The sequence below is a fragment of the Catharus ustulatus genome, chromosome 24 (assembly GCF_009819885.2).
Source record: "Catharus ustulatus isolate bCatUst1 chromosome 24, bCatUst1.pri.v2, whole genome shotgun sequence".
NCBI lineage: Eukaryota > Metazoa > Chordata > Aves > Passeriformes > Turdidae > Catharus > Catharus ustulatus.
In genome coordinates, this window is record NC_046244.1 from 3,677,393 (window position 1) to 4,234,709 (window position 557,317).

General features: G+C 44.8%; 14 protein-coding genes, 1 long non-coding RNA gene and 3 pseudogenes across 32 annotated transcripts; 13 read left to right on the plus strand and 5 right to left on the minus strand.

Moving 5' to 3' along the window:
- Positions 1-3,047: 3,047 nt before the first annotated feature.
- Positions 3,048-8,304, plus strand: LOC117006778 (annotated as a pseudogene).
- A 7,255-nt stretch (positions 8,305-15,559) lies between these two features.
- Positions 15,560-20,049, plus strand: LOC117007034 (annotated as a pseudogene).
- A 2,214-nt stretch (positions 20,050-22,263) lies between these two features.
- LOC117007035 lies at positions 22,264-26,693 on the plus strand (annotated as a pseudogene).
- Positions 26,694-27,977: 1,284 nt separating this feature from the next.
- LOC122149451 (arylacetamide deacetylase-like 4) lies at positions 27,978-32,610 on the plus strand. The gene is made up of 4 exons (XM_042779949.1): positions 27,978-28,154; positions 29,316-29,535; positions 30,884-30,947; positions 31,836-32,610. The coding sequence occupies exons 1-4, from the start codon at positions 27,978-27,980 to the stop codon at positions 32,608-32,610; spliced, it is 1,236 nt and encodes a 411-aa protein (XP_042635883.1).
- Positions 32,611-34,197: 1,587 nt separating this feature from the next.
- Positions 34,198-38,528, plus strand: LOC117006776 (arylacetamide deacetylase-like 4). Its single transcript, XM_033079374.1, has 4 exons — positions 34,198-34,359; positions 36,233-36,449; positions 36,640-36,703; positions 37,352-38,528. The coding sequence occupies exons 1-4, from the start codon at positions 34,198-34,200 to the stop codon at positions 38,124-38,126; spliced, it is 1,218 nt and encodes a 405-aa protein (XP_032935265.1). The 3' UTR covers positions 38,127-38,528.
- A 26,993-nt stretch (positions 38,529-65,521) lies between these two features.
- Positions 65,522-79,228, minus strand: LOC117006781 (leucine-rich repeat-containing protein 38-like). The gene is made up of 2 exons (XM_033079380.2): positions 78,416-79,228; positions 65,522-65,868 (listed from the first exon to the last, which is right to left on the minus strand). Exons 1-2 carry the CDS (start codon positions 79,041-79,043, stop codon positions 65,615-65,617), a joined length of 882 nt encoding a protein of 293 aa, XP_032935271.1. The 5' UTR covers positions 79,044-79,228; the 3' UTR covers positions 65,522-65,614.
- An 18,132-nt stretch (positions 79,229-97,360) lies between these two features.
- On the plus strand, positions 97,361-110,547 carry LOC117006788 (podoplanin-like). Of its 2 annotated transcripts, none has more exons than XM_033079388.1 (6): positions 97,361-97,661; positions 108,090-108,169; positions 108,593-108,710; positions 108,970-109,005; positions 109,307-109,418; positions 109,973-110,547. In XM_033079388.1, exons 1-6 carry the CDS (start codon positions 97,592-97,594, stop codon positions 109,977-109,979), a joined length of 423 nt encoding a protein of 140 aa, XP_032935279.1. In that variant the 5' UTR covers positions 97,361-97,591; the 3' UTR covers positions 109,980-110,547. The 2 variants fall into 2 exon arrangements, with proteins under 2 accessions (XP_032935279.1, XP_032935280.1); XM_033079389.1 differs by having other exon boundaries at positions 109,307-109,412.
- A 9,921-nt stretch (positions 110,548-120,468) lies between these two features.
- LOC117006768 (PR domain zinc finger protein 2-like) lies at positions 120,469-183,035 on the plus strand. Of its 3 annotated transcripts, none has more exons than XM_033079343.2 (9): positions 120,469-120,528; positions 127,127-127,154; positions 134,537-134,654; positions 134,849-134,952; positions 137,910-138,062; positions 144,286-144,412; positions 162,929-163,039; positions 163,863-168,222; positions 172,869-173,040. In XM_033079343.2, exons 2-9 carry the CDS (start codon positions 127,146-127,148, stop codon positions 173,008-173,010), a joined length of 5,124 nt encoding a protein of 1,707 aa, XP_032935234.1. In that variant the 5' UTR covers positions 120,469-120,528; positions 127,127-127,145; the 3' UTR covers positions 173,011-173,040. The 3 variants fall into 3 exon arrangements, with proteins under 3 accessions (XP_032935234.1, XP_032935235.1, XP_032935233.1); XM_033079344.2 differs by lacking the exon at positions 172,869-173,040 and adding an exon at positions 182,639-183,035 and having other exon boundaries at positions 120,471-120,528; positions 127,085-127,154; XM_033079342.1 differs by having other exon boundaries at positions 120,471-120,528; positions 127,085-127,154.
- A 10,309-nt stretch (positions 183,036-193,344) lies between these two features.
- On the minus strand, positions 193,345-194,794 carry LOC117006779. 5 transcript variants are annotated; one of them, XM_033079379.2, is made up of 3 exons: positions 194,496-194,794; positions 194,401-194,451; positions 193,345-194,312 (listed from the first exon to the last, which is right to left on the minus strand). In XM_033079379.2, exons 1-3 carry the CDS (start codon positions 194,780-194,782, stop codon positions 193,667-193,669), a joined length of 984 nt encoding a protein of 327 aa, XP_032935270.1. In that variant the 5' UTR covers positions 194,783-194,794; the 3' UTR covers positions 193,345-193,666. The 5 variants fall into 5 exon arrangements, with proteins under 5 accessions (XP_032935270.1, XP_032935267.1, XP_032935266.1 ...); XM_033079376.2 differs by having other exon boundaries at positions 193,345-194,665; positions 194,717-194,794; XM_033079375.2 differs by having other exon boundaries at positions 193,345-194,654; positions 194,706-194,794.
- A 237-nt stretch (positions 194,795-195,031) lies between these two features.
- LOC117006774 (kazrin) lies at positions 195,032-408,591 on the plus strand. Of its 3 annotated transcripts, XM_033079366.1 has the most exons (10): positions 195,032-195,292; positions 252,389-252,546; positions 319,820-319,997; positions 394,879-395,070; positions 403,384-403,520; positions 404,772-404,942; positions 405,203-405,392; positions 405,511-405,641; positions 405,896-405,946; positions 406,562-408,591. In XM_033079366.1, exons 1-10 carry the CDS (start codon positions 195,175-195,177, stop codon positions 406,727-406,729), a joined length of 1,494 nt encoding a protein of 497 aa, XP_032935257.1. In that variant the 5' UTR covers positions 195,032-195,174; the 3' UTR covers positions 406,730-408,591. The 3 variants fall into 3 exon arrangements, with proteins under 3 accessions (XP_032935257.1, XP_032935259.1, XP_032935258.1); XM_033079367.2 differs by lacking the exons at positions 195,032-195,292; positions 252,389-252,546 and adding an exon at positions 319,027-319,469; XM_033079368.1 differs by lacking the exons at positions 195,032-195,292; positions 319,820-319,997 and having other exon boundaries at positions 252,522-252,546.
- LOC117006792 lies at positions 310,115-319,873 on the minus strand. 2 transcript variants are annotated; one of them, XR_004420025.1, is made up of 5 exons: positions 319,786-319,873; positions 314,904-316,059; positions 313,664-313,852; positions 311,922-312,209; positions 310,115-310,545 (listed from the first exon to the last, which is right to left on the minus strand). It is a non-coding gene; the product is annotated as an uncharacterized LOC117006792 (long non-coding RNA). The 2 variants fall into 2 exon arrangements; XR_004420024.1 differs by having other exon boundaries at positions 311,922-313,852.
- A 13,852-nt stretch (positions 408,592-422,443) lies between the features above and the next one.
- On the plus strand, positions 422,444-425,631 carry LOC117006784 (transmembrane protein 51-like). Its single transcript, XM_033079384.2, has 2 exons — positions 422,444-423,260; positions 424,485-425,631. The coding sequence occupies exons 1-2, from the start codon at positions 422,923-422,925 to the stop codon at positions 424,894-424,896; spliced, it is 750 nt and encodes a 249-aa protein (XP_032935275.1). The 5' UTR covers positions 422,444-422,922; the 3' UTR covers positions 424,897-425,631.
- Positions 425,632-431,494: 5,863 nt separating this feature from the next.
- Positions 431,495-432,442, plus strand: LOC117006786 (28S ribosomal protein S16, mitochondrial-like). Its single transcript, XM_033079386.2, has 3 exons — positions 431,495-431,730; positions 431,813-432,070; positions 432,150-432,442. The coding sequence occupies exons 1-3, from the start codon at positions 431,718-431,720 to the stop codon at positions 432,308-432,310; spliced, it is 432 nt and encodes a 143-aa protein (XP_032935277.1). The 5' UTR covers positions 431,495-431,717; the 3' UTR covers positions 432,311-432,442.
- Positions 432,443-432,455: 13 nt separating this feature from the next.
- SLC45A1 (solute carrier family 45 member 1) lies at positions 432,456-448,949 on the minus strand. Of its 6 annotated transcripts, XM_033079356.2 has the most exons (12): positions 448,902-448,949; positions 447,898-447,974; positions 446,820-446,997; positions 445,767-446,179; positions 444,712-444,804; positions 444,041-444,265; positions 442,300-443,039; positions 440,922-441,075; positions 439,713-439,889; positions 438,840-439,045; positions 434,443-434,556; positions 432,456-432,782 (listed from the first exon to the last, which is right to left on the minus strand). In XM_033079356.2, the coding sequence occupies exons 4-12, from the start codon at positions 446,167-446,169 to the stop codon at positions 432,666-432,668; spliced, it is 2,229 nt and encodes a 742-aa protein (XP_032935247.1). In that variant the 5' UTR covers positions 446,170-446,179; positions 446,820-446,997; positions 447,898-447,974; positions 448,902-448,949; the 3' UTR covers positions 432,456-432,665. The 6 variants fall into 6 exon arrangements, with proteins under 6 accessions (XP_032935247.1, XP_032935243.1, XP_032935242.1 ...); XM_033079352.1 differs by lacking the exons at positions 432,456-432,782; positions 434,443-434,556 and adding an exon at positions 435,837-438,768 and having other exon boundaries at positions 446,820-446,994; XM_033079351.1 differs by lacking the exons at positions 432,456-432,782; positions 434,443-434,556 and adding an exon at positions 435,837-438,768.
- Positions 448,950-501,481: 52,532 nt separating this feature from the next.
- On the plus strand, positions 501,482-511,655 carry ERRFI1 (ERBB receptor feedback inhibitor 1). 3 transcript variants are annotated; one of them, XM_033079372.2, is made up of 4 exons: positions 501,482-501,543; positions 507,920-508,116; positions 508,251-508,327; positions 508,870-511,655. In XM_033079372.2, the coding sequence occupies exons 2-4, from the start codon at positions 507,995-507,997 to the stop codon at positions 510,063-510,065; spliced, it is 1,395 nt and encodes a 464-aa protein (XP_032935263.1). In that variant the 5' UTR covers positions 501,482-501,543; positions 507,920-507,994; the 3' UTR covers positions 510,066-511,655. The 3 variants fall into 3 exon arrangements, with proteins under 3 accessions (XP_032935263.1, XP_032935264.1, XP_032935262.1); XM_033079373.2 differs by lacking the exon at positions 501,482-501,543 and adding an exon at positions 501,747-501,832; XM_033079371.2 differs by lacking the exon at positions 501,482-501,543 and adding an exon at positions 501,880-502,093.
- Positions 511,656-523,082: 11,427 nt separating this feature from the next.
- Positions 523,083-530,425, minus strand: PARK7 (Parkinsonism associated deglycase). The gene is made up of 7 exons (XM_033079385.1): positions 530,403-530,425; positions 528,199-528,332; positions 527,421-527,522; positions 526,730-526,789; positions 525,805-525,874; positions 524,226-524,312; positions 523,083-523,522 (listed from the first exon to the last, which is right to left on the minus strand). Exons 2-7 carry the CDS (start codon positions 528,286-528,288, stop codon positions 523,362-523,364), a joined length of 570 nt encoding a protein of 189 aa, XP_032935276.1. The 5' UTR covers positions 528,289-528,332; positions 530,403-530,425; the 3' UTR covers positions 523,083-523,361.
- A 1,342-nt stretch (positions 530,426-531,767) lies between these two features.
- On the plus strand, positions 531,768-535,287 carry TNFRSF9 (TNF receptor superfamily member 9). Its single transcript, XM_033079382.1, has 7 exons — positions 531,768-531,882; positions 532,064-532,186; positions 532,381-532,518; positions 532,981-533,047; positions 533,156-533,292; positions 533,512-533,646; positions 535,000-535,287. Exons 1-7 carry the CDS (start codon positions 531,783-531,785, stop codon positions 535,119-535,121), a joined length of 822 nt encoding a protein of 273 aa, XP_032935273.1. The 5' UTR covers positions 531,768-531,782; the 3' UTR covers positions 535,122-535,287.
- A 15,331-nt stretch (positions 535,288-550,618) lies between these two features.
- Positions 550,619-554,305, plus strand: UTS2 (urotensin 2). The gene is made up of 4 exons (XM_033079390.1): positions 550,619-550,764; positions 552,893-553,003; positions 553,480-553,523; positions 554,107-554,305. Exons 1-4 carry the CDS (start codon positions 550,662-550,664, stop codon positions 554,221-554,223), a joined length of 375 nt encoding a protein of 124 aa, XP_032935281.1. The 5' UTR covers positions 550,619-550,661; the 3' UTR covers positions 554,224-554,305.
- Positions 554,306-557,317: the final 3,012 nt, after the last annotated feature.

Here is a 557,317-nt window from a genome sequence, read left to right on the forward strand (position 1 = left end):
AGCCTTGAAAGAAGTTGAATGATATTGGGGAAGTTGGAGAAGGTTGGCAAATGCCAGAGCTGCAGAGGTCTGTACAATTGCACCTTGTATTTTGTAAGTTATGAAATGGTCACAGACAATCTCATGCTGTTTTCCACAGTTCAGTGCAGCATTGTCAGCTCAGCCACCCAACACTTGTTTTTCTCTCCACTCTCAGTCTCTGCAATTATGCCTCAGTTATGTCCAATGTCCAAACTTGACACTGATCGACTCCTGAGATTTCTTCATAGCTCTTTATCCATTGGTCTTTAGTTTACTACAAACAGTAACAAATTTAGCTGTATAATATGTCAGCAGCATTATTAGTTCTCTTGAACAGACGTTTTAATCATGGGCTATAACCACTGAGTGCAGATGGGTAAGCACAGAACAGCAAGTGCTGAAATAATGTATTCATTAATCATGACTCTCAGATTTTCTAAACTTTAAGAAATCACACTATCTAACGTCTCCATGGAACTTCCTGTACTTTATTTAATTAATTTAATTAATTACAGATCTGCTATGTATCTTGCATTGCTAAGATAGAATGTTTGAAGACATTCTTATAGTCCCCAAAGCATGGCATTTTCAAGTACAATTTTTTAAAAATCAAGTACAAAACACAATGACAATCAATGCCACCTACGGAATTATGGACACCAAAGTCCTTCCTCAAGGAATTGTGCAGCAGAGGGTGAGGACTGACCAGCCCAGCTCCTGTTCAAGTTCAGATTTCCAGCACCAGATGGCTCTCATGCTCTGCAGAACCCAAAAGGAGCTTCTTGGGTCACACAGCACTTTGTCTGGAACGTTTCCCAGTATCCCAGTACAGGCTCCCAGTGAGTGCTGCCAGCTAATCAGCACCATGATCCAGAGGCAGGGAATGTTTTACATCTGTTACACCTGGCTCAGTCTTTCCCTTTGCACCCATATCAGGGAAAAAGAACAAGGAAGGACAAGATTTCAGACCTGGACATTCAGCTTTTAAATGGAAATTAATAAGAAAGGGAGTCCCTGGTGTGGCAGAAAATAGGGCTTCGGCCTGGACTATCCCTGCTTTATCTCACAGCAGCAGAGACAAGGTCAAAAAATTATCAGAGGCTAGAGAGAGCATTTATTTGAAAGATTATTTAGGGAATGGTTTTCTCCATCCTGGGCTTCAAGGTTGTGAATTGCTGAGATTAGCTCACACAGCATTAAGTGTACTACTCTGTACTTGCAATGCCCAAAGGGAAAAAACACATTGTTACTTCAAAAACCAACTAGTTTGTTTCTTCGACAGCTTCCAGCACATCCAGTCTTTGTGTAGAGCCCCTGGGGCTGCTGTGCTGTCCAGACCTTGCCTAAACGAGTCCAAGACCTGGCAGCTGTTGGTGAATTGGCAGCAAAAAGATTTAGAACACAGAAGAACAACAGGTGGTGAGAACTGCAGAACAAAGGATCTGTCACAGGTGTCAAGAGCCTTCCTAGATCCCCAGAGGGCCCAAATCTGGTAGGTTTACTTAGAGCACACCTCACCCAGTGGGACAGCAGAGTTGGGTATGGATCAGTTAATTACTTTCACTGTTAAAGGCTGGAGAAGGGAGCTGCAATTGCATTTTGTGCAACAGGTTTCCCAATGCCCGTCTGAGCTGTAGGAAAGATGAACCCTCTGTGCACCTTCGTCCCGATGGGTTTGAATTCACCACTGCCATTTCCCAAGAGTGTCCCAATCCCTAGGCAATGATCCTTTCACCAAAATCCCTTTATCAAGATGGGCATCAAATGCCATTATCCAGAAGGATAAACAAAAAGGAATCTGATTTTACATTTAGCATATTAATAACCTTCTGGCAAGGGAGGGAGAGGCACAGGGACATTGGGAAATGAAAATCCACAAAGACTTGTTGGGTTAAATGAAGAAATAGTTTGGGCAGAGAGAGCAGAACATGGAATCAGCTGCTTCTCAGAAGGTGTAACACCAGACTCAAAAATGAAGCTCTGTCCTGCTTATCCTAAACAGTTTCTGAGGTCAGGTATCAAGCCTGAGCCACTTTCTATGCAGGTTATGGACTATGCATGCTAAAACCCTGGGGTTCTTTGTCTTTATTTTCATTTTATTATATAATTCAAGGTCAGCTCATCCCTTATATTATTTTATTATAATTTAAGGAAAAAAAAAAGGCACAATATGTTAGCTCCAGAGGAAGATCCTGAAGCTCACCACTGGAAGGAGTTGGCTGCTGATGTCCAGCCAGTGCTACTAGCCCTGAAACCATGAAGTTCAAGTCTAGTTTACATCAGTTGGAATCATATTTCTACCTGGAATGACATCTGTACATAATAAGTTCCTGGAAGACAGACTGCAGCAGTGCCAGGTTCAACCAAAAAAACCAAACAAAAACCAAGGAAACACAGCAGCTGGTGCAGGAGAAGAGCCATTGAGGAGGATGAGGCAAGAACAGCTCTCAGACCAGGCTGCAGCTGCCTCTGGCTCCACTGTACTCAAAAGTGCAATGGCATCAGTGTCCAAAATCTGCCATCATAGGCGATGAAACATATTTGTTTTACTGAGCCTTGATTTCAATATAAACAATAAAACTGACAAAGTAAGGCATGGAGGGACAGCAAAGCAAGAATCTAAGAAGTTCAGAAGATGATTACCAAGAAATGCTGCACGGGAACTCACAAATAATAAAGACTTGCCTTTAATCAAAAACCAGAGAGACAGAACAAGTTTTTGTCTTCTTGTAAACTGACACTACAATGATCCATCAAGTCACGGTTCTGCTGTGATGGGCACAGCCTCGTTCCTGCAGATGTGAAAACCGCTTATGCAAGCCTCTCCCACAACTAATTGTTACTGTATAATTGTATGGTTGGGTTACCACATGTTTTCGTCTTCCTATTGGCATTTTTGAAAGCTGGATTATGAGCTCTGATGAGAACAGCTAATCCTGCGCCTTTACCTTCAGAAATCGGAAAGCCTGAAAAAGGGGGAGGACGCCACAGCTGGTTCCTTCTTGGGCTCCTACCAACACAGCAAGATGGGAATTCTTCTGGCCATTTTTCTCACTGTTTTGGCTGCTATTGTGGCAATTTCTTTCTATTATGAACACCCCAAAGGAGAAATTCCTCATGGAATCAGTGAGCGCCAAAAGTTTTATGTTCTTCATTTCCTCATGAACTTTGGGTTTGGTCTGGTAAGTAAAACTTACTGAAAGCTTGAGTTTTTAAGTTTATTTTCATTAGAGGGATAATGGTTTGGTGATGTTTTTTAGAATCAGTATTTAAATAAATTGCAAATATGCAACTGGACTGATTAGGTGATGTCAGAAGATTCCTTCAGCTGTGCTGGGCATAATAGACTCCCCTGTTTGCTATACAGCACCAAAGGCAGTATTTTTGAAAAATAAAATGGGCAGACTGTGCAATTCTCATTTTTTTTCTGATTTTTCTGTGTTTTAACTTTTCATGCCTGCTGCCTCCAGGCAGTGCTGGAGGGCTCAGGAGGTAACCTGCCCTGTGGATGTGGAATTTCTGCTCTGTATAACACCGTGCTTGCTTACAGAGTGAGCAGCTAAATGATATCTGTGATCTCAGCTCTCTCCTACAGCCCTGTCACTCTGCTCCTGAGCTGCCACATTCATCATCATTTGCCTTTCAATACGCCTGAACAACTTGCTTTTCTGAGACACTGCACGTAATATCTAAAGTGACTTTCTGTGTCATTGTTTTTGGCACATTTTTGATCTGTCCTCACTTTTAGTCCTCGCTTTTTTCAAAACTAAAACATGACATGCACTTGTCTTTCTGTTTCACCAATCCTCTGTCCTGAATTAACTGTTGCCCCAGTCATTTATAAAACCCTTCTGCGACACCTACACTAAGCTTTAATTGCTTAAATTGTGAAAAAAACCTGTTCAATCTCTTTGCTTGTGCATTACATTTCACTTCAGTTCTATGTTCTAATGTTCTTAATTCTTCCTTCTTTCCCTGCCTCGTTGTTTTGTAAGTTTTTTTGGAAGTCAGGGAGCTCCCAAGAAGGTGACTCACTGTGTCTCTGGCGTCACACCCACTGCTTTGAGGTAAACCAATAAAACAGGATAGGAATTGAAGACAAAGTAAATTTTCTTGCAAGTATTATACAGTGTATAAACACCCACATTTCCTAAATACTGTGTGACTACTCTTTATCCATCAAAATTTTATTTTTGTGTAATTCACTTGTTAAAAGTGGAACTGCAGAATTTAGGAACTGGTGATTTGTGTAATTTTTAACTTCTGATTTACAATTTTGTATCTTTTCTGCTGGCCAGTGAGAGGCCAAACAAGCACTGTCACACACTGCCTGAAAGGAGCAGAGATAAGGACATTAATGGAGGGTTACACCGAAGTTTAAATGCAAGCAGAGTTCAATTCATGTGGCAACTCTTGTTGTGCTGTTGGGCAAATTACTTGTGCCAAATTCTTTCAAGGGCTGAAAATCCATGAAGTCAAAACTGCATGGAAAATTCAGTTTACAGGTATATCCAATGCTCAGCTGGCAAAAGGCAGCCCACTGTGGTTGGTAAGGTCTCCTAGGACTCCTTTTAGGATTTTCAAGATAAAGATATTTTCCATATTCCATACATATATAGCTAATTGCACATTTAACCTTTACTGTTACAAAAGTATTGGTGTGAGGAAAGAAAGTACCAGAGGGAAATTGATGAATAAATAAGTAGTTATTTTCCCACAGACATGGACCAGGAATTCCATAGCAGGAATCAATATGTGACTCTAACTTTGCCACAAGACAATCCCTCCTGGGTATGGGATCAGCTCTTCAGATGGCCTAAAATAGGAAACCTGCACCAAATTAACAGGATCATGTTACTGAGCCACATGAGGTCTGTGAAGTATGAGGTGAAAACCTCAAGGGCAAGTTTTTAAGATCCATGCAGTGCATACCTTTATATGTATAATTCTCCTTGAAATGCATATGCATGAATAATGGCAGCACAACAAACTGAATTACTCATTAGAGAAGTCTGCTGTGGAAGTAGCGCAAAATTGAATCCAATATAGTGGACATACAGTGATACTGCCTCTTATTTTTCATCTTGAGCAGGAATAGACAAGACAAGGCTACAAATGAAACAGCTTAAATCCATGCAGATGCAATGGGGTAGACAGAGTGACATAAGAACTTAGCCCGAGTGTTTAAGTAAGAATCAGTGAGCTGTGAGAAGATCAAGCCTGAGTTCAAAGCTATTCTTGGTCAGGAGACTGTGGTAGATGCTATGGATTTTTTTTCCTGCTATTAAAAGCAGTGTGAGTTTGGGAAACAAAAATATTGGTTATATTTCTTCATCCAAAGCTGAAGTTTAAAATACTGTAACTACTCTCTCCTTATTTTGTTCAGGCACATGGCTACTGAAACACCTGACAAGGTGAAGTATATGACAAATTTTATCTGCTATTAATAGTTTGATTGTTTTCCTACTGAATTGACCATAGAGTTTAAAATTCTTAATTATCAATCTCCAGGTTAGCTAGAAATTTGCACTAATTTGTGGTTTCTTTTATCACCAGGCAACATTTTTGGACAAAGTAGGTATCATCTCAGAGGTCCATCTCCTCAGGGTTATAATGGAAACAATACCACCATTAAAGGATACACGTCTTCTTATCAAGGACGTAAGGTTTGAAAGGGTTAAAGTGAGAATTTACCAGCCCAAAGCATCAAGCAACAGCCTGAGAAGGGGAATGCTTTATTTTCACGGAGGAGTTGGCCGGTTGGGAAGTATCAGTAAGTAACAGAAGCAATCTGAGCTCTCAGCACATGCAGCCTGTACATGGGCAGGGAGGGGTGAGATGGCTGTGGCATCTAGAATAGTCTCTGATCATTTTTAGTACCTATTTTATTCCTTCCTCTTCATTCTTATGAGGAAAGTTGAAAATCTCATTAGAATTTTATTTCTTATTTAAAGCACCCATTTTTTGTTCCTAAGTGTGTGCAAGCTGGTGTGTGTATCATGCTGTGTGTCTTTATAGTGGAAAAACAAGGACAAAACACATTTTGGAATTTGAATGGGAAAGGGCTGACATGGTGCCTCATGCACAAGAAAAAAATCTTGTACCGGATTAGCAAGTTTTTTGTGCTTTTTTTTTTTTTTTTAAACAACTTCTCCCGTTCAAAATCAATTTAAAAGTGGCAGCAGTGGCTGTCTTTAACTTTTTGAAGAGGGGACCGAAACAATGCATCGGTTTAAATTCTGGATTTCTTACAGCCAGAAGATTCTCAGAGCTGTAAGGAAATGGTGAGCAATGCCCAGGTCAGACCATGCCACATGCTCCACATATTGTGTAGCCTTAGCCACGCAAGAGAGAGAAGAATTTCAGAATATTTTCATCCCATTCTTTTTAAAGCAAGTGATAACTGCAGTGAACTGCTCTGTTTGCCAGGGGCCTACGAAAGGACGTGCCGCTATTTCTGCAGGAAGACCAACTCAGTGGTGGTGTGTGTTGAGTAAGTGACCAGCCCAGACACCCAGACCCCAGTTCTGCAAGTCTTTCTTGCAGTCAGGCTCCTTTTAAAGTACATTCAGTGCCTGCACTTAATGATCCCTGCCTCGCACCCACACTAATTCCTCTCGGGAGGAATTAGTCAACTAATCCCCAACTGGTTATTTCCAAATGAAATCCATTACAGCAATTTTATAATTTGTAGCTACCACTGAGACATGAGGATGTTTTTGTTTTCTAGAGCTTCTTTTCAAGAAGGTGTTCTATTCAAACCCCTTAGGCTGAAAGCCTGCAGGGTAACTTTCCTTGAAAGCACAGTTGCCCAGAACCCCTGTCCACCCTCAAAAGAAATCCACACACTTGATCTATTGTCTTAAATTCTTCAGTAAGTTATACTTGCAGACATGATGCATTTCCATGAAGAAATGGCAGCAGGAAATCCACATTAACTTGTAGTCAACCTGAGATGCCCATTAAAAATACTTCTCTGATGAGCTGTAATGCTTTTCTTAAAAAAACAATGTCTAAAAGTTCAGGCAAAGAGTTGATTACAATTGCACTAATTGCTGTTTATCCTAAAACTTGAAGAACCAATAAATCATTGATTCTGTTTAAAGAATTTAGCTTCCAGAAGACTGAAAACAGTTCAGATTTTCATTATCAATTTTCTATGCTCATATTTTCTAACCATTTGTTGTTAAATGTTCATTTGCTAATTGGAATTAATGATAACTGAATAACACACCTGCCTTGCCAGCTAATTCCAAAACACCTCTCAGGTGCCTTCAATCACTAAGATATGTAAAGAAGTGTTTTGCAAAGGTAGAACAGTGTACTGACTCTCCCAAACAAACAGTAGCAAGTAACACATCAAAAGCACGAATTTGGGGCAATTCTATTGCTGCAATTTTAATTGCAGAGTATTTTCCTGTCTTTTGAGAGAAATAAATGAATGCCAAGATTCCATCTGGCCTGTCACTGGAAATGACTGTGCTAAAACACTTTCACTCCTCTTCAGGTATCGTTTAGCTCCTGAGCACCCATATCCAGCCCAGTTTGAGGACTGTCTCACTGCTGCCATCCACTTTCTGAGGACTGCACAAGACCATGGAGTCGACCCTTCCCGTGTTGTCATCTGTGGAGACAGCAGTGGAGGGACACTCACTGCTGCTGTTGCTCAAGCACTGGTGAACAGAAGGGATCTCCCAAAGCTGAGGGCACAAATCCTAATATATCCTTTTCTGCAGGTGTGGACTTTGATCTGCCTTCTTATCAGCAGAATGCAAGAGTCCCCATTTTGCTAAAGGAACGAACCCTTGTTCTTGGCTTGAAGTATATTAATCTGGACTTGGGCTTCATTAAAGAACTATTTAAAGGCTGCCATGTTTCAGAACAGCAGAGACTGAAATATCAGAAATGGGTGAGTCCTGACCACATCCCTCATGAGTTTAAAACAAGAGGTTACAAACCAAGTCCAAAATCTCCACCCTCAGAAGAAATCTGTGAAATGGCCAAGCTCGTGTTTGACCCAGTTTTTTCCCCACTGCTGGCTGAAGACAGTGTTATTGCTCAGCTTCCTGAGACTTTCCTTTTGACCTGTGAATTTGATGTGCTTAGAGATGATGGACTGCTGTACAAGAAACGATTAGAGGACCATGGTATAAAAGTGACCTGGTGCCATCTGGAAGAGGGGTTCCATGGAACAGTGTTCTTAGCGGTTTTTGCGAGGTTGATAAGATTCCGCTCTGGAACTCAAGGCTGGAAAAGATAGTCAATTTTCTAAGACTGATGTAAACTTACATACTTGCTTTCTTTTCCTGATTCCTATGTCTTTTTGTTTACAAACTTATTTTTAAAAATCCTCATTTTCCTTTTCTTAACTCATCACCTTAAATTTTCTGCATTGCATCTATCTTCTTTTTCTGCATTGCATCTGTCTTCTTTTTACCCACTAAGCTGATTGCATGATGCCTTTGCTTAATTTTCTCTCAGGAGAGGCAAAATCAGGTGAATTCACATTTATTTCCTCTTTACCAGCTCTTCAGTTTTCTCTTGTAGCCATTAAAGATCTTATAGCACTGAGTTTGCACTGTGGTCTGGTTGAGTAAACTTCTGCTCCTATTAGAACACAAACCACGTTTGGAAACGTGAATCTACAGGGTCAGTGTATAAAGAGTATGGCCAAAGACTTAGGAAAGGCTGTATCTGCTGAGAGCTGAATTTGAGACAAGCTTAGAGAACTAAATGTAGCAGAAAAAATGTGAACATAGACAGAAATGAAAGAAGGGGAAGAGAGGGAAAGGGCAGGCTGGAACTACTGATGTTATAACAAATACTGGTTAAAGAAAATAACATCTGTTATAAAAATATGCATATACATTTTTTATATAGATAATAGATATATGGGAATATAAAGTAGTTTCAGTTCCTTTACAAAGTGTAGGCCTGCACTGCCTGATGCAGGAAGGACTCTCCCTTTGAGGGACAGTGTCAAGTGCCATTGGAGAGAAAGAAGAATTATTGAGAAAATAAAATTTAAAAAAATTGAAGTTCAGGTCAATCTTAAACTGTTTACAACAAGACATGAATGATCAAGGAAGCCAATACAAAATAAAATGGCATAAGAAAAGTGTAAAGCTATTTTCTCAGAAATTAACTCAAGTATTGCCAGAAATGTCAGTAAATATTTGAATTACATCATTCTGAGGTGAATGTATAACTGTAGAACAATGCAATTGTTTTGGGTTTTGTTGTAATCTTATATCCTGAATTAAAACAACTTGTCATGCCACTGGACTCTACTGTCTTGAATTCTTCAGTAAGTTCTCCTTGGAGGCAGGATGCATTTCCATGAAGAAACAAAACCAGGGTGAGGATGCAATTTTACTGACAGTCAGAACTTCTGACTGTCTTTGCTTAAATTAACACCTGGAACACTACTCACACTAAAATTACCACCATTCTTGTCGAGGAAATTCTAGCTCTATAATTTTCAAGCAATACTCTCTGTATCTGATATTACTTATGTGTTTTCTGCCCCCCACTGGCTCATTTAAACTACAACCTAAAGCAAGGATGCTGCAGACAGTTATGTAAGACAAATGATCCAACAGAAGACACCCTACAGCCAAGGGAAGGGCTTTCCTGCAATGCTCTGCATGGCTATTTACACCAGCAGATGAGCAATGAAAGCCTGCCAGAACAATATGAATTACATTTAGTTACATTCACACAGCAGTCAGAAAAAAGAAAATTTATAGGGATCTTCCATATGAATGAATGCAAGGCAAATAAGCATAAAGCCCAGAAATCTGCAGTGTTTTCCTGATTTCTAGGCACACTTCCATGGACACTGTGGAATGCTGCCTGTTTTCCATGTGGGCAGCCTGTGCCATGAATGCTGAGGTGACAGCAGTGAGAGTTTGTCCATAAGGTGGTAGAGCAGTACATTCCTGCCACTCAAATACACAATGAGTCAAACTAACACAAAGGCTGACAGCTGCCAAACCTCTCATGGGTGTTATACCCCAAAGACCATAAGATGAAGATATTACAGATATTTTTTTTTTAAACCTAGAGAGCTCCTGGGTATTGATGAGTTTTTGCCTATGAAGACCTTTGAAAATACAATATTGATAGTAGTTTCCTTAGCTGGGGCAGTTCCTTCCCATCTTGACAAAAACAACCAGTTCCTTCCCCAAGGGAAGCTGAGATCCCTGAGGTGATAATTCTCTCCAGGATTTGCACCCTGAGGGAAGGGACAGCCCAAGCCATGCTGCCCTCCAGAAACAGGGTGTGGACAAGGCAGGTCCATCCCAGGTGTTAACCCACACAGTGTGGGCATGAGCCACATTTCTTTAACTGCTCTCTAGAGTTTGGCAAGAGCACTACACAAATAAAAGAATCCAGGAGCAGATCAGAGCACTGAAACCTGAAAACTAATGAGATGCTGGGAAGCTCAGTGCAGCTGGGAGGGCTTGACACTCTTTGAGCTGCTCTGTGTGACAGAAGATGTTGAAGGAAATTCAGAAGGGAAAGCAAACTGCCCTGCACCATTCCATCAGCAGATGTCAGCACCAGCTGAGTAACCTGGAAAACCTCTTCATGCTCTGGGCACACAATGTGAGTACCTGAAACATGTTACCAAAGGGCAAACTGTGGTTTAATTTCAATATTTTACTGAAGCTGTTCTTATGCCTTCATAGCCTCAAGCTGTCTGTTTAATAACAGAGCACATTTTAAGCCACAACAACTTTAGATTACCTGTTCTAACCAATCAAGTCTGGAGTGGTGTATTACAGAAGTTTACCATTTCAGTTATCCTCTGCTTTGCTGTCTTCACCTCTTTATACACACTAGTTACAACTCACATACCACAGCATTTTTAAATAAACAGGCAATTAGAAAACATTCCAAATTTCTACCTCTATTATTTATAAATAATGTTATTTATTTTAAAGCACTTAACACTATTGTCTGCCTGTGATGCCCATTCTCTGTACTGCTCATGCATAATCCTGCAAACTCTGGCTGTTTTTATTGCTGTTTTCCTTGTCTCATTCACTGTGTTTGCTGATTCCTGTGCGAGTGCAGACACTGCTAAACTGAATTTTTGGACAAACAGACAAACCTGCCATGGTAAAATAAGGGCAGTTGAGGTTGTTATATTTATATTCAAGCAAATTCTGATTTAATAAGACTCATTTTGATGTGATGACCTGCCATGAAATCCCAAGTGGATGTTCCAGAGCAGCTCTTTGGAATCCCTGTGTATGGAGCAGAAGTTATTCAGTCTGAAGAACAGAACTGCACAGCAACAGAGACACAGACACCCAACAATCCATCCACATTTCCCAAGGCTACTCTACAAAACCTCCAGTTGAATAAGCATTGCAAAAATGTACCTGCTCTGAACTGCACAACACAAGATCTGAGTTTCCATCACTGAGTGCTAATACATAACATTTATCTTTTTTTTTTTTTAATACAGTACAGCTTTTACTCCAGAATTTGTTAGCAGCTGTTTAGCCTAGGAGTCATTTGGAAGGGACAGACTTCAAAGAAGAGAAGGAAGAAAGAAAGGCTAAAATAAAGATTTATGCCAGACTAAGTGCAAGGTGGCTTTCTGTCGTAAGAGCAAAGCACACAGGAAGTAGCTACTTATTTGGGTGGGGAGATGGAGATAACAGAAAGGGAGGACACTGAAAGACAGGTAGGAGGCAGCCTAAATGCAGAGGCAGATGAAGCAAATACACAGCACCTTTAAAAACCAGTATGGTAGAGCATGTACTAACTGTAATTTCTTAAAGCTTCTTATTGTCCCTGTGAAGGGCACATATAAATCCATCTCACAGAGCAGAAGACTCAGGCTTACAGGCATGAAGAGCTCTGAGATGCTTTCAGACAGTTGTTGAAATAAAAGGAAGAAATGTGAACTGAAGTATGGCAAGTTCCTCCCATGCTCTACGTGGTAAATACAAAGTCAGTTACATTACAGATTCTAATTGTTCTGCTAAATTATCTAGAGAAAATAAGAATAATTTTAAAAAGCAAGGAAAATCATATTTACCAGAGTGTTTCATTTTGAAATGAACTTAAAAAATAAAGAACTCTATCAGAAGCTATTATTTCTGGGTTTAAATTTTCTTTTTCATACATTATTTTTTCCTGTTTTCTGTTTCCTGGCTATACCTGCTGGAATCAACACTCAGCCATCACAGCTGACTACTTCACCATGCTTTAGTCACTCATAGGATTTCCTGTGTTACACAGAGCAGTTCTGCAATTCAGCTGACTCCAGGTTAACTGTGGTGGAAGCAGCCTGCAATCACAAGTGAAATGTGCTGCAGTGTTTTAAACAAAGACTTTACAAGAAAACCAATAATTCATGACAGTCACAGAACTCATTAGCACTCCTACCTTGCATAATGTTGGGTTTGTCAGTTCCTGCCTCTTCCACTAATAATTAAAGAGAAGTGATGAGTTTTACACATTCAAAGTTATGTGTGATCCACAGCTACAAAAGCTTTAGAAAAACCACAAGACTGAGCCTTGGGAAAACCTGTAAAAACCACATTTCTTTGGGTAGTATCATTATTGTACTTTGCCTTCCCATCATTACTATAAGTTAGAAATATGCTGAAAAATCAAGAGGAGAATGAATTTTAGAATGCATAAATGGAGGCTGGCTGATGAGAAAATGGGAATAATTTACCCAACTATTGCCAATTCTGTACTCATCAAGCACAACATTAACCAATATTAAACTCCAGCAACACCAAGTTCACTGAACAAAGAACCCATTTGTGAGCTCTGAGTAGCTGTTTTATAATAATACAGAACCACATGAGGCCCATAATTCTCATTACAATGTCAAACTCCAGACTGTTTATTTTCTCTGGTTTAGTGGAATGTCATCAGCCTTTAGTTATTGCAAGGCTGTTCTCATAACAGGTAAAGACTTTGTGGAAATTGGGGTTTAGTGATGAGTTTGCTGACAAACAAAACTATGGCTATAGCAAAACACATCAAACAGCCACCATTTAAGTACCTCTCTGCTGCCAGGTAGAGAAGAAGCCTTTTGTTGCAAAGATACAAGTTACTCATTTCATGCAGTGCATTCAGATGAAATAAAACATTCTTGTGACAATTTAGCCCCTCAAAAGCACAAAAATCCACTGAAAACCTCACTGAGTGTTTTGTAACAACTTGAGAATCTGACAGTGATTATAGATACTCCTCCCCATCCTGTGGGTACAGAAATGCCTGGCCAGACTAGAAATAGCTGAAATAAATGGAAAGTAAGGCACCAAGCTTCATCACACAGTTATCAATAAAAGTAACCCCAGAAGGACTCACAGCTCTCAGACCTGGGATTTGTTTGATTCTGGAACAACATGGACAATGTGTTAACAGGACAAGGAGGGCTGAGGTGCAAACAGCACAGAGGAGGAGCATGCTCTAAGCCCACATGCTGAGAATACTCTAAGAGTAACATATTAAGAGATTAAAACATTAGGATATAATTTTGAAACATTAATTCACCAATATTTCTTTAACAGCCTTTAAAAAGGCTGTAATGCAGAACTGAAAGATTTTTGTTCAGATTGCCATGACTGTACAACAGTAGACAACTGCCAGGGTGTAACAAAAAGCAAATGAACAAAAACCCCAACCTGTGCCTTTGTAAATTTATTTTTAAATAAAGGACAGTAAAGCAATTTTCCTTCCACTCTATCAGGTCCAGCAAGGTTTCAAAACAGAGGTGTCATGTGTGAGGTGTTTAATTATTGACTCACTGAATAGGAGAAGAAACCTTGTGTCCAAATGGTGTCAGCAAGAGCTCATAGAGCTATCAGCAGACAGACATGTGCTCTTTGGTACAAGGCTTTCATAATCTCATCATACAAACAGCAGGTCTTTCCTTGACTTTGGTCACCTTTAAAAGTTTCCTTTACTGCCACTGAAGTACCTTTTATTCCTGATTAAAGGTTCTTTAGAAAGCACAAAAATTGCCCTCCTCTGAGGATTCAAATATAATAAATCATCAAGAACGCTGAAATACAATTTTCAGAGCTGATATTCATGTGGGAATTTATTTCAGGATATTCTGACTGGTGGCACAGACATCAGAATAAGCACTTAGTAAAACTGTGTTGGAATATGTGGCAAAAACAAAGCCAAATCCCCACAGGCTGTGCTATAATATGACACTACAGGGAGCCATTTCTAGAACAAATAACCACGGGCACCCCTGGGCTGCCCCAGCTGTGAGAAGAGCTGATAAGCTCAGGACAAGCTGAGCACTGGCCATGGGCATCTGGGTTTGGCTTCAATACCCTACAGTCTAACATTTTAACTACTTATATCCTAAATTTGTGCTCTGTGGAAGGGAAAGGCTCCAAATCAGCCAATCTCAGCACAGAGAAGGTTCTAATGATCTCCCTGTTTCACAAACCTCGGCACAAATTGGTTGACGTGACCTCGTCCCACACATCCTTACCTTCACAAGCCACTGTTGTGCAAATCAGCTGTCAGTGTTGCTTTGCCTTAAATACTATGCTAATGAAACTAAAGACTCATTCCGTTTCAGACTGGAATTCCACTTTAAAAGCCAAGGCACCAAATGTTCGGGAGCTGTAAATTTTAAATCGTGTAGAAAACGTAATTCTAGTAAGAACACAAAGCAGAAAAATCACCAAACAACTGCCACCAATTGATACCAACCCCTCAGCAATACACATGTATTCACAATGCCTCTTCACTGAAATGCAAACAAGGGCAGTGAATATGAAACTCGGAGGGGTCATTAGTAAAAAGCTTTTAGCAGAAACAACAGTGGCTTCAATCTACAAACATACCCTCAAAGTGTCTGGAGAGACCTTCGTGTACATTAGGGCTTGCATTGATTTTAAACACTGAGCAAATGTACTCTTATTTAAACAAAAATTAAGGCATGAATGTATTAGTGCATTCCCCTGTGAAATACAGTTTATAAAAAAGTTTGGATTTGAGTATTTTTTTCTCAGAGAAGTGTATATATGCTTTGATGATAAATGCCAGTAGCCCCACATCACTAAATTGAACACTGCAACAGGAATGTTCATCCAAAATGAATCCACTACAAACCAAAAATACCACCTTCAAATCAGGTCCCTCTGAATAATAATTTCTCCTTAGTGAAGAGCTCACAGTATTAATCACTTCCATATAGTTTGAATCCCACCTTTTGTAAAGGGTTCAAAGCAAGCATGCAAGTGTTGCCAATAATATCATTAGCAAAAGAAGGGTGGAGAAAATTGCATTACAATGCATTGCAACATTAATAAACATTTAATTTCTGCATATGAACTGAGCATTCAGTCTCCTGTGAAGACACCTTAGATACACTAGAAAACAAAGCTTAACCCAGCATTGGTTTTATAGCATTCACTCCCACTGAAGTGAAATGGCATCTGTTTGTACAACTTTAGCAATTATAGGAATGTTTTTTATTTCTCCTGTGTTAATACCAGCACTGTTTTGGGGGGTTGTATTATATGATTTTTTCAACTCAGAAGTGCCACCTGGAATTGAACAGCCTCTAAAGCTTCGTTTTTTCAACTCCTTGATGATTACAAGCATGGTCATGGTAAGTTTAATTTCTTAACCTGGGAATTTCACTTTTGCTTAGGTAGGATATTTGGGAGCTGGAGGAAAATGGCTTAAGGGGAAAAAAAGAAAAAAACAATTCACATCCTGAAGCCTGTAAGCATGATGTACGAACTCAAAACATGTTAAATTAACTCTAAAATTAATATGACTAATCTTAAAAACTTCTTGAGATTTTTTTCAGTCAAACTGCAGCCACTTTATGCTGGGAAGCTGTTTCACATGAAAATTTAAAACAAATACCTAGATGTATCCTGTACATACTGAACTGCATGTAGATACAATAATGCTGGTTGTTCAAACAAGCCAACATTACTCCTTCCAAATTCTTTCTTTGCAACAGGGAAAGATTTTGGAGAAGCTGGGGATCTGCAATGATTTTGCTGTCCTGCGAGCAGCGGTCGATGGGATACCACCATGGAGAGATTCCAAACTGCTTATCAAAGATCTCACAGTGGATGAGGTACCCTTGAGGATTTATCAGCCCAAAAGCCCACCCACCAGCAAAAGAAGAGGAATTCTGTATTTTCATGGAGGCGCTGGCACATTTGGGAGCATTAGTAAGAAATGGGCAAGTTTTATTTTTCAAGTCAAATCCAAACCTTTACATTTTTCCCTTCAGGCATGTGTCAATCAATGCCTGCCCTGTCCTTCCCAGTGTCACCAGTCTTTGCTCAGCACAAACTGGGAATTACTTGTGGAATGCACAATCTCCTGTTAAAGGGAGTCACATCTCTGCTTCCAGTGAGGGATGCTGCTCTACTGAGACCACCCTATCTTACATAAAACATACACTATGGGTCCAAGGAAGAATTCAAATACATTTTTTTAAAATCTGTAAATAAATTCCCATTCATGCAAACAAGAAATCCAAATGAAGGAAAATATAAATAATGAAGGAGCAATTAGGGGAAGTTTGATTCTTGTGATGACATGGCACAGGACACTTGATTTTTTTTTTCCAGAAAGGGAGACAACCCTTGTCTCAGCAGCTGGGAGTTCAGCTTCCTGTGTGCTCTGAGTGCTTTCTCTGCAAGCCAAAGCCCCTAACATGGAAATCTGGACTTTGTTCCAGGGATCAGGCAGTGCAGCTTGAGGGGTTTCAATCCTTTACTGTTTTGAAGGGTAGGTCTGCACTACACTGGGCAGACTTGAGTTTCCTGGCACCCTTGAGCCCCATGCAGAAACCACAACATAACTCCCATGCCTCTCTGCCCTGGGGCACTGATAACCCACCCTGCTGTGCTCAGAGCACAGGAGTCTGCCTGCAGTGACAGGTTCACACCTAGAGCTGGTCTGGGTGCCAGTGAGGACTCCAGGGATGGCAGGCACTCTGTAAGTGAGTTGACAATTCCTCTCATTGGAAGATAAAACCACACCACAAGTTGCACAGTGAGTCCCTGTTCACATGGCATGGTTTGATGTAACAGCCATACCTGTGCACAGAGAGTGGGAGCTGACCTTTGCCTTCAATTCCTTTCAGTGGTTGATAACAGGAAAACAATCAATATGATGACAAGCTTTCAGAAGGCCTTTGGGAATCTCCAGCCTAGGAAGCCTGAAGTCTGTGACCAGCAAATTAGCAGATGCTACACTGAAGAGAATCAGTGGACACATAACTGTGGCTTACTCCTCAATTGGATGTCATATCCTAGAGTCATTGAATAGTTTGGTGGAAGGAACGTTAAATCTTGTTCTCATCCCAAGTCCCCACCATGGGCAGGGACACCTTCCACCATTCCAGGCTGCTCCAAGCCCTGTCCTACCTGGCCTTGGACATTTCCAGGGATGGGGCAGCCACAGCTGCTCTGGGCAACCTATGCCAGGGCCTCATAACCCTCACAGGGAAGAATTTCTTCCTAATATCTCATCTAAACCCACCCTTTATCAGTTTGATAAATTTTAGTTTTTTAAGTCAGCAAATACATGAAGAAAGGAGACTGAGTTGCTAAAACCCACTTTGATTTCCAGAAGCGTCTCCTAAAGAGGCTACACACCCATGACACATGAGGGAAGGTCTTTCATTTGGATTACAGACAGAAAAAAGATGGGTTATGGGAAGGTCCTGTGAGATTCCCATAAGGAGATCTGTACTGGGAGCAGTGCTAATCAATTTATTGAAACACAAAAAAAGATGGTGCAAGGTGATGTGGTATTAAGTCTTCTGAGGGTCATAAATAGGTGGCTGAAAATGTGCAGAATGTCCTTATGACAGCAGAGGATCAGACTATAAAATGACAGGTGAAATGGCATGCAGAGAATCAAAGAGATGAGCAGAGCATTCTGATCTTATAAATGAAGCTATGAACTCCAAACAGGAGCAAGAAAAGGATCTTGCAGGAAGGAGGTCTTGGGATTATGGTAGGAAGTGGCCTGAAAACGTTGACATAGTACACAGTACCAGTCAACAAACAAATGAAATGCTAGCAACTACTAGCAGGAAAGGAAAACAAAACAGGGAACATTTTTATGCCACTGTAATAAATCCATGGTGTATCTAAATATAATATAGTGCTTATAATTCTGATTCTCACTCCTGAGCAGTACTGGAAAGACTTGGAGAGGCTGCCTAGGTGAGAAAAGTGCTTCTGTGCAGAGAATATGTGAACAAACTCTTCAGGCTGCAAAAGATGCATAAAGACAGATACACTAAGTGCCTACAAAATCATGAGAAGCAAGAGAAGTTAAATGGGGAAGGATTTATCCACCATTTCTTACAGTACAAGAGTCAATGTGGAAGCAGTGAATGCCAGGTACAAAAGGAGCAACTGGAAATGGCTGCTCACACCTTTATAAGCAAGGAGAGAACCCCTCCTTGCACAAAGCTGTTAGGGTTAAGGTCAAAATCATGGGCTTAAGAAGTGGTTTGGGTAATTCACAGAAGAAATGCTAATCAAGAGCATTAGTTATAAAGACAGTTTGTCTCAAAGGAGTGCCCTGAGCCTCAAATTCCTGTATGCTCCTTATTGCTGTTTGTCCTCAGCTTACACTCTCCTTAGTTGCTGACCACCAGGTGAGATGTGTGAGCACCCCAGACAGATTTCTGGGTTTCCCCAGTATCACCATCCTCAGAGCCATAGCCAACAGAAAATGTGTTACTGTGTAAAGACCACATTCCATAGCACGAGTTCCATACCACTCTTATGTTGCACATATGTTCAGGGATCTATATTTTCATTTCAAAAGGATATCTGATTTTCAAATCATCATTTCTGATAAACTTTCTCTCTAGGAGCCTTTGAAAGAGTATGCCGCTATATGGCCAAAAATGCAACTCAGTGGTTGTGTCGGTTGGGTAAGTGCTATTTTGCCATAGAAGTATTTATGGGAATACAGCTCTCAGTTGAAACTCTTCTGAAAAGTATGCTGAAAATACTTACTCTTTTAGATCACATCCCTATTTGTCATTTAAACCTTTCATTTAATTTAGAAATGTGCTTATAGGCAAAGTATTTTTAAATAGCTGTAGCATCATTAGTTTGGCCTTCCAATCTGCACTAGTTAAGCCCAAATATAATCTTTAAAATTAAGAAAGAAAAGTCTGTATAACTACCACAACACAAATGGAATGTGTGTAACTCCACTGACAATAACCACAGTCTCTGACATTCCAGGTACCGCCTGTCTCCTGAACACCCCTACCCAGGGCAGTATTTTGACTGTCTCAGTGCCACCTTATACTTCATGAGGAATTTAGAAGAGTATCACGTGGATCCTGGTCTCATCATCGTTAGTGGTGACAGCTGTGGAGCTAATTTTGCTACAGTTATTTGCCAAATACTGCTGAATGATAGAGATCTGCCAAAAGTAAGGGCTCAGGTCCTGCTTTACCCAGGACTCCAGGGGCTGGACTTCCAGCTGCCCTCCTACCAGCAGAACGCCTTTGGGCCCATACTGCCCCGGAAGTTGGTCATCTACTTCTGCTTTCGTTACCTTAACAGAAAACCCACAGTTTTGAAAGATATTATACAAAACTGCCATGTTCCTGAGAGTATGAGACAGAAGTATAAAAAATGGGTAAGTGCTGACCTTATTCCTGATGAATTAAGGTTAGAGGCTACAAACCACCAAAACCCGCATCATATAAACCTGAAGTCCATGAAGCTGTCAAAGAAATTTTAGCAGGAACATTTTCCCCACTTTTAGCTGAAGATTCCATTATTTGCCAGCTCCCTGAGTCCTGCATTGTGACCTGTGAGTTTGATGTGTTGAGGGATGATGGTCTGTTGTACAAGAAGAGACTAGAGGACAATGGTGTTCCAGTGACCTGGCATCATTGCAAGCATGGCTTCCATGGAATTTTAGCCTTTTTTGGCTACGGGATTTTTTCCCTTTTTATCTGCAAAAGAGATAATGGACAGTGTTGTGAATTATATAAACAGTTTATAGAAGCATTTTTCAGATGAAGATCCAAGTCATGCAGTATCTTTGATGAATTTATACTTGGCAAAGAATATAAACACTTCTGATTTACAGTTTGGATTTTGACTGCATTTTGTAGTTTCTGATTTCTGCTTCTGTAGTGACTCTCAAACGAATGTTAAGATTATTTGAAGTGCCACTATACTAGAAAACAATTCTTGTAAAAGCACACCAATAAGATTGACATGAAAAAGGCAAGGCACTCAGCACATCCTGTTTCACTAAAACTACAGCAGTTCCAGTATCTTTACATGGCTGGCACACACTGAGGGTAAGAGACAAAAAATCTCCCTGAAGATTCTTCAACAGCCCAGAAATGCTGAAAACAACAACTGGGGTCTGCTCTGGCCCTTGTGACAGGAGGTATTGATGGTATCAGATGGAGAACTCAGCTTCTAAGAAGTCTTACAGCACACCCACTGAAATTGCACCATGAATTTCGTTTCCAGGGTTAGTCTGTACAAAGGCTACACTGCTCCAGAAACAGGGAAGTCAAAAGGAAGGTCTGGAGCAGGAATCCTAAACTGGAACTAGCTTGGGTTTGATTTTGTTTGGGATCTGAGAAATGATGTTTCATTTTGGAACTTCATTAACAAACTGTAATTCCTGAACTTCAGTGAGTGTGTGGATGTCAGAGAAGTGCAGAAGTGAGACTTTTCCATAACTCTTGTTTTCTTTCAAGACTATCTTGTGCTCAATGCTATCTGTTCTGCTCTTTTGAAAAGTTTGAAAATCATATAAAGAAGGCAGAGAAGCACAGTTGTATTTATATTATCACTGTAATGCTATGGTGATTCTGTGATGCTTTCAACAACAAAAATAAAAACTAACTGCAAATATTTCTGTTATAAGAGTGAGAGTTACATTTGCTAAACACAAACCGACTGATAAACCCAGCTGAGCCCCCTGTGGTGAAAGGAACAACACTGCACAGGCAGGCAGAGATCACAATCCTGCAACTTCTACCTGGTCCCATCTGTGCTAGATCAGTCATTAACCCACCAAAGAAATGGATATGACCACAGAACTGTGAAATACAAACACAAGCTGAAAGTCCACAAACACCACTGGATGGACTTCTTTTTTTTTTAAAATCTGGGCTTTTGCTGATTTTTGAAATAAAATTTGTTTCTACTTCAGAAAATTTTATGATGACCATTTGCCCTGTTAAAAACATTCAACTTCTCACTAGAGAAACAATATGAAATTAATTTTTTAAAAAGTTTTGTGACTAAAATGACATAGTACTTTCCCTCATCACTTATAATTTGACTTTGCAATAACAACAACAACAGCAAACACCAAACAAAAAACCACCCCCCCACATTGCTACCTAATAAGGTTAGTTTTTTACCTCTTTTCTCATGAATTTGCAATTTAAATGTTCAGACATCCTAGTTGTTTGAAGAGTTGCAGACTTAGGTTCATAATTAATTCACTTGCATCATTTTAAGTACACCTTCTGTACACTAGCACAACCCTGCTCCTCAGCAAGAACAAGATAAAGCAGTTTGATTTGGAACTCTTTAACCCCTGGTTATCTCAAGTCTGCTGCACACACAGTTACTGAAAGTTACCTGCCACAAGGTTACCTAACCATGAATCTAAAGTCAGCCTGCTGAGGCTTTTTTCAAGCATGTTCCTCTGTTAGAAGAAAACACAAATACTAAAAAGAGCTGAAATTTGGGTGATGACAGAATTTTCTAAGTGCACCTTTCCAAAGAGCACTGGTGACAATCCCTGTGGCCCTTTTGAGTGACAAATGACATGCAGGTTCTCACTCCTGAGGAAAGATGGATGTCTTACAGTGCCACAAACTCAAAGCACACCAATGCCCTCGGTCCATTTTCCACCTCCAACTCATTTAATACTAATGCAGCTCATTCATAACACTCTTCTCCCAGCTAAGCACTGGTTTCTTACAAAAATTCCAAAATGCTGCTGGCATAAATCTGTTAACAAATTGAGGACTTTGATCAACTTATCTTTTGTGAGATAACAGGAATGGGGGAAAAGAAAGTGGCAAAGGGAAAGATACCTGCTAATGTATTTGTAAAATGGAGGAGAGGGGTTTTTACTGGAGCAAACAAAGAACAGGAAGATTAACAAAGAATCAGGAAGTAACAAGACAAATATATATTGGAAAGTCAAATCAAAGACAGATCACTGCAGTTCAGCAAAATGGCAGTTGTACTCCCAGTGCTGGTGTTGTTCTTAGCTGTTTTTCTTGCTGGATTTATATTGTTGGTCATAGGGGCAATTAACTTTGATTTTTCCAACTCAGAAATTCCTCCTGGAGTGAATCAGCCTGCAAAGCTTCGAATCATTCATATAATTTTAATATGCACAGCTGTGGTGGTAAGTGAACCTGGTGGGAGTTTGTGGGGAAGAACAGTGAATCTGCAGATTTTAAACTTACTACTGTGCTAGAAGCTTGCATGGAATTATGTTCCAGAGAGGACAGCAGGGCATTGCTGTCATACTGATTGTTTTATTGAGCTGAGTGTTGCTAAAGAAACTTTTGCCAGATTATTGACACTGTACTGCTCTAGCCCAACTCTATCTCAGGCAGTACCTAAATGCTGCCTTAACACAAGTGTGTGAAATCTGATTGTGCTTCTGCCCTGACTCAAGCTGACCTAGCTATGATTTGATTTCTAATGTTAATCCACATTGGATCATTTGTATTTCTACTCTTGGTTCAGACTATGATGTCTCTGGGCCATGCTTTTAAGCTTTTCTTGAGCATGGGGATGAGAATTCTCCATTTATTTTGAATATAAAGTAAGAAGCTGAACATTTCAGAATTGATCTTGGGAGAGTTGCTATCACACAAGTGACAAAATTAGGGAATGTTGCCCGTGAGGAACTGAAGGAATTCTTCTGCCCAAAGCACATTTATGTAACTCCTGCAGCAACTAAGCAGGATTGTCTGATGGGAATGAGAGGCTCTGGCCAGCCCAGCTTCTCCAGGTGAAAGCAGCTTGTAAAAGTGTGGGAAGGTAATCAGTCCCCAGGAGCAGCACTCAACATCTGGTGAGCTCTGCTAACAGAGGAGCTCACTGAATCACAGGTATTTCTGTGTAATGATAGGTGTAGAGATGCTCTGATGAGAGATGGCATTAGATAGGAGATAACAGAGATTGTCCATATATTTATTAGATTAATTTAATAGAATAACTGCAAAGAGATAGAACGTATTTAAAATGTAAAAAGGAAAACAAAGAAAAAAATTCTCTCTCAGAAATATTCTAGATTATGGTCAACCATAGTAAAGAACTCTAGATATATATTCTCATACTTTGGCTGCACAGAAGTTGTAATTAGAAAGAGATTACATCACTGAAGCAGCTGGAAAAGCCAGTTCTCTTTTAATCATCAATCTACTGTCCACCATAAACCAGCCTTGCGTGCTGCAATGTAAACAACACAGGGTGAAAGAAAACAAACAAGATGAATGTAGAAATTATTGTTCCCATCTCTTCTTGGAAAATAGCCAATACAAAATAATAAATCATTGAATCCTGTTTGTATACAACTGGAGACACTAAAACTAGTTTCTATAAAAAATTGAAATCAGTATACTGCAAATGTCTTCGTTTCTTCAAGAAATCTTTCCTCAAGATCAGACACGGATAATATTATAAATATCTGGAATCACTGGAAAAAAAGGCCTTTTGTAGTTAAATATATTGAGAATCAGGGCACTACTGACAATCCATGCAGATGTGGCTGTCTAGTAAGAAATACTTGTAACACAATCCTGAATATTATGAACTTGATCCAAATATTCCTAAGGACTGAAGTACAGACTGGCATGGCTGAACAATGCATTTCAAAACAGAGGCTATGCCTCTTCTTTTATTTATGCAAAGTTATGTTGGAGCACTAGCTCTGATTTGTATTCATTTTCTGGTGTCTGGCATGAACATCCCTATGGCACAGAAAAATGAACAGAAGTTCATTCCTACTAAATGAATCAGAATATTCTTGTCAGTGTGTGGCACACATCAGTGAGACTGAGGAGATGGGTCATAAAGCAATTATCAAACAGATTCTTAACTTAGTCAACTCTACTTTGGGCAAGTGTCTGTGCCATGAGAATTAGCACCAGAATGATCAACTTTCACTATGCTTTCACATCTCCAGGGGGGAAGGATAGAATAACCAGTGAAAACCAAACTTGCTTTCAATGTTAGGCAAAGTACTGAGGAAGCAGAGGGATCTATTTCACCAGTGTTAATGTTGCATTGTTTGAGGCTCTGTTCTTTGGTTCATGTAACTCTCTCATAACCTCTCCTGATGCTGCTGTTACTTGTTGTGTCCTACACCTGTACAGCTACTCTCTTAGATGATTACTGCCCTAAAAATACATGAGTTAGGCACTGTGAGTTTACTGTCCACACAGTTCCTCTCCTTTGGAAAATACAACATCTCTAAGTGAGCTCTCTGCTCTCTTTGCCTTTGAACAGGGAAAGATTTTGGAGAACATTGGCATCTGCACTCAGGTGAGCTTTGTGCGGTACATGCAAGGAAGAAGGACTCTGGGAAAGGACCCAAAGCTCTTCATCAAGGATCTGTGGTTTGAGAAAGTGCCTGTAAGGATTTACCAGCCCAAGGCTCCATCTGCCAGCCAAAGGAGAGGAGTTGTGTTTTTTCATGGAGGAGGATGGATATTTGGAAGTCTTGGTAAGATATCTGACAGAAATAGTTCAGTTAAAGAAATACATACTTCATAAATAGTAAAGTTAGTTGTTTCTTGATCTGTAGCAGCTGCAAACTTTGAGTATAAGCACAGGTTATATCTGGTCATTCTTGCTGCCAGAAGAAGGAAACCGCTGTGGATCAAATGAATTTTTTTACATTACAATGATATAAGGGGGAAAAAACTGAAACAGGAAAATGAGGAGGTATGAAAGAACTGAAGAGCTTTGTAGGAAGCAGCAGAGAGAAGTAGAGAGCATTTCCTTCTTGCAATTCTTTGACTTCTCCAATAGAAAACACACCCCAACCTAAACCCAAACCCCACCCAATCTCTTTCAGAGACCCACGAAGAGCTGTGCCGCTTTCTTGCCAGAGAAAGTGAATCTGTGGTTGTATCTGTGGGGTGAGTTTTTGCTCATGCTCATTTTGAGAGATTATTTCCTGTAGTGTAAATATCACCTCCTGTCCCCCCAGTCATAGCAACAATCTTCCTCAGAGAAATGTCTCTGTGGGACTTCTCAAGGGTGTGATTTACAACTTCATTCTGCTGTTGCTTGGAGACACTGAAGACTCACTTGGGCTGTTCTCACTGTCTGATTACAGCACACATTACACCCTGGGATATCTAGCTGGAAAATGAAGTTTGGAATCAGTATTTTCAAATTCCAAACTAAAAACTGATTGTAAACAGATAAGCTATATGATCTCCTTAACATTTTTTCAAGGAAAGCCTGCTTGATGCTTAGAGAAGCACATGTGAATGACAAGCTAATACCTTATCAAAATACTAGAATAACAGTTTGGATTATGAGGGTATGTAACATAACTTCATGGAACAAAGATACAAACCAGAAGTATTGTCTTTTGTGGCCAGCCCATGAAAAACTGAAGCAGAAAGTAACTAAATGATTGTCAATAAAACCTACATATAGTTGATAGCTGAGTACTCCTGTGTTGTTAATTCCTAAGAGACATCATAAACAGATGATATCATAACAAAAATAATCTGCACCACCTACATCTTATTGATGGTAATCCTATGGAGACAATGAAAATTCTGCAGAAAGCAGGACTTTAGCAATACATGTAAAACTCCTATTTCCTTCTCACACCCTTGTGTGTGTGTCCCAGGTACCGTTTAGCCCCTGAGCACAAATACCCCCGCTGCGTACGAGGACTGTCTGAACGCCACCCTGCACTTCCTGCAGCACCTGCAGCACTACGGCGTGGATCCTGCCCGTGTCACTGTCTGTGGGGACAGTGCTGGGGGCAACCTGGCAGCTGCTGTGAGCCAGACCCTGGCAGGCAGCTCAGACCTCCCCAGACTGCGTGCTCAGATCCTCATCTACCCAGGCCTTCAGGCCTTGGACTTCAATTTACCATCGTACCAGCAAAACCGGGAGTCCCTCTGCTGTTCCGGGAACGCGCTGCTTTCTACATGTTGCAGTATCTAAATGGGAATGCAACAAAACTGGAAGAGGTTTTGGAAGGTTCCCATATTCCTGTAGATGTTAAATTAAAGTATAGGAAGTGGGTGAGTCCAGACAACATCCCCAAGGAATTTAAGGTCAGAGGATACAAACCACGTGTGCTACTTGACTGTACAACTGAAGTTTTATGAGACAGTGAAGAGGTTCTGTGAGCCCACCCTGTGCCCACTGCTGGCTGAAGACACAGTTATCCAGCAGCTGCCAGAATCTTTCATCCTGACCTGCGAGTACGACGTGCTGCGGGACGATGGCTTGTTGTACAAGAAGAGGCTGGAGGACAACGGGGTTCCAGTGACCTGGTACCACCTTGAGGATGGATTCCATGGAATCATAAACTCATTTAATAGTGACTGGTTCTCATTTCCAGCTGGAAAAAGGGGACTTGAAAATATTGTGAATTTTCTAAGAAGCTTATAGCAACGTTTTTTCTTTGTTTCTGTGAGAACTGCCAAATTTCTGTGGTCTTTTATGCTTCTAAATTCCATGTAAGAAGTTCATCTAGGACAATTTGTCAATATGCAATTATGTGATTACCATTAAAGACATTTCAAGAATAGTTTCTTTTAGTGCTGTTTGAAGTAGCCCATCCACATTCTGCCTATTTTAATAATCTGTTTGCACTAGACACTTGTGCAGTACAAGTGCTGCTCTCTCAGTACATATAAAAGATGCAGTAAAATTTTAAGCCAACATCTGGTCTGACCTGTTTTATTCAATTGCAGTCGAAGATTTCATTCTTCCTAGAAGTGTGTGTTTTGGCAAAGGAGAAAGACACTGACACTACAGTGCTATAATGCACAGTCTGTACTCTCTGCTGCACATAGCATCTGAGTTTAAGACTCTCAATTTGAAGATGTCTGTTGGCTAGGTAACCAGTATTTTATATTTAAAAAAAAAATGAAATCTCATTAGTTAACTTGATTTTTAGAACTGCAACTGTTCCCAACAGAAATACTCTATCGACAGCTTTTCAATTACAGTGGAGAAAATGCTTTAAGTGTTTTCTTATGTTTATCAAACATACAAAAAACTTGTTCTTGTGCTTGAATAGAATCTTAGAATCACAGAATGGGTTGGGAGGAACATTAAAGCTCATCTTATTCACATGCCCTGCCATAGGTAGGGACACCTGGTCTAGCCCAGGTTGCTTCAAGCCCCAAATAATCTAACAACAAAATAGGACTGATGCATTTACTTTTGCAGAGCATGTTACTTACCTTTTGCCCCCACCCCTCCCTTTTTTTCCATTTTCTTTTCCAGATGTCCTGGTCAAAGGTATGTATTGCAAACAATGTAAAGCACGCTCACAATGCAGGAAGCGAATGTTGTGGCTGCAAATCAGCTGCAAGGGATAATTCAATCTCCACATTCACTGGCTCTCTGTCATACACTAGAACTTCATTCAGGACTCAGCTCAGTCTCTGAGCACTCACTGTGATCATCCACAATCCAAGAACTCTATATTCAATACCAGACCCTTTATCAGCCCCACAATTACCATAAAGATAAACAGGAAATTAAACACATTGACTCTCTTCCAATGTGATAACTGCTGGCACATTGCACAACATTTCCAAGGGCTTTAAAGTGAGCAACACCTGAGAGATCTCTTGTAACTGGGCACCGCTCCAGGCCTTACTGGTACCTGAAAAAGCCAAATCACAGATAGGTGTGAAGACACATCACCCCTGGAAACGAGAAATGGCATTTTTTTATCTACTGCCAGTGATACTGCTGGTGATTTTTGTTGCTTCATTCATATCAGCAATCATAAGAACAATTCAAACTGAGTATGCCAATTGCAGCATCCCTCCTGGAGTGAACAATCCTGGAAAACTTCGACTCATTGTTGCTGTTTTGATTGTTACATCTACTCTGGTGAGTAACTCTGCTGCAGCTTTGCCAGAAACCTTGTTAGATGTTGATTTTATTGTATGTGTAAATACCAGAATCCTGCCAGCTCCATCAGGGCTTAAATGATGGCTTTTCTCTTCTGGGGGCTGACTTGAGAGGACAGCTTTTGGAAAATAATTTCTATTAGACCTCAGTCAGTACTTAAGGCTTAAGTCAACCATAAGAGCCCAGGTTTTATCAGTTGAGCTTCCCTAATTTGAAATTAATATTTATAGAAAGTGAGATTGCTTTGATTTCCACCTTAGCTAAGCACACGATGCTTTCAGGCCATTCTTGGGGCTTTCCAGTAAAATGGAAGGTTAGGTAATGGAAGTACCAATAATAGGAGACTGGATGCTTTTTAAGAAGGAAAAAACCCAAGAAACCTTAGAGGGATGAGAGACACTTGGGAGCACTGGCAAGGCCTCCCTCACCAGCTGTCCCTTCACCAATTGCCCTTCACTCACCAGGAGCCCCCTCACCAACTGCCCCTCACCAGGTTCTGCTTTAATGAGTGTCCCTCACCATTGCCCTTCTCCTGGTGCCCCTCACCATTTGCCCCTCACATTTGCCTATCACCGTTACCCTTCACCACTTGCCCCTCACCATCCACCCTTCTCCTGGTGCCCTTCACCAGTTACCTCTCACCAATTTCCCCTCACCATTTTCCCCTCACCAGTTGCCCCTCACAATTGCCCTTCTCCTGGTGCCTGTCACCAGTTACCCCTCACCAGTTACCCCTCACTATTTTCCCTTCACCATTTTCCCCTCACCATTTGCCCCTCACCACTTGCCCCTCACCATTCCCCCCTCACCATTTGCCCCTCACCACTGCCCTTCTCCTGTGCCCCTCACCATTTTCCCCTCACCAATTACCCCTCATAATTTTCCCCTCACCATTTTCCCCTCACCATTTTCCCCTCAGTTGCCCCTCACCATTGCCCTTCTCCTGTGCCCCTCACCATTTTCCCCTCACCAATTACCCCTCATCATTTTCCCCTCACCATTTTCCTCTCACAGTTGCCCCTCACCATTGCCCTTCTCCTGTGCCCGTCACCAGTGCCCTTCTCCCGGTTCCCCGTCCCCGGATGCCCCCTCAGGCCTGTCCCCTCCGCTCACCCCCGCTATCCTCCCTCTTCCCCACAGGGCAGGATTTGTGAGAAGCTGGAGCTGTGCAGCAGCCTGGCCGTCAGGCGCCTGGTGTTCTCGGGCTGGAGGCCGGCCCCGCTGCCGGGGGTGCTGCAGGAGGACGCGCGGCTGGGCCCGGTGCCCGTGCGGCTCTACCGGCCCCGGTACCGGCCCGGCCCCCGGCCCGGCCCCGCCGTGCTGCTGTTCCACGGCGGGGGCTGGATCTGCTGCGGCTTCGGTACGGCCCGGAGCCGCCACCCGCGTGCTGCAGGGCAAATCTGGGGGGAAACTTCAACGGGGGTTCTTTAGGAAACGGGTTTAAGCAGTTTCTTTGCTCAGCTGGTTTGGGGAAGTATTTTTTCAGAGAGAAGTGGGGAAAAACTGTTTATGTAACAGGCATAGCACTTCCCAGCACGAAAATGAACAATACTAAACAGTAAAAGTTTTTGCCGCTCTGAGGAGATGACAAATTCAGAAGAGGTTTTTTGTGGATTGCAGCCTGGCTCACAGGCTGCTCTCAGTCCCAGGCCTGGTGGGCCACAGGTGTGAGCTCCTGCTGCTTTTTGGGTTTTCAGTCGAGAGCAGGTTTGAACAACTTTAAGAAAAAGGGAAAGAAACTACATTCCAAGGATCTTCTTTGCCTCAGCTAGAAAAACTAACTACAAGCAAAGGAGATCTCTCTCCTGCTGTTTGCTGCAGACAACACAGTCTGTGTGAAGGAACTGGGGGAGCAAGTGCAGTCTTTGATAACAAACTCTGCACTTTTTCTTTCCCCCTTTACTCCTGGAACTAGTTTTAAGGTTGCAGAACTCAATATTTAATACTAACAGAACAGACAACAGAGGATACAAGCATCATGAAGTCGCTCTAACACACAGCTTAGCCAGGGTTTGCTTTAGCCATGGCCACTGTGTGTGTGTGTGTGTGTCTGACAGAATTCCGGCCTGATACAAAACTTTTTCACCTGTTTATATTCTTTAGCAAAAAAATTAATGCTCATTGGTTCTAAATGACTTAATTCTCTTTCATAAATTGCTACTCTATCCTCTTTAGTCTTTTTACTACATTTTTCTTCTGGTAGGGACTTTCCAACATACATATACTGAGTCTTTTGTTAGCTGCTTCTTTATATTCTGGTTTCTACAGTATGTTCTTGTAGTCTGTGAATTCTGTCCTTCTTATATCCAATTTCAACAATACACACCCTCTCCCAGGCCTTGTTCTTTGAGGCATATCAGGGTTAGTTTGGCAAAACTTTTAGAACTTTTAGTTCTAAAACTTTTAGAAGTTTCAGTGAGTTTCCCAATCATATCAACAAAAATAGTCTGTGCAAAGAAAATTAGCTACATGCTGCCTAGAAGTGATTTAAGACTAGCACACTTGTTATCATTAATATACAGTTATGAATAATTAAAACAATTAATTAAAATTTAATTAGAAAAGTTATATCATTTCCAGCTGCTGGAAGGCTGAACTCTGGCTGGGCTTTCCCATCCAGCACTGCCAAGGGAGGTGGAGGGCAGGGGAGAGGGATGAGGGGAGCTGGACCATTTGTGGGCAGCAAAACATCCTTTGATGTGTTTCAGATTCCCATGAAAGGATCTGCCAGTACATTGCCAAGGAAAGCGGCTCGCTGGTGGTGTCTGTGGGGTGAGTCACAGCCAGCTACCCCAGAGAAGACTTTTTGCCTCTTGTTGCTTCTCAGCACTGCAGGGATGCCCAGCTGGTGGGAATGCTCCTCTTCAGGAGCTGTACTCCATGATCCTTATGTGTCCCTTCCAACTCAGCATTTTGTATGATTGTCCCACCATCCCGGGTGTCCAGACAGAATTTCAAGGGGGCTGTTTTAATTTGTCTCCCTGCTCCATCAGCTAACAGTGCAGACACAGCCCACAGTAAGGTCCATGTGTGCCCCAACATAGAGCTATGCTGGCACTACACAAAACCAAGGAATGCTTTCCAGAAGAGAGTTCCAATGTGTTGACAAACGACTGAGAAACTGAATTGAAAGGTGACAATTCAGTGATTGGTTTAAATAGGTGTAATTACCTTGTGAACTTTCTAATAGAAAGAGTCAAAGGCCAGTAAGTAATAATACTAGTAATGAGTACTACTAATACTAGTGATACTGAAAAATAAAACTGTCCCAGTTATTTAAATAAAGAAAAAATAATTATAAAAATGAAATATCCTAAGTAAAGGTGAGGTGCAGAATGATTAAATTACCTAATCCACAAGCCAGATGTAGTCTACACCAGAAGAGAAAAATGAAGTTACATCACTTAATTTGTGATCAGGGCTGCTCTTGGAAAATCCCAACTATGCTGTGTCCTTGCAACCCCATCCTATGGCTATCACTTCTCTGTGATGACTCATTGGACAAATATCTGCTTAGTAGATAAAAATACCTTCATTGGGGTTTTTTTTGAAGGAAAAATTACTCCAACACAGGAAAAACTAGGATGCTGTAGAAATTTTGTATTTAGACATATGATATTTCCTTCTGTTACTTTTGCTGCCTCTGTGTGTGTGTCCCAGGTACCGTTTAGCCCCTGAGCACAAATACCCCGCTGCGTACGAGGACTGTCTGAGCGCCACCCTGCACTTCCTGCAGCACCTGCAGCACTACGGCGTGGATCCTGCCCGTGTCACTGTCTGTGGGGACAGTGCTGGGGGCAACCTGGCAGCTGCTGTGAGCCAGACCCTGGCAGGCAGCTCAGACCTCCCCAGACTGCGTGCTCAGATCCTCATCTACCCTGGACTTCAGGCCCTGGACTTCAATTTACCGTCGTACCAGCAAAACCGGGGAGTCCCTCCGCTGCTCCGGGAATGCGTTCTTTACTATTCCTTGCACTACGTCCAAGGGGACACATCAAATCTGGAAGAGGTTTTGGAGGGTGCTCATGTTCCTCCAGACATGAGGCTGAAGTATAGGAAGTGGGTGAGTCCAGACAACATCCCCGAGGAATTTAAGGTCAGAGGCTACAAACCACATAAGCCCTGTGAATTCAAGCCTGGAATTTTTGAGAAAGTGAAGAGAATCTGTGAGCCCACTCTGTGCCCATTGTTTGCTGAAGACACAGTTATCCAGCAGCTGCCAGAATCTTTCATCCTGACCTGCGAGTACGACGTGCTGCGGGACGATGGCTTGTTGTACAAGAAGAGGCTGGAGGACAACGGGGTTCCAGTGACCTGGTACCACATCGAGGATGGATTCCATGGGATTGTAAACCTATTTGATTATCATGGCTTGTCATTCCCATCTGGGAAAAAGGGATTGGACAAGGTTGTTGCATTTATAAAAGGCCTGTAAAGGGAAGTCTCCCTCGGTATGCTTCTCCCACTAATATCTCTGCTTAGGCTCTCACACCTCAGGTAGTGCTGGTCAGCAAGAATGTGACAGCTTTTCATGTGTAAAATATTAATTCTGATATCCATGAACTTCAAATTAACACAGATCTTTTCCTTGTGAGATTCCTGACAATTCAATCTTTACAATTTTTGTGTGCTATGGTTTGTTTTTTTTTTTTCCAAAAATTGCCATCTGATTAGTTCCTTGTCTTTAATTGCTGAATTATTTACTTCTGTACAAATACTCTATGTAGAATGATTTGGATTAAATATTGTTCACTACAACCAGGTTATTTGTGATGTCTATTTGATAAGCTCTAAAGCATGACTACATTTAGCTAGAAAGTTTAAGCTAGGTAGATAGTGAGATGAAGAGAAAATTCTGGACAAACAGGCAAAGATCAAGATCTCAGTGAGGAGACTGAGATTCCATGGCTGCAAAAGCAGCAGTGCAAGGCCAGAGTTGATGGGGACACCTAGCTGGAACCAATAAGTGCTGCTCTGCTTTTGAAATAATTGTAGCCCTACAAAATCCTTTTTAATTTTGGAAAGGCTCCGCTAAGCCCACAAAGGGCAGGATATCGTGTTGAGAGGAAATGCTGACATCAGGTTTTAGAAAGGCAGGAAGGATCAGTGAAGTGGGCTCTTGGTCTGTGTGCACTGAATGGGAGGCTTAAAGAGGGAATATGAAGCAAGATGTTTTTGTGTTCTTCCAAAGAGTGTCCCCCAGTATTAACTTCTGCAGAATCTGTGCTGTGATTCTGTGCTAGAATCTGTCAATTTGTGCTTGAGTTTCACTTACAGGATGAGACTGTTTTCCCTGACATGATGCTTCATTACACCCTGCTGATGAAAGCAAGGAAGAACAGCAGTGAGTGCACTCAGAACAGCCAGACTGAGGACATGGAAATCCCAGAATTGCTGGGGTTGGGAGTGCTCTCTGGAGATCATCCAGTGCAATCTCTCACCAAGGCAGGGTCACCTGGAGCAGGTGACGCAGGAACACATCCAGGTGTGCTTGGAGTGTCTCCAGAGAGACAAACTCCACACCCTCCGTGGGCACTGTCCCAGTGCTTTGTCACCCGCAATGTAAAGAAATTCTTCTGCATGTTGAGGTGAAACTTGCGTTTTAGTTTAGCCCATCGCTCCTCTCCCTAAGAAAACCCCCAGGAAAAAAGGGGGAAAATCCTACAGGGCTGAGAAGAACTTTTCTCAAAAACAAACGCTGAGTTCCCTTAGGTTTCCCTGCGCAAGGGCAGTGGGCAGGCAGCCCTTGCTGCACTCTCCCCGTCTGCAGGCAGAGAACCGCGGCAGCGCGGGAGGCGGCGCCGGGCCCGTCCGTTCCCCGGTACCGCGCGCAGGTCACGCCGGGGCCTCCTTGAACCAAGATTACCCGGCCGGCGCCTCCGGCCGCTCCGCGCGGCTCCCCCCCGGCCGCCCGCACCATGACCCCTGCGCCGGCTTTGCGGAGCGGCCGCACTCGGCCCGTGACGGGGCCGCGGCTCTGCCGAGCGCTGCTGGGGGAGCCCCGCCGGGCCGCGGCCGGGCCATGGCGCTGCTGCCCGCGCTGCTGCTGCTGCTCCTGCCCCTGGCGGCGCTGGCGGCGGCCGCGGTGCTGCTCGGCCTGCCCGGCTACGACATCCCGCCCGGGGTGAACCAGCCGGCCAAGCTGCGCCTGGTGCTGACCGTGCTGCTCGGCACCGCCGCGCTGGTGAGTGCGGGGGGACCCGCGGGCTGGGGGGACACAGCGCTGTGCGAACGCGGGGAGCGGGGCGGGAGCGGCGCGTCCCCGCTGTGCCCGTGGGATGCTGGCGGTGCCGCATCGCGGGGAGGGCATGCGGGAGCAGCCGCGAATCTGCCACGGGGTCCGGACACTGCAAGGGCACCCCCGATCCGGACACTGCCCCGATATCCCCTGGTCAGGGATGCTGTCCCGGCTGCCGGCCCAAACAGCGTCCCGAGCATCCCCCGGTGGAGGATGCTGCCTGGGCCCCCGGTCCCAACAGTGTCCCGAGCATCCCCCGGTGGAGGATGCTGTTCCGACCCCCGGCCCAAACAGTGTCCCGAGCATCCCCGGTGGAGGATGCTGTCCCCGCCGCCCCAGTGTCCCGAGCATCCCCCGGTGGAGGATGCTGTCCCTGCCGCCCCAGTGTCCCGAGCATCCCCTCGATGGAGGATGCTGTCCCCGCCGCCCCAGTGTCCCGGGCATCCCCGGGTGGAGGATGCTGTCCCCGCCGCCCCAGTGTCCCGGGCATCCCCCGGTGGAGGATGCTGTCCCTGCCGCCCCAGTGTCCCGAGCATCCCCTCGATGTAGGATGCTGTCCCGACCCCCGCCCCAGTGTCCCGGGCATCCCCCGGTGGAGGATGCTGTCCCTGCCGCCCCAGTGTCCCGAGCATCCCCTCGATGGAGGATGCTGTCCCGGACACGCAGGTGCGGACACTGTCCCGGTCCCCCTGGCAGTGCTGCGGGGAGCAGTGCCCCTGTGCCAGGCAAACCCCTGTCCCGGGTCAGGAACGTGCTGGGACGTGTTAGCGGAGATTGCGACCGGCTCGGTGGGCGCCTCGAAATCGGGGCAGGGCTGGTGTTCTGCCTGATAACTGCCCGCACCTTCAGGCGAATCACCTTGCACAAGGAAAGCTGCAGCCCTTCCGCTGCTCCTGCCGCGGCTGACATTTATGGCACACAATCCGGTTAGGGCTGCTTTACTTAATCCCTGGACTCCCTGTGGATGCGTTGCATAAACAGCATTAGAGCCCTCCTCAGCTCTGCCTGTTACTTGCTGTCTTTGAATTTCTTAAAATCTTCGGTTTTGTCACTCTTTGAGCCCCAAACACCACCCCTGCTATCACAGACTTTGTTTTCATCCACACAGATTCTTAAACCATTTACATCCTCTTTAAATTAAATTTACTGACAACACTGCCCAGCAATCCTGACCCCCCCTAGCAGGTGACAAGACAGATTCACTGGGCATTAAAAAGAGGGATCTTGTTCAGCCAGTGAATGGTAACTGTTTGAAACTGCTTCTTTTTTTGTTCACTTACTACATCAGGTTTATATTCTAGCTTGGAAGAGCATGGGGAAAGGAAGCAACTTCATTTTGATCTGTTGTGCAAATAAAAAGCAGTAACTAACTTGCACAACACAGCTCGGCACTTTAGATTGGCAAATTCACTGAGTTTTATGGTCTAATTAATGAATAGTGGTTTCAGCAATGAAGAACTGTTTCTACATATGGTATTTCATTGTTGTTATCAAGTATGAATGAAAAAAGAATGAGCACAAATGTGTGAAGGACAATGCTGATGATTAAAATGTGTACTCCAAGATAACCAGTTTGGTTGAGCTTAATAAAATTTTGGATGTGACATTACAATGACATTGGATTTGAGTAGTACAAATAAATTTTTCTACAGGCTGCAGGATGTGAGAACTTGGGAAAATTTTTTCATTTCCAAATCAGAACTCTGTGTTTCTTTAAAATTTCCCCCAAATAAGTTTGATGTAAATACAATGCAGAGATTTTATACCCTGGCTAACTCCAGACTTTTAAAGATGCCCTAATGTCTTTTACCTTTAACAGGGAAGGATTTTGGAGAAGACTGGACTTTGCAGCCAAATCACTTTTGGCCGATACGTGCGACAGGGACGGAAACTAGGGTTGGATCCAAAGCTCTTTATCCAGGATCTGCAGTTTAACAAAGTACCTGTGAGGGTTTATCAGCCTAAAGCTACCTCGGATGGGCCAAGGAGAGGCATCCTCTTCTTCCATGGAGGAGGCTGGGTATTCGGGAGCCTTGGTAAGAAACTTCCTGGAGGAACTGTGGGGTGTAGAAAGAATATTCTCATCTTGTTAGAAGATTGCAGTAAGATGTGGTTTCAGCGTGTGATTTGGGATGAAGTCTGAAGCCTTTCTGGAATGGACATTCCTTAGGCTGTCTCAAAGCTGAGGGCAGTAGCAAAGCACTAACAATAATATTTCTTTGGCAGATACCTATGAAAAGGTGTGTCGCTACCTCTCCAGGGAGAGTGACTCGGTAGTTGTGTCTGTGCAGTAAGTGAACACTACCCAGTTCTGTAGTTGGGAGATATTTTTGCTGTGGGACCACAGCAGAGCTGTGCTGCTGTTGGAGATGTTCTTTTTTGGCACAGGAATTTCTATGGGATTCAGTGAAGTCCATAAAGAGAAAAATAGTGATAACGGAGATTTCGCAGCCCTTAAATGCTCATGCCTAGAGATACTCTGAAAAGATACAAATGGAAATATTTGGCACATTAAGGAAGTCTGTAAAAGCCAATGAAAAAAGTCTTCCTTGTGCTGAACATATGGACATGTAATAAAATGTTCCAAGCAGTTGGGAACTATGGGAAAAGAGAATAATCCCACTGAAATGCTCCCATTTTATACATAGGAAGCAGAGGCACAAAATTATTAAATAACCTTGTCAGGAGTACAGAGGGAGTTTTCACCATCACTAAGAACTGTACAATTCCTTGTTCAGATCATTAATCAGAGGCAACCCTACTTCAGTGAGTCCTTGTGACTGAACACACCATTTGCAGCTTATCTGCAATCCCAAATGGAGGAGCAGACCCTAACCTAGAGCCAAACCACCCCAAAAATGACAGGGCAGAGGAACAGCATGTGAGACCATTTCCATGTTACCACTACTGACATTTGCTTGCTGTGTGTGTGCCCCAGGTACCGTTTAGCCCCTGAGCACAAATACCCCGCTGCGTACGAGGACTGTCTGAACGCCACCCTGCACTTCCTGCAGCACCTGCAGCACTACGGCGTGGATCCTGCCCGTGTCACTGTCTGTGGGGACAGTGCTGGGGGCAACCTGGCAGCTGCTGTGAGCCAGACCCTGGCAGGCAGCTCAGACCTCCCCAGACTGCGTGCTCAGATCCTCATCTACCCAGGCCTTCAGGCCCTGGACTTCAATTTACCATCGTACCAGCAAAACCGGGGAGTCCCTCTGCTGTTCCGGGAACGCGCTGCTTTCTTTGCTTTGCTGTACCTCAATGGGGATGCACTGCACATGAAAGAGGTCCTGGAGGGCTCTCATATTCCTCCAGACATGAGGCTGAAGTATAGGAAGTGGGTGAGTCCAGACAACATCCCCGAGGAATTTAAGGTCAGAGGTGTGAAGCCACTTAGGCCCACTGATTTTATAGCTGAAGTTTATGAGACAGTGAAGAGATTCTGTGAGCCCAACCTGTGCCCACTGCTGGCTGAAGACTCTGTCGTTCACCAGCTGCCAGAATCTTTCATCCTGACCTGCGAGTACGACGTGCTGCGGGACGATGGCTTGTTGTACAAGAAGAGGCTGGAGGACAACGGGGTTCCAGTGACCTGGTACCACCTCAAGGATGGATTCCATGGAATCATAAGCCTTTATGATTATTGTGGCTTCTCATTTCCATCTGGGAAAAGAGGATTGGACAGTGTTGTTAACTTCTTAAAAAGCTTATAGTAAACATCTTAGATTCCATGAGTCTGTTCATGCCTCAACCTAGGAAAATATCTTTTCAGGATATTTAATATCAGGTTATGGTTAGATGAATCAGGGGCAGCCATTGACAATGATAAACAAGGCTCATCAGAACCTCATTCCAGCTGTTAGTTGGAACATGGAATATGCAAACCTTACACAAGCTTGTACCATGCTGCAAGCCCTTATCTTTAGCTCTGTTAGCAAAGAACAGTTCTTTGACTGGACATCCTGGTTTGTTCCAGTTGCTTAAAATAAATCTGTGTGGAGAGAAGCTGTGTGTTAGCAGGTATGTGTGGTGTGAGAATAAAACCCAGCTGATGTTAGTGTGTTATAAGCCACTGACAATAAAATAATAAAAATGATGACAGTGAGTAAATGTGATGCAGTGTCAAATATTGTCTCTGTCACTGTGGGCACAACAAACAAATGGTCCCATGGCCAACATCACCAACATTTCCCAGCACACAGACAGGACTGGAGCCCCTTTCTGTCCCAGTTTTAGCACTGGACTAATGTTTCACTCACATAACTTGAAGGACAGTTCCATCAACCAGGGAGGGGAGTGCTGGTGGGACAAACAAATATGATGGCATCACAAAAAGGTGGGCAGGATTGGTGGAAAATGAGACCCAAATACTCTATTACAGCTCTCCTTGTAACCTGACTGGAGAAGAGGACAAGGGAAAGATCAGGGGAGAAAGAAGGGGAGGATCAGGAAGGTGAGGACAGGGGCAGAGCAGGTCAGAGCCTGTGCTGTGGGGGCTGTACAGGGCTGTAGCTGTCAGCTGGAGTCCAGCCTCAGCTCACAAGAGTGATAAGAGGGAGAAGGATAAGCATTTTTCTTGGCCTCATTGTGTTTATGACCTGCCCTTCCTCTCCTTGAGCCAGGGCAGAAGCAATGCCCGAGCACAGGTTGCATTGAGGGGTTTTCATGTGGATATTATACTGGATATTATATTGGCCAGTTAAAAATGGCACTTAGGGCAATCACTTGAGGCTGCTGTACCACTTAAACCCAACTATACAGCAATACAGACAATAATATTTACCAAAACCATGCAAGAGAGACTTCACTAATCCTTCCAGAATTTAATACTTATTATGACTTGGAAGATCTTTAATGATCTGCATATTGGTCTCATTTGCTTGTAGAAACACAAACATCTTTGCTATCAAAGCTGCTAAATAGATTTCATATCCTGCTTAAAAACTCAGCAAAATTTTGTCATTAGACTTTTAACTTTGTCAGAACATGCCAGTTAAGTTCAATATTAGAGCTATTCAAGCAGATCCTTCTGACTCTGCTAAAATTGCTTCCTTTAGATTTTTTTTTTTTTCCTGGAACCAAATGCCAGACTGTGTTGCAGTCTGCTGCAGCAGGAATAGAACAAAGAGGGGAGAGAAATGGCTCATTCATCCTTATCAGAGGCTAGTTCCCATGGCAGGTGAAGATATTTAAGCAAATTAACCAAAGCACAGATAAATTTTCAAATGCAATACAGTTTATTTTTTTTACACTAAGGAACCAATCCAAAATTTTACAGTGGCTGAGGTGAAGAACATGGACTACTTCCCAAAAAATGCACTTGTGTAGATGGAGAAAGGAGCACTGGGACAGAGCTGCTGTGATTCCTGGGCTGCCTCAGCAATGCTGAGTGTTGTGCATCTCACTTTTATAAACTCAGCAGCATCTCATACAGAACAGCCTTTTCTGCTTCCCAGCTCACAGAGCAAACACTGAGGAGAACCATGATGGGGAAATTTGAGGTAAGGAGCAAAAAATTCCATTGTGGGGCCAGCATTGCAGGCAGTGATGATCTGTGACTAATACTTAAATCCTATTTTATATATCCTTAAACAACTGTATGTGTAAAGGGAGGCACTGTAGCTCTGTGTGGCCATTCTAAGGCCCCAGAGCTCCCCTGGAGTTTGGATTCCAGTGGGAATCCTTCCTGAGGCAGGCAACCAGCACACACTGCTGGGGACTCCCTGGATGTTTCCCAGTCTGTGCCTTGGGGGTGACCAGGGTGAAGAAAACCAGCGTGTTACTCCCACCTGGGACTGGGTATTGTGTCTTCAGGGCATTCCCTAGGCTCTAATAGCAGCTTGCTGCTAAAATAGGATTATTTTAATCAGCACACCTCCAATTCATACAAACAAACTGCACTTAAATAAGGCCCAGCTCTTTTACAATACTTCTCCCCACAAGCATCATCCACTAGAACATCCCTTCCACCAAGGAGCCTCTCCAGCCCCAAGTGTTGTTGTCATTCTCTAGACAGGCAGCTGGAAGGTTGGATGTGCAATGCTGCTGCACAAAACCCTTAAGCAGCAATCAGCTTTTCATTTTCAGCCTTCTTAAATGTGCCTGCAAATCCGTGATGCAAGTGTTGAAATCAGCCTGATCAGCTCTCATGACACACAGATGCAATTGCTTAAGTTAAGTGGGAATTCACTTGAAATGCAAATGCCCTTATTTTCAGGGATTAAATTATAATTACCACAAAGACTGACAAAGGTGTGTGTGGCAGAAATACAGTCTGACTCAAAGCCACACTGAGCACTCTGAATGCCCAACAGCATCGTGTGCATCTCATTTTGGGGCCTGCCACCACAGCACTTTCCGTCTGTCACAAGGAAGCCAGAAGCCAAAATTTAGTGTCAGGGTGTGCTGAGAGCAGCAACAGAAACAGCTACAACCTGTGCTGCCTCCCCTCCACAGCTGCAGTGCAAATTTTCCTGGATTCCTCAGAAATCAGATTTCCCTGCTCTTGGTACATCTTGGCATTGTTAATTCAATGAAATGGAACATGGTGCACTGGTCAATATATAGATTTAGAGACAGGAACCTCCTTCTGTTTAAATTCTGGAAATGGATCTTGTGGTGACTTTTGGCTACTTTCTTACCCAGTCAGTCCCTTATTTTTTGGATTAATAAAGTGGGAATGTTATTCATACAACAATCCTTACTCACCACAGGAAGCAGTGAAGGGGAATGTCAATGAACAGATTTCTCTCTCCTATCCAATATCAGTTGAAAACAAGCTGTGGGATACAACTAACAGGAGAATTCATGAAGTATCCTGATCTTTCTGAATTTTTAAGTACAGTAATTTCACGAATACAAGCCGCACCAATTTGACCAAAATTTTGGTGGAAACCCGGAAGTGCGGCTAATATTCCGGGGCGGCTAATACATTAACAAAATTCTAAAAGCTGCCAACACGGAAGTGAGAGCCCACGGCAGCCCCAAGCCAAGCTGGAGCCCGGCCGGCCCCGGCAGAGGTGGGAAAGCCTGGCAGAGGCGGGGCCAGCAGTGTTGGGGGCGGGCGGCAGAGCCTGAGCCAGCAGGGCGGGGCAGGGAGGGCGGCAGAGCCCGGGCCAGCAGGGCGGGGGAGCCCGGGAGAACTGGGGCTAGCAGTGCAGGGGAGCATGGCAGAAGCAGGAAGGCCGGCGGGTGGGGCTGCCTGGCAGCGGGGGAAGCCCAGCAGAATCGGGGCCAGCAGCGTGGGGGAGCCCGGCGGTGCGGGGGCCTGCAGTGCCGGCCAGGGCGAGGAAACGCGGCGGCGGTGCAGACGGGAGGGGGCGGCCGGCGAGCCTGGCAGGGGCGGCAGAGGCTGGCCCGCCGGCAGGGCGACTAAACGCAGCGGCGGGGCGGTGCTGACGGGAGAGGGGGGCCAGTGAGCCCGGCGGCGGCTGCAGCACCACCCGGCCGGCCCCGTCAGCAACCATGAGCGGGCCGAGCCTTCCTGGCCCCGCCCCGAGCCAGTAAAGCCCGCTATGCCGCGATCCTGTTACTAATTGGCCAATTTGTGAAAGCTGCGCACGGATTCTCGCGACGAACGAAAGTGCGGCTAATATTCGGGGTGCGGCTTATCTATTGACAAAGACAGCAACATTGTCGAGGCACCGGAAGTGCGGCTTATAATCCGTGCGGCTTGTATTCGTGAAACTACTGTAACTAACTTAAAGTGCTAACTTTTCAAATATCTACCAGAGAGCCTTGGAAGAGTCAGGACTCCTGATTGATAACATGACTGCCTCTGTCAGTATCTGACAGTGATTTTCTCTTCCAGCCAGAGCATGGACACACATGTCCTGGGAGCAAAAAGATCCATTTTTTCCTTAATCTGCTGACAAAATTGTACAAACATTCCCCATGACAACTGTGGAGTAAAAACACCTGGACCAAAAATGTAATTATATAGTTTCTAACATTTAATCTTTTGTCTGAATAACTCACTCTCTATGAAAAACTGCACTAGAAGGAAGTTGAGTGATGTCCAGTGTCTGCCCCACTTCCTGTGAAAACCCAACAATTTCTGCTTTTGCTACTTGTCAGCTGACACAAACCACCTAAAACTCATGACCAGCGATATATTCTTGGTAGAATCTTGGACTTTGAAGAGGAGCAGAATATCTGCAAACTGGTGAGAGCCAGAGGAGCCAGGGATGCCCCTGTGTAAACTGCTTAGGGTGATCTTAAGCACTGCTTAAAATAGCTTGGTGCTTGTGGGAGCTGCTCCATGCAGGAGGGATGAGAATTAGGTTACCCAGGCACTCAGCTTTAGACCAGCTAGAACAAGCTGCTGGGTTACATCCTGACCTGCAGGTGGCCAGCACTATTTCAGAAGATATTAAATCACTGAAAACAAATGGTTCATCTCTTGGTTTTCAGTCAATAAATAGTTGCAGTGAAAAAACCACCAAGCCAAAACACAAAACAAGTGGGATGGGGCTTGAAAGGACAAAAAGCTCTTAATTGCTTTGCCCTCTCTTTTTATTTTATTTTTACACAGCTTGCTATGTGTTTCCTTGAAGAAAGAGCAGTAAAGAACCTTGTGTTATTTAATAGTATGTGTGAAATATCTAAGGATAAAGCCAACACAGAAACAGCTGCACATCCAAGGTGAAGCAAGGTTCCTCCCCGTGCAGGAGCAGTCCTTGATCACCCTTGGCTTTGCATGGGGAAAGCAGATAAGCTGCAAAGCAAACTACATTAGCTGACCTTGCACTTCCAGAGAGCAAACCTGAAAGAAATAGCTCTGGGGGGCATTTCCACCCCTGGAGAGGCCACCCTGAGATATTGCTCCTATGTAAGAGGTGCTGGTACAAGTCCAAATTCTTATTGCTCCAATATGCAACTTCTGCATTTAAATCTCATTTGGCCCAGAGCAGAGATCTGCAAAGCTCAGCTGCTCTTGGTCTGAGGCTCAGCAATAAACCTGCAGCAAGCTAAAGGCTTATTCAGTATATCTGGAATTCGTTTAATGCAATTCATTTTTGCTCAAGATTAGCAATATTATAATTATTTTTAGGAACAGAGAAAGCACATACCATAGTCTTGGCATGGCCAGCCCCTGGCTGTGGTCTGGATGGAGTTCTACCTCTGCAATATTTTAGTGACTGTGATTTAGATTTGTGTTTTCAAGGTTGGGTTTTCAAGCGAAGGACATTTCATCAGAGGAGCAGAGCAACAGTGGCACCTATTGGCAAAGGGGCTGTGGCTCTGTGAGACACCCAAAAGCATCTGGGGACAGCCCCTCAGCTGAATGCAGAACAGAAAGCAGCGTCCTTGATGAAATCTTCCAGAGATGCAAGAGCTCTGGTAATTAGATAAGCATTATATATTTTTTTTTAGGCTTCAAAGCCTCAGGGAGATCAAAGGCAATTAGAAAAAATTGAAAGCAAAATAGGTGAAAGTCACTGAATCACAGTTAGCTATTAGTGCTGTGCTATTAAACACATTCTCTTGGAAAAACATCTCTAAGGTAATCCATAAAGAATGAATTAGAATGGAATGAAAATTGGTGGATAGAGAAATTCTTGTATCCACAATGAAGTCCTCCATAATAATTTTATTGCCAATATAGTTATTAAAAGTGTATTTTTCTGTTTGTTCCCTTCTGCTGATATTTTTTGTGACAGTACCAGTCAGGCATGCACCTTTATAGCACAACAGAGCCCAGATAATATCTAGAATACAGCTTAGAAAATTATACAAATGTAGCCTTAATTTCACACAACTATAATCAGTTTGCTTTAAAATCTGCTCATCAATTATTCATGATTATTAAATATTTATTAAAAATGAAACATTTATGTCTATCATCCACTGCACTTTTAAAAGCAAAACTCATATATGGAAAAAATGACTGGATGGATATACAGGGAATTACTGAGATGCACAAGAACCACCTATGAAATTTGCATGAAAACATCAATTCAAAAATCTGAGAGCTCCCCAGCCACAGGTCTGATCTGTTTTTATTGAGCCATTTACAATTAAATATACAACCACAACACCCAGGGGAGCCCAGGGTGAAATGTGTTCTGGTGGAGAGCTCCTTGAACAGGAGGATGCAGCTCCACCAGACAGGAAAATGGGATTAGTGACACCCAGCACCAAAATATCTCCTTTGATCTGTTCAGCTGCTTTCACCTGGAAATTCAGACCTTCCTCACACCTTTGTGGGGAGCCCAGCTCCAGCTGAACTCCTGGCAGAATGAGTCCAGGCCTGAGCTCAGGATGGTGGAACCAAGCACCAACCAGCCCAAAACAAAACCTGAATGCATCTTTACCTCAAATATTCCACAAAATTTCAGGCAGAATATCTCTGATAATTAAGGTTTTCCCCTTCTTTTATTTTTTCCCCTCCAAAATGTATCTGACCCAAATGATTCCAGACAAAACCCCCAAATCCCCTGAGCCATGGCTGAAAGCAATGCTGCAAACACATGGCTGCACCAATATGGGTCTAACACAACATTTCCCAACTCACTCTAATCTTCAGAAATTACAAGGACTTTTATTCATGATAAACCCATTGATACAGAGGTTATTTTGTCTGTGCTTCAAGAACGCATAAATCTGAAAGAATTAAGATGTTCACAGCTGCCACAGAAAAGATGTGAGAAAATATGAAATGTCATCATTGCAAGTCTGCAATAACTCAGAAATCCATTTATTAGTAAATAAAAATTTCAGCCATGAAAATGTACAGCACAAATTCTGTGTTCTATGTAATATGTTCATTTTTCAGGAAGAGACGTTATTAATGAAGAAAATAGCATAACCTTATAAAGAAAAGAGACAATTTGACACATAGATCTGGTGATAAAACCTCTTGAACATGAAGACCTCTGAAATATGGATCGAGTTTGGAACTTAAATAGGTTTCTCTAAGACAAGTAAATGGTCATGTTTACTCTGGCCCTCTCTGATGTTGTAATTAATTTGTTAACAACAAACAGCTCCTGAGAATCATTGTAATATGCAAAGAGTGATCTTTTGGTGATGTGTCAGATTTATCCAAGCTTGTTTAGAGAAAATTTTTTTTTTTTTTTAGTCTCAGGGTCTTGTGGTCACTCGTGTCTCAAAAGTGGACCAAAGAGATGTTTGGACACAACTCTCTGTTATGAAAACGTTCCACTCTTGATTGCAGGAGATGAGCTTTGTGTTTAGTGTGTGTGACCCTGCAGAGGCAGCAGGGTGGCTGGGGCTGATGCACATCTCTCAAAGCCAGCACATTTCCTGCCTTGAAGGAGACCAGTGTCAGCCTGGATGAGCTGTGCAAACAAGACAAAATTCTTTGGGCTGAGCTGCTCAGTCAGGGCTGGGACTGCAGCAGGAGCACTGATTGTGGCTGGCAGGGGCTGCAGAGTTGGGAGCTTTGGGTGCCCCTGTAGTGAGGGGGTCACAGGGAATGTATGGCAGAGTTTTGGGGAGCAGAGAAACAGGCTCTCGACAAGAGGTTGTCCCCACAGTGAGGAACTCTGCCAGAGTTACAGATATTCCTTGGAAGGTGTTTAAAAGCAGCTCTCCATGTCAGTGAACTGGAACAGCCTCAGTGCTCTGGGTTTGAGCAGTGCCTGAGCACACAGGCTGCCAAGTCCTGTCCTCCAACCCTGCTCATCCCACCACACTGGTTCCTTTGGGACTGGGATTCAGACTCGTCCTTCTGCCATGGGAATATGAGAAAGGTTTCTCTGGTGGCACTTACACGAGGCACACATTCCTCACAAAGCTTGGGTTTAATTTACAGTAATTGCACAATTATAAACCGCACATCCGGGTGTCGGCAACTGTCTTGGATTCCAATACAGGATGTGATAAAAGGTATCTGTTCTATCACCATCTGTTGAGGGTGGGGGCAGTGATCCATATCTCTGTGGGAGATATTCTGCTAATGGGCCATCCATTGAAACCAGGCAGGGCAGTGTTCTTTATCTTTTCACAACCCATCCTTCCTCCAGCCAGTCATTTTCTGCTCATGGCCATTGAGTCCCACTGTGGCACTGATAAAATTACTGCATCCCATTGGGAGTTGCTCCAGCCAGGGGGAAGAGCCCAACATTTCTTACCAAGATAAAAACAGAGGTTTTGGGACACTAAGGGAGCCCCTTTCTCCACTGGACTCCAGAGGAAAACCGGATTTCTCCACATCACCACTGGAGCTCCGGAGGGAAACTGCACCTTGTACAGGAGCACTGCTCCAACTGAGCCACATCTGTCACTGCAGGAGGATGCAGCCACCATGGGATGGGACTGCTGCCAACACCCTGCCTGACTGATGGGTGTCAGGTTGTACTCTGACTGTGTCAGGGTTTGGGGTTTGTTCTTTGTAGTACTGTATTTCTATTTTAATTTCCCTAGAAAAGAACTGTTATTCCTAATTCCCATATCTTTGCCTGAGAGCCCCTTGATTTCAAAATTATAATAATTTGGAGGGAGGGGGTTTACATTCTCCATTTCAAAGAGAAGCTCCTGCCTTTCTCAGCACACACCTGTCCTCCAAACTAAAACAGCAACTTTTCATTCTTTGTCCATATATAAGCCACACCTGATTATAAGCCGCACTTCCGGGTTTGGACCAAATTTTTAGTCAAAATGGTGCAGCTTATAATGGTGAAATTACTGTAAATATATATTTTTCATATTGGTGAAAAAGCATAAAATTTTCATGAGTAACTAGGCCTTCTATAATTTTTGTGGTTTGTTGCACTGAGCTGATAATCTTAAACCCCTGCCATTGATACTCTTTTGTTCCTCATAAAGCCAAGCAGGTTTCAGTTGCCACACCCCTGTGGGTGTTGAAACACTTCAGGGGAAAAACGAATTTAATAGCTTTTCAGAATAATTCATATTTCCTTCTATTCTAGACAGTGTGGCTTTTCTCACAGAGTGCCATCACCCATCAGCAGGGGCTGCAGCTCCCATGAGGAATTCCATCAAACACCTGAGGCAAGAGCTGCATCCCTCAGCTCACAGGGGCACAGAGAGCCATGTCCAGTGATCCCAGTAAAACCAAGTTAACCATTAAACTGGGTAAGGCCCTGCATATTCACCTGAACAAAAAATGGATAAACTCCCCCATAGTGGCACATTCTTTGCAGAAACAACTTACTAATTTATACATCACAGTTATATTTCAAAGGAACAACTTATCTCCAAGAGCAGCTGAAAGCAACCAAATTGTACCAGCACATCCTGAGCCTGGTTTGTGCTATGAGCAGACTCTGATAAATTCTTTCAGTTCTTTCCTTTTTTCCTGCTTTCTTATGATTTAAACTTAAGCAAGTTCAAAAGACTGTCTGAGGAAAATTTACTTCACAAAGGACTAAGTTTGGAATACTGAAGAAGTGCTGCAGAATGGAATTACATTTTTTTATATGTAACTGTGGTGTAACTGTTAATCTTGTTGGTGCAGAGAAGAACTGCCCTGCTGGGGTATAAATGATGTAATTTTGTAGTTGCAGTGATGGGGACATTGACTCTGGGTAGAGAAGGACCCAAGTTCTATTTACCATGACCCATAAGGAAATTGTTACCTAAATAAAAAGCAGTTGTTTGGGAGCAATAATGTTTGTTAAGAAGGGAAAAATCTCTGACCACGATCATTTTAGAGGGAGTTGTTCTTTTTTTTTGCCACATCCTCTTATTCTTTCAATTGCAAGAACCCCTGAGGATTGAATCCAAGAAATAGATCCCAGAAATGTTGCTCCCAGTTTTTGGGTGGAAGCTGGGTTCATTGAGCAGAACTTTCTGTAAACACACAGAGAGCTCCCAGCTCTTCAATATTCCATCAGCACTTTAAAAAACACCCTGAACAAGCCATGGACTTCTTTAAAATAAGAACCCAGCACTGGCTGTGTAAATATGTACTTACCTGCTCCAGTGCTGTAAATATGTAATTTAGGCTGCTGTCTCATGACACATTTTGTGTCTAATTTAAGGAACTGTGTGTTTGGACAGGAGGGTCTGGATGCCTGTCAGGTAAACATTACAAGCTGTAAATTTTCACAGCAGATTTGACACTAAATTTAGTCAGCAGTATTTACAAAGTGATCATTGACATGACAGGAGCCTTGTCCTTGACAGTGGCCTGAGAGGAAGCTCAGGATCCATGAAGGAATGAGCCACAGCCTCCTGTATGCCCCAAACAACTCCAACCTCCTGTGGCAACCTGAACATCCTTGGTGCCAGCACTGGCAGGTTCTGCCTTGTGAGAGCTCCCAGCTCCCCTGGTGGTGGGGAACACTCCCAGCCAACAGAAAGTGCTCCTGGAGCAGCATCTTAGGGGCCAGGCACTGCCTCAGCCTAGCAGCACATAAGGAGAAAATCTTGCATTTTCAGGGTTAAAAGTAAAGCAATTCTGAGTTCCTGCAGTGATACAGAAGCCATGGTTTGCACATGCAGGTTGCTGATAACTGCTCACAGAGTCAGCTTTCTAATTTAATCTTCTCACTTGGAGATGTCTGGAGGGATGCTGGGGACCCCCACTGGCTTGTACAAACAAACCTGCATTTTTCTTCTGTTCCCTCCAATTCCTGAGCTTTGAAAGCACCTTCAATTATGTCAGTCATAACCCTGGCTACATCAGAGCTCTCACTGAACACTCCTTGGTATTATTAGTAATTTTCCTTTAAAATGTGTCCTTAGCACAACCCCAGGGTGTGTTTTTGTAAGGCAGGTGTGGATGTTCATCACCTTTACCACCACAGGGACAGTGTGCAATTCCTGCTGTTGATATAAACATTGAAAGCAAAGCTCTCAACTGAGTCTCTCAGGATTTTTTTAGGCTTAAACAGAACCCCTCTGGTGGCACAAGCTCAGTGGAATCCCAGGCAGGGCAGGGCTGGCTCCAGAGTGACCATCCAGGCAGCAGCAGGTGGCAGAATTGGATCTGCTTTAGTGCTCCTGGTCCCTGGCTGACAGTGCTGCTGGGCACTGCCCCAGCTGTGCTGGTCACCCCCTGACCACCACTGACCCAGGCTCAGCTCAGGCTCTGCAAAGCTCCCAGTGGCTCAGAGCCCCTCTGGAGTCAGGGAAATGAGCCCCCCTCTCAAGGAGAAGGAATTCACAGATTCCTTCAAACCCTGCCACGTCCCTCCCCAGAGGATGCAGCTTTTCCAATGTTTTGAAATCCCTGGGGGTGAGAGGTGCCTTTGTTACTATTCTTGTATCTATTAATAGTGGAAATGGGGTCAAAGTAGGGTCAAAAGTGAGCTGGGCTTGATTTTCTGCTGCCAGCACAAAGATTTTCTTTACAGATTAAGTCACACCCTGCCCCACCAGCCAGTCTCAGCCTGGAGCCCAGGAGCTGTCTTGGTTGGATTTTGGTGGCAGATCTCTGTGTAGCACCCCCAGTTTTCAGTGGCTGAGAGACAAGGGAGCAGCAGGACTTGCTATTCTCCATCAATCATTTATTTCTGGCTTTACTCAATGCCCTCACTACAGGATGCATGGAAGGCAACCCAAGGGTGCAGCCAGCCCAAAATGTCCTGCTGGGTTTTAACATCACCTGTTTCGTTGTGGCATTGATTTACACACCTTCACACTCCATGGTGACATTTTTTTACTGTTTTTGCTCTATCTGAGCAATGCATTTTCATGTGGGAGGCGTCCCTTTGTCAGGGAGTAAATTACAGGGAGGGGATGTGCCTGCAGCAGCAGAAACAGCACAGGCATTTTCACTCTTATTTCCATATTTTAAACACTTGACTAAACTTTCTCCCTGAGCACAGAGCAAAGTGCAGTGGTTGATTGCTCAGACAGCTCTGTCAGCCTGTGTTTCCATGAGCAGAGTCAGCCTGGGCTCTACCTGCTCCCTGATTAATGAGCCTTTGCTCTGGCTGGGCATTTCACAGAAAAAGCAACTTTTCTATTTATAGCCACTACTTGCAACGCCAGCTCTGTGGCATTGAAATTCATAATCAGCAAACTGCTACAGGGAAAAATATGTTCCAATTAATATTAAATGGGCAATATGCTATTTTTTTTTCTTTTCCTTTTTTTTTTTTTTTTGTATTTTTAAGAACTGATCGTGAGGAAAATAAAAATAGCGTCTTCCAGTGAAGCAGTGGCAGATCTAAGGTATTAAAAGTTTAAATCTGAACACAAAGCAGTCTCAATCCCCCAAATATCAACCCTGTTAATGGGAAAATGTCAAAAATGCCTGTGAGGTTTCAGATGGCCTTTAAAAAGCAGAACACTGGCACCAAAAACCTGAAATAATGGACCAGCTTGTTACCAAGCTGGAATAAATTTTGTGGTTTTTTAAGGTGAATGTAACTTTGGCTTATGGTGCTGGTTTTACAGTCTTGGAAATCACAGGCATCTGCTTCTGCCTCGAGCTAAGACAGCAGGCGGAGAGGCAGGGAGAATTTATGCAGAGTGCTCTAATTTTATTCAGATTTGTTAGAATAAAAAAGTGTGCTTAGCTTGAGATGGTGAGAAATAGCAGCTTTTAAATCATGGGTTTTGCAGAGATTACTGCTGTGGAATCTGAAGGATAGAATTTGCTGGCTTCATCGTTAAAATAACATTTTTCTTTCCTTAAAACACATTGAGTCATAGCAAATCTCCAGGCCTATTTTCAGGAGACCCACTGTTGATAATTATTGTCTTTTTTTAGAATTCTGCAGAAATGATTTCTTTATTTCCCCATATCCTTTGGAATTGCTGTGTCAGGAGCACAGCAGATGGCCTATATAAGATAAATATTGACATGCAGATTTACTGTAGGATCAGCCAGGGCATGACTAAGCTGAAATACCTGAGCACAGATTTCCTCTGAAACCAGCATTTGTCATTGTCTTTATACTCTGCTGGAAATGGCATCATGAAATATATAACACAGCAGGGTTATTTCCAGGAGAAAATCAGGAATTCTACACTGTGAGATGAATTGCATACAATATGGTCCAAAGTAAATTGAAAACAGCAGAAATCTTTTAGCTGGCTGTAAAACTCATGGCCAGGCTGTTCCCACACTGTTCTTAGAACTGGAACTCCTGTAGATAAAAATAATTCTATTTTTAGACCATGATGATTCCAAGAAATTTTTTTTTTGTGTTCAATTCTCCAGTTGTGCTTCAAAGTTTTGGGGAGCAGACTCCCCTGTCACCCCACTTTTTCTGTGCAGATGAAATCCCTCTCTGCCCAATTCTCCCATCCCAATCTCCAAACCAAGACCTGTCATCAGCAGATTTTGGAGGCACCACCCAGTGTTTTTGCTTTGGTTTCAGAGAAAGAGGCCCCTGGTTGAAAGCTGGGTGCTCCCTCTGACCTCTTTACCTCTTCTCCTCCTTCCTGTGAATAATCACAAGATATTTTACCAGTCATCTTGCATTTAAGTATTTCAGTGTATTTAAGGATCCCCACTGGCAGCAGTGGGTGGCTCTACAGACAGGGCACTGATAGGAGCTCAGCATTGGGGACACAGAGACTTTTAAGGATTTTTTAAAATAAAAATCTTCAAATCTCCACTTCCTAAAGCAAGGGGTCAATTCCCTGCTCCAGAGCACGGTGCTCAACCCTTTTGGTGGATTTTGCAGCACGATTAGATTCAGCAGCTGTGATTAAAGGGTTTCTGAGCCTCCAGGCTGGCTCACAGCTCCCACAGCCTCGTGGCTGGGTGCTGTGAGGAGGAGCAGTGCCCACCCTGCCAGCTCCCAGCCAACATTTCCCAGCAGCATTTCCCACCCAAGCTCACAGGTGACACCCTCACCCCAGTGAAGTAAAAGTCACATTCATCCAAATCTGCAAAAAGATCCCAAATTTGTGCTTTCTTCCCCTTTCACAGCTAGGCAAAGGCAGTAACTCTGCATTTAGGGTACACACCTCTCTGTCCTTTTAGGGTTACAACAAAGCTTTTGCCATCAGGGGTTTGGTTTCAGAGACCTTTGGGCATTACAGCAAAGGGCAAAATCTGTGTTTGAACACTTGTGCCACCTGGGAAACCAATTCCAGAAGCACATGCCTTGAAAAAATAACCTTTCTAGAAAGGCAGCTGTGGATGCTCCACATCCACCCCCAGACATTTGGCCAGGCAGATTAAACTGTGGCAGGCTCTGGCCACCTACTTGTGGCAGCTGTTTCCATCCTCACCCAAATTATTGGTGTCACAGGGGAGGCAGGGGACAGAAAAACCTGCAGGTTTTTTTTTCCTCATCTGGGAAAAGCACCCAAAGGAGACTGAGCAGTCACCTTCCAGCACTGTGTGTGGCTATCCCAAAATAAAGATCATGTGAATGCTCTCCTTGCCAAGAAAATTTAGATAATTAGGAAAGGGAATCTTTTTTTATATTGATCTGTTGATTGACATGTTCTCCCCTGACTTAAAAACGTGCTAAGCTGAGGGAATTGCAGGTGTTTGTGGTTTTTGCTGTTCACAAACCCCATACAAACCAAAGAGTTTCTGCCTAAACTTGAGGGGGTTTTGGATTTTGTACCCACACTTACAGCAAGCAGAAGTTTTTCAACCAATATTCAAGTTGTTCCTCAATTAGGGAGGAAGAAGGGAAGAGGAGAAAGAGGGAAACCTGAATTTGCCACACACCTAATTTTACCAGGGCAGCAGTGTTTGCCTGAGCAAAGGCAGCTGCTGGGATTATAATTAATAAAACCAAGAAAACCAATGAGAGCTTTACCTGTGTTATCATAATTTTATCATCCAAGTCTAGAAAAACCAAGTAATAATCATATTTATTTAGTAGATAATGGAATAAGACTTATTTCACTGTGAAAATACTTTGCTGCCCACAGGTGTGATAAAATTCCTGCTTTTATGCCTTTTATGCCTGCTCTTTTTGATTTTGCTGCTGGAGTCACTCCACAAGCCAGTTTAGCAGGAAGGTATTTGGGGCGGGGACAGTTTTTATGTCCTTGTTGTAACATCCCCTGGGTGCTGAGGAGAATTCAGCAGGTGGGTCAGTGGTGTTTTGTGTTTTTTCAGGTATGCTTTTTTTATTGGCAAAATCCAGACTTTCTGAGCCCAGAGCCTGCCTGTATCTCCTCCCACTTCTGCTTTTGCCTTGATTTTTTGTTTGAATCTTGTTGTCTTTTTAACCAGGGCACTGTACAGAGATCCTGACCTTTGGCTGGACTGGGAGAGACAGTCCTGAAACCTCCTGAAGAGAGAAATGCTGGAGGGGAAGGACAGCCTCAAGTCCCTGATCCCTTTTGAGTGAACCCCCAGCAAACACATTTCACTGAATAATTCACCAACAAGAAAAAAAAACAACCTAAGAACACCCTCTGATCATTTTTTCCCTTTCATTTTAGGGTAACATAATGCCTGGTTGGATATACTCAGCCAATGGTTTCTGAATTGGGAATCTCCCAACTTTTTTTTATTTAAAGAGCTCTTGATATTATTTTCCAGTAAGTCAGCATTACTGCAGTAAACACTGAGCCCTTCATAACCTTGCTGAGTGTGATCCCCTCTGAAAGTCACTCTGCAATCAAATGTACTGGGATTTCATAATAGTAATTTGCCACACTGTCAGAAATAGGTTTATCCTGCTGCTGTCAGTGGTGTCATGTGAACCTCACTGGGTGTCTGTGCCCTTCAGATGGGAGCCAGAGCTGGAGCCACTCAGGGGGAGAGCAAGAGGGAAAAAAGAAAGAGGAAGAGAATATTAACTCCTTCAAGTCTGGCTGAGGAGGGGAGCAGAGAGCTCCCTCTGTGCTGTGGGAGCCTCCTTAAATATCACCAGTGTTGGCTGGGTAAAGTAGTTGCATTTTTTTTTCCTGAGATCTCTGAAAATCTGCTCCTGTTGTCTCCTGTTGGAGTCAGTGAGTGAAGGGCCTGCCTGAATCCTCCAGGGAGAAGCCAGAGTGCAGGAGTTGAGTTAAAAACCTTGGATGGATTGAAACATGTTAAGCCATCCATACATAGAATGGGAGTTTAAGTAGAAGAATTAGTTTGAGTGTAAGTTTAGATGTAGGTTTGACTTTTAGGATAAATAAGTAATAAGTAAGTCAGTCAGTAATTTTCAGTGAGCTGCAGTGTTTTAGTAAGTAAAAGGTTCAAGATGCCAGAATAGAAGAACAGGTTCTGGTGAAGGTTCATAAACACCCTGATGTTTTCAATAAAGGCTCCAGAAACTCTTTCTCAGACACTACTTAGACAAAACAGAACTTCAATGAAAATATTGCTGACATTTTTCAGATAGAACAAGACAGATTGTATATATGGTTCATACATATCCTAGCGTGCTAAGAAATCAGAATTTTCCTAGGTTGAGAGAAGGCGGTTTGAATTTACATGTAAGCTTGTTAGAAAAATCTTATATAAGATTATGTATTGGGGAGAGTTATTGCTTTTTGCTTTTGCTATTACCTTTGCTTTTTGCTTTTTGCTTTTTGCTTTTTGCCTTTTGCTTTTGCCTTTTGCCTTTTGCTTTTGCCTTTTGCCATCCCTTTGCTGTGCCTGCAGTGTCTCCAGCACCAGCAGAAGATCGGAGCTCTGGCAGCGTCACCAACCTCCCTGGGACCCCCGGGGACAGCTCCTGCTTTTGTTCAGGACTTTATACCAAACTTAGCATGGGCTTTAATGTCTGTGACTGTGCCTTTTGAGACTGATGAGCTTTCACAATAAATAACCTTTTTAGCAACTACTAGCTGCTTTATTCATTTAGAGATAACCCAGCACCAAGAATGCGACAAGAGCACCGAGTGTTCCTCACCCCACATCCTCTCATTCTGCACAATGTGGCAATTACTCATTTCTAGCACCACAAGACAGACTTTTTTTCCAGTGTCCACAGGCTGTTAGAAGATCTTTACTGATTATTCAGGTTTTAAATATATATTTCCATCAGTTTATTAATAAAATTCAGTATTTTATCACTATTTTTGGAAGTGTTGCAGGGCATAGGGGGTAGAGGAATAACATGGAGAATAATACCTGGTCATATTCCATGGACAATCAGCCTGAAATGTAATGCCAGGGCCCTGCACAGAAATTATTCATACCCAGCTCCCAGGTGTATCATTACTGCTTTCTCAGAGCCAGGAAATCTGGAGTGTCACCACTGCTCCACTTTGGTTGTTATAGAAATGCCTTCAACTTCATTGTCCAGTTCTGCTCCTGGGGTTAAATTTATTCAGAAGCCTGTGGCCAGGAGGGAGGGCTGGGCCTGTGTCAGCCTGTCTTTAGAAATGCATTAACAAGTTGCTCCACATGTATAATTCATGGGGACAAAGGAACCCTAGACTGTCACAAAGTCTGTTCTCCATCCCAGTACACCTCTTTTGCTTCTTGATACCTTCTTTCCTTTTTTATGTTATTTCTAGAGCATTGGTATCATTCACTGTGTATCACTTTTGGAACATAATATAAGCTATACAAGCATTACTATCTAATAAAAATATTTTGCCTCTTGGTGCATCTTTTATACAATGAGCTCCAAGTGTTTTACCAGAGCTTGATTAAAAATTAAGCCTCTGTCCAGCTGTGTCAGACAGGTAAGTAGGATCATATCAATTTTACAGGTGGTTAAACACACAATAGAGAGGTTAACTGCTGTGGCTGTGGCTGCTCACTGTGTTACCCGCACTGCTGACAGCCAGAGCCCAGACCTAAATAAATCATCAGTTCTTGATTGGGCAGCTGATGCACAAATCAGAGAAATGGTCTTTTCAGTTTCACTAAAAATTATCTTCTTCTAGCAGCTCTTTTAACAAATGAGAGACACATAAACTTTGGTCAGCCGAAAAATTCAATTTCATGCGGAAGGAAATCATATCAAACCCTTTTGGTAAACTTTATGTAAAGCTAAGGTCAGAGAGAAACATGACATTTTGAAACCACAAGCTGTTTCCTGAGGTGACTCAACTGGAAATAATTTGTTTCACTGGTGAACTGGCTGGTACCTGAGCCATGGTGCTGAGAGTGAGCAGGGCCAAGGTCCTTTTCCAGGTGACAGAGCCATGAACTCCATGGCATGGCTCACACTCCATCCAGAGGGATGCAAAGGGTGGGGCTGTGAGCACAGGGCAGGAGGCAATCCTGCAGTGAATTACTGCTGAGCTGATCACCCAGGGAGCAAACAGCCCTGCCTGCCCAGGAGGATGGGTTAGAAAAGAGACAAGAGAAAGTTGGAGCTGGAGACTCAGAGTTTGCTGTGAGAGGAATGCTGGGTTTGTCTTTACAAACAAACTGTGGGGCTGCTGGTAGATAAGGCTAGCACTGAGAGAGAGAAGAAACAATGGGATTGATTGCACTGATTGATGAATGCAAAAAGACATTTGGCTTTACAAACAAACTGTAGGAATGAAACTGGGTATTGGAAGATGAAAGGAACAATGTGGGGGAAATGATGAATTCTGCAAGAATTAAAAATTAAAAGGGAGGGTTATACATTAGAGGGAAATCTTAGGTATCAGGTGTTTGGGAAGTCTGTGCCCCTCAAATACCTCAGCAATGGGGAAAGAGAGAGGAAAATGCAGCCGGGAAAACAGGATAAAAAGGAGGCTGCATCCTCCAAAAATCTGAGAGACCCCAGGGGATGCCCCATGGCCTCTCCCTTTATTGGAATAAAGCAAAAGAGACTCCTCTGTCTCCTTTTTGGACACAAACCTCTGGTGTTTGTGGATTAATTTTCCTGACAGCTGTGGTTTGAGGGGGAGGCTGCTGACTGTGCTGTGGGGAGGAAGGGACATGGGAAGGGACAAGGTAAGATGCTGTGTGAGGGACAGTCAGGGTTTGGTGCCTGGGTAAGGGACAGCTTGGGGTTAGTCAGTCATGCAGAAGGAAGAAGGAAACTTGCAGAGAGGAGAGGGGTCAGTGCTGTGTGGAGCTGCCTGCGAGGGAAGGAGTCAGAGGTGCCTGAAGGAAATCCACTGAGAGAAGGCATGAGAAGTTTTTAATAAGAGACTGGTGTTGGTGCCAGTTGTGTCCATCTCGACATAATTACTACACAGAAGTTGCTTTTTTCTGAAGACAAGCAGCAGCTCAGCAGCCAGGACCTGTGCCTTTGGAGTCCTTTTCCAGCATCACCACACCAGGCTCCCAAAGCCCTGCTGGGACAAATCCTTCTACTCACAGCTGCAGGCAGGAGACAAAAGCTTCCCCAGAGCTCAAAGCTCTTGTTCCTTCCTGCTTTGGGGCCTTCAGGAAGCACATTCCAGGGCAGGCAGGCTCAGAGCTGGCAGCCCAGAGGAAGAGATCCCTCCCTGCAGGCTGAGAGCTGCGGGAGCATCCTCTGTGGGTGTGCGCTGCCAGGGCAGGGAGGCAGAGAAAACAAGTGCAGGGCTGTGGGAGGTGGGATTTGATGGAGTGATTAAGTCTCCAGTCCAGCTGGCAGACACAGCAGCTGTTGCTATTACAGTCCTGATAGCATTTCATTTATTTTAAAATCCGATCTTAAAGCTTTAATATCCGATCCGTTTTAAATCGCTTCGTTTGAAGGTGGCAGCAGGGGGGATCATCCAGTAAAGAGCATGGAATAAAAGACAGACAAGTCTTAGACGTCACTTTATGAGACAAAGCTTCTTAAACTTTTCCATTTGAGATTGGATGTCCCTAATTTTCTAGTGCTGCAATAGAAGGCAGACCAAAATCTTGGAGACTTGACAAAAGCTCCTTTCTTGCTGACAGAAGACAGGTGGAGAGCAATTTCATAACCCCAAAATTATTTCCATTAATGAAGTGAGTGCCCTCACTGACACTTTCCTTTCTGAGCCATCCTGTTAAATAGAAAAATGGACAGCTGCCATGAAAGTTTAAGGATGAAGTCTCAGGAATTTCAGATGATGGAGACAGAGCAGGCAGGGGCAGAATTTCATCAGGAGCTGCAGATGAAGGCTTGGGGAGGTTGGGTGAGTTCTGGGTTTCCCTGTTGCCTGTGGATGTGGGCCAGAGCCTTCACCCCATTGACACCCCTCAGGAGATTACTGTGCCATCCCTCTGTCATTCAGCTGGGAAGCAAAAATGCTGAAGTTTGGTGCCTGTGCTCAGTCACAGCCAGCTCTGGGACTTTCCTCACTGAGCTGGGTTAAAATCCTGCTTGGCCTGGTGGGAGGAGATGACTCAGTGCTGGTGCTGTGAGACTGCAAGGAGACACCTTGAGGCACAGAATGGCTTTGGAGTGCCAGCTTGCTTCCCAGAGCAGATGGCTGGGCTAGGCTGAGGTTAAAGATGTTCATTACAAATCCATCATCAAACTAGGCCAGAGATGGACAGTGAGTACCAGGCAGTGACACCTTCTGTGCCACAGAAGTTCTGGGGAGTGCTCAGATTCCTTCACAGAGCCCTGGGTGCAGAGCACAGCTGGAAAAGCTGCAAATAATGCTGCCTGCCACTCTGAATAAATGAGGATTCACCCCCAGAGCAGATACCACAAACCCAGGTAACTCCCAAGCACTCAGATCACCAGGACAAAGGGGGGAAATAACACAGAGTTATTTTCCTTCATTGTACATGAGAATGTAGAGAACAAACACCCCATGAGTGCAGTTCCCACTGCCCAGGCAGTTTCCTCATCAACTTCTCAGCCTAATGACTCCTCAAGGAATAATAGAAATTAAATATTAAGTCTGTAGCCACTTCCCTGCCATACAGTGTAATATTCATTAATTTATGGTTCAAACACTTTCTGCTTTCATTTAAAACCCTACATTGTGGGGTTTATTTTAATTTGTTTTTAAAAAGCTGTTCTGGACTGAAAAAATCCTTAAAGCAGCTTTTTCTTCCCATTTTTGTTTTAAAGAGAATTTGGTTTTTTTTAAGATGGGAATAATTTGCACTCGCAACATGATACCACTCTCAGAAACATAATTTAGAATTGGATTTTGAGTATTTGCTACCAAATAGCTGATAATGTATTTCTATAACACTCTCCTGTCACCTTTTACCAAACTCCTGAAGTCAGTAGATATAAAGACATTTAGGAACTGACAAAGGAAGAAATCAGTGAAACTGTTTACAAAACATTCATTTTTCTTATGAAGATGGACACTAAGAGGGTTTGGTTTGGGTTTTTTTTGTTTGCTTTTTTATTTTGGTGGTTGTTTTGCTTTTAAATAATACAATCATAAAACAATAGAATTATTTTGGACAGGCAATAGTCACAGGTTATTGGTCAAGACTGCAAGGCTAAACTCACAACCTCTGTTAATTTATGGCCAATATTCCACACTTCCCTGCCAGTCTGTAGATTTTATCATCACCACATGAAAATTAGGTAAGTACTCAACAAAGCAAACCAAGAATAATGTTCTTCTATGAAAATACAAGTCAATCTAATTATGCCTCATTTTCCTTTTAAATGTTATTTACCACACATCTCTCTCATCCTTCTGGTTGCCCCTGTATTTTTAAAGCCATCAAAGGCTGTGCTTATGTGGAATCTTTTGGAGCTCAGGGAATGTTTTCCCATTTTCATGTGTACAGTTCACAGAGATAAAAAGAACATCTCAGTGCATTTGCCAAGCTGACCAAAGTGACCTCGAGGTCATGTCCTGGTCATTTCCTCCCTTGAGCCAAATTCACATTTGAAGCCAGGTTTCCAAAGGCTGAAGAGTGATGCCAATTGGTGAGAAGCATGACCAGGAGAAGAGAAAGGAGTTCAGAGATAATCACTGATACTCCAGTGATGCTAATTCAGCTTGGAGCAATGACCTCACACTCTGCAAGGGTTGAAGCAAAACCTGCCAGCACCATTGTCTGGAGGGACTTTTCTGATTTTTCATATCTGAGCTGATAAAAGATTTTTGTGCAGCCCTCTAAGTGACATCTCACATTTCACATTCAAATGAAAGCTTTTGAACAGGCAAATGGAGCTTTGGTTGGGAGCACTAAACTTTGAGAATTCACCTGAGCTGGGTTTCTGCTGGAAATGGACAGTACCATGTACCTGGGTGTGAACTGCAACCTTCAGAGCTCAGCACTGCTCCCAGAAACTCTGCAAAAACAGCTCTGAGATGAAAACAAAGCAGTTTTGAAGCAACCTTGGCTCTGCTGAACAGCCCTGGCCCAAGCTGGTTCTCTCCTTTTTCGCTGCCCCCTCCCTCCAAGCCTTTCACATCCCCAGAATGAACAGCAGGAGCCTGCTCTGCACTATTTACTGGTAGGGGCTTTGACAAGCCCAAAAAAACACAGTGTGTGCTGCTAAACCAGAGTTAGACAATTCCACATGGCTTCAGGGAGCTCTGAGAGCTGCTGGGAAGACAGAGTAATTCAAGTTCTGCTTTGTGCTTTCTCTCTGCCACCCCAAAATTCACTATTTTTTTCCCTACTAACTCTGCAATAGTAGTTGGGTGGTTGGGTGGGTAGTTGGACCTGTGGTTTTCCTGGTTTTGCTCTTTCTGGGGTGATTTGTGCTGCTGGACTGTTCAGAGTAAGCACCCAACTGAGATGTTATTTTCCATACAATTGTGATATGGAGATACAGAAACCAACACCTAAAGGGGAAAACGATGTCAGAGTGTGAATCTAATAACAAAACCAGGTATTTTTGTGACAAAGCATCACTATAATCACTAAGCAAAGTGATTATATTCATCATTATATTAATGATATTCACTAATGAATAATGAATATTATATGAAATATATGAATAATTATATTACTCATTATTTTAGCATCACTAATGTGTTTGTGGCTCTCCACAGTTTTCTACAGTTCTATGACAAGGCAGTATTGGACACACTGAGAACATGAAATAATAAAATGCTCTGGTGGATTGTGTCTCACAGGCTGTTTGACACTCAGAACCCTTGGCAGACCTTACTCTCCAAATTGAATTTCCTGATGTGTATTTCTGGTTTCTTCTTTGGAAAGACTGCACAAGGATTCAGCATTCCACCATCACCACGATGAACCACAAGGACTTTGCTCCACAGCCAAGCATCCCAGTGCCACGGGCATGAAAATGAAAAGTTAAACTGTGGATGATACAATTCCTCCAAAGCCATCTTCCCCTGGCCCCTGGAACTTGCTATAATAGGTCTCCTAGATACCAAGGTTGAGCCAAATTCTTTAAAAATTTGGTCACACTCCAGCACTTTGGATGATAATTGGTTAGAAATTAGTCTGTGTAATTGGTCAGTTCACCTTTAGAACTTCTCACTTAGATTGGATGCTGTTCTTTGTACAAACTTTTATTGGTTGTAGTTTAGATCCCCCTTAAACCTACAAATATGACTGTCTGCCCTTTGGGGATCCCTGCTTGACCACCCTTGGCATGAAATAAAGATTCTTGTGGAACACAAGCAAGGCTCCAGTCTTTCTCTGCTGGCTGATGTGAGCTCCTGAGAGATGGCTGATCAATATTAGCACTCTCAGGTCCTGATAAAACAACCACCAGAGACCAAAAAGGAAGCTCACATTAAACCACAGGTTTAACATTGTCCCCTCAGAGGAATGGGTGCATTTGGACACCATCAAAGCCCTGCTCCTTCATTTTGGGGGTGTGAGCTGAGCCTGCACAGAGCTCAGCAGGCAGCACAGGGGGAGCTGGGCTGGGCTGGAAGGACAGAGCCCAGCTCAGACCCCCAGCCCCACCAGGGGACACAGTTACAGCAGCTCAGCATTGTCACCAACCTCCTGTGCTCCTTCCCCAGCTGAAAGACAAGCCCAGTTTTTGTCATTTCTGTGACTGCCAGGCTGAATCTCAGCTGTCAGTGTGCAGTGGGTCACTCCCTGCTCCTTGTCTGAGGTGGGCAAGCACTGTGCCCCTCTGTTCCCTTGGAGCTGTCCCAGGGCATTTTTGTGCTGCTGTAAAACCTGACCCATGAATGTTCATGTCTGAGCAGGAGACTCAGAGAGGTGGTGGCTCACTGGGGACGAAATGCTGGGTTTGGACAGCTGCTTTAGGTGATCTTTATTTTAATATTTTGTGGATTAGGGCTTTTTAAAACCCATGTGCACACTTCTAAAAGTCAGACTGTCTCAATGACATCATGCAGCCTTGCTTTTGTGCACAGGTTTTGGATGCTCACACATGCCCAGCTCCAGCATTTCATCAAGGAGACATGTCTGCAGGCTATGTGGCAGCTGCTGCCTGGCTCCTGCAGCCTGCAATGCTTTATTTGGGTCATGCAGAGGATCTTTGCTTCCCCTTGAAGCAGGTAAAATGTCTGCTTGGTCCTGGCAGGGACAGAGAGCACCAAGTGAAGCTGTTTTAGAAGGGAAATTGTAAATGAAGAACTTTGCACAGTTTGTTTCTGATCACCTCCAGGCAGGGCTGCTGGAGTGGAGGGAAGCTAAATTCAGCTCTCACTTGGCACCAGTGACTCCTCTGATCTAATGTGGGTCACTGCAGCCTGGGCAGGGAGTGCAGGCTCACCACAGCCCAGCCATGGAATCATCCCTGCACAGGAACACTCCTGGAGAGGGGCTGAGCTCTGTGCCACACCTTTGTGCAGCTAAAACTGCAATGGCAATGCAAACATCAGGCCACTCTCTATTGATGAGATTGGCTTCAAGGTTTTGCAGGGGATCATTGGATGATCACTGGTTCTGGTAATATTCCAACAGGAGAGTGTTTTACTCTCCAGATTCCATAAAATTAGAACTAAATCCAAGTTCTGTCTCACTTACTAGCAACTAGAATTATGCAGAATCAATATTAATAGTTGGTAACTGCTAGTGCTTACAGTGAATCAATATTACTAACTGGAGGTGTTCAATAATGTTCAGAAATGTACATTAGTTATAGGGGAAAATAGAATTTAAAAATATCATTGAAGTTTCTCATCCAGAAAAAACCCTACATAGCAAAATCTCTTTGGTGCAGTGTAGTATCCAGAATAGCAGCTTCCCAAATAAAGCTTTGCCAAGCCTTGCTCCCCAGCTTGTGCTGTGCTGTGTGGGTGTCAGCTGGGTGAGCTCCTCAGTGCTCTGAGGCTGCTGCACTCCAAATAGAACCACAGCTTTGTGTTGGCTTGAGCAAAAAGCTACAAACCATAAACAAATCCACATCTTCCTTCTGAGGCCCCACAGTGGGGTGAACCTCAAGAGAGAGCAGAGCCCAGACAAAACAGTTGGGTTTGGTTTGTGACCTCTGCAAAATGGCTCAGCCTTCCAGGTAATGAATGACACAAAGCCATGAATCCATCACCAGGGCAGGGCAGATGTTTGCTGAAACATCCACTGGAGACTCCCTGGGAAGTTTGGTAAGACAAATCATTTTGCTGAGGGGTTGCAAGTTTTGAGTCCATAATAAGTGTGACCCAGTTTCCTGTTCCACAGCTGAACAATTTGCACAGCTCTAAATATAAAACTGTTGATAACAGATCCGTATTGGTGGGAAAGGGAGGTGCCTCAGGAACTGGGCAATGTGTTTCCAGCCACCCCACAAAACCTCCCTTATAGAAGGTGAATCAGGCATAGATTTTGTCCTTTTTCATTCCCACATACAAACAAACATCAAAACCCAGGTTGAAATTATAAATATATTTGTGTTGTTTATAATCATGGCACTACACAGTGAAAATCATGTCATTTCATTTTTCTTGAAGGAATTGCAATAGAATAAGACAGTATTGATACAGCAGAGCCTCTCACTGGCCTGCTTAATCCTGTCTCAGTGTGTTTTCAGAAATAACAACCCCAGTGAGTGCATTGAACAGAAATGAATATTGAACAGAAATGAATATTGAATAGAAAGGAATATTGAACAGAAAGAAATATTGAAGAGAAATGAGTGCTCTCCTCCTGGCTGTGACCCCAGCGTGGTGCACACCCAGCCCTGGCAGCCAAGGCAGGGGTGCAGCTGGGTGACAGACAGACAGACAGACTGACAGACTGACAGACAGATAGACAGACAGACTGACAGACAGACAGACAGACAGACTGACTGACTGACAGACAGACAGACAGACAGACTGACAGACAGACTGTGGCTTGCTGAAGGTTCCAGCCACACAGGGTGATTCCCTCCTGTTGAGCAAGGCAATATTTTAAACACAGAGTGCTTTTAAAAAGAAATAACAGCATTTACAGTAGTTAAACAAATGCTACTTTTTTGTCAGCACTAATTACTTTATAACAGCATACAGTCCTTAGCTTGCTTATTACTATGTTGTTCATTACTTTAAGCCCTCACAGCTACTCTAGATAACATTTTAAATACAGAGCTTTAAAAAAATAGTTCCATTACAAATATTTTAAAAATATACTTATCCTAAAAAGCTGTCCAGCACTATTCCAAAAATCTCTTGTAATAAATGTCTTTTTAAATTTTAACAAAAATATCTACCATCATATAGAAGAGCTCAAGTTTTGACAAATCTATAATACAGACAGAAATACATTGGGCCAGATTTCACTTTTGTTTCTACAGTTGCCAATTTGGATCATGGTGTTGATCTCATTTGGGTTATTCCAGTATAACCAGGAGCAGAATATAGCCCTTAGTGCTTTAAAATAGCTAAATGGACTGGATGCTGCAACAGGTACTGGTGCCAAGCAACACGGGGAGGGAAATCCTTTACTTCACTGCATCTAAAAATGCAGAAGGATTTTATATTTAGTATTTGTGCCATGACCAAAGAAGTGCCAGGCATCTGCAGTGGATGACTCAGACCCAGAATCGTATTCACTTACAGATTTTTTGACTTTTTTTTTTTTTTTTGCTGAATGGTGCCTGCAATTGCTGTCATTAAATGAAGGATGGATGTTTCTGGAGAACTTTTGTAGGGGGAAAATGCCAACCTTCCTCTCATGCTTTCTACAATTCCAGGAATAATTTTAATTGCATTTTGTGTGAGTTTAAATAGAATCTCCCAGTAGTTAGATCTAGGAAGGATACTGTTTTGAATTGCTTCTGTATTTTCAACCTGAAACACCTCCACTCATCCTGTTCTTCTCAAAGTGTATCTAGAACAAGCTTCAAGCACTTAGGATCTGCATCACATCAGGACAACCTGGAAATCTTTTAAAACACTGGAACTTTTTTTTGCTTTTCCTTTTTTTCCCTTCAATCTTCAAGTTTAAATGCAGTGTTTGATTAAGGACCATGGAAATCAGCCCAGTCTGATTGCAGCAGGGCACATGTGCAAGCAGAGCTGACAGTCCCAGCTCTGCCATTCCAGCCTGGGGCTAGAAGGGATCCTTACACATTATGAGCTTCAGTCACGATTAAAGCTTTCACTCTACTTTTTATTCCTCAGAGACTTTGGCTGATGATCTGGTAAGTGAGAAACCAAGGAAACTTAAGGAGTTTGACTAAGTTCAGTCCTCGCTGTCATCTTCATCATCATCATCATCCTTGCTGGGAGCACACCTCTGGAAGCAGTGCACCAGCGTGGCCAGGAAGAAGCTGGAGAGAATTGCGGCGATGGACACGGCAACTCCAGAAAAGATGATGATAAAAAGGTCTGTCAATGACAAACTGAACTTGCATTCACTAAAGCTGACCTCAGATAACTCATTCAGAAAGATCCTTCTGTTCTCCACGGGCAGGGAGCACTGGATTTCATGGAGACCTGCAAGGAAGAGGAAAGGAGAATAAATCAGCAGAATGTTGATGAATTCTTCTGTTGTTCTGGGTAAGAATGGCTGAAGAAAAGTTTTAGGGTTAATTCCAGGTTTAGAAAATTGTACAACATTCAGGGAAAAATGGAACAAAACCTGTCATTATCCAAAAGCCATTACATATTCCCTCTGAACAGCTCCTGGAAATTCAGTTATTTCACCTGCAGCCTTCTAATGTGATCTAGGACCATGACTTGGAGGAATTTAAAAAGTGCATGTGGAGCCCTGGATGCATCTAAACCTGGGGACCTGAAAGCAGTTCCCAGCTACTCCATCTGTGACTCCTGAGCAGGGTAAGAGAGACACTGAAATTCCTTCCATAGCCTTCTACATTTCTTTTTCCCCATGTAGTTCCAAATTAGAGGGGGTCAAACAACAGTTTGGGTTAATGGATGCTTTTTGTCTGTGACCTGCTTCCACCTTTTCTCTCTGGCTGTCCTGAGGCCAAAGCAGAATGACAGATATTGTTCCTGCCTGCATTACTGGGGAATGCTGAGAGCTGGGTTCTTTGTAGTGAGAGTAAAACCCCCCAGATTCAGGAACTGGTGAGAACAGAGTTGGATCGTGGATGGTGAAAGCACACAGCTCACTGCATATGCCCAGCACAGGGAACATCAGGGGAGGCAATTACCAGGGCTAGAATGGAACTCACACTGAAGTGAATTCAGTCTGTAGAGCTGCTGGCAAGGCAGCTTTGGTCTCATTATCAAGGACATGAATGTAAGAATTGTGTGTTAATGACACAAGATCTGCTGCTAAATTACCTGATCCACTTCCTCTCTACTGCTGATCCCGGGGTGCTCTCCCTGCTTTGGGCTCTGCCTTGCTGTGTGCTCACAGAGCACAGGACATTTCCATCCCACAGCTCTGCCACAGAACATTTAAACAAGGAATGGTGATTTCCTCTGCATTTGTGAATCTCAGTTTTCCTCTGGCTGGGCAGCTGTGATGTTTTACTGTGGACATGTTTACTGGCATGTGATGTTCTACTGTTAGACATGTTTATGGCATGTGATGTTTTACTGTTCAGCATGTTTACTGGCATGTGAAGTTTTACTGTAGACATGTTTACTGGCATGTGAAGTTCTGCTGTTAGACATGTTTATGGCATGGATGTTCTGCTGTTACACCCAGGCTCCTTGGGTCAATGGTGCTGCCCTCTCTGATCAGCTGGATCCAGCCCAGCCCAGCTGTTGTGTTGATTTGAGAAGTTTCAGTTAATTCCACTGTAGAACCAATTATCACCCTGACCCACTTGACCTTGTAATGGTGATTGTGTTAAATTTTGATCCTGTATCTGTCATATTTGCCTGTAGTTCTGTGTTTTTCCCTGTTTGCCATGCAGCCCTGACTGGGAGGGTGCAGAGCTGCCCAGCAGGGTCAGAGCCAGCCTGCCCAAGGCTCCCTGGCTGCTGCAGGAAAGCTGCTGCCCAAATCCACGCTGCTTTTCCTGAGCCTGGAGTGCTGGCCGTGCACAGCAGATGGTGAACAAGCACAACTTGCTCTGGAGTCTGTGAAACCTCCTGTTGTCAGAAATTACCTGGAAGAGACAGCAGTGGTTTCAAACAACCTCTGAGACTTCTGGAAATCAGCCCCTGCAATGCTCATGTCTTCTGCATGAGCTCATAGCCTGGAGCACTGAGCACTCAGGGACTGAGGAGATGCAAACCTGCCCTCTCCAACCTCTGAGCTCCCTCTGTGAACCTTCCAATGGAACAACTGAGAGCTGACCTCCAAATCTTATTTTCATTTCAGTAAGGCTTGGAAGTGGCAGCTCTAGGCATCAACCAGAGGAAGCAAAATGGGGGACAGATAAATATCCTTCCCTATTCAAAACCATGAGAAACGAGGGGTGAGTGAAAAGCTATAGGCTGGAATTTCAAGACCTGTGTCTTTTAAATCAGATTTTAAAAAGCAAAGATAATTTGCAGTAAATAAATACAATCCTGACAATAATCAAAGCAGTTGCATGAGTGCAACATCCTGCAAATTCATTTGAAGAGGAAATTCCTTGCTAATAGGAAAAGATCACTGCAGCATTTTGGCAGGAAAACCTGCACCAAGTGAATACAGCAACTACACAAATTCCCTTTCACTTGTAGCAAGCACAGGAAAAACCAAATTTCTGTACAACTGTGTTTCTGTAAAAGAAATCAGCCTAACAGAGGTTGAGACCTCCTGAGAATTGTTGTTGTCAGAGCATCTCAGTCAAGCTCCTCAAGAGAAAGAGGGTACAGGTGACCATAAGCAACTCTACCCTTTAGAATTTCTGTCCAGCTGCAAAAGAAATTCCCAACTGGCAGCATTTAAAATACTTCTGTGTTGGAGTGGTGGGACACAATACCAGATCTGGATAAGGGAGGAAGTGGAAAAAAATATATTGAAAAAAAAAAAAGAGAGCAAAGAAGACTCCAAAAGAAAACTCTTGTCCTGAGTGGTTCCACATGCTGCAGCCCTTGGGTTTGGAGAGAGCTTACCATGGCAGCATTCACCCAAATCCCAGACATGGACAGGAGCTCACTCCATCCCAAAAGCAGTTCTGCCATGGATCAAAGCTCACCCTGTGCTCTGTGAGCTCTGTTCCTGTTTCCCTACATCACAGCACACAGGATGCAAACAGCAAAGGATCTGCAGCACACCAAGGCACTCAGAGGGCATTCCTTGTTGTGAGAATCACTGTACTGCAAGGATTTTGAGCCCCATTGTACCATAAGGAGAAATAAAGATGCTGCTCTCCAGGTAGCCATGGGTACTGGAATCTAGGTCGTGTTCTCAAACCAAATAGATTAGTTGGGAATTTGCTATTTGCTTTATTCTGTGACAGCCCAACAGGCTTCTGTGGCCTCAGGTTTTTAGAGAATTCTTAATTACTGGGAATAACAGATGCCAGGAGATGAAATACAGCCCCAGAGAGCAGGGCCAGTGCAGGGCCCTCGCTGGCTCCCAGCTGCAGCTTTGCACCAAAGGGCAGGAATGAGCTGAGCTCTCCCACCCACACCCAGGGCAGCCTCTGAAAGCTGTGCTGGGAGCAGCCTGGGCACACTGCAGGGCTCAGAGGGCAGTGGCTGAGGGAAAGGAACATTGATCAGCCCATCCTGGGGGGTGGAGGTTTCCCTTTGCTGAGTCGTGACTCTGCTGAAAACCCAGCACAGCCAGACAGGAGCTTTTCTTGGGGCTCCAAAGAGGGTTTGGAACAGGCTGTGCCTTTGGAACAGCCAACAGTCAGAACAGCAGTTCTACCTCTGGTGGCACAAGGAATTGCTCCTTCCAAAGCTGATGCAGTGGTTGTTGCACCAGAGCTTCCAACTCTTCACCTGAAAATCCCAACACACACCTGTGTGTGGCCAAACCCATTTCATCTGCTTCCTTCCACAGAAACACAGCCCTGGCTTAACAGTATTGACAGCTAGGTTTGGTTTTAGGACATTATTTACAAGCAGGTTGTTTTTAGGACCTGAGAGTCCAAAGAACTGATGGTCTGGATCCCCCTGTCCTGTTCCATTGGTGCCCAGAAATGGATCCAGCTCTGTTCTTTCCTTGAAACACCCTGTGCATGAACAATGAGCCAAAGAATGGTTTCTAGAAAGTGATCAGTATTAATTATATGGTGTAGGTTTTTTCCTTTGTGTGATTCTGTTGCATCTAGACTGGCTCAATCAAATCCCTGTCCCCACAAAAACCTCTAGAGGACAGGAGATGCCATTTAACCTCAGAGCTCTGCTTTCACACACTTGTACTTGAAGGGTATTAATTTTTATAATTTGTTTGTGGGGGTTTTGTGTATTTTTTTATTAGTTATTTATTCTGTAGCATTTATTCTTTTAAAAGACCAGCCAGGATTCTTGTAAAGGGCATCTCAAAGCAGCTTGGTTATTTAGTGCTTGGCTGCAGCAAGAGCCTTTGATGGGTTATATTTATCTACCTCATTGCCCCCACAACATATTCAAGGAGTTGCTTCTTCATACCAAACAAAACTGTAAATGAAATAACAAGTGTGAGTGTGCTATAAATACACAGCTTGGGTTATTTTGGTCAGGGCCATCCCATTATCTGTAATGACTCCAACTGTCCCAAGGACAATGTCACACACCCTGCATCCTTCTGCTATGTCATCAGAAGGGGAGATGGATTGCACTGGGGCTGATTGCTTTGAAGTGCCAGGCAAGGCACAGGTGCTGGATTCTGCAGAGGCTTGTCTGAGCTCTGGAAAAATGAGGATGGAAATACAGGTCTGTACCCTGGGGAATGGATTGTCTGAGTGACATGGGGAGTGTGAAAATGCTGGAATTCCAGAACCATTGTGTTAAAAGGAGAGGTGGGTTTTTTAAAAAAGGAAAAGTGTGTTCATAAAGAAGTGATGCAGGAGGGTTCCAGGTAGAGTTATTTCAATAAAAATCCCAAATAGGTTTTAGAACAAAATGACTTTGAATGTCTTATATTAAGGAGTACAATTCCAGCAAGTCCAGCACTTAAACCCTGCCCATAAATCACAGCAATTAGGCTGCTGATAGATCCTAAAAACCACTTGGAGTTTGTTTCTGTTCAGGACTATGCCCAGGCTGAAATCCTTCCCTGTAAAACTGAATGTCCTAGAAAACAGGAGCAGCCCAAAACCAGTCTGCATGCAGATAATGAATGATTTCCTTGTAAATAAAAAGAGACCAACAATGCTGTAGTGCCCCAAAGCTGTAACTGGACTGACCTCAGCACCCCCAAACCCCCACAAAACCCCAGAGGTTTCATCTGAGCCCTGCTGGGACTCTGCAGCCACGATCTGGTCATGTTTCTCACAGGTTTTGTGATCAGGAGTTTTTAAACTATGGAGTGCCCTGACTGCCTGCTCCTGGCTGCTCCAGGGATTTCCCTGCATGTGTTGACTGCTGCCCTACTGCACTCTGGGGTTTGGTTTTTACTGCTCAGCTAAAGACAAGATAAGGGCATCCCTTTCTGCAGGTTCCACTTGGCCCTGTTTTGAAGGACTCTTTGTGTCTTTCTGTCTCTGCTTGTTTCTAATCCCTATGCCAAACACATCTTGGATTGGAGAACTTCTGCAATTCGTTATCATTTCAGTGTTATGGTCTGTCTGTTAGCAGCCAGGGATTTCCCAGCTATAATTTTGGATGCTGAGTTAAAAAAAAAAAAGAAAAAGAAAAAGAAAAAGAAAAAGAAAAAGAAAAAGAAAAAGAAAAAGAAAAAGAAAAAGAAAAAAAAAACAAAACCACCTCAGTTCTTTTGGGGTCCTTTAGAGCTCACAAAAAGCAGGTACCAGGACAAAGAGATTCCTGTCATTCAGCAGTGGACAGCAGGATGGGATAATGCACTGGGACATGCACCAGGACAAAGGAAAGACATCCACAGAAATATCTGAGACATCAATGTCCAAATGAGCTGCATGCACACATTCACTGCTATGGATACATTAAATATAAGAGCACTACAACAGGGTTTTTTTTAAGAGCAAAATTGGCATTTGCCCTTTTGGGTGGAATTTAGCTGTTCCCTCACGTTGCTGAATGTAGCTGACACAGATTTGAAATGTTTAAACGTGGCATGTGGTTTCTTGTGTGGTATTTTGCTCCCAGCTATGGTTTGCCTCCTTAAACGCTGTCACAAATGTATCAGATGTATTAATAAGCAACAAGAGAGGCATTGCCTCTGAAGTGAGATGAGATCTCATTGAAAATAGCCTGGAGCCATCAGAACAGCAAAGCTTAAAAAACTTGAAGCCTAGATTTAGATCCCTAAATAAAACTTTTATGGCCAAGTGCTCTAAAGATTTGCAGAACACTTTCTCAGGGTACCCAGCAGTTTGTCTCAATGCCTGAATATAAAGTTCAGCATCAGGTGTTCACATCTGCAAATGCTGTCCTCACATCTCCAAATCTGTGAAAGATGGATGCACTCCCAATAACCTCAGGATGGAAGAAACAGAGTGAAAAGCCAGTGGCAGCCAGATCATTTCACTGAAAATGTCTGGGAGATCAAATTATATATTTATATATGTATGTATATAGAAACAGATTTGATGTGCTTGTTAAGGAATATAATTTCTGTGAGGAGTTTCTGCCTGAGCAGGATAAAAGCTGCTGAATGTGTGAAATGTCTTAGGGCTTTTCATTCCTTTGCAGGCACACAGATCTGTTCTGTCCTGGTGGTGTGGGAGCCTGTGCAGACACTGGGGGAGAGCTGATGGCTGCAGTGGACAGAACAGCCTGTCCTTCCTGGTGCAGCTCACTTTGGTTCTATATTGGTGCAGCAAATTAAGGAGCCTTCCCTGCACAGCACATGAACAAATAATGCTAATAAAGATTGGTAAGTCAAGAGGAATTGTAAAGCTCTCAGTTTCTTTGCTGGCTGTTGGTTCAAATGTTAAACAAAACTTGTCCTCTCAGGTCATTATGATGCTTTGTTTTAAAGAAAATATTTAATATTTTCTGTAAACCCATTAAAGGCCTGGATTAATGAAATGAGAGATTGTTTCATTTATAGAATAAGTTATGCAATAAATCTCAGATGGGAATGGGATCCTAGAAAGAGCCAAGAAGCAGGAGATGGTAACCTCATGGCACAGGCTTAGAAAAATTACTCCATTCTTCTGGGTCTGAAGGGTCTGGAGGGTCACAGGAGGGTCCCCCTCCCTTTTGGGGCACCTGAGGGAGCTGGGGGGGCTCAGCCTGGAAAGGGGGATCAGGGGGTGTCTTGGGTTACCATACAGAGTGTGATCAAAGGTATCTGTTCTGTCACCATCTGTTGAGGGTGGGGCAGTGATCCTGATCTCCCTGGGAGATATTCTGCTAATGGGCCATCCATTGAAACCAGGCAGGGCATTGTTCTTTATCTTTTCACAGCCCATCCTTCCTCCAGCCAGTCATTTTCTGCTCATGGCCATTGAGTCCCACTGTGGGACTGATAAAATTACTGCATCCCATTGGGAGTTGCTCCAGCCAGGGGGAAGAGCCCAACATTTCTTACCAAGATAAAAACAGAGGGTTTGGGACACTAAGGGAGCCCCTTTCTCCACTGCACTCCAGAGGAAAACCGGATTTCTCCACATCACCACTGGAGCTCCGGAGGGAAACTGCACCTTGTACAGGAGCACTGCTCCAGCTGAGCCACATCTGTCACTGCAGGAGGATGCAGCCACCATGGGATGGGACTGCTGCCAACACCCTGCCTGACGGGTGTCAGGTTGTACTCTGACTGTGTCAGGGTTTGGGGTTTGTTCTTTGTAGTGCTGTATTTCTATTTTAATTTCCCTAGTAAAGAACTGTTATTCCTAATTCCCATATCTTTGCCTGAGAGTCCCTTGATTTCAAAATGATAATAATTTGGAGAGAGGGGGTTTACATTCTCCATTTCAAAGAGAGGCTCCTGCCTTTCTCAGCAGACACCTGCCCTCCAAAGCAGGACAGGGGGGCCCTGGGGCTCTGCACAACTCCCTGCCAGGAGGGGACAGCCAGGGGGATTTGGGGACAGGGACAGGAGAGGGAACAGCTCAGGCTGGGCAGGGCAGGCTCAGGGTGGGTATCAACTGGAATTTCCCCATGGAAAGGGTGCTCAGGGCTTGGCAGGGACTGCCCAGGGAGGTTTCCATCCCTGGAGGTGTCCCAGGACTGGATGTGGCACTCAGGGCTCTGGGCTGGGACAGGGTGGGGATGGGGCTCAGCTGGGACTCAAAGGCTTTGGGGTCTCTTCCAACCTAAATGGTTCTATTTTGTGATTCCCATTACACTGATCCACTTATGGATCTCTCTTTTAGGACTGAATTCAGTCTGAATTTCCTGCTTACACTCTCACTGTCACCTGCTCTTGGTTTTTTCCCTCCTCTCACTGCCTTCCTTTCCCCTTTTGCATAGACAGGCTTTATCTGGAATTTTGTCACTTGACCAGAATTTACTTCTCCATCCATTCTAAAGAGGTTTTGAAAGCTACAGAAGCTTTTCAAGTAGCTAAACAGCATCTGTGTCAGTACTGACACCAAAACCCTCTTGGAATATCTCAGAAATGTGCAGCCACTGCCCACAACTTCCCAAAATGGAGCAAGAGTTGATCAAATGAGCCCTGAGCATCAGTCCTCACCTCAGCTTTGGCTACTTCAATTTCAGACATTCAGAACACATATTTTACTTATGACAGCACAAATCTATCTGGAATTCTGTCTCTGGCCACTTCTGAATGAGTTTTTCAAATCTTCTGGAAATACAAATGTGCAAGGGCTGCCCATAGAAATGCTCAGTTTAAACCTTTGCTAAAAGTCTTTCTAATACTGTTTTTATAGAGCAGAAAAATGTTTAATTCTTGCAATGGGTAGTGGGAAACTTAAATAACAAAACAAATAAATCAATTAATCCCAGAAACTGTATACAACTTCCAAAGGTAAGGGGAAGAAGAGAAATAAAAAGCAAAATGAGGGCAAGATGACAGAAAGGAGACACTACAGTCATACTCCAAGGAGAACTTAAACTCTAATTAAAAGTAATGTTAAAAATGCATTAGTCATTAGCAAACAAGGTCACAGGCCCAGCTGCCCAAAGCATGTTCACAGAAAATAAAAATCAGCAGTGGGGATGTCACCAAGCCCTTCAATGTGGCCATTGCAGATCACTTTGTTTTCACTGTGCATTTTATTGCAGGCATTTATCAGAATCCAGCCCCTTCACCCTGATGGGATCCTCAGAGAGATTCAAGATATGTCTTTTGCACTAATTTTATACAAGATGTTTCTGCACAAACTTATTCCATCAAAGCCCTTTGTGTTTAAGCCCTGAGATGGAAGGTTCACAGCCCTCTGCTCCTTCACTCACAGCAGTGACAATCCCTCACTGGCTGAGCCCCGAGTTTCAAACAGCATTACCAAAACAACTGGGTTCAGAGATAAGGAAAAAAGAGAAGTACATTTTTAGCCAAGATAAATGTGATGGACAACAAACCCTGAAAGCAGAAGAAAGCCTGGTCAATGTGAGAAGTTGCTGAGTGTATTTTTGCAGATCATCTTAGGCATTGGTTCTTCCAAGGTATTTTTTTGTTCTGTGAGTTTTCACAGCCCTGTGGAGTAAAACCTTCCATTAAAGTTTCCATACGTGTCTTTGTAGGGATAAAGATCTCACAGCAACTCTTCTATTTAAAAAAAATAATCCCATATTCTTAATATCCACACTCCTCCTGATGGGAAGGCTTTAATTTGTACCATTTGCCACCAGATGCCATTCAGGTGTGACAAACGCCTGCACAACCAAACATCCTTCTACAGAAAATCTTCATAAGTGTTGTACTTAACCAGTGTGACCAGCAGCAAACACTTTGTCCTCTCCAGGAAAAAGAACTTTTCTATTTTTTCCACTTCTCACCATCCTACTGCTCTTCACAGTTCCTTTGCCTTCTTTGCTTTATGCTCACTAATTTGTTTTAAACCAGAGGGGAAAATTGTAGTTTTGTTTTGCAGTATGAAGCAAATGCTGGATTTAATTTCTCTTTATGGGAAAAAAAAAAAGATTACTGTTTAAAAGTGCTGGGTTTAAAAGCAAAATTAAAATTTTAGCACAGTTTTTTAATAGGTCTGCCTACAAATTTGCCAGGCTGAGGGCATCATCTGGGAAGGGTATTCACCTAATGCCAATTAAGCCTTTATTCAAAATTTAGGCTAGATGGATAAATGCTGAAATCTGTAAAACTGTTGAAGTCCCAGCTGTTTGTGTGAAGTGACAAGCTGGAGGAGCAGAGGCAGCTCAGCTGGGCAGGCAGGTCAGCAGAAGTTGGAACTTCCCAAGCTCGTTCTGGTTCTGTGCCAGGAGGAAAATGGACCTGGCTCCTGCAAAGCCAATGAGTTGAAGCACAGCTTTTGTTCAGATCACTGAGTCCTCCAGAAACCTTAATTACAGAGGGACACAGCTTCAGGATCAATTATCCAGATTTCAGTTCACAGAGACAAAACTGCCCTTTTGAAATCAACTTTTGAAAAGCCAAGGGCAGCCTGGGCTGGTGTTTTCCCTGCAGTGCTGCAGTGGGAGGGGGAGCAGTGGCCAGGCTCAGTGAATAATTCTGGTTGTGAAAGGCTTCCCTCAAACACATCCAGCTCCTTCAGGTGCCACTCAAAGTGAGGAGCCTACATGAATGCCAGACCCTGGATCTGTCTGCAATGTCCTTCTCCCAGCCTGTGCTGCACAATTCCACAAAGGAGCAGCAAAGATATTTTCCTGGACCCTGGAAATGCACCCCTATCCTTCCTCCTGTGTTTTCATTGCTGCCCTACTTATCCTGGTGTGTTTGCTGCAAGGATCCTCCAGCTTCACAGAGCTTCCAGGGAGTCTGAATGTTTATTGTTCAGTGTTTATTGAGCTGCCCTTCCCACCCTTCCAGGAAAGGCCAGGCACGTGTGGTCTTGGATGAGTATAACCAGATTTAATCAGGTGCTAATGGGAATCATGTTGTGGCATCATTAAAAACTGGAAACTGGGTGTAAAATGCAATAAAATAATAATTCCAATTATTTAACTGACTTTCCAAAAGTTGTTTTGCAAGGCATGGCAACTGTGGCCATGTACTTCAAAAAGTGGTTGAGTCAGTCTTTCCATTTTGGGGTTAGTTTTGCAGTCACCTTTGTGAAGAATGTTTTGGTGCTTTATTAAAGGAGACAGGAGTGGTTTTGTGGCAGCAGCTCACCAGAAGCCCTGGTGCTTTTCTGCATCTGTGCCCATCTCTGCCTGGCATGGCTGGGACAGAGACAGCAGGGCACTCACTCCAGGCAACAAATCCAAATCCTTGCAGGACAGCTCTGGTCAAATCACCCACCTGAATATTTGCTCCTTCCCTCTTTGTCTTCCCAAACCAAGTCTTAGTTAAAGTTTAGAAGATCTGGATAAGCTACTTTTCAGCTATTTGGCCAAACACAACTGTGGGTGAGAGAAAATGCTGTGGGAAAGCATCTCTGGGCTTGGGAGACAACTGGGGGAAGCTCACTCACTGGAAATTCCCAAACAGAAGTTCAGATACACTTTAAAACACTGAGGGGGCAGCAGAGAAAGAGGTGGGACAGACTCAAAGTGAGCAGAGCAGGATCTCAGTCAGGATCAAGGGGAACAACCTGAAGTTCAGTAGAGCCTGGGAAAAGTGAACTGCTGTGTGAACTCATGTTTAGCACCAGAGACAGGCAAATACTCCATTCAAATTGAGCTAAATTCAAACTTTTAGCTAAAGCTTCAGGAAAGGTGGGATAACAGGTTTGGTTTAGAAAGAATTCAAGATCAAAGTTTCACTGACACAGAGAGGAAAAAACCCAGCACTTTTTCCTCAAATCACTTCTTCTTTAAAACAGCTGACCTGCAGCTAAGAATATTCAGGGCAAGGTAGATGAGTGTGTTAGAAAGGTGCTACCCAAGGTCACAGGCATGGCAAGAACCTGAATCAGTCACTGCAGAGTCTGAGCCTGGAGTGCCAGGACACAGGAGAACAGCTTCAGACTGACAGGGACTAGGTTGGGATGGGATATGAGACAAAAACCCTTCCCTGTGAGGCTGGGGAGGCCCTAGCACAGAAAAGCTGTGGCTGCCCCATCCCTGGAAGTGTCCCAGGCCAGGCTGGATGGGGCTGGGAACAGCCTGGGACAGTGAAGGTGTCCCCTGTGGGCCCTCCCAGAGGTTCCTTGCTCCCAGCAATCTGCCTTTGGCTGCAGCTGGTGCTGCTCAGTGGCAGGAGTTTATTCCCTGTGCTAGTTGGGAGACATGAACTGTGAGATGATCTCCTGCTAAAGCTGGATTAAGAGAGGCTTTGGGGTCTGCTGGGACATGTGGAGCAAGAGGCTGGATTCCCTAGACATGGCAGTCTTAGCACCTTTATTTTTCCCTCCCTGTGCCTTTCTAAAAATTACTGGCTCAAATACCAGGATTATATTTCTTGCATTTTGGGGGGTTCTGAAGCCATTTCAATTTATTTCTCATATTGGAAGTAGTGCTTTTTTAATGAAAAGGGCCCAGATCGAGATGCTGAAGTGTTTCAAACACAGAACATCACAACAAAATACTTCCAGGAAGGGGCTGACAATCACAGTTGCATAAAATGGGGATTTAACTCTTTTGTAGCAGCTTCATCAGTGATCAGTAAAATGAGAGGAGAATCAGTTTTCCTAAGGAGCTGGTGCAGAATATTTAGCTGTTCAAAGGGCTTATTGTAGAAAATGTAGTTACCAGAGAGAAAATGAAATCTGGAAGAGAACCAGCTCTGGGCTGAATGGATGTGAAAAGGCTCTTTCATTGCCTATGTGAGTTTAGCCTGTAAATCAAAATTATTAGGGCTTAATTTTAAAATTTTATTCCTTAAGTGGGAGGAGAACCTGCTGCTAAAAGAAACCAACCTGAATTTTAGGGGCTGGTTTGTCGAAAGCGAATGACAACAAATTCAGCAACTGCAGCCTGAGCAAACTGCAGGCAGCACACAGACAATGGGAGCAGGAACCATGCTGCACACACAGACACACAGACTGCACTGAGAGCCACAGGGCTTTACCTTTCTGGAGCTTGGATGCATTGTCCTGTATCCAGCTGAAAAGGTTGGCAAAGTCACAGTCGCACACCCAGGGGTTGCCCTCCAAGCGGATGGTCCGCAGGGAGGGCAGCGCTTCCAGGGCTGCCACGTTCAGGCTCTGCAAGTTATTGTCATTCAATTCTAGCACTTGGAGCTGGTCCAGGTTCTCAAAAGCAGCCTCGTCCACATCCACCAGGTTATTGTTTCCAAGGCTCAGTTTTATCAGTTTCTCTGCTGATTTGAATATCCCAGCATCGAGCTGTGTTAAATTGTTGTAGCTTAAGTCTAAATACACCAGTTTGGTAGAACTGCTAAAAGTGCCCTCTTCTAAAGAGGTGAGGGAGTTATTCCTGAAGTCCAAATAGACTAGATCTCCATAAAATATAAAGAAGTCAGCTGGTATCGCCTGGATGTTGTTATCAGCTATGAGGAGTTTCCGCACATCCAAAGGAAAGGGGTTGGGAACACTCGGGAGTCCTTGGTCCCGGCAGTCTATGGTGTGGTAGTCCATACAGCTACAGACAGCAGGGCAGAGATGACCCCCAGGCAGGAAAAGCAGGCAGGCAAAGCCAGCAAAAGGCAGGAGGCAGGAAGGAAAGCATGGCAACATCGTCAAGGATCTGAAGGCTGTGATGAGCACCCACTTCTAGGAGAAAGACATTTTGCTGGGCTGAGCAGGAGTGCCTGGTACTTGTGTGTGTGCCTGATTGTATCCAGGAGATCACATATCATCACAGATCCGATAGCAGCAGGCTGGAGGGGGAGGGAGGAGAGAGGGAGGGAGGCAAATGTGAGGATTTACTCTGCCAGAATATTATGATGCTGTACAGGGTGAGGACAGCGATGATTGGGCACGCCGAGGATCTTTCAAAGGACTCCCTTGCTTTTGTGAGCTAAAAAAAGCCCAGAGCCTGTTTGAATATTTGCTGTATATTCCAGCAAAGGGGAAATCACACCTGATCCTGTGACTCTGGCAGCAACAGCTTCTGCTTAAAAAGCCATTCAGGTAAAAATCGGGATGAGATCACTCACTGTGTTTGTCAGCAGAGCCTCCATCAAGGTGACCAACAGCCCTGGAAAGGCAACGAGGGGCAGGCAGTGCCCTGGTGCCTGCTAAGGACAGTTCTCCCTTTTATTTGTGAAACAGGGAGCAGAAGGGGGGAGCCCAAAGGCAAGGAACTCTGCTTTGTGCTGTTTCTGGATTCCTCAGCTGCTCACATTATCTAAATGTGACTCAGTAGCTTTTAACCAAGAAGGATTACCTACAGCAGTGAGGAGGAACAAGGTCTCCAAAGTGAGGGGCTTTTCCTTCTTGTTTTAATGACCCAGAAACTACTTTCTACTACAGCACCAGTAATGTCTGTGGGGCACATGAAGTGCAAAATGTGGATCAAATCCTTAGCTGGTTCAAATTGAACTGGTTTTCTTCATTTTCAGGGGGTTGAAATATTTGCCAGTCGATCTGCCTGTCTCCTGTGGGGCAGCAGAAATGATTTTGCAACAAGGCATCTGTGTTTTCCTGACATCCTCAAACCCACACCCACAAAGGCAAATCCTCAGGCAGCTACACTTAAATTTTAACTCCATCCCTCCCTCTTAACCAGGGTGTGTAAGCAGAGAGCCTGGAGAGCTGGGTCACACCTGTGTGCTGTGGTGGAAGATCTGTCTGGAGACAGATGGTATTTGGGTGCTGGGGTGGAAGATTTTTCTGGAGACAGATGGTATTTGGGTGCATGTATCCTGATGAGAAGAGCACAAAGTCCAACACCTTTGGCAAGCTCATGCTTAGGTGAAAGGAAGGCCAGAAATTTCTATTTAAGATTATATTTTATAACTGGATTCAGAGTATCTTTCATCCAGAATAGGGGACAAATATTTCCTTCTCAGGCAGCCTTTCCTCCCAGATCCCTGTGCCTGAGCTCAGACAATGAGAGCAGTATCTCAGCTCCCCTTTGGTACATACCTGGAAACACTGGAGGGATCAAAGAGGGAGCCACACTGCTCTCAGTAGCACCACAGACAGAAAAAGATGCAATGGGCACAGATTGAAACCCATGTGAACACAAGGAATCCTTCTCCTGCTGTGAGGGTGGCCAGGCTTCCCAGAAAGGTTGGACAGCACCACAAACCCACTGGGGACAGCTCTGGGCAAACTGCTCTGGCTGCCTGAGCAGGGGACAAATTGATTTCCAGAGGTCCTTTCCAACCTCAGCATTTCCCTGCAGCACTCTTGGGAAATGAACTTGTCCTCTGAGCACCTCTCTCACATTTTGCAGCACACCTTGTTTCTAATTCATTGATCTTTTAGCTAAAGAGAGCCTCTAGATCCCTCCCATAAAGACACATCCTGCTCCAGGTGTCTTTCATGTCTTAAATTACTTTGAAGACACCACCCAGAAAGAAATGGGCATGGCTGCCTCTATAAACCACCAGGGCAAAGCCCAAATAAATTCCTGAGGTGATTATTTAAAATATTTACCTTTAAATTACAGAGGAAGTGACAGTTTGACTGGCTACCTCCAATTAGAAAAACCCAAACAGATAAAATAACTCTTGGGGTCAGGATACATTGGATTGGCATCAACAAGACACTGCAACTGGTATTTCTTGTGCAGAACTGATGCTTTTTAAATTCCTTGGGCTGTATCTTGCAAACAATTGCTCCTGCTGCAGTCTACTGGTTTTCTGTCCCTAATGTAAGCAAGGCTTTAGGTCAGAGATAAAAATGTTCCTAACACAGGAAAGCAGAACTGATTTGATGTCTTAATGCAATTTTAAATGATGAGATTCAGCTCTATTAAGAGCAGGTATTTATTCAGGATTTCAGGGTCTCTGTGGCTCCTCCTCTGCAGACCCCCCTTCTTCCTATCAAGTCACAGAATCAGGATGTGACATTTTCATTTCCAAGATGCCTCAGCCTTCACAGATGGGAGACTGGGGACAATAAGGCACAATTTGTGAAAGTTCCAAGAACATGCTCATGGAAAAGGACTCAGCTTCCCTAAGAATTCCTCCAGCCCTTGCTAAAACTTCCTCTCCTTTCTGCAGAGAGCAGCTCTTCCTTCAGCCCAGGTGCATCCCTTACCTGTCCCAGGTACCTGTGCCCAGCCTGAGCTCTCTGCCTCTCCTCTGCACAGATTCTGGGCTCTCCTGGCTCAGAGCTTTGTGAGGAGCTGGGCAGGAGCTGAGGGGTCACTGCCAGTTCTGGATGTTTTGGGACAGGTTTGTGGAGCATCAGCCCTGCTCCCACAGCAGCCAACAAAGAGAATTCTCTGATCTCTGCAATCCCAGCTGCAGTGCCTGCCACGGCCTGATGCTTTATATTCTCTCTTTCATTTCAGAGACTTTCCTCCTGACCCATCTTTCTCTGTGCAACATTTCCTGTTTAATTTTCTCTCTTTTAGCTCCTGCTTATTTCTGTTTCTCAGCTGTTTCCCTCACAGCACAGAAATTCTTTTGAATCTTTTTAAAACTTCGTTCGCTTGCCAAACATTTTGTGCAGTTTTGAGTAGCAGGAAGAAAGCAAAGCTTTCTGTATGAAAAAGTCTTCAAGCTTTACTTTTTAAAGTGGTTTATTTGCACCAGGCAGTGCCAGCACCTGGGCTGTGATGTGCTGAGTGCACAGCACCCTCTTGTGCCCCTGGACTCTGGGCAGCCACAGCTGCTCTGCTCCCTTCTGGTGAGCTTTTAACAAATTTACCATGCTCCTACAGCCTGCCTGTCTCTCAGATTCCCTTCTTCCTATGGAAGAAAGCCCAACCACTCTGTACAAGAAAATAACAGACATAAATCAGGTGGTGCTGTTATGTACTCAGCTGACACTGTGGTAAAACACGAAATTGCTCCAGTGAGTAATGTCAGAAATAAAGGGTTTTTATAATCTGAGCTTCTTCAGTGCTCCCAAGCAAAAGCCCTCAGCTCTTCCACCTTTTTTCATACTTCCAGTATTACATTTTAGCTCATACAAGTTTGAAAAAGCACAAACCTCCCAATTGGAAATTGCTGCCCAACAAAAACCCCAAATATTCTTCTTCCACATAGGTGGGATCCCACATTGATCAGATTTTGACTGACAGCTGATTTATCTGTGATTCTGCCCCCTAGATTCCCCTAAAGGGACAGATTGGGTTTGAAAAATGGGCTTGTAAATCAGGGTAACAATTCCAGTTCCAGTTCTAACTGTAAAGGAATTTATTTTGAATCCCTCTGTGGAGAACCAAGAAGGAAAACCAATTTCTCTCCACACCCCCCAGCAGCAGGAGTTGGAGAAGCACAACAGGAGGCAGGCTTTGGACTAAAGACAATTATATGTTTTTAATTTTTTATTCTTCTTTCTTTAATTTTTTATTCGGGATATACCAGGAGAAACCTTGGAAGTAAAGGCAGGGACAAGGTCCTGGATCCTTGGTGTGCTCACAGGACTGCACCATGTCAAACAGGAAGATAAAAGAGAAAAAACACTTGCTCCTGATAGAGTTTCCCATTGGAAACTTCCCTTAAAAGTGCTCAAAACTTCCCCAAACAATTTGAGCAAAGGGGTTAAAAAGAAAGAGCAATCACCGTGCAGACACACATGAAGGATTCAGGCTCAGCCAGAAAATCCTTCCTCACAAGAGGCTCACACTGAGAACTGCCCATCCTCATGCACATTTCTGAGCAGCTAACTGAGCATGTTTTTCCATGAAGGAAGTTATTATTCCAGGCTCATGCTTCATTGGGTTGGGGCACATGTCAGGGCCAGGCTGCAGCACCAGGTGCACAGAGTGATGGCAAAGCTTTTCCTGCCCCTTGTCAGAGATCACAGAGTCCTGCACCACTGCCTGAGCCTGAGTGACCAACACTGTGTGAATCAATTCCAACTGCTAAGCAAAAATCCCATTTTTATCCAGGTCTTTACCATTTTGGCTTTAGTGTTGGGTTTTTTGTTTGTTTTTTTTTTTCTGCTCTGACTGGGCACTTTTCTGAATGCAGCCAAGGGGCACCTCTGGGCAGTTTTCCCTCTGATCTTACATCTAAAAAGGACAGAAAAAGCAAAAGTCTCAAAATTTATGAGATGATAGAAGCTGTGAGCTGAAGCTTTGTTACACCTGCCCAGTCCTTCTCTGCTGCTGCTGCTGTGGCACTGGGAGGGAAATTGCATCAGAATTAATCAACGTGGCAGCAGCAATGATTGAATTTGAAAACTTGAGACACTGCAGTTCAGCAGGCAAATGAGACCAGCCCAAACCCATCAAAAGTCTTCCATCATCTGCCCCAGAGAGCGTGGCTCCCACAGAGCATTTCCAGTCACCAAATGCAGTCACAGGAGAGGCAAGGGTGGGAATTATATTTCCTTTTTCCCTCAGGAATGAGTTTGTACCCAGCTGCTGCAGTGTAGTCTGCTTGCCCTCTGTACAGCTCATGCACTGGTCCAGAATTACCAGAGCTTTAAGCAAATTAAAGGCAATTAAAACATTTATCCACTGCTGCTGATGTGTGCAATGAAAGGAAAGGTGCTATTGATGCCTTAAGCTTTAGTTTTTATATTATCCAGATTATGTGCTGCATCAATATGTAACTCTGGACTTCATATAGAGTGTTAGCAAGCTCTCCTCAATGTTTAGTCAGACAAACCAATCCTTTTCCAGCCTGAGAACCAAGGACACCATTACAGCTTCAGGCCCAAAAAATATAAACAGCAAATTGGGGAGAGCAATCTGGGAGCTGTAATTGAACAATTAACCCCAATATAGAAATGGACCAAAACTTGTAAAAGTGTGAAAACTCATGGCCCATTGTCCATCTTGGGTGTAGCCTCAGCCAGGCTCTTGTTCCTTCAAAGGTGAATCCTTTGAAGGCCTTTTAATAAATACCTATTTTATTCCTTTAACTCAGTCCAGCCTCTGTTCCTCTCTAGGCATCAATATCAGGATTCCTCTCAAATCACAGAATCATCTCAGTTGGAAAAGGCCTTTGAGGTTATATTTATTTATTTGTTCAGATTTACCAGTGGGTCTGCTGAGATCTGAAAATCCTCATGGAGATCAGAGATCCAAGATTTTCTAAAAGCTCAAGAGTTTCTATAATAAAAGCCATGTAGGTAATTAACACTAGGTAAGTAATAAATACTGTGTATGTAATCCAACACAGGATTTTGTGAGGAAAATTTATGAAAGTCAGAGGCTTTGAAGCAGCAGCTGGAGCTGAACACAATGCTCATACCTGAGACTTGTTCCAACCTGCACCTTTTCCAGGCAGTGACTCTGCAGAGGGAAGGGATTTTGAGCAAATTCTCAATGCCTCAAGATACCCCAACACTTAATCAAGCTCTGATGCAAATTTTGATAGACTGGATTTTTTAACCCATGGTTGCCATTACAGACATGGTCTATTTGCTCCAAAAGCCAGCAAACCAATAACCCTTGGGAATTTCTCTCCTTCTGGCCCTGATCTCAGCCCTGCTGGAGGAAAAGCTGCTGGGAGCTGAGCAGAGGGCACAGCCCCACCAAGGAGAATGTTCCAGGGCAAAGGAGGAGAGTTCTCCTCTGCTGGAAGGAAGGAAAACCAGAAATTATCTTGATTTGTCTTCAAACCAAGCTTGCATTTTCTCAGGAGGAAGTGCATAGGTTTAATTTGTCCTCTCTGCCCCCTAGAAAATCTTTTGGGGAGTTTGCTCAGTTCTAAGGAACAGCAAATGGATTTACAGCAATTAAAGCAGTTGAATAATGTTTATAAAAATAACACAAAAATTGTCTGAGTGTAAAGCCCCTCCAGATCATGAGGTCTTCATGGTACACCAGAGACTGTAAAAAAACCCAAAAAACCCAAACAACCCCCCATCAACTAAGAGAGTCCCAAAACAAACAAAAGAGAATTCAAATTAATTTTTTTATTAACACTGTGACATTGATGAGCTAAGTTTTTGCCTAAAAAGGATGGTGCACTTGAGAGGATTTTATGCAAATTAACACCAAACACAGACCCAGCTAGAAAAGTTCCATTTACAAAGGCTCTGATTTAATTGGAGGTCAAGGTCTTTTAGTGACTCCTCAATCTGCTTTGAAAAGGAAATTTCACAAAGGCATTCTGTGAAATGCCTTCTGTGGCTGTATTTATTTAATTTATGTGTGGTACAAGCTATTCACAACAGGAGTTAAGAAACAGGCTGCATCCTCTAAATCTTTTTTTTGTAATTCAGAGAAAACATCCCCAAGACAGTCATTAGTATTTCCTTCTTTCCTCCCTTATTGATTGTTGCTGCCTGCTCTCCATGGATTTAAATATGCAGAAAGCATGTTTGTGTCAGGGGGAATTGCAAGCATCAGCCAAGAGGCAGAAATAATGGAAATAATTATTAGACCCTGCTCTGTTGCCCTTTGCCATAAAAATACTTCATGAAAAATATAATTAAGTTATTGAAAGATCAGACTGATTTCAAAATAGGACTTGAAAACTGCCCTTTAAAGTGCTTCCACACTCATTAAATCATGTGCACCATTCCCAGAAGGGCACAATTCCATATTTTACAGGTTAATTCTGGACAACTGGAGTTCTGCCAAAGAATTCCTGCACAGAAATGCATCCATCCCTGCACTGGAACCATAGAGCACTCTGGAATATAAAGGGACAACCTGCAGTAGATTAGGGCTTGGGGCAAGATGAGCAACAGGAGATTTTTACCATGTTGAAATGGGAGTGAAGTGACAGGATGAGGGTGTGAGTGATGTGTGATGGGCCCTGCACCTGAACTGCAGAGCTCTTCCTGCGGACACATCTGTCATCCTTTTAAATCCTGTATTAAATAAACCAAATTCCCACCCTAAAGTGAAGAATTCCCAGGTTCTTTTATACCACATGAAGAACAAACCCAATCAAAACAGTGACAGATATTTTTGAACCAATGGGATCAGCTGTGGTGCAAAGGACTTCTTCAAAGCAAAAAAAGTATAAAGCAAATGTTGAAAACACTCCCTGCACTTTACTGTATGCCAAAAAAAAAAGTCTTCAGGATGACAAAAACTCATTGATACTTTATAAAGGAGGCACCCACAGTCCTGCTCATGGCAGAAGATCCCATTGCTCACTTACCTTCACTCTTTCCATCCTCTCCAAAGTTTCTGTGGCTGTGCAGGGGTTGGGTGTCCCTCAGGGCAGGCAGCAGCCTCTGATTTGATGCCTTGTGACATCTGCCTTGCCCTGCTCATCAGCTGCCTGAGATGTCAGCTGCAATCCCATCAGAGAGCTCAGCCAAGCCCCCAGTGCAGCCTCTGGAGCTGCTTTTCACCAACACGCTGATAACCAGCGCTAATTACTGCAACGAGGAGCTGTCCTGGGGTGACTTCAGGACTTCATGGTGTTAAATATTGAATTCTGCAGCTCTGAGACTGCTTCCAGGAGGGAGCAGAGAGGGAAGAGTTGTTATCAGAGGCTGCACTTGTTTCTGCATCCTTCACACAGACTGTCCTGTCTGCAGTGGGCAGCAGGAGAGAATTTATCTTTGCTTTTAGTTAGTTGTTTCTGACTAGCTGAAGCAAAAAGGGGATTGTGTTGCTTTTTTTTCCCTTTTTCTTGGAACTGCTTGAGCCTGCTTTATACTGAAAATCCAAAAAGCAGTGGGATCTCACACCTGTGGCCCAGCAGGGCTGGGACTGAGAGCAACCCATTAAAAATCTCTTCTGAATTTGTCATCTCCTCAGAGCACTTTCCTCCCAAATTTGCCCTAAACCAAGACAGCAGCTTTCATAACTGCCTCAGAAATCCCTCACCTCGCTGTCAGACTGGGGGGAATTCTCTTGGTGGTGTCAGAAATCACCTCCTGAATTGTCCTGCAGTCCCACCTGAGTGGGGCTCGCTGCTCTGACCCAGCTTTGCCAGCCTGGTGGAACCTGGGGCTGCAGAATGTGGGGAGGTGTCAGCACCCAGAGCTTCCCACAGTGACTGCAGCTCTGGGCAGGCAGATTTAGGGCTGTAATTTATAAAATATAATCCTTCATAGCTCTGCTTATACTGCCTTCTGCAGTTCTGGGGTCTGCTCATTGCAAAGGCACTGAAGCTGAGGAACAGCACCAAAGAAAAGGTGAATATCACCAAAAAAAAGGTAAACATCACAAAAAAAAAAGGTGAATATCACCAAAAAAAGCGTGAACATCACCAAAAAAAAAGGTGAACATCACAAAAAAAAGGTGAACATCACCAAAAAAGGAGAACATCACAAAAACAAAAAAAAGATGAACATCACCAAAAAAGGTGAACATCACAAAAAAAAAAAAAAAAGGTGAACATCACCAAAAAAAAAAGGTGAACATCACAAAAAAAAAAGGTGAACATCACCAAAAAAGGTGAACGTCACAAAAACAAAAAAAAAGATGAACATCACCAAAAAAAGAGTGAACATCACTAAAAAAAAAGGTGAACATCACCAAAAAAAGAGTGAACATCACCAAAAAAAAAAAGGTGAACATCACCAAAAAAAGAGTGAACATCACCAAAAAAAGGTGAACATCACAAAAAAAAAAAGGTGAACATCACCAAAAAAGGAGAACATCACAAAAACAAAAAAAAGATGAACATCACCAAAAAAAAGGTGAACATCACCAAAAAAGGAGAACATCACAAAAAAAAGGTGAACATCACCAAAAAAGGTGAACATCACAAAAAAAGGTGAACATCACAAAAAAAAAAGGTGAACATCACCAAAAAAAGGTGAACATCACAAAAAAAAAAAAAGGAGAACATCACCAAAAAAGGAGAACATCACAAAAACAAAAAAAAGATGAACATCACCAAAAAAAGAGTGAACATCACCAAATAAAAAGGTGAACATCACCAAAAAAAGGTGAACAACACCAAAAAAAAAGGTGAACATCACAAAAAAAAAAGGTGAACATCACCAAAAAAAAAAAAGGTGAACATCACACAAAAAAAGGTAAACATCAGAATTTCCTCCCTGGGGAAAGTTAGAGGAGTTAATGGGCACTGTGCAGTTTTGTTCTCAGGCATCACAACCTGAGATGGTTCTACATCTTTTTTCTTTTTAGCTTTAGCAGCATTAAAAATAAATCCATCTCACAAGAAAGGAATAAGTGAAATCTCTTGAATCTCGAATTTGAAGGGAGCACAGAAGAGAAAGTAAGTTTGCTTCAGGCTCTTGTAAATTTTTCAGCACAAAAAAAGGATATGGTAAAAATATTGTCCACATGGTAACATGTGGAATGCACTGTCCATTTTCTCAGGCAGTGCTACAAGCAAAAAGCCATTTTTAGGGGTTGTAGGATGGCTGCAGACTGAAAATAGAGAAACCAAAAATGTCTAACAAAACGCATTCAACAAAAAAATAAAATTGAAAATTACTTCTCATTGTATTGTTATTCTTGGGTCCCTGAAGGTAGGACCTTTCATTTCACCAAAATGACATCAGAAGTCACATAATATCCAGAAGATGAACTTTCCTCTGGCTACTACCCCAGCCAGGTATTACATCCTGTTCCATGGGATGGTCAGAGGAGCAGAGTTAAAAATTGTATCAATAAGAAGTGTTTAATGTCCAGTTTTTGAGTAAGATGAACCATTCACTTGTGATGCTAAAAATATTTCATCCAATAAAGGATTAGTTAACGCAAAAATATTCAAGAAAGCCTTAATGATTTTTAGTTTTAGACTTGCCACTTTTCAGGAAATCCAGTTTATTGTGATATTGTCACCGATAAGGTGGCAGCAGGTGTCACTCAGAGCAGACACCTCCCTTGCTCCTTTCTGCTGCTGTGACAATTCCTCACTCCCTGCAGGGCCAAGGCAGGAGGGGCAGGGGCACCAGAGCCCAGAATTCCTGGGGAGATTTGTGTGCACACAGCTTTATGCCACATAAATGTTCTATACAGTAATGAAGTGCAAATCAAACTCCACGGATGCACACTCAAAAAATCCACCTCAAAGCCAGAGTTTTACCTAAACTTACACTGAGAATGGAATATCTTGTAGCCTCCCTTTTTTTAACCAGGGGAAGGGATATAACTGCTCTCAGACTTCTGGGCTATAATACAAGATATTTAGATCCAAGCCACCCATTTTAGGAGTAATCTTGTTAGCTGTGAACAATCCTGAATTATCTGCAGTGCTTGCAGGCAATTAAAACTGTTAATATTCTTTGTACTTGGTGCACAGCTGTCCACGCCTACAAATCCATGAATCATGCTCCTCTAATTCAGTTTCCTGCAGGGAAAGCAAGATATTATTACCATTGCAATAAAGAAACCCCCTCTTAATTCACTGCTTGCATTTAATGAATTGATTTATAGGATAGAGACAGCACTGGCACTGGAGAGAGAATCTGCAATGCTTATTTACACTCCTATCTACTGTACAACCTTGGGGAAGGCACCAGAGTGCTCAGCCCCTCTGTTCCCCCACCATTTCATATGGAAATAACTCAAAGCAGCAACAGGATGGAGCTTTAAAGTTAAATGATACTCACTGCAAAAGCTTTCAGCATTTCCATGTTAAAAGGCCCTGGCTTTTAAATATTTATTTTTTAACAACACAATAGTGCCTTGATCTGCAGACCTGTGTGGATGGCTTGGGGCTATTAAAGTGCTGAGCAGGCCTCCAAGAGTGCAGCTTCCTCCTCTCCTTTGTGCCCAGGATTAGTTTATGCAAGACAGGTCTTGCAAATACAGAGCAAAGCATAAAACATTCATTCCCTAATTTGAAGCATGAATTAACCTACCCCTTAGATAGGAAAATCCTGCATTTAAACTGCCTTGCCTTGTCTCCCTGGACTGACAGGCTGCTGTCACACAGAGTGATCACTCAGAGTGATCCCAGGCAGGGTTTGAGCAGTGCAAAGGTAAGGTCTGTCTTTGTGAACTCCTTCTCATCATATTCCTCAAGGTCCACTTTCTCCTCACAGACTGGCACTACCCACTCTCGAGTCATCATTTCATTTTATCCAGACATAAATAATTTATAACATAGTCCAGACAAAAATTCAAACTCTGAATCTGATAATTATTTTAACTATGCTGAAGATTCAGTAAAATTTTTGGTGCCATTTGTTGCTTTTGTTCCCCTTGCCATGATATTTATGCACTTCATTTTTCCAGAAAAACAATATTCTAAACATTTGGCAGAAATGTTTGTAAAGCCACGCTCTTGGTCTTGTATTTCTCCTAGACAAAGCATTTGCAGTGCCAGCTGAGGCTCTTTGTCAAACTCACTGGTAGAGAATTTCATCTGAAGAGATCGCAGGGCATGATTCAGCGACACGTCAGTGCAATGATATGTGAATGAATCCAGATTTTGCAGAAGAGCTGAAACACCCATGATCTCTGCCCTCATTTCCATGCTTGGATTCATTTTTACTTGAGGTGTGCTGGCTCCTCAATAGAATTCTCTGCCTGATGTGGGTGCTGCCAGGTGGGTTGGGGTCACCACGGCTGTCACTGCAGACAATCCCTGCTTTCTCTGCTGGGATCCCCTGCCTTGCTTCTCTCACCAAACCACACATTTCCATCCCCATCTGGACACAGCTGGTGTGGAAAACCATGCTGCTTCTTGAAGATGAGGCACAAACATTGCAGCTCAAGCCTTGCTTGTCTGGAGTGGATTTCCCAGCTCAGATGCCTCGCTGGGGTAAGGAAAGGAGGAATCCAGCCCTGAATTTCATCCCAAGCAGGACCTGTGAACATCTCACTCCCTCTCGTGGCCACAGGTACTGTGGAGATGGGCTCTTGTTGATTCCCCAGTTAGGGTCAGAGAGGGAAGCTGGAGAACAGCCCCTGCACTCACTCCTTCCCCACATCCCTGAGCCTTCATCCCCTCCCTGGCTCTGCTTTTCTGTCCCTCCCCTCTTGAAACACAACTCTTCCTCCCACCAGCCTTGGTTCATTTGTGCACTTCCTCCATACAGCTGCTTATTCTGGGGAACCTGCTTTGTGCACAGAAATTGAAATAAATCACATTGTTTTATATGTGATTCCTCCCTAAAATCAGAGTTGAAATGGGAGTTTATTCATGGAACTTCATGGGAGTAGTATTTGTCATTTATTTATCCATGTGCATTTCATTTCTTCTCAAAGAAAGTTCATTCAGAGAGACAATTATCAATTTAATGAGGAACTTTCTGTGCCCTAATGCAGTGGGTGCCTTGGTTCCTCTCCCTGTAAACCCAGGCAGGTCCTGCTACACCTTGAAGGTGTCCAGAAGCTCCTGGCTGGCTCTTAGGACACAGCATGGCTTCAAACAGTCCAGGGACTGCCCCAGGTTCTGCTGAAATTCCCAGCAGGGGTGATCTCAGTCACCTTGTCAGGATTTCAGTGTCTCTTGCTGAATTTCCAGCACACTATCACAACGTGTATTTAAAAAAACAGGGCATGTGAGTTCCCTAAATTACTGACAGGCATTTGATTATCTGTATAAGCTCACTCTCAGAGCAGTGAAAGCCTCTGAAGGTATTAACAAACTCACATTCTGCATTAAATGAGACTGAGTGCACAGTCTGTGTGTTTTCCCCTTCTGGCTCCATTGTGTTGCTTTCCTTATATAACTGTTCTAGTTAAAAAACACTCCTGACCCAAGGAAACCTACGTCAACCTTATAATTTTTTGTTAAATACATGGTGGTCAGTGACAGGTTTAAAAGTAGGAAAGAGTGGGCATTCCATATTTAACTCTGAGTCACTGCATTGTGTGTCACGTAGAGACTGGCAGAGTTGAGAAGACTTTTTCTCTATTTCACTGACAGAAATCCCAATTCCAGGGGGTCCTGAGGAGCATGTCCACTCCCTACAGCCAGCTCTTAACCTGTTGGCCTCTATGAGATTTATGTTTTCAGGACTGTCCCCCTGGGAATTTCTGTGTCTCTGGAGAAAGCCTCACTGAGGAAGCAGCAGAAAGTTCTGCTCCAGGGTCCCTATAAACAACCAACACTCAAAACCTCTTCAGAAAAGCACTGCAGACCATCTAACAAATGTCCCCTACTCCTTTCACTCCTGTGTTTTGCTTAGGTGGGCAATGGTGTTATCTTATTTAAAAAAATATCGTTTAGGCTTTTGTGTTAAATGGCCTGAATTCATCTGCTTCTAATGAAAAACCTTAAAGTATCAACAAAATCCATTTTCAGCTTTGAAACTTCAGCATCAAATGACAGACTTTGAAATATCATGGAGAAATCTTGCCATTTTGCACAAACCAACTTGCTCCAGACAGAGATACTGTGCAGCCCTGTGTGCCCTTTCCTTCTCCCAGCACATCTTAATCACTGATTCTCAGGACTGACTAAAATGCCATCGTGGAGAACAGCAACTGGTACAAAGAGCATCTGCCCATAAATCTCAAATGACACTATTTAAAATGTAGAGACTTGCCTTTTTATCTTAAAATGTATTTATTTTGAGAGTCAATGCAATACATCTAGATTTCCTGGCTGGCATGGCACCTGGCTGCCCCAGAATTTCTCTCTCCATCAGCCTCCTGTACAGCCTGCAGGCACTGACTCAGTGTGTGCCCATTTCTCAGATTCTAAAATATTTTCAATTTCTTCTATGGCCCATAGATTGGAGGGCAGGTTTGTGAACACCGGTATCTATTGATTTTGGTGAAGCTGATTTATATCAGCTGAAAATGCAGCCCCATCTCTAAAGCTGAGTGACAAACACCATTGTTGTAGCTGAAGGACTCCAAACTCAAGCATTGCTGCAATTTTCTCATTCACAGCCTCTCTGCTCCACAGAGAGCAGCTCGGGCTGCTCACAGCTCTGTGTATTTATTACCCTGTCAGGAGCACAGATGGTCAAGGAACAGGGTTTGATTTATAGCTGCTTATCTTGAAAAAGCTGCATAATACACAGATTTGAGTTTGTCAATACTGAGACCAACCCCTTCCTATATTTCACTTTTTGTTCTTTTATTAACAAGTCTGACTTCACATCACAGATCTCCCTGTGAGTGTCCCTGAAACACAGGCAGGGTCAAAGCAGCACCTTCCATTCTCCCATCCCCTGACACCTGCCCAATAAAAAACTTCAGGACTTCCATTCCAGCAGCTGGAGGCTGCTGGGTGTTTTCATCTCTTGCAACCCAGAAATCAGAAACTAAACCCACAGTGACCCAAACCCTGTGACCAAGTGACACATCCTTAAGGACTGCACAAACCAGTGACAGGATATGAGGGATTTGAACTCAGTTTGGGAATAAGGGAAGGTAAAAGCCATTCCTGAAGGTAAACACCTGTAATTTTGCAAAAGCTGTCTGAAATCCCACACAGTGTAATCTGCTGGAAGATCACCTCACAGAAAAGCAAAGTTGTCTCATGGAAAGCAGATAACAAAAATTGGAGCTGTCACCTGGGGGCTCCTCCTCTTTTAGGTAATTGAACTTTTCTTCAGACTCAATTGGGTGTTTCTGTCTTTCAGTACCTGCCAAAAGGGGGGGTTTGGCTGAAAAGGGAAAACAGGAAATGGCTTGAAAATTAATAAAGCTTGCAGAAAACATCTTTTATGCTTCTGACCAAATATTGCAAGGCCCACAGCTGCCCCCAGGGTACAGAAACAGGAAATTTGGCAACAGAAAGAGACAGTATTTTTTTTTTTTTGAGTTACAGAGAAGATTTGTAAAGGATGTCATCAAATGGAATGCTTAATTTACACTTTTTGAGTGTTTTTACTGAAAGAACAGGATGGGAAAATCCAGGTTTAGTTTTTGTGGATTGGAGATGTTGTAAGCTAGGATTTCAGTTGTCCAGTGATAATGGATGAGATGGTTCCATGGAAAGGGAAATTTTAGCAGCACATGGAGTTACACATTCATGACAAATTCTGTAAGAAATCAGGAAGAAGCCAGGACATTCAAAAGTGCCCCCATGCCACAAACCCTGGGAGACTCTGTGGGCTGTGGAGGGGTAGCTGGGATGTTCCTGTGAGCAGAGACATTGGTGTGCCCTTCCTGGGGTGTGTTTGGAGATAATTCATCCTTGGCTGTAACTCTGGACAGCACAGTGGACATTAAACTGAGAGGGGATGATCATGTTCTGTCTTATGGGTTATTTACAAGAAGTCAAACCCTTGTGTGATTGAGTTGAACCCCTGGGTTCATGTGGCACACCCAGGCAGAGCACACTGCAGGCTGCAGGCACCACTGCTCTACTCCCCCAGCTCTGGCTCATTCCTGGCTCTCAATGGAGCAGAGACAGTCTAAACCTCCCACAAGACTCTGCAAAGCCCTGATACAACAAAAGGGAAAGAAGAGATTATGAAATGAAAACAAAGTGCTAAGTGTACCCGAGCCCCTTCCACCTCCTCCCCTAAACCACGGGGGTTGAAAACACAGACCTGCCTGGCAAAAAAAAAAAACAACCAAGAGTGACCCATGCACTCATATCCTGGCAATTTGTGGGAATTGTCACAGCACACCCAGACCAAATTACAACATCCCTCCTAGACCTGACGTGCATTTCATGACAGCACTGGAGCACGTGTGCAGAGCCACTGCAGCACCAACACCCTGGGGATGGCTCACTCCTGCTCTGGCACAGGCACAGGACTGGGTGCTGCTCTCAATGCTGATGAATTGTTCAATCAGAACCTGTGAATAACTCCTTTATTAATCCTTTATAACTCCTTTCCCCAAATTTGCCCTAAACCAGGACACCACTGAACCTTTGGCTCAGCAGAATTACAAACCAGTGAACCACAGTTTCATTGAAGCAGTTCAGAGAGCTGCTCCCTCATCTCCTGCACCCATGCCCTCTCCCAAGGGTGTATTGGCTCCTCTCAAGGAATTTTGTTGGTGTTTTCAATCAGAGGGCTCAGCAGTTTCCCAGCCTCAATCTCCTTGCCCAGCATCACCCTGTCCCCACAAAGGCAAGTTCTGCCCCTGCTGTCCTGCAGGAACAATTCCACCCCAAGACATTTCTGGCTTTTGCTCTACTTTTGCATCTGTGGGCACATTTCTTGCCTTTTGTTGCACTATGATACCATGATAGAAGATGACTTTATTGAATTTTTCACAGTTCAATGAATTTATCTAAGGAGTTTTCCTTTCATGAACAGGCTGGAGCAGAGAAATAGGCTCATATAGAAGAAACTATTTCTTATTATGAAGAATAATAAAAGTATTGAGAAGTGTTGGAGTAGCCACTGGAATTTGGATATCTCCAGTTCCTGAAAACTCAAGTGCCTCAACTCTATACCCAGAATACAGCACAGTGTAAAGTGAGAATTTATGTAATTCAGCAAAAAGCTTCTCCTTCAGAAAAACTTATTCCTAAACATGAGACAAATTAGATTATATTAATAATCATAAAAGTAAAAGGTCTTGTGAATACTTTTGAAAGTTGAATGGAATTCTAAAAATCCCTTCTTTTTACTCTTGTTGCGAATTTGTTAACATTTAAAAGTCACTGTTTGTTCTGGTTTGTCTTTCACAGTGTACTGCATTAATTTTTGGTTCTGAAGATGCATACAGAATTCCAAACATTCCATTCTGATAAGGTAAAAAAGAACTTGCTTCAGCCTTTCAAAATAAGTTCCATGAAAACTGGCATGGGCCCCTGGCAAGCTTCAGTTTCCTACGAGGAACTTTTCCCCAATAAGCAAACATTCTTTTAAATAAATTTGAAGCAGAGTCATCAAGAAATAATTAATCCCAGATTGTAAGATGCTGAAAGTTAGTACGTGGCAACATTTATTTGCTGTTTTCCTGAAGACAATCAGCCAATATTGCCTGTTGTTTCTTTGCATTGGCACCAACTGTTCTCATCCCACACTCATTTTCATCACAAATAACACAATTATAGCACCATCATTGATAGCTACCGAATTACTTTGGCACCTATCACTTCCAGAAGGAAAGAAAATCCCCATGGAAAGTGTTGCATTCCCCATCTGCAGCCCCTTTGTAATGTTTAGATTTTTCATGGGCCTTTATAGCACCAAGTGTTGTGGGGTCTGTAATGACAGCTCTGACCCACATTCCCTGAATAAAACAATTCCACCCTGGTTTAGGGGTTTCATTTGTGTGTGTGTGTTTAGAAAAAGACAAAAGCTCTGCCACAAGCCTGCCCCACTCCTCTGGCAGAGGTTATCCTTCAGCTGTGGGCAAAAGGAAATAAATCTGAGCTGGAAGGAGAAGGTCCCACATTTCCTCCCCCAGCTCTGTCACTGGGGCACTGAGTTCACACAGGAGCCTGGTTAAAACTCACTACACTCTTAAATACAACATACAGATGTTATAATATACATATATTATATAAATATATAACTCTGTAGACTATTCCTTGCCAAGATGAGACAGATTCACAAAAAGTTTGATGTAAGTCATTGCTCCCAAGCCCTGTCCAGCCCCAGTTTGTGTCTCTTGGTGAGCAGAGGAGTCTCTTACCCATGGTGGGGATCCAACCTCACACTGCTGCCCTGCAAAGCTGCTGCCAGAAACACTGACAAGGAAAAAGGAACCTTGCACATGAGAGGGAAAAATGCTCCCTCTGAAGGGTGGGATCAGCAGAAGTGGGCAGAGAGAAAAGGTCGAGCAGAGCCAGGATGTCACTTGAGGACAGGAGACACACAGGAGAATTCAGACAGTATTTACTGCAGAACTAAATAGCCTGTCCTAAAAACTATTTCAGTATCCCTAAATGCACATTCAGGACCACACTTTGCTTAGATAAACATGGGGGCTCACTTTGAAATGAAAAACACATCAGTTCCCTGCTGGAAATAACAAGAAGAGCGTCCTCAGTGCTGATTCCATAAAGACAGTTGGCAGAAGGGAGGGAACACCTCTCTTTGCCTAAATTCCTTTTTCCCCTTTGCTAAATAAAAGTCTTCTGAAAGCCACAACGGGTCCTGTAACTTTAAACCTGAGCTGAGATCATAATTTTGGTCCTGACCAAACAGCGTGGGGAGGGCGGGCCTGGCTGCTCATTGAGGACCACTTTGGGCTGCTCCCATCCCTTGGCTGAAGAAAATAATTCTGACTCCACTCAGTTTTCTTTAACTGTTCAGTTTTCGCCTGAGAAACCTCCCCTCTTTACGCTACAGCAGCTGAAGGAATATTTGGAATACCGAAGTGTTTTTTTGCAGTGATTTCTTTTTATCATCTTAATTCTCCACTGCCTCTAAAAGAAATAATCCGAATTTGGATCCATCTGGTTTCAGGATTGGAAAGCGAGTCTCCAAGCAGAACAAAAATGTTTATAAAGGATCTGCTCTTCATCTTCCTCCTCGGGAGCCTGCCTTTTGCAGCACTTGCTCAAGAAGGTAAGGAGAAAGTTTGGTTGCAATTATTTCCAGTCATTTCCTGTGATTTCCCAGTTTCTGTGCTCTCTTACTCTGTTTGTAAAACTTGCTTTGAAATCCTTAAGCTGCAGCTGGGCACCTACTACAGCTGAGATGTGGAAAGAAGCTCAGCAAAAGTTTTCTCCGATGGGCAGAGTTGAGTCCATGAGGAAGGAATTTTGTGTGTGAGGGGGGAGAGGGCAGGGCAGGCAGGGGAGGATTTCCCTGCTCAGCCCCCTGGAGCACACACTGCAGGCTCTGCCAGCTCTGACTGACTTCAGCTGGCACTTGGGGGTATCATGGTATGAAAATAACCTGTAAATCTGCTCAGTCTGGAGTCTAACTTCTGTGCTTAGAGACTTTTCAGACTCAGAATTTGAGCTTTATGCAGGGCTCTCTAAGTCTAACTTAGCCATGAGCAATATATACACAATGAGGGAAATGAAACCAGGGGGAATTATTGCCAAAGACATAGGAAAAGTGTTATGTACCAAAAAGCTGAATTTGAAAAGCTATTTATTTTGAATTTTATAAGAAGGCTACAATATACACTTTTAGTAAAATAGACATTTAAGTCTTTCTACAGCTGTAGGAGAAGAGTCTGATTTGTTAACAGTAAATCAGAATTACCCTGCCCAGGAATGTCACTGTGAAGCTCAGACTTTCTGAGCAGTATTTGACTCATGGTGAGTGAATTGGCTGTGGGGCAATGTGGTACAGAGCTGCCCTGGCCATGGAACTCGTTCCAAGGAGCAGCCTGGCAGCTCCACGTGCCAATGCAGGAACCTCAGACTCAGCCCACTGCTCTTTGAAAGCACAGAGCTCCTCATCAGGCTTAGATCTGGGGAACCAAACTGAAAAAAATTACCTGAATTTGGGCAGATAACAATCAGTGTCATCCTGCTGGAAAGGATGGAGCTATACTGTACACACTGTGTGAAGATTTTGACTTGAAACTTCTAGTGGTGTTCTGTAACAAGGCTGAAATTTGGAGTTATGGTTCAAAATTTCACAGAAAAACTAAAATAAACAGATATTAGGCAGGTCACAAAAGTTGTTTTCTAGGCTTACCCAGGCACCTTGTTCTCAAAAGCATCTATATTAAATGTACCAAAGTGTAAAGCCGTTAGAAATGAGACAAAGACACCACTATTTTATAGAAATACCTTAAGCATTCCAAGATACCAGAATTACACCTTAAAAGGTGTTTCATCTTCAGGCTTCTGAGAAGCTTTTTAGGTATATTTTCTCTCAACTCTGAGAGCAGTTCCAGGCTGAAACCCTACTTGTCATACAAAAAATCAGAATATTTCCTGCCTGCAAAATCCTACCTCTTTATTACCTGTACAGATTGCACTGAACCCCAGAGCTGGATCAAGAATGTGATTTACAGAATTTAAGGTTTTGTTTAGGTTTTGTGACTTTTTCTTCACATGGAGCCAGTCATTTAGGATAATTTCCAAAGGATGCACCAGGAAAATAGACTCCAGATAAAATAAATCTGGAGTGTTTAGTGTCTATCACTGCTGTTTATTTATCAGCAATTACAAGTTAGAACAGACACAAAATGACAATGCCACCTTCAGCAATCTCTGCTGGCTGACAGGGAGATGGGAGAAGGTTTGACTTGCACAGTGCTTGGTGGAGTGGCTTTATCCAGGTACATGAACTCTGGGAACTCTGGGGGTTGAGAGGGAAAAGTCTCCTAGAACAGGCCAGAGAGAAACCTGCAGCGACCCTTTTCTTCTGCCTGGGCACTCCAGGTTATAGATTGAGACCAAATTAAGAAAAGCAGCTTTGTTTCCATCAGAAAGCACATTTCCAATTTCCAAAGGATGATTATTATCACTATTATTAATAGTAATAAAAGCAGCTTTGTTTCCTTCAGGAAGCACATTTCCAATTTCCAAAAGGATGATTATTATTACTATTATTAATAATAATCATTATTATTATTATCATTATCATATTAGCAGATACACTTTGGCCCTGCTGATTTTTCAAAACTCAGGCAAATCTTCACACACAGAATCAGACCAAAGGAGCTGAGATGGAAATTGGCCTGAACAAGCATCCAAACCAGTGCAACACATTTCCTGATTTCAAACCTTTCCCATGGTGCTGTGTCATTGCAGGGAAGGAGATTACTCTGTTGGCTGTCACATAACATGAACAAAAATTAACATGATTGTTTAACAGGATACCACATGTCACTTGGGCTGTATCAACTGTGTGCCTGATCTTACCTAGAGGCAAATATTAGATTATATTTCCTTATGCAAGGCGGGTTTATGCTAGGTCATGTTGCATTTGGTTTGGAGTGAAAGTAAGAACGTGGACAGGATAATTCAGATAAAAAGTGTTTATATTGTAAGAAATGAAATTGAAATTTATAGTCAGCTATGAAGGACTAAAAAAGTGTTCTGTTTTTCAAAATCATAACAAAGAGAATTGACAAAATCACAAGGAAAGATTGTTTCAAAAGAGTCCTGATTTACCCAAAGTCTTTCAATATTTCAGTGGCAAAACTAAACAATAAAATCAGGCAACTCTTGAAAATCCAACTCTGTTTGATTAAAACTGCTGGTTGTAAACAAAATGTACAAGCAAACGGAACAGTCACATTTGACTCAAAAGGGACCCAGTTTTCTGCTAAATAAACACAGCACAACCTCTCATCCTGCATGAAGAATGAGGAGTACTCTCACACACCCCATAGCTGCCTCTTCATGACATGAATCTAACTCTACAAGTCCAATACCCATGACAATTATCACAGAAAGGAGAAAATCCTCTTGCTGAATGTGACTTAGCAGGTCTGCAATTAGTGTATCTGAATTTTTCAGTGTCCTTGTGGAAGACCAGCAGAGAACAAATAAAATTCGATTTCTCCTCAGCTGGGCCAGCAGAGAGGTTTGCACATCTGCATCCCAACAGCTTGGCTTTGACTCTGTAACTTCACAAACAAAGAAAAGAGTCATATTTATGGGCTTACAAGTGGACCTTTCATTAACTCAGGCTGCACACTGAAACTGGAAACAGAGAGGACAGATCCTCAGCTCTTGCAAGTAAATCGTCTGAAAAACAAACAATCAAACAAACCAACAAGCAAACAAACACAAAAAACAGAACCCACCCAAAGCAGCAAAGAACCTTTAGGTGTAGAACATTTATGTGGCTAATGAGGCAGTGCAGGAGGGTTTCAGCTCCAGCAGGACCCTGTGCTGTTTCTCCAGGTGTCACTCGAGGTGAGCCACACCAGGAGCTCAGAAATGCCCACTGCTGCTGGCACATGGGCTGCCTCAGTGGCACGTTTATTTTCTTGGTCTGTTTGCTTTTTGTCTGGATGTGGTCAGGGACTACAGGATGGGACCCAAATGCTGCCAGCTCCTACCACTTGTGGCCTCCCAGATCCTCTCCGAGGGCCCCTGTGGTTTGTGTGTGCACAGACCATCCCCTCCACGGGGATTAATCCCACAGCAAAGCTCAGAGCTCTGCAGGGCACAGCTTGTTACACAGAGCTGCAGGAAAAGATGTGGGATTGGGAGTATAGGTATGCTGGGGTGTGCTGAAGAGAAACAAATCAGGAAAAATAAGAGACAAATGAACTATTGATTTCCAGCTGTCCATCTCAGAAGCTTGGCCAAAAACTCTCAGAGGACATAGAAGCTGATGCTGAGCACATTCTCATGTTGCTTTATGACTTCCTCATGTTTTTTCCATCCTTGTTGATTACAAACACTACAACATCCAGCACAAACTGCATCAGAATAATCCTTTGTGAGGGCACAGCTCTGCCATCACCATTTCCAGGCAAGCATGTCTTGAAAGAGAGCTTGGGACACCACTAAATCTGTAACAGGGACACACTTAACTCCAAACTCACATTAAAATGTTTTCATGACTATGAAACCCATCCAAACATTAGCTGGTCTATTGTTAGTGGAGTATAAAAGTCAGACTAAACACACTTGGAGGGAACTTGCCTGTTGCACGGCAATATAAAGTAAGCAGCCAAAAATCACTGTGTGGACAGAATTAACACCTAAGAGTTTCCAGTGCAGTGTCTGGTGGGAGTATTTAAAAGAAATGAGTTGTGGAACTTGCAAAAATTCTCCTTGCAGACACAAAGGGTTATAATCTACAGCAAGGCAGCTGTGAAAGGGCACATGGCTGCAGCCTCAGAGTCCAGGGAAGGAAGTAATTTAGGGAAAAGGTTCGTTTATTACTGTATTAGAGGTAATTTCTTAATTCCTTTCATTTGCATCTACATATCCCAGTATTTGTATGCAGATGTCTTACACCAAGCTCTCTACTTGGCTGCAACTCTCCTTCCTTCCAGCCACGCAGCAAAAGACTGAAAGTTCTGTGATTGTGCCCTTCTCAACAAGATACAAGAGACATTTACAGCTTGATCATAAGTTCAGCCTTGTTGTTCCATCCCTCACTGCTCAGAGGAAACAATCAGCCTGTTAGTGAAACTGCAAACAGGGAAACAGGGTCAAATCTCAACAAGAGAGCAATTTTATCCCATATTCATGGGACAGCAAGGCTGAGGTCAGCGTGCTTGCTAGACAAGAAAGCAGAGATTGAGACATAAATGTTATTAAAAGCAAAAATCTGAAATACTCATCTCGAGTTCTGCAAGGAATATTTTAAAGGACTATCCTGTAATGGAGTTTGTCATCAGCTCTGTGGCTGATTTCACCATGCATAAGACAAAATTTAGGAATTTTCCAGCTTTTCCTCTCCCAGCTTTGTTTCATGACTGGATCATTACACACCCCAAGCACTTGAAGAACAGTTGCTTCTGTGAATCTAAGCACATTTTGGTTTGTTCTGTCACTAGAATATTGTAACATTCAGAAGAAATGCGATTTACTTGAGGTTCTTTGCCACTTGGCACCGTCGATTTAAACTCTGGCTTTGTTCCTTTGGCTAAGGCAGCCCCAGCAGTAAAACCCATCTGGAGCAGGGTGTGGTGACCAGAGGAAATGTTTCTGACAATTCAGCAAGGCATTGTCATCACGAGCTCCATGGCATACCTGACCAGAGTCAGTCATACCCTAAATAAGGCTGAGCTAAATCCTTCCCTGTGCTTTTCCAACTGTGCTGTCCAAAGTTTCTGCTCTTCTGCCATCCTTTGTTATATATAGCAGAGCTGTCAGTCTTTGTCTCAGGAAACTGCAGAAAGCACTTCAGGATGTAGACAGTGCATACTTTCTCCTGAACAGCAGTCTAGACACTTCAATACACGCCAGGGGATTTTTAATGGCATGACAGATGATTCCAACTTCCAGAAAGAATTAACAGAGAAAGAAAATGCCAATGTTGTGCCCCAAACAGGCCAAGGACACTGAGCTCTGGATACTGCAAATACGATTTTGGAGGAGCCTCAGGTACAAATGAGAATTTCAGTTCTCATTAACAAACTTCCCTACTTTTCTGAAGCCTGAAAATTTTAACTGTCCAAAGATCCAAGTTGCAAAATACATCCTCAGAATTCACTATAATATATTCTTCAAACCTTTGCATTTTCAAAGTACAAAAAATTTTGTGGCTTGGATTTGGCAGTGCTGAACAATTTCACAGCAAGAGAGATACCCGTGAAGAGAGACACCCGTGTACTTAAAAAAAAATCCATGAGTATAAAAATAATGGAAAATTCTTTTAAATTAAGCAATTATTAATGAAGAAATAATAATAATAATAGTTTAAAATATTTAATTAAAATATTCTTTAAATTAAGCTAATGTTGTAGGTTTTGGATGTGACTCTGGAGTACTCTTGAATTGAGGATGGAGCCGAATCACAGCAAAACTGCTTTTAAAAATTCCAGAGCTGCTGAATTTAAAAGGCAGATCCCCTGCAAATCAAAAAATGCAGTTTTTAAACCTCCACCACCATGAATGGAAGTTTTCACTGAACTATAACAGAACTAATTCCCGTAATGAGACACTGACTAAGACTCATTTTGTTCACAATCAAATGAAGGTCTCTAAGTGAATAACACTTCTGCAGAAAGGGAATTCCTGTGCCAGGACATAAATGCTGAATAAAATGCAGTCAAAACAGGATGACCAACACACACATCCACGCACAGTTCTTCAAACAACACCCCTTGGTCTGGAACAATTCCGGAAGCAGATGCTGAAATCCATCAGTCAGCTCCAGATGTTTGCTCAGTTACATTTCCAACAGAAAAGGGATCTGTCCCAGGCGACCCATCCTGCTAAACTCTCTGCTAGCTCATATTTTTAGCTGTTACAAATAACTGAAGCTAGGTTTTTTAATTTTTTTTTTTCCATGTAGAAGCAGAGGGCAATGAGCAAAAGATTATTGCAGCTCTTGCTGGAGGGAATCCTTTAAGGTTTGCCATTTTTATCTCCTGGTCTCTTATCAGAAATGGAAACATTCTATTTTGAGGGCTTCCTATTTCAAGGGCTAAGCTAAAATACAACTGCCTTTACCCACTGGTGCTTGGGTTTATTCAGGTTTATGCAAGGAAAGAAACAACATTTTTTGTCTTCAGAAGCATCTTTGTTGGTTTTGGAGCTACCTGAAAGAAATGCTAATGAACAACAGTTTTACAACTCCCTCTCCTTTCCAACACAACCTGTGTGCTCTGAGAGCAGCCCTGAGAGGTTTCCCTGTCCCTGTGCAGGGCAGCAGTGAGCTCAGCTTCCCCAAGTCACGGGATGCTCAAGCATGGGAGGTTTGCAAAGTCCTATTAAACTTTTAAAGACATCAAATTTTGTCCTGGTGTGAGGAGCTGCAGCCTGAGAGCAGCTGGAACTTTGAACTGAAAGGCTCCCAGCTGGAACTTTGGCAGGAGGGATGCAATGATTAATTCACATCTGCAGCAATGTATGGCTGCAACAGAGGAGGCTCCTTTGGAGGCAGCCCCAGCACTGTGAGGCAATGTTTTTATTTACAGCCTCCTCTGAGATAATATTAAGAACACATGCAGAAGCACCACGTTACCCTGACTCTTGGTACATTTGGCCCACATCAAAAGCAAGGAATGACACAAGCACACACCCCTGCAATCCCAGTCACACTCCCTTTGATGTCAGTGGTGCTGAGCCTTGTGCTGGGTACAGTGAAAGAAGCTTAAAGTTCAGTAGTGTTTCCCAATTTCATTTCAATAATTAATTATTTATGACTTTCTCCAACAAAGAGCTGTCTGGTATCCAGTGCTCCTTCCTACAAATGCAGAACACTGATAAGAATTTGCCTCCCAGTCTTTCTCTGGGTGATGGTTTGTGGTGTGTAACCATCACCCAGCCACCTCCACTGCTGCTCTGAACCTGGAAATTGAGTCCAGGGACTTTTCTGCATCAAATACAGAAACCTCAGCTTGAGCAGGGCTGGGGCAAGGCTTCAGCTGGCACAAACCAGATCAGTGTGGGCTTGGGGCACTTCCCAGGGAAGCCATACCCCAGTTTGCCTTTGCAGTAAAGGAAAGGCAGCACTGCCAAGGGTGACCCAAATCTCAGCTGAGCTGAATGATCTTCTAGAGGTATTTATTTTTCCCTACAGGCTATCAAAGAAGATAAGGGCAAGCAGACACTTTATTTAGGTGCCTTTATTAAGCACCTAAAATTAGCAAGATTAATCTGGGCCACCTCCTTTTGTCACACACAGTACTGAGAGGGCAAAGGCACTGAAATAAGTTTTCTACACTCATGACCAAGAACCTGCAACAAGTGTCACACAAAGAAATATTATTTTATGTTTCTTTGTGGCATTCACTAATTTTCCACACCTTTCCTGTGTGAAATGCTTTCCTTTCCTGCCTTCACTATCAGGCAGTTCTCAGGACTGAAAGCTCCTGCCATGCCAGGAGTGTAAGCAGCTTCTCTCAATAAGCTGCTTGTAGCTAACATAAAAAATTTATTTCACCTTCTACTGGGGGATTTTCCTCTAGTAATTGGTTTTCTCCATCTGTGCTTATTTTCAACTAGTGAATAAAGGATGTTTTTTCAGTTCTGACTGGGATTACAAGGTAAACTGATCCATACACATTTGTGTTGCTGAGTTATATTGTTATTTCTTTGTTCACACTTCACACTTACATGGCCATGATTGTACATCACAGTATTGTATTTTAAAGATGGTATTACAAGCAAAAAATAAGAATTGGAAAATAATGCTATCTCTTAAATCACACTGATATTTAGAGTGTCTAAATACAAAACAAAAAGTCAGTCCCCTTTATGCTTCTTCAACAAAACCTGGGGTATTTCAATCAAAAATGACCAAGCCATTATTTTTACCATCTAATTGGAACTCTGATTTACCCTGTTCTAGTCTTTCCATGGATTATAAGATGATTTCTGGGAGACTGACTGGCTTAATTAGCCACTCTGTTTGGCCTCATGTTGGTATAACATGAATACAGTTTCTTCATCCACTGCTGCCTGAAGTGCTACCAGCACAGCAGAAGCTGTGACTGCATTCAGGGTTATAAGGATACAGAAATACACAATTCTGACTTCAGTAAATTTAGAAATCTAAGTTCAGTTCAGTGTTTGGTCTCTTGGCAATGGGACAAAGCTCTCAGTCTTACATTAGTGAAGATGGATAAAAATTTTGGTTCTGAAAAGAGTTTTGGGAGCAAAGGAAAAATATTTGCAAGTCTCCAGTAGAATTCAAATGAGAGTTTTGAGCAAAATCAGGGGTTCTTTTTCTCAATGGCAAATCATTCATCTTCTGCATGAAAAATTTCCTTTCATCTGCCTTTACATTTTTTTAACCAATTTTAAAATTAAATATCAGCTTTTTTATTTCAAATAACATTTTTCTGTTAAAATGGGCAGGTAAAAATTAACAACATTTAAATGGAATTCACAATTAAGGAAAACAATTTCTGAGTGATATCTGCACAGCTGATCCAAAGAGGTTCTACCTTTTTTTTTTTTCATTTTTGACTGCCATCAAGCAAAATAACCATCCCTCCTAATTTTAAACTGGGAGGGAGGGGATTTTCACTCTCCATTTTGGGAAAAGCTCCTGCCTTTTTCCTGGCAATACTGTCCCCTAAAGCAGGACACAGACACAGAACAAAAACTGTTTACTTGCCTCTATATGACATATAAAACAAGTAGGGTGCATTTGAAGTAGTAAAGTTTTCCATTAAAAGTATTTGGAACCAATCTAACAATTCAGGAATTGTCTAAGTTCATATGCAGAGGAGATGAGAATGTTTTTAGGTCACTAAATAAGAAGTGTAATTAGTAGAAACAGTGTTACAGTTTATTAAAACAAGGAGGTTGTGGATGTTTCTTACACCCAAGATATTCAAATGATACAGCAATTTTCATTTTTAAAAGAACTGTGAAGAGCTGCCCTTCTGATCTGGCTGCTTTGAGAAATAGAAGTTAGATGCATAATTTGAATCCAGGAAAGAATTTTTTGGTGGTTTTTTTTGCCTCAAATACTTGCTCAGAACATCTCCTATTTGTCTTTGCTCAAGTTTCAGCAGTGGTGTCTGGAGCTGGCAGCACCTCCGTGCCCCAGGAGGAGGAGCAGCCTCACCTGGCTGTGCAACCACCAGGAATTACAAACTGCCAGCAGCTCTCACACCACATTAACATCACACTCTGCCTCTCACAGCTTTATGAATCAGCACCAAATTGGATTAAATAATGCTTGGGTTTTCAGCACGTTCTTGGTACACTGCTGTATTTTTCCTGTTCTACCTCGTTCCAGCTCATTTCCCTACCAATGAATTCTGGCTGCATTTATAAATTAACAGAACTGTTTGGGCCAAAATCTAAATAACCATTTTATCAAAGAGCACAGATTAACTAGGGGTCTAGAATAAAATAAAGAACCTGTACATTGTTATCTAAAAACTCAAATTATGGCAACTAGGGTTTGCAACTTTAGGAAAGCCTCAGGACTGATTTGTGTAGGAATATTTCCAAACTATAGCTGCACCCATGAGCATTGATGACAGCTCTAAAAATAAAGATTGCAGCTGAGGTTGAGCTGAAAGATGGGAGAAAGCTTTTACTATTTTAGAAAATGGAAGATGCTTGAAGAAATCTATCCCAATGTATAGGCTAATGCTTAGCTTGAAATCCAGAATCATCACATCCACTTTGGAGAAACTTCTCTTAATAAAAAAGGAAATCTCTTCTTGGACAAAATGTTAGTAACCAGTGTGTTTCAAGGTTGTAGCAGAGTTAAGTGATGGGTGCTTCAGCTTTTTGTGCTCCTGCTTTGGACAAAAGTATAACAGAATTCAAACTTATTCCAAATAATTTCCCATTCCCATGTGGGCAAGGGCAGGGAGATAGAACACTATACAGAGGTCATGATTAACAAAGTTCATGTGTCAGATAGGACAGAACATGTGACTACCCAGTAAAATCCTGACTCATTTTCTAAAATTTTATTCAGCAAGCTCAGTTCTAGAAGGAGAGGAGAGTGCAACAACTGATTTCAGAAATGACACAGACTTTGAAGAATTGCCAACAATGGTGAGTAGATAATGCTAAATAAAAGACCCTTCTTATTCCCTGCCACTTCCCACCTCTTCCAGTCCAGTCTCTCTCAAACAGTTTCAGTGAATCTAAACTCAAAAACTACTTTACGAAAACCCACTGGAAAAAGGCAGGTCAGCAAAATCCTGCAGCCTCCCACACCTTCTGCAGTCCTACCAAGAGATCTGATGGAGAAAGCCTCCAGCTGGGAAGAGATCAGCTTATCTTGCTTTGTTCTGGTCACTGTACACATGGCAAACATGAGAGGTGACAGCTAAAAATGCACCCACACCTGACAGACCAAGACATTTAAATGTTATTTTATACATGTAGAGTGAATGTACCAAGGTTTTCTTTTCCCTCTTTTCCTTCCAGTTCTTGTCACTGCCCACCAGTGACAATGTAATAAATCTCTTGCAGTTTGGGGAGCTGAAGACCACAGAAAGTTCCTTTGTCCCAGAGGGAGAAATTGAAAATGCTACTGCTTATGAAGTTAACACACCAAGAGTTGATGGTAAAAAGACACCAAGTGTTGATGGTAAAAATCCCTTTCATTTCTATTTTTACATATCAAAGTTTTACTGCCATCTACTAAAAAATATCTGGAAATCTCAAATACCGTCTCAAACCTCATTTGCTCACTTTCTATCAGAAGAGCAACCATTGTGACAAAGTTAATAAAATTTTCCTTGGATATAGCCTTTCAGATTGGAAGGCAATTTGTACAAAGCAGAGCGGGCAATTATTGTTAATTATAATTATTGATAATTATTGTGATTATCTTTCTGGCTTTACAGATGAACGACGTGGGGAACCAGAGGAGACTGATGCAGGTATTAAAGAGATTTGGTAATAAAGACAAGGGGAACAGAACTGCCAGGAATTCCCTTCCTGTGCCATGGCACTGAGTGACAGTTTCAGGGGAGGCAGAGCCTGCTCCCTGAGCTGCCTGCCCTGGTTCCCTGTCTCCATCCCACACCCAAAGGCTGCTGAACACCCAAATCTATTCAGAATTCACAAGGCAGTAAGAAATCTCCCCAAGGAGGGGGATGCAGAACAGCACTGGGTCTATCAGCAGCCTTGTATCAATGTCTCCATGAGACACACACTGACATTCCCAATTTCTTCTTTCAGGTGGCCTGGGAACAATTGCACTGGTTGGAATAATTGTTGGAATCATTGTTGCAGTTGGAATCCTTGCAGGAATCGTAATTGCAGTTGTGAGGAAGATGTCAGGCAGGTACTCGTAAGTAAATTGCTCACCAGGCTTTTTCTTCAGGCATTTCCTCTGAGCAGGGTCACAGGAATCACTTGGGAGATTTCTAAGGTTTCTATTTGACAAAACAACCAATGTTACCAATTTTCCAGTGCCTTAGACAGACTCAGCAAGAGCTGCCAGTGTGGAATGGGGTCTGCATGCTCTTGTGTGCCTCAGAAGAACTTCCCAAATAATGTATAATAAATATCAGTGCTTGGGGCTGGGGTTGCTCTGGAGAGCAGAGTCATTACCAGAAGTAACACAGGACTAAGTTCCAGAAGTGCTGGATAACATGTGAACACTGGGGAGGGATCTCTACCTCATTTTTTGGTGGCACACAAATCTAAGGAGTTTTACAAACACTGAAGGAGTAAGAAAACCCCAGAAAACTGAACAGATACTGTGAAGCAGGAGGAAGCAAAATAAGAACTAGGAAGAGAAACAAAGAGATGATAGGAAAGACAAAGAGAAGGAGGGAAAAAGGATCTGTAACTTACATTTGGGTAATGATGAACAAACAAATGTCTACTTTTTGTTTCCAGGCCCTAAATACAGTTGAAGCAAGCAACCATGCCATTCCATGCTGGAAAACACAAGTGCTTCTTATTTTATACAAACTAAAGACTATTCCTGTATTGTGTGAGAAGATGATCCATGGAAATATAGCCAAAGAATTTCAGATCTATGGGGATACCACACAGCTCTAAGGACCACCCTCACACCCGACTTGCACAGATCACAGAACATTTCATAGGATTTTTTACTAACCAGAATTTTACTAGAAGAAAAAGATTTTGCAGTAAGGAAAAAAAAAATTCTTGCAGCAATGAGCTGTACATCAGAAATGTGATTTGCAGGTATTATATGCTTGGGTTTTAAATGCTACCAAAGATTATTTCACATTACATTATATGTATTCTTTTAAAACAAACAAACAAACAAAAAATAACAAAAACAAAACAAAACAGAAGTGGTTTTGGCTGGTTTAGTGCTCCTGGCATGTTTATTTACCACATGATGTATCAAAAAGGAGGAATTAGCTTCAGTGAGAACCAGTTATCTACAAAGTAGGAAAATACTGGATATTGGAAGCTAAAATCCATTACTGATACAGATTTTCTGCTCTGATACTTATGTTATTTTGTGGCAAAATATGGTAGGTCTGGCTGGAACTGATCTACCAACTGGAAGCTTGCTCGTCTGACTATGGCATCAGGAATTTCCTGCCTTCTCTTGTGCAGAGACACGCAGGAACTGAAATACACATCCTGAATTAAGGGGTGCTTGGAAAATACCCAGTTTTGATGGGTCACTTTAGAGCTGCCATGTAGAAGCTTTTGAGTTAGGGCACACCGTGGTTTTCCTTCATGCCTGTCCCATTTCCTGACTGGCCAGTGGATTTGTTGGACAATGTGCAGCACCAGGTCAGAGTGTGTCACCGAGGTGTGATGCAGCTTTGGAGGCTGCATCTTTTCTGGGCACATTTAGAGCAGCACAACCTGAATGTACAGAGCTCAGGGCAAAGGCTTTGCATGTCAAGTGGCTGCAGTGCATCAGGTTTCCTAAATTTTATGGCATTTCAGTGTTTGGTGTAAAAATCATGATAATCAATATTGTCATCCATTGATAAATTTGTCAGCTTATCTGTGTTTACTTTTCTCTTTCTTTCATGTGCCTTGAACTATTATATCAATACAAGCTTTGGAAATAAAAATCATAATATAAACTCCACTATTTTACAATAATTTTTCTTGGTTTTCTTTAAGAAAAGTCAAATGTCTTAAACTTCCTTCAGTTTTCCCGATTTATTTTGCTACTTGTCTTATCAATGCATTGTCTACAACCAACTCATTTGACACTGATAAATGAAACTATAATTGAGAACTAAACATATGAGAGAAAACTAATTCAGAAGTCTTTAGTTAGCTCTGGAGCTGATGTGATGAGACCCTCAGTCTGTGACCAAGCAGCCAGCTTAATCTTTATCTTTGTGTAAATTCATATGGTAGCAGGAAAAATTCAGTTTTTTATTCTTGCAGCAATAGAATATTAATTCTGTCAGCCTCAGTTTAACAATTCCTTATCAGTACTGGGAAATACCATAAGGTGCTCTGATGCCTGCTCAAATGCATGGCATATGGAATTATGAATTATTCACCCATTGGAGGGAATAGCACAGATGTCACCAGTTTCTTCTGCATCAGCTCAGGCACTGCTAATTTGCAAATACCAAAATGAGGAAACCTTTCTTATGCCACCAATAGTATCAAGCCCCCCATTTGAAAAATGCATGGCAGAGAATCTTTCTGGGCAGTTCTGGGTTTCCCTGGATCATGGACAGAGCAGCATTCTGCTCAAGGACACTGTGCTTTATTCCAGAAGCCATTTCAACTTCACAACTACCTAATTTTTCTGGTCTTAACTGTGCCTTTATAGTCCACACCCTTGTTTAAGACAAGTTTTCTTTTAATTTTGGGTAAAAATCAACCCTTGACCAAATGGCCCATGCTCCACTGAAACATTTAGGGGGCTCAGTACTAAATATTGTGCTGCACTAAATCTGACCAACAAAAACATGAAGACAATTTGCTCTGGTTATCAGTTGGAGTCCAGGATACTCAGTTATAGCTAAAGAAAGCAAGGATTCCAAAGAACCAGAAGATTCTCTTATTTTGAAAGTTCAGCAACTGCTGCTGCACTGATACATTCAATATTCTGATGATTCATACACCTTGCTGCCTAGAAATCTCAAGTGCAGAACATTCTGGTCAGCTTCAAGCAAACCTCAAGAAACAATGGAAAATTCATTAAAATCTTGCACATTTGTCACTTATCTATGTGTTACTGAATCCTTAATTTAATTAACCTGTAATTTCATGATACAAACGTTTTGGAAATGCAGACTAAAGATGCACACAGAGGTTTGTATTTCACACGAATTTACAGCAGCATTCAGTGACTGAGCTGTCATTGCCTGGCATTCTGCAGCTTCCTGTCACGAGCTCAGGATCTCAGAGGTGGGTTGGACACAAGCTATGCAGCTTTTTGGAAGATTTTCTGCTTTGTGAGAAGTCAAACAGCACATTGTCCTAGGGCAAATAAATCCTTCTGTGAGCTGAAATGAGTGATCACTACTACAACCAAGGCCAAGGTCAGGAGACTTCCTATGCATGAGAACACACGAGGAAACAACAGCTCCATACTCTCACCAGCTGGCCAAGCCTGACTTTTATTCACAGGGAACAGCACTCAATAAATCAACACTAGCTTTTAACTTAAAGTCCTCACTCCTGATCATATTCATTCCTTTAGAGTTAGTAACAATAATGTTCCCTTCTGCAGCTTGGCTTTGAGTCATGAACGTGGCTCCCCCGAACAGACAAGCAGGCACCAGGCTTCCTGTGAGAATGCCAGATGTCACTAAAAAATATCATAAACATGGCTGTCCCCTTGCATTTGTGTCTGTGGGGAAGATACACAGCAGCAGTAACTGTGACAGCAGTGACTTGATACCTCAGTATTTATCATAGTTCTGGACATCAATACAGCAATTCGTACAAGAGTTCATTTCAGGTGTTTTTCCTGTAAGAACAGAATTAATTCGATAAAACCAGCACTAAAAAAGTGTGCACCACAAGAATTATGGAGATTGACTTATTCCTATAAATTTATGAAGTATTCATTTATAGTTAAATACCAATTAAAACATGCAGCAATTGCTTAGTATTTTAGGAGCACTGAAGTGTACTATTGCAATTATGTTAACCACATATTTTATTAAAGAGGAAGGACACTCTGCACGTTAACACCTCTCAAACTCAAAAGCACTGATGCATCACTCACAGGATGGCAAGTACTGCCAGATGAAGTGATTTGCCAAAGGTTGTAACATGAGAGAAAAGCCACCAACCCAGGAAACTTCAAACATTAAAATATTAGTCCTGTCACAACTTCATATTAGTTCCAATAAGTGATGTTCCATTACACTTTGCAGTAACACTCCTTAATATTCTTTACTATGAGATAGAAACCAAGGATACAGAGCAAAAATCACCTTACTGAATCTCCCAGACCACTCAGGTCAGAAGTGTGCTTGGGTTGCTTTTGATGAGGAGCAGTCTGTAATTAATTTCTCTGGCACCAACAGAAGTTCTGCAGTGTTGGTGCTGCTGAACCACTCTAAAGCTGAATTCTTATCTCTGGGCCTGAAGACATTGTTACACCTTTGTACTCAGCAGATCTGAAACACCAGATTGGTGTTTTGCAGACAGCTTTTTTAAAGCTGAAGGATTAATCATACTGAAATTCCCAGCATTTTTTTTTGCTTGACAAGCCCTGATGGATGCAGAAGGTAGCAGGGGATCTGTAACTTAACACCAGGTGCCATAATGAGAGGGCTGAATTAATGCTTTGTACACTGTTCACAGCTGCAGCGTGGAGGTATTTACAGATAAATAAACCCAGCATCACTTTGGCCTTGTGCCTTTGTCCAGGCCTTGTGGATTTAGGCATCAGACCAAACCCACAGCTCCCCCTGCTCTGCAACAAACAGTTGGGCTGTGACACAAAGATCCCCATTCAATCATGGAGCTTGTTCAGCTCTTCCAGGCTTGAGAAGTCAGATTTTCAGACTCTGGTAAATGCAGGCAAAGGAGTGCTGCACATTCCATGCATTTTCAAAGCTTTGTTCTGTCTCCAGAAGGCAGTTGGGAAGGATGAGTGATTATTGAGAGTTCAGAACCAAAACCAAAGGGTGACATGCACAAAAAAAAGAGGAAAATGGAAGGAGAAGGGAAGGTAGAGAACTGCAACACTTTGTCTTCACTAAAATTTAATTTTTATTCACATTTCCAGCTTGAGCTAAAATTGAACAATGGAATTTGCCAGCCTATAGGGCTACTTCAGATGTAAACCCAGGTCAGTACTCAGATTAACTTGCATCAGGGAAAAAAAAAATCTTAAAAATGTTACAACCTTATCTTGGGATAGGAAAGGCAGTAAGAGTGATACTGATGGAACACAGCAACAAATCCAGTAACAGCCATGTAAAAAAAGCTGGGTTTGGATGGGGAACATGGTCCTGTTGAAGGGGAATCTGTCCTGTTCTTCAGAGAACCCTGGGGCTTATTTCCCATGCAGAACTGGAAGCTGTCAATGTTCTAAGAATGTGATTTCATTGTGCTGCACAAGCCTTTAACTAATTTTTCTTACAATTACTGGTAATAACTTGAAGGCAATACTGACCATCAAGTGAGATAAGTCACTGACTAGGAGTGGATGAACCTAAATCCTTATTGAAATACTCCCTTCCCTCCAGAATGACCAAACATTTTCTAACAAGGTGATTTGAAATGTAGTGATGTTTGTCTTAGGAAATTAGTACTGTATGTCTCATTTGAGCTGGGAAGCAACTCCATTTCCTGCCTTTATGAACCATGTCATCCTCAAATAACACATTCCTTTGAGTCCTGTGGTTATTTTGCCTCATGACATTTGGTTCATCCTATGCAGGAAACAGGGAAGGAATTAGCAGGTTCAGCAGGTGTGCTCAAGGGAAAAGAGATAGGAATGTCAGCTCTTCCTCATTTCCTATCCAGCACAGGAATAAACCCCACAGGAGTTGAATAAGCAGCAATAACTGAGCACAGTGTGGTACATTCCTGTACATTCCAGCTTCCTTCTTGAAGGAATGTCCCCTCCTGTACATCAGGCACTGAGGCAATTTACTGAGAAATAAGGGGCAGCCAGAGCTGTTTTCCTGACTACTTCCCTACAAACTGTTTAGACAAAGAGAACTGAGAAAAGTCCACTTCTCACCACTTAGACAGAGCTTTACATATGGGTGACCTAAAAGCCAGCCCTTAAATAGATATACATTATATATATACATACATATGTGTGTATATGTATACATATGCACATACAAATATATAATATTTATATACAGCAAGTTGTATATAAAAAGCACAGCTCACTTTTACAGTGGAGCAAAGGCTGCCTGTTATAAAGTAGAGGGGAAAAGAAATTAAAGTGGAAGAATTGATTGGTGTGAGTTGCTGTTTGAAGTTCCCTCTGTGATCCAGACCTGGACTTAGCCTGAGAAAACTACTCCTGGAACTAAGATCTGAGTCTTTTTAATCGACAAAATATTAATGAGATCATGTAAGGATACATTACTGTTAATCTCCTCTCAGAGGGAGGCAAAGCCTGCCACCTGTTCATTTAAACCTGGAAGGGCTGAAGTTAAGAAATGTTTATCTCATAACTATGAAGCTTCTCCTTGAAAACAATTTTCCTGATGAATTCTTCTAGTTCATTTTGTCATGATTAATACTTAACTTACTAACACAATAAGCATGCTTGATTGAGGGGAAAATAGCAATAGAATTATTGAGAAATAAACCATGCTTACATTTCATGCAGAAAAGAGAACAGGAGTCACAAGAATGACTTCAGATTTCACACACCTGACAAAAACAATGGGTAAAGAAATGCACGAGCAGAATATTAAAATGAAAGGCTCCTCCCTGCAGGCTGTTGTAGATGCATGAGAGCTGCACACTCAGTAAGCTGTACCTGAGCCCCAGCTAGTGGTGGGAATTACTGATGGCATTTTTACAGGAAACATGAGCATGCCCATAACAGAAAAGCTTCAGATTCTTATGCATTGCCTCCTACTCATCATGCCTGGTTTTACTTTTTAAATGCTTCCAACAAAACAAAAGCTACATATTGGTTACTCATGGTTTGCCTACAATATCTATACATCACCTCAGTGGTTCTGGTTGATGCAGTTGCTGGAAATTGGAAGAAGCAGGAGTGCAGACAGTGAGATGCTTTCTCCATTCTTGATGCTTTTCTCATTCTCTGAGCCAGCTTGTCACAACACATGTAGTAGGCAGCACAACCAAGAGCTGAAAATTATTCTTATATGTTCCTCCTTCCATAAAATTCATAATATTCAACATAAATATTTCTAGATTAAGTAAGTTTAAGTGATTAATTCAGCTAAGAAACTCATGGTCATCAGTATTCTGGACCCAATCCTATAGTGTTCAAATCAGTTTATAGAGACAGTCCTAAAATACCTGCTCCAGCTTGCAATGGAGATTGTCCAATGCCATTGATAAATTGACATTTTAGTGAACTTTATCTTTAGCCCTGTGACACTGTTGTGTCATTTATGCAGATTAATTTTAGTCAGTGTGAGTAGCATGCAGGAAATGGCTACTGAGTCTATCTTAGCTCAACTGCCCCATCCCTGGAAGTGTCCAGGGCCAGGCTGGACAGGGCTTGGAGCAGCCTGGGATGGTGGAAGGTGTCCCTGCCATGGCAGTGGGGTAGAACTGGAAAATCCTTAAGGCCCAATCCAACCCATTCTATCAAGTCCTACAGAATTTACCTGCTGGACTGAAGCTGTCACATTCTGGAGAGGGCAATTACCTGCCTTGGACAGGAGTCATCTCTTGTGTAAAACAGGGTAAAAGTCTTGAGGGTGATTAAGAGGGAATGAATCAACAGAACTGACTAAACAGCGCTCTCCTGTCCCATCAGATATCCTGGTTACCCTTTTGCTAAAGTCTGTCAAATGGGAGCTGTGGGAAACCCCCCTGGGGCAGGATCTAGAACCCAAATATCTAAAACTAACGAGGTATGACCTATCAGCAACTCCATAAAGTGGTTCTGAAAAGGGAGCACTCCACAGCTGTGGGAAAAGCAGCACTTGTGGGTCTGCTGATGAGGAACTTTTGTACCATGGAACAGGTGAGTGACAACACAGACAAGAGTGACAACCAAACCATGAGACATTTGTGTCAAAGCTTGCTTTAAGCTGTGAAAAATTAGATTTTTGTGACATGATCTGTTAATGGTGCAGGCTGTAGAAAGCAGAAATGAGGATTGTAAAGGACCTTGAGGTTAAAAGGGCTCACCTACACCAGCAGGAATGCTTAATGCTTAATCTTAAGATCATTCCCTAGGACATTTTGAGAACAACTTCCAAAAATATCTTAGCAGTTCAGTCGATTCTTTATTTTCCACTGCACTTCTAGAAAAAGATGGTAATATTGTTTAAATTCAGAGCTATAAATAACCAGTAAGCCAAGCAGTTCAGTCTTTCCCAGAGCCATAGCATGCAGCACATTGTATTCTGTGTTTATAAGGACAAACCAGAACAGAACAGAAAGTTATAATAAAAGAGACCTTGTCCTATTTAACAAGGGAACAACTGGCCATACTGGTATCACTGGAGACCACCTACTTTAGAACTTCTGATGAAAAACCCCTTTTCTAGAAATGTTTTTTCCTGCCATGGCTCACTAAGATTTTCACAAGAAGTTAATTCTCTCTAACCAGGAGTTACCTTTTCAGTCACCCTGAATATATTCAGTCAGACACCCAAGATTTACAAAAAGATTTTTGCTAGTGTGTGCTTACACACCTCCAAGCAAGCAGAAAAGTTTATTCATCATTTTAGAGAGCACAACAGCAGAAATACTGATGTTTTCAGAATACAAAAAAAAATGTGTTCAGAACTTTATTCAGATAAAGATTTAAAGGCTTCTCTGACAACTGAATGTGTAAATTGAAAGTGCAGCTCCCCTGGAACACCACCAGATGGTAGATATTCTCAATATAAAGGTGGGAAAAATAAGGATGACTTATTAATACAGTTGGAGAAAAGTTATCATTTGTATTTGTGATACTTTTAGGGATTCTTCTACTTAATCTTGAAGGTAGAAAGGTTCAGATTCTAGCTAGTTTGGTATGTAATTTGTTCTATGTTTTAAATTTTTCTGTAACAGGTGTAGGGCTCTAACATTTTAAATAGGAACTTTGATTTTTCTTAAAATTACCCCAGACTTACAAAGGTGCAGCTAGTCTAGATCACTTATAAAATTAAATTTTAAAACAGTTAAATTAAAGTTAATTTTATATAATAGGTCAAAGTAGTTTAAACATATTTGAGGTTTTCTTACTACTAAAATTAGAGGCTTCAAAACTGATTATACATCATTTGTAATATAAAGGCATCCTGAGTGTTCCAGGTGGAAAAATCTCTGTGTCCTGTTATTTTTCAGCCTGCTGTGGCTTGCCAAAGCTAAGCATCAATGCAGAGGTGTTCAAATTCCCTGGCAGTGAGTGTCTTGCAGATGTATGAAAGATTATGTTTGTAGCTATGATTCTTGGTAATATGGTGGATTGTTTTTAAAAAGCTTTGTTTTGATAAGAGTGAGCAGACAGATGGTTTGCTGGGCTACTTGCTGAGGAAATCTTGCAGCTTCATGGAATGGAATGGGATTCCTCTGTCCTGATGCTACATAAGTACTTTTTTGTGTCAGCCTTACTGGCAGTTTTAATGTTACTCATTGATGTACATGATCAAATAAATGTAAAACATCTCTGAACTTACTCTTATCTGTAACTGTATTAATGTCCTATGGATTTAAATTGGGGATTATCCTCTGGGAAAATGGCAAATTCTTAACAATTCCTGGTAAAATACACTGCTAGCCTGGGAGGAATGCATCTTTGACTGCATTACGAACAGAATATTCAGGGGAGAGAGAAATTAAGGGCGCAGACACTGTTATGTCCTGCAGTACCAATACAGACACCTCCCAGCAGGTGATTATGGACGGTTTTTTCACTGTCAGGTACTTGCTCAGAAATTGCAGTGAGAAAAACTTGGTTTAGATGGAACAATACAATTTATGTGCAGCAAAAACAGGTCCCAAGCCTGGGTTCCTCAGGGCAGTGAGGGTCAGTCCTCACATCACCTCAGTGACCCAAATAATTTCCCCTCAGCTACTTCGTTGGCTTTTTTATCGTTTTCAGTCACAGGTGAGAAACCCGTGGAGCTACTTGACTACAAAAAGATGAAAAAACACATTAAAAAAAAACCCCAAAGCAATGGGAAAGAGAGCTTGGAGAACCTGTTGATTGTCTGGCAGGGGGTAGTGGATGGAGGTGGCTGGGGCATGTGAGGTGATCTGAGGGGGGCTCAAAGAATGGAGGGGATGAAAGGGGTGAAAAGGGATGAAGGGCATTAACGGGAAGAAGGCGGTGTTGGGGATGAAGGCAATGATGGAATGAAAGGGGAATGGGAATGAAGGTGATGAAGGGAAGGAAGGGGTAAAGGGAATGAATGGAATGAAGGTGATGAAGGGAACAAATGGAATGAAGGTGATGAAGGGTGGATGTAGAGCATGAAGGCAATGTAGAGCATGAAGGCAATGTAGAGCATGAAGGCAAAAGGGGCTGTTAGGGATGAAGGTGATGAAGGGCTGCAAGGCAATGAAGGGGAGGAAGAGGCTGTTGGGGATGAGGATGATGAAGGGCAGGAATGGGCTGTTGAGGATGAGGGGAATGGAGCTGAAAAGGGGGATGAGGACAATGAAGGGCAGGAAAGGGCTCTGGGAATAAGGACGATGAAGGGAGGGAATGGGCTGCTGGGGATGAGGACGATGAGGGGGATGAGAACGATGAGGCGTTTAAGGATGACGAAGGGCAGGAATGAGCTGTTGGGGATGAGGGAGATGAGGACGATGAAGGGCAGGAAGGGGCTCTGGGGATGAGGACGATGAGGACGATGAAGGAAGGGCAGGAAGGGGCTCTGGGGGTGAGGACGATGAGGACGATGAAGGAAGGGCAGGAATGATCTGTTGGGCATGAGGACGATGAGGACGATGAAGACGATGAAGGAAGGGCAGGAAGGGGCTCTGGGGGTGAGGGAGATGAGGACGATGAAGGAAGGGCAGGAAGGGGCTCTGGGGATGAGGGGGATGAGGACGATGAAGGAAGGGCAGGAAGGGGCTCTGGGGGCTCTGGGGATGAGGCAGATGAGGACGATGAAGGAAGGGGAGGAAGGGGCTCTGGGGATGAGGACGATGAGGACGATGAAGGAAGGGCAGGAAGGGGCTCTGGGGGCTCTGGGGATGAGGACGATGAGGACGATGAAGGAAGGGCAGGAAGGGGCTCCGGGGGTCCCGCGCGGGCCCTCCCGCGGCCTCCCCCCAACGTCACTTCCGAGGCTGGAGACAAGATGGCGCCCGGACGGTGCCGGCGCTGAGGCCGCTCCGCCGCCAGCGGGGCCCGGGTGAGCGGGGGGCGGCGGGACCCGCCGGGCGCACCGGGCCGGGCCGGGCGGGCGCGGGGCAGAGCCGGCGGAGCGGGGACGGGGCCCCCCGGAGGCTGCTGCGGATGCGGAGCCGCCCCGGGGTCCGCGGGGAGGCGGCGGCCGGGGGCGGGAGGGCAGCGGCGGCAGGTGCGGGACCTGTGCCCGCCGGGACGCGGGAGCGCCTCGGGGAGGGGAAGCGACGGCGGGAGATGGCGAGGGAGGCCGCTTGGAGGAAGATGCTCCGTCCCCTGGGCGGCTTTTTCAATTTTTTTAGCTTGAAAATGCTGCCTCGGAAGTGTCGGCTGGCTCCCGCCGCTACCAGCCCGATACTGAGAGAACTCTGCTCTTTCAAAGTGTGTGCAGAAGTTCTGGCACTTCGCAGGCCCCGAGGCTCCTGCAGGTCATGCTCTGCCAAGCTGAGTGAGCAGGGCTTGAAGAAATTAACTCCAGAATTGGTCCCTCATTGCAAATGACCATCTGTGAATTATTATTCTAAGTCAAAGAATAATTCTTGCTGGTACAGTGGTACCATGGGGGAAAAAATGTTTGAGCTGAGATGAAAAATATTTGTGTAAGACATGTAGAACAGCTCAAGAAATGTATCTTAAGTGCATTTTTTATTTGAAGGCAGAGCAGCCTGCAGAGCATTGCTGATAACCATCTTATGGACAGGTAGCTGAAGTATTCAGTGAAGTTTCCAGTGGTTTCAAATTCATATGAAGCTGCAAAATTTCCATTCTGAAGCAGTAAAGAAAACTTGAAGTTGTTTTCAGCTGTTGAGGAAGGAAGAGAAGGTGCTGTGGCTGCACTTGCTAAATGATCATTCAGTGGCAAGAGAACTATTTTTCTTATTTCACATTTGAGTGAGCAGCAGTACAGCTGTAGAGAACAGCAGGGCTGCTTGTGCTTCTTATGCTGCCCCAGTTTGCTGTTCTCAGTCTGTGCTCTGGACTCTGGGCATATTATTTGGATGCAAAGTCTTTTCCAGCTTATTCAAATATACTTAATGGATTAGGGTAACTGGAGATGTACAGCATGTAATTATTATGTTCCTCACCAGGAAATGTAGTGATTACAAGAAGTAGTGGTTTCAAGCTGAAAGAGGAGAAGTTTAGGTTGGGTGCATGGAAGAAGCTGTTCCCCATGAGGGTGGTGAGGCTGTGGCACAGGTGCCCAGAGCAGCTGTGGCTGTCCCATCCCTGGAAGTGTCCAAGGCCAGGCTGGACAGGGCTTGGAGCAGCCTGGGATGGTGGAAGGTGTCCCTGCCATGGCAGGGGATAGGATGAGCTTCAAGGTCTCTTAAAGCCATTCCATGATTCTATGTTGTTATCTTCTCACACTTAAAACATTTCAATAAAAACAGTGGGTATGATAAGAATTCAGGGCTTTCCTTGATGTAGGGATTTCCAGCTCCTCCAACTGCAGAAAAGCATGATGGTGATTGAGTGAGAGCATTGGCACTTTTCAGATGGAGTTCTGCATCACTGATTGATTAGGGAGTGACTTTTAAGAAATAAAAGAACTTTTTGGCTTGCAGAGACAGCAGTGAGAACCATGTGGAGGGACCTGCTGGTTTTCAAGGATATGGCTCTCAGGATTTGCTGGGACGGCAGTGCCTCCACAGTCCACAGCATAGACCATAAAAATAAGTGGCACTTACAGTGAAACCCTAGTTATGTTAATTAAAGGGCAAATAATCACTTTGGATACAGTATCTTTATTAGAAATGCCATGATAGGTGTGGTGTTTGGAGATTCCTGAGCTGGAGCCTGTTTTATGGGAATCCTAGGAATGGCTTTCTATAGCTCAGCATGGAAGGAAGGTGAATAATGTTCAGGCACTTCTGTGCATTTGTATAACACATCCATTTTTTACTATTGAAAATTTGCTTGGGAATGGAAGAGCAGTAAAGCAGAAAGTTTTTTTCTGTAAGAACTGAAATGAGTCTGGAAGTCCATCACTGTTACACACAAAAGCCTTGATCTTTAGGGATAAACAAGTAATATAAAGTGTATAAAAGGTTGATGCTGCCTATTGGGTGTCTCTCTGTTGGAAACAGAAATTCAGAGAGGTTTAGGGATGACCAGTAATGCATTCCTGCCTTGGCAAACCTGTTTAAAGTACTGTAATATCATTGCTGTTGAACTTGTTCTCATGGAAAGGGCAGATATGATCCTGATACTTGACTGCCCAAATGACATAATTTCTTTTACCAATGTGTTATTTCTCCACTGAGAATAAGCTGAAAAATATTTCTTCTTCACCTCTGTATAAAACATGCTGTAGTCAAAAGTGAGAGGATGATTCCTGTGTTGTCAAATGACTGAAATCAGCTTTTTCACATAGTAATAAATCAGCAGTGTACTTACCTGAGAAAATTTTCATTGGGTTTTACTGCATTTTCGAGTAAAATTAGAGTGCACTCATATCTGAAGATTGGAGTGGTATTTCTGCATATTTGCACTTAGAGACTTGTTATTTTCTGTTGACTTCTCTTGACTAGTTGCTGTTTAATTAATAAACCCGGGGTTTGTGTTGTGTTGGTGATTTCTTGGCTCATTATCTTGGTTACCTGAATAAACCTTCTGAGGTGTAACAGTTGCTTTGATTACGTGGCAGTAAGCAAACTCTTTTTTCTTACTGGACAATGGGTAAGAGATTTTAGTGTTCAGAAAATTACAGTCTGCCCATTTTTTCTCTGTTTTTATTCAGGCAGCCTTGAGTAACTGAAGATGTCTTTGCAATTAAATGCAAAACAGGATGCCCTATCACATGCATATTTTAGAATTAACATGAACTTTATGTTTTTAAATTAGCAAACTTTATTTCGCCTAATGCACGAAAAATTAGTGGATGAGGATATTTCAGTATTGAATTGAAACCATGTAGCTGTCCTGGTGTTTAAAAAATGGTCCTGTGCTGCATCTAGAAAGTGAAACAAAGCCAAGAGCTGTGCAGATCCCAGCCTGGAGCCTGGTCATTAGGAAAACAGGCCATGAAGACTTTCAAGTTGTTCCTGGTTCTCTAATGAACAGGTTTTTACTGGAGCAGTGACGTAATGCATGTCCCATTTTCAGCTTCCAAAATAGGATTGATACTCTCATGCCTGGCTTTTCCTTTCTCTGAATTGGAAGCAGCATTCTCTTTCAAAATGCTTTTTGATTCTGGGATTTAAAAAAACCCCACATACAGAAATTATAAATATGGCTTATAAAATCGAAAATAGTCTACTTAGTAAAACCTAGGAATGCTTAGTAGTCTGTTTCCATCTGACTGAATTGGAAAGGGATGATCTGCAATGCTGGTTTTGAATAAAATTACTTGCTTTTGTTTGCTGACTTTATTCCTAACAAGTCATAGATTTTCTAAGGGAATATTTAAAATTCTGAAGCATAGATTCAGAAATCATGTCAAAATACTTTTTGCTTTAAGCATTTTGTTTTACAGACCACAATGTTTCCTTAAATACAAATGCCTTGTATATTCTTATATGAATAAATATAATTTGTTGCCTAAAACTGAGCCTTTATAAAAGGAACTTTTCTGTAACTAAGATAAGATGATGCAGTAGATCTCCTTTTTTTTTTCTTTGTTTCCCAGATGCTTTAATGTCTTGAGTAAGTGTGTAGTATTTTTGTACTTACGAGATAAAGCAGTAATTGTAGTGGTTTCAAATCAATATGACTTGGCAATGTTTTCTGAGAATTAATTTTGAAAGTTCAGCTTGCTGGTGTGTGTGCTTCACTTATTGTTCTTTTCTTAGGGCTGTCAGTGAATGGCTGAAGTTCACTGGGGGAAATGTTATTAACAATATCCAGGCCTTGAATAGGTCAGGTTGTGTTGCTGTTGAGTTTGAAGGAAAGTTTGGATGAAAATATTTGTTATCTGTATTTGATGGGGCTGCTGAGTGAATTTTTCGGAATACTAATGCAGTTGGCAACTACTGCTAACTTTAAAACTGATTTGATGGGGCCATCATTGTGCCTTTAATAGATGTCACATTGCCCTGGTGACACCTCAGAGCAGCATGATTTTCTTTGGGGCTTTTCTGGAGATCCCACCTAGGGCCTGACTGCATGAAACTGGGAATTCATTGGTGTCTGGAGTCAGGGCTTGTTCCTGCCTGCAGTGATGAGAGTAAAGACCTTGTAGGTACTCACTGATTGTGCTGGGATCTAATGTTTGGGCAGCAGTTGTAGAATTCATTTCACATTTTCATTTCATTTCATTTCAATGTTTCATTTTAGGTAGAAAGAAAACTAGTGGCTGCACACAAGAGACTCTGTGCAGTATTAATTTTATTTATTTGCCAGTGCAGTTAATCTTGCTTTCCACACAGTTTTCACTGTTAACAAAATAAGTAATGTGGAAGAGGGGAAAAATTGCAGAAGTGCAGGTATAAAATTTTAATATGAAGAGCGTATTTTAAATTAATAGCTTTAAAAATACTTGTTAAAGCTTTTGGTTTACTACAAATTTAATTTCTCACCTAATTCTGTTTTATTCTCAAGTGGTTCCACTGGTAATTGGTAGTTGAAAGAATATAGAGTAGTACAGTCTGTTAAGAATCTGCATAAACTGTGCTGTGTGAATGTTTAACTACATCAGTTCATTGAGATATGTTGTCATCTGCTAAGAAATACCATTGAGAGGTTTGGATACAGGCAGTTGTATAAGAGTTGAATAAAATATTTCTGAAGTTTGTAAAAATACCATTATTTTTGTTTTGAAAATTCTTTGCTAACAATTAATTCTAAGCAAAATATTTTTGAATTAGTATAGATTTTGTCTGCTTTTCAAAATCCTGATTTGTGATCAAAAGTGATCGTGTGAAGAGCTGTGGCATGGAGGGAATGATGATCTTTGATAAAAGGGAGGAGAAAAGGTAGAAATGGGCAGGTGGAGACAGTAACAACATAAACTCATGTTTATATAACAGCATAAACTCATGCCAGCCACAGCCTGCTGCTCCTGGGTGCATGAGACGTTCTGGCTTTTCTTGACTTTATGTAATTGTATAAAAATATTCTAACAGGATAGAAAAATGAGAAATTTAATACTAAAAGTAAGGTTGGTTTCATACTAGGAAATTCTTTGACGCCTCTCCTGCTACACAAATGATTTCATTTCTGAAATGATGTTGCATGGGTTTTGTCACAATGGCCAATGAACAAGATTGATGGGTTTTTTCCCTTATATTCAGGGCTCAGCTTAAGTACAGCTGTTTATACTGACTCCAGTACTGAAATAAGTTGGGAAGTCAGTAATACTGCATTCCAAAAGGAATGCTTTTCTTTGGATGTGTACAAGCTGTTCAGATCAGCTCCTTATCCCAGAACTAGCCTTTGCTGGCAAACTTTAAATCCCTCAGAATCAGCTGCAAAGCTGGAGCTGAAATACAGATGTTTCAGCTTTTTGTTTAAATGCTCACATGGTATGGAAACACTGGGACAAAAGAGTTAAATCTGTAAGAGATGCTAAACAGAAATATAATTTCCAAGGACATTTTTCCTTTTTTTATGAATTTCTTAAGCAGGGTAACATTTGAATGATGCTTGGCAGTGTTGTCACTTTTGCACAGCATTAAGAATTCTTTCAGTGCAAAGCTGTGAGGGATTATGTGAAATTTACTTGGAGTAGATTTTGCCTGAACTTATTTTAAATTAAGTGTTAGTACTTATGCAGAGTACTTAGTAAAAAAATTCATTTGATCATTGTTGCAGTTGGAAAACTAAAGATAGGGAAGAAATAGCAGTGCTTGAATAAAGTGCTTTAAATTACGAGGGACCAGTTAACTGTCAAAAATGAGGGATCTTAATTTATTGAAAATTCTGTATGACAAGGGGACTAAAAGTTTTTGGTCTAATTTGCCAAAAAGCTGTTTTGTATACATTGACAAAGAAAGGAAGTGGGTTGATCTTGACCTTTAGATATGGCATCATTCTCATTAAGTTTCCCTCAAGTTGGGAGTTTCCAAATTTGATGCCTACTTGAACTAGGTATTTTTGTCAGATACCTTTTGAAATCTCAGGCTTTTATTTAAAAGGAATGTAAAATGCATTAGTGCAATAAAATACCTCAGTACAGCTCAATTCAAGAACTATTTTCCTGTTTCCAATACAGAAGAGCAGGGACTCAATACATATATTTTTAAAATTTGAAAACCACATAAAGCCTTCCATAATACTTTGATATAAAATTCTAAAAATATCTGACTTGTAAAGTTCTTTTAAGTACTCAATCTTGAGCAAACTAACTTACTTGAAAAAGCAAAGAGAACAATCTCACCTGAGCACATCTGTTATAACATCATTTAAAGTAGGAAAAAGATTCATGGGAGATATCCATGTTGAGATTATTCAGACACATTTGAGCTGTAATAACAAAACTCTAACTTAGAACAGATTTTTTCTAAAGCAAAATGCTGCTTTTCTACAGACAATTTAGGAAGAGAAACTGCAGCTCTGTGTGCACTTTCAGTTCAATGTAAATTTGTACATAGGTTTGTGTTACAATTGTCTGTTTTTCTTTTTAGGGTGCATGTAATCAAAGGAGTTTCTTTGTTGTATCTTTTCAGAACACAACAGGAATTCAAAATGAATCAGGTGAGTAGAATTGTAAGACTTTATCAAATTGCTTAGAACAGTTAATTATTAATAAGAAAAGTAAATCATCCACTATAAATGTTCTTTAAAATCTTTGGCCTCATTAAATTTTATAATTATCCATTGTACAGTGTGTATGGTGGTGAGATGTCTGTTATTTCACGGATTCAAGTTTTTTGTGAGTTCCCTTTAGCAGTGTTTAAGTTACTCCTCCTGGCACCTCTGCTAAGAACACTGCTCCAGAAATTCTATTTCCTCCTGAAGCTGCATGTAATAATTCAGTTCCTTACAAAAATGGTTTGAAAATTGAAGACTTCAATTTTTAAAAATCCTTTTACAATCACATTCCTTTTTCAAATATGCAGTAAGCAGTGTGCCATGAATTGATTGATTGGGAAATGTCACACTTGTGAAATCTGAAGTGTTTCTCCTGGAGCCAAGTGGAAATCACATTTCCTTTGTGGAGCAGCACTCTGCTGTGTGGAGTCACAAATATCCTGACTGGAGGGTGTTTTAGTCAGCACCAACTGTGCAGCATTTTATTCTGCATGTGTTTATCCAAGTAGGAATTGTCCATCAGTTTGTCTGTCACACACAGCTGTGGTTTTTAGAGATCTAGAAAAAGTACATATTGCCTCAGATTTTTCTCACAAGTCCTCCTCTCTCTGGCTGATCTTACCAAGCCACTTTGGCATGGGAATGTGACAGGATATCCCACTGCAGGAAAGCCATTTCTCCTTTGCTGAAAAAGTCACCCATGAACAGAAACTTTATGAGCGAGAAACAACCACAGTACACAGTTGTATAAAATGCTTTGTATACTCCAATGTCTGTGTGTGCTTTTATTATCCTTATTTGATCAGCAGCAGGCCTGAGTACAGTTAGCATTTGCTGAAGTGTGTTTTCTGTGAACTCATGGAAATATATGGATAAGTAATTTCAGCGTGGAATGGGTTGATGGGATGTTTTCTGTTGGTTTTTTTCCTCTGATTTAAAGTAAAAAGTCTTCAGTATATTTGCACATATTAAAAAGATAAAAGGCAAAATACACTCTCTTATCAATGCATTATGAAAAAACATACTTGTATTATATCATATTTGTCTATAGAATTATATATATAAAATAGAAATGACATTTGCATTAGCACATTTATAAGTATTTACAGTTTGTTTTGGGGAGCAGGGTTAACTGCAACTTCAAGATTTCTATTGAGAATTGAAATTTTTTCACCTGAAGGATTTGTTTTGATGCACTCAGTGGCATGAAGCCATCAGCCTATTGCTCTGTCTTCTTGAGGAATAATCCTTATTGGTCATTCCAATAAGGTTTGGATTCTGCTAAAACTCTGAAAAGTGTAGATCCTAATCTGTAATTGTTACTATTGACTGCTTCCTTCTTGTGTGTCCTGTCCCCTGGTGTCCTGTCTGTTGTGTTCCTACACCTGTGAGAAAAGACACTCACTTTTAACATTTCAGAGGTTTATTAAACCTTAATAAATCCAGCAAAGGACAGACTAAGGAGAGAGGCAGTGCTGGGAGCGTGACCATGTGCCATGTGCTCATCTACAAAGTGGCTGCTCTGCCTTTTGTACCCCTCCCAAAGTCTGTCACTCAACTTTTCTTTGCCCTTTATTAGTGGAGACTCCTTTCTTACAGCTTGATGTGACAGGTGTTGTCACACTGTCCCCCCAACAGCCTTTTCCATCCCATGCAGTGGGCACAGGTGCACACCCTCCCTCCACAAGCCTTTCACACCCAGGGCTGTCTGGGGGCAGCAATACCAAGGGGAGAAGGGGACTGTGGGGAGAACTGAGGGTATCTCAACAAATCACAATAACATAACTACACATGAATAAAACTTCTCTTAACATTACACAATATTCATCCATTAACTTGAGAGCCAATCCATCACATCACCTATTGATAACAAACCCCCTTCTCTTTTTCTAGAAGTCATTTGGATCAAACAACTAACCCTCATTTTCCATTTTGATGATCCACTCATGCCTCTCTTAAGTCAAATTTGATTTTTGGATGAGTCATAATAGCATCTGTGGATGTGAGTGAGGACAATGGAAAAAGGAAAGGAAACTTTGGGTTTCTTTGAGCCCATCAGTCACATTACCTATCTATGACAACTGTGATTTGTTTCTAGAATTAAGTTAGATTTCTGTTCTGTATCAAAAGTCCTCATTTTTCTTATAGGGACTGCTGATCTCATTTATGCCATGCTGTGATGAGTGTTATCTTACAGTTAAAGGGTGAGATGATCCTCCCTCAGGGACTTCTTACAACAGCTTAGGGTTCTCCTTGGTGTTTCTGGCTTTCACCTTTGGTTTCCAAAGCTTGTGGAGCTTTTAATTGTTCACTGACCATTCATATTGTGTGTATTTAGTATTTAGCATCAACCCTGTGGTGTTTTTTTCTTGCAGTGCCCTTGTCATTTCATTCACTGTTGACAAGTTGTAGTGCCAGGTCTGTATAAGAAATGTTTTTGCCTGATGCCAAACATCTTTCAAGTGGTTTGTTCTCATGTTTCTTTCATTCTGCTTGTCTCTGCTTTTGGTGTGACTTTGGTGACCATGAAACTAACTGGGCTTGTGTTGATTTGGTTTATATGAAAACACTGTTAGTTTTGTGGTTTATCCCACAAAAATCTTGAAGTAGTGAATGAAAACCTTTTCTTAAATTCTTTGATATGGCCTTCTTTTTGTAAGGAGAAAAAGGATTTAAAAACCCCCATCTGTAGTTGGAGTTCATGTTTTTGGGTTTCTTGGAAGATTGCAGGATAGGCAGTATGTGTCTTCTTTTAAGAAGAGATCTTCCTCTAATGTGTAAATTAGTTCATCAGAATAGCTGAATAATTTATTTTAAAAACCCCAAGCAAACATGGGGTTTGATGGGTAGCATTATCTCAGCCTGCACTGAGACAGAGTAGGAGGAATTTGGGTGAAGAGCAATGGCAGTTACTCGAGAAGTGCTGAGAAGTACAGGAGCAAAGGACACCTGCACTTGTACTGAAACTTCCTCCCCCCATTCCTTCTGCATTTTTCAATGATTATATCAAGTATTTCCAATACATATTTAATTTTCAAGCATGCAAATTGTGTGTGTGGCAAAGAGGGGTAGCCAGGTGAGGTGCCTGGACAAGGAGAGACCTGTGTGCTTTTCTGTGCCCAGAGCTGGCACAGCTGCCCTTCCTCAACCACCTCTTCTAACTTCTCCTCCCTTCCTCCCTTTCCTTTCCTTTCCTTTCTCTTCTCATTTATCCCAATCCTGTTTCCAACCCTAACATGGCACTAACTGGCTTGGCTGTCTGTTATTCATTGCACTGTTCAGGATGGTTTCTTTCCTCTTCCCTCTAATCTTTCATCACCTGTAAATATCTTGTTGCTTAAATGCTGTTTGTAACATTATAGACTAATCTGTGGTTGGTTCATGAGTACAATTATATTGAAAGTGGTGTGAAAAGTTGCTTAATGTGGTAAAAGGTACTGTCATTGTGTCTGGGCTCTGGATTTGATGCAAACAGGAAAAGATTGTTTCAGTTAAGGCACCATTTCAGCATTCAAAGGTCCTTTGGATTGTTCTAAGGTCACTTCACACTGGCTGATTTAAATGCTAGAATATAATTTTCTGATGAACTTCAGAGTAAGAAGCTTAGAAGTGAAATAAGCTTTAGGTGTTTGTGTATTCAAAATTGCAGCCTTGGAAGGAGTGAAAAATAATGTTAAGGCTTCAGATAAATGCAAAATTTGGCTGTAGGACATGCAGAGGTGCACTGCCCTTATCAAGTGGTGAATTTTGTAAACAGAAAAATAAATTTCAATGTGATTATAAATCTTGGTAGAAAAATAATTGAAATACAGCATTTCTTTTTAGTAGACAGACATTGCTTAGGGACAAGTTGTGATCTGGAAAGCGTTTCAAGTAGCTACATCTAAATTGCAAATAAAAAGAGATTGCAGTGATTTGACTGAACTAAATTGTTTATTTTACTGTTTTGAATTTGATTGCATATTACTATTCATTTGAGGTGTGAATTGTATTGTTGTGTAAAGGCCATATGCAATTTTCTAGTGAAATCCATTAATATGACAAGTGCTGGATGAGTCTGAGTGTTGTGTTCTCTGGGTGTCCTGCTAATCTCTGATTTATGTAGGTAGATGCACAATAACGTTCTGATTGTGTACTACTCCATACAAATACACTTCTTAACTGGTAGAACAGTTTGGGGATGTTTACAGTTAAAAGGTGTGGCTATTAAGGAATATACCAGGAAAATCAAAGATTATCACAGTGCTGTACTCTTCTGAATCAGGTGAGTCTGTTTTGATAGGTTCAAATTTATTTGCAGGGTTGAGATTTGAGATTTTTAACTGCTCATCCAAACACCAAACCAAAACCAACACTCTCCTGATGCCTTGGGTTTTAGTTTTTATATTTTTATATTCTCTGCTACTTGGTGTGTAATTGTGAAACTTCATGTTAGGTGTTAGTAGTAATTAGACACAGCAGTCCCTTCCCAGCTGGAGAATCAAGGACTTCCAGTACCCAAAAAGCAGAAACAGATAAAGGAAGGGGGCAAGCCAGGGGGTTGAGACTTCCTAACCTGGGGCTGTGGTTGGACAATTGACCCCAAAATCTAGATGAACCAAAACTTATAAAAGTGTAAAACTCGTGACTGAGATCCATCCTGGATCTGATTTGGGTGCAGCCCTGTCCTTGCACTGCCCAAGGTGAATCCTTTCAATAAATACCTATTTTATTCTATTTTATTCATTTTGCTCTGTCTAGTCTCTGTTCCAGGTCAGCCTTTCCAGGCATCACTCCAAAGAAACCAAACCCCCAAATGAAACCCAGCCAAAAAACCATCCTGCTTTTAGCTTGAAACTGGAAGTGCACCATTCTGAGAGCTGTCAGCCACCCTCTTCTATTTCTGTATATAAATTGTTAGAAACCACTGGGAAAATAGACTTGTTTCTCCCTGGATGAAATCCTGGGGTAATGTACTGGGAAGTTCAGATTTCTTTGATAATGCTGAGAGGAGCATGTTTCTTTTTCAGCTGAGACAGGACTTCCTGCCTATCAGTTCAAGGCAAACAGATGTCTGAAAATCAGGCTGCTTTCATCAATATTTTTCCTTTTGGGTGGTTGGAAGAGCAAAATAAAGCTTTGCTCTGCTTTGAATAGCTTTTCAGCTATTCTAACTAATGAATAAGTATCCCTGGTGTCTGCACTCTTGGATGGGAGGGGATTTCTGGCATTCTCTCCCTTCCATGGTTTCCAATCTGGGGGTCTTTCTCCCCTACAAATAGCTCTCTGTGCAGCTGTTAAGGCTCATGAAGGCAGCACTAGAATAACCTTGCTCTGGCTCGAGTTTTACAATTTTCATCGTTGTTGCAATTAAAACTGGCAGAAGACTTGTTCTTTAACTCCACTCAGCAAGTTGGGTTTTCAGTTGTAGTGAATGATTGCTGTAGCAGCACCCTGACAAAGACTGGGTGCTGAGGAGTGAGGGATGAGAAGTTTTATCTGTTTTGCTTTAGAGAGAAAAAAAATGAAATTGGGTGGCATATTGAGATGCATTTTAAAATATATTTCCAGTAACCTTTCAGTGTATTTCAGAAGTACTCACTGGAAAGTACTCTGAGTATTACTCAGTAGTTTATTAACTATGTGAAAACTACTGTTGTTTCTCTGCTTTATGGTTACAGGTAAAAGCCAGAGTAATTTCCAAAAAATTAAAGTTTATTTGGAAAAATTTCTCAGTTTAACCTGTTTCTAAAAATGGCTTCAGAGCTCAAGTGTAACATCCTTAATGTTAGAGTTGTTCCTGCCATTACCACCAGTGTTTGTTCCTGAGCAGAACTATTAGAGTTCCATATCAGAAGGCAGGGAGTTATTTTAGGGCTTGTGGTTCAATAAAGGGTTGGTTTTCACCAAGCACACTTCTTTCAGAATGTGAGCAGATTTTTTAAGGAAACTTTGCATTCTTGTAACTCTGAAATTCTGGTCATTTCTATCAGAAATAGTGTTTTGTTAATTATAAGTGGGTAATAGGGAGCAGGTTGTTTTCTGACAAGTGTGAGTAGTGATGCTGTGGATAATAGTATAAGAATAATATTGAACCTTAGAGGCTCCATAAAATGGATCTAATCACTTACTGGACAGTAAATAATTTATTAGATTTATATTGCCTATCAAACTTTAATATAAAAAATACCTTAAAACTTCTTGTATTAATTATAAGCTGCTGTCCAAAGCTCTGAGCTGTTACTTGATGTAGGAAATGTGAGTAACATTTATGATACTGAAATAATTACTGTTAAAACCCTTTTATTCTCTTGTTTCAGAGCAGTAAGCTTGACATGCACTTTAATCCCCAAGAACTGTAGTGACAGGACAAGGGGGAATGGAGAGCAGGTTTAGCTTGGCTTTAGGGAAGGAGGCTTTGGAGGCCATGGTAAGGGTGCTCAGAGCAGCTGGGGCTGCCCCTGGATCCCTGGAAATGTCCAAGGCCAGGTTGGAAGGGGCTTGGAGCAGCCTGGGACAGTGGAAGGTGTCCCTGCCTGTGGCACAGGGGTGGCACTGGATGGCTTTAAAGATTTCTGCCCCACTCCAGGGAGGAATCTCCACCCACCCTGAAAGAAGGGGTGTGTCAGGACCCTGTTCCAACGTGGGTCTCGCTTTTCTGGGATGAAGTGCTGGACTTCAGGTGTCCCCAGGCAGCTGTGCCAGCTCAGCAGCTTGGGCAGGGTATCAGTAGTGTCACTTGTCTGTCAGCTCTGCCACATCTCCTCACCCCCAGGACGTTTAACTCTGGCTTTCAGCATGATTCAACCCCAAAAGCAGCATGGCCCTCCATTGGCTGCAGGTTTGCAAACAGGGCATTGTCTTACCCCGTTCCAGGCAGAGCATCCTGCTAGCTGTGCAGAGTGCATGGTGTATTCCAAGTGCAAGTTCTCTGTCTGTATTGGAGTGTTGGAGTGGTTAATTTACTGCAACATGCTCACTTCAGTCAGCAGAGCCAGGAACTTTTTTGGATTTTTTAACTGTGTGCACTTTTTGGAACTTTGAGTTTGGTTTTCTCCTGAAGTTACTTTCTAGTCTTTCTCACAAAGGGCACTTTGTCACATAAGGCAAGATAAGAAACTACTTTAGATTGATTTTGGGGACTGATTAGGTTGAGTATGCCTGGAAGTCATTCTTTGAGAAAGGGAAATAAATGATTGCTAATAAATGTGAAATTATCCTCAGCGCGGTGAGTTTGGAAATTTTACCTTAATTACAAGTCAGAAGGTTTTGAAGTTGGTGTGGGTTGATCACCTGTTGTGCAGTTGTTTTTGCCTGTTAATGGTGGTTGGCTTTTTGACTTGTAGAACACAAGTGAGTCCCCTGTAGCTGTGGAGACCTTGGATGATGTTCCTGAGCACGTGCTTCGGGGCCTTCCTGAGGACGTGAGGCTCTTCCCATCTGCTGTGGACAAGAGTCGGCTTGGTGAGTGCTGCAGCTGGGAAAAGAGAAACCAGATTTCTATAGCAGCTCTCAGAAATTGGAGTTGCTGTGTTGCCTCCCTGTGCTGGGTAGAGATGATGTCTGGTTTGGAATGATCTTAAGAATATGAATTTTGAGTAGAAGATTTGCTTGGAATAACTTAGATTGGTTTTAACTCCTGATATGTGTCTCCTCAGGTGTCTGGGCAACAAAATCAATTTTGAAAGGCAAGAAGTTTGGACCATTTGTTGGTGACAAGAAAAAAAGATCTCAAGTTAAGAGCAATGTATACATGTGGGAGGTAAGAAACAGCTTGTAAACAGAAAAATGTGCCTGTTATCTGGTCAATATTTTGTATCTAGCCTTTACTTTTTCCAGACATTTTAGAAATAAATTTGATGTAAGGTAATTACCATCTGTTACTGCCATTACTAAAGGTTATTTATAGGCACCTGGATGGAACAACTATTCTGAATTAAAAGCTTTATAAATCATTGACATTGTTTGAAATTGCTGTATTCCTTATATGCAGTGTGTGGATCACAGCTGCCCTTAAGAGTTTGTTGTTGATTTTTGCTTTGTTGGCTTGAACCCTGAGTGCTGTCAACTGCTTATGAAATTAGGGAAATTAGGAGGATATGGAATTTCTTAAGGAAGCCACATCACTCCTCCTCATTTAGCTCTTTGAAAACCAGTTTTTGGAGTTTTTGTAAGAGTTCTGAAGTGTTGCAGTATTTCTTGGGCTGGGCTTGCCTTGAAGCAGGTGCTGTCTGAGCAGCTCCATGGTAGTCAGGAGACCTTGGCTATTATGTAGATGTCAAAATGTAAATGTCATCATCTGGAGCTGAATCCCATCTACAGTGTCTTTGAGGCAGCTCATTTACCACTCCAAAGACTTCCTCAGTCTTTCTGAAGACAAGCACAGGACGTGGTTTTAGTGAAATGAATAGTCAAGGAGGGGAGGGGAGGAGGAATGTGGCATAGAATGTTCTGGAACATGGATTTTTAGGCTAAGACTCTGATAATGGTTATCCATCCTTCTGTCCCCTTGCTTGCAGAAATGGAACTCCCTAAAACACTAAAAACATGCACAGAGCTTAGAGTTAGCCTCTATCAGAGGAATTGATATAGGACATTCTCATAAATGCAAATTCCCCTTTAGAAAAACAATACAATTTTCAAATACAATGTTTGCTGCAGTGAGCTCATGCTATCACAAACTGCAGTGCATAAGGTATCTCCAGTTTTGATCAGTCACAGGAACATTTGGTGAGATTGAATCAGTCAAGTAAATTATTGACCTTACAATTGTGTTTCTCAGTGCTGGATGCTGAATGTTCATGGTGGATATTTTTGCAGTTTGTGTTTAGAAATGATAGTTGCAAGCCAGCTATTTCAGAGTTGCCTGGTTTGCAATGCAGGTGATAATGGGAATTGTTAGATGCCAGAGTAATTGTTTGTTGCTTTAATAGTGACTTTAGAGTTAGGAAAAAAAGCAGCTAAAATGAGACTGCAACAGTTGGTCCCATATGCTGATACCTGAAACCAGTCCAGAATCTCAACTGTTAGAAAATATGGTTTGTGGAAGGAGGGTGCTGTGTAGGAACAGTTCAGTACATGGACACTCTACTTGGGGAACAACCTTTTCCACAAGTGTTCCATCTGCTTCTTTAATCAAATTAATCTGAATAAAAAATAAAGCTTCTAAAACTGGCATCTCCAGTCAGTTTTAATGATTTTGAACTGTCATACCAGAGGCTCATTGTGAAAAAGATGAGCTGTGGCAGTTTATGCCTCTGGTGTCTGAGGAGAGAACATATTTTCCTTTTCTGCTGGTAAAAAGCCACAGTTGGGAAAATGAGAACAAGTGTCTGAGAAGGGAGGGAAATGCTGGTTTGGAATGAGTGGCACAGCTGTGCTGAGTGGGTTTTATTGCGGGTACAGGAATCACTTAAATTCACAATGGTATGGAGAGGAGTTGGAGCTATTTTCCTTCTCACAGTGCACAATATTCTGTAAGTTAGACTGTTATATTCTGTAGATTAGAAATGCAAAGAAGTATTTTGGTTTGTGGAAAACCCATAATAAAGTTATATAAAAACATAATTGGGTTATATAGATATATAAAAGTAATCAGTAATTACATTTAGACATATATTTCATATCTGTTTAGCTCTCCCACAGCAATCTTTGGCTCTTCTCTTCCATTTTGAATTTATTAAATAGGGTATTTTCTAAGCTGTTGTAGAAGTGTACATAAGGTTGAAATTGGAGAACAGTTTGAAAAGCCTTGGAATTACTTGTAAAGTATCAGAAAATAAAAAGCTACAACATTGTAGTTATTTGGGCTTCTAGAAAAACAGAGAAGGAAAAATACCCACTGATAGCTCTTCTTATGGGCATCTAACTTGGATTACAAGAAGAGTGGGAGATGCATAACATCTTGGAAGAGAAGCAGAGTCACCTGTCACCAGAAAATAGTGAAGTTGTCAGTCCCCTTCTTGCTTTACTACAAGTTGTCTTGAAATGTAAATCAGGAGTAGGTGTCAGCCTTTTCCCCAAGAGCAAAACCCAAAGAATTTACACAGCATCTTGGAACATGCAGAATTTTATTGACATGTTTTTTAAGGTGATCACAAGATTTCTGAAAGGTTAAAATGTTCTTTTATACCCTAAAACAAGATAAAATATAAAGTATGCTTTATCTTTCCAAACAAAGCAAATACTTCTAGGTTCTATGTAGTTACTTGTTCCTATTGATCAGATGGTAAAAATAAAGCTCTGTGGCCTTCATATCTTAAAATCAGTCAATTTACTAAATGCAAAATCCAGAGTATCATTTCAGGCTTGCCAAACTGAAAAAAAAGTGTAAAATATTTTAAGGATTTTGGCTTTTGAATCCAGAGCCTTCAGAGATGGGATTGCAGGCCATGAATTGATATCCAAAAAAGACTGTGGCACTCAGTGCCATGGTCTGAGGTGTTGGGGCATGGCTTGGACCCCAGGATCTTGAAGGTCTCTTCCAACCTGATGATTCTGTGAATTCTGTGCATTCTCTCAGTGGGTTTTTCCCAGCTGCAGCAATTTCTCTGACAGACTGCAGAGGAGCAGCAGCACTGGCCCAGCCCAGCCCTGGCTCTGGGTGTTGTCCCTGCCCTTGCTGATGTCCCTGCCCTGGGGTGGCCCTGGGTGCTGTGTGTCCCTGCAGTGCAGGGCTGTGTGCTGTGGTGTGAGCAGGTCTCTGTGCCTCTCTCTCAGGTGTATTACCCCAACCTGGGCTGGATGTGTGTGGATGCCACCGACCCCGAGAAGGGCAACTGGCTGCGCTACATAAACTGGGCGCGCTCGGGGAAGGAGCAGAACCTCTTCCCTCTGGAGATCAACAGGACCATTTACTACAAGAGTCTGAAGGTATCACTGCCTGAACAGTTGCTTTTATTATTGATTCTTTTTATTCTGCTCTATTAGTAAACTTTTTTTATTGCTATTTCTGTTACGCAATTTTATTGCTATTTATATTACTATTATTTATTGCTATTTATATTACATTTTATGAAACATTGGAAACACTGCAAATGCTACACATATTGGTACAAAATCTTGTCTGCCAATACAGTTGACATTAGATTTATTGTTAAACTACAGTCTGTATCAACACTGTCTTACTGGATAATGGTTTGCTGTAGCACCAAATTTAATACAAACTAGAATGAAAAGCTGCAGAGTATATGAAATAAATGTTTTTCTATTTCTGTAGATAGCAGGGTTCTTTCTGCTGAGGATGCTTTTGCAGTAATCAGTTATTTTTATAGTCTGTACATTGTTTGACAAAGTTTGGCTGTCAAGACTTTTATGGGTAGCTCCATGAAACTATTTCTCAAGGTTTTATACCATTTTGGTTTTATTCAGGGAGTGAGGGAGAGGCAGGGAAAAGGGTGTAATTCCTGAAGCATTTTACCTCCCAAATCAAGGAAAGAAAAGAAATATTAAGCTATAATGGTGGAGCATGTTAGGTTAAGATATTATGGCTCTAAAGTATTTCTTGAATGCCTGATCAAGACTTCCTAGCAGTGAGTGTGTGTAGCTTGACTTAGGATTTTTTAAAATACTTTTGGGTGTTTGAGGTATATGTAGTTTTGGTTTTGCACTATTGCTGTTCCTTCCATTTCCTTGTGAGGCCAACAATGTCTGTAAGTAACTGGTATCTTAATAAAAGAGTGACTTAAGTTTATGGGGCAGTGCAGCAGTAGGTAAGTGTTGTATTTTAGGTCACTCAAGCTAGATGGAAGAAACCTTCTAAACATTTTCTGAACTTTGTAATGGCATTCAAGTAGAGGCTCACTGTAGCCAGCCAGACTGCTGACTTCTCTGCAGTGTTTATTCACAGAGGCTGGCTCCCAATATGGCTCTGTAGCCAGCCTTGATTTCTCTAGACACTTTATCTTGGATTTCTTCTGCCTTTGCCCACAGTCCCACTAGCTCATTAATACAGGAGTGCTTCTGGTGTCACTCTCACATTTTAAATTTCTCATTAAATCTTTTCTGCAAAAGTTTCAGTCCTGACAGAGACAAGCATTCACATATTAAAAATTCGTTTATTTGATGGATGATATTGCTCTTTGGAAAACAACTGTACTGCTGAAAGAGGCTGAGCACTGCTGACAGATTAACAAATACCTTGTCTCAGCACTGGAATATCCTTTTGTTCCTTTGGTTGTTGTCTCTTGAAACTTAATGAATTTTATCCCAGTCACACCTTACTGCTAACTGAGACAAAAGAAGGCATGCAATAAAGAACATCTTAAATGTCCTTACCTTTTGCATATAATGTCAGGATCTCTACCCTGCCATTTCAAACCTGCTGTCAATTTACCAGCCCAGATATGAACACATGGTTCTTTCCTGATCTTTATCATAATTCATAAATTTAGGGGAATTCCACTTGCTGACAAATAAACAGCACAGGTTTTATTTACCCCCAAAGGAGAATTCAAGAGGCTTGTGTGGAATCTTATTCTGCTTTACTTTGAATCACTGAAAGTATAGTCATGGGGTCTTTTTTTTCCCAAGGTTTCTTTCAGCTTTTTGTAGGTTTTAAATTTGTAAGTTAAACAGGCTGATTTCCAAGCCTCATTGCTGAGATAACAAAGTCCAAATTTGCTTGGTGTGGAGCCACCTCAGAACTGTAGAGCTTTAACTTCCCTGTTCCCTGCTCTCCATGAATAGTCATAGAACAGAACTTGTGAGTGAGCACAAGCAAATGTTTTTCTCTTCATCTTTCCTAAAGGGGTGAGGGTATTTGTAAGCTGCTTTGCATCTGCTTTCCCCAGGACACCTGTGTGAGAGCTGTGATATTGCAGGGGAACATCTTCAAGATGCAGTTTCAGCTTTTCCTGCCTCTGTTCATAAGAGGAGCTTGCTGTGTAGTGTTGTTCTGCACACACAAAACTTGAATTCTAGAAAAGGTGAAATACAGGGAAAACTCAGTTTCAAAAAGTCTTCTGATAAGGCTTGGCTATGAAACTGTCCCTGATGAAAATTAAATTGATTTGCTTGTGGAAGATTGTTTTGCCCAACAGGTTTATAACACTTCTAGATCCTCCCTGTTACATAGGAGAGAGCAACATAATGTTGGGTTACAGAGTGTGAAAGATTCACACAAGTAAATGTCAGACTGTTCACTTTGGTTTTGTTTGGTGAGATGAGGCACAGCCAGGTGCAGCAGCACAATATCACAGTAAAATGCAGTGTCTGTGGTGAAAAATAGATACTCTGCTGAGGGTGGGCAGGCAAATCTCAGTCTGTACAATACACATTAGAGTGCTTGAATGTGCACAGTTATTGGATTTTTAGACAATCTGTGCTGGAACCTCTTAGGTTAGTAACTTGTTAGGATATTACTCTTGAAAATAACAAATTTTCAATTTACTGTAAGCCTTTTGAACAGAAAATACTCCAATTAAGGACACTTAAATGTTGCAGTTAAAACAAAAAACACAAAAAAGTGGATGGAAATCATTAACTTAATGAGCCTTCCCAAAATTCAAACCTTTTTTAAGCCAGGCTGTCCCAGCCTGACACTGCTACACACCAAGGATCTGTAGGGAATAGTTTGGAGGAGGTTGGGTTTTGAAATTGTTACTAGAGGGTGTCAGGAAGAGGAGTGGTGGTACAAGAGACACTTGCTCAGTGTACAGTAATTTCACCATTATAAGCTGCACCATTTTGACTAAAATTTTGGTCCAAACCCAAAGTGCGGCTTATAATCAGGTGCGGCTTATATATGGACAAAGAAGGAAAAGTTGCTGTTTTAGTTTGGAGGACAGGTGTCTGCTGAGAAAGGCAGGAGCTTCTCTTTGAAATGGAGAATGTAAACCCCCTCCCTCCAAATTATTATAATTTTGAAATCAAGGGGTTTTCAGGCAAAAATATGGGAATTAGGAATAACAGTTCTTTACTAGGGAAATTAAAATAGAAATACAGTGCTACAAAGAACAAACCCCAAACCCTGACACAGTCAGAGTACAACCTGACACCCGTCAGGCAGGGTGTTGGCAGCAGTCCCATTCCATGGTGGCTGCATCCTCCTGCAGTGACAGATGTGGCTCAGCTGGAGCAGTGCTCCTGTACAAGGTGCAGTTTCCCTCCGGAGCTCCAGTGGTGATGTGGAGAAATCCGGTTTTCCTCTGGAGTCCAGTGGAGAAAGGGGCTCCCTTAGTGTCCCAAACCCTCTGTTTTTATCTTGGTAAGAAATGTTGGGCTCTTCCCCCCGGCTGGAGCAACTCCCAATGGGATGCAGTAATTTTATCAGTCCCACAGTGGGACTCAATGGCCATGAGCAGAAAATGACTGGCTGGAGGAAGGATGGGTTGTGAAAAGATAAAGAACACTGCCCTGCCTGGTTTCAATGGATGGCCCATTAGCAGAATATCTCCCACAGAGATCAGGATCACTGCCCCCACCCTCAACAGATGGTGATAGAACAGATACCTTTGATCACACCCTGTATAATCAGGTGCAGCTTATAACCATGAAATTACTATTGTCCTTATCTCATTGCCACTGAGGGAGCAGCTTTAATTGTCTGGCTGAGAAACTGCTGCTGCATCTCATTTTAGAAGCACAAGGTTAGAGGGCTTAATTTAGATTCTAGAGCAGTCACAATAAAACTAAATTCATCAAGTTGAACGTTAGCTCCAGCCATGCAGCCAACAAATTATGTGCTCATTATCACCCTGTGTTTGCATTGCCTGAAACCTCATCCAGATCTTTGTATATTTTTTAGATGATAAGGGGTTTTTTGCATTTTTTTTCCTCCATTCCTTGCTGCTCACCAGCTCCAAGGCCATGCAAATAATTTTGCCACTATTTATCCTGTCAGGCCTCTGGGACTCAAGGAAGCCAAGCCATAGGCTTTGCTTGTGTTAGAACTTATTCTTCCCTTAGTTGTTGGGATCTTGCACCTCTTGTTGTTCCAGTGTCTGGGGTATGATGATAATTATCACCTTTATCATGTGCTGTGAGACCCACTAAAAAATGGGCTGTAGAAGAAAGAAATACTACTTTTCTTCTTGATACAAAATCACCCTTTGGCTTCAGACTAGGAATAAAAATCTGAGGCCACCCTTTGCTGTGATGTAATGACTGAAAATAGGATCTGGTCTCCTTCAGCCCCATGTTCACTAACCCTGAAAGAGGGGAATTAAACTTAAGGCATTGAAATTTTTCTTGGTTTTGGGTAAAATGCTTCAGGAAATGGAGAAACAATGAGGAAGATTTAAAAAGTAAGTTAAAATCTTTAGTCTGCCAACTTGGGGACTTATTAGTTTGAGTCTGATATTTTAAGGAGCATGTGAAGTGAACTGATCAATAGAGTTTCTTTTGTTGCAGTGCTGGGAATATGGGTAGCATTTGCAGTGATGCCAATTTGACTAATTTAGTCTGTGATTGTTTTTTAAATTGGTTAAAAATAAGAGAAATAATCAATTTGGAATGGCAAGCAAACCTTTTATTTTTGTGATGAAGTGGATTTATTAAACATGTTTGTTTTCCCAATAACCCACTGTGACAGTCTTCCTGGATCTTTAGATTTTGCTCCATATCCAGCTGTAGTGGCTGCCTGAGCAGTAACTTATTATTATATTATAATTAATTAACATTATTGAATGCTTTGTATAGGCTAGGTATGTTTGTCCCAACCTGGCTGCTCTCTGAAAAGAATTAACAGTGAATATCCATAGAAATGAGCACTGGGATTTAAATCAATGTCACTATTTGAGACAAAACACAATTTGGGACATTACAGCCGAAAGGGTAATGCCAAAAGTAATAATAACAACAACAACTGTGTATGAATTATTAACACAAGGACTGCATTAATAATTAACTCTATAACTGTATTAATATTAACTGTATTGATGTTATCTCTGCATTATCAGGAACTGTAGTGATGGGCCAAGGAGCAGAATAGAAATAGAAAGAGGGGAAATTTATGTTCAGTGATCAGAGATTGTTCCCTGGGAGGGTGTGAGACCCTGCCCAGAGCTGTGGCTGCCCCTGGATCTCTGGAAATGTCCAAGGCCAGGCTGGACAGGGATGGAACTGGATGGACTTTAAAGTCCCTTCCAACCCCTTAACATTCCATGATTTTTCACTTTTTTTTTTTTCTGTGATTTTTGGGGGTTTTTTTGAGGTGTTGTCTTTTTTTTCTGATTTTTTCCTGTTTTTTTTTTTTGCCATTTTGAGATGTTATCTTTTATTTTGGTCTTGTTCTGGTCTTTGTTGGGTCTTATCACTTTCGAGGGGTTTTTCTAAATTTTCTTGTGGATTTTTGATGGGATGATTTTTTTATATGATTTTTTTTGCAGTTTGGGGTTTGTATGTGTGTGTGTGTGTTACAGTCCGTGGGTATTTTTGGAGCTGGTTTTGGGGCTCTTTTGGGTGTTCTTTGGGCTGTTTTGGCCTGTTTTGGGTTATTTTTGGGGCTCTTTTGGGGTTTTTTGGGGGGCTCTTTTTGGGTTATTTTTGGGGCTCTTTTTGGTTGTTTTTGGGGCTCTTTGGGGTTTTTTTGGGAGCTCTTTTGGGTTGTTTTTGAGGCTCTTTTTGGTTGTTTTGGGGGTTTTTTTTTGGAGCTCTTTTGGGGTTGTTTTTTGGGGCTCTTTTGGGGTTGTTTTTTGGGCTCTTTTTGGGTTGTTTTGGGGGCTCTTTTGGGGTTTTTTGGGGTTCTTTTGGGGTTGTTTTTTGGGGCTCTTTTTGATTGTTTTTGGGGCTCTTTTGGGCTATTTTTGGGGCTCTTTTGGGCTGTTTTTGGGGCTCTTTTGGGTGCTGTTTGGGTGCTGGTTTGGGGGCTCTTTTTGGTTGTTTTTGGGGCTCTTTTGGGTTTTTTGGGGGGCTCTTTTTGGTTATTTTTGGGCTCTTTTGGGCTGTTTTTGTGCTCTCTGTGTGTGCTGTTATTTGCGTGCCCGGCGCGGTCCGGGGGCGGGGCTGCGCTGCGCCCTCCGGCCGGCAGGGGGCGCGCGGGGCGGCGCCCTCGAGGCTCGGCGGGGCCGCTCCGCGGGCGCCTCCGCAGCCGCTCCCCGCCCCGCCAACAACGCGCGCGCTGATTGGCCGCGCGCCCTGTGTTGTGTCCCGGCAGCCAATCGCGGCGGGCGAGGAGCTTCTGGTGTGGTACAATGGCGAGGACGACCCGGCGATAGCGGCCGCGATCGAGGAGGAGCGAGCGAGCGCCCGCAGCCGCCGGCACTCCCCGAAGGCCCGCAGAGGTACGGAGCGGACCGGCCCCGTGGCCGCCGGCGCGCGGGTTAGCCCGGCCTGCGGCCGCCGTGACCTTCCGCGGCCCGGCAGAGGAGGGAGGGAGGGAAGGGCCCGGCCCGGCCGGCGGCGCCGCGGCTGGAACGTGGAAGTTGTGGCTGGAAAAGTTGGGAGCGGCGCGGGAAGGGGGAACGTCCCGCTCCGCCAGCGGGGCCGCAGCGAGCCCGCGTGGGGCGGGGACCCAGCCCGCGGTCCCTCCTTAGAACGGGAGCGCAACCCGGGGCCCTGGCGATCGCTCCTTGGGAAGGGAGCGGAGCTCGGGGCCGCCCCGATCTGTTCGTGGGAAGCGAGAGCGGAGCTCGGGGCCCTGGCGATCCCTCCCTGGGAAGGGAGCGGAGCTCGGGACCGTGGTGATCCCTCCTTGGAACGGGAGCGGAGCTCGGGGCCCTGGCGATCCCTCCTTGGAACGGGAGCACAGCCCGGGGCCGCCCCGATCCCTCCTTGGAACGGGAGCGGAGCTCGGGGCCGCCCCGATCCCTCCCCGGTAAAAGCGGAGTCTGAGCCCGGGGCCGCCCCGATCCCGCTCTGGATAAGGGGGAGCCGGGCCCGGGGCCGCCCCGATCCTTTGGGAACGGGAGGCTGAGCCCTGGGTCTGGGGCACGGCAGTCGAGCCAAGTGAAGAATTCCGCTCCTGTTATTTCCTTGCGGTTTTTAATTTCTTGTAGTTTCTAGGCCGGTTTGTTGGTTCTGGAATTTGGCAGGCGGTGGGAATGGCTGCTCCTGGCTGCCTTGGGTGAGGAGGGAGGGTGGGACAGAGTTTCGGTGGTATAAACGCATTATTCCCTCTCTGAATATGTATGTCAGAGCAGACATCCATTATTTTTTTCCATGACTAATTCAGCAGCAGGGTTTTTTAGAGTGCGTGTGCCTCCACGCGTGGCCTTATATAACTGACATTTTCACTAACGTTTTAGGCCAAAATCACAACAAAGCCTTTAGTTACAGGGACTAGGTATAAGAGGGAAATATTTGCAGTTATAGCACAGATGTATCAATTCCTCTTGCATCGGAGTATGTACATTTTGGTAGTCTAGAGGTTACCAATGAACCAAACAAAGATAATATTTTAAGAAGCATCATTGTAAATTTTTTAATGTAAAATGTAGGGCCTGATCTTACAGCTAGTGCATTTGACTGGAACTCACAGGTCAGATATTGAAGAGTTATTGTGTAAGTTTTTTATATGAGATTGAGGAGAGGGGACTGTAGTGCAAAAAGTTATTTTGAATAGTGTTTCACAGGTTAAGCAAATACTGAAATTCAAGCACTAAGTTCTGTTTTATAATGAAAAGCATATTTAGCACATATATAAGTAGCACTTGGTAAATTACAGGCTGTATTATGTTATTTTTTACCTAAATCTGCATTATCTTAGCAAATGGAATTTGTGTGCCTGTGATTTACCTGAAAGGCTAGAAAAACAACCTGCAAGAATTTGATTATATGATAAATCAGAAAAGCCAGACAGAATAATTTCTAAGGTAATTTTTCATGGCATAGAAGTTTGATTTGCATTCATGAAGTTATAGGTAAAAATACCAGTGAACTAATTTGGTTTCTGGGTTTTGATTTTATACTCTTTTGTAGGTTTAGTGTTTTAACTGTTACAGATTTTACAGATTTCATAATTAGGATCAGTAAATCTATTCCCCCTTTTTATAAACACAAGTTCCTTAATGAGGCTCACAATTATTGAATAAAAAGCAACCCAGTGAATACCAACTCCAAGCACAAAATTGATGAAGCATGTAAGAATAACCAAGAATAATCTATTTATGGAGTTACACTCTTGTCTCATGGAGCAGAAAGACCAAATTCTTTAGTATTTAGTTGATTTGAATTGTTAATGTTTCAGCTGTAATTTGATGAGGCAATTCATTTGATATTTTGAAATTTTATGGTTTTGTTTTTCATAGGTTTCATTGGAGTTTTTTTACTCTGCATTTACTCTGTTATTTTAGTGTTTGTAGTAACATCTGTTAATATTTGCAATTCACAGCAATTTTTTTACAAGAAATACACAGTTTTTATCCTGCAGATTTGGTAGCAGTAGCTGCAGTGAGGATTCCAGAATGGTTTCTACTCATATCTCTGCTTCTGTAGATTCAGCTGTATTCTTGGATGGGGAAGCTTCTTAACCCTAGACTTGAGGGGTTTGGGGAAATAAAGGAAATTATGATGAATATGATTGAAAAGTAATTAATTAAAAAATAAATAGTTTTATACATATGATACAAAGGAATGGGAAGAGAAAGATTTTTGTGAATTAAATTTATATCTGTGAAAAATTGGGAGTCAGTATAAGGTAATATTTGAATTAAGTAGCAATTTAAGAAATTTGCTAGAGAGGAGCTCCTCCAGAGGGCTGTGAAATTTGAATTCATTAGTGGCCTAAACAGATTAATAATTTTTAAAAAATTTATTTTGGCCTATGTTGCACGCTGTTGTCTTAGATATTGAGAAGAAAATATAACCAAGTAAGAATTGGTAAATTCCAACAACTGTGAATAAGTGTGTCCTGCATTTTCCAGAAAAGTAAAGTGACAGTTTAATACCCTGGGAATGACTAGACAAGACATTATTTGAGAGGTTTATTGTAATTTAGTGATACAGACTATGTAGTTATAAGATAAAACTTAAAATTATTCTATTTTCAATAAAACAAACATCCTTTTGAATTTTTGATCCATCTTAGGTCTTGTGCTTGAGCAGATATTTATCATTTAAGATATTTATCATTTACAAAGAGCCTTGTCCTGCCATCCCTGTGATGAGCTTTTGGCAGGTGAGGAGAGGTGAGCGTTTCACAGCTATTGAAAATGGCCCAGTCAGTCAGGGGAGGCTTTCACTGCTGGAATCTGTTCATGTTGCAGGAGGAATCCTCCCTGAAGGAATGATGGAACCCTCTGGTGCTGTAGGTCAGAGTGAGTTCCCAGAACAGGCTGAGGCTGTGAGGTTTGGGTGAGCCAGGAGCTGGCCAGACACAAAGTCCACACTGAGCTGCTCGCCCTGACCTTGAGCTGCCCTGTTTGCCACTGATCCCTGCCACAAGGTCCATAATCTCCTTTAGGCTGTTTCTGGCCTGGCACCTGGCAGTTCCTCCAGGTCCCCATCTCTCTCCTGCATATTTTTGGTTTTGTGTTCTGCATTCAAACTGCTTTATAGTCCCCAGGTGTTCATGTTTGATGACTCCTGCCTGCCTTAGCTGTAGCTTTTCTTAGGAGGAATAAATCCTCTACATCTTCCTTTTACCATGCACAGCAACTCAGGAGTCCTGGAGGGAAAAGGTAGTTATTGCTAATTTATTTTCCTGCATGGGAGCACTGTGTGATGTTCCTAAGGTGCATTTGAGATTTAGAAAGAAATTTAGTGGGATAACAGGGTGTTGAAAGGCGTGGGGATGCAAAAAGGAAACCCTGGTGAACTTGGGTACCACCACAGATTTTTATCAGAGCCAAGCTGTTGTCACTGCCTTACCTCCACAGTTCAGAGCCAGCAACTGCCAGTGCATGGCCCCCAAGAGCTGAGATTAGGGATTTTTTGTTTCTTTAGCATTTTCTGAAATTTTGTTTTTTTGTTAAACATTTATCATTGTTTCTCCCAGGTTGCAGTTCATGTGCTGCCTGCCAAGCTTGTAGGGAAATCTGCTCAATCAGATACATTAGCACAGGATCTTTCATTAATTCTCCTTCTAAGGAAATTAAAAAGCTTGGGTTCACTTTGCAAGTTGGGTTCGTGTGTCCTTGAGAGAAGTAGTGTGGATTTTTATTGTCTCATTGCATATGACAGGAATAACTTGTAGCAGTGGGCAGTAACATGGACAGTGTTTCCTTCAAAAAGAACACATGAAACCTCTGGCTTCAGACTCAGTCTTTCTGAAAAAAAGTAACTGTTAAGTAGCTAAAGTTTTGTTTTGTTTTAAAGAAGGGATGGTCATTCAATAGATGGTCATACATAAAGATATGCAGTGTTTTTATCAGGCTGTAATCTCCTCTAAGCTGCTGCATGGGCTCCAAAGTGTGATCAAACAAGGCTAAAATCTCATTTCTGTTACAGATTATGTGACAGATCAGAAGTCTGGTTTTGTGGAAGAAAGATACTGATGTTACTCAGGATGAAAGCTTGCCCTGCTTGCATGTAATACCTCTAAAAGAGCCTTTTTTGGGGAGAGAAGAGGCCAGTGTTTTCTTTTTCGTGTGCTGGTTTCTGTCTCTGGAGGTTCCCCTCATAGCAGGCAGGCCTGGGCTGTGGGTGCCTCCCTGGGAGCTGCACTGGTGCATCAGACTCTCCAGGGGGGCAAAAGTCTTTTCCAAAGCACATGCTGCATAATGCAGCTGGAGTGGCTTGTGAAACCCAATGACCTCTGAGCCACAGTTGTGTCAACTCCTAAAATATTTCTGTATTGTAGTGCAGGCAGAGCACCTGCCTCAGGGTCACCTGTGTCCTGGGCAGCCCCTGCTGATTGTTCAGCATGGTTTGAAAGTCTCAAACCATTGCTAATAAATCTTGGAAAGCTTTGTTACCTTAAATGGTTCTGTTGCTAATGTTGCTGCTTCCCATGGTTCTTGCTGGGTTTCAGGCAGAGCTTGAACTGTATGGACACTCAAAATAACCAACATGGGCCCAGAGGCAGTGTGAGGTGAAGGTGGGTGAGTTTAGAATCAGTTCTTGGCTGTTACAAATAATTATTGTGTTTTGGTTTGTATCAGGCTGAATGCAAAGTGCAACTTCAGGCTTCTGCTTCCCACATGGAAATAAACTCTGTCATCCTGGAAGTTACACTGATTTTTGTCTTGTCTGAAAGTGTGACTGTTGCTGGAACAGTGTAAAATTGCTGCTGGGGAACAGGAAAACATAGGGATGAAACAAACAGGTTAAATTCTGTGATAGTAGAAATCCTTGCAGTTTTTCTTTTTTTTTAATTAATAATTTCCTAGACATTCTCATGTAATTCCAAATCATTGGCTATACTTGAGAGTGGCATAAATATGCATCCTGTTTATAAAAGTTAGGCCTTGGATTCCCATCTGGATATCATCCCAAATAGAAATCATGGTCAAATGATGCCCTGATTGTCTATTTTTAATTACACAAATTTATTAAGGTTATACTTGGACTAAGTTTAAGTTTGTTTCTAAACAGAAAAGAACTTGTGATAAAAATGATTGTGTATGAGTTGGAATATAGTTTATAGGGGGATGTGTAAGTTGTACAGGTGAAGCAAGGATATCATGAAATGATATTGTTATCTAAGCTCTTTTCCAGTAAATTTAAGAAAAATCTCAGGAGTTCAAGGCTTCAAAATTTCCTAACCAGTGACTGGAAAAAGACAGGGGAGGAGGGAAGAGGTCATCAAAATAACCTGGAACAAAGTCTCAAAATGGAATTTACTTTGATTTCCCCAAAGCACATTGATTTTCAAGAAGTTTTATACAGCTCCAGTGCAGAAGCAGCATTTGGGATGTCAAGGGACCATATCTCATGGAATCATCTGTCTGGAGAGTAACTCAATCATCTGAGGTCTTCTAAGCAGTGCAAGTTTTCTTTTAACCCCCATACAGGGGGGCCTGTGAAAGGGAGACTTGTGTTCCTTTAAATTCCCTTCTTCACCTCTCCAGCTGTGCCCCCAGTTCCTGGGACAGCTGCTCTGTGCTTTCAGAGCAGTGAAATTGGTGTCACTCATTCCAGCCTTGCTTCTGCCTGTGGCTTTAAAAATGGGAGAAAATAAACCTTCATTTCAGGAATAAAAAATTAAATTGTCTGTATTTAAGAAAATTTAAAAATTCAGCACTGGATTGCCTGTGTTGGCCCCTTAAAATCAGTGTTTGAAGTATAAACTTTTGGAAGTACTGCAGGCACCTTGCACACACTGTTACTTTATCTCTGTGGGGCTTTTGTGTTTGATTTACAACAACCATGAAGGCCAGATGATTTTAAGTTGTATTTCTAGCTACTAATGTCTGCTTAAAGGAGATGTATGTAGTTACTTAACAGTAAAAAATCTTGGGTTATTTGGTAACTCAGATTCTCAAGTGTTCTGTATTTTTTCATACTTTTGCATTTTAGTCACACTGCCTTAGACTGCTTTTCTCAAGTTAAAAAAGTAAAATATATCTAGACCAGAGTTGTGGCATTTCCCAGCAAATTTGCAAATGTCTTCAGTTATATAATCTACAGTGGGAAGTGAAATGAGGCACCAGGCAGCTTTCTGTTATTAATAATTTTTTTTTTCAGTTGATCAGGATTGCTTTGAAGCAAGGAGTGACCTGGAAGAAAAGCAGCTGATATTTCACTGTTAATTTTCAAAAAATAATCCACTGCATTTGGAAATTATTCTGCTCCTTTCTTAGTAAATACTGTTTGATTTTCCTGAAAATAAATTAAAAGCTAAGTTGCTATTGAAATACCAGTTTCCTTGTAGAAATATTTTATTGTATTGAGATTTTCCAAGACTCTCTTAGACCATTTTCTTCTGACTCATAGAATTGTTTAAATGCTTCTGTGTGGAAGATGTGGAGAAAATTTGGTGATTGCTGTTTTAGGGAAGAGCTTTGAGATAGATTTGGAGGATTTGTTCCAGAATTGGAAGGGGATGAATTCCTGCAGAGGAGAATAGGCAGTATTTTCTAGAGAAACAAGTACTTTTGTTTTTTATTTCTTCAAGTATTTCGTGATTTAGAGTTGTCCTGTTGCTTATAGAATATAAGAGAACAAACTCACTGAGCTGCTGACTGCCTTACATCTCACTAAATCTGGGTGACTTTTGCTCACATGAAAAATCCTTTCTTGAATTGCTTTGTGTTCCCTCACACTAAGTCAAGGCTTTACCAGCCTCTGTTGCTCTTTCTGTGGTTTCCTGACTCTCCTGTGCAATCTCCCACTTCAGTGTTTGTTTCCCAGTTGGAGGCTCTGGGGTTTATGGTGGATGCAAGGTAAAGTCAGTTATTGACTTTCAGTGTATTCTGAGTTTATTTGCCTCCTGCTTGAACCATCTTTTTATTTAGGGAAGGCTCTGAATCCTTGTAAAAAAATCTTCTGTACCTCTGAATCATTTCTACTGCCTTTCTCTAGATTCTTTTTTATGCCTTATATTTTCAAAACCATTTGATCAGAATTTATATGAATAATGTTGTATGGTTAACTGTACTAAACTTTTTAATTGCAATTTGCCAAGATTTTGCCTTGACCATTTATTTTACTTGTATTATTTACAGGGAATGTCTTATACTGAGGGCCCATGTAATTTTATGCAGTGGTGAACAAGCACATTTAACTTCAGGAGTGTGCACACCAAGTTTTGATACCTGGTTTATTCATGGAGACATGAGACTCCATTTGAGTGTGTGGCTGAGAGCTCTTTAATGAGATCTCCTTCAGAAGGTAACTTGGGTTTGTCAGTTCTCTGGAGATTCTCACACCACTGCATTACAAACCTGCAAAATAGCAAAGAAATTTTGTGTTTTATTTATGAACTATTTTGTATGTTTTCCAAATGAACAGAAAGAAAAAACATTGGTAAGACAAGAGTGTGTTTATTTTTTTTCAATCTGTCAAACCTTCCAATTTATTTTGTCATTGCTGCCAAGAGCCTTACACAGACTGACAGGAATGACTTTGTTCTGAAGAATTCTCACCGGCCTACACTTGCTGGGTTGAGTTCCTCAAGGAAATGTTACAGCAGATTGACTTTCTGCTTGGGTTTATTTCAGTTATTGAAACAAGACTCAGTGGTATTTCAGCATTTGTAGCTAAGAAATTAGGCAATGTCTGACCATTTATACACTTTTCCCCTGGAAAAACACAATATTTATTTGGATCACCAGTGCCTGAGAGTTATTTAGGATGAAGCTTTGTGAGCACTCAGAGCTTACCAGCTGTTAAGAGTTAATTCTGTTGTTACACTCACTTTGTTATCAGAGTTCTGTGAGAGCTTTTGATTGACTATGATTAATGCCACAGAACTTCAGAGAGGCACTGTTATTAATGTGCTGATTGACATAAAGTTATTCTAGTGAGAGTATTATAGTAGCTGAAAATCCATCATCTTGATTATTATTGCTGCAAAATGCCATGGAAATGAGTAGTCAGCTATACATTATTGTAACTCTAGTTGAGAGCCAGATGCCTCACTCGAGTCCCCTCAGATACAGATCTCGTTTTGTTTGGCAGTCCATCAGAAACAATTTGACTGTTGAATGGGGAAGGCTTGATGTTTGTAAAAGTGACTTGATTCATAGAAATCTGGGGACATTTTCTCAGGCATCACCATTATTCAGGGCTGAGTCCAATGCAAACTTCCATATGTTGCTGCCAGTAAAAGTGCAGAGTGTGGAGACAGTGAGCTGTGTGTAGAGCAGCTCAGTGCAGTGATAGCTGACCTGTCCAGCTGGGATTGGGATCAGAACGTCCACACACCCACCTTTGCCATAGTTGGATCCTCAGCCAGGTCTCAGAGTTATCTTGGGCTTTTCCCAAGGACTTAGTCTTAACCAAGTGGCAGTGAGTTGAGGAAGAAGTGGCCTTTCCTGCAAAGTGTTCCCTTTCAAGTTGCAGGTAAAGATCAGCAAGTCCAGTCTTTCTGATCTTGCAGCCCTTGTCAGGGATTGCAAAAACAAAGTGGACTTTGTGCTGAAATTTAACTCATACTCCCAAATCCTGAACTGTTCAGTGTCACCCTCTACTCTGCTCTGGTTTTATTTTCTGGTTCCTTACCTGCAAATTAAATTGTCCAAGTTATGTTACAGTTCACATTTTATTTCTGTAGTCTGTTTTTAGTTTTTGTTTTACACTATTAACAGTTGTGTGCAAAAGACTTCTAATTTTAACCCATTTAGATAAAATCAGACTTTCATCTTGCATGTAGCAGTTAACTGAGCAGAGGACAAGTACATTTGTGCTCTGAGATTTGTTTTCACTGTTTGAAAAATGGGAGAAGTTGCTGTTCCCTGTAATGACTCCATGAGCATGTGACCTTTCTTGGTGACACAAATTAAGCACACAACAATTTGCTCTTGTCTGGTTTGGGGCATATTACAAATTTAGAACTTCTGTTGTTGGTTTTGTTAACATGAGACCAACTGTTGTCGTTGTCCTGTAGCACAGTCCTTTTGAGAAATGGACTGATTGGGCAACTGGAGGATTACAGTTCCTTTGGAAATATAATTCAGTGTATCTCATGTTATCAGAGAAGGCTGACAAACGTTTCTCTAAGAAAGTATCAGTGGGCTGTGGCTGAAATGAATGAAGCACTTTGTTTCACCAAGGAAGTGAAGCAATTTTTCCACAATTTCCCAGCAGATATTGGACATTAAAATGATGAGTTTACAGAGTAATATTTATCCTCTTTTATCTACTTCTCTAAAGGACCTGCTGTGATACTCTTTCACATGACCTTGGATTTGTTACTCTGAACAGATACAGAGAAGCAGCATTTCCATGGTGCAAATATGATTTGACAGGAGCTGGTTATTAACAATTCATGTTCTTTGTTAGGTTGGAGACCCAGTTGAGAAGATGCTGTAATACTTTTAATGGGGACTGATGGAAAAACACAGCATACTTAACCAGTAGGTAGTTGGTTGTGCTGAAGAAATAAAATGAGGTTAAAGGAAAGAAATTTGGAAGTGGATGTCAAAGAACAGGTGAAATGCACTGTAAAACACAGAGGGGTGATTTTATTGACAATACTTGTTGGAAAAGTGATGTGTTGCAGATGTGGTAAACATAAATGACATGACAGACTTGAATAAAATGAGTAACAGGACAAATTTGAGTGACTGTAAATGACAGTGTTGAGTGTGACCTTGTGCAATTCTGAGGGGCTCAGTTTTATCCCTGGGAGCTTTAGCATGGTGGTAGCACTGTCCAGATCCTGTGTGTGTGAGAGGCTTTGCTCTTGTTTCCTCAGCAGTGGGGACTCCTGTTACAGTAATCCTGCTGGGCACAAAGGCAGCCCTGTTTGCTGGGGATTGGAGCCTTGCTACAGCTGTGTTCTGCAGGCAGAGGCATCGCCCCTACCTGGGCAAACCTTGCATCACTGCTTCAGGTTTGGTTTTCCATGCAGTGACAGCTTTTCATGGCTGGCATAGAGAGGCAAAACTGCTCTGGATGGCAGGGCACCACCTTGATCAGCTGTGTGAGAAGGTCTGCAATGGACCCAAAAGTCCTTCTCTTCTTTTTTCTTTTCTTATTTGTGTGATGCTGCTGGATTGGAATGTACCTGGTTTGTCAACCTAAGTAGTTACTTTTGAAGATAACTTAGCTGAAGTCCCAGATATTTTTGATGTAATCCTCTCAGGTGTTCAGTGATACAAATAGGACCATGACAATATTTGGGTTTTTTATTACATATAGAGGCAGACTGATCTAGTAGTGATCATTTTAAACTTGATGGTACAAATAGTTGTGTGAGGGCTTTCATTTCCATTAACTTGTAAATGCTGCTGTCAAAATGGGTGATATTTCTAATTACCTGAGAGCAACTTCATTTCACAAACATTTTGGAGCAAACTGTAGTGACTGCAGTATTTTCTGGGCTTAGATAACAGCTCTGATTGGCTAAAGCAGAGATTTAAATTTAGACATTCTCTGTATTAAATGCACAATTTGGGTGCTCTATTTTTAACTGAATTTTATATAAAAACTGGCTAAATATAGAGAACAGTTATTTCTGGAAAGTGTGTGTGCCAGCTGACATTTCTTCTGCTGCTGCTTTTGTCTTAATACTTAGCAAAACAAAAGGTCATGGAATAGAAGCACAGAGAAGAATGTTCATCCTGTTTTCTGTCCTGGAGCTGTGGCAGCCATGGAACAACTTGCTCCATGTAGTGAATGGGGCTGGAAAGCAGGAATACACCTGGAGTTGGAGTGATTTAGAAAGCCTAGAGCAAGTCTGCTCACATATTTGTGTCCCTTTTCTACAGTTTTAGAAATATTGGCATAAGGGCAGAAATAACATTTTCAAATCTTGCTAGGATAAAAGCTCTACATTTAATTATTTATATTTAATTGTTCCAGCACAACTCTTGTGTGGGTTAAAATTGCATGGAATTAAAGCTTTGTTTGCCATGCCTTGTAATTGTTGGGTGACATTCTGTACTACTTAAGTCATTATAAGTCTTGTAGTCTATAAACTGAAGACTTCCTGGGATGTGCAGTCAGGTTAGGAAGAAGGCAGAACATGTTGGGGATTGGAATGAGATGCTGCAAGAGAGGATGACATACTCAGACAGACAGGCAGTATAAACTGGTTTTGTCTCTTGGCTGGTACAGAGTTATGGGCCATAATTTAATGTACAAAATGTAACTTGTGTGAAGAAGACTGGAGATAGCTCATAGTTCAGCTTGTAGGGATTGGTGTGATACCACACATTTAACATATGCTTCCCACTCCGAATTTTTCACCAGTTTTTAAAATTTGTTTATCAGAAATCTGTGAACAGAGTCAAATTTTCTGGTCTCACCAACTCCATGTAATGGCAATGTACTCCCTTCTGCTTCTTGCAGACTCTTGGGTCATTTCTTTCTCTTGGCATTGCTCACCTGTGATGCCATCCTCCCATCTCTTGTACTGACTGCCATAATTCCAGGAGTCTGTGGGGAGACACAGTTACATGATCTTCAGTGCTGTCATTAAAGTGGAGACTTTGCCAAACATTTGCAGAAATTGGTGTTTTAAATAACCCAGCTCAGAATTTTCTTAGGCTTTCCATGGCAACAAGTTCATCTGTTATGCAAATGTTAACAGTCTCTGTCAGAGCATGGCTCTGGTTCTTTCCTGCAGAGTGTATTTAGTGCTCAGCACAAATAATTTCATGCACAGTGTGGTGTATGTACCTGTCTTCAGGTGTCCTGAAACACCTTCTCAAGGTGAGGCTTCACTGCCCCTTTCCTATTGTGGTTGGAAAATGCAGTGAATAAAATCTGCTCTCAGTGAGTGAAGTGATGGTTAATGGGTAGCAATAGGCTTATACAACAGGCAGTTTGGTATTAATAGAATTGCTGTGAAGTTTGGCTTCCTCTTTCTCCTACTGGGTAAGCTTGAAAGTGTCTTTTTATGGAAGAGGAGATGCAAGTTGTGCTGGAAAAAAATTACAGAGAAACCTTTGCTCACTGCATTTGCCCATAATCTGTAGCTAATTCACAAGACTTTTCCTTTTTTTCTGTGCTATATAGCTGTATGTATTCTGCCTCTCCAGCTTTAATATTATTTGTTATGTTAGGTCTGGGCAGACTGACAGTACAGGATCATGATCTTCTGCAGCTCTGAAATACTCTTGTGCTTCTCAGGAGCTGGTGGTTAAAATTCTGTTGTAATTGTTTTTGTACTCTGTGAAATAGCTCGTGTCAGTTTTAGTGTTTCATTTGCTTAACAATACCTGAAATGATGCCTACACAAACTAGTTGTATCTGATAACTTTATAATGGTGTTGCAAGAAGTGCACTCCACCAAATACTTACAAGGATGACAGATTGAAGAAAACAGGGTCATAAAAGCATTTAAATTTTGCCTTTTTTTTAGGTTTTCATACCTACCTATTGTTGAAATAGACTTCTTAGTGATACTGTGTGGAGCCATTTACATTTAATTGACGTTTGTTTGAAAAATTGGGTATGTGGTTTGAATTTTACCCTTAGACTTACTGGAATATGATGAAAATGTGCTGACTTTGCTTCTAAAATTTTCAGTTTTAGAAAGCTACAGTACTGAAAACGGAGGCTTTCATGTGTACATGCCCACCAGTGCTTGGGATGATCTGAAGCCAAGTGGGAAATGCACCTAGTACAGCACAGCTATCTTAGGCTGACAAAGAAATAAAAATTAAAAGCTTTTCCAGGCTTGTGGGGAGAAAAAACAATATTATCCCCAAAGGTGTTCTGTGGCAGGAATTTCTGAGTGTGGGCACTTGGGAAGCTGGGTTTGGGTTTTGTAGCCTGTTCTGTTGCCACTACAAGGCTGTTTGTCTCCAGAGCCCTTGGTAGGCAGCAGTTTCAGGTCTTGTTTCATTTTAAGTTGGGAGCTTTGGGCTCCCAAAGCTGTTCCTCCCCAGGTAATGAGTGTGTCTGTTCAGAGGTACTGAGAGTTCCTCAGCTGAGCCTGCTGGAATCCTTTCAAAGCACTACTTAACTGCAAGCACTTGAAAGGAACTTTGATATATTGTTGTATGAACAGTAATATTGTGGAAGAAATATTGGAAGTCAATGTTACAACATTGAAGCAATGTTTGTTTAAATAAGGCAGAATTGTTGAAGCTTTTTATTTCAAGGTTGCAATCTTTTTATTCCTGGCCTAATATTAGGGTTTTTTACAGTTTTGCTTCCTTTTTCTCCAGTAATTTGCAGTGTGATATTTTGAACCTCAGCTATCCTAAATCACTTAAAACTTTGGACAGCAATTAAAAAAAAGATTTAATTAGCACAGTCTGTGAGCTGGTGGATGCTGTGAGTGAGACACTGAGCCAGGTGCTGGATGGGCAGCAGTGACCCTGTGCTGTCTCCTGCTCAGATATTGGAGTAAAATATTTGCATAACTTTGTGGGTCATGGTTTTGGCACATTTCTGTAATCCCCCTGATTATCTGAATAATCCTATATATACCAGGCATGTTGTGCTTGCCAGCTTTCCCCAAACATTGGGAGTTCTTGGCTGTCTCAGTGGCTCAGAGCAGCCCTTGACACACAGTTATGTTGCCCTTTATTTAGCCAGGTGGTTTTTGAGTTGACTTTGCTGTGTGAGCAGGTGCTGGTAGAGAATAATGAAAGATTTTGTGAATAATGGAAGAACTAAAAAAAACAAAGACTCTTAAATGCAAACAGAGGAACATGTTACAAGAACAGCCCTAGTATTCACATTTAATAATGAGCATTTTGAATTAAACAGCCTAGGTACCTTACTGTTTAATCAGTTCAACTTATTAAATATGTAAGGTCTTTAACACCCATGTACTGTGCCATTCACAGTTGGACAAGATTCTAAGAAGTCACTGCAACATGTTTATGCATTTTGTCATGCTCCTCCAGCCAACACAACTTGGATTTAATTTTTTGAGGCAATTTATGCTGTTCTTTTAGATATAGCATTCTGTGTGTGGAAAAGGCATTCATGTGTTCTGTCTGTAGAACAAACAACTACTCAGATTTTTACTGATGCCTGAAGGCTTAAGGAATTTATTTTGAAAAACATGACATCAACCAGCATTCTGGATACAGGAACAGATGAATTCTGGTGCATAGCAAGCTGTTTCTCAAATTAAAATTCAAGTTGTATCAGTATGTTAAAATTCATTAATCAAAAGAATATGGAAATGATTGTGCAGTTGTTTTCTGCTGAATTTTCCAAAAGAATGTTTTAGCTTGAATATTCACTTAATCTTTATTCCATTCTTTATAATCTTTGGGGAGACAGATGTCCACATTCTGTATTTCTCTGAGAGGTTGAGGCAGTGTTTGAGCTCAGGTGTGAGTGTCCTTCTTACTTTATGATCTTAACTGTGAACATGTTTGGTGCTGCAGTTAAAGGTTATTAAAGACAATGACATCTTGTACAGTTAAGCAATATTTAATTACAGAGTTCAGCTCCAGGTGTATGGAAACACTGTGTTAAACATCTTCCCTCCCAGCTCTGAGTATGCTTATTCCATCCCACCAGAAATTACTCAGTGCTTTAACAGTCCCATTAGTTTGGTTAACAACAAAAGTCTGACTGTAGGTTCTTCAGAGGTGTCTTGGTTTTATCAATAAAGTGAAGTATGGGCAATAAAGATTACTCCTCTCTTACACTGTTACTCTGTTATCTGAACTCCTCTAACATTAGTGGAGTACTGATGACCTGGACATTGGCAGCAGGATGAGTTCTCCTGTGCCTGGTGCAGTGTTGTAAAGGGATTGTAAAGGTGTGAAGGCTGAGCTATCTGACAGCAGAAGGGAAGAGGAGAGAAAAAGGAACCCTATTGAAAGTTGCAAGACAAATTGCAAACTGGTGAATTCCTCTTTTGATCTTCATCACTACAAACAAGTTCCTACTTTCCATCTGTTTATTTAATTCATTTTCCTTTACATCTTTCTTTTACAATTCTTCTAGAGCACATACCCATACATTAAGTTGTGCCCTTCATTTATTCTTTTGTCATTGTTTCCATTTCACTTTCCCTGTGTTTCATTCCTGTATCTTTCTTGTTTAGACCAAGTGGAGGCTCCAGCTGGCCGTAGCAGCCATGTAGGACCCTTCAGGAACCTGATGGTAAGTGCACGTGTGTACTTATACTCAGGCTTCCACCAGGTTCTGTGTTCAGAGGCATTTCCCCCCTCCTGCAGGCTTCTGCTCATTCCTGACCTCTGAAACAATAAAAAACACTAAGGGACAGGCCTTGGACTACTCATTGATACCCTTTATATCAGCAGTAGGTTGTGGTTTTATTGGAAATCTGCAGGAAGAAAATGTTGCAAATCTTTCAGGTTTATATGGATTTTAAAAGCACTTTGAGAAGTCATGGGAGAAAGTCTGTCAACTGCTGTTAAATGTCTTCAAAAGTTCCTGGACTCCAAATACATGAAAGCTGGGAGATCATATCAGTGAAGTATCACCTATTCCTCTGTGCTTAAATTCTCTTCTGGGCACGTGCTCTTGAATGGTCAGGACCATGAAACTGCATCTGGGACAGTCATTGGCATGTTTGATAGTGAATTCTTTGAACTTTCTCATAGAGTACTGCCACCTAGAAGATGAACAAACTGAAGGTGGTAAAGGAGATCATCTACAATGGTTTGCTGTGGATATGTGTCAGAAATTGATGTGACACAGCTGAAATGTTGTCTGTGCACAAGAAGTTTGTTCAGAGGAAGGGCAAGTCAGGTGCTGGGTGAATCCTCTCTTCAAATACATCAGGGCTTAAAGACCAAACATTGAAACATCTCCAGCTGTATCATGGAGCAGGTTGCATCATAAGCAAGTTGCATCTCTTTTTAGGACTGGCAGGAGAACTTGCAAATGAGCTGCTTTGCATCAGTAGCCTAAGGTATGTGACATAAGCACCTTGATTTTGTGTGAAAATCCTGCTATTGTAGCGATTTCTCAGATTATGGTTGGATTTGAGGTACTGTTGATTTTGTATTCTCTGACTGGATGACACTTTGAAGCACATCCTTGTGCTTTAGCACCTGGGATTTGTGTTGGTCCCTTCTCATACTTTACCTCACCTTTGAAACAGCACAGGATATTGCCAATATTGTTAGAAAAAAGAATTAATTGGCTTTTCATTTAAAGACTTTGACAGTAACCTGTTATGCTGAAATTCAGGGCTGCTGTGGAGTTAGAGGCAGAATTGCCCTGTGGCTTCGTCTGGAGTACATTGGACACTTCACTGTGGGGGAGAAGTGTCTCTGAGCATGGGCCAGCTTTGGCAGGTGAGGGGCCTGTCCTCCAACCTTTCATTGTTGCTTCACCTGTCAAGAGAGATGAATCAAGAATTGTGTTGGTTTTAGGTCAAGATACTGATAGTGATCTTCAGATGATAAGTGGTCTGCAAAAAGGTTGAGAGTTCTTAAGGTTCTAGGAATTAGGTGTGGTTTGTGATGTCACTCCTGAGGTGTATTGGGATGCATGTTTGATTCCTGGGAATGTGTAAAAATTTTCCATTTCTACCTTTTCCCTAGAAGTGGAGCTGTTGGATTGTGTTACTGTACATTCCCAGAGCAATTTCAAGTGACTTGGGAGATGCTTCTGGAAAGTTCTTTGATATCCTCCATTCTCAGATCTTGGTAGCTTTGGTTGTAATTACAAACATTAGAGGTGATGATAAAAAAAATGGTATTCAAATTGGACATTCAGTAGCCTGTCAGGTAAAGAAAGAGGTGCTTAAACTTCATTATGCCTGTGTGAACACCCAGATATGTGCTAAATCTTCTGACAATTGCAGGTGTTTTGTATAAAAGCAAAATTGAATGTTGCATTGTTCAAATTGAATGTTGCAGTCCTTTATGGCAGGTTAGACATGAGCATCATGATAATAATTGAGGATATTCAGAGCAAATTGCTAGTTCACTTTGTGTCTTTTCCAAAGGTGACAGAAATTCAGTCTGAGTGACTGTTGTCAGGTTATAAGAATAAAATCTATTCAATTAGATAAGAAATGGAAAAAGGTTTATTATCTATATAAAATTGAAACACACTGGAATTTGGGGATGGCCTATGAAATCTTAGCTCCTTGAGAGAAAATGCAGATAATGATTTAGATTGTTCAAATCAAAACAAGTGTTTGCTTTTAAAGCTGAGGCTGTCTGAGCTGCTCTCTTGGGGGGGTTTGTGTACTTGGAACTTCTCAGTTTGAACAGAGGAGCATTTTTTAAAAAGACATTTCAGTATCTTAGCTCAGGATACAAAAATATTTTCATGGGGTAAAAAGGAGGAATTTGTTGACAGGACTGTGACATGGAAGAATGTGATTCTAACTAGGAAATGGATTTAGGGGTGCAGTGGACATTTCTGATCAGAGGGAATGGGCAGTGTGCTATGAAGTCGTGTTTTGTGTGTTAGAGGGGGCAAAGGAAGAATTTGGATTGCTGCTTCTGGACAGTTCTTCCCAAGAATTGTGTGTAGAACCGTGGAGTTTCAGTGGTGTTTCCTGTATTCTGTGTGTAGAGTACAGTCTACAATGAAATGAGTCAGAAAACCATCAACTTTGATTAGTTATTATACACACCCATTATCATAATTTATGTTATAGGCCTGAGTCTGTAAGGTTAATGGCAAAAATGAACAGTAGTGCAATGGAAAATGAAGTTTTCAGTGTGTTTACATCTCACAGTGCTGGTCAGCTCTTTGCATGTAATACCCTTTTGTGTTCATTATCCTCTGCAATTAATACATGCTGCTTCATTTGGCTAACAGAAGGTGATCACTTGAAAGTGGTGTTTGTGTCAGGACCCAAGGAAATACCTTCATTATTTGCTGTTGCCCAGTTCCATCTCATTTGGTTCTGCTGCCTTTGCCATGTTGGTCAAGCTCATGCTGCTTTCAATCTTCTCATGATGTTATTATTCATTGCTTTTATTATAACTCTCCTGATCATTCAGAATGTTTATACAACCAGAGTAATCTACTCTGTGGGTTTCTATTTTGTAAGTTTTTCCAATTAACATTAAGGATTAATAGTGTATGAAAAGATTTTCTGTTTTCCATACACTTCTGTGAGGTACAGGAATTTAGTGGCCATATTAAGGTAACTGCTTGCTGTGAGCTGCTTAACCCTGGACAAGTAGTTTGTTCTTGCTTTGAAAGTGAGGAAAGTATTTCAGTATCTGAAGTTTTTACCTGAATGCTGTCTGTTCTCCTAATCAGTCATTTCTATTCCTCAGGAAATCAGGGTCTCTCCAGGAGTTTGTTATACTCCAAAGCTGAGGGTTTAAATCTCCGCTCATTTATGACAAATAAAAATTGTTGAGCAGGAATAATAAATGCTTTTTTCTCCCCAGGAAAGAAGAAGACTCAGGAAGGTAAAAACAAGGGAAAGAAAGCCACAGATACAAAACAGAAAAAGGCTGATTTGGATTCTACTTCTGCAGATATGAGGGATTCTAAAGAGAGTGAGTTCTCAGTGTCTTATTTTTTCCTTCTGTTTATCTTTTTGAATCAAGGGATGCTTGTCATGTTTAGTACATTAGCAGGTTATCTTACTGTAGCAAAGTGAACATGTTTATATTGTTTACCCCAGTTGTTTTACTAGTTAGGAACTTGGCTATTAGAAGTGTGTCATTAAACATACAGCTCTGACCACAGGAAAAACTAATGTGCTGTAAAATTTAGACATAAACTCTTAGAAGATAATAGCTGAGCAAAGTCCATATTCTAGTGTCTTTGGAGCTTAGTTACATGGTTGTTATTTATTGCTAATTAACAAAGTCATTGCCATGGGGAGAAAATACAGTATAAATTCATAACTCTTCCATTCCTCCCCTCTGTTCTCCCTTCTGCTTGCCCAACACGTGCACCACTGTTCAGGTGTCTTATGGCCCAGCTAAGCAATGGAGAAGGATTTTTTGCTCTGTAATGCACCCACTTAGGCAACATTGTGAGTATTAGCTGCAGAGGTGTTTTCCTAGAATCATCACAGAATCACAGAACATTTTGGGTTGGAAGGGACCTTAAAGGTTGTCTTTAAAGGGACACCTTTCACTGGACAAGGCTGTTCAGAGCCCATCCATCCTGGCCTTATTTTCTTCAGCAATGGATATACTGACAGCAGATAGGTAGGACTGCATGCAGAGGTGAAGACATCCATCCCCATGAGTAAATAAATGAGAAGTGTTGGTGTTATGTTGTGTCAGGAATAGAAGAAAGAGGAGAAGAAAGGTGAAGCATTTGATAAAAGTATCTCATTCTTTTCTTTATTATGCTCTTGTGTTCCAGGTCATAAAGAGGAAGATGAAGCACCTTCTGTTTCTGCTGTGCTGTCTCTGGAACAAACAGCTGTGATTCAGGAAATGGTAAATCAAGATGTACTTCCAAAGCTGATGATCCCCAGTCCAGCCAATGAACCACAAGTGGTAACTGAAGACAAGCAAGGAGAAGCAATAAACTGTGCATCAGATGATTTAGATGACGAAGAAGAGGATGATGAAGAAGAGGAAGATGAAGAGGAAATAGAGGATACCAATATGCCTAAAGAAAATGCTGAAATGCCTTTGATGTGTGAAGAAAAGCTGGACTCCTTGGAAGAACAAAAGAGTACATCAGAGGAATCTCCAGAAAGCTCTCCAAAGAAAAAACTCGTGGTGAAAATCCCAAAAGCACAGGGGGAATCCAACGGTGATGTTCAGGAAACATTCATGTTTCCCTGCCAGCACTGTGAGAGGAAGTTTACAACAAAGCAGGGACTGGAGCGCCACATGCACATCCATATTTCCACCCTGAGCCACGCGTTCAAGTGTCGGTACTGCGGGAAAGCCTTCGGCACTCAGATCAACAGGCGGAGGCACGAGCGGCGCCACGAGGCCGGGCCGAAAAGGAAACCATTCCTGACACTGACCTCATCACAGCACTTGGATAATGTTGCTGATAACCAGGTGATTGTGGATGATGGTCTTAAAGATGACCTGAACGTTTCCAATCTTGTGCAAGACTCTGTTGTCTTGGATTCTGAGAAGGTTTCCCAGGAAATGTCAAATTCTGCGTTTGCTGAGGAAAATAAGGAGCCCAAAGAATTGCATCCGTGCAAATACTGCAAAAAGGTTTTTGGTACTCACACCAACATGAGGAGGCATCAGCGGAGGGTTCATGAGCGTCATCTTATTCCCAAAGGTGTCAGAAGAAAAGGGTTCTTTACTGAGGAGCCACCTGTCCCAACAGAGCCGGCCCCTGCAGTCCAGAGTGTGTACATAGCCAGCACAGAAATAGAAGAGGAAGGTGAAGGGGATGATGTGTATCTTATGGATATATCCAGCAATATCTCTGAGAATTTAAATTACTACATTGATGGTAAGATTCAGTCCAACAGCAACACTAGCAATTGTGATGTGATTCAGATGGAGTCCAACTCTGCAGACTTGTATGGGTTGAATTGTATAATCAGTCCAGTCACAGTGGAAATTTCCTCAAATTTAAAGGTTACACAAACACTTGTGACTGAACCTGCTAAGGAACCCTCTAGCAGTGGGAGCAGTGAATCCAAAAAGAGAAGAACTGCTAGCCCTCCTCTTGTACCAAAAATAAAAACTGAAATAGACCCAGAACCTATAACTCCTACTAGTTCTTTAAATCTTCCTCTTACCATTTCAACAGAAAGCTTACCTTTTCATAAAGAAAAAGGGGTTTATTTGTCATCAAAATTAAAGCAGCTCCTTCAGACACAGGACAATAAGAAGATAACTCCATCAAGTGAAATCCCTAAAATAGGACCTTCTGTTACATCATCGCCTATTTTGCCTCCAGTATCCAGCAGGTTTAAAAGAAGGACCAGCTCTCCTCCCAGTTCTCCACAGCACAGTCCAGTGCTTCGAGACTTTGTCAAATCAGGGGAGGGAAAAACTGTGTGGAATGATAATATTCGGAGCTCGAAAATGCCAAAGTTAGAAAGCCACAGCAACTCACCTGCTTGGAGCTTGGCTGGAAGGGAGGACAAAGAAACTTTGAGCCCTCTTTGCTTTGAAGAATATAAAATATCAAAAGACTGGACAGCAGCTCCGACTTTTGGCAATGTGTGCAACCAGCAGCCACTGGATTTGTCCAGTGGTATGAAACAAAGGTCTGACGTCAAGAGCAAGACTCAGGTTCCCTGGGAATCCGTTTTAGATCTAAGTGTGCATAAGAAGCCTTGCAACGACACTGAAATCAGGGAATACAAAGAGAATTCCACACAGCCAACGTGTAGTGGTGTTAAGAAGAAGAAACCCACCACCTGCATGCTGCAGAAGGTTCTGCTGAACGAGTACAACGGGACAGACGCGGCCCTGGACAGCGCGCTGGGCGCGGACAGCGCCGCCAGCCCCAGCAAGGCGCTGGAGCCTCAGGCAGAGCCCGAGGCAGATCCCTCTCTCTCGGCCTCGTCTTCCACTGACACTCAGCCCCTCAGCTCTGCCTCCCCCGTGCCACAGGCGCCTGCAGCACCTGCTGTGTGCCAGCTGCCTCCGTTGTTAACGCCCACCAACCCGCCCTCCCCGCCGCCCTGCCCGCCCGTGTTAACCGTGGCCACGTCGCCTCCCCCCCTGCTCCCAACCATGCCCTTACCCATTCCAGATGTCTCTGCCAGTGCCACTAACACTTCCTCGTGTCCCTCGCCACTCTCCAACACTACTACCCAGTCCCCACTACCAGTTCTTTCACCTACAGTTTCTCCTTCTCCATCCCCTGTCCCTTCTGTTGAACCTCTTATTTCTGCTGCTTCACCTGGCCCCCCTACACTGTCTTCCTCCTCTTCCTCCTCCTCTTCCTCCTCTTTCTCATCCTCTTCCTCCTCCTCATCTCCATCTCCACCTCCTCTTTCTGTAGTTTCTTCTGTTGTTTCCTCTGCTGATAACCTTGAAAGTTCTCTCCCAGTAATAAAGCAGGAAGAAGCTGAAAGCGAACAGCAGAAAGCAAGAGAAGATCCTCACACTTCAAGTCAATCAGTAGTGCAGGAAACGTTCAACAAGAGCTTTGTGTGCAATGTCTGTGAATCACCTTTTCTTTCCATTAAAGACCTAACGAAGCATTTATCCATTCATGCTGAAGAATGGCCCTTCAAATGTGAATTCTGTGTACAGCTTTTTAGGGATAAAACAGACTTGTCAGAACATCGCTTTCTGCTTCATGGAGTAGGGAATATCTTTGTTTGTTCAGTGTGTAAAAAGGAATTTGCTTTTTTGTGCAATTTGCAGCAGCATCAACGGGATCTCCATCCAGACAAAGAGTGCTCACATCATGAGTTTGAAAGTGGGACTTTGAGACCCCAGAATTTTACTGACCCCAGTAAGGCAAACGTGGAGCACATGCAGAGCCTGCCAGAAGATTCTTTGGAACCTTCCAAAGAGGAGGACGATGAAGATCTAAATGATTCTTCTGAAGAGCTTTATACTACTATAAAAATAATGGCTTCTGGAGTGAAATCTAAAGATCCAGATGTTCGTATGGGCCTCAATCAACACTACCCAAGCTTTAAACCACCTCCTTTCCAGTATCACCATCGTAATCCCATGGGTATTGGAGTTACTGCAACAAACTTCACAACCCACAATATCCCCCAGACTTTTACTACTGCCATTCGATGCACAAAATGTGGAAAAAGTGTTGATAACATGCCTGAGTTACACAAACACATACTGGCCTGTGCATCTGCTAGTGATAAAAAGAGATACACACCTAAAAAAAATCCTGTGCCCCTCAAACAGACAGTGCAGCCTAAGAATGGCGTGGTGGTTATTGCTGGGCCTGGGAAGAACGCCTTCAGACGAATGGGCCAGCCTAAAAGACTCAATTTCAATGTTGAGATTAGCAAAATGTCCTCCAATAAACTAAAAATAAGTGCATTGAAAAAGAAAAACCAGCTTGTCCAGAAAGCTATCCTGCAAAAAAAGAAATCTGCCCAGCAGAAGGCAGAACTGAAAAATAACTCATCTGAGACGGACTCTCACATCTGCCCCTACTGTAACCGAGAGTTCACTTACATTGGGAGTTTGAACAAACACGCATCATACAGCTGCCCCAAAAAACCCATCTCTCCCTCCTCCAAAAAGAATTCTTCCAAAAAAAGTGCAGCTTCTTCACCTGCAAACAGTGACAAAGGCAGCAACCAGCGCAGGCGCACAGCAGATGCAGAAATCAAAATGCAGAGCACTCAGGCTCACCTGGGCAAGACGAGAGCGCGAACCTCAGGACCCACACAGCTCCAGCTCCCCTCTGCCTCCTTCAAGTCCAAACAAAACGTTAAATTTGTACCTTCCATACGATCTAAAAAGCCAAATTCATCTTCATCCTTGAGGAACTCTAGTCCTGTAAGAGTGTCTAAAATGTCCCACGTTGATGGGAAAAAAACTAAGGTGGTTTCTAAGAACAGTTCCTCTGGAATCTCCAGCAAAGCGTCCCGGAAATTGCACGTCAGAATACAAAGGAATAATAAAGCTGTTTTGCCAAGTAAATCCGTGGCGAGTAAGAAAAAGGCAGACAGGTTCAGTGTAAAATCTAGAGAGAGGATTGGAGGACCAATCACTCGGAGCCTGCAGCAGGCAGCAAATGCAGAGGCAGCAGAAAACAAAAGAGAGGAAAGCAGTACAAAGCAAGAACTAAAAGATTTCAGGTAAGCATTTAATTTGGAGTTGAAACAACCCAGGAACACGTTGCTTGCTGTTTTGCCAATTTTCTTGTTCTTTTTTTTTTTTTTCTTTTTCTTTTTTTTTTTTTTTTTTGAGTTTCTCATGCTTCAATAAAAAAAAAGTTGCATTTCCTAAGACATGAATGAGCAGCTTACTGATGCTGAGGTATGATGTACATACTTGATGCATTTTGTCATGTCATGAAATAATACACGGTTTGTATAGAGAATGTCTTTAATTATAAACTGAATTGAAAACTCTGGAAAAAAATGTCAATACCTGAGTGCAAATAAACGTAATGTCATTAAACTCAATGTTATTGGAGACACTGACCTTGTATTTGGTATCTGACTTCTAAGGTAGCCCAGAAGCATTTAGATTTATTTATGGTGGTTCACTAAGTTAAAAAACATGACTGCATTCTTTACTCACTAAAATAACTTGCTTTGGTTTGTAATAAAAAGCATTCTCTGCACATATATATATATATATAAAAGAAACAAACCATGACCAAATACTTCAAAAATGTATGTGCATACGGACTGAGATAATGAAATACTTAATATAAGGGAAATAGACATGTAAGAAAAGTTACATGAACATGTAAATTTGTTAGAAGTATCATGCTTTTATGTTTCACTATAAAACTTTATAATTAAAGTTCTATTTCTTTTTGAGAAGAAGCATTTTAATCACAAGAAAGGGTAATCCTTCAATAAATAAATAAAAATCTTAATCTACGTGCCTGAGTCCCGATTTACGTTTTCATTAGTCTCTCAAATCAATAGTATATTTTGCACGGTGTTTATAACCTTTGTTACCTTGCTCCTGCCCTGTTTTTCTTGGAAACAGGCTTCTGCTTTGCTGAGGAACTTTCACAAAGCTCACTGGTAATTAAGAGTTCTTTTGGGGTTGGTAATTGCAGCGCCTGGCTGTGATTAACACCAGGTTTTGGGCCAAGGGTAGGGGTTTTTGAATCGAAGTCATTGCCAGAGGAGGAGGGGGAGGAACTGGCAGCCTCTGTCAGAAGAAGTAGAGCAGGATCTGTTCATTGTCAAAATCCAAACTGTTCACAGTTTGTTTGTCTTACAGTGAAGATCTCCGAGGTGCAAATAGTGAGGAAATACTTTGCGAAGTAAAGGTCCAATATAGCAGAATTGTTCCCAAGTGCTAGAGGGGAATTTGACTTAAAATAGTCCATACCCAAATTAGGATGTGTTGAAGGAGAAAAACGTTATTGGAATTTGGAGACTAATGGTGTAAAAATGCCTTTTAGGAACAAGAAATGTCTACCAGGCCTGTTCCCTTGGGACATAAACATCTTCATGTTAATTCTCATCAGCTGCTCTCTAAGTTATGTGTGAAACTGTATTTAAATGATGCCAGAACAGATCAGTAGAATAAGAAGCCAAAACACCACATCTTTCCATCTGAATGAATCACTTGACCTTAGGCAAAATAACCAAGTACTTGGAAAGGGTGCATATGGAATTGTTCAGTAGTATTTGGGGAAATATCAATTGACCTGTGGTAAGGTTTCCTTGGCTGGCTCAAACACTTTGGCTGCTTGGAGTCTTTATCAGTTTAACAAAAAGTTACACTAGGGAGTTCTTTTTGTCTCTGAAGTAACTCATAAATCTAAGATTGTCTAGTCAACTTCTTTTTATATCAGTTATATAGTATGAAGGATTTTTTTGCCTTCGTACACTAATATCAGCACAGTTTGAGTCTACTCTGTGTAGGCACTGTTGGGTTTTGATTTTTTTTTTCCAGGAAATCTTAATTTTTTCCAATATTTGCTTTGTGTATATTTGTCTGCCAATTTGTTTTTCACCTTTCAGTTTTTCTGTGTAAACACACTTGTTCACAAATTGTTTTGTCATTTGTCTTGAGGTTTTGTTTTGTTTTGAATTTCTATTTTCTAGGAATCTCCTGTAGAAACAAAACAAAAAAAAAATCCCTTAATGCCATGGTAGAGCTGTTGCATGCTCATCTTAGGATAAGCACTATGCCAGGGGATGTGAAATCCAAGCTTGCAGCACCTGCAGAAGCTGAGTCACAGCCATAAAATTGCCTGCAGGCTTCTTGCTCATGCTCAGTGTCAGGCTGAGATTTTGTTACTTGGTGCTTGACACGTGTAGGATGATTCAGATTAAAGCAAAGGGGACTGTTAAAAACAAATGAAACCCCCACAGGAAATCACCCAAAGATATTGTGGGATTCACTGAACCAAATCTTTGCTCTTGATTTTGTCCTCACGTTGTGGATGGTGTTGGGCAGTTCGGTTTCTGTGCTTGGCAAAGCAGGTTCCTTCAGCCTGTCCAGAAATCAGCGTAATTCAGGGCCAACAATTGCTGCACTCCAAGTATTTTTGTCATGTTTTAGGTCTCTTAAAACCTTTTGTCTAAATGAGTCAGTAGAGACCAACTTAGCACGGCAAAATTCCCTTCCCACCTTCTCCTCACTTCCTGAGTCTTTTAGACATCCAGTATCCAGTGGAATAAAGCCTGATTTGGATGTTTTATGGATTTTTCCAAGTTATTTACACATGCAAATAAAACTTTATATAGCAGTGATGAATTTCTAAACACCAGATATATAATGGATGCAGTGTATCTTTTTATGGATAAGAAGGCTAGAGCAGGGCTGCAGACCTGCATATTTTGAAAATGAAATATATAATTATTCTAAAAGGTTGTACACCTCTAATTTAAGACAATGAATTGGTCTATTGTTCATAACAGCTTTTTATGGAAATCCTGTTTGTCACGTGTTCATAGAGCTTTCACAATTACTGACAGAATGGATGGAAAGTGGCTAGTTTATACAGACACCCCATTTTATTTTTTGTTCTTAAAAAGTAATCTACCTCTTTAAAATTTGTAGTTTAATACTTGTTTGGTGAATTTGTGCCACTTTAACTTTCACTTTCACTATCATTCCCATTTTGTTACATTTCTGTTATGGGGACTTTATGTTGAAATATTGTATAAAGCATTTGTAGCAAGTTTAAAAAAAATAAAATATTTAAAATTATTTAAATTGTTTTGGACACTTCAATTGTACTATATGTGATTTACATTTTACATTAATTTCATTTTGTTTTCGTTTTGGGTTGTTAATCTTGGAGCATGTTCCTGTATTAAAGTTTGCTGTTAGTTATATTGTTTCTTCTATTGGAGAGTGATATAAAGACTATTCTAATGAAAACATTAAAAATTGCAATTTGCCATAAAAGTGGGGTTGTCCTTGCTTTTGAACGTGTCAGCCCTGCTGGAGGGCTGAGTGAGCACTGAAGAGGGAATTCTCCTCCCCGTGCCGTCCAGCCGCGATTCCAGCCGTGGTTCCGCGTCCAGTGACCAACTAGATGGAAATATGACATTTTCTAAAACCAGTAAAGTCAACTTTTTGAAAACTTGGGGATAAGTTGCCTTTTGTGTGGAAAGCAGATGTGCCAGGACAAATGGAACAAGTAATTTCACGGGTATTAACGCGCAACTTTGTGACTGAAATCATGATCCAAACCCGGAAGTGCGCCTTATACTCGTGAAATTACTGTACATCTAGGAGGAGTTAAATGTCCTTGCATCCTTCAGGTGTGTTCCCCTGGCTCAGTGACATGAATTTATACCAGCTGGCCACTTCTGACTTAGCTTGAGCAATTTAGGTTTTAATTGTGGACACAGCTTATAAACTTAAACTATTTAAATGAAAATTACATACACTGTTTTAACTTGATACTATCGTTTTCTGGTTTTCTGATACAGTTTTCTATTTTTATATGCTTTAAACTTGTTAAATAGTTCAATAAAAAAAATACATGCTAAGATTTTTTTGGCTCTTGAGATTTTGAGATGTTTTATTCCACCACCAAGATGTGTGTTCTGCCTCTTGCAGTGGAGCTGGAAGCACCTGTGTCCATATTAGTGGAATAATGTAACATTGATAAGGCTAAAGAGCTGCAGCAGTCAGTTCCTTCACATGCTCCTTACTAATCCATAGTAAGTTACTATTTTGTGTAGTTGTCTGTTCAAATTAATACTTCTGTCTGTCTAAGACTCTTTGGTAAGAACTCCCAGTTTATTTTTTTGTGGGGGATGTCATTCCTTGAACGTGTTCTCTCCTTAACAACATTTTCCATGCATTTGAACACCGGTGGAATGATGCAGAGGTTCCAGCATTGTTCATGGAGTGTTTTTGCACTCACTGCCATTTGGGATTTGCACCACGATGGAAGAGCTGAATCCTTGGTGTACTTACAACAGCAGTTACACCAAGGAGGTGGGAGGAAGCCACAGTGAAGGTTTTCAGTCCTGGTTAGGTTTTATTGTATTTACCCAAGGGAAAAACGTACCCAGTGTTGTATTGGATGTTTTGTAAGAAAAAAGAAACATGGAAAAAAGTGAAAACAATTGCTGAGGATGGGACATAAACTTGGTTCATTGTTTGAAATCTTTTACTGACCAAGGAACTAGCAGGTGGTGTTTGCTCTTGCTGCAGTCTGGTATTTCAGTCACCTTGTAAGGATTTATTAGCCATGGCTAGCAGTGAGCTGATGGTGAGTGAAGCAGCCTCACTCTAATGCCATGGCAGAAATCCTCTCACCGTTTTATGTACGGCTTCTCTGCAGTGATCTTAAATCCTGTTGGGTCCCGAGGATGTGCCAGACTGAGATGCTCACCTGTGTTCACCAGTTGATCAGGGAAGTGCTTGGTGATGGAGATCTCCAAATGAGAGAGGATCATCAAAGAGTTTCAGTTCTAAATAGGTGACTCATCTCAACTAGAAATGTGCAGCTTTCATAGTTACTATTGCTATTGCATCTCATCTGCATAATTGAATTTCTCAGCTTTTATAGCCGCCTCTGTATGATCTGAAGCAACAATAAAGCTGTAACGTTGCCCACAAAGAGCTGACACGTCTTGAAATGCATCCAGACAGGCAATGAAAACAATTAAACTTGTCCTGTTTACAGAGACCAAGTGACACGCTGGGCGAGATCAAATGGTTCGGTTTAATAAAAACAGCGATGTGGAGTTGTGGAGACAGGAGATCTGACAGGTTGTGTTTACCTTTCTGTGTTTTCCATTTTCCAGTTTGCTGGAAGGCATGGGAACCAGCTTGTGGCAGCAGCTGAGCTATGTTCAGTCCTTGGTGTTAGAGGCAGTGCAGGGGGTGCAGCCAGGCCCCTCCTGCTCTGCAGCTCAGCCCTGCTGGAAGCTGCCCGAGGGAATTAGGGCTGGGGTGTTCCTGCTTCTCTGATTTGTCAGCATTTTGTATTGCAAGACTGTTATTTAAAATTCTGGTTTGGTTCCTGATGATTTTCTTTGGGGAGATGTCATAGAGTTTGATGTCTAAATGTTCAATATTTAATGCAAATAGGAACAGCACTCACTTCATTTACTGTGGTTTGTGACTGCATTTCCAAAATTACGGGTTCAGCTCCAGCTTTTTACTGGAGTTGGGTTTAGCCAAGGAGCTGAATTGCTAGAGACAGACAAATAGCTTGTGAATGACCTTAAAAAGAGAACTTAGAAGACATTACATACTAACCCTGGCCTTTATTTACTGAATGTGATCTGTGTGAGTCACATGATGTTGTAGTTCTGCTCATGATGAAAAGGAGCTGAACAATTGATTTTGAACAAGAAGTACATGCTGGTTTGGAGCTGAGCTTTTGTGGTAAGTATGAGAGAGGGGTGAACTTCTGTGTCTGTTTAAACTGTAAAAAATAGCAACTTTCTAATGGAAAAGAGGATGTACCTTCCAGTACTCTGCAAGAGCAGGATGGTGAGGAGCACACATCTATTTCAGAGCAAGATGCAAATAAAACACTCTTAAGTAAGGCATGGTATAAGTGTAGTTAATGCTCCATTGTACACATCAAATGAGAGAGTGGGAATTGAATGTTATTAATTATATTTTTCCATGTGTGTAAATGAGTTGCTACTATTTCCAAAGCTTTGTTCGGGATCTTTTTTTAAAATTTAAGTAATGCCTTAGGATATTTTTTGAGTGAAATAAATACTAAAGTAACAGGCTGCAGCAGGAGTTGGTGCCTCTTTGTGCCCATCAGTTACAGTCAGACAAGGGTTAGATGTTTAAAATGCAAGTAGATTGTTAGAGTGAAGGTGGGTGTAAAGCATCCAGTGTCTAACATGAGATTACTGACAGGACCAGGAGCAGGAGTGCTGTGCTGCCTCTGCACCACTCCAGCCACCACTGCCCTTGTTCCTTAGTAAAGAGGAAGCCATGGAGTCACCTCTGAATGCTGCTTCCCTCACATCCTTCATCGCTTTCCATTCTCCTTTTGCTGCACCTTCTCTTAGTAAGTCTTTAAAAATGGTTTTGATCATACTTTTAAAGCATTCATTGGGAAAAGAGCACTGAAATACTGCTTTCTGGTTTTTTAAGATACAGGGCAGTAAAACAAACTCCAAGGGAAGCTTGGGCAGGCATCATGTTGGAGGGAGGCTTTTCCTTAAGAGATAGGTAGCTGCTTCATTTTCCTAATTTATTCAAAGCTCAAGTGGTTAGTGAAACATAATGTTGTAATCAACAACATGCTCTTTGTTTATATATTTATCTCTCTGTTTAATTTTTAAAGACTTTCATGTTTCATGGGCCAAGCAGGGTTTCTGAGTCATGTTTTGGATGACAGTACTCCCAGAAACTGCCAGAGGTTTGTGAGAAATGATTTTGGTTATTCAGTGGGTGATATTCCATTTCCCTGAAGTGCAAGGCTCAGTGTTCAGTGATTCCAGGTGGTCTGGCACACAGCAGGTGAGCAGCAAAACTGAAACTTGCAGCACTCAATGCCCTGTGTCAGTCAAAGAGTAATAATCTCATATCTGGGCCTGTTTCAGCAAAGCCTGCTGTGTTTCTAACTGGGGGAGCTGGGGGGGCTCAGTCTGGAGAAAAGGACACTCAGGGGGACAATCTCTGTCTCTGCACTCCCTGGCTGGTGGGATGGGCTCAGCTCCCAGGGAACAGGGGACAGGACAAGAGGAATCAGCCTCAGACTGTGCCAGAGGCTGCCCAGGGCGTGGTGGAGTCCCCAGCCTGGGTGGCCTTGGAGGTCTTGCCCAGTCTCAGTCTGTGTTTCCTCCGGCAGTGCTGCTCAGCAGAGTTAAATTCTGTGGTAAAGTAAATGCAAATACTTCTTCAGGAAGGTGATTTTGTTGGGGATGCAGAGGATGCAGCTCCTGCTCAGGGCTGGAGGCTCATTCCCATGTACAGCCTGTGCATAGCCCCCAACCATGACTCAGTGGGGAAATTTATGTAGTGTTTCCTTTAGGTGTCGAGATCTCTGCTAAACATTGCAGTGTGGAAGGAGGTGGGAAGATGAGAAATACTGAATTCTTACATCACTGGGCTGCTTTGAAGAGTTTCACACTCAAACTCCACTGTCACTGGAACTTGAAGTCGTGTTCTCCATTTATTATGGCAATACAGCATGTCACTCATGTCCCTTTTCAAATCAAAAGCACACTTGGTTCTGTGGTTCCTTTTTTATGTAATGAGATGTGCAGGACAAAGGGCTCATCCTTGTCCTGCTGCCCTGCAGCAATCCTGAACTCTTTTGGTGTCACCATTTCTGTATAAAGCTAAATAAAATCAACTGCAGTGTTCCCTATGTGTGCTGAAAGTTTCCTCATTCTGTTAGGAATGTGATTCAGTAGATACAAAATTTTTATCAAACTACATTATCTGAGAGTATAGAAGATGAGTACTTCTATTTTTAATCCAAAATTGTTCACCTTTTGGCTTTCAAAATACTCTGTGCCTTTTTAAAAGGGCAGGAAGATAAATTGCTGACATGATGCTGTTCATCTCAATTATAGCTTTACACCAAGATTTCTTAAGTGACTAAGACTAATCTCTGAGCTCAACTTGAAGTTCCTTCAAGGCAGCTGATGGTGTGAAGGAGCTCAGAAGCTCAGTGCTGAATTCCTTTCCAAGTCGCTACTTTAGGTCACTGGTTGCTTTTAAAAATATATTTCTATTTAAGTAAAATGGTGTTGATACATCCATTTTAGAGTCCCCTAGGTGAGCTGTAGGCATGGTGTGAGATTTTTTCCAGCAGCTCTCACTGTTGGTTTGGTGTTCATCAGCACAGTTCCTTATGATCTGAGCTGAGCCAGCAATGAAGAAACTTTAACTGTAGAGCACGTGTGAGACAAAGCAATTTTTGAGTTCCTGTGGGGCAGCAGTGCTGCTTTAGAGGATTAAGTTCATTGAAGCACTGTGGCTGGAGAGTGCTGTCAGGTGTCTTCTTGGAAGTCAGAATGCAAAGGATCTCCAGAACAGGTTTTTCCTGTTTGGGTTCATGAAAGCCTGATGGTAACATTCGTGTTCTCGCCTTCCGCGCCATGCAGAGGAAAGATGAAATCCTGACATGTTCCAGCTCTTTCCCTGCTTTCATCAACAAACACACCTAAGTCTCCAAACATCCACAGTGCAGCACATTAAGATCCTCTTTGCTTTCTTCTGCTTCCCCATTTTCTATACAGTGAGTCAGGACTTCCATAGAAAAGAGAAACATCCCTTTCAACAAAATTCTATTCATGAACTTTTTTGTCTGGGTAAATACTTGGTTTCACTGAAACAAACCAAGGTCTTCTCCTTAATGGTTGATTTGGTTGATTTTTTTATGTTTTCCCAAGTCCTTGTTTTGAGTATTTGCTTTCCCATTAAGCAATATACTGCTGCCTGAGAGTATATTACAATTCAGTCAGGGTAGCAGCACTGTGGTTTAACTGCACTGAGAGCAGAAAGCCCAGAAATGGCATTTATCCACCCCCTGAACCCCCTTGCTTCCCTTCTGGCCTCTGAAATTACTCAGCCTAATTCTGCAAAACCAAGAATTCAGGCTTTAAAATCCACATTTCTGTTTTTTTTCCAAGGCAGTCAATTATTTTTGTCAGCTTTTTAAACTATTCTTTTACTTAGGAGTAGGAAACCCTTGATAAAATATGTTCCTGGCATGCTTATTGTTAAATGTAATGTGGAATGCGTGTGTGTCTGAAATTCTGGAGCATATCCTTGGGGTTATTTTAGATTACAGAGTATGATCCTTGTAGGGAAAAAACCCACTTTAATTAAAGTAAAAATATGAACCTAAATCACCTGAATTTTTACCACATACTGCCATGACTTTGTTCACTGAATTTCCCTGGTGGGACTGGCAGCCACCTCAGATCACTCCAGCCTTCATGCCCACAAATACCATGGCTTATTTTTCTGGGACATTTCAAGAGAATTAAACTAGCAACCCAGGAAAATGTTAATTGCAGAAGTGTGGTGGAAGACAAGCTAATTTGAATAAAAAATACCAAATGTATTTTGGGAATGTCTGAGGGAAGGGGGTGTGCCAGGATTTGGCATTTTTCCTGGGCTTTGAGTTTGTGTGTGCTGCTCATGGCAAGGCTCAGGGAAGGTTTATGGAATAGGAACTTGGTTTGCACAAATTCTTAGGTATTCAGGAGACAATTTAACCTGTAAGAGTAAAGCAGGTGATGGGGGAACCTTTCCCTTTGTTCAGTCCTCTGCTTTAAGGCTGCAGATTTTCTGAGCGACCTTGGCAAATCCCTTCCCACCTGACTCCGTTTTGGATCTGAAAAACTGGGATTATGGTACTGGCACACTACAAAACACTGTCAGATTTAAGGATGGAAAACTTTTAGAGCTGGGATTTCACATGTTTTTTATTGTAGGGAGTCTCACCAAATTGGGTGAATTATCTCTTCTAGATTGGGTGTGCTCTCAGTTGTGAGAGGCAGCTTTAGGCTCTGTCTCAGTGTCAAAAACAGCCTCATTTAACTTCTGGGTTAGCTATAATTTATGGAATAGCTGGTGCATCTACCAAGCTGTTTGGTTTAGAAGTCCTTAGTTGATAGAGAAAACTCTGCACACAAGTCCTTCCTGCTACCTGACATTTGGGTTCTGAGCCTTTTGTCCTTACAAGCAGAGTGTGTTTTTTAATCTTTTTTTTTTTATTATTAATTTTTTTCTGGCTAGGGCAGTTCTCCAGCAGTGGTTCTGGCAGAGCTGGGGTAGCCTGGGCTGTGGTGTTGCTCTGGGCTGTGCACAGGGGTGTGAGGGGCTGGGAACAGCCCTTGTCCCTTCCCATGGGATCATTCCCCATGGCACAGGGTGGCTCAGAGTTCCTTTTCTTTGCCTGTCTCCAGTTACCCAGCACTGAGATGGTGAAAGCAGGTGTAAAGTGACAGTGCTAAAAATAACAATTTCAATCACTGCTCCTAATGCAGGGGGGGGATTCAGCTCCCCTCCCCTCCCAGCTCCCCTTGCACACCCAGGAGTTTCTCAGAATCATCCCAACACCAGCTCCTCTTCAGCAGGCTCTGAAATGAGGGTCATCCATCCCCTCCAGGGTAGTGCTGGAACAGAGGAGGGCTCCTGACAGTTCCTGACAGCTTTGGCAGAGCAGACACAGCTGTGGGTTTGAAGCCTGGTTCATTGGGAGCACTATGGAAAGGCAGCAGGAAGAACTCCATGAGGAACTCCATTTCATTTTCTATTTAGAAAAAAACTTCTTTATCTCGTTCCTCTAATCCTCAGCTTCCAAATAACAAGCAATGATCTATTAGCTTTAAAGCTTGAGGAAATTAGGGGTGAAAGATTGTGGAGTTCTGGAGTAGTTTGGGTTGGAAGGGACCTTAAAACCCTTAAATTCCCCCCCTGCCCTGGCAGGGACACCTTCCACTGTCCCAGGTCACTCCAAGCCCTGTCCAGCCTGGCCTTGGACATCTCCAGGGGTGGGGCAGCCACAGCTCTGGGCACCCTGTGCCACCCTCACTGGGAAGAATTTCTTCCTAATGTGTGATCAGCGTGTGCATTTGAAAATCTAGGTCACATTTTCCCTGATATTTTGTCTCTTTGGATTTGAGTCATTTAACATTTTTTTTCTTCAGGTTTCCCATAGGATCTAGTCCTGCCTCACTGCATGCACACAGATGTCATCGATTGTAAAAGACCTTGAAGAAGTCATAATTACTATTTTGACAGAAAGCATTACTTACATGGAGACATTCTAGACAGAAAGAAACTGAAATTTCCCTCTTCTAGTTATAGTAAAAATCTGAAGCCAAACAAACTAAACTTATTTTGGATATTCTGCTGTTTCCCTTGGTAACAATCCTTATATGGAGCAACAAAAATCTGGGTTTTGTTGACCTCCCCATTGCCACTTTCTGGTTCTTCCACATTGGCTGAAACTTTCAGGATTGAACTCACAAAGGCTGCAGTGGATGATTTACACAGAACAATAACAAAACTTTTGGCAGGCAATTTTAATCACCAATTTTAAGTTGAAAATAATTGAGTACTTTTCAAAATTTCTGTGGTTTTGGTTTTCTGTTGTAATGGAAAGTTTTGCACTTCTTTATGTCTAACTTGCAGTTACATTGTGTGTAAGGACAAACTGAAATCTCCTTTAAAGGGTGTATATTGAACTCTAAAAATAACCCAGAGAGAAACCTGGCTTTTAACTTTTTTTAGACGTGTTGCTGTGTAAGAAAATGATATTTCAAAGGATGTTCCCTTGGAAGAACATAAGGGGTTGGGTTTGGTCAGAATTTTGAAGAATTTGCCTTGAGAAGGAAGGTTTGTAATTACCTGTGGGGGTGCACAGGTGTGAGGGAAAGCTGACAAGTTTGTGCATGATAGCAAAAGGTGCAGAATTTAAAAACAAATAGGGGATTTTGGGAATCTTTTAGTGTATGGAATTTAGCTTGGGTGTACATTTGAGCTGAGGTTGTATGTCTAGAATAGGGCAGAAGCAGTTGCACTTCCCTTGTTTCAAGTCATGTTTTCAGGCTTTCTTCTTGAAATTACCATCAACTGAGGCATAAAATTAAAATTTTACAGTAAAGAAATCCCTGATTTTCACTTTCACTTTGGGACTGTTAGTGTAAAATTCGAAGTGCAATGAAGGCACTGTGTGACCTTTATGTGTCCTGTCAGTGCAGCAGTGACAGAGTGTTCTGCTGACCTTGGCCTGGGGGAAATGACCACATGAGGTATATGCTCTGGTAAAGGAAAATTCCTTTTCCATGAATATGTATTTTAAAACCTGATAAGGACTGTCCTGAGAGAATAGAACGTGACTCCTGTAGTTTGTGATGGAACTGTGGGCTGGAGTGGGAGCCTGGCCACTGCAGTTGGCATTATCTGTTTTTCTGTTTCCTGCTTAAATAAACTCACAGGGTAAGTTCAGAACAAGCCAAAAATACCCTTCTGCCTTCAGAAGTGGTGCTTGCAGTGCGGTGGAATGAGGTTTCTGTTCCCATGGCACACTAAAGCACATCCCTGTGTGTGTTTGTGCCTGGTGCTCCTCTGCCTCCTGCACAATTCAGGCTCCGCATGGCCTCTAGATGTCCCTGCTCCTCCTCGCACAGCCCCAGCGCCAGGCAGTGCAGGGAATCTGCTCCAGCACATGCCTCTTCTTCAAGGGATAGACCCTGGGCATGTCTGACCAAGGCAGGTACAGCCCCAGTGCAGGGCTCCCCTCTGTGCTCCCAAACCCCTCTGTGCTCCCAAACCCTCCTGTGCTCCCAAACCCTCCTGTGCTCCCCTCCCAAACCCTCCTGTGCTCCCAAACCCTCCTGTGCTCCCAAACCCTCCTGTGCTCCCCTCCCAAACCCTCCTGTGCTCCCAAACCCTCCTGTGCTCCCAAACCCTCCTGTGCTCCCCTCCCAAACCCCCCAGTGCTCCCAAACCCTCCAGTGCTCCCCTCCCAAACCCTCCTGTGCTCCCAAACACCCCTGTGCTCCCAAATCCCCCTGTGCTCCCAAACCCCTCTGTGCTCCCAAACCCTCCAGTGCTCCCCTCCCAAACCCTCCTGTGCTCCCAAACCCCTCTGTGCTCCCCTCCCAAACCCCCCTGTGCTCCCAAACCCTCCTGTGCTCCCAAACCCTCCTGTTTCTGTGGGCAAGGAGTGCAAGGCACCCAGGAGATCTCATCCACACCCCAAAAAACCCACACTGCTCCTGTGACTGGTGCAGTTGTGTTTGGGGGAAGGCTGAAATGCTGAGAACTGGATGAACCATAAAAAGCTGCATCCCTGCCACGCTGGAAGTGATGCTTTCAGTCCAAGACTGTGAGACTGAGATGCCATTGCTGGCTGCTCTGTCTCTAGGATTTATTCCCTTTGGAGCTTTTTGCCAGCAGTAATCTCCTCTTGAAATATGTGATGTCCTAATTCCAAAGGGATAAGGTCTTCCCTAGGCATGGGTACTGAGACACTGTGGATCCAAAGGATGGGTGAGGGCATTCAGCCCTTTGCCCATCATGGAAGTTTAAGGAGAGTTTTGTTCATCATCTTCTAAGACCTGAGGTGTTGCTCTTCTGGATCCTAGGGAGCTTGAAGATGGTGATAGTTTTAGTAAGGATGGATTTTATCCCTGTCTTGGAAGGACTGGTTTGATAATAGTGGGCCAAGTACTTTGGGATCTTTTAGGCTGAATGGGTGAATGCTGGACAAATCAATTACAGAAGAACTTGAAGAAGTCATAATTAATATTTTGACAGAAAGCATTATTTACATGGAGACATTCTAAACAGAAAGAAACTGAAATTTCCCTCTTCTAGTTACAGTAAAAATCTGAAGCAAAACAAACTAAACTTATTTTGGATATTCTGCAGGACAAAACTGTCATAATAAATACATACCTGGGAATGTGCATTTTGCTGGCTGCTTTGGTGGCCCACCACAAGCTCAAAGATGCAAATTGTAGTGCTGTGATAATATGCAGAAACCTTAGTTGATGGGGTGGTGAGATTCTGTGTAATGAAGCAAACTGTGGGCTTGGGTAAATTAATAACAGCCCCATGTATTGGTGAGGCTGAGTTATTTGGTTGGTTTAAACAAGACATTGTTTTCTGCTTCTTCATTTCCCCACCATTAACTTGCAGATAATAATCTCCTTTATACTCCTTTATAATCTCCTATATACTCCTTTATAACAGCCAAGGAACAGGATACTTAACATGTATAAAGCTAAAGGTGAGAATGAAAAAAAATAAAAATCAAAACTGCAGCCTGAAGTTTATTCTTTCTTAAAACCATTCAAAAAAACAACATTTGAGGGAATAGTTAGTAAAAACTATTCATAAAAACAACATTTGAGGGAATAGTTAGTAATATTCTGAGGCTTGCTATCTCCTGAATAATGAGGTGGTTGCTAATGAATGTTCATATCCCTGGCTGTGGCACAGACCATTTAGTTGTGGGAAATCTAAGCAAAATTAAATAAATAAATTAAATAAATTCCCTGTACAGTGGTCACTGAATGACTTGTCCTGCTTCCAGCTCCATGGAACATGGGACTGTGGCTCCTTGAACTATTTCTGATTAAATGCAACTCTGTGTATTTTCAGGTGCCAGAAACTTCTGACTGGGAAAGGTGAGGTGAAGTAATCCTCAAGCATTGTCCTCTCCTGCTTTGCTCAGGTGAGGTGAGGTGGGTTCCTCAGCAGGCAGCAGGGACAATGCTTCCTTCTGCTGGAAATGGTGATTCCTTCTGTCATCTCACCCTTCCTTCCAAGGGAGGGAGCACAGAGCAGGCTCCTGCCTTCTCCAGGGAGTGAGGAGCTGGGGGTGCTGGGGACAGGGTGGCCTTGGGGTCCCCCAGGGTGTGGAGCTCAGGAGAGCAGATGGAGAAGAGTTCAGGCACCTGCAGGCAAAGCAGCCATGGGGCTGGATGGGTCTGCTCTTCCTGGGAGAGCACAGAGGGTTTAACACACTATGCAGTTAAATTCTGAACTGACTGTTACATCATCTTTATTTCTGTTTTACATCCTAAAGGGAAAGAGCAGGGCCACAAAAACCACTGAAGGCAGTGGTGGTTTTTCCTGAGGTTTCCACATGTGAACTCTGGGTACCCAGTCTCTTGACTTTGTACCATTAGCTTTAAGGGACAGATGCTGTTGCTTTTGAAGTGCATCAGGACTCATTTTTTGTGGGAAGATCACCATTATATGATCTCTGGGAAATGCACTGATAGCCCAGTTCCATGAAGGGACAAGCACCCATTTCTCAAAAGCTGCCATAATTGTATTTCCAGTCTGGTTTAGATTCAAGAATTATTTATTTAGGGACAGTATCAAACACAGGTGTTGCTGTGCAGTATTCTTGTCCTTAAATACAACATTTGTCCTTAAATAGAGCACCTGTGTTTGTGTCTCTGGACAGGTGTTTGTTTTTTGGGGGTCCTTCCAGAGGCCATCCATGAGGACAGCTGCACTTCCAGGTGTCAGCAACTTTTCATTCTTTTTCCATACATAAGCCGCACCTGATTATAGGCCACATGTTCCAATACAGAGTGTGATCAAAGGTATCTGTTCTATCACCATCTGTTGAGGGTGGGGCAGTGATCCTGATCTCCGTGAGAGATATTCTGCTAATGGGCATCCATTGAAACCAGGCAGGGCAGTGTTCTTTATCTTTTCACAACCCATCCTTCCTCCAGCCAGTCATTTTCTGCTCATGGCCATTGAGTCCCACTGTGGCACTGATAAAATTACTGCATCCCATTGGGAGTTGCTCCAGCCAGGGGGAAGAGCCCAACATTTCTTACCAAGATAAAAACAGAGGTTTTGGGACACTAAGGGAGCCCCTTTCTCCACTGGACTCCAGAGGAAAACCGGATTTCTCCACATCACCACTGGAGCTGCGGAGGGAAACTGCACCTTGTACAGGAGCACTGCTCCAACTGAGCCACATCTGTCACTGCAGGAGGATGCAGCCACCATGGGATGGGACTGCTGCCAACACCCTGCCTGACGGGTGTCAGGTTGTACTCTGACTGTGTCAGGGTTTGGAGTTTGTTTCTTTGTAGTGCTGTATTTCTATTTTAATTTCCCTAGTAAAGAACTGTTATTCCTAATTCCCATATCTTTGCCTGAGAGCCCCTTGATTTCAAAATTATAATAATTTGGAGGGAGGTGGTTTACATTCTCCATTTCAAAGAGAAGCTCCTGCCTTTCTCAGCAGACACCTGTCCTCCAAACTAAAACAGCAACTTTTCGTTCTTTGTCCATATATAAGCCGCACCTGATTATAAACCGCACTTTGGGTTCGGACCAAAATTTTAGTCAAAATGGTGCAGCTTATAATCGTGAAATTACTGTAATTCCAGAAACACACAGGTAAAATGCAGAAAGATCTCTGAGCTCCTTCCTGCCCCAGATGGGGTCAATCACACCCAGGTGCATCATCTGCCAGTTCTGGGCAGACCTGCCCAGTTCCCTGTGAGGTGAAGGGTTCCTTCTGCCAGCACCTGATTTCCCAGGATCCCTGCTAACGTAGCATCCAGGTTTGGAATTTGTTAAGGAGGCCAAAGGGGTTGATTGTTGTATTTCCTTCTTGTTTCAGTCCATTTATTCCTGTCCTTGACTTTGCACTCCACACAGATAAGCACAGATCTCTGTATGCACATGTTACTTAAGGAAAAACAAGTGCCCAGTTGATAATCCTTCCCACCACCCTGAAAAAGTCAAAAAAGGATCAATTATATAGATCTATATATCTTCATATATATATATATGACAGATAAAAATATGTATGTATGGAATTGATGAAAGCAGTTAATTTGGTATAATTTGATGAAAATCAAATTGTTCAAAATGAGTAGAAAAGCTTTAAAGAAGAAAAACACTGTTCACCATAAAAATGTTTTAGGTACATGTTGAATTGGAAAGAAAAGGTTTTCAGGATCTTGTATTATCTCACTACAGATTTTTAGATAAAATATATTTTATTTTAGATATTTTTTAGATAAACCCCTCTTGGAGGCTGAGTGCAATTGATGTTGGGGGGAAGGCTGAGAACTGGATGAGCCATAAAAAGCTGCATCCCCTCCCATGCTGGCAGTGATGCTTCCAGTCCAGGACTGTGAGACTGAGATGCTCGTGCCACTGCTGCCTGCTCTGCCTCATTCCTGGCCTGGAGGGTCCCCAGGTTTGTTCCCTTTGGAGCTTTTTGGTAGCAGAAATCTCCTCTTGAAAGAGATGTACTGATTGCAAACAAAGGTGGGATTTCTCACAGTAGCCTTGGAGGACTGAGTATCTCATTAGTCATTCAAAGCTGGAAGTGAGCATCCAGATCTGCTAGGCAGTTGGGTAAATTTTAGTCAAACAGCACCCAAAATTCATTTTCCTGGCCTTATGTGTGTGTCCAAGCAGCTGGTGTGCACACAGCTCTCTGATCATTTGTCTCACTTTGGTTTTGCACATTTGCTTTTTATTTTCTCTCCACATTTCATCCTTCCTCTCATCATGTGATTTTAGTATGGTAAAGCCTGTTCTTTCAAACAGGAATGCTCCTCCTGTCTCTGGAGAGTACCTAAATCACTTGAGAAAGGAGTGTACAGTGCTAATAAATCCCACATGCTCTGACTTAAAGCTCCACTATCACTGCTGATTGATTGATTTTTTATGATTGATTTTCCCAGTGCAGTTCTGTAGGACACCTTGTCAGAGATCACAAAGTGTATAAATTATCACTGCTCACTTGAGGATTGTTGCTCAAGGAAGAGTTTTCTTGCCCTATAGCCCAAATACTGCTTTAAACAACCCATTCTCCTCAGACCCACTCAACTTCCAGCCATTTAATTTAAGTGTGGGATTCTGGCAGTTTAGTGCCTAGAGGTCACTTCTGCAGTTTATTTCTGCTGCCTTTTTTAGAGTGTTATCAACTGTAAAAGCTGAAAGACTCAAGGAGAGAGGTGTGTACATTGTTGTGATACAGGAACATTTTCCCCAGAGAAATTCTGGTTTACCACACAAGCCTGTAAATATGTATTTACAATTTTACAAGCATGTCTTTATGTCCCTGGTTGTAAATGCTCTGTTTTTAAAGTTTTATAAGATGTGACACAACCAAGAGACCACAGTCACAGCTTTATATTGTACTGGGCTGTTTGAAGGGTCCATTACAGTCTGAGCTGTAGCAGAAAAATATTCATGCCACCAACATGAAATAACCCATGGTTGCACCAGACTTCATCATTTTTCCTCAGATAAGAAATGCAGGGTTTTTTTGGGGAGGAAGGGCTGTGATTTTTCTTGCAGAAAAAAACCATCATTTCAAAATGATGTCACTTCTCTGGACCAGTGAGGAGATTTCATTCACAGTGAATTCAGGAAAAGGGTGCCATTTTTTCCCAAGGCAGAATTTCACAGTTTTGTAGGAAATTTTTAACCTCCCCCATGCCTGCTGATGAAATGGGAAATTTTGCCCTTGGCCAATGTCACAAGTTCTTGTGAAAATTCAAGGAGAGGGTGGGGAAGAAGCTCAGGTTTTGCCTGTAAAATTTGGAAGGACAACACTGGCAGCTCTGCAGTGCTCTCATGGCAATGCTGATACTGAGAAGTTTATTAAAAATAAACTGGTGGGACCTGCTTAGTGCTGGGACTCTGAACTGCTCTGGAAGACTGGAAGCTCTGTTGTCTGTCTGCCATGTAAAGAAAAGGAACAATAAATTAATGTAGAAAATCACATTATGGAAATATTTATTGTTATTTCAGCCAGGGAGATCTTAAAAATAGAGATTGCCTGTGCTGTAGCTCTGAAACAATGGGATGGTTTGGGGTTCTCCTGGTGGAGAGGTGTCAGTGTCACCCTGGTCTGGTGCACACAGACAGGGATTCTCCTCCTGACAGCTCCACTCAGCTCTGCACGATGAAGAAGCAGCAGCTGAGCCCTTTGCAGGGTGGCCTCTCCATCCAAAGCCAAACCCAAACCCTGTGGTCAGTGATGTCTCTGGAGCCTGAGCCAACCACCTGTGTTGTTTCAGAGTCTCTGTGTCCCAGCCCAAGCACTGGAGAAAGAGTCAGGAGACTCTTCTGTTGTTTCCAGAGGTGTTTATTCTGTCTCATCTAAAAGTTCTTTCCCTGCCCAGCCCAGGTCTGTTCAGCAGCTCAGCCCCAGGCACTGCCCACCCCTGGGATGGCATTATAAACTATATACTATAAACTACATAAACATTATTTACAGTTATCTTCCAGTACCTATCACTGATATTGTACAGTCTGGTTCTACTCTAAACCAATCTAAAAGTGCCAACATCACCCAAAAGATGGATGCCAAGAAGGAGAAAGAAGGACAGAACACGCCCAAATTCCTCCATCCTGACCCCAGACCCTTATTATAAACAATCTTTAAAACCCACTTTTCCACCTTATAATCTAACTTATACTCTACTTATTTTTTGTGACTTGTAATTCTTCATGTAAGGGTGGTAATTTTTCCTAGGGGTTAAAATCCAAGGCACAGGGGTTCTGGGCTCTGTGCCAAGGTTCCTGAGCCCCCTGCCAGGGTCTGGAACCATCCAGGGCAGCCAGAGGGATGTCCTGGGTTCCCACAAATCCCAACCCAAGACTCCTGCTGGCTGTGGCAGCTCTGTGGAGCTTGGAGCTGCTGTCCTCAGCTGGGAGAGAATGTTGGCTGTGCAATGGGAGGGTTCTTTCCTCCCTAGGAGTGGTCCCTGTTTCACACATCGTGTCCATCACAGCACATTGAGACATTTCATGCTTTCTTCAGGGCTCTTCCCATAGAATCCCAAAATGTTTGGGCTGGAGGGACCTTAAGGCTGATCCCATTCTCCCCCTGCCAAGGGGTGACACCTTCACTGTCCCAGGTTGCTGCAAGCCCTGAACAAATGGCCTTGGACACTTCCAGGGATGGGGCAGACACAGGTTTGGGTAACCTGTGCCAGGGCCTGCCCACCCTCATTGTAAAAACCTTCTTTAAATATCCCCAATGGGCCCTCCTTCAGTTTACATCCCTGTAGGGGAATCACTGAGGGTGATGGGCAGCCATCACCATGGGTGCATTAATCCAGTCACATTCCTTAAAAATCACAGCAGGAGCAATAAATAGGTTTGGGAACAGCTGAATTATATATAGTAATATTAATTTAACCTAGGCTAAAAATGGCTCTTTCACCCCAGAAATTCTAAAGGTTCCTCATGCATTATAAATCTGTCTGTTAGAGAAAAGCCACTGCTGTCACTGTCACCCAGCAGTGCCTGCAGCAGCCTGACAGGCAGCCAGGCTCCTCTGGCAGTGTCACAGCCTCTCTGGCTCTCAGCCCCTGCACCCAGTTTCAGGTAAGTTTGAAGGGATCCAATTGTGCTGAACTGTCATTCTGTCCCTGTGTGAGAACCTTGAGAAATATTCTTTAAATAGCTGCGTGCCTCCATCCTTCTGTCTGTGCTGTCACATGAAGCAGCACTAATTCCTCCTTCTTATTAGAGCTGTGGCTTTTTTGGGAGAAGGCTACAGCCAGAAACAGGTCAGGAGGATCCTCTTCTCCTCCTGAGGCTGCTCAGCTCTGTGTGCAGGGTGCAGACAACACCACACTGCAGGGGCTGGGTCCCCTTCCAAAGTCCCAGCTAGCAAAGCCCTGGGTGCCAGTGCTGGGACACAGAGAGCTCTGTGTGCTCAGAGGGGACACAGGACACGAGTCCATCCTGCCTGAGCACTGCTGAGAGCCCCTGGCTGTGAGAGTGCAGCCTCTGAGCCCTTCCCTGGGCTCACACCCAGCCAAGGACACTGCTCACAAGCTGCTGCAGCGCTGGGACACACCAGGGATGCTCTGACAGACACAGTGCTGAGCCTGCTGCAGCAGGGACATCTCCTGAGGGGCAGGGATGAGCTCAATGGAAGTGACAGCAGGGCATGTCCTGCTGCATGGACACTCATCTCACCCCTATGAGGGACAGGACACTCATCTCATCCTCAGTGAGGAGGGACAGGGACAATCAATCATCCCCTGTGAGGAGGGACAGGACAGTCATCTCATCCCCTGTGAGGAGGGACACTCATCCTCAGTGAGGAGGGACAATCAATCATCTCCAGTGAGGAGAGACAGGGACACTCATCTCATCCCCAGTGAGGAGGGACGATCATCTCATCCTCAGTGAGGAGGGACAATCATCTCATCCCCAGTGAGAAGGGACACTCATCTCATGCCCTGTGAGAAGGGACAGGGACACTCATCTCACCCCTGTAAGGAGGGACAATCAATCATGCCTAGTGAGGAGGGACAGGGACACTCATCTCATCCCCAGTGAGGAGGGACAATCATTTCATCCCCTGTGAAGAACAGGAGGGCACTGACAGCTCCTGGGGCAGGGGACAATTCCAGCCTGACCTGCATTTGGTTGCTATCAGGCTCTGGAAAAAGGAGGGGCAGTTTTTAAAGACAGCTCTGGAGATGTTATCCTAGATATGAGATGCTGATCAAACAGGGCCAGCCCCCTTTTGTTCTGCTCTGCTGAGTTTGGGGTCACCTGGACTCCAGCAGCACTTTGCAGGGTTGGTTTCCTGTTCATTTTTCCAGTGGCTGTGCTGGGTGAGGGGAAGGACTCCAGGCTCATGTCCTTGCCCAAAGTCAGCTTCTCTGGGCCTCACTCCTCCAGCTGAGGCTCTGGGGAATGAACAGACTGTGTGGGGACAGGCATTGCAGCAGAAAATCTGCAATATAAACACGCAGTGCTTGTTGTTAAACTCACATCTTGTCATCTGCACAATGTATTCACTCTCTTATATATTGAATTTTCCTGCAGCTGGAGTGTTCAACTGGCAGAACTGACCCACTCCCTGAACTTCTTTCTTGGGTTCCTCTGTCCTGTGCAGTGATTCAGGCTTGCCTGGGTGTATTGATTCAGGAATGTTCCTTAATTTGACCTTCAAGGGAAATCCTGCAGCACTCTGTCCTAGCAGAGTCTGTGTCTGAGTTCAGCTTCTCTTTGTGCCCAGCACCAACTGATTAGATCCTTTCAGAGCTGGTATTTCTTTTCTGAAAGAATATTTATATATTAATTAAGCCATACTAAAGCCTTACTTTGATAAACTACCCAAAATATTATCTAAGTCTTTAGGGCTTTTTCTTTCTGCACCACTTATGTCATTTTCTTCTGTGCCTTTCAAACTTTTTTTTTTGAAAGAATAAAACTCAACAAAACAAAATTGTCTTTCAGCCAAGAACTGCTGGATATGTAATCTGAAGGAAGGCAGAAATATGTTTAATTGCTGCCTCTGATGCCAAACCTTAAGTGCTTTTCTTCAAAGTGAATTCTACAAAATTCCATTTGCCTTGCATGACACAGGCATCAGAATTGCAGAAACCTTCCAGAGCTGATGTCAGTGGTCTGAGCAGGAATTATCACATCCATCCATCCCCTGCACCCAGCCAGTGATTCCACCAGCCCTCCTTGTGACACTGCTGTGCTGGAAGAAAATACAAAAATCCTTGGTTGCTATTTTTCCTGCCAGAGTCTCTGCCTTGCACCAGTGAAATTCTGATTTCTGACTCAAGAAATAAGTTCTCACCTGCTGCCATTCATAGCTGATGACATCTCATTAAGGATAATTTCTGAATATTCTCTCCTGAGCCCTCCCCCTTTCCCAAATCCTTGGTTACAAAGAACATTGTAGGGATGACCCCATTTCCCACAGGGTATTTCTGGAGCTGTGAAGTGCCACAGCAATGAAACGTCTGTTCTCATGATGCAATGACTTCAGCAGAGTTTCTCCTCTCCCTTTCATGCATTTCCTGTGGCACATTGTTGTGTGTTCAGTGGGATAATTGGGTATGGAGAGAGGCAGATCTGCTCTGAGCTCATTCTCTCTCCTGTCCCTGTGTGACCTGTGCCTGTGCTGCTGCCAGCAGGGGCTGGGGGAGCACAGAGCCTCTCCCTGGGCATTTTGGGGAGAAAATGAACTGCTACAGCCCCGTGAAATGACCTGGGGAGGTCTCTCAGCAGCCACTCTGGGCAAGGCCCTCTCCAAGTGCATTAATGGACTTTTTCTGGCTCTTGGCTTGCTGGTAATTCAGCTGTGATGTTTTTAAAGTGCTTGTGTTGCTGCATCTGGGTAAATCTGCTCATGAGCAAATCTGGCTCCAGCAGAGGAGTCCTTGCAGAAAAATCTCCCCTCAGTGAGGGGCAGGGGTTGATTTTGCTCTCCTTTCACCTTCCTCCCACATTTCCACAGATCTCATTCACTGTGTGCAAACACAGCTCCTCTAATCTGAGCTCCAGCATCTTTAACAAGGGGCACATCACTCTCATTATTCCTAAACTCATTTATTTCCTTTTCACCTAGAAAGAGAATCTCTGAGTCAGGTTATGTGTTCTGTCAGTGGTTATTTCCTGTGCAGGGTCAGTGGCTGCAGCTGATGGAGTTCACAATGGCCCCAGCAGAACTGGGAGACCTTAAGGAGCTTTGTACATGGTAAACAGATCCCAGGGGGTTGTGGTGAGCACAGAAACCCAGAGGATGAAACCTGGCATCGGGTCATGTGTGAGAACACAGGTGTCAGCTGGGAGGAAAATCCAGGTGAGCTGCAGTGAGGTGGAAAATGTCATTTCTGTACCTCAGGGAGGGATATTTCCTGGGAGCAGAATGTACTGAGCTGAACTGAGCGTTCCCTGGAGTGTGTCCAGAGGGAAGGGAAGGCACTGCTGGGCTCTCTGCTCCCAGCTCACCAGAGAGAAGGTGGAGATGCTGAGCAGGGACCCTCCCAGACCAGCCCAAGGAAGAGGCCTTGCTGTCCCTTTCAGGTTTTTAGGGCCATGGAGGAACAGCAAACAGCCTCCAACAGCTCCCACCCCACTCCTCATCCCAGAGTGCCCCCTCCAGTGACACATCCTCAGCAGAGCACAGGTTTTCTGAGATTATTGGGTTGCTTTGGTGCTTAAGAACCTCCAGTGCACCCTCCTAATGCACAATGGAATTGGAGAGGAGGGAAAAATACGTCTGTGATTTCACCTGCAACACTAAAACCCCTGATGTCTCAAAGTTGGCAAAGTTTTGCTAAGGAGATAGAGATAAAGGGTTTGCAGGTAGCCTCTTGCATAATTTTATTTTCTCTTTTCTTTTTCCTAAATTGTGCTTTAATATTTCAGAGCTGGATGCAGCTCTGCAGTGGATTCTGCAGATAAGTTACCAAACTCTGGGAGGATTTTGTGGGACATGGGCAGAGAGAGCAACAGCACAGTTAGGGGAGGAAGAAAACATCATCTGAATGCTGAAGACACATGGACCAAATAAATGGCCCAATTTTTGCTTTCCTCCATGAGACAGATGAGAAGGTCAAGGTGAATCTCTTGTTCCTTGTTCCTTTAGTGAAATAAACACACAAAATACTCTCTGGTCTGTTGGTTTGGACTCTGCCAAAGATAATCTGAGCACAAAATCATATAAATCATAGAATCCTAGAGCAGTAAAAGGATGTTTAAAGGACATCTACTCCAACCTCCTGCCGTGAGCAGAGACATCTCCAACTTCATTAAACTGCCCAGAGCCCCTCCAGCCTGCCCTTGAATCTTCCAGGGATGGGGCAGCCTCAGCTCCTCTGGGCAGCTGTGCCAGGGCTTCTCCAGCCTCACTGCAAAATATTTATTCCTTAAATTGATGTAATATCTGGGGGAGCAAACACAGTAAACCGACCCAGCTGGGATTTTGTGTACAGACCACGAGATGTGACTTCAATTCCTGCTGTTCAGAATTTTCCAGGTGTTCTTGGCCTCTCTCAGATCATCATCCTGCCTGCCCCGGCTTTGGTTCTACCTGCAGGTCCCTCTTATTCCTTGCCCTGGGCTTTCTGCTGCTGTGATCTGACAGTTCCGAATTTCCTCCTGTGTTTTCCCAGCCATGCCGTCACATTTCTTCCCAGCAGACTTCCCCAAAAAAAGCTCTGATGACTCACGGACGGCAGATTCATGCAGAGCTCCCGGAGTCAGCATCCTTTGCATCGGCAGAGGGAGTTTTTCAAATAAAGATGAATCAGCGCTGTCAGACTTTGCAGGGAGTTAACTCTTGGCCCCTTTTCCCTGGAAACAGCCCAGGCTGGAATTCCTGCGGGATGCGGAGCCACGGGCAGGTTTGGGAGCGTCTGTTCCCCCTTCCCTGGAGCATCCTGGCGGGCAGGAGAGGGTTAATGTGGGTGGGAGAGGGTTAATGTGGGTGGGAGGGGGTTAATGTAGCCAGGAGGGGATTGAGGTAGACAGGAGGGGATTGAGGCAACCAGGAGAGGGTTAATGTGGGTGGGAGAGGGTTAATGTGGGTGGGAGGGGGTTAATGCAGCCAGGAGAGGATTGAGGCAGACAGGAGAGGGTTAATGCAGAAAGGAGAGGGTTAATGCAGCCAGGAGGGGATTAGTGCAGCCAGGAAAGGGTTAATGCAGCCGGGAGGGGATTGAGGCAGCCAGGAGGAGGTTAATGCAGTCAGGAAAGGGTTATTGTAGCCGGAAGGGGGTTAATGCGGCAGGGAGGGGGTTAATGCAGCCAAGAGGGCATTAGTGCAGCCAGGAGGGGGTTAATGCCTCCAGGAAAGGGTTAATGCGGCCAGGAAAGGGTTAATACGGCCAGGAAAGGGTTAATGCAGCCAGGAAAGGGTTACTGCGGCAGGGAGGGGGTTAATGTGGCCGGTTCGTCGCTCCCTGCCCGGGCTGGCATCACCGAGCGCCTCCGGAGCGCTCCGGGAGCGGCGCTGGATGCGGAGGAGGAGGAGGAGGAGGAGGAGGAGGAGGCAGCACTGCAGCAGGGCAGGGGATGCTCCGAGCCCGGCTCCGGCTCCTCCCCCGCCACCGAGCCGGGGCCAGGGCAGCGGGCTCTGGGCAGGGACAGGAGCGGGGGGGATGGCGAGAGCCCCCGAGCCCGGCCCGCAGCCTGGGGAGGGCTCCGGTGAGCTCTGAGCCCTGCGGACAGAAATCCTGAGCTCTGAGCCCTGCGGACAGAGATCCTGAGCCCTGAGCCCTGCGGACAGAAACCCTGAGCCCTGCGGACAGAGATCCATCCTGCCAGACTCAGCATTCCCCGGTGCTGAACTCTACAGACAGGGATCCTGAGCTCTGAGCCCTGCGGACAGAGATCCTGAGCTCTGAGCCCTGCGGACAGGGATCCATCCTGCCGGAGCCCGGGATCTCCGGTACTGAACCCTCTGGACAGGGATCCTGAGCTCTGAACCCTACGGACAGGGATCCATCCTGTCGGAGCTCCAGCATCCCCCGGTGCTGAACCCCACGGACAGAGATCCTGAGCTCTGAGCTCTGCGGACAGAGATCCATCCTGCCGGGGCTCGGGATTCCCCGGTGCTGAGCTCTGAACCCTACGGGCAGGGATCCTGAGCCCTGCGGACAGGGATCCATCCTGCCGGGGTCCAGCATCCCCAGTGCTGAGCCCTGAACCCCACGGACAGAGATCCTGAGCCCCACGGACAGGGATCCTGAATCCCACGGACAGGGATCCTGAGCCCTGAACCCCACGGACAGAGATCCTGAACCCCACGGACAGGGATCCTGAGCTCTGAACCCCACGGACAGGGATCCTGAACCCCACGGACAGGGATCCTGAACCCCACGGACAGGGATTCTGAGCTCTGAACCCCACGGACAGGGATCCTGAGCCCTGAACCCCACGGACAGGGATCCTGAACCCCACGGACAGGGATCGATCCTGCCGGAGCTCAGCATCCCCGGTGCCCTCCCCGCTGCAAGGACGGCGGCTCCGCATCCCGGCGAGGCAGAGCTCCCCTGCTCCTGGAGATGTGTCCGGGCTCACAAGGCAGCAGCTGGGTTTGGGAATCTCGGGAGAAGAGAAGAGCCCCGTGACTCTGCTGTGACCATGGCAGGTACCCCAGGAGGGGCCGGTCCTCAGTGCCTGGCGCCGATTTGTGCCTGAAGCCAGCAGACCTGCCCAGGACTCAGGAGATCCTCCCGGGAGAGCACAGACATTGGGTTTGCTCCATGCAAACGCTGCTGCCAGCCCGGTAAAACCGTGTGCTGCTCTCTCCCTTGGCAGGAGCAGCCTGGCACCCCGAGGAGGGGCAGCACCGCTCCTGCCCGGGTGTCCCCTCCCGAGGATCCGGGGGGCACAGGGGGGCTCCGAGCTCGGGGCTCTGCTCCATGACCAACACCCAGGACTGCAGGGAAGCCATGGACTCACCCCCGGCCAGCTCCAGCCCTGCAGGGCCTGTCACCTTCTCCCAGGTGTTTGGGCAGCAGTGCCAGCTCATGGAGGCAGGTAAGAGAGGAACGTGCCCAGGCACCACCTCGGCATCCCACATCCCCTTTGCAATGTCCTTGCTGTCCCTTTGCTGCTCTGTTTCTCAAGTTCTTCCCTAAAATCTGGGAAAGTTGGGGTGGTCGCTTTTGCATTTGCAGAACTATCCCCAAAACCACTCAGAAGCTTTGTGCCCAATCATTTACCAACAAGGTAAATGATAAATAAAGGGCTGGGGTGGCTCTGTGGGTTTGGGTAACACGGGCTGGAACAAGCTGCTCTTTCCCTGCTGGTGGAAGTTTCCCTTGGATGTGAACAGAACATGTGTGGTGCTTTTTGCATTTCAAAATAAGGACATTCTAAGTGGAGGCTGATTTGCTGCAGCATGTGGATATCTGCTTTGGTATTCAGCTCTGTGAAGGACAAAGTGGGATTTTCCATGGCTGTTTGTGTTTCTGTAGCACCTGGGAGCTCTGCTCCTTTTCCCAGGTGTTTTCATACATTCCCAACTCTCTACACATGGGCCTGGCTATTTCTTATCTGTGCCTTTTGGCTGTTAAATAGGTGGTGTGTAACATGACTAATCCAAAATTTTCCATGTCTGCCTCTTGCTCCTCACAGGTGCTCAGAAGCACCAGCCCATGAGCTGGGCACTCACATCCCCCTTCACCTGCTTCCCCAGGTCTGAGATTGGATAAGGGATTTTACAAAATTTACTCCTGTTTTCCTGTCCTCACTGACAGGTAGCTCTGAGGAAGGGTGTGTTTGTTTACTCAGAGCCATGGAGAAACCTGGCTGTCTGCAGTGATGCCATAACAACACTTGCTCTGAATTTTTAGGGCTTGTTTTCCTCAGATCTACTGGTACTGTTTGTGCTGGTATTGTGGTAAATTTGTCCTGCAAAGTGTCCCATCCTTTTTCCTTCTCTTTTCTCTCTCTTCTAGTAGCCAGTTCTGTAACTGATGATGTTTGGATTGCATGTTTCTACTTCTGTGCTGACATTAAAAATATTAAAGTATTAGAGTTTCCTGCGGGTCTCTGTGGGATTTCTGCTCTGCCTCTCGAACTTTCACAGGTAGAGCTGGGAGGATGACTCATTAGGAGACTAATTAGCTGGCTGCTACTCAGTTAATCAAGCTTGAGATGATGCTGCTGCCTCCAAGATAATGTCAGGCAGATCTTCGAGAGGGTTTGGTATTAAACTTTCCTATTGCATGTCCTGGGGTCAGTCCAAAGGCTGTGGATCCATTGTGTCACCCAAAGGAGAGATGTAGGAGACAGCTCTGATTCTGGGTGAGCAGTTGGTTTCCCAAATTAATGAGACCAATTGGTGGGAAAACAAAGGTGGTAGTTTTAGTTTGGTTTGTTCTCCTTTCCCTTTCTTAGGGGGAAATGCCCCAAAAGGAAATCTGTGACTTCTGGGTTTTCAAATCCTTCCTTAGTCAGTCAAGCAGAAGATTTCTTCACTCTGGTGGATCATCTTGGTAGGATTTTCTAGGTGATTTCTCAGGAATGAGGTGGGATGTCAGGCTGGCTGCCATGGGTGTCAGTGACATCCACAGGGACTCCAGCAGGTCATGTGTGCTCCTGTGAGTTTTGTGCCCTTACAGCAGTGACCATGCACAGCCAGCACTCCTGAGAGCAGAACTGCAGCTCAGTGTCTGTGTGTGTCTGTGTCCATAGGGCAGGAAGGATGGCCTGAGGTGGGAGGGATGCAGGTTTGGGACACCAAGCTCTGGTGCCTCCCTGGTGTCCTTGTCACTGAGCTGACATTTGGGACAAGCCCCCAAAGGTCTGTGTCGAGCAGGGCTGTGCAAACACCTTTGCAACCCAGAGAACCAGACCTTGCCCCTGTGATTCCCCTCAACAACAACCTCTGAGGGGTTGTTCTGACCCAAACAGTCCAGATCTCCCAAGAAAGATTTGTGGATGCCCAGTCCCCATCATTGCCATCGGTGACATTTGGGCTCATAATAACACAGGGATGTGCTTGAATGAGAAAGGTGCTGGCCTTAATTAAATGTCAGATTTTGTGCCTGGAGAATTGCCAAGCTTGAGATAGATCACAGGCTTGACAGCACTCTTTGATGTACCACCTGCAATGATCTCGTGGTTTTTACAGCTCCTGGGCTGTAGGGACACTTCTCCTCCAGAGCAATGTGAGAATAGCTGGGCTCTGCTTGCAAAGTGCGTCAGGTTGTGGGGAGCATTATCTGAGAAACCAGAGGGTGTGATGCTCCCTGCAAACACAGCCCCTTCTTCCAGTGCTGTTCTTCAGTAACTTGCTCTGAAAACCAAATACTGAATGTTTGGAAGTCAGCCTTCCCCTTGCCAGCTGCCCCTCGTTCCCATGATAAAAGACTTGGAAAGTTGGGGGTTTTGTGCAGCTGATTCTGCTCAGTTGGCTGATTGTTCAATCTCTTTTGGAGATTTCAGCAATGCCAGTGTCAGGCTGAGTGTGCTGCCCATGCCAGCCCTGCCTCACCCTTGCACAGGTCCCTGCTCTGTGTTTAACCTCTGCAGCAGCATTTGCTGGCACAGCCCATGGGATGCTCTTTGGAAAGTTATTTTTCTGCCTTCCCATTTTATTCTTTTCCTCACCAGTTTACTGCAGCTCCCTGGCTCAGTTTTTGGGGTGCTCCTGGTGATCCCCTGGGAGCAGAGGGGGTGGGAAGGCTGCAGCTCCCCCCTAAGAGCTCACTGACAAAACTCCAGTGTCCCAAGGCAGTAAATCCTCACTGTTACAGGATTTAAATTTGGCTGATGCCTGAAAGATCTGTCATTGTCACCTGGGGACATGGTCACCTTTAGAGGGAGTGTAATTCCCAAAGGGGGCTGTAATTCCTGCCTGGGATCACTCAGGGAATAAGATTTTTGTTTTCCTTGGCAAGCCATGCAGGGTGGGTGATGTTTTGCCTTTTCCAGCCTGACTACAAGGCTGCTGATTTCCAAAAGGAGTAATTGGGAAAGAGGCTGGCTTCTCAGCCCCATCCTAAATCTTCTGATCCCAGAAGAAATTCATGCTGCCAGGCACTGCTGGTCTTGCTTGAAGCACAAGTTTGAATCTGGCACAGGTTTGTGCTGTAAATTTTGCTAATACCCAAATGAAAGACTCTAGTTGTTCATTTTAGAAAGGAAAAAAAAAACCAAAACAAAAAAGCCTGAAGGATTTATGATTGTCACTACCAAACTTTAAAATGAGGGTTACTAAGAATTTGAAGAGTATTTCCCATCTGATCTCCCATGAAATATTGAATATGTGGTGTGAGACCTGATCTCCAGGAGAGCTGAATGCTCTCTGGAAGAATTAGGCTTAGTAGAGAAACCATTTATTTTATACATGGGCAAATTCCAAGCAATTTGTTTGGCATATTGCAGTTTTCTGGACTTAGGGCCATGCATTATTTCCTGACTCACTGCTCCATTAGAGCAATTTTCATTTTCTGGCAATTCCTTGGCTCTCAGATGCTGCTGATTTGTTAGGCTTCCAATACTTCTTCTTTATATCTTGCCAGTTATTTTTCCATTGGTTATGAAATAGGGAACTTGATTCAAGATGTGGCCAGAATGAACAAGAAAGTAATTTGAAAATCATCCCAACCTTAGGATTTTGCAGTGAATCTCTTCCACATTGTGTTTCCATTACATAAATATTATCCATTACATGATTCTGGATTCCACTCTGGGCTTTTTCACCCCCAGTAGAAAATTAAGGACATGATACAAAATTCTTAGGTGTTTTTCTATGGAAATTAATGTCATGTGGCTCAAAGATTTGCCTTTTCCCCTCTAGATCTGTAGTTTGTAGCTCTTGGTCCAGATCCTCTCGAGGGGAATGTGAGGTGAGATTGATGTGGCACTACTTCAGCAAAATATTTGTCATGCAGCATGAAATCCCTGGAATCTCACCTGGTCTGGCATCTTTTGCAAAGATTTTGTTTTGCAAACAAAGTATGGAATATGCAACATAGAACTCCTTCATCTAGTGCTTGAATATGGTTTTTAAACAAATAAAATAGTATTTTAAGAAGACCTGCTCTGTATCCCCCGTCTTTGGTGAAGGTTTGCTCAGGAGTTGGGCTCCTTGGAGCAGAGTTAAAATCTGATGGGTGTTAGATATGAAAAAAGTGATTAATGGGAAATTTTCAGCCCCTGATAAGATGTAGAAGAAAATCTCTGACCTTCTAAACTGAGGCTGAGATGAACATTTACCATCTGTGCTCTCTCATTTTGTACCCTTAAGTCCCTTGTGCATTTTCCCATGACTTAATTAAATCAAGCAGGATCTGGTTTCAAACCATTTACCTGGAGCTGAGGCAGAGCAGAGGTGATGCAGCTTCACCTCCATCCCACAGGTTGAGGGAGATGGCACAGAGTCCCTGGTTTGGGCTGGGAGGGGCTTTAAACCCATCTTGATCTCCAAGGGCTGGGACACCTTCCTCATCCCAGGATGGATTAATCCCAAAACCATGGTTATTTCTGCTCTGCCTTTCCTGCACAACCCCTCTTTGTGAGCTCAGGCTGCAGCTCAGAGCATCTGACAAACCTTCAGTGCCAGCTCCTCTTGCCTCAGCAGCTGAGAACAGCCAGCACAAAACCTGCTTGGATCAGTTGGTTTGGGGCACGTGGAATCGGGGCTGGGAATGTCTCTGGCACTCAGAGCATCAGGTTTCCTGCGTGCATTAGTCAGTAATAAATCTTTCATGGTAACAAGCTGTTTCATTTGCTCTCCCAGGAAGAGAGGGGGTGTTGGGGATGTTTTCAAACCTCGTTGCAGCAGCCTGGCTTAATTACTGTGCCTCAGGTTAGATTAGCTAGTTTTGGGAAAATAAGAAACTGGAGCAGGTGTCAGGTGGGTGAAGTGAGATGAGTTTGGTGATCCCAAAGAGTCTGGCTGTCCTGGGTGGGGACCCTGCTGAGGTGAGGCATCACTGACTGGTGATGATCAGGTGAAGAGTCATGGAATGTAAGCTTTCTTTTTGTCTCTGGCAGTTTTTTTACCAGGACCTGAGAGTGCTAATATTGATCAGCCATCTCTCAGGAGCTTACAGAGCCAGCAGAGAAAGACTGGAGGCCTTGCTTGTGTTCCACAAGAATCTTTATTTCATGCCAAGGGTGGTCGGGCAGGGATCCCCAAAGGGCAGACAGTTATATTTGTAGGTTTAGGGGGGATCCAAACTACAACCAATAAAAGTTTATACAAAAAACAGCATCCAGTCTAAATCCAAAGTTCCAGAGGTGAACTGACCAATTATACAAACTAATTTCTAACCAATTATCTTTCAAGGTGTTAGGAGAGTGACCAAATTCTTAAAGAGTTTGGCTCAGCCTTGGTATCTAGGAAAACCTTATCTATTCTAGAAAGTTCCAGGGGCCAGGGGAAGATGGCTTTGGAGGAATTGTATCATCCACAATGGAATGGTTTGGGTTGGAAGCGACTTTTAATCTCATCTCATTCCACCCCCTTCCACCATCCCAGGTCACCCAAGCCCTGTCCATCCTGGCCTTGGAGACTCCCAGGGCTGGGGCAGCCACAGCTTCTCTGGGCACCCTGTGCCAGGGCCTGCCCACCCTTTACAGGGCAGAATTTCCTCCATATATTTAACCCCAATGTTCCCTTCTCAGTTTGAACCCATTAATTCTTGTCCTGTCACTGCAGGTGGCACCCAAGGCTGTTGTGCTGGCCAGCACTGCAGACATTTGGAGGAGAAAGTTACTGACTGCAGCACTACAGAATGGACAATTTCTTTGTTTTGTCACATTTTGGGGTTGGGGATTTTCCTTTTACTAAGTCTGGCTGCTCTTTTAGTTTCTGTTCCCCGAGTAGAGCTGTGGTCTGGGTTTGTGTGCTGGTGTTGTCAGACTTCAGCAGCTCAAAAGCAAACACATAAATCTGTTCCCACCACTGTAGTGCCTGAGAATGTGTGGAATAAAATCCCTGAGTGTAGAATAAAATCTCTGCCAACTTTCTGTGCACGTTCCTGCCAGCCTGAATCACCCTGTGTGTTGGTGCAGAAAAAGGTGTCATTTTTGTCAAAACCAAACCCATTTTTCTGACATGACAAGAAATGTATCAGAAACAAACTGCTTGAGAGGCCCCTGGAGTTTTGTGTTTTCAAGAAGAACAGAATAATCTGATTCTCTCCAGGGCCAGCTCCAGCACTAGAAGGAAACATCATTTACCTCTTCCCAGAAAAGCAATGAGTAAAAATTCTCCTTGACAGGTGATGTGCTCCTGCCTGAGCTGAATAGATTCAGGGGTCTCAGAAATTAAATGGGAAGATCACTAATATTTTCCTTTTCTACCCAGTGGAATGGGCTGTTATTAGGGATAAAAAGAAGTGACATTTATCTCCCTCTTTTCACTTCATTAGGTAGGACTGTACTCCAGAGGAAAAGAGTGGATGGAGCCCACTTGCTGTCTGCAGCTTTTACTGCTCTACAATGTTCTTTTAACCATTGTTAAATGGTTGAAATGTTCTTTTAAACATTGTGCTGTTGTTGTTTGCCTGGGGAGCTTCACTGAGCCCTGAAGGGCAGAGGCACCACAGACAAGGACTTGCTAATGCTCTATAAATATCAACATGAAGTGCTTGAGAGAGCCACGGAGCAAAGTGGGGTGTAACAGCTTGGAAGTTTTGTTATCTCTGAGAGGATTTCCTGCTTTTATTTATTTCAGGCTGGAAAAGCTCCTGGGGGTTGCAGAGCCTGGCTGAGGGCACAGGGATCTCTTGGAGCGCAGAGGGGTTTCTGGGGTTTCAGACAGTCCTGAGGTGATGGATGCACTGCACCTGCCTGGAAGAGGGAAAAAAACCAGTATATTCCAAAAATGAGGGTGTGAGGAATGTGGGTATTAAAGAGATGGTAAAAGCTGGGCTGGAGCTGAATCCTCATTTCCTTGGTGGATCTGGTGCTTTAGTCCCCAGAGCAGCACCCAGGACTTGTGGGGTCTGGTTAAACCTGCAGCAGCATCTGGGAGCTGAGGTGCCCTGGGCTGAGCATCTGCATCCCCTGTGCTGGGTGGAAGCTCCTCTGCCACCCACCTTGTACCAGGGGGTGTGATTACAGTAATTTCACGATTACAAGCCGCACCATTTTGACTAAAATTTTGGTCCGAACCTGGAGTGCAGCTTATAATCAGGTGCAGCTTATATATGGACAAAGAATGAAAAGTTGCTGTTTTAGTTTGGAGGACAGGTGCCAGCTGAGAAAGGCAGGAGCTTCTCTTTGAAATGGAGAATGTAAACCCTCTCCCTCCAAATTTTTATAATTTTGAAATCAAGGGGCTCTCAGGCAAAGATATGGGAATTAGGAATAACAGTTCTTTACTAGGGAAATTAAAATAGAAATACAGCACTACAAAGAAACAAACCCCAAACCCTGACACAGTCAGAGTACAACCTGACACCCGTCAGTCAGGCAGGGTGTTGGCAGCAGTCCCATTCCATGGTGGCTGCATCCTCCTGCAGTGACAGATGTGGCTCAGTTGGAGCAGTGCTCCTGTACAAGGTGCAGTTTCCCTCCGGAGCTCCAGTGGTGATGTGGAGCAATCCCGTTTCCCTCTGGAGTCCAGTGGAGAAAGGGGCTCCCTTAGTGTCCCAAAACCTCTGTTTTTATCTTGGTAAGAAATGTTGGGCTCTTCCCCCTGGCTGGAGCAACTCCCAATGGGATGCAGTAATTTTATCAGTGCCACAGTGGGACTCAATGGCCATGAGCAGAAAATGACTGGCTGGAGGAAGGATGGGTTGTGAAAAGATAAAGAACAATGCCCTGCCTGGTTTCAATGGATGGCCCATTAGCAGAATATCTCCCGTGGAGATCAGGATCACTGCCCCACCCTCAACAGATGGAGATAGAACAGATACCTTTTATCACACTCTGTATTGGAACATGCGGTTTATAATCAGGTGTGGCTTATAATAGTGAAATTACTGTAATTGTTTAAAACCAGCCAGCACAGAGCAGCCACTGAGGGATGTATTATTCAGTGTGGAATTATGGAGATGTACCTACAGCTATTTATACAGTGCTCACCAGGAGGGGTTATTCTTAAAACAATAAGGAAAAGCTTTCCCCAAATATTCTGACTGCTACCAAGTATCTGAAAAAAAACAAAACAAAGCAAAACAAACCAACAACAGAAATATTGAACAGTATTTTTTGCATAAATTAAATATAATTTTTTCCCTGCCATCTCAACAGTCAGACTCCATTATCACAGCATCTGTACACGAAGCACTTGTGAGCTGATTTACTCCTGATTCAATGATGGGCAGTGTTCATCTGCCCTCCTGATGGACTCATTTGGTTTTGTTCAGCTCATGCTCATAGCAAAGTCTATGGATGGAATAATTCCTTGCAATTGCAACCCTCATGTTTTTATGACACCAAAATAATGAACTGCAAACATGCACATGATTACACTTGCAGCTACAAACAGGAATTAATTATTATTCTTTCTTTGGAGGTCTCAGAGGCAATTTTAATGGCCTGTGCATTTTTAGAATGGTAAAGAGGATGAAAGACATGAAGGAAAGCATTTGTCTTTGCTCTGGCTTTATCCAATTTTATGGTAGGTGGGAATTTTTGAGGATCGTGTAAGTGGATATTTTTCCTAAATTCTGATATGAAATAATGGAACTATTTTACTAGAACATATCCAGGAGTTTAACTGGTAAATCAGCTGAACAGGGTTGAGGTTCCTGCCCTTGTGCTGGGAAGACTCCAGATATGAGTCAAACAGGTTAAATCAAGATGTTTTAATCACTGTGAAGGGTTGGAGCTTCTTCCTCTGATTTTCACCCATGGGCAGATAATGGCAAAGGGCTCTCAAAAACCAGCTCTGTCCACAATGAAATCACTAAATAATCCAGTTCTGCACCAGTCTGTGCCTGGCTGTGACCAATTCCCACAGACTGAGGAGCTGTGGATTTCTAGAAAAGCTGTTTTTATAGCAGAAATCCTCTGTGCTGTGCTGCTGACCCCCGGTGGTGCTGCCTGGTGTCTCCTGCTGTGCTCAGGGAAAACTGCTCCAACCTGGATCCTGACTTGCAATGAGCACCTGGCTTTAAGTAAAAAGTTTTAAAAAAAAAAAAAAAAAATTTAATTTCTCAGAATATATTCTGAAAGAGAGCACAACTATTCTCCAAGAAATATAAAACTTTTTTTTTTTCCCTTTCCACCCATCCTTTATTGCCTTTTTTTTTTTTAATTTCATTTTTCTTTCCTTTTTAAAATTACTTTTTCTTCAGCTTGGGGAGCATGTTTACAGTGGCCTGCTGCCAACCTGAGAGCAGTTTGTTTTTCTCCAGCTCACCTTTCAGTTTGCTTTGTGCTTAAGATGCCAATTACACACTGACTTGAAAAATAATGATCATAAATTCCTATGGATTTGTCAGGCTGGGGATGGCAGCCCCAGCTGAATTGGTAAAAAATTATTGTGCTAACATTTGTGTTTCTAAATTCCTCTATTTCTAAATTCCATTTCTTAATGCAAAGATGAGATTTTCTTCTTTCCCCCTCCTCAAAATTCAGGGTTTCAGTAAATAATGTGTTAAGTGCAGCAAACACATCAGATGAAAAATTTGCTGTGCAAATTGATAAGGTGGGATTTGTTTCCTGTAAACAGCAAAATGCTGCTTTTGCAGATAAAAACAAAGCTTTTATCTTCAAGGCAAACTGTAAATGAACTGGAAGGGTAATTTAACATTCACAGCTGTTTAAATGGTATTTAAATGGTGAAGATTTATTACACACAGGTAGGAATCTCAGAGAAGGCATTTCACAAGTTATTTTTCCCCACGAAGTTCAGCATTTTAGTTAAAATTTAATATTCATTAGACTCAGAGATGGATGGAATTTGTGCCAGTGTTTTGAGAGGGTCTCCCTACCATTTAATATTTTAATGTTCATCGTTTAAAAAAAATGGGGGAAAAAACAAAGCCAACATAATGTCCAGCTTTGATGTCAAAAGAAAGTTTAAAATACAAATTAACTTCTCTACAACCCAACTGTGTGGATCTAATAGTACCTAATGCCAATTATCCCATTGATCTTAGCATTTTACTGTATTCCAGCTATGAGTATTGCCAAACATTAATCACTCATTGTTTTATCCACACAAAACCCAAAAGCCTTAGGAGTAGAACAGTGAGGTTTAGATGGTTTTTATCTTTTTTCCCCTTTCCCTTTCAGCTTTTCTGTCCCAGCTGGCCCCAGTCCCTGGGAGTGCCCAGGGCTGCCTGCACTCCAGGGAAGTTGGGATTTCCCTGTGGAGAGAGGGATTTTGTTATGTTTAACTCTCCTTGAGCTGGGTAATGTTCCACTTGAGCTTTGCTGCTTCCATTCCTATTGATGGAATTGGGGAATTTGGCTGAGATGTCTCCCCCCTTCCTTTGGGGAGGGTATTTTGTAATAAATCTGAAATGAGTAATGACAGTGGGACTGTGAAAATTTCTTTTAAGAAAGGCTGAGGAGAAATGGCTGGGTGATACCCTGTGATCTGAAGGGGAATTAGGGCTGTTTTGCCTGAGCTGTTCCTTTTGTGGGGCCATGGCAAGTGTGGCTTTGGCAGCCTCAGCACAGATCTGGAGCTGGGGAGGGTTCCCAGGGCTCCACTCTTCACCTACAGGATTTGGGCACCTCAAATGTGCAAAGATCCACCCAAGAGAGCTCGTGCTGCTCCTGCTGGGTGCCAGAAGTGTTGATTTATGGAATCCCTGGGAACAGACCAGGAGAGGGAGGCAGAGTACACTGCAAAGCCCAGATCCATGCCAGAGCCAGCCCAGCTCCTGCCAGATCCAGCCCAGCTGGGATGGTCAGTGTGACACAGGGATGGTCAGTGTGTGTGACACAGGGATGGTCAGTGTGACACAGGGATGGTCAGTGTGTGACACAGGGATGGTCAGTGTGTGTGACACAGGGATGGTCAGTGTGACACAGGGATGGTCAGTGTGTGTGACACAGGGATGGTCAGTGTGACACAGGGATGGTCAGTGTGTGTGACACAGGGATGGTCAGTGTGTGTGACACAGGGATGGTCAGTGTGACACAGGGATGGTCAGTGTGTGTGACACAGGGATGGTCAGTGTGTGACACAGGGATGGTCAGTGTGTGTGACACAGGGATGGTCAGTGTGTGTGACACAGGGATGGTCAGTGTGACACAGGGATGGTCAGTGTGACACAGGGATGGTCAGTGTGTGTGACACAGGGATGGTCAGTGTGTGACACAGGGATGGTCAGTGTGTGTGACACAGGGATGGTCAGTGTGTGACACAGGGATGGTCAGTGTGTGTGACACAGGGATGGTCAGTGTGACACAGGGATGGTCAGTGTGTGTGACACAGGGATGGTCAGTGTGACACAGGGATGGTCAGTGTGTGTGACACAGGGATGGTCAGTGTGACACAGGGATGGTCAGTGTGTGTGACACAGGGATGGTCAGTGTGACACAGGGATGGTCAGTGTGTGTGACACAGGGATGGTCAGTGTGTGTGACACAGGGATGGTCAGTGTGTGACACAGGGATGGTCAGTGTGACACAGGGATGGTCAGTGTGTGTGACACAGGGATGGTCAGTGTGTGACACAGGGATGGTCAGTGTGACACAGGGATGGTCAGTGTGTGACACAGGGATGGTCAGTGTGTGACACAGGGATGGTCAGTGTGTGTGACACAGGGATGGTCAGTGTGTGTGACAGGGATGGTCAGTGTGTGACACAGGGATGGTCAGTGTGTGTGACAAAGGGATGGTCAGTGTGACACAGGGATGGTCAGTGTGACACAGGGATGGTCAGTGTGTGTGACAGGGATGGTCAGTGTGTGACACAGGGATGGTCAGTGTGACACAGGGATGGTCAGTGTGTGACACAGGGATGGTCAGTGTGTGACACAGGGATGGTCAGTGTGTGACACAGGGATGGTCAGTGTGACACAGGGATGGTCAGTGTGTGACACAGGGATGGTCAGTGTGTGTGACACAGGGATGGTCAGTGTGTGTGACACGGGGATGGTCAGTGTGACACAGGGATGGTCAGTGTGTGTGACACAGGGATGGTCAGTGTGTGTGACACAGGGATGGTCAGTGTGACACAGGGATGGTCAGTGTGTGACACAGGGATGGTCAGTGTGACACAGGGATGGTCAGTGTGTGACACAGGGATGGTCAGTGTGTGACACAGGGATGGTCAGTGTGTGTGACACAGGGATGGTCAGTGTGTGTGACACAGGGATGGTCAGTGTGACACAGGGATGGTCAGTGTGTGACACAGGGATGGTCAGTGTGTGTGACAGGGATGGTCAGTGTGTGTGACACAGGGATGGTCAGTGTGTGTGACACAGGGATGGTCAGTGTGACACAGGGATGGTCAGTGTGTGTGACACAGGGATGGTCAGTGTGTGTGACACAGGGATGGTCAGTGTGTGTGACAGGGATGGTCAGTGTGTGTGACACAGGGATGGTCAGTGTGACACAGGGATGGTCAGTGTGACACAGGGATGGTCAGTGTGACACAGGGATGGTCAGTGTGTGTGACACAGGGATGGTCAGTGTGACACAGGGATGGTCAGTGTGTGTGACACAGGGATGGTCAGTGTGTGACACAGGGATGGTCAGTGTGTGACACAGGGATGGTCAGTGTGTGACAGGGATGGTCAGTGTGTGACACAGGGATGGTCAGTGTGACACAGGGATGGTCAGTGTGTGTGACACAGGGATGGTCAGTGTGTGTGACACAGGGATGGTCAGTGTGACACAGGGATGGTCAGTGTGTGTGACACAGGGATGGTCAGTGTGTGACACAGGGATGGTCAGTGTGTGACACAGGGATGGTCAGTGTGACACAGGGATGGTCAGTGTGACACAGGGATGGTCAGTGTGTGTGACACAGGGATGGTCAGTGTGTGACACAGGGATGGTCAGTGTGACACAGGGATGGTCAGTGTGTGACACAGGGATGGTCAGTGTGACACAGGGATGGTCAGTGTGTGTGACACAGGGATGGTCAGTGTGTGTGACACAGGGATGGTCAGTGTGTGTGACAGGGATGGTCAGTGTGTGTGACACAGGGATGGTCAGTGTGACACAGGGATGGTCAGTGTGTGACACAGGGATGGTCAGTGTGTGTGACACAGGGATGGTCAGTGTGACACAGGGATGGTCAGTGTGTGACACAGGGATGGTCAGTGTGTGTGACACGGGGATGGTCAGTGTGTGTGACAGGGATGGTCAGTGTGACACAGGGATGGTCAGTGTGACACAGGGATGGTCAGTGTGTGTGACACAGGGATGGTCAGTGTGTGTGACACAGGGATGGTCAGTGTGTGACACAGGGATGGTCAGTGTGTGTGACACAGGGATGGTCAGTGTGACACAGGGATGGTCAGTGTGTGACACAGGGATGGTCAGTGTGTGTGACACAGGGATGGTCAGTGTGTGTGACACAGGGATGGTCAGTGTGACACAGGGATGGTCAGTGTGTGTGACACAGGGATGGTCAGTGTGTGACACAGGGATGGTCAGTGTGACACAGGGATGGTCAGTGTGTGACACAGGGATGGTCAGTGTGTGACACAGGGATGGTCAGTGTGACACAGGGATGGTCAGTGTGTGACACAGGGATGGTCAGTGTGTGTGACACGGGGATGGTCAGTGTGACAGGGATGGTCAGTGTGTGTGACACAGGGATGGTCAGTGTGTGTGACAGGGATGGTCAGTGTGTGACACAGGGATGGTCAGTGTGTGTGACACAGGGATGGTCAGTGTGACACAGGGATGGTCAGTGTGTGACACAGGGATGGTCAGTGTGTGTGACACAGGGATGGTCAGTGTGTGACACAGGGATGGTCAGTGTGACACAGGGATGGTCAGTGTGTGACACAGGGATGGTCAGTGTGTGACACAGGGATGGTCAGTGTGTGACAGGGATGGTCAGTGTGTGACACAGGGATGGTCAGTGTGTGTGACACAGGGATGGTCAGTGTGTGACAGGGATGGTCAGTGTGTGTGACACAGGGATGGTCAGTGTGTGTGACACAGGGATGGTCAGTGTGTGACAGGGATGGTCAGTGTGTGTGACACAGGGATGGTCAGTGTGTGACACAGGGATGGTCAGTGTGTGTGACACAGGGATGGTCAGTGTGTGTGACACAGGGATGGTCAGTTTGTGTGACAGGGATGGTCAGTGTGTGTGACACAGGGATGGTCAGTGTGACACAGGGATGGTCAGTGTGTGACACAGGGATGGTCAGTGTGTGTGACACAGGGATGGTCAGTGTGACACAGGGATGGTCAGTGTGTGTGACACAGGGATGGTCAGTGTGTGTGACAGGGATGGTCAGTGTGTGTGACACAGGGATGGTCAGTGTGACACAGGGATGGTCAGTGTGTGACACAGGGATGGTCAGTGTGTGTGACACAGGGATGGTCAGTGTGTGACACAGGGATGGTCAGTGTGACACAGGGATGGTCAGTGTGTGTGACACAGGGATGGTCAGTGTGTGACAGGGATGGTCAGTGTGTGTGACACAGGGATGGTCAGTGTGTGTGACAGGGATGGTCAGTGTGTGTGACACGGGGATGGTCAGTGTGTGTGACACAGGGATGGTCAGTGTGACACAGGGATGGTCAGTGTGTGACACAGGGATGGTCAGTGTGACACAGGGATGGTCAGTGTGTGTGACACGGGGATGGTCAGTGTGTGTGACACAGGGATGGTCAGTGTGTGACACAGGGATGGTCAGTGTGTGTGACACAGGGATGGTCAGTGTGTGTGACAGGGATGGTCAGTGTGTGTGACACAGGGATGGTCAGTGTGTGACACAGGGATGGTCAGTGTGTGTGACACAGGGATGGTCAGTGTGTGACAGGGATGGTCAGTGTGTGTGACACAGGGATGGTCAGTGTGTGTGACACAGGGATGGTCAGTGTGTGACACAGGGATGGTCAGAGTGACACAGGGATGGTCAGTGTGACACAGGGATGGTCAGTGTGACACAGGGATGGTCAGTGTGTGTGACACGGGGATGGTCAGTGTGTGTGACACAGGGATGGTCAGTGTGTGACACAGGGATGGTCAGAGTGACACAGGGATGGTCAGTGTGACACAGGGATGGTCAGTGTGACACAGGGATGGTCAGTGTGTGACAGGGATGGTCAGTGTGACACAGGGATGGTCAGTGTGTGACACAGGGATGGTCAGTGTGTGTGACACAGGGATGGTCAGTGTGACACAGGGATGGTCAGTGTGTGTGACACAGGGATGGTCAGTGTGTGTGACACAGGGATGGTCAGTGTGACACAGGGATGGTCAGTGTGTGACACAGGGATGGTCAGTGTGTGTGACACAGGGATGGTCAGTGTGTGACACAGGGATGGTCAGTGTGACACAGGGATGGTCAGTGTGTGTGACACAGGGATGGTCAGTGTGTGTGACACAGGGATGGTCAGTGTGTGACACAGGGATGGTCAGTGTGACACAGGGATGGTCAGTGTGTGTGACACAGGGATGGTCAGTGTGTGTGACACAGGGATGGTCAGTGTGTGACACAGGGATGGTCAGTGTGACACAGGGATGGTCAGTGTGTGACACAGGGATGGTCAGTGTGTGTGACACAGGGATGGTCAGTGTGTGACACAGGGATGGTCAGTGTGACACAGGGATGGTCAGTGTGTGACACAGGGATGGTCAGTGTGTGACACAGGGATGGTCAGTGTGTGACACAGGGATGGTCAGTGTGACACAGGGATGGTCAGTGTGTGTGACACAGGGATGGTCAGTGTGTGACAGGGATGGTCAGTGTGTGTGACACAGGGATGGTCAGTGTGTGTGACACAGGGATGGTCAGTGTGTGACACAGGGATGGTCAGTGTGTGTGACACAGGGATGGTCAGTGTGACACAGGGATGGTCAGTGTGTGTGACACAGGGATGGTCAGTGTGTGTGACACAGGGATGGTCAGTGTGTGTGACAGGGATGGTCAGTGTGTGTGACACAGGGATGGTCAGTGTGTGTGACACAGGGATGGTCAGTGTGTGACACAGGGATGGTCAGTGTGTGTGACACAGGGATGGTCAGTGTGTGTGACACAGGGATGGTCAGTGTGACACAGGGATGGTCAGTGTGTGTGACACAGGGATGGTCAGTGTGTGACAGGGATGGTCAGTGTGTGTGACACAGGGATGGTCAGTGTGTGTGACACAGGGATGGTCAGTGTGTGTGACACAGGGATGGTCAGTGTGTGTGACAGGGATGGTCAGTGTGTGTGACAGGGATGGTCAGTGTGACACAGGGATGGTCAGTGTGTGACACGGGGATGGTCAGTGTGTGTGACACAGGGATGGTCAGTGTGACACAGGGATGGTCAGTGTGTGACACAGGGATGGTCAGTGTGTGTGACACGGGGATGGTCAGTGTGTGTGACAGGGATGGTCAGTGTGACACAGGGATGGTCAGTGTGTGACACAGGGATGGTCAGTGTGTGTGACACAGGGATGGTCAGTGTGACACAGGGATGGTCAGTGTGTGACACAGGGATGGTCAGTGTGTGTGACACAGGGATGGTCAGTGTGTGACAGGGATGGTCAGTGTGTGTGACACAGGGATGGTCAGTGTGTGACACAGGGATGGTCAGTGTGACACAGGGATGGTCAGTGTGTGACACAGGGATGGTCAGTGTGACACAGGGATGGTCAGTGTGTGACACAGGGATGGTCAGTGTGTGACACAGGGATGGTCAGTGTGTGTGACACAGGGATGGTCAGTGTGTGACACAGGGATGGTCAGTGTGTGTGACACAGGGATGGTCAGTGTGTGACACAGGGATGGTCAGTGTGTGTGACAGGGATGGTCAGTGTGTGACACAGGGATGGTCAGTGTGTGACACAGGGATGGTCAGTGTGTGTGACACAGGGATGGTCAGAGTGACACAGGGATGGTCAGTGTGACACAGGGATGGTCAGTGTGTGTGACACAGGGATGGTCAGAGTGACACAGGGATGGTCAGTGTGACACAGGGATGGTCAGTGTGTGTGACACGGGGATGGTCAGTGTGTGTGACAGGGATGGTCAGTGTGACACAGGGATGGTCAGTGTGTGACACAGGGATGGTCAGTGTGTGTGACACAGGGATGGTCAGTGTGACACAGGGATGGTCAGTGTGTGTGACACAGGGATGGTCAGTGTGTGACACAGGGATGGTCAGTGTGACACAGGGATGGTCAGTGTGTGTGACACAGGGATGGTCAGTGTGTGTGACACAGGGATGGTCAGTGTGACACAGGGATGGTCAGTGTGTGACACAGGGATGGTCAGTGTGTGTGACACAGGGATGGTCAGTGTGACACAGGGATGGTCAGTGTGTGACACAGGGATGGTCAGTGTGACACAGGGATGGTCAGTGTGTGTGACACAGGGATGGTCAGTGTGTGTGACACAGGGATGGTCAGTGTGTGACAGGGATGGTCAGTGTGTGTGACACAGGGATGGTCAGTGTGTGACACAGGGATGGTCAGTGTGTGTGACACAGGGATGGTCAGTGTGTGACACAGGGATGGTCAGTGTGACAGGGATGGTCAGTGTGTGTGACACAGGGATGGTCAGTGTGTGTGACACAGGGATGGTCTGTGTGTGACACAGGGATGGTCAGTGTGTGTGACACAGGGATGGTCAGTGTGTGACACAGGGATGGTCAGTGTGTGTGACACAGGGATGGTCAGTGTGTGTGACAGGGATGGTCAGTGTGACACAGGGATGGTCAGTGTGACACAGGGATGGTCAGTGTGTGTGACAGGGATGGTCAGTGTGTGTGACACAGGGATGGTCAGTGTGTGACACAGGGATGGTCAGTGTGACACAGGGATGGTCAGTGTGTGACACAGGGATGGTCAGTGTGTGTGACACAGGGATGGTCAGTGTGTGTGACACAGGGATGGTCAGTGTGACACAGGGATGGTCAGTGTGTGTGACACAGGGATGGTCAGTGTGTGTGACACAGGGATGGTCAGTGTGACACAGGGATGGTCAGTGTGACACAGGGATGGTCAGTGTGTGTGACAGGGATGGTCAGTGTGACACAGGGATGGTCAGTGTGTGACACAGGGATGGTCAGTGTGTGTGACACAGGGATGGTCAGTGTGTGTGACACAGGGATGGTCAGTGTGACACAGGGATGGTCAGTGTGTGTGACACAGGGATGGTCAGTGTGACACAGGGATGGTCAGTGTGTGTGACACAGGGATGGTCAGTGTGTGTCCCATGTCCCCAGTGCTGGGCTCTTACTGGTGCCCACGTGCTCCCAGTCTGGTGATGCTGGGGCCTCTCCCAGTCCCATAATCTGAAAGTTGTGAGCTGTGGGTTTTTTTGCTGTTTGTTTGGGTTTTTTTTGTTTGTTTTTTTTTTTTTTTTTTTAATTAAATGTGTGAGATGATATTTTTGTTTGGACTTAGATATTTATTATTTTTATTGCAGTTTTATAAACTGTGAGTTTTACAGTGCTTTAAGTTAATAAGCTAAAAATGGAGATGTATTTTTTTTTTACTATGAGGCTTTTAAAGCATAAACTGTTTAATTAAGAAATTATACTTAAATTATTTTTATTTTTAACTTAGTAAGTAATTACTTGTGGTTTGCAATGTGGACTATTTTATGTAATTTCAAAGTACTACTTAGACTTATGGAAAGGTGAACAAGAAGGACAAACTTTCATTTTAAAACTTTTATTTTGTTTTATATATACGTTATTATATTCTAAAATTTTAAACTCTAAATTTATGTTATTACACACTCTTATTTAAACTAATTGATAATCTCAGTTTCATTATTCAATTTTGGAAGCTTTCTCTACATCCTCTGGTGAAATGCAGTGTTCTTTTGGGAGTCAGTGCTTGTTAGCACAAATTCCCCAATCCTCAGTGACCAGCACAGAATCCTCAGGGCTCTCCCTCCCCTCTGCTGTCAGTTCTGGGCTGTTCTTGGCTCCCTCCCTCCCCTCCCAGCCCAGATTTCCTCAGGGACATCCCAAAGCTGGATGGGGCAGAGCCTGGGCTGAGATAAATTCCATGAGCTGATTGCTGCTTCAGGTTCATCTGCACAGATTCAGGTCCGTGTCAGGGTAATTGGGCTGATTTAATGAGATTGGATGATTACAAGCAGCAGCATTTGGTTTATCAAATAGGCCAGATTAGATGTAAATCAAATTTGTCCTGAGAATTTGAGCCCAAGAAATGTTCAGCTGTGAGGGTGATCTGGTGATCTCACCTGCAGGGGGAAAAAGAAAGGAAATAAAAATTGAAAATCAGAACTTTTGTCTTTATGGTGTTTTCTGTTGTGAGAAATTTTCTTAGTTTTATGAATCAAAGCCTGACAAACTGAATGGTGAAATCCAGAGAGAAAAAGGATTCTTCTCTCAGCAATAGCTGAGCAATCTGTCTGTTAAAAAAAAACTAAAAAAGGCATTTTAAGGAAATAAAAATATTTTGGGAAACCAGCTCTTACAAGAGTCACATCAAGGGCCTTTTGTGCTGCTGGCAATCAGTCCAAATCCATCAGTCAGTTCCTCTGTAGCTGTGCCCTGTGTAAAAGTTTTATTTCATGTCCCAGGCAACCTTGAAAATTCTTCTGGGCTGCATCAATTTGATTTAATTCAGCTTCATGCTAGAGTAGATGATCTCAGATCAGCCTGGAGCACCATCCTGTGCTTACTGCAGGATTTTGGCTGGTGCATGTTCAGGATTTTTGCCAGGACAGTGTGACCAAGGCAATGACAAAAGTCTTTGTGCTGGGGGTAAGTGCAAGGAAAATGAAATTTCTGCTCTGTATTGCTTGCAGCACCCCAAGGGTACATGGAACCACCCAGGTCAGAAAAAATTTGCCCCAAAATAATTCTGTGAATGAAGCTTAGGGTGAGCTGCACATGGAAGTTCTTGCCAGAGGAGAGGTTTCAGCTAAATAAAGTTCTGGTGAGCAATTACTCTCATAATTTGGTGGTAAATCCTGTCAGGGAATTGCTCTTGGTAACTTTTATATTATTAATTAGCTCAACTACCATGAGGCATTAATAAATATTGCAATGCTCTTGATGAAGAGTTTGCTGTTTATTCCCTTTTTGCACATGGCATACCTGAGGAAAGGTTTTATTGGTAGGTACAGAGACAGTGTTTCAGTTTCCAGACACAGGGAAAATGGGACTGGTGTGTGTGAGGAGCCTTTGGTGCCTGCTGGGTCTGTGTGAACAGCACCAAAGACAGGGCTCTTCCCAAGGGCTATCCTTAATTCACAGCCCTGCTTGGCTTGGAAGGGACCCTCCTGTCCCAGCCCTTCCTTTTCCAGCTGCTCCCAGCCCTGCCCAGCCTGGCCTTGGACACTGCAGGGATCCAGGGGCAGCCACAGCTGCTCTGTGCCACCCTCATGGGGAAGGATTTCTGCCCAAGATCCCAGCTAACCCTGCCCTCTGGCAGTTTGAAGCCATTCCCCCTTGTCCTGTCCCTCTTGGAAAAGTCCCTCTGTATCTCCAGTGGGATCAGTGGGACCAGCCTGAGAGCAGAGATGGGACCAGCCTGAGAGCAGAGCTGGGATCAGCCTGAGAGCAGAGCTGGGATCAGCCTGAGAGCAGAGCTGGGACCGGCCTGAGAGCGGAGCTGGGATCAGCCTGAGAGTGGAGCTGGCATCAGCCTGAGAGTGGAGCTGGGATCAGCCTGAGAGTGGAACTGGGATCAACCTGAGAGCAGAGATGGGATCAGCCTGAGAGCAGAGCTGGGATCAGCCTGAGAGTGGAGCTGGGACCAGCCTGAGAGTGGAGCTGGGACCAGCCTGAGAGTGGAGCTGGGATCGGCTGGTTCTTCTCTGCCTGCTGGATTTTTTTTGCCAGCACAGGCACCCCTCTCCATGCTCACCTCTCTCCACTAACAGCCTGAGAATGAGTTATGACATTTCCTATTAGGAAATAAACTCCATGTGCCATTTTCTGCTTATTTTCACGATTTCTTCCCCCTTTATAAGCCTAAACCTTCAGTAAACATGACATCATCTCAGTGATGATTTCTTTGTGGCTGAATGGTTCACTCAGACCTGTCCAGTCCTGTTCCCCAGCCGTGTTCCCCTGCCCTGGCTCTGGCAGCTGGTGAGGGGGCAGCTGAAATGAATGGGTCAGGGGAGCAGCTCCTCTGTAAGGCTTTTATTAGAAAATCAGCTTGGATGGGAGCCCGAGGGGTTGCGAACGCCACCGCACCGCTGCTCCCGATGGCTGAGCCAGAACAGGAGGAGGAGGAAGAGGAGGAGGAGGAGGAGTGCAGCTTTGTCTTCTCAGGCCCAGCTGCAGCTTCCATCCCCACGAGAATCCCATGAAAAAAATTTTTGGCTCATAATCCAGGGGTGTCATGTTGGTAGGGTGCTGTTGAGATGATGGTGACAGAATCAAAGCAGCTCAGGATGATAAATTCATATTCTGCACTCTTTTCGCGACCTGGGGACACTATTCTCAGCTCCAGATGCCATTTGGGCTCATTGTCTTAAGGGGTTTTTAACTCCAAATGGTGTCCCAGTGTCCTTTGCACCCATTTTATTTGCATATGGATCAATGACATCACCCTCCTCCCAGGCGCCATTTCAGGGCAGCAGCAGCAGCATTACCCAACAGAAGGGAAAGGGCACATAGGTGAGACAATTGGGGACTGAAACAGAGTGAGGTCAATAATTTAATATTAACAATTAGCATTAATTAGGAATCAAAACAGGGTAAGGCTTGCAATTTAACATTAACAATTAACATGAAAACTGAACAAACTTAGGAACTCGTTCCTGCCACAGGCAGTGGAAGGTCGCTGTGCTGAGGTGCCACATTCCCCTGGGGCTCACAGGGTGTGACCCTGCCCTGCTGACAGACTGCAGCCACAATGCGGAAGGATTGGCTTTTTCTGGAAATCCCTCTCCTTACAATCCAGTCCCTGGGTGCTGGAGGGGCTGTTAGGCTGATGAATGTCTCCTTCCATTTGTTTTGCTCCATGGAAAAGGTGTGTCCACTCTAAGATGCTGCCCTCGGGGTCTATTTCTGTGAAATGTTTTTCAAGGATCACCCCTGCTGCCATAATTTCCTTTAATAAGCAGGAGTAGGTCTGGGATGAGGAAAGAGTTGCCAGGGCTGTTGAATTATGGTGGAGAGTGATGTGTTTGGAGAAGGGTGTTTGTCTTCTTTTCTGGAGCTGTCATGGTTAGTAAATGGATGAATAATTAAGTAAACTTATCCATAATTAACTCCACAGCCTGTGGGCATATGACCAATTTGGCCAGTCCTTATGTCAAGGCACATATATCAGCCCTTGGAAGAAATCTCAATTGTTTATGGAAGAGCAAGTTTCTCTGAGGAAATTCCTTGCTGAATTTCCAGTTAACTTAATTAAAGGGTTTCTTCTGGTTTTATTTATTTTACAAATGTCCTGTATTGTTTTACCACTGATATCTCACTGCTGTGGCTCATCCTGTATGCCATGATTTATATTTCTCTGTCCAATGCTTGAAGCTTCACTGGGTTTCTGTTATTATTCCATTTAGAAAATGATGTAGAGAGCTGGAAAAGTTCTTGATTGAATTCCATATGTAAATCACACCATTATTCAGGGGAAATTAAGGGCTGAAGAAAGATGGGTTTAGGTTTGGATATTTTTCAGCCTGGATCTTTTATTTCTTCAGTTTTGGACACAATTTTTTTGTTAGGCTTTGGTCACCTTTTGTTTTCATCTACATAAAAACCCCTTCAGTGGATATTGGATGAAGATGAGTGTTATTGCAGGTATATTTCAAGACTGAGGCTGAGTTTTTGGGTAAGAATCTGGTCCTTGAAGGTTCTGGAAGTGTTTGAGCAGCTCTGGATCCCCTTTGCTGCTCGGGCTGTCCGTGAGCAGCGGGGTCAGTGGAGCATCTCCTCTGTTGTTATGGGAACACCAGCAGTGGGGTGCCAGGGAAGGCAGCAGAGATGGCATTTGTTGAATGACATGTAAAATCAGGTTTTGCTCTTCTCCTCAGAGAGATTTCCTCTTGTTTTTGCAGCAATGCTCTGAGCACAGGATGTTTGGAGATGTAACCTGTGCTGGGAACAAATACTCTGCATTTCCATGTGGAATTGCCGTCTGGGTGCTGTGATTTGGGATGTGCATCTCCATCCTCTCCTGTGCTGTTGCAGTAATTCACTCCTAGCTGCTCAAGATGTGAGAAACCCACATTCACAGTTCCCCCCAAAGCTCCTGGAGTTCACTGAATTATCGGGGGCTGAAGGGCCTGAGGTTCAGTGCAGGGTCAGCAGTGAACACCACACTGTTCACACTGCTCAGGTGTGCAATACAAACCATTTAGAGTGGCATCTCCTCTTTGAAGCATAAATAAAACCCATGAGATGAAATCCTGAGAGGTTTTAGGATGAGAGTGTGCAGACAAGGCGGCTCCAGCACAGCTGCACTTGGAGACATAAATATTCAGAGGGGGTAAAAATCTCACCTGTGTGTGGGGAGACACTGAGCGCAGCACAGCCTGCTCAAAACAACTCCTTCAGCCCAGCACAGACACTGAGCACAGCACACCCTGCTTTACCCAAATCTTCAGCCCAGCACAGACACTCCAATACAGCACACCCTGTTTTACCCAAATCCTCCAGCCCAGCACACACACTGAGCTCAGCACACCCTGCTTTACTCAACTCCTCCAGCCCAGCACAGACACTGAGCACAGCACAAACACCCCAAACACAGCACATCCTGCTTTACCCAACTCCTTCAGCCCAGCACAGACATCCCAAGCTCAGCACACCCTGCTTTACCCAACTCCTCCAGTCCAACACAGACACACCAACACAGCACACCCTGCTTTACCCAAATCTTCAGCTCAGCACAGACACTGAGCTCAGCACACCCTGCTTAAAGCACATCCTCCAGCCCGTCACAGACACCCCAAACACAGCACACCCTGCTTTATCCAAATCCTCCAGCCCAGTACAGACACTGAGCACAGCACATCCTGCTCAAAACAACTCCTTCAGCCCAGCAAATGCACTCTGAGCTCAGCACATCCTGCTTAAAACAACCCCTCCAGCCCAGCACAGACATCCCCAGTTCAGCACACCCTGCTTTACCCAAATCCTCCAGCCCAGCACAGACACTCTGAGTACAGCACAAACACCCCAAACACAGCACACCCTGATTTACCCAAATTATTCAGCCCAGCACAGACACTGAGCACAGCACACCCTGCTCAAAACAACTTCAGCCCAGAAAATGCACTCTGAGCACAGCAGATCCTGCTTTACCCAAATCATTCAGCAGCACAGACACTCCAAGCTCAGCACACCCTGATTAAAGCAACTCCTCCAGTCCAACACAGACACTCCAACACAGCACACCCTGCTTTACTCAACTCCTTCAGCCCAGCACAGACACTGAGCACAGCACACCCTGCTCAAAAGAACTCCTTCAGCCCAGAAAATGCACTCTGAGCACAGCACATCCTGCTCAAAACAACCCCTCCAGCCCAGCACAGACATCCCAAGCTCTGCACACCCTGCTTAAAGCAACTCCTCCACCACAGCATAGACACCCCAATCACAGCACACCCTGCTTTACCCAAATCCTCCAGCCCAGCACAGACACTGAGCACAGCACAGCCTGCTCAAAACAACTCCTTCACCCCAGCAAATGCACTTTGAGCCCAGCACATCCTGCTTAAAAAAACCCCTCCAATCCAGCACAGACATCCCAAGCACAGGACACCCTGCATTACCCAAATCTTCAGCCCAGCACAGACATTCCAAGCACAGCACACCCTATTTTACCCAAATCCTCCAGCCCAGCAGACACTGAGCACAGCACAGCCTGCTCAAAACAACCCCTCCAGCCCAGCACAGACACTCCAACACAGCATACCCTGCTTTACCCAAATTCTTCACCCCAGCAAATGCACTCTGAACACAGCACACCCTGCTTTACCCAAATCTTCAGCCCAAGCACAGACACTGAGCACAGCACATCCTGCTTTACCCAGCTCCTCCAGCCCATCACAGACACCCCAAGCTCAGCACACCATTCTTTACCCAAATCTTTCAGCCCAGCACACTCTGAGCTCACCACACCCTGCTTTTCCCAGCTCCCCCAGCCCTGCAGGTGCTGCTCATCCTTTGCCACGGTCGTGCCTCCCTTCCAATGCTGGCACTGGAATACGTGGTCATAAAACTTTCAGCTCTGAGCCTTGTAACTTTTGGAGACTGTTTCAGAATAAACTCACTTTCTTCTCATTGCTCATTTTTGGTGGAGGATGTGTGAGCTGGGTAGTTCAAGAGTTTATTTGAAAGACTTTTTCCTATTTTCAGACAAGACATTTTGGAGCCCCTTTAAGCATCCAGCTCAGAGCTGCAGCACAGTATTTAATTTCATTATTTTCACTCCATCTTTCTCCCTAAAAATGTCTAAAGCACACATACCATTAGAGCTGCTCAAGTGCTCCACAGTAAAACTTCAGGAACTTTGGCACTGCATCTGATTGGAAATTCAAATGGGATTTGCTGGTGGGGATGGAAATTCATCTGTCAGCTCAGGGCACGTGGAGGAAGGTGAGGATGATGTTACCAGAGTCAGCATTTGTGTGATCATTTCCTACATGATTTGCAGCACTGAGAGCTCTAAACACTGCTAAACCTCATGTTTTAAAGAATAGAAACAGGAAAATTGGAGATTATCTTTTTTATTTTCTGAAAGCAGCAAGTTGTTTCTGTTTCCTGGGTGTTGTGTTCACAGGTGCTGAGAATTCTTAAGTCTAATGCTTCTGGAAATTTCCTGCTTCAGGTGTAGCACCTGGATCTCCCCAGGTTCAGGAAGGGGTGATGCTGAACAAGGGGGTTTATTCTGTTCTGTACCCTCCCCCAGACACACATTTTGCCTTCCAGATTTTTTAAGGGGCTTAATTCACTTGATTATTTCATATAACTGCAAGGAAAGTCAGCTCTGACCCTGCTCTCATCCACCAGAAGCTGCATTTCCCTGTTGGCTCAACACTGGCTGTGGATGAGAGTTTGGACTCTGTAACAGTGTGATGGATGGAACAGGGAAAAACCCCAAACACCATCCTTGTCTGAGCAGCTTCGGGTGTTTGGACTTTTCTTTCTGATTTGAAAGTCATAAATAAAGATTTTTAGCTTGGAAATTGCCAAGTTTGATCTGCAGGCTGGGGAAAAAGAGATTCAGGGGGATCTTCCTGCTCTCTTCTAGTCCCTGACAGGAGCCAGGTGAGATTCAGGCTCTTCCCCCAGGGAAAGGAAACAGCCTCAGGTTGTGCCAGGGAATATTTCTTCACTGAGAGGGTGGGACAGGGACAATTCCCACAGGGAAGTGGTGGAGTCACAACCCCTGGAAGGGACAGGGCTCAGGACCTGGCAGTGCTGGGTCGGACTGGATGTTCTTGGAGGTCTTTTCCAACCTAAATTATTTGATGTGCAAACATGGCCATCTCAATCCTGGTTTTATTTCCAGTTATTTTATTTATTTTCTGCACTCCTGCTGCTCCAGCACAAGCATCTGCACTCCTGGAGGGACTTGTGTCATTTATCAGGTCCCTCTACAGCCAAGTTAACAAGGTGGCTGCAAGAAGCAAAATATTTCAGATGATAAAAAGATTTAATCCTTGAAAAAATCCTCAACGTTTTCTCTATTTACCAGGTAAATTTATTTCTAAACCCTCAATCCTTTCTCTATTTGCCAGGTAAATCTTTAGTGCTGAAGCTGACTGGTGTGTGTAGGAGGCATTTTTGTGTTTTACCCAATGCTGTGACATCAGTGGAAATGAAAAGCTGTATAATTACCCTCTGGCCTTTTATCTTTCTGTGGTATCATCTCTAGAGATCCAACGATGGGGTAGAGAAGCCTCTGCACAGCAGATAATCACAGCCATTAGAGGAAACAATGCCAACTTCAAATCAACTGTGTTTTGCTCAGTAAAACATTGATATTGGAGTCTGTGGTGATCCATTCCTGAAACCAGGCAGCCAAGAAACAGCCACTGCTCAAGGCAGCAGTCACACATGGAGCTAACTGTTGAACAGCCTAGTAAAATCTTAAAATATTCAGAGGATTGGGGTTATGAGATGGGAGGGACACGAAGGATCTGAACATCTGCTCCAAGTGAAAAATACAAGTCAGCCTTAATTACAAATTTCCAATCAATGCTGCTGCGTTCTGAAGGTGTTGGTAAATAATTAATGAGCCAGTGAAACACAAAATTTCCTTTAAAATCTGATTTTAAGTGAGTATCAGTGAGCAGATTTCTGGTAGTAGTGGTTTTATCCAGGAGCTGAATGCAGCTCTGCCTGTCATTACCCTGATCAGCACAGCAGCTGAGTGGCCAGGACTGCTGATTGCGTGGGGAATATTCTCCTGTCAATAAGATCTTGACTGAATGTCACATCCACTTCATGGCATTTAAAGGGGAAGGAAATCACTGTCTCACAGCCCTGGGAAAGTTCAGATCATCAATTTATCCCTGAAACCAGTTGAAAGTACAATGCAAGTTTGCCACTTAAGGATTTTTCTGTTCCAGTTCTGAGCTGAACTGGTTTTGAGCTGCCAGGGGGGCAGTGGCTCAGGCAGCTCATGGATCTGTGTGAGCATCTGCCCTTGGGCTTTCACCTCCTGCACAAACTGGGCAAAGTGTTCAGGCCTTGTGGGGCTCCTTGCCCAGCCTAAAGACTGACACAAAGAGAGCACAGCACCTGCCAAGGGCTGTGAGGCATCTACAGCCAGCCTTTGGAAAATCATGGGAATAATGTGTGATCTCAGGTATGCCAGCACTCCTCCATCTTTTGGAAACATCATTAGATATGACTCACTGATTAAAAAAATGCAATTACAGCACTGACTGACAGGTTTGGGGTGCCTTTTTGGCTCTTTCTAATTAAGGAGTAATTAAGGACCATCAAATCTCAACCCACAACATCAGAGCAGCCACAGATGCAGTTCCCTCTGTCTGCAGGGGTGGGATGGCAGGATGTGCTGGGTTTGAGCTGTGCAGAGCCCACACCAGGGCTGTGACACTGGTCCCAGTTCTGATGTAATGCAGTTGTTTTTGCAGCTCCCCACATCAGCATTTCCAGATTGAGTTCAGATCTCACTGCAATGCCCTCTCAGCTTAGAGAAAGAAAAAGAGCCTTCATAGCTGGTTTTAAGTTTTCATCTCAATATTTTGAGCCCTGTTGGTGCAGTCCTCATCCCTCAGATGGCCTAAAACCAAAACCACACCATCCTAAGTATGTTTGTCTTGTTTCTAACAAATATGTTGCTATGGGAACTTGATGTTGCTCTGGTTGTTGCACCAGATGCACCAGCTATCTGTCTCTAGGCTGTCTTTTTTTTTTCCCTGTAAATTAATTGCATTTAAACTAAACATTATCAAGTTATTTCATGTTAATTAATTTGAATGTTAAGCTGGGTGTTTGCAGAGTTTCCCCCTGCAGTCCCTCACCCTGGCTGGTCTTCCCCAGCTCTCTGCAGGTACAGCCTGCATGGGAAGTAATCAGTGTCCAAAATAATTGCTTTTCACAAGTCTGCAGTCAGCTTCCTTGTCACATATTTAAGCTGTAATGAAACTGTTTCGGTTGCCAGGAAGGAATATTCAGTTGAAATGTTCTGTAATTGCAGGTGGAGAGCAGAGCCGATAATGGAGCTGGTTTTATTTAGCACATCGTGTTTTCATTTGTTGGAGGCATTTCCTCCAGCAGTGCTCTCCTCTCCTCATCCCAGCCGAGGGAGGAGGAGGGCTGGGATCCTCCCAGGGTCTCTGCTTTGCATTTAGGCATGGAAGGGGCAGAGGAGCTCACAGAGGTACAGGGGGCATGAGGAGCATCCTTGGCCCGAGGCAGACAAGTGATACAGGATTAATCTGATTGCTCTGTGCATTCAGCCAGCGTGGAGCTTTGGGAGAATACTTAAATTCGAGCTGCTTACCTAAAAATCTATAAATAAATTATCCAAGAGTTGTTTCTAAACCTGAACTTCCTGGGAGCTCAGCAGCAAACAAAACCATTGCTTAGGTTTGCAGCACACCACAGCATCTCCTAGAATTCAGAATTGTTGGAGCAGAATCCTTGCTGTGGGAAAGGACAAGATGGTGAATGTGTGCAGCAGACTTAAAATATTTCCTGCATAGCTCTGAGATCTGAGCTCAGAAGCTGCAGAGACACTGGCTGAGTTAGTGAGCTGTGTGTTTGAAAGGCAGGTGTTAGCTGGGGAGGGCAGGAGCATCCCTTGGCATGGAGAATGTAAACCCCTCCCTTTGAATTATTTTAATTGTGAAATTAGGGGCTCTTAGGGATGAGGATGGGAATAACTAGTTACTAGTGTGTGTAACAAGGCAAAACAAAACAAAAACGATGGGATTGATAACAAACAGAACCAGGGGAAGAGAGACAGGAGAGGAGGGAGGGGAGGCTTTGGGGCTGCTGGTCCTGGGACCCTGCAGGACTCAGGAGCACCGAGCTGGAAGGGCAGGAATGAGCAGAAACCCCGGGCTGGGGGAGGAGAGGGATCAGAAACTCTGCGGCAGGAGCTGGAACTGCGGGAGATCCCGGCAGGGCAGGGATGGGATGGGATGGGATGGGATGGGATGGGATGGGATGGGATGGGATGGGATGGGATGGGATGGGATGGGATGGGATGGGATGGGATGGGGGCTCAGGGCAGGGATGGGGGCTCAGGGGGGCTCAGGGCAGGGATGGGATTGGGGCTCAGGGCAGGGATTTGGGCTCAGGATTCCCAGGTACCCAAGCAGATGGGGACAGATCCCTCTATCAGTGAGGCAGGGGTTAATAAGGTCCTGCTCAGTGGCTGCTCTCACAGCACAGGCTCACCCCACAGAAGAAGCTCCAGGCTGGGTTTTGAATTCCTTTTCCCCAGCAGCAGCTCTGAGCATCCTCTGAAGCCCAGAGAGAGCCAGCAGCTGTCCCAGCCCTCCTTCCCCTGCCCAAAATCCCTCTGTATTTCTGTCCCTCTGGGAGAAACGCCCCAGATTAGAGAAAAATGCAACCTCCTTCCCCCCGAGTTTGGCCACTTCTTCATTTCTGAAGTACTCAAAAGTGCCCAGCAGTGTTTTATAGCAACTTGTGGGAAAAATTCTATAGGTAAGAAGGAACAAAAGGAAAAAACCTAACACCTGAGATAAGCCCACAGGGAAATCTTATTTACAAGGAAGGCAACAGAAACATTAATGTGTCTTTATTAGCCTTATTGAGGCCATCTGCTGTGTGCACGGTGGGAGCTGCACAGCCCCTGCAGCCAAACAGCAGCAGGGACGTGCTGGGCTCCAAACTCCTCTCATTTCAATGCTCCCTTAGACCTTTCCAGCTCCTGGAACTTTTTGCTGCAGTGAGAAGTCAGCTGATCATCGAGGCAGGGAGCATGGAATTTTCTGTCTCTCTTCAGATGCGTTTTCTTTCTTGTTGCTTGTCTTTGACCTGGATTTTGATAGGTTTTTGGGGTCAAGCTGCCATTGAAATCACTGTGACACAAAATTTAATAGCAAATTCTGTGCTCTGCAAGCCCTTCATTGGGAAGATGGTTTTGGATCAACTGCAGTTACTTCCTTTTCAATGCATACACAGATTTTTCTGCATATGTTTAGACAATTTGAGCGTAGCCCAAGGAAAAGGAATTAAAAAGTTGATTACCATAATTTTGAATTTTATTTCCTATCAGCCTTTTCCTATTCCAAGTGTGTTTCAACTTTTTTTGCTTGGATTGAGCCAGCTCAATTCTTGTTTCCCACTGAATTCAGTGAACCCACAGCACCTGCTGCTCTCAGTGGCCACAGTTTTGCTGCCAAGGTTCTCTTCACACCTTTGAAGCATTATTTATTTACTTTTTTAAAGGAATGAAAGTCCATGTGCCATGGTAATTCCTTGCTCTCCTGTTGAGCCTGAATTTTTAACTGAAATGTTAGCTTAAGCAAGCAGCCTGTTAATTCCCAACTAACCTCCTCACTGGCTGATTGCAGCTGGGGAATGACAGCTTTCCCATTTTGCTGAAACAAGGAAGTTGGGAGGAATGTGTGGAGGAATCTTAGAGGCTTTATTAACGTGAAACACAGAGAGGCTCCTGCTCAGATTGTACTTCTTTGATTACTCAACTGAGTTATTAGATACATGAAGAACAGCCATTTAAATGTAAATCCATTCTCCTTCTGTAATAGATAAATGGGCTTTGCCTTGAATTTGTAAGCAGAATATATCACTTTGATACAGCAACTGGAGCTGAATAAAGCCAGGCAGTAGAACGAGGGAAGGATGAGGATTCCTTTAAAGTGAATGGAATAGAGGAGACCATCAGTTACTTAATTAACATAGATTTCTATATTAATGAACTTTCTCTGGTGCTTGTTTAAGCATCCAGATGCTTGCAAAATGTTTTTTTTTTCCCCCAACAACAGGCATTAGTGATAATTATAAATGGAGGTACCTGTCCTTTATATCCCAGATATAATATTTCATGTGCAGAGTCACAGTGTGGGTGGTCCAAGGCTGCACTGTGCTGGGTGGGCATGTGGGTTCTCAGCCTCAGGGCACCACAAGTTCAAAATCTGAAAGATTTTGTTTTCAGCATGTTGCATGCTCCTCATGAGAGCTGCAGGTCAGAGCTGGATGCTCACCAAAGGGGGCTGCTCTGGCAAAGCTCATCTTCCCAGGCTCTCCTGAGCACAGGGCACTTGGGCTAAATCACATTTCTGCCCCAAATTCTCTCTGGGTGACTCTGCTGGTTGTTACCAGCACAGAGGAGTTGAGACAACAGCTCCAAGCTGTGCAAGGAGGAGGTGACCCCTCCTGCAGGGTGTGATCCCCCAGGATAAACCTCAGGTGTCCTTCAGGCTCTGCTCTCCAACACCACAGCCATCCCTTCTGCTGTTTGTCACAGAAAACTCTGCAAGGAACTTGAGTTTCCAAAGGACAGCACAGCAATTTTTCAAAGCATTTGGCTCCCAGAGAGGGGCTGGAGCAGCCCCTGGGTGGTGGCACAGGGCCAGAGGAGCTCAGTGGATGAGAGCCCTCGGTCAGATCCTGCCCTGGGTGGGATTTTGGAGGCTGAGCTTGTCTGCAGCAGCAGAGCTAAGCAGATTTGCAGTGCCTTGGAAAATCTGCCCCAGGAGCAGGGCTGGAATAAGCACAAAGTTAAATGAGTGGCATGGTCAGATTGGTGTCTGAACACAGGAAAAGGAGGAATTGTCCCAGGGCTGAGATGCTGCAGAGCCAGGCTCCCACCCAAACCAGGGGCAGATGTTTTCCTCTTGCTGCCTTCCCATCACTCAGAACCCCCTGTGTGCTGTAAGCAAATTGCTGCTCTCTAACACATCCAAATCCCAGTTTGCAGCTCTGTTCCTGCACCCTTAGCTATTGCTTCCTTCAAATAAAAATACCCTGAAAGAGGAAAAATCTCTATTTTAGCAAACCAGGCCATGTTCTCAAAAGCAACTACAAAACTGCAGTCAAGAACCAGGAAGACAAAGGGCAGAGTTTCACCTTGGTCATCTCTAGGAAGTTTTCTATTTTCTTTATCTTTGGCTACTGTTTTAGCTGCAAGTGTAGCCATCCTTGTGGGTGCTATTAATGGAATGCTTAATTCTTCCTAACCTCACAGCAGTCTGTGAAATGGAACAGATTTAAATTCTAATAGTTAGTAGCTGAATAAATACAGCCATAGACCATCTCAAGTATTGCTCACTGTAACTGTAATTAAAGTGTAATTAAACCAGTTAGAGCCATCAGACATTTGGATGCTGAGAGATCAGGTCCATCCTGCTCTTCCATCACCTCTGTGAGAGTGGAGGGGTTAATGGAACAGTCCTCTCATCATGGGAATGTATTTTCAGAAAATCATGGTGACCAGATTTGCAGTGATGGCTGCATTAAAAATGCACTGGGAAAAAATTAATATTTTAGAGATTAATCTATTGCTGTTAGTTCAAGTAGGGTAAATAGTTTCTGGTTGTGCTCTGTGTGAGGAGTTCTATATGGATATGAATTAAAAGTTCCAGAATCACAGAATAATTTGGGCTGGAAGGGACCATTAATTCCATCTTGTCCCTGCCATGGCCAGGAACACCTTTCACCAGATCAGGTTGTTCCCAGCCCCCTCCAGCCTGGCCTTGCAATAAACCTTTGTGCCATAATATTTTAAAATACTTGTTGCATTGTTTCTGCAGGCTGGGAGCTAAAGGAGCAGAAATAAATGATAAAAGAGGGTGCTGGTCATATATCCCAGAAATATCCTTACAAAACCTTACAGTTGTTTTTGGAAACTGCCTGGTGCTGCTATTATTACTTATAAATGCCAAGGAAGAAATTAAATCGCTTTTCATACTGTGTCCCTCCAACCTGGGGAAGTTTCTGTGGAAGTCTCTGGAGGAGAGAGCTTTACTTAATCCCCTTAAAATTGATGTGAGTGCTCCAGGTTGTTTTGCTGTTTGTCCTTGTGTCCTCCCTTGCTTTCCTGAGGATGGGGAGGATGGGTGACTGCTTTTGGGGCAGTTCACTGCATTATGCTGAATCACTGTGGTGCTGGTTGGGAACTGACTCTGGTTGGGGTTTGCTGGTTTTAAATTCATTTTTGAATTGTGGTCCTGAAGACTTTGCTCTGTGAATTATCTGCATCTTTCCTTTCATTTCTGATGACTTATTTGCTAGAAGGGATAATTAATAATTACATTCTGGAGATATGGCAGAGACAGTGGGGTGTAGGAAACGATTTTCCTTGCTGAGGCTGTGTTGTGAACAAAACCCTCGAGACTTTGAGCAAAACTCTGTGTGGCAGAAAGAAAACAGGACAGTTTGGCTTGATGAGGATTTATGTGTGTTGGGTTTCTACCACAGAATCTGAGTTATTAAACCTCGATGACTGATGGATCTACACAGACCATGGAGTGACCCTGAATCCTTGCCAAGCTTTTAAAACACAAAGTTCATTTATTTAGATTTTCTTTCTCTGTCTCTAAACCTAGAATGGAGAAAAGGAATTGAGAGCTCACCTGAGAAAGTCAGAGAAGAGCAGGAGCCCTCAGAGGTGATAGAGTTATTGTGAACACAACATTTCTACAAGTAAGACTTAACTTTCAGGCTGCATTTTCTTGAAATTTGCTGGAATTAGAGACTGGGCTTTGCACATTCATCTGCTTGTCATAGTTATTTATATGGCCACTCCCCACCTTGAGTTTTGACAAGTACTACTCAATATTTCCTCTTAAATGCATGGTGTGGACACTGAACACTCTCTGAATAAGAACTGTAGCTGCAGGAGATCCTTCAGGTACCAAAGGCACAGTGTAGTGAGCTGAGCTTTACCTGCATCAGGCTGAGAGCCCAGGGGAGAGGAGACTTTAAACAGTGCTGGACTTGCTTCCTCAGCTGTTGTAAACTCTGAGATTTTCCCAAAGCTTTGGGTTTTAAAGACCCTCTACAGCCCCATGTTTTAGTTTTGAGACAGTATAAAAACTGACTTTATCTGGGATGCCTTGTGCCAGCTTTGCAGCATCCCAGGACTTTAAACTCTACCTTAGAATTATTTTAATAAATAATTCATATATTTAGTTATTTCCTCCCTTATCTCAGGATACAGATTCACACACACAGACCTCCAAACACACACACACCTTTTCTTACTTTGCACCTTGGCAGCATTCAAGTAGACACAAAGTGATGACAGAAAGGAGGAAATTTCTCCCTTGTTTCCAATGAATTTTGCATAGGAAGCAGCACTGGCACCACTCAGTGCTGAGAGCAGAACTCTGCTGGCTCAACAACTGCAGCTAAGCAGCCCCAAGACACCCTCTGAGGTTGAAACACTAATCTTAAAGAAATTAGGATTTTAGTTAAAAGTTAAAAAAAACCTGGGCTTGAGATAGTTACCTGAAACTTAAATAATTGATTGCCTGTCAATTTATGTTTGCTGAGCTGTGCTTGCAATGGGAAAGGATGAAACTGGTAGTTAGGTCCAAAGAACACGAACAATTGCAACCAGAAACTCATTCTTTGCAAAACTGGAGTTGCCCCAAAAGCCATTTGTATTGCCATTGATAGAAAAGGTCAGGGTGAGGAAGACTCACCTTACTTCCTCCTTTTAAGACCCCTCCCCACAAAACCAACCCCAGACTTAATTCAAGAAGCCAACCACGCTGCTTAACAGCCATTCCAGCTAATTACCATGGAAGCAGGGATGGGAGGGGCTGGTATTATGAATATGTATTTGTTTGAAGCTTTTGTCAATAAATAGACTCTGATCACCTGTGATTTTGCAGTGTGTATTAGAGGATTACCTCACTGCTGCCCAGTGCTGAATAAACACACACTTTGTAACTTTAAATTGTTAGAGAGTCTTTTGTCCATCACAGCTGAGTATCAGTATTAGACCAATTTTGGTAAATCAAGGTTAATAACAGCCTCTAAATAAGAGCAGCCTTACAGACCACTCCAGGATCAGCCTGCCAGGCCAAAAGATATTTATTGTCACAAAATGTGGCATTGCAGGGTGCTTCTGCCACCTCCCCAAACTGCTCCCAGACACAGCAAAATGCCAGCTTGCTCACACTGATATGAACATTTAATTTTGAATGGGCTAATTAAACTGACCACAAGTCTTAGAGGTCAAGTGTAGTTTTGGTTTGTATCAGGTCATTTCTGTTTTTTCAGTAGGACTCTGACAAAATGCTGAGGAAATCATGTCTTTGTGTCAGGATTGTTCTATTCCCTTTAGTGTCTTTTGCATTTAAACTTCTGCTCAATACTATCAATGTCATCTTGTTTCCCAGAATTTTCCAAGGGATGGAAAGCTTATTTAAGTTTTAAAACAGCTGTGCTAATGGGCAAACATGTCATTAAGATCCTAATCAAATACACACAATTATTTTATTGTGCAAGCTTGGAGTTTTAATAGAATTAAAAATACAATTGAATTCAAGTCCAAGGTAACATAATCCCCCTCTGTGCTTCTGCTGATTGGAATTTGAAATTCCACACAAGAAGAAATGGAAATAAGGCTCTTTTGTAAAGCTCCACGATGCCAAAATGTGTCATCTGTAATGACATGCTCATCAGATTTGGTTGTATAATTTGTACCTTTAATTTATTGGGCAATGAGACTCTTAATATGTACTTCATGGGTCTCCAAAGGTTTTATTTGGCTGCCAGCCTGAAAAATATCAATATTGTAAGGATTAAGCAACCAAACAAAAAATCAAATAGTCCAACAGAGAGACGAAATCGATACAAAAGAAATGTTTGGGTTGTGTGAAGTCATTGGACAAGGCAGAGGGATAAAGCTGGGGAGAAATCAATGTGCCAAAGCAGAAACTCCTTCTGCAGCCAGGCTTGAAACAACAACTGGGGGCTCTGAGGTGGTGACAGGAGGGTTGGGGCGCCCAACAAACCTCAGCAAACCCCATTTGCTGCTGTTTTACCCCAAAATGGGACAGTCTCAGCCTCAGTGATGGAGACTGGTGCCACACCAGGTGAGTGATGGTTGTCATTGGGGAGAGACAGAAAAATTCTGAAGTGTTTTGAGAAGGAGGAGGGTTGGGTCATGGAAATAATAAATAATTTATCCACAGCATGGGTTAGAAATGGGTTTTGAGTGCAAATCTGTAATTAACAGCCCCATAATTGACTCATGGGCTCATCATCTGTACAATTAACTCCTCTCTGCTCATGTTGGACAAGCATTCCTTTGATCCACACAGAGTTTGTGATTTCAGATCTATAGTTTTTAACTGAAAATCCATGCGGCTGAAGATTAAAGTCTCCTCAAGGAGGACACTGTGCCAGCACACACAGTATTTCTGTCTGATTTAAGGGTTTTGAGGATCTCATCCCCTGAAGGTGACATGTTCCCTGTCAGACGTGAGGGAAATCAAAAGTTGAAGCTTTTTAAAAATTTCTCAGTGGATCTGTCGTGGATTTTTGTAATTAGCCATTAATGTCTGTGACTGTGAAGCTTTTGGAGATCTGCTGTCACTGAGCTCCCTGGGGCTGCTGCAAAGGTGTGGGTTTGATTTTTCCATGGACTCACAGAGTTGATCCCATCAGGGGAAGCCCTGGAACTTGTAAATCAGGCAAAGAAAAATGCACAATTATTTCCTGTGATACATCCTCATGCGTTTCAGTGAGAGACTGTTAGAGATGCAGCTCTGCCTGCTTCATTTTCACATTTTTAACTCCTCTGCCTTTCAAAGGCCTGTCTTCCCATGAAAATTTATGGTGGGTGCAAAATTTCTCATCTCCCAAACAAACCAAGTAGCTGGAAAGGAGCAGCCAATTAAGATGCACGATGCTGTGCCCTAAGTGACAGCCCATAAATCAGAGCCAGTGGAATATTACATTTTAATGCACTGCTGAAGCCCCGTGCTCTGTGCATCCACAGACCCCAGCATTGCTCAGGGATGAAGTCACTCCTTGGGGGGAGTGAGGGAGGTCACACTGATGCTATAAAAAGGTGTCAGGCCTTTGGTATTTGGTTGTTTGGAGAAGAAACAAGATTCTGGGCTTGCTCTCACTGTTAGAGGAGGTGTTTAGGAACCTAAAGTGGGTTCCTTTCTTACTGCTGTTTAATAAATGTGATTTATTAGGAGAGTAAGAATGCTGTGAGCAGAAATCTTGTGAGAAAAATTAACAGAAAGCATGACTTGAAGGGGTGAAGCTCAGAGCAAGCTCGCTGAATTTGGCAAGGAACACATTAGCTAAACAATGAGCCTGGGCACGAAAAAATCCCCACTGTCAAGAAACAGGGTCAAGAAAAACACCCTCCTGAGTGGAAATGGGTGTTAGAGGTACACACAGAGCCAGACCCACCATTCTCACAAAAATAACACAAGAATGTGCAGAGTAGCAGAGAAAAATTTCCCTGAACTTGATTTTATTCTTCTTTACTTTGATTTTTACTGTACACTGCCTACCCTGCCATAAGACCAGAATGCAGAATTCAGAGTTCAGGCTGTCTGGAGCTGCCCATGCTGATTCCTCTGAATTTCGAGGTGATTCAAGAATGTCACTGCTCCTCTTTTGGGGGTGAACCCATCCTGAATGTGGGGGATCCTCCCCCAGGAGCTGCAGGGCAGTTTTGGTGAGGGGAACCTGAACTTTCTTTGAGAAAATGCTAATTTCTGCTCTTCCTGTTCCTCCCCATTTCTTCTGAATGTGGTGGCTTTGTCTCTTTTATTCCCAATGGGTCAAGGTGAGAAATCCAAGAGACAGGGTGCAGGAGTTAGTATGGGTTGTATTGTCTGAAATTATAATATCCCACACCTTGCACCCTGCTGTGTATTCTGGAAAATCCTAACCCAATCAAGAAATAATCCCTGGGTTTGCACCAGTGTAACCAGAGGAGAATATTTCACCTATTTTGTTTTCCCATCTCAATGCCACATGGAAGTCTCATAATTAATTAACCCATATGAGAATTTATGTAAGCAGCTTAGGGAAAATATTAGAAATTGGTGATACTCAGTATAAAAGGAACCTGAATTAGGATTAAGCCCATTGTAGTGCTTTTTATGAATTCATAACTTCTCCTGCCTTTTTTTTTTCATTTGAGACAATATCAGAAGATAAAGTTGGAAGAACAATGAAACTCCATTCTCAGATTTCCAGCCAAAAGGGTGTCCTTCTCCTTTTTCATCTCATGTTTATTATTTTACCCCATCAAATAAAAAAATATCTGATACTTCTGTTAGAGCAAAAGCAACATGTAGGAGGAACCAGAGGAAAACAGGCTGGAGGCTTCCCCAAGAAAGGCAAAATCTTTTTGTTTGCTCCTTATCAACAGAAAGCAACAGCCACATTAAATGGAGCTGGAGAACAGAGTAATTAATTCCTCTGTCTGAAACCTTGTGCCATCTCTAGTGGGACTGGGGGAGGGCTGGGATGAAAGGCTTTGTGTGTGGAGCTCTGTTTTGTTTCTCAGGGTTATTGTGACAACATCTCCTCCAGCCCACACCCGGGCTGTGCAAAGCTCTGCCAGAGCAGCAGTGGGACCAGAGCTGGGGCTGGCACATCTGGGCTCTGTGGGAAGCCAGGAAAGGTTTCAGCCATCAGATGTCAAACCCAAAGTGTGCAGCCAGGGTGATGCTTTCCTCTTGCTTCCCCTCCCAAGTGAAGCAGGATTACCTTGGCCTGGGATCTGAGCAGGGAGTGGATGCTCAGAGTTTCCCTTTGCTGAAAAGCAGCCAAAATGAAAGTTTGCCAGGGGTCAGGGAGATTCCAGTGCAGGAGCAGAGAGAGGATTGTCCTGTTTGGTATCACAGATCCACGATGGCCAAACCCAGGGGCAGTAAGGGGAGCTGCAGTGTCATCATCCTGCAGTTTATATAAAAGATGGATTTTTTTTTTTCAAGAAAAGCTTAATTTGAATGGCCTCTCTTTTCCTTAAGATAATTTAGACTATGGGAATAACTGACATAAGGAGCACCTGCACTGCTTTGTGTCCTTACCTTTTGTTCCCTCCTGCTGGGGACTTTAAAGATGCCCAGGACAGGGAATCCTCCCCTGGAGCTCAAGTGCTAAGCAAGGAGTGTTTGTTTTTATTGTAATCATGATCATTATTACAAATGCCCTGTTCCCACCTGCCTGCACCCTCCTCCCAAAGACAAAGCCCTGCTGCTGGCTCCTGGGACATTTCCCAGCCAGGCTCCTGTGCCCCAGTTTTGCCCATTTCATGCCAAGCTCACACAGACTTTTCAAAAGGGAGATCAGTAATCTTTGTTTTTCCTAGATTTCCTCAAACCTTTTTAAGACCCATTCGAGGTCAGGGCGACCTGTGAACTCTTCAAATTATATTCTGAATAGCTTCACATTTGCCCTTTGTATTCATGTGCACTAATCAGTCTCTTCCCTGTTATTGCTGGGTGAGTCACTCACAGCTTCCCCTCTCCACTTCTGGAGTTTGCACAGTGTGGTCGATTATGACCCAGTTTGGGTAATTTGTCCTCATAATGATTCATTTATCACTATCCAGAACCCACTTCAGCAAAACACTTAAATGTGCTTTCAAATGCTGTACTTACAAAGAATTAAAATAAGCACTCGCTTGAACGGTCTGGAGGTGGAGAAATTGTGTGTAATCACACTTCTCCTCCCTGATAGTACTGACAAATGTTCCACCTTCCAGCACTTTGCAAAAAGCAACAATTGCAGATAAATAATTTTGATAAGCAGAATCAAATAACAGCAGCGTGTCATTCCTGATTAGATTTGACATTGTGCTAACATCCATCTTCCCCAAACAGCTGCGCTGATGCACGGCTCTCCTGCTGGAATCTGCCTCTAAATTATAAAACTGTCCAAAATGTGCCAGAAGATTTATTTCAATTCCAAGATCATTGATTTGCTGGAGGAAACCGCAGTGTTTGGTGGATGCCTTCGAAGCACATTTATGTAATTGTTTCTTTTGCAACCAAATGTAGAAGAAATATTAAATAGAGTTGCTTCAATTTGAACACTGTTCCACAAGGCCAATAGTTCTGCAGCTGGTACAGTTGGTTTTATTTTATATATATATGTTTATAAACACACACAAATATATATTTTTCTATCTTTACCAGCTGAGTTGTGGCAGTGAAAACTACCTGGATACAAGCAAAGTTCTTACTGAGACTCGATTCTACATTTTTATTTAAACCACATTGAAAATTAAATCTCTAAATAGATTGGGGAAAGTTTTAATGTGAGAACATGTTGACTCTGAGTACCACTAAATACTTTGTTTAATTTGCATTTGTTAGAAAATTTTCCCATTAAAACCGCAGCAGAGCGTGAGCTGTGGTGCCATGAATGGTTTCAGGACAGGACTTTTACACCTTATTAGCACTGCAGTGAGGGAAAAATACTTTAAAAAGCATTAAGGGGGAAAAATGTCATTAGGAATATATTTGTCAGCTTCCAGAGATGCTAATGAAAAGGAACATAATGGCACTAACAGCTGGAGATCATCTTCTTTTTCGGGGAAAACTTGAACCTCACACACTTCTTTCATCTTGGTATGGAAATATCTCTAATGAAAGTTCTTCCCAGGGCAGGAGCTACTGGGGGGTTTAAGATGTGGCCAAAAAAAAAGCTTTATGTGTGCAGTTCTCCCTTATACTTATTTATATTTTAATTATAGTTATTTATTTTTTACATACAAATAAAATTCATTACAAAGAGTAACAAGAGGAGGCTGTGAAAGAAATCAAAAGGTTGAGGTCTTACACCTCAGTGTTAATTTGTGCTTGTCACACAAGGAGGAAAACCCGTGAAAAGATGTCTGATATTCTCAGTGCAAACATTTCTGAGGCTGAGGAGCAATCCTGCAGGGAGGGAGGCTGTTTTTGCTTTTCATTAGCCTAATCTCGTCAGAGTTTAATAGCAAAAACATGATAAACCTCATGTTCTTCCCATTAAAGAGACCTGTATCTCCTCTAGTTCCGTGTGTGCTATCTGCTGGCGTTATTAAGGAGTTTATCGCCCTGACTTCTCATGCAAATTACAGAGGGATTGGAAGGATTTGCTTCTCAGCTGAGGAACAAACCTGGTGGATCCAGTGGACCTGAGCACTGTAATTGGCACCTAAATATGTTTTAGGCAGATGCTGCTGCAGATTGTGCCAGCAAATTACTTCTTGACCATGGCTACTTCTCTGCTCTGTGCTAGTCTGCAGATTGAAATCTATCCTTTATTTTTGTCACAATACCAGTGGGAGCGTTCTGAAGTGTAATTTTAAGCTGCTTACTTCAAAAGATATTGATAGAGAGAAATTATCAAAATCACAGCAAAATGTTATAAGGCATCTTTGTCTCAGGGTAAAAGTAGCACCTGTGTGTCACAGGCTGAAGGAAAACTGCACCTGGGACAGGTTTCCCTTTTGTCTTGGAGGAAGAGGAAGAGCTGAGTCCTAAAAATTAGTGCAAACAGACAACCCAAAATGAGCTGAACTTTTAAAGGGAGGGAACTTTCCAGTGCACTGAGACCCTACAAATGTCTTGCCTTTTTCTCCCATTAACTTTATAACCTCTGATAATCACTCAGTGATCAGCAGCAAAAGGGCCCTTTTAACGAGAAACACACAGAATAGGTGCAGTCTGACCAGGCTGTGAAAATGTGATGGTAAAATACTGCAGAGAGATGCCCTGTGTGTGTGTTTGTGTTTTCTGTGTGAGCACAGAGCCACCAGCTCCACACATTCCAGCTCTGGAATGCTTCAAACAGAATCTGTCTCCCACCTCCCTGAGAGTGTCTTAAAATTGTCTTTGAAGTGTGGTAAAAGTACAACACACTTTGATTCTCATGGGGTGTTTTCAGTCTGCATTTAAGCTGCAGCTTTCCAAAACCAAATCAGAGCTGTTCAGGCTGTGAGAAAACAAAGAGATGCTTAGAGGAGAAATAAAGTCTCCTGCTACAGTCAGAACAGAAATATTGCAGATGATGTTGAGAAGGGAGCAGGAGGACACTGCTGCTCACCTGTTTGAGCTGTGCCACCTCTGAATCAGGAGCAGTGGCCACAAAATGACTCAGTGGAGCCCCACAAACACGAAGCTCTTTGCCAGAGAAAATCAAACTGCTGCAATACGTGAATCACTGCTTGCCCTCTGAGTCTCTGCCTGGGTTGGGGTTTTTTGTATCTGTTTTATGAGCTGCTTTTTCATTGCCTTCTTGGCCGAACCCAGCAGAGCAGCAAGAGCTGCTCCAGCTGAGGCAGCTGCAGACCTGCCAGGCAGCTCTAATTGTGAGCCAGGTCCAGCACCTCTGGGCTATCCAGAAAAACCTCCCCAAAATACAGTCATTTACAGTCTTTGCTTTTCACTGGCTACCTTTGATTTCTCCTTTTATCAGACTGAATAAAACACGTTTCAACTCCAGCTATCACTAAGCATCTGAAGGTTTTCCCAGCTCAGGATTTAGCAGGAGGAATTTGGAGTTAATGGCCCTGTACTGGATGCTGTTGCTAAGAAACCCTGGCTTGGCTCTGATGTCCTTTTGCAGTTTGGAAACGCTCGTGTTTCAGCCTCTTGGCTTGTCCAGAGCAGGGTGTGCTCTGCTCTCAGCTTGTCTGGCTCAGCCCTCGGCAAAATGAAGTGGGAATCCAATTTCCCCTGTTTTCTACCCACTTTAACCCTCGTTTTCTGAAGTCATGAACCCCTCCTGCAGCCCATTCTGTATTTGCTGTCTGGGACTGGCCGTGTGCAGCGTGTTCCTGGTCCCCAGTGCCTTGTATCCAGGAGATATCATCACCTGGCTAGAGACACAGAGACAATTTAAAAGCACAACCCATCTGTTTTACACTGGTAATACGCAGTTTTCTCGTTGCCATGGCAAACCTGGAGAGAAGAGCAGAGAGCAACGTTCAGGTGAGGGAACTTTGCCTCAGCAGGGAGGCAGAAAATGGGTTTGGAGCTGTTTTCTTTTTAATGGGGTGCAGAAATCCATAGGGATGAAAGCAGCTGCCTCTGTTGTGGGAGTTTCCTTGAGCCACCACCCTCTCTTGGTCTGACTTTTGTATGGGAGAGCCAAGGAACCTTGCACTGAGTCCCTACAGCTTGATGAGGCTTGGCTTGCAGGGATGGTGCTTGTCCCACTGCTTGCTCTGGATCTGACACCAGGCAAGCAAAACACAGTTCCTCTTTCTTATTTCTGATGTGTGGGTGGGAGGAAAATGCTGGACAGTGGAGAGGACGATGGGGTTTCTAAAGAGCAGGGCTCCTCCTTGTGCTCCCTGTGCTCTTCCCTTCCCCAGACTGGGAGGAGGCCCTCAGGTCTGGAGCCCAGCATCTCACCCACATGCTGCTGATGCAGCCCCGTTCTGAAATCATGGTGAGAAATTGAGAAAAAGCCATTCAGAGGAAAGACACATCATTCTCATAAGGATGAAGTCCTCCAAAGACCTTGAAGCTCCACAGGAGAGAGCAGAGCCTCTGTTCAGCTGGAGCTACTCTTATTTACACTACACAATATTTTGCACTGGTATTGAAATCAGACTTGGTGCTGATCTCACCCTGACTTTATAAGAAATGGAGTAAATAAATTTCTTGCACTGTGTGGTCTCCAATCACCCCCAGTATGACACCAAAATCAGTTGATGGAACTGTATTATCACTTTCCTCTCTTCTGTCTTTTGGCCATAATTAGCAGGGACACTTTCTGTCAGTCAAGTGTCAAAATTAAATGCTTTCTCTTCATCCATCAAAAGAGAATGGTTGTTCCCTTGGGCAGCTGCTGGGGAGCAGAGCCATGGGCTGGATTAGTAACAGGAGAAATAACTTTAAATGCTAATGGTGAGGTTTACACAGAGCCTCAGGAAGATGAAAGGTTCTCAGGAACTGTGTCATTGTCATTGTCACCAAGGGAGAGGGAGCTGGAGCCGCTCAGGGGTGTCACAGCCCTGGTGTTTGTCAGGCTGGGAGGGCAGCAGGGCACTGTGCTGCCTGTGCCTCATTTTGGGGCATGTCCCACCCATCACAGGTGGGAGGCTGCCTTGACCTGCCCCTTCAGGAGCATTTAATCTCCCTCCTGAAAAGCAAGTTAGACACTGAAATGTCTCAGTTACATCAGCAGCCCAAGAACTGAGGGCAGGTTTCAAAACACAACGAGTCCCTGAGTCACTTCAGGGGGTTTTGAATGTTTTAATCAAAACTTTTTCTGTTTACCTAATAGTCCATGTCACAGAGAAGAGGGAGGATTTTAAACACCTCCTGCCCTGCTGTGGCTTCACCTGCCTCACTCCTCATCTCTCCTGGGCCTGGCTGCAGTCCCAGCTCCTCACTTGGACTTGGCACAGGGACACAACTGCTGGGAAATCCCAGCCCTTGCAAGTGCTGCCTGCAAAATTCTTCCCCAGCCCCACACTGTGACACTTACTCCTCTCGTCCTTTATTAATTTCATCGCTTTGCCAAACAATCCTGCTGCAAAGGCTACAGATGAAAGTGAGGAAAGGAGGTTAATGCAATATATGTTATCCCTGTCTGCAAGGATATTTGGGATTTTCACTGCTTTCAAATTCCTCAAATAAATGCCACAAGCAAAGTTTACAAATGCAGAGTGAGTAATTTAGATATGAAATCGCTCAGCTGTGAAGTCAAGGTTCAAAGCTGAATCACAAAACCCAGGGAATCCAAAACAAAGAAGACATTGTTTTCTGCAGGTAGGGAAATTTAGAAACAAATTGCTTCCCCCTGGTCATCAGGAAGAAAAATCCACTCAGTGTCACTCAGTGAGGTTTTCCTACACAAAAAAATGAGGAGTGCTGCCTCCTGCACACCCCATTGGATACCCAGAGCTAAAAGCACCTTCACAGGGACATCTAAAACCTGATAGATAAGAAATAATGATTCCAACTGAGGCAAACATTTGAATACTCTGGGATTACTATTGAATGCCCTACTTGTTGCTTTTTTGCTGAAAATGTAATGATTTTGACAAATGATTGTGCTCAGGTAGAATGAAAACAACATGACTGAAAAGAAATGGGAAGTGTCCATGGAAAGGTAAAATGCCATCCTCAACACTGGAGGATGATGTGCTTAAACATCAGCAGGACTTGCATGTTTTCTAAAGGAAACCCTCCCATTGACATGCCCTGAAAAACTTGTGGGTTTTTCAGTGAAAAAAAAAACAAACCCAGAAGAGTCTGACACATTTCCTGTGTGGGCACCTCCCCAAGTGCCACATCCACTGTGAATATTTCCAGGGATGATGATGCCACCACTTTCTTGGACAGCCTATTCTAGTGTCTGAGCACTCTTTATGTGAATAATTTCCCATTATTCCCTGGCACAACTTCTGCTTGCTACTTAACAGGGAAGGTTAAGCCTGAAGCTGTGGATACAGAAAAAAACTGATCACAGGATAATATTGTTTAGAAAAAAAAATACTCTTTTGCTGCATTTTATAGATGTAGTTTACAGAAATAACAAGTTTAAACACTGGTCTGAAAAAATCTACTTTATTTTAGGAGGAGATTATTCAATTCTGGGCCCATAAAAGTAAATGACACACTGAGGAAGTGTGAATGTGAAGATTTTGCTCCAAAGATAAAATCATGTCAGGGTTATTAATTGCTGAATATAGTCTCATTTTATCTTTATTTTCTAGATGGTTATTTTTATTCCACATAAATAGGGTTGGGGATATTGACTGCAGTGCTACAAGTCAAAATCAGGCAGTAATGGACACTGGAACCACAAAATTGCACAAATTGCAACTCATCCAAAACATCCAGGGTATTGTATGTCCATAGGTGACATCATCCTATGAGTGGAATGGTTTAGATGAATAAAAAAAGGTGTGGATTTCTCAGTCTTCAAAAGGAATTGATGCTGTTTCAGTGGATGAATGGGAATGAATGAGAAGGATAAAATAAAACAATTATCAGTCAAAAGCTGTGCAGGGGCTGTGCTGGCAGGGCCAGTGCAGATGGAGCATCTGGTGTGGTCCTCAGCATCACCTTTATCTGCACAGGAACTAAATCCCCCTCCCAGGCTCCCTGAGCCAGCTGGGTTTGTGTGAGTGCTTGATAAAACTTGACCCTCTGATCCGCTGTACTCAGCCCAGGTTTATCAACCTGTGTTCCCTCTGTTTGAATTTCAGCTTTTTCTAATGCTCTGCCAATAAAGGGCTTTTTCCTAAGATAGAATTGCTAAGCCCAGCGTTTTGTTAGTGTCACATCCAAGGTTTTAAGCAGCAGAGCTGCTCAAGAAGGCAGCTCTCAAGGAAATTTAAATACTTGCTCTAGCAGTATTCTCCATCCCTTCTTTTATCTATGAACAAATACAGGCACATGCAGAGAGAGATTTGCAGGTTGCCAGTTTTTCATCACTTTATTGAAGCCTCAGAATCATTGGCATTTTTCTGATGTGATAAATCTAGTGGTTTTTTGTTGTTGATGTTTGGCTTGGTTTTTCTTTTGTTTCTAACATTTCTGGTTAAAAGGAGTACCAGCCTAAGGGTGAAACAAAGATCTCAGGAGCTGATGTGAGCAAACCCCGTGGATTTGAACTTGTTTTTTAAGCCCCTTTCAGCATTTCTGGTGACCATCTCTCATTACTGTAAGCTGAGCAGATTACCAAGACAATATTAATGGTTTCTCAACACTCACACCAACACATAAAACTTCAGTCTCTTCCATATGTTTGGTAGGAAACAAACCAGGCTCAGTTGTCTTTTAACACTTTCAGTTCATTCAAACCCCAGAAAAGCCAGTGATGGTTAAATTCCCTTCAGGAAGGGTTTTCTTTCACCTTTGACATGAAGGACATGGAGCATCCTGCTTGCACCAGTTGTTAAAGCAGAACAACTCCCAGTTTGTAGCTGAACATTGGGGAAAACCAAACAAGTCCCTTAGTGGTGGTGGCACCTCTCCCTTTGGTGTGTGACATTTCCACAGGCTGCACAATGTGCGTTTCCAGATGGGAACTGATGTGATGAGGGTTTAGCTGACCCATCCAAGACCCTGGAGCTCATTTTGTGTGAAGTCCAGTCCTACACCCCATCCAAGACCTTTGATGTGAGCACAGATGGGCATCGCTCCTCCAGAGCCAGCTCACAGCAGCTGGATGTCTGATCCTGCTGCTGGCACCCAGAATTTCTTGCTTGTTCTCTCCCTTCTCATCTAAATAAAGCAGCTATTGTTTCTGGAATGCCACAGTTGCACAGCCAGCCATGGAGGTGACAAATAAACGATTTCAAACAGAAAGGAGCAGCAGCAGCTGTCAGGCTGGGTATCACTGTGCTGTGTCTGCCTTTGGAAAGGTTCTTCTGGTTCTTGGCAGGTCTGAATGGAGTTCCTCTTGCAGGACTTGGATTTGCTGGTTTGGCTCCACTCCTGCCACATTTCTCAAAGTTTGACATTGTTCCTGGCCTGGCAGCTTGCAGCTCTCTGGGGAATTCAGCATCTCCAATATTTCTGTAAACAACAACAGCCCAGCCATAAAGTTTGGAGTTTGGTTTGCTGGCAGAGCCGAGGGCTCTCTCAGCTCAAGGCACTGCCCAAAGCTGCAGGACCCCGTCCCAGCTGCTTCAGCCTCTGCTCCAACTCCATTTTCCCATCATGATCATAAGCATAACAGGGGAATTTATATGAATTTGGGTTTTTTTCCCCTAGAGTGAGTGGTAATTTTTTTATTATAATGTTTATTAGTTTAACTAATACAGCTGGGGTGAATAAAAAAGCTTTTAGGGGTGGGATCACTTCTTCATCTAGATCATGTTCTTGTAGCTCTAGTGAGATCTTACCCAAAGAGGAAAATATTGTTTATTTTCTATATGACCCTGGCAGTGTTTTAGTGAGAGGAAACTGAGCCTTTAAATTTTTAAAATTGTGGCCAAATTCCAGCAAGCTTTGTCTCACTACCATCATTAGCTGTGACTTAGAGCTGAAGAAACTGAGGCAAAAAAGTCCTTTCCAAAGGAATGATTAAAAAAACTCAGAAAGACACAGCAAAATACAACAGCTCTTCTTTCCCTACTCAGTTCAGCTATATCTTGGATACCTTAACAGGAATTTTTTTTAGCAACAGGGGATTCTCCAAGGAGAATATGGACATCTGTCCTTGCAGACAAGTCTGGAATTCACATCCCTCTGCTGCTCAAATATGAGCTTTTAAATGGAGAGGGAGTGTAAAGAGAAATTGCAAAATTTCTGTGTTGTTAGATTCAAAACATAATAAAACAATGCAAAATTGGCATTTTAACTGAAGTGGTTTAAAGTCCAACTTTGAAAGAAGCTTCTGCACCATAAAGAAGATGCCACTGAAAAACTTTGATTATTAAAAAGCTGCTACCACCCTGCAAAGCTCCACTTGATGTTATTTTCATTTCCAAAAAGGTCGGCTTTGAAAAGAGAAACTAATAAGCTGAAAAAACGGCCAGCTTTATTGCTGAGCATGTTTTCCTCTGGAACTCTAGTGCCATTTATTGGTCTGATGGCTTTCTTTGCATCTGGGAAGCTCTGAACGCTGCTCTTTGCCAGTTCCACACAAACCATTCACAGCCCAGAGAGAGCAGCTCGTCAGTAATTACTGTAATGGGTTATTTGCAGTGTTTCTTGAAAGGTGATTGAGCCCCTAATGCAGACACCAGATATTTTTTTCTTCACTTAATGGTGTGGTAAATTATTCCTACGAGGGGGCTCATTGAATGCCTTCCTTGAAACAAACTAAAGGCCACAAAGGAAGAAAAAAATCTGTAGATCTCTTCTTAGCAATAACAGGGGAAGATATTTATGGAGTGGTTCAGATGGAGATCTTCCCAGTGTTTGTGTAAGGCTGTGTCTGGCACAAGCACAGGGATGGGGCAGGTGGCTCAGGGTGGCTTTTCCAGCTGCAGAGATGCAGGACAGCCTGGGCAGAGGAAAATGGGCTCTGTCTGCTCAGAGCTTCTGCCTTGTGGTCCTGATGCCCGTGGGCATTGCAGCTTTGCAGATCAGCTTCTCACCTGGAGGGAGAGGTGCTAAAACAGGAATAGATCAGAGAAGGGAGCAGGTTGGATATTAGGTGTGGGAACCCAGGACATCCCTCTGGCTGCCCTGGATGGTTCGAGACCCTGGCAGGGGCTCAGGAGCCTTGGCACAGTGCCCAGAACCCCTCTGCCTTCGATTTTAACCTCTAGGAAAAATTACCACCCTTACATGAAGAATTACAAGTCACAAAAAATAAGTAGAGTGTAAGTTAGATTATTGTAAGGTGAAAAAGTAGGTTTTTAAAATTATTTAGAATAAGGGTCTGGGGTCAAGATGGAGGAATCTGGGCGTGTTCTGTCCTTCTTTCTCCTTCTTCCTGCATCCATCTTTTGGGTGATGTTGGCACTTTTAGATTGGTTTAGAGTAGAACCAGACTGTACAATATAAGCGATAGGTATTGGAAGATAACTGTAAATAATGTTCAGGTAGTTTATAGTATAAAAAGATAATCCCACCCCAGGGTGGGCAGTGTGCCTGGGGCTGAGCTGCTGAATGGACCTGGGCTGGGCAGGGAAAGAACTTTTAGATAAGATAAAATAAACACCTCTGGAAACAACAGAAGAGTCTCCTGACTCTTTCTCCAGTGCTCAGGCTGGAACACAGAGACTCTAAAACATACACAGGTGGTTGGCTCAGGTTCCAGAGACACCACTGACCACAATTAGGAAAAATTTCTTCACTGTAGGGGTGGAAAGCATTGAAGCAGGCTGCCCAGGGAAGTGGTGGAGTCACCATCCATAAAAGTGTTCAAAAACCAAGCAGAGCTGGCACTTTGTGGGTTAATGGGCACAGGGCATCTGGTTGAATGTTGCACTTGATGATCTTGGGAGCCTTTTCCAACCTTAAGGATTCCATGGTTCCATGACTCTGTGATTCCATGAGCTTGGCTTTTACAAAGGGAGATTTCTTCTACTGCTAAGTGAATAAATTAATTGATGTGTCTAAATGCAATTAGCAAATGCTACAGCAGGAAAGGCTTCCTAATCAGAATCATTAATCTGGCAAAAATGAACTGTTGCATGTCTTGCATGTCCTCTTTTTTGGACCCAACAAAAGCACATCAGCCAACTTCAACAATATAAATAACATTGGGTTTTATTTATAATTTAGCTTTATAAATATCTTACTTTTACACATTGTAGTGTCTACATGCCATAACCCAAACTGCCTTGAATTTCCAGGGCTTCAGGGCTGTTTGTTGGTTCCAAAGGCAAGATTTGGAGCTTTCACAAGAACATTCTTGATTTCTCCCTAAAGCTGTGCAGGTGGGAGAAGTTTCAGCAGGTGGGGATGAGGGAGTATTTGAGAACTGGCTGTGATTTAGAGAAAGCAGAACATGCTGCTCATCCTGGAGGAGTCTCTCCATGCTTTCAATGCCCAAACCTGTGGGATGCTCAGACTTCAGGAGGGGAACCTTCTCTTCTCACCTCCTTTGAGGGAATGAGAACATCCATCACTATTCATGGGGCTGAAGTCACACAGAAGGTAATAATTTGACAATAAAAAAAAAAAGTTCAAGAAATTTAGTCAACCAGATTTAGTCAAAACTGAGCAAGTCAGTTTTACCTACTCTTCAAAATGAGGTTTCAACTGAAAAATACAAATCCAACAATTCAGTTGGGGTTGTCCAACCTGGAGAAAAGAAGGCTCTGGGGACAGCTCAGAGCGCCTTCCAGGGCTTGAAGGGGCTCCAGGAGAGCTGGAGAGGGGCTGGGGACAAGGGAGGGAGGGACAAGACACAGGGAATGGCTCTCGCTGCCAGACAGGATGGGATTTTGGGATGGAATCTGAAATAAATGGGCCAGGAGAGCAAGAGCAGCTCCTTTGTAAGGCCTTTATTAGAAAATCAGGAGCCTGAGAGGTTGTGCGTGCTGCTAGTCCAGATGGCCAATCCAGAGGAAAAGGAGCAGTGCAGCTTTGTCTGCTCAGGCAGAGCTGCAGCTTCCATCCTCAATGAGAATTCCAAGGAAGGTAATTTCATTCTTGGTCCAGGGGTGTCATGTTGGTAGGATGCTGTTAGGTCATGGCGATGGCATCAAAGCAGCTCAGGATGATAAATTAATGTTCTGCACTGTTTTATCAATCTGAAAACACTATCCTCAGTTCCAGATGTCATTTGAGCTCATTGTCTTAAGGGGTTTTTAACTCAAAATAGTGTCCCAGTGTCCTTTGCATTCCTCTCATTTGCATACAGATCAATGACGTCACCCTCCTCACAGGCGCCATTTCAGGGGAGCAACAGCAGTGTTACCCGACGGAAGGGAAAGGGCACATAGGTGAGAACTGGGGACTGAAACAGAGCGAGGCCAATAATTTAACATTAACAATTAACATTAATTAGGAATCAGAACAGGGTAAAGCCTGGAACCCAACATTAAGAATTAACACGAAAACTGAAACTTAGGAACTTGTTCCTAACAGAATCCTTCCCTGGCAGGGTGGGCAGTGACGGCGGTGGAAAAGAAGGAACGGGTTCTTCATGATTTGCAAGGACCCATGAGGCCATTTATTGATCCACAAAGCAAAGTTTATATACTTTTTCTATTGTTACTAAAAATAGCGCACCAATAATATTCGTGTAACTAAGGTATATTGCTTATTGTAACTAGATAACATTGCTCAATCTAGGCCTCGTTTAAGCTAGCCAGGTAGATACAATATTTCCCGCAAATCCCCACAGAAACTACAGGCTAAGCACTCTGTACCAAGCACCTTCTCATCTCTTACATTTTTTCTCCAAAATCCCACTTGTTTCTGTCAAGGCTTGGGCCTACTCACTCCTGCCATGGCTTGGGCCTACTCACTCCTGCCATGGCTTGGGCCTACTCACTCCTGCCAAGGCTTGGGCCTACTCACTCCTGCCAAGGCTTGGGCCTACTCACTCCTGCCATGGCTTGGGCCTACTCACTCCTGTCAAGGCTTGCGGCCTACTACAGCTAACAGATCCATGTCGGTAGTGACAAGCTGAGCAGTACTGGCAGTTCTGCTCTCCAGTTGTATTCCCACAAGGCAGCCCTGGCACAGAGAAGCTGTGGCTGCCCCTGGATCCCTGAAGTGTCCAAGGCTGGGTGGGATGGGGCTGGGAACAGCCTGTGGGAGGTGTCCCTGACATGGCAGGGGTGGAATGGGATGATCTGTAAGATCTTCCAACCCAAACCATTCCATGATCTCATGAGTGGGAGATACTGGCAGGCACTGGGACTCTGGAGCTCTGAGTCCGGCCCTGCACAGACACAGGGAGAGCCCAGACAGGGAGGCCTGAAATGCTCTCAGTATTTTCTTTTTCCTCCCTGCAGAAAACAGCCGCTGTGGCTGTTACTGGAGAAGCCCTTTGGTAACATGAAACCCTAATGAACTGCACAATTTGCCCACACACAAACTGAGGGCAGGAGCTCGGAGGTTTCCCTGGCAGCCCGGAGCTGTGAGCTCTGCTCCCTTGGAGGGGTTTGCACAGGATCCATCCCTGCAGGGCAGCTTCTGACCTGTCCCCCAGGGGAGCAGATCCCCAGGGCTGAGAGCTGGCCACTCACACACAAGTCAGACTTAAACATCTTCTTATTTCCATATGGCAGAGTCAGCTGAGGAGCCCAGGAATCCTGACTTAGCCTCCCCTGATAAAATTATGATCATGTCCGTCCTCTTTCATTTACTCACTCCCGCTGCCGAGAATTAATTTTAGACTCTGCTGGCTTTTGTCAGTAGATTTCAGGATATATAATCTATGCTTTATTTTATTTTGTGCTCATCTGGGCAGTAGCTGGAGTGTATAAAATGGGGTCTCCTGGAACAACTTTATTGCTTCAGCCTCTTCCTTGAATGAGTTTTTGGCACAAGTATAATTTTTCCCTCGTCTCCGACAGAAAGCAATTTCCCTTTTCCCTTGCATGTCCTTCAGGCTCTGGTGATTCTGCCCTGCAGAAAACCAACTTTGTCGACTTTCTTGCTTCTGGGGGTGACAAATTGTCCTCACCTGAGCACCCCAGCACAGCACATCCTCTGGTAGCAGCAGGCAGAACCCCCACTGCCCTAAAAGATTATTTGATCTCTTTTTGGGGTGACATCAAAGAGCTAACAGAGGATTGTTATGGTTCCTTCACCTCTTGAAATTGATCCTCACAGTGAGGAAATGATGAAATTGGAGTGGGAAAGGCTGGGATGATGGAAGGACTTTAACAGCTGTAACTTTTATTTAGCAGGTTGTCTCCCTTGCAGCATTACAGATGTTATCAACCTCAAGCCAAGGGGAACGACACTGATGCCTGAAGTTTTAGTTTTCATATTTCAGATTCTGTGCTGCATTAGTATGTAACTCTGAACTTCATATAGAGTGTTAGCAAGTTCTCCTCACAGTTTAGTCAGACAAAACAATCCTTTTGCAGCCTGAGAACCAAGGACACCATTGCAGCTTCAGGCCCAAAAAATATAAACAGCAAATTGGGAAGCTGTAATTGGACAATTAACCCCAATATAGAAATGGACCAAAACCTGTAAAAGTGTGAAAACTCATGACCCATTGTCCATCTTGGGTGTAGCCTCAGCCAGGCTCTTGCACTGCCCAAGGAGAATCCTTTGAAGGCCTTTTAATAAATCCCTGCTTTATTCCTTTAACACTGACTAGTTTCTGTTCTAGGTAGCTTCTCAAGGCATCAACACAGCAAGGGAAAGGCGCTGTCTTCATTTCTTCTATTTTTTTTTTCATTTTAGAGAACCAAGAAGTATCTTTTAATCGCCACTGGCATACCTGTCTTTTTATCTGTTTATATCATATTTTTTTCCTTTAAGAAGAATTTGATGTTTTCACAAAGAACTGTCTGGGTTAGTGGAAGTGTTGCTCAGCAGAAATGTCTGAGCCATAACATTGTTATGGTGATGTGATGAAGGGTTTGCCACATTATCCTTCACCTTTAGATTTTTAGTGAGCAAAAGGCTGGAAGTTTCTGTTTATTTAAATGAGAAATATCAAATTTCTGCTGCTTATAAGAAGGGGTCTTTGGAAGCTGTGTTGCAGATTGACACAGGATTTCCAGAAAAATATTATCAGGAATGGGTTGGTATTTTCAGATTTATTTTCATTGTATGTGTAGGCTGGAGGTTTGGAAATGCCTCTTTTACTTTCATGAGGAAGACTCAGAGGATTTTATTTTTCAATAGTTTCCATTGTGTTCATGGGAAAAGGTTTGTTTTGCTAAGCAAAGTATAAACACAGCACTGTGGCAGATCCCTCTAAAATTGCTTCAATACTGATCTGCTTTTCCCACATTCTTACTGGAAAATATTTTTTCTGATTCCTCTGGCATCTCTCTAAACCTAAAGAATTACAAATGAGAGAAGCATTTGCCCCCCTGAGCTTCATGTGCCACATACTCCTCCAGCAGCACTAAACTTCCCAAGGAGAAAGAGAAGAAATATCAGAGAATGGAGAGCTCCAGCTTCAGATGAAGAGCTTGGAATAATTTAGAATAATATAATTTAGTTTGTTTTGCATTACTTTAAAATCAGAAAGCCTGGGAGAAGTTCTCCATGTACCAGTTTCTGGTCACAGTCTATGTAAATCTGGAAGAGAGCCATCAGCTCGAGGAGAGCTCTGGTGCACATTTGTATTACTGAAAGCAGATGTGGGCTTAGGGCTCCAGCCAAAATTTCAGAGCAGGAAAAAAATGATCTGTCCTCAATTCCTCATCGTTCAGAAAGGATGGGATGAATCAATACTGGTGCATTAGTGCTGGGGAGATGGCTTTCAGGCCTGACATGTCTGATAGAGATGCTAGTTCAGTCCAGGAGTGATAAGAAAATCAAACTGCTGCTGCCTGTGTGCAGCTGTGTGCCTGCTGCTCTCCTGCATGGAAAACCTGCAGCTCCCTGGGCTCACAAGTGCTGGGTGGTGTGAGGACAGATGATTACAAAATGATTTGTTCATGGTGACTTGGAGAAGTTCAGCTGCACAAGGTTCCACCACCCCTTTGTGCCCCTGGCCCTGTGTCCTGCTCAGGAGCAGGAGGGGTTTGGGTCACTCAGATGTGACAAACAGGACTGTGGGGTGCACACGAGTCCCAGCCAGCAGAACCATTGTTAAACAGCCAAGATCAGCCCTGGCACAGGTGCCCAGAGCAGCTGTGGCTGCCCCTGGATCCCTGGCAGTGTCCAAGGCCAGGCTGGACAGGGCTTGGAGCAGCTGGGACAGTGGAAGGTGTCCCTGCCATGGCAGGGGTGGGATGGGATGATCTTTAAGGTCCCATCCAATCCAAACCATTCCATGATTCATTCTGTGATTCCATTATTTATGGTGTGGTTGGAAATGGACCCTCCATCACAGAGAGCCTCAAACCCCTTTTCTATCATCAGGAGGTGCAGGAACACTCTGAGCACTGGGAATCCTCCCAATCCCCTCAGCAAGGCATTTCCAGGCACAGATTTTATTTTATTATTTTAATAAAAAATAAACCCTCTCAGTAAAAGGAGGATTCTGCTCTTTCCCCCCTGCATTTTGGAGACATAACTGTGATTTGTTTTGGCCCTTTTGTCTGGGGAAGCTTTGCTCCTCAGTGAGTGGTTTCTGGCTAATCTTTACTACTTCAAATTTTGTGGTAAGATCTTCTTTAGACAGAACTAGGTCGAGTATATTTCAATTGCCTTGTGTTCTTAAGATCAGTTTGTCAGAGAGTCCTAAATAACACATTGCTTTATTCATAAATAGCCTGAGCAAGCCAGGGTTTGCAGCACGTTCAGGGTGTGACAGTGATGTGTTACCCTGTGCTTATCAAAGGGCTCCACTGCCTGAGCCACCAGCACCAAGAAAATACACTGAAGAATTATTTGGACCTCATTTATTTAATGAGCCAGCAGTAAAAATGAAACCTCCAAACTGGCAATGGTTGAAAAGCAAATCACAGCGCAGATTTTTCAAATCTGTAGAAGTCCAGAGGTTTTCATTGGGTGGAAAATGTGAGCATTAATAAATTGCATCATGTATAAATTGCAGCTCTATAAAGTGTGTGAAATTGCTGGGGGATTTCTGTGAGCTGTGGAGGTGGTGATTTCTGACTGGGAGCAGAATCTCACATAGCATACCTGGGGTTTGAACCCACGAAGGAGAACTTAAAAGATTAACAGTGATTCAAATACCAATAATCACGAAGAAAGAAAATGAGCAATATTTTAGTTGTTGCTCTGACTCACTCCTACTCTAGCTAATAAAAAGCCAATTTTCCCAGCTTCTATGCTTCGTGTTGTCTGCAGTTCTGGCTCCCTGCACATCAGAGGGAGCAGGTCTCTGGGGGGGAAGTCAAGAGACTGATTTCATTTTTGTTTTCTTATTTTCACTTTAACCACAACTTGTTACTTGAGATTAGAAACATAATCATGGAATCCTGGAATAATTTGGGTACTTAAACACAACTTTTCCCACCCACCCTGCCATGAGCAGGGACACTTTCCACTGGGCCAGGTTGCTCAGGCCTCATCCCCATATCTGTGATGCCTTTGCTGTTCCTCTCAGGAGAATCCAGGGGAGATGATGGGCAACAATTATTTCCAGCTACACTTTTCCAGAGCAAATGACACTCATCTCAAACTGAAAATAATATGTTGGCTTCTTCCAGCATGGTTTCATTGATGTTTCTTGCTCTCCATCTCTGTATCCACAGCTGTTGAATCTCTGCATTCCTTGAATGACCAGATCTCCCATTTTATCGTCAACAAGGCAAAAACCCTGGACGAGGATGAAGATGCCTTTTTGCCCAGTGAGAAGGAATCTCTGAAAAGTGCCATGATGCTGATGAGGCACCTCCTGATGGATGCACAGGTAGGAAATCAATACACACACGTGTGTTGGGATGTGAGGAAGGCACAGTACACGGATCTAGAGGAACATGTCATTTTTACGTGCAGTTTTAGAGTGGAGAACATTAATTTCTGACTCTTCTTTAGAATCTATTTTGGCTTCTGAAATCTGCAGCTGTGGAAGAATATCTCAGTGCACAGAGTGTGCAGCTTGTGCTGGGGCTGAGTCTCAGATTCAGCCTTGAAAATGGGTCTTAATTTCAGGAGAAAATACAGCAATGTACCCATTGATGGGAATGCAGCAATAACCCCATTGATGGGATTCCAGCGTCAGCACTACCCAAAGAAAATCATCTGTCCACTAAGCAGCTGTGCTGAATGCCAGTTTTAGAAGTGCCAGACAACTGAGCTGTTGGTTTAGCCAAGCTCTAAAATGCCAGTTAAAAGTCATGAAATGATGTGCAGATGTTTCTTTGTGCCTTTGCTGCTTCAACAAAAAAAACTCTTTCTCTGTAGCTTTGCTGTGTTGCAGTGTTTCCTTCAGCCTACAAAAAACACCCTTTGAAATATTAATTGTATTTATCTTATTATATTCCCTTTTGCTCTTTATTTGCAAAGCTTGGATGGAAAATGACAGCTTCTGTTAGAGGGCTCTTTTGAAACTGGGTGGTCTCTTCTGGCAAGCCCTAAAATCAGGCAAAGGAGGCCTGAGGCTGTCCTGAGATCTTTTGAGCTCTTCAGGACTGGGGATGGTCTGTTCTACTTCCCTGTTCTCCCACGTGGAGTCTGGTGGTTATCTTATCTGCTTTTCTCACTTTCAAAATCTTTATCTGGCAGGGATCCTTGGGGAGTGCCTGGGGATCCCTGCTGTTAGCAGCACATTTATTTTAATACTGTGTGTTTGCAGGCTGTGGAGTGCCCAGGGAGCAAACCCTTCCTGTTGTGCTCAGGATTTCATTTTTGTGAGGATGGTGCTGATCTCACTTTGGCACTTCTTTAACCAGGTCACATCCATTTACCCCAGACCAGCAGGGTTAATGCTGTTGGAGTGCCATGGAGAACAGAGGGGTTAGACTGTGCTTTTGGATCTGCTCCCACAGTGGGAATAGATTCTGTAGATTCCCCTGCAGGTGGGAATAACATCAGAGAATCCCAGAATTCCACAGAGCCCATGGAAATGCATGGAACCCTCCCAGTGTGAGGCTCTGTATAAAGATAAGCTGAAATCCAGTGCTTGGCCCTTTTACTCCCCTCTCCTGGCATGGACCTGATTTTGACTGGTGGATAATTTGAGGAGAGAATATCCAGCTTGAAATTTTGGACAGAAAGTTTGTGTTGAAAGGGATGTTACAGCTCATCCCATTTCACCCCCTGCCCTGGGCAGGGACATTTTCCACTAGACCAGACTGGTCCAAGCCCCATCCAACCCCATCCAAGTTCCAGGTATCTGGAACACCTCTGGGCAGTCAGATGCTTCCAGGCATCTGCATGTGGCAGATAAAAGTAAATATGGGGCAAAAATGTACCTATTGATAATCCCCTTGTGCAGAAATTCTATTTTTAGCCCTCAAGAATTGCTTTCCTACTTATCAGCTGTCCTGAATGCATATTAATTGGTGCCTGTGATAGAGAGACTGATTAGGAAATGCTAAGAACAATGGGGAAATGTCAAGTGCTCCTGTATCCTCATGATGTGCCTGGATCCTTTCCCAGAAAGGACAGGATGTTTTCTTGCCTGGGATTTTCAAGTTGGAAGAATGACAAAGTGGGAAGTGGTAGTGGTGAGTAGAAGGATGGAAGTAAACAGGTGATAACATCCAGTAAAAAAAAATAAAAACCAATAAAATAAATCCTCTGAGGAATGAAAGAAACATGAGGCTGGCAGGAATATCAACAGGAATATTCACAATATAAAATATTGTGTGTGAATATAAATATGTGCTAACCCAGACTGCAGAATGCCCTCTGGCTCTAATCACACAGGAGGAAAAAATATCACCAATGCAATTATTTCTCTTCCCTTCCCTCCTTTCTTCCCAGTTAGTGGTTTTATGGGAAGATGGAGCCCTGCAGCTCTCAGCAGTATTGATTGTGTGAGGCTCTGTGCAGAGATAAGCTGAAATCCAGTGCTTGGCACTTTGACTCCCCTCTCTTGCCATGGACCTGATTTTGACTGGTAGATAATTTGAGGAGAGAACATCCAACTTGAAATTTTGGGTAGAAATCAGCTGGACTGCTACCCCAGCAGGAGGGACTGGGCAGAGGGGACAGCTAATGAGCATTTCTCACTTCTCTGCCACTCTTAATCTGCTCTGAAAAGGCAGGGATGGTGTGGGGGTGATGCCTCGTGCCTGCTGCCCTTCTGGTTTGCAGAGAAATAGGACACATTCTTGGACACACACCAGGAGATGCTGTGAAACAAAGGTTTTGGTCCAGCACGGATCTAACTTTCATCTTGAGTCATTTTTTTGGCTTAAGATGAATCACTGAACCAACACACAGAGCTTTCCTTTTGGAAAACACTGTGAGGGCTTTCAGAGGGGGCTGTGCTGGGGACCTTGTGCAGCTCCCTGTGAAGGGACAGGTCCCTGCTGTCTCAGCAAGGTGTCACTGGGAGCACAAAGGACAAGGATGCTCAGCAGAGTGGAGAGGAGGAACCACAGCACACAGGCACCAGGGAGCCTGCCTGGGCTTTCACTGCTGGATTTTCTGCTAGTTGGAATGTGGACTGTGTGCCCCTAAGCATCAGCCCAGTCCCTTCATATATTAGGCCATATTTATTTCTCAATTGGCTGCTTGGAAAAGCCTCTTTTGCCCATCTGTTTTCTCGATTTGCTCCACTTTTCACTGATTTTAATGCCTCTGTTTTGTGGTAGTTGTGTACAAGTAACTGTGGCAGTGGTGACTGTGGCTTTATAGGGGAAATTAGAGGTCAGTTCTTGGTAAACACAGCATGGAGAAACAGCTGTTGAGTGGGGGGAAGAATTCTTTTAGTCTCCCATATGCAAATGGGTTTTCTCCATGAAGAATGGGGCATATTTTGGAGTCCTCCTGGCTGGAGAAATGGCATTGGTGGCAGATGAGGTGGGAGAATGGTGCTGGTGGCTGTGGTCTGGGCTGGCTGAGGGGCTGCTGATCCACCAGCAGTGTTCAACTGCACACAGGGAGAGGTAATAAGCTGTGTGGAGTCTCTCACAATGGGCTGTCAGCTCAAATCCAGCCCAGGGAAGACAGTGATTTAATGAAAGTCATTACAATCTGCAGGATCTCTTGACCCCGCTGCTCTCCATTCCTTCCACACCCTGGACAGGATTTCCTCCTCACAACCCCCCTGCTCACAGGTTTGTGTGCTGGCTGCTGGGCTGACAGCTCTGGGGAAGGAGCATCACCCTCCCAGGGGGTGCAGGAACAGCCCCTTCCCTCCTGAGCCGTGTCCGTGCCCACCTGGCCAGGGCAGCACCCCAAGGATGGGGATTGTGCTGCCTGAGCTGCAAGGTGAGCCCAGATGAGGCAGGGGCATAAAGCAGGCAGGAGGAAAGGTGCATTTATTCCCTGTGACATGTCCCATCCTCTGCCTGGTGTTGGAGTGAATAAACAATGCACAATTGCACTGCTGCCAGACAGCCCCGTGCACAGCGATGTGGCACGGCAGCCTGTGATCGATTGTCACTGCTGTCAATCATTCCTGACAGTCCTATTATGCTCAGAAAGGATGTTTGCTCTGTGCCTGTTGTTTTATAATCCTCAGAGGTGGAATTTTACAGCCTGGCAGTGTTTTTTCCTCAGACATTTCCCTAAGCAGGATTTATTGCTTCTGAGACACACGTGACATGAATCCATTATACCTTCAAACTTTAAATCACACCCCCCCAACCCCAGCTTTGCCTAAATTACTTTTTGATTCGTTTTACTTGAGTTTCTGTTTCTAATTGCAATTGTGAGAGACTGGGCTGGAAAGTACACAACATCCAAGGGCTGAGTCGTGCAGCAGCTCTAATCCAGCTGTTTCCAAAGGAATTTCTCTAATGAACAGAAAAGGTGAACCCAGCCCTGAATGTAGGGTAATAGTCTCTCATATGAAGGAGCAAATGACATTTTGCTGGAAGCCTGCCCTCAAAAGCCAAGCTTTCAGGAAGTTCAGTCCATTTAGTTCCTTCCATGAAGTGTTTAATTGACTTCAAGTGGATTTGAAGTTCTTTGGGAGAAATACCATCTCTACCAGCAGTGGTGTGATTATCCTCAGGTGTTGTTCTGGAGGGAATGAAGACACCAAAAGCATCTTGGGGGTTGTACTGGACTTTTTGAATGAGATCATACCACAAATGATGACTTAAGAACAAAATCAGGGTCATTTGGCTTAGATTCACTTGGATTTTAGTTGCTGCCTAGGCATGAGAGGGCATGGAGATAATCAACTGCTTCTCTGCTGCAGAGTTCATTTATTTCTTAGGTAAAGACAGAAAATCAACCTGGTGATGCTTCTAACCTAAGCTGTTAACAAAAGAGTGTTCTCACTGCCCAAAAATCATAGGGGAAAAAACACTTCCATTTACATTTAGAAGTATTTTTTCTTTAAAATCTGATATTGTAGCACTTTTTGTTTGTTTTTTTTCCTTTACTGAGTCAAACAGCTCCAGTCCTCAGTTCCTCTTGGGACAAACCTTTAGCAGGTGTGCAGATGAAGTTAATGCCAGTTTGGACAGAGGGTATTGCCTTGTTTTTCTTTGGAAAATATCTGAGTATTTGAGTTGTCACCACCCTAAGCCTTTTAAGCCTGACACTGATAGCCTGTACATAAATCATTTAGGGTGAGAGTCTTTCAGTTTATGGAAAAAAGGAAAACCTACTTGGCATGACTTACATTGAGCCATTCCACATCCCACCAGCTGTCGGCCTTTGCTTTTTTGTATTACCCTCCATTTCTAACCAGACAAAACAATAATTTCTCAAGACCTTTTACATTATAATCTTTTCTCCAGTGGTCCCTGTTGCCTTCCTGAGCAGGCTGCTGTGGAGACAGCCACGATAATTGCTGTGCAACTGGTAGCAGAGCAGTGCTATTTCCTCAACTGACCTTTAAAAATAGTTCTTATTTTCTACAGAGGGCTGTTGTATAAAACCAACCATGTTGTTGCAATACTTGGTTACTTAAATGCTTCTCACCATCTGTTCTTCAGACTTGCAGCAGAGCTTCAGGAGCAACGCCCCGCGACCTTTATTTTCACGCGAGTGGGTCCTAGCAGCATCAACAGGAAGAACAGGGGAAGGAAGATTTGCTCTGTGTTTCAAAAAACTGAAATTATTGGAGTTCTGAAAGGGTCCTTGCCACACCAACGTGTTTCAAGGGCTGCAGGAAGGGAAATGATGCCAATTCTGTAATGGAATATTATAAAAATGCAGCTGTAAATTGGTGTTCACAAACCTTGGTGATCATTTATCTCAGCCTGCACAATCCATGAGCTGGTTTGGCTTGGGAAACAGCTTCAGTTCAAGCCAGGGTGTATCTACAGGAGAGCCAAAAAACCAAACTTGCTGCCCTGTATGCTGGGTTTTTTACATTAAACTTGCTGTCCCATTTCCATAAGAAGGAGCATACCTTCTAATGATCCCTCTAGGTGTAAAAGGGAGCACAAACCCTGACTTGTGTTGAAGGAGAAGAAGATAAAAGGCAGAACCTCAGAAGCTTCGTTGTGGTCAGTGGTGTCTCTGGAACCTGAGCTGACCACCTGTGTATGTTTTAGAGTCTCTGTGTTCCAGCCTGAGCACTGGAGAAAGAGTCAGGAGACGTTTTCTGTTGTTTCCAGAGGTGTTTATTTTATCTCATGTAACGGTTCTTTCCCTGACCAGCTGAGGTATGTTCAACAGCTCAGCCCCAGGCACACTGCCCACCCCTGGGATGGCATTATCTTTTTATACTATAAACTACATAAACATTATTTACAATTATCTTCAATACCTATCACTGATATTGTACAGTCTGGTTCTACTCTAAACCAATCTGAAAGTGCCAACATCACCCAAAAGATGGATGCAGAAGAAGGAGAAAGAAGGACAGAACATGCCCAGATTCCTCCATCTTGACCCCAGACCCTTATTCTAAATAATCTTAAAAACCTGCTTTTTCATCTTATAATAATCTATCTTATACTCTACTTATTTTTTGTGACTTGTAATTCTTCATGTAAGGGTGGTAATTTTTCCTAGGGGTTAAAATCAAAGGCATAGGGGTTTTGGGCACTGTGCCAAGGTTCCTGAGCCCCTGCCTGGGTCTCAAACCATCCAGGGCAGCCAGAGGGATGTCCTGGGTTCCCACACTTCATCAAGGACTTTTTTTTGTGTCTAATGACATGATTAACTTGTATTACACAGCCTGGCTTGTGGTGCTTGTCCCTAAACCTGGCAACCTGCTGCCCTGTTCCATGGCCTGAGGCAGCCTGGGTGGGCTGTCCCTGTGAATTCAGTGTGTTTGGGGAATGATGTGCTCTGTGGGGAGGGGTCAGAGCACCTCTGGCTCAGGTGAGCTGTGATGTGCCGCTCTCTCCAGCAGCCCAGCTCTGCTCATCCTCAGTGACCCACAAGGGGTGGGTCCCATCCTGCCTGCTGGCCATGCCTGATTCCAAACCCACTAATTTTCTGAGCCAACACTCACGATAAGGAAGTTTACAAAATGAATGTAAAAATGAGAGTTGCAGTCGTGGAGAAAGATCAGTTCCTTATTTTCTGGAGACATTCAGGATGAATTTATGAAGCTTTTGTCCTCTGTGCTTTTCCCACTCCTCAGGGGCTCAAACCTGAGCTGGAACCATGCAAATGATGGATTCTGTTGCCTACTATCACTGCATAGAATTATTTATATCACTAAATAATGGTGGTGAATCCCCAAATTACATTGCTGTAAGATCAGTGCTGGTGGTAATTCACTGCCTGCAGGGTGGTTCAGCACAGAGACACCGGGTCGGTTCTGATTTCATTCTCATTCTTTCTTACTTAGCTCTCCTTTGGAACTGGAAAAAAAAAGCTTGTTATTCTGAATTAGGTTTGATATTGCTGTTGAAAGCTCAGAAATCCTTTCAATATTTGCAACCCTGCAAGAGTAGAAGACTGAAAAAAATATCAATAAATCACATGTACAAAGAGGAGAGCATAACACCAGCTTGAAAGGGTGCAGGAGCAAGGCTCTCAGCAGGTTTGTGGTCTGTTTAGTTGCTTTAAAGTTAGTGTGGACTTTTATGTTTTAGTGATGGTGGGGAGGTCAGTAGGAGAGGATGGCATTGCCAGAGGTCAAGATGGGGGTTGTAGAGCAGCAACTCAGCAGAGAGAGAGAGAGAAATAAAGATACACATTTATATATGTGTGTGTGTGTGTATAGACAAGGATATTGCACCTGATGGACACCTGTCTTTGATTCAGAGGGAGAGCAGAAATGATTAAAAGAGAAAATGCATGAAGAAGCTGAGCTCTCTGCAGGCAGATCTCTGCAGATCCTGGATATTGCCAGTTGAATTCCAAAATTCCAGTTTGTGTGATGCCTTCAGAAAAGGCCCTCACACCTCTGAGCAGGACAGAGTGTTTCATTTGCAGAGTCCTGCTGAACACCAGAGGAGAGGTGACAATTTTGTCTCACTTAGAACACCATGTGTATTCATGAGCAGGGCGTGTGTGCAAAAGCTCTGCAAGCTTTAATTGGAGTTCATGAGAGAGAAACAATGAGTATCCTCATAAATGTAGAAGAAGCAATTAGGGGAGACCAGAATGTATTTGCTGTGGCAGCAGTTTATCAGCAATGCAGATTTCTCAGTTAATAACAGGAGAAAACCCCAATGGTGCAGGCAGCAAATGAGACAGAACATCCCAGTTAGCCTCACTCAGGGCTCGGAGAGCACAAGACTCAAACGGGTTCTGTTCCCTCTAAGTGCTTTCTCCTGCCTGCAGAATCTCCTGCTCCATTTCTAGTTAACAAATGAGCTAAAGCTCCTCACTACAGCCATGGATCTAACCAGTCTAAGCCATCATCTGTCCCAAGTGCACTGGCCAAACTATATTTAACTATTTTTCTGCATTTCTTAGTTTTAAACCATTGTTTAGAGCAATTGCACTAAATAAGCCTTTTTAAAGTGTTTTTCTGCAGTCTATCAAACTTTCTAGAACTCTTCAAGGCTACTAAAACATACATTATGCTAAATTAAAAAAGAAAAGGACAAAAAAAATACCAATATTAAAGGACCCATAATAAAAATGAGCGGTAATGCTCTAAACTGCAACCAATCATTTTACCTGCCTAGACAACACAGAGGCATCAATCAAAAAATACATAAGCACACAAACAGTAGTTTTAAAATGTATAAATAAAGTTAAAAATAAACAATAAATTAGCTCTTGCATGATCATATTGATTTGCTGTCCAGAAGTCCTTCGTTCCTGCACCTCACCCCAGCCCAAAGTGAGCTGCTGGACCAAGAGCTCCATCCCAAAGCAAATCCCTCTCCTGACTCAGCTGCAAACTTCCCCTCCAGCCTGGGAGTTCAGGGGTCACCAGGCTGAGCCCAGCAGGAGGTGGGAGCCAGCCAAGCTTTACATTTGTATTTTTGTCTCAGAAAAACCAATAAATATTTAATGGCTCTATGAGACAGAGCCAGCGTTTGCATTCTCTCCCCATATATCAACAGCTGCTTTAAGCACTTGCTTGATAAAAATTAAGGTGTTTCTCCAGATTCCTGCCTCAGATGCTGGGTAGGGAGCTAATTCTGTAAGCAAAAGCTGTCTTGTTTTGGAAAACAAATTCAAATGGAAGAGCTGGTTTCTGAAAGTGAATGCTGGGCTCCTATTCCTGCAGAAATATTCCAAACAGCCTTGTGAGTTAACCCTGGCAACAGATCTTGTCCAGATGTAGTAATCCTTTAAACTTTAACTCCTTCTGGGCTGTAAGCTTAGCTCCTTCCTAGGAAAGCATCCATGCTAAATCCATTCCATTCGATTTCATTTGCACAGAGTTTTGGCAAACCATGGATTTTCTCTGGACTCCCATTTTTCCCATCAAGGAGATGAATTCACTGGTTGCAAGACCCTGTCACCACTTCAGATCTGCTCTTCCTTCAGGGAAAAGATGTCTTTTATCCATTGCACAAATGTAAGGATGTAATTTAATTCCCATCTTCCTCATTTATCTGTGAGTTGGGAATAATATTTGCCTACTTCACAGTGATCGTGTGAGGCTCCTCATTCATTAATGTGTAAAAGCTTTGAGATCCTTAGGATGAAAATTGCTTTAAAGGATGCTGTTAATAATAAATATCAAGTAATGCACCTTGGTACCTCTTAGCAATAATTGGTGCTATCATTCCTGCCCAACTCTTCCATGAATTAAAAGGCTTTGAATGGGACTGGAAGCACAAATGGGATTGGGACCAATTAACACGTAATCATATGTCAGTTTTTATATCCTTAACATTCCTGTCACGGGACTCTCAGGAAAATCTCCATGGATTTGAATGGTGCAGTGTCAGAATCCAACCCCAGACATGTTTGTGGGATAATTGCTGGATAACCTGCATTCTTCTGGTAACTTGGTTGCTTAGTGATTAAGCTAAAAGCAAAAGTATGCTGGTTTAATATTAACATAAATGGAATTAGCCACTCTTTCTGTGAGTTAAATGATAGAGGAAAATTCTCATTATAAGAAAATAATTTTTTTTTTTGCTTTTGGTATATAGATTTAATTAAGCATTTTGTTGATAGTTTTTGACCTGCTCTCTGAGTTTAACCTCCACTTCAGCATGTGGAGACTGGCTTTTATGGAAAATCCAATAATTTGCTGCTCAGTCACCCAACTTACACATTTATTAGATTTCAAGCACACAGCACTCACCCTCCTAAACAGAGAAGCTCTGAATATTCATCTCAAGTAAATAAAAGCTCACATAAAGAAATTGCCTGATCTTTCAAAGATACCAACATTATTTGTTTGGAAGGGGAAAGCACCAAACTTTGGAATGATGTGAGGGATGGAGCCAAGACAAAGGACTGTGGGAATCAACACCATGAGACAGCTGATGGCCAGTAAGGTGTGGATTTACAGCAAATGTTCCCCTCTTAGGAGCAGCCTCTTCCTCCTGGCTGGGAGTGAATCTTGTGCTGTGAGCGTTGCTGGTGCCACATGGGGGAGATGTTGAAGAAGAGCTGGATCCTCCACTCCAGCACTCCCAGGAAAGAGCAGCCTGAGGGGTTTAGGAGCCTGATTCCTTTCAGTTTCCCTCCCATTTGATAAGTAAATAAATATCCTGTATAAAAGGGATCTGTGCAAAGCACTTGAAAAATTATCCCTCTTGGCTTCAGGGCACATCCAACATCTTCCAGTTACTGAAGGTGATTTTATGAGCAAGACCATGAAGTGATCAAGGAAGATAAAACAAGGAGGGATGCAGTCCCTGGTGTTAGCACCACTGCAGCTCTTGGCCTCTTGCCTGACGAGCTGGGCTTGGGAAGGGATGGTTTGGAGGAGCTGAGGGAGCCTGGCTGGCATGGGGAGTGCTTGGCAGCATTTCTTGCTGCTGTTCCCTAATACCCAAAAAATAAGGATAAGCTCATACAAGTAGTGGGTGATTTACTCAGGCCCACTGGCCATCTTCCTTGTTTCTTCTTAGAATAATACTTTTCACACTGCAAATCAGTGGTTAATGCTTATTTGTGCATGAGAAATCTCCACAGAAATGGCTACAGGGAGAGTATCTGTTCTGTGTGAAAGCCAAAAAAGTAAGATTGACTTTCTAAATTTCCTTTCCAATATCTAGATTTTTTCTGCAGTGGTTTAAAAAGATATTTATTCTAGGACCCTGATATGTTTTATAATATTCTAGCAGCCAGGTTAACAGGTAGAACCAGTACTTTAGTAACAGGACTGAGCTGTGAAACTGGGTTTGGTAGCCTGGGGGAAGTCAAGAGATCTTCATTTTTCAGCTCAATAAAAAAGAATGAAAAAACTACAAACTCACAGCACATACCCCAAAAGCTGAAGTGCTGCCCCCTTTGAACATGGGCTCCAGCTGACTCCAGGGGAACTCTGGCTGCTCTTTCAAGCACGACCTTCCCTTTCTGTCCACAGACAGCCAGAGGCTGCAGGAATATAGCAACTTTTTCCTCTCTGTCTTTCTGCATAGAGGAATTCAAAATCACTGCATGATGTGTGCCCCAATTAATATTCCCTGATTGTTTCCCTTTCCCTTCCAAATGATGTCAGTCTCCGTTATTTTTGGCATAATAGTAGTGAGAGGAATGTCTGTTTTGCAGAAATATTTTATCTCACATTTTTGTGTTCACAACAATCTCTACTCATCTCAGGATTTTTAGTTTTCTTTTTATCCTCTTCCTTTTGACTTATATTGTAAAAGACCTACAGTACAATAATGAAAACTGCCTTAATCTATCACTACTCAGTTTGTACATTGTTAATAATGAAGGCAGTGTAATTAGGCTGCAGAATGCACAGTGAACACAACACTGAGATGTCCTTAACTAACATCTGTGGCTATTGCTTGGCTTATATTGGCACAAGCCACCAAGATTTTACATGAAAACAGTTCTATGTGTCTGGCATTGCTTTTACAGAGCACAGGGGCTTCATTTTGTACTGGCTGCCTGTTGAAAGGCACCATGAAATCCCTGGCAATGAATGCTCAGCTCTAGTTGAGTCGTGATCTCAGTGTCATTGCTTTGCTGAAAACTTTTTCCTCTTGTGCCCTTGGTGGTTGAGCTGATGGGGTGCCATGGACAGAAACTCATCTCTAAGAGACCCTTCTGCTCTTCTGCCCCTTGCTGTCCCCTTTTCCATGTCAAACCTTCGTGATCCTCATCCTCACACCTGTTACAAGGAGGCCAGGCATGAACAAGGTGCTTTTCCTCTGGTGGTTTGATCCTCTGCCTGTGCTGTCCTGAGCTGGGACATGTTGGATCTCTGGTGTCAAAGGCATCAAAGGTGTCTCTGTTTCACCTTGTTCCTGACATGGTGGGGGGAAATCTCATCCTTAGTGCATGTGTAGGGCTGCAAGGCCACCACTGCCACAGAGCTGTATCCATCACAGAATTATGGAATCATTTAGGCTGGGAAAAAATCTGTAAGATCAACATGTCCCATCCCTTCCTCTTTGACAGCTTCCAGCTGCAGGCAGGGCACTGGAAGGGATGTTTAGAACAAGAAGGATGTTTAGATCAGATATAAGGAAGAAATTCTTCCCTATGAGAGAGGTCAGGTCCTGACCTGGGGCTGAGGAAGGAAAGGGCCTTAAAGACCGTCATGTTTCAGCCCTTCTGCCTTTCCACCACACCAGGTTGTTCCAAGCCTCATCCAGCCCTGGACACTTCCAGGGATGGGGCAGCCACAGCTTCTCTGGGCACCCTGTGCCAGGGCTTCACCACCCTCACAGGGAAGGATTTATTCCTTATATTTAATCCAAACCTATCCTCTACCAGTTTGCAGCCATTTCCCCTTGCCTGTCACACTGGGATGGACTGAGGTGCTCCTCCCCTGCCAACTTCCAAGCCCTTTTCCCCAGCTTGCCCAGCCTGCAGCTGCTGTTAGCATCACCCCTCCTGTCAGAGCCACAGTTGTGATCCTCCCCGAGCCTTCCTGCTGTGCCTACATCGTGTGGATGATCAGTGATGACTCTGCACAACCAAGAAAATAAAGCAGCCCTACAGCTGTATGGATGTGTCAGCTCTGTGGAAAACACAGGAAATGCAACGTCTGCAGAAGGAGGGAGGGGAATTAAGAGTGCAAGGGGTTTTATGGTGGCACCTTTGAGAGCAGAGCCCAGACACAGAGTGAATGAAGACCTTATAAAAATACTTGGCAGCAACTCCTCTAAATCTTTCAAGGTATGAGTTTCTTATTTTAGTTGATTTAGTGAGCTGACAAAGAGGCAATCATCGTTAATCAAAATAACTCACTCCTGCTTTGAGTATGAGAGCTGAAGTTAGATGAAGGTCATGGAAAGGAGATGATAAACTAGCCCAGCATCTTTAGTGGCTGCAGTTTATTAGGGAGCCTATTCTAGAGGGGAAGCAGATTTTTGCAAATGCTGATGCTTTTTAAAATGGATTTTTTTCAAGAAGTAAGGATTGCACCTCTCGCAGATTCACAGATGTGATGCACTCAAGTGTGCATGAAGAGATCATTTCCTGATGGCTTTCAGTAGCAAGAGATGCTGCATTGGAAAGAATTTGCTATTCTCCTGGAGGCAGGGAAGGAAGCAAAGATTTGGATAAGATATGTAGGAGATGAGAAGTGAGAGGGGCCTGCGAGTGCCAAACCACATTTTCTGGGGAAGCTTCAGGAGCCCGAGCCCCTGACACTTCTAGAAATGGATCTCTTGGGCATCAGGGAGGATTCTGTCCATGCCTGAGTCCATTTCTGTTTAGGGAAATATCTTTCCTCACCCTTTGGCAGTGCAATGTCTCCCTGCTGCATTCCTCCCCCTGCTCAGGTGTACACCACCTGTGCAGGACTCAGTGAGCAGGACGTCTGTGAACACCTTGTTCAGCAGTTTGCTGATGGCTGAGCCCCAAATTATGCAAAACTGAACAGGCAGAAGCCCAAGAATCCTTCAAAATTATGCTAATGATTCTTAACAAGTTCCATGTTTTGCCTTGAAACTCACTTCTTTAGCTAAAATGTTCTCTGCATTCTGTCTAGAATTAAGGGAAAATATCTAAATTCAAGCAAAAGTGATTGCCCAAAGCAGTGAGGACTGCCAGTGCCTGCAAGCAATATCAATTAGTGTTCTGGTGCCAGAAATATCAATAGCTCTCTTGCCAGTAGCTTTATTATAAAAAATCTGGGTTGATAACTGTGTATTTCACTTGGATAACATAATGTGTGACCTGAGCACGATGTAGGAACACGAAATCCCATATAAATTTTGTTTAAAGCTAAATGCTTTGTGCTTGAGATTTGTTTTGTATTCCCTCTTCCTCTTGCCCTATGGAAACATCTGATGAGTCTAAACCTTGTCATTTAAAACCTTTCATGAGGTATCTGAAATTTCTAAACAATACTCTTATTCATTTTGTTTTGTTTGCACCATCAGTAGCACAAACACTCCTGAGGACTGCAAATATTCATGGAAAGCCAACAGAAGAGCAGCTCCCAAATACAGGGGACCACTTCAATATTAAGAAAGCTGTAAGTTAAAATACAAATAGCCCACACCTATGTCTGCTCATGAATCAAATTATATTTCTGAGAGATCTCTTGTGGCAGCCTACTAAAATAATATATTACGTGCTCAGAGGCAGTGCTGGACTGATACAATGAAAGGGGGATAATTAAAGGCTTTGCAAATCCCAAATGTGCCAGCAGCTGCGGGTCAGCTCAGAAGCAGCTCTGGGAGCCACACGTGTCCCTCCTGCAAGGGTGGAAACCCATTACACCACACTTGTGCAGAATAAACCTGGAGGGGGAACAGCCTCTCTGCCCTGGATAAATATGTAGAAGAAATCCACTGGGAATGATGCAAAAAGAAGGAGTGGTAGCAGGTGGCAGAACTTCTTTTCACCCTACAAAATGCATATTTAGAGGCAAAATGGAGAGGAGGAACCAATTAGTGGGATTACTGTGCTTCAAGAGGCAGGTGCTTGCATTCCAGCTAGGAAACTGCTGCTTCCAATGAGATGAAATGCAGGTGCTTTGTATACAGCAGAGGCTTTCTCCATGAAGTTTTGCTAATTACAGAAGCAGAGGACAAAAAGAGGTAAAGCTTGACAGCAGCTTGTTTGACAATGAACAAAGGACCCATAAGGCAGCATTAAAACTCAAGGGGAAAAAAAGAGTTTTCAGAGCTGAGCAATTCTGCAGGTTCATTGTGGAAGAGAAGGGGATGAGGTCCTTTGAATGGTGGGGAATAGGGAGATGGGGATAGCTTGGATTGCTTGGATGTGAGGAATAAAATGGGTTAAGGTGCTTTGAGCAGAATAACCACGGCCACACATTCCTACTTAAACCAGAAAAAATGAACATCAGAGAAAAAGCTATGGGTGAGCACCAGAGAAAGGGCTAAACCAGAAATCCTCTCGCTGGTGTGGATGCAGTCTGGCTCCATGTGAGCCCAGAGTGCCTTTTCCTGGCTGCAGAGCAGATGGTTCCTCTGGGCAGAGCTGCCCGGGCAGGGCACGGTGCCCACGTCCTGCAGGGACTGCACAGGAGCCCCAGCCTGGCCTGCAGAGGGGAGGGATGCATGCACATTCAAATCATCATCATCATCTTGTCTCAGCCACAATTTAGAGCTGTTCCCAGTTACTATAGGATCTATTTTTAAAAAAATGAAGGAGGGAAATAACTTTGCTTTTGGGGCATTCAGACCGTTTTCCTCTTAGAGAGATGGCAATGCTTAATATTTTGGGGTATTTCAGCTGCCTGAACCCTTTGCTCCTGGCTGTGTGCTGTGCCCACCCCTCAGCTTTGCTGCTTTCTGGTGCATGAAACAAAATCCCTTGGTCCTGCCAAGGATGCTCTTCAGCAGGTGACCTTCCTCCAGGACAGCAAAGCTGTTGTATCCAAAAGGATTGCTTCTTACCATCTTTAAAGCATGGTGCTCATGGAACTCAGTAGGATTGGCACTCAAATGTGGCTGCAATATAGAAATAACAATTTCCTGGCATGTCTGGATGAAAGCTGGAGTCAAGAGTTTTGAAATGGTTATAATATTCCTAAGAGATGTGAGATCAAATGATTGCCAGAAGTAGATGTAATTATTCTTAGTACTGTGTGCATACAGACATAGAGATGATAAAGACCCAGGTCCCCCTTGCCATTCCAGATGTTGAAGGCTGATGCAGACATGGTAAAAGAAGGTTTTGTTATGAAATTAGAATTAAGAGAGCAGGACTTAGGGGTGAAGACAAACTTATGAAGCTCCTAAAATAAGTGGCCTTTGGGTTCATTATCACCATATTACCATTCAAATTATTCAAGTGGATACAGAAAAATCTACTGACAAGCTGAGAGAGTTGGGACTGCTGAGCCTGGAGAAAAGAAGGCTCCAAGGAGACCTTAGAGACCTTTGCAGTATCTAAAAGGGGCTACAGGAAGGCTGGAAAGGGATTTTTGACAAGGGCCTGGAGTGACACGACAAGGAGGAATGGGTTAAAGCTGCAGGGGGATAAATTTGGGTAAGGTCTAGGGAAGGAATTCTTCCCTGGGAGGGTGCTGAGGCCCTGGCACAGGTGCCCAGAGCAGCTGTGGCTGCCCCAATCCTGGCAGTGTCCAGGGCCAGGTTGGACAGGGCTGGGAGCACCCTGGGATGATGGAAGATGGAAAGCAGGGGTGCAGTGGGATGAGCCTTCCAACCCAACCTGCTCTGTGATTTTTCCAGCTCCTTGTCTTCCTGTGGCTGCTGACAGCAAACAACCAGGATTTAACAGCCAAGTCCATGAGAGAAGAATAGATGGGTAAAAAACTGGATCAGACAGAAACCTCCTGGGTGCAGCAGGGACAGTAACAGAGGTTCCAAACAATGCATCTCCACAGGTGTCACAGAACAGGGCAGCCAGGAGGCAGCAGGGCTCTGGCACAGGCTGGTTGGGAAGTGCTCGGTGTTACAGAGCTCAGCTGCCTCAGGCAAGGGAGGATGAGGGAGAATAAAAACCTCAGAAAAGAGGAGGAACATCCTGGGATGTGTCCTCAGAAAAATGAGAGATCTGAGCAATGCCCTTTAAACAGAACCTCTAAAGAAGGGAACAGCTGGAGGTATCAGTGATCCAGGGTGGGAACTGGCTGGAAATGTCTGGGTGGGTTTTGGAGGCTCCCAAAGAAATCTGGGATGCAACAGCCAGAGAGCAGAGCTGGGGAAGTGCTGTAATTAGCACAATTAAAACCTGACAAACAAAGGCAGCAGAGTGAAGCCTATGGAAGTGGACGGGGCTCCAAATGTGAGCCTGATAGTGAATCCAAAATACCACAGGGGCAAAGGTGCCCAAGGCAGGAGCCTGGGTGACAGTCACCCCATGGAGCCACACTTGGCTCCCCAAATACCACACACAGGGATTTGCCTCCTGCCCATGGCTGTCCCAGGGATTTGGTGATTTTCCCTTCTGGGCTGTCCAATCCTCCAAACTGATTTATCTCTAACCTGAGACTGGGTGTACTCAGCCAGGTGTGCTGCTGGATTGTTTTAAACAACTGGCCTTGTATAAATTCAGTTGTAACATGTTGTTTATTTGCTCCCTTCTGCCTGAATTTTGCAATTTGCTGCTATTCTAACTGAGCCTTGCTAGAGAAAAAGGCTCTAATTTGCTTTAGTCTCTCAGATGTGACATGAGCAATGCCCACGTGTGTGACTGCCTAGCTTTTCTCTCTGGCAGAGACTCAGCTCTCAGATAAACTCTGAAAATTTTAAAAAACCCAAAAACTTAAGGACTGGCACCATGTCTGACATGGACTCGTGTGAGAGCTCCATGTTTTCTCACATTTGAGAAAACTGGCACGAGAGCTCACAAATCTGGAAGAAATGTCCGTGCAGGTTGAGTGCACAAATGAATGTAATCGTTTGCACAGAATCTGTTTTGCTGTTCCACACTGTAACAACATCAATTTGATTATTTTTCTTTGCTTTAACCAGCAAAATGTCTCTCATTGGTGTTTGCATAATTAATGCTATAGGATTCGGCTTTGATCCAGCACCATGCCAGGAATTGCTGTGCTCTCCAATCTGCTGCAAAACAGCATTTTCTAGCACATTATTTTTATTCTAATGCTGTAATATGGAAAGCCCTGCAGTGCCCTGGCTAATGTGGCTTCTTCTGTCTCTGCATCACAGTAGTTGGCTCTTCCCTGACCTGGGAGAGCTACAAATCCCATTAGTTTAAAAGCAGCATCATCCTGAATGTGTTCCTGCTTGTGAACTCCAAGCTGCATTTGTCTGTTAGATAGACCTACACAGCCTGCTTGTGATTGGGGTGTTTTAAAACCTGCTGGAGCATCAAAGCACTGCAAGGTGGGATGTCAGAAGGACTTACCCAAGCTTTGTGTAGCAGATTTTGTGATGCAGCTTCCCATTTTGATGGGAGGGTGTTCAGGAAAACCCATAATGGCTGGAGCTGTCCTGTCAGAGGTCACATTTGCTGTGTGGGATGGACTGGTTTAACTGGGGAAAACCTTAATTGCTTCTCTGAATGATCCAAAAGGGAAATTTTTGTTTTGTTTTCAGGAGAAGGGAGGATTAATAATGATAACACAACCTTCTGGTTACTGTGTGGTGACAGAGCAAGCAGGGAGCATGAGGGATGAAGTGAAATAATACAATCCCAATAATGAAGCAGTATAATCAATAATGTAATCAAACAAGTGATTATATTCTAATAATGAGCACATCCCCTCCTCCCCAGTGAATTCTGCAGTTGGCTACCTGTACTTCTCACCAGGCACACAGCCCTTTGTGGCAAATGGATTGAGAACTTCCCTCCCCCTCTTTCATTTAATTTTTGCTCTCCAGCTTCCCCTTGCACACCCCAGCCCCCAAAGCCCTTACCTTCAATATGATGCTTGACCAAGTGTGCATTATCTGGTAGGATGATGCATCAAAAATACTTTTGACCCTTCATCCTTCTCTGGTACCATCTGTCAGAGAGGCCTTGGACCAGCTCCTTAACCCTTCACTGTTTTTCACCTGTAAGGCACAAAGGTTGCTGTTCTTGGCCTTGTGGGTGTTTGCCTTGGGATGAGAAGGGTGTTTATTGATACAGAACTTTCATTACTGGAAGGGCTGCTCTAATCTCATTTTATTGCTCCAAAGCAATAGCAGCAAAAAATAATGGCTTAAATAACTGAACACACCTGGCCAAATATCAGTGAACATCCAGGGGAGTCCTGGCCTGCCCAAAAACCTCTCTTGGTTTTCTCTTTTTCAGTTCCAAAAACGACTTGCAGGGGTGGTGGGGGCAGGAAGGTGGGCGAGGTTGTGCTGAACAGCTCTCAGTACTTTTGGAAAGTCTCCTCTTTATCTGGCAGCTGTATTGCTTTGCCTGATAAGCCCTGCAGCCAGCTCGATTTGACAGGATAAACCACAAGCAGCAAGCTTAATCTCCTTGAGGCAAATGGAAATGATGTCTGTGCACATCCCAGAGCCACTGCCAGCAGCAGAGTTTGCTCCCAGGGGCTTCTCCTGCCAGTCCCAAAGGCTTCAGGCTGGAGATGCAGGCAGGGTGCACCTCAGTGTCCCAAATTCCTGTGAGCTACAGGCAGAGGGGCTGCTGGTACCACCCTGCTGCCCTGTGGGCAGGATTGGAGCCCTGGAGCCTGGGAGTTCTGAACTTTCTGACACTGAGCCCCAAAGGAGCACTGCTTTTGGCTTGAGGCCTTGGAGAAGGCTTACAAATGTGGGTGATGGAGTCTGAGTCACTGATGTGTAGTTTGAATAGGAATGTGTCATTTCACATAGTGAAGGATTTGGAATTTGGGTTTTAAAATGCAGTAATGGGTATGGGACAAGATGGAGGACTTTTCCTTCCTTCTTGTTCTCTCTTCTTGGTTTTGGATAGCAATTTTTGGTTGGATAGAAAATCCTGCAGTGTGGGTCACAGGTGTTTGGTTATTGGGTCAAAAGTATAAATAATATAGCTTTTAATTGGATAGTTGGGCCTTGGAAGACGTTGTAACGAGCAAGAATAAAGCTCCATTTTGTTGCTTTTAGCTTGTTAGCTAGAAGTGCTGTAGAACTCACTGTACTTTAGATAAAAATTAATAAACAACCAAGTCCAAACACTAAAATCCATCTCTTGTGCTTCAATCCTGAGTGAAGGCAGAGGAAAAAATAACCTAGCCACTAATATGTGGTGCCACTAATACAGGATTCCCTGAGAGTTCCTACATGAGCAGGACACAGCAATAGATTGCTCCACTTGAGGTTTATTTCCATGGATGTGATGAGAAAAGAGATCATGGTGTGAAGTGTGAAGTGACCATCCAAGGAGGACCTCTAAAATAAAGGAAGGAGAGGCAGAGGGTGGGCAGTGGAGTTCTATTGCTGGAAATCTGGTGGGGTTTGTAAATCCAGGATAAAAGGAGGAAGATATTAAGCAAGAACCGGAGATGGACTTTGCGGGGGGAAAAAAAATCCCAAAAAACTTCCCCCAAATCCTCAAAATCCCAGACCTGAGTGTGTTTGGTTTAAGCCCATCAGCAGAGTGAAGCTGGTGGTGGCACCAGCCCCAACCCAAGAAGAGCAGAGAGGAACATCAGTGCTAAAAGCCCCTACAGGTGGTCCTGCAGCACCTGCAGAAAGGGATGTAAAAGCAAAGGGAACTTGTGGGTAATTTTCTGAGCTGAAAATATGGATAAAATAGAGATGAACTCTCAAACATCATTGTCAGTCCCTCAGCACAGGGGCAAGTGTGTGCTGGAGGGAGAGTTGTGAGTGTAGATGTCTGTCAGGAAATGGGGAATTTCTACTTGAGCAGATACTGGTTATGACTGGGGATGGCTTTGAGTGCAAAACACACTGAAAGCATTGTTTTTACTACACTCCCATGATGAAAGTTGTTCCACTTGAGCTTCTTGGTTTTTTTCCTGCAGTACTAATGGGGTCACTCAATGCACAGGCTCCAGCAATGGCTTTGGCTCCCATCAGAGCTGGCTGCAGGCTTCCAGTGATCCCACCATGTATCTCCAGTTTCCTCTCTTCCATCATTTCATTACTGCTATCCTTGTCTCCTACAGAGCAGTTATAGTGTTTTGCCACTTGGTTCAAGGAAAATCAATTTGATTTAGCACACCAACAGTTAATTTGAAAGGCATAATTCAGCAAAGCAACTTAAAATCTAAATCAGATAAACTAAATAAGAATAGGATTTCTTCTGCAAATTTATAGGTGGCAAACAAATGTCAGGGGGTCGTGTATTCATCTGTCAATGTGTAATGCAATTAGACAAGATAATTGGGCAAACTAATTTTTTCAGAGATCTGGAAAATGTATTAACTTTCCTTCATTAGCTTTGATAGCAGTGCAGAGCCATTGGGGGTTGGTGTAAGGTGCAAAACTGAGTCTGGATTTAGGATTAAGGTGGGAAATATTCCAATGGGGAACATACATCCAGTCTGCTTTCTCAATGTCTCAGGCACAGCTTACAGGAGGAACAGTTTGCTCTGTTCTCTTGTGTTGATTGAGGAGGGCTCAATAATAGAAATGGCAGGGGCAGATGTAAATATGAAGCCAGTAATATGTCTTAATTTAATCAACACTTGACAAAAATCCCAAGGAAGTAAATAATCTGTTCACTTAGCAGATTTTGCTGGGGTATCTCCAAATCTTTGGTGGCAACAAAGCCCCAAGCTGAAGTGTAAACAGCAAGAATGATCAGAATATGAAAAAAATTAAAATAGAGGCAGGGCTCAGTATGTCTAAGAAGGCTATAAAAGACATCTGGACAACTTAAACAGGGTCACAGGAGCCACAAAGACTGGGGCAAGGAGTGCACCCCTCTGCATGTTTAACTGCCCATCCATTTTTACTCCTTGTGCATGTTTATGTGTTTATATCTGCCCTGCAATCAGTTTATTTCTGCCCTGCTATCACTGTAATAGCTGGCATATTTTAGGCATCGAGTCTGAAATAGTCTCAGGAAAAATCAAAAGTAAACTCTAAGAGGAAGAACTACCCCTGAATTAAAAAGCAGGCTTCAATATTTAATGAAGAGGTACTAAATGATGTCCTGACGATTTTATTAAACTAAAGTGAGGCAGCACATTTGATTTAAGCCATCCAGGCTTTCTATTCCCCCTGCCTAAGAAGGCTTGTGGTAGTAATCAACTCCCTATATTCAGAGGAAATTGTTTCTTTATGGTTTAAAGTGTGAAGGCTCTTCTAGATAACCATATATTGCATCCAGCAGGACCCTCTTTTAGCCCATTCAGCATCGGGAGAAAGGAGCAAATAGCGACAAAATTAAGGGAGAAATTGCAGAGCAATGGCCTTGAACTGATGCAGGGCCCTAATTCAGCAGAGCACTCAAGCACACATAGAACTTGTAATCTCTGTCAGCTTTGATGAGGGGGTTGTGAACCCAAAAGCTTTTCTACCTTTTTCTCAGATCCATCAGCAGTTCTAATGAAATCAGGCTAAAACTTTTGGGTTTTATGTGTGCAGACCATTCTCTAGATCTGTATTGCTGCTGCCTTGCCCCATTCAGCCTGTATTGATGGATATTGATGCCTTCAGCACAGGCTCCTCTCAGACCTGATTTTCAGCACCAGGACTAGGATTGCCTGGGATCCTTTGAACACACTATTTTTATATCATAGCTGGAGGTATGGAGTTATTTCCCACAGCCATGAGCCCCTGAGTTGATCAAACAGCAGGGTGTTGCATCATGGCAGGTTCATTATTGCAATTTAAGCACCACATAGAAACAGCCACCAATGAGGGGAAGGATGATCTGTTTGTATGAGCCTGAATTCCCCCAAGATTTAGCATTTAAGGCAATTACTGCACTACTCCTTCATGCCTCATATACAGGAAGCTCTTGGATAATTATCAAGTTCAGGGGGGAAAACACACAGATAGGAAATGTGGATTTTTAAGCTGTTAGAGAGTTCTTCCCATGGCTTGAGCAGAGCTCCCAAGGCATGGGGGCATTGGGAGGGTTAAAAAGGATTTGTGCTCATGCACTGGGACCCCCATCACAGGTTTGTCTGCCAGCTGACCTCGAGCACCGCTGACAACATGAGTGTTCACCAGCCAGATGTCATCAGTGGTTGCTGATTTCTCCCTGAGAATGCAGGGATTTTTGGAAACCACCACTTTTGCAAAGCTCTCCGGTAGGAATGGATGGCTGATGCACGGTGCTGTGAAACCCAGAATTTGAGCATGCGAGGTTAATAAACACCAGCAAGTTACCATAACTCACAAATTAAAAGCCCCAATTTTCACAGTCGGGCTGTGAGATCTAATTAAGGCTGGTGGTGCAATTCAGTGTTTGGGGAGTAACTGCCTTGTTTAATTTATCCACAGATTCTGCTGCCTTCATTTTTTTTTAAGTAGCACAGGAAGATAAAGCAAGACAGAGACCTTTCCCTCAGGACTGAGTCCATCTGCAGCAGAAAGCTTTGGTTCCTCTGTGCTTTGCAGTTTATTATTACTTCTCACCAGTTATTTCCTGGGTAATAGAGGAAGCTGCTGGGTTTATTTCATCCCCTTCATCACTTTAAACAATGTCAGAGACAGCTAATGCCCACGATGGATGGTTTGCTGCTATAAATATGAATGTTATTCAGTATAATTGGTGCATCACTGTTATCTTGGTGGTGTGTGCCTCGGGCTGGATCCTCTGATGGACCTACAGGCCATCGTGTTACAGGGATTAACCAACCCTAAAGTCACCTCTTGTTTCTGTCCTAGGCTGCAATGCAAGATGTAACCAGCAGAATGTATTCTATCACCATCTGTTGAACCAGGTGGAGCAGTGTTCTTTATCCCTTCCATGACCCATCCTTCATAACCTGGGGGATATCCTCTGTTAATGGGCCAGCTGTTAAACCAGGTGGGGCAGTGTTCTTTGTCTTTCCACGACCCACCCTTCCTCCAGGAGATATCTCCTGCTAATGGCCATTGAGTCCCACTGCAGGACTGGTAAAATTCCATCATCCCATGGGGAGATGCTGCAGTCATGGGGAGGAGCCAAGAATTTCCTACCTAGATAAAAACTGAGATTTGGAGCACCAAAACAGCCTTTTTCCCCTGTATCCCAGAGGAAAACCAGACCCTTCTACATCATCACTGGACCTTCAGAGAAAACTGCACCTTGTACAGGAGCACTGCTCCAACTGAGCCACATCTGTCACTGCAGGAGGATGCAGCCACCATGGAATGGGACTGCTGCCAACACCCTGCCTGACTCATGGGGTGTCAGGTTGTATTCTGATGCCTCTGTCAGTGGTTTTTTGTGTTACTGGTTTTTTAATTTTAATTTTCCTGGTAAAGAACTGTTATTCCTATTCCCATACATTTACTTGAGAGGCCCTTAATTTCAAAATTATAATAATCCAGCGGGAGGGGGTTTACACTGTCCATTTCAAGGCTCCTGCCTTTCTTAGCAGACACCTGTCTTTTCAAACCAAGACAGTTTCCAAATTAATGAGCGGCTAATCACAAACCCCCCATGGGGTGAGGTTTTTGGGTATTCTCACTCAGCCTGCTTACTGGGATATCCCTGGTACACCATGGGCTTCTCCTGGAAGTAGAGAAACAACAAAAAAAGGGAATTATTAAGGAAAATTCATGTTGGATGCTTCCACCCTGGGAAAGCAAGCCTCTGTGTCATGGCAGTTTTGGATGCCAGGCTCCATTGGATTGGAGTGTGCCAAGAAATGTTCTCCACTGGGAAGGGATTCTCCCCTGTGAGGGTGGGCAGGCTCTGGCACAGGGTGCCCAGAGAAGCTGTGGCTGCCCCATCCCTGGAAGTGTCCAAGGCCAGGCTGGACAGGGCTTGGAGCAACCTGGGATAGTGGAAGGTGTCCCTGACCATGGCAGGGATTAAGAACAAGATGAGCTTTAAGGTCCCTTCCAATCCAGACCTTTCCATGACTCAATGAACCTATCATCTGTGCAGAATTATGGCCACAAGAAACCAATTTTTAGCCTTCAGGTAATCAAATACCAGCTGTTAAGTAAAAAGAAAATATTTTGAGGGTGGCCTTAATTTATTTGAAACAATTTATAATTATTTGGTAGAGATCTGGTTCCCATAAAGGGATAAGGGTTTGGCAGCCCCTTTGTCTGGTATTTGCCATGCTCAACCTGCCCTTGTTCACTGTTCACACAGACCACTCTGCTATCTGCTGTGCTGGAGAGCCCTGCAGGGGACAGAAAAGCCCAAGTTTGGCAGAAAAGCCCCGTGTCACATTGTGATCCATCCAAAGAACCGTGTGAGTGTGAGAGCAGTCACTGCTCTGCTCAGGCAGCATCTGCTCGAGGGGCTCTGTGGATGATACAATTCCTCCCAAGCCATCTTCCCCTGGCCCCTGGAACTTGCTATAATAGATAAGGTATCCTAGGTACCAAGGTTGAGCCAAATTCCTTAAGAATTTGGTCACACTCTAACACTTTGGAAGATAATTGGTTAGAAATTAGTTTGTGTAATTGGTCAGTTCAGCTTTAGAACTTCTCACTTAGATTGGATGCTGTTCTTTGTATAAATTTTTACTGGTTGTAGTTTGAATTCTCCCTGAACCTATAAATATGGCTGTCTGCCCTTTGTTCTGAGAGAATCCTGCTTGACCACCCTTTGCATGGAATAAAGATTCTTGTAGAACTCATCAAGTAAGGCCTCAGGTCTTTCTCTGCTGGCTAAATGTGAGCTCCTGAGAGATAGCTAAATGATATTAGCACTCTCTGGTCCTGGTAAATACCACCAGGTACCAAAAAGAAAGCAACAGGGCTCCTCTGCCCACCCAGGGCCTGGCAGCTCCTGTTGGGGGCACAGTCCCTCTCCTGCCTTCCCCAGCCAGTTTTGCTCAAATTCCCGTTCCAAGTGGTTTCCTGCTTCACTGCTTTCCTGGTTTGGCTCAGCATCTGCTATGGGAGCTGAGGGATTCCTCACCCAGAGCTTCTGTTTGATGGGAAACCCTCAAGCCCTCGTTTTAATGAAGGAATTAAATATCTTACATAAGGTTTTTGAGCACCCACTGCTCCAGATGAAGTCAGTGGGGAGCTGCATCCACTTCAAGTTTCAGAGCCCATTTAGCTTTGATTTGCATCTGGTATCTAGGGCAAACTCTGGGAAGTGTCTTATTTCATCCAGTCTAACCAATGTCTGTGATTTTATCAGGAAGTCTCAGGGTATTTGCTGTGTTTTTTCCTTAACATCCCAGCTTTAACCATCAATTGATCACATCAGAACTGAGTCACTCAGTTAAAAATAAAAGCTTGAGTCCCCTAAAACATTGAGTAAGAGTCAGAAAAACACAGAAGCTGCAAGAAAAGGGAAGGGAAAGTGCAAGAATCCAGAATTTTCCATTGTGGACATCTTGTAAGGGATCCCTTGGCCAAAACCAGGATTTTGGGAGGTCTGGGTTTGGTAAACCTGCAGGAGAACAGACAGTGTGAGGTGGTGGAGGGGTTTCTGAGTGTTTCCATCAGAAAGAAAAGCTGTTCAACCCTACCTTGTTTTATCACAGGTGAACAATAAAAATATTGGGTTATAAAGGTAAATGATGTGTGAAAGCAGGGACAAAGTGGTGGAGTGATGCCAGTGACACAGCAAACATGGGAAGAGCTCTCCTGGTCCAGCCCTCCTGGGTGATGCTCCCAGGTGATGTGCTTGTAGGAGTTCTGTACCATTCCCTGGAGGAAGAGGCTAAAAATGGAAAAATATTGAACAAATGGATGAGCTGAAGCGTTTTTCACTCCAGTTATAGAGGAGCTGCCCTGGGATGGCACTCACTGGGAAGGCAGACAGGACAGCTGGGGTGGGAGCACTTTTTGAGCATATTTTCCCATTGGAGGGGATAACAGAGCAGAGAGATTCCAAAGGGTTTGGAGCAGGAGCCAGGCTGAGCACCCCAGGCATTTCCCATCCCAATCAATCACTGGAGCAGAGCATTGCTCATTTTCCACGTTTGCAAAGCTGGAATTTGCACTTTGGCCAAAGTGTCCCCATCAGCATCAATATCCCATCAGGCTCCTGAGGCTGCCACAGCTCCCCCAGTTGTGTTTGGGAAAACCAAACAAATGATAAATGTTTGACCTAAGCTGCCTTTCCCATTTTTTAGATCTTTTCCTTCCTTTCTGCACAGCCAGCCCCATTTCTCACACCCCCAGATGGGAGGAAGGGAAGAGGTTTCTTGTCCATGGCTCTCCCATCCCTGCACCACCCTGTGACAGCTCTTGCCATGCAAGAGGGAAAACTCCCTTTAAAAACACCAGGTCAGGGAGCTTTCCCACATGGACCCTGCCCTTTTCTCCACAGCCACGATTGGTTCTTGGGGCAGCTGGTTCTAATTGCAGCTGTGTGATTGCAGACTGCACTTGGCCATCCCAGCCAGGGACCGCTGCAGGCAGGGCCATTCCTTGGAGAAATTCCAGCTCTGGGCTCCCAGCACCACAGGGAATGGTTGGGAATATTTCCCTTCCCTCTCTTCCTGCCCCAGCATCCCCCAGGCTCCACAAATTCTAACTTTCACACACCCAGGGAGGAACAGTCATTGTTATCTCAGGACTGTGAGCCAAGGAGAGAAATAAGAGGACAAAAGAGCAGCTTGTTTTGTTGGGGTTTTGTGTTTCCCCTCCCCAGCTCCATCATTCCTAACTCTGTTTGCAGTTCAGTCTGCTCCAGAATATCTCCTGCCAGCCACAGATGCCCTGTGGGATTTCCCTTTCTTCTCCATTGTCTTTGCCTGCTTTCCTGCAGATAATAGGGAATACAGCATCTTGCATCACAACTGCTCTTGGAAATACACTGTGTGTGCTGGCTGACAAGAGCTGGGTGCTGGGATGGCAGGAGAGAAATGTCTGGGGTGGAACTGGTGGATTGGTGCAATAAAAACCTTGTCATTGCCATTGGGATGCCATGTGAGGCTGTTCAGAGAAACATCACAGACACCACAGCTGCAGAAATCAAGGGGGAATTTGCATTTCCTGAACCCTACAAATTGGGGGAATGAGCTGCAGGGCTGCAGGGTTTCCTTTAGAATGGGCTAGGCTGTGCTTTTGTATTAGACAATCATCAAGGAATGCTCATTCTATGATTCTTTCTCCTAAGACACCCAAAATGTTGGGTTTGTGCTGCTTTCATCCTGACATTGCCCAGCTGTGCCACAAAAGTCATTTCACCTGCCAGGAGAGGACACAGGGAGCTGCACACCCTGCACTGATCCCTGGGCACTGATCCCCTCTCCCCCCCAGGGGATTCCAGGAGAGGTGAGTGCTGTGCCAGGGCTCTGTTTGCCTCCTTTTAGAATCACAGATTCTAAAGCCAGTGATTAGCAGTCATTAAAAGCACAGATTCCTTATTAACAAAGGTTTTGTGCCAGCGCTGGGGGCGTTGGGGGATATTTCCAAGCCTGGTTTGGCAGAAGCCACCCCTGAGCACTTCCCTGGCATTTGCCACTTGCCTGTGGCTCTGAGGACTCACCTGTGGCACAGTGAGAACTTTGGGAAGTGTTACATTTAGAAAAAATTCTCTTTAACTTTAGACAGCTATTTATTTCCCACCCTTTATTTATTTTTATTGCAATGAGACTGCTCAGGAGGAGATTTGGGTTTTTTCCCCAAAACTTTTAATCCACATTTAGTGGCTCTGCTGGACCTGGGTTTGTGCCGTGCCTGGTGGTTCCTGACAGAGGCAGGAAGACAGGGGGATATGAAGAGGTCACAGGAATCATTTGCTTAATAAGATGTGTCTTCCTACCTACAAGCTGTTAATGTTGTGCTTAGTCCCTGAACCGTGAAAGGTTATAAATTACCTGTTTATCTACCTCATTTCTGGATGTTTCCATTCTCTGTGTGACATTCAGATCGCTTTCTGTGAATAATTCTGCTTTTGGGCACTTCACACAGCACTGGTTCTAATGGATAATACTGAAAGTAAATTCAGGGTTTCAGTGGCTTATTTCCCCCAGCAGTATCAACTTCCAAAGCTTCTTTTCATTTTTGTGGGATAGTGTGTTGTCTAGTAAAATGCCAATTAAAATTTGGGGGGATATTTAAGGGGAATTCTCGTTCCAAGGTGCATCCTAGATGTCAAGGCTCAAGGGAAACCCAGCTGGGTTATCCCCAGCAGCCATGCACTTTTTTTTTTTTTTTTCCCCCAGCAAGGACTTTTACAGTGTCAAAATATCCAAGTAAGAAGAGGGGGAAAGATGGAGGAGGTTGGAGGATATTGTGAAATTCAGGGAAAGAAGAGCAGAGGAGGAACAACAATAAAGTGCCCCAAGGCAAGGGAACAGGCTCCAGGCAGGGAAGAGGATACAGGGATATTTTATCATTTCTTTCCTCTTTAAAATCTTTCTTCTCGAAACCCACTTGACAAGTTTCACTAAAAAAAAAACAAACAAACAAAACAAACAAACAAACAAAAAAAAACCAAATCGACCCCACCAATCTAAGACTATGAGAGCCAAGTGGAAAATTGGCCCTGGGGATTGTGAGATTGTTGGTCAGGCCTTGTCCTGAGAAATCAAGATTAGAAAAAAACATGGTTTTAAAGGCTGTCCTGAACTGATTAAGTGCCACAAACAAAACTGTTCTAAAATTTTAATAGCAATACTCTAAATTTTAAAAGTTCATCTGAATCCCTGAGGACGTAGAAGCCACATGAACAGAGGGTGATGGGCAAAATAAGGGACAAAAGGGGTGGTTTAATAAAATCAGGGACATTTTTCAGTGTCTGGTTATAATTAATGGGTCATGCAAAAAGAGTCCCTGAACTTCCTAACCCTAAAACTAATGTGAGACATACCAAAATAATCTGTTCATCAAACTGAAACCAGAAAATTAAGCAAAACTTCTGATAGAATATTCCATTTTCCTCTGGGTCAGGCTAACATCACCACAATCAAACCACTTGTTGTTTCAGAGGATGCATAAAAATTTTCTAAATACATTTTATTGCCAAAACAGTTCGAAGCAAAGTTTATTTGCTCACATTCTGTTGCTAATTCATCTTGTAAATATTGTTTGAAGTGTTTGTTGTTCTTTTAAACTGTCAGCAGCTGTAGTGGTCTGGGAGACAGCACTAATGAACAGATGTGTATGGCAGAAAAAAAAGCTGTTATCTTCCTTTTGTTCCCCAAAACTTGTTAATTTGGGACTATTTGCATTTCAAGCTGCAATTTTATTGTACACCAAAGGTGTAATAGTGGGCTTTAGAAGCTGAGATTGGTTTTTTTGCCCTTAGTTTTTCTTTTCCCTTATTTACCTATCTGTAAAATGAAAATCCATTAATTACCTCTTCCAGCCCAGCTACCCCCTGGTTCCTTATGGTCTGTGAGAAGCTCATGGAAAATAGACTGGGGAGAAGTTGGCTGTAATCAGTGGAAAATGAGAGTTCCCAAACCCCAAAACTGTTTACATGAGCATCTCTTATATAAGAAAACATAATGAGGAAAATATTTGGCATCCCTGAACTTCTCTTTTCACACCTTTAGCTGACTGGTTCAATTGTGGCCTTACCTAATTAAGAGAAACTTTTCAGGTGTTTCAGTAGGAGCAGATTTAAATGTTGTTTGGGTGGTTGGGGTTGTTGCTGCTCTCCATGGGATGTTTGGAAGGTCAGGGAATGCACAGCAGAGACATGCAGCAGGCAGAATTCAAAGGATTCAATCAGGCTGGCATTGCTGGGGGGATTTATATCTTCAAACCCCCATCAAAAGGTGGAAATCTCCTAAATGCTGTGTACAAGTGGTGTTGGTCATCTTAGCCTTCAGCTATGCTCCTGTGGGAAACTGAGTTTTTGAGGTGTTGAAGTCCTTGGTGGAGATCAGAGGGCTCAGTCTGGGAATGATCTGTTAATGGATTCATAACAAGAGATTATGGAAAAGAAAATCAAATAATCTCCTTGATAATCCAGAAAAATATCCTGCAGATGCCTTTGTACTGCCTGTGTGGAAGTGTGGAAATCCAGCTGAGCACCTTGGATCTAGAGAAGTCCAGACCAGGGGATTTTCACTCCTTTCCTCAGATTCTTTAAGCTAAAATATCCATACACTCATAACCATATATATATATGTATATATGAGTATATATGTATATATGTATGTATGTGTACACACACACATATATAGATATATATGTGTGTATATATAAGAAATAAATATATGTGTCGCTTTGGGGTGTATTTCCCCAGCTTGAATCTTGCTTAATTTCATCCCTTTTATTTCTGGCTCTGTCCTTCTTCAAACTATTAATTTCCTCCCTGCCTTTGGCACTGACATGCTGTCACCACGTTCAGCCTTGTGTCACCCCAGCACCAGGGGTCCCTTTTAACCCCTGCTGTAATTGAGGATTCCAGTTACAGGGCATGGGGGTGACTCTGCTCCGCCACCACGTGAAGGTGAGAGGATTTTAGGGTCACCCAAGACCAGGTGATGTCCCTCCCTCCTTTGCAATGGGAACCTGTTATTATGCAGCTTGAAAACCTACAGGCAGTTCAGGCACCTACCTCATGCTGCAAACTCATATCTTATTTATTGTCCACCATTTGAATTAAGTCACATTTACTGTGGCTCCAAGGCATCTTTTCCCCCTTGAATCTCTGTTTCAAATTATTTTCCCCCAGATGTCATTAGCTGGTATTTGCCAGGTTGCATCTCATTTTGTTTTCTGTCTTTTTGCTTAATAGCAAAAATACATGAGGGGTCACTTTGAGGCAGTGGAACTAATGGGCAATCATGGATATTATGGAAGCTTGAAAAATTATTAAGGTGATGAAATCTTTCTAGTGCTACATGCTAATGAAAACCCAGCATGGGGCTGTTTCTGAGATAATCCTATTTCTAGGCTGATTGAAATATCATTGTGAGTGCTTTCTCCTAAATATATATGTTCTAAGGATCCATACATTTGGCTTCCCGTGAAATTGGAGTTTGCCTTTCATGAACTCATGTATGAAACAGATTAGGTGGATGCTTGTAAAATCTTATTAAGCTGCTGTTGCTTGACATTTAGTGCATGTGGTGGAGGGACAGTGTGGGGTGGGCAGAGGAGCAGGGGCTTGGTGTGCTGCTCCTGCCCACAGCCCCCAGTGCCTCCCTCTCAGGGCTCTGCCCACAACACCACATGGGGATTTAGGAGCCTGATGGTCTGCAAGGAGCTGAGTACAAAGCATTTTTAAACAGATCTTGGAAATGGCCACATTGATGGCCCTATCAGAGTATTTCCTCTTGCCAGGGTGGTGATGCGGGCACAGCTGGGCTGGGATGGTTTGGGAGAGAATATTTACTGTGTGAGTGTGAACCTGAGCTGCCCTTAGTGCAGCTCCCAGCAATCCCTGGGTGATTACCAGATGGAATTGGGGTGGCTTTGTGGCACTTTGGTGGTTAACAGGTTATTCCTGCCATGAGGCTCACCGAGCTGTCACAAGGTGCCAGGCACTCAGGCTCTTCAGACCTTGGCTCACGGGATCACCACGGGCTCCTCATGGGCAGGAGAGGATGAAATGAAACACAAGGGAAGTGCTTTTCTCTGCATGACCCCGTCTCTGTGCTTTGAGTGACTTTTATTCACTCCACGGGCTGAGTAAATCCCAGTCTGGGCTCGGCTGGAATAAACATCTGTGGCTGAATAACTGCACTAATGCAGGGAACACATGATGAAAAGTGGGGATTGTGACAGGGAATTTTTATTCAGTGCAAGGAAAATTCTCTGCCCAGAATGAATGGCAGCTATTCATGTCAGTGAGAGGGGAGATAAGGAGTCAGGACAATTTTACTAACCCTTAATAAGGCTCCCAATCTATTTATAAATTGCCATCGATGTGTGGCTCCGTTTTCAGCTGAAGATGGATGGCAATAGTTTAGTTAAAACACTTTTTTTTTTCCTTAGTGCTCTAAAACCATTATGGACTTTGTTGTTGGCTTTCCTTCAGTCATTTGCTGGTGTTGCTGCAGCTTGGTCCCTCCTCACCCCAGGGATGGCTGCAGGGCTCTTGGGAATGCCTTCCCCAAAAGGCTCCTTCTCCTTCTCCTTCTCCTTCTCCTTCTCCTTCTCCTTCTCCTTCTCCTTCTCCTTCTCCTTCTCCTTCTCCTTCTCCTTCTCCTTCTCCTTCTCCTTCTCCTTCTCCTTCTCCTTCTCCTTCTCCTTCTCCTTCTCCTTCTCCTTCTCCTTCTCCTTCTCCTTCTCCTTCTCCTTCTCCTCCTTCTCTCCCTCCTTCTCCCCCTCCTCCTCCTCCTCCTCCTCCTCTTCCTCCTCCCCCTCCTGAGGAGCCCTTGTAGTCCCATCTGATCAGATCCCCCTTTGATCCTCACCAGCCCTTTCACTGCTTCCTCGTCCTTCAGCTTCACCTTCCCAGATACAGATCACCCTCCCTTATCTACTGACTTTGAGTTGCATTGGAATGAGATCAGCACCTGGAAGGATGAATCCTGAGGGATTAACACCTCCAAGAGCTGCACCAGCATGGGGGGAGGTGGTGGGTCCCTCCTGTATCACTTTCTTTCCAGCTTCAGGGAATTGTGAGCTCAAAATAGTCTCTGATAGTCCAAGCAGATAATTCCTGTTTATTCCCCCAGGACCAGGTCCCTTGATGCTGCTCTGACTCCCTTTAAGAGCAGCTTTAACTTTCTAATTAATCTATAAAATGATAAAAACATTAATGGTATGTCAAAATGTGTCTGTTCAAAACATCCCAGTGACTTTTGTCAGGTGCAGCTGCTGGAGGGAGGCAGTGCAGGATCACCATGGCTGGGTGGGAATTGCTGCCATTAATGTGGTTTATTGGCACTGAGGAAAATCTTTCATTCTAGACTTGTTGCTGACATTTGTTGTTTTTTGGGGTTTTGTTTTTAATGTATTGAGCTGCATTCTTAGAAATCACCAGATGAAATCTCTGGCCTGTTCTCTGTCTCAGGCACCCATAATGATAAATTTGGGCTCTAAAACTGCAATGCTGACATCATGTGCATTCCTGTAGTGCTTCAACCGTCCCAATTGTGCATTTCTTTTATTTATTTTTTTCCATACCTATTCACATTCTTTATAAAGCAGAAAATGAGATTTGTAATTTACTGAATAATCCCATGCACCAAACCCCAGATGGAGGGAAAGGACACCACTGCTGTACCTTCCATAGACCCTACTTGGGTGTTTGTGTACCAGGCTGCAGTTTGAAATATTATGGGGAATATAGGGGGAAGAAAAGTTTCTGTTTGGCTGCCGAGATAATTTTCTCTGGAATCCTATTCCAGGAGGCTTCCCTTGATATTTTACATCACATGAAGCTGTGACCCCTTTGGCTTTGTGGCATATGTGTCTTAAAAACACAATCTTTGCATAAAAGCCTTGGAAATGCTCTGAAGCCTGGGACTGCAGCAAGGACCAAATCCATGTGATGTTGTCATAACAACAAACAATAATTTGAAATGCAGATTCTTCATCTCTACTCTTTGGTTGTGATTGAAAGCTGTGGAAAATGGGGGATTTGCTGCACAGAGATTGTTCCTATTAGAATAAGAAGGTGATAATGGGAGTTGGTAGGATGCCTGAGGGATCAGGAGGATGATTTATGAATACTCCTAAACCATAACACAGCTAAACCAAGAATTTGTTGTGTTCCTGTGCTGGCCTATCCAGCTGTTTCTGTTGAGCCTGTAAGACTGGTGTGACCATCCCTGGGATCTTTGGAACAATCAGCTTTCCTGCAGGTAAAGCCCAAAGTTGCAATCCTCTGATAAACCTGTGGAAATTGCAGCACCTTTGGTTTACACCCCTTGGAGCAGATGAAGGGAGTTTGCTGGGTTATTTACAAATAGCTTTTACTGCTAACAAATCGTGTTTTGTTTTAGTGAGGAAGGAGTTGTGCTTCCCCCACGTCTGCCAGGCTCAGCTCCCAGCCCATCCACATCCCTCTGTAAATCCATTCCCTGGGCTCCACTCTGAGCACCCCTGTTCCAGATGTGTATCTGAACTATCCCAGTTTGTGTGGGCTCCTCTCCACCATTCAGTGCAGGGTGCAGGAACAAGCCATGGCACTGCCTGGGGAGGGAGGGGTGAAAATGCAGCCCAGGGCTGGTCACTGCCTCACTTTAATATTTTATACCCAGATAAGAGAAAATCACACTTTGCAGATGAACTCTGCCCTGTTTTCTCTGCCCTTTCTGTCTTCATTCATGCTCCTTTTGTTGCTTTTCATGTTCCACGATGCCTCAAATGTCAGAAACCTTCTTATTTTCCTTGATAGGTTTTGTGATTTCCTTAGTCATCCATATCTGTCCTCGCTCTTTTCTTGTTCTAATATCTCTGAGAAGCCAACTCATTTCCTGAGCTTTACATAAGGGCTCTTTCTTTCCCTTTTTTATTTCTAATCTTCATTTCCTTTCTCTGTCCCTGTCCATCCTCTTTCCACTCCCTCATTTCTGCTTTTCCTGTCACACCAGCACTTTCCTCAGCCTGCCTGGCTAACATCTAACTAGTTTGATTTTCATAAAAGAATAATCACAAAGTGAATACGCTTGGTATATCAACAGAGGCAAGATTTGTTCTGAGCAGTGTAAATATTCTTGAGATCTCAGAATCCTTGAAATGAATCTTCCACCCTTTGGAAAAGAGGTAGCAATGGCATTTGTGGGTGCTCTGGAGATTATGGGCCAAGCAGGAGAAGCACATCAGTAGCCTGCAGCAATTTCAGACTTCTATTACCCCATCATCTATAGAAACAGCTGGTAGACAGAAAAAAGATGGGGAAAAACCAGACACAAGGCTTAGCTGCAATTATTTCTAGTGGCAGGTGCAATCTCCAAAGCTGCAGAGATTTCTGCTTGCCTCAGATAAGTCTCTCAGCTTTGGGTGTCTTTTTTGGAGCCTCTCAGTGTTGTTTTGCTGCAGAGTGGTGGGACAGGCTGGTGGCTCTGGCCAGGGTCCTGCCACCACCCCTCTGCTTCCCCTGCAATGCCCCACACTTGCACCCCACAAATCCAACTGCTTAAATGCCTTGTCTTACTTTAAAATAATTCTGGGATAAAAAACTCCTATTCAATAATAATTTGATGTTTAGGACAAATCATGGCTATGGCTGCTGCAGCAAGGGCAGTGATTTCATAAAGAGATTTTTATATGCAAAATTATACTCTGTGTTTATTCCTCAGGTGGAATTTATTCCTTTATTCCTTTATTTATTCCTTCTTCTCTCCTTTGCCTGCAGGGTCACAGTTGCAGCCTCTCTCCCTCCCATCTTTCTTAGCAAATACCAAAGCAACAAATTCTTAATATTTCAGCAACATCTATTTCCTCTGTCAGCAATCCAATCCCACCACATCTCCAGAGGCTACTTGAGTCTCTTTCAATGATTCTTTTTTGTATTCCACACTTGGGGGAAAAAAAGGGAAAAACCAGTATTTGTATTTCTCTTCAGCCTCGGTGCAATTCCCATTTTCTGTCTGATGCTGCTGCTCTAAACCCCCTGCCCAGCTCTCCCTTCACCCTGTGCCCCATTTCCTTCTGCCTCTGATGGGTCAGGCCCTTCTTTCTCCCTTGATTATTCCTACACTTCCCCATTCCTGCGCCATCACACATTTATTAATTTTTTGCTGTGTAACTCCAGGGCTTAACTAATTTTTTTTTGTATTATTTTCACCCCATCTGTGGCCTCAGTTGTTTTCCCCAATAATTTCACCCTAAGGCTTCTTGTTGCTCATTTTGCCCATCAGGAGGAATTCACAGACCTTGGTTGATGAGAAGTGCTGGGTTTGTGTTACCTGATCAGGTCAGGGACCATGAGCACAGGCCACTGTGGGTTAACAGAGTAACTCTGTGAGGTTTTCATCTGAGAGGTGGATGTGGATGAATAAAATCAGCCACAGAGACAGAAAAACTTGGCAGGTTTCAGGTTATGAAATACCTGAAATGCACTTATTCATCAGGCTGCATTCACAGGCAGATCCCATCCAGCCATGAATTTGTACTCAAAAAGCAAAACATCTCCTCCTCCCAGTGAATAAGGTGTGTGAACTTCTGCAGTCCTTCTCCCAAGGCTTGAGCACACGTGGCAGAGTCGGTGCTCTCTGCAGTTTCACTCATCTGTGATGGGAAAATGGGTGCATTTTTCAATAGAAAAAAATCAACATAAAATCCCAACACAGACAACACAAGTCAAGATGTATATATTCCTGCTAGTGGATCAAAGTAAGTACCAGACTTCCCATTAAGGCTTTTGTAAACTACAAATGTGTATTAAAAGCCCTAACAGGTTTATTTACAAGTAGCTTGACAACACATCTTAAACCACATTCCTCTTATTCCAGATAGGATCTGGGAGACAGGGTTTTACAGCTGGCCCTGTGCTGCTCTAGCATTTCAGGATCAGATCAGGCAGGCATCAGTACAGTCATTTCACAATTATAAGCTGCACCATTTTGACTAAAATTTGGTCTAAACCCGGAGTGCGGCTTATAATCAGGTGTGGCTTATATATGGACAAAGAATGAAAAGTTGCTGTTTTAGTTTGGAGGACAGATGTCTGCTGAGAAAGGCAGGAACTTCTCTTTGAAATGGAGAATGTAAACCCCCTCCCTCCAAATTATTATAATTTTGAAATCAAGGGGCTCTCAGGCAAAGATATGGGAATTAGGAATAACAGTTCTTTACTAGGGAAATTAAAATAGAAATACAGCACTACAAAGAACAAACCCCAAACCCTGACACAGTCAGAGTACAACCTGACACCCGTCAGGCAGGGTGTTGGCAGCAGTCCCATCCCATGGTGGCTGCATCCTCCTGCAGTGACAGATGTGGCTCAGTTGGAGCAGTGCTCCTGTACAAGGTGCAGTTTCCCTCCGGAGCTCCAGTGGTGATGTGGAGAAATCCGGTTTTCCTCTGGAGTCCAGTGGAGAAAGGGGCTCCCTTAGTGTCCCAAAACCTCTGTTTTTATCTTGGTAAGAAATGTTGGGCTCTTCCCCCTGTCTGGAGCAACTCCCAAAGGGATGCAGTAATTTTATCAGTGCCACAGTGGGACTCAATGGCCATGAGCAGAAAATGACTGGCTGGAGGAAGGATGGGTTGTGAAAAGATAAAGAACAATGCCCTGCCTGGTTTCAATGGATGCCCATTAGCAGAATATCTCCCATGGGGATCAGGATCACTGCCCCACCCTCAACAGATGGTGATGGAATGGATATCTGTTATCACACTCTGTATTGGAACCCAAGACAGTTGTTGACACCTGGACGTGTGGTTTATAATCGTGAAATTGCTGTAATTCCCCTTCTGTGAATTCCTGGCTGAGGGGTGGATGTCTGGGAGCTGTGGGACCCTGGAGGGGCTCTTACCTCATCTGAATGCACAGTGCTGGAAAAACAGCATTTTCTGACACTGTCCCAGGAATGTATCTGAATGTTGGTGCTTTGTCCTCCCAGCAGAATTTGCATTTGATGTGGTGCTCAGGATGTGTTTGATCCCAGCATGGAACACACACAGTGTGAGGCACTCAGGGGCTGCTCTGCTTTACCCAGCTCTGGGCTCATAGTCTCTCTTCAGCATTTTGTCCTTTTCTGTGCAATCAAGCAACCTCTCCAGAGCTTCCTTCGAGTTTGTGGGAGAGCACAGGTTAAAGCTGCTAAAGCTGGTGGGGTTTTAATCTGAAGCAGCAGAATTCTGTGTTCCCTTGTGCCAGCAGAGTGAGGCATTTGGACAGGAACGCTGCACAGAGAGGCAACAGCTGCTCCAGGCCCTGCTGAGTCCTTCTGATATTCCCTTGAAGTGGAGAGATGTGGAGAGCCATCCACTGGGATCACAGGCTGCCTTTCCACGTCTGAAACAGCCGTGGATAATCCCAGCTGCATCAAAAACCGTGGCCAGTCCTGCAGTTCTTCCAGATGCTGGATGCTGCCATGGCTGATCTGCCCTCTGAACTTCATGCTGTGTGCTGTAGTGCACATCTGGTGGTGTGCTGGCCACAGAGGACACCCAGCATTTCCTAATAGAGACACCCAGCATTCCCTAATAGAGACACCCAGCATTCCCTAATAGAGACACCCAACATTCCCTAATCCATTTGGAGCAGCATCAGAAGTCACTGAGAGCCACTTCACTGCGAGCTGTTACAAGAATTTTTAATTCCTCACTTTGCAGCATGAGATATTTCCAGCCTGGATGGCTCTATTATGATGCTAAGGAGTCTAAAACAACAAATTTTTTTGTTGTTGTTTTCTGCTGTACATAAAATACAGGGCATCACTGCTGTGGGCAGGGACGTGCTGCTACTGGGCTAGGAGGCAGCAAAAAGAATGTTGCAACAAACTTCTTTCTGAGGCAGAAGAGAAGCAAAAAGCACTTTATTAAAGAAATAAATTGCACTTTCACAGACTAGATCGTGGAACTGAGGACAGACTTGATTTCATTGGTGCAAGGAAAGTAACACTCTTTGTTACATTTCTCATGCACCTTGCAGGTGCTTATTTTTATCATTAGTTCTTTTTCTTATGTTTTCTTTGAGCAGCTTGAGAAAAATCAAGGCTGCTTTTCCCTGGCTTTCCCCAGTATCCCACAGGGATGGAGTGTGAATGTCCTGATGTCCTGTGCAGCCTCAGAGTGCTCTGCAGTTACTGGGACTTTGTGGGATATTTCTGGCACTGCCAGCAGGTCTTGAGCTTCTGCAGTTCAAATAATTTGTTCATCATTTGAGAAGAGAGTAAAGTTAGGTGAGATATGAGGAAGAGGATGGGGAGGCCCTGGCACAGGGTGCCCAGAGCAGCTGTGGCAGCCCCTGGATCCCTGGAATTGTCCAAGGCCAGGTTGGATGAGTGGAAGGTGTCCCTGCCTGTGGAACTGGGTGGGACTGGATGAGTTTTAATGTCCCTTCCAACACAAACCCTTCTATGGTTCAGTAATATTTCCATCCAGCCTGAGAGAGAAGTTATTTGAGGCTGTTTTGTTGTGGCAGGTGTGGCTGAGCTGCTGGCAGACAATCCCTGGTGCTCCTGAGGCTGGCAGAGCTCGAGGCTCAGCGCGTTCCTCTTGGGCAGCCCAAACACCCCGGGAGAGACAAGCGTCCATTTGTCTGTCAGTGATGCTGGCAGCAGCACAGCTCCTTTTAATCAGCTCTGTAAAGACTTCACGGCTGGTGGCCAAACTCCTGCTGCAGATTCAATGGAGCAATTTGCTCCTCAGCTGCTCTATTGCACCATGGCACGATGTGGTCTGGGGGTGACACAGAGCTGGGCTGTCCCTGCAGCTCTGTCCCTGTCTGGGGTTACAATACAGGATGTGATAAAAGGAATCTGTTCTATCACCATCTGTTGAGGGTGGGGGCAGTGATCCTGATCTCTGTGGGAGATATTCTGCTAATGGGCCATCCATTGAAACCAGGCAGGGCAGTGTTCTTTATCTTTTCACAACCCATCCTTCCTCCAGCCAGTCATTTTCTGCTCATGGCCATTGAGTCCCACTGTGGGACTGATAAAATTACTGCATCCCACTGGGAGTTGCTCCAGCCAGGGGGAAGCGCCCAACATTTCTTACCAAGATAAAAACAGAGGTTTTGGGACACTAAGGGAGCCCCTTTCTCCACTGGACTCCAGAGGAAAACCGGATTTCTCCACATCACCACTGGAGCTCCAGAGGGAAACTGCACCTTGTACAGGAGCACTGCTCCAACTGAGCCACATCTGTCACTGCAGGAGGATGCAGCCACCATGGGATGGGACTGCTGCCAACACCCTGCCTGACGGGTGTCAGGTTGTACTCTGACTGTGTCAGGGTTTGGGGTTTGTTCTTTGTAGTACTGTATTTCTATTTTAATTTCCCTAGTAAAGAACTGTTATTCCTATTCCCATATCTTTGCCTGAGAGCCCCTTGATTTCAAAATTATAATAATTTGGAGGGAGCGGGTTTACATTCTCCATTTCAAAGAGAGGCTCCTGCCTTTCTTAGCAGACACCTGTCCTGCAAATCAGGACAGTCTCTGCATCCTCTGACACCCCTGCCCTGGCACAGGGGCATGCAGGGCTGCTCTCACAACCACCTGGAAGGATGGTGGAGTGAGGTGGGGGTCAGTCCCTTCTGCCAAAAGAGGACATGGCCTTAAGTTGTACCAAGAGAGGTTCAGATTAGATATTAGAATTAATTTTTTCCCCCTAAAAGAGTGATCAGGCATTGGAATAAGTTGCCCAGGTGGGGTTGCCATCTCTGGAAGTATTCAAAAGGCATCTGGACATGGTACCTAGGGGTGTGGGACTATGCTGTAATCCAGGCAACACCTAAACAAAGCCCAGACCAGCTCTGACACTTAAACAGCTCTTACTCCATCTAAAGGTATGTTGGAATTATCTTTACATTTTTCAGGACCAGCCCTAATATTTCATTTTGGATTTTCTATGTTAAGCAGAACAAGTGCAGTTTTCCTGCAGCTGAAAAGCTGAATTTCCCTGACTAAAACAAGCCCCAAGTCCTGCTCCTCTGATCCTGGGCTGTTTGGCAGCGTGCTGGGTATCACTCTATTCACAGGAGACATTATTACCAAGAATACAAGCAGGTTATTATTAGTCATGCTCAGCCTGGGTTTTGATGGGTCTCTCCAGGATCTGTTTCTGTTCACTGTTTATTTTCATTAGTGGTTTGAATGATAGAAGTGATGATTTGGTTACAGAACCTGCAGCTGATGGGGTGGGAGCTGTTTCAGGCCCTCTGGAGCTCAGGATTGTGGCTCAGGTTGACCTTGGCTCATGATATTCCTGCTCTGCACAAGATGAAATTCAGTATCAGGGGCAGCAAAGCCTTTTTCTTGGTAGGGCAAAATCAGCTCTGAAAAGTGGGGAAAAGTGTCCTTGACAGAAAAGTTTGCTAAAAGGGTTTTGGGGTTTCCTCTGGATCACAGTAAATCCATCTAGAGTTTAATAACCCTCAATAGGTGGTTTCAGGCTGTGGTCAGAGTCTCCTGGGAGCTTTGGAGCTCCTTTGAGGACTCGAATAACAAGAGTTGAATCGAAATTGTGAAGGTCCACACACTGAAAAATGGCTGCAAGCTTTTGGGTTAGATTTTAAAGATGTATTTAGAGGTTTTATTTATTATTTAACTGCACTGTTGATGGATGAAGGCTATTTTCATGAGGTGCACAGTGGGCCAGTGCTTCTCTCAGGATAAGACAGGTTTTTACTGCATTTCTGAGCTTCAGCCAGTTAGAGAGGGTCTCATTTAATCATGACAGGACTGACCTATTATTAGGCAAGTCCATCTTTGTTAGGTTTTCACTGGAATAAAATAGTATCTGACCCCATAACAGATTCCCTTTCAATGAACTACTGGCACAGCTCCTTGTGAAGGCTCGTGTTCGAATAAATTCTTGGCAGAGCTCTGGATAATGAGATTTCCATTGAATAAGCTGTTAGCAGAGCACCTTTTAACTCAATTCAGAGGGTTAGAGAGCAGCCCTGAGAGCTGGGACGGTGCAGTTTGGTCTCTGGCAGAGTCACTGGACAGGCAGAGTTCCCTGTTCTGGGAACAGGACACCAGGACACCATCACCTCCATGGGCAGGCCCACATGGGGCTTGGGAATTCCTCAAAAATCATCAAAATATTTTATAGAGTGCAGTGACATGGCTGTTGAGGACAAACATCCTGTCCCCATGAGCTGAAGATGGTTCCATGTTTACTGATGTGTGAAGTAGGGTGACCCTGTGTATAAATGTTTGGGTAACACATCTCTATATAACTTCTTTTAAACTCTTCTTTCCTGGAGATACTCAGGGTTATTCCTTCATTTGTGTCATATCTGGAAAGGTGGTAGCAAGTATCCAGAATGTGAACAGAACACAAATATCATTCTCTTCCCAAACATCATTTGTTATTCCAGCTTGCCATCTGAGTTTGGGATTATGAGTGGTCAGCTTTCATGCTACAAATCTTGATAATGGGATTAAGTGGATAAGGACATGTAGAAAATGATTAGTGCTCTCCTGGGAGCCATTAATGGTTTGTAAAGTTCCTCACAGCAGTAACACCTACCGAGCTGGGCTGTGCAGGAAGAAACTTGCACTTCCTTTAATACTAATTTTAGAGAGGCTGCAGCTCTCTGGGTAATGAGTATTGATTCCTTGGAGATCTGCTGAGAATTGTTAAGCAGATAGATTTAATCAGAAGTGGGATTCTGGTTGTAGTGCAGATAATACAAAGAAAATCACACATTTCATTAAGTTTTTTGGGGGTGAGGGCAGGCAGGGAAGATGAAAAGCCTCAATTCCCTTCCTTTGGACCCTGTGCTGTCTGCTGCTCTGCAGGTCCAGAAGCAGATAACAGGTTTTTGGGATATAATGGACCTTGTTTAAGGTCCCAAGCACCTCTTCAGCCACACTGAGACACCCTGTGGGGGCTGCACTGGGGGACCTGCACTGCAGAGAATCATCTAACAGGGTTTGGAGCTCCCAGTGCAAACCAGCACACCAGGAGTGCCATGGGGAAAAGAGCTCCTCCACAAAACTCATTTAACACCCCAGACTCTGCAGCAGGAGCCCCTGCTCTGAAGGCCCAGCCATGCTGCTGTGCTGTAGATAAGAGCTGCAGGATTAACCCCCCTCAAGGGAAACCTCCTCCTGCTCTGGGGTTTGGGTGTTTGGCACCAGCTGCTCTGTGAGGGGCGAGATCCGTGCCCAATCCTGTTTGTGTTGCAGCCAATGCAGATTTGGGATATTTGGATTATTGCTGTGCTGGCTGGGAATTACAGCTGAGCTCAGGCAGGGGGACAGGGAGCCCCTCTCACCTCCCATCCTGACAGCTCCATCAGGCTCAGGGTTGTGTGAGCTTTGAATAGAGATATCATGTGGAGCTCTGTCATCTTCTGGAGGGAAGGCTGATTATCCCAATTGACTTTGGACACCTCACAGTGTAAAACTGAATTTGGTTATCTCAAGCTTTACATTTTTTATCCTCTCTGCTTTATGGTGAAGGATGGATGCACAGTAAGTAAATCATAGAACATCCTGAGCTGGAAGGGACATGATCAGGACCATCTAGTCCATGAAGCAGGAAATGCTTTAAATTCTGAAAAGTTCCCTGATTGGAAACATTAAACTCCAGTGCAAGGCATGAGAAGAGCAACAATGGCCAATGGTGGACAGAAAAAAATTAAACATCAGCCCTCCAGGTTGGGTCCCTGATGCTGAAAGTAGAAGCTCCTTGAGGAAATTACATGGCTGGCAGCCAAAGGGGCTCTTGCTTCTTCAAATGTTTCCTAATTAAGTTCTGGCTATTAATCTGTATTCCTGGGTCAAAGTTCTTCTATGAAATAAGGAATTAATATGAATCATCTTGAGGAAGAGGCAGGAGGTTGGTGTGATTTTAAATCAGGTGTGACCAGCCATGTGAAGCAGAACTGGGCTGGTTTGTGGCTAAAGCAGAGTGAAGGCTTTGGGTCCTTTTGAATTGATCCCAAAGCTATATGGGCTGCCCTGTTCTCCAGTGCACTGATTAAGGGTGATTATAGAATTATCTGGGGAAAAAAACCCACAGCTGGATTTCATTGTTATGCAGAGATGTTCCTGTGTTTTTCAGTGCCAGGCTCTAATCCTCAGAATGGTTCATCCCCTCTAATATTTTCCATAAAACATGGCACTGTTATTTACCCAGATAACTCAGCTCATGGCAGAGGAGGAGATCTCCACCACTGGCTGTGTCCAGGCAGGAGAACTTTGGTGAACTTTGGGCTCAGCTCATCATGGCAAAGCCAATGGATGAAACTCATGTTTGAAATTAGAGACTTGCTGGAGCTGAGGGGTGTGTGGGACCAGCTCTTTCATCTCCTTTGGTACAGAGTGGAGCAGGAGCAGCATCCTGGAGGTGCCTCCTAGGCACAATCATAATTTGTGAGGGTGTAATGTGAGTCCTACATAATTTGGAGGGAGTGATTCAAATCTCCCACCCTTTCATGACTCTCCAATGCTCTCTGCTCTGTTCCAGCAGGGTAAGTGCACCTCTCCTCTAATATGCAGCTGTGACACTGTAATGATGCATAAAGCTCCATTCCAGGTGCCCTCCTGTCTCCATGGCAGCAGCCACAGCTCCTCCCCACTCTGCTCTGCCTCATCTTCCCTGACCCACACCTCTCCCAAAGTCCTGCTTTAGCAAGCAAGAGAACCTTGGATTTTAAGCCAGGTGCTTGTTGTCCATGACCAACTACCCCAGAGCTGAGCTCTGCCTCCCAGAGCAGCTGATCCTCCTGAACAGTCTGAGATTTCACTTGGAGACTCAGGAGCACCAAGATGGAGTTTTTTCTTAGGGTTGAAAGTATGGATGGAATTTAAAGCAAGTGAGGAAAGAGGCTGTGCAAGACCTCGCTGTTATTCACCTCTGTGGGGCAACACATGTGAGGAAAAGCAGGGAGGAGGAAAATATATCACTGTAATTGGGACAAGCTGTGTGAGGAGAGGAACAGACAGAGGCAAAGAGAGATTCTCATTCTGGATTCAAAAATCAGATAAAAAACACCAGCAGAGAAATGAAATTAAAAGTAGAAGGATAGAGAGTAGAGATTTATACATCTCTCATTAGAAAAATGAGCATTAAAATGAGATATTCTGGACAAATAAGCATTGATGCATTTAACATCAGCTTTGTGGAGTAGTTGATGGAACTCATGGATGCAGTGGCTGTCCAGGGTGTGGGACAGAAGGGTGGCCTTGTGGGGTCACCAAGTGGAGTTACCAAGGGAATCACAGCTGATGACTGAAGAGCTGGCTCTGAAAATCCTGTTTTGGTCTCCTCACCCCTCCAGCCCAGCCCCTAGAGGAGAGGGAACCTGTGAACATCTCCTGAGCCCCAGAGCCAGGATAATCTCACCTTTCTGGGCTGGGGTGCCCACTGGCACAGCCCTCCCATTTCTCCTGATTTTCATGGACAGAAGTGAGGACATGTCAGTGGAAACCCCTGTGAGCCACTCCCTCTGCACATGCTGGGAAAGCAAACCTGTTTTCCCTTTTTCTCCATCTCCTGCTGCTCTCCAGCCCTAATTGGGATCTGCTGCAGGAGATGTGGAGGCAGTTTGGGGGAGGTGGGGAGAGATGGTTTTCATTAATACAACTGTTGAAGGTTCCTTGTGTTCTGCCTAATCCTTTGTTTGCCCTCGTTCTGTATAAACTGTGAACACAAACCAGTTTAATTAGCAGGAAAGAGGCAGGAGCAGCAGCACAGAGCAGTGTGGAGCTTCCTCTCCTTGCTCTGAGTGGATCACTCCAATCTAGAGCTGCATTTTGGAAAAGGTGATGGGAGATGAGATAAAATGCAGTTCTGCTGTGTGATGCCACTTTGAGTTTCCACTGCAAAAGTGAAGCACTGGAAGGCTTTAACTTGGGCACAGCTGGGGACATGTGGATATTCATGATCATTCCCTTCTGCTGGAATTTTATTTCACAGGATATACCCCAGGAATATATTGTTGCAGTAAAGGCAAAGGCTTGGGAGCCAAGAGAGGGATGGGAGCAGTTCAGAAATTCCCTTTATGGCCCCCTGATTTTGGAGTGGAAGGAAAAAGCAGGGAAGGTGGGTGGTGAACCCGTGCCCAGTGCTCTGCTCCTTCTGCTGCCTTGATGTGTAAATAACAGATAAAGGTACTGCACAGAGTTTTCCTGAGAAAAAGGAATTTCAAAATCTGTGCTGTTTGGCTTTGATAACCATTCTTTAGCCTATACCCAGAGTGTCCAGCACCACAATATCTCATCAGCTTTAGCCCAAGGTGTGATTCTGTGATCAAAGTGCAGCCTTTAACCAGCCTGTAGCAGGGAGCTGTTTCTCAGCATCTCTTCCCAGTAACACTGCTCTCTCTCAGTGTGGCTTTGTGATTCCATCCATCCTTGCAGCAGGAAACAACTCAGGTCAAATCAAGTCATGCCTTTGCCCCCTGCATCCTCACCTGCAAAAGTCCTGTAAATCTCTTCAAAGTAGAGTTTCCTTCTTTTCATTAATCCATAGTTTAAAATGACTTTGTAATGAAACTTTTTAGGACTTCATCATGATCTTTGATTAAATAACCTAACAAACCCCCTCCTAATTTCTCCAGCAAGTTCTGACTCAAACCATAGGAGTTTCAATTCAATGAGGAAAAACAAAGATTTAAAAATCTCCCCAAAGATCTGTGTGTTAAAGCTCACTTGTGGGTCCATTCCAGCTAAAATTATTCTGTGATCTGGAAATAAAGATTCAATATTTCAACTTCTGGAGCTGTAATTTTATTTTTTATTTTTTTGCCAAGTAAATCATTTGACCAAGCACATGTTTCTGGATCTGCTCTGGCACAGAAAGCACGTGGGAAGATGCTGCTTCCAGGAGGCTCACGTGGATGGGGAAGGGTTTGTATCATGAAATCCCACTCTCTTTCAGAAACTGCTCAAATGCCATTACAGGCAGCACACAATTACTGCTCTGACTCTGAGCTGTTTGGGTGTAGCAAGATAATTCCCTGTTGCCAACTTTCTTCTCCATTTCCAGGCTGACTTTCAACATCTCTTTGTTTCGTGCAGCACGACTTTCTGAGTAATAGGAGATGATTTACTGGATGTCACATCTCAGCTTTGATGAGCTCTAAGGTGAATCTTCAATAAATTAAATGTTTTTCGAGAGCACAAAGCTACATGCAAAACTAAACAACCAAAACCACCCTGGGTTTTCTTCCTGCCAAGCTCTTGACTTCCAGAATGTCAGTCCCTCAGCAAAATGATTTGCACTACACAGTAATGAGCTTGGTTGTTGCTCAGATATCCAGAAATGTTTGGTATAGTTAATATGTTTATTTTTAATAGTTATATTTATAAATATGCAATATTTATTATACATTGTTCTATAGATAATTTATCAAGGTTATTTAATATAATAAACAGCATTAAATATTATTTGTACAGGGTTGCCTGTCCCTCTTGGAGACACCCAGGAGTGACATTTTGCTCCTTGCAGCCAGTGTGACTTCAGCATCTGCCCACTGGTTTTTCATATTTCCCTTTTCCAGTGAAAGTCCCTGTTTTCCAGTCACTTCTTGGTCTTCCTGGCATAAACTGAACAAATCAAGTAATTTAAAGTCTGACTCTTGATTAAGATTTGCAGGATCAGGCCTCAGATACCCTCTCTGTTCCTTCCAATATATCCATGGTCACTGTGTGTGGGATATTCATGGAATCCCAGAACATTTTGGATTAAAGGGACCTTCAGGATCCTGCAGCTCCAATCCCCAGTTCTGGGTGGGTTAACAGGGTGGCAAATTAAAATAAAGGAATCGATGTGCTGTGTCCATGTGGAAGGATCAGCCTCTTCCTCCCTGTGCTTGCACATACAGATGAGGTTTGGTACAATAAATCAATGCCTCAGTTCCTACAGAGGCACTGGAGGAATGGCAGGGCTGCAGGGATGGATAAAGCTGAGCTTTTATCCCTCTCTCATCAGTAAACATTGCAAATGATCGATTAGGCAGGGAAATGTTCAGGACAGCTTTTGATTATCAGCTTGTCAGGTTCTTCAGCCTCCCTGAAGTGCACTGGGGCTGCCAGGGATGCTCCAGCTGGGAGCTCTCATCCTTGGCACGGACCAAGGGCTCCCATCCCTTCCCCACCCCTGTGCTAAGGCTGGGCCCTTCCCTCCCTCCATTCTGGGGCACACTGCAATTATTGGAATCAAACAACTCACAAATATCTGGGCCAAGAGCAGCGATTTGGGATTAATCACCGTTTTAATTTGACAGAAAGTGATCCCACTGTGCTCGCTGCCACGTCTCCTCTCCCCTCCCACCCACGGAGCCGCTGCAGGGTGTCTGAGGGAAATGAGACGTGCAGCCTGCCCTGCCTGGTAAAAGCCTGTTTAAGTGATCAGCCAGAGACTTGGGTGGAATATTAGGCAGTAAAACAGGTTTTCTAGAAAATGAGATTGCCCCTGGCACTGGGAAATCCATTCAGAGATTCACGGCAGTCGGGTGGATATGGTGACATTTGGGACGCAATAGGTATTATTCTTCCTTAATGATTTTGATATGGAAGCACTATAAATTAAGTACTTTTCAAAGGCAGGACCTGATCCTGCTCTTGCTGTCGTTTCCTACCTGTTTTGGTCTCACTGATTTTAATACAGGGAAAGAAAGCTGGGATGTAATTTCTCAAGTAACACTAAAATCCAAGCTCCTTTCCTGCTCTCTGGTAGGGTCCATGTACATGGAGAGTGACTGGCTCTGCTCCATCAAAACCCTGATGCTTTTGTGCAAGGAAAAAGAACAAATGAGTGTTTTACCCAGGCCAGGGCATGACAAGGGTGATGCTTTTGGGAGGGATCCTTGTCCCAGCAGCACATTTGAGACCCCTGGGATGGGTGTCTATCCAGGCTGGCTGGTTTACCCCAACACTTATTTCTCTGAATGAAGTGAGCTGGGAGATGTGTGCAATGTGTGGTTTTAGTAAATTAAGCGTTACAAATTCTGCTGCCACCCTTCCCCCCTCACATATGTTCCAGCTTTTCCCAGTATTAAAAAAACAAATAGTCTGCAGTGCAAAACTCCTGAATCTTATTGCCTCATCCCCAGCCCAGGAGAAATCTTGTGCTGTAGATACCAAGATGCTCTTGGTCCTGGTGGTGCAGAATGGGTCCAAAATAACAAGATTCTGCATGTTTGTGCCTCATCCTTTCTAGATTTGCTTTTACATATTGCTGTGTTCCAAGAGGAAGAAACAAATAAATGCAGAGCTTGGTTGTTTTTTTTTTTCCCCAAGGCTTCAACAACAGTTGGGAGGATTTGGATTACTGTTGGCTGGGATTAAGTGTCTGGTGTGGGCTGGAAGAGATGAGCCCCAGCAGTGGCAGAGGACGTGGCTCTGGCAGCCTCCTGGCCCTTGGGTGTGGAAAGGGCTGAGTCTGGGAAAAGCAGGGTATTTCTATTCCTTACATCCAATCTTTTGTTCAGAATTGGGAATCAAGAGAAGTAAAGGAGAAGAGAAGGCTCCAGCGAGGCTTTAGAGCCCCTTTCAGTGCCTAAAGGGCTCCAAGGGAGCTGGAGAGACAGGACAGCAGTGCCAGAGGGCAGGGCTGGAATGGATATGAGGAAGGAATTCTTCCCTGGGAGGGTGGTGGGTGCCCAGAGAAGCTGTGGCTGCTCCTGGATCCCTGGCAGTGTCCAGGCCAGGCTGGACAGGCTGGGAGCAGCTGGGACAGTGGAAGGTGTCCCTGCCGTGGCAGGGGTGGAAGAAGATGAGTTTTAAGGTTCCTTGAAGATGAGTTTTAAGGTTCCTTCCAGCCCAAACCATCCTGTGATTCTGTGACTTTCCAAGAGTGCCAAGCCAGGCCCAGGGCAGGGAGAGGTGCATGGCTGGCAGGAGCAGAGCAAAGGACCCCTCTGGGTGTGAGCTGGATGCAGAGGAGCTCTGAAAGGCAGCCCAAGGCTCCAGCCTTGCACAGGGGGAAAAGCAATTCCTGCAGGCATTACCCCCAGCTTGCTCTGCATCACCCGCTGGCAGATCCAGAGGAATTTCAGCACAGAGCAGACCTGGCACCCCTGGTGCTCCCAGGGAGGACTGATGCTCCAACAAACCTGTCAGAGCACATGCCCTGACTTTTGGGAAGTGCTGAATTATCTCTGGCTTGGAGCACAGCCCGTGGGAGCTGCAGGTGTTTGCATCCCTGGCTGTGGCAGAGGGAGATGTGCTGCTCCCTGTGCTGCCCAAGCAGAGAAATTAGAGGCTGCTGTTGAACAAACTGCTCCAGCACCATCCTTGGGATGTGTGCCAGAGTTCAGCCTGGTGCAGTCTGCAAAGGGAAGATAGAGAACCTGGGGAGTGGAGATCCATCACGGAAACACTGACAGTTGCTTAACTGAAATATTTTCAAGCCCTGATGGCAGGATAATTTTGTATATCTGACTTTATTTTTAGAGTTTGATTGATAGTTGCAAAGAGGGAAGAGGAGAGCTGGAATTTTCTTCCAAAGGAGTCTGCAAGCCCAGGTTTCCTGTTGTGCCATGTTACAGTTACCTTCAACACGATTTTAGTTTCTGATTAAAATAATTCACCATGTTTCTGCAGCCAGCAGGAGGTTGAAGCAGTTTGTGCAATGCAAAATGTAATAAATGTTTCGGAAGGCAGGGAAAATATTTAGCAAATCTGGAGTCAAGTCCCATCTCTCTTAATTTGGCCAAACAAGGAGCTAGATAAGGCTTTTGCTTTTGCAGAGCAGGAATTTCAATTACTTGCAGGAAGTTTGCAAATTAGAAAGAAGGAGGTTAACAATGAAAATAATTTCCTTAGGTTTGGAGCTCTGCAACGTGATTTAGAAGTGATTAAAATGATAAGCAACTCTATACTCCTTGCCAGTGCCTGTGCACTCCAGTTTTTTATGGCAGGGAGTGCTGGGGAGCAGGACTCTGTCCTTTGGTGCCTCAGGTAGCATGAAGGAGATGTTGGTTCCCATTGGGATTTTGGCCAGAGCCAGGCAAGCAGAGAGAATATTTTAAAAGCAGAATATGTAGAGATAAAGGCTTCTGAGGAGGTGCCATCTCCAACTCTTCCAGAGCCTCCTGGACTCACCTGGGCAAATCCAACACTTTGGTCTTTCCAGCAAAAAAACAAAATATGTCAGAGGTGGCTGTGTTGCCAACTTCTTGCTTTAGTTCAGCCCAAAGAGACTCTGGGGGTGCTTGATCCAAGCCAAGATCCAACTAGGGAGCCCATATTCTGTTTTATTAAAATATGTATTGTTCCAAAAGGCTAAACATGAGCCATCCTATCTAAGAAAAAATCACCAAAAAAAATCAGTACTGATTTCCATTGAAATGGAAATGGGGTGATTATATAAATGCTACAGGGATGGGGTACTTGAGGAAAGTGGTTTGTTAGAACCCAAAGGCCAGGTCAGTCTGCATTTGGTTCATCTGGATGCACCCAGGTAGTTCAAAGGGGGACAGGAGGTCCAAGAGCTGCCCTTACCCACTGCAGTGACATCTCCAGCAGCAGCAGCAGGATTTTTAGTCATCACATTTGTACATAAAGCCCAGGGATAGACAGCTCATGGCCAAATTAAATAAAGTTACTGGTGTTTTCAGTGTTGTTTTACTGGTTTTTACTGTTTTTCTGTTCTGTTTTTTCTCACTCTCTCATTAGGCAGATGCTGTTTTGTGGCCACTTTTATTCTCTTCCCATCAGTTGGTTGCATTGATAATCAATCTTTTGAAGCACAGGGTCTTTTCTGGGTTTGAATTCTTCGGATTTTATTAAATAAATGTGCATTTGTGTAGAATGGAAACTTTGCTCCTTATCAAGATCATCTGTCTTGGTGAAATGACTTGGAACAGCTGTTCCATGAAGCAAAATCTGATAGAAACACAGGGACTGGATATAAACACAAACATTAGTCACTATGGAAACTAAAGTTACTGCAAGATGCCTCCAAAAAGCTGTGTTTCTATATGTTTCTCATCCTAACCAAATATTCCCAGGGGATTTTGCCAGCCACTTCATTTAAAACCGTCTGGGAATGTTCTGCTTGCATGCACATGGATCACTCGGGAGCAGCACCACAGCTTTGGGTACCACAGAGCTCTGCTGTCAGCATTGATGGGTTATTGATTTATCCAAATTCCTGGAGGCTGGCAAAGGACAAACCAGCATTTAAAAACATCAAAGGGCAAAGCTGAATCTAGGGACTTGTGGAAATGAGAGCTCGAGCTGTAGGCTGTGGGTTTAACCCACTTCCAGCCCCACATCCCATCCCAGCAGGTATCTCTGTGCTATGGAGGGTCTGTAATCTGGATAATCAGGGGGCTTTGCTCCTCCATCTGCCAGTCCTGTGACTTCTCCATGCATTTAAAAAATATATTGATGATGGAACGAGCTCTATCCCCTGCCAGAAGGGCTGCAATTAAAAAACAGTTTCTCTGTTGACAGAGGAGCTGCATCTTTAGTCAACCCTTGGAGACTGCAAAAATAAATGTGGTTGCTGGAGGAGACTGGCACCTTGCAGAGATGAGCCAGCACAGGCAGAAAATTAAGTTTGAAGGTACAGAAACCACCAGCACGGGGCAAAAATGGGTTTGGAGGCAGCGACTTGTGCAGCCACGGGTGGTGCAATGGCCCTGGGGTCGTGCAGCATCTGAACACTTCCTAAACCCTCTGCAAAGGAGACTTTCCCTCTGCTTTCTTGGGCCTTCGTCTCCTTTTTGCAGAAGTTTTAAGAAAATCCTTGGTCTCCATAGCAACTGCTGGCTCTGTGGCACGTGTGGCTTCCTGCGACACAGCCGGGGCTGGGGACAAAACCAGGGAGTGGGGTCAGCTCCTGGACAGAGTCAGGAACAGGAACAGAACCAGGAACAGAACCAGGAACAGAACCAGAACCAGGAACAGGACCAAAACCAGAACCAGAACCAAAACCAGGAACAGAACCAGAACGAGGAACAGAATCAGGACCAAAACCAGAACCAGAACCAAAACCACAACCAGAACCAGAAACAGAACCAAAACCAGAACCAGGAACAGGAACAGAACCAGAACCAGAATCAGAACCAGAAGCAAAACTAGAACCAGAAACAGAACCAAAACCAGAACCAGGAACAGAACCAGGAAGAGAACCAAAACCAGAACCAGAACCAGGAACAGAACCAGAACCAGGAACAGAACCAGACCCAGGGCTCAGCCCTCAAACCCTGCACTCTGGGCAGAGGGATGCATTTGGCTGGCACCTTCTCTCCCTCCTGTTGACAATGTGCTGAAGCTTTGGGTGCAGAGATGCAATTTCTCATCTTTAATGCACTTTATCCACCCCATCCCCACCCTCAGACCATTTCCATCCTTCCTTATTTGTCTGTCTTGGGCAAGGTGGGGAAATTTCCCCACTGGAAGGATGGTCAGGCATTAGAACAGGCTGCCCAGGGAAGTGGTGGGGTCACCATCCCTTAAAGAGTACAAAAATTAGTGGATGGGGACAAAATTTAGTGGTGCTTAAGGCACTGCTGGGTCAGTGGTGGAACTGGATGATCTTAGAGGGCTTTCCCAACCTAAATGAGTCCATGATTATTATTTGCTGAATTCCCCCAGCAGAGCTGGGAACACACCAAAGCAGTGGGTCAGGCACTGTGTGTGAAGGTCTTGTCTCTCCCTTGACCAGCAGTTGCTGGCGGAATCACAGCAGGTTTGGCTGGAAAGGACCTCAGAGATGCTCTGGCTGCAGCCCCTGCCCTGGGGAGATGCCTCCTGCATCACTGAACGCCTTCTCTGTGCCTTTGGGATGCAGGAGCTGCAGGAGCACCACGCCCATCTCCCCTGCAGCCGGCAGCAGCAGCGCCGTGGGATGCGCTGGGAATTCTGCTCCGTTTGCTTTGCCTTCTCCCTGCATTACTGGCCCTTGGTACCCCCAAAGAGCTCCCTTTACAAAAAACAAAAATCAAAAAACAACAAAAAAACCCCCGAACCAACCAACCAAAAAAACTCCAAAAACAAACAAACAAACAAACAAAAAAGCGGACAGTGTAATAATAATTAGAGTATTATCAAGAATAAGAGTAATTATTTAAAAAAAATAAAATTGGGGTGTTATTCATTTACCTTATTCATTTACCTTATTCATTTCCCTCCCTTTTTTTGGAGTGGTATTAAACCCTCAGGCCCAGCTGAGCCAAGCACTGCAGTGCCTATTTCAGTGCATCCCTAAGGGCATGTGCCTGCAGTGAGCTTCCAGGTAGGATGAGAGGTAATGAGACAGAGGTGAGAAACATCCCCTGGTACATCAGGATAGAAGAAAACCCCATGGGAGAAGGGAATTGCTTCCAGAAAAATGATTTCATAGTCATGGCTGGTGGGCAGCATGGTGGTTGAACTGACTGGGAGCTCCTGAGTGTTTAATCCTGGGGTTTGTAAGGATGGATTCAGGCAGCTCCCCCAAATCCAGCATAGTTGGGTATTTAATCTGCTCACAAGATTCCTGAGTTGGATATCAAGACAATGTTATCTTCTCCTTTGGATGAGGGATGGACAAAAAGGAAAAGGAGGAAAAAAGAGGCACATGGTGTGAATTTATTTGCATCTTCCAACAATAATCCAGTCATTCTACCCAGGAAATGCCTGTCCTGCTTCATGCCCCATTATGCAATTATTTCATGGTGCCCAAGAGTTTGGTTATTTATTTATTTATAGATTTCTTTCACTGGGGTGGAAAATGAGGGGCAGAAGATGCCATTACAATTCTTTTATTCGATTTTATTATGATTTCTTTTGTAAGCAATGGCTTGGCTGGGGTTGTCTGAGCCCCTGGGAGGTGGGAAAATTCCAGGTCTCCATCAGAGCAAGTCCCAACAGCTCCAAGGCAATTCCATTTCCTACAGCAAGGAATGGCAGTTGTTGAGGTGGTTACTTCCATCCCAACTTTACACCAGCCAAGACTCCATCCCCAAATGCCCCCAAATCCCAGGCATAAAACTGCATGTAACATTTTGCCTCTTTTGCATAACTTTCATATGGAAAAGGCAGAATTGTGAGGATTTTGGAATGGGTGCCTTATTTCAGCTTTGCTTGCTAGAAACTATCCTGTTGCTCCGAGTAATTACACAATAAATTTGTGAGAGGGATATAAAGCCATAAAAGCAGTGGTAATGGTTTGCAATTTAATAGCTGAATTGTAAATGAATTTTCCTATAGCAGCTTTAATGCAGCGGGCTGCTACAATTAAGAGAATGTTCTTTGGGGTGCCTTTCATTTTTTGTTGTTGTTGTGAAGTTCAGTGCCATTAATTCCCTGGTTTAAAGAAACCAAATCGTTAACCACTTCAAGCCATAAAAGCCAACTTTGACTTCCTCTGCAGCCAACACAATTTTGTCTTGGAAAAGGTGTTTTTATCCCATTTGGCTCTTGCATTTTCTTGCAGTAGTGACTGTGGGGTTGCACCATTTATTGACCTCTTTTCATCATCACCCATCTTGCCCCTGATATTTTCTGCCATTGGGGTGGAAAGATTTGGCCATGCAGGGACCCTGCTCACAGCATTTAGCATCTCTTCTTGATTTGTGATTTGATAAAGGATTAATTAAATGGGGTGTGTATGTACTGCACTGCTCTGTGTCCCCCCTCTCCAGCCCTGGAGTTCTCAGGGCACAGGGGGTCTCTATTTTGTCTCTCTGTGGATGCTCTGTGCATCCACAGTTCCCATTCCTTCTTCTTCCCCTTTCCAACCCTCTGGATTTCAAATGCCATTCCCAAGCAGCTCAAGCCTTTGGAAATAATCTTCCCAGAGTGGGTGGCCCCAGCACTGCCCCTTCCCACAGCAGTGCCAGCTCTTGGTTTGCCTCATCAGGCTCCTCTCCTTCTCACACTCCCCTAATTGCATCTTCCCACTTCCATACCCATCCCCTCGGTGCCTGTGTTTGGAGGAAATGCCATGAAATCTGCTATCTGATCCTGGAAGCATCTTTGGGGCACCTGAAATTGTTGGTAATTATTGATGGTGTGTGATTACATTTCCAGTGCCACGTGCTGCCTCCATAAAGGAGCAGGGAGCTGGTGCACCAGGGTGTGTCACCAATGCAAAGTGACACAGCAGCCTTAATCTGACTCTGGTGGGTGATAATTAAAAGGCACAGTCGTGTGCAAGAAGCTGATGGAGACCTGAAGCTGCTCTGAGGAGTGATTCCAAATCACCTCCTCCCATCACTGAATCCAGATTAAGGGGAATGTGTAAAATTGTAAAATAGTGTCAAGTAGTGCATGTCCTTCTCTCCTGTGCATCCTTATTGTCATCACTTGCTCAGTTTCAGGGTGTTTTTCATTCCCCAGCCGTTCATAGTTGTCTGTTTGTGCTGCAGTCCATGGTGTGTGAATTCCTGCCCCACTCCCAGCAGGGGTTTGACCTGAAAGTTGTTCCTCTGTAACCATAAAAACTCTGCTCCCTCCTTGTGTTCCAGGCTGAGGCAGGTGACAGAGAACGATGATTTAGTGAGGCTTGCTCTGGAAGTGCTGGATCCAGCAGGGGTAGCCTGGGCTTGCTGTGGGGCACAGATTTGTGGGGTGCTAAGTGCCTGAGCAAAGCAGGGTCTGTATTGCAGGAACTGCTGCCTTTCACTTCCAAAAAACCCAGAGGGATGTTTGGGTGAGCTGGGAGCAGCAGCGCCCTGCACAGCTGGGTGGGAAGGTGTTGGCTGCTCTGGTGAGCAGGGATGGGATTCCTGGGGCCATGGAATTCCATGGAATCTGCTGGGGGAGGCAGAGGCCGTGGGTGCAGCTTCTGGAGCATTTCGAGATGCAAAGGGAGCAGGGGGAGGGAGGGAGAGAATGTGAGGATCCATTGTAAAGCCCTGCTGGAATCCCAGCTCAGAGCAGGGGATGGAGCCTGCAGACTCTGCAGTCCAGAGGACTGCAGGCAGCAAAAAAGCTTCAAAACAAAGCTCCTGCTGAACTTTAAATCTCTATTTCAAGTACCCTGTGTGAACACACCAGTGTGAGGTGGAGCCATTCAAGGGATCCACTGCAACTCTCTTAACGTGATGAGAAAAATTCAGAGAAACTTTTTTGGTTTTTCACCCAATGCTTGTTGTTGACCTTGAAGTTTGCCACAAGAGCCATGTGGTGAAACCTGTCCCAGCTGTGTGTTTGCTGGGGATGGAGGTGATTTCTGCAGCCTGGGACAGTGTTTGAACAGCACCCAGCAGAGGAGCACTGCAGCCTTTTTAGCTAACAAATGCTTCAACAATATAAATATTTAAGTACAATAAACAATTATGATCAAGTTTCTTGGGTGACTGCACACAGCAAGTGAATTTTAAATTCATTTCCCATGAGGATTGAGGCTTCACATTCACTTTCTGTGGATGTTCATGCTAATAAAACTTCATTGCACAGAAAGAGAACACAAGAGGGATGCAAATATGACAAGGGCAAATTTGCTTAAGAGTACAAATGAATATTCACCAACTTTTTATTATTTTTAAGTATTCATTCCTATTTGCTATAAAAAAGATTATTTTATCTTTATTCTCCAAGCTCAGTGAAGCGTGTTTGAGGTATAATATGTATTTCCTTGTACTAATGGAAAGTTTTGTTACCAGCAAGTAAGGAGTGCATTTAAAATGTGCTTTATCTTCAGGAAATGCCACTACTGAACCCACATGAGTTACCACCAGCCTGATTAACATCTATATTTCAACACATCTTGCACCCTAAGGCTGGGATCTCCCTGCTTTTTCCCTCCTTTAAAGCTGCAGATCTCAGATCCAGATCCTGACACCATTATTTTCCTCTGATTTTCTTTGCTCATCTTTCATCTTGTGCTGCCCTCAGTTATGAGGGTGCTGGAGATGCTTTTCCTTCACACAAACTGAGATCCCCTCTGGAAGGACTTGGGGGTCACTGTGGCTCCGTTTTGCCTGAGGCAGAGGGAGCACAGTTTTGACATCTTCATTTGATTTCTGTCCTGGAATTGAAAGAGATGCAAATTAGCAATAATTAATATTTTCATTAAAAGTGCCTAGACATTTCATCTGAGAACAGGATAATGATACTTCTGCTTTATATAAAAAAGCCTGAAGTAGACCCAGGATGATTTTTTTTTTTTTGTCAGAAAAGATAACATTTATTTTTTTTTAATGTAATTTATTGTATGTGAAATTAGGGTAATTGCTAATTATGTCACTGCAAACGAGGCAGATCTTTATCTTGAATAAAGCTGGTCTGGTGCAGATTATGAACTGTTACTTTTATGAGGTGGCATCAGAAGGCAAAAATATCAGTGAAACAGTCCTAAGTAACTTCTCAAGCTTATCACTATTTGGATAGTGAGGGGTGTGAGGCATGAGGGATGGAGCATCACCTCCTCTCATTGCATGGGTTTTATCCCTGAATGGTTTGGGCTGAAAGGACCTTAAAGCTCATCCCATCCCACCCCTGCCATGGGCAGGGACACTTCCACTGTCCCAGGCTGCTCTAAACTCCATCCAGCCTGGCCCTGGACATTTCCAGGGCTCCAGGGGCAGCCACAGCTGCTCTGGGCACCCTGTGCCAGGGCTGGGAAGGGTGGAGAGAGGGATCACTCTGAGCAGTCTCAGAGAAAACCAGGACAGAGATGTAATGCCCCACTCACCTCCCCCAAAGGCTAGATAAATAATAATTTTTTAAAAGCACAGATGGATGGATTCCTTAGAAAAATCTGAGCAAGTTGGGAGGCTCCAGAGGATGCAGGAGGTTCTGTGGGTACCAGCATCTCCATCACTCCAAAAGTCCTCGGGACAAAAAGCTGCCAGGATTGCTGACATAGGAATTTTTAAGAAGGTGATGGATATAAAATCCACCAAAGGCAGTTAAACCAAGCAGGACAACTGCCAAGCTCTTGTGTTTGCTCACTGTCAGTAGGTTTTATGGAGACAGAGATATATATCTGCAGAGCTATTCAAGTGCATTTAATTTCTCCAATACCCACGTACTGCAGCTTGTATGAGGATAATATGTTTATCCTGCAAGGTTCCTGACTTCATTCTGCAGTACTTGACTCCAGGGTGAGTTTTGTATTATTAACTTCCTCCCAGTACATATGGAAAATTAAATCTCTTCCCATTGAACTGCCTGGGATGAAGTTTTGTTGGGGGAACAAGATGAGCTTTAAGACTCCTTTAAAGGACTTTAAGGTCCCTCCAGCCCAAACCCCTCTATGAGTCTATGATAAGAACATCAACTTTCCCTTGGATCCCTCTTGCTCCACCAAGCCATCATTTGAAGGCATCTCTCTGTTCTCTGGAGAAAACCTCCCCATTTTCATGAAAAGCTATTAATATAAATAATATTAATAAGTCTCACCTCCATTAGCAGAAGATAATGCTTCAAGCCTTCTCTCTGAGCTCCTCCTGGCATTCCAGCTGTTGCCCAGTGTACCCCCTCTGGGACCACAGATTGCTCCCAGCAGCACACAGAAATCAGCTGGAGGGACTTGGGTCTGGCTGTGGCAGCTCACAGCTCATCAACCTTATCTACAATTGTTCCCCAAAGTGGAAGAAGTGGAAGAAGCTCTGGCAGCCTTGGGGTCCTCCCCCAGCCACAGCTGGGGAGTGATGCTGCAGGCTGGGAGGTGGCTGCATGGCATTTTTCCTGGGCCAAAAAGCAGAAAATGCAGGAATAATGGGAGCTATTTGAGATTATTTTAACTGTCAGATAGCAGAAGCAAAGTAAAATGCCCAAATGAGTTGACAGCAGCTCAATTTGATCCCTGCCAGGACTTAGAGCCCGAATTTTTCAAAGGCTGATAATCGCCTTGGAATTGATTTTGTACTGAGATACTTTATCACATTCGTGTGTTTGGTGTGGTTTGATGGGGGTTTTTTAGAAGTAATCTATGTCAAAGTTAAACAGACTTTATTAGAAAATACATGTTCCCTGCCCTTCTCTGGCTGGGTGTTTAGGGTAGATGATGGTGAGATGAAGGAGTTGTTCCTGATGTAGCTGGAAAGCCTCACTCTATTTCTTGGTGCCCTCTCCCACTGCATCCTGTCCCAGCCCCTCAGTTCCCCATCCTTTGGAATGATACCTGCAGTATCCTCCCACCCAAAAGAACTTGTGAATTATCAGATGTAGAGGCATTTCTCTCAATCTTGGAAAAGTGTTATTTTTCACAAAGTGGCTGACTCCAGCCAACCTGTGTTACAAACCTTAAAGAAATGGACATCAGTACCCTCCAACCCCCAAATTCACAGAATCCATACTGATACCTTGACTGTAATTAAAGTAATATGTATTGTAGAAATATAATGCCAATAGTTCAGCTGCCTTCTCAATGCTGAAACTTTACCTAGGTGTATTTTTAGGTCTTTCACAGGTTAGTGGGGAATGTAATTATAGGTTTGTAATCTTATTCAATACAGGATTAGTCCACCCTGCTGGTAGCATTTTGTATAAAACCAGGGGAAATGGGGAAGGGAGAGGCTGTTGTTATTGTTCCACACTCCCCAGCACGTTCTGTTGATGTGAAAGGGACTGGTTTGGCAGTGGGGTGATCCCCAAACCAGGCCTGACCCAGGGTTGGTGCCCTGACAAAACAAGGGAGGGTGATGGCACTTGGAGCAGAATGTGAGTTCTTTCATCTGAAAGAAAAGGGAAGGACTAAATTATGTTTCACTCTTGTCTGGACTGGGCTGTTTTGTCCCTGAAACGCCCGTGGGAATTTTGTGGATGCTCATGTGCTCCCTGCCTGCTGGGTGCCCATGGGGGACAGTGTGCTGTGCGTGTTAAAACCCCTTTTCCTTACAATTTGGAGTTCTCTATTTCTGAATTAACTTTAGAATTATTTCAGAGGGCTTCACCACCCTTGATATCTCGTCTTTCACTTACTTGACAAATATTATAATTTTTAAAATTCACATTTCTCTGTGGCACCTTCCATTCCCAGACTGCTCCCACTGACCCTTCCCATGTGCCCTGCCCTGTTTCCAGTTTTGCCTTCTGGGAAGGGAGCAAAGGGCTGCCCGTGGTGTTTATTGCCACAGTTGAAACAGATGGGTGCAAATATTTATTTCTGACACCTGCCCGAATTAGGACAGCGATCTTACCTGTAATCCATCAGGCTAAAGCATCTGGAGGATCATGAAAATTCAAAGGCGTCTCAGTTTCACCGTGCCTCTGCTAATGTCAAATCTTCATCAGAGCTGACTTCCCAGGACAAAGGAGCTGTCAGACGAATGCTGATGCTCCATTAATGGCAGGGTAGGGTGACCCACCCCGGCGTGTCACCATTGTTACTGCGGGAAACACGGAGCCAAACCCATAATCACCTTTGCGCATCTGTCCCACTAACACTTCATTTAAGTATATATTTGTCTGCTGATTGATCACGGGATTTTTTTCACAGCGCCTATTATCCTGCTATCTGAGGCTGTAAATCGGGGCTGATGTCTCTGCAGACTCTCCATCCTCCCCTGAGCGAGCAGGACCTGATCTCCCAAACCACCCCGGCAGCTCTGAAAAAACCCAACCACATCTTGGCTCCCTAATTTGTGATGGGGAAAGGAGGGGAAATGGCATTTCATACACATTTCACCTGAAATGACAGGACAAGGGGGATGGGTTCCCACTGCCAGAGGTCAGGGTTGGAGTAGATATGAGGAAGAAATTCTTAACTGTGAGGGTGGTGAGACCCTGGTACAGAGCAGCTGTGACTGCTCCTGAATCCCTGGAAGTGTCCAAGACCAGGCTGGACAGGGCTTGGAGCAACCTGGGATAGTGGAAGGTGTCAGATGAGACGATCCTTGGGGGTCTCTTCCAGCCCAAACCATTCTGTGACTCTTTAGAAACTGCTCCTGGGTGGTGATCTCCACCATAAATCAAGGTGTTTTGCAGGAAAGCAAAACGATCAGAGCACATCATCACTGCTGTCTCTGTGCCACAAAGGGAGCACTTCACACATGGTTTACAGTGGAGAATGTGTTAAAGCAGGAGGGTGAACCCGAGTTAGTTTTTTGTCAAGGTTTATAGATTGGCTGGTGAGGTGAGAGTGGGGTCATCTTGGAAATGGCTGCAGCACATCAATCTTGCTCGAACGTGTGAGTTTTAATGGTTTAATCCACCCTTCAGTTGTAGGGACCAAACCCAGCCAGGTGGGAGATGCACAACAGTTTATCTCACACAGTTCAGCAGCAAGGAGAAAACACCCCGAACTTGCACTGAATCCAGATCATGTTTAGCAGAGACCCTGACCCTCCTGGATAATCTGCCTTAATAAGAAAGCAGAACCCAAAAACACGCTCAAATTTTGGGTCCATTGCAGCGAGAGCCCATCCCTGAGGCTGATACCTGCTCATGCAGAGCTGGCTGCTGACGTCCTCCCAATAAACATTTAAACACAGGCTGAGCACACCCAGACTCATGCACTGCTGTAATTCATTAAACAAATGTTGGGTTTAATGGCCCCGCGTCCGAAGCTGGTGCCATGGATGCTCTCAGCTGTGAAATATGCTGTGGAAGTCATTCGTTTGCAAAGGGGGCTGGAAATCTGCTTCCTATTAATGTAAAATGGGTTTACTGCAGGAAAATCTCCGGGATCACATTTTTCTCTCAATTATCCCTTCTCAGTGGGATTCCTCGAGGTTTGTGCCGGGTAACTGAGATGTGTCTGAGCTGGGGGGTTTGGAGCTGGGGTTTGTTTTGATCCATTAAGCTTGTATCTCGCCGCAGTGATGTAATTCCCCCAGTCTGAGACACTTTATAAACATTAATGGGTTTGTTTTCATGGTCCCCAGGGATGAGCAGCACAGGAAGGTCGTCAGGACCATCTTACCCACACAGAAAGAGAGATGGGGAAATGTGGCAAGGCAGCAACAACGGGGAGAAATATTCAGAATAATCAGAATATTCACTCAAATTTTAGATTTTAAATTTAATTTTAAACCTGTCCATCCTTAGCTCTGTGTAGCTCAGTTTCAATACTTCTAAGTTAGTAACTCATAAGTTAATAAGTTATTACAGCAATACCACATCAGCAAGGTTTGCATGAAGATGCTGCTGTTTATCCAAGGAAGGAAAGAGTTGGTGCTCCATTTTTTATGAGTGAGAGGGGGGTGAAATGCAGTTATAAATCCATCTTTGCAGAGGGGAAAAAATGAAGGTATTAACAACTGCTGCAGCTTTGATGGGAATTACTGAGTGGAGATGTGCTGGAAGAGACTGTGGAGCATTGGCCAGGCTGTGCTTTTGCTGGGGATTGCTGCTGGAGTTGCTGGTCTCTGGGACTGCATTTTCTTGGTGATAAATGGCCATGCAGATGCCTCTGGTGATATTTGGAAGGGGCCAATTGGAAGCTGGCCCTACAGATTGCCAGGGCACAACAAACCTGAGGCACAGATCAAAAATCCCACTTTGGACATCTTTTTCCCATCACAGAAGGTCAATTTTCCAGGATGTTCTGAAAGAAGCTGGTGATACTCACAGCTCTTCCAGCTGGGAATTGTTCCTGCAAACAGAGATACATGGAGCAGATGAGAAATTAATGTAAATATACAGACAGAAGGCAATTTTTTTGGAGGAAGTGAGGCAGAGGCAGATAAAAAGAGATCAGCAGAATTTATATAAGCCTTCCTCATCACAGAGGTCATCATTCTGCAGGATGACACATGGAAATTCATTTTTATTAAATTCTGGATGATTATTTAATTGGAAAAAGAAGGATTTAATTGAATCAAGTCAAAGGGCCCTATTAGATTACGTTCAACCTTAACACAGAAGGCTTTTCCCATTTAGTTAAACTGGTTCCTTTGCATATTGTACGTATTAAACTATAAAAAAATGGTAATCTGAATAGCAAATTAAAGGGTTTGGAAGGCCTGAATGGTACTCATGTGCTTCTCAGCCCTTTTTCATCTCCTAAATCTTCTCATATTCCCTTTACTGCACTCCTTAGGTTGGAAGAAGAGCACAGATGAAGGGTAGAACTCTCAAACAAACCTTCCTCCATCCGTGTTTATTCCATTTACACACTCTTGAGGAACAGCCTGGATGTGATGGCACTATCAGAACACATTGCCCAGAACTGAGGGTGTTTTCCAGATTCTCAAGGCTCCCCTTGCAGCACCTGAACAGATGCTGAGTGTAGTAAGCTTGAATGAAGATTTGTGACTTCCTGGCATTGACTCAGGTTTCCTTTGTGTCCTTAGGAAATATTCCCAATTTCTTTATGCCTCATCTGCATGGCCAGGGACTCCCATCCCTTTGGGACACAGACTCCTTGCAGAGCTGTCAACCTCCAGGTAAAAGCTGGAGTTAAAAAAAAAATAAAATTAAAAAACAATAATCAAAGCAATTTGGGGAAAAAATAAATAATGTGGGTCTTTAATTAGCTTTTAATTTCCAATTTTTTCTTAATTTAAAACTAATAGGAGACAGGGATTGAAGCACATTTCCTAAAATTTCATTTCATCCCAATTTTGAGGTTTCCAGCAAAGGCTTGGACTGGGAGCTGGCACAGCCCAGTTGGGTTAGGAGTGCCCCATCCTTGTGCCTCTTCCTCTGGCTGCTGTTGCTGCATTTCTGTGACACTCTGTGCTCCTTCCAGGCGGAAGCTCAGAGAAATCAAATTCTGCTCTGAGAGATGGAAATCAATTTTAATGGATCCAGCTGTTCCCCAGTAAGGATAGGAGGAGGCATGGGAAAGGGGGAAAAATCTGCCAAGATATCTTCAGGGGATTTCAGGGAGACTTGAAAGTGGTAAGGAAGGTTTTTAACTTACCCATGAGGCCACAGCCAACTTTAGGACATATTTTTTAAATAACCACGAGCTAATGTAGAAATTCTCTCAGTCAGTAAATTAAAAAAATTCCAGCTCTGACAGCACAGCAACTCAACCAGTCCATTATTAAAGTTAGATTGAGTAAGAAACATCATTTGGAATTTGCCTTAGCAGCTAAATGTGTTCTTGGAAGGTTCAAATCAGCTCTAACCTGATTTTTTAATGATAAAAAAAAATGTGCCGGTACTTTAAAGCCAAGTTCCTTTTTGCTGAAGCTTTACTTTTATTCAAGTGCAATGAGTAAGTTTTGCATATACAGTACTGGGATTGCACACTCAGGTTATCTGGTTACATACATTATTCTCCCATTTGCAAGCACAGTTTGCAGCACAGGTTCATGCAAATTAGGTATGAAACTGGGCATTTATCTTGATTAGAATTCAGTTTCTTTATATATGTACAGAACTTTATCTCATTCAGCAATGGCTGCAGAGATGATGGAGAAAGAATTTCAAAAATTGCACTTATTTTCCTTGTGGGCTGTTTGTTGGCCCTCTGGGAATTCATTAAGGAAAACAGACCTTTCCACTGATATTCTGAGTGCCCTGGCCCAGCACCCAGGTTGGAAACTCTCATAAATAATTGTCCCTTGCAAAAGCCGCTGAATAAATGCTAGATTTTCTCTGTTTTACAATATCCAGATGGATTGATCCAGTTGGATGTAAGGACTAGATGCCACTTGACAAAGACTCAATTCTTTTGACTCTTGGAGAGCTGGTTGTACCCAGGATCCAAATCAGACCTGAGGTTTTGGAAAATCCAGGCTGCTCTTGATGTTTTTTCAGCAGACTGACACAGCAGATTTACCCCATTTCTGTCCCCAAAAGCTGCCTGGGGACTCTGCACAGCAAACCCTTGCTGCTGTAGAGCCCCATGCCCACAGCCCCTGGATGTGTGGATGGTGATGTGCTCCTGCTTTATTTACCTCATGTCAACCTTTCCTGGAGCCCCCCCTGCAGCTTTTCTACCCTTTTCTATCCTTTTTACTGCATTCTGAAACAGAGCTCTGCAGTGCCAGTGGTGCTGCACAAGGGCACCCTGAAGTTCAAAGAACTGCCCCAAATTCTCAGCTTGTTCAGCCAAAAGCCTGGATTTAGGCAAATATCAGCAGGTTTAGCAAATTGTGCAGGGCTGTTTCTTCCCTTTTCCTTATGGCTCATGATTTTCTCTGGCTTCCCCCTTAGCAAGAGTCCTTGCTCACCATCCCAGCTCCTTGCTGTGCTTCCCCACACCCACCCCACTGCCAGGGGGGCTCCTGCCCAGTTCCTAAACCCATTTGGGAACTTCTCCAGGTACAGGCAGCTCAGGTGAGAACTCACAGCGTGGCTGTTGCAGATTTGGGATGCAGGGATGGATTGGGGAGGTACAGACACATGAGCCATGGTGTAGTGGAAGGTGTCCCTGTCCAAGGCAGGGTTTGGAACGAGACGATCTTTAAGGTCTTTTCCAACACAAATCACTCTGTAATTTCACTTCAGTGAGGATGAAGCCATCTGCACGGCAGCCACGGGCAGGGTGGCAGCTCTGCAGGCTTGCTGCAGCCCTGGCAAACACACAAGTGGATCCCTCTAAGGGATGGATAAGGCACAGGGAAACATCCGTGCTCCCTCTAGCAGTCGCCAGCGAATGGATGACACCAATAATTCTCGATTTTTCACCCTGGGTTCGTGCCACGTGAACCGCCAGTGTAAGAGCTCTCGCACTAGTACTGCTGCAGTGCTGACAGCGCTCAGGTGGCTTTTTTTCCCCCAGCCCCAAAATCCTTCCAGGGGGATTTTTGGAGCCCATTTTCCTCCACCTGCTGCAGGCAGCTGCTGGGCACGGCCAGGCTCAGGATGAACCTGAGTGCAGTGAGCAGAGCGGTTCTTCACGAGTGGCACTGTGAGCTGAGCGCGGGCACTGCAGCATCCCCGCAGCCCCGCTGAACTTGCCGGGCCCGGTGGGGCGGGGGTCCCTGGCAGCGCTGCCGCCCCGGGAAGGAGGGACCGGCCCGGCCCCGCCGCACCGCGCACCCACCGCGGATGCCCTCGGCCGAGCTGCCAGCGCCTCCCTGCCCGGGCTGCCGGGGGGGACAACAGGTAGGGGGTACCCCCTGCACAGCCTGTTCCCCCTTGCAGCCCCTCTGCGCAGAGCCCGCTGCTCTCCTTTGCACACCCCCTTGCAGAACCCCTCTCCTCTCTGCGCTCCCCTTTGTCCCCACTTGCAAACCCCCCTCGCACAGATCCCCTCCCCTCTGTGCCCCCTCCCCGAGCCCCCCTCGCACCCTCCCAGCCCCCTCCCCTCGCGCCGCCCCCTCGCACCGCCCACTCCCCTCTCGCTGCTCCCCTTCAGGCAGCCCCTTACCCCCCCTCCAGCACAGCCCCCTGCCCGCCCCCCCGCCGCTCCCTCTCTCACCTCTCTCTCTCCTCCTCTTCCTCCCTCCCCCCAGGCCAAAATCCTGCACATGATGGACGACAACAAGCAGCTGGCGCTGCGCATCGACGGGGCGCTGCAGGCGGCGGGCCAGGAGGTGACGGCGCTGCGCGCCGAGCTGGCGGCCACCGGCCGGCGCCTGGCCGAGCTGGGCAGCGACCCGGCCATGGAGCACGGCCCGCACGGCGCTCAAGGTGGGTCCCGCCGCGGCCAGGGGCGAGGGGGGCGCGGGGCAGCCGCCGGGGGTCCCTCCCGGCCGCCGCCTCCGCTCGCTGCTATTGTTCATTGTTGGTTTTGGGGGGCGTCCCGTCGGGCTGTGGTTGCGGCTTTCCCGCAGGGTTGCGAGCAGGATCGTTCCCCGCTGCGGCTGCTGCTGGCGGATCGCTGGGTTTAGGCAGGCTCGGCATGAGGAGGGGACGCCCCCTCCCCAAATACTCGCTGCCTGCACATCCTCTCGCCGCGGTCGCCACCCCCTCCGTTCGCATCCCCCCGCCGCACCCCGCCCCGAGGTCTCCCCAGCCGGCTCTCCCCGGTAATCCCGCGCCCTCCGCCGGTTTCGTAATTCTGGAGGAAAGCAGCCATGTTACCGCCGCGATCCGAGCTCCGAGCTCCGGCCCCGCCGCTCCCCCGCTGGCCCCGCTCGGCTCGGCCCGGCCCGGCTCGGCTCGGGGGCTGCGGGGCTCGGGCTGCGCACGGCGGAGCCACCCCGAGCACAGAGCCGGGCGGGCTCGGACAGCCCTGAGCCAGGCACACACCCCCTGTGCCCCCCGCACACACCCCCCGCACACCCACCCCCTGTGCCCCCCGCACACACCCCCTGTGCCCCCCGCTCCCCCAAAAGTTCTCTCGGGGCCGGGCGTGGAAAGCGGGGTGCGGGGGGAGCGGGAGAGACTTTGTGTGCAGGTTGAGGAGCTGAGCCCCTGTGCTGTAGGACTCGTGCTCTTGGCAGGCTGAAATTCAGTGTCCTGCTAGCCAAAGTGTGTTGCCATCGCTGATACGTTTGTATTTAAATGCTTTTGTATTTGAACGTTTCTATTTCCCAAATAATTGCAGGCTTTCATGACAGTTTACCCCGAACAGAAAATAGTGCGAGCCCTCCCCTCTCCTGATAACTGAATTTACACGTGTGATAAAAACGTCAGTAGCTGTTATTTACTCGTTACTTATTTACTGTACTTCTTGGTAGAGTGGTTCGGCGCTACTTTGAATAACAGTAGCGTTTTGGTGAAGCTTTTTAAAGGTAGCGTAGCGCTTGGCGGGGCATAGCTGCTGCCGGCGGGATGTGATCATGGAATTACAGAATCACAGAACACTTTGGGTTGTAAAGGATCGTAAAGAGCTCATCTTGTTTCAACCCCCGTGCCATGGCTGGAACTGATTGGGCTGCATGGCCGGTGTGTTGTTCGTGACAAACTGGTTTAGAGGGATTAATTAATTAATGGTTTTATTCCATCCAGCTTGTATTTTACTGGTTTGGTAGTGGGGGTGTGGGGTGTGAGTCCCATTTACCCCGCTGAGCTTCCTGGTGGCTGTGGGGATGAGGAAGTGAAGTTACCTGTGGGTCAGGGATTTTCGAGGTGCCTTTTGGGATTATCTCAGCCCTCCTCTGCCATACACCACAGCCAGGCTACTGAGGCTCTTTTATAAAATCTGCTGAAAGGGCAGAAGGAGAATGCCAGCCTCCATCCTCCCCTGTGGAGCAGGGGCATCAGGAATGCAGATGGTGACACGCTGTACAGGGCATGCATGTGGAAATGCAGGCTTCCAGCCAGGAAAGCAGGTAAAACCCTTGGGCTGCTCGTGCTCACACTGATTTCTGTGTGTGTTCAGTGTTTGGTTTCGTTTCCTCTCCAGGACACTTCTGGGGAGATGCATGTTTCTGCAGCGTGCCCTGGCAAGGGACAGGGGGGGTGTGTTCTCTGAGGTTAGGGGTTTTTTTGTTTTCCTCAGAGATTTTCTAATCTGTTGAGTGATGAAAAACCTCCTCTTTGTGTTCCTTTACTATCAGCATGCTGGAAAACAGTTGGTGCCCTGTAAAGGTGCCAAAGAAATGTGCTGCATTCCCCAAAGCCTGCGTGTTTCTGCTTAATAACTCAGATTACACGTGCTTTGGAGTTGTGGGGTCCCTGTGACAGGGGGAAAAAGAGTGGCCACACCCTCAGCTGGGTGGGAGAGTGGCACCTGCGGTGACTGCTGAAGTTGCTGGAGGGTTTGGTCCATCTTCCCACTCTCTGAGCTGGGAAATTTGGCTCAGCGTGCTGATGACTAGGAGTTAGCAAGAACGCTTCCCCAGCAAGGTGTGACTCCATGGCCTTGTGGCTGGGGATGAGTCTTTGTCTTTCCCCATGAATTTAATAAGCTGTTATTAAACTTGTGATGTATCCAGTCCTGTACCACTGGTGTTGTAACAGAAGCCAATTAGTTAAATATAAAATTGTATCTAAAGAGTGTTTTATCTGTCATGCTTAGGAAGGAGAAGGGGAGAATACTTGATCTCTGCAAAACCCACCAAGTAGATTCACTCTGCTTTGTTTCCTCCCTAAGTTTGGTACTATTGTTTATATGCTGCCATAAATGCTCTCCTACATCACTCTGTGTTTGTGCAGACAGGCCCAAGATATCTATAGTGAGCCGTATGCTTTTCCTCAAGGATTATGAGACGACGTTCAGAAGGATGGGGTGAAAACAAGAATCTCTGAATAGCTCTGCTGTTGTGTGTCTCCTAAGTAGGAGGGCTGCCAAGCTGTTTGATTTATGCAAATATATTAAAGGCAGGCAGGAGGATGGGGAATAGAGTGGCAGCCTGCAAGTGCAGATTTGGGGTGTGCTGGGGTCTGCTTTGGTCTGGGAATAAAAGCACGTGGTGGAATCATCAGGTCCCTTTGCTTATGGAATCCCAGAATGGTTTAACTTGGAAGGGACTTTAAAGATCATCCAGTTCCACCCCCCTGCCACAGGCAGGGACATCTCCCACTATCCCAGGGTGCTCCAAGCTTTGTCCAGCCTGGTTTTGGACACTGCCAGGGGTCATGGGGCAGCCACAGCTTCTCTGGGCAGCCTGCCCACCCTCACAGGGGAGAATTCCTTCTGTGAGGCTGGAAGGAGCTCCTGTCTCAGTGCTGCAGGCAGCTGCTCCAGGTCAGTCCCAAGTTGTGTGGAAGGAGGCGAATGTGTGTGTCTGTGCCAGGCTCAGTCGGTAATTAATACTGAGTTTGTCAGATGTGTTATTTGTGTAATTATGGTGCAGCTTGAGACAGCTGGAGGTAATAACTCTGCCCCTTTTGTGCACTCTGAGACTTTTCTCTGCTACAATGTGCTATTTTTGCCATGGCAAGGTGTGTTTCGAGGGCATCTTTTCCACATTTCAATCAAAACTGGCAGAATTCTGTTAAGAGGGAGAGCAGGGTGGTGGGTGTGCGTAGGTAGGCAGGAATGGAACTTGGGTATTGTTACAGTCCTTAGCGTGAGTGTTAATCATTCAAACCTCTCAGCCCTGACAGTCTCTCTTAACCAGTGAGTTTGCTAGGAGAAGTATTTTGGCTGCAGCCTCTGTCTAAACTTGGATGCAGATCAGTGTGGAAATCAATACTTCATGTCCCCAGCTCTTAGCACAGCAATTACAGGCAGTGCTAGGTAACATCTCTGCAGCCGTGTGTCAGCACCCTCGTGTTGGAATCTTGTTGGAATTGGTATTGCCTGAATTGATTGTGAGCAGGAGACGTGCCCAGTGTCTGGGGTGGGATGCTGGTAATGAGGGGGGATGCAGCAGAGCATTGCTGTAAATCCATGCTTGGCTGTGACCCTGTCCATGCTGGCTGCACCTCTGGGCTTTTGGTTTCATGGCTGTGCCCAACCTACACCTGTATTTTCAGTAGTTTGGTTAAAAGCAATATCTGTGTGGGAAGTTGAAGTCTGGTGATGAGTTGCCATGCTACATCAGGTGTTTGGTCCATTCAGCCTCGTGTTTTTGCTTTAGTCTCCTTCCCACATTAAATGGAAAACACCTTAATTAATTAATGTTGGTGAAGTGCTTGAAGATGTAACGCGCAATCAATCGCTGAGTGTTATTAATGACACCTCGCTCGGCGCTTGGCTTGTCTCACTCCTGATTTCAGAGCGGTGGTGGCACACTGTGATCACCATGTCCTGGCCTGTGCAGTGAGGATTGGTGGTGTTTGCAGTGGATGCTGCCAGAATTCAGCTGGGAGTGGGGCAGGAGCTGCACCCTGCCCCTGGAGTGAAGGGTTGCTCCTTGCTCTGCTGTTATCTCAGGCACGTGCAGCATTAGAAAGATTTCAGTTGTCTTGGTATGGGGTGATGCCAACGGGCTAGGAGGACCTTTCTGCTCATGACAGTCTAAAATAGAGTTTTTTCTTTTTCCCTTTGATCTCAGTATCCTTTCATAGCTACAATGCAAAGACTTTGACTTTTGCCCAGAGGCAATCAGTTACCTCTGTGCTGTTGCTATTTTGTGAGTAATCATCTCCGGCTGTTGAAAATGTACCATTTTCATCTCTTCAGAAATCTTCCCTGCTATTTGTTCTTCCAGAGCTGGAGAGCTGATACAGTAAAGAAGCTTGAGGAATTTGGACCCTGCTGCCCAGTTGGGTATTGGGAGCATTTTTGTACCATGCTTATCACAAGATCAAGGTCTTGCTGTACTATTGCTCTTTCTAATAATTTCCTACTTTGTTTCCCTTTGTCCTGCGTAGTTCAGGGAGCAACTAGTTTCATTCTCTAAAACAATTGCCTGTGCTGGGAAATAAATCTGTACTTAGCAATGTTCTCGTGGTTGCTTTAGGCACAGGGAACTGGCTGCTGATAACACTCCAGGTCCCTGCTACATCTTAGTCTTTGAAGATGTTCATTTAAATATCTTTTCTGGAGCTTTCCTATTCAAAAGCCTCATCTGGCATGGTTAGCATAATATTTAGATAATCACTGCTTTAGCCTTTGTCCAGGGGAGTTATAATGAAGCTCCTAAGAATGAGTAAGCTCAAGTAAACTGAAGTTGAAGGAAGACTTAATCCAGGGCTTTTGACACACCAGTTTGAAATGTAATAATGAAAATGGTGTTAGATTTGCAGGTGGGGAGAGGGATGTAGAAATAAGTCTTAAGTTAGGGAAGATTAAGTATAATTTTGTGGGTTGTGTTCAGGCACTCTCAGATGGTGGGGCTGGGTGTCATCCAAGAGGACAGGCTGTCCTCTCAGTCCTTATCCTTTTTCCTCCAGATTCATCAGTGTATCTGAAACACTGATGTTCTCTGTCCCTGGGGCTGAATATGGAATTCTCTGAGATGCCAAAAGAGGCTTTACAGCCTTGAGCAGGACCTCCTGGCCCAGCCTTGGGGGGCAATCACCTTTCCTTGAGTTCTCCCTACTCCTCTCTGTGCTTCAAGTGCATCACTGCACACCAGGCACTGAGCCCCAGCACGATGTCAAGCAAAACTTCGGTCTCCAGCTTGTTAAAATTCAATCCTGACAATTTCTCATTGGCAGCAAAGCGTGAGATCAGCGCTCTGCTCCTGTCGCAGCATCTGCAGAACCCTGTGCTGCTAATGCAGCGTGCAGAGCAGGGCAGCAGCTCCAACAAACCCCCAGGGATCGCTCACCCAGAGGCCTCATTTTTCAGGATCCATCCTCACCCGTGGGATGCTGAAGGCTCAGAGGGTTTCTTCTTGTTGCTTTGCAATCTCTTCCTGTTTTTCACTTCCCTGTTGTTTTACTTGAGCCTTTATGGGTGATGTTTTTGGGTGTTGAGGTGGGTTTTGTGGAACCTCCAGCTGGATAATTTTGGGGTTTGGAAATGTGTCCTGTGGTAGCAGGAGGTGGGATGGATTTAGCTTTTTTTTTTTAAGGAAAAAGCAGTGGTCTCACCAGAATATGGAAGTGGAATAAATGCTTTTGAAAGTTTTGAAGCCTTTTCTGTAGTCAGTTTGCCTGCAGGAGTTGCAAAGGTGAGGAAAATCTCTTCCCAAGGTTTTCCTGCTGCACCCATGGCCAGGGGGGTAATTGGAGGCTGTGATGGTGAGGGTTTGGAGGTGTGTCCCCAGAGCAAGAGGCTGAGTGGTGGGGATGGGTTGTGATCTGAGATAGCAGAGGCTCTCCAGGAGGACAATGCATTGCTGCAGACCTTTGCAGTGGTATTGATCATGATTGAGCGTGACACTGGCTGGAGGCCGTGGCTCCCAGGGGTGTCACTAACCCCTCAGTCCAGCTCCAGCTTCCATAATCTGATAAACTGCTGATTCCCTAATCTTGTTAGTGCTCTTCTTCCCCAGATCCCTGCAGGAGCCCCTGGGATGGGGACAGAGCTGGCCACAGGTGATGCAGGCTGTTCCCACCTGCACTCACTGAGGGTGGCTTTTGGGTCAAGTTTCTGGTTTTCAGCTGGGCTTGATAAGTGGTGTGTCTGTGTCTGAAAATTGCTGAACTGCAAAGACCTCTGCCTTGGAGTGCAGAAGAGGAGCTGCAGCAGAGAAATGTTTTTGCACAGAGCAATTAGTGAGAAATGGGTTTTGTCATGAGGATTTCTGACACTTGCTTGGTGGGAGAGCTGCAGTGGGCAGGGCTGTGTTTGCACAGAGAAATGGAAAAAGCTCTTTTGCTGTTGCTTTTCAGGTAAGTGATCAGCCACAGATTTTAAGTACATGAGGAGAGAATTTGCTTTTGGACCACTTGGACAATGGGAAAGGAGCAGAGATGCCTGCAGAAAGGGGAGTGTGGTGGCATCCTGGTTCTCCTGTGGGCACCCAACAGACTCAGAGTTTGGGAGGGGATCATCCTCACCACTGAAGATGGAAGAGGGACTGAGTGATGCTCTGCTGCCATGGGGTCCAGGTCTGGGCTCACCACAGTCCTGGAAAATCATCCTTGTCCCTCGTTGCTTCTGCAGATGTTGTTTTGGAAGGATCATCTCTTCTGAGGGCATCTGTAAATCCATTTCTCATCCTTTTTGGTCCTTACAGAGCCATTCTGACTCACATATTTTCATGCCACTTCTTCCTCCTAAATGAAGATTTCACAGGTTTTAGAGGCTGGGAGCTGAACCTTTGGGTTTATCTGGGAGGGAGCTGATGTGTCTCAGCCCTTCCTGCTGCTCTCCTGTGCCATCTCTTTGTTGTCTCACTTTGCTGGGTGGGGGACAATCCCAAACCTGTCTCACAGAATGTGCTCCACATCTGCTGCTTTGTGCAGAAAGTAGCACATTGTATTGGAGGTGGGGGGAAGGGTTGTTTGGTGTGAATATGTGGGATGTAAAGAGTAAGGGAGCACAGTGGTGTCCTGATGCCTATCTGCAGGATTTTCTGACTCTTCTGCAGCAGCAATCAAACCTGGGGAGCTGACATGGCTGGGAAGCAGGGGTTTTTTTTTGCAGGAAAGGTGAAACAGAGCTTGTGTCTCTGTTCCAGCAGATTGATGTTAACCACCTTTGAAACTGAGAACCTAAAACTTGAATCTTAGAGTTTCCTTTGCTTTTTAATTCTTATCAAATCATGGCATTTGCAGAAGTGAACTCTCATTACTCTTTAATTTCAGCCAGAACATGAACTTGCCAGCTACTCCCTCAGTCACTGCTCAGCTGGAGAGTTTTGCAGGGTGAGTGCCTGTGAGAGTGCACAGCACAGAGATGATGAAGGCTGGCAGTGCACCCACACTGCTCCAGCCTGTTGCTTTTAACTAAACTGTCCATCATCCTCCTTGGGAATTAACTGGGGAAAGCAGCACAGTGTTACTGTTGGCCATCATCAGCTGAGTGGGGATCCCAGTGCTGGGACTGGGCAGCAGTCATGCCATGGCTAATTCCCCAGTAACAGCTTCCTTGCTCTCTTTTAACAGCAGAATATTCCAAAATGCTTCATTTTGGCCTCATCTGCTTTTTCAGGTGTGCACAGGAGTGTCCCATAACCTTAAGGGCTGAGTTAAAAGGTTTTTATAAGATTCTGCTTTTGGTCCTTGGCTGGTTTGAGTGTTCTCTGCCCTCCCATCATGAAATGGTATTTTTTTTTTCAGGATATTTCCAATTGTTGTAAGATATGGTTGTGGGTTGAAATTTGCTGCAGGCATACAAGCACAGGAAATGTTTGCCTGTTTTCCAGGGAGATTTGCTCTATTAGGGGTGGAAAGCAAAGCAAATTGATTTGAGGATCTTACTTTCGATGCTAAAGATTTAGATGGTCTAGACACTCTCTTAAGCTGCAGGAGGGGAAAAAATAACGTGTTAGAAGAAACGTGTAGGACTGCTGTAGAGGTTTTAGTGAGATTTTCAGTAGCTGCATTTTGAAGAGCAGCTGCCCTGTGATGTGGAGGGCAGGAGGGCACGGGCAGGGCTGCCAGAGGAGACCCTGGGGATGTGTTTTCATCCTGGAGCCCTGTCCCTCTGCAGTGTTTCACTGACTCTCAGGAGGGTGTGAGGATGAGCTGAGCCCAGCTCAGAGTTACTTGCTGGGCTTTTGATTCTGCCTTGAAGCTGAACAACGTCTTTGTGTGATTTTGTGTAACAGCAGCACATTCAGAAAACAGATTCCTCATCCTGTGATGGTAAAATATTCTCTCTCTGTGTGTTCATCGTTGTTTGTTCTAGCCTTAAATGCACCCAATTATTTGCTTTTATGTTAATCAATTATTGCAATATCTGCTCCATCAAAACCTGTTGTTTTATCCACCACAGATTCTTAACATTAATTCCTTGACCTTTTATATCCCCTGTAGTATATCCAGAGCTGCTAAATGGCTTTGCCCAAATTTATCATTTTTTTTTCCTGCTGAAGTGATGGCTCAGGCAGGAGCAGGGGAACCATTTCAGGTGTGCTCCCCACCACATTTGCATTGTGTAATTGAATCTGCAAAGATCGTTTTTGTCATCCTTGGGAAGGGAGCTTGTTTTAAAGCCACACAGGGTTTGCTCAAATGAGCTTTAGTTTCCTGCATGATCTCCTCTCGTGGTCAAGAGAGGTCCAGAGCTGACAGCTCAGGGTGAGAGGGCTGATTAATGGGGTTCTTAAATTTCCATGAAAAGCAGAGAGAGGTGGTGAAGCCAAAGCTGTGCAGCTCCTATGGAGGGTGAAAAAAACCCCTAACCTTAAAAATATAAAGCTTACAGTGAAACCACAGAAAGGCCACATATCCAGTGAAAAAGCTGTATTTAATATCAAAAGGTTCTGGTTTGGGGTAGCACATTGTAATATAAGCAGAGACTTTGCAAGATTTATTAACTAGAACGTGCCCAGGCAATTGTGTTGGCTTCAGGATGGGTTCCTGGTGTCCTGGTGCTGCTGTGCAGGGATGATTTTGGTGAGGCAGAGCTGGCACAGAGGAGCTGAGTGGGTTGTCACCAGCTGGTCCCCTTGTGGCATGTCCCCAGCTCCCTGCCCAGCACTGTCTGCCCCAGTTTAGGAGCTGCTGAGGGCACAGGCATCAAAGGGAGAGAGAGGGGTGGGCAGGGCAAGCTGGAGCAGGGTGTATGAGCTGCACCTTGCCCTTGCCACTGCTCTCATGCCCTTGTCATTGCCTGGCTTTGCTCCAGCTCTGGGACTCACTCACACTCCCAGGAGCTGCTGGAGTCTTGCTGGAGCTGTGTGAAGGTCTGCAGTGGCTGTGGCTCCCAGGATGAGTGTGTGGCCCCAGACAGCTGCCCCAGGTACTCCAGGTGTGGCACTGAGAACCATCTGCTGTTCCTTGCAGGCAGGGCAGACCTTCAGAAAAAGCACTTTGCATTTTGCCACCTTTGCAGAGATCCTTTTTATGTGCTTTTCCTCCTTGGACATGCATCATTTCCAGCGTGTTTTGGTAAATGATGTAATTTAACACATCTCCCATGCCCTGCTTATCGCTGTCATTTCTGAGTGCACTCATTAGGGACCAGTTTGATTTTGGGTGTAATTCCACTGACAGGCACATTTACTGAACATCTTTGATTCAGCATTTCACGTGTGGCAGGATTAATGGAAAGCACTTTACTAAAGAGGTTTGAATACCTTGTAGGTTCCTTAAAGATTTTTTTTTTTCCATTTAAATGGAGCTGTATTATCTTGGGCTGGGTTTTTCTTTGATGCTGTTGTGGTTTGTGGACTGAAGTGTTTCCTCTGTTGCCAGGTACTGGGGCGACTGTAGGTCCTGGAAATAGCCTGATGCAAAACCTGGATGTGTGATTACAATTAGATTTGTTTTATTTTGGTTGGGGAAACATGCACAAAACAGAGAGCTCTACCTGTTAATTAGTGTGACAATACCATGGTAATGACCACCCTGCAGGATTAAAACCCCATATTCAGATAAGTATTAACTGTGCTTGTTGGCAGATAAAGGAGGCAGATAATGTCAGAGGAGCAGAGCTGGCTGGGCTCTCAGTGACAGCCTGTCCATACTGTGATGTCAGCACAGATTTCTTTGACCTCATCACCATGTTCAGTCAAACCTGGCTTTGCAAAGCTGCTTTTCCCAGGGGATTGGAATATTGTGCAGGGAGAAATCAAGCAAATCCTTCATGGTGAGACCCTTTATGGGCAGCCTTGGGAGCAGTAAAAGCAGTGTTTACACCCTTGAGGTGTAAATTTGCAGGGCTGTGCCTATTTTAGGGCTCTTATCAACCTGGTTCTTGGGATTTGGTGCTGCTGCCAAGGTTCCTATAATTCTGAGGGGTTGTTTCCACCCTTTGGTACTATCTTTACACCAGGAGGTGGCTCAGGGTTAGGACTGAGATAATTTGGTGTGAGACACCTGTGGGAACATGGGTGACCTCATCCAGTTCTTTGGCACAGTGGGTCAAGCCTGAGAGGCTGGAGTGGCTCCTGTGTGGCTGCAGGGACCTGTTCCTTACCAAGACACAAATAAGGGGCTTTGCCTGTTGGGTTGGGACTCCTGCTGCAAGAACCTGCCCTGTGTCACCTCAGCTGGGTGCTGGAAGTCACCCCAATACTTTCAGACCTGCTGGTGTTGGATCCTCCACTGTGTTCTGAGCTGGGAGTAGCTGAGCTTTTGGATTCTCTCAAAGAAGGAAAATTATCCAGGCCTTGTAAACTTGCTGTGATTTATTCTGGTTCCTTTTAGTTGCAGCTGTGCATAAAGACTCCAAATTGGGGGCTGTTTTGCTGAGCTGCAGTTTTTGTGAGGTAGCTCTCATTTGCTAATTCATTTTCGGTTGTTTCTGCCGATGTAAGTACAAGCTCATTCTGCAGTGATGGTTTTCATCTTTCCTGGACTTGAATCAGCAAATGAGTGTTGATATCCTTGTGGCAATCTGGTGAGGAGAGGGGAAGCAGAAAAATGAAGTGAGAATTTTGCTCATGCTTTTTTTTTATCAATGTCCAAAGCCACTTATCAAACCAAGTATCTTGAGTAAGAAGAGAGATGGATGTTGTTGGCTTCAAGTAGGTGGGTGTAGTGCTGGAGGAGACTGGTAGGAAGTTATTAAATACACTCTGGTTCCTTTGCAGCACTTTTTCAGCATATCTTAACTTTCTTTAAGTGTGTGTGCACAGTTTAGAGGGTAATGCCATTAATTAGAACAACAGGAAAGACTAATGTAAGAGTATAACCCTCTTTAGTACACTGGGTTTATCCCTGATTAGCAGAGCTGCTCTGATCTTAAGGAAATCTGTGTACATGTCATTAGCAAAGCAGGATTAACTTGGTAATTAATAACACCAAAAAGTTTTCATCATTGAAAATGAGTTAAAAAAATGGTAAGGAAAATAAACTTTGACTATAGATAAAAATGTGAAGGTTTCTTTTTATTCCTGTCTGCCAGGTGTCCTGGGGTGGTTTTATGGTGCTTGTATCCCAAATCATCTGTTCTGCTGGTGTTGAATATTGAGTTGTGCAGCTTTAAAACTGGTTCCAGGAGTGAAGGGGGAGAGAAGAGGTGCAGAGTTTGTTATCAGAGGCTGCACACCAGGCTGGGAAAATGAGGCATAGATTACCACAGGTGCTACAGCTGAGGCTCAGGGTATTGTCCTGGGCAATATACAGCCAATTATTTCTGAATTTTGCCCAAAATACTGCTGGATGAAGCTGAGGCCAGCGTGTGTGTGCTCTGCAGCATCTCAGCTCCCTGGGGAGGGGAAGGGTGCGCAGGAGAGCTGTGCTGCTCACAGGAGGGCTGTTCTGGGTGTTATTAGAAGTATTATCACGACGAGGTGCTGGTCAGGCGCTGAACCGCGCACGGTGTCTGTGTGTGTGACAGCAGAGAATCCTGATGAGGATCCTGCTGGGATCTGCACGCTGCAATTTCCTTCCTGCCTGTTTATTCAGGCAAGCCCGGGCTTGTTTTGGGAGTTTTCACCTCTTGGAACTGATGTGGCAGAGATCAGCTACTTTGTGATGAAATCTTGAATGTACACATGTATTTTATAATTTTCTTTTTGTAATTTTAATTTTTTTTTTTAATGGTGGAGAACAGCAACAAGCAGATTTTTGCAGAGCATGGTACCAGCGCAGGAATTTTAATCTTTGCTGTTCAGTCAAGCTCATTTGCACAGAGGCTGCATTGCTAGGTGGATGTTCCCTGTGTTTCACACCTGTGGAAATGCAGGTGGATACCCGGGATCTCGGACAGACACAGAGCACCAAGGTCCTTATCGCCCATAAACCAGGGCACGAAAGCCTTGGCGTGCACCCACATCTCCTACTTACTCGGAGATTAAAAGCTCTTGAGGCTTTGGTTTGTTGTGAAAGTTAATTGCCAAGCCCTGGAAGCTTGGCCGGGCTCCCGGGGCGAGACTCGTCACGCCAGAGCCGAGCCCTGGGGCAGCTGCGGGTCCGGACCGGCTCCTCCCGGGGCTTCTCTGAGCACACACGGCAGCAGGAGATGCACGGTGCTCGGGAGATGCACAGTGCTCGGGAGATGCACAGTGCTCGGGAGATGCACAGTGCTCAGGGGGCTGCTCTCCCCTCAGGCTGCAGCGTGAGCTGGGGCAGTGGGCGATGACCCCATGATCCCATCCCATATCCCATCCCTGTGCTCATGCTGCTCCTCCCTGCTGGCAATGGGATACCCCCCATCCCATCTCCCCATCCTTGTGCTCATGCTGCTCTTCCCTGCTGGCAATGGGATATCCCGTCTCCCATCCCGTCTCCCATCCCGTCTCCCATCCCGTCTCCCATCCCGTCTCCCATCCCGTCTCCCATCCCATTCCATCCCTCTGTTATAAGTGCATAACATATTATTGGTTTTCACAACTATTGAAATAAATGCTGTATGTATAATGTTAAAATGGCTTTTCTGTAGGAATATAAATTCTTTTCTTCTAATAACAAAAGTTAAACGTAAGTTTTTTAAAAATAGTATGCTGAAACTACCTGCCTAGCTAAAATAACAGCCTGTAAATGTGTGATGGGGGCCCTGCAGCTGACAACAATTGTCAACGCTCACCAACTGCAAAAGGCCAAAACCACCACCCAAATTAAAAAATAATAAAAAATAAAACCACAAACCATGAAACGCGCATGCTCTAAAAAAGCGAACCCAAAAAGCAGCCATGCTAAACAATTCCCAAAAGTTTTTATTATACATAAGAAACTATGAATCTGCAACAAGTTAATGTATTGTAAAGTGTATTTTATAAAGCGTTCCCAAAGCAACCATGTGCTCTTGGCAACTTGCCAAGCACCCAGCCGTTTTAACCCTTTGCTTTATGTGTATTTCCTATTATCTTTTTATTAAACCTTTTAAATTTTACCAAAAGAGTAAAACGTGTTTTTCACATATCCCATCCCACCCCACCCACCACCTCAATCTCCCGGGGCTGCATCCCTGCTTTAGGCTGATCAGGGCTGGCTCAGATCACATCTGGAGGTGCCTGTGAGTGGGGTTGGTTCCTCGGGGTGTTCCCAGCCCTGCTCATTTCTGAGCCGCTCAGGGTCCCTCCTCTGCCAAGGCTCGCTGTCCTGGAGCATCCACTGCCACCTCCGTGGGGTGTTGGGGTTGTGACCTGCGTGCTGCTGATCTCTGGGGTGCTGCAGGTGAGGGCTGTGGGCTGTCTGAACCCAGCCTTGCCCTGTTCATTAGCATTTCAATCAGCTCTCCATGGGAACTCTGCTGCTCCCAGGCAGCGCCTCCTCCTCAGCACAGCCCTGAGAGAAGGGCAGAAATAAAACTCGAGCCATCGCAGGGGAACAAGGTTTGTCGTTTTCGTTTATTTATTAATTTTTAATATGTTTTCTGATAGCTGCTAAAATGTGCACCAGGTAGCTGAGGGCTCTGGTGGGCTCTAGGGGGGTTCTCAGGTCCCAGGTGTCCATGCTGGGAATTTGTGGTGGACAAATCTTGCTGTTGTTGGGTTGGTTGGGACAGGTTTGTCCAAAGTCAACAGTGCTTTGGATTTTCGTTTTCATCGCAAATTATTGATACATTTCTTTTGTTAACGATTTTATTAATGCTAGGGCTCTGTGTGATGTGCATTGGGTAAGCTCAGCCACAGAATCAGAGATTGGTTGGGGTTTGAAGGCACCTTAAAAATCATCCAGTTCCAATCCCCTGCTGTGGGCAGGACACACCTTCCACTAGACCTGGGTGCTCCAAGCCCCATCCAGCCAATTCTTGTAAGAGGGGACAAAAGATCCCAAACAGTCTCAAGGCCAACAAGCAGAGCATTCCCTGTTTTAATCTCCATTCTTCATTTAAAATCAATAAAAATGCTGCCCTGGTGGTATTTTTCTATCCAATCTCTGATGAAACAAAAGTAAATATTACTGACCTGGCAGCACAAATGAAAGGAGAATGAGAAGCAGTGTATGAAATGGACTGTCAGCCAGTTTTTGTTTTTCTGTATTGGTCTTGTGGCATTTCTGTGGAAGAGGCCAGATACAAAGTTCTCTTGCATAATGCTCACATCTCTGGAGTATGATTGTGTCTGACTGTCACAGATGAGGATGCTGTATTTATGTCTCAGTGAATTCCAGCCCTCAGTTTGTGTGTCCTCTGACCTCTGGGGAATATCACAAACCCACTGTTGTGGAATACAATGGCACATTTGATTTATCAGCTCCATTACTGATCTGGCTGAAGGGAGAAACAGCAGGTTAATTAAATCACAACTGTGATAAACTTGGTGTTGCAAACATGGGGCAGGACAGTGGTTGAGGACAGAAAGGTGAGCAAGGGATGGCAAACTGGGAAGAAAATGCCACTGTGCTCATGGAGATGTCAAAAAAGTGGAGATTGGGGATTTGGTGAGAAAATAATTCTTAGAATAACTGGGAGTGTTGGGTTGTCTGCAGTCTGCACAGATTGTGGCCAAAATCAGTGTTGTGTAGGTGCTGCAGGCTTTACCCTGGTGTGAGAGGGGCACTGCTGGCTGCTCACATTCAGGACAAATTAATAGTTATGAAAAACCCCTAATCTACAGGTTGTCAGGCATTAAGTATTTTGGCACTGCTCTGTTGATGGTATTAACATAAATTCAAGCTGACCTAAGTGCACTGGGATAAAAACAAACACTTACCCTCCAACAATCCTCAACTGAATGTGAATTTCACTGTTGGCTTTGGGCTGTTTTGTGTTTTGCATTTTTTTTTTCTGTGGGTTTTAGTAATGAAAACAAACCACTTGGCTTCACCTTGGCTTGGAGTTAACTTCTCCAGTCATCTTCTCTTTCCCATGCATTGACACACTCAGGGGCAGAGCTGCAAGTAGGCAAGAAGTTGTTCATTTTCAGCTTGGGTTGAAAATGCTTTTCTGATCCAGTGCAGTTTTCCTGAATTAAAGGCTGACTCGTTTCTCTGGAAGGATCTGCACATCCAAGCATTCCTACATGAGATTCCAAATACCCCACCAGTTCCAGGCTTTGGTGTGAGCAGCCACATGCTCCAAGTTAAATTAATGTGTAGTGGGGTCTGGGCCCCTGCCCGTGCATCATCCCCTCCCCTCTGCTCTTTGGGTTCTATTCCTGACCTTCCTAATTGTCTCCAGCTGAAACTCTCCCTTCAAAGTGAGCTCAGATGAAAAATATTTTTGTGTGAAGTGTTAACACATTCTTTTGAGGGGAAAACCTCTTTTGAAAGGTGGAGTAAGCTAGACCATTAAATAAAAAATGCTTTGTATTAATAAAGGTACCTGTTGATTACCTGTGAGGAGAAGAAAGCCGTAAATCCAGCTGTGAGTTAATGTATTGACCACTACAAGGGACAGTTTAACCAAAAGCCTCTTTTTCTTCACTTAAGTTGATGCAGGTTATTGGAGGGAGACATTTGGGGATGTGTTTACATGGAATGGCACTAGTTATTGAGGGCTCAGCTAAATAAAATTAAATTTGAACAGGAAGTGAGTTACTCTGTCCTTGTCATAACCTTTAGTCCACATGAATAGCACTCAAGTTATTAAAAGGCTGCTTTAAACTGAAGAAGAATTTCATTATCTTTCTTCTGGATTGGAAAGAGGATATTATTTTAAATATCAATGACCTTTGTTCAGGTGCTATTATACCATCTCAAAGACATGAAGAGTTTGGGATTTATTTTATTTATTTAAAAAATATTTTGCAATCAACATTTGGGTGTTGTTTTTTATTTTTTTTTTCTCTAAAGCTTTTTTGGTTTCTTTTTGTGCTACATCTTTTCTTCTGTGCTATACCTTGGGGTACAATTAGGAGTGTGTTCTGCAGCTGAGTGGTGTCAGGACTGCAGCAAGCATTAAAGCCTTTGAAAGGTAAATATTGCAGAGGATGGAACAGCAGTAGTCCTGGTGAAAAGGAGAAAGCCGACAGCATTTTTGGGATTTATTCACCCCTTGGTATTTGAAGGCTGCAGAGGGAGGTTGAGGACTTGGAGAATCTTGCAGACATTATAGAATCTCTGCAAAGATCACAGAACCCCAGGATGGTTTGGGCTGGAAGGGACCCTGAAGCTCACCCCATTCCATCCCCTGCCATGGCACAGACCCCTTCTACTCCCTCAGATTGCTCCAAACCCCATCCAGCCTGGCCTTGGATCTTGGACCAAGAGATGGGGCAGCCACAGCCTCTCTGGGCAGCCTGTGGCACCCTCACAGGCAATCCCTTCCCCATATCCCACCCAGCCCTGCCCTGTGCCAGGCTGGAGCCCAGGCTCTGGGTGTTGTGTTGGTAATGGTGGCAGGGTCAATGAGCAAAGGGCTCAACGTGGTACCAGGGTGTTGCACCAAAAGTAGTTCTGGGATGGGGAAATGCCTCATTGTCCATGGGGTGAGGAGCTGGACCAAGAGCAGTGGGGACAGGTTTAATGAGTGTCCCTCCCCTCCCTCCCCACCTGTGCTGCTGTACAGGGCAGGGCTGACTCTGCTTCGTGTGCCTGGTGAGATTAAAGGAAAACTGATAATGCTTCTAGTGTGGAGTGCTTGGAGGCATCTCTCATTCCCCTGGCTGTTTTCTGTGCAGCATCCCTGTCCTCCACCCCCCTCCTCCTAACAAAGCAATCACATGCACAGACGTGGGCTCACTCCCAGTAAGGAGCCTCCCCAGGCTGGGGATGTGTCCTGGACAAAGAACTGAGCAGCACAGACAATGCCTTAATATTTTCAGCAGTTTTAAGGTGAATTGCATTCACTGGCTTGTGATTGGCTTCAAAAGTTCTTGTTGTTTGATGTGCTGGAGGAGATCAGTCGCTATTTTGGAACATTAATTTATACAATTCAGATCACACTTGCAGGGTTTTTTTGTTTCCCAGCGTTTCTTGTTTTACTAATTGCAATTGTTTCACGTCCTCTAATCTATTATACTTTTTAATAAGGCATATAATTCATTATTTAGGTGGTAGTGTTCTGATAATTAGATGGGTTATTTTTGTCAGTGCTGATTAGTTGGTAAGTACAGATTAATATTTGAAGACTTGATGTGGTCTCTTGCTATTTGAGTTTCAAAGAGGTGATGTGGCACTTGTTTCATGATATTCCCAACAACTTCATCCCTTCCAGCCTGAGGAAAGTGCCAACAAATTGTAAAGAGGCTTTGAAAGCCTTTGGATCTTGTTTGCCCTGTAAAACTCATATTAGAAAAGAGTGTTGGCTGGGGGTGAGACACTGAAAGTGCAGCTGACAGCAGCACTGGGGGCCACTGGGGTCTGCACCCTAAATGATTTTTTGGGTGAACAAGTAATATCCTGCACGTTGCAGGGCAGGGACCTGCAGTTGGCTGGCTGTGTCCTAGAAAAGCCTTGTCCCTGCACAAATAGAGAGCCTTGGCCTTTTTTTTTTCTGCCTGGAGTTAATTGCAGTGTGGGACAATGTGGCCTTTGTGTGACTGTCCCTGTGCTGGGGACGGTTCCTCCTCTCCCCCTCCCGCCTGCAGAGCTGGCAGTGATTCTGGTCTCTCCCTCACACAGAAGCTGTTTGCAGGATTAAGGCTGGTTCAGTTCAGGGAGGGTGTGCTGGCTGAGGGGACAGTGGACACCTGGCTGCAGGTTGTCAGGAGCTGGCTGTGGCTGTCCAGGGGTGAAACATCCCAGTACTGCCAGTGCCCTGAGGAGCAGAGCGAGGGAGGCAGTGGGTGTGCTGCAGGGGATCATTTAATGATTATAAGCCGCACCATTTTGACTAAAATTTTGGTCTGAACCCAAAGTGCGGCTTATAATCAGGTGGGCTTATACATGGACAGAACAAAAAGTTGCTGTTTTAGTTTGGAGGACAGGTGTCTGCTGAGAAAGGCTGGAGCTTCTCTTTGCAATGGAGAATGTAAACCCCCTCCCTCCAAATTATTATAATTTTGAAATCAAGGGGCTCTCAGGCAAAGATACGGGAATTAGGAATAACAGTTCTTTACTAGGGAAATTAAAATAGAAATACAGCACTACAAAGAACAAACCCCAAACCCTGACACAGTCAGAGTACAACCTGACACCCGTCAGGCAGGCAGGGTGTTGGCAGCAGTCCCATTCCATGGTGGCTGCATCCTCCTGCAGTGACAGATGTGGCTCAGTTGGAGCAGTGCTCCTGTACAAGGTGCAGTTTCCCTCCGGAGCTCCAGTGGTGATGTGGAGAAATCCGGTTTTCCTCTGGAGTCCAGTGGAGAAAGGGGCTCCCTTAGTGTCCCAAAACCTCTGTTTTTATCTTGGTAAGAAATGTTGGGCTCTTCCCCCTGGCTGGAGCAACTCCCAATGGGATGCAGTAATTTTATCAGTGCCACAGTGGGACTCAATGGCCATGAGCAGAAAACGACTGGCTGGAGGAAGGATGGGTTGTGAAAAGATAAAGAACACTGCCCTGCCTGGTTTCAATGGATGCCCATTAGCAGAATATCTCCCAGGGAGATCAGGATCACTGCCCCCACCCTCAACAGATGGTGATAGAACAGATACCTTTGATCACACTCTGTATTGTAACCTGCAGCTTGTAATTACTGTAAGTGTGTGTTTGTGGAGCTGCAGCCTTTGCCTTGTCCAAGATGAGCCATGCTGCTGGGAGAGATGATGTTGTTGGAGCTGAGCCATTGCATTATTTGATACCAGATCTCTGGGAAGAGGGAATAAACTAAATGATTTTTAGTCACTTTGTCACCCCTACCAAGGAAACCACAATGATTTTCAGTGGCTCCTTCTTACTGCACACTCCTTCAGCCCTCCCTGCTTTAGCAGATGGCTCCAAACACAAATAAGCCTCAGGGATGCCTGTCACTGCCTGTGACCCTGGGGAAAGTAGAAACCACATCGGAAATGAGCAGGGATAAGGAGATTCCGAACATTTTTCTCGAGCAAATAAATGTAGCAGAGGGAACGTCAGGCTAAGCTCTGTGCATTTATCAGTTCTGTGAGCACACCTCAGGCAATCCCTTTGCACCACCCCACGGTGCCAGGGGGGTTCCTGCTCCTTGGTGGGTCAAGGACACTTGTGTTAATGGATGATCCCTGTATCCACAAAGATGTTGGGGGGTTTGCATGCATTTCCAGAGCCCCTCTGCCTGAGGATGGGAGCTGAGGTCATGGAGATGCTCCCCTTTGAGCTCCTAGGGGTGAATTTGGCCCTCACTGTGCCTTTCACATGGAATTCCAGCTGTGAGCAATGGTGTGATGGTTGTATGGATTTGGTGATGAGTTCACAGCCTAGTGGAAAAAAGCAGGGCAAGGAAAGGATTTACTGAGGTTGAAACAGAGGAGAGGTGCTGAGACCTTCCACACCTCCCCTGATTTCAAGTCTGTTGGGCTGTGGACGTAAATTAGGGGCTCAGCAACTGCAAACTGGGGACAGCAGGGTCTGCCAAGGGGGCAGAGCTGGAGCAAGGAAGAGTAAATGATGTCTCCATTGCCCCACTGCAGATCTGTCAGGCAGCCTGGGAATTCCAGCCTCAATTCTTGGGCTGTGCTGCTGGAATTGGCACATCCCATGACAAATGGTTTGTGTTTATGCTGCTGCTGGGGAGGGGGGTCAGAGTGGGACTTGGTGAAGTGGCCGGAATGCCCTGGTGTGTTTGCCACAGGATAATGGAAAATTCCTGTGAGGAGCTGTGCTTGATCTGGGGCCAGAGGGAACAGGATGAAGTCTATTCCACCAGTGAAATGATTGAAGACTGCACTGTGCATCTTCCGGTGCCTGCTGCCAATGTTTTTATAGGCTTGAGATTTTACTTTGGAGAAGGAGAGTATCTGCATGCAGGGCCAGCCTGCAGCCATGCCAGCTTCTCTCCGTGTGTCCTCTCACTGCCTGGGAGCATTTCCCTGTGCAATTTTGGAGAACCACGTGCAAAGAGCCCGTGGCAGCTCCATTTTCTGCTTCCCAGGAGGAATTGAGGGCAGTGGGGTCCCTGTGGTCCTGACACAGCACGTGAGCTCTGCGACACACGAGAGCCTTTCCATCCTCCTGCTCTCCCTCTGTGGGTTTGGCTCCATCCTGTTGCATGAATATCACTAATTACCATCAGAATTTGTGCAGGTAAAGGGAATCTGAGAAAATTAGGATCTAGTAAAAACCTGTGCAAGGAAGTTTTAATATCTCTTAGGACGTGGTGGCATCTTTGTGTTACAAACCCATTTGTGCCGCGAGGCTTTAGACTGAAGGATTCAACTTGCTGCTCTTAGACTGTTATCACTAATAAATTGACTTTTCACTCTGATAGCCTTTCACTCCAGGATCTAAAAGTACTTTAAAAGTGCTAATGAATTAAGCTTCTTGATAGCTCTTGAGTGCAGCTCTTTGTACAGGCCTTTGGTCCAAAACCTAGTGAAGTCAGTGGAAAGTTTTCTGTGTCATTAGCTCTGGCAAATCCCTTAATCTGTCTGTCCCTGCTTGTCCCATCCTCAGCCAGAGCTGATGGCACAGACATCCTCTCGTGCCAGGATCCCTCATCCTTTCCTCAGTGGGATTTTTTTCCTTGTTTTTCTGCTTGGTTCCACTGCTGAGGATCGTGTGGGGTCGCAGTACCTTGAAGGTAAGGGAGGGAGGCATCCAGATTCAGGGTTAACTGCTGAGTCTGATGTTGTGCTCTGACAACACCAGAGATGTAGAAGCAGTCTGAGCTAGAAATAAAATAATTCTGTAAGAGAAAGCCTGTTATCCTAGCAGCAATGCAGTGCAAACCTAGCTCTGTGCTCTTTGTTTGCTGCTCAAGGAGGGCTGGTTCCTGCAGTGGGAAGATTCCCAGTCCAAGACCATCCAGTGGGCTTTATTAATCCACCCATTTTCAGTTTGTTGGAGGTTTGCAATTGGTTTAAACATTGAGGATTGTGCTTTGAAGAAGAGGCTCCTTCTGCTGTGGGATGTAGCTGGGGACAGGAGCAGGGGAGGGCTGGGCTGTGAGGAGGAGTGGGAGTGATGCTGGTGGAAGCTCTTTTGATCCAGTTCATGGCTGTCAACAGAACTAGCAGGGGAATTCTTCTTATTGCTGTGTTAAAGAAGATAAAAGCAGTTCTGCCCCTGGCAAAGCCATAGACACAAGACACTGTGAACATCTTCACTCCCTTTCCTCTTCCAGACGTGTGATGGGTCGTGTAATGTCCTTATGTCTGATCAGCCATGACAATCTGTATTTTATGGATTTTTCACTCCTTGTCACCCTGTTACAGTCTCCTCTCTCCCCTACCTTTCATTAATTGTCTCTCAAAACTATCTTGTTGCTGCTCTGATGATTTTTTTCCAGTGGATAAGCCTGTTAGAAGTAATCTGGTTTGCTGAATTTCCTTTCTCCTGGGCAATCTCCTTAATAGCTGCCTCAGAGGATTTCATCCTGTTTGGTTTAAGGATGTGGCTTCAGATAAATATTCTGTTTCTCCATGGTTCTTCTGCTGATTAAGGTCTGTTCTTTCTCCCAAAATACTCCAGAGCAGGAAGAGTTTCATGGAGACTTCATGTGTGTTTGGGACTTCTGAGCAAACTGTGTTGGCCAAGATGGTCAAAATTCACTGTTGATTTTGGATGTGTCAGCTTGGATAGTCCAGGGGCCAAAACAAATGGGAGAAGAAAGATGAGGGGGATAGAAGGGTTTTAATCCTTAAATGTGGCATTGCTTGTACAACAAGGTTTGTGGTTGTTGGTGTTTCTCCATGGGACAGCTCAGAGGGGATAAGAAAGTGGTCAAAGGGCACATGCATCCTGTTTATCCATTCCCCACTTATGCAGTAATTAATAGCATCATTTAATCTCTTTCAGAATTTTGTCAAACTTCAAATATTTGCTATCACTGCTCCCTTTGGAAAACTCCTTTTCAGCACTTCTAAAAACAAACCCTTTTCATACATGCTTCAAGAATGCTTTTTCTTTTCCCTGTCCAAGTCAGCTCTGGATGGTGGGTCAGAAGATTACAGTTCTTTTCCCAGAGTTGCCAGCGAGCTGCTGAATGATCTTGAGCAATTTGTTTGATCTTTCTGTGCCTCATTCTCACAAATAAGGATGCTGGTAATAACTTTCTATTGTTAAAGCTCTGGTAATAACTTCCCATTGTTAAAGCTCTTAAAGCTCTCGTATGGAAAATGCTATATGGGGACTTAGAGTAATTATTGTCATAATTTGCAAGCAAAGGTGCTGGAAATAAAAGTTTCTGCAGTACAGGACCTTGGTTCTTGTTAAAGGGAATTATTAGAATTATTTTGGCTGGACTGACCAATAAAATATGAATCAGGCAACTGCCTTTATTGATTTAATAGTTGGGCTGGAGGGGAGAGTGTGGATTTCCCTTAGAGGCATCCTGGGAATAAGGAAAAGCCTGTGCTGACCCTGGCTGAATTTGGTCTTGTCTGCCATCTAAACAGTGTATGAGCTCCTTGTACACAATGGCACTCTTCCATTCTGCCCATTATTAATAAAAACAAATCAAACACAACTCCAACAACAACCCAACCCCAAAACCCCAGCGAACAAACCCAAACCCAGGGATTTCTCCTCCTCTGTGCTCTGTGGCTGCCCAGGTGACCTCATGTGAGGGCTCCTTGCAGTAGGGGCAGGTGTGACATTGGCTGGGACAGATCCAGCAGCCAGAGGTGCCTGAGGATAATGAAGATGTAGGTGAGTTTGCTCTGTACCTCTCTCAGCTCCTGGCTCCCCACCCTGTCCCTCATTGCCTCTAATTTTTGCAGCTTGCTAAAAATAGGTCTTGGAGAAGACTTGGAGCTGTTGAGATGGAGACAAAGAGGGACCATAAATCACTTGTCAGCTTATTTCCTTACAGCAAGTATCCCACTCTTACAACTTTGTTTAGATTAAAGAAGGAATAAAACGTAGCAAGAACTTGGTTTGGTTACTCTGTGTTTCACTTGTGTTTCTTTTTCCTTTAATAAATAACAGAAGATGTGAGTGGCACAAATCTTACTGGAAAGGGCTGAATTGGCATCAGTTTTTATCTTTTAAAAATGTCAGACCTGGGTGTTTTGGGTGCTGGGGTTGGGTTTGAAAGGTTGTGTGAGGAGTAGTGCCACGAACACGACTGTGTCACCTGGTGGAGGATGTGCCTCCTCTTGTGTCTGCCAAATCCTTCTACCCTTGGTTGTCTCTGACTCTGTGCCCTGCAACCTTCTCAGTCCCACTCCTGCAGCCAGTGGGAGCTTTGCCAGTAATTCCAGTCAGGACAGGATTGAGACCCTGGTGGTCATGTCCTGTCCTTTGGTATGCAAGGCTTTCCCCAGCTCCCTGCAATGCCCCTTGGTCTGAGGTGCTCTCAGTGGCCAGGTTGGTTTTATCCCCTTGGCACATTTGCTTTGTGCTCTGGCTGGGGCTGCATTTTGGAAGGCATGGGCAGCTGTTTGACAAGGCCTTTCCTCTGCAGAAGCCGTGTTTCAGAGGGATCTGGTGGAGGTTATCCCTGTTTTGATGTGTGCTGAAATTCCCCTGGCACTGCACTCTGCTCCCTGCTCCCTCTCTGCTGCCTCAGAGGGCCAGACAAGCTCGGATTGTGCCAGAGCTGCAAATCCAAGTCACGGGATCTAGGCTGTAATAACAGACTGCATCTACTGCTGTGGCAGTGTGTGCTTCAGATGTGTGAAATCAGAGCCTTGTCTTGCTCTGTGCAGCTCTGGATTATCAGATCCATCACCCAGAGGTTGTGCTCGTGGATCACTGCAAATATTTTGGTGCTGTTATGCACGGCTGGGTGTTAGCAATGTTTAACAGCAGCTTGGGAGGGATGAGTCCTGACAAGAGCATGGACAATGCTCTTCTTTCACCCGAGCTGCTGTTTCCCAACCTCAACACCTTTGCACGAAAAAATGCAGTGTGGCAGCCAGGGGTTAGAACGTTGCCTGAGAGTTGTTCTATCTGTGTGGTGCAACAACAAGGAAAAGGAGTTATCATTGTCCCAGGAGGCAGAGAACAAATTTAGGTCCTGGTCTTGCATATGCTTATCCAGCTAATTAGCTGCACTCAATGGAGCCCATTCAGCCTGTAGCACTTGTCCTTCATCTGTTCAGGACCGTGTGTGTGAATGCTCATTGAGACACGCGGTCAATCATGGTATTGTTGCACGTCCATTATTGCTTATGTTCTTGTGGGAAGCCAGGAACAGTCTCTCCATTGTAGAGATTTTTTTTAAAATATGTATATAAATATAATGCAGCTATTGCTGTGAAATGATGGGCTCAGGTAAATTTATTCTCTTTAATTCCTGGGTCTGAAATTGCTGATCTCGGCTGTTTAAACAGGAAACAATATTTGTCATTGCTTGGGTTGTTGTGGCTCCAGATTTAGGTGTTGTGCCAGTTCCAGGACTTTGAGTAAAGGCCACATAATGAGTGATTACCTGATTGTTGTTGGGTGGTTGTGTATCAGGACCTTTCTGTCTTAGCAATTAATCTGCTTGTTGTACACTCGACCAGCTCTTGCTGGGATCTCTTGTCATTTCAGTCTCTTGGCAGCAAAAATTGCAGTAAGACTTGTATCACGTCTTGAACTGGATTTTTGCTGATGCTGTTTAAGGATATAGAGCACATAAAAACGAGCAAATCTTGTATTCAGTGGGAGAAAATGAATGCTGAGTGTGCTGAGCCGGGGTCAGTGCACCAGCTGCTTTTAGTTTGCTTCTAGATTAAAACTAACTTGTGATAGCGACAACTGAGCTTAAAAACCAGAATTTACATAATGATTCTGTGTTAATGATATTAAACATAATGGCACTAACAACAGCCTGTTAAAGGCAAATCCACAGAGATTTCTTTTTCCATTTGACCTTGAGTGCTGACGTTGGACTGGCTCGGCATCGCATTTTTTTCCCCATGTTTGAACTTGAAAGGTTCTTTAATACTCAGCTCAATGTTCCTGTTTTGCTTTTTAAATTCCTTATTATTTCCCATGGCTGCAGTGCAAACTGATACCCCGTGCCAGGTCATTTCCAGGACTTGGACCTGAATTAGATTTGGTAGCTGGAAGGCGCTGGGCCTCAGAAATGTTTGTACATGATTCAGTTCCTGGAGGACAAAGACTTATCCTTGGCCGTGGAGCATCCTACACTCCTTGTGCTTCCAGGCACTGTGAGAAGAGAATTGTGGAGGCAGGCTGTTCCCAGGATAGTCCTGCTTAAAATTTCCCGCCTGCATGGCTAATTTTGAGTTTTGTCTCCTTTCCCAGCCAGTTTCTCTCCCCGAATCTTTATCAGATGCTAATTAGCATTCGTTCACACCCAGCCCCGGGATGTTTATTAAGGTTTTGGGGAAAGCTTTGCTTCTGGCGCTGCTGCAGCCCTGTCAGTGAAATCTCCCATAACCTCTTCCCACCTCAGCTCCCCTCCCTGTGTCCACTCACCCTGAATTATTGAATTTCATCTTGTGATGAGTAAGACTTCAGGATCAATAGGGGTATGGCAGCATGTGCAGAACTTCCAGCTGGAGATGCTGCTGGTCCTGCAGAGCCCAGGGAGTCACCGTGGTGGCTGCAGACCAATTTCATCCTGTAGTTTGGAGCTGCACCATGAGCTGCTGCCTGCAGGGTCCATTCTGTGTGTTACCCAAGTCAGCAGATGCCAACAGGCACTTACTGGCTGTTGCTCCCCAACTATTTCTTATTTACATGCCTGGAATTCCTGCTTCCAGCTCAGCAGCAATAAATGAGCCATTTGCATAATGAATGGTTTTAAAATCTGCATCCCTGCAGTGGCTTGAGCCTTGCCCTTCAGAAGGGCTTGTTTGCTGGGAGAAGGTGGCATAATTGAAATAATAATTTAAAAAACTAAACTCCTCTGGGAAATGGATATTTGGATGGGAAATAGGTTATTTTTCAGCTAATTTCTTTCGTGGTTGCACAGTTTGAAGCAAGCAGAGTGTTGCCCTGTGATACTGGAGCAGCTGGGTGTGCTCAGAGACAGGTGAATGTGAAAGAGGCAGGAAAGGAGATTTGGGCTAAAAAGGTGCAAGCAGTGCACCTGCACAATACTGGGGGAGCACCAGGGGCACATGTGCTGTACTGGGTCTCCTTGGCAACGTTTTCAACTGTTTGCTGGTGTCCAGGAGCACAAAAATGCACTGATCATCAGTGCTGGGGAGGCATCAGTCCCCTCTGATTCCAAATAGAGCTCAGCTTGCTCTAAAATAATCCTGTGGCTCCTGAAACTGGGGCATCTCCCAGACCCAGTGAGCTCCTGCCCTCCTCCCCTTCCCTGGGATTATGGAGCAGGAATGGGATTGGGAAACCCACCACCCCCAAAGGAGCAGGAGTAGGGGCACCAGGAGTTTTCTGCTGTGTTAGTGCTGCCAAGAAGCCCTGCAGCTTGGTGGGTGATGGGTTTCCTAATAATTCCTAATAAATACAAGCCAGGAGGATGAATAATGCACAGCAATAACTCTCTGCAAACATTAACATCCCACTCCTGGTGATAAGATGTCGCTCTCTTTCAAGTCCCTTAAAATGCTTTGCATGTTTCCAGGACTCTTGTTGCAAAAATTCTGCAAGGCATTAGTTTCTGTTTGTTTTCCTTTAAACTGCTTTCACATTCCTATTTGCCGAGTTTGCTGAGCACGTAGCGAGCTTTGTGGGAGGAAGAGGAGATGAGTGGAGCAGAGTCCTTAATGGAAAATAAATGTGAATCAAAATCCAGCCAAAACCCTGTAATCTCTGCCCCACACAAGAAAGCTCCACTTCAAGGAATAAAAGTCGGGAAAAAATAGGTTGGATTTAATTGCTTTGGATGCTGTGGTACAGCAGAAGTGCGAGGAGGTGATAAAAGCTGCAATTTAAAGCTCGGCAGCAGCGGGTTGGAAACGCCAGAGCTGGTGTGCAGGGAGATGGATACTTTATCCCTGGCACATCTCTGCTGAGTTAAGATAAATGTTGAGCTATTAAGTTGCTGAGAGCATGAAGAGGCTTGGAGAAGGTCACGTACTGCTTCTTCTGTTTTGGCTTTGCCGCCGCGTTCTGCCTTTGCTGAGCTGTGAGCAGGATTCCTTCCTCCTCTGGGATTCCCAAATGAGCCCCCCAAAACTGCAGGGCAGCTCAGACAGCCTGGACCAGGGCTCAGGGGCTTGTTTCCCCCCATAAAAACTCATAAAATCCCAGCTGGAGCCAGCTGTGCCATGTGGGCAGAAGTGGGGTAACAGCTGGGCTCTGTCTGTCCTTGGCAGGATGATTTTGAGGATTTTAAAACTCCTGTTCACTTTCTGATGGTCAGTATGGTCCAGCCAGGTGGAAACAGAGAGTGAAGTGCCAACAGCATCCAAAAAACCTTTGGGTATCCCCATTTCCTTGCTGTCTTGTCCCCTGAGGTGGGAAGAGGAATAACAGTGGGGAAGGAGGACAAGAGGAAACGATGAGAGGAAATGGCCTTGAGCTGCACTGGGGAGGTTTGGGTTGAATATTATGAAAAATGTCTTCATCCAAAGGGTTGTTCAGCCCTGACACAGCTGCCCAGGGTAGTGGTGGAGTCCCCATCCCTGGAGGGAACTAAGAGACATGTACATGTGGCACTTGGGGACTTGGGCTAGTGGTGACCTTGGCAGTGCTGGCTTCATGGCTGGACTTGAGGATTCTGGAGGGTTTTTCCAACTAAAATGATTCTGTGACTCTAAGATTCCATGGAAAATGCATGCAGGCCAAAAGCTGTGCTCTGTCTTCCTGCTCAAATCCTGATTTCTCTGTCCTTGGGAGGCTGGGGCAGATAAAAGACTGAAGTGAGGGAGGACAGAGGAGGGGAAGAGGATGAATCTCCTGCATTCGTTATTCTGTATGCAAAGAACATCAAAAGCACTAATGGAAAAGCCTTTTTATATTTTTCATCAAAGCACTGGTTCAGATTTGGCAGGCTGGGTTTGGACTGGTGAAATATTTATGAATGGAGCAGCTGTGGGGCACTGCTTTAGGAGGGCAGTGAGTGGTCCCCCCTCTCTCCTTCCCTCCCTCTTCCCTAAATATGTTTTTCCACTTGGTCCTTTTTTCTCCCCCTCTTTGGCTGTGTTACTCCTATTAGAGGAACTTGTAGATGAGTCAGGACTGAGTTTGCACACTGCAGGTAATAAGTGTTTATTTTTTGCTTCATTTAAGTCAGTAGAAAAGAGGGGAAAGGGATAAACCAAACCTCAGGGGTGGATGGGGAGCAGCACTGGAGGTTGTTCCCTGCTTTCTCTCTGCTGCTGCTTCCTTGTTAAACCTGAAAACCTTTTGAGTTATTTCTAATAATTCATCATGGTTTGTTGTTGGTTTTTTTTTTTTTTTCCGCTATGAAAGAATTGCACTGACCCAAATGAATTTTATCTTTCATTCTTCCCTTGTAATTACACCCATCCACATGTAGGGAGTGTGAAATTATTTATGAAGGTGTTTTAATCCCAGTTTATTAACTCCTAATCTAGATTTATTATTATTCTTTCCAATTTAGCATCATCACTTGGTGAGGTGGTTCAGAAATCACAGAAGAAGAGCTAATACTCAGTTTGTGTTGAAATATCAGGTAGTCAGAAATAACAGGTTCACAGAGGGAAACTGGAGCAGTCCTGTTCCTCTGAGGGGATGGGATTGGTGTAAACCAGTGTGCCCATCTCACAGGCAGTGATACCCTCCGTTTATTTTAATAAAAATTCACTGCTTTTCCTTCTGGCTTTGTCAGTGCTGTTATAAATCTGTGTTTTCACAGCTGTGCTGTCACTGCCCTTCCCTCCTGGAGATGGTGAGCAGGTAACCAGGTGTCAGTTTGGGATGCAGGATGCTGAGGGGAGTGGAGCTGCTGTGCTTTGAGGAGAACATTGGAGTCCTGGAGCACCTCAGAGTGTGTGTGTGTGCAGTGCATGAGGAGGAAACACAGCTATTTAAAATTTAAAGCTGCATTTCCATCAGGGTATTGTGTTCTTTAAATATAGATCCTTTGAAATGTGATAACTTTGGTCATTGAAGGATAGTAACAGTAATTATATAAATATTTATGTCATGTAAAACAGCACAAATCAGAGGTGCAGAGCTGGGATAACTCTTTGCAATTTTGAATAGTTGGCTTGAAATCTCATGTTGTGACCAGATGTGTAGGTGGATCAGCCCATAAAAATAGGAACCATTGTCTGAGCTCACTTCTATTTTAAAAAGTGCATTAATGCACTTGAGCAGTGTGAAGTTCCAAGCCAAGTTTATGAAGCAGAGTTGCAGACTGAGGTTCACGTGGGGACAGTGCTCCCCAGAATTCAGAGTGGGCACCTGAAACATTCTGTGTGTAAGTGGGGAGCCCTCCTGGTGTCCTGAGGTGCCACCATCTCTGCAAACAGAGGAAACACAATGGCACTTTGTGTTTGTTTGCTCTCTTAAGGTTTCTTTTTTCTTTTCTGTTGTATCCTAATTTACAAAGTCTCCTAGCAGACTTTCTTATCCTATCCTCGTGCTGATTTATCCTGATTTACACCCTGTCATCACTTCCCCCTGTCCAAATCTGCCTTGTTAGGATGAGTTCTCCTTTGAGGGGTGCTTGCTGGCCTCAACAACCACCCCTTGGTCATGGTAAAAATGATTCTTGGTGCTGCTTTCCCAGGTGTGTGGTACCACAGGGGAAGCACGGGTGGTCACCCCATCCCCAAGCTCTGCTGGTGGCAGCAGTGCCAGGTGGGAGCTGTCCCTCATGTCCCCACCATGGTCATGGAGAGGAGGAATCCTTCCCCCAGCAGCCCAGCAGTGCTTAATGAAGATGTAAAATCTCAACTCTGAGCAGGGCATCGACTCTCCAGTGCCAGCACAGCGTCAGTGGAAGGAGCAGGGCTGTTAATCCTCCTGACATCCCCTTTGAATACCATCATATTTCAGCCCTGTTAAGCCCTTGGGCTGTTGTTTATGGGCTCTGTGCTGAAAGGGAGAGCTGTGCTGAGCCTGCAAAATGCTGCTTTACTTCTGGAATGCTTGTTCTTACCACAGCAACCCAATCCCAAACCCTGCCCCGTGCTGAGTGTTTGCCCCATACAAATCCTCACATGGTCGAGCATCACCTGCTGCTTGGAAATCATCACAGCTTCAAACAGATCTGCTTGCTCGAGGAAAACACCAGTTTGTTGGGGGTAACCCTGTTTCCCCTATCTTTTTGGGCTGAAAAAGCCAAGCCAACATGTTCCCTGCCTTCTTTCTCCCAGCCATTGTCTCGCTGTGTGTCCCTCACAGACAGATGGATTGATTTTGATTTTCTGGTTGGTGTGTTCATTAACCTGCACTCTGCTCTTCTCCCTACCCTTGCACCCTTTGCATCTATAGCATCTTCCACAGCCTGTACTTTATTTAGTCAGGTTTTATTTCTTCCAGCTGGCATTCCAAACCCTAAGGCTTTCTCATGGCCATCTTGCTTGCACATGTTTTCCTTAGCCTGTAGGAAAAACACCTTTCTGCTGGTGTCTGCCACATCTCAGTGCCAGCTGGACATCTGTGCTGGGGGAACCAGGGCATGGTTCATGGTGCTGGAACAGGGGTTGGTGAAGGTGCTGCATGGTCAGTTGTGTCACCAGGACAAAAGTTGGATTTATTGAGTTCAGCTGGGACCCCACTGGCAGGGTCTGGAGTCACCAAGCTGCAGCCACATTCAAGTCATGTTTTTGTCAAGAGTTTTGCAGTGAGTTTGAGATATTGAGTGAAAGGTGGGAGAGGTGAATCCCAGCCATGGCAAAGTCCTGCCTGGTGAATTTGCAGGTTGAGCTGCTGACAGGAGGTGCTGGCAGTGATTTGTGGGACAGGGAGTTCTCCTCTTTCCTCCTGCACAGTCTGTAATTCCCTGGTATTATAACATGTCATTTTTTCTAGCATACCTGAGGAGCCAGGAAATAATGTCTGAGCCTAGAGGGACAGCAACAATGGAACCTCCAAAGAGGCAAGAGATGGAGAGATTAGAGCAAGAAACCAAGGCTGTAATTTATTTCTCTCTTCCATCCCTCTTAGCCTGAAAAAGTGGCCACATTCCTGACGATCCCTTTATTTTACAGCTTTGAGTTGTGGTTTTTTTTAAAAGCCAGCAGATGCTGCCAGTTCCCATCACCTAATCAAAGCAGCTCTGTGGAAGGGCTGCCTCGTTATTACATCCCATTATAGCCCCGGGCAGCCACTGCACTTCATAACCGCCCAGCAAAGCTGACAGGTAACCAATGAGATGCATATTCCAGTGACATCTCCTGCCCCCAGGGAGCCAGGACCCTCTCCAGCACCGAGCTGGGCTCATTGTGGCTGGGTGCTTGCTGGGAAGCAGCTGGGACCATTGTCTGCCATAGATGGAGCAGCGAGGTTTGCTCTTTGTTCCCTTCTCGTTTCATTGTCCTGGGGTAGGGATTGCCATGAAGTGCCTGGGTGTGTGTTGGCTTGATGGGAAAAGGAAGGAGAGTGGCCTGGAGATGTGGGAATGAGGTGGAGAAGGAGCTGGGGGAGGGGGGTGGGGAACTGGTTAAATAATTTTATTATTGCAGGTTGGTATTGCACCTCAGCATGGCTGATAGAGTATTAATTCCTGCTTCATTTCACTGATGGGATTCTGTCTGCAGTGTAATGTGCCCACCTTTAAATCAATACAACCCAGTGCATGCCAGGCCTTGGGCACCAAAGGAATTGTGCTGATTTTTGAATCAGTTTCTTCTCTCTGTCGCTCCCTGTGCTTGTTCATTGTGTTTTATTGCTTGTCATGAATTATGGAGAAACTGAAATATTTGGGTGTTTTATATTTTTGGGGCTCATGTCAGGAGCAGGGTGGGAGTGTCAGTCTGGATGTAGAGGGATGAACTGGGACTGGAAGGGATTTTGGAGTTGGCTGCAGTGGTGTGTGGCAGCTGTGATAACTCGGTGGGTTTGAGTTATTTTTTGGTTTATTACTGAGTTACTTGTGGGTTGTTTTTCTGCTTATTTTCTTCTATTGCAAAAATCCAAGCAATGCTGAGCATGGCTGGCTCTGGTCTGGAGGCAGGTGCTGGTACCCAGGGGTGGTGATGCAGCAGAGCTGTGAGCAGTGTGTCCATCCAGGCTGGGGGGCAACACTGGCTGTGGTATCTCATTCTCCAAGGAGTGGAGATGTCATTAGAGCTGCCCAAATAACTGTTAGTGAGCACTGGGCAGCCTCAGATGGGACTTGTGCATCTGTCTTGGGTGGTTTTGAGCATCCTTTGGCCTGTGTGGAGGGCTGGGAGTGGGAGCTCAGTGCTGTAAACTGGGTGGGACAAGTGGAGTCTTTCTGCCATGGAAGTGAATTTTGCTTCTCTGTCATCCTCTGGTGAATGTGGCAGCCAGAGGGATTCCAGCAGCACATTTTACTCAACAGAGTTTGCCTTCAAATCCTCCAGCTCCTGAATGTGACAGCTGCTAAATCACCTGTTATTATGCAGAGAACAAAGCTGTCCTCCAGGAACAAAGAAAGGAGAATGGTCTGTGGCTGGGGGGAAGGCAGAGCAGGGCTCTGGGAAGGAGATGAAGCCTAGAGACCCCAGCAAAGCAGCCAGGACTCAGTGGGTAGACAATCCTCCCAGTGTGGCAAATAAAACCCCAGCTGATGGCTGAAATAATGGCTGGATCCATCAGCACAGCTCCAAACATTGCCTGGCCACGTGCTGCAGTTTGTAGGGACCAAGAGCTGCGTCCAGGCTTGGACTGCTCCGTTTCTTCAGGACCATCCTGGATGGTTGTAAGGAAAAATGGGGCTTAGACCTGGATTTGTAGCTGTTGTACCCGGGTTTGCTGCCCTGCCCCGTGCTGGGCTGTCCTCCAGGGCTTTGCTCACACCTCAGCTCTCGCTGAGACAACACAGACAAAACCCTGACTCTGATTTCCCCCAGCAGCGTGTTCAGTACCTGAGGCTTCCCTGCCAGCCCAGCCAGCAAAGCAAGAGATGCCTTTTGATGCTGGGAAGTGAATCCCTGCTCCCAGGCTGGCACAGCTGTTGGACATGAGCACAGAGCTGTGCAGCCAGCGGGGCAGCACAGGAGCTGCTCCAGCCTGGCCACGCTGCACAGCAGGGGTCGAGGCTTTCTCTCGCACTTCTGCAAGTCCTATCTAAATATTATTAATAATTAAGGGCTCAGGCTGGGCTGGATGTGCTTCCTGGGGGCTGCCAGTGTGCACTTAAGCTACTGCACCCAAGCTGGCAGATGCCACCTCCTCTGCTTGATGGCCTTGGCTGTCCCCAGCAGCAGCACTTGGGCCAGGAGGGGCACTGATGGCAGCAGGAGCCCTCCTCAATATTTAAAGACTATTGATGGGCAAGGTGGGCTGGGATGGTACAAAACAGAAGTGTCTAGACATAGCAGAAAGCAGAGAGGCTGCTTTCCCTCGGTGCAGGAAGTCCAGCAGGAGAAAACAAGCTGCTTTATTAATTCTTCCTTTGTTTTTCAATGAGAAGTGTTGTGGGTTTGCTGTTGATGCTGGGGGAAGAGCATCACTGTGCAGGAAAACCTGGCTGGTGACTCTATCAAATCTCCATCTTCCCCCACCCCAGCAGCATGGGACATCTTCCCAGTGTGTCCAAAGATAGAGAGAGTAGCACTTCACATTCTGCTGTTTTGCCAGTAATAATTAACTGAGAAGTCAGAGGAAGTCTTGCAAAATAACTCTGGAAACTCAGCTCTTCAAGGAATTAAATGCATTGATGGAAAGAGAGAATCATTAGTCTGGAATAAAAATAAATGTCTCTTCCTGTAAATCTACGTTTCAGGGGCAAAGGCAGATTGTAAATTCTTCTGCCACTACTGGAGCAGACAGGGTACTGAAATAAAGCTCTTGCAAGGGAAATACTGTTTGTGACCACTGTAATTTAGATTATATATGTTAGGGAAGAGAGGGAGGCAGCTGCTGAAAGCCTGGTCTAAAAGTCACCACTGAGCATTCTCTGAAGAAGAGGCTTTTTAAAGTTGCTGTAAAACATAAGGATAAAAGCAATTGAGCTCATTTTTCTCCAAGGACCATAACATCCTTTAAGGCTTAATTCTGCTTAATATTTTGTCTGTCCTCTCTGGGCTGTGTTGTTATGGTTTAATCTGTTTCAGTGCAGTTTGGCGAATTCAGAGACATTTTGAGATAAATTTCCTTCTTTGCTGCTGGGTTTTTCTGGTGCAGGAGCAGGAAGCAGGATTTTATTGTAAATATTAAATGGTGAGTGGTGTCCTGCTTGGGTGACTCCTGCCTGCCCCTCATGGCCCTTGGCTTTGATTACCTGCTCAGTTATCCTGCTTTATTCCCTTCTCCTGTCCCTTTTTCAGATGGTGCTTGACTCTCCATGCTATCAGGGCAGGGAAATGAATAAATTTTATGTATCTGTCTCTGCTGTCAATATTTGTGTCAGGAAAGCACTTGTGGCATTTCTGAGAGAAGTCACTGTCTCTTTTCACTGACCTTTTATTTCTTCTGTGGATGGAGAGTTTCTTCTCAAATATCCTCTGCAATCTCTGTTTCAGCTGCTGCCTACTCTCTTATCACATTTAATACACTCACTATTAATCTCCCCACTTTGCATCCCCAAGAGCCTCTCTGCTCTTTAACCCTTGAGGGGCTGCCCATGGTTCCTCTTGGGGATGGTGACAGCACTTCTGCTGAAGGGCATCATTAACAGCTGAGAATATTCATTTATTTTAAAGCTGTTTTACTGCCTAATTGCACTGGGCTTGGAGCAAAATGTGTCTGGAGAGATGAGGGGACACCCCTGCTTTCCATTGATGCAGCATCTTGCTCATCTCCCAGTCACTGGAATTGCCCTGGGATCCATGGCAGGCTGGGAGATGGAGTGGCTGGAGCAGGACCACACTGCCTGTGCTCCTGTGGTTCATGCTGCTGTCCCCACTGCAAACCCAGTGGCACTGCTGCCCTGAAGCCTGGTGGGGTCTGCAGAGCTGTGTCCTTCACTTTCAGAGCAGCATTTTCCTAGCAGATGTTTTTGTTTCCTTTTGTGGTCTTTTTTTCTCAATTATTTTATTCCATTTATCCCTGCCCTTCAGTACCAAGTTGGTAGGTTTCCTCTAGACACTGAAGAAAGAAGGCATGAGAGATTGTACACATTTTTGGCTGAGGAAGGTTTGACATCACCTTTGGTTTGGCTTTTTAGTTTCAGGAAGAGAGAGAAATCATTGTCTGTGCATTGAACTTCCAGAGCAGTGAGGGTGAGCTGCTCTGGTGGCCATCCACAGGAACCAAGATTTCCCACATCTAGGATGGCCCTTCCTGCCCTCTGCATGCCACACATTCCTCCTGTCCACATGAGATGGGCTCTGGGAAGTCTCATTAGTTCCTCATGACCCCCCTGGCTTTGTGCCACTTTCCCAATACTCCTGACCTTGGAAAAATTCCCCTTTTCTCTCTGCTTCCTCTGTTCAGCTTTCAGTTCAGGAGGAGATGTCCTGACACAGGGCAATGGAAATAACTTTCTTGACTTTCATGGAATTTGAGGAGCTGACAGGGAGTTTCCTGGGTTGCAGATGGGAACAGATCACTCTCTTCTCATTCAGAATCTTGATTAAACCCGCCCTCAGCAACTTCTGCAAGTGTGACCCTTCCTTTGGAGGTAATGTCCACTCTGGGTTTCTGTGAGCAGCACTTCAGGTTGGAGCCCACTGAGCAGATAACAACCAAAAGGAGCCATGATTTGATGATTTGTCCTTGAAAAGCTCTGGGTGGTTTGTGAGGAAAGGGGAGATGCATTGACTTGGACAGCTACTTATAGAAAACAGATGTGCAAGTTAGGAAACACAAGAGGTAAATCTGAGCCCATATGGTGCCTCTCTCACAGGCATTTAGAGTCACAGCAGCCACCAAGGCAACTCAGCTCCTCTTCTGAAAGAACAATTCCTCATCTCTTGTAAAACATCAGCATGGGTTTGTTTGTGGGGTGTCCCCAAGCTCCAGTTCTGCTGGAGACCTGCACCCTTCAGGTGCTGCCTGTGTGCTGGGTGGGGAAGGAGGAGCAGGACTGTAAATCCTGGGACAGGTCTGTGTTGTTTCCTTGCCAAATGCCAGGACTGAATGCATGAACAAGTGCAGGACCTGTGCTGGTTTATGTAGCTGCCAGGTGCTTTCCAGTTGGGTTGGATTTTAAGTCTAGTTTCTTGTAAAATAAGAAATTTCTTGCTGTCTCGGGGCTCTCCAGAGTTTCTCTGCAAGGCTGAGGGATTTCTGTCCCTCCCTGATGCCTCAGAGGCACCCTCAGAAGGATCTGTGTTCTGCTGGGTGGGATCCCAGTCTTCTTTCTTTTCTTCTCCCTTTTCTTGAGCTTATGAGAAAGGCAATTTCCAAACTACTCTGATTCTGTTATTTTTCTCATGCCCATCTGAAAACTGCTTTTCAAGCAACTTGGGGCTTAGTGGGCTGTGTAACCTCCTGTGCACTGGAAGCCTCTTCTGCAGTCCTCCACCTCCTCTCATCCTGTGGCATCTCCTCCTTCAGCTCTTCTGAAGTCCTTTGTATGGGAATCTGATGGGTTTTACTGGCTGTTGTCTCAAATGCACAGTTTATGAAATGAGAACTCTTCCCCCACAGTATCATAAGGAGATTAAAAAGAAAGCCTGGATTTATGGGAAACAGAATGAATACATTTAGAAACTGAAGATAAACTGCAGAAATGCATCATAAGGAGGCATTTTAAACTTTGGATCCCACTTTAACCCAATGGTTGCCATTAAAGTGTGAGTTGCTTTGGGTTTTTTTCCCTGGGATTTGTTTTAGAGGTGACTGTGGTGCAGTTTCCATGGTTTTTATCATTACCATGGTCTTGCTGCTGATCCCCTGGCCAGCTGACATTCCTGCTACAGCAGGGCTGGGCTCTTGTTTTATTACATCTCCTTTTTGATAAGTTGCTGCACCCTGAATTAATTTCTTCCCAATCACATTTGCAGCCCTGTGCAGTGAACGGGTCTCTGGAGGGGATGACATTGTTCACACTGACAAATTCCATGATACAGCTGTGCACAAACAGGCACAGAAGCAATGCAGGAGCCTGGTGCTCTCTGTCCTCTTTCAGAGAGTCCTGGTTTGAGGGAAAGCCACAAAGCACTCAAGAGGCCACAGGTGGGAGGATGCTGGGGATGAGCTCCCAGGCAGGGCTCTGCCTGGCCAAGGCTCCTGGTTTTCCTGCAGCATCTCTGCTCAGCCTCAGAGCTGGTGTGGAACTCACATGGGCTCATCCAGGGATCTCTTCCATCCCAGAGCAGCAAATCCCTGCTGTCCTTTGGTGGGGCAGGGGGAAGGGCTTGAACCTGACAGAGCTTGAGGTGAGAGATTGGGAAGGAATTCCTCCCTGTGAGGGTGCTGAGGCCCTTGCACACGTGTCCCAGAGGAGCTGTGGCTGTCCCATCCCTGCAAGTGTCCAAGGCCAGGTTGGATGGGGCTCCCCAAATCCCTTCCAGCCCAAACTGGACTCTCTGATAAGTTTTTTCTCAATACATCTATTGCTCTGTTGCAGTCTAATCTGCTTCCAGTGCTGTGCTTGCCAACACTGCCTTGTCTACTCCTCCTCCTCTGCCACCCCTCTGTGTTAATCTGGCATCCCACACTTGATCCTCATTTGGAGAGAAGCCACTTGTTTGTCCTGCTTGTACCCTGCTGGGGTGTTTGATGCTGGCACCTTGCACATGATCCTGGGATGCTCTGGGAAATCCCACCCTGGCTCTGGGGGCTGCAGGGGAAACGTGTGTGGCACTTGTGAATGAAGGCACATTAAACCCAGGGGTGATGACAGCTATGCCAAATTACCTGTTAAAATGATCTCAGTAATTATAACAGGAGAGTCAGATGAGGATAACAGGCCATCTAATAGCACAGGCAAGGCTGTAATTACTGAATGGAAGCCCTTTAGAAACTTGCAGGGCTGAGGACTTGCCTGTGATAGAGCCTGGGAGAACTGTTTAATAAACTTGGTGAAACCCTGTCAATTAACTTATTTTTGAAGACAGTTTAGTGTTCACTTCAGATAAAGGCAGTACCATTCTCAAGAACTGCTTAACCCTGGATTTCTCAGCTACGTTTCTGGCATTGCTGTGTTTTCTCAGGGTCTGAAGTGGGATTTTGTAATGTAAGGGAAGACACTTCTCTTGTGCTTTGTTCAGTTAAGCAGGCTTAAGGCTGCCTCTGAAGTATCCCAGGGACCAAGATGATCCAGGAGCTCAGATTGCCCCAGCATCTCTGGAAATCCCAGCTGCTGTGCCTCCTGCTGAGGAGAAGCTCAGATGCTTTGCAGATGGCATTAAATGAAAATTCTTGTGGTCTCAGGCTCAGTTTGTTGGTGGCAGCGGTGTCTGTAGGGACAGGAATCACTCAGATCCTGTTCTGTAGGAGCAGGAATCACTCAGATCAGTTCTGTAGGGGCTGGAATCACTCAGATCTGTTCTGTAGGGGCTGCAATCACTCAGATCCTGTTCTGTAGGAGCAGGAATCACTCAGATCAGTTCTGTAGGGGCAGGAATCACTCAGATCCTGTTCTGTAGGGGCAGCAATCACTCAGATCCTGTTCTACAGGGGCTGGGAATCAGCTCAGATCCTGTTCTACAGGGGCAGGAATCACTCAGATCCTGTTCTGTAGGGGCAGCAATCACTCAGATCCTGTTCTGCAGGGGCAGGAATCACTCAGATCCTGTTGTGTAGGGGTCAGAATCACTCAGATCCTGTTGTGTAGGGGTCAGAATCACTCAAATCCTGTTCTACAGGGGCTGGAATCACTCAAATCCTGTTCTACAGGGGCTGAAATCACTCAGATCCTCTGCATCCTGCCTGGCAGCAGCGCTCCCAGGGCTGGATGGCTTCATGTAAATCTTGGCTCATCTTGGATCAAAGTCCTCAGCTACAGGGTTTGATGGGTGTGTTGGTTTTGTATGGAAGTTATTTCAGAGGAGTTTTATACATACACACACAGGGAGTTTTGTTTATGAGCACTTTTTTTTGTGAGTTACTGAGATTAATTGGAAAGCTGATTTAATAATTAACAGTTTAGGAAACTAATTTAAAAGTTCCTTTGTTTTTATGAATTATACTGGTTAAAGAGAAAAAGGAGTTTCATGATTTTGCAGATTTTCCCAGGCAGAAGCAAATTGTGAAGGTGAAGACACAAGAAAACTTTATTCTTTTCTTAGAAAAGATCCCTATAGCCAAAACAAGAAGGAACTTCTCTCTCTGAAGTGAACTGAAATGATTATTTAAGCAAAAGACTGACTGAAGTGTCTCTGTATGTTGTTGTTAAGAAATGTAGGAAGTTGGGGAGGGACGATGGAGTGATCTGGAAATCTTATTCTGAATTTATTTTTTTTCTTTGTGTTATTAATAAATTCCTTCTTTAAACCTTTTAAGTTTTAAGCCTGCCTTGTTTTTGCTCCTAAATCCTATCTCAAAAAGAAATTAAGTATATTAAAATTGGCAAATCTAAAGTAAACCAAGACAGTGGGCTCTGCTAGAAGCAATAGATCCAGTACCTTCTGCCTGCTTTCTTTTGCAGTGGAAACAGTAATAAAATGTGGAAATGGTGCCACTGGGGAGGCAGCATTCCCTGCAGTGGCTGGCATTGCTGAGCACTGTTTGTATTGATTGGAGCAGAGGCAATTAAGAGCCTCCCACTGCTTTCACTGGAGGTTTTTCCACATAAGGAGGCTTGAAGCAGAAGGGAGGGCCATTACAGCACATAAACACTGCACAGGTTGGGGTCCAGAGGCATCTCACAGCCTCGTTGAAGTCTGAAATATTCTGTGCTGGCTGCCCAGGGGGCCAGCATGGAACACATCTCAGGATTGGCTTTGCTGGGAAAGGTTCCACCTCCTCCTGCTGCAGGTGATGAGGTGGTGTCTTAGTTTGGAGGACAGGTGTCTGCTGAGAAAGGGAGGAGCTTCTCTTTGAAATGGAGAATGGAAACCCCCTCCCTCCAAATTATAAGAATTTTGAAATCAAAGGGCTCTCAGGCAAAGATATGGGAATTAGGAATAACAGTTCTTTACTAGGGAAATTAAAATGGAAATACAGCACTACAAAGAACAAACCCCAAACCCTGACACAGTCAGAGTACAGCCTGAGACCCGTCAGTCAGGCAGGGTGTTGGCAGCAGTCCCATCCCATGGTGGCTGCATCCTCCTGCAGTGACAGATGTGGCTCAGCTGGAGCAGTGCTCCTGTACAAGGTGCAGTTTCCCTCCGGAGCTCCAGTGGTGATGTGGAGAAATCCGGTTTTCCTCTGGAGTCCAGTGGAGAAAGGAGCTCCCTTAGTGTCCCAAAGCCTCTGTTTTTATCTTGGTAAGAAATGTTGGGCTCTTCCCCCTGGCTGGAGCAACTCCCAATGGGATGCAGTAATTTTATCAGTGCCACAGTGGGACTCAATGGCCATGAGCAGAAAATGACTGGCTGGAGGAAGGATGGGCTGTGAAAAGATAAAGAACAATGCCCTGCCTGGTTTCAATGGATGGCCCATTAGCAGAATATCTCCCACGGAGATCAGGATCACTGCCCCCACCCTCAACAGATGGTGATAGAACAGATATCTTTTATCACACCCTGTATTGTAACCCAAGACAGGTGGAAAAGCTGGGTTGGACCCTCCTCACTGGGCTTCATCTCAGGGGGTTCCTCCAGTGCAGTTTTCTCAGAAGTTCATTATTCCTGGACTTGTTCTTAAGTCAGCCCATGTCCCATGAAAGTCTTTTTTTTTTTTGGAGGGTGGAAGATTACTTTTGTCAGTGAGGAAGCTGAAGCTGTGAGAGGATTGTTAGCACAGAATGGGGGGAGTCACACTGCTTATAAATTGTCCTCATGGAGAATTTCATGGTGTTGCTTCCTTCTGCTCTGTTCCATGCTCTGGGTTAGGTGTTGGTGTTGGCCATGGGCTCTGGCCTTGGCCACTGGGACTGCTTCATTCCCCACTAGGAAATAGTTTCTTGTGTTTCCTGGCAAGAGTTCACAGTGTGAAATATAAGATTTGGGATGTATTGTAGGAAGTTAATTTGATCACTTGGCAAGAGAGCAGGGTGATCCAGTTCTCATGTGTTTCTTTTAATCTGTAATTTTGTCTGGGGAGAGAGTGGCAGTGAAGGAACTTGGCTCTCAGTGCATTAACACATCCCTTATTGTCCTGAGATTGAACATCTCTCTTTAAACATGATATTCTCCACTGGCCCTTAGAGACCCCAAATCCTGTTTAGACAAAGTAAGCCTTGATGAACCTGAATGTTTCTGATTCAATAACGTGGCTGGGAGAGGGATGGTGTGAGAATGCTGGAGAAAAGAGTAAAAAGAGCCTCCTCTCACTCATGTACAATAGTCCTTCCCTCTTATGCAAGATTACTTGCTGGAATTTCAAAATTTGTGTTTATTTTAGCAGAAATGGGGTGGTTGTTTGTCTGACTGCTCCTGTGATGCTGCCAAACTCTCAGGGCAGCAGAGCTGCAGGTGCCCCCAGAAATGCCTCGTGCCAGGAGGAGCTGCAGCCCTGGGGACTGGTGGGTGGTGTCAGACCTGTGAAATCAGTGATGGGGATGGAATCAAAAAAAATCACAGAATAATTTGGGTGGAAGGGACGTTCCAAGGTCATTTATTCCTGCTCCCAAGGGAGGGAAGGGCTGGAGGAGGGTGTTGATGAGGCAGAAACCTTCCCTGCCTTTGGGAGAGGAAACACAGTCCCGTGTGCTGGGTCAGGCAGGTAGGATGTGGTTGTGCCCTCCTCCAGAGAAAGCAAGTTTTGAAATTAAAATGGAATTGCAAAAATGCATCTACATATTTGCAACAAAGCAAACCATCCAAGCTGTCTCTCATTTTCACATTAAAACAATGCCTTTGGTCTCAGTTCTAATTCTGCTGGCATGGAAACTTGTTTGCTGCTGTAATTGAGAAAAGGTGCAGGAAAACATGTTTTCTTTTGCTTTGCCTTCTTGTACATTCAACAACTTGGGTGCAGTTTTCTCCTGTGAGCTTGGTGTCCTTTTGGTGAGGGATGAAGAGATGGGGGTGATACCTGGGAATGCTTAAAACTCATCCTGGGAACAAGGATGGGGCTTTGAAAAACCTGGTCTAGGGAAAGGTGTCCCTGCCATGGGAGAGGGAGGAACTGGATGATCTTTAAGGTCTCTCCATTCCAACCATGAGTCTGTGAAACTGAGGGTGGCTCTTGCACACAAGAGAATCCAGTTTTATTCTTTCTGCTTTAATCTGTGCCAGAAACTCTGCCCAAATCTATAGTGCACCAAAACAAAAGAGAGGAAAATGCAGTGCTGGTGACCTAAAGGGCTGAAACCAGGGCAGGTCTTGGGCTGGGCTCAGTGGCCTCAGCCATGGCCAGCCCCAGCCAGAAAATGCAAAGTACTGGCACACTAAGCCTCTTGTTTACTCTAAGCTGTTTATTTTGCTGCTGGAGGATTGTATAATCTGTTTGTCTGAGTGGAAGCAGCCAGAAAACTTCATGCTCTGAAATTCCCACCTACCTGTGCTGCACATATGTATCTATTCATATATATATATATAAATTTACTGAGCATGTATTTACCAAATGCATGTATTTACTGGTGGGGGGTATTTGTCTTTTATAGCTCAGTGGGACACAAAGCCCAGGTCTAAGGCCAGGTCAGCACAAAGCAGGAATACAAAAAGCTCTCTGGAAGGCTGGCTCACATCCATGATAATATTACTAAATACCATAATCCTGTGAGCCTTTGCCTCATAATACGATAATGAGTTATTAAAGCTAAGGAGGGGACTTTGGGGAGGGAGACTTGGAGGGTTTGGGTTTTTTTCCCCCCTCCTGCCAGGTCTGAGCCATTTCTCTTGGTCCTTCTCCATTCATAAGAGAAAGGCTGCAGCAGTTTCAGAAGTGAACAATTTTAAAGGCTATGAAAATGCCAGTTTCTGAACACTGTGTGCCTTTTCCAGACAAGATGAGCTGTTGTACTCCATTCCCTCAGCTCATTCCACAGCCCTTAGCTCCTCTCCAGGAAAATACCCAAGGCATGAGCTAAGGAGCAGCCACCCTCCACCAGAGTTTGAGAGCACAGCATGGGCATGGCCAAGGTGTTCCCAGGGCCACAGAGTGCTCTGCCCACTGTCAGCACACAGCTGAAGGATGCTCTTGGAGGAAGGATTTTGGAACATCTTGCAGCCACTTCCCTGTCCCAACTCTGTGTGTGTTTCCAGGAAATCCTGGAAGTTGTGGGGAGGAAATTGTGTCGTGCAAAGTGCCAGGATTGTGGAGCAGGGAAGGAGCTGGTTCTTGCTTGCTTGGAAAATATAGCAAGAATGAAAAAAAACTAAAAAACCAGAGGAATGTGCCAGCCATAATTTACAAGCTTGTTCATTTTGGTTTTGGGAGTATTTGGCAGCTCTGGGCTGTACCCAAAGCAAAGGCAGACACAAAACCCTTCCACCCCAGAGTGCAGGGAAACCTGGGTGCTTTTTCATTGCAAAATACCCTTTTTTTACCTTCTTTTTCTCTGATCAAAACCAAACAGATCTATTGCTGGTTTTTGCTTTGCTTGGGGTTTGAAAACCCTTTGGATGAGGATGTGGCTGCACCCCTTGGCCCAGCAGCCAGCTCCTCCAGCCAGAGCTCAGCACAAGGCACAGCTCTCCAAACACCATTGTCCAACAGCACGAGGATGTGTGTTATTAACCATCAGTGGCAAGCTGGAAGCTGATAAAGATCTTTATTATTTTACAAGCACAATAATTACTACCTAGAGTTGTTTTCCTATAGTTTAAGTGCTCTTTTTCTCCCTTGGGTATCCAGGATGTGCACATTTGTCCTCAGTTCCTTGAATATCACTGTAGGAACCAGTATTTCTCCCAGCATTCTGAATATCAAACTTCACATTTGAGGAGTTGTTTTCCTTCTCCCCCTACCAGTCAATGAAAAAATCGAAGAAAGGGCAGAAGATGAGATTTGGTTTGATTTGCTCCAGTGCTTGTTAATTAAAGTGCTGAAGGATCCCTCCACTTTGCTGTCAGGGAAAAGAGAGTGTGTCAGGGCAGAGCTCTGGGGTGGGGGACATCACAGAAGGAACCTATGCCCATTGTCTTGTCAGAGGGTTGTCAGTTGTGGCAGCACACCTGTACCACCTTCCCAGGTACAGTAATTTCAGGATTATAAAACGCACGATACAATACAGGATGTGATAAAAGGAATCTGTTCTATCACACTCTGTTGAGGGTGGGGCAGTGATCCTGATCTCAGTGGGAGATATTCTGCTAATGGGCCATCCATTGAAACCAGGCAGGGCAGTGTTCTTTATCTTTTCACAACCCATCCTTCCTCCAGCCAGTCATTTTCTGCTCATGGCCATTGAGTCCCACTGTGGGACTGATAAAATTACTGCATCCCATTGGGAGCTGCTCCAGCCAGGGGGAAGAGCCCAACATTTCTTACCAAGATAAAAACAGAGGGTTTGGGACACTAAGGGAGCCCCTTTCTCCACTGGACTCCAGAGGAAAACCGGATTTCTCCACATCACCACTGGAGCTCCGGAGGGAAACTGCACCTTGTACAGGAGCACTGCTCCAGCTGAGCCACATCTGTCACTGCAGGAGGATGCAGCCACCATGGAATGGGACTGCTGCCAACACCCTGCCTGACTGACGGGTGTCAGGTTGTACTCTGACTGTGTCAGGGTTTGGGGTTTGTTTCTTTGTAGTGCTGTATTTCTATTTTAATTTCCCTAGTAAAGAACTGTTATTCCTAATTCCCATATCTTTGCCTGAGAGCCCCTTGATTTCAAAATTATAATAATTTGGAGGGAAGGGGTTTACATTCTCCATTTCAAAGAGAAGCTCCTGCCTTTCTCAGCAGACACCTGTCCTCCCAACTAAAACAGCAACTTTTCGTTCTTTGTCCATATATAAGCTGCATCTGATTATAAGCCTCACTTCTGGGTTCAGACCAAAATTTTAGTCAAAATGGTGCGGCTTATAATCGTGAAATTACTGTACTTGTGTCTCCTCTTGGAGTGGGGGATGTTCCCCATGGAAAGTGATGGACAAATAAATCATCAGTCCAAGCCTGGGTGGCAAAGCAATAGGTGGGAGTGGTTTTCTATATTAAAAATAATAATTTTGCCCATGTAAGTGTGAATACACGTTTAGAGCAGTGATTTCCAGGTAAATCTGCACAGATGCATCCCTGGCCCAGTAGAGCAGTGGTGTGTGGGTGTAGGAATGGCAGTGCTTGGAACATGCAGGCAGGAACGTGGGAGGGAGAAATGCAGGGCTTTGTCCATGGCAGGGCTGTGCAAAGGGCTTTCCTGCACGTCATTTTTGAAATGTTTGTGCTTTGACCTCCCTCTCCTGATAGGGGAAGCAAAAAAGAAAGATCCAGATGTGCAGCAGCCATCTGACCTGAGGTCAGCTCTGGTCCCCTTTGTGCTCACAAGGGCTCTGCTGTCATTCTCTCCCCAAGGCCATCACCTTGCCTTGTGTGCCCTGGCATTTTGGGCAGGTACTGAGAAGCTGCCTTGGGCATGTGGAGCTGCAGGAAAGGTGGGAGAGCCCGTGCCAAGGGAGAGATTGAAGGGACAGGAGCTCTGCAGAAAGTGGCACAAGGATGAGGATACAATGCTCGTGTTGGGACAGGGCAACACTTCCCCATCATGCCAATTTTTCCTTTTATTTTGCTTTTTTATTGAAATATCAGTATGTTCTGTTTTTTACCCCCCCAATGTTTTCCTTGGAGGATGTGTGAAGGACTCCCTGCTGGGTTTGGCTGATGTCAATATTGACAGCCAGAGATGGCTTTACCCTGGGATGCACCTCACTGCTCCCAAGGCACTGGGACACACTGGATACCAAAGGGTGGGTGCAAAGGAAAGGTGATTAGCTCCCTGGTTTGGTGCAGCTGAGCTATTCCTTCCAGCTTTCCAGCCTCTGCCTCCCATGGCAGAGCCACTGCTGGGCATCTCCTGTGTCAGCCCCACCAGCCCTGCCCTGCCCAGCATCACTGCAGGGCCCCTCACCCCCAGGTGACACTTTAATACCCATTCCAGCTGAAAACTGACATAAATACACCAGGAGTGCATTTTCCCTCTGGATTTCAGACACGTGGTCTGCGCTGTTATAGCTGGCAAATGAGCAGATCAGAGTTCCCCTGTGGTAATGTATCTCTATCAATTTATTTCTCATTAAAAATCTTATGCACTGCAATAAAGCCAATAGTGAGATAACAGTGGAGCTTTATAACCTGTTAAATCAGGCCTGTGCTTCTACACAAAACCATGTTAGGCTGTTGTAGGGGTTTAGATGGGAACCAAATCAATCCAGCATCCCCCATGCTGCAGCTGCACAGTGCTGGGTGCAGAACAAGGGGGTAAATCACTTCCTTCAGTTATTTCTATTAAAGAGTTTGACAAGGGGAGAGGGATTGATCTCTGGATGATCTGCATTACAGGCAGCTTTTTTTTTTTTTTTTTTTTTTAATTCCCCTCCTTTCCTTCTGTGCAGATAAAAAGCCAAAGAGGTTTGAGTTTGATGGAACCTATGGTGAAAATCTTTTTAATTAACAGTGCATTAGAACTGGAGCTGTGTTTTAGCTGGAATGGCAGATGCCTGTGTTTTCTGGGCAGCCAAGCAGGCTCCCAATTATCACCTGTGAAGGCAGGAGGGTGCAGGGGGTTTGTCTCCCATCCCATCCCATCCCATCCCATCCCATCCCATCCCAGCTCTGGATTCACCCCTTACAGCATTTGCTCTGCTTGTATTAAATTGTATTAATTCCACCTTCCCCACCCCACCTTTTTCATTTTTATTTGGATGAAATCTCATTCATTTCCTACTAAAGCTCACTTGTGCCCTTTCCTCTGGGAAGGGTTTTGCTGGGGCTTTTCTCTCTCTAACTCCTTGGCTGGAAGTTAGAGGCAGGTGGGGATCAATCTCTTCTCCCACATAGGACAAGAGGAAATGGCATCAAGTGGCACCAGGGGAGGTTTAGGTTGGGTATTAGGGAAAATTTCTTCACCAGAAGGGTTATCCAGCCCTGGAGCAGCTGCCAGGGCAGTGGTGGAATTTCTATCCCTGGAAGATTTAAAAGACAGCAAATGCAGCACCTGGGATGTGGTTTAGTGCTGGGTGAGTGGTTACACTGGGTGATCTTAGAGGGCTTTTCCAACCTAAATAATTGCATCCCCTGTGTCTCTCCATTGGGGTCAGGGTGGGAGCAGGGTGCCCTGCTGCAGGAGGGTCAGAAATGCCAGGTGCTGGTGCCAAATGTCCCCCCATGTCCCCTCCCTGCCATCGACTGGGCTCTGTCACGTCTGGGGTTCTTGCCTTGGTTCTGCCTCGCTCTAAGTGCAAAGGAAGGGAGAAAAATCAATTCCCATCAGCTCAACAGTGCCCTTTGATTTATTGCCAGTGGAGGAAGAAATTCTTTATCTCCTCCTGGAAGGGATTGCTTTGGTGTTTGTTATTAGGGAGCACTGCTGGAACATCCCCCTTCCTCCAAACCCTGCTGTTTTGATAACCTTTCCCAGCTCCAGGAAGCACAGAAAGGATCTCCCAATGTGCAGAGAAAGGGGGCAGGAGTTATCCTGGACTGCTGGGATGGTCAGGGCACTGCATTCCCCCAGCAGATGAAATTACATGTATTCCAGATTTCAGAGTCTGTTCTTGCACCTGGCTGGGGTTTTTAGTGTGGCTTTTTAGCCTGTAAATTAAAAAGAGCATCCCTGTGCAGGGCAGAGGGGTTGCCTTCTCCTCCTCACCTTCCAGCAGCAGTCACCTCTCCCATCTGTGTGAGCTGTGCTGCTGCACAGAATAGATGGAAACACTCTGATCTACACCCTTGAAGGTTTCCCCCATCCTTCATCTTCCAGCTGAGCTCCAGAGGAGAAGCAGGAGATGGGCACACCAGAAATCAGAACGACTGCAGGGCAGTGTTTTAATTATCTGTAATTGCTGAAGCAGGTTAGTGGCCAGGTGAGCAAGTGCAGAGGCACAGCTGGCCTGATGTGCTGGCAGGGAGTGTGAGCTGATACCTGACAGTGTGAGCAGTGCTGATTTTGTGTTTCTGCCAGAAAAACCTCTTGGCTTTTTGGAGGTTGCTTCTGGGCTCAGCTCAAGACCAGCAGTGGTGGGAGATGGGTGGCCATGGCTTGGTCTCAATGGAAACACAAACTGAATTTTCTGTGCTGAAGTTGCTCCAGTGAACCCCTTTCCTACAGGGTGACTGATTTGCAGGTGGTTTTGTACATGGGTGATACCAGGACTGTGTGATTCAGGGAAGATGGAGAAAATTCAGACCATCTCAATCCCACTTAGTGTCAAAATCAGCTTGTCTCCCCCTTAGTTACTCTGATAACATTTATTGTGCAGCTTCCTAGGATGAGGTTTTACATCATCCACAATCCATCAGTTTAATTCCCTCTTTAAAGCAGTGATCATGACTGTTAAAGTGGAACAAAAGCCAGCAGCCTGATAGGCAGGAGGGAGCAGCCTCAGGCAATGCAGCCACAGGCACCAAGTTCTCCTAGAGGGAAACCACCTGGAGTGGTTGTGCTACACCAGTCCTCAGTTTGGGGGGCAAATCCCAATTTTTTGGAGGAGAAGCTCAGTGCAAATGAACTTCAGTGCTTTGTGAACAAAGGGAATTTTGTTACAAGCCACCTGTGGGCTGGTTTTGCATAGCTGGAGGTGATATCAACCCTGTCTGGGCTTAGATGAAGCTCCTGATTTCCAGCAACTGCTTTGAATACATTCCCTGGGGTCTTTCCTCATTGTTTGTTAGCAGGTAATGGGGAAAGTGGGAGCACTGGAGGGGAAGGGTGGGTTTGGGAGACCTGGCTGGCAGAGGATGCTGCCCAAAGCTATGGAAGTGAGCAGAACTGCTGGAGAGTTCCTCTGTCCCTGGGCTCTGCTCTGTGACTGATGGGCAGAGGTCAGCTCAATTTTTGTGACAAAATCTCAATGCTTTATCAGTTGGGCATCTGAGATTTTTAAAAGAGGTGCCACTGAAGATAAATGGAACTCAGTGTTGATCCTAGGGGGTCTGAGCATCACTCTGGGCTGTGGTGGTGAATAAACCTCAGAAATCCAGGGCTGGTGTTAGTTTGGGCTGGATTTCTGTTTTAGGGTGAAGGTAGTTCAGTTTGAGCTATTGCAGCTGATTTAACCCAGATTTCTTTTGTGGGATTTCGTGTGGCTTTTGGTCTTGAGTACCTTGTATTTTGGTTTGTCGTTTCACTGATGGTTTAATTCCCTGTGCATGAAATGTGCTGAATCCTGCCACACTAACCATAGAGAAACCCCAAAAAACTAAAATTTAAAAGGGGAAAAGGCCAGTAGAGTCCAATGGACTTGTGCAGAGCTTGGCCAAGGACCAGAGCATATCAAAAGTGCTTCAGGGCAAGTTTTTTTCCTGCAGGATTTTACAATGTAAGGCAATTACTGAGCTGAACAGCATTCCTTAAGAAGATTATAATTCTGTGTCCAGTGTGGACCAAGAGCATCCCAGTCAGGCTGCAGCAGCTCTCCAGTGGATTGGAATCCAACCAGGTCGTTAGTGGTGTTGCAGCATTAATTATTCTGAAAGCAAAAGGTTAATTTGAAGTTTTGTGGGTTGCAGAAAGTGCTGGGGAGAGCGAAGCCTTTAATTTCGTGCCATCATGTAGATGAAATAGGAAAATGTATTTTTGCAGGAATGACTGGTGGAAATGGTTGGATGTGCTGGGTGCAAGGAGATGCAGGGTCTGTGAACCCTGCTGCCTTCTGGAAAATGGAATAAAAGCAAAACTCTGTATTTCTTATATTGATTTTCCTAGTGTATCCTGGATTAAAAAAAAAAAAAAAAGGCAGGAAGGATGGAGACTTGTCAAAATGAATTATTAATGAAGTCATACTTCACACTTCCTTCCAGTCTGAGGAAGGAAAGCATGTCCTTTGCTATGATATAGCCACTTTTTTATCTCTTTTTTGTTCCAAGGAAGAATTTTCAACCAGTGAGCATCCAGTTATTTTTCCACAGTAACTCAGGAGTCTTCAGCTTTCTGCCACAAATCTTCAGAGAACAGTCAGAATCAATAGATAGTGTTTGTTTATTTTGATACAGCAAAGAAAGAGAGGAAGAAATAACCAGACAGACAGGTGAGAGAAAAGAGGAGCTTTGGCATATTTTTGTTTATATAGAGTTGTTTGGTTTGTTTTGGAAAAAATAAAATGAAGGAGCCCATCAGATTGGATTCAGATTTCCAGCAGGGATTCCAAAGGCACACGATGCTGCTGAGCACAAAGACTGCCTTTCACACCCTGCTCAAAGGCAAGATCTGTGCTTTTCTTGCCAGCACTCCCCGAGGAATATTTGAATTATTGCCATTCCCACCTGCCAGTTCTGGTGGTGGGCACTGAGGGTAAAATACAGATGGGATGGAAACCCTGGAGAGCTGGGCCATGGTGTTTTGCTGAGGGTGGTGTCTCCCTGTGCCAAATGCTGTCCAAAACTCAGCCCTGCTTGGTGCAGGAGGAGCTGCTGTGGCTCCATCTCAGGCTCTGCATGGTCCTGGGGCTCATCCTGCCCCCAAAGCAGCAATCCCTCCAGCCTGGGGAGAGGGACAAGGCAGAGAATGCTGTGGAGCATCCAGCTGGCCATGGTGTAATTAAAGCTGGCTGAATGAATCAATAAATAAAAATATCACATAAATTCAGCTCTGTATGTGTGTGTGTGAGAGAGAGAATTAATCACAACCCCATTCAGGTTTCTGGCTGCTCATCCACTTGTGGCCCAGGTCAATAACTGCTTGCCCAGTGGATAATTCCCAAACCATCCATGGCAGTGTGGATTTGCTGCTGGATTTTGCTCTGTCCCTCCTGGGTTTGTTCCCTGCTCAAAGGGAGGGAGGAGCACACAGCAGGTGCCTTCATCTGCCTCTGGATGTGAATGAGCCTATTGAGCAAAATGTTACAGCCCTGAGGAGGTGATGGAGAGCTGTGCACCCTCCCCTGAGCATCAGGGTCGGGGCTTGGCTGCTGTGCCTGTGATGGGGAGAATGGGAATGTGCCCCCCAGGTGCTGCTCTGGTGCCACATCCCCTCCCAGTCGGCAGAGGAAGGGGAGAATATCCCCAAATCCCTTACTTTTATTAAAACAGGAGTTTGCTCACAGGTTGGAGCTGAGTTTAAACATCTCATGGTGCTTTTGGGAGAGCTGCCCTTTAAAAGCTGATTTTTAATTCCCACTGCTCCAACCCCTTGGTTTTAATACCAACTTGCCTGAGGAACATTAACCTGCAGAGCAGAGGAGCACACAGGGTTCATTTTCACCTGGATGTACCAGGCATGCAGGAATTATCACCAATTAAAGTGTATTTGACATGATAGAAGCCAAACACCTGCCTTGGCATGTTCTTCCCTGCATTATCAGAGAGGTTCATAGAACTAAAAACGCTTGAGAATGCAGGGAAAAAATTGGGAGGGTCTGGACCCCCAAGAGCACTGCTTGCAGCTGCATCCCCTCTCCTTGCAACATGAGAAAGGTAAAAATCACCCCAAATTTGTTGTGTTTGCTTGGGGGGGTTCACTCCAGGAGCTGTGCTTCCCTCTGTGGGGCCAGGATGCTGCCACATCTCCCCTGGGGGTTGTCCCTTGGTTTAAAGGTTTATTCCACACCAGGACAGGGCTGTGTGGAGCAGCAGGAAATGCAGGGGCATTGTGGAACACCCCTTTCCAAGAGACTTTGTAAATAATGATCTCTGCTTCACCCCAATGCACCCAGACAGAGCAAGAGGGGGAAAAATGAGAAACCTGAACTGCCAGGTCAGACAGGGAAGGGTTGGAACAAGGTGGAGGTGCCCAAATTGGGGTTCCCTGCCCACATATTGCACTATTGCAGAGCTGGGCTGGCTGGGGATGGTCAGCATGGATTAGGATGTGCCTGGGGGTTTAGGTGACTAATCACCCCAATAAACACCCAGGGTTTAGGGAGGTGGCAGCGTTCAAAGGGACTCTCAGTGGGATTTAGGCACCTAAACAGCTTTGGTGCTGCTAAAAATCCTGCTTAATCTAAAATCTGCCATAGCTGCTGAAAATGCAGCCTGCAGGGGGGATCCCAGCTGTGCAGCACCTCTGGGCATGCAGCTTGCAGAGAGGAAATGGGAACCATTCTCTGTGCCCCCCAAATTTCCTCCAGGCTGACAGTAGGGAATAAAACTGAGCTGCTGCTCCATGCCTGCCAGACTTTTCCAGAATCATCCCATCCTTAGCTCAAACAGCATCCAGGGAGCAGACGTAGTCTTAATTCTTAATTTCAAATAATGATTTTTTTCCCCTTATGCCACCCTTGGCACAGCTTTTCCCATTTATTCTCACTCCCCTACAGCATCTCCTGCCTTTTGGCTGTAGTGAAACTGCTGCAAAAAAAAAAAATCCCGAACAAGCAGGAATTTTTGGGATAAGCTGCAAAATTGACCTTGACTGAATGCAGGGGGAGTGAGAATGAGATGAAAACGATGCCAGAGATAGCTGTAATTAGGTTAATGTCTTCAACTGAACTTGGAAGCCAAGTAAAGAGGGGAAAGGTTGCTCTGGAAATGAAAGGTGGAACTGGATGGCTGTGGAAATTGCCAGTGGGATTTGGGAGCTTCCCAGATGCAGGTTGGTGATTCTAGTTTGGCTGTGGGGCTGTGGGGAGGGGGAGTCTCACAAAAAGGGGTCAGGGAGGTGATGCTGGGAGTGTGTGTTGTCCTGGGTGTGATTTTTCCCTTGCAGGGGCTCCAGGCAGGCACTGGAGCTGCTTTTCCCTCAGGAATAGCCCCTGGTGGGGGTTTGGAGGAGTTCTTCGTGGGAGCATGTTCCAGCTGGAGGAGCAGAATACAGGCAGGAAATGGGGGAAAAATTAAATTAAAATCTAGGGAGGGGGGAAAAAAGGCTTTTCAAGCTTCCTGAGGCTGCATGATGGGACTTTGTGAGTTGGCTGCTCCCTTTTCCCAGGATCTCTTCCCATGTGCTCAGAACTTCGCTTCTGCTGCAGTGGGGATGCGGGAAAGGCTGGGCTGTGAGAGCTGGGTCAGAGGAAGGAGAAAATAACTCAAACAAGCCCTTTCCTCTGTCTGTTTTTTCATGTTTGATGTGCAGATCACCAAGGGGAGAACAAAAAATACTTGTGGAACCACAAATGTCTGGTTTGGGCATTTTCAGGGAGTTTTGTTTAAATGATAGCCTAGGCGAAGGAGCTGGGGCGTGAGCTGAAAGCAGCTTGGTTTAAACCCAGCCTTACAGTGCCCAGGAGCTGAGCTGAGCTTGGACCAGAGCTGCAGGACCTCCAGGTGCTGGCAGGGACAGAGTTCACTGAGGCTGTGGCACAGGTGGCAGCTCAGGCTGGGAGCTGCAGGGCTTTTCCTCCTCTCCATCCCAAATCCAGCATGAGCTTTTAACCGTGCTCTAGAGCAGCCAATTTCCCCCTTATTCCCACCACCTTTATCCCAGGCCAGCAGAGGGGCTGGGGTGACACCTCCTTGCCCCCCACCCTTGTGATGAACCCCCAGAGCTGTGTTGGGGGAGTTTATCAGGTGGGGTTTGTGGATGTGTCCCTTTTGCAGGAACAAACCTCGTACCTGCAGCACAGCGCCGGGCACGGCCGCTCGCAGGTTTTATCTGGCAGAGGATAAAATATTCCTTTCCAATGCTCTTGGCAAACAAATGAGCGAGGCAGAAATACAGATTGTGTTTGCTAATGGTAACAGGCTGCCAAGGAATGTACAAACCGCTATTCACTGGGAGGGAAATTCCTCCCTGCCATGGGAGATGTCGGAGCTGCAGAGGGATTCAGCTCTGCTGGAACGCTGCTGCTCCCTCTGTGTTTTCTGCAGGGTTTTTGGGGCAGGAATTGTCACTGCTGTGCTGAGGGGGGGCTCAAGTGAGCAGAGCCCTGATGCTGATTCATGGTGAGATTCTGAGGGCTGCAGCAGAGATAAATGCCAGGGGTCTGCTGATGGAGAGGATTCAGGTCTGTGCGTGCATCTGTGGTGCCCTGGCTGCTCAGGGCAGAGCTGCTGCATCTCCAGAGATGATTTTGGAGTTTAATCCAGTTAGATGGAGCGTTCCCCAGCTCCCCACATCCTCCTGGGGTTTATTTCTGGGATGCTGAGTGTCTTGCAGTGAGGACCATGAAGAGAGCCAAGGGCAGGTTCAGCTCCCTGGCGTTTTCCATGCAGCTGGGGCAGTGTTTTGTGGGTGCAGTAGGGATTTTAGGGTGAGTGGTTCCTGAGGAAAGGGGTCTCACCACTTCCTGGGACAGTTCCTGGCTGGGCTGAGCATCCTGGCTCCTCCTGATCTCCCCACAACCAATCCATGGATTTCCATGGATTTCCAGTTGGAAACGGTGTTTGGCTTTGAAGTCAACATTTGCAGCTTTGGGGATAGATAAGAGGAGAACTGGAGGATAGGAAGATGATAGAGAATATTCACATGTGGAATTATCTCTTAAATATTATTTTGAATATTCACATGTGGAATTATCTCTTACAAATATTATTTTGAATATTCACATATGGAATTATCTCTTAAATATTATTTTGAATATTCACATGTGGAATTATCTCTTACAAATATTTTTTTCTTTGGAGTGTGCTTCCTTTCCCCCTCATTGTGGGTATTAATTAAAAACATGCTTTTGACTTCAAATTAAACAATTCACATTAAAAAGGCCTCCATGTATAAGTGAGTAACATTAGACTGCAGTAAATTATTGTTGGGAACCCCTCCAGAAGATGGAGAGGACCTGGGAAGTGCAGAGTCCTGGTTCATTGCAGGATCCATGGGCTTTGGTGGGAATGTGCACGTGAGCTGAGGGTCAGGATGTGTATCCTGGACACTAAAATCCTAACCAAGTGAGTCCAAGGAGCAAGAAGTAATTGTTCTGCAGCAAACAAAGGGGGAACAATCAATTTTCAGCCTTTGGGGTCCCAAGCATCCCCTTGGTCAGCCTTGGCATCCTCCCTTGTCCCTGCCTGGCTGAATGTTGCAGAGTATAAAGGGCTGTAATTATTAAAATGTTGTGTTCAGGAGAATTTAGCCTCTCATTTGCTTTGTTCAAGTGACCCTTCACCAACTGCTGTGGCAATTACCTGGCCTGGGAGCTGCTGGCTGGGATTCAGGCTGGGAGATGGGATGATTCTCCATGGTTTTGGTCAGGCACAGCTGCTCCTTAAAATATTTTGGCAGTGCTTGCAGAGCCATCAGCCCACCTTCCCTTTTTGGGGTTTGGCACCCTGGGTGCTCAGTGCCTGTGCTGAAGGAAATGAGGCACTGAGCCCCTGGGGTTACCTCTGTGTCCCACTGCTGCTTCATCAGGCCAGGCACTGCTGCTGCTCCCTCAAAAAAACCTCCTGGCTTATCTAAAATTTAGGTTTTTAATTCACGTTTGCAGTTCCTCTGGGTTTACCTGTATCTTTCCTCAAATACCTGGTGTACTCAAAAGCCCAGTAGTAGGTAAAAGAAACTCAGTATCACATATGGATTTCTCTGTTCCTGCCTCACTCTGTGTTGTTCCAGTACAATCCAAACTCATTATTTTCCCTACATGGCTCTTTTGATCTGTTTTTCTTCCCTTCCTCTGCTGTGACAGCAGAGACCATGAGAAGGGGTTGGAGCAAATGCCATTTGTCTGGCCCTTGGGTCCAGACAATTTGGATTAAAATATGTCTTAAAATTAAAAACCTACCCTTAAAATATTGTTATCTTCCCAAGGATACTCTTTTCCTCTCAAGAATATTTGGAGAGAGACTCCTGCATGTAAATCTCCTTGTGGTGAAGTGGTGAAGGCTTACAAACCCCCTTGAAGGTAATAGAACTTAGCCCCAATAATGACAGCTGCCAAGGAGGGTGGAGAGGAACCTGCTCCCAAACATTCCCAGAGAAAAGCTGGCTGTGACCAACCTCACTGTCCTGCACCACATCCTCATCTCTGTTCAAGCTGAGGAGAGCTTGGTGTGGTGCTGCCCTCCCAAAACCAGGCTCAGGGCAGTGAGCAGCTCCAGGGAGCTTCACTGGTGACCCCAAATCCAAAAATAAAATGTTGTAAAAATTAAAAATAAAATCTTTCTTCAATTGCAAATCATTTCCCAGTGGTTCCCACCTGAAACAACAGTGTAAAGCATCTCAGATCTCATCCAGTCCTGCCCTATTTATAGCTGTGAAGGTGGAGAAGAGTTTCTTTTGGACACATTTTCTCTGGGGATGCTGCTTGGGCTGCTGGAAGGATTTCTCTGGAGGGTACCTGGCACTTCCAGCCCCTCAGGGCTGCTTTCAGCCTGTCCAGCTCGATTGCATGCACTAAGGAAGGGAATTTATGACCCCTTGCAGTGGTTCATTGGTGCCTTTCACCATCTAATAAACCTTAATCACAGGACACCCAATTTCCAGGTGTCTGTTCCCAAAATTCCCAGCATTCAGGTTCCCCTCTACACCTCTGTTGCTGCATTTTGATTTTCTCTGCAGTGCTTAAAGCTGCCAATGCCTGGGAAAACTGCCTTTGCTGAATTCCCCTGGAGCCCTGCTTTCCTTCCCTGGCCGGAGCTGGATCAAATAATATCTCTGCCACGCTTTGGAGATAAGGCAGGAGCTGAGCAAACCTGCCACTATCTCTGCTTTAATTTTTCCTTGCAAATAGTGTGGAGCCAATGCCTCTCCACCCAGATCAGCTGCTCTTATCAGAGGGATAATAACTGGCTCACTAACCAACATAATTCCTTTATAACCCCCAGCAATCTTTTGGGAGGATTTTGCAAGTGGCTGAAGAACAGAGGAAAATCTCTGGCTGTAGGATGAACTGGTACAAAATCAAGGCAGTGTTCGACCATGTGCTTAAAAAAAAATTAAAAAATAAAAAAAGTCTGTGTGTATAAACACAGTGACTGCATTTCCACTTGTCTCCTCCTAAGTGGTCCCTCAGTGGCTCCTGCAGATGCAGAGCCAGGTTGAAGCGTGCAGGAAATGAAGGTGCACAGGATCATGATCCAGTTTGGGGTTTGAGGTGTCCAGAGCTCCCAGGGCAGTGCTGCAGCTCCCAGGGAAGATTTTGTGTTGATGGGCCGTGTCTTGCCGTGGATGCTCTGGGGCTGTTCTGCAGCTGCATCACCTCCTGTGCCCTGCTCCAGGCTGTGCTGTGCTGCTGCTCCACAGCTCTCCCAGCAGACACATCCACGCCTGGGCAGGTCTGACAGCCCAGGGGATGATTTTATTTCCAAATCTCTGTTTTTCCTACGTTTTTGAGTTCAGCTTGCCAGCGGTTTCCTTTCCGCTCGCTGAGCCGCGGTGCTGGAAGCGAGCTGGGCTGCCCAAGAGCTTTGGGTTTTCTTGCTGATCCTTCTCCCTGTTGTTGTTTTTTTTTTTTTTTTTTTTCATTCCAATAAAAGGAAATCAATAGCAGCCAGCAGCACCAAATCTCTGTGTGTTGCACGATCGGATTCTTGTCCCAGGAACCGGCCGGGATTATCGGCTGCCTTTGCACTTTGAATTTTAATAGCATTAACTCTGGCCTAGTCATGTTCTCTTAAAATCCCATTTCAAGTTGCCTTTGTAAGGCAGGGCTGTGCTTTTTCCTCCTCCCTCGCCTGCAGAAATCACAACCAGAATTAAGAGACAGATTTTGAAGGTTAAAACTTCCCAGATTGTTTCCCTCTCAGTTGTCATTTCGGGACGGTTTTGTTTTCTTTCCGATTGCATCAAATATTTGTGCTCCTGTGGGGACTGTGGTGCTGGGGTGAATCTCCCTTAAGAAAATAAAGGGATTTTTTTCCATCATTTTTGTGGCATAGCTGGGGGGAAGTTGCTGAAAAGAGCAGTTACCCAAAGGGGCTCAACTTGGGGCTGTGCTGTGCCTCTCCTAAAGCTCCTGAATTATTTAAGGCATTGTTGAGACTTTTATATTTAGAAATATTGAAATGGAGACCCTTTCACCCAGCCTGAATTTTAGATCTTTTTTCTTGTGATTTCACAGGCAGCCCTTGAGAGAGGGAATTGGCCAGCATCCTGTCCCAGCACAAAACAGCCTAGATTTATTTTTATTTTTTTTTTAATCCCTGTTTTACCAAGTAAAAAAAGAGTTTTGAAGAATTTTGAGTCTTTGAAACCTTTTGGGTGTGCTCAGCAGCGTGTGGGGTGTCTGGTGTGTGAATGATCAGTTATTTCTTTAATTTTCCCAGTTATAAAACTAATCCTGGAGTCATTTGGGTGCCCCTTCTCCCATCCTGCTCCCACACACTGGTGCTTGCACCAAGTAGAAAGAATTGCATTTGCCTGTGGCTTTTTTTATCTCCTCCAAATCCCCCCGTTGCTTTGGGTATTTTTTTGTTATTATTGGCCTCATTTTTTCAGTACAGCAATGTTTTCTCTGGGAGAATGCCCAGTGCTGGGCACAGCTTGGGAGAGGTCCTGTGAGGGCAGTGTAAAAAGGTGGATGATTTCTGAACCTTTATGTGAATAAATAGCAGGAAATAACATCTTTTTTGTCTTCCTCAAGTACCACACTGAAAACCCATATTGGAATTATGACTCTTGATCATATTTAGCTTTGAGTTAATACAATTTCTTCTGGGGTACCTGTCTCTTAGGATCATATATTGCTTATTTTCATTTTCTAGCTCTGGCTGTTTGAAAATCATGGTTTGGGTTATGAAGTGCATGTGGAAGGGATCAGGGTTCCTGCTGTCAGCTTTGCTTGCTGAGCCTTGTGCAGCACATGGGGGAAAATGCAAGAGTTTTCTATACTGGTCATGGAAATTTATTTATGAGATTTTTATGAGTCTAAGTTTAAAAAAAAAGGGTATGGGAAGAGAAGAAAGAAAAGAAGAATCCAGATGCAATCTTTACTGTGAGATTTGTGATGAAGTGATGAAAACCAGCAGCTGCTGTTGTTGCATGTCTTGCTCCAGGAAACTCTTTTTTTTCTCTTCCTCTTTACTCCTGTCCCAGCTCCCTTCCCTGCTGCCCCGTGTTTATCCCTGGATGATCTCAGGAATGTCACAGCAGTGTCACTGTGCCCTGGCTGCTGCCCCATGCAAGAGTGGCAGGAACTTTGCAGGGTGCCCAGAGCAGCTGTGGGTGCCCCTGGATCCCTGGCAGTGTCCAGGGCCAGGCTGAGCAGGGCTGGGAGCAGCTGGGACAGTGGAAGTGTCCCTGCCATGGCAGGGGTGGCACTGGATGAGCTTTTAGGTCTCTTCCAGCCCAAACCACTCTGGGATTCTATGACCAAGTGAAACAGGGCATGGAAGGGTTTGTACCCTGAGTATTTCCTGGGGAGCTTGGGAAGCCATTTAGTGCAGTTTAAAAATCAGATTGATCATTCCACCACCTATTTCCAGCCACGAGGCAGCAGCTGGGGTCATGGGGATCATGTTTTCCTGGAGCTTGATGTTCTCACCTGCTCCCTGCTCCCTCACCTGGTGCTTTGCTGCTGCAGGAATTGCTGCACTCAACTTCCCTGGGCTCTCCATGCAGAGCACTGCAGAGAGGGGCTTCCCCCAGGAGGCATCACTGCTTCATCTGGATGGAAATAAAATACTTTTTCTTTTTTTTTTCTTTTTTTTTTTTCTCAGTCCTCACACCTTCTCTGGGATGTGTTTTTCCACCCTAACAAGAGTCATTCCACAGGGATCCAATCCCACCCTGCTGCTGCCAGAACTTGGGCTTGTGCTGCTGGCTTTGACATCCAGCTCCTGTGCCTTCTGCTGCCCCCTTTGGTTTTATTTTATTTATTTTATTTTATTTAAAATTTCAATTTCATTCTATTCTCCCAGCCCCAGGTTTGCCTGGTGCAGTGCCCTGATAACTCCATGAGAGCAGCTCCCTGCTGCCTCCAAGCACTGCAGCACAAGCCCAGATGAATAAAAGGCTGTCACTTTTATTAACTTTGCTACCTAGCGTGGTGTTTCATTCCAGGCAGGCACCCAGTGCAGCCCTCCCAGCTTTAAATGGCTTTTCCTGCCTTTGGGAATGTGTGTAAAATAGATGGGGCAGCATTACACCACCCATTGCCTCACTCCCATCCAGTAACACTGTGGGTATTTCAGAAAAACAAACACATTTTGGTGCTGGTTGGCATTTGCCTCCTCATTTTCAGACTGAAAAAGTTCATTTCCAGTACTGATTTGGGGCCAGTTTGGGTTTTTTGCCCAGAGAGGCTGTGAATTCCTGATCCAAGGCCAGGTTGAATGGGGCTTGGAGCAGCCTGGGATAGTGGGATAGTGGAAGGATGGTGGAATGGGATGAACTTTAAGGTCCCTTCCAACCCAAACCATTCTGATTTTATGGCATGGGTGTATTTGTTTCATCACAGTCAGGTGTGCTGTGATATTTAGTGTAGTAGTAAGACTTTGGTGGGGAAAAAATGGTTTAAAATCTCCAGGTGTTCAGTTTTTGTTCTGAACATCCTGGCAGGGTAGAACAAACTTTGCAGTGAAAAGTTTTAATAAGCATAGATTAGAAGTGCAGTAAGTGGTGCAAAATTGGTAAGTAAAACATTGTCTCTATTAGGCACCTGAAAAAACTTCAAGTTTATTTCATTTATTTTTAAAAAAAATATTGAAAATAAGAGGGGAAATATAAGGTTTTTGAAACAGGATTCTGGGTCTCCAGGGTGAAGGGTTGTGGAGGGGGAGCAGGATGTGTCTGGAGAGCCTGACGTGGGCTCAGCCTGTGGATTCACACCTGCCAAGGCCAGCATTATCCTGTTAAATCAACATTAGCCTCCTAAGCATCAGAATTTGGGTCGTTTTCCTGCTGCCAGCCCATCAGCTGCCATGAAATCGATGGGCAGGGAGGAAGCTGCTCGTGCCATCCCTGTCTGTGCTGCACTGCAGTTATTTTTATCTATTATATATTGTTCCCAGTGGAATTATTCTGGCCCTAGACTGTAGATAAGGGCTGCTACTAAATGAATGTGAGTTCTACCTTGAAGGTTAAATTGCTGCCTTGCAGGTTGGTGAGGAAGGTGGGGAGATGTTTACCCTCCTCCTCTGAAAAAAACCCATCAGCTCCAGCCCTGACCTGGCAATTTTGTTGAATATCACTTGAAAAAGGCAAGTATTGCACTGAAATGCTGCTTTTCAGTCCTCTAAATGGGTGGGTCTTCCTGATTAAGATGCCCACCTACTGCCAGCTCTCAGGTGGGATCCCTGCACTGGAGGAGGCTGCCAACTTCCCCACAAATTTGGGAAAGCTCCTCACAAACATCCCCAGGATGCAGGGCACAGCTGGGGATGGGGCTTTTTTGGGTTCTCCTCAAAAATGAAGTGGGAGGTTCAGAAAGTTTTTTGGCCAAAAGCACCCAGTTCTTAGTGGCACCATCGTGGTGGGGCTGGTCCTGCAGACTGGATTAAGCCCAGCCCTGGTGCTGGCATCTTCTGGGTGTGAAATAAATGATAATTAGCAGCAATACAGCCAAGGAAAATGCTGCTGGTCCTGCCCTGAGCTGCCCCTCCCCAGAGTTTGGTGTGGAAGGATTGGGGTCAAAAATCAGTAGGAAAACATACAGAAAAAGGCAGGAATGGTGACTGCCCTGCCCAGAGGTTAATTTTTCAGTTGGCAACCAACCCAGCTATATATTTAGTCCTGGCTTAGCCAACAAGGAGTGAGTTGGTGATTGGAAAGCTCCCAGGGGATACACTGGGTGGTTAATATCAGGATTTACATCGTGGAGGCTTCTCCTCATACCCTGGAGTCATTTCTCTGTTATTGTTTATAACTCAGCTCTAAGAGTTGGTCACTTAAGTGAGCCCAGCAGTGTGGTGTCCCCTTGCAGCTCACAGTGCTCAGGTGATCCTTCCCTGGCTCACAGTGTCCAGGTGATCCTCTCTGGCTCACAGAGTCCAGGTGATCATTCCCTGGCTCACAGTGTCCAGGTGATCCTTGTCTGGCTCAGTGTCCAGATAATCCTCTCTGGCTCACAGTGTCCAGGTGATCCTCCCTGGATCAGTGTCCAAATGATCATTCCCTGGCTCACAGTGCTCAGGTGATCCTCTCTGGCTCACAGTGTCCAGGTGATCCTGCCTGCTCCATCGTGCAGGGGATGCAGGAATGTTTGGCTCCATGCAGGGATGGGGCTGCAGCTGCAGCAGTGGTTTGTCTGCAGGTCCCCTTGGTTAACAAACACGGCTGCTGCAGGTTTTAGAAGCTGTTGGCATGAACCATTAACTCTTCCTTTTAATTATTCAGGTTGCCTCTTTTAAATTTCTTTTTTAAGTGGAGCTAATAGGCTTTGCAGAGGAGGCTTCCAACCACAGCAGTTCCTCCCTGGAGGAGCCCTGTTTGTGCATCGCCAGCTAATCTCTTTTCTTCATTATCCCTTATCTTTCTTTAGCTGATTAATTGCTTTCAATTGATTTATAAATATTCTGTTGATACACACAGTGACAGGTGGGGAACAGGATATGTCCAGGTTCAGGGGTCATTGATCCATGCAGCCCCTTGGGCTTTCCCAACCTGTCTCACAAATCCCAGCCAGTCTTTATTCCCACTTTGTTTTTGTCTTTGCAATTCCTGCAAGCAACCAAAAATTGTGCTGTAGCATCACTTGGAGTCTGTGCACATGAACAAGCCTTGTGCCTGGTGAGGGGCAGGTTTGGGCTGTAAAGAAATGGGGTTTGGGTAAGTTTTGGTTGTGTTGATGAATGCAGCAGTTTGTGTGGGTGTCATAGGTGTCATAAAAACCTCTTTGCTATACTGAATTCCCTAATATACATACATTTATATATGTGTGTGTGTAGGTGAAGTGGTTGATGAACACAGAGCATTAGAAACTCTGTGGAAGCTCCAGGGCAGCTTAAAAAAATAATTTAAAAAGGCAATAATACCTGGGTATAAATATAGTGGCCAATATCAGAGTGGAGCTGCCCACCTTCAGCCCCATCCCAATCACAGGTGGCACTGAGGCTGCAAAGCCATTTTTAGAAGCAGCAGCACATTTATACACAGGGATAAATCAGTAACTTTTCCCAACAGACTTCCCATTTCCCCTGATACTTCTCTGCATGCAGCCTGCTCCCTCCAGTTCCCCCCACGATCCCTGCTGGGGTGGGCTGAGCTGGGAGGCTCTGGGGATGTGCTGGCCCTTGGTGGCCTTGCAGGGACATTCCTGCATGTGCTGTGGGGGAGATAAGGCTTCAAGAAGAAAATGTTCCCTGAAGTTTGAGACCCACCACAGAGCTCTGGGGTTTGATGTTGCCTGATTTATTATTATCTCATTATTATTATTATTATTATTATTATTATTATTATTATTATTATTATTATTACTACTACTACTATTTTTTTTCCTTCTATTTCCCTGTGCAGTGACTGGTGGCACAGGCACAGCCCCAACGTGTGGCAGTGTAATTACACGTTGCTAATGAGTGATTGCAGCTCCTTTAGCAGCCCAGCCTGACACTTTATCGGGTATTTGCAGGAGTCGTGTAATTTCTGTATCATCATATATGGTAATATATTCACTGCAGCATGACATGGGATGAGGTTCAATGAATAATGGAAAACCCAGAATAACACTGAATCTATATGAGATGTGCTTTTCCCCCCAGCATTGTTTTAAAAAGGAAAATATTGATTCTGGTGGGGTTCAGCGGTTCAGAGCTCTCGGGGAACTCACGTTTTGCTGATCGATGCCCACCCTGGCCCTCCACGGCCACAAACGTGCAGCTGTCTGTGCCATCCCTCACCTCATTAGTGCTGACAAAGCTGGGGAGGGCAGGGAGGGGTCAGTGACATTTGCAGCTGCATCCAGATGTTGCAGAAGCGCAGCAGGTTCTGTTGGGTTCAGGTGCCAGGTGAAACCTCCCTCTCCATAACACATCCATTTTCCCCAGTTACTGCCTTTGAATGCAAATTTGGATGGATTATTTCTATTTGTTTTCCTTTTTAACCAATTTCTCCCTATTCTGATCTGTGTCATTTATATTTGCAGGCCATTTTCGTAGTCTCATTACAGCCTTTTAGCATTTGGATGAAAGTATTGTAAAGAGCCCAGAAGTTAGGCATAAAATGTCTGTGATGATAACTGTAATCCTCGTGATAAAATTAAAAAATACAATAGAAATAACTGTGATGAGGTCAGGAAGTTGTCCCAAATGAGATTGGAACCAACATGACATTTGCCCTTTCTCCAAAAAAAAGCCAAGAGGCTTCTTTGCCTCTTTAAACATCTTTTGCAGTGCTGTTTTAAAGAAGGGGAAAGTTGCTGTGTATGGCCTGGGTGGGGAGCTAACAAAAAAAAAAAAATTCTCTCTACTGAGGCTTTCATTAATAACTGCAAAAACTCTTGGTGATACACGTGTGATTTTTCAGGAGCTTAAAATACTCTGGCAGCACTGGAGGAGGAGGAGGTGCTAAGCAGTGCCAAGTTCCTCAATGAAAATGACTCTCACCACCTCTGGTTTTGGAGCCAGATCGATGTTTAATTAATCCCTGCCTCACATGTTACCTTCTCCAACCTCACCACCGTCGGATTTTAACTCAGTAAAAGCAGATGGAAGTTCCCGAAGCGCCTCCGAAATTCCCAGCCAAGTGCTCTCCTCAATGACAATGCCAATTTGTCATGAGTGAAATGTTTGACAAAAATCTGTCATTTCTGAAGAGAAGTTTTTCCTTGAAAGAGAAACCAGGGGGAAGAAGAAATCAGCTCTGTTTTAAAACATGTCCTCACTCTGTAATCTTTATTTCGTGAAAGACGGGGATGGTGAGGGGGCTTTCCATGGCCATGGGAGAGAAGTTTCAGGAAGTTTTCCTGGAAGCAGGCGGCATTTTGAAGCAGGAGACATTGTATGAGGTCTCCAGATTTTTCTGGAGGTGGCATTTTGAAGCAGGAGACCTTGTATGAGGTCTCCAGTTGTTTTTGGAGTGGCATTTTGAAGCAGGAGACCTTGTATGAGGTCTCCAGATTTGTCTGTGCTGGTGGTTTTTAAGGAGCTGTGGCTCTGAGGGCCAGCTCCTGTCTGGAGGTTCATGGATGCATCACTGGCCTTGAGCAGAGATTCTTCAGGCAGGGCTGAGGATGCACAGCAGTGGCTGCAGGTGCTGCTGCCTCCAGGGCAGTGACACACAGCACCAGCCATATGCTCAAGCTGCATTTGATCAGCCACCAGCTCCTATTCCATGTTGTAGGGAGGGAAAGCTGTTCCCTTTGGAGCAGCAGTGCTGAAGCTGAGTTGCCTTTTCACAGAATCGTAAGATCATCAAGATTGCAAGATCATCCTGTCCAACCAACACTGCCAAGGCCACCACTAACCCATGTCCCCCAGTGCCACATCTGTTAAATCCTTCCAGGGGTAGGGACTCCACCAGCGCCCTGGGCAGCCTGTGCCAGAGCTGGACAATGTTTTGACCCCAACTTGACTCTCAGTTGCCAGTCTCTGGTGGGCCCTGCCCTTGGGGGTGATGGCTGGGCTTTCTGGCAGAGTTGGGACAATTTTTGGTGGTGACCACCTGTAGTTGGCTTGCTTCAGAACCATTATCCTGGTGAGACCTCCAAGCCCAGGAAGCTGGAGATGGGACACACGATGCAGGTTTGTCCCCTGGTGGGGGTTGTCAGGTTTGGGTCAGCCTGCAGAGACCTTCAGAGCCAGGCTTGGGTGGGAAGGGTCTCCTGCCCCTGGAGAAGGGTTTTGGCTAGGGAGGGCTGAAGGAGGCCAATTGGAACAAAAGGGCCAGACCCATCTGCACTGACAGCAGCACTTGTCCCTTTCCCAGCACCAGCAGCAGCCAGAATCCACAGGGAGTGACTCAGGGACAGAAAACTCCCCGGCCTCAGCTCCTGCCTGGCTAAGGACAGGGAGCACCACTGGCCACACAGCAATGGCTTGATCCAGAGCAAGGAGAGGAGCCCAGCACCCAAGCCCAGTTTAACCACAGCAGAGGGGTGACTCCGAGGGGAGCCCAGTGGCACCACACAAACCCAGCTGAGACAATGAGCAGTCTGTCACTCCAGCAGCGCCAAAGGGATTAAAGGAAGGGGCAGGGGAATCTGGCGGGTCCATCGCTGGGTCAAAGAGCAGCCGAGCTGCAGTGTCTGAGCACGGAGCCGTGCTGTGACTAACGCTGCCGGGCCACCATTAGTCAGCACAAGGCAGGACCGAGCCAGCCCAGCGCTCCCGTGCCAGGGAGGAGGCTCGCAGGGGAGCTCCGTGCTTGTGCAATGCCTGTGACGTGAGGAGCCGCTCGGTGCGGGGCTGTGCTGTCAGCACGGTGCCGTGGCAGGTCACAGGGCCACCTTTGCTCGGGCATTGCGTGCACAGCAGTTTAACCCCGAGATCCCGGCCAGCCCGGGAGGCTCCGGCCGCGCTGCAGCTGAGTCGGCACCGGGCGCGCTCCGACTTGATCCCCGCGGAGAGGAGTTGTGCAAGCAGGGCATGGGAGGTGCCGCAGAGCTGTGCTGGGATTCCCGGAGCTCAGGTGGGTGATGGCAGCGCACGCCTGGGGAGCCGTGCCCGGCGCTGCCGGCCCTCGCACGCACTGTTTGCTGCAATGGGAACCAGCGCTTGTTGCACAACAGAATCGCCTCCTTCCCTTCCCCTTCCCGAGGGGCTGGCGAGGGAGCAGCGGGGTAGGGAAGGGGCAATGCCCGCCAGCCCAGCGCTCTGGGACCCAGCAGGGTCACGGGATGGGTGACAACATGGTTTATTGACTCGGGTGGCCATGGGTGCATTCCTTCCGAGCCAGGACAGCTCACTCCTCCCGTAGCTGCATTGTCACCCACTTCCCCAAAATGTCAAAGCCCGTGGACACGGGGTGTGCCTCAGTTTCCCCATGCCTGAGATGCTGCTGCTGTAGGGTGGGGGAGCTGGCTTCACGGTGGCTGTTGTAAAGAGGAATATTATGATTTTTTTTTTCTTTTTTTTTTTTTGTCTTGAGCTGTGTTTTATGAGCTTTGTGCAAGCGCTGCCTTCCTGGGCAGAGCAAGAGGTGTGTGATTGCAATGTGCTGGGGCTGCCTCCAGAGCATCCCCGAGCCAGCAGCAGGGCTCAGCTAGTGAAGTTAGCACTGTAGACAGGCAGAAATTCATAAACACAAGGGGCTCCTGCCCAGTTCTTCATCACTTTGGCAGATGAAAAAATTCATAAAGCGGGTCTGCTGTGGGAGCTTGGAAACAGGCAGCCCAGGCAGCAGGGTGAGGGGAGCTAATAGTGCACCGTGGACCACAGGGAACAAAAATATTCGTGTTATGAAAAATTTCCTCACTGAAGGAGTGGTTGAGCACTGGAACAGGTTCCTCAGGGGAAGTGGTAGAACTGTCATCCCTAGAAGTGTTCAAAAAACAACCAGATGTGACACTGTGACATACGGTTTAGTGGCCATGGTGCTTTTTGCTTAAAAGTTGGACTTGATCTTGGAAGTCTTTTCCAACCTTCATGATTCCATAGAAAAGCTATACCAGCGTGCTGGGTTTCAGAGAGTTTGGTTGTTCTGGTGTATTTTATGTGGCTTTTATCACAGAAAGTCAGGTGGTCTCTGCGTTCTCAACCGGTTTTGCTTTGTCTCTGCTCACACCATCCTATATAAAATAAGTAAGAACTGCATCGCGAGAAAAAAAAAAAACTGTGTGTTTGCCTAGCGGGGACGAGCTGACCCGAGCCTGGCACCGGGGCTGCCTCGGCACCCCCAGCCCCGGTTTGGGGCTCCCTCGGCACCTCCTGCCCCGGTTTGGGGCTGCCTCCCCCCGCCCCGCCCCGGTTTGTCTCCGGCGCTCCCTCGCCCCCCGTGCCCCGGTTTGTCCCCGCGCTGCCGGCGCTGGCCCGGGATGGCCGGGCCGTGGCCGCGGCCGCTCGGTGGGTGGCAGCGATGGGTGATTCCAGCCGGGAATCATTTCCGCCGCCGGCCGGCCGCGGGTTCCTGCGCGGGGCTCCGGGAGAGCGGCGGTGCGGGCAGTGCGGGGCAGGGCACGGCCACTCCTCCGGGTGACATCAGGCCAGGCCGGCGGGAGCTCCCGGTGCCGGCGCAGGTAGCGCTGGCCGCATTTCCGCGCTGCCGGCCAGCACCGCCCCGCCGGGAGCCCTGCTCGCCCCCGGGCACGGCCGGGCCCGCCATGGAGCCAGAGCAGGAGGAGGGCGAGGCGGGGACGCGCGGCCGCCCCGCTCCGCGCCCGGCCCATTGTGCGGCGGCCCGGGCGCTGTGCCCCCGCTCAGCCCACGCAGGTAAGGGGGGGTCCCGGAGGGTCCCCGGGAGCGGGGCCGGCCCGGCGTGCACGGCTTCCCCTCGCTGGCTTTGTGCTCGGAGCTCGCTTCCTCCTGGGAGAAACAAAACAACGCCGGGAGCCGCCGGGGCCGCGGGGAGGGTGGCGGTGGTGGCCGTGCTGTCCCCTCGCCCAGGGCCGGGCAGAGGGGCTCGGTGCCCCGTCGTCCGTCTTGTGTCCCGGAGAACTTGAAGCGAGCCGGGAGTGCTCCTGGCAGAGCCCCCAGCCTGGCCACCAAGCCGTGTGGCCACCAAGCCCCTCTGCTGGCCCTCCTGCCGGGTGCTCTGGGGTTTAGGTCAGGCTGTGTTTGCTTACACCCCCTGCGAGACACAGCGTGTGGCCAGGGCAGGCTGCGTGGTGGAATAATCCTATTTTTGGGGTGGGGGTAACCTGGCAGGCAGGGGGTGTCTGCACCTCCTGCCCCAGCTGGGTGATGGGGCATGGCTCAGTGTGTGTGGCTGGGGGATCTGTCCCGGGTCTGAGGGATCTGTCCCGGCTCTGACCGTGTGGGCACACTGAGGCCAGGCTGGTGTCTAACTCAGGAAATGCTCACAAGTGGTGTTTGCAAGGTTTGCTCTCGCTGGGTGAACGCTGTTCCCTGCAGTTATTACGGATTGTCTGTGGCCAGGTGTGACAGCTCACTCGAATCATTGCAGCAGCAGCATAGGTTGGAAATTAAAGTTTATTTTATTTATTTATGCAAAGCCAAAATTGACTTCATTAATCCAGGAGACTGTGCTGGGTGCCCTGGTACACAGCCGGGAGGGAGCACTGGGTGGCCAAAGCTCCTCTGAGTTCATGGAGTGCCACAGAGACTCTGTGCTGAGGGATGTGCACAGCAGGACTGGGCTCTGTTGGTGATTTACAAATGTCACTGATCCCCTTGAGGTGATGATGCTGTGGGGTGGAGAGGGGGCTTGTTTTGAGCCACTGTGACTCCATCCTGGTGCCCAGGTGTTGGAGGGAGGGGTTGGATGTGTTGGCTTTGCCCCAGCAAGTCCTGGGCAGTGGCAGTAGCTGGGTCCTCCTATAAATGGTTTGGGTTGGAGGGACCTTACAGCCCATCTCATCCCACCCCCTGCCATGGCAGGGACACCTTCCACTGTCCCAGGATTCTCCAAGCCCTGTCCAACCTGGCCTGGAGCACTTCCAGGGATGGAACAGCCACAGATTCTCTGGGCACCCTGTGCCAGGGCCTCCCCACCCTCACAGGGAAGAATTTCATCCTAATATCCTATCTAACTGTGCCCTCTGTCAGTGGGAAGCCATTCCCCCTTGTCCTGTCACTTGTCAGCAACCCCTCTCTAGCTTTCTGCACCTTTGCAAGAGCAAGGTCCCAAGCTGAGAAGCTCCTTAAAAATCAGAGGCAGTGAGATGCTCTTTAAAATACAAACTCAGCTCATCCCTGAGTCTTGAACCTTTATTTTTTTCTGATAAGCTTCTTTATGACCTTTGCATTTCTCATCCTAGGACAGAGGTGTGTGTACATGTATATTTATCCTGCTGATGTTCTGGATAAAAAAACACCCTTGACTTGTGCCCAGCAAAGCAAAAACCATCTCACCATCAAACTCACAAAAGCGGCACAAAATGCAGCTTTCACTTGAGATACTGATTCACCCACACGAGCCTCATCAGTTTGTTCTGCATCCATTTTTAATATGTCCCCTGCAAAGGCAGAAATGCGTGTACAGCAGTCGTGTCAGCTGAGTGACATGGAAAAAAGGGCTTTTAAATGAATGTCTTTAAAGTGATGCCTGTTCCAAGGCCAGAAAAAGGCTTTGCTGCTGCATGGAGAGTTGGTCTGCTGCCCAGAGCAGTCCAAGATGGGATTTGCAGGAGCAGGAGTGGAAACTTCAGCCCCAAATGCTGTCTGGAAGTGTTCACCACAATTAAAAAAAAGAAATCTCCTTGGTGTTTTCTGTTAACACCCATCAGTGGCTGAAGCATAAAGGATGCAGAATCCAGCAGTGTCATGGAAGTTTAATGTGATCAACTAAAATATAATTAACAGCCAATTATTTCAGTGGGAATGGTAGTTTTCATTAGTCGCTCTGGGAAATGTTTGAATTGCATTAATTTCATCTCTGCTCACTTGCAGCAGATTTGGAAGGGGCTGAGATGAGTGATGGGGCTTGTCCATGCAAGGCAATACCTCATTCTTGTCTGGGTAGTCAGGAGTTACAGAGGGCACCCAATTTCCCTCCCCCCCACAAAAAAAAAATATTAAAAAGAGGAGGGAAAAATATTGGGGGAGGAGTGCTGTGGAAGCTTTTTACATTGAGGTTCTTGCATTTAGGAGGTGATTCCTAATGGCAGATTTAACTTTGCACCCCATAGTGACACTTGCAAGGGTGAACTGCAAAAAAAAGCCTTTAAAAATATTCTCTTCTGATAGCTTTTGCATCATGTTGGAGTCCCTTGTGAGGGGCACTGAGCCCTGGTCCCTGCTGGAGAGGGCTGATGCTCACTTCAAACTCCTGTGCAGCTTCAAGCAGAGGCACAGCTCCATCCAGCTCACAGGAATCACATGGAAATCCTCCCTCAGCCATCTGTAAGTGGAAGAAATAGAGGCTGAAATGAGGTTCCTGAATAATTGACCCCATTTTCTCAGCTATTGGAACTTTTCTGTAAGGATCACTAAGAGCTGCAAATGGCATGTTTCAGGTCATTTATTTAGGTGCTTAAACTTGGCAGAGCAACTGGGATTTCTTCCCCCCTGCTTTAAAATGAAGCTAAAATTTCTCTTTCTAGCTGAGTCTCTTAATGCAAAGTATGCCATTAACATGGGGATTTCTCCACAGGACCCTTGTGAGCAGGAGGTGCTGGAAAGGTGGGATGGAAACTTGGAGGAGAGTGATGGAGAGCAGATGCTCCATGCTGGGGGGGAATTGTTTTGAGGAGGAAAGTTGGTGTGGTTTTGGTGGGCAGAATAGCAGGGGAAGCATTGGAGTGATAGAAATCCTGTGCACAAGTGTCATTACAGGTGTGTGCCCAGAGGATTTGTGGCTCCCCCATACCTGGAAGTGTCCAAGATCAGGTTGGAACATCCTGGGATAGTGGAAAGTGTCCTGCCCAACACCTGGATACCACAGTGGCTCTGAACAAGCCCCCTCTCCACCCCATCTCCTCAAGGGGATCACTGCAAGGGCCTGACATTTCTAAATCACCACTACAGCCCAAATGAGCTGGAACAAAATGAGCTTTAAGCTCCCTTCCAACCCAAACCAGTTTGTGATTCCATGACATTGGCAGGAGCCCTGAGAAGGAGTTGGAAAGAGGGATTTTCCTATCAAACCCTGGCTGCATGGATTGTGCTTTCCAATTTTATGTATAGATATATATATTTTTTTTTAAACTGGATTTGGCTTAGCCGTATATATAATAATATATATGTAGCAAATATAACTATATATTGCAAAGTATAATCCTTTTTTCTACATATATATATATATGTCTATCTCAAATTATATGTCTAAAAAGTAAGATTTTTGGATATGTCTGATCAATAATTCAGGTTCTCCATAGGCTTTGGCTTGCAGCCAGCAGCGTGGAGAGCATGGTGCTGCATGATTCTCTCCAGATTACATCTGTAGCTTCTCATAGATCTCTGATTTTAATCCTTCAGCAGTTTCTGCCTGGATCAGGAGCTGGGTACTAAGTGGGGATGGAATTCCCTTGTTGCCTGTTTTGGAGGAGAGATGCTTTTCAGTTTTTTCAGTGTTTCTAATTGTAACCAGAGGGGATCAGTGCATTTTTGGAGAGCTGCACTGGGCAGTGCATTACAGCCCAAGGAGCCCTCTGGAATTCTTGGCTGCAGAATTCCTTCTGGGCTGTGTGTCCTTGGTCTTGTCTCCCCTCTCCCTTTTCCATATCACTTCCTGCTGTGTGGGGATTTTCTTGGTTCCCACCAAAATGCTGCAATTTGCAGGAATCCATGGGGATCAGTCACCCCTGTGCAAGCTGCCCTGCCTCCATCCTCATCTGCTGGGTAATTTTTTCCCCAGGAATAGCCCTTGGTGAAGTGGCATGTAAGGAAAGGTGAAAATGAGTTATCAGTGGGGGAAAAAAAGCAGCAATTTGTTGTAGCCAGGGATATTTTGTGGGTATTTTGCACACTAAATGCTCCACCATGTGTGAGCCCTTCACATCCTCTCAGGGTTCCCAGAGGCTGGAGGGGACACACTGCATTTCTCCCATCCCTGGGGAAGATCCTGTTGGCCTTGGCCTCCTCCAGTTCTTTCTTTTTGCACGGATTTCAATAAAACACTTTGGGCTGCACCAAACCCCCCAGCCTGGAGCTCGACTGTTCCTCATTAGTGACTTTATTGCTAAATAATTTACAGAATGGGGCCTTGCCAGTTTTCATTGGGGAAGCATTTCAAGTATGTGCAGCAGATTTTCTGCCTTCCTGGCGCAGCTGCCGGGGGGAGCTGCCTCTCCCTGTCCTGCCGCCGGCGTCACCTCGCTCTGCTGGAAAGGAAACAGCCCAAGCACATGCAGAGGAGGAACAAGGGCAAAAATCCCTGTTCTGTGTCCTGTTGGGGTCCTCCAGGCTCGCTGCTGCACTGGGGAAAGGACACAGGCATGGTGGTTTAGAGAGGAGGTGTTTGGGTTTAATTTCTGTTTTGTTTTTCTGGGAAATGTGACGTGTGTGCTGATGGGATTGTATTTTCTCCCCTGTGTCCATGATGCCAACCCAAGAGGATGTGGATGTCCCATCCCTGGAAGTGTTCAAGTCCAGGCTGGACTTAGATCAAGCTGTTCTGGTGTTAATTATCCCTGCCTATGGCAGAGGATGGGACTGGATGGTCTTTAAGGTCCCTTCCAATCCAAACCATTTAATGAGTCTATGAAATCAATTAACCAATTTGGGATGTGAAAAGGCTTTTTTCCACCTGTTTCTTAAAGGGGGGGAAAGCAAAGCCAGACTCAGAGGGCAGATTGCAGTGGCATGTGCACAGCCCCAAAGTGTTTTGCAGGATGAGGATGATGGTTGCAATGTGGAAATAGCAGAAAAGCACTTTATTACATGAAACTGTGGGTGCAGCTGTAGGAAATGAGGTGCTGGAGCTTTCCTCCAGTGCCTGGTGTGGAGGGGAAACCCAGCTGGGTTCTGCGAGGATGCTCCTGCAGTGTTGCTGCTTGGAGGAGTGAGCAGTCACTGGGTGTAAATCTGCAAAATTCAGGATTTGGGGCTGTGGATGGAAGTGTCATCTTCCCTTTTCCAGTCTCCCAGTTTGCTGAGTGTGCCCTGAGCATGTGGGTGGCTGGAGGCAGAGCTGAGACGTGTGGGAGTCACTGAGTGGTTTGAATAGGAAAGTCCTTCTTGGTTTCCTCTTACTATTATTATTACATATTAACATCTATTTTTAATTTTTTAATGCAAAAACCATCACCCAGCGGAGGCTCCCCGCCTCCTTCCCATCACATCCATCCTCTTCCTTCCCCACTGCCAGCATGGTGTGTCAGAGCTTAAAAATGAGGGATGGGGAACTTCAGATGGGCTCTTTGAAATGCTGTATATTGTATTTAAATGATGCAGCAATTTAGGGGTCGTGGGTGACAGGAGCCCAGCCCGCAGCCTTTTCAGCCACAGCTGGAAGTTTTTTTAGTTCTGGTTACAATACATGATACACTTTTCATTGTAGATCATTTTAATACAACACAACCAATCAATACCTTTACTATTACCTATAGTCTGTTACAACTACTAACATTACCATATTCATGTTACAATTTTCTAATCACAAAAGGTCAGTGTCTTACGGTTTAAGCTAGAAGTTGTTTTTTCAGTTTTCATGCGGCGGAAAATTCTGAGATTTTTTTTTTACTTGCAACATGGCATTTTTGATTGTTTGTGAAAATCTTTTTGCTTGGTAAAAACATTTTCTGTTTGAGGTGGATTTATCCATCATAAAAGTCCCCTTTAACTCACTTTCTCTTTGCATTCTTGGTTACCCAGTAAGCCTGGCTCAGCACTTCTTCTCCTCTATATCAAAACCTGTTATCATTTCTAGACCTTCTTCAGATTCTATACATATCTGTGACACCTTCCTGCCAAACCCTTCTCCTTCCCAGCATCGGTGCAGGTTTTGGGCTGTGCAGGGAGGGGCTGCCCCAGCAGCATTTCCCCGGGGTTGGCGTTGGAGTTTGCGGCAGGGACGCGGGGCTGGGAGCCGGCGCTCACTTCCTCACATTGTGTCTGTCCTTCCTCCAGCGCTGCTGCGGGAGGAGGTGGCCCAGCTGCAGGAGGAGGTCCACCTGCTCCGGCAAATGAAGGAAATGCTGACCAAGGACCTGGAGGAGACGCACGGCAGCAAGTCCCCGGAGGTGCTCTCGGCCACCGAGCTCAAGGTGCAGCTGGCACAGAAGGAGCAGGAGCTGGCACGGGCCAAGGAGGCTCTGCAGGGTAAGGGAAAGGGAAAAAAGGAAAAAAGGAGAAAGGAAAGGCAAGTGCAGGAAAGGAAAGGAAAGGAAAGGAAAGGAAAGGAAAGGAAAGGAAAGGAAAGGAAAGGAAAGGAAAGGAAAGGAAAGGAAAGGAAAGGAAAGGCAAGTGCAGGAAAGGCAAGTGCAGGAAAGGCAAGTGCAGGAAAGGAAAGGAAAGGAAAGGAAAGGAAAGGAAAGGAAAGGAAAGGAAAGGAAAGGAAAGGAAAGGAAAGGAAAGGAAAGGAAAGGAAAGGAAAGGAAAGGAAAGGAAAGGAAAGGAAAGGAAAGGAAAGGAAAGGAAAGGAAAGGAAAGGAAAGGAAAGGAAAGGAAAGGAAAGGAAAGGAAAGGAAAGGAAAGGAAAGGAAAGGAAAGGAAAGGAAAGGAAAGGAAAGGAAAGGAAAGGGGAAAGGAAAGGAAAAAGGAAAGGAAAAAGGAAAGGAAAGGAAAAATGAAAGGAAAGGGGAAGGGAAGGAAAGGGAAAGGAAAGGAAAAGAAAAGAAAGGAGAAGGAGAAGGAAAGAAAAAGAGAAGGAGAAGGAAAGGAAAAGAGAAGGAAAGGAGAAGGAAAGAGCTATTCATTGGACTCTGCAGAGTGCGTTCCCCAGGTGCTCCTGGTGGGGGTTTGTTGTCCCCAGGATCCCCCTGCTCCTGCCCCAGTAAGGTGTGGTGTGGAGCTGGGAAGGACTGGGGTGCAGCAATGGGCTGGGAAATGGGATGTGAGGGCTGATTGCAGCACTGCAAAGGAATTCCTGCACAGCTGTGGAGCAGAGCTGAGGCAGCAGCTGAAATGCAGCTGGTGATGGGGTTTGGGTTGGATTTGAGCCCCTCAGACTTGTAGGAGGGAAGCTGCAGTCACCAGGACACTCACAGCTTCCCTTGGGGTTAGCTCCAGGTGAGTGCAGGGTCTCCTCCTTCCCTCCCTTGCCTTTGGGGTTTTTGTGGCACTCAGGGCTGTGCTCTCCCTTCCTCACCAGCACAGCAAGCCCCGGGAGTGGGGTGTGTGGAGCAAAACACAACCTTGCAGCTTTTCCACTCTAAAAGCAAGCTGTCAGTAAATGCAGGCAGGATGTTTGTTAGCTGGAGCTGGGGGATGATCCTGAGCAGGGAAGGCTCTCACACGTCAAACCCTGGCAGTGCTGTGGCTCTAAATATCATCTCAAATCCCCAGCACAGCGAGTGTAACTTGCACTTGTCAGCTCGTGTTTGCGGATTATGAGGAGAAGCTGTCAGAAGTTTTCAGGCTCAGAGGTTGAGCAGCACGTGGGGAGCTGTGGGGCTTCTACATCTCCCCCTGTCCAGGATGCTGAGATGCTCAGAGGCACAGGGAATTGGGCTGAGTCAGGATTTGGTGAAAGGACTTCAGGAAATTTTTTATTATCACTCTCTGATGTACAAAAGCATCCCTGTATATCAGCAACAGCCAAAATGCCTCCAAAATCCTGCCTCCCCCCACAGCACCAGTGCAGCCTCAGGCAGCAGGAAATGCTCTGGGTTTATAGAACTGTAATTGGAGGAGAAAAACTGCAATTAGGGAAGTTTGCTCCATGTGGAGGAAATGCTGATAAGTGCAAAACGCAGAAAAGCAGAAATATTATAATACTAGTTACAAAAAAATAAGAGTAAGAAGTCATGTCAGAAGCTGCAGTGAGTTGTATGTGTTTCTGTGGAGATAGTCCAGAGAAAAAGTGAGTTTGGCTTGAAAATTGAGAGTATTTAAGGAATATAATGTTGGGCTTTTATTGGGCTTTTACTTGCCAGTAGAGCTTGGTTTTCCAGGACTTCTCTGCAGGTTTGGTGGCCAGGAAGAGAGAATCTCAGCTGGCACTTGGATTGGCACAGAGCAGGAAGCTTTTTTCAATTGATGCACCTTCCCTGTCCTGCAATATTGAGAAGTTTTTGTGGTTTTGGGAAAGTTGTCTGGGCTGGAGGCTCTGGGCAGCAGAGCAGGCTTGGCAACACTGACTGAGATGGATAACTTGAAAACGAGATCAGCAGCTGGAGGGGAAAAAAATCCTTTTTCCTTTCCATGAAAAATTGTCCAGAGAGAAATGTAGCCAAAATTGGAGGAAAAACAGCGTCTGGTGACTGGTTGTGCCAGGGGAGACAGATCTGATGGACACACTGGGAATGCCATGGCTCTGTAGGAAGGAGCTGCAGGACAAGGCTGTGCCAGGAGCACAGGGAGACTTGGCCATGCTGTCCTGTGGTTTAGGGATCTGTGTCAGGTGTGTCCTGCAGCCAGAGCATCTCCCAAGAGCAGCTCCTGCTCACAGCCTGCATTCCTGCAGCCAGCCCCCATCCTCACAGTGCTGCCCCTCATCCAGCCTCCCTGTGCCTGCAGCAGCCCACCATCCATGGTGGGTCCTGTGGAATGTCATTAGCAGATAAATTATATGGAAAGCTGTCATCATGGCTGGCTCAGAGCCTGGGAGTGCAGTGCAGCTGCTTCAGATGGATCTTGGCTCGCCAGGCCACGCTGCAGAGGGAAGCAGAGAGGGTTTTTCTGGTTGGGTTTGCTTCTGGGGGCTCCAGCAGGTTTGAAGAGCCTTTATTTTGCACAACCACACAGGGTTTGGTTTGTGGTGGTTTCCATGGAGGGTGGGTTCATTGTCTGCCTTTGGAGGTGCATTTCCAACCTTTCCCAACAGCATTTGGCACAGGGATAAAGCTGATAAGCCTGTGCTGTGTCTTCCCTGTGCCATGCTAACAAGTCCTTGCTGTGGAGGGGAGAGCAGGGATCTGACCCAGCACAGGGTCAGAGCAACTCCACCAGTTTCTTTATTTCTGTCAGCATGTGCTTTGTGCATCTTTATTCCACTTTTTCCTGGGCTAATTCCATCTCTTGCACTTCTTTTAATCCATTAAGATCCAGTTAAAACCCCATAGTGCTACATCCTACCACCCTCTCCTCTTCTGCCACAGCTGGGACTCTGAGCTGTGCTTCCAGCATTAGTGCAGTTATTATTTCCCCTGTCCTGGCTGGAAAGGTGTAGATGTGGTCTGGATTTCTGGTGTGGAAATCCCTGATGGGAGAAGTTGCAGACAGCTTTATTACTGCTGGTCCTGCTGTGGGCAGGGACTGTGCCCAAGTGCCTGGGGACTCAAGGAGCCTCTTGGCTGGGTGACATCCATGAGCATGTGGGCTAATGGCATGAACCCCATTTCTGGGAGGGTTTATCCAATATGCTGGAGCTTGCCTGCAGGAATATCACACGGAGAGCAAACCTGGTGTCTGTCCCTTTTTGAGTGCCAGGGTGGAAACCTCAGGCTGGCTTTACCTGCTGCTTGGAAAGGCATGAACCAACTTCATGGTTGGTTGCTTCTGCTCCAAAAATGAGTTGTAGCCTGGTTTTCTCCTTCCCTTGTCTTCAGCTCAAAGCTGTGACTCCCTGGGAATAATATTTGGGCTGGGGAAAGCCTCCTACAGAGAGGAGTGCTGCAGTGAGGGAGTGGGCAGCTAAAACATGAGTGGATGGGTGTCCCAGTGGATGAATGACTCAGAAGATGGGGCTTGCATCAGATGGATATCCCAGAAGGATGTGTGACCTGGCAGATGGGTGTCCCAGAAGATGGGTGTCCTGGCAGATAGATGGGTGTCCTGACTGATGGATGTCCCAGCCATGGAGCCAGCCAAGGAAGCCATCCCCACTGTAAGGACATGGATCTCTACAGAAAATCTGTTGTTCTCCTTTGAAGACCCACCTGAAGTATTCAGAAGTCATTGACCACCTTGCTGACTGCTGGGTCAGGTTTGGAAAGCCCTTGGCTGTTACCAGGTAAACTCCCCAAGGAGAATTGGCTCACCTAACTTCTTCCTGGAATTTGACATTGGGCTCTCATTTCCTGGCTGCTCTGCACCTCCACACACCCAGGAGTGAGTGCTAGCTCTGCCTGACCCCACAGAACATTGATGTTTTCAACATCAAGATCTTCCTGATGGTGGCAGCTGCCCCAGGGGTCACACGTGCCTTTTTAATTGCAAAGCAAGGAGCAGCACTGCAATCCTGATTTTATGGGTTAGTCATGGTGACAATATTGGATTTCATGGCTGCAAGGAAGGAACAGGAGAAATTAAGTAAATGTTAATGGGACAGGATGGCTTTGCACATTCCTGGTGCACAGGGCATCGCTGGGGTTCCAGCATCCCCGAGGATGCTCCTCCCTGCACTAGAAAATAAATTTGTGATTCAGTGAATGATAAAGTTAGCTTTGATTCTGTTCCTAGCATGAAAATTCACATTGTGTCGAGTGAGAGAAGGACTTGGAAGTGGATGGGAGTTATGGGAAGCTGCTCTTTGGAGTCCAAGTCCATCTTCTGCCAGTGCCCTGGTGTGTGTCTGGGCATTGCTGCCTCACCCCAGGAGTGTGAAACTGGGCAGAGGTGCTGCTTCTGTGGTTCAAACAGTGGTTTTTTCATCTAATATCACATTATCAAGGTGGTCAAATGAATTGTTACTCATCTGTCCTCAAGGGACCCTTGGCTGGATGGTGGAACCCTCCACCTCATAGGGCCAGGGGCTGGATGACAGTGATCCTTGGGGGTCCCTTCCACATCAGGATCTTCTGTAATTGATATCCCCTTAATCTGATACTATTAATTTCAAAGAGGAAAGGCAGTATTTAGAGCATCCCCCACCCTGGGGGTGATGCCTGGGTTTAGGATACAGGAGCTAATTCCCAGCTGGAAGCTGTTGGATGGTGAGATCAGCCTGGGGCCATGGGGTGGTGACACCTCCAGTGGTGCCATTGCTGGGTGGTTCCAGCCCTGCTGCTGTCCCAGACAAGGCTGTACCTCTTCAGTGGAGGAACTGAATTTTGGCTCCTCACATAGAGCTGGGAATAAAAGGCTCTGAGGGGGTGGATTTTTAATTGTTTTGGCTGCAGGAGGAGCCCAGCACCGCGCCGGTCCTGTTACGTCTCTGTGTCCATCATTCTTCTCCCAAAGGACCAAGGGGCAGATCAAGTGGCAGCAGGAGCTGGAAGCTCAAATAACAGCAGAGCAGGGTGACCTGGTGCAGGTGGGGATGGTGCTGAGAGCTGGGGGGGTTCACCCAGCTCCTGCCAACCCATCTCCCCCTTTTCTTGCTGCCGAGGCTGGTGCTGAGCTGCTGAGTACAAGGGGGGCTGCTGGGTCCCCCCTCTCCCTCTGCCACGTGCTTCAGAGGGGAGGGAGAAATTAATAATGCAAGTAGGAGAAGTACTTTCCACTCATGGTCTGGGTTTAGGATTTCTTGCTTCTTTTCTTGGGTTTATGAAGAGGTCAGAGGTTTGGCCAGAGCCCGATGGGCTGGGGGAGTTTATTTGGATACTTGTGGGGGTTTGGGATACAGGAACCTGGCCCTGGATCATCAGATTAAAGAAAAAGCCATTTCAGCTCCTCAGATGGCCCTGATAGCCAGGGAAAATCTGCTTTATCCCTCCTTGGCTGGCCATGGATTGCAAAGGCTCATTTTCCCCGACCGAGTAATTAGCTGGGCTTGTTTGCTAAGGACAAATTAAGCTGCTGCAGCAAGTGGGGCTCGGTCCAGGAGCTGCTGGCAGCCCTCACACCTCACTTCTGCCTCACTTTTTATTTTTCTCCTGCCTTTTTCAATTAATTTCCTATTAATTTGGTTTGGAATGAAGTTCTCAAATGACTTATAAATCTTCTTTAAGCTTAGGAGCTAATCATTCTTGGAGGAAGGAGAGTAATAGAGGGGAGTAAAAAAAGTCTGGTAATTTCAGCAAATCTCTCAAATATGAAATGCAACAAATGGTAAATTGTCCTGTTGGGTTAATAGGAAAAAATCTGCTCTTTCAATACCCAAACCTCATAATCTTCTTGTAATACTGATACACTGGCATAATTGGTAAATATTAGTACATCAATACGTACTCAACCTTGGGAGATAGTTACCCTTCTTCTAACAGTACTTCAGAGCATTTTCTTTTTTTTTAATTGGTGAGTGATTATGTGTTTTTTGTAAATCTTTAAGGGCCTTGAACTGCCACTAATTAAAGGAGTTTGTATGCTATAGGAGACTCACTATTTAATTAAATTCATCAGGATTCTTTTGTCGCCTCCAGCTTCAGAGATTGGCAAATGTGACTTAAACTTTTATAAGAGCCTCTCAGTATCCTTGAGGAAATGAAATTTTACATATATGGATATATATGTGTCTATGGGGTCTGGATCTCACCCCATTATGGTTTGGTCAACTTATCATGAATTTTTCTTTTTTAGCAAGTTTTTAATTCCTGTGAAGGAATTGGGCAGGGGAGGGTGGTGGTTAAGTACACACAGGCAGTGGGAAAGGGCTTTTTCAAAGCCATGGGTGTGGTTGTAATTGTTGTTGGAGGGTTTCTGTAGTAATTTCCTAAGATGGGAAAAAAGTAAGGGAAGTTCTGGTGTCGGAAGAGGCTGAGTTGTCCCAGGAGGAGTCATGTTCATTGAAGTGGGCGAGGAGGACTCCCAAGAGCTCCTTGTCACAAGACATTGGGAATTTTTGCAGCATTTCCTACCTCATTTTCTGGCTTTCATTGTTCTGATTTGTCTCCAATACTTAATGGCAGAATAGTTGGTCCAAAGAGTTTCATCTCTTGGATTTTAACAGATAAAAATCTCTATAGTCCCAAGCATCTCCCTCTTCCTCCACTACTTAGTCTGATTCTTTCCCCCATCTGCAAACCCTCTCCTTTCCTTACAGCTCCATTCCAAGCACTTGATTGATTGGTCATCTTCCCAGCCCACACTTAGGGTAAGAAACAGTAAAAAAAGTGGAGTAAAACCTGTGCACAGAAGTTCATACCTGAATAAACCTCTTCTCAAGACTGTGACAAGCTGGGTTGGGATGTGGGAGCTGCACAGAGCTGGATGGGGCTGGGAGGGCTGCTCTGATTTTGGGGTCTATTCCAGCACATGTGCAGGGCTGGGTGATTCCTGCTATCAGGTTGTTCTGCCTGAGGCTGCCTGGGGGCTTCACTGCACATCAAATAATGATGCTCCCCCTGCTTACAGGCAGGTGGAAATGACTTTTGAGGGTTCCCAGCCAGAGGAGGGTGGGAGCAGAGCTCCCCTGTGCTGGGTGAAGCAAAGGCTCAAAGCCAAGAGTGCCAAAGGTGTGTGATGGAAATTAATTCCCCTCTCAGAGTGCCACAGTCAAGGTTTCCTTATATTTCTTACATTGTCTTTATTATCCCCACGTGTTGAGAGGAGCCCAAAGGTACTTTAAGTGCAGTTTAAGTCCCCAGATGAAGTGACTCATTACAGGGGGTTGAAAACACAGCATGGGTGAAACACCCGCCGTGATTTCTGTAATCTGGTGGAGAAAGGTTGGATGTGTGCATGGACACAGGTCCCACTCGTGATGCTGCATCATCTTCTGGCAGCCCCTGGTGGCTTTGAGGTTGTTTTTTTCCTGGAAAGCTTTGGGAGCATTTAGGATTTATTTTAATAATACAAACAACAACTTGCAAGACTCAGTGATTCAATGTGATGAGTGCAGGGAGAGTTGGAGGGGCAGAGGGTGATTCATTGCATCCCTGCACTAGTGGCACTTGCTCAGGGTGGAAAAGCAGGAATATATAATGAAATATTTGTGATCTGATTGCTAAACTGGGCATTGTTTTGGTGGTGTGGGATGTATCTGGAGCAAGAAGCCACAGGGCACTTCTGCAGCACTGCCAAGGACCAGGTTCAGTGCTGGGTAAAGCACTGATGTACAGAAGTGACTGAAACTCCTTGTCCACACCTTGTCCACATGAGATTTCTGTAATTCCCCTTTGATTTCCAGCCTTCCACAACTGTCCTGGGGTCAGGGGTCAGCAAGCATCCCTCCCTGGTGCAATGAGGTGGGAAAACATGAAGGTTTTGGTTTCCTCTCAGGGCTGCTGAAACACCCATCACACCCCACGTGCCTCTGCTCCATCCCTCATCCTGACACAGCATCACTGAGCTGGAAGGGGACACTCAGGGCTCGTGGGAGCGCTCTGGAATCCGCCTCACTGCTAAAAATAAACTGGCTGTGGTTTATTTATCCTGGAAAGGGAGCAACAGGTTTTCCTGCAGGTCCTGAGGCTGAGGCTGCCTTTTGCTCCCAAACCTCCCTTGCCAAGGTCTGAGCTGCCCCTTGGAGGATGGACAGGGATGAGGAGCCGCAGTGGTGACGTGATGGGAATTTTGAGGGGGATGGATTGGGCACCTGCTCCAGCCCAGCCTCCAGGACTGCAATTTTGGTGCTTTGTCCTTGAAAAATGAAGGAGATGGAGTCAAGGGGCTGCCATGCCTCCTGTGCTGCAGTGATCCTCTCTCCCACAGCCATGAAAGCCGACCGCAAGCGCTTGAAGGGGGAGAAGACAGACCTGGTGAGCCAGATGCAGCAGCTGTACGCCACCCTGGAGAGCCGAGAGGAGCAGCTCCGGGACTTCATCCGCAACTACGAGCAGCACAGGAAGGTGAGTGCAGAGCCCAGCACAGAGGGCTGGCAGCAGGTTGGGTGTGAAACCTGCTCTGGAGTCTGGCACAATCCCACTAAAGCTCCAGCAGGACTCTTGCTGGAGCTGGGATAGACCACAGCAGTCTAAAGTTAGATAAACAGTGGAGGAAATAGAGACAGATCTGGGGAATGTGATGTGCAGTAATTTCACCATTATAAGCTGCACCATTTTGACTAAAATTTTGGTCTGAACCCGAAGTGCAGCTTATAATCAGGTGTGGCTTATATATGGACAAAGAACAAAAAGTTGCTGTTTTAGTTTGGAGGACAGGTGTCTGCTGAGAAAGGCAGGATCTTCTCTTTGAAATGGAGAATGTAAACCCCCTCCCTCCAAATTATTATAATTTTGAAATCAAGGGGCTTCCAGGCAAAGATATGGGAATTAGGAATAACAGTTCTTTTCTAGGGAAATTTAAATAGAAATACAGCACTACAAAGAAACAAACCCCAAACCCTGACACAGTCAGAGTACAACCTGACACCCATCAGTCAGGCAGGGTGTTGGCAGCAGTCCCATCCCATGGTGGCTGCATCCTCCTGCAGTGACAGATGTGGCTCAGTTGGAGCAGTGCTCCTGTACAAGGTGCAGTTTCCCTCCGGAGCTCCAGTGGTGATGTGGAGAAATCCGGTTTTCCTCTGGAGTCCAGTGGAGAAAGGGGCTCCCTTAGTGTCCCAAACCCTCTGTTTTTATCTTGGTAAGAAATGTTGGGCTCTTCCCCCTGGCTGGAGCAACTCCCAATGGGATGCAGTAATTTTATCAGTCCCACAGTGGGACTCAATGGCCATGAGCAGAAAATGACTGGCTGGAGGAAGGATGGGTTGTGAAAAGATAAAGAACACTGCCCTGCCTGGTTTCAATGGATGGCCCATTAGCAGAATATCTCCCACAGAGATCAGGATCACTGCCCCCACCCTGAACAGATGGTGATAGAACAGATACCTTTATCACACTCTGTATTGTAACCCCAGACAGTTGCCGAAACCCGGAAGTGCAGTTTATAATCAGGTGCGGCTTATAATCGTGAAATCAGTGGTGCACATTGACCATTTATTTTTGGGGACCAGCTGCATTCTGAATCTCCCCAAAAATGGGTTGACATTCCTGCCAGCACAGGGCTCTTGTGACACCTGCAGATACCGCTCGTGGCTGGGTGGTCCCCAGGGGGGTTGTGGATTTTCCCTTGCTGATGGCCATGCGCTGTTCCCACAGGAGAGCGAGGACGCGGTGAAAGCCCTGGCCAAGGAGAAGGATCTCCTGGAGCGGGAGAAGTGGGAGCTGCGGCGGCAGGCCAAGGAAGCCACGGACCACGCCAGCGCCCTCCGCTCCCAGCTCGACCTGAAGGACAACCGCATGAAGGAGCTGGAGGCTGAGCTGGCCATGGTGAGCTGGATAATTAATACAGAGCTGAGTGTTTGCTGCAGTGGATGCAGTACTGAGAGGAAAATATTCCATCTCTCAAAAGGCATGGGCAACATCACTCAAAAATAAGTTGATTTTTGAGTGGCACAGCTGGGATCTTGGCTTGCCCAGGGGAGGGTGGGTTTGGCGTGCAGTGTGTTGCTGCTTGCTCTGCCGCTCTGGGAGATGTTCATACGGTTTTCCCGCTCCATCGCCACCTTCCTCACGATGTCCTTCCCTAGGCCAAGCAGTCCCTGGCCACGCTGACCAAGGACGTGCCCAAGCGCCATTCCTTGGCCATGCCTGGCGAGACGGTGCTGAACGGCAACCAGGAGTGGGTGATGCAGGCCGACCTCCCGCTGACCGCCGCCATCCGGCAGAGCCAGCAGACCCTCTACCACTCCCACCCCCAGCACTCGGCCGACCGGCAAGGTGGGCAAACCCCGTCAGGGGAGGAAGGAAGGTGGTCAAACCACTCCTCCCTAGGATGTTTTTGGGAGTGCATCAGAGGCTTTGCTGGTGTTAATTGTGTTTTCCCCCTGCCTCGCAGCGGTCAGAGTGAGCCCCTGCCATTCCCGGCAGCCGTCCATCATCTCCGACGCCTCCGCGGCCGAGGGTGACCGCTCATCCACGCCGAGCGACATCAACTCCCCCCGGCATCGAACGCACTCGCTCTGCAATGTAAGGGCCTGCCTGCTGGGCCTTCAGTGCCCTGCTTGGAGAGATGGGAGCTGGGGGTTCTGTGGGGCTTCTGCTTCCCAGAACAGCTTTGGGTTTGGAGTGGGGGGGGCGTTGGCTGACCTGCAAAGCTGCTGCCATGGGGGTTATCCCACCCCACTGCAGTTCAGTTGCAAAATGCTGTCTTTTGCTCTGGGGGTGGAGAGTCTTGGGTTGTATCAGGGTTGATTCAATGGATTCATCTCTTTGTGCCATAGGGGGACAGTCCTGGACCGGTACAGAAGAACTTGCACAATCCAATCGTACAGGTAGGGCACAAATCCTCTCAAATCCTGTTTGTGAGACCCCTTCCTGTGTTAGAAAGTACTTGGGGATGGTGGGTCAGAGGCACCAGTTTGGGATGAATGGAAGTCACCCTGAATTGTAAGTCTGGGATGTCTCATATTCCCATAATTCACCCCAAAGTCCAGGTAATGCTGTAGGCATTCACTGAGCTCAGGCCTATTGCAGTGTTGATTTTTATAAGGTCCAGCCAAAGCATGTTATTCTGTATTTGGCCTAAAACTTTGGGATATTTTTGCAGTCCAGACAGATGCTCTGACTATTTATTCCCAGAGCTGGAATCCTGATCCAGTTGAATTAAAGAGGCCAAAATCCCAGAACTGTGGAGAGGGGGCCCAATTTCACTGCAAATTCCACCACACAGGTTTCAGCAATATTACTGTATTTTGGTCCAGGATCTTAACATTACTTTGGACCTGCATGAAAACATTTTGTGGGATCTAGATGCAAATATTTTTTGGGACCTGCACCCAAATTTTTTGAGACTGGGACCACACGTTCCATTATCCTTGACGTGAGCAAAGGGGAAAAGCGATAAAAGAAAATCTGGATGCTCAAACTTATGTCTTCTTCTCCCACAGTCTCTAGAAGACCTGGAAGACCAAAAAAGGAAAAAGAAGAAAGAGAAGATGGGCTTTGGCTCCATCTCCAGAGTGTTTGCCCGGGGCAAGCAGCGCAAGTCCCTCGATCCCGGTCTGTTCGACGGGACAGCCCCCGACTACTACATCGAGGAGGACGCGGACTGGTGACAGCACCGGAGCCTCTCCCGGCCCTGCACATGTACATATCCCACCTGCCACACCTGTCCCACCTGTGGGCTGTTACCTGTTGTCTTGGGAGCGATGCAGCTGTGTCGTAACTTCCGTTTTTTCCCCCCTTTTTTTCCTTTTTGTTTTTTGGTTTTTTTCCCATCCCGGTAACTCCTTTGTTGTCGCTTCAGTTTGTCAGTTTGGGTTGGGTTTTTTTTTCTCGTCTTGTTTTGGAAGGGGTTTTTTGTTCTTTTTTTTCTCGTTCTTTTGACAAAACTTGAAACTTGAAGGACTGCTGTGTCTCTGTAAATATGAGAAATATTGTGCACTTTGTGCTTGTGACGTCTCTTGTCCGAAACCCGCTGTTTTCCGGAGCCCAGCCCGCGGGATGTCCTCGCTTGGGGACAAAGGACCTGCCCAGCTGAGAGATCTTGGAGAGAAAACAAACAAAAACAACAACAAGAAAATCTCCTTCGCTGTGATGTCTTCCTGGCCGAGCCCCGCAGAGGCGACCCGGGCTGGTTGTTACACCTGCCAGTCTGGAAATAAGTGTTTTAACGTTCCTTTTTAGTTGTTTTAATTTATTTGCACAAACCCAGAGGAGCTATTCTAACTAAATTATTGCAGAAGTTTTGGGATTTTTATATTTTTCCACGTCGGTTGGGATGGGGCGGGGAGGAGGAAGGGGGTGTTTGTACTGTACTGTCCTGGGAAGTTGCTGTTGGGGGGGATTGGGGCTGTGGACCCCCCAGCCCAGGCTCCCTCAGCTGCCCCAGGAGCACTTAAACGCCTTGGAAAACGCAAACCTAAACACGTGCCGGAAAATCAGACGGGGGCAAGCTGGTGGGAGCTTTGCCCGCTGGTTTTCCCTGCTTTTGAGGGGGCTCACCCTTTGCTTCAAGTAAAATTTAGGGGGATCTGGCACAAGCTGGGAGCAAGGGGAAAGGTGATATCCCAAGATATCCCGTATCCCAAGACATTGCCCAGATAGGGCCGGCCACCCCGCTGCAGTTTGGGGTGTCACCGCCGTCGGAGGGGGCTGGGGAAATCGGTACGAGTCCCCACTGGGAAGGTTTTTCTGGCTTTGGGGTGATTTGGAAGCACAGGTGGAGCTTGTTTTTCCAAATCCCTTGGAACTGCCCCCAAACCACCCCCCGGCGCAGCGGCCGCTTCCCCTCTCCACTAACACGTGCCGTGCTCTGCTTATGCCAAGATAAGTACCTTATGCTTTAATGCTTACAATATAATTTTAAGCTCTTAAAAAAAAATGTATTAAGATTTATTTAATGAACTATAATAGTGTATTATTTTTCTTAATTCCAATACGTGCACCCTGGTTTAAAAAAAAAAAAAAATAGAAGGGTATTTTGTCTTAAATCACCGAAGTGAAGCAATGCCCTCGCGCTGTGTATTCCATTCCAAGGGATGATGCAGAGGGGCCATGGAGGGGGTGACAGAGGGACCAGCCCCCCAGGCTCTCCTGGGGTGGCAGACTTTGCCCCATGGCATCTTTTCTCTGCAGAGAAGCATTTTTATACATTTTTTTTTTATTTTTTGGGTTTTTTGTTTTGTTTTTGTTATCCTTGCGTTTTTATAATTTAAACTCTAAACCATCAGAACAGATGAGCGATCTCCTTGTTATCGAGTAGTTTCCTTTGCATTTCAGCTTTTTTGTAAATTAGGAAGTAATTCTAAAAATTACTAAGAGGATGATTTATTTAAAAGAGAACTTTGCTAAATAGCATATGAATTATGGGTAACATTAGATTTAACTTTTCCCCCTGTGAGTGGGGGAGAATCCTTGAAGGCATGGATGCAAATATAAAATTATAAAAGATCTAAATAAAGCTTATTTTAAAGTATGGATGAACTCCATGTGGTTTAATTGGAGAGCCTGGATGGGTGTTGGCATCTCTGTTGCAGCACCAGAGTGCCATGTGATTTTTGGGGGCTCTGGGGAGGATTCAGGAGAAGGCTGAGCCAGCTTTTCCCAGCTCCCAGCCAAATGCCTGCTCCTGGATGCAATAATTCTGTCTGGAGGCTGGGATTGTGTATCCCTATGAAATGGGATTTCAAGGGTTTAAGGTAAGTAAGGACAGCCAGGAGATGTCCTGCTCAGATATGGAAAATATAATGAGAAGGATCAAGAACAACAGAAGGGATGGAGAAATCAGAAAGTGCTGTGCTGGATAAATTATTGTAATCAGTGTACAGGTTGATAAATTATTGTTATTATTGTTGCTATTATTCAGATGACATTGGTCACCTGTAGGGCTGTGTCAGCACTTCCAGTGGGGCCTGATGCTGTTTTAGGGTCAAGGGCTGTTTTGCAGGCTGAAGCAAAGGCAACCTGCAATGAATTTCAAGCCCATAATCAGGGTACAGATCAAGACATGTAGCTTTTCTTCTTTTATTTCCAACAGAAGCAGCCTCCTTGGTTTGGGAGCAGCTGGTAAGAGCCACCATACTCTGAAATGGGGAGAGCTGGAGCAAAGAAAAATGGGGAAAACCCAGGAGAAGCCAGCTGGCTCTCCAACTCTATCACCTGCAGCTGGAATCCAGCATTAATGGGTGGCACTAAAGGGCAACTGCTGAGCTCAGCAAACAGGAGCTGGGCACAGACCACGGTGGGATTTGCTGCACTTGGAGCAGTTCCCTGCTGAGATTTGTGCATGGGATGGGGTGTGGGTGCTCATCCATCCCATCCGTGGTTTTAAAAGTTTTGGGAGCCCTTTGGGAGCAGGAATGTGTCAGAGTGCCACACCAGTCCTGGTAAGGCTTCTGCCCTTGTGCTGTGGGAACTGCCAGACCCTGTGTAGGGTGACACAGGGGTCACCTCCTGCACCAGAGCAGAGGGGCCACTCTGTGTCTGTGATGTCCTGGGCTGAGAGGGGGTCTTCTTTGGTGGCTTAGGCTGGTCTTCCCTGGCAGTGGAGGATGCAGGAGCCTTATCCCTGCTGTGTCCCGTATCAGCCTCATCCCTGCTGCATCCCCTTCACATCAGCCTCATCCCAGCTCCATCCCTCTCACATCAGCTTCATCCCTGCTCCATCCCAGCTCCATCCTGGTGACATCAGCTCCATCCCAGCTTTATCCCTCACCCATCAACTCCATCCCAGCTCCATCCCTCTCCCACCAGCTCCATCCCAGCTCCATCCCTCTCCCACCAGCCCCATCCCAGCTCCATCCCTCTCACATCAGCTCCATCCCTCTCCCACCAGCCCCATCCCAGCTCCATCCCTCTCGCATCAGCTCCATCCCAGCTTCATCCCAGCTCCATCCCAGCCCCATCCCAGCTCCATCCCTCTCACATCAGCTCCATCCCAGCTCCATCCCTCTCCCACCAGCTCCATCCCAGCTCCATCCCAGCTCCATCCCAGCTCCATCCCTCTCCCACCAGCTCCATCCCAGCCCCATCCCAGCCCCATCCCAGCTCCATCCCAGCTCCATCCCAGCTCCATCCCAGCTCCATCCCAGCCCCATCCCAGCCCCATCCCAGCTCCATCCCAGCTCCATCCCCGCCGTGCTGGTTCCTGCAGCACCGTGCTGCGCTGCTGCCACCGTGTGAGCGGTGCCCGCGTCTCCTCGCCCCGGCTGTGTTTGTTTAGGCGTGACTCGCACTTTGCTCAGTGCCGTGCGGACCTCACAGGAGCCTTTTCTCTGCAAGGACTTTAGACCGAGAAAGGCAAACAGCCCAGCAGCACGTCGGGGCATGGGGTGTTGTGTGGGATGGCCGGGGTACCCCGCAGAGGGGACAGCAGTGTCCCCAGCAGCCTCTCCTGCGTGTAACCCAGCTGGCATCACCTCGGGGTGACATTGCAACACAGGCTGGGCTTACCTGCCGTGCCAGAGCCTTGCACTGGTGACCTGCAGGTCAGGAACGGGGTTGAGAGGTCACAGCAGAGAAATGGGTGAGTCTGGGACATTTCCTGCCTCTACACTTACTCACCCCGTATCTCTAGCTGGTGATCTTCCCAGGCTGGATTTTTGGTGATCAGGAGCTAAACTGGTGTACCCCAAACAGCTGAATAAATCATCAGGAGGTTGGTGAGGTTTGGCCAAGTCATGGGGTCGATCACAGAGTGTGGGTGATGGTGTTATCCCCCCAGGAGAGTCAAGGTGGTGTCAAGGGCTTCTCTGGGGCTGCTGGTTTATTGCTCAGGACTGCTGCAAGTTTTGGAATGTGCCTGTCATTAATTCACCTCTTTTCAGTGTTTTCCCTGGAGCAGTTTTCCACTGGTGCTGCTTTGTAACAGCCAGCACTGGAAGTGTCTTTGAGTCCTCAGCTGTGCAGTGCCCCTCACTGCAAACCTCCTTTGGGACACCCTGCTCTGCCACTGTCCCTGCACTGTCCCCACTTCAGCCCTGCCTGCACCTTCCCACTGCCCCGAGCTGACACAGCCACGAGCACCAGAGCAGCACAAACCAAGTGGTTCCACCCCATCCAGCTGGGACACTGCAGCTGCAGTAAGGCCTCATATCCAGGTAAGGTTTTCTTGGAGTTTTATCACTGCTAGTGATTGATTTTCCTGTTCTTGGGCATCAGCCCTCATTCACCATCTGCTCCTAATTTTGAAAAGCTACATTAATCTCTGCTCAGCTCTTTTAAATCACCAGTTGCACGACACCACCACTCCTCTCTTCCAGCCGTGTTCTCCTCAAACCCTGGGTCTCCCATTCCCAAATCCTGCCCAAGCCAGAGCTTCACCATGGGATGCAGCAGCCCCTAGAGCAGCTCCAGGAGGAAGCAGCAGGTTATTTATTGTTGTTCCTGTGAACACAAGGCTTTATTTACACTGTTTTCCAGCTGCAGACGTGCGTGTGCTCAGAGGCAGACGGTGACCTGGCACGGTGGCTGAACTGGTTGGACTGGAACCGCCAGGTCCTGGCAGCCCCGGGGACACCGGATCCTCACCCGCCACGAGATGCTGGCAGGTCACACCCTCCCACCAGGAGCGTGAGGAAATGCCTCCCAAGTGCCTGCTTTTCCTCTTTTCTCCCTCTTGCATGGCAGGCTCCCAGCCTGCAGCCCGGCAGGGACTCTAAATTGGGGTGCAGAGACTAAGGCATGAGGAAGAGAGAGAAAAGTATAGAGCAGTGTTGGGAATGAGATGTGAGGGAGCCTGTCATGGAGCAGGCTGGGATGGGTTTTCACCCTGGGGGCAAAGCTGGGGCCCTGCCATGTTCCATTATACATTATATTTATATATGCATATATTATATTTATATAAGTGTATATTATATTTATATAAATATCTATTATATTTCTGGTGTTAATTAGCTGTTAACTCTATTAATCATCAAATCACAGAACAGTTTGGATAGGAAGAGACCTTAGAGACCATCTCATCCACCCCTGCCATGGGCAGGAACACCTCCCACTATCCCAGATTGCTCTAAACCCCATCCAGCCTGGCCTCAAACACTTCTAGGCATGGGGCAGCCAAAGCTGCTCTGGGTACCCTGTGCCAGGACCTCACCACCCTCACAGGAAAGAATTTCTTCCTCATATCTAATCTAGATCTGCACTCTTGCCAGTTTGACCCCATTTCACCTTGTCCTATTACTCCATGGCTTTATAATATAATGATATTACAGTATAATATAAATGTGCAGTCTGGGGGCTCTACCAGCCTGGCTCCCAGGGGTGGGATTTATCTCTTTTGGGACCCCAGGTGTGGGACCCGAGCCATCCAGGTGTGGGTATCCAGGACTGACTTGGAGCAGTGCTGTTGGCTCACTGTTGGGAAATTTTGGAGGAATCCAGGAACATGTCCAGGCTTCCACTGGTGACTTTAACATGCATGTTGAGCTCCTTTGAGCAGGAAAAGCAGGGAAATGTGCCAATGAGCAATTTCTAAGGCAGGATAATGTGAGCCCCTGGCACCTCTGCACGTAGCAGGGCATCAGATGCCCCTCTGAAAGGGCCTTTTGTTGCCTGCTGCTGGCTCTGGTGGGGCTCCAGTTTCTTCCTTGTCATTCCTGGGCTCTGAAGCTGCATACCTGGCTGGATAATCACCCTGGAGTAGTCCAGGCTGGGACTGGACAGGGAGTGTTTGCAGGGGGAAGATTTGAGCTGCCAGAGATAAATCCCCACAATGGGATGGCTGTAGAGCTGGAAAGGGAAATAACCCCAAGGGATGGATGTGAATACATTATCCCACAGAGAATGTGCATCAGGGAGGGGCTGGTGCTTTAGCAGCCATCAAGGGGTAAAGGCAAGCCCCCCTTCCTTGATCCTGCTCCACTGCCACTGAAAAGCCCATTCCTGGCCAATATTGAGCTTTGTGGAGTGGGAACATGAGGAACCAGGTTATGAATGTCCCCTCTGTGCTCAGAGTCTCCAGGGCCCCTGCAGGGGGGTGAGCTGGCTCGGGCACAGAGCTCTCCCTGCGCTGGGGTGGGGACAGTCACTGTGTGAAGTCCATGCTCCCCCCACTTTCTTACAGAGAAAACACTTCCCTGTTGTCTCCTGACTGTCACAGCTGCTTGGGATGTCAGGTTTGTGTTTGACACAGGAAGGTGGAGGAGGAGAGGGGGAATCAGCCTGAAGTGGGGTGAATTTGCCTGAGCTGATGGCCAAGCTGGAAAACACAAAACAATCCATCCAAAGGGAAAAAAAAAAAGAACGCAGTCATGTTTAATAATTATTTCTTTTTATAGCACAGCTCTTGCAATTGCCCTTTGATTAGAGGGGGCAGGTATCACTGCTGTGCACTGGGGCAGGTGAGTCAGTGGAAACTCCCATCAGCTCCATGTGGGACTGTGCTTGTAGGGAGATGCAGGGAAGCAGGGGGGGTTTCCCAAACATCCTGAACTCCGGTGGCCCCAAGGCAGGGCTGTGCAGCTGAGTCATGCTGGGTGATGCGACAAGTTTCGTTTTGTTCACGATGGCTTTTGCCTTCACAAAACCTCACAGGGCTTAAGGGACAGGAAAAACTGCAGTGGCTGGTCCAGCAGCATAGTGATGCAGTTTTTTTTGCTTGGATGAGGAAAAAACCCACCCTGAGTATCATTTCTAACAGGATTTGAGTCCTTGGTGGTGTTTATTATTACAGCTGGGTGTGAGAAGAGCCGGGAAAAAACACATCCTCATTGCTGCTGGGATGGCAGCCAAAGAGAAGTGACACTGGACACGGCGTTAGCTGCACTCAGGATTGCCAGAGCCCAGCTCTGCTCCCCATGGTTCAGTCTGGAAACCATGGGAATGTCTGGCTATGAGGCCAAGGCATGTGGCCAGGAGCCATGGTGAGGGCCATGCCTCAATGGCTCTTCCCAGCACGTGAGTGGTTAACTGGGAAAGTTCAGAGGGCAGCAGCTGATAAAAAGCACTTTCCAGGCTCCCTGTGAGTGCAAGCTTGGCTTTGCTCTGTTGAATGCAGTGATGAGCCTGAGTGATTGGAGTTCCTCAAACTGGGGCTGCTCCAAACAAAGTTTGGAACTCATTGAGGAAAAGCTCTGCTCGTTGCTACAAGACAGTTTGACAAAGTAGGTCCATTGCAAGATGGCTTTTAAACTGCAGAATAAATCTAAAACTTTCACTGGGTGTTGGGAATAGATTTTTCCATGGGAAAGTGGTGAGGCCCTGGCACAGGTTTCCCAGAGAAGCTGTTGCTGCCCCATACCCAAAAGTGTCCAAGGCCAGGCTGGAAGAGGTGTGGAGCAACATGCTCTAGTGGAAGGGCAGGGTGGAACGGGATGGGCTTTGAGGTCCTTTCCAGCCCAAACCATTCCGGGATTCCATGAAAGCAGAGATGGGGGCTGTGATGCATCAACAGGAGGGTGACCGATCTGCATCCCAGCGCGACCCATCCCTGTTTTGGGGTGTCCCGGGCGGTTTCAGGGGAGTGTCCCCCAGCTGCTGGCAGTCCCGTTCCGCCCCCCTGGTCGCGGGTTTCCGGAGCGGATCGGGAGCGGGAGCGGCGGGGCCGGGCCGGGAGGCGCCGCCCCGGGAGGGCCGGGCCGGGAGGGCGGAGCGGGCCCGCCGGAGCCGCCGCAGCCGCCGGAGGTACGGGGGGACGGGGGGACGGGCACCGGGACGGGACGGGACGGGACCCCCGGGACGGGACCCTGCGGTGCTCGGGGAGCGGGGCGGGCTGGGCTCGGTCCCACCGGGAACGGGACCGGGAACGGGGCGGGGAGGAGCTGGAGCCGAGTCCGGCTGGGGCTGAGCTGGAGTCACTTCCAAAGCTCGGGGAAACACCTGCAAAGTGAGGGGAAACCCCTTAAAGCAGGAGCGAATACCCCAAAGCGGGAACGGGCATTCGGGAGTTGGAGCGGCGGCGTTTGGGGAGCGCCGGTGCCTTGGGGACACCCCGGGGGGACACTCCGGGGGGACACGGGCTTGGGGACACCCCTTGGGGACACGGGCTTGGGGACACGGGCTTGGGGTCACCCCGTGGGGTCACGGACTTGGGGACATCCCTTGGGGTCACCCCGTGGGGACACCCCGTGGGGGACACGGGCTTGGGGACACGGGCTTGGGGACACCCCTTGGGGTCATGGGTTTGGGGACACCCCTTGCGGACACCCCATGGAGACACGGGCTTGGGGACACCCCTTGGGGACACCCCTTGGGGTCACTCCTTGGGGACACCCCTTGGGGACAGCCCGTGGGGGCACGGACTTTGGGCACCTCGCCAGCCCTGGCTGGCACCGAGGTGGCCGCACTGAGAGTGGGGCAGAGGGGCTGTGCTCTGGGGAAGCATCAGCTGGCACTTCGGGGAAGGATGATACCGGGAGAGCCCGGTCATCGAAACCCAGGCGGTCCCCGCGGGTGGCAGCCCGCAGGAGTGTCACAGGGAGCCAGGCACACACACAGGGAAGGCAAACAAAGCCGAGGAGAAGGACACCTGTGCAGCTCGGGGCTGGGCGCTCCATGAGCCGAGCGCTCACCGGGGGTTGGTCCCTTCTTATCGTGACATTGCCACCGAAGAGGAGTGCCCTGGAGCTTTGAGGGGCTCAGCAAACCCGCGAGTGTCTCCCAGAGTGGTTGTGTGCTGATGTTGATGTTTGGTTTTTGGAGGTGATGGAGTGGGGACAAGCATCACTGAGCACAGCACGGCTGGGTTTGTTGGGAAGTGTGGATGTGTGAGCAGAAAGCAGCGGTTCCACGGGCTGTCCTTGGCTCTGTGTGGTTGTGGAGCCTGGCGAGGTGAAGCTGCACCAGGGGGTGTGGTCCTGCCTTTCCAGCTCCTTAGAACTGACCTAGGGCACTGCCAGATGGATGCTGCCACAGCACATCCCTCTGCAACAAATCCCAGCATCCTGCAGCTGTGCACAGCCCTGGATGTCCTGGCAGGAGAGCCAGAAAGGGAAACCTGGCAGGTGTCAGTGGAGAACATGTGGGTGTGGGGCTGGTGAACCCAGCCCTGGACTCAGGTGACTCGGAAGTATGTGGAACACCTTTGATTCTAGCTGTGTAATTACACGGGTTGGAAAACCCTTGGGAAGGGCAGTGCCAGGAAAAGGAGGAATGTTTGGCCATCGGTGCCCTGGAGAGAGCTGAGTGTGGGTGCCTGGCACCGTGGTGGTGCTGTAGGAGATGCCAGAGGGCTGGGCAGGGCTGTCTGCCTGCTCTGCTACCTGGAGCCTGGCAGGAGGGATCCCTCCAGCAGCCCAGCTCTGTGTCTGCCTCCCCACGCTGCTCCACGACTTTTTGTATTTCACAGGCAGAAAACTGATGTCAGGGCTCTGTGGAAGCAGCTGAATATCCTGTGTGAGCAGTGCAGGTGGCTTGGAGCAACGTAATCCCCGGCAAAGCTCCATCCCTATCAAAATACCTGTGCCCACCTTGCGGAACACGGCTGCTCTGTGCCTGGCTGCTCCGTGTCGCTTGGCTGCCCAGCCTGCTCCATGTCCCCAGGCTGGCTCCTCCAGCATCTCCCCTCGCTCCCTTCCTGCCCTGGGGGCTCCACAGTGGGTTTTCTTTGTGGTCCTACTCGTGAGAAGCTGTTGGAAAAGCTTGGGGAGAGGTGATGCTGTGCTGGGGAGAAAGATGTTGCTGGAAATGCAGGCAGAGGATGAGGAGGGCGGTGCTGGCGAGGCTGATGGCAGCGTGGGGTGCCAGGTTAGTGGCTTGCAGGAAGGGGAGATAATCACCCCGGGCTCCAGTGGTGGGACAGGAAGTGCTTAAGGCACTCCAGAGGGGCTGGGAATGCTGGGTTCCGCTTCAGAGGACGTCAAAAGGGCAGATGGATAATGTCACCCCTTGCTGCAAGGCTCTGGAGGAGGGTGTGTTATCTGGGTGTTATCTGCCACGGAGACGGGGAGAGGTCCCAGAACAAAAACCAGGGGGAGGCTGTGGAGGAATGGCTTTATCTCAGCGGAAACAGCAGATTAGTATTTAAAAAAAAAAAATAATTCCAAGCTCAGCAGTGCAAAGTGGTGTCCAAAAGAAAGCAGGAAGGAGAAAGAGTCAAAGTGCTGGGATTTTCCCAGGCAGGCGTGCTTTGCCAGGCCTGGGTGCAGAGGGAATTCAGCTCCCTGGAGAGAGGGGAGCACCCCTGTTGCCTGGAAAATAGAATCGATCTTCCCAACAATGTTAGAGTGGATAGAAAAGCAAACCTTTACTTGAAAGCTTTCAGGTACACAATGTGGTGAAAATCACACATGGTATAGTAATTCTACAATTTTTGTAAGTTTAGTTAATTAGTATACTTATCGTATACTCTCCAGTTAAAAGGTTATATGATTAGGTAATGATTTCTGTGTCTTGCCACACTGGAAGCAGTTCAGAGGCTTTTTTTTACCCCACTTTTGTTTTGTCTGGTCCAGATTCTGTTTGGAAAACAGGACATCCTTGCAGTCAGTTCTCTTCTTGGAGTAAGACTAAACAGTATTTTGGGAAAGTATTTCTAAGGTTAGCTTTTTGTTACTAAACGTAGAGAAGAAAGATATGAAAATAACTAGAAGTTACAGGCATGCAAAGCTACAAATACATGAAAAATATAAAAAGCTAAAACTCTTAGGCATTACTCCAAGCCCCCCTCCCTGTTTTAGCAGAGCTAAAAGCACTGGTGTGGCAGCTGGTTGCAGTGGCAGAGGCTGGAGCAGGAAAAGCCCCAGGACGGTGTTTGCACAGCGCCCAGGACACAGCCAGGGCTCGCCGACCTGCGAGAGCGCTGCCAGCGTGGTGGCCACGGCAGCATTGTCCCCAGGAACAAACAGCCACGTCCTGAAACACAAACCTGACAGGACTCCCTGTCCCTGCGCGTTCCCGCTCCGCAGCAGGCGCCGCTTGGGTGGATGGAATGGGGCTATGGGGAGAAGGAGGCTGCTGGAAAGTTTCTTGTGTCTCAGTGACAAAGGTCGAGGTGGTGGCTGCTGCAGGGCTGATTACAGCTCTGGAGTTTGGCTACTGTGGCCTGTGTGATCTGTGCCACTTGTGACACCCTGGGCAGCCTTGCCAGAGTTCCCAGGGACACAGCAGAGGCACAGATGGCTTGGGCATGGCCAGGCACTGCTTTGGGAAATGGGGTGCTTTACAGCCTGTCACTGCTGCTCTGCTGGGTGGATTGCAGCAGTCTGAGCCCAGGAATGGGAATGGCTTTCCTGTGACACCCTTGTTTTGCAGGAAGTGGCAGAGCTGGGGGCCTTGGGCTCCCTTTGAGTGGGAGAGCGGGGAGAGACTTGGGCAGGAAAACATCACTGTTCCCCCAAGGCTGTCTGCAAGGTACAGCTGAGGAGGGGTTGTTAAAAATTAAATGTAGGAAAGGGGTGAAATACCCCTTAAATGTCTGTAGGGAATGCTGGGGATAGTGGAAATGTGGATGTCTTCTTTTGAGCTCTAGGCAGGAAGTGTAAGCAAAATGTGGAAAATCCCTGATAGTTTGTGTGGGACTGTCCCTCCAGATTCCTATTCCCTGGTGAGATGCTCTGAAATGGGCTGGGATTTGTCCAAAAGATCAGACGTCGGCTAAATCAGCAACAGTGCTTCTTTTTGTGACTCAGCTGGATTTCTCTGGGCTGCATCTGGCCAGAAACATCCCTGTTCCAGGGGCAGCAAGAAAGGACAAAAAGAGAGAAACCACAGCAGGGAGTTGGAAGTGGATGGTCTTTAAGATCCTTTCCAAACCCAAACATTCTGGGACTCTCTGAAAATACCTCCCAAGTCCTGGCCTGCTGCTTTTTAGACCTCCACGTGGAGTTCTGTGTTCCTGGGGCTCAGCACAAGGTTGTGGCTATTGCAGAAACGAGCTCCTGAGGATGTGCCAGACCAGCAATTAGCAGGGAAGGGGTTAATGAACATCTTCTCTGGCTGGAAGCACGAAGGGAGAGCCTTATAATCTAACACGGAGGAGACTCTGGAATCTTGGGATGGTTGGAGAACGGGTTTGTTTTCCCCCAGAATTTTCCAGGACATCAGTTGTTGGCTGGTGATGGAGTCCCAGGCTGGTGACAGAGTCCCAGGCTGGATTTTGGAGGCAGCCCCAGGGGCTGTGTTGCCTTGTGTTGTGGTCCTGGGGAGTGAGGCAGGCCTGGAGCTCATCCCATGTCTGGTGACCACGGTCTGGCCTGTCCCTGTGCCTGGACTGCAGACTCATCTCCCGTGATCTGTGACAAAGGTGTCGCTGCTGGAGCGTGAGTGGGAAGGTGATGTCATGGCAGGGAAAAATCCAAAGGTTGTGGAGGGCAGAGCGTGGGTGCTGCTGAGGGCAGGGGGTGTTGGGCTCCTCTTGAGTCATTGGGGCTGCAATTCCTGCGGGAATGGGGAGCAGGAACAGGATGGGGGCTCCATGGAGGGGAAGCTGTTCCTGCACCTGGCCAAAGCCTTTGTGTGCTGCTGAGAACGGGCTTATCCCGAGCCTTCCCATGCACGGTTCACACTCGGAAATGTCGCAAGAGCATCGCCAAGGGCCAGGCACTGCGGAGCAGGGGAGAGGTGCGGGATGCCCGCAGGATGTGTGGGTGCAGCCCGGGTTTAATGGCTCGGAGATCCTGGTGTAAATCATTGCCAGGGCAGGGCATGGGGAAGGCATGGAGAGAGCTCTGGTGTGCAGAAGGGGGCTCGAGGGGGCTGGAGCGCTGGTTGTGATGTGGGGACAAACTTTTTTACAGAGCCTGTTGGGAAGGGACAAGGGGAGATGGTTTTAAAGTAAAAGAGGGGTAATTTGGACTGGGGATTTAGGAAGGAATTATTCTCACAGGTTTCCCAGAGCAGCTGTGGCTGCCCCACCCCTGGAGGTGTCCAAGGCCAGGTTGGATGGAGCTTGGAGCAGCCTAGGACAGTGGAAGGTGTCCCTGCCTATGATGATATGAGCTTTAAGGTCCCTTTCCACCCAAACCATGCTGTGGTGCTGGGCTGAGCATGCAGACAGGGCTGGAGCCAGGACAGCAGCAGCTCCTTCCCGGGATGCTGACGTCAGGGCGCTGCTGGAGCAGCAATGGGAACAGGTCTGGAAAGCCAGGAGAGCAGCTAATTCAATGGAGAGATAGACTGGAATAGCAAGTCTCCTGCTCTAATCTGATTGCTGGGCTGATGGGTAGCACTGCAGTGGATCTAAGATAAACTTCCAGGCACAGGGGTGACGTAGGAGCTGAAATCCTGCCCACTTCCAGGACTGAGATGCCTGGGGGAGCCACAGTGAGCAGGCACAGGGATTTAGACACCACAGGTGGATGTGACCAGCCCTGTGTGTTCTGTACCCACTGTGGGTGCAGTGCCATTTTCCTGCCCCAAGGCCATCACAGCTGTTCTCAAGTCAAGTCTTGGCTGGCTGATGTGTTTGTGGCAAGGATGGGCGCTCAGCTGGATCATCAGGCAAGAACAGACCCCACAGGGCACAAGCAGAGAGTAAAACCTTTGTGTGGGAGGACAGAGGCCAGTGCTGGTACCACCAGCAGGCTTGGAAGTGCTTGGGTGGGAGGATGGCTCTTGGGATGCAGGTGAGGACATTTTTGGTGCAGAGTTTCCCACATCCTGCACAGCTGCTCACTGGGATGGAATCACAGCTGGGCTCAGCAGACCCCTTCCCCCAGGAGCACAAAGAGCAGCAGCCCCATGCTGGAGCTGGGCATGGCAGGCAGTGATGGGCTTGGGGCAGCTCCTGGGTGTCCCAGAACCCCAGAAAACCATGGGAGACAAGACTTTACCCTGCCCAGACCCATGTGGGGCCGGGGATGTGTCTAGAGGGGCTGGGACAGCCCTCTGGGATTCTCCCCAGCCGTGCTGGAGCCCAGGCAGTGAGCAGGGAAGCTCCTCTGCAGATTCCTGCTCTCCAGGCTTGTGTGCGTGCCTTCTCCTGCTGCAGCCACTCTGCTTTCTGGGAATGCTGTTTTATTCTGGCCCTTGACCCTGCACACTGGGCGTGCACTCAAGCTAAACAAGCAAACATGAAGCTTTGGAGCTCGGGAGGGTTGAGCTGAAGGGTGGGGGGGGTATGGATATAGCACCACTGAAAGCACTGACCAGAGCACCTTCGGCCCAACACCCCAAAAAGAAGGCAGGGAGGGAAGGAGAGATCCCTGCCATGGCACATCCATCAATCTGCAGGCTCCCTGGGGTGGAGATGGGGCAGTTCTGCTGTGAGGATGCGAGCTGCCCACCCGTGGGTCATGGAACCCGAGGCCAGGGAGGGGAGTGGGCAGGAGATGTGGCTCAGTGTGTGTTTGTTTTGGGAAATGGAGCACATTTGGTCCTGGCGACTGGGAAAACACTCAGAGGGGGAGTTCCCAGCCGTGGCCTGGCTGGTGGGGAATGTTCATACTCAGCCATCCCTGAGGGATGCAGCTGGGGCACTCAGCAAGGGGGTGCTGCTCCAGGGAGGGCAGGAGCCAGCCTGAAGTGAGCCAGAGACCCTCCCAAGGGTTCTCCATCCTCCTCCTTGCCAGCAGCAGCTGGGGGAAGCCATAGGGTCGAGCTGGCTGGGAGAGAGGCAGTTTTGGTTTCTGTTTTCTGGGCAGGAAGGCGTCCCAGGGCAGGCAGCCAGCACTGTGAGGAGCCCTGCTGCCTCCCAAACAGGGGCACAGGAGAAGCTCTTCAGCTAGAGATGTGCTTCTGAGCATTGCCAGGTTGGTTTGCACTGAAACAGATTTTGATGGCCTTCTTTTGGTGCTGTGAAGCTCTCAGTTATCACACTCCTAAGGACAGGCAATGTAAGGCCTTAGCAAACATCAGTGACTCGATTGTTTTCAAAGGTTGGTGGATATTACAGCTGAGAAAGAAGCAGAGGGTGGGGATGAGAACAGGCAGGAAGGATCCACCTGCCCTGCTCTGTTCTGCCGTGCACCTCTCAGAGATTCTGGTATTGGATGAATTGGTGTTGGATGAATTGGGGCTGATGAATTGGTGCCTGCCAGAGATTCTGGTGTTGGATGAATTGGCGTTGGATGAATTGGTGCCTGCCAGAGATTCTGGTGTTGGATGAATTGGTGCTGATGAGATTCTGGTGTTGGATGAATTGGTGTGGATGAATTGGTGTGGATGAATTGGTGCTGATGAATTGCTGCCTGCCAGAGATTCTGGTGTTGGATAAATTGGTGTTGATGAGATTCTAGTGTTGGATGAATTGGTGCTGATGAATTTCTGCCTGCCAGAGATTCTGGTGTTGGATGAATTGGTGTTGGATTAATTGGTGCTGCTGAGATTCTGGTGTTGGATGAATTGGTGTGGCTGAATTGGTGCCTGCCAGAGATTCTGGTGTTGGATGAATTGGTGCTGATGAGATTCTGGTGTTGGATGAATTGGTGTGGATGAATTGGTGTGGATGAATTGTTGTTGGATGAATTGGTGTTGATGAGATTCTGGTGTTGGATGAATTGGTGTGGCTGAATTGGTGCCTGCCAGAGATTCTGGTGTTGGATGAATTGGTGCTGATGAGATTCTGGTGTTGGATGAATTGGTGTGGATGAATTGGTGTGGATGAATTGGTGCTGATGAATTGCTGTCTGCTAGAGATTCTGGTGTTGGATAAATTGGTGTTGATGAGATTCTAGTGTTGGATGAATTGGTGCTGATGAATTTCTGCCTGCCAGAGATTCTGGTGTTGGATGAATTGGTGTTGGATTAATTGGTGCTGCTGAGATTCTGGTGTTGGATGAATTGGTGCTGATGAATTGGTGCTGATGAATTGGTGCTGATGACTTGCTGCCTGCCTCGCACTCACCACGGCCTCCCCTCCATCCGCAGGGCATGAGAGCAGGGCTGCAGCCCCTGAGCCATGCGCTGAGCTGGGCACAGCCCCCCGGCAGCCATGGCCCAGTCCCGGGCCAACGGCTCGCACTACGCGCTGACGGCCATCGGGCTGGGCATGCTGGTGCTGGGCATCATCATGGCCGTGTGGAACCTGGTGCCCGGCTTCGGGCCCCCCGAGAAACCCGGCGGCAACAGCAGCAAACCCGACCGCGGCTCCGGGGGCATCCTCAAGAGCAAAACCTTCTCGGTGGCCTACGTGCTGGTGGGGGCCGGGCTGCTGCTGCTGCTGCTCTCCCTGTGCCTCAACGTGCGCGACAAGAAGCGGCAGAGCCAGGAGCTCGCCATCGCCCACGTGCAGCGCCAGGTGTCCGCAGAGCCCTCGCAGCAGGAGGACAGGTGAGGAGGGAACAGGGGACAGGGGAAGGGTTGGGTGGGGCACAAGCCAAGGGCTGCTGCTGTTGATCTGGAGGAGCTGGAGCAGGGAGGGGAGGGCAGCGTGTGCGTGAAGGAAGCAACGCGCCGTGGTTTAGGGTTTTGGTAGGTTTAGGGGTTTTGTTCTGGAGATGGGAGATGAACTATTCCAACTGTATTTATGCAGCTGTATTTATGCAGCTGTATTTAAGTGGAAGGGAGTGCTGTTGGTGTGTGAGGAGGGGTCTAGAGTGTGGCCAGGGCAGCACTGGCAAAGGTTGCCCCTCCTGGCTCGGTTGGCACATGGGAGCGAGCTGAGAGAACGCTGGGCAGGGTGGTGGGTGCCAGGGAGCACGAGGCTCTGCCACACGCCAGGAGAGCAGAGAGGGGCAGGAGAGGGGCTGGCTCTGCCTTGCTGGGTGCAGCCCAGGTGCCAAACAGCCTTGGAGACTGGCCATGGAGTTTAGACCCGGTGAAAGTCTGCAGGGCTCCGCTGTTTGCTCAGGGAACTTTGTGGAGCAGAGCAAAGGCTGCTGCCACAGCAGGCACAGTCTGGACAAACACGGCACAGGGAAGTCCCTGTCCATCAGCACAAACCCTGTGCACAGTGGCAAGGGAGCAATGGGACAATGTGGGGGGTGAGGGGACAGGAGGGGACAGTGGCTCTGCTGGCTCTTGTCAGGGACTGCACATCCCCAGAGAAAGCTGATTTTCCATGTTTGATTGGAAAGGTAACTTCAGAATGCCAAAGGAAAGGCAATATTGTGTGCAGGTACCTGTCATAGATGGTGGTACAGAGCTGAGTTGAATCTCTTTGCAGAGCAACCCAAGGCACCCAACCCATAAGACATCAGAATGACAGAGACAAATGTCTTTTAACATTAACATTTTAGAATGCAGACAGATACATTCTAATGTTTTTTGACTGATTTTTGAGAGTGGAGGAGAGGAACTGATGCTCTCTTGAGGGAAGAAATCACTGTGGGCAGAGAAAGTGATCAAATATGACCATAAGTCAAAGAAAATAAAATGTGTCTGAACTTAGGTGGGGTCGTGATTTATTGTGTCAAGCAGAAAGAAACTGCCATATAACGTAGAAGGGAAAAAACTATTTCTGGTGGAGTGGGTGGGGTGGTTTTATTCTTTCCATCCCCTTCCCACATGGAGCTGAAACCATGTGCTACCCAGACTTAACTCTTTCCCCTCCAGCCAAGAAGAGGATGAAGACGTCTCCTCCCAGTACTACGTGCCCAGTTATGAGGAGGTGATGAACACGGGCTACTCCGAGCCCAGAGACTCGGACAGGAGCGCCAGGCTCAGCGTCTCCCTGCCCTCCTACGAGTCCCTGGCAGGGCTGGAGGAGGGCAGCCAGGCTCCAGGAGCAGCAGGCACAGAGCCTGGCACGGAGAGGCCGCCCAGCAGGCACAGCTCCCGCCTCAGCAAGCGCCTCAAACCCCTCAAGGTCCGCAGGATCAAGTCGGAGAAGCTGCACCTGAAGGACATCAGGTTAAACCTGGCACAGGGCAACAGCAGCGTCCCTATCACGATAGAGCCCCTCACCCCTCCACCCAAGTATGAGGAGATCCAGGAGAAAATGCCAGTGAGCCAGCAAATGCCTTAAAACAAACAAACAAACAGGAATCTGTGATGCTGCTTGGTTGAGGGTTTTCTAGAACCCACCGTGCCAAGAGGGGTTTGGTGTGTGGGTGCAGAAGCAGCTCCCTGGAAGCTGCCACGTGGAGGATGTGCTGTGCCACAAGGATGGGACTCGTTTTTCCTGGGACTGGGTTGTACAAAAGACTGTGGGGAAAGAAACCTGAACACCACAAGCTCTGCTGCTGTGAAGTAAATGAAGGCTGGACATGCCAAAAGTGTCACCTGTGGTGTTTGGTACGAGACCATCCCGTGCATCCTCTCATCTCCTCTCCCCTTCCCTCTCAGCAAGACTTTTACAAGCCACCAAACTGATATTGCAGAAGGATTTTCCAAGTGGAAAAGTGAAATGTTTCTTTTTTTGGGTGTCTTTTCTTTCTGAGGAAGGCGACGCGCGTTGCCAGAGCAGCACCATGGATTTCCCTGGCTCCCAACTGGGCTGGGCTGGTGGCCCAGAGCCAGCCCTGATTCCTGCCAAGGTCTCTGCTGGCTGGTGGGAAGCAGCTGAAAGGGGCCTCCTGCTCCTCAGGGAGAGGATGGATTTCTTGCCTCTGTTGCTTTCCCTGATGTGTTTTGTGCTCCATTCGAGGCGAGTGGGTGACTCTGGGGGGTTGGGAGCTGCATGCACCAGTGCCAGGGGTGAAACCACTGCTGAGCATCCTGTGCAGGCAGGCTGGTCTAAATAAATGTTTTGTACATTGTGTTTGAGTGTTGTGTACATCTGTGTGTGTGAGTGTGTGTGTGAGTGAGTGTGTGTGTTTTGTACATTGTATGCGTGTTGTGCACATTGTGTGTGTGTTGTGTACATTGTGTGTGTGTTGTAAACAAGTTGTGTGTGTGTTTTGTACATTGTGTGTGCTGTGTATGCTCTGTTTGTGTTTATGTTGGGTGTGTGTTTGTGTACATTGTGTGTGTTGTAAACAATTTGTGTGTGTGTATTTGTGTACATTGTTTGTGCACATTGTGTGTGTGTTGTAAACAAGTTGTGTGTGTGTTTTGTACATTGTGTGCGCTGTCTATGCTCTGTGTTTTTTATGTTGTGTGTTTGTGTACGTTGTTTGTGCACATTGTGTGAGTGTTGTGCACATTGTGTGTGTGTGTGAGTGTGTTTTGTACATTGTATGCATGTTGTGCACGTTGTGTGAGTGTTGTAAACAAGTTGTGTGTGTGTTGTGTACATTGTGTGTGTGTTGTGTACATTGTGTGTGCTGTGTATGCTCTGTTTGTGTTTTTTATGTTGTGTGTGTGTGTTTATGTATATTGTGTGTGCTGTGTATGCTCTGTTTTTTATGTTGTGTGTGTTTGTGTACATTGTGCACATTGTGTGTGTGTTGTGCACGTTGTGTGTATGTTTTGTACATTGTGTGTGTGCTGTGTATGCTCTGTTTGTGTTTTTTATGTTGTGTGGGTTTGTGTACATTGTGTGTGTTGTGTGTGTGTGTGGTAAATGTGTGTGTGTTTGTGTACACTGTGTGTGTTGTGTACATTGTTTGTGTACATTGTGTGTGTTTTGCACATTGTGTGAGTGTTGTAAACAAGTTGTGTGTGTAATTGTGTACATTGTGTGTGTGTTTTGTACATTGTGTATGTGCTGTGTATGCTCTGTTTGTGTTTTTTATGTTGTGTGGATTTGTGTACATTGTGTGTGTTGTGTACACTCTGTGTACACTGTGTGTATGTTTGTGTACATTCTGTGTGTACATTGTGTGTGTACATTGTGTGTGTGCTGTGTATGCTCTGTTTGTGTTTTCTATGTTGTGTGTGTTGTGCACATTATGTGAGTGTTGTGCACATTGTGTGAGTGTTGTAAACAAGTTGTGTGTGTGTTTGTGTACATTGTGTACATTATGTATGTGTTGTGTACATTGTGTGTGTGTTTTGTACATTTGTGTGTGCTGTGTATGCTCTGTTTGTGTTTTTTATGTTGTGTGTGTGTCTGTGTACATTCTGTGTGTACATTGTGTGTGTTGTGTACACTCTGTACACTCTGTGTGTATGTTTGTGTGCATTCTGTGCGTCCATTGTGTGTGCTGTGTGTGTGTGTGGTAAATGTGTGTGTGTGTGTTTGTGTACACTGTGTGTGTTGTGTACACTCTGTGTGTGTGTTTGTGTACACTGTTTGTGTTGTGTACACTCTGTGTGTGTGTGTTTGTGTACATTGTTTGTGTACATTGTGTGTGTTTTGCACATTGTGTGAGTGTTGTAAACAAGTTGTGTGTGTGTTTGTGTACATTGTGTGTGTTTTGCACATTGTGTGAGTGTTGTAAACAAGTTGTGTGTGTGTTTTGTACATTGTGTGTGTGCTGTGTATGCTCTGTTTGTGTTTTTTATGTTGTGTGGGTTTGTGTACATTGTGTGTGTTGTGTACACTCTGTGTACACTCTTTGTGTGTGTGTGTGTACATTCTGTGTGTACATTCTGTGTGTACATTCTGTGTGTACATTGTGTGTGTGTGCTGTGTATGCTCTGTTTGTGTTTTCTATGTTGTGTGTGTTGTGCACATTATGTGAGTGTTGTGCACATTGTGTGAGTGTTGTAAACAAGTTGTGTGTGTTTGTGTACATTGTGTGTGTTGTGTACACTCTGTGTACACTGTGTGTATGTTTCTGTGCATTCTGTGTGTACACTCTGTGTGTGTCTGTGTTGTACACTCTGTGTGTGTCTGTGTACCCTGTTTGTGTGTGTGTGTTGTGTACTCACGTGTGGTTGGCCCTTCCCAGGGTTTGTGATCCATCAGCAGATGCTGCTCCAGGGCCATCCCAGCCCTCTGCAGGCTCCCAGCAAATCCATCAACCACAGATCCATCAGCACATCCAGCCATGGGCTCCCTGGGCAGGCTGAGCTGGGGTGAGGAGGTGGCTTTGCCAGTGTGATTCTGGTATTGATGCCATCCTGGGATTGTGGAACACATCTCCAAGATGATGGAGTCCAGCCACTGACCCAGCACTGCCTGAGCCATGTCCTGTTATGGCTCAGCAGAGGTTGGCCTGGTGCTGTAGTTGATAAAAGGTAAGAGAGGAGTTCAAGTGACCAAAACAAAGAGATACTGGCCCAAAAGCACCCAACAGTTTCTCTTGTTAATTATTATTTCCTATTGCATCTCCTAATTTCTCTTGTTTTGGACAAGGGCAGGGAGTGACAGGTCTAAAGTGAATGGCTTCAAACTGGCAGAGGTTTGCAGAGAAGCTCTACTTTGCCAAATCCTGCCTCAAAATGAAGCCTGACAAAATCTTGCAGTACTTGTGAGGCCAAACTGGGGGTTGGTGGTGGCAAGTGTGGCTTTTTCCCCCTTTTTTTTGCTGTAAAAGGATGTGTGGCAGCCTAGGATCAAAGAATATTGATGGAGAAGCACTGATGGGTGACAGCATCCACCAGACAGCAGCATTTATCCCCTTGCCTGAGGTTGCAAGACCTGTCTGTGTGTGTGTGCATGATATTAAATAAAAAATAAGTTAAATGAGGGCAAAAAGGGTTCTTTGGCAGCCCAGGCTGGTGGCAGGGCCCCTGTGGGGTTTGGGATGAACATTCCCATCTGTGTCCCCAGCTGATGGGACCACGCCAGCCTGGAGCTGTGTTGTGCTGCCAGGAGAGTTGCTTGGAAAAAGGAGGGGGAAAAACCCTGAACTAAACTAAACAAACAGGACAAACTCATCCAGGCAGGAAGCAGTGGGTTGCAACATGGCCAAGGTTTCCAAGGCTATTGCAGCCACCCTGCCAGCTGGGACAGAGCCTCTTTTGGGGTCATTTTGTACAATTCCAGTGTTGGGTGAGCCGTTTGTGGCTCGGGTTGTGTTGGGTGGGAGGATGCTGAAGGAGGAGTTGGTTTCTTGGTGCCAGCCTCGCAGGTGAGGGGTCTGGGCAAAGCCTTTCCAAAGCTCAGGGGTGTTTCCAGCTGGATTCCACACCAGGAGCGTCTGGAGCCACAGAGGGGCTGACACCATCCTGCAGGTGAACCCGGGGGATGTGCTGAGCTTCGGCACCACAGGAGTGTCCTTCGAGCTGCTGCTGGATGGGGCTGTGCAGGTACGGGGGGGATGCCCAGGGAGAGGTGAGGATGTCCAGGTACGGGTGGGGCTGCCCAGGTACAGATGGGGATGCTCAGGTAGGGATGGGGATGCTCAGGGAGAGATGGAGATGCCCAGGTACGGGTGGGGATGCTCAGAGGTGGGTGAAAATGCTCAGGTACAAGTGGGGATGCCCAGGTAGGGATGGGGTTGCTCAGAGAAAGGTGGGGATGCTCAGGTATGAGTGAGGATGCCCAGGTACGGGTGGGATTGCTCAGGTACAGGTGGGTGAGGTGCCCAGGTACAGGTGGGGATGCTCAGAGGTGGGTAAGGATGCTCAGGTACAGGTGGAGATGCTCAGGTACAGTTGGGGATACTCAGGGAGAGGTGGAGATGCCCAGGTACGGGTGGGGATGCTCAGGTAGCCATGGGGTTGCTCAGGGAAAGGTGAGGATGCCCAGGTACGAGTGGGGATGCCCAGGTAGGGATGGGATTGCTCAGGGAAAGGTGGGTGAGGTGCTCAGGGAGAGGTGAGGATGCTCAGGTAGGGATGGAGTTGCACAGGGAAAGGCGGGTGGGTTCTGCTGCCCAAGGAAAGGTGCCCAGGGTTTGGGGGATGTCCAGGGAAAGGTGTTTGGGGGATGTCCAGGGCAAGGTGCCCATGAGGGGCGGGTGGGTGTTGCCGTCCAGGGAAGGCTCCAGAAGCAGGAACTCGCTCCCAGCTCCTCTGGGCAATGCTCGGGAAAGGCGAAGCGGGGGCAAAGGAAAAGCTGGAGCTCCCTCTGCTGAAGAAACTCGGGCAGACCGGCAGAGAAAAGCACGGGACAGGGCTGCGTTAGCAAAGGTAGATCTGGAAAACGTCCTTTCCCTCTATTTGCGTTCTGTATTTCCTCCCAATCCACTTTTTAAGAGGAAAGTTGGGGTTTAGGTCAAACGTAGAGAATTGAAAAGTTCCAATTTTACTTTTGTCATTTTGGAGATAAGATGCTGCCGGGTAAGGCTGGATCGGGCTGGAGCAGTGAGCAGTGAACTCTCCAGGGCAGGATTTGCACAGAGCCGGCAGTGGAACATCCTCGAGGTCCCGTCCAGCGCAGGGGTTCGGGGATTCTCAGCCTCGCACTGCGGGGATGGTCAGAACTGCCCAGGGAACCTGGCAGCTGCAGCTGGGGGAAACTCTGATTTTCTGTGTGTGCACCTGAAAGAGGTGTGGGATGGAATGGATGAGATGAAGAGAGAAAAGAGACAAAGAGAAGAGAGAAAAGGAAGTGAGACAAGAAAAAACAAAAGACGAGAAAGGGTAAAAGAGGCAAAGCAAAGAGGAAAGAAAGGAAAAGAGGGGGAGAGGTGAAGAGGAGAGAGAAGGGGACAAAGATGGGCAAGAGAGAGAGACAGAGGCACAAAGAGGGGGAAAGGGGGTGAGAGGCAGAGGGGAGCCCCTCACAAAGACAAAACAAAACAAACAAAAAGGAGCAAATAACACCAAAGAAAGACAGGAGCTGAAGAGGGAACAAACAAATCTTTATTACAACTTTGGTGAATCACTTTCTTTTCAGTTATACTTCCTCAAATAAAAAAACCTGTACAGCTGAGTCATTCGAGAGAATACAAGTTTACATCGGTTTCAATACAGATTGATACAAAACCAAAGACAGCTACACAAAATGTAAAACATCCTTGGACAAAAGTCTGTGCAAGTTCAGGGCTTTAGAATGCAATACAGATGACAGAACAAATAACATGGCCCTATACAATTCCAACCTCTCAAAACCACAATAATTTTAATACACATAAATACAATACAGAAGCAAGTGTGTAAGGGCAAAACACAGTGTCTATACAACTACAGGGCGTTCAAATGCAATAAAACTACAGAATAAAAAAACAAAAGGAACGAATACACAGAGCTGCACAATTCCTGACCAACACGGGGTCATACAAAACTACAGAACATAAGCAGAACGATGGAACATACCTACAGAACTACATACAGCACTACAAGCACAATCATAACCCAAATCCAAAACCCTAACACTAACCCCAAACCCTAATCCCTAAATAAAATCCCCGAAATCTAACCTTAAAGGAGCCCTTAACCCTAAGCCCTAATGCTAACCAAAGCCCCAATGGAAAGCCCTCCCTTGGTCCCAAAGCCAGACCCTGACCCCAGAGCTGATCCCCGAATCCCAAATCCCCAACCCCAACCCTTTCCCAGCTGTAGTTCCACCTTTCACCACCAGGCGGCACCAGCGCGAGCTGCAATACCCGTGCTGGTCACCAGGCGGCGGCAGCGACTCAAAATCCCCAAATCTCGTGTTTTAGGACAGAAACACCCGAACAGGGGAGATTTCTGTTTTCTCGTGTAGGTCAACCCTTCTGACATCTTCCAGCCACATCTTGAGTTATATTTGCCTTTGAAAGCCCTGTAATTCTATACTCGGGATTTCTTATATTCTAAAATCCTGTATATTATATAGCCGATACGGGGGATTATTTTTAAATCTATTTTTATATAAAGCAACATTATTTATCGCTAAATATAAAAATGACGGACTTTGCCGTTTCAGTATTTTATGCACACCCTCCCCATGGATTTTCAGGCACTTTGGGGCTGTAACCTCCCTTTTTGGGGAGCCCCAGCTCCGTGATTCCCGTGACATCGGGATGCCCCAAATGACGTCATCACGTTCTCAGACTACAACTCCCGGCAGCCACCGCGCAGGCCCCGCCATGCGCTTCCTGCCTCTGACGTCATCAGTGTGCGCCGCGCGCGGGCCGTGCCGCCGCCATGGTGCAGCTCGGTGAGTGCGGCGGGCTCGGCTTGGCCCAGCCCGGCTTGGCTCGGCTCGGCTTGGCCGTGACCGCCCCGCGCTTTCTCCGCAGGGAGCTGCCTCCTGAGGGGCCGCGGCGGCAACGTCGTCATCCGCTTCGCGCTGGGGGGCTGCACCAACCGCCCGTTCTTCCGCATCGTGGTGGCCAACAGCAGGCGCCCCCGCGACGGGAAGTACCTGGAGCAGCTCGGCTGCCTTGACCCGCTGCCCAACGCGCACGGCGAGAAGGTGGCGGGGCTCAACCTGGAGCGGCTGCGGTACTGGCTGGGCTGCGGGGCGCAGCTGTCCCGGCCCGCCGAGAAGCTCCTGGGTAGGCCTGGGGCGGGCGCCGGGGTTGGGGGCGGGGAGGGCCCGGTTCGGCCCTGCTCTCACCGCGTCTCACCGGGCAGGGCTGGCGGGGTTCCTGCCGCTCCACCCCATGACGGTGACCGCCGCCGAGAGGCTGCGCCGGCAACGACAACGCGAGCAACAGCAGCCCGAGGCTGCCCCTGCGGACAGCACGGCCGAGCCCGGCACCAACACCGCGCCCGGCACCGACACCGCGCCCTGACACGGCGGCCGGGAGGGCCTTGAGCGGCCCGGGACAGCGGCGGCCCCGGGACTGCACGGGCCTGGCCGGGCCGAGGACTCTCGTGCTCTGTCAGTGCATCTGGCTCCATTAAAATGTTACCTCTACACCGTCCATCTGCTGCTTTCTCCAGACTCTTCTCAATCAAAGTTCACTGTTGCCAAATTTGGTGCATAAAAGAGGTTTTGTTGCTCTGATGCAGGTACAAGACCATTCCACAAAGCTTGTACAATATTTCCTGGGCATGCCATTGGCTCCAGGTGCTCTGCCTGCAGGGGTGACATGTCCTCTGCCAGCTGCCTGCTCCACTTGTCAAGTGTTTTGAGTCCTGGCTGTGTTACTGTAACAGAGCAGTCCAGTGGTTCAGGAGAGGCCTGGCACAGACAAATGCAAATGGAAGTGCAGCTGGTTTCTGTTTACTTTCCCCAGAGAGGTACTGAGCCTGGTTGTTCATCTAAAAGCAAAACAGAAAGCTTTTGGTGTCATGTAAAGAGGGACCAGGGAAGTAAGCTATGATTCCTATTTAGTCACATATTTGAGGCTGTTCTAAGTCTCTCCTACTTTAGATGCACCCCTGAGCTTTTTGGGTTTCCTAGGGTGCAACTCAGATGATTCTACAAATATCAGGTGAAGACAAGTTTCCAGTGTTGCATCTCAGTAAAGCTGGTAGTATAACCAGCCCAACAGAAGACAAGTTGACAAAACACTTTAAGAAAAGGGCCTGGCTTGCTCTCACAATAGTGAGAAAGAGTGCTTTTATTTCTGCTCATGGATGAAAGATGAGGTGATTAAAAAGCTGTTCTTGGAAGTGATTGAGGCTATGGAAAATGGTATTGCTTTTCTATTACACCTCCCTCTTCTATGCATTTGATGTGTTCAGCATCATATTTTCTATAAAATGGCAAGTGCACTCTGGTGCTCTGGTTTCTAGGAAATTCCTCTCTAGCTCACTCCAGGGAAGGTTTGCATCAGCAGTGTTTTTCTTACCATAATCCAAAGGTACCACACAGCTTTTCCTTTCTGGTGCTTTCCCCTTTGAACACAGATGTCTGTCTGTAATGTTTCTTTTAAGACAATTCTATGGAGCCCTGGCTTTTGGCCCAGTTTAAAAATGCAAACAAACAAAACCAAAACAAACCCCACACAAAACCTCAGCCTTACCTTGTTGTTAAATAAAGCATCCCACAGTCATCTACAAGGCAGTAAAAGTTGTTTTCATGCTCTTTCCCATACTAAGAGCTCTGGAGCTGCTCTGCAGTGCAGGAGGGTGAGGGACTATTGGCATCACACACAACTTTTATATGACACAGTGGTAACAGCAGGTAAATGAAGAGTTCTAAGGAGAGTCTGGCAGTGCCTCACCTAACTCCCTCCTCATTGTCCTTGGAAGTACTGTGTCTGTCTCCTTATGGACCAAATCAAAAACAGAAAACCAGGCATGCTGAGCAAACAAAGCACAATTCTCAGCTGCTGTGATGCTGACAGAGATGAAGGCTCAGAACAAATTAGAGTGAACATTTCTAGTGCTGTGCAAATGGTGAGAGGTGCAGGGCTGGGGAAGAGGGTGTGTCTGAGGCCTGGAATTTGGTAGAGAAAATCAGCAGCAGGTAGTTGTGAGCACTGAATGCTGTTTACACTTTGGACTGAACCTGCCTTTCAGAAGATTACTTGATAGTTTTCTCTGGAGCCATGAAGAGCCCCTGTTGCTTAAGGGGGCTGTAGATAATAATGGAGTGCATTGGGATGAAAGTTCAAGGGTGTGTTGCTGTAAACACTTCACTAAATACTTCACAGCAAGGGCTTGGGCAAAAGGAGCAAACATTTTCCTTTCTTGGCAGGAAGAAGCATTGTTCTGACTCAGTTGTATTCCATCCCCTCTTCCCCAAAGAGTTGTGTGGGCTTAAAAATAATAACTGTAGTAAATAAAAAATAACTGAACGGAACAAACTTAAAGCAGAAGCAGATCAGGCTGGCACAAAGCAAAAGCCAGGCTTGAAGAAAGCCGTGGGTGAAGCTCAAACCTCCAGCACAGTAATTCTTACAGCACTGACAGTAATGCTGGTACATTCCTCATGTTCAAGTAGCTCTCTAAGCTTGGTTGGCACTGTACTCACACAGCCCAAAATCTTCATTTCTGCTCTGATGCTGTGATTTCCTCTGCTGGCTGCTCCTCTGGCTATTGCAACAAGATTTGTTATCCTTTTTTGAGAGAAAGCTATCCCTGGATCCTAGAAAAAGCAAGAACAAACAAACAAACAAACAAGCTTACATCCATGGCTGATAATGTGTCACCCCCACTGCAGGCTCTCCCCAGCCTGCAGACTGCTACTCTGGGCATATCTTGCATTTGAATTCATCTCATTAACATTCCTCATTGCTGCTTTCTTCCTGCTCCCCAGACTTCCATATTCCACACAGGATGAAGCAACCTCCCCTTAGTTTACTGTTAACCCTCTTTGGTCTTGGCCTGTGCTGTTGCCTTACAGATCTACAGAGAAGCTGGCCAACTGTGGCTGGGGGGATTGGGCAGCAAGCTGCAGTCACCCAAAATTCTCATTATTCCATGCATTTACCATTTCTGTACGAGTTATGTGAGAAAGAGTGTTGACAAGGCTTTTAACATTAAAAACTTCTTGTACAGCATAGAGCACTGTCTCCCCAAACCTTCAAACACAGCAAGGGTTGCAACACCAGTTAAGGATTCTAGTAAAACACCTCCAGCCAGTCCCAGTGCTGCTGCCCTGCAGCTTTTGCTGCTGTCCCGCGTGTTGGAACCTGAAATTTGTCAACTGACCCCACTAGAGCAGCAGCTTGGGGCACAGGAACAGCCATTTCCCAGTGAACAGCCACAAACACCTCCTCTGCAAAAAAAGCTGGGCTAAATGAGTAATTATGAAATAACAACCACAGGTTTGGAAATGTCTCCTTAGATAAAGAGAGGCTGGGGATCTGCCTTGGCATTTCAGCCCCTGGTACTCAAAGAATTCTCAGTGTGTGTATTGGATTTATGCAATCCATTGGGTGTTGTTATGATAATGGTATCTAAAAGTTTCTGCTCTCTCCTGAGGCTCTCTTCCAGTCTGAGGGAGAGCATACATTAAGAAAGCTGCCTTTTACACAAATTCTTTTTTTAATAAAGTGTGTCTCCTATAGAGTGCAAGATGCTTACTCATTTGTAGAAAATAAATTGACTAGAGAACTCTTTTTAAATACTTCCCAATGTAATTTATATATACATAGATACATACTGTATTTATATATATAAATTTTATTCTGTTTGATTGTTGAAAAGACTTATTTTTCCAACCAAAGAACAGCAGAAGTTCTGAAATCATGAGGTTGTCTGTGAGTGACACAGCAGAGGCTGAGTGAGCTGCAGACATGCTGGAATGGTACAGGTAGCTTCATTACAAACATGTGAAAATTGATTAGGCCTTTTCTCCATCCCTCTCCCCATTTTCCCTGCTTCTGTACATGTGTAATAAATACATTTACAAACATCCACAAATAATTGCCATGAAGTAACCTTTAATGATATGGACTTAAATCAAAATTAACCTTCATCACTTTAAAAACAGCACAGTGTAAAATCATTTTCCTGCCTAAACTCATGCATCTTTTTTTTAACCAGTAACTTGCAAATTTAGACAGAATATTTGAAGCCTTTGGATTCCAGAAGGGAAACATCACGTTGCAGTTCACAGTTCACCAGTGACCATATACAGTTTGACAAAGGAAGAGAATAAGCAAGTAAGCAATGACTCTTTCAAAAGTTATTTCTAAGGATTTGGTGCAATTTCCAACTCTGCATGATGGTGACAGGCTCTGGTTTTTTTCCAGACACCACTAGTATTGCTCAAAGCCCCAAATCAACACACATTGATGTTGACTTAAAAGTACTGTGTATGTACCACTACATAAATACATTTTCAAAATAAAGTCCATATCCTATAAAATAGAAAAAATGTAATATAGAGTCTATTAGGCAAGGCATACAGGCATAGCAATAGTTTTATAACTGCATAAAGGTAATTTATATTTACAGATGGAAATTGAGACAAACATTATCATCAAATACATTGATTTTATTAATTTTTTGAAGAGTTTCACAAAATGATCTGTAACTCCAGCTACCTGGAAAAGTAAAGTGCTCACAATCCATTTAGTGCAATAATGCTGGCTACAAAACTTAAGAGGAGAAAAAAAAAATTAAGAACTAATACCACATTAGCTAGTGGGACCAAACAAAAAATAAAATAATTTTTGAGTTTAAAAGTTTGAGAAGGAAGAGAAATTAAGATTACAAAGCAGACTAACAAGAAAAGAATAATTCTCCAAAGTCAAGTCTTTAGATTGTCAGAAATTAGAAGTGCCAAATGTAGTTTGTCATGCTATTTTGTCCCAGCTTTGTCCTGAACATTCTTGGAGACAGCTGTCCCATAATCAAGGAAATGGCACAGACATTCCTGCAGATACAACACCATGTAAGCCCAAAGAAATGAAAGATGAATGTACTCATCAGTCTGACAGCTGACAGTCCTTTATCTCTGAGAGCTTGACTTCGTAATTCCAGCAGTATTCCTCTGTTTAAGTTGATAGTGAGTAATACAAAACTTGCTTCTAAAATATAATAAATGGGAGCAGATGATAAAAATGAGGGGTTCTTATGTATTATGTTTTCAGCACTGGATTACAGTAAACCACAACAACTAAAGATTACACATATTATTTCACCTTGGCATCATAGCATAAACTCAGGTGAACAGTGAAGTACAACTCATTTAAAATGAGTGACTCTCCAGAGAAAACCCTTCTTCTGGGTCTAGGGACCAAACATCATCTCTACAGGGATGCCATGCACAGCACATGTGAGCACTAAAATGCCCACCAGCCTTGGTAAAACTTGGCTGCCTACCCAAATACAAAGACAGGGGGGTTAGAAATAGTTTTATTAATGTGACTTTAACTCCTGGCCCTAATTAGAACTTGTAAAAATTCTCACACACCACCTTCTAAAATCAGAACAATAAGAAATCTCTCAGACAATGAAACCCAAAGCCCTTTTACTGGTTTCACTGAGATGTGGAAGATGCAGCTCTAATTGACAAGCACTTAGTCACTAATCCCCAGACTTCAGAATGTCCCAAGGTAAAATTGTATAAACAAGAATGATGTGATGCAGGCTTCCATACAAATGATTTTTCTTATGAGTAAAGTTCTTGAGAGTAACCTTCTGCCCAAGGGAGGTTGATGGGAAAAGACCTTTCTCCCCACAACTGCGTTATGGACAACTGCTAAACTGGATTATGGCCAAATCCTCCTGCTAAGTCACCACAAACCCCTGTAGTCCTAATTAAACTATAATGAGGAAGGAAACACACACGAATTGGCAAACATCACCAAGGACACAGCCAGGACCTCCCAGTGGGGTGTGGGACCCAGGCCCACAGCGCTTTCAGCCCACAGTGGTGTCTTGTAGCAGTTCTGCTGCTGGGAGCTCTGTGCACCCACAAACCCATGGCACTTGACAGAGGACTTGCACCACCCAAGCAAGACCAGCTGCTCTCAGCCTTCCCAAAGCTTTGAAAAGCACCCTCCAGAGCCAGGCCTTCACTGGCAGAGGCTGTAGGTTGGACCTGCACCTCCCAAAGGCCTCACAGAAATCACCACGGGGTTTGCCTACCCAGTCTGCTCTGCCTGGCCAGGAGGTGGCTCCTCCTGCCCCCAAACTGTCACCATTCCCACGGTGGCAGTCCCCTGCAGCAGTGAGCTCACTGCCACTGAGAGAGCGAGGTTGTCCTGCCCAGGCACCAGACTTTCAGGTCTCCTGCCTCACGCTGGACAATGCCAGTCATCTCCCGGGATGGCAGCACCACGAGGCAGCTGCAGGGAATGGCCCCACACTTCCTGCTGCTGTGGCCCCAGGGGCACAGACAGGCCTCTGTCACCTCAGGGGAAGGACGAGCAGTGCCAGGCGCTGCTGACTCACCCCTCACCTTCCCACAGGCAGGGGAAAGCTCAGCAAAGCCAGCACAGGCCTTTCTTTCCGTTTGCCAAGCCCACTGCTGCCGTCCCAGGGCCGCACAGCCCGTCCTGTCACAGCAGGGAGGCCAAGGGTGACACAGTGGGGCAGCAGAGGCTGTGGCAGCTTCTCCCATTTATTCGTTCCGCGCACGGGGCAGGAGCGGGCGCTGCTCCTCGGCGGGTGGCAGCTCCTCGGTGGGCAGCAGCTCGTAGGTGACACAGAGGGAGGAGAAGAGGCAGCCCAGGAAGGACACCAGGCTGGAGAAGTACATGGCACTGCTGGCACTGCCAACAGCCGCCGTCAGCGGGCCCATGGCCACGGCCACGAGGATCTGCGCCAGGAAGTACTGGCAGCTCAGCAGGGAGATGTCAACGCCCATCCCGCGCCGCGTGCCCTCCGCCTGCGAGCCTACGAACTGTGGGGACACAGCCACAGAGTGAGGGAGTGTCCCCAGGGCTGCTGTCCCCTCCCCAGCCCGGGGCTCACCTCTCGGCTCTGGTAGTAGTCGCAGAGCAGGGAGTAGGGCAGCGTGCAGAGCGTGGCGAACAGAATGCCGTAGGTGGCACACAGGGACAGCAGTACGTAGACATTCCTGGAGAGCGTGGCCAGGCCTGTGCCCAGCCCAAAGGCCAAATATGCCACAAAGTACAGTGTCCGTGTGCTAAACCGCTCCTCCAGCTTCTCCAGCATGGCTGCAAGGAAATGGGACAGCTTTGGGGTGAACTGCAGCCCTCCCACTGCCACTGAGCAGTGGGGCTGTGGGGCCCACCCTTGCTTAGACAGCCATGTCTCAGTGACAACCACTACACCTCTGAGGAATTGGTGCCTTGCACATGAGTGCCAAGCACTCCCTCCAAATCTGGCTGCCATGATGCAATTGCTGCCCTATCTGCAGAGGGAATGGCAGAGCTGACGCCTGGCAGTGCCCCTGTCCCAGAGGGTCAATGGGAACTGGTGAGGGTGGGAGCAGAGGCATGACATACATGACAAAGTGCTGGGGTGGCACATGACACTGAGTGCTTTGCCTGGGACACACAGGCACTGGGTGGTGCTGCACCAGAATTATGCTTATGGTGACTGCACGTATCTCTGTATTCAATGTACATTGAAAATGCCACTTGTGAAAGGAACCACATCCTAAGAGAGATGTTTTCACTGGTTTGCTGACCTCACCTGCTGTCAGTGCAGGCCAAGCTAAGTAGCAGAGGTAACAGGGTGAGAAAGAGCTCCCTGCTGTAGCACTTGTGCCTTGTGGTAGGCTGTGTGCAACATAAACACTGGCCTACTTGTTGCAGAAACACCACTTCTAAGAAATGTATCTTTTCCCAAAGCAGTGGTTAAGAGGGCTGTACCAAGTACCTGAATAGAAAGCAGCACTGAATGCATAGATGCACATTCCCCAGCAGCCCATGGTGACCCCAGTGTTGTACTTCTGATACTCATCTGAGTTGTGAGGTGCTTTTGGGTTCCCTTGGAACACTACTTCTCCCATGAAGTCAGTATAGAAGAGTAACATCCCCTCAAATGAAAGCCACCCTGCAAGAAGCAAGAAGTAACCTATTAGGATTTCAGAATACCTGTTTCCCCTTGTAAGCTTACATGGATGTTATCAGCTGTATCCCAAATCACACCCTAGGACAGGTTGTGCAACCTGAGTGTTACATAACACTCAGCCACATTTATCTGAGACCGCTGCTCCCCGTGCATAATGCTGCAATGTTTGTTAAAGACATCCAGGCTTTTAAAGACCAAGATTTACCATTTGAATTCCTCAGTGGAAACCTCAAGGCTGACTAAAGGCCACAGAATACTGGTTTAACAAGACAGAAAAATAGGTGACAGCAATCTGAGCTGTCTTCAGGTTCTGACAGGACACAGTGCTCAGTCTAACAGAGTGGCTCATCCCATAGTAATTTCAGGTTGCTGTTATCCTCCCACATAGGAGGGGAAGGAGTGCTTCTTTTGTCATGATTGCAGCCTCCAGAGTGCCTCTGACAGAGTTAAAAACTCTGCTCACAAATTGGCACCAAGGCCATTGATGTAGACAATCCCTTAATTCCTTTCACAGCCAATGAGTATTAATTACCTGGTCCCTTCTGTCCAATTTTGTGTAATGACTGCAAGCCCTTCCTAAACACCAGTCACACACTGGTGAAGAGTAAAGGTAACACTACACTGGCTACAGGCACTCCTGCAATGCCATGTTCCACAGCTCTTGGCCTGTTCTGGGAGCCCTGTACATAAGCAGTCAGAGGGAGGAAAGTAAATGCCAGTCTCAGGGTGTAAGCACAGAAATACAGCCAATCTCATCTTTCTGCTTGGCATGAACATTCCCCTTAAGATGTGCTGATTTAGGCTGTTGTTGTTCCTTTTCTAGGAACACAAGCTTTACTGCTTTGCTGGGGGTGGTTTTTTTTTTTCCCTAAAAAGCGACCTCATTGGCATCTCTATGGAAGAAATCAAGTTGTCTCTAGTTAGCAGCCACAGCAGCAACAGATAAAATATTGAAAAAGGTTCACCCGAGGTGGAGTCCTTCCTGTTGAAGGCAAGAGGGCACTTTGGGAGTACCTAGGAAGTGGTTGATGCAGAGGTTCCGGAGAGCCTTGGGCATGTGGCAGATGGTGGAGCACAGCAGCTTCACGGACAGGGGCTGCTCCGAGGGCTCGCCCGATTCATTCAGCTCGCTCTCGTACTTCACCCCATTCAGCAGGATGTTAGCAACCTGCACCATAACAACTGCCAGGTCAGTAAGGGAAGCACAAACATCCTTTAAGCAGATGTATGCAATATTGCACACCTATCTGATCATCTGCAAGTTAAACTCTGCTGCTGGAGTATGTTGATGTGGAGGTTAAGAAGTGTATTGGACTGGAACAAGAGACAAATGGCAGCACTGCACTGTAGCTTTCGGAATGCTTGAACCAGTTCTCTTCCCTTCATTAGGGTACTTGGTAACCACATTCAGATGCACAGGCACAGCAGGAATGCATAAGTTCCACTGCATTTACAGGAGCTGTACCCACTTTCAGGTGAATGTGGATCCTGAAGTTTTAGAGACACTGAGGAAGAAGAGGATGAGTTTAATTGAAACACATTAGCACTGCTTGCTAACCTCGATGTTCAACCTCAGTGTGCCCAGTATGTAAAATCCTGGCCCTAACAAAGTCTGTTCTCACAAACTGGGTCAAAGTACAGCAACAACAAACAAAACAAACAAAAAACAAAGCAAAACAAACAAAAAACAAAGCAAAACAAACAAAAAACAAAGCAAAACAAAGCAAAACAAAGCAAAACAAAAAACCACCCACCCAAAAAAAAATTTAAATTAAATAAAAAAATCCCCAAACCAAACAAAAAAAATAACAGAGGACCGTTTACCTCATCCCAGATCATAAAAAAATGGGTCAGCATGCAGAGGTCTCAGACATTCCAAGTTATCACCAACAGTGGGAGGTGAGGTCAGAGTCTTATCCCTCAGTAAGGGAAAGCTCACCTCCCTGATGGAGCCAGATGTAATGACTGCCATAAGGAGAAGCTCATGGGAGAATCCTATCCCTGGCCCTATTTTGCAGGTCTTTCTGTGGAAAGGGAAGACACAGGCTCAATAAAAACATGACCTTTTCTGTTCTCATGTGGTAGCTCCCTTGGTAGTGAAGCAGGACTAAAAATACTGACCTAACTCTCACAACTGGCCCAGTTAAGAGTGAGGCATTCCCATTTCTGCCATCTTAACAAAGGCAGCTGACAGGCTGTCAGACATAATTCACACTCTACCCACTACTTTACTGATAGTCATAGCAGGTGTGCTGTTCCCATCATGACTTTTATGAGGAAGCTGTCACAAGAGTCTTTCATGAATAATTTGTGCACCACACATTTAAAACTATATGAAGAGATTAATAACACTCATGTTTACATGGTCATATCATTGATTTCCTGGTCTTACCTGTTGGCTGAAGGTTACATTTCTTCTTCTGTTATTCTCTGAGCAGTGTCCTGTTACAGCATCTGGAATGGCCAAGGTCTGAGGTCTTTTCAAGATCCCCGATGACCGTGGCTTTATTGCATCCAGTGAGCCCACTCTCAGCACATCACTATCAGCCCCTGATGTTAAGCTGCTCTCCCCTTGCTCCAGAATTCCATTTGCTCCATGGTAACAGCCATCAGGCACCCGAGGAAAGCTGACACTGACAGGCTGCCTGGACAAACTAGCTGGAAGTGTCATGTAACTATTATGCCCTCCTGTAAAACAGTCTATAAGCACACTGTCAATATTTGAAGTCCCAAAGGATGATGCAAACTCATTAATTCCCGTCAAAGAATTGTCTCTGCTGATAAAACTCCCGTATTTTGGCGTGAGTGGGCTCATGGGGGAAACAGGACTTGTAAAACTTGCATGTAACTGAGCTGAGTTATGAGAAGCAGAGTTTTCATTTACACTGTCCTCAAAGAAGAAAGGTGGAGAAGGAGGGAGAGGAAGACTTGGACTTTTCATCACCTTTTTCTTCCTGTTAGAGGACTTTAAGGGTCTCTCTGGAATGCTAACTAGAGTCAGCACAGTAGCAATAGTCAGTACAACTGAGGTGAAGACATAGATGACACGAAGTTGCCCTCCTACAGCTTTTCCAAAACTGGTTTTATCCCAGTGTATTCCTCCAACAACATAACCAAAGCCACCTCCAAGACCTGGTGGAAAAACAGAGCTAAGATTATCTTCCCTATCCAGTCCCACAAGTAGCAGCACAGCATCACTTGTCTAATGAATCATGAGTAGAATCTGACACTTCTGTTTTAGCATTTGACCCCTTTCCACTTCAAATGCACTAATAAACACAGCTGTGCCAGAAGGAGAGTCTGGATGTACTGACACAGTACAGAAAGAGGGAGAAAGTGCTGTGAAAGTGATGACACAAATAATTAAAAATTACAATTTTTCTTTGCCAAGAACAAAACACCTTACCTTTAGCTATTTCAGTCCGTAAACAGAAGTGTCCACCAGCCTTGTGACAAGGCTCTGCAATCATTCAGCTAAGACTGTTTTCCTGAAAGTGAAAATCCATTTTCCTCATATGAGGAATGCAGATCTAACTAAGACAGATCCAATCACTTCAGAAGCGTAGCAAGCTCATTACTCAGCATTGTGCTGACAGCCACAAAACTGCCTCTGTGTTACTACCGGTGAACAGGGAAGTTTTGAGAGCATCTCTCTCTCTCCATTCACATGGTAAAAGTCTTACAACACTCTCCTTTCTTGCTCACAAACACATTTAAGAGTGTGGAACAGTCTCCTAGAGCAGGGCAGCACAGCAATTGAAGATAACAGCAGTGAAGATCGACAGCACCCAGTGTGCACTTTTGCCTCCAACAGAGCAGCTACAAGACACACATTACACACCTGCAGGAAGCCAAACCTCCTCCCTCAAGGGATAATTTTGTTTCCATAGGTCTTACAAAATATGTGAGGCACCTCCAGATGAACAACCCAAGACTGTATCTTGTTTGAGTTCAGGTAGTTACAAAACCCTTTGCAATGAGTAGATTTTTTTTTTACAGTTAATTAGTGATACCTCTCAGCATTTGGTCATTATGCTTATTCAGGAAAAGACCAGTATTTACACCCTGCTTTCTCACAGCAGGGCTTGTTTACTCAGGGTTTACATCTCCCAGGAAGCACCAAGAAAACATACCTGCTAACAAAGCATGGATGTTGAGGCCCCTGTCTTGATCCACTGGGCTGCACACATCCATCATGTAGGCATGACTGGGATTGTCTGCTGAATCTGCACTGAAATCCATGAGGACAACACCACAGATTGTCAGGATGATGCCCCATTTGTGGTTATTCTCAGTGTCAGACAAGGCACTCCCTATATCTTTGCCATTCAGCATAAGTGAGAGCCCAAGCAATGCTCCTGGGAACAAAACCAGAACAAAATCAGTCACTATTTGTGAGGAAGCCTGCAGAGCTCCAGACTCCAAAAGCATTATTGTACCTGCACAGCCTTGCAGCAAGTGCTCTTGCTCTTGTTCATATCAATGCAGCCTGGGAAATTAGTGTTGCTTATAGGATACACAATCCTTTTCCACTCCTTGAGCTTAACAAACATCTAGAGTTTACTTTGGCCAAAAACAGCCACATTCTCGACCCTCAAAACATCCTTTCAGACTCTAAGCAGTTTTTATGTGTGGATCTCCAGCTGCCAAAGCATCACCTCAGTGTCACTCACCATCTTCTTCAGACCCAAAACACCCACACCTCAGGAGCATTTTGTTCAGCCTAGTGCCACAAGGGATGTCACAGAAGAAAGATGCACAAGGTTTTTTCAAGTGTTATGCCCATCACTTCTAAAAGACACACCTACTGCTAAAACCAGAATGAAAGGTCTTCTCCTCCCAAATCTTGATGTGCATCTGTCACTCCAGGCTCCCAGCAAAGGCTGTAGCAAAAACCCTAGAAAAAAGGAACCACCAATGAACAGGATTTTTCTACGAGTGTGTCTCACAGAGGAGCTAAAACAGGCATGCCTTAAAAGGCAGGAGAACCACAGAGCAGTGACATCCCCAGTCAGCACTGGTCACCCAGGGGCACACACCACACACTGCCTGGCATTGCTCACTGCAGGGCACTTCACTCTGCATCAGTAACACAGAGTTTGACACCAGGTGAAGAGTCAGAGTACAAGCTACACATTCTTAAGCACTCTGTTCCTTATAAGCTATTTCATTTATCCCATATTTAGATGTGAGATCCCCTTTTCCAATTATTAGCTTGGAAAACAGCAGGAAGCAAATATGCAAGTAGGAAAGGTGCCTGTATTAATCTGTGCCAGCCTTTTAGGAGGGGCCTATCTCTTCTTCTGAAACACATGTTGTGAGTACAAGAACAGGCAGAACAAAATTTTCCAAGTTGGTATCCACAGTAATGGATACAGTCCCAGCCTTGCCTCTGTGCTAAGGCAAGTAATTCAATGCCTGTATCACCAGTGGTGGATGGTCTTTCATCACTGGAACACCTTATTTGTTTCAGAAAGTTAAACAGAAGGCAATCCCACTCTGCTTTTTTTCACACACCTTTGAAAACTGTGTCTGTATGCTTTTTTTCATGGGGACATACATGGATACACCAATCTTCTTATGCTTGTTTTTAAATACAAGAATAGAGCAACCAAAGCTTACCCTCACACAAATTTTTGGAGGTTGAGAAGCTATTAAAAGAACAGGTCTTTTGAGCACATTGGTCTTATTTCAGGTGGGGCACAGCAAGAATTATCCTCCTATTTGTTTGTCTAAAATTATGGTTAGTACTTCTTAACCTCAAGAGAATATATTAATGAACAGCTGAGGTACTGCAAACAAAAATTAAAAAATAAGTGGAAAAAATAAGAGGGAAGAAATAGCACCAAGAAAAGTTACCTAATATAGGGCTGATGAACCACACCATTCCATAGAGCTGGTCTGGAAGCCCCATCTGGAGCAGCACAGGGGTAACATAGGCTGTTTCCATGGCATAGCTGAACTCAAGCCCAAAGAGAATGCACCCATTGAAAAGGAGTTCCAAGAAAGACCTCTGAGGCTGGAGATCCCCAAAGTCAACCAGATCAATAGGACAGGGAGTGTTTGGTGGTGGTGGTGGTGAAGGCCGGATGTGTTTCCGCCTTTTCGGGTGTCTCTTGAAGTTGTTGGCCCGGTGACTTATGTGCCGTGTGGGCAGTCCAGAATAGCCTGGGACTGGTGACCTCCAGACTTCCTGAGAAGCCACACCTGACAGGAGGGCAGCATCGCTGACAGGGCTTGGTGCAGATGGTGGAATCATCATGGGTAGGGGTCTGGAAGACAAATAGCTCAGAACAAAATGGTTGAGGTAAGATAAACTTTGCTTAACTTTTTTTACTGGAGTTCAAGTGATTTCTCAACATTTCACATATGAAGTGTGGCCTTTGTGTTAGTTACAACCTCTTCTTTCCATCTCTTGATGGAAGGCATTTGTGCTTTATGGGCACAAATGACACTCCACTGTCTAGGTAAGTACTTGCCTAACATCACAGGGGATTAAGATTGAAATATTTAAAACAATTAACAGTCACAGAAGTTACACTTCCCAGAAGTTGCCAATGGGTCAGCAAAGCATTTACATTTATGTGGAATTCACTTGAGTTAAACTCACTCAAGCTAAAAAAAGCAAATCACAACCTCAGTCTTTGTGTTTACAATCATGCAAAGCTGTGGCCTGGCAGGAGATTCCAGACCCCTGCTGCAACATGAAATCACTTTGGCAAAAAATCCTTTCACTACTGATCATACCACTCCTGCTGCCTGTGCTGAGGCCAAGGCTTAATGCAACACCTTTTTCTCAATGACCAAGTTTTGTTTTACTCCTATTTCCATCCCTCAAAGCAGCAGAGATACCTCCACTGCAAGGACAAGGTCTGATCCTTAGGAACTGAATCATGAGAAGAAGATACACACCCCACAAGCCACCCTCAGAACTGCTACTCCTCTTTCAGTGCTTAATGGTACCCAAGTGCTGAATAGGCTCCTTGGATCTCATCAGAATCACTTCTGCAGCCAAAGTGTGCACAGTGTGGTGGGTAAAACAGCCAAATGGTTTCCAAAATAGCACATCAGAGAGATGCCAACAGATCTGCTGCATAAACGAACCACATGTGATTTCTTGATTCTTTTTGCCAGAAATGGAAACAGCTCATGAGTGAATTCTGACCTTTTCTTTATGCCTCCTTGCCCACAGACCAAAGCTGCTGCTGCACAAGAACAGCTCCACATCACCCCATCCCTCTTCAGAAAACCCTCACAACTGCACACTAGTGAGTAAAACAAGTGTCTTACTTTTTTGATTACAGTTCCCATGGGGAAAAAACTCCAAGCTCCTTTAATCTTTGGCTGTACAGCACTCCCCTAAATCTCATGTTTTCTGCTTCTTCATCTGGTGCATTCCATACACTAGTCTTCCTTTCTTTAGCCCTTATTCTACACAAAGCCACAATTTATTGCATATTCCCAATTATTGCAGAGCTCCATAACCCATGTTTACCATCATGCTAACCCAAGCATTGCTCAGCATGGTGAATAATTCCTGCACAGACCAATCCCCAGCTCCATGCAGGGACCCAGAGACACCAGACAACACAAAACTGACTGCCAAGCACCTCACAGAAGATTGCAGTTGGAGTAACTTGAGTGCATTTGGGGGCCAAGGAGGATAAGGAAGGATGAGAGTGAGATGACATTTATCGAAATATTGCTAACATTGTATGAAGGGTTTCCTCAGGACTGCTGCTCCTCAGACCAAGGTGCACAAGAGAGAACAAGCAATTCAAAATCCCAGCTGCACATCTTGACAACCTTCACCTCACACAGTACCAACAGCAAGCTGCATCTTCCTGGGAAAGCTCATTAGCCACTAAGTCCCACACAAGGACCAGCACAAAGAGAAGCGTACAGAGACTTCATGAAGACATCTGACACTGGTTCTGCAAATTACTGAAAACTTCTTATGACCCATGTCTCTCACATGCAGAGTACTTACTTTGCAGAGTACCTTTATCAGCCTCCAGGACAAAGTGATTTCCTCACAATGAGAATTTGTTAAAAATGAGAAGATACCTGAAATAACATATAATGAAAACCCAATCAGATTCCTGGCAGTTGCTCTAACAACCCTTTCACAGACCATGACAATGAAGAGAAGCTAGCAGCCCCTTCACTTCTACTGTACCTTGCCATAACACAGAGGGTGTTATCTCCTGATCTTCATCTATCAGTTTCATTTCATACTAGATCCTCCTTTATCTTCCTGCTCTTTACTGCATATTGCAAAGTAATTGCATTCCAAGTCATAAGTGACAATGTTTTAGTGATATAAGGAAAGAACTCCATGCATGGCTCAAAAATACACATGGTGACCTGCAATTACTTGAAAGGCTATTATTGCCATCATGTCACTGGTCCAGCAGGAAATCAGTGTAAAACTGAACTATTCCTTAGTCCCCAATTTTCCTCAACTTACTGATTATTCAGAAAGACATCTCAAACCTGCCCTCGGGTAAATCCATGTAGTGATCACAACAACGAGGCAGAACACTCTCCCGTAGTGTGGCTGCCAGCCCTCAAGTCAATAATTATTCGGGATTTCTAGCATTTGATGTCTGCACATCACATCTGGAGGTGATGCTGGCTCTGCCGCTGCCATCCGCACAAACGCGTGTGCCCAGGCAATGTGCTCGGCAGGCACGGTCGCCCACCCTCAGCGCTACGCCGAAAATAAGTCTTTACTTTGCCGGCAGAACCTGGTTCGCGTCGGCTGCCGAGAGCTCTAAAAACCCCAGAGTCACGGGCTGGGCGGGGGAAGGCCGGCCCTGACCCTGGTGCTGACCCGGCCCATCCTTTGTGCCGGCCGGGCAGGAGCGGCGGGGCGGGGCCGCCCACCCCTCCCGGCCCTCCCGGCCCCTCACGGCTCCTCCGGCCCGGCCGCCAGCGCGCAGCGACCCCCGCGCCCCCGGCCCGGCCGCTGCTCCCGCCCCGCCGCCTCACCTGCCCAGCCCGGCCCGGCCCGGCCCGGCCCGGCCCGGCCCGCACTGCGCCGCGCCGTGACGCCACCGGCCCCGCCCCGCCATTCGGCAGAGCCGCCCCCGCCGGGCCGCACCGCCCCCGAGAGCCCACGAGTGCACCCGAGAGACTCCGAGAGACTCCGAGAGCCCCCCGAAAACCCCCGAGAGCCTCCGGAGAGCCCCCGAGAGCCCCCCGAGAGCCCCCCGAGCGCCCCCGAGAGCCCCCGGAGAGCCCCCGGAGAGCCCCCGGAGAGCCCCCGAGAGCCCACGAGCGCACCCGAGAGCCCCCCGAGTGTCCCCGAGAGCGCCCCGAGAGACCCTGAGAACCCCCGAGAGCCCCCCGAGAGCCCCCGAGAGCCCCCCGAGAACTCCCGAGAGAGCTCGAGAGCCTTCGGAGAGCCCCCGAGAGACTCCGAGAGCCCCCCGAGAGCCCCCGAGCGCGCCGAAGAGCCCCCGAGAAACCCCGAGAGCCTCCGGAGAGCCCCCGAGAGCCCCCGACAGCCCCCCGAGAGAGCCCGAGAGCCTTCGGAGAGCCCCCGACAGCCCCCGACAGCCCCCCGAGAGAGCCCGAGAGCCTCCGGAGAGCCCCCGAGAGCCCCCGAGAGCCCCCCGAGCGCCCCCGAGAGCCCCCGAGCGCACCCGAGAGCCCCCGAGCGCACCCGAGAGCCCCCCGAGCGCCCCCGAGAGAGCCCGAGAGCACCCGGAGAGCCCCCGAGAGCACCCGGAGAGCCCCGGAGAGCCCCCCGAGAGACCCCCGAGAGACCCCCGAAAACCCCCGAGAGCTCCCCGAACGCCCCCGAGCCCCGGAGCGGAGGGGCCTGCCCTGCTCACGGCGGTACCGCCGCCGCACCGGGGCCGTGCAGCCATAGAACATGCTGCGCTTCTCTGTTTAACAGCATTCTCCTTTCTAGGCTAAAGAAATTAAGCAATTTTATTTTCCAGTATTTTCCAGTTTTTATATTTTGGGCTTGTGTTTCAAATTTCCTCACGGAGACACAATCATGTAGTGCAGTCCGCTCTACTTTTAAAATAAAACTTAAAATTCAGAACCTTAAGCACTCTTAATTTTATCCTCAGAGGTTATCATAACACTGCAAGAATCCCTAGCATATATTAGTATTTAGGTCTTGTAGAATTTGTTGTAGCAGGAAGGTGGCACATAAATCACTAGTCATAGTAGGAATAAAAGGAATTGTGCCATTTGTCTATAGAAAAGCAGCTCTAATTCATGCGATAGAGGGTGCAATCACATTTGGAAAAGATGCCAAAGAGCACTGTCTGAGGCAAGTAGGGTTCAGCTGGGGGACAAGCTCATATAAAACCTGACAAAGTGTGAGAAATCAGGATAATCTTGTAGCACACCAGGACAGGCACAAGAGACCACTGCACATTCTTACTGCCATGGATTTCCTGCCACCTGAGCTGTGTTGTTCAACTTTTTAACATTATATTAGTCAAGCATTTTTCATCAGTGTTTATGTAATCAAACAGCAGTGTAAGGTACCCGTGTACAACACTTGGGGTTATTGACTCACAGCGTGATTTCCACAGGGCACAAAGGGTTTTGTGCTTGGCCAAATGGAAAGTGGGACTGGGCTCCTCACCTATCCTCAAATGTTCTTCCTCAAAAACCACGGCCCAAACAGCATGTCTGCAGTCCCAGCAAAACTCTTCAGTGCTTTCTCAGACAGGGCTCTCTGTAAGCCCCTTGTTCCTAAGGTGTGGACCTGCCTGTTCCAGGTCAGTGAAACAGCAAGAAACTCGTCATGCACTGGCAGTGTTGCACTGCTGTCAGCAATTTGGTACAGTGCACCTTCTCCCCTGGCAAAATGCTCATGCAAGATAAACTAAACAGAGATGGAAGAGTCAATCCAATGTCATAGATGTCATATTTGAGTAATGGAAAAAATAAACCTGTTTGCCCCAAACAATGTGTTACACACAGACACCACTGCAGGCTTCTGCTGAGGATGCTGCAGGTTCCCCACTTTAACATACATTCTATCCCCATTCCTCCTGGCACATTTGGAGCTATTTTGGCACTGGAATATCCCTCACCTGCCTGTGCTCAGCCTTTCCTTTTGCCTCCCCAGATATGAAGCTTCTGGGTCTCCACCAACCCAGCCTTGCCACACATCACTTCTCAGTGCTGATCCACGTGGCTGTGGCCACAACAGGGTGCTAGGTCTGCACCCAGGTCTCATCTACAATATCCACAATATCCACAATATCCACAATATCCACAATATTCACTACTCCACTTGCTGCCTATCGAGAAAACCAACTGGTTTTAGAAGCCACATTCATTATGAACCGATTAAAACCATTGCAGTTGCTCTGAAAGAAAACAATCACATTCTCATTCAAAACCACAGGTTGACAGCATCCCTTTTATTCTTTTATTTATTTGCTCCCAGTGTCACAGGCACTGGAAAGATCCTTCATGCTCTGAGCAGAAAAGGCAAAAAGTAATTTAAAAAAAAATAAACTTAAAAAAATTGAGACCCTAAGGATGAAGGACAGGAACAGAAGCAGGCCCAGCCAGGTGGCACAGCTGGTAAGAGAACGTGAGCAGGCAGGTCTGCTGCCAGAATGATCAGACAGGTGGGGCAAGAGACAGCAGGGCTGGGAGGAGCCATTGCCATCAGAAGTAGTTGCAGGAACACCAGCTGCTTCTCACCCAGCTTCTGGTGGTGGTCAGGGACATGTCATGAGCTGGGAGTGTGGCTGTCACACACCCACAATTGTTAACTGCCTGCTTTGATTGAGACTCAGGTTCAGCCACCTCTACATTGACCACAACTGAGAATACAGGACAACAACTCCTGCTCCCACCACCTCAGTCCAACCACCACCCATGTGCTAGAGCTCTGCAAACACTGGGAAGATGAAAACAGTGCTTAAGAATCCCATTCCTTGTCATCAAGGATGACTTTTTATTCCACCTGGGCATGGAGAGTGAGTTATATCATTAATGCTGGCAGGAAGTCATTTTATACAATTATTTATTCTTGTAAATGTATTTGAGACATTAAACTCATGTTTATCCATGGCCAATTAAATGAAATTGTCTGCTCAAAACTTAGACAGATTAACTCTTACACCATTTAGAACAGTTTGTCCACTTGGGGACAGTGGGACAAGTAACTCTAGTCCTTCCCAGGGTAACAACAAAGGAGAGAACAAAAGCAATTCCTGCTGTGCATTCATTTATTAGCATCCTTTGGGCTGTAGACAAAACAGAAACCACAAATCTCCTCTCTGTGAGCTTGCACATAAATTGCTGTTGAAATGTAAAGTTACTCATTTACTTTGTACTAGTTTAACCCAACAACATCCAAAAGAGCAGGATTTGGTGGTGAATACCTACTGCCATGAATCTGCACTGTTCCCTCCTAACTTTTCTGGGTGCAAGATGATTTGCATTCACTAAACAGCTTCTGACAGCATATTCATCTCTGCTCATTTACAGCTTGATGTTAGGCTCACTGTTTCATTTGCCAGCAGGCCTCATTATTTGCTTTGCTCAGATCAGACCATTCCTCCGTTTCTTGGAAACCTCTCTTGGTATCCCCATAATCCTTTCCTCTGAAGCAGACATTAGCTCCAGTCGAGTGAAATTCTGTGCAAAACACCAACAGAGAGTAGATTGTTTTCCCTGTTTAAGAGCAGGGTTTCAGTTCTGTGGTGTTGGGTGTTTCTTTTTCTCCTTTTGTCTTAAAATTAATTTAAAACATCTTTCAGTTTGGTTCAGTGGATCCACGATGTCATTCTGTGATCCATCTGGAACTGGCAGCTTCAGCACTACAAAATTGGGGAATAGCATTTATAGGAATGTAGGAATAGCATTCCTGAGCCACAACAAGAAATCACTCAGAACTTATGAAAAAGTTGAGATCTCTTATTTATTTGTTGCCAGTGGTTAGATCTCACTGAAAGATTATTTGACTGGGTCATGTATGCTGAATTAAGCTTTAGTACCACAGCTGATTTGACAAACCTATTGTCAGTGATATTAAACAGCACTTATGCTTTTTCACCACCTTGTGTTTTCAAAGTATTTTAGATAAATATATATGTATATGTATACAAACACAGTGATTGTCTTAAGCTCTCCAAGCTGTGTAGGATTTAATGCCATGGATTCAAGACAGTTGTCTGACATAAATTGCCCATTAAATTTTGGGTGAGTTTTCAGAGGGTTTTAGAGGAAAAACCACCACTCATCTTATATGACTTTTTACAGCAGCTTCTTTGTTACTGTGTGTGAGACCAGAGTGTCCTGGTCTGTAGCATCTTCCTGTTCTGCTAAGGCAATCACTGTATTTCAGCAAAAGCACACTTGGAATAGGCTAGTCAGGAACTCTTACAGTATAGTTCCAAAGATCTCAGCTTGTGTCTGGAGAACAAGGTGTCACCAGCTGCATTTTTTCCTCTTGTACAGAGACATGGCTCCAGATATTTCTGTGCACACAAAACCAGCCCACTGATTTTTCATTGTACTTTAGGAAGGAGAGAGGGAGGGAAGGTCAGCCTTGAAGTAGTCAGGTGGTTGGACTAGATGGTAGCTGGAGGTCCCTTCAAATTGAACTGTTCTGTTTTGTTCCCTAAGACTTTTTTGTTGAGAACTAGAGAGCAGCATGGTCACTTAAGAAGCTAAGAGTAAAGTCCTGTACATTTGCTGCTGAGCATCAAGCCCACCTCTTTTTTTTTCCAAGCAAGGTCAATACTCAAAAATTTCCCATAATCCCTCAGAAATTTTGATGCAACTCTTTCTTTCATGCAGTGAATTTCTCATTCTGTCCAGTGCAGTTAACAAAAAGTCACATTATTGATCAACTTCCTTGGTGCTATTGTTCTTTATCACCAGAATAATTTAAAACAGATCAACCCTAGATCACCTGTAAGTTTGCAAATCAGGGACCAGGACATTTAGTCAATGGCAAGTTCATGACAGTCTTACTTAAAATTAGTTCAGCTAATGACAAAAATTGCTAGAGTTAGAATCATGGAATATCTCAAGTTGGAACTGACCCATAATGATGATCTAGTCCAATTTACTGTTCATCACAGGTCCACCTAAAACTAAACCTTATAACAAGACCTTGGTGCCATGATGACTTTCCTGGGGACCCTGTTGTGGTGACCAACCATCCTCTCAGTGAAGAACCTTCTCCTAATTTCCAATCTGAACTTCCCCTGGCTCATCTTCATTCCATGACCTCGTGTCCTATTGTTGGTTACCACCAGAGTTACACAGATGAGCACAGGTGTCCATCATACAGGCTGATGTCCTCTAAATCCCACCTGTACCTGTTCCTGCCATAATCCAGATCATTTTTAGAGCCAATCCATCTTGCCTTCTTCCCTGTACATCTATTCCAGGCAGATCAGAGCTTTTATTAAATCCAAATTAAACTCTACTTTCCACAACATTTATGCCACCAGCTGAAGAACAAAATTTATATTTCTGTAAATGCCCAATCATGCCAATTAGCTCTATGGCCTGTAGTATTGAACACAATGCAAATACAGAGCAGGACAGAAAAAAGGAAGCAAGTTCAAACAAGGTGAGGTACATCTCAATTATATGTTCTGAATGCTTATATGGTAAGATGAGCTTACCAGGTAAATTACACCGCCCCAGCATCCCTCACCTGCCAACTGAGTAGGCGTAAAGAACTTGGTGGGCAGCTAAAACAATGTAGGAACATAAAGAAAGCTCGTATGTGCCAGTCTGCACACCACCTCCATATCTGGCCCTCAGCACATTGTCATATGACTTTAATAGCACAGATAAATCAGTTCCTGAACTGAACTCCTACACCGGGTGTATTAATGGATGCAATTAAGTATTTAAAAAGATACTTGAATATTTATTTCAAAAAAGGAGAAACACTACCAAAAAGCCTGTACCTAAAGCAGCACCAGAAATATGAACCAGTATTTTACTGCAGAATGAAAAGCAATGCTAACAGCACTGATTGCATTAAAATTGAGTTGTCAGTTAATTGAGAAAATAGATTCAACATAGTGATTTACTATAGAATATATGAACATCAGTTTTTAATACTCAGGAAAATTTCATTAATGCCACGTTTCACCTAAACCATTCAAGTATTGTGTAGTGACAGCCAAACCATTTTTCTTCCAGTGGTTTGTGCTTGGTTTGACTCCTATTTCAGCTCAGACATTTCTACAACAGCAGTGCATACACATTCACTCCTTTGCTGCCCGGAGCTTTCTGCAGACTGCTCAAAAACCACTTTTATTTACTTCTGCAGAACAAACTAGTGCTGCCCTCAGAATAATACCAGGAGGTTCATCCAGCTCCTGCCCTCACCACCCACCCCTTGAATGGCTGGTCTCTCAACAACAATGAAAACCCAACACCGTTCAGAGAATTAGTCACTAGAGGGCACTTAGAGAATCCAGAAGATTGAGAATGTGCTTGGGATCAGAGGGCCACAACAGTTTAGAGTCCAAATGATGAGATCTGCATATACTTCCTAAGCAAACTCCTGAGGTATTTTAAGACACAAAAACAAGAAAATAATTATATTTCAGATTATGACCTTTATAATATTTTGTCTTTCCATCAACTGAATGAAAGAAGGCTGGGAAAAATCTCTCATCTAAGACAACACACAGACTAAGCTACAATGGCCATGCACTTCTAGACAAATGTTGAACAAAAGTGTTAATTGCTGGCATGGAAGATACAAGTCATGTGAGGTATTGGCTGCTGTTGCTGCTGGGTGCAGCTTTGGGGAAAGAGGTGCAGGAACACACAAACCAGTGTGGCAAACTCGCATTTCATTTCACTGCAGTGCCTCACACTGACTATGCATTTCACAAGAGACAAGGATGTGATTATCTGCAAAGACCCTGCAGATTTTATTCTGTGTGTGACAAACCACTGAAAGGTGACAATGCTATGTCAGGAAAGCAGGAGCAAGAATCCTGGATGGTGGAAATTGCAGTCACCCAGAGCAGGCACAGGCTGTATACATTTGAGATCTAAACTTAATTCTTATTTAAAGACAGAGCATAAATAAAGACTGCTCTCATCCCTGCTGTGTCACCTGAACAGCTCAATTCTTTGCTTCCTGTGTTAATTATAAGCTGCACCTTTAATCCAGTACATCCTGTCTTTAGTAAGATTAAAATTTTCTTGCCTACCAAGAGTCTTTTTCTGTACACTTCCAATCTTCTCCTGTACAAAAAAGCAGAATTCGTGATTGGTGAGTTCTGCAAAACCTCAAATCATTGCAGGGCAGCACAAGGAAGGGTTGGGCTGCTGCTGTACCCAGGGCTGACAGGAAGAAGTGGTGAGGTGAGCACAGGTGACAGCACCTGGCATGGGTGAGGGTGATGAGGTGACCCTGGCAGGTCTGTCACACACCATCACAGCATTGATGCACTGAGCTGTGCTCTCTAGCAGGGGCTTGGGCTGGATCAGTGCCCAGACAGAGATGGGGCACTCAGAGCTCACCAAAAAAAGCAGAATGGCACTGGGTGGCACTTGGTGGACACTGCAGGAGGAGCAAAGGTGTGCCTGCCCCTTGCTAAGCATTCATTAAAGCTGATTTATAGATTGGCTCTGTACCTTCTCTAAATTGACTTTGGAAGCCTACGGGAAATACTGCCCCACTTCCCTGTGTGTGCCACGGGGGAAATGAGAAACCACTGGGTCCCTGGGGCTAATTACTTTCTTCAAAACCCAGCATTGCTCTGTTTCTGACTCAGTGCAGCATTCAATTTTCTGCTGAGATTGTATCTATATCGCATTAGGGGATGAGTTGCAATAGCACCTGATGTTAATTGCAGTGCACAAGACTGCTCCCTTCTCTCCTTTACACCAGTTATCAAGAAAAACCGGAAAGTCCACTTCTGCTGGTTTTAATTTAGCCTCTTCCACCCATACAGAGTGCCTGTCAGACAGGAGAGGCAGGGGCTCTCGTCCTCTTTCTACCTGAAAATATCCAACAACAAGGTAGAGACTAGCTGGATGTCTGTATGTAGATGTCTACATTCCACCTCCAACAATCAGGTATTTATGGAGACAGAAATGTTGGGATGCATGGCAGCCCCTCGGTGTAGACAGATACAGGCAGGTCCCATCATATCCTTGGATTGCTCCAAAGCCAGCCAGCCAGCCTTCCTTGACTCCAGCATCCACTGAAAGCAGAGAAAAGGACAGAGATGAATAGAAAAAGGACATCCCTAGGCTGCTCTTGAAGCTTCCCAGTCTCTTTCAGGGTCTATACCTGGCTAAAACACCAAAGCAGCCCTCAAACACACCAGAATCCAAACCACAGAAACAAGCAGGGGCATTCTGTCTGGACAAGAGTACATGGCTTAGCAAATTGTCCTGTGAAAACTAAATCTGAGAACATGTGCTGGGTCATGAGTAAAATTTACCTTTTCCTGGAGCACAGTGACAGAGATGAGGGGGTTTAACATCTTATCATTATTTTGTTTCCCTCCTAAATGTCCACCTCTGACAGTAGCATTCTAGCACTCACCATGTATCATATAAATGTTTGTTCCTGACAAGTCATTTGTGAGCCTGTCATTTGCCAGCCTATCATTTCCCACTCCCTTTCTGCCAGCAGCAACCAGGATTTCTGTTATTTTCAAGTGTTAACCAGCATTGGCAGCTGCCACTTGCTTGGCACAATATGTACATGGAAGAAGGATAGGGATTTGTAACATGTGCCACACTGAATGAACAGCATTAGAAGAAAATTAATCTGCTGGAAAGCAATGCCTCTGGGGGTGTTGGGGGCTTGGGATATATTCCTTCAAGCCCAGCCTCCCCCTAAACAACAAGAGGGCAGCTCTAGTAGTCTATAGTCCACCTTTTACTTTTCCTGGTGTAAATAACCCATTCACCTTGCCATGCAATTTGTTGAGTGTTCTCAGGTGAGTCAAAGTGCTGTAAGCATCTCCTCTCTTCTGATTTCGTACCCTTCAGTTAAAGATCCCTTTCTCTGTTTGGCAGCACGTTGTTTTCTACTCTTTCCCCACCAGCAGCAACAAAATTCCTCTGACTAGAGTCCAGCTTGCAACACGGTGTTTCCAACCTGGAGCTGCTCTGGGATTTGCCTTCATTCTCTTAGGACAGAGGAGGTAAAAAAAAAAAAAATAGGAGAGGAACAGAACATTCTGTCAAATAAACATTTGCTAATCCTCTTGAGCAAGAGAAATAGAACAGGTAGCAAACAGATTAGCTATCTGCTACAGTAAATAAACAGCAGCAAAGGTGCCCTGGACACTCTTTGGATGATATTTCTGCATTGAGTCTGATACTCTGATACATTAATTGATCCAACAGGAGCCATGATGTCTATATACAAAATTGGAGGTCAGACCTCAAAATAATATAAATAATCTCCTGCCTGGTATAATAAAAATAGGCTTAGTGTTAGTTTGACTCCCTACCCTTCTTTTTTTCTCTCTCCCATGAGGAATAAGTGTTTTTTGCTGCTATACAATCAATAAAATTATAATCTCTTTGGGTGTAGGACTAGCAGAGCTTGCAGAGAATTCACAGGTTTGATGCCACTTCTAGGTCAGTTTTATGTTGTAAGATTAAACATGGTAAATGAGCAATTGGTTCCTCTCTTTTGAGGCTGAGCCACATGGAGGGGTCTGATGGCAGCCCTGGAACACCTGAACCAGCAGGGAGTATTTTTCTTTCTAGGCCTGGAACAGATGAAAATGGCACTGCAGCCTGAGTCAAGCCCTAGGGTACAAAACTGAAAAATACCATTGAAAAACTCAGGGTGGGGAACGGCAGAAATTATTTAAGAGTTGAAAAATATTTTGCAATAATCTAATTAAAGGATTTTATCTGTTGAATTCCTGCACGAGACACACAGCAAGAGCTTCTAAAGCAGCTAGTTCAACCTAGGGTCAAAAATTAAAGCAAAATAAATTGAAATTACAGGTAAAATGTTTTTTCAGAGCTAGAAAAGATCAATTAATGCAATAAGCTACCAAGGGAAGCTGTAGACATGCACAGGTCTCTGGAATCATGTTAGTCAAACAGGAAAAGAGAATGTGGATGTGTCAGGAAAATGAATCCACAAACACCAGGGGTTTATGTTTAAAAAGGAGACAGAGGAGTCTCTTTTGCTTTATTCCAATAAAGGGAGAGGCCATGGGGCATCCCCTGGGGTCTCTCAGATTTTTGGAGGATGCAGCCTCCTTTTTATCCTGTTTTCCTGGCTGTATTTTCCTCTCTCTGTCCCTATTGCTGAGGTGCTTGAGAGGCACAGACTTCCCAAACACTGATACCTGACATTCCCCTCTAATGTATAACCTTCCCTTTTAATTTCTAATTCTTACAGAATTCATCATTCCCTCCCCATTGTTTCTTTCATCTTCCAATACCCAGTTTCATTCCTACAGTTTGTTTGTAAAGCCAAATATCTTTTCCCATTCATCAATCAGTGCAATCAATCCCATTGTTTCTTCTCTCTCTCAGTGCTAGCCTTATCTACCAGCAGCCCCACAGCTTGTTTGTAAAGACAAATCCAGCATTCCTCTCATGTGGAAGATGCTTGTGCTCTGTGAGAGCTCAGCCCATGACAGTGCTGGTCCCTGGCAGCCATGAGGATGAGAACCTATCTAAATAATCCCTTCTTAAAGAGTTAGATCACATCCACTCCACACCAAGCCAAGTTATCACCTCTTGCAAAGTCAAGAAAATCTCCTTCTGAAGTGCTATGGTGAGAGAGAGAACCTCAAGCCAATTCCTTCAAACAGACCATATTCCCTTGGCTCTCATTTTCACACTGGCCAACAGGCTGACAACCTTCCCATGCACAAGGGGCAAAGGCTTCCAACCTCTCACACCTGTTTTTTTTTCTAAATTAAAAATCCAAGTGGACCAGGAGACTTGCTTAAGTGATCAAGTTCCATGGAGGCAATAAAATGGGAGAATTTTTGATCAAAGATAAAGTGAACATCTCAAGGTACTAGAATATAGGCTCATTTAAATTGCAAGTATCAGGTAGAGGTCTTCACTGAGAGTTCCAGAGATCAGATTTCACAGTTGAAGGACAGAGATGAAAATTAGTATATTTTTTCTGCAGGCAAAGCAAAACATCTCAGAAAATAGATGCATTTTAGGTTGCCTCTACTTGTCTCACCAAATGGATCTTCTCTAGGACAATCATTATCTTTTTTACCCTCCTCCAAAATGGAGTTTGCTTCCATTTGCAATTCTGTATAAACCTACCAGCACTTGGACACTAACTTTTCTCACTCCTTCATGGATACTTACAGATGCAACACACCCAGCAGGAAAGAAAGGGTTTATTATGTGTTTGTTATCCAGCCACTGCTACAAACTCCTGATAGGAGACTTCACAGAAAGGAGAGTTGGGAAGGGAGGTTCTATTAAATGCTCTGCTCATAATCACAGTGTCTCCTCAAAAACCCTCCATGCCACCTTCTTCTGTGGTCAGTTGACAGAAGTCATGGATGTCATGTCCTCTGAAGTCAGAAGAGCTGCTTCCCTCTCTGTTCTGCACAGAGTGCACCTGGTAGCAACACAGACATTACATAATAGTAAGTCAGAAATTGAAAGGAGCCAGATTGCTAAACCCTTCTATGCGGATGAGATTTTTTATTTCCATCACCTGATAATTTAATTGCTCAATTAACTCTGCCTGAGTGCCTTGGCTGTGGAAGAGGAATGTTCCCTTGCAGGTCATGGCAAACCAGACAGGAGGCAAGCAAGCAATGCAAAGGTAAATGATTCCTCTACAGCAAACCAAGTGCATCATCCAATTGTATTTTCTCTCCTGCTCTGCTCCTTGCTCCTCATGTTTTGGGGACAGAACAGGCACCAAATAAAAGACCATAAAACTCTGATACTCCAGTATCATAGGCCTCTCCAGCATGGTTTAAACCCAAAACTTTCTTAGCCAATTCAAACCTAGCTTGAACATTTCTTTTTGCATTTCTGAAACTCCATAAAATGCCTGATTTGGGTAGCAGGGCAATCTCCTTCTTGAGGAGGGCTTTGAAACATCTGCTGCATCACTGAACATTATACTCTGGTTTTTCTTCACCCAAAAAGGCAGTGGAAAGGATCCACTAAAGTGGCACTTACTGACCATCCCGGGGCAGAGTGGGACTGACAGAGCCCTGTGGGTGTGATTCTTGTCCAGTGCAGACCATATCTCAGAGGGCTTTGGCTCCAATCAACATGCCTGTAAACATCACTGCAGCAAGCTGCACATAATTTAATCATTCCTTCTTTCATAAGCACATCAGTCAAGTTCATTAACCTGTGTCTCTGCTGTTCATGTCAAAACCTGAGTGCTCCTGTACAATTTATGAAATCATGTTAGATTATTTATTTACATCATTTCTCATTTATATGTTAGAGGGCAAACATTTCTATTAAAAATAATTTTAAATTGCTTAGGGATATAGGAGAGTCTGTATCACTGGAGACTTTTAAGATTGTCTGCCAGGATGCTTGAGAGCATGTTAATGTTATTAGATCCTGCCTTGGGCCAAGGAGATAACACAGAGGAACTCTGTGACCTTGCAACATCCTTCCTAGCTATTTCTGGAAACATTGAATGACAATGGCCTGGAAAAGCAGCAAACTAAAACCTAGTAAAAGAGACACTTCTGGTCTGTGCTCTCTGGAAGAAAAAAAAAAAACAACTCTACATCTAACAAAGTAATGAAAGAGAGAAGGGTTTACAATTGAAATCAGTGAGTACTAAAGGGAAAAACATCCTCTGCTACTTGATCCCTACTTAAGGTCTTCTCATGAACACCATCATTAAATCCCTACCCATATTATAATTTTAAACAGCTCCTTCCACCTCCCTTTGTGAACTTCCCCCTGGTAGTGCTCCTTTCCATTCTCATGAGAGCTCACATTAAGTCATTCCACAATGAGCCTTTCCTAAATTCCTCCCCGAAGCCACCTCTAAAACATTCAGAGGTGAAACAGAATTTACTTGGCAGATTACTGACCCCCTTTTGCTCGTATTTAGGATGCAGTGTCTCCTGAATTCTTGGTCATTAGAAATCATCAGCCTGTTGATTCTACAAGTACTCACCATGCTAGAAAATCCTGTTTCTGCCTCATGCCATGCAAAGCCTGACTGGATGTTACTTTGACCTGAAAAAACAAGAAACTAAGTAAGTTTGTAGCCAAACCTCGAGCTGCTGACTGTATCTGTGTCAGGAAAAGGTGCATCTTTAGCAATGACAAATTATGTTTAGAATATGCCTTTTCTTAGACAGATCCTTTAAATCAGGGCAGTTCAAAAGAGGTGAATTTAATTAGAAAATATTTATCCCAAATGTCATAATGACAATCTTGGAAATTCAAGATTAATGAAAGACAGAAAGAAGCTAAAAATAGCAGCAACTATATGTAACCAGCTTGGGAAAGAGATAACAGAAGTAATAGGCAGTGAGGAACCGGAAAAGAAACCCAAACCAAAACAAAAAACAGACAATCTGAAGTGTACATTAGTATAAAAACAAAGGCATCAATCTATGAAAACATCTGTAATAATCAGATTGTCCATTATGACATTCATAGGGTAAAATCTCAACAGTAATACAGAAAGGGTAGGCATTTCTCATAGTTAATTCTTTTTTGGTATGCAAAATGTGATGCATATCATATAATATATCATATCATAGCTTAAAACATCTCAGACTGACATTTAAAAAGCAGTACTAAAAGTGGGATATTATTGAATCAGCATCCTGCAGCCCTACAAGATGAGATGTCTGAAGATCTCATTGCCCGTGTTCATTTTCTGCCAGTCACTGAAAAATAAGGAAGCTTCTTAGGTGAGAGAGAAAAACTAATTTTTAGAGGCACAAACAGAACAACCCAGAACTAAGACCTCTCTCAATTATTTGGAGAAAATAGCCAAGAAATAGCTAAAATAACTCTAAGTCTGCACCATGAAAAATTTATTAAGAAACAGGAATAAGTTTAAGTGTCATTAAGAAATTGAGAGGCTTTGCAAGGAGAGACAAAAAAATAAGTTACTTGTGGCCTCTGACTAGAACTTCTCTGCTAGTAAACAAAATATTGTGACATCAGTAGTGACAGAACTCCAAGTAAAAGCAATTTTACTTTCAAAATGTTTGGATTAAGGAAACGCAATTGTAGCTTAATCTGTTTGGGATGCCATCAGAAAACTGCCTTTAAGATGATAAATTTGCCTTTTTACTCCACCTAACTTAAGGAAAAATCTGCAGAACATTTCAGTATGGAGATAGAACATTCTGGAAGAACTTGATGATTGTTACTTTACATATGAAAAGTGTTTCTATTCCATTCTTTGAGATTTTATCATGCAAATCATGCAGAAATGGGTGACTGAACATTCCGAAGACTTAACAGTAACTTTTACTCTGTTTGCTTAAGCAAATACTCTGATACCTGTCACTAGTTCAAATTTAATCTTGTCTCAAGGCTAGAAAACAGGTCACAGTAAGTTATGTTTGCCTTTTTGTTGTGAAACTTCAGTGCATTTTCATACCAAGGACGCATGAAATAATTTCTAGGCCAGCTGACTTCACTGGTACCTCTTGACTGCTACAGGATTCTAAAATATTTGCCTTTTTTTGAAGAATGCAAGCACTGAAGGATAATTTGGTCCTTTAATTGTTTCATTACCTAAGGACAATTTCTCTAAATGAGCCTGAAAGTAGTGCCAAGTTTTAATCTGACTATTGCATGCAAACCTGGAGCAGAGCTTCCCAGAAAGCCCCACAGTCTGAGATACACAAGCACTGTAGGTTTTATTCTGTGTTGGAAGCTCAGCAGCTTTCAAGCACATTTCCACATTTATAAAGCAGTTGTGCAGACCCAACACAGATGAATAAGTGGAAAGCCAGGGGAAACCAGAGCGCTCCCAATTACCTGCAACTGAATACTGTTTCTCAGAGAGGCAGTCACAGAAACAATTGGAAAAGACTTCTGAGGTCATCAAGCCCAACGTGTGACCCAGCACCACCTTGTCACCCAGACCATGGCACTGAGTGCCACATCCAGGCTTTTCTTAAATCCTCCAGGGACGGTGACTCCAGCACCTCCCTGGGCAGCTCATTCCAACACCTGACCCCCTTTGTGAAGAACTTTGTGAAGAACTTCACAGCTTAAGGCTGTGTCCTCTGGTTCTGTGGCTGTTCCCTGGGAGCAGAGCCCTGGCTGTCCCTCCTGTCAGGGAATTGTAGAGTGAGGAGATCTCTCCTTATCTTCTCCAGTGTAAGTTTTCTTTTTGTATCTGGTGGTTGTTTTACCAGGACCTGAGAGTGCTAATATCGATCAGCCATCTCTCAGGAGCTCACATCAGCCAGCAGAGAAAGACTGGAGGCCTTACTTGACACATTCCACAAAAATCTTTATTTCATGAGCAGGGTGGTCGGGCAGGGATCCCCAAAGGGCAGACAGTCATATTTGTAGGTTTAAGGGGGATTCAAATTTCAGCCAATAAAAAGTTTATACAAAAAACAGCATCCAATCTAAGTCAAAAGTTCCAGAGGTGAACTGACCAATTACACAAACTAATTTATAACAAATTATCTTTTAAGGTGTTAGGAGAGTGACCAGATTCTTAAGGAATTTGGCTCAACCTTGGTATCTAGGAAACCTTGTCTATTATAGCAAGTTCCAGGGGCCAGGGGAAGATGGCTTGGGAGGAATTGTATCATCCACACTCCAGGATAAACATCCCCAGCTCCTCACAGGACTCGTGTCCGGACCCTTCCCCAGACCCGCTCCATCCCCTCCCCACCTGCCCAGATTGTGGCTCCAGCACCACGAGGGGCAGGCACAGAGCACAGGGGACTCTCCGGGCGCTGCTGCCGCCCCATCCCCGTCCCCAGCGGCTGCAGTCGGAGCCGGAGCTGGCTCGGAGCCCGGCGGTGCCGGTGACTCAGCCCGGCCCGCCCGGTCCTGCCGCACCCCCGGGGCCGCCCCGGGCCACCCCCGGAGCGCCGGGACGTGCTGCTGCTCCACAGACCTCTCCTTGCTTTCAAAGCAACCTCCTGCCCGGAGCGCCTGGGGACAATCTCGCTTTCAGCATGAGCAGCTGAACAAAGCAGAGCGAGGAAGGGTTTGACGGTATCGGGATGCGGAAGAGCGGAGCAGCTGCTGACTCACAGCGGGATGGGGTGGGAAGGAGCTGGGGAGGATTCGGCTCCGCAGTGATGCTCTGGGCACTGCAGGAAAAGCTGTCATCTTCTACAGCAGCGCCTTGCCTGGCAGCGATCTGACACCCACTGCTTCCACAGCTCCTTCTCCCCCCGGCTAAAATGCGTGTTTAATGTAATGCGCCTGGAACAGGAATTAAACTGCAGCTACAGCTCTCCGTTTGGCTAAAAGTGTTAAATACCAATGGAAATAAATATGTTCGTGTAGCCTTGGGAAGGAAGACCCCCAAATACTTAAGTCTATTTGTGATAAAATAATCTTGTGTGAAAAGTGAATATGCCCTTTCCCGAGATCCACACACTGTCCAGAGAGCAGAATGCAGTTTTTGTAAAAGACCACCACGATTCACACAAGTTCACAGCCCCGCTGTGGCACCTCAGCCCTTTGCTAGCAGAGAAGTGCAGCCCCCAGGCAAAGGCATGAATGTGGACAGGATGGGATACAGCCACTCCAGCATTGATTGCATTTCCTGGAGAAACTTTTGGAGAGTGAAGGGTTTCCTCTTGGGGAGAGGGGGCACAGGGCTATCTGTTTCTGTTTCTTATAAACAGGTTTCTTTAATTCTTCAGGAAACACAAGTAAAATACACACATGGTGAAGATTCATGGATCTCTCCAGGTTCTGGGGTCAAAGACATGCAAATGCTGAGGAGCAGAACCTCCCAATGCCATCAACAGCTGCAAAAAATATTAATTTTGTTTCAATTATCTTCTTTAAGGGCAGACATGACCAGCCAAGACTATTCCATCTTATCTACCTGCTTATGATCAAAATTTTTTGTCAGCTGCTATTCAAGTGCTCCACAAGCCTTCAAACACCATACACCCTTCACCTCATGCCTCAATTACATGCATCCTCACCACAAAACAGAGTGACTCAAGGTCTGCCCACACAGATCATGGCCTAGACAGCTGCTGATCAGGATGTGGAGGATTCAGCCACATCCTGCAAATGGAAGAGGCCACAAAGTAGGACAGACAGGATGGCACTGACAGGCGTGTGAGTCAGAACACAGGGGAGAAATGAAGATACTGTTGACAGCATGATGAGCCTGGAGGCAACAGGGAGCCTAATTTCTAGACACATACAGAATGGTGAATCAAGATAAAAACCTTCTGCAGCAGATGCTGTAACTCTCTCAGGACATGTTCCTGAGTACAGAGTCTCACTGGGATGTATTTATACCCCTGTCAGGACCTGTGTGAACATCTCTAAGACAGGAGAGAAGTCTTCAGAAAATCTTTTGTGATTATTGGTTATGTTAGAACAGACTGGACCTTTGTCTCTATGTTAACTTTTTGAGTCAACTCCATGGGTCACCAACCAGAAAACCCAACATGAAATGCAGTCTGGTGTTTTGTTAATAATATACTCTGTGTTTGTTCATGTTCTTTAATCACATGGTTTTTGCTCTGTGGAACATCCTGTCTCTCTGGCCTAAGCCAGTTCAGAAGTAAAGATGCTTTGGACTGAATCCAGACAACACATACATTTTGTCTTGCCCTGGAAACCCTGTGTCAATTTAAAGCCATTCAGCAGAGTTTGTATTATTGTATTTGCCTGAAGGATAAAAGGAAGATGTTTATAAGACGTAAAAACAGATAGCCCTGTGCCCTCCCTCCTCCAAGAGGAAACCCCTTCACTTTCCAAAACCAAAAGCCTAACATACCAATAACTTTATTAAAATCAATGCTCATACCAAGTTATTAATCTACTGCTATGTTTCTAATATATCAGCAAATGTGGTAACTGCTTATTTTTCTATATTTTCATACTAAGGTCACAACACTGATATTTCATATTAAAGTGCTTGGTTTGTCTGGTTTTGTGCAGAAGGTTTTGGGGGTTTGGGCATGTTGAATTAATCTCTAAAACTTGTCTTGTGTTTCTACTTCCGAGTATTAGTTAAACCACCAAATATGGATCCAAATCACTGACACTGTTGGCAGAAGAACATATAAACATTATTCATAAACTTAGCTCTAAACTGCTAACACCCCAGATCCCCAGATAACTGAGAGAACCTCTGTGTTCTGCCACAGCTGCCTCCTGAGCTGTGCAAACTGGACAATATGCACAGCACCCACTGGAGAACAGTCCCAGTGCAGCAAATCCTCCTCCAAGTCCCATCTGACTCCTGCTCCCACCAGTAGGATAACAGGTTTTTATTCAGCCTGTTTTATTCACATTTATTTCCACCATGTCACTCAGAGTTTACAGAGCACCTCAGTGCTTCACCTTCTGCCCTATTTTTGATATCTAATGGATAAACTACTGAAACTGTGTCAGCACACTCAGGGGGTCAGATCCACACAAGACACAGTTGAACCAACCAGCACAACAAAAAATAAAACCCCCTCAAGATTTCCAGGTCATAAAATTACAAATAAACTGAAAAGCTATATTAATGCAGAGTTCTATTTTATAATAAGAACCAGCAAATAAGTGTATTGCAGAAATGCCATTTCAAACCAAGTACAGTAGTTTCACGAATACAAGCCGCACGGATTATAAGCCGCACCCCCGGTGCCTCAACAATGTTGCTGTCTTTGTCAATAGATAAGCCGCACCCCGAATATTAGCCGCACTTTCGTTCGTCGCGAGAATCCGTGCGCAGCTTTCACAAATTGGCCAATTAGTAACAGGATCGCGGCATAGCGGGCTTTACTGGCTCGGGGCGGGGCCAGGAAGGCTCGGCCCGCTCATGGTTGCCGACGGGGCCAGGTAGCCCAGCTCAGCGCCACGGCTCGGCGGGGCTGGCCGGGTGGTGCTGCCGCCGCCGCCGGGCTCGCTGGCCCCCCTCTCCCGTCAGCACCGCCCCGCTGCCGCGTTCGCTCGCCCGGCTGGCAGGGCTGCCGCCGCCGCCGGGCTCACCGCTCGCCCCGCGCCGCTTTCACTCGCGCCGCTTTCGCTCGCCCGCTTTCGCTCATGCCGCTTTCGCTCGCGCCGCATTCACTCGCGCCGCGCCTCGCTCGCCCCGCGCCGCGTTCGCTCGCCCCGCCGGCAGGGCTGCCGCCGCCGCTGCCAGGCTCGCCGGCCGCCCCCTCCCGTCTGCACCGCTGCCGCGTTTCCTCGCCCTGGCCGGCACTGCAGGCCCCCGCACCGCCGGGCTCCCCCACGCTGCTGGCCCCGATTCTGCTGGGCTTCCCCCGCTGCCAGGCAGCCCCACCCGCCGGCCTTCCTGCTTCTGCCATGCTCCCCTGCACTGCTAGCCCCAGTTCTCCCGGGCTCCCCCGCCCTGCTGGCTCAGGCTCTGCCGCCCGCCCCCCACACTGCTGGCCCCGCCTCTGCCAGGCTTTCCCACCTCTGCCGGGGCCAGCCGGGCTCCAGCTTGGCTTGGGGCTGCCGCGTGCTCTCACTTCCGTGTTGGCAGCTTTTAGAATTTTGTTAATGTATTAGCCGCCCCGGAATATTGGCCGCACTTGCGGGTTTCCACCAAAATTTTGGTCAAATTGGTGCGGCTTGTATTCGTGAAATTACTGTACACATATTATTTGTAACAAAGAGGTATTGTAATGTAAAGGAACCAGAACTGACCATCAGGAATTTGCAATAAATGTTTTACATGGATATTCTATTCTGAAGAGACCTACTCTGACACTAAGCAGGTAAATTAACCAAAAATTAGCAAAATCACTGCAAAACAACTTATCCATTCCAAGAATGTTTAGCCATGTTGCCCACAGAGTGTTTGATTCCTGCCTCACAGGCAATATCCAAGTTTTCTTCACTGTGGAACAGGTACAAGTGTGCCCTTACTATTAACTCTCATGTTGGATATTAGCCATAAAATGGCATAGCTACTTATTGCTAGAGATCCACTATTAAATGGGATTTGTGGGTTTAATCTTTCATCAAAAAATAGATTAAATCTGCACCTTCATAGGAGTGTAAGCATATAATCCTAACAGAGACTACTCGTCCTACACAAAAATAATCAAATATTTGAAATGATCAAATCATATGAGACGATTGATTTGATTTGGTTTCTGAGTGACAACATTTCTTACACATATTTTAAAAAGTTAATACTAATTAACACACACTGCATATCCAGTAAGAATTCTGGTCAGATTCTGGGGCAATAATGAGAAGGGATCTGCTGACTCCAGTGTCACTTTGTTGCCATCAACTTTATATGGAAATAACACATAATATCCCAAAATTTTGCACTTGGGATGAACATGAATCAAACTATATTATTTGGAGCCAAATGAATGTGAATGAATGTCGTTCAAAGTGACACAACTGGATGTGACCCTGATACAAACTCTTGTTGCTTCTGTGTGTGTTTGAAAACTGAACTCATGAAGCACATTAACCACAACTTATTTCTGTGCTAACTAAGAGAGGGCATCTCTCCTGACCACCTAATTTTGTCCTGCTAATGGTACCACTGTGCCACTTTGATTTTGTAAACTGACCTCTACCTGGTCTGTCCTTGCAGGAAAATGATGCTCTTTTGACCAAGGAAGAAATATTGAATACACACCATGCAGCTTGTTATGCTGCCATTTTAATAGAAAACAGAATTTGCTGCTCCATCAGAGAAAGCAGCTCTGGGAGTAGCTGAAATAGTGGAACTCAGGTTTAAATGGCTTTTGTGGCTCCTGCCTGATTTCAATAAAACTCTGCTCCACTTCCTGTCACAACTCCTGTGTGATAACACAGCAGCTACCACACCTGCTCAGAAAGCAGCAGACAAAAAGAGTGCAGAGACAAACCTGACAAAGTTTGATTCAGAGCATTCTGGCACGATAGCTCCATCTTCCAAAATGTATATGAAAATAAGAATATCTGAGACTACATTTCTTCTTAATTTGCCAGAAATTTTCATAGATGGGATTGTACTCATCCTCACAAAATACTCAAACACTAACAGGCAGTTTTGAAAAATAAGAATCACAAAATCCTGGCACTCCAATACCTTTCTTAAACATTAATCTTATTTTCCCAAGAAATGCTCTTACCACAGGAATGAAACAGAACTATTACATCTTAATTATTAATTATTAGGTAAATAATAGGACATACAGAAATGTTAAATAGGTGATAACTCAGGACTTTTCATTCAAAGGAATAAATAAATAAGGAATTCAAAGGAATAAAAAGTATATATAAATAGTATTCAAAGGAATACTATTCACTGAGGAAAAAATATTTTTTCATACAACCTAAATTCTCATTTATAGTAAAAATCTTCTGTTAACAAGAGAAAAATGAAACTAATATCCCCTTCTTTTCTCCCTTGGTGTATCCTATAATTTCATTTCATGAAAATTCAGGTAGCATTGAATGTGTGTACCTTTGGAGAATAAAAGACCAGTATAAAGCCCACTCCCAAAAACTTGGGGCTTCCCTCAAAGTGACATTTATGGACCTGGCAGTCTGTGTCTGCTTTTAAGCGTTGTTACACCCAGTGTGATGGACACTGCCCATCCTGAGCCTGTGACTGCAGCTGCTGTGAAAACTTCATCAGAGTAAAACCAACTGAAGAAATAACAGCACAATTCTCTTGTCCATGAGGCATTTTTTAGACTTGCATAAACCTCCTGCAGCGTGTTTAAATTACTATTATTTTTTACAACTGCAGGAGACAGAACAAAGAAATGGCTTTTTTCAGAGTTCCACAAAAAGCAGAATAGAGCTCCTCAGGGCAGCAGAGAGCAGCCCTGGATATACACACAGATGGCTGAATTGATCAAGACTGGGAAAAAGGAGTAAAAAATTACCCTGAAATTTCTGGGTTTGTACTCCAGGAGAAGTGCAGGAGAGGACAGGCCCTCTGCCATTTCCTTTCCCCCTCTACACAATTCTGTCACCCAAACCCCCTCCTCTGCACAGCTCTGTGCAAGGCTCCTGGGCAGGTGAGACCTTTGTGTGCCTCCTGCCCTTCTCAGTGTTTTGAGATTCCAAAAGGTTTCTGCACCTTCACTTGAAAAGCTGCACTCACGTCAAACCTCTGCCAAGGTGATTTTTTTAAGTAACAAAACTTGTCAGACAGGTGGATCTTGAAAAAGAAAATCATTAGAATTTAAATCTGGAGAAGACTAATGGGATACTCTGCTGTGATCTGACACCACAGACACCTGGAGTTCTACACAGTCACTTCTGGAGACAAAGAGCAAGTGTGAGCTGGATAAAATCCTCAGGAAGAAACCCAGACAGTATTGATAAATTGCTAATGACTGTACAATCACCTCACAGTAAGAAGCACTAGTGACAAATCATCCTATCATCCTCATTTTTCCAATACCTTGCATTTTGAAATAGTGAATTAAATACTTCTCTTCAAGGAAAGGCTTTTTTTTCCATATATATCTATATCTATGTAATCTATATAATCTATATCTATATCTATTCTATCTTAGATCCTGACAGTTTACAAATAGTTTTTTAATGCTATGGTGTATTTAAAAAAAAAAATGCACCTGGAGCCAGTCCTATAAACCTTTTTATTCAGAGAAGGAAAACATTATTTAAAAAACCCTAAACAAACAGTTTTAAAACTTTCATGCTTGAGATAGAGTTAGACAAACCAATGCCTGTGTTTTGTTTCCAGTCTGAAAACTTCAGGTTGGATGAACTCCAGAAAGACTGAGTGAATTTAAACAGGCCAGAAGAATCATAAATTTTGCTCCTATAAAAAAAGAAGCATGTGTTTTCCTTGCCAACAGAACACCAAGAAACCTTCCCACGAGGGAAGGAGATGAAGAGCAGTTTTTAAGCTTCCCATCTGCACAGTCTTCTGTTATATTTTGAGAAGTTAAAATAATCTTTTGGGGATGAAAGTCTGAAGCAGAGAGATTATCTCCCTGAAAGAATCAGGGAAAGAGCAAAAGCACTGAACATGAGTTGCAGTGCTGAGCACACAGAAGGGTCACACACAGACAATGCCACACTCAGGTAACCCCCAGCATGAACAGCAAATCCTTCCCCAAGGATGAGACTTTTTCATCCAAGGATGAGAAGGATGAGACTTTTTCATTATCTCCATGTGAGATGACTCCTTTTCTACATTATATCCTATAAAGCCAATTCACTAATTTCTTTTTCTTTTTTCTTTTCCTAACTTTGTAAAACACTCACAGTTTAGAGAGCAATCAGGCAGGGGTTGAAAGGTCATTTAGGCATTAATTTGCAATACAAACTTTCCCCACAATCCTTCATCCACACAAGCAAAGGCAAGATAATGTTTCCATGCCCAGTCCTGATCAATATTGTACTTCAGCAATTAATCACCTTGCTGCAGAGGAGAAAAACACACAGGAGTGGCTTTGTCCTGTCTGTGCTTTCAGCAAGGCCAGCCTTATTAGGTTGTAGCATTAACTGCTAAATATTGGACATCTCAAATGGTTCAGTGTTTAGACTCCTTTTCTTTTTAAAAAACACTGTGCTCCATTTTAAGCCACAGAGGAGAACAGGTGTTATGGTTTCTATACACTGTAGTAGTTGTGCACAGCTCACTTTAAAACACCTAAAAAACCCCAACTGAGTTACAGTCCAAAAAATCCAGCTCTTTAAGTCCATCCTCATCCAAGTGCAGCTCCACAAAACAGAAAATGAGAGAACTGTGACAAGTCTAAGAAATCCCCAAGACATCCCCTAGGAAGCTTGTAGTTCAAAGAACTGATGTACAATGATGTTATGAACTCGAAGGTACAGCAATTTAATGAATATTGGAGTACAAAAATATTTTATAAATGTTTTTTTAATGCAATCAAGAGGAACAAATTTACATTGGGTGGTGCAGAAAGAATAAACAGAGGAACAACATGTCTGAAAAACTGGGCAAGTGTCAGTTTTAACATCCTTAATTTTTCTAGCAGAGTAGGGGCAAGATTGCCTTCCCACAGTAGGGGCTAGGCAATTCAAAGGGTGTGATAAAAATCCCTCTAAAAACAGCTTGGGAAATGCATCCTTGTAAAAACTGTGCAAACCACAGTCTCAGAGGAAAAGAAAGTGGACCCAGGAAGGGAGTCCAAAACAACTAACACTTTCCTATTCACAGAAAAGGCAGGGCTCAGTGGTCAGCTGTGTATATACCAGGTATTTTATTGCTTTTTTGACATTTTCCCTGAAAAATTTTAATCCGCATATATGACAGAGGTACTCAATTTATGATTGAATAGACTGAGAATATTCAGGTGCTGTGGAGAGGAAAAGGCTCCCTGGGGGCCCAGGGATCAATACAAGGCAGATTTTTATGCAGCTGATTCACTGCCTTTTTTTTTTTTTTAACAATACCAGCAAGTGTATTCCAAATGCAGATATGATTCAGACACTCAAATTAATTACAGAAAGTCAGAAAAAACAGGCATCTGCATTCCAGCACAGTGGAGAGGAGAAAGCAAAACTCCTTATAAATGTAAGTGCATTTAAAGTCCATCAAACATGTACCATCCTTACTGGCCTCTAATCTGTTTAAAATCAATTCAGTTGTCAGTCTGCTCTAAAATAAAAAAGCACACAGTAAACAGAGCAAGTCAGCAGATTTCTCAGATAGGCAGAACTGCCATTAAAATAAAAGTATTTCCCTGTCCCTTTCTACTTGCAAAGTTTGTTTTCTGCAGGTACAGTAGAAAGGCAGGAGAAAAATATTTCCATGGGCTGGGAACAGGCAAGGTCAGGGGTAGTGCATGAATATTATCAATATTATTAACCTCAGCAGGTTGTGCAGACTCCAACACTGTGACAAATCATCACAAGGCACAGTTGAAGGCTGCTATGAATGGTTAAGCCTGGATCAAGGGAACAGACTACAGACACATTAATGACATTAATTAATGGATGAACATTAAGCTCAGGTACATTTATAGCATTTTAGAACTCATGGGTTTATTCATGCTCAGAAGCCCACCTCAGCTGGGAATGCATGAAATGGAGGAAACAAGTTTGGAAATTATTCCTTTTTGTACAAAGAATGCATCTCAGCAATTCTATCCTGGCATTGTTCTATTAGTAAAGAAATCATACCCAACATTCCTAACAACATTCAAAGCAGGACTTTGAAGACTTCAGTATTGCAAATTGATTTTCTATGCTACAAACAAAATATTTGTGAAAGTGCTCTGACCATGGGTGATCCCCAGCAGTCCAGGACACTTCCAGGGACCAAGCCACACACTGCTTGTATTTCTGCTTAAACTTGGGTCTTGCCCAAAGGAAAGCCTGGCTTTCTTCCACTGCAGCTCTATTAGCATTGCCAGCAAGGAGAATTTATGCAGAGTAAAGGGACTGGTGTTCCTCCTACAATAGGGCCAATTGTCTCAGGCTGCCACATTCAGTTAAATGTTTACTTTGTTGTTTCACAACTCAACAGGAAAGGAAAGGTCAGACAGGCCCTACTGCAGAACAAAGATGTTGTCATTCATCTATTCACCTCAAGCCAAGATTCCAGTGGGAGACTACTGCTTTCCAGTTTTTTTCCTCTTCCTCCGGGGGACAGACACCATGTAGTAAATTAACACTCCAGCAATTCTACCAGTCTGGTTTCATATTCTAAAAGAAACATGAGATGTCAAAGTACTCTGTAAAGGTCCTGAAAGAGGAATATTGCCAGGATTTGTTTACCAAGACTGGATAACAGTGAAAGATTAATCTCTGGATACTCCCCATGAATACCATCCTTTTTGGCACACTTGAAAACGAGAGCTGTAGCACAGACAGAGCCATAAGTGTGCAGTTTCCTGTGACACAGAATTTCTCTTGGCTTGAAGTAGTGGAGATCCTATTCAAATACAGAGCCTTCCAGAAGCTGCTTTTGCTAGCACAAGGGCAAAATAAGAACAACTGTTTAACAGGAATGAGACTGTTATTCTTGACCTGCTGTGAATGAAAACCTGCACTTTCACTCTCAGTTGATGAATGCACATGGACAGACACTTGGACATATATCCCATTAAAAATAGCCAAAATCTTTCTTAATCTGTGCATATCTCTTTCTCTGTTCAATTGACACAAGGGACAGAGATTAGACAATGAAAACTCATCCCAACAGTAATCAAACTATTATTCTGAAGCAAAATATGCATGAGTCAAATAAGATTAATGTAATTCTCAACTAATGGTAAAGATGCTCTGAGCCTGTGAAGGAAATGTGGATTATTTATTCCTGGCATGAATAAGCCATGCTCTGATGAAACTTGTACCACATTGTTTGTGATAGACTGAGTGGCCAGATGGTTGTTGGGACACTGCTTTGGATGGAATGAGTCACATCCCAGCAACACCTGTTCCTTTCCACTGGCTACCGAGGAAACCGAGATAAGCAGCTCCAAAGCAAAAGTCTGTATTTGAACAGGTAAGTCTTTCCTGCTTTGTTTCCCTGAGCTAAACGTGAAGTTCATAGATTAAACAATAACTCTAGGATCTGAAGAGACTGCTGTGCCTGCAGAGTCTGGGAGATTTCATCTTCCTGAAAGACCAAACCTCAAAGGCACAATCCCACACCATTTCCAGCATACATTGGGGAATCCCAAACTGGGAGGGGAGGGAGGAGTTTGGAGATTACAGGGGACAACAAAAATCACAACCACAACTGACTGAGCAGATGTGAACTAGCCAAACCTTCCAGCTTTGAAGCTGCTTACACAAATTAAGCAGCACTTGTACTGTAGCTGGTTAAAAGTCACATCACCCTTCTGAGATGGGAAGCGTGTGTATCCAATTCCCAGACTCATTAAAGAAGCTAAAAAATCCCTCAATGACCTAAGGTGGCAGCAGGACCTGACTGGAGAAGCACAGATTTCTTAAAAACTGTCAGTCTATAAACAGCCACAGATGGCAAGGATGCACAGAAAATCCCTGGACATGACTCAAAACTCTCCCTTATAAAGGTGGTGGGAACATTGCTGGGCCAGATATTCTGGCTGCAACTACTGCCCTCATCACTGGATAAGAACTTTGTCATTCCCAGCAACCAACACCAGTAGAGTCCTGACTTCTTTAGGAGACAAAGATCAGGTTTTTACAGATCAGATCTGATCAGCCAGACCAGGCTCTTCACTTCAAAGAGGTCAGAAGTCCTCAAATAATCTTCAAGTTCATGTATGACTATAGATATATTTTGTCAAGTAAACAGGATTTTCATTCCTAAGTCAATACTATTACATTAGCAAAGAAAATAATCTCCTATAGAAACTATCTTATACCACATACTATCCTGGTCAAACAGCATTTTCAATTGTTTGAAGACTGAACCACCACTGAAAACTTGCAAATGGGTAACATGATACAGAGTGATTTAACAATATTACTGCTATATTACTCCATTCTAATTCCACCAAATCACTTCATGTTACATTTTGAAACTGGGATGTGAAAGGGCTAATACAGCACTGCATTCATGAATTCATATTATGTAAAAAAGTACTGACCTCAGGTCACAGAAATAATGCAAGCACATTTAGAATTTTGTACATTAGATCCTGTACAAAGTGAAAGAGATTTCATTTTTCTTCACAATTACTCAGAAAAGACATGACACAATAAAAAATTTGTCAGCAGGATTTCTTGAGTGCCTGCCATGTGACTCAAGAATTCCATGTATCTCAGTCTCTTGGCTAACACAGAATTTAAACAGGAACACCCACAGTGGTTTTTAGAACATACCAGCATATTTTATTCTAAAAACCACAAGGGCAAGCCCTCTGCTTTACAAACCATACATGTACTTGTGTATTTCATTTGGCTGACTGTAAATCCAGCTTTTCAGAGCTGAATCATTTCAGTTTGATGACACCAAATAAAGGGTAGTGACTCGTGCTCTCATGCAAACAAGTGGGCAAAGCAGAATGTGAGGACAGAAATGAGCTGTGCTCCCTTAGGACACTGCCCCTCTTCTTTTGAACCTTCTCAGAAGGGAAATTTGAGAGCATGGAGGAGCAGCAGCACAGAACAAACATCAAATACATTTTGTGGAGAGCCTGCAGAAGCCACACCTCTGTAGAACACAGTGATCTGCTCACTGCACACTGCAGGCCCATTAAATGAAGAGGTGATGGGGTCACCACTTCAGCTTTCTGGGAGACTCAGCATGGCAATTTAGGCTGTGATCCAAAGCCTGCCTGTGCAACCTCAACTCTGTTGTGCTAAGCCTGCTGTTGAGACGTAAGAAAGTGTACAAGCCTTAGAAGGTAAAATCATGGACAAAGTGTAATTATCAAGATGTGAATTAGTCCAATGATTAAGGGAAGAAATACTGACATGAAAAGGTAACAAAAAAACAAAAAAAAAATCTAACAAGAAAGAGAGAGCAAAGAAATTTTATGTTTTGTGCCACTTCTACTCTCTGTGAGATCCTAATGTTCCTGCAGATGTTCATGAAAGTTCTCTTCTCCTTTAATTACCATTCACTAAATTCCTATTAGAGTTAGAGAAAAGCACTGTCATGAAAATGAGTGCCATACATCTTCCTTTATAGCCCTCCACATGATTCACAAGCAATTATTTAAAAGCTATAAAATTGTTCATCTATGGGGGTGAGTCAGAGAATTTGCAAGTGACTTGTCCAGACCATCTGCATGGACACCACAGACTTTTGTCAGGATTCCTACAAGACTGAAACTATTTCTGAGACTGCTTGCTTTGTGGCACAAACTCTGTTGTCAGCTGATTATAAAGATACTGCAAGGAGAGGTGAGAGTCAGGGTACTGAGGACAAACACACACATTCCACTGGCCATATTTGCTTTTACACATACATGGATGTATTTCCAACAGCCTATTGCCACACAACTGAAGGCAAACAACAGTTAGCTGATGTTGTGACAGCAAATAAACCCCCACACTGTTATGATTACAAGTATAAATACTCAAAATTATTGATTACAAAGATGAACACTATCTACCATTTGGAAACACCTAGGAATGAATATGGCAAAACATTTTAAAACATTTATGTTGGTATGTTCTAAAAACCACTGTGGGTATTTCTATTTAAATCCTGTGTTATCCAAGAGAATGAGGTCTGTTAAGGTCTTCCACAGGGATCTTTGTTTTTTCTCTGGGTTTATTTTTTCCCCCTCAGAAACTTAACTGAGTACTAATAAAGGTATATCAGTGTTAAACCTCTTTCTGGATACCAAATACTGCTATAAAGCAAACATCACCCAAACAGGATATAATTTCTATACATATGCTACAGTCATATACTGCAATGCATACTCTAAGTAAGTGAGAACTTCATTTTTCCTAGAGCTTTATTCCTGTTCAGTCTTTAAAGCCTCTTCTTTTTAAGAAGTGGCTCACGATAGTATGTAGGTGGAATCTGGAAATGAAAGGCTGTTCCACAATCATGGTTATGCTGCCTGCTGAGAAGTCAATTTTATTATTCATGCATTCCCAAAAGAGGCCAGAAGGACATGGGCACCACTACAAAACACATTCTGTACTTGTTTTCATATGGGGGTTATTTCTCATCAGCAGGAAGTCAAAGATCCATTGATCTGTCAGAAATCATCAAGGGACCATTCACCCCTGTTATGACAAAATCAGAGTAAAACTACTTTTGAATAAGTTTCAGATTGCAAAAGGATAGTTAGGAACCAGAGGGAGAATGTAGTGCTCCAAATTCTGAATTTTGTGGATTTTAGGTTCATACTACAACACTACATAGTGTGCTTTTATTTATCTTTAATAACAACAGCACGATGCTGGTGAACTGTGACCATGTTGATTTAAAAAATCCGGTGTTTAACAGTATCATAGCCAACTCTGGTTACATTTTTGGCATGAATTGCCAGAGAATGCCTGTTTTAAAAAGCAGCTTCTACAATTACAGCTGTATTGAGAGATCAGGCATGCCTTTGAAATGCACCTTCCTACTCTCAATATGTGCGTTGGCAACTCAAGGTGAACTGAACTGAAAATAAGCAACGTGAGCTAGAGTACACATTGTGACATAGAAAATACCAACCCCCTTGTCAATCAGCTCTTCAGACACGAAACAGATTCTGGAGAAGCTGTGTCTTAGCATTTGTGGTTTGCAGCAGCCACCAGCCCAAAGCGTTCGGCTCCCAATGAATGGGCAGGAAGGAGTGCTCGAGCAGCTCTGACATGCTGAGTCCTGCACACCACAGTGCGGTGCTAGAGACCGAGCCTGGCTCGCTCTGCACTCCCAGATGACTCTGCAGACCTGCAGCCAGCTCTAGAGCTGAGCCTGCTCCCACACTGCCATCACCTTTACCTGGGAAAGGCACCTGGTGGCTCACTCTGCACTGCCCATCCTGTTCAGCATCCCCACACCACCTGCACAAACTCACAGGGAAGAACTGCAGGGACACACAAGTGGAACACAAGAACACAAACTCTACCCACTCTTGGCTTTTCTTCCACAGCACACAGACCCAGCAGCATGGGCAGCTCTGCCAGTTCACAGCCACGTCCCAGCAGCTGCAGGAAAGGCTGGCACAAGTGTCAGAGGGCACTGCCTGTTTGATCTAACTACAGCCTTGGACTGAAGCTTTTAGGTTCTGTCCAACAACAGTGCTTATCAGCATGCTCTGTACAGTGAAACTCCCTGTTCCCAAAAAGAAGCCAGGATTTTCACTGAGGTAGCAATAACACAGAAATATAGAGGGTGATTCTCAACTACTTATGCGAAGTTCAAAGTAATTTCTTGCTAACCTTGCCTCTTTAAAAACTTTCTAAGCATAATTTGGCACTGTGTTTTAAGTTGACCACAGGAAGCACAAAACGGGAAAGTCCAGGAGAAGAAGCCTTGTCTTCCCCTCGGGCACTTCCTGTACTAGTGACAAAAGCATAATGCAAAATTGCTAAGAAAGTGCTTCGTGTTTAGGTTACACTTTGTCTTCCTTTTAGGCAAGAAATATTTGTTCATCAAAAATTACAGCCTTGAAACAGCAATGCCCACCTCTGCATCACTGTGTCTGGTTAGACTCTGAGCTTTTGGGAACACATCTCTGATAAAATAAGTTAAGGAGTAAATTCAGATAATGACCTCAGAGAATGACCCAAACTCTGTTTTTCCTCCCACTCTTGAAGCACACTGGGTGCTTAACAGTGATTTGATATCAGCCTTTGATAAAAGAAAATTACCTATACTCCACTCTACTAGCCTTGTAATCTCTTAGCTACTGGAAGAAAAAGCTCAAAGGTCCCTTTAAGGACAAAGGAAATCGTTCAAACATTCCCACGTTACAAACAGACACAACAAACAATTAAAAAGGCCACAAATTGTTCCCTGATATTCACACTTATGCAATGTGCCTGATCATGTTAACAGTGAATTCCCTTTCCCTGCTCGGACATCTAGGCAATAAAGGCAAGAATATGCTAAAGACAAAACATTCACAAAACCTTTTTCACAAGTATTAATCTCCTATTTTTCTTCCCGTGCTGCCTACAATGTAGTTTTATTTTGAGCTCTGTTTAAGCAGAATCTGTAAACACTAAGTCTCAATGCATGTCTGCTCCAGCCATGACTTGACCCTACAGAGAAATGAGAGTTTGGTGTGTGCTAACAATTCATTTTTCATCTCTGCTTCATTTCCATAGACAGCAGAGGAGCATGCTCTGTGTTAGACCTGACCTGGATGACTGGAGAAGCAGGATCTTGAAGTGTCTGCTCCTTAATCTGGACACAGCATCTGATCTGTGCTGCACATCCAGCAGGGATGCTTCTCCTCACTCTTTCCTATTCTCACTGAAATCTTCACCTCCTAAGTCATCAGCACACTCCTCTACTGCTCCCCACAGCTCCTGACAATCTTGAAAAAGAGAAAACTAGGCAGTAAAGATGATGTCCTTGACTATGAGGGTCATTGGATTTGTATTCACACAACTGACAAAGAAAGAGGAGAATAAAAAATATCAACACTTGACTTAGTGTTTGCCGTAGGTTTTAATGAAAACTTCAGGATGTTCTCACAGCTCAGAAGAAGAGCTGGAGACAGGTTTTCACTGCAGGTGAACACAGAATGTTCACAGCCTCCCATTTCATGGTGGTTGCTACCACAAGGGCAGGGTCAGTGTGTGTGTTTCTGTGAATTTGCTTATGTCCAGTACTGTCCACAGAGCCTTCAATACTCCTCCAGAAGTGCCAGTCATTGCAGGCAGCTCCTGCAACTGCGAGGGCTTTCCTGTCGTGAAAGGAAACATCACCAATCCTCCAGCAATAACTGACTATTCTGTGTTACTACAGAGGGTACTTTCCAGAAGGCCCAGGTGGCTGTTGGGCAAACTACAGCAGGAGAATCTTGCTTGTGCCGAGAGATTTCAGAGTGCAGAAGACAGATAAATGTATAGGAACCAGCCTTGGGCTCCAGCTGTAACAACATTTCACATTGAGAGACAGATGCTGTGCCTGATAAAAGCAAAAATCAGGAAGGGAAAGCTTTCTAAATCACCTTCTGAACCACAAATCAAGCAGTTCCAGGACTTTGAGTACTGCAGCTAATGGGCACACAACAAAAGGCGTGACAGGTCCTGGGGCAAGCAGAGATAAACCCTCTTAAATGCCCACGGTCTTTAACAGCATCCTGGTAACATCAATTCAAACCACATCAGCTCCTCTAATAATCCACATTGAAATAGTTCTAATGCCTCATTCCTACTGAAGGAAGCTATTTGCCTGACTTTTCACTAGCAGGTGACCCACAGACATACCCCAGACTTGCAGTCTTCTCTCTATTCTGTCTTTTCATCAAGGCCTAACTCCACTGACATTATTTCTCCATGTGACAAACCCACCATGCTCAATTTGCAAACCCTTCCAGGCTGAAACTTTCTGCTGCAGATGCTGAGAGCATCCATAACCTCATGATCAGACAAGACCAAGAGTGACAGAGAATGTGCCCACAGTGTGCCAAGGACAGCTGAACAGTGCAGCTCTGCACAGCACAGGGCAGGGGCAGGAGCAGCAAAGGTGGGCAGCTCCAACATGGATTTATTCACAACAAATATCACCATGTGTGCAAAGCCATGGTCACTTTGGTGGCCTTTACAAACAGTGAAGTCCAGCACTCCTGGCTGAAAAGACCACACCAGTTAAATGCATTTTAGCTTATTAGCATCAACTCTTTAAGAAAGGATATTATATTACATTCCATTCCCCCAGTACAGCAGCTTCCAAACTATAGTTGCTTTGCTGAGAGATGAGGTTTTCATTGTAACCTGGAGAAACAGGTAAAGTAATTTACACAAGAGAACAGATAAACAGATCTTCCACTTGGAATATTTTTATGTGTTGAGATGAAATTCAGTTATGTCCTGATGAAACTTTAAAGTAAGGCAGGTTTTTTTTCTTCAGAATAGAGAGTATTCCTCTTGATTTAACATATGGAGTATGGTAGACAGATATCTGTCTGTCCTGTGTCTTGAATCCTTAGAGAGCTGCCACAGCTCAAACACTGGCAGTATCATCATGGGCAATCTTAAAATTAGATAAATAAATAAACAAGAATCCTTTTAAGAAGGTTTTGTTTATTTTTACAGCCTGCTGTGGGGTTGCAGGACAAACTCAAAATGTAGGGCCTGCATTCTACATAAAGAGCTCTGCTGAAGGTAGGGGAAAAAAAGCATTCTGAATTATATAGTTATATTACTTACTGAAAATCCATAAACATTCAGTTTAATCATTCTTGGTCTTTATACAGTAGGTAATTATAATATACAAGAAAGTGGATATATTTATAATTTGTTTTGAGGAATACAACAGAGTATCATTCTCCTACTTTCCCAGGCATGCCTTCTGATATGAGAATCCCATCTCTAAGCAAATACATATCCAGGTAATTGTCTCTAATGATGCAAGTGTTCCTTAATACTACAGGCAACATTCTGTTCCTGATGCTACTGATTGACAAACTCACTAAAAGCTAGGGGACAACAAGACCTTACAAGTTCTCTTAACTGCCTTTTTTGGACAATGCTATGCTTATTTTGCTCTCAAAAAACCTGAGATTTTTAGGGACAAATGTGACTTAGAATGTGTGTATTGCACTTAAATACTAATTCTTCTAGGTTGGTCTTTTCCCTTTCCATACAGCCAAGAGCATTCTGATTTTCAGGTAGGAAATATTGCTTCCTGTACACAAAGCACGTAAAATGATATTTCAGGAAATAATGGATCTTTTTTTTAACCTACAAAATAAATACCACACCCCAAACACACCCCCTAACTTGTCTTTTGTTTGAGACTCATAGACTGCCTGCAGGTACTGCTGTCCTCGTTCTGCCTCTGGGAAAGGTGATAAATCTTATCAAGAAGTAATTAGGACAGGGAGCAAACTGTGCTGTCAGCTGAGCCAAGGCAGACTCTGCGGAGTTACCTCTCCAACACTTCCCTCTTACCACTGCCTACTTACTAACTAAACTGACCAAATGAGTCAGTCATTGCAGCAAAATGATGTAATGCATAAAAACTTTGAACTAGTAACCTCCAATATTCTTTGAATGCTCTGGAATAACCTCTGCATTAGTCAGGGAGCAGCAAGTACAATTTGCTGCTGCCTTGGTGAGTCATGAACAAAAAAAACTTGGCATCTGCCATAGGTTTGTGTTACCCTCCTCCTCATGTTCCTCCACGACAAGGCAACGTTTCCCAAACTGGGCACGTAACAGGAGCACATCTGTGATGCTGGCTGCATCCCTGCTGGATCCTGCCACTGACTCACTCTGTGTGCCCCAACCAACCAGGCTCCTGATCTCTGCTCCTCTGTGTTTACACACACAGAGCCAACAAAAAGGTGCATTCTGCCTTGGATATTTATCCAGGTAACCCTCACCTGAAGACAATCTGAGTGTCTGAGCAGTGCAGCCTTACACTTCCTGTAGGTGTTTTGTGCAGATTTCCATTTCCTCGTGAAATCCACTGAATTACAAACAGCACTTTCCCAGTTATGCAGTTCTCACTTGCTTAGACAGTCCTGTAAAGAGGCAAACTTCAAAACCTTAGGAGATGTGTCTGAAACACCTTAAGAGATCATCACCTTAAGAGATGTTTCTGAAAGTCGCTCCTCCAAGCAGTAGGCACTGTAGGTTACCACCACCACCAGACCTACTCAAAATATCTGGATATTTATCAAATTGCCTCTTACAGATCTTTCCATGCAGGAGTTGCCAAAAGAATCTTTTGAAAGCTTTTGACTTACTTAATACAAGCCCTAACTGCAGACTAGAGACATCTGGCAGTGCCTAGGAAAGCGAGGCATAATTAGTATCAAGAAATGTAAGGTAGGATAGCCCATTGTATTTAACTGCAGACTAAAATGGATTTGATCAACATTTAGTTGAATGTATCACTGGTAAGGTCAGAAAAGATGAGGGCAGCTTGGTTTGACTTTTGTTGTTTGGGGTCTTTTTAAATAAAGACAGAACTGGTCCAAAAGTTGAGCATAAGAGAATTAGCATGTTTCAAATAAAAAATGCCAGCTAGAATAGAAGTTTGCCTCTTGCTAATGCAGCACTCTTGAAGCTGGTTTTTGTCTCAGTCACTACAGACAGTAGATCCCAATGGACAGGCATAAAGATTTACAGCTATTGAAATATCAATTTCATTAATATCTCTCTACACAAAGCACAAAAGCAAAGGTTTGACATCCTTCCTGGTTTTCTGGTACAGTGTAAGTCTGCATGGATCATCAAGATAAAAAAAAAAAGAGAGTGAAACTGCAGCAATCCCACAACAGTCCCAAGAGGCAAGTTTATGTGAGGTAATTCAGTGCAAGAAGTTCTTAAGAAAAAAGCAGAAAGAATTCCCCAGAACACTCTTCTTCTCCATACAAAAATCAAGAGATTTTAAACTTCTAATTACTAAAAATTTAATTCAGCTTTCATAAAAACGCCTGGCAGAAAATATCTTAGTATTTGCTGAATTCTAACATTTAAAAAAGCATTTATTTATTTTAAAGATAAATACTTGGAAGCTGACAAGACCAGGATGCAGGGCAAGCTGCAGTTTTACTCACCAGCTCCAGTAAGCCCAGAGTGTTTCTTTGTCAACAACATAGGCCCAGATCTCTTAAATCTGAGGTGGAATTAAAAGGAATTCACATGTTCAATTAAGAAAAAGAACCTGCTGTCATCTATGGAGCTGGGAATTTGTGTGTATTTGGACAGCAGACCTGGGTTAATGCTTCTCCAGCTTCTACAATTTATACAGTTACACCAGAGAGGTCAATAATCTTACATGAGAAAAGAAAAAGTATCAATTAATAATAATGTCAGTTTTTTGCTAAATAAAGCAGCCTCACAAACTGCATGTGCTCTTTGTAAGCAGCAGTGACATCCTGGCTGACACACCCCTGGTTCCCAACATCTCTGAATCACGAGTGAGGCTCCAGCTCCTGCACAGCCCCGAGATCCGGAGTTTGCACCAGGCTGTGGGGGCAGCTCACAAGGGAGAAAGGCAAACAGCTGAGCAATGAATTCTGCTCTGACCCATGCACACTGGGACAGTTGTATCACCTCCTGCTCAGACAGGACAAATGCAGCCTCTCCAGCACTGGGCATCTCCAATTTTGCCTTGTGTTAGTGTGAATCTATTTCTCTTCTTCAACAGCAGCTTTGGGGATTTCCATTTCCTTATCCTTAACTATTCAGATACCCTGATTGTGTTTCAGCTTCATAAAAATCAGCTCAGGATCTTCGCACTGCTGGTCCTTTATGGGCATGACCTCATTTTAGAAAGCATTGGAGAAGGCAAATATTAGAAGTACACCTTGCCATGCCAACTTTCAACAAAACAGATGTTCATTAACCCACGCTGACTGCTCCTCACAGAACTTCTCCATGCCCTTGGTCTCTTTGCTCAGCAAACAGCAGGAATGATTTGCTGCCAGAACCACTAGTGGCTCAGTAAGCATTCCAGCTTTCCCACTCAGCATTCCAAGCAGAGGAATCAGCCACAGAGGGTTTTATCCCTTCCTCTGATTAACACACTCATAGGAAAGTTTGCACATGGCAAGCACTGCACATATTTTGGTACGATAGGAAACATCTGGCAAGCAGAGGCTGAAGCGATGGAAATCACCTTATTGGCTCTGCAGAAGACAAACTAAAAAAGAGGCCACGAGGTGAGGACATTCCTGAAGTCAACACATTCATCACAGCAAGGGAAAGCTGCAAAGTAAACTTGAACTGCCTGCTGTGACAACTCCAGAAGCTTTTTGCTGAGCCCAATGCAAATAACTGCTCTAACTTCCTAACAATGAATAATGGCAGTAACTGCCTAAGAACAGAAAGAAAGAGTCTCTCCTTTGCTAGTAGCAATACAGGAGTAGATATTCTGGACCAAAAAACAGGATCCATCTAATTCTTGCCTAAGGGAGTTTAGTCCCAACACCAATGTCCTTTAAGAAGGATAGATGGGGGAAAAAAACAAAAATAAGAGCCCTACAGGTAATAACTTTCCTTAGAGAGAGAGAGCTAACCTGGATATCAAATTTCCTTTGTGCAATTCCCCATCACTTTCAGCCAAAAAGGCCAACACCCGCTGTACTCTCAGTGATCCCCCTGGCTCCAATGCCTCTCTCTGACGTGGAAAAATCACCAGCACTGCTTGCACCAGAGCCTCTTAAAGGTCCAGTTCCCTTTTCATAACCTTGGCCAATATCTGAGCTAGTAGTTCTATGACTAAAAATTAATCCATCAGCAAGGAGAATAAACAGGTGATCACAGGAGGGGACTGCTAGTGAGACAGGATCAATTAAAAGTGGAGATTTCAATCCTTGAGAAGTTCTCTTGTGGGGATTAGAGAACAGCCTCTCTCAACTGCAGGGATATATGGTTCAGCAAGCTGCCCTCCTATCCACAAGGGCTCGCCTGCTCTGAAGGAAATTTCTCCAGGAATTCTGCTGGCTAGTTAAAATGGTGCTTTAAATACACAGTACTGCAAGAGCCTAGCCAAATAAAAGTCAGAATTGCCAGTCACAGGTGGTCTCTCTGAGACTAGAGTAATCCTTTGGAAAGAATTATAGACTGCATATCACTCCTACCAACACCAAGCACTTGTGGACTGTCCCCTCTGATGTAACTCCTAGGAGTTAGTGAGGATCCCCAGAAGGCTGGCAGTGCCCTGGAACCCATCTAAGCAGTGCCCTGGAACCCATCTAAGCAGTGCCCTGGAACCCATCTAAGCCAAGCTTGCAGTAGCCTTGAAGAATCCATGCAATCTTTCTCACTCAGCTGAGCACAGGTGAAGTACAACTGCATTTTCCCAGTTTCCATAGAAAAGCAGCACTGAAATGACACTTTGGCTCAGCTCTTCTCTCATTTCTGTTTTGTAGTCTAGTTTCTTCGGAGACAGCAGCCAGATCTAACATACTTAAGAGGAGTAGCCTCTTCTGAATCCCATCCAACCTGAAATACTGGCTTTGTTGGCCAGAGGCCCAGGTGAGGCTGTAACTGTGACACTACATGCAATACCTTCACTTAACCTTTTCCCTCCCAAATTGCCAGGATGTATTTCAGCTATTTTGACATCTTAGCAACAAAGATCGCTTCATATACAGCTTTTTATTTCACTTTCCATTTGAGCATGCCTAATGCCCTGCTCTGCAGCCACTAGCTCAGTGCAGTCCCTTCCAAGCTCTGAGTCAGAGGCTGTGTCTTGCAAGGCTCAGTCTCTCCAGAGCCCCAGGCCAGAGGCTGCTGTGCCAAGAGCCTCCAGCCTGTGCTGGGGAGGGGCTCAGCAGCACCCTCACCTTTGGCCAGCTGCTCCTTCTGTTCCACCCTTCCTGACTCAGCCTCAAAGAACAGCCAAGGGAACAATGTCCTTTTCTTACTATTTGTCCAAATAGGAATCTGTAGGACTAGGCACAAATAGGATCCAGGTTCTTTGAAAAGATTTATTGTCAGAGAATCCAGCAACTTCATTGCAAGGTGTTTATAAACATTTCTTCAGCCATGCCACAGCTAACTGACTGAAAAAAAAACCCAAAAAAGCTAAACTAAGTATTCAAATAAATTCCTGGGACACATCAGCATCTGGGTCCTCATTGTTGTGAAACTCATTGTCCTTAAACACAGTAGCTGTTGGGGAGTTTCTGTCCTTAGCTCCTTATTGGGAAAACATTTTCTCCCCATATTCAGGAAGAAAAAAACCTCTTACAGTAATACATATAACTCCTCATGCTAACATTTTTAAAAGGCAACTTTTCTGAAGTTAAACATTGTGTTGGTTTAAAATATCATGAAAGCAAACAATGCACATGTATTCTGGGTAAATCTGGAAAAACAGAATTTGAGCAAGCTGGACAAAGGTGCCTCTAAAGCCTTCTCTTTTCCTGTGCTTAGCACACACTCCATTGTATGACAGTTTACACTGGAAGAGACCTTGGGAGGTCTCTGTTCCAACATCCTTCTCCAGGCAGGATCACCAGCATTAGGTCAGACCAAGTTGCTCAGGTTTGATTCAGCCTGATCTTGAACCCCTCTGAGCTACCTGTTCAGTGCTTCACTGTGAGAAAGTTCCCCCCTTGCACACAGCCACAGAGATTTCTTCAACCACAGAAATTCTTCTTCTGACAATTTTCTCCCTTAGTTTCCTAGCTGTCATGGAAACATACTCAGATCCCTGTTCTCATCTGACTGCCACTTGCCCCCTCATTTCTTTTGCTCACCCTTGACTTCTCACTTTCACCACACCACTCCCACACTTTCCTGCCTTTTGCTCAGAAATGGTCCTGGGATTTTTTGCTCTTGTCTTCCCATCAGTTTACTCATTAAATCTCAGCAATAAGAATTCCTGCAGGTGCATGCAGAGAAAGATCCCATGCCACCTTTCCTGCTTGAATTCCTCAGTGGCTGGCCAGAACTTTTCCCCTCTGCAAGTAACTGCATCTACTGGAGTCTCTCCTTCCTCATTCCAAAGCATTCCCACAAAAAATCTCTCCTAAGCAGACCTGATGACCACCAGACACAGCAGGGCAGATGAAGCCACAGCTTTTACTGTGAGACAACACTGCCATGACTCCTGTGCCATGTGCTAACCCCTACAGAACTTCAGGCAGATGGCAGATGTGGTCCAGCTGTGTAAACCATCCCTGAAGGAATTCCAGGTGCATAGCAGCATGAGGAAAATCCTGACAGATTGCTTCCCCACCCAAGGGAAAAAGGATTTCAACAACAACAGAACAGATTACAGACTGGGATATCCCAGCTACCTTAAATCTGACTTGAGCAGTCAAGTCTTACTTTGGGTGACTCAGGGTTACTCAGCTATCAGGACAAATTATCAAATCAACCCTTTCACTCTGACACCAAGAAATAATGACATTTGTGACACTTCTTCCTGTTCACTTGCTTGCCAAACAACCTTGTTGATATCTTATTTTATATAATTTTAAGGCATAGAATATTCTTAGGCATCTCCATTTTGTAGCAGAGGAAGGACTGCCTCTCTCTGAGCAGAGGGAAAAAAATAATGAACTGACCATAACCCCATTCCTTGTCTCCTTGCATCATTGGGGTGGTGGTAGAGCTGAGAAGGAGGGAGGAGTGGGAGGAAAGTGGTTTTAAGGTTTTCTTTTACTTCTCATTATCCTGCTCGTCATTTTGTTAGTAATAAATTCAATTAATATCTCTAATTCGTGCCTGTTTTGCCTGGGATGGTATTTGGTGAGTGATGTCCCCAGTCCTTAACTCAGCTCATGAATCCTTCATTATATTTTCTCTCCCCTGTCCAGGTGTGGAGGAGAGGCAGAGAGGCTTTGGTGGGCACCTGGCATCCAGCCAGGATCAACCCCCTACACTCACACATTACACAGCAATTACCTAGCCAAAAAAAACAGGTAAGGAACAACTGCCAGTACTTTTCTTCTTGAGCACACTGCAGTGGAGTTTAGTCAAAAACCTGTTTATCTCTCCCTGGCAATTCATTCTAATATTCCACTGTAATTTTTTTTGTTTTATATAACACATAACACATTACTCAACTCCATCTCTTCATTCTGCTTCCAACAGAAGCCACTGGTGAACATGAAAGCAAAACATGTGAGAAATGGGGCAGAGGCACCTTCAGCTTCTGTCTGTTATCTGTGAGGGATTCAGCAGCTGGCTCTAGTGACCTCTCAAAGATGATAAGCTAGCTGATAGTTGGCTTTCTGCTCCAAGTCCTCTTCCTCTTCCTCCTTCCTTGGACACAAAGTCATGCAGGACCAGCCCCTCAGCCATGAGCTCACCCTGCCCTGAAGGGGCACCTTTGCTGGTGACTCCACTGAGACACGCACTGCTGAAAGCCACACGTTCCTCACACTGTGTTTATTTTCAAATAGCCCATAATCAGCTCATCCTACAAACTGAATCAAGAACCTCCATGCCTTAATCATAAAGCATACCCTTCACTAACTCCTGGAAAAATGCCCAGAAAGAAAACTGAAAAGCCTGAGAACATCAGACTTGCTTACTGCTGGAAACTGCTCTTATGTTCCTGCTTAGCACTCAGCTGGGGCTGCTGCTCAGTCCAGCACAAGGAACAGCACCCTAACCCACTGTACTTGGAGTAATTAGATGGCTGTTCCCACTAACACTTTTACACTTGAAGAAGTTGAACTAAAAAAGTAAACAAATTAATTTTCTTTCCTTCCAACCAATAGCACAGTGATCACAAACAAGCAACGGCCGTTGCCATTTCTCAGGGAAATTTCTGCAGGAGCAAAATTTTGTAAGCACATCAAAATCATCAGTGTACATTAACTTGAAAAATGCAGTATTTTAAAGTCAATACATTAACTATATGGACAGGTAACACAAACTAATCTGTGGAAAACCAGTGGGAGCCAGGCCTATGCAATGCTGATCCAAGAACTGGCAGTTCAGTGAGTCAGCCCAACAGCACTCCACAACCAGTGGCTCAAACTGGGGCAGCTGCCAAAAACAGACAACAAAAAGTAGAAGGACACAGTGGCTCTGATCTCTCCACAAGGACAATGCAGAGAGAAAGGAAACTACACTGATGAAAGGAACAGGAGATCATGAAGAGAGACCAATGGGGCTGAGATTTCCATCAGGAGCGGAGAAAGAGTACAGGAAAGTGGAGGGACTACAACACAGGTGAACAAAACTCATAAAGGCAATAAACAAGCTGAATATGCAGCTCTCATAATTTCTAATTTGCCTATAACTGTAGGGGCAGGGGCTCCTGCAGAAGCTAGAAACAAACTGAGAGCAGATAAAACACTTTTTTACGCTGTGAGCAAGAAACTCACAGATCCTGCTACCAGCAGGAGCTGTGGAGGTGGCTGCATTCAGCAGGTTCAAAATGGGACCAAAGGCATGGAAAAACTGATCTGTAAGCAGTAAATACAGGACCAGGCAGGGATAGTCATGGTCCCTGGGAGAGTGCAGGACTGGACCACAAAAGCATCCAGGCTTGTAAGCTTTCCTCAAAGCAGCCTTTGCTATTGCTCCCACAGGAGTTCAATTACTGGCTGAGATGGACTGTGGGTCTGAGCCATCAGGGCATTTCTCATGTTACATTTATTCCCCCACACAAACCTCTTGGCTTTTATTGGATCCAAAGACCAGCAGAAGACTGAAATTCAGAACTTCAATTAGTGCATTGTTTTGGTATTCACACACGCACAAGATCCTGAATGGATGTTACTTTCATTACACATATTTCTGGATTATCTTTTTTTTCCATTGAAATGTGGGCTGTCTTTTGGGAGTCAGCCAGCTGCCTTCAAGAGACAATGGTGCTGAGCTGCTGTCAGCTGCTGCACTGGAACACAATACCATCTGACAGACAAGAAAAACAATTCTTAACGTACTTACCATGAATGTGCCAGAGGTTAGCACCAGTGTTAGTTGTGTGTGTTAGACAAGAAAGTGCTCTCTTATACAGCAATCAGCTTGGGAAAAGCTAAAAATAACATAATTGCAGAGTACTGTGCAGCCATCCTTCTGCATGTGAGCATTTCTAGATGTGAAGCTTATTTTAAAGTTATAAAAAGAACATTTAAGAGAAATCAACCCATCAGCAAAAAAATCTGTCCTCTGCATAATGCCCAAAATTCTCCATTGATACACAGACAGCATCTTTCCCTGCTAGAGAGTGGAAAAAAAGTAATTTGGAGAATAAGCCTGCATTACCAGAAATCATTTAACAGCAAAAAATTCATGGAGGCTTTACTTCGAAACTATTGCTTCCCACAAGACCAGAAAACTTGGGAGATCACAGCAGAATTAGAAAGTGCCTGCGTGACAAGTCTGAAATTGAGCCACATACCTTTCCTTCCTCAAAAGACTATTTTGATAGCAGACTTAGTTCTGCTTATTTACAGGTTTGCAGGTCACTTTTTAACTTGTCAAAACATATGCCAGGCATGTGTGCAGCAGCCAGATAACTTATAATTTAAGTAATTTCTGAAAACAACATGCAGAAACAAACATTTAATACAGATGATTATCACTTATACTTTGATTTTGGCTTCATACTACTATCTTTGCATCACTGTATTTAATTACACTCCACATTTCCTTCATGAGTCATCGTTGCATAACAAACCTGATAGCCACTTTATGGGTGTGTTGCAGGTTTGCACAATTAACTGAGTCTATTGGACTGGAAATGACGATTTGTATTAACTGAAAAGATCATGTGGCTGCAGAGTTTGTGGGTGTTGGTTTATTAGAATGGAAAGTGCCAATTAGAGAAGGAGAAAACAAAGACAAACTAATGATGTTTTAAAGAGAAGTACCTATGACTTCCTGGAAATGCTAAAGTTTATCTGGGATAGGATTCCCAGGTGCTAAATTACAAAGAAAATGATTCTTCCTCTGTTCATGGGCACATAGGAATGGCAAAGGAGGAAACACAGGCAGTGGAGGGAGAACAAAACCCAGCAAATCCCAGGAACAGGACAAGAGTTTCCATGCCAAGGCCACCACTCCTGTCACCACCACCTTGCAGCCCCTGCCCAGCAAAGGCTGCTCAAGCTGGGCACTCAAGATGCAGCAGGGACTCACTGGGGACCATCTGCTCTGCCCTGAACACTTACAGATATTCACCAGATCCCAGGAGGAAGAGAAGAGGTTTCCATCAACACAGACCAGCTCCCAAAACTGCAGTGACCCCAGAGAATCAGGAAGACAGTGCAGGCTCAAGGCAAGAACAATTTCTTGACTTGTGGGTGCAGGGCTTTGGCCATGCAGGTGCAGCCTCACCACCCAGACCTGCACCACTGCTCTCCCTGCAGAGATATTTCCAGCCATTCAACAGCAATATTTTTCTCCTCTCCATATTTTAAGATTAACAGAAAATTCAGTTCAATCATACTTTACTCTTCATAACTACTTTCAACATCTCCATCTCATTACCACAAATCATTACTAAAAATATAAACACTAGATGCCTCCAAACTGACTGAAGGTTATATATTCAACATTTTGATTAACAATTAAAAGGTGATACTTATGACAGAATAAACAACATATAATTTAAGTAAAGATGTGCTAAAAGCTCAAGTTTAGTTGCTCCAAACTCCCATTAATTATTCTGCAATGTACTTAAACACAAGAAATTTCATAAATTAATTATCCCTCATAAAGTTCCTAAATTTCAACACAGAAGTGAGTACAGTTCAGTATTTGAAAAAAAACCCCGCCCACAATTAATATAGTTCAATGTGGTAATTAAAGGAGGAAAAACTATTTTTAGGTGGAATTTTTGGGAGGGGCTGAGGGGAGGAGTGGAGAAACATACAGAATCAGATTGTTCCCTTAATTTGTATTTTTATAATCTAGACACAACATTTTAAATACTTCTAAATACATATTTAAAATAGCTATCAGCTATTTAATTCTAAGAGGCAAAATTCAGATATGTTGATTAATCTATTTTGCCAGCAAAATCATTAGGGTCTGTAGAGTTTCACTTCTCAGAAAATTAGTGTTTTATTAGGAGGCACAAATCTATTCAGGTGAATAAAGCATTAGGCTCTGGAATTAAAGATGTCATTCATAAATAGACATTAAAACACATGTCAGATTTTGGCATGCCAAAAAAATCTTGGAGCAAGCTCACCAGCACAGTCTCAATTTGTTGGGGGTGTCTGTGGTACAGGATGAGCAGTGCAAATACAAACACACATCTCAAAATACAAATGCTCAGCAGACAGTTGTGTCCCCTTCCACATGCTCCACATAGGCAGAATCTTAAATATGAATAAAATTAACTTCATACTATTTGGGAATCAAGTTACCAAACTATTAATTTCTACAATGATACACTTAGAACTCTTTCCAACTCCTGCTTCTGTATATACAGCTTTTCCAGTGAAATTACTGGTTCAGAATGAGAACCAGATGAGCTCTAGTGCCACTGTCCTTCCTGCTCAGTCTGCTCTTACCTCCCTGGCTCACCAAAGCCACTCATTATTCCACCTTCAAATCTTGTAAAATCTGTGGAATCTCCTCACCTTGCTTTAGAGGTCTCAAAAATACCCATGTGATACACAAGGCATCTCAGACTTCCCTGGGTGATGTTTTTTCCAGCTTGCTACACTTCTCGAAGTCTGTCACTTTTGCTTGCTCTTTCTTCTGTAGAGATCACAAGGATGGATATTGATGATATTTTTGGGGAATCCATTCAGTGCAGGTAGCTCAGGGGGCAGCTCCAGTTCAGGTAGAGCTCTGGGTGGCTAAAACACCAAAGCAAGAGGTGGTGAACTGCTGACCCTTAGCACAACAAAGGGCTTGGTGAGTTTGGCCCAGCCAGGGGAGGGACACTCAGAGACAGCAGCATAACCCCTTGACTTTTGCATGCTTAGACTGCAAGGATATAAAAGCCCCTTTGTTTGGGGTGCCTTCTCAGAGGCACCATCTCAAGCTGTTATTTTGTTATTTAGTTATTTTGCCAAGATTAAATTATTTCATGGATCAGGATGTCTGAGGCTCTGATGGGAAATGACTGTGGAAATGTGGGGGTGTGGCTGGAAAGGGGCCTCAGTCCCTGCTCAGGTGGTGCCAGTGTGACTGCCAGAGCAGCTCCTGGATGGTCAGACAGGGACATTTCCTTAACATACTTTATAAATAAACTATTTTATCAAAAGAATGGGCTATAGCATTTTATCTTTAATAACTAAAAATGATAGAACAAGGCACAGAAAAAGGCATAGAGAAACAAAGAGCTGACTCCTACCATTGCTTCCAGTCCCAGTGAATTTACTGTCTAATTATGACTGTAAAAGACTGATGACTTCTAGGCTTGCCAATACAAAAACACAGCAGTTACACATGCCAGCAATATTTTTCAAGAGTTCCTGTTTGGTCTTGAAAACAAGGCTCCAGTTGTTTTGAAGAAGAGACACCGCTACCTGCAAAATACTGGGTGAATGCATCCAATAGTTGTCAGGCCACTGAGCTTTGCCACAAAGACAACATCTATCTATGTACTGAGTGCAAGGAGATGACCATGCTAAAAAAACACACTCTGAAAATGAAACAGTGCAGTAGACAAAGGTAACAGAATACAACATGTTCTTGGGAAGCTCAAAAGGAACTTCAGTGGCCCTGCAGACCCTAACACTACACACAGGTGGATTCCAGGAACTTCCCCCAAACTGTCATTATGCACAACACCACAGTTGTGTGAAAGACAACATTTCATTATGCCCTAAAGGGCATAAAAACACATCTGAGCCTGTCAGCTGACAACAAGTCCTCTGGCTCTGCAAAGAAGGAGATAGGATGCAGCAGAGCAGTTAAACTGGGATTTGAGTCAGCTCCTCTGTTATGTGCCCAGCGTCCTGCTCCAGTGGGACATCTCTCGACACTGCCCTAAAAGCACACAATGCCCTAAAAGCACACAATCTTCACGGATTAAGTGAGCTCCGGGTATTTCACCAGACTAAAGCCCGGCTTCCTGATGACCAGTTTACATGCCCGAGAGCAAGAATGAACTCAGTTTGGGAGGACTGTGTAACAATGTCTCTACAGCAGGAGGAAGGAGCTAACACTTCTGTGAGTTGTTCAAATATTACAGAATGATGGTAAAAAACAGATGTGGCTGTGGCCATTTCTGGGAAACACAAGTGTGAACAACCAGCTATTTTTAATTTATCGAGTTCCATTCCAGTCTAAGCTGCTACAGACTCTGTGTCAATATTTGTGTCCTTTTTTGATCTCTTCCCTCACTCAGCTTATGCTTATGTGCTGAAAAAGTCTGAGCACATGATTACCCCATTCAGGCAACGTGCCTTTGAAATGGCTTTTTAATCTAGACTCTCCACTCCCTGACAGACTGAATTTTGCAGTATGTCTGTATTCGCTGTCTAGACACTTGAATATGCTAACCTCTAATTTAGCCCTCCTTTACTGACCCATGAGTTTCCTCCCTTCTGTGGGTCTTCTGGCTAAACTGGAAATGCAAGACACTCATTCTGCCCTACACCTGGCTGGTGCAACTGCATTCATACAAATCTGACCAGTGAAGTATGCACATGTTCCTCATTCACAGCAACAAGGAATCCTTACACTTAAAAAGTTTTGTAGCACTCTCCTAACCCTGTTCCCTTCTTTGTGGTCTCTAGACTTGAAGAACAGCACAGTCCTTTCCTGAAAGGATTCAGGATACAACTGCAGGGACAAGGGTCTGAGCTGAATTTTGTAAGTAGAAATAAGTCATTGTATACCCAATTATGTAAACAGAAAATTATGGAAAAGTCTGACTGAAATATAAAAGGGAATGAAAAAGACAGATGCGTTCCAACAGCAGTTGTAGTGCCCCAAATCTCACCTAATTCAAAATTGCCCTAGCATGGGTTAAAAAAAAGGAAACAAATGTTTAGGGCAGTGGGCAACTTCCTTTCTCAGTTCCCAGCAGTCTGATACAAAGCACTTTCCCTAGAGCCTTAATGGATTTTTCTTTCATCAGGCCTTCTGTGACTAGTTTTTGAAGCAAGTAAAACTTCTGGTATTTGCAGCATTCAGACAGAGATGTAATCAAGGTACACAGACAAGAACTCACAAAAGCCATGCTGTATTTCCACTTTTAGATAGTATGTTTGCATCACAAACCACTTCCACATGCCTGAAGCATAAAAGATTTGCTATCTGTGTCAGCTTCAACAGATGGCTTAAGAGGCAAATTAGCACTATCCAATTGCTTTAAAGTCTTGTATAGGGACAATTCAAACAAAGACTGAGTAATGGTCCTGTTCAAAGCTGAATTTCAGCATCAGGTCTGTACAGTTGCACTGTATGTTACCCTTGTTATGCGAGAGCCTGCGCTGCTGATCTGTGAATGCCTCAAACTCATTGTCTCTGCCCCTTCCCTACATTCCTCTATCCCACAAGACACCATCCAGCATGCCCTGTACAGTAAGAATAGAAGTATAAAGGTTAACTGCTTGTAATTTGGGAGATGTTTTTCCACCCATGTACCAGCACATGAGTTTACAGCCACTGCAGCAGCCTCTGACTTGTCAGTTCAGTGAGATGACAGCAATTCTGATGTGTCCCCATACATACACATAAATATACATTGTTTTTTTCCCCTGGAATAAACATGCTTAAGTTGCTTTCCCTCAGTTTAGGGTGGTACATGTTCAAAACTTAGGTAACTAAGGCTTTTATTATCTACATAGTTTGTTTATGTTTCCATGTCAGAGTACCACCAGAGTCCTTAACATCCATGTTCATATGTAGATCCACTCTGCCAGATTACCACAAAACAGAAGATAAGTACTTGAATAAGATAAAATGCAACTACATAAGGATTGCATAGTTAACTCCTACTATGCACATCCTGGTTCTGCTCCAGGCAAAGGCTGTGATTTTAAAGAAAGGTAAGAGCCATATGATAACTCATTTCTTTTGGAAGTCAGCATCCAAGCCAAGGCCAATGTCTTGAATTTTAATCTGTTGAATAATGAGAGAATTCAGGACTTCTCATGACAGAAAGACTTATTCACAAACCTTCTGCATCACATTTTGCTAGGTTTGCTTGTCCCAGGCAGTGTCTTACTTAAAGGGTTCATAAAGGCAAGGTTTGAAATGCCTTGTGACACATGATCCTGGCTCTGCAGAAGGACCTCTGGAGGTGCAGCAGTAATATATCCATACACCCTCACTCACATAACTAGTCATGCAAAAACTAACACCACAGCATCCAACTTGCACTTTGTTTAACTCTCTTCAGGAAAGCTTTTCCTCTCTGATGACTGACCACAATTACCTTTTCTTGTCATTAACAAGGCCAAAGAGAAAAGTGTCTAAGCTACTCATTCCCTTTCAGGCAACCAGACAGGAGGCATGCTTACCAGAGAGCATGGAAAAAACCCCCCAAGCTTCCTGCTGAAGAGCATCTACCACAAATAAGTACGATTAAGCAATAATACAGCAGAGCTACTGTAAAACAAAGCTGTTGTTTATGGAAGGTGGCTAAAAAAAATAAAAATCACAACAATCTAAAGAATGACTGTATAGGAGCTTTATCTAACATTCTATATTAAAACACATATCTATTATTTTCCATTAAGTCTTCCAGTATTAAGTTTTTCATAATGTTCTAGCTTCCTAAAAAGATTTTGCCTTTCGCTTCTCCAGCTGCTGCTTTACATGTATGCCTTTCTCCTCTCAAAACAAACAGAAGGAGCAACTGAAAATTTTCAGTGTTGAAAACATGAAATATGAAGGGGACTGAGGTCATTGGAAAGGTACAGCTGCAAAGTAAGCTAGAAACAGGACAACTGATCAAAGGACACTGAGTATCTCTGGGATTCCCTCTGCAAAGAATCCTCAAATGAAAAGCAGTATCATGAATGAAAGTTCATTCTATTCTTTTTAGCCACAGAATTCAGACATTTCATTTATTAAATACAGCAAGTCTGCTATCCATCTCCAAACCTGCTACAGGAGAGGTTTAAGGCCTCTCATAATACCAACTGAGCTGTTGTTTTTAGCAGACTTGTTATTAGTATTGATGACCCATGGTGTTGAAAAATATTTAGGAGTTAGTCTTCAGGGCACTTAGCAAATTAAAAAACATGGTTTACACATGCTTACAGAACTATGAGGTGGTTGCAAAGAAGAGAGAGAAATGGGAACATAACTGTTGGTGCAGAATTCAATTTCCTCTGTCCTCAAGTCAGCACAGACACCATTACTAAATGCTTTTATTCAGTAGAACAATCAGAAATTAAGGCATGGAACAAAGTGAACAAAGGCCATAGGTAAACTTTTTTAATAGTAAGAGACAAAAATTCTATACAATTACTTGCACATGAACTAACTCCAGAATTATCTAATAAAATAAAACAAGGTCTGCTGATAGAAGTACAGAGGCCATAGGGTAACACCTGTAAGGAACACCAGAAAGACCTTTTCAGGATCAAGGATTCTCAGGTAGAAACAAGTAAAGAAGCCAAACATCTATTATTCTTCATGTTCCACTACAGGAGCTTGTCCTACTGAAGTCATGTCAACACTCTGTGAAAATCTGAAAAACATTTTAAAGGCATTTTGCCTTTTGTATCCATTCATTACAACATTTAGGGCTGTTTGTGCATCAGTCAGTATGTACATCAACACACCAGAATTTTAAAAAAAAGAAAAAAAGAGAGAAACAAAAAAGAAAAAAAACCTTTCTCCTCATGCAACTAGGACAATTTAAACTTGAGATAACTCGTGTGGCAGGGCCAGCTTATCCACAGAAATAATTAGTCATGGTCTTCAAGTCCAGAACAATAGAAGTACAGCAAATACTTGGAAGCAGTCTTTGAGCACGTACAGTTCAGCACAAGCCACTGCCATCAGAACACAAACATCCTGCACTCTTACCCCAGTTCATCAAAATCACAAACCCACGCTCTGCTCCCCTCCTTCTTTTTGATGGTTTCTACTTTCCTGTATATTCTTTTCACTTTCTCTCCCCTGCATAACATGTCCAGTCAACTTCAGAGGATCTCTTCAGCATTTTTTACATTATGCACTGAAATGGAGAGTTATTCTTTCTTAAAATATCAGTTCAAGGATTCCAATTCAAGAGTACAGATAGAAGACACATTTTGTCAATCCTATTGTTAGCACCTCTCAGTGCTGGGAGTTTCAAGAGTCCCATAGTGGTATTTTCTGTCTTTCTCCAATAAATTACTGCAGTGTACAGCAAAACTAATCAAAAGCCTTATTCTTACTGTTTATGCTGCAATGAACAGCATCACTTGTAAATGCTCTCAAAAGTCTTTAAACAGCAGCTTTCACCATGAATCCTCCATTTCTGACCACTGGGATTTATTTACTACCACACCACAAATCCGTGTCTAAATACAAAACACTGCCAAATATGTGACAGCCCACCCATACTTTCTCAAGATGCCAAACAAATCGTTACACATGAAGATGGATTTATTTCAACACAAACATGCCTATTTCAAGAAAACTGCCATTCACACCCCCAACTCCTACAACAGTGAAAGGTCAGGCGTTTTCTCTCCTTCTGGTAATACTGAAGGGCAGGGATTCCCTGGGACTGAAAAACACTCGGTCACCACACGCGTGGGCACGGCCTGGCCTCACCTCACGAAAAGAAAACCACGAGGCTCGGATGGGGAGAAACACGGGGGGGAGAAACACGGGGAGCAGAAACACGGGGAGCAGAAACACGGGGAGCAGAAACACGGGGAGCAGAAACACGGGGAGCCACGGGCACCGCCTGCCCCCGGCCCGCGCCCCCCGCTCGGCAGCCGGGCCGCGAGAGCGAGCGCTCCCTGCTGTGGAGCCGGCGGGGAACGGCCCCGAGCCCGGGAAGGTGCAGGGAACTCGCAGAGATGGGCAGTGAGGTGCCCTGACAGCGGCAGCGGGGACAGAAGTGACTGCCAGAGACGGGAGCGCGGGGACAGCAGGCGGGGGCAGCAGGCAGCTGCCCTGAGGGATCGGCGCACCGGCCAGGGAACGCCGAGCAGCGGGCCGGGGCAGGACGCCGAGCGCTGGAGAACCGAGTAGCGCCGCCTCAGCACCCCCCGGGCTGGCACTGTGAGCGGCCGAGCGCGAGCTCCTCGGTTCGCCGCGGTTCTTCGCTCCCGCCTGGCGAACGCCGCCCTCACCGAGCCCGGAGGCGGCCAGTGCCGCAGGCCGGGGCGGAGGGGCCTGCCAAGGCGGGGGCGGTGCCGCCCAGAGGGCGCCCCGGGGGCCGTTCCCGCTGGCGGGCGCGGAGCAGCGGCAGCACCGCCCGCGCCCAGGCACCCGCCGGGAACCGCTCCGGCCCCCGCGCCCGGCGGAACCGGAAGCCGCCACACCGCCCTCACGGGCGCGCGCCCCCGCCCGTTCCAGGCCTCCCGTGACGAACGCGGCGCGCGGGGGGGCGGGGCGGGGCCACCCGCGGCTCCGCCCCCCTCCATAAGAGCGGCGGCCGGCGCGCGCCGCGGCAGTGACCGGCGCTGGGGCGGCGCATGCGTGTGGCGCCGGCGGCCGCGCGGAGCTGCGCGACACTGTCGGGGTGAGTGACGGCCCCGGCGGCGCCTCCCGCGCCCCTCGCGGCCATGGCGGCCCCCGGGCCCGCCCGCCGCCCCGCGGCTGCCCGCCTGCGGCTCGGGGCCGTCCCGTCCCTGCCTGCGCCGGGCCCTGCCGCTGGGGAGAGGAGCGGGGGCCGGCGGATCGGGCGGCACACGCGAGTCGGTCGGGCCGCGGCGGCGGAGGTGGCCGAGCCCGGCGCTCGGAGCCGTGGTGCTGCCCAGGCCGGCGGGCGCAGGGGGTGACGGCGCGCACCGGGAGCAGCGGGGAGCGCGGTTCGTGCCGCTGTGCTGAGGGGGTGGGGGGGCGGCAGGGCCGGAGCCGCCGCGGCTCCGCTCGCCCCGGGGCTGGCCGGGGATCGCGGTGCCACACTCGCCGCCACGGGAGCCCCTCTGAGCGGGACGGGACCCGCCCGGGGTCAGCGGAGCCCGTAGCCACATTCTTGGAAATCAGCGTGGCGTGCCACGCGTTTTCTTCCTGACCCGAAACAGTATCAGTGTTCTCTCACTCCTTTCCGAGCTGCTCCTCTCGCTCCTGTGAGTAAACAAGAGACCGCACTGTGGGCTCAGGCTCTGCGCTTCGCACTCTAATTTAGGCCGGCTTAATTTAGAATAAACGTTTCTTTGTGACTTAATACCTCATTACGCACTTATCCTCGATTTTCTAAAATAGCCAGTCTGTGGTGGTTAAATCTGGAGACATCGCTGTGTCCTTCAGTACTGACAGCGGAGCCTGTGACAGCAGAGCCTTCAGTGGTTTCCTGTCACTGGAGCACTGACCAAGGGCCCTGGGCAGTGTTCTGAAGTAATAAGAAAAAAAAATTATTGTGTTTGGTCCAGAGATAACAGTACCTCATTACATATTAACTGGATGGGAAAGGCTCTAGGGGCAAGGTCTCTGGTCATTTGGGGAATACCTGAATCTTTGTTGTGCTGGAATGGCAGGTGAATGATGCCTCTGCATCACAAATGCATTTGTGAATTGTGCTTATAATCCAGTTAAACTGCTCAATTCGCCTGTATTATTCACTCAATTTACTTTATTTACCTAGCTTTCTTTCCTTACCAACTTACCTATATGGGATAATTTTCTGATTTTTAAATTTTTTTAATAGAAACCTACCTATTGAGTTGGGGGGCATATGTTCTTGGTGAACCCCTGTGTCTGCCATGCTCTGCCAGTACAGGACATTTCAGAGCAAAACAGTTTCAGTTCTGTGTAGTAGAAAAAAGAATTAAAAGTTATCACAGTGTGTCTAACACTATGGTTATGAGTCTGAGTCAGCTAGAAAGGAATTTTTATTTCCTGAATGTAAGCTGTCTATATTCACATTAAAATTTTCAGGAGGGTGAAGTACCATACCTTAAGCATGCATCTGAAATCTGACAAGCAGAGGCAAGGCAATTGTCTTGCTATTTAATTATTAGTTTTCTACTGGCAATTTACAGGTTACTCCCATTTGCTGTGTAGGACTGTGAAATGGTAGCCCGAATTTTAACTGAACTTAAACTCCTTGGTGAACTGTGGTTCTTTGAATATATTCCAAATAGCTGACAGTTACAATCTAAATACAGAGTTTGTCTGCTGCTCAGTTGATTTGTCTGTTGTATACCTATAAGGGTTAGTTTTATTTGCAAGCACCTATGGTTTGACTGTTTAGTGATCACAGTCTTAAATTCTTTACCACAGAATGGTCCATTTCTGGTCGGCAGAATGTATAGAAAAATACCTAAAAGTTAAGAATGTAATTCATTATACAATAACTGTAAAGAAGATAATTCTTATAATTAGATACTTTCTGAGGCCTCGATCTGAGCGTGCTTTGGCCTGTGACTCAGGAATACTGAACTGCACTGGGGAGGTTTGGTGCATAGTAAAGAAGATCTAATTATTTATTAAGTGAACAGATTTGAACTAATCTTCTCATGAGGCTGTTTCTGCTAAATGTTGGTTACTCAGCATTCATGTAGCTGCAGACATAAGTACTTGAGGGATAAGAACTACAGAAACAGAATTTTTAACATTTTTTAGAAGTACTTGGAGTTCTGGAAGGTGTGTTAACAGCACTTAGGTTTTTAAAGTCCAGTACTTGGAAGTCTGAAATACTTAAATATGAAAAGGGGTGCCTCTGTCTCAGGTACTTATGTTAAATAGAAAGTCAGAGGAGAAAAAGGAAATTACATCACATTGTCAAATAAGGAACAGCTAGCTGGAGTAGATGACTTGTAGTGCAAAAATGTGCCCCTCCTCCTGTGAATTGCTTCTGAGATTTGTTAAAGATAATGTGGTGGCAAGGTGAGCAAAAATAGGTTGTGGATTTAAGGTAGACACATTTCTTCCCCTCCCAAAAGGGGTAAGCAGGTCTTATTTCTTTTCCTTCCCCTCTTTCCCATTTCTTACAAGAAGTATGTAAGTGCCTTGTCAAGAGTGCTGCCTTTACAAAACCTGTACAGGCATTCAGAAATCTGTACAGCAAGTTGCTGTATTTCATACCCATTAAGTGAAACATTCTGGAGCATGCTTTGGTCTACTGGGCACACCAGAAAGGTTTTCTTTGTTATGAACTCAACTTGCCTCAAATATTTGGTTGCATTGGGGCTGGGAGAAAAGGGAACAGAGAAATAAGATTGTGTGTGTGATTAGTGATAGGTAATAGGTTGAGCTAAAATATATGCAAATGCTTCTTAATTTCTAAACAGAGAATTAGTGTTGTTATAACACAAGGATTTATTAATATGTATCTGTGTGAAAACTGTGTTTTAGGATATTTGCCGTAATAAAACTTGGCACAAAAATCTTTCCACAGTTCTCACTGTGTAGGTACACTGCTGTTGATGGATACACTGGACTATTTTCAGCTTACACATAGCCATCCTCTTGAAGTCTGAAGGTATATTTGGTTTTGTAGAAAAAAATTTAAAAATCAATCTCGTCTCCAATACTTGCTATTATTGATATTTGTTAATACAAGCAGACCTGGATGATTACAGGAACCTCCTTTGCACTTCCCTCCTTAAAGAGAAGGCTGTCAGTAACTCCCTAATGCACCAGCAAATCTTCAAACTGCCTTGGCTTGTAGAAGCCCTGTAGAATTTACCAGCCATGCTTTCAGTTTGTTCTCCATTTCTTTTGAGTAACAGAAACTGTAACATCTTCAGAAGTACTTCGATCTTCCTAAAAGCCATAAACTGTGCCTAAGTAGGTCAGAGAAGCAGAGTAACTGAAAGCCTATTCTGTGCAAATCAGCAGCACACAAATGTGAGATCAAGAATGCTTCATTACTGCACAGTGTCCATTTTCTGTAGCAAATATAGTTTGATGTTATTTATGGCCAAGTTTAGATCCTTAAACTTTTAAGGAGGCAGAACTGGGACAACAGTTAACAGTGAAAACTGTTGGTGCTTATATTTTCATGGCTGGCTTTTGTAATTTTTTTTTAAAGCAAATTATTAGAATATAATATATACTACTCAGCTCTAGTAAGAGCATGCTGTCTAAAATACAAACTTTGTATTCCATTACTGTTCTCATGTCTCCCTCTTAAGATACTGTCTTCAAACAAGCTTATGCATGTTTTAAAATACAAGCACCATTTCTAGACTCCACTGAAAAAGTAACTAGGTGATTTAGTGAAAGCACTACCTATCTTGATATCCTAGCTTAAGGCACAGAGGACAGTTTAATAACTCTCTGAAATATCAAGGCAGATCACCTGTGAATTTGCAAAGAGGTCTTTGATGAATGAAGGAAGTTTTATGGCTGTATAAATTGTGTTTTATAAATAAAGACTGATTGAAACAAGTGAAAATTACCTTTTCCTAGGATATGTAAATATTAAGTCTGTTTCAGATGTTGAGCTTAGCATTCCAGAGAGATTTCAGAGAGGTGATTGTGCAACTATCAGTCTTGAGAGCTGAGATTTAGACAGCATTCAGAAAGCTGACACAGTAATTACTAGTAGTGGTTTAGGCGTGGGATTTGGTGGAGGTTGGGCTTCTTACCAAGCCCTGCAAGGGTTGTGTGTTATCACAGCTAGCATGTTACATGTGCTCTCAAACTGCAGCAGTTGTTCCCCCTCCTCATTTTTATATCATAATCAATGTCTCATGGTCCTGTCAGATCTTGTACACACACTGAGGTGTAGTACAATCATTTGCTGACTAATCAGTGTTCTGGACCAGCACTTTTTTAAACTTGTGACTTGCACTTGACTTCAGAAATATTGAACTGGATAGCAGGCATTAGCCTTAAGCCCTCTTAATTAATTTTCTTTCTTTTGTAGATTTGTTGCTATAGGATAGGATCCGTGAGGCACAAAAAAATTCCCTCTTTGATACAGTGTGAGCTGACAAAAGATGGATGTTTTATGTGGAAATTATGTTGATATGAAGTAATTTCAGAACTGGTGCTATATGTGTATTGTGCTGCTTAAGTCATTTTGCAAAGGTGTATCTCTAGAGTTCTGACAGTGGTTCTGCTTGCACTTACGGGACTGTGTTACTGCTTCCCAGGGCTCTGTGGTTTTATTTAATTTTGCTATGAAATATCTACACCTCCTGTTATTGGGAAGGGCCAACTGAACTGTTTTGTTATGCAGAAATTTCCAGGGTTAAGCTATCTTTTTAAGGAGGTTGTCTGAAGAGGAAGAACATGGTTTTTACTAAAATCAGGAGGGCTGAATGAAGTAGGACTGTGCTGCGGTACATAGAACACTGGTTTGGCCCTCATTCACTTCTGTTAAAGTCTCATGTCTAGAGTTATTCTGAATATGCCTGCCTAAAATATACTGAGTGTCTAGCAGTGAGTAAACAATCCCACTTCTGCTGATACAGACAGTCACGATTGAGAAAACCATCACACTCCTCAAGAGAGTGGGATTTGTCTCACATCATAAATGTACATATGGTCAGAAGTTACTGTTTTCTTAAGGTGATCAATAGTGGACCCAATTCAAAATTGAAACAGCACAGCAGAGTTGTTCTTTCTCAAGCAATTGTTTATAAATTGCAAATGCTGGATTGCAAACTAATCCTCAGGCACCTGGTTTAGTCCTGCTTAGGAGTCTGCCCATCCCTCACTGCAGACAAGTATAATGGATCTTTACTCCTAAAGGAGAAGGAAGATTACACATCTGCATAGAATGCCTGGCTTTGGGCAGATTTACCATGAGCAGAAGCTACTACCTGAGTCTGTACCACATTTTCTGTGAAGGGCTTTTCTTGCCATGTTTGCTGAGCCCTCATACAGCTGGCCCTCAGTTGTTGGTTGACTTTTCTTTGGATGGAATTATTGTTGTGGAGGGATGTGGACAAATTCACATTCATATGATGTGTTCATAATGTTGATTCTCAAGAGAGATACAAATTAAACTGTTTTGCATAGGGTTTGGTTTGGTGGGTTTTTTATATATTTTTTTAAACAGGCCATATTGCACTTGCTGAATGTAGGATATTGGTGCAGATGAAGCAGAGACCCAGAGAACATCTTTTTTATAGTCTTGGACTGAATTTCTCCTGCCTTCAGAATGCTGACTAATTTTACATTGCCCCTTCCCCTCCCTGATGAATTTCCTAAACAAAGTCCTGTGAGTCAATTCCTTCCATAGACTGTGATTACTTACTCAATATAAAGCAATTGCCAGCGTATTTCTTCTGCCATAAATGGGCTGGATAAAGCATTCTTCACAAATTCAAAATAGCTCTGAATGCAGCAGGGCAGTTTCAGCTGAGATTATTTCAAATTGCTAGATTTCCAATTTGTTTGAAATAGCTAGAAGACTCGACACTGTTTTAAAGTATCTTAATGTTTAAGTTAGTTAAAAATAGTTTGTTTTATGTAAAATAAGTTTTAGAATTCTAATTCAAGTAATCAATAATTTTGTTTATTGGAGCAAAGGCTATGGAAGATAATACTTAACAGCAGACTAGGCTGTTACATGTTGGCTACACTGGAAACTAAAATCTTTAGCAGAAAGTTACAACTGAAGACAGCTACTGGAAGGTTAGATTGTTCTAGAAAACTTTTTAAAAAACTGTTTTGCATTAATAACTTGTAGTTTGTGTTCAAGAACTGAAGTTGTGGGATACACAATTGCCATATATCAATACCTTAAACATATTTTTCCTTTTTTTTCTATGCAGTGTAGTTTTCTAAGAGAACTTACCTGTTTTGTGTTTTACTTTTGCAGTCAGACTCAAAGCAAGATGTTTAGTTGAGTTTTCCAGTTGGGAAGTATTAGGACAGGAACCCTTTCTATTAAATAGTTCTCTACAGAGCTGTTTAATTCCTTGAATACTAATATTTCAGATGAGACATGGAATGTCAGCTTTGCATTTCTGATATTTATGTCCTCTCTCTTGAAGGGAATGAAAACTGCAGGAAACCTGCCAAGTCCTGAATATCAAGGGTTGTGAGACATCCTCAGAGAACACTGCACCATGTCAACTGCAGGAGTTGCTGCTCAGGAGATGAGAGTCCCCTTAAAAACCGGATTTCTTCACACCAGTCAAGGCATGGGCAGTCTGAAAACCTGCTGGGGTACCCACAGTGGATTTGAAAAGTGAGTGAGACTACAGCTTATCTATTGCATCTTCAAATCTATGAAATCTATGAAATAAGTGTTGTGAATACTTGTGCCAGTACAGACCTATGGTTCATTTACAATCAAGCCTTTTTTTTTCCTTTTTTTTTCAGTACTTTCTTTAATGTGGACCCTATAGCAGTGACATATAATTTAAACCCATCAAGCGAGCAGCATTTGCCATCCATTGGTAAGTACAAAGTGACACAGGCACATTAGGAAGTGGCAGGGATTTGTCTCGGGAAAATCCCCGCGGGGCTCGGGGACACCTCGGCCCTCCCAGCTGGGCCGCGCTGCCCCCTGCTGGCAGCTCCAAAACCACTTGGAAATCACGCTCGAGCTAAACAAACACACACACCCCTCCCATTCACCTTGGAGGCCTCTAAGCTGCCATCACAATTTTGACAGAAAAAATTTCGATAAAAAAAGCAATTGTTCTGTTGTAGACTTACGCTGGGATCTTTGTAGGTCTCTTGCTTATGCTTGGGATCTCTTAAGCTACCTCACATAACTGCAGCACTGGTCTAAAACAGTAAGATAATATGCTGCTGTCTTAACTAAATGCACAAATCCATGACCAGATGAGATCTGTAATACCTGCATTTCACTACCTGGAGACATTAAACAGACATTACTTCCTGTTGCATTAGCAGGAATTAAATATGCAGTGGCAGGGTCATGTGCTGGAGTGTTACTTAGAAAAGTGTCTCTAAGAATTTCTCACCTTTTTAGGGCACTCTTCCAACCAGGCTTCCATGAACGACCACATTGCTGGAAGTTGCATCCAAGTCCCATCTCAGAAATCCAGTCCACCTCCTGTAAGTCCCAAAAACGAGCAACCAATTTCAAGGTACGACGACCATCTGGTTCCTGGCTTTAGTAAACTGTCATTAACCATGGGCTGTGTTTCTGAAGAAACCCCTCCTCACATGCCAACTAAAAATGGACCAATCCAATTTCTGCCTGCATCTTCTAATGACCGCAGCTGCAGGCCACTACCCCCTCTGCCTATATCTGAAGACTTTATTCCAGATGAGGTTGACAAAGAGGTGGAATTCCTGACCAGCTCAGACACTGACTTTTTGTTAGAAGATTATGAACTTCCTTCTTTTAAATCCAGCGCTCCGAGCCGTCGGAGCTTTAGGGGCTGTGGACAAATCAATTATGCGTATTTCGATGCTCCAGCAGGACCAAAACCAGAAGATGCCAACCCTACACAAAGCCTAAATGTGTACATATCCAGTATTTATCCTCCTCCACAGCAGCTGCACCGCCGCCTGCGAAGGTCCCATTCCGGGCCAGCTGGATCTCTCAATAAACCCATAGTAAGACTAACTGGACACTTAAACAGGTCATCTCCAACTTCTGATGAAGATAAACCAGAGATTCCACCAAGGGTGCCCATACCCCCAAGGGCTCTCAAGCCAGACTACAGAAGGTGGTCAGCAGAAGTGGCCTCCAGTGCTTACAGTGATGAAGACCGGCCTCCCAAAGTGCCCCCCCGAGAACCTTTGTCACGAAGCAATTCCCGCACCCCCAGTCCCAAAAGCCTTCCATCATACCTCAATGGGGTTATGCCCCCCACCCAGAGCTTTGCACCTGATCCCAAGTATGTCAGCAGCAAAGCTCTACAAAGACAAAATAGTGAAGGATCTTCCAACAGGGTCCCCTGCATTCTGCCAATTATTGAAAACGGTAAGAAGGCCAGTTCAACGCACTACTATCTGCTACCAGAGAGACCTCCATATTTGGACAAGTATGAGAAATTCTTCAGAGAAGCAGAGGAAAGGAGTTCTAACACTGAGGTTCAGTCCTGGTCTGGTGACTGCACAGCCACCTCAGCCCCAATAAAACTGGACTCAAAACCCAGAATGGACATAGGTGGTTCCCTGAAACGAAAACACCTGTCCTACGTGGTTTCCCCTTAGTGTCTGGGAGCATGGTCTCAGCTCAGTTGTTTAGGATGGAGCTGAACTTTTATCATGTTACAAAGTTCTTACAATTCACAGATAATGAAGTAGGAGCAGTTTGTCCTCTGAGAACTGAAAAGTGGATGGTAAAGTCCTCTTATGCTGCATATATTTGATATGTTTCTTAAGACTTTTTTTTGTCTTGGTATGTTAAGCTGAAAACCTACAAAGATTCCACAGAAACATGGAGGGATAGTAGTCACAGTTGGCCAGTTGTATGCTACCTAGATGAACATGTTTGGTAGTCAACATTATTAAAAGAAAATTTTTTAAAAATTGATCTTTGCTTAAGAGTCTCTTGTAAAGCAGACAACAGACCAAGTAATGCAGTACAGTTTTTGTACCAGCTATTTTCCAAAATTTCTTTTACACAGTAATTCTACTGAGAACAGACTGTCCTGTTTTACAGGATATGTCTGATAAGAAGGTAAATGCAAGATCTGATCCCCACTTCAAGACTTGGCAGGCATATTGGAAGTGCATTTTGAAAGATTAATCTATCTTACAAATTAATTTGATGCTAATAGACTTTTAAAGTGAGTTAGGTTTTGTGAATTCAGTTGCTAGACACACTTGGCTCAATTTTGCAGTTTCTCCTAGAAGAGACTTGGACCAGCTATTGCTAAGCCTCTGCTGCTGCTCTTTTCCTGCTGGATCCTAGAAATGTGTGAATGTGTCCTGAGCAGCCACAGGGCTGCTATTAGGTAGGCAGTAACAACTATGTGCTCACCTAGAGTCTGAAATTATGACTGTATTAAACACAGAAACACAGCACAAGCTGGTCTTGTGTTCTGGTTTCTGTTCAGTATTTTAGGGGAGGAGGAGGAGGAGGGTATGAGGAAAAATGATTCCATTCATGAACAGTGTCAGTCCCATCTCTTGCTGCTTCAGATGCTGCTTCTTGCTGTTGATTTTTCCTCACTGTGCCTCAGCCATTCACTGAAGTTCACTGAGGTGCCACCTTAGCAGTTTCTTGTGCTCAGTTTGGTTACATTGATCCTCTTACAGATAAGCACAAGAGAAAGGGTGCTCATTAACAGGGGTACAGAAGATGAATGTGTTCCTCCTAACAGAAGTAAACAAGGTGTTTACAGTTTAAACTGCTGAATGAGATGTTTGAGCTATTTTAAAGCTTACTTTTTATTTGTTTTAGTACAAACTAAATGAAGGTGAAATACATGCTATAGAAATGCACTGATATTTCTGCATTGTGTACAGTATTGAATAAAAATAATTCACTTTGTATTTTGAATATTGTCATGTCTTGAGTTTAATAAAGTTATAAAATAGTTATTTATGATACATTTTGGTTTTTGCTTTATTGAATAGTGCATGCAATTGCATTTCAGTTCTGTGTTTACTGGAAAGTTCAAAGTTAGTAATGTTAAATGTGCAACAGATGTTGAATTCAGCTTGCATTTAATTTAAGATTTCTGCAGAAGTGTTCAGTAACTCACATTACACACCATTAACTTTAATTCCACCCTACTACCTCATAGCATGGTATCTATAATTTTGTGCTGACAATAAAACATCCTGTAAGATTAAGTTATCTGGCCTAACATTATTAATGATTTTGTTTTTTTTCTAGAGTCACCTACAGCATGTTAGCCACAATTGTACAGAAAGGAGAGGGCAGTTGTGTTCCTGTCTTCAGTTTCTCACCTGGTAAAAAAAAGCATGGTTGAGAGGGGAAAGAAATTGTGAATACTTACCACAAAGCAAGTGTATTTCACCAGTGTGCAAGCCATGGATGAGGTTGCTGAAGATAGAAAGCATCACACAACTCTGATCCCCTGGCTGTGTGTGCAGGCAAATCCCTGCCTTGATCTGGCAGTGGATGTTTGTGTCAGTGGGCTTATTTCAGAATAAAACAGGGTCCCCTCCTTGGACTTGTACTGGATGTGAAAAATGTCAGACACAGTTTTTCAGTAATGCTCAATCCCTTGGCTCTTACACCTTGGAAGATTGCTAAGATGGGTTTAGAAGGTGCTTAAACACCTACTGCCATAGCACTAAGAGCCCATGCAGATCAGCTTCAAAACATAAACAAGTTACCTAATCCTGTGCAAGGCTGTCACCTCATATTCAGCCTGCTGAAAGCTCTGTTCTCCCTCCACCCCCTGGATTTCTCTAAGATGAAAAGGTAAGATCCATACTTAAAACTGCTCACATTTAAGGGGAAGACTGCAATTCTAGGGCCCCAAAATAATGTGAACTCTCAGTTACACCAGACTGACACTGGCAAGCTGCAGCTCTTCCCTCAAAGACTGTTAGAGCTGGCACAGGCTCAGTAGTTGTCATTTCAGTAGAACTCCTACACCCAAGTAAGTCCCTTACAGATCTCTCCCAGCTTTTTCCTCAGATCCCACTCCATTCCTGATATTCCACATTTTTAGCTTATATCTGGTATAAAACAGGGTATTTGTTACAGTACCTCCAACCTTGCATTCCAGCACATATTTTCACTTGTTAGCAGCAGAGGTGCCCTACAAAACAGCTCATGTAGCAGCAGGTTTTTTACCTGAGCTGCTTCTGCATAAAAGCTATTACAATATTTATAGTGCTGAAAAACTTAAAATCATTATAAAACTTGTCCTTTTGAATGGTCTTACATACCTTTTCTGAAATCCCTAAAACAAAACAAAAAACAAAAGACAACCTAACCTTTATGTGTTTTCCTCCTTGGGAAAAAAAATTGCATACTCCTTTGCTGAGGGTCTTGGTATTGGCTACTTAGTCCGAAGTGTTAAAAAAAAAAAGTCACTGTAGTGGTGTTAGCCTTCCTGTTATGAGCTGTGTGTCAGCTGAATTACAGCACAATGTTAAGAAGTTGACATTTCAGAAGTTTCACCTGACAAAAGCAGGTGGAAGCCTTGCATGTGTTCTTAGACACCAGATTCCTGTGCTTTGGGGAAACAGTCTGCACGATCCAAAAACTGTATTTTGTCTTCCAAGTGAGTAATTAAGGCTGTAGCGCTGTGGGGGAAGCTTTGCAAGTTCTGGCCAGAAGACATTTCTCTGCTCATCCCCTGGCACATGATAAGACTTGTCAGGACACAACATGCTTTTGCAACAGCCTGATCACATGTTTGAATATTTAGAGTTTGGACTCACTTGGGCAAGGCCTGACAGCTTGCCTCTGAGAGCTGGATTTGACTGGAATAATTGCACTTCAAAGCAGTTACAGCTCGATAAACTGAAGTTTGGAGAGTCCAGGAATTTCTGTTAAAGCAGGGAAGAAAGGAGTGTGTGTGTGGAAAGGCAATGCTGCTCACAGCCTGCTGATTCAAGGAGCAGGTTGCCCTCACTGCTCCCCTGCCCTCAGCTCTCTCCCTTTTGCCTCGGGAGCTCTGTTGTGACCACCCAGCCACTCAGTGAGGACTCCTTGGTGTCAGGAGGCAGCAGCTGTGCTGGGACAAAGGGGCTGTACCACAGCAAACTCCAGCACAGCCCTAAGGTGGACCCAGGATCACTGAGATGTGTCTGGCAGCAAAGCTGGTGAGAGTGGGAGGAGGTGCTGGGTGACCTCTCCCCTAGGCTCCAAACCATTGATAGCATAAGCAAAAGCACAATGAGTAATGACTGACAGCAAAAGGCATCTGTCATATTCACCCTGGGCAAAGGTTGGTGGTGCCTGGTGCTGCCTGGCTGCTCTGCTGTTCGCAGAACACCCTTTACTAGATGAGTTTGGCAAATCAACCCAGAGAAGCTGAGTCTGGCTGGTAACTAAAGGAAAGGATGTTTGTCTCAGAATACCTTTTCCTGAAAAGAAGAGGCTGTGTTAGTACTAGGTGACTTGAAAAACCCATTAGCTTAACTTCACCATATTAACTTGTGTTAAACAGATAAAGTCAGTAAATAACACAGAGCTGTAGCTGATCATCAGCTGCTTTTGCATCACAAGAGATAAACCAGAAAGTAAACCTGATTCGGAAGTATGCTGATTGACAACATAATTAAAATCTGCAGTCATTTAAATGTACTGATTGTTGTTGCTGTCATTAAGAGTTTTCCATTCACTCCCAGACTGCAGCAGGCACAATTAGTACCATCCTGAAACTGCAGAAGAGCACTCAACAACATCACATTTGCTCCTGCTGCAGCCTTGGTTTTATTTTTAAACAGTCTGAGTGAAGTGTTCAGTTTGACCTGATAAAGGAAAGCATCTTTCTAGCACAGGACAAAGACAGGAATTTTTCAAGTTACTACAGTATAGCTGCTGATGGTGTTCAAACCAAGTCCTGTAAAGAATTCAGGGTTAAGATGATGGCCAGATCAGTCATGGTGAATTCCCAGCCTTCAAACTCATGATTACAGACTGTGGCCCTTATAAACACTTTTAATATTACAAGCTGTATGTTAAATACATACTCTCTGGATTATGTCAAGAAGGAAATTGGAGATGAAGGTAAACCCTCATTTTATCTGCTTGTAGGCACTCTGCAGTTAGGTAACCTATTGATTTTCTTTGGGTGTACTCAATGTTCCTGGGTAAACTTTTGTTTTTAAAGTAGGCTAATCTTTCCATTTCCTGTCAGCTTGCTTTTCAGAACAGTTTGTATTCATTTCAAACTGAAAACATACAGCGAATGTTCTGTTTCACACAGCTTCCTGGCACTGAAAATCTAGCACACAACGTTTAATTATACTTATTAATATTCGTTAAATAGCACTGCAGAAATTTCTGGCTGCTGAGCTTGTGATTAGCATTTGTAAACTGAAAGAGGTGTTACCCCCACCCATCCTGCATCGTAATTCAGGCATTGCATAATCCCCACCCAAATGCCTATTTTCATCCACAGAGCTCATTATTTTTTCTGAATCATAAATGGAAGCCACACCCGTGATTGCTCATAGACTGTTGCTATATTATTTATATATTGGTGTGCACCTTGATCCCAGTTGTGGTTAATTTTGGAAAAGGTGTTAGGTATTCCAAATTTTAAGTGGCATGCCACTGAAACATGGGAACCATGACTGCTATTCATTTCCTTACAAAGTGATTCAGAGGAAGAGATGCTTCTTTCTGAAGATTAAAACTGTCGTCCACAAATTATTAACATATGAAAGCCACGAAGGAAGAAAAGTGCAAATACACTGCCATGAAACACCAGAAGGAAAATCAGATTATCCCACCATACCCACTCTGAATCTGCTTAAGGATGCTAATTACTAATCATATTGAGCTATCATGATTGAGAGGCCCTCCATGCACAGTCTCTGGACCAAGTATGGATCTGACACAGAATAGTTTCCCCTGCCCACCACCTCCCCAGGGACCAGGACACATGCTCCTGTTACCTACAGTATTTATTTTACCTCTGTTAATGTGTCTATTATTTTCACAACCACTTCAAGGACAGGGTCAGCACTGTTGAGTCCCCTGTGGAAGGCAACTGGAACACAGAACCAACCCTATAAACACTGCAGTGGTGAGGTGTGAGGCTCTCCAGGAACTTACCAGCTTCAAAGAAGTTCAGGCAAAGGACCACATCAGCTCATGCCATGTTGAGTCCAGCTGCTCCATGGCAAGGTGCAAGGGAGACACCAGGGAACAGCAAGTGGGCCTCTGACAGGTTACTCATTGCCTTGCAATCCCTGTATTGTCATCTACTGGCTGTTAAGCAAGGTGAAGAGGAAAGAACCATATTAGGCTGCACTTGGTGACTTCATTGGTCCCACGTCATGTTGATAAGTTATACAAGGAAAGTTTTCCTGCATCCCAGTTGCACACCCCAGCACGTAGAGCTTAAGCAACTGGAATTGGGACTGAGCTGCTGTGGTGCAGAATTGACACAGCACCAGCACAGCAACAGGCACGTGGCAGTGCAGAGGCCTCCAACGACACAGGGCAGAGGTGAGATTACACACCCTGATTCATTCTGTTGCTCATGTGATTCAATTACTACTGGAAGGGAGGGTTGTCTTTTCAGAGTAACTTCTCATCATGGTGAAAAACCCAATGAAGGAAAGTAATTGCTTCATTAAAAGCCACAGGGACAGACAGCCCCATCTGAGACATTTTAAAAATGGATGCCAGCAAGGTGAGTGTCCGTGAGCTCCTGCCTTACACAGAGGCTGAGGGAGAACTGTCATGGGGCTCTGAAGAAGGGCTAGCCTGAAGGAAGGATGAACTGGTTAGTTCCTGAATTCAAGTTAAATGCTTTAGTGCTAGTGTTTTGTTAAAGGCTGACAGTCTAAACATACATATTGTTAAGGGTGAGGAGCCATGTGAGGACATTTTTTTCCACAGTCAAATCTTCATGGTCAGTGCTGGATACAGTAATTGTTCCATGGGAATAGCCAAGGACCCCACCACTCCCCAGGGACTATTTCCACTGGAGGAGCAGACCTCCCCACTTAGACAGAGACAGCAGGCACGGCCAGCAGTCCAACCTGAGCTGGAGGTGACACAACAGAGCGCAGGAGAGCTGGAGATTGCTCAGCCTCTGGGGCTGCTGACACCTCACAGGCCATTGCAGGGTGCTCTGGACATGCTGCCTCTCGCAGGCCACACTTCTCCTGTCATCTGAGCTTAATTGGACCAACTTGATCAAAAGCAGTCTCCACGATAAGCCAGGGTGCTATTGCATGCCCTGGAGCAGCGCGATGAGTAAGGCAGCTGTTTTACAAGCACTTCAGTTCACAATTTAACACCTGAGCTTTATGTTGGGCCAGTCAGTCACCTGCAAGGGAGCAACCAATCCAACACAACTGCAGAGCCCTGGCTTTCTCCAGCAGCACAACAGGAGGCAGGGAGGCTCGCTGGCTACAGCCCTGGAGGATTTCATGAGACTGAATATTCCCCCAAGAGGCTCTGTGCAAAGTCACACACAAGGGCCAAGATCCAAAGCTAGAGAGGCCAAAGTCTCCAACTCCTCTTCATGATCTGTGGAAATGCCTGTGGAGAGCAAGAGCAGGGGAGGGCAGGGAAGGAAAGGCTTCATCTGTTCCCCTCATTATGGGTGATTTGGACAGAACCATAACTGGGCACCAGACAGGGAACGTTACCCTAAGTGCCCTTTCTTTCTTTTTGAAATTATTACTAAAGTTGTAAATGCTCTGTAGCGTTCCAAATAGGAGAGAGGGGTAAAAAAAATTGATGCAGGGGATTTATTTGAAAGTTGGCAGCAAAGCCTGTGTCTCTGTGAGCCCATCCAGGAGCTCAGAGCTCCATTATTACTAATTTCCTAGTACAAGCATTCTACCTTCTACATGACTGAAAGAAAGCTAAAGTACCCTTTGCAAAACACCATGGAGGAACAACTCAGTAGTGTATCAGATGTGGTTATGAGAAAGCACAGATAAATGTATCATCTATTGCCAGTTCTCTCAGAGACTGCAATTCCCCACCCAAGAGCAGATTTCCTGTGAAAAATGCAAATGACAGTGCTGTGCCCACCAGTGATCAGACTCATCACCACATAAGGCAGCAGCTTACTTCCTGCCCATCTGCCAGGCACTGTCCTACCTAGCTGGTGACTTCAGTGTGAGAGGGCTTTTTCCACATCATATACAAAGTAATATGGGAGAAAGTATGAGTCTGAGACTAGAGCTGCATGTATGTGCAAGTAGCAATGTGTTTCTTAGGAGAACTCCTTAAAACTTGAAAATATTTCAATGCACAAAAGAGACAGCTCCCAGAGTTGACACTACTTAGAGCAGAATGTGTGCAGCTCTAAAAATTGGCTCTGAAATGACATACAGATCATTATGACAGCATAACTCATTGGAACTTAACAACACAGAGAAACCAAGCATGTAGTTTAGAGAAGAGCTGTAACTCAATAGAAAAGAACCTCAGTAAAAAGAAACACAATAGAAAGATGCCTCTTCATAGTACAGAAATTCTGAAAATCCTAAATTCTATCAGCAAAAGCCCTCAACACAGTCTTTAAGAGCCAAAGTGATTCCAACTAAACTACAGTTCAGGAATTATCCTTGCTGCCAGGTTTAGAGCCAGCAGATGATGCTGTACTGGCCAGCACCAAATCCCATATTCTCCAGGAGCAAACACAGTGGGACTGGCTGTCAGGCAGCAACAGCAGCAGCTTCTCCCCAAGGGCAGACAGAAATGAAAAGCACTGGTGATGGTCAGCTAGAGCAGGACTCTGCACCAGGGAGAGGCACAGCCCTGTAGGATCTGAACAAGGACAGCTGAGTAGGTCTTGTGGATTCACAGAATCATGGAATCATTAAAGTTGGGAAAGACCTTAAAGATCATCAGGTCCAACAGTTAACCCACCACCACCACCACATTCACCATTTAACCACGTCCTCAAGTGACATATCTGCACATTTTTTGAATACTTCCAGGAATAATGACTCCACACAGTCCCTGGGAAGTCTGTTCCAATGCTTTACAACCCTTTCTGTGAAAAAGAAATTCCTAGTATCTCATCTAGACCTTCCCTGGTGCACTTGAGGGCATTTCCAGCCCACTCCTCCTATTTCCAAAGATGAGGCATACAAAAAATTACACTTTCAATTTATACACTGCTGATAAACAAAGATCTTTAAATATCTGGGGCCACAGTTAAACTACACAGTTAACAGTGGAAGAAATCCTCTGTTCAACACAAAGCAGAGAAAATTTGAATTGGACAAACAGCTGCAGAAACTGCCATTTGAATTCAGAGGATTCCTTTGATACAGAACAGCAGCTCTACAAGATTGCAATGAAAACTGAGAATCCCAAAGGAAATTCTACTACAACCAATTCCATTAGAGAATGGCTACAGTACTTTAAAACTCTTTCTGAACCAAGTACATGCTTGAACTGCAGGCAAGTTCTGTCTGTGGCTCAGAGCTGCTGCCACTCTAAGCTGTAAAAATAATTACACCTTCAATATTCAGAAATCACCAAGATTTGCACAGAAATGTCCCTAGTCCTGCTGGGAAACTTCCACCAGCTGTGGAAGATTTCAGTGTTACCAATGTTACACAAGTCTCACTGTGCTCTTTAGAATATGAGTACTTGCATGAGATCCTCAAACAACTTTTCTTCTCCTCTCTCTACCGTTAGTGGAATGGCCTTGAATTAAATTGTGGAAGTACAGAAGTATCTACATGACTCAGAGGGCCATAAACCCTGGTAGGGAGGAATTATTTAAGGTTGTACAAAGGGTATAATTAGAAGCTGTTGAATGAAGTAAAGCAAATGAACAAGCCCAAGTATAAAAGCTTCCTCTCCAACTATGACGCCTTCCAGCACACAGAACAATCCTGTAGAGAGCAGAAAGGCTTCTAGAGCTGCAACAGAGACTGAGCATGACACAGAGCACTGCAACCCCTAACTGCTGCACCACCCACAGCAGCCCCCAGAGCACCTCAGCAACATGGAAGAATTGTTACCTAAAGCACAGGATGCTGGTTTTCCCAAGTCTGGACTCGGTTCTGGAGCCTATCATGTGTCAGTACTGCTTCCCAAAGCATGACCACAAAAAAACAAGCAGAAATGCTGCCTAGTCCCTTAAATAATAATAATGTACCACGGCTGTCCTCAGGATACAGGGACCTGGGCTCAGTTCCTCCTATCTGCTGAGTGAAGGAGCTGGGCCAGTGCCTGAAGATCCCTGCAGGGATTCCCACAACCTGCTCCTTGCCCCTGCCCGTCCCTGGATGCTTCTCTAGAGGTGGCAGGAAGAGGCTGAAGGCCAGATAAATACTGTCAGCAAGGACAGCCTGTCCCTTTTTGCTGCTCTTTCCAGAAAGTTTTTGATTTCCTGCCAAGTGATAATACTGCAAGAACTGCAGAATATCCACTGAAGTTCAGAGTGCTGTCAGAGCCAGGCTGTCAGCTACCAAATCAGGGCAGCAGGGAGGCACATCTGCTCTCATCTTACATATTCTCCTTCCTTTCCATACCACATGCAAGATCACATTCTAAACATGCTCAAAGATAATCTACAATTCTGGGCAACAATTTATTTATTTGCCCAGTATCTTGTTGCTTCAAATGTTGCATCCCATGCCCTACTAAAATGTAGTTTCCATATAACAGCAACACATCTTCCTTCTGGAGGTAGAGTATGAGAACTTGAACGACAATATGGATGCAGTGTTAGGGATTGCTTCTGTAGTTGACACCTTCCTACTCCTCTGCCACATACTCATCTTTCCAACCAAGCCAGGCTGCTGGAAGACAGGTATTTTTTATCATTTTGGGATCACTGCTTATGTTTGCATCATGATGCATCTTCTGGTTGAAAGAACAAACAGAATAATCAGATTAAGTAACCATTCTTTGCTCTGACAGTCACTGCAGGTTTCATACCAAATGGTAAGCATACACATAAATGGCTAGCAAGCTGTCCAAGGCTTGTAATTACTGGATGAAGCACATTCCCCTGTGTGCTTTTACAGCTGTAAGTACTAGTGTGCAGGCTGGTTTGTATCCATTATGGTTCTCTTTGTCTCCACCCATTTAAAAAGTAAAACCTTTGTCTCTCTAGGAAAGCATCCTTTCTCTGTTGCTGAGACAGATATATTCCTGAGATAAGATTTGCTCCTGCTCAATCACTTTCCCTTTTTGGAAAAAAATTTGCAAAGAACTGCAACAAAACCAGACTATTCACTCTCCACATGTTTCTTCTGCCTCTTCTTCAGTTAGAAGCTTGTCAGTCTAAATGAAAATATTTCTCATCTCAGCAAATATTCACTGATGGCTCCAGCATCTATGCCTTCTTGTGTACATTCCTGCTCCTAAGCCATACAATACTCCTCAATTCCCTAAGAGAATTCATTCTCAGTGATGCATTCAAGCCCACAGAACAACCAGAATCAGAAAAAAAACCCCACATTATTCTTGAGAGATGATCCTAGGCATACAGCAGATGCCAACTGGCTGCCTTCTCATCAGGAAAACAACCAACCCCCAAACCTCCAGCTGCCAGGGAACAAAAAGTTAAATGTTAAATAAAGAAGAGTGAATGCATTCCCTTCAGCTTAAGCTGAGCTCAGGGACAGCAGATACCCAATTACCACAGGTTCTAAAACTAAAGCTTGGGAATAATAAAAAGGCACAAAGTTTCTAGTGAACAAGAAGCAATGAGCAGGAAAGTACCTCAGCTCATCTTTCATCAGCATGAAAAGAGATACTGAAATGTGAGGAAGAAAGCATTTTGCTACCTGAAAGGCAACTTTTTTCCCCTCAAATCAGCAAATTCCTTCGTAACACCTACCCTAAGAGGAAAATGAGCCTAATCTTAGTTCATACACTTACTTACCCTAACTGAAAGACCAAGTTAATGACACAGAAAGAGAACCCAAGTACATTCATGTTTGCTGGACATCTGCAGTGTAAAAGGTTGAGAACAGGGTCAGCTGTATGAAGGTAACTGTGATGCAAGCAGCACTACAATATTTTATTTACCAAGCCTTTTGCTGAACACAGTGGAAGAATCTGCAAGTTAAGCAGATACATCCATGGGCTCTAGGCTCATTTTTCTGAGTGTTTTTCCTATTACCATTTTAATGGGAGTGGGAAAGCCCAAATATACACACTGAAAACCTCATTTCTGAACTCCCTCAGCCTTGGAGAAAAAAAAATTATAATTGAATTTATGGCCTCTTTGCTAATGCTTTGTATTAAAATATTTCTGCAAGACTAAAAACAATACAAGCATGGAAATATTTTCCTTCTAATGTTACAAAGCAGTGCTGCCACCCAGGAATACAGAGCTTTTCCTGTTTCTGAATCATGCCCATTTACAAACCAAGTAATTATTCTAGATTCTAGGACAAAGACTCTTTCCATCATTTGGTTTACATTTGCATGGCAATACCAGTTAGATGTGCAGATTTACCACACAAACTTGTAAAATCTTACATAGATTACAACTTTTGCATATCTTGAGCATATTTCAAAGCTAGAGAAACATATGAAATATTTCCTAAACAAATTAAGAGACAGAGCATAGAGTTGAAGCAGTTCTTCCAGTAGTTATTAACAACACAGACATTTCTTAATTCTAAATTTGCAAAAGTATCCATGTATTTCATTACGAAAATGCAGTAATTGAAAATGAACTTGTTTCCCATTAAAATAAGCAATCATAAAGGCTCCTGTGCAGTAATTTTCCAAAGTTCAGACCATGCCCTTCAGATGTATGCACAACCAGATCTCCAGATGCTGGGGTAACTTCAGAGTCCAGTGAGGTGCCATCTTAAGCATGACTGCTGACAGAGCCAGGCATCACCAGAATGATTTGGTGAAAGAAAGGCAGCAAAGACAGAAATTAATGCCAAGTTCTTAATTCTCATGGGAATACAGCTCCATTACTTCCTCCAGAGACCTGTCCTGCAACTCCTCTAAACTGACAAAGGCTCACCTAAGCCAGGCTTGCAGCAACTTCCAATTTTCAGTAAGCAGAAACAAGCTCTGCTACTGGTGGCATTCTACCAAATCCAAACTTCATGCTTTATACTGATTACCAGCTGCCCAAATAGCTCAATGGATCTGCAATCATTTAAAGACAAATTTCAAGGTCTCACGCTCAACCTGCAGGAACTCTGGCCTTGACAAAGAATGAATATTCATACTTTAAATTTAGTTCCAACATTGTCAGAAAATTAATACTAGCTATTTGCCTTACTTGTACACAAGAAATTAAACATTGTTCTAGGTTACAACTTAATAATCTATGTAATGAAATCAGAGACTGTACTGAGTTGAAAGATACTCATGAAGGTCATCAAAATCAAATCCTGGCTCCACACAGGGCAACTCAGAAGTTAAACCATACAGCAAGAGAAGTGTTGTCCAAATATTTTTTGAATCCTGGCAGGCATGGGGCCATGACCACCTCCCTAGGGAGCTTGTTACAGTGCTTGGCCACCTTCTCATTTCAGCTCAGACTTCAGAAGAACTGTGTGAGAATAAGAACAGATGTTGTTTTGAATAGAACATGGTGGTAAAAAGGTTTCATGGGTCTGGGTTGGGAGAAAACACAGAAAGGAACAACACACCAGTAGGGATGCTCCATTTTTATTTATTCAGCAAACATTTTTCTATGTGATTTTTAAATGCCATCCAAGAACTAACTAGCAGATGCTGGCTGCTTTTTTGTGATGAAGCTTTTTACTAACAGGATCTTTTTCCAGAAATGAAATGTTATGGTATCCCAGTTCAGGTAAGTTACTAACTTCACCCACAAATTAAAGTGTATTTACAACAGTGCACATTACAGTTATTCTACAAAGGATAAGACTCTATCTAAATTTGTCCTAGTCCCTATTCCATACCAGGTTTCACTCTTTCAGTATTAGAGGTGCCTTCACCTGTTCAGCCACTTCCTTCCCCAGCAGCGTTTCCACAATGGCCAAGCCAAACTCGAAGCTGGTGCCAGGCCCGCGGCTGGTGAGGATGTTCCCGTCCTTCTCCACGCGGCTCTCCGAGTAGGAGTAGTGTGCTTGGGGAACACACAACAGGAACAGGGTCAGTGTCCAGCACTGTGCCCACAGCTGCCACAGAGGGCACCAGCACCTCAGCACTGCTGCCAAGCAGCTCAACCCTGCCTGCTGTCCTCAGGGAAGAACAGGGCCTGCACTCCCCAAGGTGTGGGAATGCCTCTCTGACTCTAAAAGCTCCTCAAGAAGGGCTCACTGAGCTGTCAGCTCCCAGCAGGTTACTTCTGGAAGTCAGACTGCTTTTGTGGAGCTGTTAACAATTTTTTTTTTCCCAAATGCATGCAGAAGATATTGGGGGAACCCATCTGCTCACCTCCAGCCCCATTAATGCTCACAGAATGACCTTCCTAGCATTTCACCATCACTTCCCTTAGGTTGAGGAGTCATCAGCTGCCACAGAACCACAGCATTACTCACAGGAGAGCAGGAAAAGTGCTCCCAGAGTTTGCTGCTGGGGGCACTAATAGAAAAAACCAAAGGGGTAGGAAATGGCTCAGCCTCAAGAAGATAAGGCAATAAATGCTCCTAACATGACAGCGGCAGCAGAATTCCCCCAAGGATGGGAATGTTAGTACTATTAGTCTATTTTCCAGTGATGTAGACTCAAAAAGAGAAAAATAAGATTAAAAAGCTCTTTTCCTTTCTTTAAATTTTGGGTTCAAGTTAAAAAAAAGTAATCTGAAAAGTTTTTGGACAGAAACATACCTCCATTCATCATTTTGTCTTTGGCCAAAGGGTGTGTTGTGACTTTGCTTCCATACCCTATGCCATGTGCCAGAAGGGCAGTAGGACCTGTGAGAACATAAAGCTGCACCAGTGAGGAATGCCTTCTGCTACAAACCCTGATAAGAACAGACATTTGGGCATTAGGACCCCCAGGGGTCAAAGCTCACTGTGGACAGACTAGATTTTATAAAAACTGATGCCAGCCCCATCTCTGAAGCAAAAAGCTCTCAAGTTACAGTTTACAGTGATGTCCCACCCATGACTGTGCTGCCCTAGAAGGAGTGAGGAACAACCCACTTCCAGATATTTTATTTAAAACTGCTTGACATTAAGAAACAAAAGGTCTGCCATTTCAATCTGAACATTAACTACCTTGTTAAACCTTGAATTTAGAGATTTAACTGATGGGATTTCATGTGAGCAAGTCTCTACATAATGCAGTTGTGTGCCAAGCAGTATTTTGGACAGATAATGGACTAACTGTTCAGTTTTTGGTTTCAAGAGTTTCTCTTTTCTTTTCATACTTTTTTCTTAGCCTGAATTGAGGTAAGAATTGTGTCATGAAGTGCTAAGTCATCAGACAGGAAATCCTTATGGGAATTCCAAAAGAAACTGAAGGCTGATTTGTCTGACATGAGTTTCAGTTCTGTTCTTTAGTTTCATTCTGGATTTAGTACAGGAAATACCCTCTATTGTGCTCAGTTGGAATGAGGTCCAAGAATCATCCTGCTTACAAGAAAAGGCCTCTGCAGGTGTGAATCTGGATTGTTCTGCATGAGGCACACATAAAGCAGCAGAAGAGTATTATTGCCACATTCATAGCTCTGTGTGCCTAGCATCCAAATGAGGAAGAAAAGCAGAAACCCCCCCAAGCAATGTACCAAAAAATGAAAGTGAAAATCCCCTCCTGGAACACTGAGTGCCTTTTATGCATTCATCATCTCTCTCCTCACTCTCAGCTTCAGGTCCCTAGACCAGCCTTCAGTTGCAGTACTGGTAATTTTTCACCTTGCTTTTTAAAACACAAATCATACAAAGTTCATGCTCTGGATACCAAGCTGTGCAGAATATCTAAGCAGGCAAACCTTTCCTCAAACCAAGTCCATTTTTTGCTGCAGCTCAGGAAGGGTGAGACTGTAATTCTATATTTCTGGCCTTCTTTCTGAAGCTAAAGGGCAGGAGTGGTTATGTGAGATAAATTTACAGCAATGACATTCTGCCAGTGCTGTACACTTGCAGAAAGATCACCAGAATAATCACATACTTTAAATAAAAACCTAGCATACTACCTTTCATTTCTTGTTTTAAAGACTAACACAACTGATTGGAAGGAACTAGGTAAAAAGTAGAACTTGCAGGGTAAGTGTTCACAATTTTTTTTAAGATTTCTCTGCTATTACATTTACAAAAAAATCAGATGCTGAAAGGCATATATATATACAGGCACAAATTCCTGGTACTAAATTACAGGAACACAGATTTCTAGGACAGGAAACTGTCTTCATGCTCCTTCAAGATATCCAAATGCTTCACAAAGCAGGACACTTTGTTAACCCACCTGCACATATTGCAGCAATCAGGCCTTTTCTGCTTTCCTGGTCCTTCAAAATGTCTTTCACAGCAGCAGACTGTATGAAGAAACATCACAAGTCACTGTCTGGAGCTGGTTATTTGAAGTGTGGTTGAAACAGTTTTCACTGAAATTTCATAAACATGTTTTGTTGTTTTGTACAGAAAACCAACTGCATTTTTTCCTTGCTGTCTCAGGACAGAGGGCATTGAGAACACTAAGAAGGAGAAAAACTGAAACCAAGACATACTTGCCCCAGAAGGAAAGAGGAAGGAAATCAGAAGGAACTGCAAGGAAGTTCTTGACCCACATGAAAGCTGGTTAACCCATGGGCATAGAAAGTTGTTTGAAAATACAGGACCAACAGAAAATAGTGTTCATAAGATACTTCCAGACAGTTTCTGTCATTCTTAAGAAGATTTATATGGGATATTTGTCTCCTACTCCATGGCTTACAAACTCTGTGACACCACCTAAACCCTATCTGATAGCTCAATTTGTTTGTCTGCTTGCCTTCCACAAGGAATTCATACCACCACTGGAACAGTTTTGCACCAGAGACAGAATTCTGCAAAGGAGCAGAGTCCCTTGGGTTTGGACAGTTTTGTGTCTCAGCAATAAATCTTCATTTGCAACCATTTCATCTTCATATGAATATGAACAGAGATCTTCCCAGAACGCACACCACCTTCCCATTTTTATTCTTTTACTAGGTACTCATGGCCAAGAATTGACCCAGTTGTCCCACCTATATAATCACAAGAAGGCTTAAGACCACTAACAACTAGTTTACTGATTCATTCAGAAGAGAATTTTTAGATGCTGAGCTGAACCTGCATGATTACTAAGCAAGTGCTGACCACTCCACTACTCATGAGAACACCCATGGATTTTTAAAATGCCAGAATTTTACCTCAGACAAGTTTTGAGCACCAAGGTTCCCTCCAGGCAGGACCACAACATCGTAAGGCCCCTAAACAAAGAAAGATAAAACTGTTTGTTGAATAGAGGCTGATACATATATTACACTGTTTATATACATTACACTATTTGAAGACCACTGCAGATGATTCAAGTAGCAAGCAAAGAAATCTACCTTTCCTTTCACTGAACAACACTTTATCATCAGAAATCAAACACTATTTCCGTTCCAGTAAAAGCCTTTTATCAATTAAGTCTCTCACAGAACTGACTTTTCAGCCTAGTGCACTTAAAAACTTCAGCAAGCAAGTGACAGCTCTTGTGTTGTAAAGACAAGTGGTTTTGCTCCAGCCTTACAGGTCTAACTATAACATTATTTAGTTTCTTTTGTGTTGGCCCAAATCACAGTATTTTGTCAAGCCAACTAACAGGAAAAATAAAGCACTTTGCAAAAACAAATACCTGGGCAGAATTAAGAAATCTGTCTGAACCCAGCAGGCTGTGAAGCAGGGTATCACTGAAGGGGGAACACAGCAAGATGTGCAGTTCTGTAATTCACTGCTACACAGAGTTAACACAACATGCAACATATGCCCAAAGGTAATGCATAAGCTTTCCAAATTCACCTCAGAAACTGAGAAAGATTATGCTGGCCATGATATCAGAGAAGGGTGATGACAAACCTCTTTTCTGGCATCTTCAAGACTGGCATCAGGACAAATGAAGACATCTCGACTGCACTGCACTGGTTCTTTTCCTGTTAGGCCTGCAACAGTCACCTTGATCTAACAGGAGAACAAATATATTACAACAAAACAAGAATTTGAGGCACTTTTCTTTTTCTACACAGAACAAGCAAAGCTGTACTGAGAGCTTGTTCCTCTTCTGACAGCCAAAATGGGGAGCACAGTGATGGAATGACAAAGGTGGTGGGAGAAGGTAATTTTTATTTCAGTCATTTCTATGTAAGTGAAGTTGGTGTGTTTAAGTAGTTAAAGTATTATTTTCATTCCTACTGAGATGATAACAGTGTGTTACAACTGCAAGAGTAACAAACAGTGTGAGGAATCCCAGCAGCCAAGAACTGTAGTTAATAACTGAATTTCAAAACTCACTAGAAGCTATGCAATGTCATGAGCTGGAATGTACTGAGCTTTTCAGACCCCTAAAAAAGAGGCACTTCCAGTCACTATATGTGAGAGTTTTCTGACACAGTAGGATTTACCTGAAACATTTGCTCCAAATTAGACTTGCATTTTGAAAGGTTACCAAGAAATGTCAGTTGTCAGGCATGCTCACTGGGTGCATGGCACAAATATTTGCTAACAGTAAGGTGATGAGGGTAATTTTTCACTTCACTCAATGGAGTAATCACTGAATTCCTGGCAATGAACATCAAATTGTGACAACGATTTCCCCTTGACCAGGCACACAGAGATTTTTCACTGTCTGCATACTCACCCCAGCTCGTCTCATAACATCAGTGGGGATCACAGTTTCCATCTCCTCTGCCCCTTTAGCCAGAATCACCAATGCTCTCTTTGAGGCCATGTCTGGAGGGGCTGCTGTCAGGGAGATGGTTGTGAAGGAAGGGGCTGAGGGGTAGAAAGACAATGTGGTTAGAAGGCAAATCCCCTCCTATGAATCCTTCTTTATGTTGAAATTGAACAGTAATTTGTATTTATGCATCTTCTTTCATTTAAAATGGCCCACTAGCTTAAATCAATATTCATGGCAATCCTGTTTAACTAAGGAGCTTTTTAAAAAGAATGCATTATGATATTAAAACTAACACTAAGGCACTTGTGCAAGTGGGAGGCACAGCACATCAGCACCACAAGAGGAAACAACTTGGCCTAATCAAGACCTCACAAAGACCTGTGTCTGCCAGAGAGGGGGGTTCAGGGTGGGTGGCAGAGCTGTTTTCAATTTGCACACCCTCACTTATTCCGAGACGAGTGACTCCTACCCAGGTCAGCACTTACGAAAAGGGCTTGCATGAGCTTTGACCTCATGTCTGGTTTTTAGTTTCCACACAGCATGCTTCAATGAGGAGTTTCCTGTGACTTAACAGTGACTCGAGCAGTGCCCCTGCAAAATCTCACCGACAGCTTTTCTGGCTTATTTTGCAACTTAGTGGGGGAGAAACACATGTGCACATGTGTGATGGGGGAGGAGACCACAAGATTTGGCAAATGGAACAAACCAGGCTTAAGACTTTTGTTTTTTTTTTTAAGTTTCTCAATTCAAGTTGAGGTAAATGGCTAAATTTCCATTTGAAGGTTAAGTTAAAGTAATTTTACATCATATAAAATACCCACTAACTCATTCAGGTCTGAGAGAAGTCTGTGAAAGCATCTGTGATGTGAGAAGGCATTTCACAGGTTACTGCTCTAGAAGACAGAGATTTCTGTCCTATGCAGGGACCTTTAATCTAGAATTGCATGCAGTACCTGGGAGCTCTTCATGAAATGTGATGCACTTGTAGGTGCCTACACAAAATAAAATCATCCTCATCCTGCTTCAGCTTCATCTCTTTTCAGGTTTGCTCCCTACTGGTAGCCTCCTCTGGAATGCAATTTCTAGAATACAGTAATATACAGCACAACATCCCACAGCATGCTGAACCAGCCCAAGCAGAATAATTCACTGTGTAAAATCCTATTTTTGGGGCAGCGTTATGGACTGTCAATGCAAAAGGTCCTCATCAAGTACACCCAAATCAGAGGTATCAGTAATAACTTCAGGACAATCTAGAGCTTCTTATTAGCTTGTCTTGAGGCTATACATTGTTTCTGCAAAATTTTTGTATGAATTTGACTAGCAAAAAACCTCCCTGAATAGCCACTATGCAGAAATGCTGCACTTGCTTTTCACTACAGAAAAATAGTCTAGATCACAATTTGCATCCCTGTCTTTAATTCTTTAGATGAAACCAGGCACCTGATCCTGAAACCTCTACTCTTTCTCCTAGTTTTGCAAAATGCAGTCTCTCCATAGTGCCTTTATATATTTACTGTACAACACTGCCAAATCCTTGAGCATTAGTATTGTTCTTCACGTGGGTGCGTATGTAAATAGCTGCACCACTACTATGGAAAGACAATTTTTGAGAAGGCAGAACAAAGCTACACAGACCTAAGAGCAGCTTCATTTAACAAGTCATTTAACAAGCTACCTACACACAGTAAATGCGAGTCTCCCATTTGCTCCTCAGTGCCAGCTAAGACCGCCTCAAACCTATCAGCCAAACCCTGCGTGGGTACACGTGCCTTTCTGGAGATTGCGCTGGAATCAGAAACTCCAACAAGGGTGGCTTTAAAAAAAAAATCACACCCTTCAGTGGGCCGAGCACAGATCCCGCTATTCACAGGCGGGGCACAGCTGAAGGCGCCCCGGCTCGGCCAGCCCGGGAAAAAGGCCGCACCGCTGTTTGCAGGTTCGTTTGGCACCCGGCGCCATTCCACGCAGCACGGACGGCACAAGGCCGGGCCCGGGCCGAGGCCGCCTCACGGGCCCGGCGGGGCGGTCCCGCCCTGGAACGCGGCCACACGAACACCGCGACCCGGCCCGGCCGAGCCCTCCGCCCACACCGACCCCTCCCGCCCGCCGGGGCTCCCGGCTCCGGGCCCGCGGGGGCCGCGGCGGCGGCGGCCACAACTCACCTCAGCGGGGCGGCGGCGGCTCTGGGAGCTCCGCCCCGGCCCCGCCCGCGCTCGGCCCCGGCGCCTCCCCGCGCCCGCCCGGGCTGCCCGCGGAGCCAGCGCGCTCCGCCGTTCTCACGGTCTGTGGGAACGCAGAGCGCGCTCCGGTGCTCGCAAAAATCACTGCGGCGGCGCGACCGCGAACCGAGCACATACCGAGCACGTACTGAGCAGAACCGAGCACGTTCCGAACAGAACCGAGCAGAACCGAGCCTTGCTCTTCTCCGCCCTCTGCCCGAAGCGCCTGCCCGAAGCGCCGGCCCGACGCTTCTGTTTGGCGAGGCTGACAGCGCACAGGGAATGGTGGCTGCTCAGGGATGATGCCGTCCCTGGTTTTAAGGGGTGTCGGTGTTTTGAAGGACAGACAGAGGTGTTAATGGGGACCTTTAGGATTGCAAAGCCCTGTTGTGTAAAAGCCTGCTCGCAAGCGCTGGCAGGCCTTGTCTGGGTTCTGGCTCACGAGAGCTCCTGCAGAGCAGCTCGGGCCCAGCTGAGGAGAGCCGGTCATAGCGAAGGACTCTGCTGAGGGCTCTCCGGGGATCGGTGCGGGGCGCTTTGTGTGCTGCCCACAGCGGACTCTACTCAGACCCCCTGACAGGCCGGTCCTTGCTCTGCCTGCCCATACACACACACGGAAAATACATCAGCTTCTCAGTTACAACGCAGCGCTCAACCCCTCAGCGCTGTCCGTGTCTGCTCCTGCCCCGGCTGAGGAACAGGCGGGGATTGGCTGTGGGGAGGTGCAGGGGGCGGGGCCAACCCCGGGCATTGGCTGTGGGGAAGCACAGGGGGCGGGGCCAGACCCGGGGATTGGCTGCGGGGAGGTACACGGGGCGGGACCAGCCCCGGGGATTGGCTGTGGGACCGTGGAGGGGGCGGGACCAGCCCTGGGGATTGGCTGCGAGGCGGTGCAGGGGCGGGGCCGCGCCGTTCCCGTGCCGCCCGGTGCGCGCTCCCGCGGACGCGGGGAGTTGCACGCGCTCATGGCCAGAGCGCGGCGCTCTCCTGATCTGTGCGCGTCCCCGTCGTGCCCGTCCGGCTCCGGCATCTTCGCGCAGGGCTCCGCCTCTCACCGCTCACCTCCCGGGCATTCCGCGCAGCACTCACCGGGAAGCCCCAGTGGTGAAAAGAGCGAACGCTGACCGGCATCGCTGAGAGAGCTCTGCGGGCGCTGCCCGGCAGGGCTGAGGGGTCGCGCCTCTGGTGGGTCCGGAAAGTCCCGGCGGGCCGGGCTTTCCCCGCCGCCCCCGGGATGACGCAGCCAGACCCCCCGGGGGCGGCCGCTAAGGGCGGGTGCCGGGTGTCCCGCGCGCAGTGCCGCCGGCAGCTCCGCTCCGACCCATGGCTCCGGGCCGGGCGCTGCTGCCCGCGGCGCTGCTGGCGCTGGCGCTGAGCCCGGCACCCGCGGGAGCGCTGCTGTGCCTCGCTCACTGCCCGGCGGGTAAGGACCGGGCTGCGCGGGGCGCGATGCACCGGGCGGGGCGCGATGTGCAGGGCACGATGCACCGGGCACGATGCACAGGGCACGATGCACTGGGCACGATGCACTGGGCACGATGCACTGGGCACGATGCACCTGGCGGGGTTCGATGCACCCCGCCTCACCGCTGTGTCTCCCGCAGGTACGTACGTCCAGAGCGCGGACTGCGGACGGGGAGCGGGCGCGTCCTGCCGGCCCTGCCCGCCCAACACCTTCTCCAGCGCGGCGGCTCTCGGCGGCTGCAGAATGTGTCGGCAGTGCCAAGGTACCGGCGGCGATGCCACCAGCCCTGCTGTGACCTCCCGTGGCAGCGACGAGCCCGGGCTGGCACCTGCGCCAAATAGCGCTGCGCTCCTGCGGGGCTTCTCGCTGGAGCCGCCAGCCTCATGTTTGTGAGAGCAAAGGTCCGAGCCTTTGCTGCACCGTGCTGGGCATCTAAAACTCGTTTTCCCCTTGCAGGACGATTTCAGTATTTAAAAAATTGTACCTTAACAAGCGATGCTGAATGCACGTGCAAGGAGGGCTATAGCTGCGTCGGTGACGGCTGCAGCTTCTGCGCCCGGAGCTGCGGAGTGGGCAAGGAGAGCACCAGGAACGGTAGGATCACCTTTCCCCAGCAGCCAAAAGCCCCTCTGCTTCCTGCAGCAGCCACACCGCACTGCCTCTCGCACAGTGCAGAGCAGACAGAGGAAGGACCTCTCAGGATAAAAGCTGCCACTGCTGCTAAAGCTTTGCATGGTGTGTGGTGTAAGCTCAGGAGCAGACAAACCTACCACAGTTTGAGCCCTGCCACAGCTCAAATCGTGCACCACTTAGTTCCCTTTGCATGGCAGCTGAGGGCAACTGAACTGGGAACTCTGGAGTTGGGCATGGTTTGTGGCACCTTGAGCCAAATCAACTGGCTTTGTCGCCAAGTATTGTACTGGTCTGTGGCTGATAGGAAAAGACTTGCCTTGCATACTGAGCAGCTTATGAAATAGCAATTCTGACATTGTATAAGCAGGCAAAAATTAGTATTTCATATGTTGCATTTTAAATGTTTATCTTTGTCTGTTGAAGGTTGCCAGGCTTGCCGCTACGGAACTTTTAATGATCAGCCCAATGGCTCCTGTAAAAACTGGACAATGTAAGTAAACTACAAAAAAAAAAATAAAAAAATCTACAGCTATTCAGCTATTACACTTGACTGGATTTTAATTTTTTTTTTCCCTGATTTGCTCTAAATGTTCTTCAGGTGCGCTGGAAACCAAGTCCTGGAGCCTGGAACTGCAGCAAAAGATGTCGTTTGCAAACATGCCTCAGTTAATGACACTTTAGTCACTACTCTACCTACCACATCTCTTGAAATTCCATTTTCTGTCACTGTACCAGGTGAGCCATTGTATTATACTGCTTATGGAGGTAAAGAATTATGACCTACTTAAAAATACTGTAGCTCATTCACTTTCTGTTAAAGCAAAATGTCTTCTATGCATTTCCAGCATTGCAAACTGATCCAGAAGCAGAGTGGGAGACAAAGTTTTCAGCTAATTCAATGGCTGTAGAGTTTTGTTCTGTTAATATTCTTAGAGAATGTTATTTATTTCCTAGGGAAGGATGTTCAGACAGACACGATCAGGATTTCTGTTGCTGTGGCTGGGCTGTCATGCATAATGTTTCTGCTGCCTTTGTGCATCTGCTTCAGTATCTGGCATAAAAAGAAACTACAAACTGTCTTCAAGAAAAGTAAGATAAATATGCTCTTCAGTTTTTCTTTTTGAAACTAGACAGAAGTCAAGAATCTAGGTTAAGTGTCTTTCAAAGATAGTTGCAATAGCTTCGGCTTTTTTGGCGTTGGAAGTCAGAAGCAACTGAAAGGGAAAGAGTTTTGGAATTTTTATTGCAGAAAGCAATAAAAGTGGGTGTTAGGTCAAGTGTTAGGTCAAGTTTATCCTTAGAAGTGAAGTAATTTGTGAGAAATGAAAAAAGCTGAGCTTTGCTGCTCCAGTTAAAGGTCAGTTCAGTTTATTACTTCCAAGCATCATCCTTGGCCTCTGTAACACTTTCGAGTTCTGTCTGCTCCCAGAGGGTGCACGTGGCCTGGAGTGATTGTCTGGCTGCAGTAGGAAAGGGAATATCAGTCAGGGTGTACTGAGTCAGCCTGAATCCAGCACTGCCCTCTGACAGCCAATAAGTCCTGGGCAAGCTCAAGAGTTCAGCACAGAGATGAAGCTGATTCCATTCAATGTAGTTTATAGTTGGTTTGTTTGGTTTTGAGGGGGTTCTCTCTCCCTTTCTCTTCTTTTCCCCTGTCATAAGGATGAGGTCTGAATCTTCTCGTGTAACTCTAAATACAGAAGACCATAGCAGTTCAAAAATCTATTTCTCTCATGCTGGTCTTCCTTTCATTGCCAGGACAAACAGCACCAGGGGCCCTGCTGAATTAGGAAAAACAAAGTATGATAAATTAGTTTTATCAGCTATACATGCTGTAGAAGAATAATTTCAGGTTACAGAATAACTTGGAAGATTTTTTCTTCCTGACGTGCTGCATTTGTGACCGAGGGATGGTGAAATAGGATGGCTGAATAAATGAAACAGAAAGGGGACATTTGTCCAGTTCTGAGCCCCTCACTTCAAGAAACAGAGGTGCTGGAGTGAGTCCAGAGAAGGGCAAAGCTGGGGAAGAATCTAGCAGGTAAGTCCTTGAGGAGCAGCTGAGGGAACTGGGGTTGTTTAGTCAGGAGAAAAGGAGGATCAGGGCAGACCTGGCCCTCCACAGCTCCCTGAAATGTGGCTGTAGCCAGATGGGGTCAGGCTGTTCTCCCAGGCAACCAGTGACAGGACAAGACACAGCCTTAAGCTACACCAAGAGAGGTTCAGATTGGAGATGAGGAGGAATTTTTTCCCAAAAAGGGTTGTTAAAGTTTGGAACAGGCTACCTAGGGAGGTGGTAGAGTCACTGGAGGTGTTCGAGAAACAACACCGTGGCACTCAGAGCTCTGGTCAGGTTTAGAATGTGTATGACCAAGGATTGGACTAAATGGTCTCAGAGGTCTTTTCCAACCTAATTGATTCTGTGATGTTCATTTCCTTCAGTGCACACACCTGAACAGTCAATTCAGGAAGATGATGCCTGCAGCTGCCACTTCCCTGAGGAAGAACAAGGTGAATATCAGGACCGCAAATCCACAGAATTCAGAGATCTTCTGGTGAACTAGAATTTGAGTTTTCTTTTGGAGCATAGAACAAGAACCTGTTTATGTAAATAGAGTGGGTATCAGCATTTGAATATTAGAGTGGTAAAAAGCTCAGCCACTGAGGAAAAAGAGGAAAAAAGTGCTTTTTTTATATTTCTTAATAAAATAATTAAAAATCCCTCTAAAACAGTTTGCTGATTTTCTTCCTCTAGCAGTAGGGATATTTCTAAGAAGTTCTTGATCTACATGTAGACAGAAGTACTGCATTTAAAAGCTCTAACAGAAGTGCAGAATAGTTTTCTAGTCCCTCATTTATGTTTCCTGAGCCATAATTTACATGCATCCCAAAAGCATTTGAAGCTAAAAAGGAAGTCAGTGACACACTGTAGAGTCACTGGTGACACTCACAGTCTCTTAGTACCAGCCATCCCCTTGAGTCTGGAACTGCAGCTCCTCCCAAAGCCTGGCTCAAACCCAGCAGTCTTGGGTGCAAACACAGATGGAGCTGATCCCATCAGCCCAGGAAACATCCCTGGCCTCAGCTGCACCCCTCCTTACATGCAGGGGAAAGGAGACCTTAAAAACCTTGAGCTGCAAAGTGTTCCACGGCAGCATCTGCTGCTGTATTTCACTGACTGCCTTGAGGGAGGCAGTGGAAACACTGAGAAAAGCTGTGGTTGACCTGAACTTAGAAATAGCTGTTACTGTGCAGCTGGACTGCTCCACCTTCAGCCCTACATCATTCAGCTCTGATCTTTTAGGAGATGTAAACTCTATCTACACTGCAGCCCTACCTGTGGTATCTGTGGTACTATTTTTGTAACTGAGGTTGGAAAGATTGTAACATCAGACACTGTATCTGTCTCTCTGATCGGATGCTGTTAACTTTGGTCTGAAAAAAAGAAAATACGTGTTTGAGTCACAGCATTCGCAACACCATTTTTAACCATTTACAAAACTCACATATTTTATTAGTTCAGTAAATGTTATTCAAAAATAGAATGAAAATGCACCAATATGTGGGTTAAAGGTGATTTTCCCCTCTCTGATTTCAAGAAAGAGAAAGCTATTTTGCGTTTGAACAACGACAAGCCATCTCTTCATTCAGCAGGTTACAACAGCAGATTATTTTCACCAAGCCACACTTACACATTTTGATAAACTTACATACAAGTTAATATAAACCAGTAAGTTTTATATAGTGAGAAAACAAGTCCCATAGAAAGCCTGAAAGTTTTTTTTTATCCCCAGCTCAAATGTTCTTTCTATTTGTTCTTTCAACCAAGAGAACTGAGTGACTATTACGTCAAAAGCACAAACTTGAAGGCATGAACAGGACACATGAAAAGCCACCAAACTATTTATAAAGCTACATATTTATAAATCAAAGAGTGACCTTTGCATCATTGACTACATCTAGTCACTGCTGATTGTATCTTAGAACAAGATAAAAAGAATTGCTCAGCTTGACCTTAATTTCTAGCCCAAACATGAGGTAGAGAATTAATGTACACATCCTGTAACTCAAAACATCTGGTGCTTTCTCCGTGGAAAAAAAGAGATACCAGATGGAATTTTACATGTTGCTAGTAAATGCTGCATATATTTTAAAATATATTTTGAAATGCTTCAAATAAAGTGCAAACCCCTTATTCTTCTTATTCATACCTGAAGCAGAAATAAATCTGCTTAGTGACCAGTGAGGACCAAAACTGAGTTCTGGATTGTTTCAGGGAATAGCCATTCCTAGAAGAAAGTACATTCTGAATAAAATGTTAGAAATAACCTTCCTTTCAATCAAATAGTTATGTGGATAATCTTACCTGTGACTTCTGTCATTTGAGAGTGCTGAGGCCTGAATTAACAATAAACAGATTTTGTTGGCACAAATATCTTGTCTATTGTGTGCAGATCATACATTTTCATTTCATAACAATGCTCATCACCTGGCCACAGAAGCAGCTCAGGAGATTGGCTAATTCGTACTTCAAATGCATTTAAAAGCAAACACATTTATAAATAAGAACCAAGGAAAGACTGGAAGATAACGTATTTTGAAATGTGAAATAAATCATGGTACAATTGCAAAGGGAAGATCAGGGCACTTCACACTCCCCAAAAGCTTTGGTGGCAGAACTATATTTCATGTGGTCCTCACAGAACTGAAAATAAATACAGGTGAATTCATCTGTTTTGCCACCCAAGCAGGATTTTCCAATTCAGAACAAGAGCACCACTACAAATACCAAGATAGCTGGAGTGTTTTTCCATTTTCAGATTTATATCATATCCAACTTCTAAGAATGGTGGCTATCTATAAAAAATTCAAATTACAGCCATAGAATCATGCACTTCCTTGAACATCATCCATTCTTATGTGATGTTTAATTTACCTTCACTGTGATCACACAGAACAAATAGAAGGTTGTTCTCATTCCAGACCCCTCATAAACAGATATTTAATAAAAGAAGAACTAAAGAATTTGCTTAAATCTTCCTTTATGTTATGCTTGTAGCAGACAACTGTAAAACCACTTCTGGCAGTATGCTGTGAAAATGCAATCAGCACTCTTCAATTTTGTTAGGAAGCTTGCCTCTGCAAAAAAAGACACATACAAGTACCTTCATTTTTTCCTCTTCAAGTTATCCTTGTGTTTTCTGGAAAAAAGTCCATAGCAGGCAGTAAAACTTCAGTCAGAGGTAGAGAATATGACCAGGGGCTACTATGCAAACCACAGAAGCAGAAATGGTTTCAGTATGCAACATTTTAAAATGCTTTGTTCTTTGTTTTTACAAAGTACAACATAGTGAGATTTAGCAATCATCAGTGACTAGATTAAAATAAATGCTGTCATCATAATCACATTTCTACTAACCTTCCTGAATAGAATTTGTGGCTGAATTTGTCTGTTTTTTTAACACAGAGGACAGCAGCCTTCCTGCCTGCACGTGGAGCACTGTAAAACATCTTTTATCCAGGAAGGCAAATGGGAAAAAACTGCTTTGTATCTTTTACTGCTGGTAATTAAAGCAGAAGGAAGCAGTAAAGCCTGGTTGTCCATAGTTCAGAAGAAAAGCTGTGGAAAAGCATTATTTTTTGGCAATGACAGATAGTTGATAGATCCTGCGCATCTTGGCTTCAGAGGGAGCTTTTATTGAGCACGCAGGTTGATCAATACCTGAAGAACAGGTTGTTGTCAGTTGTCGTGGTTACAGAGAAAGGAGGTGGAGTTTAGGTGAGTGGGGGTGACCAAATTGTTTATTCTACACCACACACATCATCACTGGGGTGTGGTTTTTGGGCAAGAAAAGCTGGGGGGCTGGAGCTGGAAGTTCAGCACCTTGCCTCACTCCCTGGAGCAGAGGGACTGTCCCCAACCAGCTCTGGTGACCTCAACTCCTCTGCTGCTTCCCCTCTCATGTCTCTGGACTGGGGCGCAGAAGGGACAGCAGGGCCAGGTGCCACCAGGTCAGCACCCCAGCAGGGACATTTCTCCTCCTCAACAGTGCAGAAGTGGCAGCACAAGCATGTGCAGAAAATCGAGCTCAGCAAAGTGGCCACACAACTCTGATTTGGACAAAGGAGCTTCTGGGGTTGTGTGGTTTTTGTTGTTTCCAGGCTGGGAAGGACATTCACCATGGGAGCTCTCCTCCCATAGTGCCTCTGTTTCCCAAATACTCGGTGGAGCAGGACAGGAATGGTCAGGACAAAGGCATGATCAACAGGAAGCATCTGCCACCGTGGCTTTTTTGTTCCCTCTAGTGAATACCCTTTTGTGGGTACCTTCTCTTTTGTATATTTTTGCTATTTGTACAGCTGTTGTTATTGTGTGTCTCATTCTACTGCTTTCTGGTGTTAGGAAATTCTTATTTCAAGCCATAATCTGTCCTTTCTTGTCCCTCCTTCACTAGAAGGGGTAGAAGAAAGAGAGTGGCTTATTGGGAGTTTAGTTCCTTGCTGGTGTTCCTCGCACACCCATTCCTGTACAGGTAACGCAGATCAGTCCTTCCTCAAGCCCATCCTGGGCTGCACCAGGAGAGGAGCAGGCAGCAGCTCAGGGGAGGGGATTCTCCCCCTCCCCTCTGCCCTCCACACCCCTCAGTGCTGTGTCCAAGCCTGGGCTCCTCAGCACAAGGAAAGCAGGAACCTGTTGGAGCAGGGCCAGAGGAGACACAAAGATGCTCCAAGGGCACCTCTGGAGCCAGGCTGGGAGAGCTGGGGGTTTTCACCTGGAGGAGAAGGCTCCAGGGAGACTTTCAGTACTTAGAGAGGAGTTATAAAGAAGAAGAGGAACCTTGTACACTGAGAGTGAGAGAACAAGGGGGAGTTGTTTTAAACTGAGAGATTTAGATAAGGTGTTAAGAAAGAAATTCTTTACTTCCAAGAGTGGTGAGGCCCTGGGAGAGGTTGCCTGGAGAAGCTGTGGCTGCCCCATCCCTGGAATTGCTCAAGGCCAGGTTGGACAGGACTTGGAGCATCCTGATCTATTGGTAAGATCCCTGCTCCTGGGAGATTAAATGATCTTTAAGGTCCCTTCCAGCCCAAATCATTCTGTAATTCTACGGTAACACTTCAAATTTTAAGTGTTCTCTGTGCATGTCTTTTTTTGACAGTCATTTAATTCATGATATAGCAAGGAAAATGGAACTGGGAAAGCCCTGATGACTCTCAAGCAGCCCTGGTGGCCGAGGATGAGGTAACAGGCCAGATGTAAGCTTTTTGAATTTCCATTTGTTTTTCTTGGAAGTCAGAAAGAGCCCTCTTAGCCAGACCATGCACAGAGCCCCAAGTGATGTCAGCAGAGTTCTGAAGGCATGGAAGAACAGGAAAAATTCTCTTTCAAGGTAAGTATAAGCAGAGCAGCCTGTTGGTTTTTCCTTGCTTCCAGCACCATTTCCTGGCACAGTTAGTGACACCAGTAATTAAAATCAAGTTCACCACACACCTTGGATTTGTAATTTCTTGCAAGAGTTGTGTGGCTAAGGAAAGTAAAAGGTTCACAGCAAAAGGGTTTCTGTTTCTCACCTCCCTCTCCACCTGTAGAAATAGGTGTTTCTGTGCCTAATTCTTCTGGATGATAGAGACTGAAACTGTAGTGGTTTCCCTAAAACATGTAAAAGTCAGATTTTTTTTTAAAGCAGAATATGATTTTTTTATGTTCAGTCTATCAGATCCTTCACAGACCTCTCTGACAGTCATTCTGATATTAATACAGTGACACAAAAACCTTCCTAGGAGATGGTTAACACAGGAAATATTAACAGGCAACTTGTACCACCCCACTTGACTTTTTGTTTCATTCTTAAAATCACACGAAGCCGTGTTTTATCAGCAGGTGTCACCTCAGCTCCTCTCTCAGCCAGAACAAACCTTCTCTGATCCAGGGGGGCTCAGGGGCTGTAATAAGAAGTTCTCCACCCCACAGATTCTGTGTTAGTTGAGCATCAGGAACAGAGAGCTGAGCATCACACCTGTTGGATATTGTCCCTGCCCTCACTGCAATAAGAAATTTTAGTACAATCTGCAACAAAAATGGAATTTCCCCTCTAACATCCATTTGGCAGAAGTTTGTTGTGGTATCACCTACTCTGTTTCCATTCACCTTCTAGATCCTGGGTGCCTGCCAGGTCAAGCATCAGACTACACTGAACCAAAGTGGATTTACTTTAGCAAAAAAACCATCTAAACACATCCTGAAACCAGGGAAGATCTCTCCTGTTCTAATCTATTTGCTTTAAGAAAATAAGTCAAATTTTATTTGATTTAGCAAATGGAAAACTGCACACAGACACCTACTTCAATTTAAAGATGACTTATCACATAATGGACCTTAAATCTGTTACACAGTTTACATAACCCAAACTGAAACAAGCCACTCAAAACTGAAATAAAATACCCAAGTATCAAGTTTAAGTCAGTTTTAAAACAAATCTTAGGTTACTTTAGCTCAATTTTGTCCTGCATACAAACACTTCAGCAGGTTGAAAACAAACCAAATTTTGGAAAAAACAAAGAAGAGGAAGTTGTGTGGAGAAGTAAAAGAGACAATGTACCTTTAGTTACAATACTATAGGCTTGAGAAATATTTATATTTTTATAAAAATCCTTCTAGCATTCACAGCATTGATATTTTTGGTACTGCCCATTCAGAACAAACATAAACCATTTAACCTGAAGAGAGCACTGAAACAGGTTTGTAAGCAAGCAAAAAGACAAAAAGAAAAAGCAAGGCATCACACTACTTTTAGTCACCTTCATACAAACTTCAGAGCAGCTTTGAAAAAGAACAATTCTAACATAGATGTACATACATGTGTAAACCAGTATTTCCTGGGGTATCTAAAGGTTAATTATTTTTCTTAAACTAGAGTGGAAAACACAGTTTACAGGTATTTGAATGGAGAACTGGGAAAAATACACTGCTGACTTCAGAGAAGCTGCACATTGCAGTTCAGCACCACAGCTGTCTGATCACACCAGAATCTCCTCACAAGGGCAAAAAGATCCAAAATCCCACAGCCCCACCCACATTATCCATGTTACAGGCATCCCTAATAAAGCAACTTTTGGACTTGCAGTGGCACACCTCAGTATATGCACTACCTTAGAGAAGCAGGAGTGTAAGCACAGGAAATTCCTGATGGTTCCATCAAACTTAAGAGTTCTAATAAGAGAAAAGGAGAATTAAAGTATTGAAGAAGCTGAAGAGGAGCTGTGCTCAGGATCCCAGTGGATGTGACAGTAACATTCTCTTGTCATTGCATCTCAGTATGACCAGAATACTTCTCACAGGGAGCACTGAGGGTGTAACAGGTAACAAACACTCTGTGCTTTTCAACAGTGATTAAATCTGCCTTAGGGAATTACAGAACATGAAAAAGATTTACTGTGCTGTGGCAGTACTAATTAGCTGACCTTATATAACTTTCTGCACCTTCTTCCAGTCATTCCTAAGGACACATAAAGAGGTGATCATATAAATAAAACATGAATATGGTGACAGAAACAAGCACTAAACAGAAGGAGCTTTGGAGGCTTCCCTCTTTATCCTATTTCCACATATGCTGGTTGGCAATGGATTAATTTATTTCTAAGCCTAAATCCTGATTGTCTCGTAGAGGATTTTTAGAAAAGCTATGTGGGCACTGGGATGGGATAATACATGGTCTAGGCTTTGTAAAATCAACTCATTCCTCAGCTGAAAAGGCCAAGAACAGACCTGGGCAGTTACAACCAGCCAGAAACATCTCCCCATCAGCTCTTCAGCTGAAGGAAGGAGGATTGGCACAGCACCAGCGGAGATAGGGATGTCATGAGCAGGAACCACTGAACCATTTAGGTTGGGAAAGACCTTTAAGATCATAAATGACATCTAAGAGCTAGTTGGAGTGTTGTTCTTGCAAAGATCTGCAGCATTTTTTCTCCTTCACCAGAGTACAGTTCTTCTGCACATTACAGGACAGGGGCTGCACAGCAGGAATCAGGAGCACAAAGAAAAAATACAGGACTGTGCTAGAACGAGCTTATCAGATATCTTTTCCTGGTGATGCAGGTCCTAACTCTTCCAAGCACAGGTGGATCTTCCTGTGTTTCCAAATTTCAGAAGAAGAATTGCTCAGAAGTAAGCAGTTGTCCTGTCTGCTAGAATCCTGACTCAGAAAAGCTGCATGCACAGCAAAAGAATGAGAATCCAACTAAAGACTCACTGCTCTTCAGAACTCTCATATCATAAATATGCCTTGGGAATTGGAAAGAAGATTCTGGTCCCATTACAGCAAGAAACATTCAACTTGCCCCATCAAAAGACAAAGATCTGACCTCTGCTTCCTTCACCTTTGTTGATTCCTGCTCCTGTGGGTCACTCCCATTCCCAGGGACCCCATTTCTACCCCAAGCAAGATCAGTGATCACAAAGAAATCAGTTAACACTTGCAGCAGGACTTCTTTGTTGACTGGAACTCAGCTCTTCAACAGTGAAGATCCTCCACGGCTGACTGCCAAGGAACACACAGTCATTACAAAACAACCTTGAAAGAACTGTTTTAAACCTCAAGTTGCCCGGTGAGACCCATGCCAACCCTCCCCCGTTAAATACACTTATTTGCCCTGAAATGTGAATCACTGAGCCTGCAGAGATTCCATTTAATTAATAAAAAAACCTCTGATAGCAAAGGATTAAGGGGATTATGCAGCCAGAAAACAAAGTAAAAAAATTAAAGTCTGCTTTTGTGCGCCATTCATTTACTGCCTACGCTGAGTGGACGACAGCTAAATGCCAATGATTATTAACATTCCTCTTAATTAGTCAGTGGCTCCTGCCCACACACTGAACTTCTACAGAACTACCTGAAATTTGTCCTCTGATATCAGCTGTATGATATCAGATATTGGAGTGACAAGTAATCCTAAACCTCTGTGATAAAACAGGAAGAACATGTGTACACCAAATGGGAAAAGCTAGATAGAATTTTTTTTAAAAAAAAGCATAAGGACACCTCTGAGAAAACTGTTTTGTTCAATCACCACTGCAGATTAAAGTCCTTATCCTCTAGCTCTTTTAGATGGTGAAACAGGGCAGGTAGTAAACCAATGAATAGATAGTAAAATATTACTAAGTTTCCAATAAAATTATTTGTAGTAAAAAACAAATGAGTCAGAGCACCATGCAATTAACAGATTATGAAGTAGTCTCAGGCAGGGAAATCTGGAAGGTGATTCTTGTGACTCGTGCATCTCTTGCACTTTGCTGCTTTACTTCTGCACTTCTTCATTTTGGGCCAGAAAAAGTACAAGACAAGAGCCTGGCCTGCCCACTCCATCACCCAAACTGCTAAGAAAAGAATCAGCAGTGAATTGCTGCTTCCCTTTTTGACATTACTAGAACCAGTCTTTTTAAAAAAATTGCATTCGTAGTCCTAGGAGACAGAAACATTAAACTGGAATTCATTCCTTTAAATCCTCAGCTGAATGGATGTCTGTCCAGGCAGCCTCCAGGACAATAATTGGTTTGGAAAACCCCTCAATACTCAAAAATTAATGAATGGTGTAAGTTTAAGAACAGAACAAGAGTGAAAAATGTCATAGCATGCAGCAATCACACTGATCTCTGCAGCAGGATTACCTTGATAATTCTTTATTACAACCTAAATTAAACCTCAGGAAGACTGTGCTACTGTTTTAAAAAGAAAAATACAGCATGGACTGCTGATAGAACTGCTGAGGAATACATTTAATGCAGCAGCTTGGTGTGCAGCTGCAGTGTGAGCTGCAGGTTGAGCTCTGGGTAGTGGGAGCCAAGGCAAGGGGCAGTGAACTGGCACCAGCTCTTTGCAACAGTGCTGATCAGACACCAAGAGATGAGACAGGAGCCCAGGAGGAACAGAGAGGAAAGGTGAATTGGTACATGAAATGGAATGAGGCATAAGGAAGGACTAACAAAGGGGCTACCACATAAAAGGCCTGTGAAGGCCAAAACCCTGCACAAACTGCTCCAGCTTTGATGTCAGAGACTTAAATGACATGAAAAAGCTTCCAAGCCTCTTATGGTGAGAACAAGCCTTGATTGCTTCTAAAAAACCCGAGACAGCAAAGGTGATGGCAGAAGGAAGATGATGGCAGTACAGGGGAAAGCAGAGCAGATCACAGCACTCTTCACTCCTGGAACACAGCTCTGTCCCAGCCTGTCTGCTCTGCTCAGGTCCACACACTGCTGGGGTGTTCCTTAGCAGGCTGAGCCTCCCACACAGTTCCAGTGCCTGTAGTGATGCTGACTCTGTCAGAGAAACCACCCAAGAAAAAACAGTGCCTAAGGAATACATAGTATGGGTTCTTCCTTCACAGATAAGAAGCCTCTTGATCATATTAAATCATTCTTCAAAAAACCAAATAAGAGTCATTTAGCTGAGAAACATGCGCATATCCAAGAAAGCAGCAGAGATAAAATCTTTTTCAGAAGAGAAAAATAAAAAAAAACCAAACCCTACCAAACAGAAACACAGCAACCACCCTCAAATCCAACCACAAATACACAGGAACATCCCCAAACCCAAACACACACACCAACCCTCAAACACAAACACACACACCAACCACCCCAAACACAAACACAAACTGACCCCTCACACACCCAACCCAAACACACAGACACCCCAAGTACATGCACACCTGACCCCCCCAAAATCCAGACAAACACAAACACACTGACCCCCAAAACAAACACACCAGCATTCCCAAACACAACCACACAAACACACCAACCCCCCCCAAACCCAAATACACATCAACCCCTCCAACACAGACACACCAACTCCCCCAAACCCAAACAAACACACACACAATCACATTGATCCCCCAAACACAAATACACCAACAATTCCAAACCACCCCAAAATCACACAAACACATTGACCACCCAAATACACACCAACACTCCCAAACCCAGCCCAAACACACACACACTGACACTCCAACATAAGTACATACACAACCAACTCCCCACAAAACCCAGCCAAACACACAAATACACTGACTCCCCCAAACACAAACACAACAAAACCCCCAAACCCAGCCTAATACACCAACTCTGGACCCTCCTCAAACCCAACCCCACCCAGGTCCCAGCTCCCACCAAGCCCTGGGCACAGGGGCCAGCAGGACCCCGAGCTCACCTGGCCCTGTTCCCCTCTCTGCCCCCACACTCCCCACTCAGGGATGAAGGACTGGAGTCCTGGCTAGCTCAGAGCTGACTTGGACTATGCCGCAGTACTGAAATATTTACCTTGAAAATGTCTCACAACAGAGTTCTCTGCAACAAAGAATCCCAAATTTGAAAATTTTGCTGTTCCCAAATGCAGCAGTGTTACAGAAAAATTTCCCATGAAATAAGCCCAAGGCTCCTGCTTGTTCTACAGTTGGGGCTGATGGAATGAGAAGGATGGACAGAGCTAACAAACAGCCTGTGCCTGTCAGCAAGGATGCTTTGTGCTCCTATCTGTGCTGACCAATGTAATGACCAGAAAAATGAAATAAAGAAGTTTTCATTTTGCTTTAATTCAGATCATTATTTCTTATTAGAGTCAAAGAGATTATTTGGGATGCCTTGGGACAGCAGGTGAAAGCAACAGAGAAAGTTCCAGCCTTGCTGCAGGTGTGTTCCTCTCTTTTCTTACACACTCTGCTGTCATAATTTCAGTTTTAAAAATAAACTGTACTTGGGTCGTTAGTTCCATGACTTTTTTTTTTTGTGAAAAAACCTTATTTCAAAATCTGGTTTCTGCTCCTCTGTTTGCAGCTGTGTTATCCAGAATTCAATTCCCATAAGATATTGACGTGCTGGATTTCCAAGTCTCAGTCATGCCAGATTTACTTTCCCTCACGTCAAACAGAGTGCAGGTTCAGGTTGGTAATTCTGCAGTGCTGAGAGGACAGGGCAATCAGGGACCAGTTTGTCAAGCTTCACTTGGAGAATATACCCAGACTACAGTGGGCCAGCCCAGCAGGGCCAAAGAGCAAGAGGGTTTTTTCCCCTCCAGCTGGTGGAAACTGCACTACAAAGGAGCAGTGTTTTTGCAGCTGTGATCCCGTGCTCAAGAATTTTTAGACCTTGCCAATTCTGTAGCAAAATGAAATATCTTCAGAGAGGCCTAAGGATCCATCATTATCATCATACAAGGTTGTGTGTTCAGGCAAGCACATATTCACCTACACACCTTCAACCAACCTCAGAACAGAACAGCCTAGCTCAGAACCCCTCAGAGGTATCACAGAACACTGAAATAAATTCTAAAGATTAAATATTCCTATGGATCCCCAAGTGCAGCCTGTAGTGTTGCCCCACATGTGCTGCATTACAGCTCACACACAGTGAACAGAGGAAGCATCTTCAAAAAGAAAGTTAACAGCAGGGTATAGGTAATTTTTTCCTTTGGTTTCCTTATTCTCCAAACAGGCTATTTTCAGCACATGTTACAAGGCATAGTATAAATAGGGCAAGGTGATTTGGTAGCAGAAAAAAATCACCTTATTCCATATATGATCTAATGAAGTAGCTATTTCAGTATGCAAAATAGATCTAATAATCACATTATGTAGCTGAATAATCAGCTAAAATGGTAAACTTTAGGTAAGAATAAACTTTTAGGTGTTAATGAGAACAGATATCTGCAGTGACAGAAACACAAAAACCCCCAAACCCCTGTACAATAGACCCTACCAGAAAAATTAAAAACAGTACAAATATTTTTCCAGTCAACATGCATAACTCATTGAAGCAACATTTTAAGTTAAAAATGGCAGTAAAACTCAAGGAAGAGATGGGTATTAATATAATAACAAGCTCATCTGCAATTCCAGTGTCAATACAAAATCATTCTACTGCACAACTCTCTCCTTGTAAACTAAATTCAACCTGAAGTTTTACACTAGAAGTTCAGTTCTCTGAAGAATTCCCTCCTATAAATGCTACTGGTAAATCACACCACCTCAAATTCCTGGTTTGGCCAACTGTCACCATATTTGACTAATGACAATTCATGCTGGCTTGCCATAAAACATTTACCAACAGGGGATAGAACAGTTGCATTACAGATTACATTTCATCCATACTGTTTTACACAGAAGTAGATAATTTTTGGAGATGTTTGTGATTGGTTTCATTGAGTTATTTTTTCAAAATTGTCTTGGTTTCACTATTAACCTGTTCTTCATGAGCCACCATAAACTAGAATTGTTGTTTCTTCTGATGATGAAGGATAATCTTTTGTGATAGGTTAACATATATGTAATGCTTAGAATTTTCTCAGTAATTTATCTAACCCTACTAATTTATCTAACCCTACTGATTTATCTATCTACTACTGCTCTGAGGCACTTGAAAGACTAAATCAGCATAAATAAGAACTTCGATTTGAAACTCTTCTGCAATGTTCTGTGGGGAAAGTTTTCAATTTCCAAGTTTTCCAAGTGCCATTCCCACTGACTTCCCTCTGCCATGGATGCAGGGATTTGTACCTTGGTTTGGGATTTGAACCTTTGTTTGGGATTTGTTCCTTGGTTTGGGATTTGCACCTTTGTTTGGGATTTGAACCCTTGTTTGGGATTTGTTCCTTGGTTTGGGATTTGAACCTTTGTTTGGGATTTGTTCCTTGGTTTGGGATTTGTTCCTTGGTTTGGGATTTGTTCCTTGGTTTGGGATGAGCTGTTTGCTTGGCACGATGACGTTGGCGCGATGACGCCCGAGGGAGACGCCTTTGACATTTTGGGAGAAGAAAGAGTGTCTGAGTGACAACCTCAAACCTAAGCAGAGGCAATAAGCCATGGGCAAGTTGCCCAACTTGAGCATGACGCACTTCATGATGGATCTGAGAGGCTGAGTCTTCCTTGAGAAAAGACAAAGGACAGCACTGCTGGGAGGAGTGCTTCATTAGCTTTCCTCGGAGCATGTGTAGAGTGAATATTGATAATACCATTGTCATTGATAGTTCACTGAAGGAGAAGCATTTGTACAGAGCATCCAGCACCAACAGTGAGATCATGCATCAAATCAGACCTAATTACTGTCTGCAGTTTTGGAACGAAGAGCTGCATGACTCAGATGAGGAGAGAGAATTCCTCTCTTGCTGCTTATCTCCCACAGAGGGAAGCACAGGGGAAGGGGAATAAAACATTAGGTTAATTCTGTAGAGAAATTCTTCTGTCATAAACATTCTGTTCAGCAAAGAGAAGTCCAGAGAAACAGGATTTGTAGTTCAGATACCTGAAGCATGTGTTCACTGGTCAAGGCAAGTCAAACACCAGCCCCCTCTGTGCACACAGGGAAGTTCAGAGAAGTTTAGGCTGGCAGGACCTCTGCAGGTCCTTTCCCACCTCTCTGACTCCCCACCAATGCACTCAGATCAGAGCACTTCAACTCACACAGGGATGCCCAGGGCTTTGTCAAGCTTAGTTTGAAATTCTGTCCCATTCCACCCTTGGATCTATCCAAACCTGACCAGACACACTCCTGGATCAGCTGTTCTGGCTGACCCTGCTTGGAGCAGGGGGATCAGAGTTTGAGATTTCCAGAGGTGCTCTCTGACCTCAGCCTCATTTGTTGCTCACTGTGTTTCTGTTCACTCTTAGCCCACCCATGGGGGGCTGCTCCCCTTGAGTTAGGCCTGCAGCAGAAATATTTCTGTTCTATGTACTCATGTAGCCAATTTGGAATTAGTCTTAGGAGCCACAGGATGTGCAATATAAAAATTGACCTTTGTCAGAAAACGCTCAGGAAGATGAGAAGCAGGTAAATTCATGCCTATTGCAACTTAAACTTATCATAAAATTCAGCATAAGGAAGCAACTTTAGTAAGATTACTTGGATTCCATAGTTCTTTGAAGACAAAAACATCTGAGTAGAGAGACAAAAAACTAACAAGCCTCAGCTTCTTATGAGCAGACATTATCTTCTCACTATTAAAAGTATATATATTATTATATAACATTATATATAATATATATTATTATTTATTGTCTTTTTAAAAACTTACCTTCTTTTGTTATTTTCAAGGCTCTATACAGTTGGATATGACACTGCATAGTGAATGGAGGTGAGGGACCAGTCCAGTCAGTCCTTGCTCTGTGATATGATAAATCAAATTTCAAGTAAAGAAAACAAAATACACCAGATGGAGGGAAACAAGGACTAAAGTGATGAGATTATAAGAGGCAACTCCTGTGTCAACATTAGGCAAAAGCAGAAGGCAAACAGGGGAAAAACCTTGCTAACATACTCAGGATTAAGTAGCTAGTTCCAACTGAAGGAGAAGATAAGTGAAATGGAAAATGGTCTTCCAGTCCACAGAGGGACCTGTGTTTAATATCAACCAAAATAGTTTATATGTACCTAGAAGTCTCCAGATGGAAGCTGTACTTTCTCTGCCAAGGCAATTCTCTAGGGCACCACTGGATGAGGTCTTCCCAAAGAAATAGATGGGAAATTCTGCAAGGGGGAACAAAACAAAGAAAAAAATTGAGTTCTCCTAATATTATCTTTGTAAGCTCTCTCTCTTTTTCACTTTTTCTGGCACAACAAACACAACACAACACATTCATCCATCTCAAAAAAGAGAGAGAAAAAAAAAGTGCATTTCATATCAGATGCTTTGCGTCAGGACTGCTAAGGCTCATAAATCAGCTGTCTATTGCCCTGGTCATTTCAACCAAAGTCTGACCCTTTTGTTAACTCATGATTTATAACTGAAAGTTACTTTTTTTTAAATGCCAGATTTATAAACTTTACTGTGCTTGGTTTGATATAATATCCATTTTGTACACCAAGCTATAAGACAGTAAATTTATTGTCTATGAACTGTTACCTTGAAAAATTACATCAATGCAAAGTGGTTTCCATTTAGAATCAATGGGCAATAAATTCATTGGATTTTTTTTTGAAGGGGGGAGAGAACATGATGATATTTATGAGGTCATGAGTGGCTATATAATGGGTGAAACTGGGAGCTGAGGCTAGAGTTAGACAGGAGTTCTGAGTTCCAGGGTTAGGCACAACGAAACGTTGGGCAGCAACGATGCAGAAGCTGATACTCTGCTGTCTCATCATCATCAGTGTCTCCTGTCCTCTCTTGTCTCTCCCCATCATCAATGCCAGTGAGATGTCTTATCAACACTCAGGTAAGAGTTTTGATTTTCATGGTTTTCATGCCGGGGCTGGAGCAGTAGAAGCAGGAGAGCAGCAGGTGTGCTCTCCAAGGGGCCTGTGGCTGTGCTGCCCAGCTGCAGGAAAAGCAGGAATGCCTTCAGGACACCACCCACAGCAGTGGGTGCTGCTCTTGTACAGTGGGGAGGTTGGGTGCCCTAAATAGTTACCCCTGTTGCTTTGAGATCCAGGAAACAAGTATGCATTGAGGAGAAAAAGGTGTCTGAGTCTTACAGCATTGAATGTGAGCTGGCATTCAGTGTCTGAGCAGCCATAGGCATTGGGTGACTTAAAGAAGCTTGGCTGTACAGTCTCTCCTGTTTCTACCCTTTGAAATGAGCTATTTTGTGATTTAAAAAGGGGAAACCTTTTGCAAACATCAATAAAAGCAAATGTCTCTTACACTCCTATGTATTGAGAATGCTATTTGTCTGCACTAATTCAGATTCCATTCAATGCTCAAAGTTTGAAATGGCTCAGCAAAAATGCACAGCAGAATCTGTAAGTTTATTGTCACCAGACCTGGCTGGTACTGGAAGACTTTCTGAAACGTGTTCTGAAAACAGGCAAACCAATGCAGAAGTTATTGCATAAAGCTATTAAAAAGTGGCCATTCTTACCTGCTTTGCAACAGCTGCTGTGCTGGTTTACAGGTATCAGCAGTCCCCAGTCTGCTTTGAAAATCTTGGACTCCCTAAACCAGCATCTTCCCAAGCCTTCCACAATGTAATTTGCATTTACAGGTACCTGTGACTCAATATGAGTAATATCTGTCACATCATAGCTGGCTCTAACCATTATTGCATTAGGTTCAGGACACTGAGCTTTTAGCTCTTCCTTGCTAGTATGAAAAGTTTCTAGGAGTGAGAAGAGACAAGAGGAACTCTTTTAAAAAGGGTTGGTTTTGGTTTTAGATTTTTTTTTAAAAAAATTTCAAAGCAAATTTACCTGCTTGCACTGCTCTGATTTAAAGAATAATCCAGAGATACAGATTGTCTCCGCATAGCACTGAGTTTTTTGAATTCTTATACTGAGTCCAATATTGAAATCCCTGCTGTCCTTTGCAAATGTTCTTTTATGCAGCCAATAAACCAATAACACACATATCCAATGTCTTCAAGTTCCTGATCTTTGTGCAAGTTTTTGAAACATTGGGAGATTCTTTTCAGTTTATTTTCTTGCATATCCATGTGAGGAGCTACAGTCACACCCATCCCTGCAGATCAGAGCAACTGAAACTCCATAGGGTCACCTACAAGTACAATTACAAAATTATATTAATCTACACAAACAGTGTTTGATAATGACACCCTCTGGTTGCCCAAAATTTTGCTATTATATAGCAGACATCCAAAGATGAAATTTACTGCTCAGATTGCAAAACCCAAGTTACCTGGAATACAGCACTGCTAAGGGCTTCTGCTGGCAACGTGCCTCAGGGCACAGGCTAGCCACAGAATTCTAAATTCTCTATGCATAGACAAATTAATTCTATCAGCTACCAGCAAGCTGTTGTTTTGGAAAAAGTAGTAACATCTGTACTGGTGCATACATTAAATGAGAGATGACTGGAACACACCAAGAAGCACAGCTGCCAAAGTAAGTTTTTCTACCTTTATTCCTTCCCTTCCACACCTTTTATTGCATTTAGTAATTGCAAAATGAAGCAGGTTAATAGGCCTTGAACAGGAAGTTTTGTCTTTATTCATAGGACAGCTGCAGCATAGGAACTAGTTGATAAAGAAATGAACTCAAAATTTTTTAGATTACATACAAGTCTGGGCTGTGTGGAAGGAACTGGAAGGATTGAGTACTCAAGTGACAGGCAGGGTTGCTGTTGGTCAAAAACTTTTGTAACAACATCTGCCAGAGAAATGAGAATCTGAGATGAACATCAGGAATGTATCTTTTCTCAAAGCTTTGGAAGGAAAGGAATACAAAACCAACTATCCTCTGTTATAATAATTAAATAAGGATGGATGGTTGGTGTTTTCATGAAAATCCTCAACAGGTGGGGCGAGCAGAAATCACCTGGCACAGACTGAAATAGAGATACAAAGCAAAAGACTCACCCTATGCCTGTTTGTCACCTTCCATTGGCAGCTGATGAAGATCCAAGGTTAAACCTGGAGAGGCTGGGCAGCCTTGGAAGCACCTCCCTGCTCCAGCTCCTGCCAGAGCTCCTGGGCACTCTGTCTGAGGACAACAAAGCAGGTGAGGATTTACCACAGCAGTGGGAGGGTGCCCATGGTTTGCACCTCCAGCTCCCACAGGTATCACAGCCCAGCTCCCAGGTAATTGCTAAAATACAATGTTCTGCATAAACAGCAAACAGCTGTCACTCAGTTATCAGGGACTTTGAGAATCCTGCTGAGCAGCCATGCCTGCAGCTCAACACCCCCTCAGAGTCTCCAAATGAGTGTTGCAAACCTTCCAGATAGCCAAACCAGGGCAAGGAGAAGATTGGCCTAAAAGGAGCTGGCAGACAGAACAAAATGGTCTTACAAAACATCAAAACTTGCAAAAAGTGCAGAATCAATAGCAATGGATGGTTTGGGAAGCAATAAATGTTACCACTGTATATTCCAGCCCAAGACCTGTCAGCTATAACATTATGGCTCATGAGAATTACTTGCCTAATTCATGATTTCTAAATAGTAAAACATTTCGTTGTCTCCCCCCTCTAACAGGTCTTACCCCCAGCAGCTACAACCCAGGGGAAAATATCAAAGAGGTAAGTAAATAACCATCTGTCATGAAACAAGAAAAAAATACACGCAATTATTACCAAGACATCATTTCAGATCCACAGACTTCACCAACAGTATAGACTAAAGTAGTATGCCACAGTGTTCTTGAAGCTGGAATCATTTAGATAGGCAGGGGAAGGAGGAAAAAGTGGAAAAGGAAAAAAATAAGAAAAAAAGAGAAAGTGATCCAGACCATTTAATTCTAAATCCTTTTTTTTTTTTCCCCACACACTTCTCTTTTTCTCTAGAAAAACAGCTAAGTAAAGGCAAATTTCCAGCTTCATCAGCCCAGGCACAGGCAGCACAGTATTATCAGATTTGTTATCAACCATTCCATACATGGAGAACACCATCCCTGTTCACTTCCTGCTGAGTTAAACGTAAATGCAGAATACAGGGATGAGTTTCAGTGCAACATCTGAAGCAGAGGTCACACTGGGCAGTCCCCTCCTTCCCCCTGTGTCAGAACACAGGGCTGGGTGATCAGGAAGGGTGGGGGCAGTGGCAAGGGTACTTTCCCACTGGGAAGCACCTGCCAGTGACCTCTCTAATGCTGTTGGATTTCAGACTTTCTATGGGAATCATCCTCGAATTGCTTTGCTGGGACGCTTCTTGACCAAGGACAGGAAACAGTACAAGAAACGTGGAAATCTTTCTGAGTGCTTCTGGAAATATTGTGTGTAAACAGGAATCTCCCTGGTTGCATATTTATACAGATGTCTGAAAACATGTCTATAGATGTGCTTGATTTAAAACGAGAGCGAAGAAACACAAAGGCAGTGCCTAACTTTAGACTCTATGCTACTTGGAAATGAATAAATTCTTGATGTTTTGCAATTATGTTGTGACCAATGTAGTAATTTCTTAGAGCTCAGCACAACAGGAAGGAAGTCATGAGAGAAAGAGACAAATAAAGACAGAATAAAGAGAACTTGGGCAGGGGAAGCAAAATTCCCATGGGGTTCTGTGAAAACTCCCAGGAGGGCTCAACTGTGTCTAAGTCCAGAGGCAAGGGGATTTTCTCCTTTGTCACTTGATGTAGGCTAAAGGGCCAGGAGGAAGGGGCATTGCTGCATACCCTGAAGATGTTGAGCAGGTAAAGGATGGCAGCTTAACAATGCCCAGACCCCTCCTGCCATCCCCCAGGCACCACAAAAACAATCAGCATGTGTCAGGGTCAAGCATCTGCTCCCCACTACTGCTGGAGGTGACTGTTTCTCTCATTCACTTGTAAAAAGACCCACAAATCCATTTCTTAGCCCAGCCCCAGCTACCCATGACAGGGCTGCCTGTGCATATGATGGATTTTAAGAATTGTGTGTGATTATCATGCAGTATGGAAGGTAAATGTGGTTGTCAATGTCAAGACTTTACACAGATTTGGACAGTCAGTGGAGGCAAGAGTGACACCACGTGAAAGATTGTGTGGCTGTGACCTGCACACAGGTGCAGGAAGGTGACACATGGACAGAGATAATCTGTGTTACCTCCTGCCTTGAGACTCAAGGGCAGTGACATTTGTTCCCCTGAGCTACCACTCATTGATAATGTTTCTGTATCTTGACATGTCATGTAAATAAAGGAGAGGACAAAAAAACAGTAGCTACAAGAAGCCTGACTCCCCTGTATGCAGAGCACCTCCAGAGCCTCCCAGTCCTGGGTACCTTCTGAGAGTAGCTACAAGAAATAGAGCTAAACAGGAATTGTCTCTGGGGATGCCATTTTTGATAACATCACAAACTGTCTGAGCTGTGAACCCCTGCTCAACACATACTTTGTACAAACCTCACTCCAGTGAAGGCTCACAGAAAACTTGAGGTAAACACCGAACAGTGATACACAGGCTACATTGATCTCAGTGGTACACATCATAAATCTCAGACTGTGTTGTTTAAACAAAGCCTGCAGGTTTAAAACAGCTTGTTCACCTCACGTAAATTCTAAGACAGATGATGCCAGCTGTAACAGAGAAAAATGTTCTCAGAGCAGTGGGATGCACTGTTCAGCTATTAGAAATCTTCTAAACATTCATCCTTCTCTTACACAGTGGAGCAAGTCAGTGGCTCTCTGGAAATTATTCCTTTTCTGCTACTTCATCAGCCAATAAAAATGTGTCAGAAAAGACTTCAAATTTATCTAAATGAATAATCAGCTAAGATACACATATAGACAGGGAGAAGTGTTGAGCCTAAAAAGACTGGGGGAAAAGTTTTCAAAAACTGCAACCATAAAGCTGAATAAATAAAACCAGAGTGAAGGATAGTAGAAAAAAAAATTACAAGTATTAAAATGTTCACTAGTCATCTAACCTAAGAAAGAAATGAAGAGCTGTCAGGTGTTGAGGATAGGATCAAGACAAGGTAGTTGAGCTATAGTGAAACCTTAGCTTTTAAAACTACAAAATACTTCCTAACATTTCTGGCATCTAAAGGAGCAATACCAAATCAATTTGTTATTCCAGCTAGCCAGCTCACAGCAGCAGGGGCTGAGGAGGAATTCAGCTAATTCTGATGTACCAGAATGTCACCAGAGCCTGAAACTTTGTCAGTCACAGTCCTTGCCTCTGGAAAGGAAGGAGTTCAGACTGTCTTTGGTACCACTGGTACTTCTCAAAGAGACAACTGAGACACTGTTGGGCACCCAAGTGCTTCCTTCCCAAAGGACACTCCTGGCAGATGCCAGATGAACTCAGGTCCCAAGAGCAGAACCTGGCCAGTTCTGACACAAGAGGGCAAACTCCACTTCTCCCATCCTGCTGTGCCAGCTTTCAGCTCAGAGCTTTTCCTCGCTCCTGCAGGCCACAGACAGGAACTGCAGAGAAGTAACCACCTGTAAAAGTCTGGAAGGCAGGCAGGTTTGCCTTTCCATCAGAAGGTGAGGCAGGGGAAGGCAGCCAGCAGCACCCAGAGCCCAGGGGCACTGGCAGCAGGGAGCCAAGCAGGCAGAGCTGCACAGCAGCAGCGTGTGATGGACACCCTGGCAGGGATTATGCTGCAGGAAAGCAAAATCTACCACAGAAAATGCAGATCCTTTACTTCTGAGAATGGGATGATTGAGCATCACAGGTCCAGGTTCTCACCATCTGCCAAGAGTACAGCAGTACATCATGCAGCTCACCTCTGACATCCACACAAATGTGTAACTGCAGGTTTTCAGCTCTGAACCACAGCCTGAGCTGGCAGGACAAAGCAGAAATATTGACAAAGCAGAAATAGGGAGAGGCTGGCATAGCCTAGATCTCTGAATGAAAACAGATCCACCCTGAACATTTTTCATTTTACAAGCCTATTCATTTATCCTCATTTCCTGGATTAGATAGATAATTTGACTCACATTTCTAAGAATGCTTAAAATTACCAACTAACCCTTAAAAAAAACCTCTCAGCAATGACATATCCAATGTTACTTTCAAGATACCTGTATTTCAAGGCACTGTATCACTTACCTGATCAGAAGTTGTTCAGTTATGTACTCATCTAAGATTACTTCTTTCTTTCCCAATTTCAGTATGATGCTACTTTTGTTCTGTATCTTGTACTCCCTGCAGTCATTTTGCCTTTCTCCTGCAGGTTTCTTTAAGCACCATCAATCATATCTCTCTGTTAAATCCCTTAAAGCAGAAAAAGGTGAACAAATTGTTGCTCTGCAATTAGTTAAGAACTTCCCTGCTCTATGAGATATGCTCATTAACTAAACCTATGATTTTTTTTTTCTCTGTACTTCCTCTAGGAAAAAGTTTTTTTTAGAAAAGTCATCACAGACAGAAGCTTTAACTCCT

Excerpts from the sequence above, each read along its gene's own strand:
- LOC122149451 (XM_042779949.1), top strand. The coding sequence starts at position 27,978 with ATGGCATTTTTTTATCTACTGCCAGTGATACTGCTGGTGATTTTTGTT. Across the intron at positions 28,155-29,315 it reads TGATTGTTACATCTACTCTG|GGCAGGATTTGTGAGAAGCT; the intron begins GTGAGTAACTCT and ends TCTTCCCCACAG. Across the intron at positions 29,536-30,883 it reads CTGGATCTGCTGCGGCTTCG|ATTCCCATGAAAGGATCTGC; the intron begins GTACGGCCCGGA and ends GATGTGTTTCAG.
- LOC117006776 (XM_033079374.1), top strand. The coding sequence starts at position 34,198 with ATGGCGCTGCTGCCCGCGCTGCTGCTGCTGCTCCTGCCCCTGGCGGCG. Across the intron at positions 36,450-36,639 it reads CTGGGTATTCGGGAGCCTTG|ATACCTATGAAAAGGTGTGT; the intron begins GTAAGAAACTTC and ends TTTCTTTGGCAG. Across the intron at positions 36,704-37,351 it reads TCGGTAGTTGTGTCTGTGCA|GTACCGTTTAGCCCCTGAGC; the intron begins GTAAGTGAACAC and ends TGTGTGCCCCAG.
- LOC117006781 (XM_033079380.2), bottom strand. The coding sequence starts at position 79,043 with ATGTTGCCATGCTTTCCTTCCTGCCTCCTGCCTTTTGCTGGCTTTGCC. Across the intron at positions 65,869-78,415 it reads TGCATCCAAGCTCCAGAAAG|GTCTCCATGAAATCCAGTGC; the intron begins GTAAAGCCCTGT and ends TCTTCCTTGCAG.
- LOC117006788 (XM_033079388.1), top strand. The coding sequence starts at position 97,592 with ATGTTTATAAAGGATCTGCTCTTCATCTTCCTCCTCGGGAGCCTGCCT. Across the intron at positions 108,170-108,592 it reads TTGAAGAATTGCCAACAATG|TTTGGGGAGCTGAAGACCAC; the intron begins GTGAGTAGATAA and ends AATCTCTTGCAG. Across the intron at positions 109,006-109,306 it reads ACCAGAGGAGACTGATGCAG|GTGGCCTGGGAACAATTGCA; the intron begins GTATTAAAGAGA and ends TTCTTCTTTCAG.
- LOC117006768 (XM_033079343.2), top strand. Across the intron at positions 134,953-137,909 it reads GCAATGTATACATGTGGGAG|GTGTATTACCCCAACCTGGG; the intron begins GTAAGAAACAGC and ends CCTCTCTCTCAG. Across the intron at positions 168,223-172,868 it reads CAAGAACTAAAAGATTTCAG|TGATCTTAAATCCTGTTGGG; the intron begins GTAAGCATTTAA and ends GCTTCTCTGCAG.
- LOC117006779 (XM_033079376.2), bottom strand. The coding sequence starts at position 194,782 with ATGCGGAGCCGCCGTCCTTGCAGCGGGGAGGGCACCGGGGATGCTGAG. Across the intron at positions 194,666-194,716 it reads AGCTCCGGCAGGATCGATCC|CTGTCCGTGGGGTTCAGAGC; the intron begins CTGTCCGTGGGG and ends GGCTCAGGATCC.
- LOC117006774 (XM_033079366.1), top strand. The coding sequence starts at position 195,175 with ATGACCAACACCCAGGACTGCAGGGAAGCCATGGACTCACCCCCGGCC. Across the intron at positions 395,071-403,383 it reads GGCCAAGGAGGCTCTGCAGG|CCATGAAAGCCGACCGCAAG; the intron begins GTAAGGGAAAGG and ends TCTCTCCCACAG. Across the intron at positions 404,943-405,202 it reads TGGAGGCTGAGCTGGCCATG|GCCAAGCAGTCCCTGGCCAC; the intron begins GTGAGCTGGATA and ends GTCCTTCCCTAG.
- LOC117006784 (XM_033079384.2), top strand. The coding sequence starts at position 422,923 with ATGGCCCAGTCCCGGGCCAACGGCTCGCACTACGCGCTGACGGCCATC. Across the intron at positions 423,261-424,484 it reads CCCTCGCAGCAGGAGGACAG|CCAAGAAGAGGATGAAGACG; the intron begins GTGAGGAGGGAA and ends TTTCCCCTCCAG.
- LOC117006786 (XM_033079386.2), top strand. Across the intron at positions 432,071-432,149 it reads GCCCGCCGAGAAGCTCCTGG|GGCTGGCGGGGTTCCTGCCG; the intron begins GTAGGCCTGGGG and ends CTCACCGGGCAG.
- SLC45A1 (XM_033079353.1), bottom strand. The coding sequence starts at position 446,169 with ATGATGATTCCACCATCTGCACCAAGCCCTGTCAGCGATGCTGCCCTC. Across the intron at positions 439,890-440,921 it reads CTGCATCAACCACTTCCTAG|GGTGGCTTTCATTTGAGGGG; the intron begins GTACTCCCAAAG and ends TGCTTCTTGCAG. Across the intron at positions 439,046-439,712 it reads CAGTGCTGCTTTCTATTCAG|CCATGCTGGAGAAGCTGGAG; the intron begins GTACTTGGTACA and ends ATTTCCTTGCAG.
- ERRFI1 (XM_033079372.2), top strand. The coding sequence starts at position 507,995 with ATGTCAACTGCAGGAGTTGCTGCTCAGGAGATGAGAGTCCCCTTAAAA. Across the intron at positions 508,117-508,250 it reads ACCCACAGTGGATTTGAAAA|TACTTTCTTTAATGTGGACC; the intron begins GTGAGTGAGACT and ends TTTTTTTTTCAG. Across the intron at positions 508,328-508,869 it reads GCAGCATTTGCCATCCATTG|GGCACTCTTCCAACCAGGCT; the intron begins GTAAGTACAAAG and ends TCACCTTTTTAG.
- PARK7 (XM_033079385.1), bottom strand. The coding sequence starts at position 528,288 with ATGGCCTCAAAGAGAGCATTGGTGATTCTGGCTAAAGGGGCAGAGGAG. Across the intron at positions 524,313-525,804 it reads GATTGCTGCAATATGTGCAG|GTCCTACTGCCCTTCTGGCA; the intron begins GTGGGTTAACAA and ends ATGTTCTCACAG. Across the intron at positions 523,523-524,225 it reads AGACAAAATGATGAATGGAG|CACACTACTCCTACTCGGAG; the intron begins GTATGTTTCTGT and ends GTGTTCCCCAAG.
- TNFRSF9 (XM_033079382.1), top strand. The coding sequence starts at position 531,783 with ATGGCTCCGGGCCGGGCGCTGCTGCCCGCGGCGCTGCTGGCGCTGGCG. Across the intron at positions 531,883-532,063 it reads CCTCGCTCACTGCCCGGCGG|GTACGTACGTCCAGAGCGCG; the intron begins GTAAGGACCGGG and ends TGTCTCCCGCAG. Across the intron at positions 533,048-533,155 it reads TCCTGTAAAAACTGGACAAT|GTGCGCTGGAAACCAAGTCC; the intron begins GTAAGTAAACTA and ends AATGTTCTTCAG.
- UTS2 (XM_033079390.1), top strand. The coding sequence starts at position 550,662 with ATGCAGAAGCTGATACTCTGCTGTCTCATCATCATCAGTGTCTCCTGT. Across the intron at positions 550,765-552,892 it reads GATGTCTTATCAACACTCAG|CTGATGAAGATCCAAGGTTA; the intron begins GTAAGAGTTTTG and ends TTCCATTGGCAG. Across the intron at positions 553,524-554,106 it reads CAGGGGAAAATATCAAAGAG|ACTTTCTATGGGAATCATCC; the intron begins GTAAGTAAATAA and ends GTTGGATTTCAG.